The 576,716-nt window shown below is 35.8% G+C and overlaps 1 protein-coding gene, 2 non-coding genes and 3 pseudogenes across 3 annotated transcripts; 1 reads left to right on the top strand and 5 right to left on the bottom strand.

Annotated features, from left to right (window-relative positions):
* Window positions 1–26,656: 26,656 nt before the first annotated feature.
* Window positions 26,657–27,383, bottom strand: LOC105715762 (ADP-ribosylation factor-like protein 2-binding protein; annotated as a pseudogene).
* A 140,678-nt stretch (window positions 27,384–168,061) lies between these two features.
* LOC135270660 (U7 small nuclear RNA) lies at window positions 168,062–168,122 on the top strand. The gene has a single exon (XR_010338804.1). It is a non-coding gene; the product is annotated as a U7 small nuclear RNA (small nuclear RNA).
* Window positions 168,123–173,604: 5,482 nt separating this feature from the next.
* On the bottom strand, window positions 173,605–173,745 carry LOC135270690 (U4 spliceosomal RNA). The gene has a single exon (XR_010338822.1). It is a non-coding gene; the product is annotated as a U4 spliceosomal RNA (small nuclear RNA).
* A 113,554-nt stretch (window positions 173,746–287,299) lies between these two features.
* On the bottom strand, window positions 287,300–576,220 carry CHSY3 (chondroitin sulfate synthase 3). Its single transcript, XM_012447928.3, has 3 exons — window positions 575,047–576,220; window positions 572,329–572,612; window positions 287,300–292,260 (listed from the first exon to the last, which is right to left on the bottom strand). The coding sequence occupies exons 1-3, from the start codon at window positions 575,843–575,845 to the stop codon at window positions 290,698–290,700; spliced, it is 2,646 nt and encodes an 881-aa protein (XP_012303351.1). The 5' UTR covers window positions 575,846–576,220; the 3' UTR covers window positions 287,300–290,697.
* Window positions 324,755–324,888, bottom strand: LOC135270683 (U2 spliceosomal RNA; annotated as a pseudogene).
* Window positions 337,402–339,304, bottom strand: LOC105715275 (heat shock cognate 71 kDa protein-like; annotated as a pseudogene).
* Window positions 576,221–576,716: the final 496 nt, after the last annotated feature.

Below are 576,716 nucleotides of genomic sequence, written 5' to 3'. Positions count from 1 at the left end.
AAAAATGTGTTCTAATCCTAGGGAAGGAAGAGAAGAAAAATTCAGTTAGCAACTAGTGGTCTCTGGGACAATACAATGGAAGATAATCAGTATGGGTGATTAATGAGAGATATGCTGTATGAAATGTTGATATATATATTTTTCCTCAAATTGGAAGTTGATGCAATTGGCATGAGACAAATTTTCATTTCTTTGCTTACCAAGTGAATGGTCTACCAAAAGAAATAATTATTTATTTAATCATGTTTAACTTCTCAACTACAGTATGACTAGAAAAAATATTGTTAGTAAGATAATTTAGGTTGTATTCTATTGAACTTTCTTTTTGAAATTAAATCTGACTAATTGAGTGGTGGATTACTAAGCATTGCTGTCTTCTGTACCTTCTTTTTGAAATTTCTATTTGAGATCCAATACTCATCTGACCTTTAGTTGATCCACTTTCTCATTTTACCTTTCTTCCTTATGGCCAAGACATCAGTAAGTGACAACCAGGAGAAAGAAAATGCACAGCAACAAAATCCAGTAGCATATTTGAAAGAGGAATTGTAATCTACCAAAAGTATGATGTGTAATTAAAGATATTATAAATGAATGTGAATTAATCACATATTTCACAATTTAAAAAGCTCTCAAATTGGAGCTTATCCAGCAGTTTTCTTGGTTTCATCCAGTGATATAGTTTGGATGTTGTCCCTGTCCACATCTCATATTGAATTGTAATCCCCAGTGTTGGAAGTAGGATTGGTAGGAAGTGATTGGATCATGGAGATGGTTTTCTCAGGAATGGTTTAGTACCATCCCTTGGTACTATTCTTGCAATAGTAAGTTTTCATAATATCTGGTCATTTAAAAGTGTGTAGCACCTTCCCCTGTCTCTCTTGCTTCTGCTCTGGTCATGTGATATACCTAATCTCCCTTCACCTTCTGCCATGGTTGTAAGTTTCCTTGGGCTTCCCCTGAAGCCAAGCAGATGCGATCATGCTTCCCATATGGACTGTGAGCCAATTAAACCTTTTTTCTTTATAAATTACCCAGTCTGAGGAATTTCTTTATAGCAATGTGAGAAGGGACTAATGCACCAAGGAAAAAAAATAAGGGTTAGTAAGTAGTGTTAGACAGCAAATTTTTATTGACTGATATTGTTTCTTGCTGGGGAGGGCTAACTCCTTAGGCATTATGCCCAGAGTTGGCAGTGTATGGGCTTTTGGCAACTATATTTATACTCATGTAAATCCACTTTCACTTATAGGCAAATTAAGGGGTGGGTCAATGCAAATTGAGGGGTAGGTTATTTCGAATATTTTAGGAAAGGGGTAATAACTTCTGGGTCATTGCCATGGCATGTGTAAACTGTCATGATACTAATAGGAGTGGCTTATGCTAATGAGTAATGAGGGCAGCCAGGGATTGCTTTCCCCATTTGCTGGTTTCTGTGAGTTTTTTTTTTTTGTCTTTATTCTGTCTGGACCAGATCTTGTTTTGATCAGCAGATTTTTGACCAGATAACAAGTCCTGTTGGTCTCCTACCTGATTCCTCCCCTGGAGATTAGATGCTCCTTCTTAATCTTAAAGTGTCAGCAGAATGGTACAGGCCTATCTTTTGTAATTGCTTTTTGATGATTTTATGTATGTAGACCCTGCCTAGCAATTGAAAGTGGGTTTACCTGAGTATAAATACAATTGCCAAAAGACTACAATTGCTGCGTCTTTGCAGTCTTACTGCTGTGTTGGTCACTGCCTCTCACTTGCCGTCTTCATCCTTTCATTGTTTCCAGATGATGCAACACAGGTTAGCCCCAAACTGGGGCTTCATCAAGAAGTATTCTTGGCTCCACTCAGAAAAGAATTCAAGGGAAAGCTGGTGGTGTTAGACAACAACATTTTATTGAATGGTACTGTTCTTAATTAAGCAGGGCTAACTCATAGGCAGTGGGCCCAGAGTCGGCAATGTGTAGTGTTTTGACAACCATGTTTATACTCATGTAAACCCACTTTCAATTGCATGCAAATTAAGGGGTGGGTCAATGCATATTGAGGGGTAGATTACTTATAACTTTTAAGGAAAGGAGTAGTAATTTCCAGGTTGTACCATGGTAATGGGTGGTAACTTTTAGATTGTTGCCGTGGCATTTATAAGCTGTCATGGAACTGGTGGTATTGTCTTATGCTAATGAGCAATGAGGGCAGCTAGGGATTACCCTCATTGTTATCTAATGGTTCCTGCCAGTTTCTTTACTTTATGCTGTCTGGACAAGATCCTGTTTTGGTCAGCAGGGTTGTGACCAGAAAACAAGTTCTGTCAGTCTCCTACCTCAGTATGCTTCTATTCATTAAAAGAAAAAGGCAAGTCTAATCTGTGATATCAGAAGTAGTATAGTGGATATATTTCAGGAGGTTAAAAGAGTGGTGATTGGAGGAACTATGACCAGGGCTTTGCGGATGTTAGAAATGATCTGATTTTTTCACCTAACATGAGTACATTTCATTTGTGATAATTCACTAAGCTGTACCTTTATGATTTTGTAACATTTTTTGTGTGTGTAATTCTTTTTTTTTTTTACTTTTTATTTATTTATCTATTTTTTTTATGCTAGATATAGGTGTGTAATTCTTTAATGAAAATAAAATAACAATAAAGTGTGGTTTTATTTATTTATTTTAAATTTTATTGTGCATATGTAAGGTATAAACCATGATGTTATAGGATACTCATAGGCAGCAAAATTATTACTACACTGAAGCAAATTAACATATTCATTATCTAACATAGTTATCCACTTTAGTTTTGGTTTGTGGCAACAGCAGCTAAAATCTATGCATTTAGAATACATACCATACATAGGATAATTTTAGTACCTATAGTCTTCATGTTGTACATTAGCTCTCTAGATTTGCTCATCATACATATTTCCTACTTTATATGAATTGATATTTTAATACAAAAGAATTTGACTTAGAATTTTGTATTTGGCCATATTTTTACTCAGATGTTTGTATATAATGAAATTATTTATAGGCATAAAAATCCACATTAAAAACTCTTTCGACAAAGTTTTGATGCTGGAAGAGAAAGAAACCTGGAGATACTGTAAAAAATTATGAGTAATAAAACATCTTGGTAAAGTTTATTATTCCACAAAACAAACAAATTAACATGAAAATAAATAAAACTAAGACCACATTAAACACATAAAGTGAACATATATTCTTAGTAATCTAAAACTATTATTGTAGACATTATAAGCATGAGGCTTTGCAACTAAAAAGACATGAGATTGAGGAAAGTACTTACCTTGTTAGGGAGAAGAAATTAATAATTTTAATACATTGATGTGAGTTAGTATATATGATTATACATTTATGTTAAAGACAGACAATATAAAGGAAATTAATATATACAAGTGATGCAGGACAGGCAAGCCCCAAAATTGGGGATTAGCTTGGGAGGGTTCATGACTTCACCTAGAAAAGAATTTGAGTTCAAGCCACTGGTGTTAATCAGCAACTTTGAACGAAGCGGCACTGTACAGCAGCAGCAGACACATAACTCCTTGTGGAGCAGGGCTACCCCATAGGCAGTGTGTGCAGAATAGCAGCTCAGAGGTGGTTTTGCACTCAATATTTACACCCACTTCTAATTATATGCAAATTAATAGTTAATTTATGCAGAATTTTTTAGGAAAAGGGTGCCAACTTTCAGGTTGTCAAGGTCATTGCCATGGAAAGGGACAATAACTTCCCAGTGTTGCCATGACAGTGGTAAATGACATGCATACCGGTGTGCATGTCTTACAGAAATCTGCTTTCCACCTGGACCTGTTTTAGCTATTCTTCATTTTGGTCAGATGTCTGAATTCCGCCTCCCCTACTTCATAAGTGTTAAACAGACAGAAAGTAACTCAAATCTATTCAATAGAAATCAGGAAAGGAGAAAAAAATGAATAAAAAGTACACAAAACATAAAATTATATAAAAGTACCAATATCAGACTACTAATTTATATGTAAAAAGGTCAAATTTACCAATTAAAAGATGCATCTGAATGAATAAAATGAAAGTCTGGCAATATATTTTCTACATTACACATAGAAAGTCTGAAAATAAGACAATCTTAATGCTATGAAATATAGATAGCACAGGCATAATTAGTAAAAGAGCACACAGACAATCAGAAGCAGATAAATAAGCTGATAGACAAAAAAGTAGACACAATTAGCAGAAATGGATGTATTATATACTGTATATAAAAGCTGAAATCAGGACCATAATGTTTGTACAAGTCAGAAGAATATTTTCATGAAAGGTAAGGGGAGGCTAGATTTCTCAGCAATTCTAATAAAAAGCACTATTTATGAAAAGAAAAAAAGATAAATCTAGGCTTCATCAAAATGAAAATACATATTTTTTTCAAAGAACAACATTCATGAAATAAAAAGGCAAGCCACTGAATGAAAAAAATATTTGCAGAAATTGTAGTTTGCCAAAAAGAATTATATCTAGAATATGTAAAGAAGTCCTACAACTCAATTAAAAAAAACCCTCCAAATAAGTGAAAGATTTGAATAACCCTTCACACACACACACACACACACACACACACACACACAATATACAAACCATCAATAGCGCGCTTGAAAAGGCACTCAACATTAGGAAACTGCAAATTAAAACCACATCCATCACAATCTCCTTTTCAGCAACCTCTGTTCCTGCCTCAGTCCATTCCAGTTAGGGATCCATCCGCACCACACATTGAAAACACTTTTGTCAGGATAATCAAGTTTCCAAATCTAGTGCTTATTTCTCTGTGCTCATACTTCTTTGAACATAATTCTATGGAGTTGTTTACTCCTTCCAACTTGAAACATTTTCTCTCTTAGCTTTTCTTTTTATAACACCAGTTCAGACTTCCTCACTGAAGTGAGAAATAACGTAGCCCAACTGCTCACTTGATACATCCACTTAGACATTTCCTAGGCAGCCACACTGAAATGCCCCAAGAAGAAAGCCTGATTCTCTTCTCCATCCAACTTTCCTGTTTCTGTTGATAAGCCAGCTCTCCACCCAGTTGCTCAAGCAGAAAGTCAAGAGTAATCCTTGATTCTCTTTTTAAATCATCACCCATACCCAATTCATCAGCAAATCCTGTAGATTTAGCCTTCAAAAAACCGTATTGGGTCTGGTTGGTTGTCAGTTTTCACTTAGTTCTAGCCACAGTTCTTTTTGCTTGGGCTATTAATATATATTCCCAGCTGTCTCCTTGCTGTCCCTTTTGCTCCTCTGTGAAAAAACATTTTAACTGATCAATTTTCAAGGCATGATAAATCTAAGTGCTGGCAGCCAGCCTGCTGATGTGACTAACAGCATGGTTCATGCACCTAGAAGGTCAGGTTAAGAAAGCAGAATGTAGAGGAGGGATCTGCACATAAAAAGGAAGAAAGTTTCATTATTGGGAAATTGAAACTTAAGTGGGGAAGGAAGCCAGGTTATAACCTTATAAGGCAACAATGAAACTTAGGTGAATCAGGAAGATTGCAACCTCATAGTCCTCGATCAATGAGGAACTGGGGGACGGATTTGTATGCTAGGAGATAAATTACCTGCTGTAACTGTCCCAGGTGTTCCTGCCTACCAGACACCTGATCTTGCAACTGCCATTAGGTCTCCCTTCTGCTGTTCTTTATGTCTCAGAGTCCATTCCTTGGGTTTGGATGGTTGAATGCATTTCTCACAAACTTGGGGACCCACCTGGGATCTCTCTGCCTGCCTGGAGTGGGACTCCAGCTAAGAGGGGAAACACATCCCACCTGATTTAGGTGGCCCACTCTGTTCAAGCATCCCCGCTCCCTGCAGAGACCATAGACAAAGCCGAGACTGTTATTCAGGAGGTAGAAGAGGTGACACAGGAAGAAATGTAGGCACCGTGGCAACCAGGCAAACTCATGCAAGAGACAAGATAGGAAAATTGGACTATAAGTACTGCCTTGGTGAGTTGGGCATTTTCAGAGGTCAAGTGTGTGTGACTGAGATGTATCCTAGATATGGAGCGAGTGTGGAGTCCCAATATGTGGTTCCATTCTCCCACAAGGAAAATGGCCAAAGATGACTGACGTGATTCTCAGGGTGTACAAGAAACCTCCAATGGGCAGGAGGAGATTGAGTACACTGGAAAATCCTCAGACACAGAGACTGAACAAAGATTGGAAACAGAAATTCTAGCCTAGGGGACAAAAAGGAAGCCAAAGAGACTTTGGCATTTCCCGGAATAGTCCTTTGGGACAAATGCTGCAGGATTGGAGGTACAACCCGCAAACCAGTGACAAGGAAAAGCAAAAAATTACCAAGCATTGCTGTTTTATCTAGCCCAAAGGCCCCATTCATAACCCTTTGGTCTTTTGGCCTAGGTTTGGCTCAGATGAGAATTGGGCATGCCAAGCTTTAATTGTCTGTATGAATGGTAAAACCCCATCCTCACAAGAAGAGATAGGTTATGCTTTTTGCTGGATCAAGGAATTAGTCCCCATGTTTCCCCTCAAAGAAGAAGAAAAGGAGCCTAGTAAAAAGCCCTTGCCCAGTGAAAAGCCCTGGGACCCCTATCGTGCTTGTCTCTTCCCTACGTCTCTCAAAATAGGGGAAAGGAAGATCAAGGGGCAGCAGGAGGGTTTGTGGAAGAAAGACCTGGAAACCATGGGGGAGTTGAAAAAACACTCCTTTAAATCCTTATCCAAATATAAGAAAAGAATTAGAACAGTTTAAGAGGGATATTGAGAACTTCCCTATCCCTTCCATACAGCAGGCATCTGGCATGTTCCCTCTTAGGGAAGTTCCCATGGGACAGGGAGAGATCAGCTTTGTAAATGCTCCTTTTACAAGTACCGAAGTTAGGAACTCAAGAAGGAAATGAAACCACTCCTAGAAGATCCCCTCGGTTTAGCAGACCAGCTGGACCAATTCCTGGGACCCAGTTTTTACACCTGGGCTGAAATGATGTCTGTCATGAATATCCTGTTCACAGAAGAAAGGGGAATGATTTGGAGAGTGTCCATGACCATCTGGGAGAGGCAACATCTTTCACACAAGGAGTCTTGCCAGCCAAACAAACATTTTCAAATGTTGATCCCAAATGAGACAATAATGATCCCAGGGACCAGGCCCAAATGCAGGACCTCAGGGAATTAATTATTAATGGGATTAAAGAGTCCACTCCTAGGACACAAAAAGGCATTTGAGATTCAACAAACAAAAGAAGAAACTCCCTCTGCATTCCTGCGGAAGCTCAGAGATCAGATGAGAAAATTCTCTGGATTAGATCCAAAGGACCCAGTAGAGCAAGGCCTTTGATAGTTAACTTTGTAACTAACAGCTGGCCTGACATTACAAAAAAATTACAAAAGATTGATGGATGGAATGAGGAACCAACTGAGTTATTACTGAGGGAAGCTCAGAAGATCTTTGTAAGGAGAGAGGAAGAGAAGCAGAAATGGAAAGCAAAAATCATGGTTTCCACTGTGGAAGAGGTAGTCAGATAAAGGTTAGATCAAGATTCCCCTCAAAGGAGACAAGGGGATGATAGATTTCGACACAGAGAAAGAAGGGAAATGCAGAGAAAAGCTCCTAAAACTATGAGTGGATGTTATAAGTGTGGAAAGCCACGGCATTTTAAGACAGAATGTCCTGAATGGAAAAAAGAAGAAAAGGTGATCCACCTCATAATCGTTGATCAAGACTAGGTGGGTCAGGGCTTCCTTCTGAGTAGGTCCCACCAGGAACCCTTGATAAACTTGAAGGTGGGAGACAAGGAAGAAAAAGTGACATTTTTGGTTGATACTGAGGTGGCTCACTCTTCCCTAATTCACCAACCAAGGGGTACAGAACTCTCTAAGAAAAAATTGAAAGTATTATGAGTAAAAGGGGAGGTATTTCAGGTTCTGATATTCAAGAAAATGTTAATTAGACTGGGACCAGAACAAATGGAGGGGTCCTTCTTACATGTTCCTGAAGCAGGACCTAACCTCTTGGGTCAAGACCTGATTGTGAGATTGGGTATGGAATTAAGAAAGGAAGAAGGACAAATAAAAGTAATGATGGGCCTCTTAACAGAGGAGTGGGAAAGAAAAGTTAATCCCCTTGTGTAGAAGGCAACAGGGGAGGGTTAAAAATCATAGTAGTTTGCAGAAAACAATATCCTAATTCTATTGAAGAGAGAAAAGGTCTGCAATCAGTAACAGAGGAATTGATTAAATATGGACTATTAGAACCCTGCATGTCACCATACAATACTCTGATTTTCTCTTGACTAGACATGATACTTGCAGAAAAAGAGGTTGTATATGTTATGCTAGGTGGGAAGTGTGCTTTCATTCTCAACAATACTGCCCCGGATGGGACCATCATGAAAGCTTCACAAGGACTGACAACTCTAGCCAAGAAACTGGCAGAAAATGCTGGAATTGATAATCCATGTATGGGCTGGCTAAAAGGATAGTTTGCAAAATGGAAAGGCATGGTAGCTTCAATCCTTACATCTCTCATAATTGTGGCAGGAGTCTTAACAGCGGTGGGGTGTTGTATTATCCCTGTGTGAGCAGACCAGCACAAAAATTAATTGAAACAGCTGTTAATGAACAAATGCCCATGATTTACCAGCAAAATAACCTGCTACTATTAGAAACCAAATTAAACTCACTCTCTTATGAGGAAGAAAGTAAACAACTTCTAGAGTGATTCCAGAACCAAAAGAGTTTAGATGAAAATGAGACCAAAGGAAGTAGATAGAAAAGAGGAGGAAATTTGTGTAAAAAACATTTTAAATGGTCCATTTTCAAGGCATGATAAATCGAAGTACTAGCAGTCAGCCTGTGAAAGTGGCAAAACACATGGCTCATGCACCTAGAAGTTCACAATAAGTAAACAGAATGTAGAGCAGGAGTCAGCCCATAAAAGGGAAGAAAGTTCCATTATTGAGAAATTGAAATTTAAGCAGGGGAGGTGATCAGGGTATAACCTTATAAGGGTGATAATAAAACTTAGGCAACATCTGGGAAAACTGTAACCCTAGAGTACTCAACCAGTGAGGAACTGGGGGAAGGACTTGTGTGCTAGGAAATAAATTACCTGCTGTAACTGTCCCAGGTGTGCCTGCCTACCAGACACCACATTTTGCAAGACCGCCATTAAAAGTCTTGCTTCTGCTGCTCTTCGTGTCTCTTGATTCTATTCTTTGTGTTTGGATTAGTGAATGTGTCTCTCACATCCTCTATGTTTCACTCTCCAGGAGAAAATGGGAGTGATCACTATAAATCTGAATTAATTCCTGTTATTCTCCTCCTTAGACCCCTCTCCTGCCTGGCCAGCAATCACTTTGCATGACTCTTGGAATACAGTCTAAACTCTTTAATATATTATGTGAGTACTAAAATAATCTGGTCCCTGATTAGCTCAACCTCTAATCTCTCTCAACTCTTATCCTCTTGTCTTCACTTAATGTGTTCTAGCTATCCTCATCTTCTTTATCCTATTTCTAAAATATGTAAATGTTCTAAACTTAGAAATGGCTTGCTTAATCCTCTATCTGGAATTCTCTAATTATACCACTTGAAGCATAAGTGTTTCCTTCTAGCATTTCAGGTGTCAGCTTTTCTAACTGACCAATCTAGTAGTCTTTACCCTCTCTTGACCACAGATTCAAATTTGTTTTCTTCAGATCACTTATCTGTAGACTGTACTATTTATTTGTTTTTTTTCTGATGTTTACCCCACAACCTCTGAATGCATAAAAATGTAAGTAAAATGAGATAAAGATTTGGCTATTTTTATTTACCAATGTATTCCCAGTACCTAAAATATGTTTTGGTAAATGGTAAAGAAATTAATATATGAAAATTATCTTTGAAACAATTGTTTCAAGTATAACATTTGTACTGTTTAGCCACTTCTCTCATCCACTGTGAGCAAGGACATAAATGAGGGATAAAGACTGTACCGCAAAAGATAAATTAAAACGTGACCAGATGAGATTACATTTGTTTAGATTTAACACTAGGAAGATAGAAATGAAAATAATGACATTTTAGTTTATTTAGAAAGTTTTGAAAAAGAAATGCAATTTCCCTTCAAATGGTTTTTGTCCTACAACTTTGGTGTATATTTTGTCTAATTAGTTATAGTAACGGGAAACTACATTTTGGATGATGACTCTTGATATTTGTACCTAAGGGGAATAAATTAAGTTTGGGAAGTAATTCAAGCTGCTGAAGAAAAGCAATTTGTAAGCACAGTATTTAGGGTAACAAATTTAGAAAACAATAAATCTTAGTTCACAGGACCTAGGGGAGAACATCAGGAAGGGTATTTTTGAAAAAAAAAAATCCTGTTTTAGCTGCAATTGTTAGGACTGAAAAATACTTTTGTACTTTGTAGTATCTATTGGGGGGGTGCTAACATTTAACAAAGGAAGACCATTTACTCAGGCTAATTAAGGAATCATAGAATTACAGTTTATTATATAGGTTTAAAATAAATTCAAAATATAATTATTGATATATAACGATTAGAAGATATTTTCTACTCATTGAAAACTGAATATTATTTTATAGAAATTTTTGTTGCTCATAATGTTAGTTTGAAATTTTTAGGCAGGTCTTGAGAGGTTATGAGTACTTGGAAAAGATTTATTTATTCCTGATTTGTTAGTGATTTTAATGGAGATATGGCAGTCTCCATTACAGTATCCATAGCCTCTGAGGAAAGAGAGCTGTTTATATTTAGCTGTAATTATTTTGCGGTCTCATCCACAGCACCTGGTGACCACATTCCTGGTGACCTAAGGAACATCGCATACCACCATTTGTTCTCTGATATCTTACCTAGAATATGAGCTAACAACAGGAAAAATTAATAAAAATAATACAAAGCACTTGACAGATTTGAAGGGAGTGAGAAAGATTTAATAACCATTTAACATAAGAATTAAAGTCATCATAAAAGACACACCAACAGCTGCAAAATAATAACAAAAACATAGTGTATGTTACCAATGAAAGATTAATCTAAATACTGTGGTGGATCATATGTCTGGTTTGTTATTTTTCCCATATGAAAAAATTCCCCCAAAACAACCCTACTTTTCTTACTTCTTGTACAAGTACTTGGCAGAATTGGTACTAGCTTGATTGTGTGATTGGTTCTCATCACTTTGTTTTGAAATTCTGCTTTTCTGTTCATTTGTGTTTCACTTGATTTTCTTTACTGAGGTTTACTTTTATTAATTTTCTGCTCCTTCAATTGAGTGAAGAATAGGTGTTTTAGCCGTGGTATATCCTTCTAGACTATAGCATTCTGCTAGTTTGAATAACCTTCCTGGTTTGCTTCAAACTAAGCTGGACTTTAAGCACCAAATTTTGACAATTGGTCACCCTAGCCCTGAAAAAATAAAAAGAATATAGAAAGGTTTTTGAAAACCTGAGATCAAGTAGGAGAAATTAAGATGCCCTTAAATGTTTGTGCTCATTTAATTGTAGGTTAATATGTCAGCCTATTTCCAATTTAAGAATGCTGTCTAAATTTTGAGACATGTCTGGGTGAAAATGGACAGGTTTGAAATGTTGCCAATCAGAAAGCAATGAGCAGTATGAGGATGGGAAGATATTCTGCTAAAAGTGGAAACTCCCAGAACTGAAGGAATAGGCTCTATGCTCTATTAAATATAAATTTGTTTCAGACTTCAAATTTGCAATTTTGAAATTGTTTCAGAGGCTTATTAAATTCAGCCACAGCTATCTTTGTAGTCAATACTCTTCTATTTGACAACTTTCCTGTGGATTTTATTGCATTTATAGTTTATTGCAGAGTAAATCTCACATATTATTATCAGCTCTATGGGATAGAACATGTAGCAGCAGAATGAGAGATTTACTAATATATCTTTGTATGCTGCAGCTCTTACTTTTCTCTTAGTCTTTTAACACTTTATTGAGATATAACTCACATATCATATGAGTCATCCATTTAAAATGTACAATTCATTGGTTTTTAGCATGTTCGCAGAGCTGTCACAATTTTACCATCACCACAGCCAATTTTAGTAAATTTTCATCGTCCAGTACAGAAACTCTACAATGATTAGTAGTCGTTCTCCATTTCTCTCCACCCCTCCTGTCCTTTCCTCTTACTCCTGGCCCCAGAAAATCACTTGCCTAGTTTTTGTTTCTATATGTTTGCCATTATAGCCACTTTAAAAACTCCTCCTGTGATTGTATGTCCGTTGGCCAACTTCTCCCCATCTTCCCTCTCCACTAGCCACCCAAACTCTTGGTAACCACCATTCATGGATATTTTTGGAAAATATCCATGTTGGTCAGGCCGATTTCAAACTCCTGACCCCAGGTAATTTGCCCACCTCAGCATCCCAAAGTGCTGGGATTACAGGTGTGAGCCACTATACCTGGCCTTGTGTTTTGAAGTAATTTCCTCTTTAGATTTTCACATAACACATTTTCCTATTTTCCTTTGAACTTCCAAATGTATCCTTCTAAAACTCCTTCTCAGGCCTCTAGCATGCCACTTAAATATTGGGATTTCCCAATACTCTATCCTCCTTCTGTTCCCTTTTTTACCTTTCTTCCTGTCCCCTCTCTTCTGTTACGCTATCCTTCCTTATCCTTCTCTATTCTTCTGGTCTTCTTTTTTCTACTTAGAGAAAATGATATTAAATCATATGTAAGAGTTGGTCTCATCTATTCCCATGCTTTCAATTGTGACTCTCAAGTTTATCTCACCTACTCAGATCTCTCTTCTGAGATTAAGACTTACATACAATTGTTACTGCCTGACACAAACAAGCCTCATGTGCTCCTCAATATCAACACATCAAAAACCAAACTCATCATTATTAAACTACCCTTCTCCTACCAGTTCTTCTAACTTACTTGCCAATTCAGATCATGGTACAGTCTTTTCTCAAAGTTTAGAAACTGGGGCTCATCCTTCCTCTCATATCTATCCAGTCGATAATTTCATCAATTCTAAATTTTCTAAGCTGTATGTGTCTCTCCATCTCCCTTGGTGCAGAGCATCGTCTTTGCTCACCTTGATTACTGCAACCAGCAATAATTTTTCTTCCTGTGGATAAATAACTTTATTGGTTCTTCAAAAAAATTCTACACACTTCAGCCAATTGGTTTCCTCAGCTATGAATTTTATCATGTTATTCTCAAGCTAGAAACAATGCCAATGTCCAGATTTCTTAGCATAAATTAGACAGACTTTTATGACCTATCACCCACTTATCTGTCCAGTCTCATCCCTGAAAATTTATCACCACTCATTCCCACCCTCTCTAACCCTAATCTGATTCAGCCAGAGTGAGCTGATTGAAGTCGTTGAACAGATATTTGGTTGTACCATCCCTGTTCCAGAAGTACCCTCCCTGCCTGGTTAACACTTTTTGTCCTTCAAGATTCAGCTCAGGCATCACATTCTCAAGGAAGTGTGTCAGTTGCTGCTACTATGTAATCAAATAACTGTGTAAACCTCCTACCTAAGCATTTATGCAGTTTATTATAATTTTTGTTTATTCATTTATCTCTTTCAATAAACTACAAACTTCCTTGCCTACAAGGGGCCATGTATTATTTTTCTTCCTGCTTTCAGCTTCTAGCACTGGAGGTGGCACATAGTAGGTACTTGGCAAATGTTAAGTCAATACTGGAATGACAGCTATAAGAGCAAAGACTCAACATGACTTTCTAAACCTGCCTATTATAAATTTGAAGCATATCTACGCAATTATAAAGAACAAGGAACAAGGAGATAATTCTTTTTATTGTTTTTTTTTTTTTTGTACTTTAGGTTCTGGGGTAGATGTGCAGATGATGCAGGGTTGTTGCATAGGTACTTACATGGGAAGGTGGATTGCTGCCTCAATCCCCGCCCCCCCACCACCTATATCTGGCATTTCTCCCCATGTTATCCCTCTTCAACCTCCCCACCCTCTGCTCTCCCTCCCCTAGCCCCCACAATAGACCTCAGTATGTGATGCTCCCCTCCCTGTGTCTATGTGTTCCCATTGTTCAACACCCACCTATGATTGAGAACATGTGGTGTTTGATTTTCCATTCTTGTGTCAGTTTGCTGAGAATGATGGTTTCCAGGTTCATCCATGTCCTTACAAAGACACAAACTCATCGTTTTTTATGGCAGTATAGTATTCCATGGTGTATATGTGCCAAATTTTCCTTGTCGAGTCTATCACTGATGGGCATTTGAGTTGGTTCCAGGTCTTTGCTGTTGTAAACAGTGCCACACTGAGCATACGTGTGCATGTCTTTATAATAGAATGATTTATAATTCTTTGGATATATACCCAGTAATGGGATTGCTGGGTCAAATGGAATTTTTATTTCTAGGTCCTTGAGGAATCACCACACTGTCTTCCACAATGGCTGAACTAATTTACACCTCTACCAACAGTGTAAAAGTGTTCCTATTTCTCCACATCCTCTCCAGCATCTGTCATCTCTAGATTTTTTAATGATTGCCATTCTAACAGGCATATGATGGTATCTGAAGGTGGTTTTGATTTGCATTTCTCTAATGATCAGTGATGATGAGCATTTTTTCATATGTTTGTTGTCCTCATCTTCTTTTGAAAAGTGTCTGTTCATATTCTTTGCCCACTTTTGGATGGGTTTGTTTATTTTTATCTCATCAATCTGTTTTAGTTCTTTGTAGATTCTGGATATTAACCCTTTGTCAGATGGGTAGATTGCAAACATTTTTTTGCATTCTTTTGGTTGCTGGCTCATTCTAATGATTCTTTCTTTTGCAATACAGAAGCTCTGGAGTTTAATTAGATCCCATTTGTCTATTTTGGCTTTTGTTGCCAATGCTTTCGGTGTTTTAGTCATGAATTCCTTGCCTATGCCTATGTCCTGAAAGGTTTTGCCTAGGTCTTCTTCTAGGGTTTTTATGCTGTTAGGTTTTATGTTTAGGTCTTTAATTCATCTGGAATTAATTTTAGTGTAAGGTGTCCTGACACTAAAAGAAAGCAGAAGGGGGCCAGTTTCTGCATTCTGCACATGGCTAGCCAGTTTTCCAAACATCACTTATTAAACAGGGAATCCTGTCCCCATTGCTTGTTTTTGTCAGGTTTATTAATGATCAGATGGTTGTAGGAGTATGGTGTTGCCTCTGATGCCTCTGTTCTGTTCCATTGGTCTATATCTCTGTTTTGGTACCAGTACCATGCTGTTTTGATTACTGTAGCTTTGTAGTATAGTTTGAAGTCAGGTAGCATGATGCCTCCAGCTTTGCTCTTTTTGCTTAGGATTGTCTTGTCTATGTGGGCTCTCTTTTGGTTCCATATGAAGTTTAAGGTGTTTTTTTCCAGTTCTGTGAAGAAGATCATTGGTAGCTTGATGGGGATAGCATTGAATCTATCAATTACTTTGGGCAGTATGGCCATTTTCATGATATTGATTCTTCCTAACCATGAGCATGGAATGTTTTTCCATACGTTTGTGCCCTCTCTTATTTCCTTGAGCAGTGGTTTGTAGTTCTCCTTGAAGAGGTCCTTTACACCCTTTGTTAGTTTTATTCCTAGGTATTTTAGTCTCTTTGTAGCAATTGTGAATGGCAGTTCATTCTTGATTTGACTCTCTTTAAGTCTGTAATTGGTGTATAGGAAGGCTTGTGGTTTCTTCACATTGATTTTGCATCCTGAAACTTTGCTGAAGTTGCTTATTTGTTTAAGGAGATTTGGGGCTGAGATGATGGGGTCTTCTAAATATACAATAATGTCTTCTGCAAATAGAGACAATTTGACTTCCTCCTTTCCTAATTCACTATCCTTTATTTCTTTTTCTTGACTAATTGCTCTGGCTAGAACTTCCAATGATATATTGAATAGGAGTGGTGAGAGAGGACATCCTTATCTAGTTGACGATTTAAAAGGAAATGCTTCCAGTTTTTGCCCATTCAGTATGATACTGGTGGTGGGCTTGTCATAAATAGCTTTTATTATTTTGAGATACATTCTATCAACACCTAGTTTATTGAGAGTTTTTAGCATAAAGGGCTGTTGAATTTTGTCCAAAGCCTTCTCTGCATCTATTGAGATCATCATGTGGCTTTTCTCTTTGGTTCTTTTTATGTGATAAATTATGTTTATAGACTTGCATATGTTGAATCAGCCTTGCATGCCCAGGATAAAGCCTACTTGATCATAATGGATAAGCTTTTTGATGTGCTGTTGCAATCAGTTTGCCAGTATTTTATTGAAGATTTTTGTATCTATGTTCGTCATGGATATTGGCCTGAAGTTTACTTTTTTTGTGAGTTTCTGCTAGGTTTTGGTATCAGGATGATGTTGGTATCATAAAATGATTTGGGAAGGATTCCCTCTTTTTGTATTGTTTGGAATAGTTTCAGAAGGAGTGGTACCAGCTCCTCTTTGTACTTCTGGTAGTATTTGGCTGTAAACCTGTCTGGACCTGGACTATTTTTGGTTGGTAGGCTATTTATTCCTGCCCAACTTCAGCCCTTGTTATTGGTCTATTCAGGGTTTCAACTTCTTCCTGGTTTAGGATTGGGAGGGTGCAAGTGAGCAGAAATTCATCCAGTTCTTCCAGGATTACTGGTTTATATGCATAGAGTTGTTTGTAGTAATCTCTGATGGTAGTTTGTATTTCTGTGGAATCGGTGGTGATATCTCCTTTATTGTTTTATATTGCATCTGTGTGATTCTTCTCTCTTTTCTTTTTTATTAATCTGGTTATCAGTCTATTTTGTTGATCCCTTCAAAAAGCAAGCTCCTGGATTTATTGATTTTTTGAAGCGTTTTTTTTATATCTCTATCTCCTTCAGTTTTGCTCTGATCTTATTTATTCCAGTTCTTTAAATTTTGATGATAGGGTATTGATTTTGGATCTTTTCTTGCTTCTCATATGATCATTTATTGCTATAAATGTCCCTCTAGACACTGCTTTAAATGTGTCCCAGAGATTCTGGTATGTTGTGTCTTCATTCTCCTTCATTTTGAAGAACATCTTTATTTCTGCCTTGATTCATTGTTTTCAGTTGATATTCAGGAGCCAATTGTTCAGTTTCCATGAAATTGTGCGTTTCTGAGTTAGTTTCTTAATCCTGAGTTCTAAGTTGATTGCACTGTAGTCTGAGAGACTGTTTGTTATGGTTTCTCTTCTTTGCATTTGCTGAGGAGTGATTTACTTCCAATTATGTGTTCAATTTTAGAGTAGGTGTGATGTAGTGCTAAGAAGAATATATATTCCATGGATTTGGGGTGGAGGGTTCTATAGATGTCTATTAGGTCCACTGGGTCCATATTTGAGTTCATGTTCTGGGTTTTCTTGTTAATTTTCTGTGTCATTGATCTGTCTAATATCGACAGTGGAGTGTTAAAATCTTCCACTATTATTGTGAGAGTCTAAGTCTCTTTGTAGATTGTTAAGAAATTGTTTTATGTATCCAGGTGCTCCTCTATGGGGTGCGTATATATTTAGGATTATTAGTTCTTCTTGTTGCATTGATCCTTTTACCATTATGTAATGCCCTTATTTGTCTCTTTTTGATCTTTGTTCATTTAAAGTCCATTTTATCAGAGACTAGGATTCCATCTCCTGCTTTTTTTCCTCTCCATTTGCTTGGTAAATCTTCCTCCATCCCTTTATTTTGAGCCTATATGTGTCCTTGCCTATGAGATGCATTTCCTGAATACAGCACACTGATGGGTTTTGACTTTTTATCCAATTTGCCAGTCTGTGCCTTTTGACTGGGGTATTTAGCCCATTTACGTTTAATATTAATATTGTTATGTGTGAATTTGATCTTGCCATTTTGATGCTAGCCAGTTGTTTTTCCCATTAGTTGATGCATTTTCTTCATTGTGTCAATGGTCTTTACTATTTGGTGTGTTTTTGGAGTGGCTGGTACTGGTTGTTCCTTTCCTTGTTTAGTGCTTCTTTCAAGTGCTCTTGTAAGGCAGGCCTGGTGGTCATGAAATCCTCAGCAATTGCTTGTTTGTAAAGGATTTTATTTCTCCTTCACTTATGAAACTTAGTTTGGCTGGATATGAAATTTTGAGTTGAAAGTTCTTTTATTTAAGGATGTTGAATATTGGCCCCCACTCTCTTCTGGCTTGTACAGTTTCTGCCAAGAGACCCTCTGTCAGTCTGATGGGCTTCCCTTTGTGGGTAACCCGACCTTTCTCTCTGGCTGCCCTTAGCATTTCTTCCTTCAATTCAACTCTGGTGAATCTGACAATTACGTGCCTTGGGGTTGTTCTTCTTGAGGAATATCTTTGTGGTGTTCTCTGTATTTCCTGGACTTGAATTTTGGCCTGCCTTGCTAGGTTGGGGAAGTTCTCCTAGATACTGTGCTGGAGAGTGTTTTCCAGCTTGGATTCATTCTCCCTGTGACATTCAGGTATACCTATCAAATGTAGATGAGATGTTTTTCACATAATCTCATATTTCTTGGAGGGTTCATTCATTTCTTTTCACTCTTTTTTCTCTAATCTTGCCTTCTCATTTTATTTCATTGAGTTGATCTTCAATCTCTGATTGCCTCTCTTCTGCTTGGTCGATTCGGCTATTGAAACTTGTGTATGCTTTGCAAATTTCTCATGCTGTGTTTTTCAGCTCCATTAAATCGTTTTTATTCTTCGCTAAGTTGGTTATTCTAGTTAGAATTTTGTACAACCTTTCTTTCAAGGTTATTTGTTTGCATTGGGTTAGCACCTGTTCTTTTAGCTGTGAGAAATTTGTTATTACCCACCTTCTGAAGCTGGCTTCTGTCAGCTCATCAGACTCATTCTTCATACAGCCTTGTTCCTTTGCTGGCAAGGAGTTGTGATTCCTTTGAGGAGGGAAGGTATTCTGGTTTTTGTTGTTTTCATCCTTTTTATGCTGGTTTCTTCACATCTTTGTGGATTTATCTACCTGTGTTCTTTGTAGTTGGTGACTTTTGGATGGGGTCTCTGAGTGGACATCCATTTTGTTGATGTTGAACCTATTTCTGTTTTTTCATTTTCCTTCTAATAGTTAGGCCCCTCTGCTGTAGTGCTTCTGGAGGTCCACTCCAGACCCTGCTTGCTTGGGAATCACCTGTGGTGGCTGCAGAACAATAAGGGTTGCTTCCAGTCTCTTCTTCTGTTTTCTTTATCCCAGACGGGTACTTGTTGGATATCAGCATGAGCCCTCCTTAATGAGGTGCATCTTTGGGTCTATGGCAGTTGGAGAGCTGCTTAAGGAGACAGTCTGTCCCTTATCAGAGCTCAAGTGATGTGCTGGAAGCTCCCTTTTTTTTGTTCAGAGCTGCTGGGCAGGTATGTTTAAGTTTGCTGCAGGGGAACTCAAAATCGCCTCTTTTCCTAGGTTCTCTGTTCTGGGAAGTTCGGGCTTTATTTATAAGTTCCTGATGTTCTGCTGCCTTTTTTCAGAGATGCCCTGCCCAGCAAGAAGATAGTCTCTTCATAGTCTGCCAGCAGAGATGTTGCTGAGCTGCTGCAGGCTCTGCCCAGCTTCTTTGTAAACTTTCTTGCAGTTTTGTTTGCAGAGGTACAGTTAGAACTGCCTTGGTAATGGCAGTCTGCCTCAGTAATGGCAGACTGCCTCTGTAATGGCAGGTGCCCTTCCTCCCACATAACCTGACCATCCCATGTCCAGCTGCACTTGCTGTGAAACTCTGAATCCAGAGCATTTCAGATTGCTGGTCTTTGTGGAGGTGGGACCCGTCGAGCTAGATAACCTGGTTCTCTGCTTTTCAGCCCCCACTTTTTCAGTTGAATGGGCTGCTCTGTCTCCCAAGCATTCCAGGTGCCAGTTGAAATGGCCACCCAGATTTGTGAGTTTTTATGCAGAAACTAGTGGCACCAGCTGAAACAGCTGTGCTGGAAATTCCTGGTGCTTTTTGGCCTGGGAATCTCCTGGTCTGTGGGCAGTAAAAACTGTGGGAGAAGTGCAGTATCTGAACCGGAATGCTGGAGTGGATGAAAAAGCCCTCTTTTACTCCATTGGGTAGGGAGGGGTGTTTTCCAGGAATTGCACTTCCTGAGTAAGGCAGCACCCTACCCTGCCTGGCTCTCCCTTCTTGGGCTACTCCCACTGTGCAAACAGTCTCATTGAGATGCACCTGGTACCTCATTTGGAAATGCGGTGATAACTCATCCTTTGTGTTGCTCTTGCTGAGAACTGCACTCCAGAGCTGTTCCTATTTGGCCATCTTGGATCTCCTAAGGGGATAATTCTTTATCTTGCTTCTCTTTCCATGATTGCAAGAACCAAGACAATATTCTAGATTGTCTGTATGGTTGAATTTCTATTTTTCTTGCTGTCTTTTTTGAATTTCCTCAGAAAATATGCTTTCTATTATATCTCAGTCTCACATATCTATTAATTTATGTGTTTTAGAGACTGCTTAGATAAGAGTGATGGTAGAATAAAAATAAAATTCTTGTTTCTTAAGTCAAACTGACTTGGGTGTGAATCCAAGTTCTGCAACTTGTTAGTCTACAATTCCACATGCTTAATTTGTTTTCTTTTATTTAAAGTAGTAATAATACAACTTTTCTTGTAGGGTTACTATAAATGTCAATAAATTATTATAACTATTGTAGCATCAACAGCAGTTCAGTGTCCCAGGAACTTCAGCAGCTATAATTCTACCACAGAATGGCATTCTGTTTTTTAAATAGAATCTGTGTGGGAGAATAGCAAATCTGAAACTCCTAAAGTGCAGGTAAAATTATATTTTTAAGTTTGCATGTTTATTAGAGCACCAAGCTGTAGGCATATCATAATAAATAATCTGGAGTTTTCATTTTGATGTTTTCATATCCATATATTTTTGAATTCGGTAAATTTATTGAAGTTTATGTAAAGTGTCTTACTAAGCATTTTGGGAATATACAAAATAATTAAGACATTGCCCTATCATAAAAGAGCTTAAAAATCATTCCATAAGCTAGGAAAAATAAAAGCAAAATCACTTGAAAATAAAAAGTCAATTTTACTGAGTACATTATTGAAACCAATTAGTAAATACTAGTGACTTTGAATAGGTAGTTAAGAGTATCACTTTATCTGAAATAACCCAGATTTCTGATAACTAAACATCAATTTAAATATGGAAGTATATATTACATTTACATCCTTTATGACTTCATCTAATATCCTGCTTTTAAATGACATTTTTGCTGATTACTTCCAAATGTGTATTTCCAGTCTAGACTTTGCCCCTGAACTCCAGACTCACATATCCAACTCTGTACTTAACATCTTTGCTTGGATATATAATACATGACTAAAACTTAAAGTGCTCAACATTGAACACTGTCTTTTCTAGCTTCAACATGGTCTTTTCCATATTAGTAAATAGAAACACCTCCATTTAACAGTTTTTTAGGCCAAAATTCTTAGTGTCATCCTTTTTACTTTTCTTTCTGTTACTTATTCCTAACACTGAATCCATCGGCAAATATTCTTGGCCCTGCCCTTAGAATCTATCCAGAATTCAACCACGTTTCACCACCTTGACTCTTAGCCTTAACCAGGACGTTATAGCTGTCATATGGGTTACTGAAAATGGCCTCTTCCCTGATCTTTCACATTCTCTGTAATCTATTTTCAATACCACAGTAGCCAGAGATACTTTTAAATCATAAGTCAGATGCTATGCACCCCTTTCTCAAAGTTCTTGATGACTATCTATCTTACTAGAGTTAAAGTCAGGTCACATCTCCTGTAATGGCCAATGAGGTTCTGTGTGATCTTGATCCACTACCTTTATAACTCTGTGTCCCCTTAAGTGTTGTGTTCTAGCTATACCTGACTCTGTTGATGCTTCTTAAATTCACTAAGGACTCAGGGCCTTTGTGCTTGCTCTTCTTTTTGCTTGCAACATTCTCCCCTGATATTTGCATGGCTTACTTCTTCATGTACTTTAGGTCTTTGCTCAACTTTCACCATATCAGAAAGGCTCACTTTGTCTACCTTATGTAAAGAGGCACCCACTCTGGCAGTCTCTCTCCTCCTTGTTCCATAGCACTTGTCCTTACCTATCCCATATATTGATGGAAAACATTTTTCTGCCTCTTCTTACTAGAATATAAGCCACAAAGGGCAGTGAGTTTTCTATCATGTTCATTGCTTTACCCACAGTACCAAATCAGAACAATGCCTGATACATGGTAAGCACATAATAAATACAAATTGAATACATTATTGAATATTTTTTGTTAATTGCTATCAGTAGGAAACAAAAGCAAACTGCAAGTATGACTATCTCAGTACATTTTAATAGTATGTTAACTCTAATAGCAATAGAAACATTTACTTATAATCAGTTAATCATCTTGCTACTGATTTCTGTACTTTTAATATCTAATTACTGAACTTATCCAGATCTATGGGTTTTATTTGTGACATCTGATGTTCTTGTCTATTAAAATGACATTTTTTGAAAATAAATTTTTCTATTTTAGTTTGCAAATATTTGTATTGCCCTTGTACTATTCTTTCGAGTTTCTAAATAATAGCCTCTCAGCTTAAAAATTAGTCTTAAAGTAGTATTTACCTTCTAGTCATCTGTAAAGTATTAATCTGTCATCATGCTTTTTAAAAGCAAAGTACTATTTTTCTTTACTTTGCAAAAGGCAGGATATGTTAAAGCAGTTCATCAAATTTCCATATGCTTTTCTGAGTGTCCTCCTACATATTAGAATATGCTACTGGGTCTTCTTATAAGGTTACCCTTTAAAAATTATTAGTTTAAAATCATGTACTTATTGGAGTGTGTGTGTTTGTCCGTGTGTCTGTGGTTTGGGTGTGTGTGAGAGAGTGATGGAGAGTCAAAGTAGGAGTGTAGGAAGGATTGTTACAATTTTATTTTAAAATTGTTAAAATTTTACTAATTTTGTGTTTTAGATCTTTAGTGGCAAGATCCAGCTCATGCATTCATCCCCTACCCTGCCTCCTAGGAGGTACATATATTTCACTTCTGAGGTTTGATGTTTATACTTACCTATGGAACTCTGACATTAGTGATAATAGTTATGAGCATTTGTTTAGACTGAAGGCAATCTAGAATGCTCCAAAAGGAAGGCATTGGGGTTAGTCAGTCTGGGTTTTTATTGTCTATTCCATATCTCTAGCTCTGTGATAATTGGCAAGCTATTTAACATGTTTTCAGCTACAATGTAAACACCTATAAAATGGCAGTAATAGATATTTCATAGAGTTACTGTGAAGCTCAAATAAATAATATTTTCTAAGTATCTACTTAACAAGGAAGCCGATGAATTCTTATTGGGTGCAAAATGAAATGAATGGTAACCATCACTGGCTACCGACATGACATCATGAGGTTCCACCCACATCTTAAGGAGAGGCCCTGTCACCCATGCTTGAGATTAAGTCCTACCAGAAGTTCCAGATGTTCTGAAATGCATTATAGTTTTGACAACATGAGTCATCTAGGAGAGTGCTGGGATATAAGGGCTTTAGGAGGCATGTTTGAAGATTCCTTACTAACAGTGTTGCTGCTTTTTGCCTCCAGTTTTGTGGTAATATAAAGAAATCCTCCAGATTTCCCTTTAAATAGTTCCTTAGAGTTCAAGGCTAGCCTCAATGATAAACAGACCTTCTCATGTGAGTTACCAGAATCCCTGGCTAACATTGACCTATGACAGCATTCTTACTTGATTCACACTCCATGACTATTATATTCTTAACACCACTATTATGAAGATGGTCCACATTTCATATGACTTAGTAATTATTTGAATGTATGAACCAATTTCCCAGCCAAGGTAATATCCAAGTAAATGTTTTGCAATAATTTGAGAATGTTTCAGTGCTAAACATTTCAGTGGATGTCAATAAATTCTTGTATGAATAGACTGCATGTCTATTTATTTGCAAATGTAGTTATATATTAAAATATATATTGGTACACTATCTGTATTATGTCAGGTATATTACTCAAGTCCTCTCCCCTAGTACACCATTAAACCACCAGCAAAATTATCTTTCCTTAATCTAAATCTCATTATTTATCCCCAACCTGAAACCTCCATCAATTCAGTATTACCATCAGGAAAATTTTCAAATGTACTATTATGACACAAAAGATGTATTCCCCTATTCTTTGCAATATAAACTTTATTATCTATGTATGATATTATCTACATAGATTTACTATCTATTAATACATATAAAATCTTCACCAGCAAGTAATATGTTCCTTTGTTTATTGCTACTACTGCAAACATTGTTACTTTTGCCTAGAAATTTTCTTCCCTTTCCTAATATTTCTTCCCTCCCTCTCTCCCTCCCTCCCTCCCTCCCTCCCTCCCTTCCTTCTTTCCTCCCTTTTTGGAGTTTTGCTCTGGTCGCCCAGGCTAGAGTGCAATGGTATGATCTTGGCTCACTGCAACTTCCATCTCCCGGGTTCAAGTGATTCTCCTGCCTCAGCCTCTCAAGTAGCTGGGATTACAGGCATGCGCCATCACTCCCGACTAATTTTTTATTTTTTTAAATAGAGACGGGGTTTTTCCATGTTGGTCAGTCTTGTCTTTACTCCTGACCTAAGGTGATCTGCCCGCCTCAGTCTCCCAAAGTGCTGGGATTACAGGAGCGAGTCACTGCACCCAGCCCCTAATCTTTCTAAAGACAGAGTTCACAATGTAATTCCTCAATCCTGTTTTCAGAAATAATCTCCTTGTGCTCTGATGGCACCTAGGCATTCTCCTGTTAGAATTCTTTGTGTGCCATATTACATTTTATGTTAAAGTGATGAAAGCAAAATATAGGAATGGAGAAAGGAAAAGGAGACAAGGGAAGAGTGATAGGCTGCAATAGAGAATGAAAGTGGGGAAGGAGAAAGATAAAGCGATGAAGAGAAGATGATCCTCATATGAATCTTGGTGTCCAAAAAGATTATAGTACTGTACCATTAATCTCAACATACAGTACAGTACATGTACTTCCATTACTATGTTGATGAGCAAGGAGGATGGGAATCTATAGGATTGGTTTGTTACTAATTCCTAGAATGTCAATTGTCCTTGAAGACTGAAGATATTTTATGGGTAATCATACTACTACATATCATGCAGGAGACTGTCAAATATGAAGGAATCATTATGATATTCAAATTAGTTTTATGCTTACCCAGGTTTTTCAAGCTAAGCTCACAAATCATTTTTTAAATCTTGTCCTATATGTTTCCTATATGTTTACTCTCTTTTGATAAGGATAATTGTCTTTAAGTGATTGCAAACAATGGTTTATTTTAACGTAGTATTCAACGTGAAACATAAACATAATTTTTTTCTATTCATGGTATCAAAGTAAAAATAAGCAACACATTAGTACAGAAAAATATATAGCTTATAACTAATCCTTTAAAACCAGAATATCCAAATTCAATACAGATTATTATTTTTACTTTAAAAATCAAAGTTACACATTGGGGCTTGAACTACAATGTTTCTTCTTCTTAAACAGGGGTGACATACATGATTTCTGGTAAATAATATTCTACCAAACATTGTACTAAGCAAAAGAAGACAGATGACCAATAAAATTGTTTACTATCTCCTACTCATGTTGAGCTAGACTAGTGGAACACCATCTTGATAGGAAAAATTTTGACAGGAAGAAGAAATCACAGAGTCCCTACCTACTCCAACAGAAAATCTAACAAACTGGTTTATCCAGAAAAGATTTTCAGCAATCATGCATAAACACAGTTAACATGCTATAATAACAGAGTATCTTTTAGTCTACTTCCAGCACACAGTATACATTCACTGGTGCTCAGTAAGATATAATTCGACACCAATATAGAAAGCATTTTTGTCTTCATAGCACTAACAACTAAAAAGCACTCAGCATAGTATACTTTGATCTTTAAGTGGGTAATCATGGAAATTCCAAGATCATATTCACTAGTTAGGCTGAATGTTCATCTATAAATTTTTTTTTTCAAAAACAATTCTTCAAAAAGACTTCCAGAAACAGTCCTGATACAGTTACACTGTTTCTGTTGATTCCTATAGCCAAGACAAGCTGTGAACATGGGAGAGTCAAAAATCTCAAGGCAGGCAGCTGGCTTGAGGAACACCCTAGATAAATACTCCCAAATACTCAAAAGCCCCATTGAGGCTGAAGGACTGAATCTCTGACCCATGTAAAAAAGAACTGTGAGTGCACAAAGGATTCATGCAAAGCCTGCTGGGACAAGAAGGGTTCATGATGGTGGATTATTCCACAACACATATACTGGGGGAAGGGCCCCCCTAGGTGGAATGCTTGACATGGGCTTGGTCTAGAGGAATCTGACTCAGAGCACCTGAGAGAGGTGTCTAGTTGAGGAGGGGAGGGATACTAGGGTTACTGAGCACTTGGGGAAGAGTATTAAGGTTACAAAATACAGAAAAGTATTTCAGGAGAAACAGGTCTAGGAGTGTCAGGTCATTTTGGTTTTGACCTATCAATACTTAACATGAATGAAGAGTTGCAGAACAGAGTCAGTCTATTTAAGATGTATTTTTCTGTCATAATTAGCTGAACCTATTGGCCAATTGGGCCAGTGACATCCAGAATGCTCCTATTCATTTCCTGGAAGCAGGACCTTAGTACCACAGATTGTTCTGGGAAGCTGGCATAGAAGATGATTTGCATAACAAAGTCACCACTAAACCACTGCTTAAGTCCAGTCTCTGGCCTGCTTTTTCTGCTTTGTAGTACAGAAATATTTCTTTAAAAGCCAGAAAAAATCTGTAAATGTGAGCAGCATGTCGAATATGTCACCAGACACTTCATCCTTATGGTGCTGTAATGTTACTGTGAAAACTGCCATGTTAAATCCGGGAATCCTCTTCAGCAGCTGTTCTATAAACTTTCCTACCAAAGAAATATATTCATTAAAAATAGGCATCAAGTTGAGTTTTTTCCTTCTGTGTCTGCAAACTCTCGGTAATACTTGTCCATGAAATTTCTCTAATAACTAGAACTTGGCATCTTTGATAACATCCTCTAAATAACCAATCACAGCATCAAATTCTGCATGAGAGGTGAAGTACAGCACAAAGCTTTCTTCATCTAAGGAGGCCACTGTTGCTGCCCTACCTACCAAGTGTGACCGGGGGCTGTAGGGCACCTATTTGCCCTGGCTCAGGCCTGGGCCCAGCCTCTGCTTTGTTCCCCAAAGCTTCAACCTGGCTGGCTGGTCACTCACAACCCAGCTAGGCCAGTACTCGTGGGAGAGGTCCAACCTTGGGCTCCCCAGCTGCCACCATGCATGTCTGCGTGCACAGCAGCCACTGCCACTGTGGTGCCATACATTCCATATTCATACATTTTTAAAGGAGCAAAATACCATAAAAAGAGGAATGAAGGATATTATATATCAGAGGAGAAAAAGAGTTGCTCTCAGATAATTAAGTGGAGAATTGCTGATGAATTGTATTTGTATTAAATCTTGCAGAATGAGTAGAAGTAGATACACAGAGGTGACAAGTGTTGGTCAGCTCAGGTCTCCTGAGAAGCAGACACCAACATGGAACTATGTGTACTAGACATTTATTAGGGGAGACACTTATGAAGAATAAAGGGTGAAAGTGTAAGAGTACATAAGGAAAGCCTCAGAGCATGATGCATGTCTATTCTTTTTGAAAGGAGAGAGAGCAGAATTAGGAAGAGCTCCAGACTATAGCATTGTTCTCAGAAAGTCTCAGGCAGAATGTTGGGGGTTCCATAAATCAAAGTTGCCTATTTGAGACATATTGCATAGGGCAGAGATGGGCTAACACTCATAATTCTACTATGCTGAGTCACTGGTTAATGGTAGCCCAGGGAAAATGTGATCTCAGCATTCACAGGATTGGCTGCTGAAGGTTCAATGAACTCTGCTCCCTACAGCAGATTTTCTTAAAGAGATCTGAAGGGCACATGTCCATGCCTGCCCTATGGAGTAAAGATGATCAGGCACAGAGAGAGAAATTGCAAGGTGTCTATGACAAATAGCAACCTCAGAGTGTGTGACATATGATGTACAGGAAAGGTAGTGGTAGAAGAAAATTATAAAGACAGTCTGAGATCAAAACTTTGAACAGTCTTAACTAATCAAATGGGAAGTTTAGACAGAGCAATCTTTAATAATAATGATTCATTACAAGTTTAATTTTTTAAACAGAAGGGTGGTGCTGTCATATTGTCTAGTAGATGAATATTGAAGAAATTTAAAACATTGATTTTAGGTAGGAGGGATACTGTAGTTCTAGGTTTATGTCTAGAGCTCAGGGCCTAGAGAGGAAATTTAAATTACCTACTACAAAGTGAGAGTTAAAGTTGTGAAACTGAAAAGCATTGCTTAGAGTGAGCTCAGAGAGGAGAGCATGACCAAGAAAATTTCCATGGCAAATATGAGTTTAAAATTGAGAATTCACATTATGTGTTGAGAATCTTATTTCCTATCCTACTTTAAAAACAGTGTATTATTTTTTAAATGGCAAAACCTTTTTCATCTCTAATATATGAGATTAAATTTTCATTTAGAAGTTTTCCTAAAGTGAGACATATAAGGAAAATATTTTTGCACAGTTTAAAATAATTAATGCCAATTGTGAAAATATATTTATTTCTATTTTATTCTATTTCATTCCTCCTCTTGAAGATAAATGAACACAAATGAACAGGTTATTCAGTGCAACATTATAACTGAATTGAAAGCATAATGGTAAATGTGGTACTTTTAATAAAGTAAATCACTGTCAATACCACTCAAGTGCACATCTGGAATATAGACTATTTTTTAAATGTTGAGATAATAGAAATGACTTACTCTTTGGTGCTGAGTTCCCTGAGTACTTACCCATGCCACACACATTTACACACAACACATGGCGCTTCCCCCACTTCACCTCTGTTCCTTTGTGCTTGTTCTTCTTCTACCTTTTACTTTTCTTCATGCTTCCCTTTGCTCATTTCTCCTATTCCCATCCTGATCTTGCATAGTCTCTGAGTAATCCAGACCCACAGAATTATGTTTTTCTTCATCAAGAAAGCCTTAATTGAGACATTTTTGGAAAAATTCATTCAGTTTGGAAGCCTTATTCTTGCTTCATAAATATAAAATTTCTTTGCCAATCTTGGCCGGAATTATAAAACATGGCGGGTAAAGCAAACACCGCAAAGACTTGAGACTTACAGTGAGGTCAGTAAGAGAAGCTGATGACGAGGGGTGATTGGCAAAAGCTCAGATCAAACAGTTGGAGACTAAGGTAAATATCTTCATCTGGTTTTGGAATGCAGTTTTCACCGGCTGAAAGCAGAATTGAGGCACCATGTGAAGCTGTAGCAGCCTTGTTTGTTGCTATAGGGTTGAGCCACTTAGAAAAATCTTACTTCCTAGAAAATAAAATCTAGTACTTTCACCTAAGGAGGCATTTGAGGAGTAGCTGAGGAGACTTTCTTGTTTGAAGAACAAGAACCTAATGCATACTTCCCTGGTTCACTTGAGATGAGCAGTAAAAACCCATTCAATATGCAGAGACTGTTGGCCATAGCCACGTAATGTGATTGCATTAATATTGGAAGGATTTCTATGCTTTGAGATGATTGCTGAAATTGTTTTAAAAGTCCTTAAACTTAAACCAAAATGCTCTTTTGGCTTTCTCTTCTTAGTTCAGCTGAGCTGTACAATTAAAAATGTCAAGCTTCAAGTGTCAGGCATAGAATAAATAGGACATTATAGATCTGAGAACAGCCTCAGGTTCTTGTTGCCACACACTTCATTCAGCTGCCATATTATATGACCTTTTCATTACAGGTGAGTCACAAGTTTACTACTGAGGTCAGGACTGAAGGCAGTGATATTCCTTATTTTATTATTTTATTTTATTCCTTATTTTTTTCAATTCTTTAACCATTCTGAATAATTACAAACTATGTAAAAATCTCCACTTGAGCATTTCTTTTGAAGATCTGTAAATCAAGATGACTCAAAATGTCGTAAGTATTAACAAGCCAAGCACAATAGACTTTTGAAATTTTCATTTTGAAAATTTCATTAGGCAAGGCACCTTGCTAAAGGAAAACAAGAAGTAAAATGCATTAAAGATTACTAATATTGTTAAATTTGCAAACGTTTTAAAAATTAGCCAAAAGAAATAGACTAGTGAAAAATTAATATTAGTAGATTAAATTGCCCAGAGGTTCCTTCTCATGCAAGCAGAATAAATTGAAATAATTGAATGGTAAAAGAAGGAAATAAATGGAAATCATGTTGAAAACCTGTTTGGAAACAAAAACCTTATGGGAAATGAAAACAGTATGATGCTCCAAATTTACTTAATTTTTAAATTCTCTAATAATTGTAATCTGTATTCAGGCTGTTTTGCTATTTATTCAAATTGTTCTTGTTTCTTCCATACAGAAGGAAGGAAGCAGTTGTATCACCCTTGATCTTTTGTTTTCCTTCTGACTCCATATTTAATCCATCAGCAAGTCCCATTTTCTCTACTTTAAAATAGATTCTGAATCTCCACTTCTTCCCACCTCTATTGCTAATGCTTTTGTGCAAACACCACTATTTCTAGCCTGGATGTGTGCAGTGGTCTCCTGACTGTTCTGCCTCTCCCACTGCCTGCTATAGTATTGTCTTTACACAGTAGCAATATTCAAAAAAAAATCAAATCATGGTCCTGATTGAAACTCTTCAGTGATACACATAGGATGAAATTCATGTCTATACCTTATCTCACAAGTTGCTACCCATCTGGTCCCTTCCTATATCTCTGTCATCAACATCTACCACTGCTCCCCTTCCTCACTGTTTTGCTGTTGCACTGCTTTCTGAACTGCTCTGGACATATTAGACTAGTCCCCACCTCAGAGCATTCATTTATTCTTGCTCTTCTGCTCAGATGTTTATATGCATTACTACTCATAATTTGAGTTTTTACTTCAATGTTATTTTCTCAGAGAACTCCTTCCTGCATTCACTATCCCTTTGTTCTGCTTGCTTTCCTTTCTGGCACTTATCACTATCTTACGCTAAATTGCCTATTTACTTCTTTTCTATCTGTCTCTCCCACTAGAATGCAAGCTCCATGATAACAGGGACCTTTTTCTTTGTTGTAGAGACAAAACCTACAGTGTGAGACAAGAAAAATAATGTGTGTTCAATATATATTAATTCAGTGAGCAATCAGTAGAGGAGAGTAAGTAGCTTTCTTTCTTTCATTTCTTTTTAACCAGCAAAATGGCATTTCTTTACTGTATACATTTTAAAAATCATTATTTCAAAATCATCAGAAAAAATGCTAATATGTCAAGTGATATAATTTGTGATTCAAAGCAGAGAAATATTCATCTACTTGTTTGCTGTGGCCTAAAAAAAGAGACGACAATAGACAATCTAGGCATGCATGTAGTTTTTCTTTTTTCCTTTTCTTATGAAGTCACCAGCTATTTCTTATGTGGGGTTTGGTTGTTGCTGCTGTTGTTATTATTGTTTTTATTAGAAACTTTAATTTGATTGCACATATTAAAATTTAATGCAAAGGAAGTCTTCAAAAAACTTAAATGTCAAATCTTTTAGTTCTTGTTGTCTTTATAAGCAGTATAGGATAGTGATGAAGCACACACACTCAAGACAGACTGCTCATTCAACTGCTAATTTGACTCCTCATTCAAATTACTTGCAAAATGATCATTTTATAAATTATTTATTTATAAAGTATGAATGGTGATGATAATAATCACGTATTCAGACATAGAGGCCTCATAGGGTTCCTGTGAAGGCTAAGTGAGTTAATAAATGTAAAGTATTTAGAGCAATTCTTGGCACAATAGAAACATTTTAAAATGTTGATTTTGAATTTCTTATTATATAAACATCTCTAGATAGAAAATATTACCATGAGAAAAAAAAACAACTCAGTATTAATGGCTACATCAGAGGATTTAGGTTTGGAAAACTTGGCTTCTGCTGCATATGAAGGATTGTATGCCCATCATTTCAATTTCCACAGATCTCATTAAGGCTGCAGAAGTGGCATGCCTTCAACACATACTTTCTAGTCATACTTTCTAGGGAGTGGATAAATCTGGGGTGAAAAGTAACAATGCTTTTGTTTTCTGGTAAATAAGTTGATGATTTGTAAGAAGGAACACTGTGACTGAATAATCAATTTCACCCAATTGATTTGCTGTTTTAGTCAAACAATGTGTCAGTAAAAATTACAGCAAAATTTGTTTACAAACAAGACCACTTTCACCTAATTCTTTGATTACTTTGGCCCTACACATATAGTCTTATGATGATCAATGTAAACAGGCAGGGAGTATCTGAGGAAATAAATGAGATTGGCAGGAGAATAAAGAAGTGAAAACAAAAGAGAACAGGAAGATAAACATTATATATTATTCTTATTTTTAAGTTTCAGACTAATTATGAAATGTGACACTAGCTATCTATTTTACAGATTATAAGATATTAGCTTTCTTATTTGAAAATCTTTAGGGTCTGATAATAGAAATTTTATTCCGAAATAATGTGATATCAGTGAGTGTGTATGCCTGCAGGCATGCATTTTTGTTTGTGGTGGGGCTATTTTATGAACAATGGCAACAATCCTGGTTAAGCAGATAGAAAGGTTAGGGGCTCTATGAGTTAGCTGAGTTGTCTAACTTAGGTGATGTTAAAAATGAATTCAAGACCTTCGTCCTTTGTAGGGACATGGATGAACCTGGAAACCATCATTCTCAGCAAACTGACACAAGAACAGAAAATCAAACACCACATGTTCTCACTCATAGGTGGGTGTTGAACAATGAGAACACATGGACACAGGGAGGGGAGCACTATACACTGGGGTCTGTTGGGGGGGAGGGGGGGATAGAGGGGGGTGGGGAGTTGGGGAGGGATAGCATGGGGAGAAATGTCAGATATAGGTGAAGGGGAGGAAGGCAGCAAATCACACTGCCACATATGTAACTATGCAACAACCTTGCATGTTTTTCACATGTACCCCAAAACCTAAAATGCAATAAAAAAAAAAAAAAAAAAAAAAGACCTTACCTCCAAATGAGCACGCTGGACCTCAGCAATAGTTCTTAAGCAGATTGAAATATCTGAAATGTCAGATATAGAATTCAGAGTCTAAATGGCAAGGATGCTTGCCAAGATCCAGGAGAAAGTTGAAACCCAATACAAAAAGTCCAAGGAATCTAGTAAAAAAATCCAAGAACTGAAAGACAAAATAGCCATTTTAAGAAAGAACCAATGAGAACTTTTGGAACTAAAAAATTCACTGGAGGCGGATCCAAGATGGCCAAATAGGAACAGCTCTGGAGTGCAGTTCCCAGTGAGAACAAAGCAGAGGGTGAGTGATCACCTCATTTCCAAATGAGTTATTACTCCCTATAGACCAGGAGATTCCTGGGCTGAAAAGTGCCATGAGTTTTCAACATGGCTGTCTCAGCTGGTGCCGAGTAGGCGCACAAAAACTCACACAGGTCTGGGTGGCTGTTTCAATTGGTGCCTGGAATACCTGTGAGATGGAGCTGCCAATTCAACTGAAAGGGAGGGGGCTGAGACAGGGAGCCAGGCTATCTGGCTCGGCAGGTACCACCCCCACAAAACAAGCAATCTGAAACACTCTGGACTGAGAGTTTCACAGCAAGCACAGCTGGACCCAGGATGGTACAGCTCAGTAGGGGGAAGGGCATCCCTAACTACCAAGGCAGTTCACACAGCAGCTGGGCAGAGCCTGCAGCAGCTCAGCAATGCCTCTGCTGGTAGACTGTGACTAGACTACTCCATGCAGGGCAGGGCATCTATGAAAAAAGGCAGCAGCATGACAGGAACTTGTAAATAAAGCCAACCTTCCTAGGACAGAACACCTGGGAAAAGAGGCGGTTATGAGTTCAGCTGCAGCAGACTTACAGGTACCTGCCCAGCAGCTCTTCATGGAACAATGGACCTCCCAGCACAGCACTTGAGCTCCTATAAGGGACAGACTGTCTTCTCAAGCTACACCCCAATCCCCATATACCCAAAGAGACACCTCATAAAGGAGAGCTCAGGCCGACATCTGGTGAGTACCCTTCTGGGATGAGAATAGCAGAGGAAGAAACCAGCGGCAACCCTTGCTGTTCTGCAGCCCCCGTGGGTGGTGGCCAGGTGAGCAGGGTCTGGAGTAGACCTCCAGCAGTCCTGCACCAGAGGGGCCTGACTATTAGAAGGAAAACTAAGAAGCAGAAAGAAATAATTTCAACATCAACAAAAAGGACATCCACACAGAGACCTTATCCAAAAGTCACCAACTACAAACACCACAGGTAGATAAAGCCACTAAGATGGGAAGAAACCAGCACAAAAAGGATGAAAACACCAAAAAGGAGAATGCCTCTCCTCCTTCAAGGGATCACAACTCCTCACCAGGTAGGGATCAAAGATGGATGGAGAATGAATCTGATGAATTGACAGAAACAGGCTTCAGAAGATGGGTACTAACAAACTTCTCAGAGCTAAAAGAACATGTGCTAACCCAATGCAAAGAAACTGAGAACCTAGAAAAAAGGTTAGATGAGATGCTAACTAGAATAAACAGCTTAGAGAAGAATATGAATGACTTGATGGAGCTGAAAAACACAGCATGAGAACTTAGCAAAGCATACACAACTTTCAATAGCCGAATCAACCAAACAGAAGAGAGGCTATCAGAGATTGAAGATCAACTCAATGAAATAAATTGAGAAGGCAAGAATAGAGAAAAAAGAGTGAAAAGAAATGAAGAACAGCTCCAAGAAATATGGGATTATGTGAAAAGACCTAATCTATGTTTGATAGGTGTACCTGAGGGTGACGGAGAGAATGAATACAAGCTGGAAAACACTCTTCAGGATATTATCCAGGAGAACTTCTCCAATCTAGCAAGGCAGGCCAACATTCAAGTCCAGGAAATACAGAGAACACCACAAAGATATTCCTCAAGAAGAGCAACCCCAAGGCACATAATCATCAAATTCACCAGGGTTGAAATGAAGGAAAAAATGCTAAGGGCATCCAGAGAGAAAGGTCGGGTTACCCACAAAGGGAAGCCCATCAGACTCACAGCGTATCTCTTGTCAGAAACCCTACAAGCCAGAAGAGAGCAGGGGCCAATATTCAACATCCTTAAACAAAAGAACTTTCAACCTAGAATTTCATATCCAGCCAAACTAAGCTTCATAAGAGAAGGAGAAAATATCTTTTATGGACAAGCAATTGCTGAGAGATTTTGTTACCACTAGGACTGCCTTACAAGAGTGCCTGAAAGAAGCACTAAACAAGGAAAGGAACAACCAGTACTAGCCACTCCAAAAACACACCAAATGGTAAAGACCATCGACACAATGAAGAAAATGCGTCAACTAATGGGCAAAACATCCAGCTGGCATCAAAAGGTGGGATCAAATTCACACATGCAATATTAATCTTAAATATAAATGGGCTAAATGCCCCAATCAAAAAACACAGACTGGCAAATTGGATAAAAAATCAAAACCCATCAGTGTGCTGTATTCAGGAAATGCATCTCACATGCAAGGACACAAATAGGCTCAAAATAAAGGTATGGAGGAAGACTTACCAAGCAAATGGAGAGCAAAAAAAAGGAGGAGTTGCAATCCTAGTCTGATAAAATGGAATTTAAACCAACAAAGATCAAAAGAGACAAAGAAGGGCATTGCATAATGGCAAAAGAATCAATGCATCAAGAAGAACTAACAATCCTAAATATATATGCACCCAATACAGGAGTACCCAGGTACATAAAGCAAGTTCTTAACGACCTACAAAGAGACCTAGACTCCCACACAATAATAGTGGGAGACTTTAACACTCCACTGTAAATATTAGATCAATGAGACATAAAATTAACACGGATATCCAGGACTTGAACTCAGATCTGGACCAAGCAAACCTAATAGACATCTACAGAAATCTCCACCCCAAATCCACAGAATATACATTCTTCTCAGCACTGCATGGCACCTACTCTAAAATTGACCACATAATTGGAAGTAAATCACTTCTTCAGCAAATGCAAAAGAATGGAAACCATAACAAACAGTCTCTCAGACCACAGTGCTATCAAATTAGAATTCATAATTAAGAAACTAACTCAGAAGCTCACAACTGCATGGAAACTGAGCAACTGGCTCCTGAATGATGACTGGATAAACAATGAAATGAAGGCATAAATAAAGATGTTCTTTGAAACCAAAGAGAACAAAGACACAACATACCAGAATCTCTGGGACACATTTAAAACAGTGTCTAGAGGGAAATTTGTAGCAATAAATGCCCACCAGAGAAGCAACGAAAGATCTGAAATCAAAACCCTGTTATCACAATTGAAATAGCTAGATGAACAAGATTAAAAAAAACTCAAAAGCTAGCAGAAGACAAGAAATAACTAAGATCAGAGCAGAACTGAAGGAGATAGAGACATAAAAAAATCCTTCAAAAAATCAATAAATCCAGGAGCTTGGTTTTTTGAAAAGATAAGCAAAATAAACAGATCGCTAGCCAGATTAATAAAAAAGAAAATGGAGAAGAATCAAATAGATGCAATTAAAAAAAGATAAAAGGGATATCACCACTGACTCCACAGAAATACAAACTACAATCAGAGATTACTGCAAACAACCCTATGCACATAAAACAGTAAACCTGGAAGAAATGGATAAATTCCTGGACACTTGCACCCTCCCAAGCCTAAACCAGGAAGAAGTTGAAACCTTGAACAGACCAATAACAAGGGCTGAAGTTGAGGCAGCAATTATTAGCCTACCAACCAAAAAAAGTCCAGGTCCAGATGGATTCACAGATGAATTCTACCAGATATACAAAGAGGAACTGGTACCATTTCTTCTGAAACTATTCCAAACAATACAAAATAGGGAATCCTTCCCAAATCATTTTATGAGACCAATATCATCCTGATACCAAAACCCGCAGAGACTCAACAAGAAAAGACAACTTCAGGCCAATATCCATGATGAACATAGATGCAAAAATCTTCAGTAAATTACTGGTAAACTGACTGCAACAGCACGTCAAAAAGCTTATCCATCATAATCAAGTAGGCTTCATCCCAGGAATGCAAAGCTGGTTCAACATATGCAAGTCTATAAACGTAATTCACCATATAAACAGAACCAAAGACAAAAACCAAATGATTATCTCAATAGATGCAGAGAAGGCCTTCAACAAAATTCAACAGCCCTTCATGGTAAAAACTCTCAATAAACTAGGTGTTGAAGGAACATATCTCAAAATAATAAAAGTTATTTATGAGAAACCTACAGGCAATATCATACTGAATGGGCAAAAACTGGAAGCATTCCCTTTGAAATCTGGCACTAGACAAGGATGCCCTGTGTCACCACTCCTATTCACTATAGTATTGAAGTTCTAGCCAGAGCAATTAGGCAAGAAAGAAAAGTGTATTCAGTTAGAAAAAAAGGAAGTCAAATTGTCTCTATTTGTAGATGACATGATTGTATATTTAGAAACCCCTATCATCTCAGCCCAAAATCTCCTGAAACTGATAAGCAACTTCAGCAAAGTCTCAGGATACAAAATCAATGTGCAGAAACCACAAGCATTTCTATACACCAATAACAGGCTAACAGAGAGCAAAATCATGAGTGAACTATCATTCACAATTCCTACAAAGAGAATGAAATACTTAGGAATACAACTAACAATTGATGTAAAGGACCTCTTCAAGGAGAACTGCAAACCACTGCTCAAGGAAATAAGAGAGGACACAAACAAAAGGAGAAACATTCCATGCTTATGGTTAGGAAGAATTAATATCACGAAAATGGCATACTGCCCAAAGTAATTGATAGATTCAATGCTATCCCCATCAAACTACCAATGACCATCTTCACAGAATTGGAACAAACCACCTTAAACTTTATATTGAATCAAAAGAGAGCCTGCATAGCCAAGACAATCCTAAGCAAAAAGAACAATGCTGGAGGCATCACACTACCTGATTTCAAACTATACTACAAAGCTACAGTAATCAAAACAGCATAGTACTGATACCAAAACAGAGATATAGACCAATGGAACAGAACAGAGGCCTTGGAGGCAATGCCACACATAAACATTCTGATCTTTCAGAAACCTGACATAAACATGCAATGGGGAGAGGATTCCCTGTTTCATGGTGTTGGGAAAACTGGCCAGTAGTATGCAGAAAGCAGAAACTGGACCCCTTCCTGTCACTTTACACTAAAATTATCTCCAGATGAAATAAAGAACTAAACATAAAACCTAACACCATAAAAACCCTAGAAGAACACCTAGGCAGAACCGTTCAGGACACAGGCATAAGCAAGGACTTCATGACTAAAACACCAAATCATTGGGAACAAAAGCCAAAACAGACTAATGGGATCTACTTAAACTCCAGAGCTTCTGTACAGCAAAATAAACAATCACTAGAGTGAACCAGCAACTAACAGAATGGGAAAAAAAGTGTTGTAGTCTACCCATCTGACAAAGGGCTAATATCCAGAATCTATAAAGAACTAAAACAGATTTACAAGAATAAAAACAAACAAACCCATTCAAAAGTGGGTGAAGGATATGAACAGACACTTTTCAAAAGAAGACATACATTAGGCTAACAATTATATGAAAAAATGCTCATTATCACTGATTATTAGAGAAATGCAAATCAAAACCACATTGAGATACCACCTCATGGCAGTTAGAATGGTGATCATTAAAAAATTAGGAGACAACAGATGCTGGAGAGGATGTGGCAAAATAGGAACACTTATACACCATTGGTCGGAGTGTAAACTAGTTCAACCATTGTGGAAGACAGTATGGCAATCCCTCAAGGACCTAGAAATAGAAATTCCATTTGACCCAGCAATCCCATTACTGGATGTATACCCAAAGGCTTATAAATCATTCTGTTATAAAGACACATGCACATGTATGTTCATAGCGGCACTGTTTACAATAGCAAAGACCTGGAACCAACCCAAATGCCCATTGACGATAGACTGGACAAGGAAAATATGTCACATACACACCATGGAACACTATGCAACCATAAAAGACAATGAGTTCATGTCCTTTGTAGGGACGTGGATGAATCTGGAAACCATCATTCCCAGCAAACTGACACAAGAATAGAAAATCAAACACTGCATGTTCTCACTCATAGGTGGGTATTGAACAATGAGAACACATGGACACAGGGAGGGGAGCATGACACACTGGGGTCTGTTGGGGGGGTGCCAAGGGAGGGACAGCGGGGGTGTGGGGAGGTCAGGAGGGATAACATGAGGAGAAATGCTAGATATAGGTGATGGGGTGATGGAGACAGCAAATCATATTGCCATGTGTGCACCTATGCAACAGTCCTGCATGATCTGCACATGTACCCCAGAACCTAAAGTACAATTAAAAAAATTTAAAATTAGAATGCTTATAGAAGAGTTCAATAAGACAATTAATAACATATTTATAAATATTTATAATTTTAAAATACAGAAAAAGAATTTAGATAACTAAGTAAAAGAGAAGACTCAAATAAAATCAGAAATAAAAGAGGACACATTATGGTACAAATAATTTATATGAGACTCATGAACAATTATATATCACAAATTGAATAACATATATGAAATTGACAAATTCCTAGACAAATATAACCTATTAAGACTGAATCATGGCCAGGTATGGTGGCTCATGCCTATAATCCCTTTGAGGATTACAGCACTTTGTGAGGCTGAAGGGGCAGATCAAGAGGTCAAGAGATCGAGACCATCCTGGCCAACATGGTGAAGCCCCATCTCTACTAAAAATGCAAAAATTAGCTTGGTGTGCTGGTACACTCCTGTAGTCCAAGCTATTTGGGAGGCTGAGGCAGGAGAATTGCTTGAACCTGGGAGGCAGAAGTTGCAGTGAGCTGAGATCTCACTACTGTACTCCAGCCTGGTGACAGAGCAAGACTGTCTCACAGACCAAAAAAAAAAAAAAAAGAAAAAGAAGACTGAATCATGAAGAGACAGAAAATCTGAACAGACCAATAATGAGTAAGAAAGTTAAATCAGTAGTAAAAAAATCTCCCAAAAAGGAAAAGTCCAGCACCTGATGGCTTCATTGCTAAGTTCTATCAAACATTTGAAGAAGAACCAAGAATACCCTTCTTTAACTCTTTCAAACAAATGGATAAGAGAAAATGCTTTCAAACTCATTTTTATGAGGCTAGCATCACCTTAATACCAAAGCAAGATGAAAACATTACAGGAAAAGAAAATTACATTATAATGTCTTTGATGAATGTAGATGTAAAACTTCCCAGCAAAATACTAGCAAACTGAGTTCAACAGCATATTAAAAGTTTCATTCACCATGATCAAGTGGCATTTATTCCAAGAATGCAAGAATGGTTAAACATACAAAATTTATTAATGTCATATACCACATTAACAGAATGATGGACAAAAACCATATGATCATCTCAAAAGATGCAGAAAAAGTACTATATAAAATTTAATATCCCCTCATCATAAAAATTCTTAACAAATTAGCTATAGCATGAATGTATCTCAACATAATAAAGGCCATGTATATCAAACCCATGGCTAATAATATACTCACTGGTGAAAAATTGAAAGCTTTTTCTCTTAAGATCAGGAACAAGATGCCTACTGTTACCACTGTATTCAATATAGTACTAGAAGTCCTAACCTGATAAATTATACCAGAGAAAGAAATAAAGAAGATTTAAATTGGAAAAGAAGAAGTTAAATTTGTCTGTTTGCAGATAACATGATCATATGTGTGTGTGTGTCTAGATTATATATATATAATCATCAGGCACCTCCAAAAAGCTTTTAGAACTACTACATGAATTAAGCAAAGTTGTAGGATAGAAAACCAGCCAAGAAAAATTAGTAACATTTCTATGCAGTAACCAAAAAATCCAAAAAGGAAATCAAGAAGAAATCCAATTTACAATATATGCAAACATAAAATACTTTTGAATAAATGTGACTATGGAAGTAAAATACCTGTACAATAAAAATTATAAAACATTGATAAAAGAAATTGAAAATGATAAAAATAAATATAAGATAGCCTGTGTTTATAGATTAGAAGAAATAATATGTTAAAATATCGATACTATCCAAAGTGATCTACAGATTTAGTATATTCTCTATCAAAATTACAATGCCATTTTTCACAGAAATAGAAAAAACAATCATAAAATTTGTATAGAACCACAAAAGACCCCAAATAGCCAAAGCAATTTTGGGCAAAAAGAACAAAGATTAAGGTATCATACTAGCTGACTTCAAAATATATTACAGTGCTATAATAACCCAAACAGCATAATACTTGCATAAAAGCTTGCAAATAGACAAATAGCCCGGAAATAAATCCAGGCATTTATGGCCGATTGATTTGTGACAAAGGTGCCAAGATCTCACAATGGAGAAAGGACAGTCTCTTAAATAAATGGTCTTGGGAAACTGGATGTCTAAAGGCAGAAAAATAAAATTAGACTATTATCTCATGTCATATACAAAAGTCAATTCAAAATAATTTGAAGACATAGACTTAAGGCCCAGATCTGTAAAACTACTCTAAGAACACATAGGAGAAAAGCACCATGACATTTTGTCTAGGCAATGGCTTTTTGGCTATGATCCCCAAAACACAGGAAACAAAATAAAAAATAGACAAATGAAATTTCTTCAAAGTAAAAATTTTTGCACAGCAAGGGGAAACCAATTAATAGTGTTAAGAGACAATGTACAGAATAAAAGAAAATATTTGTAAACCATATACCTGATAAAGAATTAATATCTAAAATGTATAGGAAACTCAAGTTAATAGTAAGGGAAAAAAAACAATGAAGCTAAAAGGTTGGCAAAGACCTGGATAGACACAAAAGAAGAGATAGAAATGGCCAAGAAGTATATGAAAAAAAATTCAACCTCACTAATTATCTGGAAAATGCTAATTAAAATCACAATGAGATCTGTACCTCACACCTGTTAGAATGGCTATCATAAAAAAGAGAAAGGATAAATGTTAGTAAGGATGTGGGGAAAATGTAAATTAGCACTGTCATTATAGAAAGCAGTATGGAGGTTTCAAAAAAAATTAAAAATAGAATTATTATATGATCCAACAATCCCACTTCTGGTATGCTTCTAAAGGAAATTAAATCAGCATTTCAAACAGATAGCTGCGTGTCCACATTCATTGTAGCATTAGAATCAACCTAAGTGTCTATCAGTGAATGAATGGATGAAATGTGGTATAATATACACAATGGAATACTATTCAGCCTTAAAAAAAGAATGCTATCCTATTTTTTGCAACAATGTGGACAAATCTGGAGAACATGTTAGGTGAAATGAGCTAGGCATAGGAACATCAAGCTAGAACATGATCCTATTTACGCATAAAATCTAAAAAAATGAACTCAGAGAGTAGAATGGTGTTTTACCAGGGGCTGGGGCTATGGGGGAGTTTTGGAGAGATGTTGTTCACAATATATAACATTTCAGTTAGACAGGAAGAATAAGTCCAAGAGATCTATTGTACAACATGATGACTATAATTAATAACAATGTGTTGTATTACTGAAAATTGCAGAGTAGATTTGAAGCAGTCTTCACCACAAAAAATAGGGATGGGACACAATTAACATGATAATTAGCTTGCTTGATCCATTCTACAATGTATACATATTTTAAGACATCATGTTGTACACAATAAATATATATAATTTTAATCTTTAATTAAAATTTCAAAAAGAATTGAGGTATATCCCAATGAGACTTGACATTAACACAAAGTCTGTTTGGGAAATGATGGAACTTCTGTTTTAGTTACCAGTAAGATTAACAGTGTATAATAAGGTTGAAATCCAACAACTTTGAAGACAGTATTAAAGGATAACATTCACATTTTCTAAAGGAAAGCTACAAGAATTTTTTTTTTATATTCCTTAAGTGGGCCATTGTTTAGAAGTATAACTGGCAATTGCATATGGTAATTTGTGAAAATTACCACTATTTTTCAACTCTTAAGAATTCTCAGCTGCAGTCTTTTTTAATTCTCTGCTAGAAACAGACTAGCCTTCAAAATCCATAAACACAGATCTGTTTCCATGCAGACATGTAGTTCCCTCCCTTTGTAATTATTACATCATTCCTTTAATAAAAGAATGAAGAAATTAATAATGATTAGTCTCCAGAAGGTAGAGGATTTTTTAAGATTCAGAAAACTGTATGCTTAATATTCACCTCAAGAGCCCACAACCTTGACTAACAGCTTTAGAAAATAACTGTCTTTGTTGCTACAGTTCCAGACAAGGTGCCCAGGGTTCCCACATAGTAGTTGAGAACTATTTTATGACTCACATTTGTTTCATTTGGGAGTATAGCATCTTTTTGGTTACTTCTTTTTGCACTCACCCAGTCAGCAATGCCCCATCCATCCTTAGATCGTTGGCTCCTTCAAGCTTTGTAAGAGAAGGGAACTCTCAGTTATTAGCATCTGAGAATTAGCCATACATTTGCCATGCACTCAATCACTGCTGTTATTTCCTACCCTTCCCCTTCTTTACACCAAATGAAACTCAGAAAGGTCTGATTTTATTTTATATCTTGAATAAATAATTGCCTTCAATAGGTTATTTCCAAAAGGCTCTTTTAATTTTAAATGAATTATTAAATTAATATGGAAAAACACAGGATAATGTTTAGTTGTTAATCAACTAGAAAAAATTTTCTAAAATTATTCTTTGTTTTTTCATATTAGCTCCCTTTTAGAGTTAAACTAAGTCTTACATGAAGGTGATATTTGATATACTTGCTAGGTTACGGTATAAAATGATAATCCGACTGCTTGAAAGAGTGAATCTTGCCCTGTCTTTCCTGGGAAGACCAATGTCATCTTCCCTTTACAGATTTCTCTGTTTTCTTGCCATCTACTGCTGAGACAGGTGAACTGAGAATATAACAATATATTACCATACTGCTGCCAAAATATTCAATACATAAATAAATGTAATTGTTTGAGGAAAAGAAAGTGCTAGAAAATCTTATTTCTACTAAGACAATTGCTACTATTTTTTTTGTAATGGAAGAGTTCAAATGCATTGAAAAATAGTAATATACCAATAACTAATTCAACAATTCAGTAAGTGTTTATTGAGTATCTACTTTGTGTAAGATTATTCTAAGTATTGAACATGGCTGTGAGCAAGATGGACAAAGTCTCTGACCCTGTGAAACTTAAATTCTCATGGGGGAAACACAAGACGGAAAAATAAATGAGTAAATACAAAATGTCAAGTTAAAACTGATATGAAGAAAATACAAAGCAAGCTAAGTGCATAGAATATAGAGTCATACATGGTGATAAGAGAAGGTATCTTTGATGAGGTAACATTTAAGCAGAAGCTGCAGGAAAGGAGTTCTTTAATATAGCTCTGAAGGAGTCTTTTAGGCAGAAGAAACAGCAAGAGTAAAGATTGTAATAAAAGAGCATTTGTGACTTGACTTGACTTCCTTAGGGAACAGCTATTGAGCTGTTTGGAGAAGTAGTTAGAGGCTAGGTCATGTGAAGCTCAGGAAACTACAGCAAAGAATCAAGATGTTAAGAGTCATAGTACACCAACAAAGTTTTCTGCATGGGAGTGACATATTACTTACGTTATTCTTCATGATGTGAGAGAATGGGTGTAGGGAAAAGCATTCGTGTTAGTTATGTTAAATTTGTAATGTAGAATAGGCCATTGCACCATGTGAATCAGGAGTTCTGAGGAGAGGTCAGGACCAAAGCACTCATTTGGTAGTAGTCAGCAAATAGAAGTATTTAAAGCCATGGTGGAGGAGAGATCACTCAAGGATCATTACACATCAAGAAAAGCAGCTCTCACTGTTTACTGTGGGGTTCCCCAACACTGGTCAGGAAGAGAATAACTCCAATGTTTACTGAAAACATAATCCACTGAACATCAAGTTTCAAGAAGTAGCAATTGGTCACCTGTATTAAATGCTGCCAAGAGGTCAAGCAAGATGAGTGCCAGGTAACCACTGGATTTGCAACCTAAAATTTATTGTAAATTATTTGCAAGATTGTTTTTAATGGAATAATGAGGATCTAAAGCCTAATAGAATTGAGTTATCCCTCCAAATTTTATAAAGTTAATATTTTGCTTCCTTCTTCCAATTTGCTGTTAAAATAAGTAAAATTTTATACAGAAACAAGTTGGAATATTCCAATCTTCTTTCTCTACTTTCTTCTCTGAACCTTCTTCCTTGAATCCCTATCCTGGATTGTTTATATTCACCCTGTCTATGATTTTGTGTTTATAATGATAAAATATTTTGTGCACTTTTAATAACTATTCAAATTTCTACCTATTGTTTGGTGATTTGTTTCTTAAAGTAAATTTTAAAAGTTTACAGTTTTTTAAATTTTAATATATATATATACACATACACATTTTACAAAATATATTTTAATTAATGTAATATATCCAATGTGGATTCTAATTTATTTATGTACAGTCCTTGGGAGATTGGTTCCAGGACTTCCTCAACTGACCTTTGACTGATGCTTAAATCAGTGATATAATTGGCATAGAATTTGCATATCCTTCTGTGCATTTTAAATCATCCCTATGTTATTTATTGTACTTAATATAATGTAAATAGTTGTTAACTATAATTTTTAGGTAATAATGGCAAGAAGGAAAAGTTTGTTCAGTAAAGATGCAATTAAAAAATATATGTACTTTCAATTTGCAAATGATTGACTTCACTGATACAGAACCCAAGTACTAGGAGGACCAATCATATTTTTCAGTCAATAAATGTTTATGTTCAGATGTTTTTGCTATTATGAAATGATATAATAAACATTCTTATATTTGTCTCTTTGTGCACATGTGGGGGAGAGTTTAGTATTTTAGTCTATAAACCTAGAAGGATAATTGCTGGCATTTGCATCTTCAATTTTATCTCACATAGTATACATTTTTTTCTGCGAAAGAACAAGGTAGGAGTGTTTTCACTATGCTAAATTACTAATTTTGTCTTTCATGTCTTTTAATTACATTCTGCTTCCTCTCTGTAATTTCCTTATGTTTATCTTCCACTTCCTTATTATCTTTTCAGTTGTGTTTAGTTTGTTGCTTATTTAATGTTGGAAACAAATGCTTGGTGCCACAAAGAAGAACTAGCACTCAGGCAAATAGTTTTCTCAGCAAGGCAAATTTAATTCTGCAGAAAAGTGCTACTCACAGGTCTGGTTGCCACGAGAGCACACTGAACAAAAAAGAGAAGTGGTTTTTATTTCTAAAGCAGTTTGTCCCTACTACTGTGTCCTGCCTCCATTGGCTGGAGTTGGACTACGCAATCTAAGCTGAACCTTATTGGCTAACTTCAAGAGTGTAGGAGTGTGGGTTACACTAGAGGGAAGGGCAATTTCCATGGGAAGAGCCTCATGGCAGGAGGGGTAATTTACAGAGTGAGTAGCAGATGTGGGCTCTGTAGATTAGGACCTGCAGGAAAGTTGTTTACTGAAACTAGGGCAGGGAGGCGCAAAGAATGAGTAAGTTTGGCCTTGAAAGTAGAGAACAAAGAACAAGGAAACGAAACAAGCCAAACCTTTGAAGAGGAACTTCTTAGTGTATCTAACAATTAATCAATTATATTTTTGAATTTCAATATTTACATTTTTAATTTCAAAAACTTCTATTTAGTTATTTTAATAAGCATTATATTTTCTTTTTTATAGTGCCTTTTTAAAAAGCACTGTGATTTTAAAAACTGTGTTTTCAGCTTCTTTACTTCTTCAAGCATTTGAAACATATTTATTTCACAATCTCCTGAAGGTTTTCTTTCTTTTTCCACTTCTTGGGATGCTAGTTTTTGGCTTCTTACATCTGTTGATTCTTCCTTGGCATGTTTCATTTTCTTGCATAATATATACTATTTTAATATGTACTCATCTACTACAAGAGATGTCTATTCTGTGAGAATCCCCTGTGAGCTGTGAATTGAAAACATCACTATGGAGCAGGTTGAAACTACTTTTGCTTTTATGGCCCTGGGAAATTTTATGGACACCTCTTTTCATGATACCTGAACCTGCAAGACTGCACACTTAATGAATCAAGTCATTAAGGCCTGGGGTTTCAATTTATATTTATTTAAAAATATATTTTGGCTGGACACAGTGGCTCATGCCTGTAATCCCAGCACTTCGGGAGACTGGTGCCAGCTGATCAAAAGGTCAGGAGTTTGAGACCATCCTGGCTAACATGGTGAAACCCTGTCTCTACTAAAAAAATACAAAAATTAGCCGGGCATGCCATCGTGTGCCTGTAATCCCAGTGACTCTGGAGGCTGAGGCAAGAGAATTGCTTGAACCCAGGAGGCAGAGGTTGTAGCGAGCCAAGATTGTGCCACTGCACTCCAGCCTGGGCAACAGAGCAAGACTCCTTCTCAAAAAAAAAAAAAAAAATATATATATATAATATATATATATGTGTGTATGTGTGTGTGTGTGTGTATGTGTATATATATATATTTGTCTATCCATGTACTTGTAGCAGAATGAGTGACAACTACTCCATTTCAGTCTGCTTTGTTGCTAGAAGCAGCATACTTCATTGCTACTAAATTTTACATTTAATGAAGATTCACTTATCACTTATTACAATCTCATGCCATTTTCTGTTTCCATGTCATTTTCTATTACTAAATTCACCATGCTTTTCTATTACTAAATTCTACCTTTTTTGGGTAAGCCCTCTGTCTCATACTGTGGAACAAACAGAAAAACAGCTCTTGGGGAATTATATTCCCTGAGCATGTCTGGAAAGCATGTGAGTTTGAAAGTTTCTTAACTGAAGGCATTTTCAGACCTGAATCTAAGCACATAGCGAAATAATTTGTTGAAATTGTAGTTATGTTTTGGAAGCAAAATGAAATTTAGTATTTCAACTTCTGAGTAAGCAACTTATTCTAAAAACTGATACACATTAAGTATTCGTTAACTTTTAAAACTTGGTATTGAGATGCGGAAGGATTGCTTGAGCCAGGAAGGCAGAGATTGCAATGAGCCGGTATTGCATGACTGCACTCCAGCCTGGATAACAAAGCCAGAACTTGGCTCAAAAGAACCCCAAAAAACAATAACAACAAAGAATGCATCAAACAGAGTAATGAGTTTATTCTATTTCCATGGCAGGTCATGAAGTTCAGCAATTAATTGTATAACTGCAGTAATTTCATCCCAAGCCATTGTGACATCTGAATTGTGGAGGTGCTGTTTGTAGGTCCTATATATACCAGGGATTGAAAATCTACTGAAATGACAAAAAGTTTTTCCTCATCAGTAAGCCTTCTTTTTTCGTGTCTATTTCATTGTGAAAAGATGGCTTACTTATGGCATAATTAGAGAATAAGATTTGGGATTTTTACTAGAGGAAACAAAAACAACGTCATTTCCTTGGCTTAGTTAATTACAAAAAGAAATCTCCAAGAACTGTGTATGCAGATAAAGCAGCAATATTAGGCTACTGCTTTGAAGCTACTACTTTTCCATTAATTACTACCGAACACAGTGACCCAGCTCAAAAACTCAGATCTCCACTCTCCCAAGTATTCTCTTTGCAGATTTCAATTTTTCATCTCAGCATAAGTGAGAAAACAAATTTTTAAGTATTCTGTCAACAAACCACTTCCTGGTGCCCATTTTGTGGCACTTCAAGTTTGAATTTTGCATTTTTAAAGAAATGTTTTTTCACTGCCAAATAATACGTCCCAATTTTATGCTCTTTTGTTAATCAAATCCAAGAAAATCCTTGAAAAATATACTGGAGTTCATATGATTCCCTAAGGACTGTTTCAAGGCCAATGAAAAGAGAAAATTGATATGACACTTCTGTATGATATCCAACAGTGACTCAGAGCTTGCACTTAATGGCTTCATAAGCAGTCAGTGTGAATGATGCTGTTTGTGAAGAAATTTTACTGAAATAATTAATTGGGCACACAGAGCAATTCCTCTTCAATATGGCATCACTTTGTCATTCATGAAGGAAAAATATAGTGAAAGTCACACATGCAGATAATCTACCAAGCCAAAATAAATAGGCATAATTTCTTTTCCGAAAAATAAGGTAGTTATTTTCAGAATTAAAGTGGGTAAATATAAGATATTCTAATACATTGACATCTCTATTTTTCTTTCTTCTTTTTTTTTTTTTGCCATTTCTGCTGTCAATTCTGTGGTGTTACATTTAGGTTTTATATCAGCCTTTAAGGCTACAGTTGAAATTCTGAGCTCAGCCCAATAAATAAAAATAAAAATAAATGGAAAGTGTAAGCTAAGAGCACTACTGGCTCCAGAATGGCGAAGGAAAGAAAAGTTTTGTAAATAGTTCCTGTTTTTCTTGTCGTACTTACCACTGTTGATTGGAAACAACAAATGACAAGTACTTATCAAAAAATGCATGACTAAATTCAATCCCTAATATAAGTAACCTATTAAAATATTGATTTATGAATTTCCACAATAATCAGGGTAAACTAATCTGTACCTTGTTTGGCTTCTGCAAAAATGTGCAGCTTCGTCCAATCTAACTCTTAATGCTGTTGCATTAAGACATCGCAACAGCCAAAATCCTCTGCAAATGAGGGAGACAGAACTAGTAGATTCTGATTTGAGAGCCTTTCAAAATATAGAAATGAATGAGCGAATTGGATTATAATATAGGCCATGAAGTTTTTGCTGATTATGGTACACAGAAAGTCGAATGTAAATAAAAGAATATATCAATAGTTTTCATATAAAGTATGCAGTAATTTTCTGATGATTTATTTTAGTGGCATTCACAGATACTATGCCCAGTACAAGAAAATGTCTTTCAGAATATGCTGCAAAATTCATCATGTTATCGCAACTGGGGTCTATATTCAATTTCCTGTTAGACTTAGGTATAGTAATATTAATATTACATTTCTATAATGTTTTATGCTGTTTAAAGTACTTTCTCATTCATGGTATCTTACAGTCTGTGTAAAATTGTAAATTGCACACAAGTGAGTGTTCAAAATAAATCTGGGAAACAATGAAATTGACACTATTATTTTTATCCAGATCCTGAATTTATGAGCTAGAATGTGTTAGTGATACAACACTGGAAGACATAAACGGCACCTGGGAGACTAGGATTAAATATCACAAGCTTTATGATGACAAGAAGATAGGTTAGCCATAAAAAGAAGAGGTCCTGTAGGAAAAAGTGTCCAGGATGAAATTATAAATGAATCAAAGTTTATTTCCTGAAAACAGTATCCTCCTTTATTCTTCAAGGTTAGAGCTCTGAGATCTCTGTCCATTCCCTCTATCAATATTTCTCTAAAATCTCTAATAAATACTTTGGTAGGCAGAATAATGGCCTTTCAAATATATCCACTTTCCAGGCCTCAGAGCTTTTAAATTTGTCCTAAAAGAGACTTTGCAGACGCGATTAAGGTTTTGAAGTGTGAACTGGGGAGAGCGGCCTGGGTTACACAGATTTAATTATACTTGTCTTTAAAAGCTAAGAGCTTTTTCCAGATGTGGTCAGAGAGATGTGATCAAAGATAAGGAAGATACAATATTGCTGGCTTTGAAGATGGAGGAGGCTGTTAGCCAAGGAATTGGTGTAGTCTCTAGAAGCTTGAAAAGACAAGAAAGCGTATTCTTCCTAGAGCCTCTAGAAGGGAATGCATCCTAACTTTTGTCCATTAAAACCTCTGTGTGATTTCTAATTTGCAGAAGTGTATGGTAATGAATTAGTGTTGTTTTAAATCACTAAGTCAGTGGCAATTTATTATGGCAGCAAAGCAAAATGTATACAAATACTAAGGGCAAAATAAGCAATACTCATAACAATAAATGTTTGAATTGACTTCATTTTATAACATTGTTTAAAACTTTTTTTAGTTAATAAATTGTATTTTCAATGATTTAGGAGAAAATGATTGGCCATACACACAAACTTCTTTTATGACAGTTATCAACATTTCAGAATTTTAGTATTGGATGAATAAAATATTAATGAATAAATTAATAATAGGCTAATTGGGTTACATAAAATTATTGTCAAAAAACCGTTAAGTGGGAGAAAATGAACGAAAGGCCTCTTTTAAAAATAGAGACCTATTTCTCTTCCATTTCTGAACTGTGAAATAAAGATCAGAGAGGAGCTATAAAAAAGTATGGGGATATTATATCTATTATTTGAGTTCTTCATTCATTTATTCATTTTTTAAATCATTCAGTTAACATTGACCATTCTCTCTTGGCCAAGCATTGTGCAAGAATTGGAAGCATAAATGAAATATGTTATAATATAATCTCTCATGGAGCCATTACATTTATTGAGAGATTTCTTGGAACAAGGAATAATAGGCTGAAATACCCAATTAGGGTCTTTGTTAAAGCTGAGTTAGTAGCAAAGCAGCTAATACAAGCTGAAGAATAATGAAGTTGTTTGAAGGAATTGACTGCTAAAGTTCTTTATAGCTTTGCAAGTGAAAATATCTGCTCTGAAGAGTGAAGTGAGACTAGCATACTGAAATTAAGAAGAAACTTTTGGATATTCAAATTTGAGTGAGAGAAGTCAAGCTTTTCTTTGAGGCAAAAATTTGAATTTACATGAGTGCTATGGTTAGCCATTGAATTTAAGGAGAAGTAAGACTGGTAAGTAGCCTTAGAAGCATACATTTCTAAATCTTATTTGTTTATATTGCATTTATTTGTTTATTTTTATAAATACATTGTATATTCACATGTGCATTTTACTATTGTACTAAAGAACTTCATAATATGCAGAATAATGAAGATCTTGTACTTCTTTCAGATTCCTATTTCTCAATAATCTCTCCACAGAGTCATATACCTGTTAATACTAGGCTACCAGAGTTGCAGGCACTAAGTCAATTAGGGAATTGTCAACTTCCAGGGGTTATGTAAGGCAAAAATGGGAAATAATCAAAGCAGCAGTATAGAGAAGCATATTTATATTTTCAAACAGGAAGAGATGAATTCAAATTAATCCTGAGGCTAATATTTGCAAAATAACAATTTTTGATACTTTTGCACCATGAGTTCAAAACAATAGCTCCAGTTGCAACACAGTATCACTGGGTTTATTTTAGCCTTCCCCTTTGCCATATTTGTGACTTCTTTCTCTGACACTGAGAAACCTATCCCTCATTATTCAGAATGTGTTTACTAATTTTCTCAATCCTAGTATACACATAAACTTGATTCAGAATTGAATTGTTAATTCATAACTGTGTTAGAAAGAGATCTACTGAAGAGCATACAATATTTGTGTGAAGTATATTTTAATTAAAAAAACTTTACAATTTTGTCAAAACTGTGCAGTTTTGGTTAAAATGATGTTTTCCAAAATTATTTAGCTCTTTCCCTACTACACCTTCTTCAGTGTGGGTCTATTATTAATTTTTAATAGAGTTAGATTCAGTTTTTACTCTTTGTATTTTATCTTGCTCTACCATTCCTAACCACCACATACACATCTGGTTCGATTGATTTGATTTATTGATTGATTGATGGGTATGTGAATCATTACCATGGATATAAGAGTCACGACAATACAAAATATCATATTCAAGAAACATTTCCCCTTCTTTACTTCTCTCCCACCCCCACTTTCCCATCCTATCTATTCTATTTTTACCCACATACTTAATGGACATGAACATTTTAGAACTTGTCAAATTGCTCATGATAAAGTTTTGATGCCAGTACCATGCTGGTTTGGGTTACTACAATTCTGTAGTATAATTTAAAGTTAGGTAATGTGATTCCTCCAGTTTTGTTCTTTTTGCTTGGGATAGTGTTGCCTATTCTGTCTTAAATTTTAGATTTTTTTTTATATATGTGAAGAATGTATTGGTGTTTTGATAGGAATTGCATTGAATCTGTAGATTGCTTTCAGTACTATGGACATTTTAGTTATATTGTTTCTTCTAATCCATGAACATAAAACATTATTCCATTTTTTGGTGTCCTTCTCAATTTCTTTTATCAATATTTTATACTTTGCATTAGAGAGAGCTTTCACTTCTTTAATTAATTCCTAAGTGTATATTTTTATTTGTAGCTATTGTAAGTGGTATTACTTTTTGAGTTTTTTTTTTTTTACAGGTTGTTCACTGTTTGCATATAGAAATTATTAAGATTTTTGTATGTTGATTTTGTATTCTGCAACTTTGCTGAATTTATCAGTTCTAAAAGTGGTTGGTTTTTTTTTGTGTGTGTGTGAACTCTTTAGATTTTTCCAAATGTGAGATCATGGGATCTGCAAACAAGGATAATTCAAGTTCTTACTTTTCAATTTGGATGTACTTTCTTTCTTTCTCTTGTCTTTTTGCTCTAGCTAGGGCTTCCAAAAGTATGTTGAATAATGGTAGTAAAAGTGGGCATCTCTGTCATGTTCCAGATCTAAGAGGGAAGGCTTTCCGTTATTTCTTCTTCAGTATGATACTAGCCATAGGTCTATTATATGTGGCTTTTATTAACTTGAGGTATGTTCTTTCAATGTGTTGAATTTTATAAAGCGATTTTCAGGATCAATTGAAATAATCATATGATTTGGCCTTTATTCTGTTGATATGATTTATCACACTGACTGATTTATGTATGTTGAACCATCCTTGCATTCCTGGAATAAATCTCACTTGGTCATAATAAATAATATTTTCAGTGTATCATTGAATTTGGTTTGGCAGTATTTTGCTGAAGATTTTTGCATCAATATTCATCAGGGATATTGTCCTGTCATTTTCTTGTATGTTTTTCTAGTTTTGGTATTAAGGTAATACTGGCCTCATAGAATGGATTTAAGACTATTCTTGCTTCCTATATTTTTTGGAATAGTTTGAGTAGAATTAAGGTGTGAAGTGATCAGTTCCTGAGCTTTACTTTACTAGGAGAATTTTATTATAGCTTTGGTCTCATTACTTTTTATTGGTTTGTTCAGGTTTTGGATTTATTCCTGGTAAAAGTTTGGTAAGTTGTATGTGTCTAGGAATTGATCCATTATCTCTAGAGTTTCCAATTTGTTAGTATACTGTTGGTGACAGTAGCCACTAATGATCCTTTAAATTTCTGCAGTATCAGTTGTAATATCTCCCTTTTCATCTCTAATTTTATTTACTTGATTCTTTGTTTTTTTCTGTTAGTTTGGCTAAAGGTTTGTCCATTTTATTTATCATTTCAAAACACCAACTGTTTGTTTCATTCATCTTTTGTATTGTTTTTGTCATTTCTAGTTTATTTCTGCTATGACCTTTATTATTTCTTCTACTAATTTTGGGTTTGCCTTTCTCTTGCTTTTGTAGTTCTTTGAGATTTATAATTAGGTTATTTATTTCAAGTTTTTCTTTTTTTTTTGATGCAGGCACTTATAACTAAATTTCTGTCCTTGTACTACTTTCTTTATATCCCATAGATTTTGATATGTTGTGTTTCTGTTACCATTTGTTTCAAAAAAAATTTCAATTTCCTTCTTAATTCTTCATTGACCCACTGGTCATTCAGGAGCATATCATTTAATTTTCATGTATTTGTATAGTTTCCAAAATTCCTTTTGATATTGATGTCTAGTTTTATTCTACTGTGTCAGAGAAGTTGCTTGATTTCACTTCGATGTTTTTCAATGTTTTAAAACTTCTTTTGTGACCTTATATGTGGTCTATCTTAGACTGGGTGTGGTGGCTCATGCCTGTAATTACAGTACTTTGGATGGATAAAGCAGGTGGATTGCTTGAGCTCAGGAGTTTGAAACCAGCCTGAGCAACATGGTGAAACAGTGACTCTATCAAAAATACAAAAGTTAGCTGGGCTTGTTGGCGTGTGCCTGTGGTCCCAGCTGCTCACCTGCTTGGGAGGTTGAGGTGGAAGAATTATTGGAGCCTGGAAAGCCAATGCTGCAGTGAGCTATAATCATGCCACTGCACTCCAGCCAGGGTGAAAGAGCAAGATCTTGTCTTAAATAAATAAATAAAACATATGATCTGTCTTTGAGAATGATTTATGAGGTGAGGAGAAAAATAAATATTCTGCCACTTTCAGATGAAATGTTCTGTAAATATCTATTAGGTCCATTTGGTTTATATTGCAGATTAAGTCTGATGTTTCTTTGTTGATTTTCTGTCTAAAAGATCTGCCTAATGCTGAAAGTGGGGTGTTAAATTGTTCAGCTACTATTGGATTAAGATCTTTCTCTTTCCTTAGCTCTAATAAGGTTTGCTTTATTTATCTGGGTGCTCTAATATTGGGTGCATATATAGTTAAAATTACCTTCTTGCTGAATTAACTGCATCATCATTATATAGTGACTTTCTTTGTCTCTTCTTACGGTTTTTCTTTTGAAATCAATTTTGTCTGATATGACTATAGTAACTCCTACTTTTTTTGGGTTTTCATGGACATGGAGTATCTTTTTCTGACACTTTATTTTCATTTTGTGTCTTTTTAGATGAATTGTGTTTCTTGTAGTCAACAGATAATTGGGTCTTGCTTTTTTAATCCATTCAGAGACTCTCTTTTTCAAAGATGAAATGTCGCTCTGTTGCACAATCTGGAGTGCAGTTGGTTCAATTGTGACTAACTGCAATATCTGCCTCCCAGGCTTAAGAGATTCTCCTGCCTCAGCCTCCCGAGTAGCTGGGATTATAGGCGCCTGTCAACAGGCCCAGCTAGTTTTTGTATTTTTAGTAGAGATGGGGTTTTACCATATTGGCCAGGTTGTTCTTCAACTCCTGAGTTCAAGTGATCTGCCCACCTCAGCCTCCCAAAGTTCTGGGATTACAGGCATAAGCCACTGTGCCAGCCTTTGTCTTTGATTGGAGAGCTTAGCACTCATTGTTATTATTGATAAGTAAGGCCTTACTCCTGCCATTCTGTTATTTATTTTCTGGTCTTGTCTTCCTTCTTTGCTTCCTTTCTGTCTTTCTTTTACTGAAGGTGCTTTTCTCTGGTGGTATCATTTAATTTCTTGCTTGTAATTGTTTGTGTACCCATTTTATATTTTTTCAATTTTAGTTTACCATAAAGCTTCCAAGTATGATCTTATAACCCGTTATTTTAAACTGATGACAGCTGAACACTGATTGCATAAACAAATAGAAAACTAATTAAAAAAACATAAAAAGGAAAAGAGAAAACTAATAAAAACTCTACACTTTAATTTTATCTCCTTGCTTTTTAACTTTTTTATTGTCCCTCTGTATATCTTATTATACTATAGATGTCTTGAAAGCTGTGGTACTTATTATTTTTGATTGGGTCACTGTTTAGTCTTCCTACTTACAATAACAGTATTTTACACAGCACAATTACCATGATATAATATTCTGTGTATTTCCTTGTGCAATTACCAGTAAATTTTGTACCTCCAGGTAATTTTTTTATTACTCATTAATGGCCTTTTCTTTCATATTGAAGAACGCCCTTTAGTATTTCTCCTAGGACAGGCTTAGTGTTGATAAAATTCCTCAGCTTGTGTTTGTTTGGGAAAGTCTTTTTTTTTTTTTAAATATATATGTTCTTTTTTTTATTGCATTTTAGGTTTTGGGGTACATGTGAAGAACATGCAAGATTGTTTCATAGGTACACACATGGCAGTGTGATGTGCTGCCTTCCTCCCCATCACCTATATCTGGCATTTCTCCCCATGCTATCTCTCCCCAACTCCCCACCCCTCTCTTTCCTTCTCCTATTTCCCCCTGTCAGACCCCAGTGTGTAGTGCTCCCCTCCCTGTGTCATGCTTAAAGGATGTTTTTGTGGAAGAGACTATTCTAGGGTAAAAGTTTTTTTCTTTCAGCACTTTAAATATATCATGCCACTCTCTCCTAACCTGTAAGGTTTCCACTGAAAATTCTGCTGCCAGATCTATTGAAGCTCCATTGTGTTAGTTGCTTATTTTCTCTCGCTGCTTTTAAGATCCTTTCTTTATCCTTGACCTTTGGGTTTTAGAATATTCAATGTTAAAATAGTCTTCTTTGGGTTAAATCTGCCTAGGGTTCTATAACTTTCTTGTATTTGGATATTGATGCATCTCTCTAGGTTTGGGAAGTTATTTGTTATCCCTCTGAATAAACTTTCAGCCCATATCTCATTCTCTACATCCTCTTTAGGTTCAATAACTTAGATTTACCCTTTTGAGGCAATTTTCTAGGTCTTGTAGGCATGCTTCATTTTTTTCTTTATTCTTTTGCCTTTTGTCTCCTCTGACTGTATATTTTCAAATAGCCTGTCTTTAAGCTATTTTTTTCTTCTGCTTGACCAGTTCTGCTACGAAGAGACTCTAATGCCTTCTTCAGCATGTAAATTGCGTTTTCTACCTCCAGAATTTCTAGTTGATTTTTTTCACTATTTTGATCTATTTTATTTATTTATTTACATTTGTCTCCTCTAATACAGAGGAGAAGTTTTATTTTTTTTTTTAAATATTATGACTTAAAAATTTTTTAAATTATTATTATAAATTAGGTTCCAGGGTATATGTGCAGAATGTGCAGGATTTTTACATATGTATACACTTGCCATGGTGGTTTGCTGCATCCATCACCCCGTCATCTACATTAGTTATTTCTCCTAATGCTATCCCTCCCCATCCTCCCACCCCTGCTATCCCTCCCCTAACCTCTCAGCCCCTCAATGGGCCCCAGTGTGTGATAATCCCCTCCCTATGTTCATGTGCTCTCATTATTCAACACTCACTTATGAATGAGAACAAGCAGTGTTTGGTTTTCTATTCTTGTGTCAGTTTGCTGAGAATGATGGTTTCCAGCTTCATGCATGTCCCAAAGGATGAACTTATCATTTTTTATGGCTGCATAGTATTCCATGGTGTATATGTGCCACATTTTCTTTATTTAGTGTATCACTGATGGGCATTTGGGTTGGTACCAAGTCTTTGCTATTGTAAACAGTGCTGCAATAAACATATGTGTATATATGTCCTTGTAGTAGAATGATTTATAGTTCTTTGGGAATATACCCAATAATGGGATTGCTGGATCAAATGGTATTTCTAGTTCTAGATCTTTGAGGAATCGCCACACTATCTTCCACAATGGTTGAGCTAACTTACACTCCCACCAACAGTATAAAAGCATTCCTATTTCTCCACATCCTCTCCAGCATCTGTTGTCTCTTGATTTTTTAATTATCATATGTTTGTTAGCTGCATAAATGTCTTCTTTTGAGAAGCATCTGTTCATATCCTTTGCCAACTTTTTGATGGGGTTGTTTTTTTCTTGTAAATTTGTTTAAGTTCTTTGTAGATTCTAGATATTAGCCTTTTGTCAGATGGGTAGATTGAAAAAATTTTTTCCCATTCTGGTGATTACAGGTTCACTCTAATGATTGTTTCTTTTGCTGTGAAGAAGCTGTTTAGTTTAATTAGATCCCATTTGTCTATTTTGGCTTTTGTTGCCATTGTTTTTGGTGCTTTAGTCATGACATCCTTGCCCATGCCTATGTCCCGAATGGTATGGCCTAGGTTTTCTTCTAGGGTTTTTATGGTGTTAGGTCTTATGTTTAAATTTTTAATCCATCTGGAGTTAATTTTTGTATAAGGTGTGAGGAAGGGGTTCAGTTTCAGCTTCCTCTATATGGCTATCCAGTTTTCCCAATATCGTTTATTAAATAGGGAATCCTTTCCCGGTTGCTTGTTTTTGTTAGGCTTGTCAAAGATCAGATGGTTGTAGATGTATGGCATTATTTCTGAGGCCTCTGTTCTGTCCTCTTGGGCTATATCTCTGTTTTGGTACCGGTACCATGCTGTTTTCATTACTGTAGCCTTGTAGTATAGTTTGAAGTCAGGTAGCGTGATGCCTCCAGCTTTTTTTTTTTTTCCTTTAGATTATCTTGGCTCTGTGGGCTTTTTGCTGGTTTCATATAATCAGGCAAGAAAAAGAAATAAAGTTTGTTCAATTACAAAAAGAGGAAGTCAAATTTTCTCTATTTGGAGATCACATAATTGTATGTTTAGAAGACCCTATTGCCTCAGCCCCAAGTCTCTTTAAACTGATAAGCAACTTCTGCAAAATCTCAGTATACAAAATCAGTGTGTAAAAATCACAAGCATTCCTATTCACCAATAACAGACAGAGAGCCAAATCATGAATGAACTTCCATTCACAAGTGTTACAAAGATAATAAAATATATAGTAATACAACTAACATGGATGTGAAGGACCTCTTCAAGGAGAACTACAAACCACTGCTCAAGGAAATAAGAGAGGACACAATCATATGGAAAAACATTCCATGTTCATGATTAGGAAGAATCAATATCATGAAATGGACCTACTGCCCAAAGTGATTTTTAGATTCAATGTCATCCCCATCAAGCTAACATTTACATTATTCACAGAATTGATCTATTTTAGAAACATTATCTGATAGAATTCTGAATTCCTCCATTGTGTTTTGAATATTCCCTTGAGAGCCATTTTGAATTCTCTGTCTGAAAGGTCACATATCGTTGTTTCTCCAGGACTGGTCCCTGATGTTTTATTTATTCTTTCAGTGAGGCCATGTTTTTGTGGATGATTTTGATGCTTGTAGATGTTTATCTATGCCTGGACATTGAAGAGTTAGGCTTTTATTGTAATCTTTGGAGATTACAATAAAACTCTGGGTTTGAGCTTGTTCATGCCTATTCTTCTTGGGAAGGCTTTTCAGGTATTTATAGAAACTTGGGCCCTGAACCCAATAATGTGGTTCTTGCAGACACTTAAAGGTACCACCTTGGTGTTCTTGGATAAGATCTGGAAGAATTCTCTGGATTTCCAAGCAGACTCTTGTTCTCTTTCTTACTTCCTCTTAAGCAAATGGAGTCTTTCTCTGTGCTGACCTGCCTAGAGCTGGGGGTGGGTGACACTAGCACCCCTTTATCGCCACCACTGGGGCTATGCTGGGTCAGTCCTGAAGCCAGCACATCACTGTGTCCACTGTAACCACTATAACCATTACCTGATCTCCACCTAAGTTCATTCAAGGCTGAAGGCCCACTGTTACCACTACCTGACTACCACCTAAGTTTATTCAAGGCCCAAGGCTCTATGACCAACAGGTTGTACAATCAGCTAGGTGTGTTTCTCCCTTTATGGCAGCCAGTTTCCCCAGGTCCTTCCTTGGTGGGTCAAGTTTGTATTTCTCCCTTCATAGAAGCATGTTTTCCTTGGCCCTGGGTGAGAGTAGAGATGCTCTCTGGAAAGCAAAGATGAAAGTCTAAACCTTAGAAATTACCTAGTGTTACAGTCAACTGCAGCTAAGTTGGCACTTGAACCACCAGACAAAGTCCTTCCCACCTTGTTGCCCTGTCTTCAGGCAAAGGAACCTCTCACTGTGGCCATGACCACTACCAGCTCATGGGGGGATTCTGCCAGGTCACCACCAATGTTCACGTAAAGCCCAAGTCTGTCTAAAGACAGCTTGTGATGAATGCTTCCAGGCCTGGAACTCATCCTTTGGCCAGGGAAGATCCACAAATGCTGATCAAGAGCCTAGACCTGGAATAAAAAACCCCAAGAGTCTCCTCTGTCCCACTGTGCTCTATCCCACTGTGGCTGAATTGGTACCTAAGGTGCAAGACAGAGCCCCCTTCACTTTTCCCACTGCTTTTCTCAAATAGGAGTCTTTCACCATAGCCATCACAGCTTGGAATATGCTCGGTCATATCTGAAGCCAGTATGTCTCAGGGCCTAATGCCCATGGCGTATTACCTAGGTATTGCTGTTGGTTATTCAGACCCAAGGGACTCTTTATTCAGCAGTCGATAAATTCTGCCAGGTCTCTGATGTAGCTTGCTGAGGATGTCTGCTGTGACCTGCTAGGATGAGCAATTCCTCTCTGTCTAGGGCTGGTCCAAATGCTCCTTCTGTGGTTGGATGTCAGTGGAGTACAGCCTAGTTCTGCTTTCCACTATGACAGGACAGCACTGAATTTAATGTAAAGCCTCACAAATGATGTGCTCTCCCTCTCCCAAGAACATAAAATCTCCACTGGCATGGTCTTTGCCAGGAAGTGGGGGATGGGTGGCATCTGTTCTTCCAGACTGTCTTTCTTGCCCTCTCCTGTGTCTCTGTCAATGATATGAAGTTAAAACCAGATACTGTGATTGCTTTCCTAATTTTCAGTTCTTGTAATGGTACTTTTTGTTTGTAGTTGTTTAAATTTAGTGTTCCTGCAGGGGGAATGAATAGCGTAGGCCTCTAGTCTGTCATCTTTCTCTGCCCTTCACAATTATGTGTGATAATAGCTACTATTATGCCAATTTTACAATGGAATAAACCAAATTTAAGAGAAGTCAAATAACTTGTGTAAGATAACAGCCCTTATTAGTGATAGTTTCAGGATTCATTTCTCTGATGCCAAAATCTGCATTCTGCAGTCTTAATTTGTTTTCAAGTAGCAATAGTCATACATTGACAAATCTGTTTATTTAAAAGCTGATTTTAACACAGGCACCAACCTTACACGATTTTCTTGAAAACCACCAGCATTCATTTAAATTTTATATATAACCTTGAATTTCACTGCAATATTTGAACAGGGAGTAGTGGATATTAGAATTCTGTCTGGAGTGCTAAAAATACACTAGACTAAGGATCAAAGTAGCCAATTTTGGTGAACTATATCTGTATGTGGCATTTTTTCCCAAAGACAGAATTACTTAGAACTTGAGAAACTGCATAGGCAGAGCATTCATGAAATGCAAAAGAGGCAGTTCATTTGTTCCTTATAATTTCTATTATGAAGATAATGGTTCTAATAAAAAATTGTTAAACCTTTTAACATCAAATGCATCCCTGAATTGCTTTTATAAATATGTTTTTACCTTGGCAACTGGCCAGGCACTTACTACTCTATATCCCTAGTCAATATTAGCCCAAATGTAGAGTAAATGGAATATTCTATTTTATAAATAGCAAAATGATAAAATGGCATCATAAGAAATGCATACAAATTCTATTTTAATAAGCTAGATCATCCATAGACTGCTAAAGAGAAGAAAGGTAAATGATTTATGACTATAAAATATTTTCAAACTAAATGGATATGGTATGTTGTAGGAATTAACTTACTTTATTGCAGTTTTAACTTGCATTTAGGAAAATCTTATTTAAATCAGAAATAAAATCCACACGTACATCCCCACACATACGTATTTCAAACACTGGCTGTTGCCTCACACACTTCTGTATGACTTGTTCCTTCTTCTATAAGTCTTTGCTTCAGCAGTATCTTCTCTCCCCTAGCACTCCTTCTCTATCTTTCAAGTTTTAGTTGTCTCCTTAACGTCGACTACCTTCTGGCATCTAATTTATTGTCTACCCTTCCCCAGTAAAATGTAAGCTTTCCTGACAGCAGGAATCTTGTCTATTTTGGTCACCTGTCCTAGAACACTGCCTGACATATACTATATAGTCAATATAAAATTGACATTCTCACATATTTTAAAATACTTTTAAATGTATTTAATAATTTTTCTTTGACGTAAGACTTATTTGACACTTTACCTTTCAAAATATATATAGGATAACTCATTTTGTTATCAATTTATATCTTAATTTGTTGTTTCAAAACAATGTGATCAATGATACAGGTTCTTTGAAAGTGTCACTTCACTTCTGACTTAATTTTTTTGTTTGTTTGTTTTGAGATGAAGTCTCACTCTGTCATCCAGGCTGTAGTGCAATGGTGCCATCTCGGCTTACTGCAACCTCTGCCTCCTGGGTTCCAGCAATTCTCCTGCCCCAGCCTCCCGGGTAGCTGGGACTACAGGCACACATCACCATGCCTGGCTAATTTTTGTATTTTTAGTAGAGATGGGGTTTTGCCATGTTGGCCAGGCTGGTCTTGAACTCCTGACTTTGTGATATGCCCACCTTGGCCTCCCAAAGTGCTGGAATTATAGGTGTGAGCCACCATGCCCAGCCATGACTTAATATTTAGGCAATTTTTCTATATGTTCCATATGTACTTGAAAATAATCTTTATTTTCTAATTATTTAGTACCTAATTCCATACACCTATCTAGCCATTTCCAAATCTTCTGTGTACTTACTGATTATTTTGTCTCCATCTATCAATTACCAAGATAAATTTATTTAACATTTCTCAGCAAATATCAAATTGTAGATTTATTTCTCCTTATATTTGTTTTGTATGCCTTGATCAATTTAACATAATCGTATCTTTAGAAGGTTGAATTGCACCTTCTAAAATTTTATGGTGATACTTAATTTCTAGTTATATTTTTGCCTTTTAACCTGTGTTATTCATAATTAAAGCAGCCTAAGTGTTCATCAATGGATGAATGGATTAAAAAGATGTGGTGTATATAAAAAAGAATTATTATTCAGTCTTAAAAAAAAAAAGAAGAAAATCCTGTCATTTGCAAAAACATGGAATGGGAGGCCTTTACGTTAAGTGAAATAAGACAGCACAGAGAGAAAAATACTGTCTGGTCTCACTTATATGTGGAATCTAAAAAAACAAAGTCAAATAAATAGAAACAGAGTAGAATGGTGGTTAAAGTGACAAAAAGGGGAAGGAAATGGAGAGAAATAAGGTATAAATTTGCTGTTAGGGAGAACAAATAATTCTAGTGACCTAATGTTTAGTGCAAGGACTATAGTTACAATATTGTAGTGTCTACTGAAAATTTGCCAGGAGAGTAGGAGCTCTTATCGCAAAAAAGGATAACTGTGGAAAATGATCAATACATTAATTTGTTTGACTGTAGTAATCATTTTACTTTAAACATCATGTAGTACACCTTAAGTCAAGACAATAAAAAATAATGTTCATGATAATAAATAAATAAAAATGAGCTTTCTTTATGTTACTGTTACTACATCAGTTTTTTGTTTTGTTTTGCTTTGTTTATACTTGTCTGGTATTTTTTCCCTTAATTTACCTTTCAACCTTTTTTTTGTCCTATAGGGACAACGTAAGAGCTGTAGATTCACGAACTAATGTTCTTTACTATCAGAAAGAATTAATATGACTACCAGATCCCTAGATGACATAATTTATGTCTAGAGAAAAATAGTGGCCTAATATGATGCTGTAATACATATTTTTGTTTATATTATATATCTTCTATGCCATAGTGAATGCTACACTTTATGCTAAGCATAGGAGAATAAGTACTTGCTGAAATGAATGTATTTTATTCTTACAACAACTCTGTGATAAGTGAAAGTGTTATCTCTGCATTACAGGTAAGGAAACATAGGCTCAGAGAGTATTTAATGATTTCTCAAGCTTATTCAGATAGCAGAAGAAGTAGAATTGATATCTTTTTAATGTTAAACTCCATGACAGTGCTTTTCTTTGGCCCTAACATTTCTCAAGCAAGCAAATATGGGATGTGGGAGACAGTTCCAGATAATACATCAAATATGTTAATATGCTTAATGTCTACTACTTATTAAAGACTTATTGATGGAGTCACCAGGACTAAAACAATCATTAAACTGCTTTTCACAATAGCATAATAAAAATAATTAATGTAAGATAGTCATGCTAATAGAGACAGTCACAATAATAAAGGCAAGAAGGAGAAAATTATAATGTAGGAAAAATATGTTAGCCATAATAAGTTTCTGAACATTTTCCTTGCCCATAATTCATTTTTATGTAATCTTCCATGAATGCATTGACATGTGTCACTTAAGTAACCAAATAAAACATAAAGCCACTGAAAAAAATCATAGTTTTAATAAGAAAATTATTTTTTTTTGTACTCTCCTTTTTATTTATAAACTAGAGGTAGTTAAATGACATCTCTTCCCAGTGAATGGAAACATATCTATTATGTAAGCTTATCTTAGGCAGCAAAGTATAGAAGTAGCCTTGGAAAGCTGTATATTTAAAGCAATCAATTGTGTGTCTAGTTAAGGAAATATGCCATCATCATTAAACACATGACTAGTAACAAGCCATTTCCTTAATGAATCCCTATTAAGGTACATTAAAGCCAGCTTCACAAGTAGCCTTAAAATCCTTTGGGCTAGTGAATTTATGCAGCCTGCCAGATTAACAGAGTCCTCAACTGTATTCCTGCTTTTACTGTGTCCTAAAAAACACCCTCTCTCTTCAGCTTTCTCTTTCCCATTGCTATAGCTGAAAACCTCTCCAAATCTCTCAATTTTGCTCTCAAGCTCTATTTATCATTTACTCTGTGATTACTATTGGGACTCTATGACGATGAGGGTGACCCGCTTGATACTCAGTTGTAGTTGGTAAACATTATCTGGAATTATAACATTGTACAACTGTACCCACAAGCTCTGTAAAATTTCTAGTCAGCTACAACATTTCAGCATCTCCATTCATTGATGGAGACTGTCCCATAAAAATAACCTGTGGTCATTGACATTCTTGATTTTCACTCTTAGCTTTCCATAGACAGCATTATAGCTACATCTAAAGTTATGTGGTGTTTTGAGCCATGCTGAGGCACTCAACATGGAGAGATGGTGTACAAAATTAATAGTTACTTATTGAGCTCTTGTTTGGGCATAGTGCTATGCTTAGTGCTGAGGTGCTAAGTGTGGGTAATTGAAAATTATGTTTTATGAATTGACATAGTGGTATAAGAAATAACACCTTGGTTTTAAAAATTATGCATGATATGTTGTACTTGAATAGCACCAAGGCATCCAAAGGAGAACCTAAGAAACTGAAAAATAGGAGCAGAATTAAAGGCTGTCTGGGTCTTAGACTTTAATTCAACTGTACAGCAGTGATAGTAGAGGCTCTAGTATATCTGATCTTTAATGGAAAAATTACAGGGAATACAACAATATCTAAACTTGTAAAACAATTACCTGTGGAGGGAGAAAATAAGTTATAATGCAAGAGGGTAAGAATAAACCCATGGTAAGTTTACCAGAAATAGTACAGCAAGGCCTAGCACTTTGTAGTACTGCAGGAAAGAGAATGAACTCTGAAGAAAGACTGCAATGTTTCTGTACCTTCACTGAAAACATATCAAACCAGTTAAGTTGTATGGAATAGTTATGATTATCCTTATTTTACCTATATGGAAAACAAGACCCACTAATATTAAAGGACTTTCACCAAGAGACTGACAATTTGTGGTAGAACTGGAATGACCTTCTAGGAGTCCTGTCTTCTCAATGTCATTACTTTCTACTCAGCTACACTTGAAATGAGCTCAGGAGGAAGACTGAAGGACGTTGCTGCTATTTGATAAGAAGCAGTGGAAAGGCCAACTGGTTTATCAAAAAGGCAGCTGTTGTATGAGGTCAGAGCATCTTGGATGATGAGACATCTTGTATCACCTGTTCTCTATAGTGAGTCATTAGAATGGGTTAGATTTCCATGGAAAATATTATACTTGTTCTCTATATCCATCTGGTTAGATAAATTGTCTGTTAAGAATATGGTAGAATCTGTGTTAAGATTAGTTACTAGATAATATAATAAAGATTAAATTTTTTTGGCATATTAATATGTTCTTATTCTTTACAAAAAGCAATATTTACTTCTTGTGATATGTGCATTGAGACTGTCTAGGATAATATTAAGAGGAAGAAAATAAGATATTTATTTCAGATATTCATATTCTGTTTCAGAAAGACAAAAGGAATATAGATAATATGGTTTGGGAAGGGTTTTTTTTCAAGTAGAATAATTGACAGAATACTTAAAGTATATAATCTGATAAGTTGTGACATCTGCACAGATCTGTGACACCACCACCACAATCAATATAATGAACATATCCATCACCCCTAAAAGATTCCTTGCACCCCTTTGTAATCTTCTCTTACTCTCGTTCCCATCCCTAGGCAAACACTGATTTGCTTTCTGTCACTGTACCTTAAAGTGCCCTCCCTAGAATTTGTATAAATGGAGTCAGAGAGTGGGTACTCTTTTCTTGGTGTCAGGCTGTCTTTTCTTGGGGACAGGGTGTGTCAGGCTCCTTTCACTAGCATAATTATTTTGAAATCCATCCAAGTTTATAGCATATATTAATAGCTCATTAGTTTTAGTTACTGAACAGTATATATGGATATGCCACAGTTTGTTTATCCATTTACATGTTTATGAACATTTGGATTTCTTGCACTTTTGATTATTACAAAAATTGCTGCTATGAGCACTTATGTACAAGTGTTTGTATAGACATATGCTTTCATTTCTCCAGGTACCTTCCAAATGGTTTTCCAAACTGGTTGTACCATTTTACATCCCTATGATCATTAAAATTACATTTAGATAACAAACTTTATAAATATAAACATTACGCACTATAGAGATGTTATAAACCATAATATACATTAATTATACAAATTTATCTTATTGGATCTATCTTTATTTTGAATAAATATTAAAATACAATGCAATTGATATAGAAATACTCATTATTTGAGCATCATTCATTGCTAATAGTTTTTAATTTAAAAATTTTCCCAATCTTTGTAGCTTGTCAGATTGAATGTTAACATATGAAAAGATATTCTCTATCACATGACAGACTTTTACAAAACTAAATATGCTCTTATTCTATAATTCAGAAATTACACTCTTTGATACTTACCTAAAGGACTTGAAGATGTATATCCACACAAAAACCTGCTCACAGATGTTTATAGTGGCTGTATCTGTAATTGCTAACAATTAGAAATCTTCAAGATGTCCCTTGGTAGATGAATGGATAAATCAACTGTGATACTTTCAGACACCAGAATATTATTAGTGCTAAAAAGTTGAGTGATTAAACCATGAAAAAGAATAGAGGAAATGTAAATGCATATTACTAAGTGAAACAAACAAATATGAAAGACTACATATTAACTAACTGTTTGTTTTGTTGCAAATGCAACAAAAAACTAGTATCCAAAATCTACGAGAACTCAAACAAATTAGCAAGAAAAAAGCAAATAATCCAATGAAAAAGTGGGCAAAAGACATGAATAGACATTTTTCAAAAGAAGGCATACAAACAGCTAACAAACTTATGAAAAAGTGCTCAACCTTGCTAATCACCAGGGAAATGGAGATTAAAGCCACAATGGAATGCCACCTTACTCCTACAAGAATGGCCATAATTTAAAAGTCAAAATGGACTTTTAAATGGACAGCCTACAGAGTGGGAAAATATATTCATGAACTATGCATTCAACAAAGTACTAGTATCCAAAATCTACAAGGACTCAAACAAATTAGCAAGAAAAAAGCAAATAATCCAATGAAAAAGTGGGCAAAAGACATGAATAGACATTTTTCAAAAGAAGGCATACAAACAGCTAACGAACTTATGAAAAAGTGCTCAACCTTGCTAATCACCAGGGAAATGGAGATTAAAGCCACAATGGAATGCCACCTTACTCCTACAAGAACGGCCATAATTTAAAAGTCAAAAAACAATAGACGTTGGCATGAATGTGTTTATATTGTTAGTGGGAATGTAAATTGGTACAAACACTATGGAAAACATTATGAGGAATCCTTAAAGAATTAAAAGTACAACTACCATTCAATCTAGCAATCCCACTACTAGGTATCTACCCAAAGAAAAATAAAGCATTACATGAAAAGGACACCTGAACATGCACATTTATAGCAGCACAATTAACAATTGCAAAGGTATAGAACCAACCGAAGTGACCATCAACCAATTAGTGGATAAAGAAAATTTGGTATATGTAAACCATAGAATACTACTCATCCATAATAACGAAAGAAATAATGTCTTTTGCAGCAACTTGGATGGAGCTGGAGGCCATTATACTAAGTGAAGTAGTAACTCGGGAATGGAAAACTAAATATTGTATGTTCTTACTTACAAGTGGTACCTAAGCTATGAAGACACAAAGGCATAAGAATGATATAATGGAATTTGAGGACTCTGGGGGGAAGGTTGGGAAAAGTGCGAGGGGTAAAAGACTACACATTGAGTACAGTGTACACTGTTCAGGTGGTGGGTGCATTAAAATCTCAGAAATTACCACTAAAGAACGTACCCATGTAACCAAAAACTACATGTACCCCCAAAACTACTGAAATAAAAAGTTAAATATAATAAAATATTCTGTATGATACTATAATGGATACACACCATTATACAAACCCACAGAATGTACACCACCAATAATATATTTTTACATAAATTATAGACTTTAATTGGTAATAATGTGTCCGTGCAGATTCATCAATTATAAACATGTATCACTCAGGTGGGGTATATTGATAATGTGGAAGGCTATATGCATGTGTGGAGATAGGAGCTATATAAGATTTCTATGTGCTTTTTTTCTCAATATTCCCATAAACTAAAACTATTCAAAACTATGAAGTCTTTAAAAGTGTGTCGTAGATAAATGCCAACAGATGATTAATAGCAACAATTTATAAAATATTTTGTTATTTTTTCAGTCATTTTGCGATGTTTGTGTTCAGATTTTTAAAATCATAATTTTTTGTGATTTCCCTCATTCTAAATAAATCTTCATTTTTGCTAAAAAGGAATGTTTAAAGAATAGAATACAGGAAGAATAACCTTTAAATGAGACATAATTGCTATTATTCCATTGACATTTCATATCATTTCCTAGAGTGTGTGTAAGACATTCTCATTCTGCCCCTCCTCAGTAATCACTGGGAGTGGTCTGTTAACAGGGAATGTAAAAGACAACATATCAAAGAGGATAACAATGTGTCCTTTACAGGAGTACAGCCATGAATTTTCTCCTGCCATTCATCCTAATGATCCTGGAAAATTATTTGACCTCTCCACACCTCAGTTTCTTTTTAATTTTTTCCCTTAGTTTTATTAAAGTGTAAATGACTTATAGTAGTTTTGTACATTTGCAGGATGCAATGTGATGTTTTGATATATGCATACTTTGGGAAATGATTAAATCAGGCTAATTAACACATCTATCATCCAATGTAGTTATTTTTTTCTGATGAGAGCATTTAACATCTACTCCTTTAGCAATTGTAAAGTATACATTATTATTAACTATAGTCACCATACTGTACAATTGGTCTCCATAACTTATTCATCATGTCTAACTGAAAATTTGTACCCTCTGACCAGCATATCTTACTCTCCTCACCCTCTTCCTTAACCCTTTGCAGCCACCATTCTACTCTTTGCTTCTATGAGTTGGATTTTTTTAGATTCCACATATAAATATAATTTCCAAGTATTTGTCTTTCTGTGCCTGGGTTATTTCACATAGCATAATGTCCAACCGATTTGTTCATGTCGTCATAGATTTCTTTTTTTAATAAAAACTAAATAATATTCTGTTGTGTATATATACTGCATTTGCTTTATTTATTTATCCCTTGATGGAAACTTGGGTTAATTTCAAATCTTGAGTATTACAAATAATGCTGCAATAAACATGGAAGTGCAGATGTCTCTTGATCATACCATTTTCTATTCCTTTAGGTACATACACAGAAAGGGGATTGTTGGATCATGTGGTAATTCTATTTTTAATTATTTGACAACCCTCTATACTGTTTTCCATAATAGATGTACTAATCTAAGTTTCCGCAAACAGTATACTAGAGTTTCCTTTTATTCACATTTTTGCTAATTTTTAAAATCATTTATGTTTTAGACAGCAGCCGTTCTAACAGGTGTGAGGTGGTATCTCATTGTGGTTTCAATTTGCATTTTCTTGATGGCTAGTTATGTTGAACATTTTAAAATATATCTGTTGGGCCGGGCGCGGTGGCTGAAGCCTGTAATCCCAGCACTTTGGGAGGCCGAGGCGGGTGGATCACGAGGTCAAGAGATCGAGACCATCCTGGTCAACATGGTGAAACTCCGTCTCTACTAATACAAAAAATTAGCTGGGCATGGTGGCGTGTGCCTGTAATCCCAGCTACTCAGGAGGCTGAGGCAGGAGAATTGCCTGAACCCAGGAGGCGGAGGTTGCGGTGAGCCAAGAACGCGCCATTGCACTCCAGCCTGGGTAACAAGAGTGAAACTCTGTCTCAAAAAAAAAAAAATATATATATATATATATATCTGTTGGCCACTTTTACGTCTTCTTTTGAGAAATGTTTATTCAGGTTCTTTGCTCATTTTTTAATTGGGTTGTTTTCTTGCTATTGATTTGTTTGGGTATCTTATATATTTTGGATATTAGCCCCTTATCAGATATATGATTTGCAAACTTTTTTTTCCCTTCTGTAGGTTGTCTCTTCATTTTAATTTCTTCTTTTGTCATGCAGAAGCTGTTTAATTTGATGCAATCCCATTTTCTATTTTTGCTTTTGTGGCCTGCACTTTTAGGGTCATATCCAAAAAATTATTGCCCAGATTAATCTCAAGAATTTTTTTCGATGTTTTCTTGTAGTAGTTTTCTTTTTATTTTTCTAATTTCAGTACTTTGTACATATCATTCCACTCTTCTGGCTTTCAGGGTTTCTGTTGAGTAATCCGTGAAGTTTTATGAATGTTCCCTTGTATTTAATGACTTGTTCTTCTCTTGCTGTTTTCAAAATTCTTTGTCTTTGACTTTTAAGAGTTTGATTATAATGTGTCTTGGTAAAATCTCTTAATATTTAATCTATTTGCGATTCTTTGGTCTTCATGGATCTGAATATTCCTTTTCATTTCCAAATGTAGGAACTTTTCTGTCATTATTACTTCATATATGATTTTTGCCCTTTCTGTTTGACTACTACTTCTGTGAATTCCATAGTATTTGTATTGGCTTGCTTGATAATGTCCTATAAGTCCCGTTGGCTTTCTTCATGCTTTTCCATTATTATTTCCTTTTATTTCTCCACCTGGGTAATCTCAAATAATCTGTCTTTGAGTTCACTAATTCTTTCTTCTGCTTGATACAACCTGCTGTTGAAGCTCCCTATGGAAATTTTCAGTTCAGTCATTTTTAGCTGAGAAATTTATTTCTTTTTTCTATCTCTTTGTTGAACTTCTAGTTTTCTTTGTGCACTATTTTCCTGTTTTTATTTAGTTGTCTGTGTTTTCTTGGAGGCTACTGAGCTTCTTTAAGATGAGTAATTCAGTTCTGAATTCTTTGTCAGGAAATTCATCGATACTCATTTCTGTAGGGTCATTTATTCATTTCTTTTCCTTTGGTGGTGTCATGTTCCCTGATTATTCATGACCTTTGTGGCCTTGCATTGAAGTCTGCATATTTGAAAAAGTAGTCACTTCTTCCAATCTTTATAGACTGGCTTTCTCAAGAAAAGTTCTTTACCAGTCAACTTGGTGAAATGATTCTGGGTGGGCCATCTCATGTGATCTGCAGGCAAGCTTGCTACTAAGTCCTTGTGCAGACTGGCCTGGTATCTGTGTCAGCAGGTGAGTAGTCCTGTTGTCTGGATGCACTGAAGTTTGCCTGGTGACTGGGTCTGTGGGGTCATATTTGAAGCCTTGATTTAGTTCTGGCTCCTGGGCTTATGAGTGTTGGTCAGGCATTGGAATCCAGTTGGGTGGGCCTTCTGGCTGGGTCAGCATGGGTGAGCCTGGAACCTGTGTCTATGAGGGCTGGCCTGAGGTCTGGCTCCATGGGAACTGACCTGGTATTGGTATAGGACTTGAGACTGACTCTATAAAGGTCACTCTGACATGTGGATAGTCCTGGTCCTGAGTCAACAGGTACTGGCCTAGTACTTGGGTTTGTGCAGATAGATTTAGTGCCAGGAACCACAAGGGTAGCCCTGAAGCCTGGGCCTACAGAACTGGGCCTGAATCCTGAGTCAATTGGGACTAACCTAGAGCCTGAGTCCATAGAGGTTGGGACTGGGTCCTCAGTCGACAGGGGGCAACACGGAGCCAAGATCTGTAGTGGGAGTACTGGAGCCTGGGTCTACAGAGGCTAAACCTGCTTTGGGGTCTAGCAAGTGGACAAGACCTTGGAAGTTCTGGAGTGGACCTGGGACCTGGGAACGTGAAGGCTGGTTTGGAGTCTGGGACTTGCGAGCCAGCCTGGTGATGTGGCAGGCCTGGATCTTGGGTCTGCAGTGGCTATATTGGTACAGTGTCTACTGGAGCAGACCTGGAGCCTAGGTCTACTAAATGGGGGTCATGGGAGGCAGCTTGGAGCCTGGGCAGCCTGGAAACTGTATCCATGGGGGCTGGCTTCCAGTCTATGTTTGTGGGTGCTCTCTAGAATCTGAGGCTGCAGGAGCTTGCCTGGAAGATTGGGTCTACTGGGGCGAGACTGACATCAAGATTCATTTAGGTGGGCCGGGTGCTGGAGTTCCTGGCAAAGTGAAGTGATCACTTTACTCTCCATCACCCATATGGAGAGTATTTCTTACCATACTACTGTCAGGGATTGGGGGAGGGGTGACACAGGTAATGTCAATGGGTACTTTCTTCCCTTTTCAATTTGTCTTTTCTTAGTTTTGTTCTGTAATATCTCACCTATATTCCTTAACTCTTGTGAAGGTATTTTTGTGCATGGATAATTGTTCAAATTTATGTTTCTTCAAGGGGACAAATGTTGGAAAGTTTTATTCTGCCATTTTGTTCATGGTACTACTCTGATTTATTCAACTTCAAAATGTTATAACTATTTCATTGGCCCTTATAATGAGTAAATTATTTAATGCGTATAAAGCAATGAGCATGTAACTTACTGGGAAAAGAGACAGAGAATGACATAGGATTTTTAGATTGTGAGATACTTTCTACTGTGAACTAGAATAAATTCATTTGACACACACTTAAAATATATTTTAGGGAGGGTCGCTCTCTCTCTCTGTCTCTCCCTTTCTCTCTCTCACTCATTTCACCTCATTATTCTCCCAGTTGACCTCTCTATCTGTATTGTTAAGTGCCCCACATGGTAAACACTGAGATTTCTTTTTCAGTTATTAATGGATAAATGGATAGATTCAGGCTACTTTGAAAATTAGAAATTCTATTTTTACTATTAGGTAACTGTGAATGTTTTTAATTTTGATTTTTAAGGTATGTGGAAAACTTACTCATAAGATTTTTTGACCATGCACATAAAATGCTTCAACATAATATTTCCTCACACCTTTCCCTTGTTACCAATGCTTTTACCTCTTCACATAGAATAGATAATAGAGTAGATAATCCCCACTTATTTTCCAAAGCAATATGAATATAAAACGCAGTCTTAGAAAAATAATAAAATTCAATATTAAAGCAAGATAGGATATTAGAGAATATCTAGTTCTGCTCTTGAATTGTGCAGATAAAGATTTCCAAATGGGTGGCTTTTTATTTCCTTTTTAACTCTTTTATTGTGGAATTAAGGTAGTTTCAGAAGTAATGAGGGACAGATGTGTGTAGTCAATGTACCATCTTGAACTGAATGCTGTATCTTATCTTCTATACATATAATACAATTTCATTGGAAAGATAGTGCATCAACTATTAGACTACATGCCTATTACTGCTTTTGTTATATCATAGGTTGTTCCTCATGGGTCTGGCATCTCTCTCTCTCTGTGGCTACTGTGATTCCTCCTACTTTATAGTGATCTCTGAGAATAATTCTTCCAGGCAATTTTTAAAGCTATTCATTAATTAATGTAAGTGTATCAAAATACAAATGTAACCAGAAGCTTCCTTTTGCTTTCTGTTCCCAGATGTTCAAATTAAAAATAATTGCAGACAGGACTAATTGAGTGCTTTCACTTTCATAGTTAACTTTCTGGTAACTGGGTAGGAGTTCTGGGGGGTGCTGGTAATATTCTATTTCTTTATAGGAATGACTGTTTTCATGATTATGTTTACATGGTAAAAAATCACTTTATGTTCTCACTTATAAGTGGGAGCTAAATATTAGAACATATGGACAGATAGAGGGGAACAACACACACTGGGACCTTTCAGAGGGTGGAGGGTGAGAAGAGCAAAGGAATCAGGAAAAATAACTAATGGATACTAGGCTTAATAACTGGGTGATTAAATAATCTTTACAACAAACCCCATGACACAAATTTACCTGTGTTACAAGCCTGCACATAGACCCCTGAACTTAAAATAATAATTAAGGGGACTTCTACCAAGATGGCTGAAAGGGAACTTCTATGGAGTGCAGCTCCCAGCGAATGAGACACAGAACGAAAGTGATCTCTGTGTTTCCAAACGAGGTACCGGGTTTGTTTCAAAGGGACTGGTTGAACAGTGAAGTTAACCCAACAAAGATGGTGAGAGTAGCCCAAAGTTGGGAGCCAAGGCAAGGCGGGGCTCTGCCCCACCCGGGAAGTGCATCTGACACAGAGGATCAGGGGCTTCACCCACTTGGTACTCCGATTCAGATACTGTGCTTCACCCCATGACTTCTGCAGTCCACAGTCCAGGAAAATGCTGCCTAGCTGAGAACTGCCCTGAGTCATCAATGCAGACCCAGGAGACAGCCCTGGCTGGCCTGGTCCCTGAGTTGTCAGTGCAGACCAGGCAGAGACTTTGACTAACACCGAGAAGGCTTGCAGGATGGAACTGCATGTCCTACAGAAGGAGGAGAGTTGAAAGCGGGGAGTCAAATGATATGATCGGACAGGTCCCATCCCCACAAGATCCAGCAAGTGGAAGCCCACTTATGGGAGAGTTTCGCCCTTAACACAACAGCTGGCGCTCCATCCGGGACAAGCAGACTCCGCGGAGGGAAAGATGCCTGCCATTGGGAAGGCGGGACTAATCTCACCAATGTAATCAGAAACCAGCAGAAGAATAAACAGCAGCCTGGCTGAGACTGAGGCAGCCTAGCAGCACCTCCACAGGCAGACAAGGGACAGACTGTCTCAAATGGCACACTGACCCCTGTGTGTGTGCATATATTTGCCTCATACAGGAGAAATAACCACAACTTTAACAGAAAGGATGTCTACTCAGAGATGCCATCTGAAATCACCAACTCCAAAGATCAAAGACAGATAAATCCACGAAGATGGGAAGAAACCAGTGCAAAAAAGATGAAGTCATCAAAGTCTAGAACTCCTCTCCTCCCTCGAGAAATCACAACTCCTTACCAAAAAGGAAACAAAAGAGGACAGAGAATAAATTTGATGAACTGACAGAAGCAAGCTTCAGAAGGTGGGTAATAGCAAACTTCTGTGAGCTAAAAAGATCATGTTCTAACCCAATGCAATTAAACTAAAAACCTTGAAAAAAGGTTAGATGAAATGCTAACTAGAATAACCAGCCTGGAAAAGAACATAAATGACTTGGTGGAGCTGAGAAACACAGCATGAGAACTTCACAAACATACACAAGTTTCAATAGCAGAATCAATGGATCAAGCAGAAGAAAGGATATCAGAGATTGAAGATCAACTCAATGAAATTAAAAGAAAAGGCAAGAAAAGAGAAAAAAGAGTGAAAAGAAATGAACAAAGTCTCCAAGAAATGTGAGATTATGTGAAAAGACCTAATCTATGCTTGATCAGTGTACTTGAAGATGATGAGGAGAATGAACCTAAGCTGGAAAACACTCTTCAGCATATTATCCAGGAGAACTTCCCCAACCTAGCAAAGCAGGCCAACATTCAAATACAGGAAATACAGAGAACATCACAAAGATACTCCTCAAGAAGAGCAACTCAAGGCACATAATCATCAGATTCACTAGGGTTGAAATGAAGGAAAAAATGCAAGGGCAACCAGAGAGAAAGGTTGGGTCACCCACAAAGAGAAGCCCATCAGACTCACAGCAGATCTCTTGGCAGAAACCCTACAAGCCAGGAGAGAGTGGGGTCCAATATTCAAGACCCTTAAAGAAAAGAACGTTCAACCCAGAATTTCATATCCAGCCAAACTAAGCTTCATAAGTGAAGGATAAATAAAATACCTTATAGACAAGCAATTTCTGAGAGATTTTGTTGCCACCAGACCATCCTTACAAGAACTCCAGAAGGAAGCACTAAATATGGAAAGGAACAACCAGGATCAGCCACTATAAAAATAAACCAAATGGTAAAAGCCAATGATGCAATGAAGAAACTGTGTTGACCAACGGCAAAAACAAACAACCAGTAACAAAATGGCAGGATCAAATTCACACATAACAATATTAATATTAAATGTAAATAGGCCTAAATGCCCCAATCAAAAGACACAGACTGGCAAACATAAGACTTAAACAAAAGACACAGACTGGCAAACTGGATAAAAAGTCAAGATGCATTGATGTGCTGTATTCAGGAGACCCATCTCACATGCAAAGACACACATAGACTCAAAATAAAGGGATGGAAGAAGATCTACCAAGCAAATGGAGAGCAAAAGAAAAAAAAAAGCAGGGGTTGCAATCCTAGTCTCTGATAAAACAGACTTTAAACCAATAAAGATCAAAAGAGACAAAGAAGGGCATTACGTAATGGTAAAAGGATCAATACAGCAAGAAGAGCTAACTATCCTAAATATATATACACCCAATACAAGAGCACCCAGATACACAAGGCAAGTTCATAATGACCTAAAAAGAGACTTAGACTCCTGCACAGTAATAGTGGGAGACTTTAACACTCCACTGTCAATATTAGACAGATCAATGAGACAGAAAATCAACAAGGATATCCAGGACTTGAATGTAGATCTGGAACAAGCAGACTTAATAGACATCTACAGAGCTCTTGAACCCAAATTCACAGAATATACATTCTTCTCAGCACCACATTGCCCTTACTCTAAAATTGACCACAAAATTGGGAAGAAATCACTCCTCAGCAAATGCAAAAGAATGGAAGTCATTACAAACAGTTTCTCAGACCACAGTGTAATCAAATTAGGACCAGGATTAAGAAACTAACTCAAAACCGCACAACTTCATGGAAACTCAATAACTGGCTCCTGATCATGGAAACTCAACAACTAGCTCCTGAATGTCGATTGCAAAAACAATGAAATGAAGGCAGAAATAAAGATGTTCTTTGAAACCAATGAGAATGATGACACAGTGTACCAGAATCTGTGGGATACATTCAAAGCAGTGTCTAGAGGAAAATTTATAGCAATAAATGCCCACATGAAAAGGGAGGAAAGACCTAAAATCAACACCCTATAGTCAAAATTGAAAGTGCTAGAAGAGCAAGACCAAAAACTCAAAAGCTAGCAGAAGACAAGAAATAACTAAGATCAGAGCAGAACTGAAGGAGATAGAGACATTAAAAAACCTTAAAAAATCAATAAATTCAGGAGCTGGTTTTTTGAAAAGATTAACAAAATAGACTACTAGCCAGTAAAAAAGTAAAGGGAGAAGAATCAAATAGATGCAATAAAAAACTATAAAGGAGATATCAACACAGATATCACAGAAATACAGACTACCGTCAGAGATTACTAAAACAATTCTATGCACATAAACCAGTAAATCTGAAAGAAATGGATAAATTCCTGGATGCTTCCACCCTCCCAAGAGTAAACCAGGAAGAAGTTGAAACCCTGAATAGACGAATAACAAGGGCTGAAGTTGAGGTGGCAATTAAAAACCTAACAACCCAAAAAAGTCAAGGTCCAGAAGGGTTCACAGCCGAATTCTACCAGATGTACAAAGAGGATCTGGCACCACTCCTTCTGAAGCTATTCCAAACAATACAAAGAGAGGGAAACCTCCCTAACTCACTTTACGAGAACAGCATCATCCTGATACCAAAATCCGGCAGAGACTCAATAAAAAAAGACAACTTAAGGCCAATATCCATGATGAACAAAGATGCAAAAATATTCAATAAAATACTGGCAAATGGATTGCAACAGCACATGAAAAAGCTTATCCATCATGATCAAGTAGGCTTCATCCTGGGGATGCAAGGCTGGTTCAACATATGCAAGTCTATAAACATAATCCATCACATAAATAGAACAAAGGACAAAAACCACATGATTATCTCAATGGATGCAGAGAAGGCTTTCGACAAAATTCAACAGCCCTTTATGCTAAAAACTCTCAATAAACTACATGTCAATGGAAAATATCTCAAAATAATGAGAGCTATTTACAATAAGCCCACCACCAATATCATACTGAATGGGCAAAAACTGGAAGCATTTCCTTTGAAATCTGGCACTAGACAAGGATGTCATCTCTCACCACTCCTATTCAATAGAGTATTAGAAGTTCTGGGCAGGGCATGGTGGCTCACGCCTGTAATCCCAGCACTTTGGGAGGCCGAGGCAGGTGGATCACGAGGTCAAGAGATTGAGACCATCTTGGTCAACATGGTGAAACCCCGTCTCTACTAAAAATACAAAAAATTAGCTGGCCATGGTGATGCATGCCTGTAATCCCAACTACTCAGGAGGCTGAGACAGGAGAATTGCCTGAACCCAGGAAGCGGAGGTTGCGGTGAGCTGAGATTGCACTATTGCACTCCAGCCTGGGTAACAAGAGTGAAACTCTGTCTCAAAAAAAAAAAAGTTCTAGCCAGAGCAATCAGGAAAGAAAAAGAAATAAATGATATTCAATTAGGAAAAGAGGAAGTCAAATTCTCTCTATTTGCAGATGACATGATTGTACATTTAGAAGACCCCAACATCTCAGCCCCAAATCTCCTGAAACTGATAAGCAATTTCAGCAAAGTCTCAGGATACAACATCAATGTGCAGAAATTACAGGCATTCCTATACACCAATAACAGACTGAAAGAGAGCCAAATCAAGAATGAACTTCCATTAACAATTGCTACAAAGAAAATAAAATACCTAGGAATACAAATAAAAAAGGATGTAAAGGACATCTTCAAGGAGATCTACAAACCACTGCTCAAGGAAGTAAGAGAGGACAGAAACATGGAAAAACATTGCATGCTCATCATTAGGAAGAATCTATGTCACGAAAATGGCCATACTGCCCAAAGTAATTAATAGATTCAAGGTTATCCCCATCAAGCTACCAATGAGCTTCTCCAGAGAAATGGGAAAAAAAACCACTTTAAACTTCATATGGAACAAAAAGAGAGCCCACATAGCCAAGACAATCCTAAGGAAAAAGAATAAAGATGGAGGCATCACACTGCCTGACTTCAAACTATACTACAAGGCTACAGTAATCAAAACAGCATGGTACTAGTACCAAAACAGAGACATAGAGCAATGGAACAGAACAGATGCCTCAGAAGCAACACTACACATCTACAACAATCTGATCTTTGACAAACCTTACAAAAAAAAGCAATGGGAAAAGGATCCCCTGTTTAATAAATATTGATGGGAAAATTGGCTAGCAATGTGCAGAACAAAGAAACTGGACTCCTTCCTAACACCTTACACTAAAATTAACTCCAGATGGATTAAAGACTTAAACATAAGACCTGACACCATAAAAGCCCTAGAAGAAAACCTAGGCAAAACCATTCAGGATATAGGCATAGGCAAGGACTTCATGACTAAAATACCAAAAACATTGGCAACAAAAGCCAAAATAGACAAATGGAATCTAATTAAACTAGAGCTTCTGGACTGCAAAAGAAACAATCATTAGAGTGAACTGGCAACCAACAGAAGGGGAAAATTTTTTTTCAATCTACCCATCTGACAAAGGGCTAATATGCAGAATCTACAAAGAACTAAAACAGATTTACAAGAAAAAAACAAATAAACCCATCCAAAAGTGGGCAAAGGATATGAACAGACACTTTTCAAAAGAAGACATATATGATGACAACAAATATATGAAAAAATGCTCATCACTGGTCATTAGAGAAATACAAATCAAAAACACATTGAGATACCATCTCAGGCATGTTAGAATGGCAATCATTAAAAAATCTGGAGCTAACAGATGCTGGAGAGGATGTGGAGAAATAGGAATGCTTTTACATGGTTGGTGGGAGTGTAAATTAGTTCAACCATTGTGGAAGACAGTGTGGCAATTCCTCAAGGATCTAGAAATAGAAATTCCCTTTGACCCATCCATCCCATTACTGGGTATACACCCAAAGATTATAAATCATTCTGTTTTAAAGACATATGCACATGTATGTTCATTGTGGCACCGTTCACGATAGCAAAGACCTGGAACCAACCCAAATGCCCATCGATGATAGACTGGACAAAAAAGAAAGTGGCACATATACACCATGGAATACTATGCAGCCATAAAAACAGATAAGTTTGTGTCCTTTGTAGGGACATGGATGAATCTGGAAACCATCATTCTCAGCAAACTGACACAAGAACAGAAAATCAAACACCACATCTTCTCACTCATACGTGGGTGTTGAACAATGAGAACACATGGACACAGGGAGGGGAGCATCACACTGGGGTCTGTTCGGGGAGACTATGGGAAGGACAGCAGTGTGTGTGGAGGGTTGGGAGGGATAATATGAGGAGAAAGGCCAGATATACATGATGGGGAGAAAGGCAGCAAACCACCTTGCCAAGTATGTACCTATGCAACAATCCCGTATGATCTGCATATGTACTCCAGAACCTAAAGTACAGTAAAATAAAAAATAAAAATAAAGTTTAAAACATTCACCTCATTGAACAATTAATATTTATGTACTCTTGGAGAGAGATCCAAGATGGCTGATCACTAGCAGCTCAGACTCGTAGTTCCCAGTGAAAGCACAGAGAACAAGAGGACGCCACACTTTCAGATGAATATTTGTTGCTCTCGGACCAGGAGATTCCCCTCAGAGGAGCCCCACGGGTCACCAGGGAGACTCTTGTGGCCGGCGCGGCGGTTTTGCTGGTGCCTTAGTGCGCCAGTTCTTGGTGCAGAGTCCGGAGATTCCCAGGCAGAAAAGCACCATCAATCTTAACACCGCTGCTTTGGCCAGCGCAGTAGATTGCTCAGATTTCGGTGCTGGGAATCAACAAGTTGGACGTCTGCTCAGAGACCTAGTTAGAAAGTCGGTAATTACAAAGACGACAGACGGATAAATATATAATGAAGGGAAGAAACCAGCGTAAAAAGGCAGAGAATACTCAAAATCAGAATGCCTCTCCCTCTACAGGGGATCGCAATTCCTCATCAGTAATGGAACAAGGCTTAATGGATTACGAGTGTGTTTCAATAACAGAAGCAGGTTTCAAAATGTGGGTGATAAGAAACTTCTGTGAATTAAAAGAACTTGTTCTAACCCAATGCAAAGAAACTAAGAACCTTGAAAAAAGGTTTGATGAAATGTTAATGAGAATGGACAATTTAGAGAGGAATATAAGTGAATTGATGGAGCTGAAAAACACAACTCGAGAACTTCACGAAGCATGCACAAGTTTAAACAGTCGAATTGATCAAGCAGAAGAAAGGATATCAGAAGTCGAGAATCAGCTCAGTGAAATGAAACGAGAAGACAAGATTGGAGAAAAAAGGATGAAATGGAATGAGCAAAGTCTCGAGGAAATATGGGACTATGTGAAAAGACCTAATTTACGTTTGATAGGTGTACCTGAATGTGACGAAGAGAATGAATCCAAGTTGGAAAATACTCTTCAGGACATCATTCAGGAAAACTTTCCCAACCTGGCAAGGCAGGGTAATATTCAACTCCAGGTAATACAGAGAACACCACAAAGATATTCTTCAAGAAGACCAACCCCAAGGCACATAATCGCCAGATTTATTAGGGTTGAAATGAAGGAGAAAATACTAAGGGCAGCCAGAGAGAAAGGTCAGGTTACCCATAGGGAAACCTATCAGACTTACAGCAGATCTCTCAGCAGAAACCCTACAAGCCAGAAAAGAGTGGGGACCAATATTTAACATCCTTAAAGAAAAGAACTTTCAACCCAGAATTTCCTATCCGGCCAAACTAAACTTTGTAATCGAAGGAAAAATTAAATCTTTTGTGAACAAACAAGTACTTAGAGACTTCACCACCACCAGGCCTGCTTTACAAGAGCTTCTGAAAGAAGCACTATACATATAAAGGAACAACCAATATCAGCCTTTCCAAAAATATATCAAAAAGCAAAGAGCATTAACACAATGAAAAATTTACACTAACTAATGGGCAAAACAGCCAGCTAGCATCAAATGCCAGTATTAAATTTATATATATTCTATTTGGATAAAAAGCCAACACCCATCGGTATGCTGCATCCAGACCCATCTCACATGCAACGATACACAAAGACTCAAAACAAAGAGAAGGAGGAAGATTTATCAACCAATCAGAGAGTAAAAATAAACAAATAAACAAAAAGCAGGAGATGCAATTCTCGCCTCTGACAAAGTAGACTTTAAAGCAACAAAGAACAAAAGAGGCAAAGAAGGACATTATATAATGGCAAAAGGATCAATGTAACAAGAAGAGCTAACGATTTTATAGATCAATGAGACAGAAAATTAACAAGGACATTCAGGACTTGAACTCAGACCTGGAAGAAGTAAACTTAATAAACATTTATAGAACTCTCCACTTCAAATACACAAAACATACATTACCACCTCACACCTATTCCAAAAGTGACTACATAGTTGGAAGTAAATCACTCCTCAGTAATTGCATAGCATTTCATAGGTTTAAATGAAATATTGGTTGGCTGCTTGTTTGTTATTTTCTTCCCTTATTCCTTCCTGTCTACATCAAGTATAATTATTGGTATAAAAGAGGTTTTCAATACCCATTACTAAACTGCATTCTAGCCTGGGCAAGAAAGCAATACTCCCATTCTTTCTCTCTCTTTCTCTTCCTTCTTCTTCCTCTTCTTCCTTTTTTTCTTTCTTTCTTAAAAAAAAAATTTATGTACTCTTATGCATGTATATTTACTTTGATAAAAAGTTTATTATGAAAAGAAATTTAAGGTATATAAAATTTAAATTTTTACATATGTCTTCCAAGATGTTTTTTCATTTGAATATGTCACAAGAGATAGCTGAAAGTATAAATGTAATTATATAAAAATAAGAAATGTTTTGCTGAATTAATTTTCAGAATATTAATTTGGCCAGTGAAAGTATAGCACACGAAATCCATTGTGAATTTTAAATTAAAAGAAAAGTTAATCCCTAATCTTTTATATAAATATTAAATAACCATTAAGATAATCAGGTAGTTCTATAGGGACAGATACAGAAGAAATCCAAGAGTAACTAAGTGACGAAAACTAAGTTGCAAAGAAGTATATATTGCATGAGCTAGTTTTGGAATCAGTTTTTAGTGTTCGTAATTAGTTTAGGTTTTGTCTATTTTCAAATTTTACATATCTGGAATTATAAATCATGCATTGTGGTATGTGATTAAATAAATAGAAATGTTACCAAATGCAGGGAAGAATAAGATCAAACAGAGTATTTCCAAAATTGCTGTAAGAATTCATTTCTGATGACAGGAATAATAGGGAATTTTCAATCATTGTATCATATTGCTTCATAATATTTTCTTAAAATCCCTGTGCATTGATTTGCCAATCAGGGAAAAAAGATGAACTCTTTCTTGTTAGCAGTTTCTTCTTTTATCCTGGCACTTGGCAAATTCCCCTTCCTTTGCTTTTTTTGAGCTGAGCCATCTAAGCTATGGACATATATAAGTTTTTAGAAGTATTTTAACCACTGTGTCTCTCTTTATATATAATATCTAATATATATTTATTTATGTATTATATATTTTATAACATATATTTATATAAGCATATTATAAAGTATGTTATATATATTTTATAAACATTTTAATGTTTTTATTTTAATAAATATTTAATAAAATACATATATATATTAATGACTGTGTCTATACATATATATATACTATATATATTTTAACTTTTATGTTCGGGGAGTACACGTACAGATTTGTGGGCAAACTGCATATCACTGAGGTTTGTAGTATGAATGATCCTATCATTCAGATAGTGAGCATAGTATCTGATAGGTAGTAATAGGCAGTTTTTCAACCCTTGTCTCCTTTTCATACTCTCCTCTCTGGTAGTTACCAGTTTCTTCAGTTCTTGTCTTTATTACCATGTGTACTCAATGTCTAACTCTCACTTATGAGTGAGAACATGCAGTATTTTGTTTTCCATTCATGCATTAATTCATTTAGGATAATGACCTCTAGTTACATCCATGTTACTGCATAGGACGTGATTTCTTTCTCTTTATGGCTGTGTAGCCTTTCATGGTATATATATACCACATTTTCTTTATCTAGTCCACCACTGATAGGCATCTAAATTAATTCAACATCTTTGCTATTATGAATAATGCTATAGTGAATACATGAGTGCATGTGTCTTTTTGGTAGAATGATTTATTTTCCTTTGAGTATATACCAAGTAAGGGGATTTCTGGGCCAAATAGTAGTTCTGTTTTAAATTATATGAGAAATCTTCAAACTGCTTCCCACTGTGTCTGAACTAACTTACATTCCCAGCAGCAATGTATAAGCATTCTTTTATCTCTGCAGCATCACCAACAGCTGTTAAGTTTTGAGTTTTTAATAATAGCCATTCTGACTGGTGTAAGATGGTTCTTATTGTGGTTTTAATTTGCATTTATTTAATAATCCATGATGTGTAACATTTTTTCATGTATTTGTTGACTGCGTTTATGTATTCTTTTGAGAAATGTCTATTCATGTCCTTAGAACATTTTTTAAATTATACTTCAATTTCTGAGGTACATGTGCAGATGTGCAGATTTGTTACATTGGTATACATGTGCCATGGTGGTTTGCTGCATCATCATCCCTTCATCTACATTAGGTATTTCTCCTAATGTTAGCCCTCCCCAATCCCCCCACCCGCTTCTACCTCTTTCCTAGCACCCCCTTCACCACAGGACATGCCCCGGTTTGTGATGTTCCCCTCCCTGTGTCCATGTGTTCTTGAGAACGTGCAGTGTTCGGTTTTCTGTTCTTGTGTCAGCTTGCTGAGAATGATGGTTTCCAGCTTCATCCATGTCCCTGCAAAGGACATGGACTCATCCTTTTTATGGTTGTAGAGAATTCCATGGTGTATATGTGCCACATTTTCTTTATCCAGTCTATTACTGATGGGCATTTGGGTTGGTTCCAAGTCTTTGCTATTGTAAACAGTGCTGCAATAAACATACATGTGCATGTGTCTTTATAATAGAATGTTTTATAACATTCTTTGGGTATATGCCTAGTAATGGGATTGCTAGGTATATACCCAAATTCTATAATAGAATTCTATAAAAGAATAATATACCCATTCTATAATAGAATGTTTTATAACATTCTTTGGGTATATACCTAGTAATGATGTTGCTGAGTCAAATGGTATTTCTAGATCTTTGAGGAATTGCAACACTGTCTTCCACAATGGTTGAACTAATTTACACTCCCACCAACAGTGTAATAGTGTTCCTATTTCTCCACATTATCTCCAGCATTTGTTGTCTCCTGATTTGTTAATGATCGCCATTCTAGCTGGCATGAGATGGTATCTCAATGTGGTTTTGATTTGCATTTCTCTAATGATCAGTGATGTTGAGCTTTTTTTTGTATGTTTGTTGGTTGCATAAATGTCTTCTTTTGAGAAGTATCTGTTCATATCTGGGGTTCTATGATTTTTGTTTGTTGAATTAAGTTTCTTATAGATTCTGGACATTAGACTTTTGTCAAATGCATAGTTTGCTAATATTTTCTCCTGTTCCATAGGTTGCCTGTTTACTCTGTTGATAGTTTCTTTTGCTTTGCAGAAGTTCTTTATTGTAGGTTGTGTTTGTCAGTTTTTGTTTCTGATGTAAGTGCTTTTCGGGACTAAGTCACAAATTCTTTGCCGAAGCCAATTTAACATGATATTACCTAGATTTTTTGGGGTAATTTTAATAGTTTGAGGTTTTATATTAATTCTTTATCCATTGAGTTAATTTTTATATATGGTGAAACCTAGGGGTCCAGTTTATTCTAAGGAATTCCACATTAGCTTAGTCAGCCATGTTGCAAAAACTGAAAATGATCTATTAATTTTCTATCTTTCCAGTAATCTACACATTTTCTGTTCCTCTGACAGCACTCTTTCTTTTTTTCTAATAGTTTATAAAATATTATTTCTTTTTGTTGATCTTCCCTTTTCTTACATTTTAAAGGAATTTGTGCTGAAGGAAGAAATTATCATATGCAATCTAATCTAAATCTTGAGTTTATCATCTTAATCTGATGATTCATAATATTTACTATATTAATGTGCTCTGTTCCAGATCCTGGGTTGAGCCCTAAGAAAACATGATGAATCAGGTTATATGACTGTGAAGGCAGGATAAAAGAAAAGCAGAAGAACGATTTTCATCATAGCAGACATTGATGGAGAAGGACAATGAGGTGAGAATTGAGAGACTATTTCATTGTTCTTATATCTTGTTGGAGATATGTAAGGTCATTTAGTAGTAGTAGTTAATAGTATAACTGACACTATGGCAACCAGAAGAAGGGCCAAATAGCAAACATTAATGATATCCCACAGATCCCACAGCTGTAAATAGCAGATACATGAAGAATATTAAGTGCAAAGGAAAACATAAGACCCTCACAGGAAATTTCAGTGCAAAATTCCTTTGAGCATGGTTGTCCCCAGCCTTTTATTCCTGATTTTCCAAATGTACATTTTAAGATTTTCATAAGGCCCACATGACACATTGGATAGTTTATTCTTTTAAGTAGTTATCCCTTTCCAACATGTTTTTTAAAATTAAACTTTACGCACAAATCTGTCTTCTACCATGTAAAAATCAACAGTAAAAATGCTCCTCCAATAAAAAAATGAAATCCATAAAAATGACAGATAATTTGGCAGCAAGCATCACTAGCCCAAAGGATTGTTACACTTTGTAAATTGTGTTTTCAATTATTGTTGAAAACAGTTCATGCTTGCAATTTGATTTTTTTAAGCCTGACCTTATGTTTTCTCATTTTTGACTTGCAGGACTATGCTAATATATAAGTTGTGAAAAACATATGGGAAATCTATTTTAATTTATTGTAAGCAGCAACCTCAGGGCCCTTTGAATCTCTCCTGTCTCAAACTAATATTAATAATCTGTGATACTTGACAATTGCCAAATCTCCATGGAATACTTATGAACATACTACCTGTAATTTTTAATCTATTTAAGAAGGAATTATTTCTTGACTTTAATTTGTTAATTTTGTACATATTGTAGTTATCAAGTTCCTTCTTTTATAAGCTCTGCTTCCTTTTTGCTCTCTCTTTTGTGTTAGTTTAGACAATTCATTGTTGGATATTCGCCTTCTCCCTTCTTTTCCAGAACAAGAGCAGCTTAACTTGATGTTTTCTATTGTATTAGTCCATTTTCAGGCTGCTGATAAAGACATACCTGAGACTGCACAATTTACAAAAGAAAGAGAGGTTTAATGGACTTATAGTTTCACATAGCTGTGGAGGCCTCACAATTATGGCAGAAGGCAAGGAGGAGCAAGTCACGTCTTACATGACTTGCAGCAGGCAAAGACAGATAGAGAGAGAGAGAGAGAGAGCTTGTGCAGGGAAACTTTCCCTTATAGTACCATCAGATCTCATGAGACTTATTCACTATCATGAGAACAGCATGGGAAAGACCTGCTCCCATGATTAATTACCTCCCATTGAATTGCTCCCACAATATGTGGGAATTCAAGATGAGATTTCGGAGGGGACACAGCAAAACCATATCACCTAGCAAGTCAAAAATTAAGTGTTAAGCATAACTTACATGAAACACAAGTTAAAGTGTAAAGCATAGCTACTAATTAAAAATAACATCATAAGAAAACTTATATTTTGCCCTCTTTCAGCTGATTATAATTGTTCAGTTTGGTAGATTATCGATCTTAGCTCAATCTTATGAATAAGCTCTGTTTCCTTACACAAGGTGCTTTATGGAATCTATCCATTTAGTTATTAAAACATAACTAAAATATGACTATATACTTACATGGTTTCCAGTCCTGTGATTCTTATCTAATTAAGAATTATTTGATACATGCCAAATGTTTATTTCCTCTGTATGTAACACTTTTTGAATCACTGTGAATGATGGAACTGTTTTGTACTTGTATTTGCCCCAGAAGTGAAAAGAAAGAGTTGAGAAAATATAATAAAATAAAAAATGTTTCAAGATATTATTTGATGAGGAAAATAGATGATAAATATTCTTTGTTTAAATAATGGAGTTGAAAACATTATAAAAACATCAGGAAAGATAACCGTAAAAATAGTTTGAATCGAGTGTGTATACATTTACCCACTCATTCATCAATTAAACAAATGTTTATTGAACGCTGTGGCATATGCTGAAGCCACAGAAATTAATTATCCTTAATCTTTTTCTCAAGAAACTTAGTAGAATGTTATGTTGGATAGAGAATCATGAACAAAGAAAAACACAACTCTTTTATAAGTGCTATAATGCATTTGTATAAAAACAGTGGTCATAAAGAAAAACTATATAGTTCAATATATTTGTAACATGGAGTAGGTAGAATTATTTAATTTTAAATAACAGCAATCATCCTTAGCTAGTCTATGTCAAGGATTGAGAGGTGTCTCCCAGTGTCCATGAATGAAAATGCAGTTTGAATGCTGGAAGGAATGAGAACCAGAAGCTAAAAAAACATGGTGTCAGGACTTTCTCTAGTTTTTGTACCAGTTTCTGTATGCATACATGAAATACTCAGTAATAAAAAGAAGTAATGGTGAAGGTGAAAACCATTAGAGTGGTAGTATTGGAATGAGAAGATAAAAAGTATTCATACTCAATTCTGTGTTTCTGGTTTGTAGAGTTTTCTCATGCATCCACATAGAAATTACACAGTGTAGGCAAGGCTACTTGTAAATATAATGAGCTCATTCTGGTATGTGAATATGGGGAAATGAAGCTCAGCAAAGAGGATGCTTATAAGTGGATTGGTTGAACAGTATTTCAGATGAGATAGTGTGATTTTTTCTTTTTGTTTTGGGAATAGAAATGAGAGGCATTGTGTACAAGTATAGAGGTAAGAATGATTACAGCATACTTCCATGGCAGTGGATAAAGCAGCCTAAATAATAACAAAGGAGGAGATCAATGTGAGGTGACTTAAACAAATAAAACAATGATTTGTGTTTTTTTATGTATATAAAGTTCATGTATGTGAATTTTATATTCCCAGCCAAACTGGTAACCATGTTTTCATTATATGACATGTTGTTAGAATTGGTGTAAGTAGTCAGTAAATATTTGTTGAATATATGCATGAAATAACACTTCAAGATCAAAGGGTAACAATATGTTAAGAAAAATGTTGCATTTGAAACAAAGTTGCTTTGTCCCAATGACTTTGTGTTTATCATTTCAATGGATAACAGAGTTGATAAGAGGCACTATGCTAACACTATATTGCTTATGGTGCTAGAAAAATTTAGTCCATAATTCCTGAGCAAAAGCTTTGTGTAATCAGAGAACTGATTACCTAATAGAGATATTTGCTTTTTTAAGTTCAACATTTTGAACTATACAAATACCTTTCACATTTAAAAGTAAAACAGTGAAAATTACTGTGTTATTACAAATCTGAAACTCTCTTAGCCTTTAACCCACTGAAATGACAGATTTTGTAACTTGATGTTTGCCTTTGTAAGTTTTCTTAAAAACGCAATTATATTGAACAGAGGCTGAATATGCTCAGTTTTAGCATTTAATATTTTGAATCCTGACCATATTTTCAATGCCTGTGATGGAATCATTTTTAATGCATAGTGGAAAAAGGGGTGATTTCCCAGAAATTAGTCCAGGTGACATTTTTGGGCTTTGCCTGACAGACTACCTTGTTCATGAAATGAAAGATTCAATAAGGTAAAAAATTCTCTCAGAATTGATCTATAAATTTAATGCAATCTCATTCAAAATTTTAGCAGTCTTTTGGTGAAAACTAACATACAAATTCTAAAGTTTATATGGAAATATAAAGAGCTAAGGATAGCAAGTATGTTCTAAAAGGAGAACAAAATTAGAGATGCATGCTACTGAGTAGCAAGTTTTATTGAAAAACCACATTATTTAAAAATATTTTGATGTTTCTGTAAGGATGGTCAGGTTGTCCAGTAGAATGGAATATATTCTAATGATAAACTAACACATTTATGAACATTAGATTTATGATAAGTATGGTACTGCAAGCAGTGGATCAAGTAAACTCTTTAAAAAAAAAAAAAAAAGCCTGGATAAACTGGACATCCAAAAAGAAACAAGTATTATATTACCCATTATTTATACTATATACCAAATTTAATTTCAGGATAATTATACATCTAAATATAAAAAAGGAATAATAATGCACCTAGAATACAACATATACAAAAATCTTCTTGATTTGGGGATGTCTGAAAACTTCTTAAACACACAAAGTATAAAACATACAAAAGTCATGACTGAGTAACTGAAAACTACATTAAAGTTAGGAAAATCTGTTCATAAAGAGTCACCATTAAATCAGTGAAAAGTCAAGCTGTGTAATGGGAGAAGATATTTGAAAAACATACAATCCTCAATAATCTGTTTTTACAGATCAATTTGTAAAAAGATCAACGCCCCCAATAGAAAAACAGAAAAAATATTTGAAGAGACACTTTACAAAAACAACAAAATGGCCAACAAACATGAGAGCATTCTCAACTCCGATAGTTATCAGGAAATAATAATTAAAATTCAAATGAAATATACCTGTGATAATTACCAAAATTTAAAAATACTGATAATGTATTTTTAAAAACAAATTTAAAATACTGACAAAAATCTTGGTAAATATGTCAAGCAACTAAAACATTCTTGTACTGCTGTTGGGGGTATAAGTTAGTACAAGTACTTTGGAAAACTTTTTGTCAGAATCTATTAATTTGAGCATATAACATAACCTATGATTCAATAATTTCATTCTTAACTACTCAAAAGAATGAGTGCATATGTGGGTCAAATGACATATACTAGAATATTTACAGCAGCATATTCATAATATTCATACTGGAATGAATATGTAAATTGTATATTTATATAAGGGAATGCAACTCAACAATGAAATTGAATAGGCTACTGCTATGTAGATCAATTAGGATGAAACTCACACATACAATATGAGAAAAAGAAGTAATAAAAAATACATGTTGTTAGATTCCATTGACATAAAGTTCAGAACTAATTTTTGGTGTCAGATGTCAGAATATAACTGAAGAATGGAAAGGATTATACGGTCATTAGTAACTGGGAAGGGACGCGAGGTTTATAAGGTGAAGATAAGGTTCTATTTTAAAATTTTATTCGCAATTAGATGGGTGTATTCATTTTGTGATCCTGATAACTCTAACTTAAGCTTTCTGACATTTAAGGAAATTGATTGAATGTTTAAGAGTAATTTGACTAGCAGACCACACAGATTGTTTTACTTCTTGCTCACAAAACTTTTTGTATCTCAGTGCTTAGTAATAATAGCCCCATACTGACAATTATACTACAAAGGAACGCACTTATTTTTTTAAAGTAAAATAAACCATGGTTTACATTTTTTGTCTAGTAAAAGTACTATCATCATCCTCATCATTTTTATGTGTGTAAAGCAGAAAAAACTTAGAGCAATTAATTTCAGAAAGGTTTTTTTTATTTTTTGAGATGGAGTCTTGCTCTGTCACCAGGCTGAAGTGCAGTGGTACAATCTCAGCTCACTGCAGCCTCCGCCTACCAGGTACAAGTGATTCTTCCACCTCAACCTCACAACTAGCTGGGACATGTGCCACCATGACTGGCTAATTTTTGTATTTTTAGTAGAGATGGGTTTTCACCATGTTGGCCAGGATGGTCTTGATCTCTTGGTCTCAGGATCTGCCCACCTCGGCCTCCCAAAGTTCTGGGATTACAGGCTTGAGCAGAAAGTTTTTCTAAAACCTTATTGAATCAAATTTGACTAGAGAATAAACTAAATGGATGGACTTTTGATTGGCTCCTATTTCTGGAAGGCTTCTGATGAGTAATTATCAAATATCATTTTAGTAAGTGTTGTCACAATTTTATGGCTTAAAAAATGCTTTAGGGTCTGTCATCATCCATGCAACATGATTTTCTTAACTTCATTAATTTTTTTTATGTTTTCACACAGTGTAGACCTTTTTACTGAAAGAAAAAGAGAAGTAAGAATTAGGTGAAAGAAAATGACACTTTGTGGTGACAATTTTAAATTTTATTTCAAAAACTAAAAAAAAAAAAAATAGTCTGTTCAAGCGCTATAATAAAGTACCATAAACTGTGCAGATCACAAACAACATAAATTTATTTTTCACAGTTCTAGAGAATGCAAAGTCCAAGATCAAAACATAGGTAGATTCATTGTCTTGAGGGCATGCTTTCTGGTTTACAAATGGCAGTTTCTCATTGTATCCTCACATGGTGGAAGGGGCTATGGATGTCTCTATGGTTTCTTTTATAAGGGCACTAATATAATTTTATTAAGACTTCGTAATGACCCCACTTCCTCACACTGTCACCTTGGGGGTTAAGATTTCAAACTAGAATTTTAGGGGGATATAATCATTTAGTCCATTGAAAATTTACACTAAAATGATATCGTTAGTTGGTAATATTAAGTGTGATTTAATTTTTTTAATTTTGCCTATAGTATATTTTCTAATTATCCATAAGGGGCATGCAACATTAGCTATATAATTATAAATCATAAAAATTATAACGATTAATATAAATGTGATGTGGTTTGGCTGTGTTCCCACCCAAATTTCATCTTGAATTGTAGCTCCTACAATTCCCATGTGTTGTGGGACAGACCTTGTGGGAAGTAATTGAATGATGCAGGCAGGTATCTCCCATGCTGTTTTCATGCTAGTGAATACATCTCATGAGCTCTGATGGTTTTATAAGCGGAAGGTTCCCTACACAAGCTCTCTCTTTGCCTGCTGCCATCCTTATAAGATGTGACTTGCTCCTCCTTGCCTTCTGCCATTATTGTGAGGCCTCCCTAGCCATGTGGAACTGTGAATCCATTAAATCTCTTTCCTGTATAAATTTCCTGGTCTTGGGTATGTCTTTATTAGCAGCATGAAAGCAGACTAAGAAAGCATGTAATTGTTTACTAGCATTTGTTTCAATATTGAAAAAAGTTATCAGTACTCAAGGAGAAACCTTATATTTCAGTGTACTTACTAGTGTGATGATTCTTAATGCTTTTTACCTTTTTGACCTATATATATCATATTCTTTTTGTAGAACTTATCTGAATAAAGTGGATCAAGAAAAAGAAGTTGAGAGTTTATACAAGCTGCCCTTGCATATTTGCAATAGTGGTCTTGATATGGTTTGACTGTTTCTCCACCCAAATCTCAACTTGAGTTACATTTCCCAAAATTCCCACATGTTGTGGGAGGGACCCGGGGCGGGGAGGTAATTGAATCATGGGGGCCAGTCTTTCCTGTGCTATTCTTCTTATAGTGAATAAGTCTCATGAGATCTGATGGGTTTATGGGGTTTCCACTTGTGCTTCTTCCTCATTTTCTCTTGCTGCTGCCATGCAAGAATTTCCTTTTGCCTTCTGCCATGATTTTGAGGCCTCCCAAGCCATGTGGATCTGTAAGTCCATTAAACCTCTTTTTCTTCCCAGTTTTGGGAATGTCTTTATCAGCAGTGTGAAAATGGAATAATATAGTAAATTTGTGCTGGGATTGGGGCGTTGCTGAGAAGATACCTAAAAATGTGGAAGGGACTTTAGAATTGGGTAACACGCAGAGATTGGAACAGTTTGAAGGGATCAGAAGAAGAGAGAAAATATGACAAAGTTTGGAACTTCCTAGAAACTTGTTTAATGGCTTTGCTCAAAATGCTGACAGTGATGTGAACAGTAACGTTCAGGCTGAGGTGGTCTCACATGGAGATGAGGAATTTGTTGGGGACCAGAGTAAAGGTGACTCTTGTTACATTTTAACAAAGAGAGTGGTGGCATTTTGCCCCTGCTGTATGGAATTGTGGAACTTGGAACTTGAGAAAGATGATTTAGGGTATTTGGTGGAGGAAATTTCTAAGAAGCAAAGCATTCAAGATGTGGCTTGGATACTGTACATAAAGCTTGGCATTCAGTTTTATGAAGGAAGTAGAACATCAAAGTTTGGAAATTTTGCAGCATGACGTGATAGAAAAGAAAAATCCATTTTCTGGGGAGTAATTCAAGCTAGCTGCAAAAATTTGCATAAGTAGCAAGGAGCCTAATGTTAATTCCCAAGGCCATGAGGAAAATGTCTCCAGGCCATGTCAGAGAGTTTCACAGAAGCCCCTCCCATTACAGGCCAGGAGGCCCAGGAGGAAAAAGTGGTTTCATGGGCTGGGCCCAGGGTCACTGTGCTGTGTGCAGCCTAGGGACTTTGGTGCCTTTTGTTCCACCCACTACAGCCATGGCTGAAAGGGGCCAACATACAGCTTGGGCTGTGGCTTCAGAGGGTGGAAGGCCCAAGCCTTGGCAGCTTCCACTTAGTGTTGAGCTTGTGGGTGCACAGAAGTCAAGAATTGAGGTTTGGGAACCTCTGCCTAGATTTCAAAAGATGTATAGAAACGCCTGGATGCCCAAGCAAAAGTTTGCTGCAGAGGTGGGTCCCTCATGGAGAATCTCTGCTAGGGCAGTGCAGAAGGGAAATGTGGGGTTAAAGCCCCCACAGGGAGTCTCTACTAGGGCACTACCTAGTGGAGCTGTGAGAAGGGGGCCACCCTCCTTCAGATCCCAGAAAGGTAGATCCATCGAAAGCTTGCACTATGCACCTGGAAAAGCTGCAGACACTCAATGCCAGCCTGTAAAAAGAGCTGGGAGGGATGCTCTATCCTGCAAAGCCACAGGGGTGGAGCTGTCCAATGCCATTGGAATCCACCTCTTGTATCAGTGTGAACTGGAGTCAAAGGAGATCATTTGAAAGCTTTAAAATTTGACTACCCTGTTTTATTTTGGACTAACGTGAGCCCTGTAACACTTTTGTTTTGGCTAAATTCTCCTATTTGGAATGGCTGTATTTACCCAATACTGTACCTCCATTGTATCTAGGATGTAACTAGGTTGCTTTTGATTTTACAGGCTCATAGGCCAGAGGGACTTGCCTTGTGTCAGGTGAGACTTTGGACTATAGACTTTTGGGTTAATGCTGAAATGAGTTAAGACTTTGGGGGACTATTGGAAAGACATAATTGGTTTTAAAATGTGAGGACATGAGATTTGGGAGGGGCCAGGGGTGGGATGATACGGTTTGGCTATGTCCTCACCCAAATCTCAATTTGAATTGTGTCTCCCAGAATTCTCACGTGTTGTGGGAGTGACCTAAGTGAAGTAATTGAATCGTGGGGCCCAGTATTTCCCATGCTATTCTCGAGATAGTGAGTAAGTCTCTCGAGATCTGATGGGTTTATAAGGGGTTTTCACTTGTGCTTTTTCCTCATTTTCTCTTGTAACTGCCATGCAAGAAATTCCTTTCACCTCATGCATGCCATGAACTGAGGCCTCCCCAGCCATGTAGAACTGTAAGTTATTTAAACCTCTTTTCTTCCCAGTGTTGGGTATGTCTTTATCAGCAGCATAACTATGGACTAATATAGGGCTCTAGAAAACTTATTTGCATATTGTGCCCCTGTCATTCTGTCTTTTCCAGTAAGCATCCTGACATGCCACTAAGTTGAACACTAGTCACTTTTATATACTGTTTTGCTATTCTAAAATCGGGGGAATTTGAAAAGATAATAGCATGTAAAATAAATAATAAATCAAGTTTTCTACAGGCATATATTTACCTGTCATAATGCCTGATTTTCTGAAAAGATGGGAACGCCTTTGGCAAATTAATTCACTAAGTAATTTTCAAAAACAATTTAATGAGTTAATTAAGTTTATATTTTCCTTCATAGTGAGAAACATTAGACTTTGTAACTTTCTATTATTAATCTATCAATAGTAGATAACCCACTTTATTATTTTACTGAAAGTTATGACTAAAATCCCCCCAAAATAATCTGGAAACATAACCTGATAAAATAATATACATCAGAGCAAAATCATATCATAGCTATCAAGATTTTATGCAAAACCTCCATAGCAGTAAAAGAGTGAAATTACTTAGTGCTTATTATAGGAGATAAATGATTATCTCATTATCTATAGAACTTTATATTTCCATGGTAAAATATAAAATAGTTTAATATTGAAAGAATGTTTTCCTAATATTTATGCCCATTACTTATTTTTTTTATTTCAACTTTTATTGTAGATATAGGGGTATAATATTGATAGATTGGGAAAAAAATCACTGTGGCTTTGTATTACTCCCTTTTCACACTGGTATGAAAAACACCCAAGACTGAGTAGTTTATAAAGGGAAGAGATTTATTTGGATCACAGTTCCACATTGCTGGGAAGGCCTAAGGAAACATGTAGTCATGGCGGAAAGCACAGGAGAAGCAGGAACGTTTTCACAGGGCAAAAGGAAGGAGAAGTGCAAGAAGTGGAAATGTCAGATTCTTATAAAACCATGAGATCCTGTGAGACTCACTCACTGTGATGAGAACAACATGGGGGAAACCACCCCTATGATCCAATTACCTCCACTCTTGGTCCTGCCCTTGATATTTGGGGACTGTAGGGCTTATGGGGATTACAATTCAAGGTGAGACTTTGTGTGGAAACCCAGCCAAACTATATCAGGTTTTATGTTTGAAGTACATAATTCCATGTTACCCATCCATCTCCAAAGATATTTAACAAATACTGTAAGAAATATGAAATATAAAAGCATTGACATTAAGAGAGATCATTAAGCCTTTTAATTTATGATTATATCATTTACTGAAAATTATACATTGACATAATAATTTGTTGAACCATAATAATTTTAGAACCTTTACCAAATGTTAGGTTAATTATTTTAATTGTTACATATTATGCCATTTTTTTTGTTTTCCTGAGACTCTTTCTACATTGCATAAAACATAAAGTTTGGAAATCACCATTGTACTTAATCAATTTGCCTATAAACTAACGAAAGTGAGTTTGTGGAAACATCAAGTTTCAGTTTGAACTCTGACAATCCAGCAACTTACCAAATTTCTAGTTTATTCTGTTGTATATTGGAAAGATCACTTGACTTGCAATTCTAAGGCTTAATTTTAGTCCTGGTGCAGTCACTTAACTGGTTGTCCTCTGGAGGGTTTAATGCATGGAAGCATCAGGGTAGATGTTTATCTATGCGCTTCCTACCCTAGACTGGGAGGATAATTACTAAAAACTGTGAGTATAATTATTGATCTTGAAAAATGCCTATTTATCCTTTACTTTTTAAAAAACATGATAAGTTTTTCAAGACAATATGGAAGAAATTTTACAAAAAGAGTCTAAAGGAATTAAAAAGAAGCTTCATCCATGTTCCTGCAAAGGACATTAACTCATTGTTTGGTAATGGCTGCATAGTATTCCATGGGGTATATGTGCCACATTTTCTTAATCCAGTCTGTCAGTGATGGGCATTTGGGTTGGTTCCAAGTCTTTACTATTGTAAATAGTACTGCAATAAACTTATGCATGCATGTGCCTTTATAACAAAATCATTTATAATCCTTTGGGTATGTACCCAGTAATGAGACTGTTGGGTCAAATGGTATTTCTAGTTCTAGATCCTTGAGGAATCACCACACTGTCTTCCACAATGATTTAATTAATTTACACTCCCACCAACAGGGTAAAAGCATTCTTATTTCTTCACATTCTCTCCAGCCTGTTGTTTCCTGACTTTTTAATAATCACCATTCTAGCTGGAGTGAGATGCTATCTTATTGTGGTTATTGATTTGCATTTATCTAATGAACAGTGATGATGTTCTTTTTTTCATATGTTTGTTGGCTGCATAAATTTCTTCTTTTGAGAAGTGTTTGTGTATATCCTTTGAACCCTCTTTGTTGGGGTTGTTAGTTTTTTTTCTTGTAAATTTGTTTAAGTTCTTTGTAGATTCTGGATAATAGACCTTTATCAGATATGTAGCTTGAAAAAATATTTTCCCATTCTTCAGGTTGCCTGTTCACTCTGATGATAGTTTCTTTTGGTGTGCAGAAGTTCTTTAGTTTGATTAGATCCCATTTGTCAATTTTGGCTTTTGTTGCCATTGCTTTTGGTGTTTTAGTCATGAAGTCTTTGCCCATGTTTATGTACTGCATGGTATTGCCTAGGTTTTCTTCTAGGGTTTTTATGGTTTTAGGTTTTACATTTAAGTCTTTTATACATTTTGAGTTAGCTTTTGTATAAGGTGCAAGGAAGGTGTCCAGTTTCAGTTTTCTGCATATGACTAGCCAGTTTGTCCAGCACCATATATTAAATAGAGATTCCTTTCCCCATTGTTTGTTTTTGTCAGGTTTGCTGAAGATCAGATGATTGTACATGTGTGGTATTATTTCTGAGGTCTGTGTTCTGTTCTATTTGTCTATATGTCTGTTTTGGTACCAGTATTGTGCTATTTTTTTTACTGTAGCCTTGTAGTATAGTTTGAAGTCAGGTAGCATGATGCCTCCAGCTTTGTTCTTTTTGCTTAGGATTGTCTTGGCTATATGGGCTCTTTTTCAGTTCCATATGAAATTTAAAGTAGTTTTTTTCTTATTCTGTGAAGAAAGTCAATGGTAGCTTGATGGGAATAGCATTAAATCTATAAATTACTTTGGGCAATATGGATATTTTTATGATATTGATTCTTCCTATCCATGGACATGGAATGTTTTTCCATTTGTTTTTGTCTTCTCTTATTTCCATGAGCAATGATTTGTAGTTCTCCTTGCAGAGGTCCTTCATGTCCCTTGTAATTTGTATTCCTAGGTATTTTGTTCTATTTTGGCAATTGTGAATTGGCATCCACTCATGATTTGGCTCTCTGCTTGTGTATTGTTGGTATATAGGAATGTTTGTAGTTTTTGTGCACTGATTTTGTATCCTGAGACTTTGCTGAAGTTGCTTATCAGGTTAAGTAGTTTGGGGGCTGACACGATGAATCCCTAGTCTTTTTTAAATAGTGGATAGGAAACAGAGTGAGCCAAGAACAATAATTTTATTAAAATATTTTATTCTACTTGAGGTCTATTTTTTGAAGTTATATCCATATCTTATATAAACTCTTCTTTTTCAGTTACTCCTTGTAATATCTTCTTGTGTATTTCCTTATAGCTGTAGTCACATTCCATAATTACTGCATGTGATTAGTCATTTACTGTCTCCCTCTTAGTAGTGCGTACACCATGAGGATAGAAACCGTGTTAGTGTTGACATCACTTTATCCCCAGAAATTATTACATATGCATTGAATTAATAGCTTAAATAATATATACTTGACATTATAGAAAATATTATTTCATAGATGATGACTAGAATATTGAGTGGCAGTCTATAGTCAAGAGTCAAGGTGTTCTTTAGAAAATGAATATCCATGTTTGTCAGGCAATATATTGAACTAATCAAAGCATTAAAGAGAAATATGAAGCCAAGAGAAGAACACAATCCTGACTTATACTGGACAACTACATACTATATAGTTTAAGGTTCTGTTGTAAATAAGAATGAAAAAATTGTACAAAAAAATTTAGTAATTATCAGGGAGAAACTAAAGACGATGAACAGGACAATAGTTATGTAGGCTTATATGTCATATATATAGCATAGATACATACTTACATTACCTATGTCATAGATATGTTTGTACCTCATTGCATAGATTGTACATGATGGAATAAGATTGATTTTAAAATAACAAAATTTAAGTTTTTATGAGTATACTTGAGACTTCTGCAGTACTGTTTATGGATTGAATATGTAAAATGAAAATAAATTGGCAGTAGAGGTTAAACTTAATTTAATTTATGTGTGCAACAATTCAAGAACTTGCTGGGAAAAGTAAGGGAAGGGGCTGACAGCCTACAGGCAATAGGCTACAGATACTCTAGACACTTACAGAATATGGATAATTACAACTGCAAAACAAAACAGTGACTAAAAAGTACCAAATATCTGGACATCTAATGGTAATCTTTAGCCAAAATTGATTTTAGAAATTAGAGAAACAAGCAAGCGTTATTGTTAATCTGGACTTATTTCTGGAATTAAAGGAGAAATGGCTAATGATGTGAAAGTAATAGAAAGTTTGAAGACAAAATAAACGTAGAATGTTGATGATTATGACCATAAAGTTAATTGAGTAATTAACACAGTCAGATATAGGTACATGTATCTAATTGTACCTATCATATAGGTATAATATTTTCATTCCTATTTACATGTTAGGAAATCAGATTTTTTTTTTTAATATGAGAAAAGTTATATTTTCTTTCTCATGACAAAACACTCTAAAGTATGCTGTGGTCCAAGATTGGAGAGTCTTAAAATAAAGTTTTATAAAACACAGATAAGGAGAAAAATCAAACAATTTTTAAAAAATTGCCCCAATGAGAAAATTGCTGATAAGCTAAGATTTAAAATTAGGAAATGGAAGTCACGTCAATAAAGAGCATCACCAATGTTTGAGGCTAACATTCAATGTTTGAGGCTAAAATTCATTAGTCCAATGGTGAAAATATTTTGTAACATGTGAACAAAAAAACTAATCAAAAGATGATTTACAGTATATGAATGAAGTAAATAAAATAGAAAGGACAAATTCAATGTTTTATAAAACTGGTGAAGGTAGAGAAGGGAAAAAGGAATACTGCACAAGCTGTATTTGCTTCTATCTTCCCCATATAGTATAATTAGCTTCAAATTGGAAGGAATAGAACAGATATTACAAATATTTTAGAATGATTAGAACATGAGATACCATATAAACAGGGAGATAGTGCACCTTTGTAAATGAGTTCAAAGCACCTGTATTCAGATAATTTAAGTTAGTTACAGAGGAGTATCAAGAAGATATATTCATCAGATTTGAACACAAGCATTTTTAGTAAGTTTGAGGAATCCATTGGTTATAAAACATCTGCCAGATATCTAAACACTAGCACATGTTGTCCCAGATTTTTAGACACGGAAGAGGAAGATTTCATATACTACTGTTAAATACATTTAAAGTATGCTTAGGCAAATTCCAGAAAAAGATTTTTGTGCAGATGGATTATGAACTTTAAATAAAGATGCATTTTCTAGGAATGAGGATGAATTGACTTATAATGCCATGAAAAATTAAAATTATTTGTTTTGTAAAAGTAGTTTCCAGATTGGCAGATCAGATGAACAACATGTATGTAAATTTTGTCTGACATTTGATAAATTCATTTTATCAAGTCATGAAAAGTAATCTTTCACATAGTAACAGATTGGAGAGTCATAATAGATTAGTATTGGGAGAATGGTAAAAGAATATGTGAAAAACCTGCTCAATAACTTGGACAAAATTGAAAAACAGATTTTTCAAATTTTCTGCTGGCATATCTTGTAACATGTGAAAAAAAACTAAGATGTCAAATCAAGATGAAAAACATCTTGACAGTCTCTAATTATAGACAAGTTTAAGATACATCTAACTACAGAAAGTCTAATAAATTACAGAAAGTCTAAGATACAATCTAATAAAAATAAATATAAAATCTTGATATTAGAATAATATGTGATTGTGCAGTTGCAATTACAGAATGTTGGAATCCTTAATTAAAAGAAATTAATGTAGAAAGCTCCTATGAATTTGGAAGGACCTCAAGCTCATTGTAAACCAACCTGGATTTGGTACATAAAGGCTCAGTAAAGGTTTATAGTGTTTGCAGTATGATAGTTAGAGCAATGTGGAAAATTGCTTTCTTTAGGACTTTGTGCTACATTGTAAGATACAATTAGAAAATTGAAATAATAAAAGAAATGATCAGAGTGATGAAAAGTTGTGAAACCACATCATAAATGGAAGGCTTGAGGGAACAAGACAAGTGGTATATATTTTCTAAGGGTTGTAACAGGAATAGGAAAGAAGGAAGGAAAAGAGAGGGATGAAAGGAAGGAGAGAAGGACAAGGGGAGAGGAATAAGTGAAAGGATATTATTAAAAAAAAAAAAAAGAAGGTTAAAGAAGAGAACCTAACATTTTAATGCCTATTTTTCCCTAGAAACTCTGTTAGATGCTGAAAAAAATATTTGATTCATTTATTTGTAGAGGAAACAGTACATTTGCATTTTGAAAGAAAGATGGAGTAGATACATTATTTAGGGTGCGGAACAAAATACAATGCACAGAATTTTGAGGGAGAGTAATTTTGGATACATTATGAAAGAGAATTTCATAAATTATAGCTTTCAAGCAACAACAAATGGGCTGCCTTAAAAGCGGTGTTATTCCCATTACTTCAAATATCACAGCAAATTTGAAGTTTTAATGGTTATTTCTTATGAGTGTTCTGAAAGCAATCCCCACATTTGGAAGTTGAATAATGAAATAATTACTAATAACATCTCTAATACCAAAACATGTTATTTCTTTATGTTAATTACCAGGAAAGAGTTGAAAAACAAATAGAAGATAGTTTTCAAGAGTTAACTTTTGATTGTATTTGTTATTGGGAAGAGAAGTCATGAATAATGAATCTACAGGGAGACAAAAACATTCTTTAAGTTATTAGTTTACATTTATTTCCTTCTTTTTATACTTCAAGGTTTAAAAGTTGGGAGTTTAATTGCTCTTTTAAAAAATAATAATATATATTTATTTAGCATTTCTGTGTGCCAGGCATTATTCTGAACACTTTAACCATATTAACTCATTTAACTCTCAGAATAACTCTGTGGCTCATATAGCGTTATGATTATTTTCTTATGAATAAAACAAGGCATAAAGTTAAGTAACTTCCTAAGATCTTACAACTAGTAAATATTTACATGGAGTTGATGATTAGTAAAGTATCCAAAACACTGATAAAAACAAAATAGAATTTGAAATGCAAGACCAAAGACAAACTGACAGTATCAGGTCTATATATTGTGAGAACAATGTGAAAATATAAGGCATTACTTACACAGAGTAACATGCTTTCTATGTCAAAGATGTGAGCAATGAGATGATTTTCTTTTACCAAATTACAATCTTACTATGAATGCCTTGCCAACAGCATGGGAGCATATCCTCTGAACAGATCTAACAACTGTATGCTACTAAAAATGCTAACAAACTTTTACTTTATAATCATTTTATATGAATCCAAGAACTTTCAAAAAAGCAGGCAATAATAAGATGCAGATAAAGGTAAATATAATATGAAAGCTGATTTTTATTTCATTAAGAACATTTACCAAATAGATTTAAATCGAGCTTTAATTTTGAAGCATTTTAGAATTCAGGGATTAGAAAGTCAAGCTCAGGCCCCACTAAATTTGAGGTGACTAGTAGATGATCACCACCATTAAAATGATACATCTAAGTGCTACACATACAGTCTAAATGTAAATTTTACCCTTAAAGAAAATTTCTTGTCTCAAACTGTGGCACTGAATGTAGGAGGAAAGAAAAAAAGACTTCTCAGAATTCATAACTACAAGCTGCTTCTCACATATATTGCTACCAAAATTCACACTACATAGGTGCTGTGAAAGAAAAAATTATTCTGATACTTGTTAAAATGGCATGGTGGGCTTTATTCAGGACTATCATCATTATGGAAACTACTGAAATGGGGCTTTTCAGTAGGGCAAAAAGATTGGTCTCAACTGTCAGTACAACAAAGAAAAGTGAGAATTAATAGCCAAGAAGCAGAGTGTGCAGATGTGAGCAGGAGGGAGTTGTCAGTGAATGAAAAATTACTAAGTGGAAACATCAGGGTAAGGTGGGGGGGGGGCGGTGGATTCTGCTAAACCTATCTAGCATGATACTTGCTTAAGGCAAGCCAGAGTGATCAGACCTTGGACATGGTGGGGTACAAGGAATTTGGTCAGATATTGAGAGTGATCAGATGTCAAGAATAAGGGATTCTGGCAGAATTCTTATTAAAATTGGACTCTTAAGGATGGAGTCTAGTTTGTAAAAGAGCTCAGAGGATTGTGATTATTTCCTTCAAGGGGAGAATTTTTGTCAGTGGTTATGGACTGTAGGTTGCCCAATACCATAGTAGGAGTTTTAGAAAGAGAAGAGAGAGAAAATGAAGTAGAGGCAATATTTGAGAAGCCAACAGCTAAGAATATTTTTGAACCTACAGAATCAAGAAGCCTAATTATAAAGATGGCAAAATAAAAATAAAGTCATTAAAAATAAAACTGCCAAATTTCTAATGCAAAGATAAGGTATAAAATGTAGCTATAGATGAAGAATGAATTCATTTTAAAGCATCTGTTGTAAGCTAAATGTCAGTGGAATGTCACCTTCAACATGCTGAGAGAAGTAGTTGTCCATACAGACTTCTATATCCAACAAAAATATCTTATGATATTGTAAGTGTGAAAAAAACATTTTCAGGCACAAAAATTATGTTCCAGTAGAAAATTGTCATTAAAAGATAATTTAAAAATACATTTCTATCAAAAGGAAGAGTTGACAAAGTGGTTAATATGTTGAAAAACATATACAAACATTGATAAAATGTAAAACACCTTAAGAGATAAAAAACGAGTTGGAACAAACATAAACAGCAATAAGATAGCATGTAAATAGGCAAAGAGTTCTGTAATAACAGTGTTCTAAGATTTTCAAAAGAAAGATAAAGTTATTATTGATTTTAGACAAACCAATAGTAGCTGTTATTTTTTTTAAAAAAAGAATATACTTTATGATATTAATGGAGAAATTTTAAAAGAAAATGCAGAAGATGACAAAGAGAAGAGGTTTATAGTCAGGAGAAAGTGGCATGACATATTCAAAGTGCTGAAGGAAAAAAAGTTATCCTAGAATATTATACCTGGCAAAAATTCCTCCCAGTATGAAGGAGAAATAAAGATTTTCCCAGACAAACAAAAGCTGGGGATGTTGTCAATACCAGACCTGCTCTACAAGAAATGCTAAAGGGAGATCTTCAATCTGAAAGAAATAAATGTTAATGAGCATTAGAAGTCATCCATAGATACAAAGCTCACTGTTAACAATAAATATACAGACAAATACAGAATACTCTAACGTATAACTGTAGTGTGCAAACCACTTACATCTTGAGTAGGAACTAAAAGACAAATCTATGAATAATAATTGCAACTTTTCAAGAGATAGTGCAAAAAGATATAAACAACAAAAAGTCAAAAAGTGGCAGAGGGGCTTGGAATTAAAGTGTAGATATTTTCTGTTTTTTGTTATCAGAATTAAATTGTAATCAGCTTAAAATAATTGGTTATGTTATTTGCAAGCCTCATGGTGATCTCAATCTAAAAACATAAAACAGATACACTAAAAATAAAAAGTAAGAAATTAAAAAACTACCAGAGAAAATCACTTTTCCATAAGGGATGATAAATAGGAAGGAAGAAAGAAAGAGAGTATCTTTCTTTTTTTTTTTCATAAGATGGTTGATTAGAGGATTTTTAGCATGCCTCAGCCACTTGGAAATAGCAAGATAGTGCACAAAGTTCACTTCTCTGAGCTTTAATTCAAGATGGAAAGTGGGAATCCACCAGAACTGTGGATTCACCCCAGATCCCAAGGAACAGAACATAGACAAACAACCTTCATGACAGCATCTGGCTGATAAAAATGAGTGAAGTTCCAGTATGTGAGAGAGGCAGAGAGCCTTCCTCTCTGACTCACCTTCCCTGTAGAGATCTGGAGCAACCCAGGCCTTATGGAGAGCATTTTGTTTTTCTCAAGGCCTGGAGATAACATGGTGAGAGGCTTGGAGGCCCTGAGAGAAAAAAGACATAAAGAAAAGGCAGAGGCATTTCCCCAGACCCAGGATTTAGAGCAGTGTTATCATTGTTAATCCAAGGAACATAAAAGGTTAGTAAGTCTTTGGCAATACAGCCAAAGAACAGCCATGCAGTCATTTGATCTTGGGCCAGAAATGGGAGTACTTGCTCTGGAGCAGAGGCCTGCATAGCCAGAATTGTGGAAAGCACCTCAGCAGTAGGCACTGGATCTGTACTCTCCTCCAGTGAGCCCTGGGACAGGAGGAGTGCTGTTATCAATGCAGTTTTTCTTGAGCAATAAGATTGTAGCAAGGGCCAGCTTGGTAACCTGGAACTGATCTGCATGTGTTCCTGGAACAGGAACCTGAGCTGTCCCACTCTTGCTGTACATAGATTGTGGTGCAGTGATGTCCTCTTCACTCCACACCCAGGCAGATCTCCAGGCATTTGGAGCACTCCCTCACTCAACTCAGTAGTGTAAGCCATCCACCCTTCCTGTGCATAGATCATGGTGCAGTGGAGTCCTCTCCAGTTCACACCCAGACAGATCTCCAGGCATCTGAAGCACCCATTCACATGGACTAGCAACATGAGGCCCTCTACAATTTTGTCCAGAAGGAGTGCAAGTCGTCTTTCTCTGCTTCACAACCAGGAAGATCTCCAGGCATTCAGAGCATTTCTGTAATATATGCCAACAGTGAACAATCCAAAAAAGAAATCAAGAGAGTAATACCATTTCTGAGAGCTGCAAATAAAATACCAAGGAATAAAGTTAACCAAATAAATGAAAGATCTCTACAATGAAAACTATAAAACATTGATGAAAGAAATTGAAGAAGACAAACACAAACAAAAATGGAATGATATTCTGTGTTCACAAATTGGAAGAAACAATATTGTTAAAATGTCCATAGTACACAAGCAATATAAAGATTCAGTGCAATTCCTATCAAAATATCAATGATATTCTTCAAAGAAATAGGACAAATAATTCCAAAATTTATATGGAACCACAAAGGACCCGAAATAGCGAAAACCATCTTGAACAAAATAGCAAAACTGAAGGAATCACATTATTAGATTTCAAATTATATACTGCAGAGCTAAAGTAATCAAAACTCTATGGTACTGTCATAATAACAGACCCATAGACTAATGGAAGAGAATAGAGAACCCAAAAATAAATCCAAACATCTACAAAGAATTCATTTTCAACAAAGGTGCCAAAACATGTACTGTGGAATGGAGAGTTTGTTTAATAAATGGTGTTGCATAAACTGGATATCTATATACAGAAGAATAAAATTTGATCTTTATCTCTGGCTGTACACAAAAATTAAATCAAAATGGATTAAATACTTAAATCTAACACCTGAAACTACAAAATTGCTAATAGAAAACATTGGAGAAACTCTTCAGGAAATTGTCGGGGAAATATTTCTTGAATAACACCTCAAAAGCTTAGTTAACCAAAGTAAAAATAGATAAATGGGCTCACATCAATTTAAAAAGCCTGTGCACAGTAAAGGAAACAATTAACAAAGTGAAGTGACAACCCACAGAATGGGAGAAAATATTTACAAACTACTCATCTGACAATGGATTGATAGCCAGAACATATAAGGAGTTCAGAAAACTTAATAGGAAAATATCAGATAATCTAATTTAAAAATGGACAAAAATAACTAAGATCAGAGCAGACCTGAAGGAGACAGAGACACAAAAAAACCATCAAAAAATCAATAAATCCAAGAGCTCGTTTTTTGAAAAGATCAACAAAATAGAAAGACCACTAGCCAGATTAATAAAAAAGAGAGAAGAATCAAATAGATTCAATAAAACAATAAAGGGATTATCACCACCCATTCCACAGAAATACAAACTACCATCAGAGATTACTACAAACCACTCTATGCACATAAAACATTAAACCTGGAAGAATGGATAAATACCTTAACACTTGCTCCCTCCCAAGCCTAAACCAGGAAGAAGTTGAAACCCTGAATAGACCAATAAAAAGGGCTGAAGTTGAGGCAGGAATTAATAGGATACCAACCAAAAAAAGTCCAGGTCCAGATGGGGTCAAAGGTGAACTCTACCAGACATACAAAGAGGAGCTGGTACTACTCCTTCTGAAACTATTCCAAACATAAAAAAGAGGGAATCCTTCCCAAATCATTCTATAAGACCAACATCACCCTGATACCAAAACCAGGCAGAGACTCAACAAGAAAAGGAAACTTCAGGCCAATATCCATGATGAACATAGCTGCAAAAATATTCAATAATATACTGGTGAACCGATTGCAACAGCACATCAAAAAGCTTATCCATCACAATCAAGTAGGCTTCATCCCAGGGATGCAAGGCTGGTTCAACATATGCAAGTCTATAAACGTAATCCATCACATAAACAGAAACAAAGACAAAAACCACGATTATCTCAATGGATGCAGAGAAGGCCTTTGACAAAATTCAACAGCCTTTATGCTAAAAACTCAATAAACTAGGTATCGATGGAATGTATCTCAAAATAATAAAAGCTATTTATGATAAACCCAACACCAATATCATGCTGAATGAGCAAAAACTGGAAGCATTCCCTTTGAAGTCTGGCACAAGACAAGGATGCCCTCTCTTACCACTCCTATTCAATAGAGTATTGAAAGTTCTAGCCAGAGCAATCAGGAAAGAAAAAGAAATAAAGCATATTCAATTAGGAAAGGAGGAAGTTCAATTGTCTCTATTTGCAGGTGACATGATTGTATATTTGGAAGACCCCATCCTCTCAGCCCAAAATCTCCTGTAACTGATAAGCAACTTCAGCAAAGTCTCAGGAAACTAAATCAATGTGCAGAAATCACAAGCATTCCTATACACCAATAACAGACTAACAGAGAGCCAAATCAAGAACGAACTGCCATTCACAATTGCTACAAAGAGAATAAAATACCTAGGAATATAACTAACAAAGGATGTAAAGAACTTCTTCAAGTAGAACTACAAAGCACTGCTCAAGGAAATAAGAGGACACAAACAGATGGAAAAACATTCCATACTCATGGTTAAGAAGAATCAATATCGTTAAAACAGCCATACTGCCCAAAGTAATTTATAGATTCAATGCTATCCCCATCAAGCTACCAATGAGGCTCTTTACAGAACTGGAAAAAAAACCACCTTAAACTTTATATGGAACCAAAAGAGAGCCCCGATAGCCAAGACAATTCTAAGCAAAAATAACAAAGCTGGAGATATTATGCTACCTGACTTCAAACTATACTACAAGGCTACAGTAATCAAAACAGCATGGTACTGGCACCCAAACAGAGATACAGACCAATGGAGCAGAACAGAGGCCTTGGAAGCAATGCCACACATCTACAATGATCTGATCCTTGACAAACCTGACAAAAACAGGCAATGGGGAAAGGATTCTCTGTTTAATAAACGGTGTTGGGAAAACTGGCTAGCCATGTGCAGAAAACAGAAACTGGACCCCCTCCTTACACCTTACACCTTACACTAAAATTAACTCCAGATGGATTAAAGACTTAAACATAAGACTTAACACCATAAAAACTCTAGAAGAAAACATAGGCAAAACCGTTCAGAATACAGGCATAGGCAGGGACTTCATTATTAAAACACCAAAAGCATTAGCAACAAAAGCCAAAATACACAAATGGGATCTAATTAAACTTAAGAGCTTCTGCACAGCAAAACAAAATATCATTAGAGTGAACTGGCAACTAACAGAATGGGAAAAAATTTTTGCAATTTACCCATCTGACAAAGAGCTAATAATACCCAGAATCTAACAGATTTACAAGAAAAAAAAAACAAACAAACTCATTCAAAAGTGGATGAAGGTTATAAACAGACACTTTTCAAAAGAAGACATACATGAGGCCAACAAACATATGAAAAAATTCTCGCTATCACTGGTCATTAGAGAAATGCAAATCAAAACTACATTGAGATACCATCTCACGCCTGTCACAATGGTGATCATTAAAATATCTGGAGAGAACAGATGCTGGAGAGGATGTGGAGAAATAGAAACACTTTTACACTGTTGGTGGGAGTGTAAATTAGTTCAGGCATTGTGGAAGACAGTGTGGCGATTCCTCAAATATTTAGAAATAGAAATATCATTTGACTCAGCAATCCCATTACTTGGTATATCCCCAAAGGATTATAAATCATTGTATTATAAAGACACATGCACACTTATATTCATTGTGGCACTGTTTGCAATAGCAAAGACTGGAAACAACCCAAATGCTCATAGATGATAGACTGGACTAAGAAAATGTGGCACATATACACAGTGGAATACTATGCAGCCATAAAAAATGATGAGTTCATGTCCTTTGTAGGGACATGGATGAAGCTGGAAACCACCATTCTCAGTAAATTGGCACAAGAACACAAAATCAAACACTGCATCTTCTCACTCATAGACAGGTGTTGAACAATGAGGACACATGGACACAGGAAGGGGAGCATCACACACTGGGGTGTGTTGATGTGTCTAGGGGAGGGATAATGGGGGTAGGGATGTTAGGGAGGGATAACATGGGGAGAAATACCAGATATACAAAAAAAGACATGTGAGTTGCCAACATATAAACAGTACATCATGAATCAGAAATATCAAATGCAAATCAAATGCAAAAATGCAAATCAAATCTATAAGAAGATAAGATCTCACCCCAGTTAAAATGGCTTAGGTCCAAAAGACAGGTAACATTGATGCTGATGAGGATATGGAGAATGGGAAACCCTTGTTCACTGTTGGTGGAAATATAAATTAGTTTAGCTATTATGGAGAACAGCATGGGGGTTTCTCAAAAAACTAAAATTTGAACTACTGTATGACCCAGCAATCCAAAAGAAAGGAAATCAACATGTCAAAGAATTGGCAATACAATTACTGAATGTGACCCAATAAGCTAAGGATAAGCAGGAGACTTGCTTTATCAGATATTGAAAAAACTCTATAAAGTTATATTAATATAACTATTGAATGTGGTTCTGGTATGGGAATAAATATATTGACTGATTAAATATGAATGCAGAAGTGATTTAGAAAATAGCTGATATTGCAGATAAGTGGAAAATTGGAATTCTCAATAAATGTTAGTGAAACAATGGTTATTTGGGTAGGGAAAAAGTAAGGTCAAGTCCCATAATACATAAGACACATAAAAAATATTTTGGGCAATTGGAGATTTAAATGTAAATCATAAACATTTAAACATAAAACAAAATTTGTACAATCTTTAAAAGTTACAACAGGAGATTATCTTTATGAATTTACAGAAGGAAGCAATGATGTAAACACTATACAAAAAATTGAAATCATACTGCAAAAGTTATAGAGGAAATATAGGATTTGGAAGAATGTAAGGAACTCTGAAGATTATGTTAATTTTTTTTTAAAAAAACAGGGTGGGCATGCGAATGTTTTTCATTATGTTTCTTTATACTCAACATACCTTATACATACTTTTTTGTATTATGTATTTTATTCAAAATATTAAAAAGTATTCTGATTATATCGTGTTTCTACCCAGGTAGAATATTTAACGTATCACCAAAAATGAATCATATTAGAAAACATTAAAGAAACTGACACCTTTTTTTTCAAGCTCATGAGAAGTGGATTAAAAAAAAAAAAGCTGATTTCAGTGTAAAAATACCTCCCACCAAACCCCACCACCATTGTGGATTACGTTTAAACATGGTATTTAGAGGGGACAAACATCCAAACTATATCAACTAATATTTTGGGCATCTTTCTTATGTTTATTGACCATTTGCGTATTTCTTTTGGAGAAATGTCAATTCAGGTTCTCTGAGCATTTTAAAATTGGGTTAATTGTCTTTTTATTGACAAGTTGCAACAATCATTTATACATTTCAATACAAGTTTCTTATCAGATATATGATTTGCAATATTTTTTCCCATTCTGTGCGTTGTCTTTTCACTGTATTGATATTGTCCTTTCACACAGAAAGTGTTTTAAGTTTCACAAAGTTCAGTTTATCTAAATTATCTAGTTTCTTTCTTTTTCACTTGTGCTTTATATATTCTTTATGCTCAGTTAACTCTAGCTTTGAAGTAAGTTTTGAATTGGGGAAGTTTGAATCCTCCAATTTATTCTTCTGCTTTTCAAGATTGTTTTGGCTCTGCTGAGTTCTTGCATTTCCATATGTCTTTTAAAATGAACTGATCAACTTCTTCAAAAAAGGCAGTTGGAGTTTTGATATGTCTGCCTTGAATCTGTTGATCAATTTGTGGAATGTTTTCATCTTAAAAATGTTGTCTTTAATCCAAGAACATAGGGTGTCTTTTCGTTTATTTCAGCTTTTAAAATTTCTTTCAACAATATTTTTAAAACTTAATCCTTAATTAGTTTTAAAATTTAATTCTTAATTGTGGACAAATTTTATAATTATTATTAAACTTATCCCTGAGTCTTTTATTCTTTTAATGCATTATAAATGAAATTGTTTTTAATTTTATTTTTTGATGCTTCATTGCAAGTGTATAAAAATATGACTTTTTTATAAATATATTGAATGCCTATCAGGCAACTTTAGCAAATGGGTTTATTAGCTCCAGTAATTATTTTTGTGGATTCCTTAGGATTTTCTGTATACAAGATAATGAATGCCTTTATTTCATTTTTTTATTCAATTGCTGTGATAAGAATCTCCAGTTAAAAAGTTTAATAGCAGTGGTGTAAGCAAATATGCTTGTTCTGTTTCTGATCTTTTGTGAAAAGTATTCACTCTTTTACCACTAATTATGATGCTAGATGTAGCTTTTCCCATATTTCTTTTTTTATAAGTTGAAGAAGTTCCCTTCGTCTCCTAACTTGTTGAATGTTGTTGTTTTGATCATGAAAGGGCGTTGAATTTTGTAAAATACTGTATCTCTTGACATAATCAGGTGGGTTTGTCCTTTGCTTCTATTAAGGTGGTATATTACATTGATTGATTTTCATATATTGAGCTATCTTGCATTCCTGAGATCAAACCCACATGGTCATGGTGTTTTTATGTGTTGCTGAATTCAGTTTGCTAGTAATTTATTGAGGATTTTTGCATCTTATAAGAAATTAATCTATATTTTGTTTTCTTGTGATGTCTTCGTCTTTGGAAGTTGAATTATATTGGTTTCAGTAAGTTGACTTGAGATATGTTGACTCCTTTTCTGTTTTTAGGAAGAGTTTTGGAAGGATTGGTATTCATTAGTCTTTTGTGTTTTATGGAATTCAACAGTGAAGTCCTCTGGTCCTGGAATTTTCTTTGCTGTTAAATACATAATAGCTTAATCCCTTTACTTGCTATATAGATGTATTTAGATTTCCTATTTCTTGAGTCTGTTTAGATTATTTTCATCCTTCTATAAATTTTACCTTTTCATCAGAATCATCTAATTTGTTGGCAAATAGTTGTCCATAGTAACATGTTACTAATACGTTATTATTACTTTAAGATAATTAGTGATGTTTCTTTCGTTTCTGATTTAATGGCTCAGGTTTTCTCTTTTTAAATCTTGGTCAGTCTAGTAGAAGTTTTATCAGTTTTGTTGATCTTTAAAAGAACCATTTTTAAAAAAAGTATATTAGTATTTATATTATCTATATTATTTATTTCTTCTCTTGTCCTTAGTATGTCCTCTATTTAACTTGCTTTGAGTTTAGTTTGCTTTTCTTTCTTTTCCAGTTTCACATGGTGGAAGTTATTTTAAGATCTACCTTCTTTTTAAATGTAAGTGTTTAAAATTACAGATTTGTATCTAAACACTAGTTTAGTTGTATCTTATATTTTAACATGCTGTAATTTAGTTTTAAGTCATCTTAAAGTATTTTTAATTTATCTTAATATTTCTTCTGCTTTGTATTTTTTATTTAGGAGTGTGTTGTTAATATCCACACATTCACAAACTTCCAAAATTTCCTTCTGTTATTGATTTCAAATTTAATTCCATTGTGGTTGGAAAATATTCTTTGCTTGATTTTATTAATCTATTTATTGCAATTTATTTATGGTATAGCATGTAGCCTATCCAAGTAGAATGTTCAATTTGTGCTTCAGTAGAATGTAAATTCTGCTTATTGCCTAGAGTGCTCTATAAAGATGGGTGCTATTTCTATACCTATTTTTGGGGTTTCAATTATTTAGAATGAGGTACCGAAGTCCACAGTTATCATTGTTGAATAGTCAATTTCAAAATTCTTTCAGTTTTTGTTTTATGTATATTAGAGACTTAGCTTACTTTCATGAAATCTTTCTATTTTAATAAAACTTGAAAATCCATAAGACAAATAAAATAAATTTGTTAAATAACTGGCTTAAGCCAAAGTAGAATTTTAGTTTTTACAATTACGCCCAATAGATTTAAAATAATTTATTGCATTAAAATTTACTGACAAAGTACAAATAGTAATACTACTGAATAGTAAGCACATACATATGAGTTAAATGTGGCCAAAGTCAAAATTTCACATAGGACTTTGTGAAAATAATATCTTTGTGAGTAACATGATCAGATTCAAATATGTACCTTGGTGTTAATAATATTAAATATTTTAATATTGTGTGATATTAATATGTATATTTAAATGGTCTGTTTGACTTACACATGCATATAAAACTGTTTTTGAAACTAAAATTAAAAATGTTACTCTCTCACATGAAACCTGTACATAGTTACTAATCAGTTTATTTCATTCAACTATGAATCAAACATAGCACAATTACACATGGATTTCATTTTCTACTGAAATGCGATTATTCTTTTCTTGCTCTTGATTTTTATAAGTAGGCAAACTGCTCCTCTTACATGAAAGAGGTTGAAAACCACAGCGAAAATGTCCACTGTTTTCTTACAAATGGCAAGAAATGCTTCTTTCACAGATATCTAGAATTCATCTAGGGTAAAAATCAATAAATCTCATCTTGAACACATGATTAGCTGCACCTCATAAAGGGGTTTCTCTTGCCTCAAAGTCAGTATCAGCAGGAGATTAAAAGAAATAATCCTTCTCCTAGTCATACATTTATGATGAAAGAGAGGGAAACCACACTTAGATTCATTTTTCAGTTTTTCCTGGTGTTTCTTGTGTGTGTGTGTGTGTGTGTGTGTGTATGTGTGTGTGTGTGTAGAGTTGCTGGTATCTTTCCCACTTTCAACCCCAAGAAGCTGTGGAAGTCTTTAAGATTTCCTTTTGCTGCATTTTTTTCCCTAAAGATTCTATTTTGTTTTGAAGCTAACAGATTTGTTAAGTGAAGTCAAAATGTTATCTGCAGGGGCTTGCAAAAACTTGTTCAATTGGCTCATGTTATTAAAAAAAAGTCTGCTAATTAATTGGCTTTCAGAGATACTTTGTTCAAAATCTGGCATCCCATATTTTGAAGGTTCTATTTTAATTCACTTAAAAATATTCTTTTAAAGAGTAGTTTTAAACTCACAGCAAAATTGAGAGGAGGGTAAAGAGATACTCCATATATCTGTTTTCCTCACACAGGCATAGCCTCCTCCATTATCAACAACCCCTACCAGAGTGGTACATGCATTACAATGGATGGGCCTATGTTGACATATCATTATCACCTAAAGTCCATAGTTTACGTTAGGATTTACCTGTAGTGTTCTACAGGTAAATTTGATGAGTTTAGACAAATGTAAAAAGACGTGTATCCACCATTATAGTAAAATTCAGAGTATTTTCAATGTCTTAAAAATCCTCTGTGCTCTGAATATTCGTAATTCCAAGCCTCCAAGTCCTGGCAACCACTAATCTTTTTACTGTTGACACAGTTTTGTCTTTTCCAGTGTCATATCATTGGAATCATGCAGTACATAGCCTTTTCAGATTGGCTTCCTTCACTTAATAATATGCATTTAAGTTTCCTTCATGTCTTTTTTATGACTTGATAGCTCATTTAAAAATCACTGAATAATATTCCATTGTCTGGACGTAGCACAGTTGATTTATTAGCTTACCTACTGAAGGAAATCTTGGCTGCCTCTAGCTTTCAGAAATTATGAATAAAGGTCTGTGATCCTTTTTAAGTTAAATTTTGTGAAGGGTTTAAGATCTGTGTCTAGATTCATTTTTTATTTTTTTGCACATGAATGTCTACATTTTTCCAGTTCAATATGTTAAGAGGACTATCTTTTCTCCATATCACTTGTTCTTCTTTGTCAAAGATTAGTTGATGATATTCATGTGGGTCTATGGGTTCTATATTCTATTTCATTATTATATTTATCTGTTCTTTCAACAATGCCCCAGTCTTGATTACAGTATTTTTTAAATAAGTCTTAAATGTCAGTTAGTGTCAGTTCTCTTACACAAATTATTTAATATTGTGTTGATCATGCTGGATCTTTTGCCTGTATATATAAACTTCAGAATTCGTTTTTTTAATATTCACAAAATGTGTTGATTTTGACTGGGATTGTACTGAACTTGTAGATTAAATTGGGAAGTAGGGACATCATGACACTATTGAGTCTTCGTATCTATGAGTATGGAATAGTTCTTCATTTATTTCATTCTTTTATTTTTCTCAACAGAGTTTTGTATGTGTTTTTAATGTCCAGTTTCACTTATTCATTGCTGGTATGTAGAAAAGTGACTTATTTTTGTAAATGAAACTTATATATTGTGCATCCTTGTTATAGCCACTTACTAGTTCCAGAAGATTTTTTGTCATTTTTTCAAATTTTTGACATAGGCAATCATATTATCTGCTAAAAAGATTATTTCTTCCTTCTAAATTTATATACTATTTACTTCCTTTTCTTGATTTATTGCCATTAGCTAGGACTTCCAGTATATGAAAGAGAGTGGTAAGAGGGAACATTCTTACCTTGTTCCTGGCCTTGGTGAAAAAGTTTCTAATTTCTCACCATTAAATATGTTGGCTGTAGGTTTTTTAAAAATATTCTTTATCACGTTGAGGAAGCTCTTGTCTATTTCTAGCTTCTTGAGATTTCTTTAAAAATTATGAATGGGTGTTGAATTTTGTCAAATACTTTTTATGCATCTATTTATAGGAGAATATGATTTTTCTTCTTTAGCTTGCTGATGTGATGAATTACTTGAATTCTTTTTGAATGTTGAATAAGTCTTACCTACCTGGGATGAACACTAATTGGTTTTGGTGAATAATTTTTTGTACACATTATTGGAATTGATTTGCTAAATTTTTTTGAGGATTTTTTGCATCTATGTTCACGAGAGATATTAGTTTATAGCTTTCTTCCAAATTTTTTGTCTGGTTAAGGTGTTAGGGACATTCTGTCCTCATAAAACGAATGAAAAAGTATTCTTTATGTTTCTGTTTTCTGAAAAATATTGTAGATAATTGATATAATTTCTACCATATATATTTGGTATAATTCACTAGTGAACCTATCTGGGCCTAATATTTTCTGTTTTGGAAGGTTATTCATTCTTGATTCAATTTTTTTTTATAATGTAGATCTATTTACATCATTTATTTCTTCTAGTATGAGTTTTTGCAGATTGTATCTTTCCAGGAATTTGTCTATGTTATTTTAGTTATCAAACTTGTGACCATAAAGTTGTTAATGTTATTCCTTTATGATACTTTCACTTTTCATGTAATATGTAGTGATGCCCCTTCTGTCATTTCTGATATTCGTAATTTGGGCTTTTGTGTCTTAATTAGCTTGGCTAGAAACTTATGGTGTTTATTGATCAAAGAACCAATTTTTGGTTTTGTTAACTTTATTTATTGATTTCCTGCTTTCAATTTCATTGATTTACTCTCTAATTTGTATTACTTTTTTTTTTCTGTTCACCTTGGATTTAGTTTTTTCTTCTTTTCCTAGTTTTATAAGGTGAATATTTACATGATTCATTTTAGGTATTTTTTCTTCCTTTTTTTTTTTTTTAGATGGAGTCTTGCTGTGTCCCCCAGGATGGAGTGCAGTGGCACGATCTCGGCTCACAGCACCCTCCACCTCCTGGGTTCAAGTGATTTTCCGCCTCAGCCTCCCAAGTAGCTGGAATTACAGTCATCTGCCACCACACTCAGCTATTTTTTGTATTTTTAGTAGAGACAACGTTTCACCATGTTGGTCAGGCTGGTCTCAAACTCCTGACGTTAGGTGATCTGCCCACTTCAGCCTCCCAAAGTGCTGGGATTACAAGCATGAGCCACCATATCTAGCCAGATTTTGCTTTTTTTTTTTTTTTAATATCTGCATTCAGTGTCACAAATTTCCCTTTAAGCACTGCTTTTGCTGCATTCTACAAATTTTGATAAGTCATATTATCAATTTTACTTAGTTCAAAATCTTTTAAAATTTCTTTTGATATTTCTTCCTTGACCCATGTATTGTTTGGAAGTGTGTTGCTTAATCTCCATGTATTTTATGATTTTTACATTGTCTTTCTGTTATTCATTACTAGTTAACTCTGTAGAGGTCTGAAAGCAGACATTGTGTGGTTTCTATTATTTTAAATTTGATAAGGTATGTTTTATGGCCCAGAATATGGCCCATCTTGATGAATGTTCCATGGGAGCTTGAAAACAATGTGTATTCTGCTGTTGTTGAATGAAGTAGTCTATAGATGTCAGTTATATCCAGCTGATTGACAGCATTGCTGGGTTCAGATGTATCCTGATTTTCTGCCACTGGATCTGATGATCTTTAATTTACTTTTCAACTCAAACACCCTGTTAAACACTCTTACTCTGCGAAACCACCAGATTTTGGAATGTATCAGGAGATTTATGTGCTCTTTGCCTAGGTTGCCTCATTTTTTTTCCTTAAATCTCAGGTGAAATGACCTTTGTTTAATAACATTGACCATTTCTGTGGCATCATCCATAATTTTTTAAATGTCATTTCTAAGAGATTTTGACACGACCACTTCTCTGTGAAGAAGGCATTGTGTTGTGAAAACAAAGACTTTCTCTTCTTACATGAGAGGAAAAATTGCCATTGAACCAATTACTAATGGAGTGCAGTAAGAATAGATGGCAGGCTCAGGCTCTCTGAGAGATCGGAATTGTGGGTAGAAGTAAAAAACATTAAGTAGATCATGGCCTTTGCTTGTTTTAGGCAGCTCTTTATAGCAGAAAATATTTTCTTCAATTTTACCACCCTTTATCAATCTTAACATTGTTTTGACATACTACATATCATTAAAATATGTTGACTAATCGTAACTGAATACAGAAGCTGTGGTTTTTGAGTTTTTACATGAAAGGGCTTTGGCATTATGTGACATGTCATCAATACAGTTGTCCCTCAGTATCTGTGGGGGATTGGTTCCAGGACCCGCAGTGGACATCAAAATTCGAGGATGCACAAGTCATGTAGTAGTTGCATATAACCTGTGCACATTTTTCCATATATCATAATGATTTCTAGATTACTTAAAACACCCAACACAAGGTAAACTCTATGTAAACAGTTGTTACCCTACATTGTTTAGGGAATAATGACAAGAAAAATGTCTGTATATTTTCAGTACGAGGGCAATTTGAAAAAAAATATTTTCTACCTGTGGTTGGTTGAATCCATAAACTTAGAACACATAGATACAGAGATTGGTTGTATATTAACTTACTGTACTCTTACAGAGGGGATCCTGTTCTATTTATTTTTTACATTCTCTTCAAGAATTTTTTTCACTATAATTTGTCATGTTGACATTATTAGTTTCTTGCCAATATTGTGAGTTTTCCTTTTCTGATTAAGATGTGCTACTAAAAATCTTGTGCCCTGCACCTTTTATTAAATGTTCTTTTAAAAAGATAAAAATGAAAGCTTTGCTCCATTTGTTTCTAAGTGGTAATATACCTTTTAATATAATCCTCAACTTTTCTTATCATATAATTGTGCAGGTGTCTTTTCAATTTTGCTGGAACCATTGCTGAATTTGAATTTGTCACAAATGATTCACAATAGAAGAAAACAGGTTAAGCTATCAACTATTTAAAGCCTGTTACTATTAATAGGTGACATTCATCGTATAAATAACCTTCATCTATACCCTATGTTTCACTGATGCAGTGAAAGGATCCACAAGATGGCTTATCTCCCTTATCTTTAACCTTATCAGAATTTTCCTTTGATGCAAGCCTGGAGACTTTTCATTTCAAACCTCATCCTTAAAAATAGCTGCATTGGGCCGTCAGATATGTTTATAGAGTACAAACATTGGTTAAATATAAACAAAAAGGTATACTAGACAATGGTTAAATATAAACAAAAAGGTATACTAGACAAGTCAATAAAAAATCAAATGCACAGGCAATATAAATAAAAGTAAGAATATGTCTTAACACAATTCACTTTTCATCTATTGAATCAATATTTTGCATGTTTACAAAAACAGCAAAGTGTTAGGAAAGGATCTGAGCCACAACACATAAAAATACCTTATTTAGGAGAAAAATTTCCCTGATTTTTTTCTTTTCTAAATAAATCAGTGGCATAAAAGGAAAAATTAAAACAGATAATTGTGGGGAATTGGGATAGGGGAACTGATGTCATTGGTTTACCATCCCTCCCTGTGTATTATGCAACACTCACCAATTAGCAACAGCTTCTCCTATTTTGCATCAAGTATTGGCAATGGCCTCAACAAAATAAGCCTCATCCTACAGTGTACTGCTGTACAAAGCTGCAGACTTCTAAACATATTGTTAATGAGGCTATCTGATCTCTACCCATTACTGCAAACACTAGTGTCACAGTGTGCATTCACCCACATGGGGAATGTACAGTTGCTGCAAATGAGTGGCAGAGTGAGTGTGGGTCACCATGACACAGAGATACAGATTTAGGCATGTGAGCCCAAGGTCTGGATGGCAGCTCAGAGCTCCCATAGACCAGAAGCACCACAGCTTGAAGGTTTCTCAGAGAGCAAGACAAATAGCATATTCTATAGTTATCTTTATTTGGTAATTTCTAAAGAAACAGGACTCTGAGATTATTTTCTCAGGCAGGCTTTTATCAATCATAGCCAGAAATTAACCCTTAACTCAAAGTACTTCATGAAAAGTATTATTTCCCTAAAAAATCCTTGTTTACTACCCATTAGTAACCTGGATAAAAGTAGTTACTCATCAAACAAAATCTGTGCTTTTTGAGTTATAACTTATTGTATTTATATGGCTGCTTGACAGAACTGATTAAAGCATAGCATAATAAACCAAATTTCCCTTGGCATTATGCTATAAAATTAGGAATTTCTGCCCTAAGTGAGACCTACTCATTTAATTTTAATCTGGGATTTGAACTTTATGCCTAGGAACATAACTGTCTTTTCTAAAAAGTTGCTCCTCATATCATATGTGATGTCTCTTTTATTGTCAATAGTGTCAATTAGAATTATGTTGGGTATTGATTTATGAAAATCTGAAATTCTCTCAATTTGAGCCATTGAAAGTCTTATTTCCATAATTGTCTGAACAGGATTCCTCATAACATATTTCTTCATGATGAGTATACAACTAAACACTTTCTAGTGTGTTCTAAAACTGTTTACCTTGATTCAAGAATAAAAAGTTTTCTGCATAGCTTCTCTGTCACCCTGTGGAAGGATTGGTGGTTACTCACTGGTAGTTAGAGATCTGATCTATTCTGAGTGCCACCTGTCCAAATAATGGGAAAGGTAGTTTTCGTCATTAAACGATTTTGTTTTTTAATCCTTTTTCTCTGCTTATTTTCCCTTTAGGACATAGTTTCTATCAAAACTTGAGAAGAAAATGGGAACTCTTTAGTCAGCCAGGCTGCCTGTTTTTAATTTGGGCATAAATGTTGCAAACAAGTAATTAGGGTTGGAAATCTCTCCTCCTGCCCTGGAACTGTGACAGTACAAAGGAAATGAGGCTCTTCTAGGTCAGAATGGGGAGAGACATATCAGTGCCAGTGAGAGCCAAGGACTCTGGGACGCTGATTTACAGCCTGAGTGACAGGCCACTCCAGGGCAGGCTGACATCAGTTCTTCTGTCATCACCCCAATGCTTTAATGTCCAGTTGGTGAACAGAATAACAAGAGCTATTTTCCCATCTTCCCCCGCATCATTTCCAAACAACATAAAATTCAATGAGTCTGTGTTATGCGGTCATATCGTAGAGGATGTATTTATCCTCTACTTTGGAAATGTATAAATTAGTGTTTCTCTTGTGAAAAAAACCCTGCAGGTCTTTGGAGGGAAGAATGGAGTGACAGTTTGAGAGTAGGGGTATATGTGAGGGGCTTTTGAGATACCACCAATGTTCTTTTTGTTTATCTGGTAGGTATGTGCATTCATTTTGTGATAAATCACTGATCTATGCACTTACATTTTGAAGATGTTTCCATTTGTTTAATAGGTGCATATAAATACAGATGTATAATGTATATAAATATATCTTTATAACATTAAGATATGTTTATGTAACTATAAATAATATGCAAAAATATAAATATATAATTAAAGACACACAAATATACACATGAATGCACATATATGTGCATGTCTCTGTATGTGTATAGTTCTGTATGTGTGTTTGAATATATTTATCTCCCAAAATAGAGATAAAAAATAAAATAGAAATTGAAGGAGAGGTTTTATGTTCATTAAATACTAGGAGGATAAAATGACTACATTATATAATGACCAGACAATGTAATGCAGTGTTTTTTTGTGTGACTATTTTATCAGGATAACACTGTCACAGAAAACCACAAATGCGAGAAAAGAATAATAACTACAATATCCCTATGAAGAGAGAGTGGCTTTAGAATTAGAATGTGTTCTCAGAAGCTAGAAAACCTAAATCCTCTTTTTCTCCATATATTTTCTCTTATTCAATGATTTGAGATAAATATATAGTTTAACTGCTTTATGTTTCAGTTTTCTATCCATAAAATGCTATAATACAGTCCTTGTTAATTTTTTATTGTTTATAAACGATCTTGATCCAAGAAGGATAAAAGTAGTTTTCAAAATGTCATAAAGAAACAGCTAAAATGTTCCTAAAAGCTTTCTAAAACTTTAACCGGCAAGTGTATACATTTTCAAAAAACCTTGTTAGTCCAGGCAACCAGACCTCTGTAGTTATATCCCACCATGTGCAAGGTGAGTCCAGTACCATCACTGCCCAATAATCTTTCTGTACTTCTGAAAGTACATTCTTAATAAAGTTTCTATCCAATTAAAATGGAACCTAAGTTTGGATTATTTTGAAAACTCATTCCATTACAGAATTTCAAATCTGAAGGTTTTTTTTTTTTTTTTGTACAACATTTGGCTCAGTACACCATCTCATTTTATGTATTAATCGAATCCAGGTCACTGTAAGAGCTTCATCTTTAAAGACACTCCTTTATATAATATTATAAAAAGGTTTCAACCTCATCCTATATACTACAAGATGGGGCATCTCTTAAAGAATTCCTGAAAGGGGTGCAGAACTTAAATTCCTAGTTCAGTACCCATCACATCTGCTACCAAAACTCTTGGAAACATCGTAGAGGACAAGTTATAATTTATTAACAAGTTGTAACAAAGGAGAAAATTGCTCTTTTGTTTTCAATATCTTCATTAAACTAGAAAGAATGATTTGAAATTCAACAAGTAAAAGCAATGAGGAAGGAAATTAAAATTTTAATTGTATGGTATAAGCTCAAAGAAGCAAGTTGTTTTGTTTGGATTTTTTCCCATTTTTATTTTGAAATGGCACTGGGTGGGAGGAACAGAAGTAGGTAGGATGTGAGAGACGACACAGCCTTTACCTAAAAGGGCTTCAAGGGAAGCAATGACTTCATATGTGAAGCAGGAAACAGGAAATGTTCAGATCAAGTATAGAATTACAGAAGATATGAGAAAGGACTGTTAGGAAGTTGAAAAATGATGGATTTTATTAAGAGGAAAAGAAATACAGAGGACAATGAGATTGATAGTAAAATAAAAGATACATAAAGGTGTTTAAACTTTCAGTAAATGATTGAAACAGTGAATGATACAGTTTTGAGAATCTCTGAGAGAAGAGACAGCTTAACCCCACTAGAATCCAGCTCTAGTCTCAAGAGGGCTTTTGCTAGAAGTACGGGCCAATTCAGTTCTGCTAATCATAGTTGTTGGCTGTACATGGTTCTGATACATAGAGAGGTAACTGACAAACAAATGTCTTGGATTTAGCTGAAAGTAGAGAAGAGTAGTCTTAAATACATTTCTAGAAAAGTTTATTCAGGAGACTTTACATATTTTTTTCTATTGCAAATAACTTTAAAAATACAGTTTTCTCCCATTTACTACTAAGCGATACATAAATATTAATACTTATATGCATATTTTCAGTTGGTTCTACTGGATTTGCTAGGTAAACAGTTTTATAACTTTTGAAAAATTTTTTTTCCATTTTACATATTTATACTGCCTACTCAATTTTCTTGAACTGTTGCATTGTATTAAATACCAAAATAATTTTTGATATACTGTGCAATCTTAATTTGCTGTTGAAATTTAAAATTATAATTTAAAGTATATTGTTAATAAACATAATACAAATATACATTTTTTTGAGAAAGATTATTTTTCATAAGTTTACCAAGAGTTATTTTTTCAGTTGACAGATAATAAACTTTTTTTTTGCTTCAAGTTCCAGGATACATGTGCAGAACTTGCAGGTGTGTTACATAGGTATACATGTGCCATGGTGGTTTGCTACACTTATTGACCCATTCTCTAAGTTTCCTCCCCTCACCCCAAACCGCCAAGAGGACCTGGTGTATGTTGTTCCCTTCCGTGTATCAATGTGTTCTCGTTGTTCAGCTCCCACTTATGAGTGAGAACACGGAGTGTTTGGTTTTCTGTTACTGTGTTAGTTTGCTGAGGATGATGGCTTCCAGCTTTATCCATGCCCTGCAAAGGACATGATCTCATTCCTTTTTATGGCTGCATAAAAACGTATTTCTGGTTCTAGATCCTTGAGGAATGTCAATACTGTCTTCTACAATGGTTGAACTAAGTTACATTCCCATCAACAATGTAAAAGTGTTCTGATTTTGGTATAAACTCTCCAGCATCTATTGTTTCTTGACTTTTTAATAATCACATTTCTGACTGGCATGAGTTAGTATCTCATTGTGGTTTTGATTTGCATTTCTCTAATGATCAGTGATTTGAACTTTTTTTTATATGTTTGTTGGTTGCACCAATTTCTTTTGAGACGCATCTGTTGATATCCTTTGCCCACTTTTTGATGGGGTTGTTTTTTTCATGTAAATTTAAGTTCCTGGTAAATTCTGGATATTAGACCCTTGTCAAATGGGTAGATTGCAAAAATTTTCTCCCATTTTGTAGACTGCCTGTTCACTCTAATGACAGTTTCTTCTGCTGCAGAGAAGCTTTTTAATTTAATTAGATCCCATTTGTCAATTTTGGATTTTAACATAATTGCTTCTGCCATTTTCGTCATGTAGTCGTTGACCGGGCCTATGTCCTGCATGATATTGCCTAGGTTTTCTTCTAGGGTTTTTATGGTTTGGGTTTTACATTTAAGTCTTTAATCCAGCTTGAGTTAATTTTTGTGTAAGGTGTAAGGAATGAGTTCAATTTCAGTTTTCTGCATATGGCTAGCCAGTTTTTTCAGCATCATATATTGAATAGGGGATCCTTTCCCCATTGCTTGTTTTTGTCAGGTTTGTCAAAGATCAGATGGTTGTAGATTTATGGTGTTATTTCTTAGGTCTCTTCTGTTCCATTGGTCTAGATGTCTGTTTTGATACCAGTATCATGCTGTTTTGGTTACTGTAGCCTTATAGTGTAGTTTGAGGTCAATTAGTGCGATGTCTCCAGCTTTGTTCTTTTAGCTTAGGATTGTCCTGGCTACATGGGGGATTCTTTGATTCCATATGAAATTTAAAGTAGTTTTTTATAATTCTATGAAGAATGTTAATGGTAGTTTAATGGGAATGGCATTGAATCTATAAATTACTTTGGGAAATATGGCCATTTTTACAATATTGATTTTTCCTATCCATGAGGATGGAATGATTTTCCATTTGTTTGTGTCCTTTCTTATTTTCTTGAGCAGTGGTTTATAGTTCTCCTTGAAGAGGTCCTTAGCATCCATTGTTAGCTACATTCCTAGGTATTTTAATCTCTTTGTAGCAATGGCAAATGGGAATTCATTCATGATTTGGCTCTCTACTTGTCCATTGTTGGTGTAGAAGAATGATTGTCGTTTTTGTACATTGATTTTGTATCCTGAGACTTTGCTAAAGTTGTTTATCAGCTTAAGGTGTTTTGGGGGTGAGACAATGGGGTTTTCTAAATGTCAAATCATGTTGTCAACAAACAGAGACAATTTGACTCCCTGTCTTCTCTTTTGAATATGCTTTCTTTCTTTCTCTTGCCTGATTGTCCTGACCAGAAATTCTAATATTATGTTGAATAGGAGTGGTAAGAAGAGGGCATACTTGTCTTCTTGTACTGGTTTTCAAAGGGAATGCTTCTAGGTTTTGCCTATTCAATATGATATTGGTTTGTCATAAATAGCTTGTATTTTTTTTGAAATATATTCCATTGATAGTTTATTGAGAGTTTTTAATATGAAGAGATACTGAATTTTATCAAAGGTCTTTTCTTCATCTATTGAGATAATCATGTGGTTTTTGTTTTTGTTCCTGTTTCTGTGATGGATTTGCATCCCAGGAATGAAGCCAACTTGATCAAGGTGGATAAGTTTTTTGATGTGCAGCTGGATTCCGTTTGCCATAATTTTATTGATGATTTTTGCATTGATGTTCATCAGTAATATTGGCTTTTTTGTTGTTGTTGTTGTGTATCTGCCAGGTTTTGGTATCAGGATCATGCTGGCTTCATAAAATGATTTAAAGGGGAGTCCCTCTTTTTAAGTTGTTTGGAATAGTTTCAGAAGGAACAATACCAGCTCCTCTTTGTACCTCTGATAGAATTCAGCTGTGAATCTGTCTGGTCCTGGGATTTTTTTTGTTTAGTAGGCTATTAATTACTGCCTCAATTTCAGAACTTGTTATTGATCTATTCAGGGATTTGTCTTCTTCCTGGTTTATTCTTGGGAGGGCGTATGTGTCCATGAATTTATACATTTCTTCTAGATTTTCTAGTTTATTTGCATAGAGGTGTTTATAGTGTTCTCTGATGGTAGTTTGTATTTCTGTGAGATCAGTGGTGATACCCCTTTGTCATTTTTTATTATGTCTATTTCATTCTTCTCTCTTTTCTTATTAGTCTAGCTAGCAGTGTATCTATTTTTTAAATTTTGTTAAACATTTTTTGACATCTATTAAAATAACTATAATTTTCTTCTTTGATATAGTCATGTGCTTTAAATAGCTTTCTGAATATTCAAGATTTCTTGATTCCCTGGAAAGGAAGTATCTAATCTTGGTCGTATCTTATTTTAGCATACTGTTTCATACAATTTACTAGTATTTGTTTTAGATTTTTAGTTTCCATTTTTCCCTCTTTAACATTCTTAAGATTAATAACTACTCAATATAAAGATTGAGAAAAAAACTTGCTTAGTTCAGAGGTAAATCTTTGAAAACTTTTTCCAGCTTCTTATCTGGTTTCAGGTTGTTCATACTTTTTGAATCAGTTTTTTTTTTTTATTGCATTTTAGGTTTTGGAGTACATGTGAAAAACATGCAAGATTGTTGCATAGGTGCATACGTAGCAGTGTGATTTGCTGCCTTCCTCCCCTTCACTTATATGTGGCATTTCTCTCCAAATAACCTACTGTATACGGAAGAACAGAACCTGCTTTACTTAACCAATATTTTTTATTGTAAGTTCATTACTCATATTCTGGTTTAATTATCAGTCTCTTGTGAACTTGGTATGAATATTCCCAAAAAGCTGAATGACACACAAAAATCAAGCTCATGAGTTTTCAGAATTGAGGGCCCCACCTTGATAGTATTGCCATGATAAGACTTCCAATCAAGAATGTTTACTGGCCTCTCCTAGCTGCACTCCTTTATCTCATAAATACCCAGTGGAAGCTCGGAATCCAGCAATATGATTTCTATGATCCTATTGGGTGATATAATACAAGAATTAGCAACTTTTTTATTAAAGGTCAGATGGCAAATATTTCAGGCTTTGGTATTTTCCCAGTCTCTATTGCAACTCTTTAATAGTTATCTTTTTTTTTTTTTTTTTTTTTTTGAGACGGAGTCTCGCTCTTGTTACCCAGGCTGGAGTGCAATGGCGCGATCTCGGCTCACCGCAACCTCCGCCTCCTGGGTTCAGGCAATTCTCCTGCCTCAGCCTCCTTTTAATAGTTATCTTATAGCACAAAAGCAGTCATAGACAATTCATAAACATGTGGAAATAGCTATGTTTCAAATAAACTTTATTTACAAAAGTAGTCATGGGACCAGATTTGCCCCACAGGACATCTAGTCTGTGGATCCCTTATCTAGCTTATTGGTATAAAGTGATTTCAATGCAAATATCGTAGGAGTTACATGTAACAACAGTAAAATAAACATTTATTTTATGTTTACCATGAGGCAGACTCTATTCTAATTACTTTTCATATTTAATTCAGTTCTTATCATATCGACCCTATGAGTTTGTCACTATGATTATCCCCATTGACATTGAATGCACAGAGAAATAAAGAGGTTAAGTACCATGCATGCTTTCTGCTGTGCAACTAGCAGTGATTGAGGTAGGTTTCAAATCTAAGGAGTTTGCAACATTTTAATCCAAAGGTCAAACTCTTAAGAACCATCTCCATGCTTCTATCAACCTTACTAGTTGGAATGCATCCATTGGTTTTCTGAGAAGCTAATTACCTAAGCTTTAACAAGTTTATTTTTGAAAATAAAACCTCTTGTTAAAATCCTACATATATATGTATATTATATATATAAGTATATATTATATATATAATATTATATATATAAGTATATATTATATAATATACTTATATATACTTAAATATATATTTTTATATATATACTTATATATATAATATACTTATATATATATAATATACTTATATATATAATATACATATATATAATATACTTATATATATTTTTTTATTGCACTTTAGGTTCTGGGGTACATGTGCAGAACATGCAGGATTGTTGCATAGGTACACACATGGCAATATGGTTTGCTGCTTCCATTCCCTGTCACCTATATCTGACATTTCTCCCCATGTTATCTCTCCCCAACCTCCCTACCCCCGCTGTCCCTCCTCTATTCCCCCCCAACAGACCCCAGTATGTGATGCTTCCTTCCCTGCATCCATGTGTTCTCATTGTTCAACACATGCCTATGAGTCAGAACATGTGGCGTTTGATTTTCTGTTCCTGTGTCAGTTTGCTGAGAATGACGGTTTCCAGCTTTATCCATGTCCCTACAAAGGACACAAACTCATCATTTTTTATGGCTGCATAGTATTCCATGGTGTATAGGTGCCACATTTTCCTTGTCCAGTCTATCATCGATGGGCATTTAGGTTGATTCCAGATCTTTGCTATTGTAAACATTGCCACAGTGAACATATGTGTGCATGTTTCTTTATAATAGAACAATTTACAATCCTTTGGATATATAGCCAGTAATGAGATTGCTGGATGAAATGGAATTTCTATTTCTAGGTCCTGGAGGATTCACCACACTGTCTTCCACAGTGGTTGAACTAATTTACACTCCCACCAACTATGTAAAAGTGTTCCTGTTTCTCCACATCCTCTCCAGCATCTGTTGTCTCCAGATTTTTTAATGATTGCCATTCTAACTGGCGTAAGAGGGTATCTCAATGTGGTTTTGATTTGCATTTCTCCTTAAAAATCAGAATAACAAAAAAATGCTCAAAATGTAAACACAGGATCATTGAATTATGTTATTTTAAATGTTATTTCTCACAACACAATTTTTCTTAGGGGTCTGGTCCATCATCATGAAATGTTTACCTTTGTTTATATACTCAGTGATTGGCTTATAAAACTTTCATTCAAGAAAAATTAGAGCAATAGTACAATTACTGCCAAAGTTGACATTCAAGGATAAGGGGACACATTTAGAAGGTAATTAGTAGTATTTTTAAACAGCTAGTATGTAAAAAACTTTGACTTGATAACTTTACCTACTATCTGACAGAAGCATGTCACCAGGATAAAACTACAACAATAGTTCACGTAGCAATATGATGAAAACTTGGTGACTACCTAAAGTTCAGTCAATTTGAGAACGGTAAGAACAGCAAGTTTTGTAGCATTTTAACATTTCTTACTCCCATTTCCCTTTTTCTCATCTCTGAGGTAGCCTTAAAAATCAACAGCCTTGCAACTCTCGTAGTTGTGAAAACCATCAGTCTAGCTACCACTGTAGGAAGCAGCACTGGTATACAACTTTACAAAAGTCCCAACCGTATAAAATGATGACCATTTTACCTACCTGGAAGCTACCTGAGATGTTTTGTTCTCTGAGCTTCTCTTCATGTCTTGATTTGACCTAGGAGCTCACTCCATGCAAAATGCCCTATCACCAGGGCATTTCTCAAAAAAGTCAGTGGTCATTCTTTAGTATCACAGCTGCTTGATTACAGGTAGCAAGATGGTAGACAAATTTAAAATACAAACAAACAAAAACTTAAAAAATATTTCTGGGGAATGAGAAGTCTGTAGGAACTTGTAACATATTTCAGAGAATGCAAATGTCATGCACATGTGCAGGACTGTGTACATGCCCAGGAAAGACCCAAGAAGACCTTATCTCTACTTTCACCTTTAATGTTGAGACTCTGCACAAACAGAACTTGAAGGCTAAGGCAGAGTTACTGACTACCTGCCAGAACATTGAAGTCATGCCCTAACCCACACATACATCCCCTCAGAAAATGCTAGGAGACTTAATGCTTCAAATAATTTAAGAAAATCTTTTGTTTACTATGCTTTTCTGTTTTATTTGAATTTATTTCAAATAATTATCATTGGTTATACTGCCCAAGATTGAATTCCACTGTCACTTACTGTCAAGTGATATAATCTCTCTATTTCAGTTCCATCATTTATAAAAAAAGTTGGTGAAATAACCTACAACTCATAAAGTTATGAGGAGAATACATTGACAAATATTTGCTCCACAGTAATCACTCAATGTTAGAAATTATTTCTATAAAATATAAATAATGTAAAGTGTATTTTTAAAGGATTTAATACTAGACAGTCACATGAAAACTTTACCTCCTACTATGTAGAATTAAAAATTTTTAAATAAAATAAAGTAGAAAAGTAGGATTAGCTACTCAGCCTTAGTCACCATTTTAAAAAAGCAAACATATGCTTATAGGTGTTAAGGGTTAGCCTATTATTTATGAGTTACAAGCAAGTCTTGCAAAATATTTTCAACTCTTTTCATCTCTTTTTTCTGATTCAGACTCACCAACTCTGACTAACAATGCTACTGGAATATACAAAGTTTTTGCATGGAGAATAAATATAACATTATACTCTCAACGGAGTCCTTTTAAGAATGCTTGCAGTTTCTATCTCATTTCCCAATTTTTTTCTGTTTAGAGCAACTGATGTTGACTTAAACAGCATGGGAAAGATGTGAGCAGGTGCAAACCACGGGTGCTTTCTCTCTAATGTTGTAATAATATAGAGTTTGTTTTCTTGTTCACCTATTTGAGAGTAAGATGGTTTGTAATGATCTACTAATGACAGACTCTTACAGTCTATGATTCAGACATAGGGTAACTAACTTATAAGCAAAGTCCTTGGAGACATTTTTTTAAAAAAAATCCCAACAGCATTTTAATGCAACTGAGAATTACAGCTATACATTAATAAGCTTTGGTAATTTATTTTTAAAATTGCTTTGGAGCTAAGAACTAAAACAGAAGATACTATGATGTAGTCATTTAAGAATATGAGAAAACAATCAATGAATATGTTACTAAACTGATATTTGCTGTACTATGTTCATCATGTCTCAATAAATAGCTGATTTTTAATGTACTTACATACTTTCATTACAAATCCGTCATCTGCTACAGATTTTATATTAATTTACTTATCCAATATGAAAGCTGGCATCCTTCAAAATCATTTTCCTCCCAACCCCTGGAGTATTAGAAGGAAACTACTAGTATCTTTGCCCCATTATTCTCTTTTTTCTTCAAAGTAAGATAAATAATTTTGGGGATTGGTGTAATTGGTGACTGCCAAATGAACTGAGATGGAGAAGAAAACAGAATGAAATCATTAAAAATGTAAATAGAAAAACAATTATTAAACTTATAGATTGTTCATTTAAATGTGACGTTAGAATTGTTTTGGTTAGGAAAGCATTTTTTAGACTTTAATGTAAATTTTTTGAGATCACCTGGAGATCTTGTGAAAATGAAGGTGCTAATTCAGTAGATCTAATTCAATAGATCTGAAATTTTTCATTTCTAACAAATGCCAGTGTTGTAACAATTTTTTCAACCCAAAGATGACACTTTGATTAGCAAGATACTAAGATGTTTGGCAACAGGGCAATATTTAACATGAATTAAGAACTAGTGTCAGGGTGCAGTTCAACTTTGGAGAGATACAAGAGCAAACTGGAGGATTTCCTGGTGATGAAAGTAGAAAAGGATGTGACTAAGAGGGGACTCAAGGTCTTAGAGATCAAATTTATTCCTTATTAAAAAGAAGAAAGAGAACATATTAGAAAACTATGTTACAAGACTACAGTAATCAAAACAGCATGATACTGGTACCAAAACAGAGATATAGACCAATGGAACAGAACAGAGGCCTTGGAGGAAACACAACCTATCTACAACCATCCGATCTTTGACAAACCTGACAAAAACAAGCAATGGGGAAAGGATTCTCTGTTTAATAAGTGGTGTTGGGGAAACTGGCTAGCCATATGCAGAAAGCAGAAACTGGACCCCTTCCTGACACCTTACACTAAAATTAACTCCAGATGGATCAAAGACTTAAACATAAGACATAACACCATAAAAACCATAGAAGAAAATATAGGCAAAACCATTCAGGACATAGGCGTAGGCAAGGACTTCATGACCAAAACACCAAAAGCATTGGCAACAAGAGTCAAAACAGACAAGTGGGACCTAATCAAACTCCACAGCTTCTGCACAGCAAAAGAAACAGTCATTAGAGTGAATCAGCAACCAACAGAATGGGAAAAAATTTTTGCAGCTTACACATCTAACAAAGGGCTGATATCCAGAATTTACAAAGAACTAAAACAGATTTACAAGAAAACAACAAACAAACCCATTCAAAAGTGGGCAAAGGATATGAACAGATATGTCTTCTTTACAAAAGAAGACATACATGAGGCCAACAAACATATGAAAAAATGCTCATCATCACTGGTCATTAGAGAAATGCAAATCAAAACTACATTAAGATACCATCTCACGCCAGTTAGAATGGTGATCATTAAAAAATCTGGAGAAAACAGATGCTGGAGAGGATGTGGAGAAATAGGAACACTTTTACACTGTTGGTGGGAGTGTAAATTAGTTCAACCATTGTGGAAGACAGTGTGGCGATTCCTCAAGGACCTAGAAATAGAAATTCCATTTGACCCAGCAATCCCATTACTGGGTATATATCCAAAGGATTATAAATCGTTCTACTATAAAGACACATGCACACGAATGTTCATTGCAGCACAGTTTACAATAGCAAAGACCTGTAACCAACCCAAATGTCCATCAAAGATAGACTGGACAGGGAAAATGTGGCACATATACACCATGGAATATTATGCAGCCATCAAAAACAATGAGTTCACGTCCTTTGTAGGGACATGGATGAATCTGGAAACCATCATTCTCAGCAAACTGACACAAGAACACAAAATCAAACACCGCATGTTCTCACTCATAGGCGGATGTTGAACAATGAGAACACATGGACACAGGGATTGGAGCACTACACAATGGGGTCTGTTGGGGGGAAATAGGAGAGGGACAGTGCGGGGTGGGGAGTTGGGGAGAGAGAGCATGGGGAGAAATGCCACATATAGGTGAAGGGGAGGAAGGCAGCAAATCACACTGCCACGTATGCACCTATGCAACAATCTTGCATGTTCTTCACATGTATCCCAAAACCTAAAATGCAATTAAAAAAAAAAAGTTAAACTTGTATCCATAATCTATTAAATTGTTACCTGTAAAAGAAATCAGATTCAAGAAAACTCTGAAAGCCAGCACCATAAATATTTAAATAGGAAGTCACTGCTATGAGCTTTTGGAGAAAATTTCTTAGAGACAATTTATATGTCAGCATACAATTTTAACATAGTTGAAAGAGAAGGCCAAGAAGGTCAATGAAGAATCCTTGCTGCTTTATACAGTGTGTTTTATTGTAGTAGTTATTTTAGGTAGGGAACCATAACCAGGACATTTATAGAGACAAGAATCTAAGTGAAGGCTTAAGGCACATGATGCAAAGCAAAAGGGAGTCTAGCATGACCACACTAAGAATACAAGTCTGGTTTAAATATTGGCTGTTGAAAGTCTAGATCTCCAGGTGTAATTTCCCATGGAGTTGGTAGTGGAAAGGATTTTTTTCAACAATGGGCAAATTCTTCCATGAATACTATACTGGTTTGAATTTGGAGTATGTTAATTTATCAAGTATATAGGATTTAAGGCAGAGAGAAAGACTAACACTTTGCCTGACATTTGACAAATGAACATAGATTTTGACTTATAGGTTCTGTCAAAGACTGAATGCTGGCCACAGAGCTATCAAGTCTCAATCCCTAGAAGCTGTGACTATTATAGAAAAACAGTCTTTGCCGATGTAATTAAGTTAGGTATCTAGAGGTGGGGAGATTATCTTGGATCATTTGGGTGGACACTAAGTGCCATCACATATATCCTTATAAGAGGGAGACTTGAAACAGACACAGAGATGGTTATTTTAAAACAAAGACAGATATTGGGGTGATATGGTTACCAACCAATGAATGCTGGCAACCACCAGAAGCTTAAAGAGGCAAAAACAAGATTCTTCCCTAGAGTCTATAGAGGGCTTGCGGTTCTCCTGTCACCTTCATTTTGGCCCAGTGGAGCTGATTTTAGACCTCTGACCTCCAGGACAGAGAGAGAATAAATTTCTGTTTTATGCCATTAGTGTGTTGTAATTTGTTACAGCAGCCACAGGAAACCAGCAGGGTTCCCAAAATAAAATATGAGGGCAATATTCAAGGTAGAAAACCAGGGAGAATGATAAGCTTAATGGGGGAATATGGATCTTGAGGAAATAAAGATCATTGTGAATAGATGAGATAAAAGGGTTAATGGGAAGATAAAACTGATTTATTTTCATATTATGTGGTCAAAATGATATTGTTTATGAATTTCCCCCCAGAAGAGCTATATTCGCTGATGGAGGGATCCCCAACCTCGGGAAACTACAGAACTTTGGAAGGAGCTAAAATTTGACTTTGGAACAGAACATCAAATGCATAAAGCAATAGACAAGGCCCGCTGGTTCAATCCAAGAACAGTGAGTCCAGAATTAGGAAGCACAGATCTCTTGGCTGTGGTATTTTACCAGGACTGAATCTGTGAGGCTTTATTCCAGGGAGTGGGTATGTTAGTGGATGAGTTGTTTCTGTGAACAGCTGGTACTCAATTCCATGAAGTAGAAAGTTTTGATTTAATAGAAGTTAGTCTATTTCATTAACACTCCGCTTTGGGAAAATGGTCTTCCATGATCCAGCAGGAAGTGTGCCTGGCTTCCAGGGAAGCCTTGTATACCACAGGCACTTTGTGGAGTGTTTTAATGTTTGCTTCTTCTTGGTGGACCAGTTTCAGCTGCAGAGCTAATTGCCATTTCCCATTTACTCACCATATAACTTTACTAACAGTCTGATCATTGTAATGAAGAGTGTGTGTGTGTGTGTATATATGTGTGTTCATGTGTGTCTTTAAGACCCGACTTGCCTACGTGTTAAAAAGGCAACCAGAATTATATTTTGTTGGCACATTTAGATATTATTATTACAAGGAAGGTATCACTGACTCAGATATTTAAACTGTGCTTTCACTCCTTGGAGAATTCTGCATATTGATTTTTATCTGAAGAGGCATGTGATTGCTCTTTCCCAACTTTGTTTATCTTTAATTCCCTTTGACAACAGTGTTTCACAGGTTATGATTTGGAAGTGTGGCTTTCTCCTAATTTCATAGACAATGTTGTTGTTGTTTTTTTTCTGTTTTGATTTACTTTGTTGCACTCTGTTTTTCTCAAGCCAAAGCATGAAGAATTTACTTTTCTATCTTCAACAATAGTCCAAATGTCACAATTTGCCTAGTAGACAATGGTTCTTGCAGTGGTGACTGAATTACGTGTATCTGATTTCCACTATCATAAGCATCATAGGAAGGTTAGTGTTATCTCCATTGGCCTGAGGATTAAAGAGCTTTAAATATTGACTCCATGGTTGCCAATGAAGAAGCTGTCATCTGATTTATGTGAGAGGTAACAGCATCAGTGCCATAGGTTGAACTGAATCATATTCTCTGGCTTCTCATTCATAAACTATCCTTTTTTATTGTAAACTGGAATGAAGATTTTCTGGGATCATTTGTGATGCTAGCACTAGCTGTAATTTTAAAGTCCCAATATAATAAATATGTAGTGCTGGCATCTGGTGGAAATATAAGTCATAAAGATTGTGTTTATATCTTTTGGCTTAAAGGTTTGATTCTGATTCATTATAAGGCAATTTATATCTCTCAGTTTTATAATCTTAGTTCCTTGCTTTGAAATCTCCATTTCTGTGATCATTAATAAATGGAATGTCTTCAAAAGGAATGCATTTAAAGGGAAAATCTCAGAGACAAAAACTTACACACAGTTCACCATGTCATTCTCTTTTCTAGGATTGGGGGAGTTAAACAATGTACTGTTGTCGCCTGCGTTCTGTTCATGTCCTTGTTGTTGGCATGTTAAATAAGGTGTTTTTCAATGTTATATCAACTTTTATCGGAAATTTGTAGGATTTACTGACTAGATAAAATCCCATAGAAGGAATGAAGTTCAATAGTCAATGTTTTTGCTCAGAAGAGAAAATATAATAACCTTATTTTTTTTTACCTAAAAAACCTTCTCATAAACATGTGAGAAATATAAGGCCCATGAGAGTAGGAACTTTCCTTTCTATTCAGCCCCAGTACCTATAAGGTCACTGGAGAATTACATGCACTCACTAAATAATTTAAAATAAAGGAATGAATGGAAAATATAATAATAATACCTATATAGCATTTTAATGTTTAAAATGCATATTTAATAAATCACATTAGTTTGCACGTTTGAAAAGCAAAACAAACTTTCTTTCAACCATTGCTATCCCTAGGTCACAAGTGGAGAAACTCAGTTTAAGTGGCAATACTAACTGATCATGAACCTAGATGTTCCAGCACCTGATACATAACTTGGCCACAAAAACATGTTTTCTAAAATATGCTTACTCTGATGAAAGCTAGGAGGTTACATGAAAATAATGACAAATATGAAGATATTTATCTACTGCGTATAACAAAGGGACAGGAAGTGAAATGCACTGCATTTTAAAATGTAGCATCAATAAGTGCTATTTTAAAATCATAAGGAATAGCTACTGCTTCTGACTCCTTGTAAATGGCATTGTTTCTTTCTAGAGAATATGGACTTTTATTTGAGAGAATACCTGAATAAGCAGACACAACCACATGCTTTGAAAGGAGACAGCAAAACAAAATGATACTCTCACTGTTCACAATTAAGAGCGCACTAGGAATAAAATAGAGGAGCTTTGAAAATACAAGAAAAGTAAAGGGGAGATAATTAACAAGTTGGCTGTGGAACAGAGACTGTTGTGCATAACTCTGGAAGCCTGTTGGCTATGCTAAAATATTTTTTAAGTGCACAAATACCATTTCTCTTCTATTATACCATGCCTTTATTAAAACGTGCTATGCACAGATGAATAGTGTGCCTTGGTGGTGTGTGGAGACCTGGGAAATCTACATTAATACTCTATGGCCTGTGGAGCAAGTGAAGAAAACAGCCACACAATGTGAGATATGAATAAATAAATAAGTCAAAAGCAGCAGGACCTCAGTTCAAGAAAAGGTTTTAAGAATGTAATCCTCCTGAAATTCACAGCTATCATGAGAAGAACATTTTACTTTCCACAAAAATACGGAATAGGATATTTGAAATAATTTTATATAAATCATAAATGACATTTAACCCAACTGACATCTTACAAAAAAACACAGGTAGTTATATAAGACTCAGTTTCCAGAGAGTTCAGTGGATCTTCAGTTTAATGTAAAGGAGCTGGTTTTAAGAGTATTTGCTTAAGAATAGGTTTGGAGGAGCAGTCTTAAAAAACATGTTTGAAAAAGAGGTGCTCACAGCATCTTTTAGAAGTATGAGAAAATTAGGCTTTTATGTTCTAATGCTGTACTTGAAGAAGTAACAGTTAGATGGTTTACTTCATCTCTGAGGGAAAACCATCAGGCATTGAATGCTCAATGAGAACCAATGTGCAGTAAGAACCAAGAACATGGGCTGTGAAGTTACACTGCAAGAGTCGAACTCCTGGCTCTATCCTTTCTAGCAATGGATTCTGAAAATTTTGTTTATTCTGGAATGTCATTATCTTTGAGAGATGGTTTTTCTGGATATAAACCCTTGGTAATCAGATTTTTTTTTCTTTTAGCACTTTGAACGTATCAGTTTAACGCCTTATGGCCTCCGTGCTTTAGATGAGATGTCAGCTATTAATTGTACATTTCCTTCCACATGATGAGTTGTTTTTCTTTCACTGCCTTAAAAAGTGTCTGTTTATCTTTGTCTTTCATCAGTTTGATTATGATGTGTCTAGATGTTGATGTCTTTGTGTTTATCCCAGTTGGAGTTCATTGACTTTCATGTGTGGATAGATAAATGTCTTTCATCAAATTTGGAAAGTTTTGGCAATTTTTTAAAAAAAATAGTTTTCTGCTTCATTATCTCTCTTGTCTCCTTCTCTTATTTTACATGTGATTATAGATGTGGTCACAATAAGATACCATTGCATACCCACTTGAAAGGCAAAATTTTTAAAGAATGATGATTTAGAGTGTTAACAAGAATATATTGGACTGGAACTCTCTTCCACTGCTAGTGGTAATATAAAATGGTAAAAGCACTTTGGAAAAGAGTTTGGCAGTTTCTTAAAAAATCAAACATACACTTAGCATTATATATGACCCAGCCATTGTACATTAAGGTATTCACCTAAGAGAAATGAAATCATATATATTCAGAATGACTTGTCTATGCTAACAAAGAAAAAAAGGGAGAAGATCAAAATAAACACAGTTAGAAACAACAAAGGAGATATTACCACTGATCCCAAAAAATACAAATAACCATCAGAGAATATGAAAAAATTTATACACATAAGCTGGAAAATCTAATAGAAAATAGATAAGTTCCTGGACACATACACCCTCCCAAGACTAAACTAGGGGGAAATTAAATGCCTGGACCACAGACCAATAACACGTTCTGAAATTGAGGCAGTAATAAATAACCTTCCAACCAAAAAAAAGCTCAGGACTATCTGGATTCACAGTTGAATTCTACCAGACATACAAAGAAGAACTGGTACCATTCCTACTGAAACTATTGCAAAACATTGAAAAGGAGGGACTCCTCCCTAACTCATTCCATGAGGCCAACATCATCCTGTTACTAAAACCTGGCAGAGATATAACAAAAAGGAAAACTTCAGACCAATATCCTTGATGAACATCGATGCAAAAATCCTCAACAAAATAATGGCAAACAGAATCCAGCAGCACATCAAAATGCTCACCCACCACGATCAAGTAGGCTTCATCCCTGGAATGCAAAGTTGGTTCAACATATGCAAATCAATACATGTGATTCTTTACATAAACAGAACTAAAGACAAAACACACATGATTAACTCAATAAATGCAGAAATAAGCTTTTGACAAAATTCAACATCCTTCATGTTAAAAACTCTCAATAAACTAGGTATTGAAGTATACCAAGTAAACTAGGTATACCTCAAAATAATAAGCGCCGTTTATGACAAGACTACAGCCAACATTATACTAAAGGAGCAAAAGCTAGAAGCATTCCCCTTGAAAACTGGCACAAGACAAGGATGCCCTCTCTCACTACTCCTATTCAACATAGTATTGGAGGTCCTGGCCAGGGCAATCAGGCAAAAGAAAGAAAAATAGGGCATCCAAATAGAAAGAGAGGAATTCAAACTATTGTTTGCTCGTGACATGATCCTATATCTAGAAAACCCCATTGTCTCAACCTAAATGCTCCATCAGCTGATAAACAACTTGAGCAAAATCTCGGGATACAAAATCAATGCACAAAAATTATTAGTGTTCTTATATAACAACAACAGTCAAGCCAAGAGCCAAATCAGGAATGAACTCCCATTCACAATTGCCACAAAAAGAATTAAATACCTAGGAATACAGCTAACTAGGGAGGTGACAGAACTCTGCAATATAACTATAAGCCACTGCTCAAAGAAATTAGGGATGACACAAACAAATGGAAAAACATTCCATGCTCATGGATAGGAAGCATCAATATTATTAAAATAACCATACTACCAAAAACAACTTGTAGATTCAATGCTATTCCTATTCAACTACCATTGAGATTCTTCACAGAAAAAAAAAATTTTTTAAATTCATATAGAACCAAAAAAAAGCCTGAATAGCCAAGACAATCCTAAGCAAAAAGAACAAAGCTGAAGGCATCATGCTGCCCAACTTCAATCTTTGATATAGGGCTACAGTAACCCAAACAGCATGTTACTCATACAAAAACAGATACATAGAGCAGTGGAACAGAATAGAGCCCAGAAATAAGACTGCACATCTGCAACCATCTGATCTTTGACAAATCTGCCAAAAACAAGCAATGGGGAAAGGAATCCCTCTTGAATAAATGGTGCCAGGATAACTGGCTAGCCATATGCAGAAGACTGAAACTGGACCCTTTTTTACACGATATACAAAAATTAACTCAAGATGGATTAAAGACTTAAATGTAAAACCTAAAACTGTAAAAACCCTGGAAGCCAACATAGGCAATACTATTCTGGACATAAGAATGGGCAGTTTTATGATGGCAATGGCAAAAGCAATTGCAACAGAAAAAAAATTGACAAATGTGATCTGATTAAACTACAGGGCTTCAGCACAGCTAAAGAAACTATCAAAAGAGTAAACAGACAACCTACAGAATGGGAGAAAATGTTTGCAAACTATACATCTGACAAAGGTCTAACATCCAGCATTTAGAAGGAACTTAAACAGATTTACAATAAACAAACAACCACTTTGAAATGTGGGCAAATGATATGAACAAACACTTTTCAGAAGAGGACATACATGCATCTGACAAGCATATGAAGAAAGCTCAATATTATTGATCATTAGAGAAATGCAAATCAAAACCACAGTGAGATACCATCTCACACCATTAAAAATGACTATTACTAAAAAGGAAAAAAAAAAAAGAAATAGCAGATGCTGATGAGTTTGTGGAGAAAAAGGAACATTTATACACTGTTGGTGAAAGTTTAAATTAGTTCAATCATGTCGAAAGCAATATAGCAATTCCTCAAAGAGCTAAAGACAACTATCTCATTAGTGGATACATACCCAAAGGAATATAAATTGTTCTAGTGTAAAGAGACATGCATGTGTATTTTCATTGTAGCACTATTCACAATAGCAAATACATGGATTCATGTACCCAAATTCCTATCAGTGGTAGAATGGATATAGAAAATGTAATATGTATTACGTAATACGTTCTCATGTATAAGAAGAAGCTAAATAATGAGAACTCCTGGACACATAGAAATAAGCAATAGTAATTGGGGTCTACCTGAGGATGGATGGCAGGAGGAGGGAAAGGATCAGGAAAAATAACTAATGGGTACTAGGTGTAACACTTGGGTGCTGAAATAATCTGTAGGACAAACCCCCCATGACATGAGTTCACCTGTATAACAAACCTGCACCTGAACTTAAAATAAAAGTTAAGAAAACAAAAATACTTGTCAATGAATGGGTACAATGGCTTTATTTGTAATAACAGAAAACTAAGAATAACCTAATGTCCATCAACATATGAATAGATAAACACTATATTAATGCAATGAAATTCTACTCACCAATAAAACATTAACAAATGATATATACAATATTGTACGTGAATATCTAATTATATTGGGTAATAGATTCCTGACACAAAATACTATATACCGTATTATTCCATTTACATAAAGTTGTTAAAAATCAAACTAATCTGGTAGTGACTGAAAGCAAATCAATAGTGATTTCCTAGGAATTGAGTGAAGTTCATGAGGGGCATATTTTGGTGATGGATATATTCATTATATTTTCATTAAGGTATCGTGAGGGCATACATGCTTCCAATGTATCAACTTGTATATAGTAAATATGTATAGTATATTGTTTGCCAATTATACTTTGATAAAGCTGCTTACAAAAGACAGCACATTATATTAAAAAAGAACATGCTTCTAGAATATACAAATAACTACATATTGATGATGGACAACAAATAGCTCAATAAAAATGAACAAAAATCTTGAATAGTTATTATATATGTTTAATAAGTTCACTGAAAGGCATTTATCATTATTAATATTCAGGGAATGAAAATTAAAAAGCACAGTGAAATATTACTTCAAATACATTAGAATGACTAAAATTTAAAAGATGGACAAAATAAAATTATGAATAAGACAAAATGAAATGTTAGTAAGAAACTCTCATACATTTTTTGTGGGAGTATAAAATGGAACAACCACTCTGAAAAATGCAATTTCTTATAAATGTAATCCTACATCTATCCTGTTACCCAGAAATTTCACTTTTTAATATTTATCCAAGGGAAATGAAAATATGTACTTGCAGACACTTTTACAATATTTCTGGCAGTTCTATTTATATCAACATCAAACTGGAAACAATTCAAATGTCCTTCAACAGGAGATGTGGTAAACAATTCATGGTACCTTCATACAATGAAATAATACCAAGCAATACTAGGGAACAAGTTATTGATGCATACAAAAATAGGGATAAATCTCCAAACCAGTCCAAACCAGTATGTTGAGAGAGAGAAGCAAGATGCAAAATAGTACACCCTGTTAACAATGTATGATTCCATTTGTTCAAAGCTCAGAATCAGACAAAATGAATTAATGGTGATAGTAGGCAAAACATTTATTTCTATGGGCATGGGTATTGTTGAACAAGGGCATGAGGGAACACTTTGGAATGTTGAAAATGTTCTGTATCTTCATTGGGATGGTTAGTACATGGGTGTATATGTCTGTTAAGATAATCAAACAGCTACAGGGATTGTAGCTCCCAGAGAAAGTGCACAGAATGAGAGGACACCACATTTTCAGATGAATTTTTGTTACCCACGGACCAGAAGATTCCCAGGAGAGGAGCCCCACGGGTCACCAGGGTGACTCTTGTGGCTGGTGTGGCGGTTTTGCCGGAGCCCCGGTGTGGTGGTTCTTGGTGCAGCGTAAATGGGACTGGGTCCCCTTTTGGTTGACATTTGGAACTCCGGGAAGGCAGAGTCTCCCATTTACCTGATTGAAGAAGGGACTCAAGAGGGAATCCAGACTGGAGATTCCCAGGCAGAAAAGCACCACGAATCAATGCCACTGTTTTGGCTGGCACAATGGGTTGCTCAGATTTCGGTGCTGGGAATTAACAAGATGGATGTCCACTCAGAGACCTAATTTGAAAGTAGGCGATTACAAAGATGACAGGTGGATGAACTCACAATGATGGGAAGAAACCAGCCTAAAAAGGCTGAGAATACCCAAGATCAGGATGCCTCTCCTTCTACAGGGGATCACAGTTCCTCATCAACAGGAAAACAAGACCTGATGGAGAACGAGTGAATTCCATTAACAGATTTAGGTTTCAGAAAGTGAGTAATAAGGAACTTTAGTGAGCTAAAAGAACATGTTCTAGCCTAATGTAAAGAAACTAAGAACCTTGAGAAAAGGTTTGACGAAATGCTAATGAGAATAGACAACTTAGAGAGGAATATAAGTGAATTAATGGAACTGAAGAACACAATACGAGAACTTCATGAAGTATGCACAGGTTTTAATGTCGAATTGATCAAGCAGAAGAAAGGATATCAGAGGTCGAAGACCAACTTAATGAAATGAAATGAGAAGACAAGATTAGAGAAGAAAGAGTAAAAAGGAATGAGCAAAGTCTCCAAGAAATATGGGACTATGTGAAAAGACCTAATTTATGATTGATAGGTATACCTGAATGTCATGAAGAGAATGAATCCAAGTTGGAAAATATTCTTCAGGATATTATTCAGGAAAACTTTCCTAATCTAGTGAGGCAGGACAATACTAACTCCAGCTAATCCAGAGAACACCACAAAGATATTCCTCAAGTAGAGCAACTCCAAGACACATAATCACTAGATTCACTAGGGTTGAAATAAAGGAGAAAATTTAAGGGCAGCTAGAGAGAAAGGTCACATTACCCATAAAGGGAAGCCTATCAGACTCACAGCAGACCTCTCACCAGAAATCCTACAAACTAGAAGAGTGTGGGGGTCAATATTCAATATCCTCAAAGAAAAGAATTTTCAACCAGAATCTCATATCCCACCAAACTAAGCTTTATAAGCGAAGGAAAAATGAAATTTTTCACAAACAAGCAAGCACTCAGAGATTTCATCACCACCAGGCCTGCTTTACAGAGCTTCTGAAAGAAGCACTAAAAACAGAAAGGAACAAGCAGTATCAGTCATCCCAAAACCTTATCAAACCATAAAGAGTATCCCTATAATGAAGAATCTACATCAACTAATTGGCAAAATAGCCAGCTAGCATCAAATGACAATATTGAACTCACAAATATTAATATTAATTCTAAATTTAAATGGATTAAATGCCCCAATCAAAGACTCAGACAAGTAAATTGAACAAACAGTCAAAACTCATCAGTATGCTGTATCCAGATCTACTTCACAAGCAATGACATATAAAGACTCAAAACAAAGGGATGGAGGAAGATTCACCAATTAAATGGAGAGCAAAAAACAAAAACAAACAAACAAAAAAAAAACAAAAAAAAAACAGGAGTTGTGACTTTCATCTCTTACAAAATAGACTTTAATAGTAAAAAAGACTAAAAGAAACAAAGAAGGACATTACATAATGGTAAAAGGATCAATGCAACAACAGGACTTAATGATTATAAATATATATGCACCCAATACAGGAGCACCCAGATACATAAGACAAGTTCTTAATGACTTATAGCGAGACCTGGACACCCGCACAATAATAGCAGGAGATTTTGACACCACATTGTTAATATTCGACAGATCAATGACATAGAAAATTAATAGGGACATCTATGATTTGAACTTAGACCTGGAATAAGTAAACTTAGTGAATATTTATAGAATTCTCCACCCCAGGTCCACAGAACATACATTTTTCTCAGTATCATATTACACCTATTTTGAAAGTGACTACATAATTGGAAGTAAATCACTCTTCAGCATTTGCATAGCATTTCATAGACTTAAATGAAATATTGGTTGGCTATTTGTTATTTTCTTCCCTTATTCCTTCCTGTCTCTGTTGTTAAGCACAATTATCGGCATAAAAGAGGTTTTTAATACCCATTTTTAGATCGCATTCCAGCCTGGGCAATAGAGCAAGAATCCAGTTCTCTCTCCCCCTTTTTCTTTCTCTTTCTTTCTTTCTCTTATTTAAAAAAAAAAAAAAAAAAAAAAAAAAAAGCGTGAGCTACCTGATTCTCCTTGCTTGGGGTCATGCAATAAATGTCACACTTTCTCTTGAAAAAAAAAAATAATAATTAAACAGAATGACATCTGTGTATTTCACTGTATATAATGTGCATATTTTATCTCAATTTTCAAAAAAATCTATGGATTAAAAAAATCATTTAATCTTTTTATCAGGCTGCCCTACCTGATGATGCTCCTGATCATTCCTCCGATTTTATCTCCTGTCACTCTTATCACTTGGTTAAATTACGCTGGCTTGAGTTTATATGTTTCTTTGGAAATTTCCAATCAACTACAGGATATTAAAAATCAGAATTGTTCAGTAGACAGCCTTATGACCTTCAGTGTTTAACAGTGGCCCCACTTGACAGGTTTTCTAGAGGAAAGTATTGAGGCAAGGGTTAGGGATGCTCATGGCTTCATTGGCAGCTATGCTTGTCATTTGTCTAGTAAACCAAAGAATGAAGCCATCATGCCGCTCTAGAAATGCCCTTTCAAATGTGAAAAGTTTCAGATTGGTTCTTCCTTATTACTGAACCCAAGGAAAGAAATTTCCCAGTCGCAATAACTAGCACTGTAATTCAGGGTGCTGTATATATGTTTTCTTCTTCTAAGGCTAACTAGAAGCTTTTAGAAAGTACTTGAAACAATTTTGCAACAAGGAGAGGATTTTGGAAAGGTCTGTCACTGTTCAATTCATTAGAAAAGTTGGCTAATCTTTTGTTAAGAAAGGAAGGGATAAACTGAACATTTATTCTACATTCAGCATTCTCTGCTTAGAAAAGGAAAATCAAAGGTGTGGTTTATATGACCTTTTCTGGAGCATGAAGATCATTGATATGATGAAATCTTTCAGTGCATAATAAAGTTTTAATGTAACATTTCAGTTTTTATGGCTTGAAGAATGCAATAAATTTACTGAGTTTTAGGTATTACAGTAAATTCTCTTAATTGGATATCACTAAGTAGTGAGAAAGTCTGATTAAGCAAGCATTCTCTCTCTCTCTCTCTCTCTCTCTCTCTCTCTCTCTCTCTATATATATATATATATATATATATATATATATAATGATAAAAAAAAAAAGCAATAACTTAAATTTGTTGAGCATTTTGCATGTGCCAGGCACACTGTTAACTACTTTACATACATGCCATCATTTCATCATCATGATAGCCCTTGGTGGTGATTGCTATTGCAATCTACTTTTTTACTAAGCAAATAAAAAAGTCTAAAATTTGTAGATTCACATAGCTAGTAAAAGAGGAAGGAAGACTCAAATCCAGGTCTTGGGTTCTTATAATCATTATGTACATTTGCATTCCCATTCATTTACTCCTTTCTCAACAAAAATGTCTTGAGTGCCTACTATGTGTACAGTACTTGGTGCTAGATACATAGATAAATAAGATGTTGTTAAGAAGCAGGGCAAGGGAGAGGGGGGATCCAAGATGGATGAGTAGGAGCAGCTCTGGATTGCAGCTCCCAGTGAGAGCACAGAGGGTGAGTGGCTGCCATATTTCCAGATGGATTTTTATTGCCCACAGACCAGGAGATTCCCAGGTGGAGGAGTGCCATGGGTCTCCAGCATGGCTGTTTTAGCCAGCGTGGCAGGTCTCCACACAAAAAAACTCACATGGGTCCTGGCACCATTTCAGCTGGTGACTGGAATGCCTGGGAGACAGAGTTGCCCATTCAACTGATAAAAAGGGGACTGAGATAGGGATCCAGGCCAGGAGACTCCTGGGTGAAAAAGCACCACAAGTCTCCAGCGCAACTGTTGCAGCTGGTACAATGTGTCTCCACACAAAATCTCACACAAATCCAGGTGCCTTTTCAACAGATGACTGGAATGCCTGTGAGACAGAGTTACCCATTCAACTGATTAAAAGGGGACTGAAAAAGGGAGCCAGGCCAGGAGATTCCTGGGTGGGAAAGTGCCTCCAGTGTGGCTGAATGCAAAGCTGGTCTCCGCAGAAAATCTCACACAAATCCGGGCACCTTTTCAACTGGCGACTGGAACACCTGGGAGACACAGTCACCTGTTCAACTGAAAAAAAGGGGACTGAAACAGGGAGCCAGGAGATTCCCTGGAGAAAAAGTGCCATGAGCCCCCAGCACAGCTGTTTCAGCTGGCACAGCAGGTATCGGCACAAGAATTCAGACAAATCCAGATGCCGTTTCAACTAGTGACTGGAACACCCGGGAGACAGAGTCTCCCATTCACCTAAAAATAAAAGGGGTCTGAGGCAGTGAACCAGGTGATCAGGCATGGCCAGTCACGCCCCCACAAAGACCAGCAATCTGAAACACTCTGGATTGAGAGTTTCACAGCAAGCACAACTGAACCTGGGATGGTCCAGCTCTGTAGGGGAGGGGCATCTGCTATTACTGAGGCAGTCCAACACTACCGAAGTAGTCCACCATTGCTGAGGTGGTCTACCATTACCGAGGCAGCCCACTAATGCCAAGGCAGTCCGCCATTACAAAGAGAGTCCACCATTACAGAGGCAGGCTGCCATTGCTGAGGCAGTTCTAACTGTACTCCTGTAAACAGGATGGCAGGGAAGTTCACATGGCAGCTGGGTGGAAACCACAGCAGCTCAGCAATGCCTCTGCTGGAAGACTGTGACTAGGCTGCCTCCTCACTGGGCAGGGTATCCCTGAAAAAAAGGCAACAGCAAGTCAGAAACTTATAAATAAAACCCTACCTTCCCAGGACAGAGCACCTGGGAAAAAAAGGCATTTATGAGTTCTGCTGTGGCAGACTTAAACATACCCACTCAGCAGCTCTGAATGGAACAACAGACCTCACAGCTCAGTACTTGAGCTCCTATAAAGGACAGACTGTCTCCTCAAGCAGCTTCCTGACCCCCATATATCCCAAGAGTCACCTCATAAAGGAGAGCTTAGACTGACATCTGGCAGGTATCCTTCTGGGACAAAGATACCAAAAGAAGAAACTGGCAACAACCCTTACTGTTCTGCAGCTGCTGCAGGTGAACTCCAGGCAAGCAAGTCTGGAGTGGACCTCCAGCAGTCCTACAGCAAAGGGGCATGACTGTTAGAAGGAAAACTAAGAAACAGAAAGAAATAACTTCATCATCAACAAACAGGACATCCACTCAGACACCCCATCTGAAAACCACCAACTACAAGACCAAAAGTAAATAAATCCACAAAGATGGGAAGAAACCAGCGCAAAAAGGATGAAAACACCCAAAACTAGAATGACTCTCCTCCTCCAATGGATCACAACTCCTCACCAGCAAGGGAACAAGGCTGGATGGAGAATGAGTCTGATGAATTGACAGAAACAGGCTTCAGAAAGTGGGTAATAACAAACTTCTCTGAACTAAAAGAACATGTTCTAACCCAATACAAAGAAACTAAGAACCTTCAAAAAGGTTTGAGGAAATGCTAACGAGAATAAACAGCTCAGAGAGGAAGATAAATGAATTCATGGAGCTGAAAAACACAACATGAGAACTTCATGAAGCATAAACAAGTTTCAATAGCTGAATTGACCAAGCAGAAGAAAGGATATCAGAGGTCAAAGACCAACTCAATGAAATAAAACAAGAAGGCAAGATTACAGATAAAAGAGTAAAAAGAAATGAACAAAGCCTCCAAGAAATATGGGATTATGTGAAAAGACCTAATCTACGTTTGATAGGTGTACCTGAATGTGATGAAGAGCATGAATACAAGCTGGAAAACACTCTTCAGGATATTATCAAGGAAAGCTTCCCCAACCTAGTAAGGCAGGCCAGTATTCAAGTCCAGGAAATACAGAGAATACCTAAAAGATATTCCTCAAGAACAGCAACCCCAAGGCACATAAACGTCAGATTCACCAGGGTTGAAATGGAGGAAGAAATGCTAAGGGCAGCCAAAGACAAAGGTCAGGTCACCCACAAAGAGAAGCCCATCAGACTCACAGCAGATCTCTCAGCAGAAACCCTACAAGCCAGAAGAGAGTGGGGGCCAATATTCAACATCCTTAAAGAAAAGAACTTTCAACCTAGGATTTCATATCCAGCCAAACTAAGTTTCATAAGCAAAAGAGAAAGAAAAGCCTTTACAAACAAGCAATTACTTAGAATCTTCATCACCACCAGGCCTACTTTACAAGAGCTCCTGAAAGAAGCACTAAACACACAAAGGAACAACCAGTACCAGCCACTCCAAAAACGTACCAAATGGTAAAGAGCATCGACACAATGAAGAAACTGCATCAACTAACAGGCAAAACAACCAGCTAGCATCAAAATGGAAGGATCGAATTAACACATAACAATATTAACCATAAATGTAAATAGGCTAAATGCCCCAATCAAAAGACACAGACTGGCAAATTGGATAAAAAGCCAAAACCCAGCAGTGTGCTCTATCCCAGAAACCCATCTCACCTGCAAAGATATGTATAGGCTCAAAATAAAGGGATGGAGGAAGATTTACCAAGCAAGTGGAGAGAAATAAAAAAAAGGAGTTGCAATCCCAGTCTCTGATAAAATAAACTTTAAACCAACAAACATCAAAAGAGACAAAGAAGGATATTACATAATGGTGAAAGGATCAATGCAACATGAAGAGCTAACAATTCAAAATATATACGCACCCAATACAGGAGCACCCAGATACATAAAGCAAGTTCTTAATCACTTACAAAGAGACTTAGACTCCCACACAATAATAGTGGGAGACTTTAACACCCCACTGTCAATATTAGACAGATCAACGAGACAGAAAATTAACAATGATATGCAGGACTTGAACTGAGACCTGGACCAAGCAAACCTAATAGACTTTTACAGAACTCTCTACCCCAAATCCACAGAATGTACATTCTTCTCAGCACCACATCACACCTACTCTAAAATTGACCACTAATTGGAAGTAAATAACTCCTAAGCAAATGCAAAAGAATGGAGATCATAAAAAACAGTCTCTCAGACCACAGTGCAATCAAGTTAGAACTCAGAATTCAGAAACAAACTCAGAACTGCACAGCTTCATGGAAGACCATTTTTACACGGACAGGGTTGTGGGGTGGTTTTAGGATGAAACTGTTCCACTTCAGATCATCAAGCATTAAATTCTCATAGGGAGTGCACAGCCTAGATCCTTTGCATGCATAGTTCACAATAGAGTTCACACTCTTTTGAGAATCTAATGCCACTGCTGGTCTGACAGGAGGTGGAGCTCAGGTGATAATGCTGGCACATCACTCTCCTCCTGCTGTGCAGCCCGGCTCCTAATAAACCAGGGACCACTGGTGGGGAACTGGGGGTAAATAGGTGTCTTGTGGCTGGCCCTCCAGATGAGTTTCAGAAAAGGTGCTTGTTTTGAGTTAAGGTGCCACAACTTAAGAAGCTACTAATTACTAATTTTTATATACTAGAATCACATTCTGTTTCGTTGGATTCTCACATCATGGGAGGTTCTTGGAAACCAATATCCTTAAGAGAATACCGCCCCCCTTTTTTGTAACCTCCTATATCTTGTTCACTGTAAGGCATGCTCTCAAAGGATGAAATGTCAGGTGATGTAAAGTATTTCCCTCTTTTTAAAAATAATTTTAAAATTTATTCTATATTCCATTTCCATACCTTCCTCAGTCTAAACAAACTTTATTCTGGTTCTATGTTTGTCATTCCTTTAGGAATTTCTTACAGCATTTAGATTCTCTCTGAACAAGCATATTTTTACCTGATTTTAAACCATATTGAAGTATTGGTTGCTTAGAACTTCTACTTTTACTATTTTCTAATATTCTATTGTGTGATATACCCTAATTTATTTATCCGTATTTAAGTGATTTTTATGCTTTTGCTAGTGTCAACAGTGCTGCTATGAATATTTTTGTATTTTTTGTTGTATATATGGGGTGGTTTTTCTTGATTTTATATTTAGAAATCAAGTTTCTTCACCATGTTCTGGTTTAGGAAAAAAATGCCAAACTGATTTTTGAAGTGAATGTACCAGTTTGCACTTCCTTCAGCAATGTGTTAAGAGATCCTCTGGTTACTTATTATTGTCTAATTCCTTCTTTTTATTTTTAAACAAATGAATGTAAGTGGTATCTCAGAAATTCTGATTTTTATTTTTGCAATCACTAATAATTATAAGTGTTTCATTATATGCTTATTGCCATTCATGGATCTTATTTTTAAAATTACCATTTATAACTTTCAGCGATTTTCTGTTTAATTTTTACTTTGCTGTTCTTAATGACTGGTAGAAGCACTTTATTTATTATCCATACCAATGCTTTGGCAGTTGTCTGTAATACAGATATCACCTCTGAATTTGATCTAGTGTTTTGATGAACTAATGTTGTTAGTTTTAATGCAAATTTACCATTTTTTTCCTTGTACAGTCAATGTGGTTTTTACTTATTTAAGAAACTTTTCTCACTCTAAAGTCCAAAAGGTATTTACCTGTATTTTCTACTTAGAAGCTTAAGTCCTTAATACCTCTGGAATCTATTTTTATATTCTATGAAGTAGAGATTTAATTTTGTCTTTATTCACTTGGCTAGCCATGTTTCTTAATCTCTAATAATTTCAACTTCTCTATTTATTAAATAATTTCAACTTTACCCAGCTATCTAGCATACTATCTCTGTCATATAACAATGTTCCATAAATGTTTGGGTATTTTTTAACACCTTTATCAGATAAGCCGTATTTTCTATCCCTGATCCTATAACATACTACTCTTTAGATTATTACAGTTTTGCAGTATTTAATAGGACAAATTACTCATCCTTCACTTATTCAGATGAGTCCAGGATATTTATTAGCTCTTTTTATTCTTTTATATAAATTTTATAACAGTCTGAACAAGTTTCATTAAAAAACATAAATTTCTATTAAAATTATATTAAATCTGGAGGTCCACTTAGGGAAAATTGATTTTTATGTAATATAAGGTTTTTGTCTTTATAAATATGGTATCTCTGCATTTTAAAATTATTTTCAATAGCTCTAAAAGTTTTCTAATATACCTGTAGAAATTTTATATATCTTATGATAGATTTATTCTTATAAATAATGCTGTATTGGAATTATTGAAAATGATTTCTTCGTTTTATTTTTCTTTTCCAGCTATTTGTTTATGATGTATATAAATGCTATTGACTTTTTATATTCTGTTCTTTTGTAAGATTTATGGATTCTTTTTCATTTTCTATGTAAATGATAAAAATTATCTCTAATAATTTTGTTTTCCTTATAGCCTTAACAGCTTTTTTTGTTTCCTCTTATACTACTTAAGACTTCCAATAAAATGGAATAGATGTGGTGATAGTATATATCATGGACTTGTTCCTTATTTTTTAGGAATTGTTCCCATTGTTCCTATATTTAAGATGTTGCTCTAGATTTTTATGGAAATTCTTTGTTAGGCCTTGGCAGTTCTCATTTATTTCTAACTTAGTAAGTGTTTACTTTTTTGAATTATAATTGCATACTGAATTTGCCAAAAGCCTACATCTATTATACTGACCAATTCCCCATGCTCTGGGAGCATGAAATGTTGTTGATTAGAACTCAGTTGGCTCCCTGAGAATAGTTCTCTAGGGCTTTTGGCTCTGTCTTCTGTAATCTTGGTCCTATCCTGTGAGTCACTGCTCTTCTATGAAAAATGCAAATATTTGCATCTGAGTAGTTCTTCACACTGCTTTCTACCCATATAAATTTAGTGGAGTAGTCTTCTTTTCATTTTGCACAATTGCTATTCTTTCAGTCCAAAATGGCACCGATCCTTTAAAAATTGCATGGAATTCTTGCATATAAGATTATAAACCACTCTGTTAGACAAAAGCCACAACTATGTGTATCTTCAATCAAGATTTATTTCTACTTTGGGCTTAAAAGGCAAAGAGCTATGAGACAATTCCATTAAACGTTTTAGAAACCCTTTTGTGTAGCTGAGAACTTGTAGGAGCTGTCTTTTTAAATTTCGCCATGGTCTTATCAGAGAGTCTGATAGTTGCGCCTGTCACTTGGGATTTTAAGTACATTTTGGAATAAAAGCCCTTTACAGCTCATACTTTATGGACTTAAACCAATTTCTATGGTGAAATAAATGAAAATGCAAGAAAAGCTGATTTGCAGGAAAAAAGAGGGGTAAATATTTTAAAATATCACTAACAAAGAGTATATGAAAAGGTGAAATTAACAACATGTTTTATTTTATTTAAAATGGCAATAATAATGACATATTCCTCAGGGACTATCTAATTTTTCCTTAAAATTTTCAAATGTTAAAACATTTGGGTAAGAAGAAAAATAATCTGATTTTTTACTTCCTGATTTGTAAATCATGTTTAAGGAGCCAAAACACTCCCTTCATTCTTCCTTTCTTCTATCAGTGTATGAGTCTGTTCTCACACTTCTAGTAAAGACATACCTGAGACTGAGTAATTTACAAAGCAAAGAGGTTTAATAGACTCACACGTCCACATCTGGGGAGGCCTCACAATCATGGCAGAAGGTGAAGGAGGAAAAAAATCACATCTTAAATGGTGGCAAGCAAAGAGTGTGAGCAGGGGAACTCCCCTTTATATAACCATCAGATCTTGTGAGACTTATTCACTATCATGAGACTAACACAGGGAAAGTCCTGCCCCCATAATTCTGGGTCCCTCCCAGGACACATGAGATTTATGGGGGCTACAATTCAAGATGAGATTTGGGTGGGAACATGACCATACCATATCATTCTGTACCTGGCCCCTCCCAAATGTCATGTTCTTACATTTCAAAACAAATCATGCCTTCCCAACAGTCCCCCAAAGTCTTAACTCAAAAGTCCATTAACTCAAAACCCCACAGTCCAAAGTCCCATTTAAGACAAGGTAAGTCCCTTCTCCATATGAGCCAGTAAAATCAAAAGCAAGTTAGTTACTTCCAAAATACAATGGGGTTACAGACATTGGGTAAAGACACCCATTCCAAATGAGAGAAATTGACCAAAACAAAGAGGCTACATGTCCTATGTGAGTCCAAAATCCAATAGGCAGTCATTAAAGACTAAATCTCCAAAATGACCTCGTTTGACTCCACGTCTCACATCCAGGTCATGCTGATGCAGGGAAGTGGGCTCCAATGGTCTTGGGAAGCTCCACCCCTGTGGATTTGCAGGGCACAACTCCCATCCTAGTTGCTTTTATGGTCTGGCATTAAGTGTCTGTGGCTTTTCTAGGCACATGGCACAAGCTGTTGGATCTACCATTCTGGGGTCCGGAGGATGGTGACCCTTTTCTCATAGCTCCATTAGGCAGTGCCCAAGTGGGGACTCTATGTTGGAGCTCCCACCCCACATTTCCCTTCCACTCTCCCCTAGCAGATGTTCTCCAGAGGGCCCTACCCCTGCAGCAAACTTCTGCATGGCTATCCAAATATTTCCATACATCCTCTGAAATCTAGGCCGAGGTTACCAAACATCAATTCTTGACTTCTGTGTACCCACAGGCCCAACACCACATGTAACTGCCAAGGCTTGGAGCTTGTACCCTCTAAAGTAATGGCCTGAGTTGTACATTGGCTCCTTTTAGCCACAGCTGGAGTTGAAGCAGTTGGCATGCAGGGCAACATGTCCCAAGGCTGCTTAGAGCAGGGGGGCCCTAGGCCCCATCCATGAAAACATTTTTGCCTCCTGGACCTCCAGGCCCATGATGGGAGGGGCTGCTGTGAAGGTCTTTGACATGCCCTGGAGATATTTTCCCCATTGTCTTTGTGATTAACATTCAACTTCTCCTTATTTCTGCAAATTTCTGCAGCTGGCTTGAATTTCTCCCCAGAAAATAGGTTTGTCTTTTCTATTGCAACATCAGGCTGCAAATTTTCCTAACTTTCATGCTCTGTCACGTCTTGATTGCTTTTCTTCTTAGAAATTTCTTCTACCAGATACCATAAATCATTGCTTTCAGGTTCAAAGTTCACAGATCTCTAGGGTGGGGGCAAAATACTGACAGTCACTTTGCATAGCAAGTGTAATCTTTACACCTGTTCCCAGCAAGTTCCTCATCTCCATCTGAGACTGCTTCAGCTTGGATTTTATTGTCTATATCACTGTAAGCATAGTGATAAGCCACTGGTGAAATGTCTTTGATGAAAGCCATTCAACAAGTCTGAGGAAGTTCCAAACTTTTCCACATCTTCCTGTCTTCTTCTGAGCCCTCCAAAATGCTCCAGATTCTGCCTGTTACTTAGTTCCAAAGTCACTTCCCCATTTTGGGGTATCTTCACAATAGCACCCTACTCTACTGGTACCAATTTACTGTATTAGTCTGTTCTCATTCTGCTAATAAAGACATATCCAAGACTGGGTAATTTATAAAGGAAAGAGGTTTAATTGACTCACAGTTCCACATGGCTGAGGAGGCCTCACAATCATGGTGGAAGGCAAAGGAGGAGGAAAGTCACATCTTACATAGAGGCATGCAAAGAGAGTTTGTTCAGTGGAACTCCCTTTTATAAAACCATCAGATCTTGTGAAACTTATTCACTGTCACAAAAACAGCATGGGAAACACCCACCCCCGTGATTCAGTTATCTCCCTCTGGGTCCCACCCATGATGCATGGGAATTATTGGAGACGTAATTTAAGATGACGTTTGGGTGAGGACACAGCCGAACCATATTAATAAGCTTCTGAAAGGAAATGACCAGTTATAGAACTTCTATATTATAATCAGCTCTATATGGATGGAGATAGCTGCACTCTTCTTATTGTAATTCTTCCTGATGAAATGCCACTGGACCAATTACAGAAAGGAATAAAATTTTATGCAAGAAAAATGTGATCATTAGCTGCTCAACTAGATTAATTATAGTGGGTCATTTTGCTTGCACTATTTAATTCTCATAATAATTACTGATACATTTTAAAACTCAATTGATGGATTTTAAAGCTAAAAGAAAAATCAATATTCATTTAAAGTCATGGAAGGAAAGACTGTTTCTGGATAAATTCAGTATCTAAGGAAGAGACTTACAAATTTATTTAAGTGGAAATATCAGCTATAGAAACTTAAAGGAAATCAGAATCTAACCAGCCATGACTGTTTCATTATCTTCAAGTGAAAGGCAATTCTGGAAATTGTGTGCTTATGATTAATATCATTTCCATGGCCTGTTTTCATTTCCCTGCATATGTCTACAGAAAAATGAACAACAACAAAAATTTTCCTTTCATAATCCAATAGGTAACAAAAGACAAAGTTTACAAATATTTTTTCCAGAAGAAATTTATTTATTTAACTTATAGGGCACATACTGCTTGCCAGGCTAGTCACTGAAAATACTAGGGCTCTGTCTGAGTGGAAGGCTTTTATATGGAAGAAGAAATACCAGTGAAGACTTTGTAAATCAAAGAATACACTTTTGTTTCAATCAATGGTTATGACACGTTTCAGAAGTGCACCACATGTGTCCCATATGTATTAAATTATGAATACCATTAATGATGTAAAATATTCAGACTTTTAATTAGAGTAAGATATAACTTTTTGTTCTAAATGTGGAGTATGGTGAATTATATTAAAAAAACTTTTTAAAATTGTACTTTAAGTTCTGGGGTACATGTGCAAAACATGCAGGTTTGTTGCACATATATACACATGCCACGGTGGTTGGCTGCATCCATCACCCTGTCTTTTACATTAGATATTTCTCCTAATGCTATCCCCTCCCCTAGCCCCCCACCCCCAGTAGTCCTCTGTGTGTGATGTTCCCCTCTTTGTGTCCATGTGTTCTCATTGTTCAACCCCCACTTATGAGTGAGAACATGCAGCGTTTGGTTTTCTGTTCTGTTAGTTTGCTGAGAATGATGGTTTCCAGCTTCATCCATGTCCCTGTAAAGGACATGAACTCATCATTTTTATGGCTGCATGGTATTCCATGGTATATATGTGCCACATTTTCTTTATCCAGTCTATCATTGATGGACATTTGGGTTGGTTCCAAGTCTTTGCTGTTGTGAACAGTGCCACAATAAACATATGTGTTCATATGTGAAAACATGTGTGTCTTTATAATAGAATGATTTATAATTCTTTGGTTATATACCCAGTAATGAGATTGCCAAGTCAATGGTGTTTCTAGTTCTAGATCCTTGAGGAATCACTACACTGTCTTCTACAATGGCTGAACCAATTTACACTCCCACTAACAGTGTAAAAGCATTCCTATTTCTCCACATCCTCCAGCATCTGTTGTCTCCTGACTTTTTAATGATCACCATTCTAACTGGTGCAAGATGGTAACTCAGTGTGATTTTGATTTGCATTTCTCTGATGACCAGGGATGATGAGAATTTTTCATACATTTCTTGGCTGCATAAATGTCTCCTTTTGAGAATTGTCTGTTTATTTCATTTGCCTACTTTTTGATGTTTTTTTTTTCCTGTAAATTTGTTTAAGTTCTTTATAGATTCTGCATATTAGCCCTTTGTCAGATGGGTAGACTGCAAAATTTTTTTCCCATCCTGTATGTTGCTAGTTCACTCTAATGTTAGTTTATTTTGCTATGCAGAAGCTCTTAAGTTTAATTAGATCCCATTTGTCTATTTTGGCTTTTGTTTCCATTGCTTTTGGTGTTTAGTCATTAAGTCTTTGCCTATGCCTATATTCTGATTGGTACTGCCTAGGTTTTCTTCCCAGGTTTTTATGGCTTTAGGTCTTATGTTTAAATCTTTAATTCATCTCGAGTTAATTTTTGCATAAGGTGTAAGGAACTAATCCAGTTTGAGCTTTCTGCATATGGCTAGGCAGTTTCCCAAACACCATTTATTAAATAGGGAATTCTTTCCTCATTGCTTGTTTTTGTCAGGTTTCTCAAAGATCAGATAGTTGTAGGTATGTGGCATTATTTCTGAGGCCTCTGTTCTGTTCCATTGGTTTATATATCTGTTTTGGCACCAGTACCTTGCTGTTTTGATTACTGTAGATTTGTAGTATAGTTTGAAGTCAGGTAGCATAATGTCTCCATCTTTGTCTTTTTTGCTTAGAACTGTCTTGGCTAATGGGCTCCTTTTTGGTTCCATATGAAATTAAAATTGTTTTTTTTCAATTCAGTGAAGAAAGTCGATAGTAGTTCAATGGGGATAGAATTGAATCTATAGATTACTTTAGGCAGTATTGCCATTTTCACGATATTGATTCTTCCTAACCATGAGCATGGAATGTTTTTCCAATTGTTTGTGTTCTCTCTTATTTCCTTCAACAGTGGTTTGCAGTTCTCCTTGAACAGGTCCTTCACATCCCTTGTAAGTTGTATTCCTAGGTATTTACTTCTCTTTGTAGCAATTGTGAATGGGAGTTCCCTCATGATTTGGCTCTCTGTTTGTCTGTTATTCGTGTATAGGAATGCTTGTGTTTTGCACATTGATTTTGTATCCCGAGACTTTGCTGAAGTTGCTTATCAGCTTAAGGAGATTTTGGGCTAAGACAATGGAGTCTTCTCAATATAGTCATGTTGCCTTTACATAGAGACAATTTGACTTCCTCTTTATCTATCTGAATAAGCTTTATTTCTTTCTCTTGCCTGATTGCTCTAGCCAGAACTTCCAATACTGTGTTGAATAGGAATGGTGAGAGAGGGCATCCTTGTCTTGTGCTGGTTTTCAAAGGGAATGCTTTTAGCTTTTGCCTATTCAGTATAATATTGGCTGTGGGTTTGTCATAAATAGCTGTCATTATTTTGAGATATGTTCCATCAATAACTAGTTTATTGGGGAGTTTTAGCATGAAGGGGTGTCGAATTTTATCGAAGGCCTTCTCTGCAACTATTGAGATAATCATGTTGTTTTTGTCTTTGGGTCTGTTTATCTGATACATTATGTTTATTGATTTGCATATGTGAACCAGCTTTGCATCCCATGGAGGAAGCCAACTTGATCATGATGGATAAACCTTTTGATGTGCTGTTGGATTCGGTTTGCCAGTATTTTATTGAGGATTTTTGCATTGATTTTCATCAGGAATATTGGCCTGACATTTTCTTTTTCTGTTGTGTCTCTGCCAGGTTTGGTGTCAGGATGATGTTGGCCTCATAAAATGAGTTAGGGAGGATTCCCTCTTTTTGTATTCTTTGGAATAGTTTCAGAAGGAATGGTACCAGCTCCTCTTTGTACCTCTGGTAGAATTCAGTTGTGATCCCATCTTGTCCTGGATTTTTTTTGTTTGGTAGGCTATTAATTGGTTTCAGATTTTGTTATTTGTCTATTTTCAGATCTTGTTATTTGTCTATTCAGGGATTCAGCATTTTCCTGGTTTAGTCTTGGTAAGGTGTAAGTATCCAGGAATTTATCCATTTCTTCTAGATTTTCTGTTTTATTTGCATACAGATGTTTTTAGTATTCTCTGATGGTAGTTTGTATTTCTATGGGATCATTGGTGATATTGCCTTTATCATTTTTTATTGCATCTATTAGATTCGTCTCTCTTTTCTTCTTTATTAGTCTGGCTAGCAGTCTATCTATTTTTTTGACCTTTTCCAAAAACCAGCTCCTAGGGATTCAAATTTGTGATCTTTAAAACTATATTAAGATCCTTCCATCTTTTACATCATAAAAGGTTTATTTAGTTAGTTTTTATGAAGTCCAAAAACTCTTTCCATACTAAAGATACAGTTAATTTGGGTTGTATCTTTAGTATGGCATTAGTTAGCATTTTTTATCTTGAAATTCCTCTATCAGATGTTGACAAACTTTTTCAATAAAAGGCTAGATAGTAAATATTTTAAGCATTGTGGGCCATACATTCTCTGTGGCAACTACCCAATTGTATCTCTGTAGGGTGAAATCAACCATAGATAATATATAATGAATGTGTTTATGTTCACATAAAACTTTATTTCAAAAACAGGAAGTAGTCTTGATTTGGGTTGTGGGCCTTAGTTTGCCAACTTGTGCTTTCTGCAATAGTTTATTTATTATCACTTGTAAAATCTCTTTCCCTGTTAGCCTTTATTATATGTAATAACTTTTTATTCTATTTAATCTTTATTATTTTTACAAAATAACAGTGAACCACAAGTCCAATCAATATTGTTATTATAATGTGTTTTTCAACCATACATTAACAAATATGTATTTTAAATATAAATTCCCTGCAAATTAATGATTATAGCACTTTCTTAAGCTATATTTATTACTACATGACAGAATATCTTCAAAAGTTTATACAGTTTTCTTATGGTGATGCGCACTGGAAAACCTTAACTTTTGACTAAGTTCAATACCTTGGAGCTACATAGTACTGTGCAATTTTGGAATATGAGACCCGAGAAAGTCAAGAGGTAAAAGGATTTGTCTTATGCTTAATTGTCCCAAAATTCTTCTAAGAGAATCTCCCTAAATTCTCCGAACTTGTAGACTGGTGTTTTTTCTACTGTACTATGATAGTTTTGAACTCTGACCTTATGTTCTTTATTTCCAGTTATGTTTATCACCCTCTTCAATTCAGAGTTTTGAACCAGCCTTGTTGAACCAGCCTTGTATCCCAGGGATGAAGCTGACTTGATCACAGTGGATAACCTTTTTGATGCGCTGCTGGATTCTGTTTGCCAGTATTTTATTGAGGATTTTTGCATTGATTTTCATCAGGGATATTGGCCTGAAATTTTTTTGTTGTTATCTCTCTGCCAGGTTTTGATATCAAGATGATTCTAGCTTCATAAAATGAATTAGAGAGGAGTCCCTCTTTTTCATTGTTTGGAATAGTTTCAGGAAGAATGGTATCAGCTCCTCTTTTCACTTCTGGCAGAATTCAGCTGTGAATCTATCTGGTCTTGGGCTTTTTTTGGTAGGCAGGCTATTAATTACTGCCTCAATTTCAGATCTTGTTATTGGTCTATTCAGGGATTTGACTTCTTCCTGGTTTAGTCTTTGGATGGTGTCTGTGTCCAGGAATTTGTCCATTCTTTCTAGATTTTCTAGTTTGCTTTCATAGAGGTGTTTATAGTATTCTCTGATGGTAGTTTGTATTTCTGTGGGATCAGTGGTGATATCCCCTATATCATTTTTTATTATGTCTATTTGATTCTTCTCTTTTTTCTTCTTTATTTATCTAGTTGGCAGTTTATCTATTTTGTTAATGTTTTCAAAAAACCAGCTCCAGGATGCATTGATTTTTTGAAGGATTTTTTGTGTCTCTGTCTCCTTCAGTTCTGCTCTGATCTTTGTTATTTCTTGTCTTCTGTTAGCTTTTGAAATTGTTTGCTCTTGCTTCTCTACTTCTTTTATTTGTGATGTTAGGTTGTTGATTTTAGATCTTTTCCTCTTTCTTATGTGGGCATTTAGTGCTATAAATTTCCCTCTAAACACTGCTTTAGCTGTGTCCCAGAGATTCTGGTACATTGTGTCTTTGTTCTCATTGGTTTCAAATAACTTATTTATTTCTGCCTTAATTTCATTATTTACCCAGTAGTCATTCAGGTGCAGGTTGTTCAGTTTCCATTTAGTTGTGCAGTTTTAAACAAATTGTTTTTGTTGTGCCTATAAAAGTTTGACCCTATGGTCTCTGACACTACATTTTGTAGTAGAACACTCATAATGAAAAAAATTTCAATATTTTTACCAAAGACCTCTCCTAATTTTTGCATTAACAATTTTCAAACTAAAGCCACAAATTAATAAAATTATCCTTGAAAAAGAATTTTTACAAAGCTCTCAAATTTTTGCCTTTTTCTGTATATTTTTGAGGTTTAACTTAACTGTATTTTTCCCCAAGAAAATCTACCATGATTTCATTCTTAAATCAAAGCTAAGTTTTGTATGTGTTTTTATCCACATATTTATATGTTTATAATCTACATTTTTTATATTTATGTATTTAAATATTTATTTTATGATGAAAGTGGACATTTTCAAGATTCTGTCTGATTTTTAGTTGTTGATTTTTACTTTGTTTTGGCTTTTTCCTCTATAAACTATTTTTGGTTTTATCCCTCTAATTATTCAGAAAAAACTCTTGTCTCTTTATACTTAGTTGTTGGCCTTATGTTTTTAAGAAAAATAGATTTTACCAGTTAACAACATAAAGAATAACTTATCCATTTATATTTTATTTAAATTAAAGGAAGAATCAAGCATGATTTTACTTGGTCTCACCCACTTATTTCACTCTACATTTTGATTTTTAAAATCTGGGATTTTATACACAGGTAAGTATTACATTTTACCATTATTATCTTTATATTATGTTTTAAAAGACCTTTATAAAGTAATTATTTAGATAGATTTTTATTTACTAGGTTTTGTTACTAGGTTTTCTAGTTCTTGTCAAGATCCCCAGTTTAAAGGATGCTGCTGTTAGTTTTTCATTCCTGAAGCCCACATCTCTCCAAGAGGTAGTAGAAATATTCTATTTCTTCTGTGTTTGAATTTACAACCTCTTTGCGATTTGATTAGTGAAGATTCCATTGATATCTTTTAGATAAATATATCTAAACTGAATTTGTAGAACTCTAATAATGTTGCATATATGTGTACATTTTCATAAATGTTACAATGGGAAATAAAGATGACAATTCAGACTTTATTAGTAACAAGCTGGTACTATATCCTAGAAATTTGTACTTTTATATGGAATAGCTTAAAATATCCTGAAAAAAAAGCCTTCAACTACAATAAAAATAGTATTGTATTTTCACTATTAACTTTACTCTTACTTCAAATAACACCAGTGGTTTTTTATCACACTTTTTAAAGTAAAGATCACTTATCAGGAAAATTTTACGATCCATTTTTCTTCCTTCAATATTATACAATTTAAGGAACATGCTGGAGAAGTTACTCCATGAAAAATAACAAAGATTGCTGTGTTTTGAATTATCTTTGATAATTGTATCAACAAGCACACATAAATCATATCAACATTTGGCATAACACAATGAGTAAGCTTATTTGAAAATCATACTATTTAAAAGGCTGAAATTTTCAATATGAATTTTGGAGCTGTATATAATAAATTTGAACTATGTTCAACATATTATCAGCTTTATAGGAACACAGCCACTAAACAACAAACTAAAATCTAGTAAAAATATAGTCTAGAGGTATAGCTACATAACTAAAACAGGATAAAACATTTTCCTAAACTACAACTTAATATATTTCTTTTAAGCATAGAAATCCTAGTTCCTGACCCTTTCTCTTTTTTTTTGTAGCTAGGCAGCATAGATGCTCTGCAGTGGTTTAATTCTTTTGGAATGTTACTTTGAGGTTGGATACAGAGAGCACTTCTCTGAGTAGTGGATTCCTTTTATAGATCCTTTCAAATAAAGCCAGTTGAGTGTATCTGTTGAATGACCTATATGCCTACTGGGCAAGTTAGGGAGCATCTAGAAAATCAACGAGTATCACTAAGACAAGAAAAACTACTTTTTACATGAGTGATTAGATTTAAAGAAAATTATTTTTCTCATTTAAAACCAGTATTTCAGATATACAGAGATTAGAAATATAAAGATAGAAATTTTGAGGAATTGATAACAATAGATATTTTTCATCATGAGGAGTTATACTAGAATCTGCAGTGAAAATCAGATCCAGATAAATTCCTAGTTCTTCAATGTTCTTATCAGCTACCAGTGGTCTATGCCTCAAGCATCCTGAAAGCTGGGTGATTTCTACCCATATTCAGTGTGAAAGAGTATCTCATCATTCCCTTTACTTCAAATTTAGAAATCACCTTGTTTATACTTAGTATACTGTCTGTGTTCAGGAAAATGACAGGTACAGGAAACTATAAGAGAACTGAGTATTTGAGAATGAATGAAATTTTCCACAGGTCTCATACTGTGAATTTTCTTTAAAGTGAACAAAAGCTAAAAGCTAGCAGGTCATACTGAAAGGCCAGATATCTGTTGGAATTAGAACACTAATGATAATGCCACTTAAATATTCATTTTCTTATGATGTATGTGAAGAACACACACACACACACAAACACAATTTTCCAAGCATTGTATCTTGTCATTACTCTAAGTGAACAGTTAAACTCTCTCAAATCTCAACACTTTGAGCTTCCAGAATAATTTATGGCTATTAAATGGAGATATAACAATAAGAAGTAGTCTGTATACACTATTCATATAGATTTCAGTCTATAATAGGTAGCAGAGCCCAGATTTGGAGACAGATTATAAAATTTCTCAGGAAATCCAGGCCTATAGAAGTCCAAAGCCATATGCATTATTCTTAGTTTTGCTTTAATTTAAAATCTTATTTATACTAGGATTTTAGAAAACTAAAGTTTCTTTGGCAATAGAGTTGTGTTTTATGCCAGTTTCTTAAATTAAGGGAAAAAAAGAAGTGGCAATAAGATTATGGATTTCACTATGTCATCAGAGTCAAATTATAGGAAGCTTAAGTTGTAGGAACATGGAAATTCTATGATTACACATGGTTTCTGAGGAATGCATATCATTCTCCATGTAGTGGCTTCATTCAGTTCCCATATTACAGAGCTTTTCGTTTCATTTGTATAAATATTTATGTTAGATGAAATAATGACAAACATCAGTAACAATTAAATAACAGGTAGTATTGTTTATATTGCATATAAAATGTAAGGAAGTAATAGGAACAAAATTGTGGCCTAAATCATATAGAAATTTAATGTAAACCATCCTTGAAAAATTCCATGACTGGGCTAATCACCCATGAATCAATAACTTTTGATGAATGCACTATATGACTCTGGAAAATGGGAGATAATACTGACCTTTAACCTAAAATCTGGGTGTTTGAGGAATCCTGTCATCTTTAATTTTGCATAGTAACTTACCTTGCATATATTTATTTGTGGTGCAATGCTGTCCAAATGTAAATACTTGGCATTCTATTTTGTCCATATATCTCTGTCTAGTACTCACTCAACACATCCAATTCTTTGCCTGCTCTACTTGCTTCTAGGTCACAATATGTTGAAAATTTTCCATGAAAAGAGTGCATTTTTCTCAAAACCATCCATTTTTATACATCCTCACCCATGTTCTTCAGTGCAAACATCTATATATTTAGAGAATAAGGGCTGAGTCTTGCTATCAAACCACTTGGGGCTCTTTGCTCTGCAGATTAGCCTTTAATTACAAGGTGCATGACTGTTTTCCTCAATAAAGCTCAGTGGGCTCAGCCATAAACAGATTGAGTGAATTCACAGATTACCTTAGTTGTTTCCCCTCCTATTCTCTTTCCCCTCCTATTCTCTTTCCAGACCTTATGCATCAATGATGTTTATGTGAGAATGTACAGACCTTAACTTTATGAAATAATTTAATATATGCAAGTATGGGTAAGGCATATAATGGAAGCCAAGAAACTCTTCAGCATTTAAGGTCTAGGTTATGTTTTAGAATTATGTTTTTATCACTTTTTCAACTTAAGGCAAAAGTAACAGAATTAGAGGGAATAAATGTGGATTATAACACATGAATAGAATTAAACAGTAGGAAGCTTTTGGAGTTGTGAGCAGGGGAAAAATTATATTATTCTTCGGTGTTAAGAAAAACTGGTACACTGAAATGAGTTTATGAACTGCCACTGTCTGCAACTCTAAATACAGTACACATAAAAAGTATGGCTAGCCAGAAACACATTTTTATTATTATTTAGGATTTTTACTTTATTAATATCATCATAAGCAAACAAATAAATTATTCGATACATTGAATCAGTTATGTATTAAACTAAAAATTTATTAAATATTTCATTAAATTGGATAAAGGTGTTGGTGTAAGGAACAACTTGTTAAATAATAAACTCATTAAAGTATGATAAAAATATGATGGCCTGTTTATACTATTTTCAAAATACGTAAAATCAAGTAAAACTTACGTAAAAATTACTTAAATTTTTTTTTTGAGACAGAGTCTCACTCTGTCGCCAGGCTCGAGGCTGGAGTGCAGTGGCACAATCTCGGCTCACTGCAACCTCTGCCTCCCGGGTTCAAGCAATTCCCCTGCCTCAGCGTCCCGAGTAGCTGGGACTACAGGAGCACGCCACCATGCCCAGTTAATTTCTATATTTTTAGTAGAGACGGTGTTTCACCACGTTGGCCAGGATGGTCTCAATCTCTTGACCTCGTGATCCGCCCGCCTCAGCCTCCCAAAGTGCTGGAATTACAGGCTTAAGCCACCGCACCCGGCCAAATTACTTAAATTTTTTAATAAAAAATTTAAAGTAGTAGAGTACATGTTTAAAAAGACATGATGTAGTGTTACAGCTCTTTTTGAATTTGTCTAGCAGATTTTCAGTTTTTTAGCGGAAACCCACCCCAATCAATACACACACAAAGACGATGTGACTAATCCTCTCAGAGAGCTCTTTCAAGTTTATAGAACAAATATCTCTCTTTACATGCATTTTTTTCTTCTAAAATTTCTCTTGAGTTTCTTAGAAGTTCTATATTTCCTGTTTATCATTCTATTTAAATTTCTCTATAAAGTCATCCAAATTCTCATATTCATAAACACAAAGGAAAACGTTTCAGATCCTCTTGCTTGACCACTAGATGACATTTCACACTATTCATCACTTCTTCCTTCCCATAAACCTATCCTCCCTCAGTTTCTTGACTCTCTTCGGGATCCCCTGCTCCTCAGCTTATTCATGTGATGCTGATTCTCAGCCTTCTGAAATCTGTTTATCTTTGCTCTTTGAGAAACATTAAACTTTCCTTCTTTAGCTCTCACAATCATGGCAAATATATAGCAGTTGAAGATCCTTGCCACTTTATCCTGCGCTACATGCCCATGAAATAAAATAGAATTCATTTATAAGTCTTTCCTGATTCAAAATTCTCAAAATCCATCACATTTTGAATTGGGAATAGGGTTTATTTCTCCAGGAAAGGTCTGAAATCATGGGCAACTCTCACCAAGGATGTGGGAATAAACTTAACGAAATGTAAACCGTGTTGCCTCTAAATACAAGAGAAAAATGCTAAGAAGTAAGATAAAATTTATAATTTCAGAAAGTTCTGATCAGTTGTTGAACTCAAGTAACAGCTTTGTTTAAAGAATGGCAACTTAGTGCAGCTGTGTTATTGTCAGGAGTTCTCGACCTTCACATTAGTAGTTAGGATAAAAGGGAAGCAACAAAGGGAGGAGGGTATGATGAGGCATGTTCAACTCCCACTTCCTTTTTTGTGGGGACTAGGGGGATCTTCTTGGCCAAGAGGTGGGTTCCATTCAGTGTTGAGTAGCTTAGAATTTTATTTTTGGTTTACAATCTGAAAAGTAAATGTCAACTGAGGACAAAAATCCTTATAGATAATACATTGGCTAGGCTTCTGTGATTAGTTGTATCAAAGTAAAGATAGGATTGTTTATTAGGGGACCATGAAATTTAATCAGTGACAGCATGTTAGAATTTTCACCTGAGAAAAGTTGTAAGAAATCATTTGTAGAGGACTGTATTGTGTCAAGGGAATATCTCATTCTTATGCTTTTATTTTTCTCAGTCAAATTTCTTATTAACATGTTTATCAACTGAAGTTATAATAAGAATTAAATTTCTAAAATAGGTAACAAAATTGGAGGAACAAGACCATGTTTAATGGATTATTCTATCTCTGTTAAGCTTTCTTCAAAATAATTAGAAAATACTGCATTCATCAGAGGATAAAACATTGAAGCAGAAATGGCAAAATAAATACATGCGAGCAAAGAGGATGGACTGCTATGTAACTCTATAAATTGTCTGGCATATTTATTTGTTTTTCATTATGTTTAGAGTGTTTCAAAGGATTATGAAAATAAGTTAGAATGAAGATGAGTGTTCTCCTCTTGTAGCAAATGACTTTTTAATACATCAGTTAATTGAACTATTTTCCGACAAGGAAGATGACAGACAATATCAACTATCAAAACTTTTAGAGAAAAGTGTTACATTCTTGCTAAAAATTAGGAAAAAAACATCCTGTTATATTTAGTTGTATTAAGTTACAAGAGGAAACTAAGCATAATTTTTAAAATGAATATAAACTGCTGACAAGGCTACATTCTCTTCACTTATTTTAAATAATTTTATTTATTCTTTTGTCTTAGACAACTATCATTGATCATTCTATTATGGAGAATACTGTAACCAATGTTAGCACTTGGAAAAATATATTGAGGATTGAGAGTCTGCATTTACACTAATATATCTCATAAGCAGAGAAAATGTAGGTGACTGCAACCAGTACCACCCTTAAGTCAGCGCAAGAGACAAGTTCACTGGGATAATGTGTGTCTCCCTCTTCTAAACCATGTTCCTGGCACCAGAAATCCTTCAGTTCTTTCACTAAATGATGCCAACCCTCATCCATGTACTATACCAGCATCTTCCCAGTTTCACCTTCATGAATTTAGATTACATGTTCAATGTGATCATACCTAGCTCATAGGAGTGGCCAAGGTAGAGAAGTGTGAGAGAATAGAGTTTGGGAAGACAAGGTAGGAGGCCCAGGGACCAGCTTTCCTCCTGTGGTCACATCTGCATTTTTGCTCACACAGTTTTCTCCATGTGATATTCTCCCTACTCTTCTTGTGAATTCTGACTTATCTTTCAAAGCTACTTACGTAGACATGCCACTAACTTTTCTAATGTGTTATTACATGTTACTATGTTTACATGTTACTGTTACTTACACATGTTACTATTATGCCCTTGTCATATGATATTACATGGGTTTTTTGCTACCTTTCAATTTCCCATTTGAACCCTTGAATGCTGACAAATTATTTCTTTACTTTTTGTTTCCCTAGTGACTTCTCCAGTGCATAAAATAAATTATCACATGATGGAAGTTAGTAAATATTTTTGAACTAAGTAATGATAACATATTATCTATTTAAACAATATCTGGGATTCTAGTCAACTATTCAGTTGGTTACTCAAATGAATTTATTGTGTAATATTCTTGCCATTGTGAAATTGCTATTTATATGTATCTCCTGGAACAAGTGGTATTTTCACTGACATGATATTCCATTGTTATCTAAGGACAAGAGGAAAATGGTAAGAAGATAAAATTTATAATTTTAGAAAGTTCTGATCAATTGTTGAATTCAAGCAGTCAATTCAAAAGGATGAGTGCTAATAGAAATAAATGCAATGGTTTAATGAAAGTTTGTATTCTAGGCTAATCCATGGAGACTTCATACTTGATAGCATGGTTTGACTATTCATAGCAAAAGGAAAAATTTCATTATTGTGTGTCTTGTACTATTTTGTGGAAAACTGTGTCTTGTATCATTCTGTGTAATTCTGTATAAATTTGTTCTTGTGAAAATGCTAAGTAACCACAGATAGAGTTTTTTCTTTTAACTTTCATTTTAAGTTCGTGGATACATGTGTAGGATGTGCAGGTTTGTTAAGCAGGTATATGTGTGTCATGGGGGTTTGTTATATAGATTAATTTACCACCCGGATATTACGCCTAGTATCCATTAGTTATTTTTCCCGATCCTCTCCATTATCCTACCTTCCACCTTGTAATAGGCCCCATTCTGTGGTGTTCTGTCTGTGTGTCCATCTGTTCACTTCATTTAGTTCCCGCTTAAAAGTGAGAACATGCCATGTTTGGTTTTCTGTTTCTGTGTTAGTCTGCTAAGGATAATCATCTCCAGATCCTTTCATATCCCTACAAAGGGTATGATCTAGTTTTATTGAGAAAATATCAAGAAACCTATGAGCCCCTAAATATTCCTTCCCACTAATTACAATGATTTGAATTGTAGCTGGGGCTGTACTTAGTCCTGAACATATGATCATATTATCAGTAGAAAAAAAGGATTGTCCCAAATAAAACCCATGTATTGATAATATAAAAAATATATATTTATAGCCCAAATCTCTCCTCTGGGTTCTAAAGTCCAATTCAACTCTTAATATCCATAATTGGATACCTCAAAAAGGTCAAACTCAACATGCAGAACAGAACCTTTTATTTTTACTCAAATACCAATTTTCCACATATCAGTAAATGTTCTAGCATATACTAAATTTCTCAAGGCAGAAACCTAGAAGCTATTTCTTTCTTCCAGTTTGTTCTTGCCTCCTGCTCACCATGATATCCAATTTGTCAGAAAGTTTCAATGATTCAAGTTTCAGTCAATTTTCCTCTAAGTATATTAAGAATTTCTCTTGCTTCCTTGTCTAAAGCTACCACATTTGTCTATTATGTCGTTCCTCATATGAACTTCTGTAACAGTCTTTCAAGTGATCTCCCTGCTTGCACCCTTGCCGCCTTCCTTACACATCATCTTAAAATTTGAAGCAGAGCTTTTCCTTTCTCTGCTGAAAGCCTTTCTGTTGCACTTGGAATAAAAATTCAAGCGCCTTCCTGAATCTGATCTTTCTTGCTTTCTCCCTAGTGGGTTGCTCAATACAACAACACCTTTATTGTTCATTATATGCCTGCCACATTTTTCTTCACTGAGTTCTTCTGCTTGTCATTCACTTTATTCCAGTTTTTACGCAACTACCACCATTTAATTATTTAATTCAATGTTTAAATATCCATTTCTCAAAGAGATGTTACCACATATAATGTAGCTTCATTCCACCCACACACACATATTTTTCTCCATTCCTTTTTATTCTTTCATAGTATTTACCCCAACTTACAGTTTATTCTTCTACTAGCATTTATGTTCATCTCTCTTATTCTTTCAGATGAGAACCATGTCTGTTTGATTTACTACTGTATTTCCATTACCTCACATGGTTCCTCTTGCATAATAATTAATATTTGTTGAAAAATAAGTGGATTTAGGATAGATTTACTAATATGTAGCCTACTGAAGCATCCTGAAAAATAAAATGTAAATCATACAGATGTTTTCCTCTTAAAAGTATATTAAAATAAGATGGAATACAAATATATAAACAAAGAAACAACCAGGCAGTGGAGTTTTAAATTTAATTTGTAAAAGTAATAAGTTTTCCAAAATATCTATCCATAGGATAGTGAAAGACTTTTGCTATTTTCAAACTACTTTGGTTCTTATCTTTATATTTGAGGAAGATGAAACTCTTAACATGTCAAATTTCATCTATTAGTTTCACATTTTACCTTATAATTTAAAAGTGACTTCCATTGTCACTGAGGTATCTATCAAAAGCATATCTATAAATATCCTTTGCTCATTTTCTTGAAATGAGGTGTGAATGAAAATTGTAATTCTTTGCAACTTCATAAAAATAATAGTCAAGGTTTTTTTCTGTAAAAAAACTACAATATCCATGCTTGCTTTTCAATGTTTGGTTTTGGTTAAACAACATTATAGATTAAATAAATGATGCTGTGATATAAAGACAATCAGTTTAATATATTAACTATATGCTATATTTTCTCATGTACCTATAAACAAAACTTGTGCCCAAATACTCGAAATGGATATTTAAAATGACAATGATAGATGGCCAGATTAAATGAGTTAACTCAGACATTACTTTTTTTTCTGAAATGGTTAAGTAATTACAATAGAAAATCCTTTTTTTTTTAAGCCCAGATAGCCCCAAGATTGCATTTGTTTGCTGTGTTTTGTTTAGATACAGTCTATATTTTACCATTCTTATAACACCAAAGAAGCTGTCTTTAAGTATAAAATGGAAATCATTCTAATCAGTATTATCTCTACAATTCAGTCTCCTGGGGAAAGAGTTATAGAGAAAAAATGGCTATGTTTGTAGTAATTTGAAAATAAACCATGCTAGATGAGGTATGAAATGGGACAGATCTTTTTTTTTTTTTTTAATTATTCAGTCTCCATAAAGACTGTCAAAAATTGCCAATGCCTACTGTATTTTAAGTCTTCATGGCAGGGTATTGGGAAAAGTTTTCAATTAGCAATAATCACGCCTCAGATAAACCTCATTGGCTGCAATACTGCCATTGTGCAAAGCTCAACTGGGACAAATCTTAACATTTATATATTTATTTTTCCTTTCTTCTGAAGATTCTTAGTGAATAACTGTATTCCTATGAGACAAAGCAGAGTTTATAATAACTGAATTACATCATAGAAAACCATGCAGTTGAGGTTTTAATATTTTTGTTTTGAATCAAATCTTGTGATTTTTCTACTTACTATGAGTCAAAAATTTTGAGACACTAATAGGAGGAAACACTTAAAGGATTTTTATACTTCTCTTTATTCCCTATTAAAATAAAAATATAAACAATTTTCAGCTATTATTAATAATGCCATTCACCACCTCTTCTTGGTAGGGGCAAATTCAACAGTCTATGAATCCTTGGGGTCAAGCTATTGTGGTCTTAATATGTTGGAGGCAGACACATTAGGGAGAGGGTAGATTACAATGTCCACTTGACTGAATAATTGAATATAACATGATAGTTTATTTTTAAAACTTGTCCATGGTCTAAGAGTGCAGTGGTTAGAGGTGAAGCAGGGGATAGAATTTATCTACTACCACACTACCATTTACTGCAGTCTTTAAACAATTCTTAAACAGAGGAACAGATCTTTTCTCAAATGGATTTAGTGAGAATTATCATGCAGTCCCTGAAGTGAAAAACCTAAAATACCAGAGATATATACATAATATTCAACTTTTCTGAGTGCAAACTTGTACATATCTTAAAGAAAAAAGGGGATTCTCTTTTTAGGGTAATTTTGTAATTTTTAACAATATTCTCTTTTCCTATATGGAGGGAAACATTATGTGACAACAATAAATTAAGATTTCACCCTAAATCTCCCATAGTTCACCAAACTATAAAATAAAAGCTGAGACAAAATATCAGCTGAACCTATATTAACTCTGGGATTAATTTTATCATATTTAGAAATAATTTTTACATATAAATCATACATAAAGTGACATACTTAAACTATTGGAAATATTAACATCAGAGATAAGTTTCTAACTTATTCTGTACATAGAAAGATATTACAGATGGAGAGAGAAAAGATGTGCACTCAAGGATCAGACATTTTTCATGAGTCCACATGATTCAAGTGATTGATAGTTAAAGAATTTTTAATAGCAAAGACAATTCACAAAAGGGTTAAATTCACAAGACTAAATGCAGCTTGTCAAACAGGATTAACAAAAGCATCTAATAATCCAAAGTAAGAAAAGAAGGTAAAGTTGAAATGAACAGCAGAACACTTGAATTAAATCAGCACATCTCTCTGTGAATCTAATGAGCTAACATTTTGAGTATTCTTTGATTCACTCTAGCAATCCAAAATTGTTTAAGCATTCAGTCAAGCAGTAATTTTATTTGAAATTACTTTGACTTTATGTGTGCTGAATGACCATGACTTGGATTTTTATTTGTGTTGAATTAACAAAGTTGACCTTCTTAGATATTAGTACTCTATTTAAACTTACTTTTAAATAACAAATTCCAAATTTCTCTCTAAATAAGCTGCATGGCCTTAACAGGTACAGTAATACTCAAAGTCACAGCAGCTTCACTCAAGACAGGTCATTAGAATATTCACTCTTCTTACAGCCATGCTACCTCTACCTCCTTTTTTTAACCCACATATTTATACGTATTTGTATAGCACCATCAGTACCTGAATATAAACAGTGATATTTTTGATGTTCAGATCCATCCTTATGAGATCCATAGCCATCAGGGGATGTGGGAATATGTAATCCTATGGAAGGTTCAATCAGACCAACCTGTCACAGAGGACACTTAACAAACATCTGCAGTTTCATCATGAGGAAGAAGGGTAAATCTGTGAAACTTCAGTTGTATTTCAGCCAATTGTGAGAAAGAATTCTAAAATTTAGCTATTCAACATGCCTCAGAAAGTATGGTTGTCCTCACTAGAATTTTTGGATAGATGGTGAATGGCCATTTTGTCTTAGATGTCAAAGAGATTTTTATTCCTCCACTGAGGGTGATACAGTTAACTGTCAAAGTTTCTTGAAGTCTTAGTTTCAATTCTTGGAGGAAAAAAATTTTTATCCTCAGTTGTCACAGAAGGAGCCATCTGACAGATGTGGGCAGCTGCATTGTCTGTCAGAATGTATATTTGGACTGGCATGTATTATAACAGAGTGCACCTTGGGCAGTCATATGATGTAAAGACAAAAGACAGGTTGGAGTGGATAGGCCAGTGAACAAAAAGCAGCACTAAATAAACTTCACTGTAGATGTTCAATATTGGCCCAAAGTCCTGTCACCCAATGTCTTCATCAATCAATCTATAAAACAAAAGGATTGGACAGTATTTTATTCATCAAATATGTCTTGAATCTTCACTATATTTCAAGTCCTGCAGATACAAAATATAAAGATATAATCTTTAAAGTACTTCTGGTCAAGTAAGTAGAGCCAGGTGAGGAATGGCATCTCAAGGAAGGCTTCCTGGAGGAGGTGAACTCTGAGTCTGAAAAAGACAGGGATTGAGTCAGGGATTGAGTCAGGGAGCATATTGAAAACACAATGGTTATGAATCCAAGCTGGAAGAGTCAGCATATTGAAAATACAATTGTTATGAATCCAAGCTGGAAAAGTCTTAGTGGGTGAAAGTGTGTGTGATGGGGTTGGAGTAATGGGGAGAAATGATGGGAGGCTCCTTTGAACTTTCAACTACCCTGAATGTATTTCTATTCCATTGACTTAAAAAATTACGTTTTAATTTTCCATTGATTATGATTTTCTTCAGGATAAAAATCGTTTTGTTCTTTTCACTCTACCTCCCTAAACCTTCACCTTACTACCACCACTTAGAGGGATTGATAATCACAGACTCTCAATAAATAGGTTGATGAATGAATGCTACACTCCTTTTCCCCTAGGCAAGGATGCAAAGTTAAAATTGAGGCAGAGGTCTCAAGGCAATTAGCTGTCCATTGATCTTTTGCATAAACAGGTCTTGGTCTCTTGGCCTCTACTCAACCCTGTAAAGTTTCCATACCTTCCCTCTACTCCCTCCCAACTCCTTACCTTACATAGGTCTAAGTCAAGAACTGATATAATTAAGAGATCTCACAGTAAAATTAGTCTTTACATATGAAAAATATGGTTTTCCATCCCGTAGCCTACAGGAGGCAGCACTGGTACTCAGAGCAGTAATAAGGCAATATTTGGAAGCCTGAAAAATGAAGCATCTAAATGAAATCAAAGCTAGTTGCTAAGCCTGTTTTATCAAGCAGTTCTGTGTCTAGGGATTCTTTTCTGCAAACTCACTACATCTGCTTTATGTTGCTGCCATGTTTTACACATAATTGTTAATTGTTCCCATGTTTACTCATTGCTCAGTAAATGGCTGGCACTAACTTCAGAGAAGTAATGGGCCAGGTGTGGTGGCTCACACCTGTAATCCCAGCACTTTGGGGGCTGAGGTGGGTGGATCCCTTGGAGTCAGGAGTTTGGGACCAACCTGGCCAACATGGTGAAACCCCATCCTACTAAAAATATGAAAATTGTTGGGCGTGGTGGTGGGTGCCTGTAATTCGGGCTACTTGGGAAGCTGAGTCAAGAGAATCACTTGAATCTGTGAGGCAGAGGTTACAGTGAGACGAGATCATGCTATTGCACTCCAACCTGGGCCACAAAAAAGAAATTCTGTCTCACACACACACACACACACACACACACACACACACACACACACACAGTCAGAGAAGTCATATACAGAAACTATCCAGCAGTCTGGCTAAGGTGGGTACAGTACATGGGGCACAAGATTTGCTATTGAGTATTTCTGTGCCAAGGGCATTAATGAATGAGTGTCTTGACAAACAATCACAGAACTTTATTCATTTTGGAGCCAGGAAGCATAAGTATCATTTAAAAATTAACACACACTGTGTTTTCATCCAGCACAAGGAGTAGCAAATTCTTCATGTGCCAAGTGCAAAAGAAGTCTTTCATCAGCCTTGCTAAGGGTTGTGTCTCTGAGGATGGTCATTTTTCCTTTGGCTCCAATTCATACTGATGGCTTAAATATGAGGTTAGGTTTAAAGAGTCTAAATCAGGTGAAGTGATTTCCTTGTTAGTGGAGGCAGGAGGAGAACAGAGTCATCTGTCCCATCACTAGAATATATTGATTTGGCACTAGAAAGAAAAGAAGTAAAGCAAATGGGCCCTATATGTGACTCCTATTAAGAAACAGTAATATAATTCAAGCTAGCAGGGAAAAATGTCACATATCAAAGGATTGCTTTTGGAAAAAGAAAAAAAATAACATTGAGCTCTCTCTTAACTGGAGACTTTCAAGTAAAATATGCCCCATGTCTACAGAAAACATATGATGGCATTAATGAGGAAAAACTCATATATAATGTAAGTTATCATTTTGAGAAAGCCAGCTACTACTTTTGCATTTACTCCATAAATTGCCACATTGCATGCATTTGATTTCTTATAATTTTCTCATTATTAATAGAAGAAGGAACTTATAGTATCTTTTACTTATAAGTCACTAGATATTAGTGAAGATTTCCTTGAACTTCCTCTGTCCTCAGTATAATAACCACTGAAAGGCACTTTCATATATAGATTATTACATCAAGTTTAAAGTCATGCAGAGCTGGGTTTAAAGCCTGGCTCCACTAACATATCATTACAAGTAACAGAAAACATGATTTAAACTAGCTTGAGGAAGTAATGGGAATTTGTTCATATAATTAAAAAATTTCAGGGGAATCTGGATTCAGGCAGGGCTAAAAATTCAGGGATCAAATAGTATGATCAGAACTGAATTTCTTCCCATCTCTTGGCATAGTCTTCTCTCTTCCATGCTATGATTTTTATTTTTTTGGTGGGAAATGGCTATAGCTCCGTCTTCTCTCAGGAGCAATCATAGGGATGTTCAGCCAGGAAGACAGTGGGCTTGTAGGACAGAGCTTGAAAAACAGATGCCCTAAAAATTGATGGTTATTATTAGAAATTAAATAAATACATTCTTGGTGACAAAAATGCCATTTTTCTATCCCACAACAATTTACTCTGTGATCTTGGGCAACTTATTTAGCCCATCCAAATAAGTTACAAATTGAAATTGTAAAACGGAAATGATATTAAGTACTTTCTAAAGCATCTAAGGTTTAAAAAATCTTTTTGAAAACTGTTTCTAAAGCTCTTGGTAGAATACATGACAAATAATAAATGGGAAATAAAGCTGCTAAAAAAAATCCAGAAAGATGTATGAGTAGGCAAATGGGGTTCTGATCTTAGGCCCTGATCACAGGACTGATGGTCTTTCTAAAGCGGAACTACATTTCTGTGACAAAAACGCATTACAAAGTATGTGACTAAGTGCATGGAATAGCTTAAACTTGCCAAAGAAAATTACACCAGCATTTATGAGAGACACAGTATATTTGGCAGAGAGAAATAAAAAGGAAAAAAATCTATGTTCTTGCTATATGAAAAATGCATCATTTGTTTTAATCCTTCCACCTACAGAGAAAGAAGAGACAGTCAAGGACAAAAACATAGCTTCATGCATATGCATCACTTGGCTATAGAACATTGATAAAATTTCCTTGTATCTGTCAGGGTCTTCAGCCTGATAGCTCAAAGAATACCCACTGGGCTAGACTAGATGATGAAATCAGTGAAAGAGAGAGAGGAGAAAGAGATAGAGTCAGAGAGAGAGAGAGAGAGAGAGAGGAAGAGAAGAGGACGGGGGGGAGGGGAGGGGAGGAAGAAAGTGTAAACCAGGGATGTGTGCATTGGTATTAATGCTAGCAAATAAGGAGGCCTCCTTATCTTCTTGGAAACATGCTAATGATCTTATTCTGATTTCTCATAAGTAATATGAATTTCCAGGAGGGCAACAAGGGGTAGTTGCCCTTATTAGGAAAATAGTTGAAGGTAAAGTACCAATCCTAAAACTCTCTTTCTAATAGTTCTGTCAATCCAGAACTCAAGGCAGAATTTCTAGAGACAGAGTAGACTGTGGAGCAGAAACATAATGGTTCCCCTATTACTTCAGCTATACTCATATAGTAAAGACAGGACAAAAAGTACAACAGGGAAAGTCAATTGATTTGCTATAATAGACATGACAATTGCCTTCTTTTTCATTTCTGTCTCAGAGTCCCATCAGGCACAATTTACATTTTATAAGATGATATTTAATATACATGTGTGCTTTTTGCCACAGGGATATTTGAATTCATCAGCACACCATTTGCCTTAGTCTGTTTGAGCTGCTACTACAAAAATAACATAGACTGGGTGGCTTATAAATGACAGAAATTTCTTTATCACAGTTCTGGAGGCTGGAAACTCCAAAGACCTGGCAGTTTGGTGTTTGATGAGGGCCTGCCTGGATTGTCACATGGCAAAAAGGACTAGGGAGCTTTGTAGCACCTCTTTTATAAAGGCCCTTATTCCCATTCATGATGGCTCCATTCTCATGATTAATCATCTCCCAAAGGCCTCACCTCCTAATACCATCACTATTGGAGATTAGGTTTCAATATATGAATTTTGGGGGTATATGGACTGTATGTCCATGCACTGCCATATTCATGGGTGGAGTAACTTGGAATCAATAATTATCAAGAATTACATACTATATTGAAGATGTCCAAGTGATTGTATTTTCAGAAGAAGAAGTTTAAAAAAGTAATAAGGACTGTAGTCATTCATATGACAAATGAGGACTGTTTGATAAACTCATCTAACATTTGAAGTCTGGCTCAGAATATTAATAGTTGAGGAATTACATGGATGGAGCTACTAGCAAATACATTTTACCTCTTACTAACCATGATGGCTGATTTTGGGTATCAACATGACTGGATTAAGGGATACTCAGTAGCTGGAAAGGCACTAAGTATTCTCAGTGCTTCAGTAGGCACTGAGCCTGGCCCTCTTCTGTTAAAAGTATCCAGGTGGTTTGGCATTAGATTAGAATATTGAACTGCCCTAAGGGTGTCTGTAAAAGTGTTTCAAGAAGAGTTTGGCATTTGAGTCAGTGGACAGAGCAAAGAAGATCTGCATTTACTATGGGCAAGCATCATTTAATCAGCCTGCTAGAATGGAACAAAAATGTAGAGGAAAGGAGAATTCTTGCTGTCTCTTCCAGTGCCTGAACACCCTTATTCTGCCTTTGGACAACAGAATTCCAGATCCTCCACCCTTTGAGACTTGCACTCCTCCCTGCAAACCCTCTTCCCCTGGGGTTCTTGGGCCTTTGGCTTTAGACCGAGAGAGTTCACCATTGACTTCCTTGGTTCTGAAGCCTTTGAACTTGAACTGTGTCACACTATTGGCTGACTTTTCCGGTTCTCAAGCTTGCATATGACCTACCATGGGACTTCTCAGCTTCTATAATCAAATGAACCAATTCCCCTAATAAATCCCTTCTTCTCTCTCTCTCTTTCTCTCTCTCTCTGTGTGTGTGTGTGTGTGTGTGTGTGTGTGTGTGTGTGTGTGTGTGTGTGTATAAATAATAGTTCTGTAAGGCCGGTTGCCTCGCCGGGAGTTTGGACACGCCCCCTTCCCTTGCCGGGAGCTCCGAAACGTCCCCCTCCCTCGCGGGGAGTTCGGACACGCCCCCCTTCCCTTGCCGGGAGCTCGGAAACATCCCCCTCCCTCGCGGGGAGTTTGGACACGCCCCCTTCCCTTGTCGGGAGCTCGGAAACGTCCCCCTCCCTCGTGGGGAGTTCGGACACGCCCCCTTCCCTTGCTGGGAGCTCGGAAACGTCCCCCTCCCTCGCGGGGAGTTCGGACACACCCCCTTCCCTTGCCGGGAGCTCGGAAACATCCCCCTCCCTCGCGGGGAGTTCGGACACACCCCCTTCCTTTGCCGGGAGCTCAGAAATGCCCCCCTCCCTTGCTGGGAGCTCAGACACGCCGCCTTCCCCCCCGGGAGCCCGGGAAAAAAGCCCCATCAGGACCTACCTGATACTATTTTGTCCTATCTGGGCCCCACTCCCTTCCATCCGGGTCCCACTCCCCTCCATTTTGTTTCATCCGGGTCCCACTCCCCTCCGTTTTGTCCCACTCACCTTGGACACAGCCAATCGGACGCCTCCACTCCCTATAAAACCCCGTGCCTGAGAGGAGTCCGTGTGACTTCTCCGGCCCCTCCTGTCCGGACTGCAGAACCTCACCCGGGAGCCTAAATAAATTCCTTCGCATTGGATTATTTTCCTGCTGGCCTCAGTTTCTTCATTTCGAACGTGGCAAGAACCCAAGGACAAGCCTTACAAGTGGTGCCAAAACCGGGGAAGGAATTGTAAGACCCCTCCTGGGGGAAACTGACTCCTCCACTCAACGCCAGACCGGGGAGCAGCCCTTTCACCGCAAGGTAAGACTTCTGTTGCCCACTACTCCTCTCGCTGCTTGCCTCGTCGCGTAGATTCCCTGCTCGCAATCGCAGCCGCGTCAGGGACTCTTTCTCATTGTTTGCTGTGGGCCTGTGGCCCCGGCCTCATCGCGAGGACTTGAGCATAGAGGAGACGTCCCCACTTTCCTGAACCCTCTCGTTGTCGTGTCAGGGTCAGGATTTGGAGGGAGACATCCCCACTTTCCTGAATCCTCTCGTTTTTGGTGCTTGGTAAGCACGGCTTGCGCCTAGCCGCTCTTCCGACCACCCCCGCAGCAGCGATTGAGGTGTGGGTATTCAGAAGCCCCATTATCCCCGGTTCATACTAAATTTGTTGTTTTAAGTTAGCCCATTTGGCATAAAAGGCTCCCGTTTATTTAAAAAAACTGTATTTTTGGCTTCTTTCTTTTTCTGTCTCTCTCTCAGCTTTCTCTCTTTCTCCCTCTCAAAATGGTGGCCGTACCATGCCCTTAAGATGGCGGCCGCTTCTCGCTCTTAGCTTTCTCTTCCACCTAAGATGGCAGCTGGACCACACCCTTAAGATGGCGGCAGCTTTCTATTCACTCTCCTTTCTCCTGCTTTCTATTTTTAACTCTACCATCTCCCGCTTTCTACTTTAACTCTATTTTTTCTCCTTTCCTCCTAATTCTGGTGTGAGTGAATGAGTTTATGTGTAGTCCCACAGCCTAACACCTACAGGGGCTTGTGTGGGCCTCAACCCGCAGTTCCATGGGAACGTGGCCGGGAAGGCATCAGACTGGTCTCCCATCTGGGGGGCACCCACCCTTTGTCCGTCAGTCTTTTATGTAGTGCTGTCTTTATTGTAGCCTCTAATTTTGCCATGTGGCAGACAGTCCTAGCCCTCTTTTTGCTCTCCTCCTTATTATCATCATTGCATTAATCGTTGTAGCTTGTAGGTTCTCTCAGCCACCCCCTCCGGGAAAGGAACTCTTCTGCCCATGTTGGGTATAGTACTGTTCCTATCCCTTCCTTGGCTCCGACTGCCCCACAAAAGCCAACTATGGGGAACCAGAAGTCCCACTTAGACCCCAAGTCATCATTAGGATGCCTAGCCCAAAACCTACCCAAACAAGGGCTTTCCATAAAGAAAAGAAAAAAAAGCCTTCTTTACCATTCCTCTACAACTCCTGGTCTGTGGGCAGTAAAAACTCATTTGGAAATGCAGTGATCACTCATCCTTTGTGATCTTGCTGGGAACTGCCTATTCATTGTTTCTATCTCATTTCTCTTAGCCATAGTCTAATTGCTTTTAAACTTATGGGATACTATAATGCAAATAATAGTTCAACAAAAAGTTGAAGATTGTGTTGGTGTTTGTCTAATAGCAATAGAAAATTACAGGCAAGGATGTTGATGGAGAATGTATGTTCTCTTTGCTTCCAAGCTTCAGTCTAATAAAAAGCACACTTTTAAACTTTTATTTTAAGTTCAGGGGTACAATTATAGATTTGTTACATAGGTAAACTTGTGCCATGATGGTTTGTAGTGCAAGGACATGGATATAGCTGGAGGCCATTATCCTTAGCAAAATAATTCAAGAAGAGAAGCTCAAATATTGCATGTTCTCACAAGTGGGAGCTAAATGATGAGAACACATGGATACATAGAAGGGAACAACACACACTGGTGCCTTTCAGAGTGTAGAGGGTAAGGAGGGAGAGGATCAGGAAAAGTAACTAAAATGACACGAAAAATGCACATTTTAATGTATGAAATTATACGTGTGTTGCATAAGAGTTCGCAAAGCACCAGGTGTTTGGAAGAACCTGGAGGATCAAGTGCTCTCATTCCCCAACCTGTTGCCCTGAATCCTAACTTCCAACTTTATTTCTCACTGTGTTTGCCATTTTAGATTGATTAATTAATTAATCTAGAAAGATAATCCAACTTGTTCTATAAAAAGGAATTGAACTTTTTGTAATCCTGCCAAGTTTATGATTATCTAATCTTTGACAGTCACTGGTGGCAGTTCAGGGAACTTTCCTAAAGATGTATGTTTTTCTCTATGTGCTCTCAGATAGAACGGCTTAGACTGAACATTTAACACTTTCCATTTTGATATTACTGAAAGTTACAAGAGGTAATAAACACATTAACAACATGATGTCTCTCTAACATGCCCATGACACACCTCCCTTAGTTGATATATGGTCCAAGACCTAAGGTATAATAGGTTATAGATTTACCAGCTGCTTTGCTACTGTGTTATTGCAAAACCTAAGATTGATACTTCCCTTCAGTCCCTTTTCTATTCTGTCAAATCTACATTTTAGGATTTTTCCATTTGCAATATTTTTGTTTTAGTTGACTCTTTGTTCATCACTATTGACAGAACTTCAAGCAAAACTAGATTAAGTGAAAAATAAGCAATTTTTTTAGCTTATGTATGTTGGAAATCCAGATGTAGGAAAGGCCTCAAGACTTCAGATACTTAAAATGATGCCATCAGAATTCTTTCATCCCTTGGCTCTGCTTCATGTTATGTGTTGGCCTCATTTCCTCTATTGCTGCTGATCTTCCCCCAGGTGGAAGACAAGAGATAGGAATGAAATATCTGCAGACAGCCTTAAGCTTTCATGATGTCAGCTCACTGATCTGAGAGTAAATTGTGCTTCTATTATCCAGTATTTATATATTAAATGCCATATAAAGATCAGAAGCCCTTCTTCTGTAACAGTCATCCAACAATATGTTGGCTGCCTGGCCAGGCCTAGGTCAATGACCCTTATTGGGTTTGGTGAAATACAATTGGCATTCTTGTCAGGGAGGGACAACTTTCAAAGGAAATCATGTCCACTCACTATTACCAAAACACCAGGTGTTTTGTCTAGGTCCTGTTTCTTGCTGTACAGAAATCCAATCGCTGAGAAAAGTATTGCCAAAGATGAAGCCTTTCATAGAGTGCTGCAGCCAAGGAGATAGAAGATCTCAAATCCGTCTCTCTGACTGATTAAAATTAGGAGCTTATATAACAGGGAAGAAATGTGATCATGAGTGGGAAAACAGGAATTAGGGAGGGGTAAAGAAGAGCAGCTGGACAACAGAAAGCTGGTGGTCAGTTAGGCAATCATAACAGATGAGGTGTCTGGCATCTTATTGTCCAAATGCAGTGATCCGGTAACTTTCAGCTCCTTGCTGGTATCTGGAAGGCCTGATAGTTGATTTCCTTAGAAAGGAACTCAGATAGGACAAATGCAACTTCCTCAAGTTTTAAGACTGGAAGGGCCAATTTCTATGTTTATTAAAAGAAACCATGAACATCAGCTCTATAGGACAACTGGGTCAGTTTCATTACCAGAAGAACGTGGAAATGATCTTTGGCTGATAAAACAGTAAATGCTCATCGCGGAAAGAAAAAGAAAAGAAACTCTCTGAAAGTGACTGAATCAATGACTGACATCATCTGATGAAAGCCAGTTATTATTTCCCTTTGCCTAAGCTCCATGAGGTATAAAATAAAGAAGGTAGTCTACTCCTTAACCTCTTACATTTGATAGAAACACAACTGGCTGAACTTGAGTATTTACTTGCTTGGAACATCAAGCCTTCTTTGCTTTTCTCTTTCTTTCCCTGATTCCAAAATTTAGTACTTATAAAGTAATAACAAAATATTAATAAGTTAATACTTACGTAATGTTTATTATTTGGCAGTTCTGAGTACCTAACCTATGTTAACTTATTTAGTCCTCACAACACCCCTCGGATGTAACTATTATTAGCATCCCCATTTAAGAGATAAGAAAAATAAGAGCAACTGGAAAATTTTCTTTTTTAAAGAAAGAAACAAAGAAAGAAAGAAGGAAGGAAGGAAGGAAGGAGGAAGGAAAGAGAGAGAGAAGAAACACAAAACTACATATTCAAGGACAGACAAGTTCTTGGGTGGTGATTTTATTTTATTTTATTTTATTTTTATTTTTATTTTTGAAAGAAAGAAAGAAAGAGAATAAAGAAGAGGAGGAAAAAGGAAGAGAAACAGAGAGAGAGAATGGGAGTATTGCTTTCTTGCCCAGGCTAGAATGCAGTTTAGTAATGGGTATTGAAAACCTCTTTTATACCAATAATTATACTTGATGTAAACAGGAAGGAATAAGGGAAGAAAATAACAAACGAGCAGCCAACCAATATTTCATTTAAACCTATGAAATGCTATGCAATTACTGTGGAGTGATTTACTTCCAATTATGCAGTCACTTATGGAATAGGTGTGAGGTGGTAATGTATGTTTTATGTATTTGAAGTGGAGAGTTCTATAAATGTTTATTAAGTTTACTTGTTCCGGGTCTGAGTTCAAGTCCTGGATGTCCTTGTTAATTTTCTGTCTCGTTGATCTATAAAATCGTTAGCTCTTCTTGTTACATTGATCCTTTTGCCATTATGTAATGTCCTTCTTTGCCTCTTTTGCTCTTTGTTACTTTAAAGTCTACTTTATCAGAGGCGAGAATTGCGTCTCCTGCTTTTTATTTGTTTATTTTTACTCTCTGATTGGTTGATAAATCTTCCTCCTTCTCTTTGTTTTGAGTCTTTGTGTATCATTGCATGTGAAATGATCCAAGATGGCTGATCACTAGCAGCTCGGGCTCCTAGCTCCCAGTGAAAGCACAGAGAACAAGAGGACGCCACACTTTCAGACGAATATTTGTTGCTCACGGACCGGGAGATTCCCAGCAGAGGAGCCCCAAGTGTCACCAGGGAGACTCTTGTGGCTGGTGCGGTGGTTTTGCTGGTGCCTTAGCGCACCAGTTTTTGGTGCAGAGTCTGGAGATTCCCGGGCAGAAAAGCACCATCAATCTTAACACCGCTATTTTGGCCGGCACAGTGGACTGCTCAGATTTCAGCGCTGGGAATCAACAAGTTGGACGTCTGCTCAGAGACCTAGTTAGAAAGTCAGTAATTACAAAGACAACAGATGGATAAATATATAATGAAGGGAAGAAATCAGCGTAAAAAGGCAGAGAATACTCAAAATCAGAATGCCTCCCCCTCTACAGAGGATCGCAATTCCTCATCAGTAACGGAACAAGGCTTAATAGATTATGAGTGTGTTCCAGTAACAGAAGCAGGCTTCAAAACGTGGGTGATAAGAAACTTCTGTGAATTAAAAGAACTTGTTCTAACCCAATGCAAAGAAACTAAGAACCTTGAAAAAAGGTTTAATGAAATGTTAACGAGAATGGACAATTTAGAGAGGAATATAAGTGAATTGATGGAGCTGAAAAACACAACACAAGAACTTTGCAAAGCATGCACAAGTTTAAACAGTCGAATTGATCAAGTAGAAGAAAGGACATCAGAAGTCGAGAACCAGCTCAGTGAAATGAAACGAGAAGACAAGATTGGAGAAAAAAGGATGAAAAGGAATGAGCAAAGTCTCCAGGAAATATGGGACTATGTGCAAAGACCTAATTTACGTTTGATAGGTGTACCTGAATGTGATGAAGAGAATGAATCCAAGTTGGAAAATACTCTTCAGGATATCATTCAGGAAAATTTTCCCAACCTGGCAAGGCAGGGTAATATTCAACTCCAGGTAATACAGAGAACACCACAAAGATATTCTTCCAGAAGACCAACCCCAAGGCACATAATTGCCAGATTTATTAGGGTTGAAATGAAGGAGAAAATACTAAGGGCAGCCAGAGAGAAAGGTCAGGTTACCCATAAAGGGAAACCTATCAGACTTACAGCAGATCTCTCAGCAGAAACCCTACAAGCCAGAAAAGAGTGGGGACCAATATTTAACATCCTTAAAGAAAAGAACTTTCAACCCAGAATTTCCTATCCAGCCAAACTAAGCTTTATAATGGAAGGAAAAATTAAATCCTTTGCGAACAAACAAGTGCTTAGAGAGTTCACCACCACCAGACCTGCTTTACAAGAGCTTCTGAAAGAAGCACTATACATATAAAGGAACAACCAATATCAGCCTTTCCAAAAATATATCAAAAAGAAAAGAACATTAACACAACGAAAAATTTACACTAATTAATGGGCAAAACAGCCAGCTAGCATCAAATGCTAATATTAAAGTTATATATATTCTAATTGGATAAAAAGCCAAAACCCATTGCTATGCTGCAACTGGAAAATTTTCTAAGGTCACATGGTTAGTAAATGGCAGATCTGGGATTCAGATTCAGGCGTCCCATTTGCTGCTGAGTGTACGATTTCTACCTCTCCTTTCTTTCAGTACATAGTTATCTCTCCCTATAACTTTTCAGGAACACCAGGAACTATAGGCATGATACAACAGGGCTTTGTAGATTTTCTTGATTATGAAATAGTAGATAGTATGATATCTATTTTAATTTAAATTTGAAGAACATATTCTAATTCGTTTTAAAATCTCTCCACTAGTACAATTGGCTCCTTCATAAGGGCTGCATTTCTTATCTGCCAGGTATTCTTAAGATATTCACTTAAGGTGTTTACTTCCCTTTTTTAGTTTCACAAGCCATAGCTACTCTTATGTAATTGATCTTTTGAAGGTGTCTAAAGTGCTATTTAAAAGTTGCTTAAGCACAGGAAGATTCTACTTCCTATACCCATTCCATGGAGATGAGAGTTTTTGAGGAGTTAATAGTTTCTTTGCTGCTGTTTTACAGCAACAAGTGTTTGGGTACCCAAATGTACCAGGCACTCTGATAAGGACTTTGTCACCTTCAACAGAACTCTCTCACCTTCAGTGAGAGGTGTGAAGCTTAGTTATCCATGAGCACAGGCTGTTCGGTCTGTGGTCAATTCTGTTTATCAAAGGGATTCTCAAGTCTTCCTTCATCATCATCACAGGACAATATTTTTAAAATTCTGCTCAAGTCTTCTAAGTGAGTCTTGGAAATAGAAAGCAATTTTCTGCTGAATTAAGCAAGGTTGTAGATTCAAAAAGGATAGTTTGCTGTAAAGGCTTATGGGATTGCGAATCAATGTAAACAATTTACTTCTAAAGCCTCTGCCTGGATGGCCATTTAAAGTTGAAATGTGTTTCAGTAGTGCCCTGAAAGCTTAAGTGAAATTGTCATGCATAAATACTCAACAAATTGACACATTTACAATTATTATAATAATTTCACAGCTTTTGAGACTTTTGAAATTATTTGGTTAAATTTAATGTGTAAGGAAAAAATAGGAATTCTTGTTACTTAAGATTAACACAACCTTTGACAGAGGTGTTTCTATTGTAAAAGAATACAAGTACTTGAGCAACTAGTATTACAGAAGCTACCTATGATTTTTTCATTTTGAAATGAAGAGGGGAAATTTTATTTTTTACCAAAAGGTCAATATTTTAATTCTGAAACAGTATTAAAAGAGAACACATGTAAGAATGAATTGTTATAATTATTTTATCTGTGCCTTGGGTAGGAATGTATTAATTATATCAAATTACTACCTGAATAAAAAAGAATGAACATAATGGTTTACAGAGAGCAGAGATAGACATTGAGAGCAGAACTAGACATTCAGATTATTAGAAAACAACTGTCATTTTCCCATCTAACCATAGGAAACCACATTTTATATGGGAAAGTGAAAAAACACAGAAAACTTAATAGGATTATTCTACTTTTCTTTGTACTAACTTACTCTAATATTGTCCTAAAGGCATGCATGAACTTTTCATATTCTAAAGGATAAATACAAAAAATGAAAATTTGGATTCCATTATGTAGCATTTTGTATTCCTAGATACTAATATCTATATGAAGTATTTTTCAAATTAAAGAAAGCAAAAATATTTGTAGTAATCAATTCTTCACCAGAACTTAATGATGGCACCTACATTATAGATTAAAATAAAATTATGCATACAAAATTATACAAATCTGTTCATTTAATACTTGAGGTAAGTAAAAGAAAATCACTGCATGTGATTTTTAGAAAGTGTTGTTGAACACATCAGAAGCAGCTAAATTAGTAACTCTTTAAATACTTACTTGGCATTAGCAACCATTCACAAGAGTCAGCTATAAGTAAAGTTTTAACTAACCTGTAGAAATGTCTTTTATTATATCACTTGATAGTTCTGCCAGAGTTTTACTTAACTAGAATTATACCACAACAATACCTGTTATTTTGAGGATACATTTAAAAATAATAAAGAAAGAATACTTTATACTGTTACCAAAACAACATTATGAAGCCTGCAGAGTGCATGTCAGGAAGACATAGAATGCATAATTTTTCTCACATACTACAGCCAAAAGCCTACAAATGGTGTTCATTCTTGGTTCAATGACACATTTTAACATTCTTGCATCCTGCAATGTCATGTTTTTAACCTTGTGATATGAACTCTATAGTTTAAAATCCACAATCTTTCTAATTTGGAACCAACAAATTCTCTGGTTTGGTGTATCTGAAACACTGTCTGAAGCTGAAGCCTATCTTGAAAATGAGCTTGACCCTAAAGAATTGTAATTTTGGCTTAACATATGGACTGTGATGCTTGTGCAAGTATTTACATTAAATCAGCAATATGTATTCCTAATATTTTTTCTATTTGCAAAACTCTACACTTTAACTTTCCATAAAGGAGGTGGATATCACCCTCAGGACTGTGAAAATTACACTTCTATAAATGGCAGGTGTGAATCTTTTATTCAAAATGTGTGAAAAATAGAATCAGAGTTAATTTGCTTTGCCACAGACCTTTTTTCCTTCCTTCTTTCATACTTAAAAAAATCAGTCATATGCATTTTAGACTGTTTAAAGTCAAATTATATTGATCTATTATTACTTTTGACTATAAGGAGAAGAATTTCATTGTCCAAGTTTAATGAAATTTTATTCTCAAGTAGATTGGATTAGCCAAGAGACAAATTTACAATGTAAATATGTAAAATTTCCTTTAACAAGACTGTTCATAAAATTTGGATAACTTATTTTCTTTAGTTTTTTTAAACTTTTATTTTAGATTTAGGGGCATATGTGCAAGTTTGTTATATAGGTAAACGTATGTCGCAGGAGTTTGTTGTACAGATTATTTCATCACCCAGGTACTAAGCCTAGTACATATTTTTTCTGCTCTTCTCCCTCCTCTGCCTCCACCCTCAAGTAGGCCTTGGTGTCTGTTGTTGCCAATTTTATGTTCATATGTTCTCATTATTTAGCTACCAATTACAAGTGGGAAGATGTAGTACTTTTATGTTCCTGTATTAATTTGCTTAGGATAATGGCCTGCAGCTCCATCAATGTTGCTGCAAAGGACATGATCTAGTCCCTTTTTATGGCTGCATAGTATTCCATGACATATATGTATATATACCATATTTTCTTTATCCAGTGTACTGTGAATGGGTATTTAGATTGATTCCATGTTTGTGGTGTTGTGGATAGTGCTGTGATGAACATATATGCACATGTGTGTCATTATGGTAGAATAATTTATATTCCTTTGGGTATATGCCCAATAATAGGATATCTGGGTTGAATGGTAATTCTGTTTTTAAGTTATTTGAGAAATCCACACACTGCTTTCCACAGTGGTTGAACTACTTTACATTCCCACCAGCAGTGTATGTGATCCCCTTCCTCTGCAACTTCACCAGCGTCTGTTGTTTTTTGACTTTTTAATAGGAGTCATTCTAACAGATGTGAGATAGTATCTCACTGTGGTTTTGATTAGATCTTTGTCAAATTCATAAGTTGCATTTTAGGTCAGAAAGTTTTGCTTCAAAGGAATATGGATACTACCCATCTGACAAAGGGCTAATATACAGAATCTACAAACAACTAAAGCAAATTTACAAGAAAAAAACACATAGCTCCATCAAAAAGTAGGTGAAAGATATGAACAGACACTTTTCAAAAGAAGACACTTATGTGGCCAACAAGCATATGGAAAAAATACTCATCATCGCTGATCATTAGAAACATGCAAATCAAAACCACAGTGAGAGGCTATCTCACACCAGTTAGAATGCTGGTCACTAAAAAAATCTGGAGACAACAGATGCTGGAGAGGATGTGGAGAAATAGGAACACTTTTACACTGTTGGTGGGAGTGTAAATTAGTTCAACCATTGGGGAAGACAGTATGGCAATTCCTCACAGATCTGTAACTAGAAATACTATTTGACCCAGCAATCCCATTACTGAGTATATACCCAAAGGGTTATAAATCATTCTATTATAAAGACAGATGCACACATATGTTCATTGCAGTGCTGTTTACAATAGCAAAGACCTGGAACCAACCCAAATGCCCATCAATGATAGACTGGACAAAGAAAATATGGCACATATACACCATGGAATGCTTTGCAGCCATAAAAAATGATGAGTTCATGTCCTTTATAGGGACATGGATGAATCTGGAAACCATCATTCTCAGAAAACTAACACAAGAACAGAAAGCCAAACACTGCATGTTCTCACTCATAGGTGGGTGTTGAACAATGAGAACATGTGGGCATAGGGAGGGGAACATCACACACTGGGGTCTGTTGTGGGGTGGGAGGCTAGGGGAGGGACAGTGCAGGGCAGGGAGGCTGAGGAGGGAAAACACTGGGAGAATACATATGTATAGAAGGAAGATAAAAGAGATACAGAGTAAAGGTAAAACATGTACATGGGTAATAAAATGGTAGAGGAGGAGCTATTAATAATAGGTAGGAATAGAACTAGAAAGGAAGTAGTGAAAAAAATGTAAATTGTTTTTAAAAATCAAGTTATGATTAGAGAGAAATATGACCTTACACAGGATAAATCAAAAGAAAAACATGCAGGACTTCAATTTTCAGCCAAGATGAAATTACAGGGAAAAAATTTGTTAATTGGTATAAATTACAAGAGAATGTTTTTCAATATATTAGACATCCAGCAATCAAGGAAAATTATTCCTGAGAGGCAAGAAATAAAAAGTTGAGGCTTATAATTACCACAGTTTACTCCCCAGAGAGAGTTTTCCAGGCCATGCTTAGGTGAAAAAGGAAAAAGTAAAAAACCATTCAGGCAGGCAGTAAGGGTGGATCCTTCATAACATTCTTTTAAAGAAAGAACTGCCTGAAAATCAAGCTGCAGGCCTCAGGTAAGAAAGTGCCCATGTCCTTTAATAGAAACACTTGCTCTATGAATTGAGTTGAACAAATTCCACCCCTTTTTGGACACATTTCTCTCTCCTTGGCATGCCTTAGTTTCTTACTTTTCACCTATTGGTCTCTTACTTTTTTCTTATTTTGCATATGCCTACCTTTCTGCAATTGGCTGTAGGCTAAGTATTCATTTACATAGGGTGAATCATCACTTCAGCTCCTGGTTGGTCTAGGGCCCAAAGTCCCAGGCCAAGCTGTCACCTCTGCCTCCAATTTATTCTTTACACTATCATACCTCTTTCTATGTGGTGCTTTCTCCAAAATGACCTGCAGATCAGTCAGCTCATTCCTCCCCTTTTCAATCCATAAAATCCCCAAACTCAGCCTCATAGCTGGCAACCCTCTTTTGGGCTCCCTCTCTGCCGTGGAGTGATTTCTTCTTTTGCTTATTAAACTTTCACTCCAATCTCATATTTGGTGTCCATGCTCCTTATTTTTCTTGGTCATGAGACAAAGAACTCTGGATAATACCTCAGAAAACAAGGCTGCTGCATAGGAAGTGGAAATTTGGTAAGATCTTAGTTCCCTGAGGTGAGGCAACAGAGCTGGGAGTCTGGGGATTCTTAGACAGCTGTAGTATATAGAGCAAAATCCCAGAGAAGACAGGGCTGCTCCAACAGAGACTCTGAATATGTGCAGAGGTTTCCACTCAGTCTTCAGCTGAGGATTGATCAGTACATGTATGTGAGGAAATTAAGGGCAGGAGGAAAAATTTACTAAAAAGGAGAAGGAACAAGCACTGGGCTCCCCCCAGCCAAACTGATAAATCTCATATAAAAATATATATAACATACAAACATATAACACAAAATATGCAGCACGAAACAGGATAAAATTTGGAGTTTCTACTATCCTATAAAAATAACCAGGAATGACCAGGCATGGTGGCTCATGCCTGTAGTCTCAGCACTTTGGGAGGCTGAGGCAGGCGGATCACGAGGTCAGGAGTTTGAGACCAGACTGACCAACATAGTGAAACCCTATCTCTACTAAAAATACAAAAAAAATAGCCAGCTGAGGCAGGAGAATCCCTTGAACTTGGCAAGCAGAGGTTGCAGTGAGCCAAGATCATGCCATTCCACTCCAGCCTGGGTGACAGAGTGAGACTGTTTCAAAAAAAAAAAAAAAAAAAAGCAGGCATGAAAAGAAAAGAAAAAGGGAAATGTAATGATAAGGAGAAAATTCTATCAAAAGAAATTATCATTAATAGACAAAGACATAAAAATAGCTTATAATTGTACTCCCTATCTTCAAAAATCCATAGGAAATATTGGCCTGCTAAAAAGAGAGAGGAGAGGTATAAAAAAGACCCAAATTCTACTTTTAGAAATGAAAATAAAGTCAAAAAAATTGAATGCATTGGATGTAATTAATGGCAGATTGGACATTGATGCCAAAAGGATTAGTGAACTGGAAAACCAATGTAAAAAGTACACAGTGAACTATCGGGGAAAAAAAATAACTGAAAATAAAATGAACAGTGTGTGAGTGAGCTATTGGACAGCTTCATGTTGTCTAATATACATATGCCTGGAGTATGTGAAGAAGTAAAAAAAGGAAAAAACCATATAGATGAAGAAATAATGGCTGAAGAAAATCAAGTTTGATGAAAACTATAAACCTCAGATATCTAAAAACTCATATAATCTCAAGCACAAGAAACAAGTAAAATTACATCAAGACATATCTGAATCAAATTGCTTAGAAGTAGTGACAAATTAATCATCTTGAAATCAACAAGAAGAAAAAAATACAATATGTCTAGAGAAATAGAGATGCAGATGGCTGCAGATTTCCCACTGAAAACAATGCAAGCCAGAAGATGGTAAGCAATATTTTTGAAGTATTGGTTGGGAAATTTGTCAACCTAAACAAATATTCCCAGCAAACTTTTTAAATAAAATAAGAAATCTAAGATGTTTTAAGCATACAAAACCCAAAAGAATTAATCACCAGAAGAGTTGCACTTCAAGAAATTTTAATGATATATTTCAGGCACAGAAAAAAAGAATAATATCAGATGGAAATCTCAGTCCATATAAAGTAAGAGAGAACACTCAAGATGATAACTATGTGGATATAAATAAGATACATTTTTTTCTTATCATGTAAATATTTTTGACAGGTAATTGAAGATATAAAGCAAGATGATTAACAATGCAATGTGAGGTTTATAACATAAGGAGGAGTAAAATATTTGACAATAATAACATAAGATTCTTATACTACATATGAAATGGCATACTATCATTTGAAAGTTGATGATGACTAATTGTATATAATATATAACCCCAAAGCAACCACTAACAAATTACCAAAAATTAGTTATAGCTAATAACAATGAAAATAAATGGAATAATAAAAGTATATTAAATTAATCCAAAAGAAGACAGAGAAGGTCAAAAAGGAGCAAAACAGGTAAGCAAACAGAAAGCAAATAGCAAGATAGTAAATTTAAACCCAACCACATCAATACCCATATTAAATTTTAATAGTATAATCACTCCAATTAAAATGCAAGGATTGTCAGATTAGATACAAGATGACATCCAACTATCTGCTGTCCATGAAACACTCTTTAAATATAAAGACACAAAGAAGTTAGAAAATGGATGAAAATTATATTTATTGCTAAGCTAACAGTAATTAATGTAGACTATAAAGACTATATTAATATTAGATAAAGTAGATTTTAGAGCAAAATATTATTTGGGAAAAGGGTAATTTCATAATGATAAAGAAGCTAATTCATCAAGGGAAAATAATAATTTTATACATTAATGCACTTAATAACAGAGCTTCAAAATATGTGAAGCAAAACCTAGTAGAAGTATAAAGAGAAATAGCAAAATTCAAATTTATAAGTCAGAAGTTTTAATATTCCTATTTCAATAACTGATAGAATTAATAGGCAAGAAATCAGTAAAGTTAAATGGTACTACCAACAATCTTGAAATAGTTTATCTAAAACATTACTGTCCCAACAATAGAACACATACTATTTTCAATAGCACATGGAACATTTACCAATTAATCACATCCAGGGTCAAAACAAGTCTCAGTAAACGTTGAAGAATTCAAATCATTCAAAGTATGTTCACTGACCACAATAGAATTAAGTAAGATGCCAGTAACAGAGCAATATCTCTAAATATTCAGAGACTAAAAAAACCTTACTTTTCAATAACTCAAGGTCAAATAAGAATAAAGTGAAATGCCAGAAACATTTTGAACTATTTATATATTTTTAAAACACATATAGAGCATATCAACATTTGTGGTATGCATTTAAAACAGCACTTAAAGGCCGGGCGCGGTGGCTCAAGCCTGTAATCCTAGCACTTTGGGAGGCCAAGGCGGGTGAATCACGAGGTCAAGAGATCGAGACCATCCTGGTCAACATGGTGAAACCCCGTCTCTACTAAAAATACAAAAAATTAGCTGGGCATGGTGGCGCGTGCCTGTAATCCCAGCTACTCAGGAGGCTGAGGCAGGAGAATTGCCTGAATCCGGGAGGCGGAGGTTGCGGTGAGCCAAGATCGCGCCATTGCACTCCAGCCTGGGTAACGAGCAAACTCTGTCTCAAAAAAAAAATAAAATAAAAAATAAATAAATAAATAAATAAAACAGCACTTAAAAGAAAATTTATATGACTAAACATCAATACATATATGAAAAGAGACAAAAATTGTAATTTCAGTTTCTATTTTAATTAACAAGAAAATGAAATGTAAATGAAACCTAAAGTAAGCATTAGCAATGAAATAACAAGGATCAGTCCAGAAATCAATAAAATGGGAAACAGAGGATTAATAAAGAAAATAAAGACAAAAGTTTTTTTAAAAAAGAAATATATAATTGATTAACCTTTAGCTAGGCTAATCAGAAAATAAAGAGAAGGTGACATTTAACAATAGCAAGAGTGAGAAAGACTATTGTTATAAATCTAGAACTTTAAAAAAAAAAAAGACTAAAGGAATATTATAAACAACTTTATGTCAATAAATTCCAAAACTTTAGTGAACTGGATGAATTTCTTGAGAGACATAAACTCTCAATGCTTACTTCAGAAGATATAGATAAACCAGACAGCCCTATACCTATTAAAGAAATTAAATTTGTAGTTAAAACCCTAACCACAAAGAAAACCCCATGCCCAGATGGCATCAGTGGTGAAATATGCCTAACACTAAACAAAGAAATAGTTCCAACTCTATATGAACTCTTCCAGAAAATTGAAGAGGAGGGGAAACACCCTCTACATGGAAATAGCAGTATTATTATTTTTATTTTTATTTTTATTTTTAACCAAAACTAGATAGAGACATTACAAGGAAAAAAATAAATCTCTAAACTACCCACCAAAATCTCTTAGGAACATAGCAGCAACATTTTTTTCCAAGATGTAGAGGGTACTTGTGCAGTTTTGTTACATGGGTATATTGCATAGTGATGAAATCTGGGCTTTTAGTGTACACATTTAGGCACAGTAAATATAATACTCAATAGGTAATTTTTCAACCCTCAACCCCCTTCCATCCTTTTAACTTTCTGATACTCCTATGTCTATTTTCCCACTTTATATGTCCACGTGTACCCATAGTTTAGGCTACCTATAAGTGAGAACATGCAATATTTGACTGTTTCTGAGTTATTTCACTTAGTTTAATGGTCTCCAATTTCATCCATCTTGCTGCAGAAGATGCGATATCATTATTTTATGATAGCTGTTGTATAATGTATAAAGATTACAGTTTCTTTACCCACTCATCCATTGATGGACACTTAGGTAGATTTTGTATCTTTGTTATTGTGAATAGTGCCATGATAAAAATACAAGTGCAGGCATCTTACTAATAGAATGATTTTCCTTTTTTCTGTTGGGTATACACCAAATGGTGGTACTGCTGGATTGAATGGCAGTTTCATTTTTTGTTCTTTTCACTTTTTAAGTTTTCTTTTATTGTTAGTTGACATATAATAATTATACATATTTATGGGGTACAATGTGATGTTTCCATACAACTGTACAATGTGTGATGATCAAATTAGGATAATTAGCATATTCATCTCCTCCAACATTTATCATTTCTTTGTGGTGAGATCACTCAAAATCCTCTCTTCCAGTTATTCAGAAATATGCATTATATTATTGTTAACTACAGGCACCCTACTGTGCAATGAAACATTAGAACTTATGCATCCTATCTTACCATAACTTTGTACTCCTTGACCAGCCTTCCCCAACACCCTCACCCTATCCAGCCTCTAGTACCCACTATTCTACTCTGTACAGTTTAAAAAATAACTTTTACTTTAGTTCCAGGAGCACATGTGAAAGTTTATTACTTAGGTAAACTTGTATCACGGAGCTTGCTGTACAGATTATTTCCTCACCCAGGTATTAAGCTCAGTACGCAATAGTTACCTTTCTGCTCCTCTTCCTCCTCCTACTCTGCACCCTCAAGTAGACCCCAGTGTCTGTTGTTTCCTTCTTTGTGTTCATAAGTTCTTATCATTTAACTCCCACTTCTAAGTGAGAACATGCTGTATTTGGTTTTCTGTTTTGAAGCTCCATCCATGTTCCTGCAAAAGACATTGTCTCATTCTTTTTTATGGCTGCATAGTATTCAGTGGTGTATTTGTAGTATATTTTCATTATCCAGTCTGTCATTGATGAGCATTTAGGTTGATTTCATGCCTTTGCTATTGTGAATAGTGCTGCAGTGAACAGTCGTGTGCATGTATCTTTATGGTAGAATGATTTATAAATATATTCCTCTGGGTATATATTCAGAAATGCGATTCTGGGTTGAATAGTAGCTCTGCTTTTATCTCTTTGAGGAATTGCCATACTGCTTTCCATAATGAGCAAACTAATTTACACTCCCACCAACATTGTATAAGTGTTCCCTTTCTCTGAAACCTCACCAGCATCTGTTATTTTTTGAGTTTTTAAAATAGTAGACATTCTGACTGGTGAGAGTTGGTATCTCACTGTAGTTTTGATTTGCATTTCTCTAATGATCAGTGATATTGAGATTTTTTTCATATGCTTATTGGCCACATGTATCTTTTCTTTTGAGAAGTGTCTGTTCATATCCTTTGCCTACTTTTTAATGTTTTTTTTTTTCCTCTCTGTAAATTTGTTTAAGTTACTTATAGATGCTGGATATTACACCTTTGTCAGATGCATAGTTTGCAAATATTTTCTCCCATTCTGTAGTTTATCTCTTTGCTCTGTTCTTAAATACAACATTTTTTAAACAAAATTCAATAAAATAAAATCTCTCATGGGCAGGATTCTGAGATGTTCCTCAAGATTCCCACCATCTGGTGTATGTGCCTATATAATTCATTTTATTGTGGGTGGAAGCTCTGATTGTAATTAATTACCACTCTCATGATTATGTGATGTTTTATGTCTAAAAGGGAAATTCTCCTAGGTGAGCCTTATCTAATCAGGTAGGATATTTACAGAAAGTTTCTTCCAGCTAGTTGCAGAGGAGAAAGTCATATCCATGTGGGCCTGGAAGAATGCAAATATCCATGTTGTGAACTGCCCCTGAGCTCCACATAATGTGAGCCCAAACGTAGTCTCTAAGATCTAAGAGTAGTCATTGACTGAGAGTAGGAAAGAAAATGAATACCTCAGTCATACAACTTCAAGAAACCTAATTCTACCTAAAACAACCTGAATGAGTTTGAAAGACCCTAAGCTCCAAATAAGAACTCCATCATATTTGGCACCTTGGTTACAGCAGTAAAACTCCGATGCTCATATGCCTAACCAATAAAAACTGTGAGATAATATAATCATGTTTTAAACAGATGTGTTATTGGGAATTTATTATGCAGCAAGATATAACATAACACAGCATACAGTAATATACAAAAAGAATAATACATCATGACCAAATGGGATTTATTCCATAAATACAATGCTCATTTAGCATTGAACTATCAATTTTGTGGTATACAATATGTTTGTTAGTATAGTGTGATAGTTTATCACATTAATAGAATAGAAAATAAAAATGCTTTGATTATCTTAATAGGTGCAAATAAGTATTTAGGAAAAACTTAACATCTGTTCTTCATGAAAATGCTCAGGAAACTAGGAATAGATGGGATCTTTCTCAACTATATAAAGTATATTTATGAAAAATCTATAGCTATCATACTTAATGGTGAAATACATTGAGTACATACATACATATGGATGGATGTGTGTGTGATTATGTTAAATGAAGTTAATGTAAATATAATGCATTTTAAGGATTTATAAAAACAATAACATCAACAGCAACAACAACCATATTCTATTTAGAAAGCATATCTAAAAGGCATACAGAAACTTAAATAAAAGTGAAAAATATGCAACTTATAAATATTATTCAAAGTTTACAGACCTATGAAATGTGATTGAAGACATAAAGAAACACTAGATATTGTGAGATATATTTTATAATGATGAAAGTTTTAATTTCCTAGGAAAATGAAACAATTTTAACCTGAATCAATTTAATAACATCATCTAATAATTTTAAAATGATGGATTAAAAAGTAAAAATATACAAATCTACATTATTTTGGGGAAATTTTAACACATCTTTTTTTTTAAATCTAGAAAACAAGCAAACACATCATATCAATATAAGTATTTATGATTAAAAACATTATATTTTTGGTCCAAATGACATATCTCTGCATATGGTGCCAAAATCACAAGATACACATTTCTTTACTAAAATTAAGCATTTGTTTAGCCATATTTTAAAAGATTATATCACATATTATGTAATCTTACCATGGTACAATTAGTATAAAAATCTGTAACTACAAGATAATTAGAAAGTACTCCAAAGCTTGGAAAGGAAAATATTCATAAGTCAAAAAAGAAAGCACAAAAGAAATTTAGGAAATATTTTGGAATAAATTATAATGAAGGTACTACATATCAACACTTATGTGATGCAATTAAAACTGGGCTTTATACGAAATCATAAATTTCCTCATGAAAATGCTCAGGAAACTAGGAATAGATGGGATCTTCCTCAACTAATATAAAGGATATTTATGAAAAATCTATAGCTATCATACACAGATCATCTTATAGAAAATGTATGATTGGTTAGAAAAGATAGGTAGAAATCAATTATCTATTTTCTATCTCAAGAAATTAGAAAAATAACTGTAAATTAAAATCTATAAAAAGTAGAAGGAAGTCAAGATAAGAGTTAATGAAATAGCAATAAACATAAAATAGATCAACAGCTAAAATTTTTTTTTGAGAAAACTAATACAATTGATAAATTCCTGCTGTGGTGGGTCAAGAAATAAAAACTAACAAAAAGCAAATAACAAGAATAAAATGGGTACAATAGTAATAGGAATTAAGAAGTTTATGATACATTTTAATGAACAACTTTATACCAATAACTTTAAATTTAGATGAAAAGGACAATTTTCTAGGAAAACACAACTTACCAAAACTGACACAAGAAGATATAAAAAGTCTATATTGTCTTAAAACTATTAAATGAAATAAATCTATAATTGGATACTGTAAATAAAACTCTTGGCACAGATACATTATCTGATGGCTTCAAGTTTGGTGTACTGGAGATAGCTTGTACTGGTCAGCTGTTAAAATTTCAGAAATTTTACAAACTAGTTGTTTAACACAGTCATTATTAAAAATTAAAACATTTAAAATTACAACTAAATAAATTATGTTGAAAAATAATCAGTTCCAAACTCATTACTTCCTCTTTGTTTTTTATTACATTTTACTATTAGCTGCTCTTGAGATTATTAACATCTATTGTATCCGTAGGGTGCAAATACTTATACTGGTGCACTACTGTGTCCCTCTTCCCAATTATATTTTCAGTGACATCATATTGATAGCATAGACTCAGCCAGCATGGGAGAATCCCTTTTTATTATTATCTCTCTACCTGAAATATGTTCTTTTCTGTAATTCTTCACGTTTAGCTCATTCTCCTCTTTCAGATTTCTACCCAAATCCCATATTGTTACAGGAGACTTTTGTATTGTTTTTTTTGTTAATTTAAATTTTAATTTTTTTGTGAGATGGAGTTTCGCTGTTGTTGCTCAAGCTAGAATACAATGGCATAATCTCAGCTCAGCACAACCTCTGTTTCTAGGGTTCAAGGCTTTCTCATGCCTCAGCCTCCTGAATAGCTGGGTTTACAGGCACATGCCACCATGCCCAGCTAATTTTTGTATTTTTAGTATAGATGGGGTTTCACCATGTTATTCAGGCTGGTCTTGAACCCCTGACCTCGTGATCTGCCTGCCTTAGGCTCCCAAAGTGCTGGAATTACAGGTGTGAGCCACTGCGCCTGGCAATTGTCCTTTACAAAGGGACTCCCTTATTACCTTTTAGCTCCTCACCTGCCTTTTACATTTTTGTATCCTTTACCATAAATTGTATTTTTCTTTATTTGCTTGTTTAAATATTTTTCTTTATTTGCTTGTTTAAATATTTTTCTTTATTTACTTGTTTACCTCTTTTATTCTCTGTAAGACAGTTAACTTTGTAATGCCAATGACTTTGTCTGGTTTGTTCGCCTCAGTGTATCTCATTCTTTGATCAGTGCTTGTCGCATCATATGGGCTCAATAAAAGCTTTATCAGTAAAATTATTTGATTTACAAAGAAAGAATTATAATGATTCATATATGCAACTGGCACAGATTTCTTAATTGTGAAAAAAATGTTTCAGTAGTCTTCTTTATGAATGAGAGGAATTAATTTGGGTTACGTGCAATTGGGCTTTCCTTTTGGTAGGTAGGTGGAGGGCAGATACTTAAGCTTGGTTTTTTTATCATTGATAAAGAAAAGAATGATTAAAGTTGGGAAGTGTAAGCGTTCTTGGGTTCTTGCCGAGTTTAAAATGAAGAAACTGAGGCCAGCACAAGAAGATCCAATGCGAATTTATTCTGCTCCTTGGTGAGGTTCTGCGGTCTGACAGGAGGGGCCAGAGAAGTCACATGGACTCCTCTCAGATGTGGGGTTTTACAGGAAGTGGAGGCATTCGATTGGTTGTGGGAGAGCAGGGCATGGGCAGGGCAAGCTTGCTATTGGCAGGTAGGCAGGGTTTGAACGCTATTGGGTAGATTTACAAGACTTTACTGCTATTGGGTAGCTAAGACTCAAATGCTATTGGGTAGGTTTACAAGACTTCTTTTGCATTTTGTTGGGGTTCTTCAATGGCTGGCTAGGTGCCAAGTGCAGAGCCTAGTGTCGAGTGCAGAAGTGGAGGTGGAGTAATGACGTGGTTTCCAGGTGCGGATGGGGCACGTCCAGGCTCCCAGAGAGGGAGGGGGTGTGGGCGTGTCCAAGCTCCCAGAGAGGGAGTGGACATGTCCGAGCTCCCGGCAAGGCAACCGGCCTTACAAGAAGGGCATCAAATGCATCTGCTTTTCTCTCTTGAGTTTGAGCCCATTCTCCCATCCTGAGTCTCTATACTCCAAGAATTTGATTGGGATGCCTTGCCCACTATGACAGGGAGACCAGTCATCATGTCTACCCACCAACTCCAGATTTGGGATTTCTCCTGGGACTTATTGGGAAGACTAATTATCATTCCTGCAGGAGGTATGCACATTATATATATTGTTATAATTAACTTTGGTTTAAATTTAACTGTCAATCCCAAATCATCTTTTTGCTATTTTCCAGAAGGTCCTCAAAGGGCAAATTTTCTTGTTCTCATTTTGTTGTTGTTATTAAGGCATTTTGTTAAGTAATCTTTGGTTACTGTTTTGATTTTCTAGAAAATGGGAGATGAAGAGAGACGTTAATGCCACATTTTCAGTGTGCCATCTTCATCAGAGCATCATTAAATATAATTTTGAGTAATTCTTAGCGTACATGTTTTTAAAATTAACTATTGGTGGTGGGTTTAAGGACAGACCATCATAGTATTTATTTGCTTGAAAGACATTTGATGTAATTAGTTTAACATGTGATACTCTATAGAAAGTAAAATTGATGTTATACAAATGAAAGTGACTGTAAGAGTGAAGTATCAAATTTCCAACTTAGACTAAAATGGAATAAGATTAATATTCCCCATATTTATATTGAACTCTTCAAGAATTAAAGCTGTATCTTGTAATTTCTCTCATTCCAAGGTATGCATAGTGCCAAGATCTTTTTACATATTTAGGGACTGTTAGTTAAATGAAAGAAAATAAAGTTGAATATGTTCAACATTTGCATTGAATTTTAAGTAGCCAGGAAACAATATTATTTACCTTTTTTCAAAATTGTTATCGGTTTGGTGGCACTACCAATTAATTCATATTTTTAAAATGTCCAAGTATGATTCCACAAACCTTATAATTGTTTTAAAGTCACATTTGTTTACCTGGTACTTCCTTGATAATTATAAATGACAGTAACAAGAGGTGAAGGAACATAGACACCAAAAAGATGTTGTTCCTGCTAGACACACAGACCTGTCATCATGTACTGATTTTAAAAAACAAATAAAGTCATGATTTTATTGAGTAAATATATAATGATCCAAAAAATCTGGAAAATACTGTTATGCTGACTAATGGTTTTATAGAAATTCCCAAAATAAGTTTGTGAGAAACTGTTACCCTTTTTGTCCCCTTTTTTTTGGCTGGTGTTTGTTTTTAGTTATTTTTAACTAGTGTTTTTCCCAAGACTAATGATATTGTTTGCTAGTTTCCCCATGTTACATCAAATGAATTTGGATACCCTCTGAGACATCTAAATAGCAACTGCAGTAAATATTCATCATGTGGAATTAACAATGACATCTTGAAATGTTCTATTTGTTTTTTATGGGCTGTCTTTACCACAGAGAACCATCACCCAATGTGGTATTAAAAAACAAAGGAGGGCCATGGCTGGATTTTATAGCACATTGAGAGGGGAAAAAGTGGAAATATGAGATCACTTTGGCAACAAGCACTAGCAAACATGGGTACAGGAGAAATTGAGTTTATGATTACTAGAATATTATTCCTAATGTGAAATGAACTAAATAATTATGAATTTCCCGGATAAATGAATATTAGTTAATTGCTAATTTCTGATGCAATAAAAATTCAAACTGAAGTTTTCTATTGATCCCAAATACTTATCAGACTCAGAAGTGGAACTTTCCAGTTAGATGTTAATTAGATAAAGCAAATGAAGAAGCTCTGCAGAGTAATGTTATATCATTTCTGATTACTGAAAAAACTTCATCTTGAGTTACAAGAGAAGGAAAAAGAAAGAAAATGGGGCAAAGACGAAAACAACAAATAACAGATGACAAGGCCACTGAAGTTTTTTAAAACATTCTTTATTGGTTGGGTGGTGCCTGTTTTGGGCCTATATTTCTGCCTTGTGTGTTTAAAATAAACTTTAAAAGCTAGAGAAATAAATATATCTGCCAATTGCTATGGTCACTTTTCTTCCTGCTACTCTTCTCATTAACATTTACTTTTTTTTTTTTTTTTTTTTTTTTTTTACCAAAAAGAGTGGAATCCAAGTAAGACCTGGCAACAGTAATTTTAGTTCCATGTGTTAAATTTATTTTATTGAACTGTTTGGAAATTTTAAAATTCTAGGCTAACTTAATAGCAAAATTAATATATTTAAAAGTGCCTCTAGTAACCATTAGAAGATTTTTTAAATGCATAATTTCCAAAAAACTAGAATAAAGGGAAAAGAACAAAGAATGCTCAATCTGTTAGTAAAAGGCATGAAAGATAAAAATTAAACAAAAATAGTTCTCGAAACTTTAAAAAACAAAAATGTAGGTCTTGATAAACCTAGAGTGTGTGTTAGATTGATTTACAGCCTATTTGGGTTAAAGATCACATACTTTCCATATTTTTTCCTTTATAGCCTTTTCTTAAGCCTCCATTAAATACTGAGTTTGAAGGGATCTACTGGTTCCATTTTCCTGGCAAAGATAGTTTTCATTTTGTCAAACATTCAGAAATCAAGTGTTGATGTTTGTCTTATAATTATTGTCAAGAAATATTTCCTTGGGGATATCAAACTGGCTGCTGCTAAAAGGGACTCAAAACACATTTCTCCATTTGTTCTGCCTCCAGAGACTGTTTCCTTTTGCCACCTCTGTACCAATTGGTAATAAAAACACATTTGAGCAAATTAAAACTAACAATCTGTGCTACAAACACCCACTGTCTTTCAGAACAAGCCAAAGAAATGTCACTGGTGCCACTGGTACAATTTGAATTCAGTTGCAATTAGACTCTGACCCTTGTTTCATTTGCTGAAATTTGATCTGTTTGCCGCTAGTTGTTGAAGTTTCTTCTACTTCAACAGAATGTTTATTTCAAGGGCACCACAGAAATTGTTCTTAGAACACATGACTGTCAGAGAGTCTTCACAAGCAAAGAAATTTCTTTTCTCTTAATGATGTGTATGACTGAGTATATGCATATAAAGTAGCTTTACTAAAGTTTTCAGTGATGGCTATGGAGAAATTAAAATATTAAAAGGTGTATTAGTCTGTTCTCACACTGCTAATAAATATATGCTAATAAAGACTGGGTAATTTGTAAAGGAAAGAGGTTTAATAGACTCAGAGTTCCACATGGCTGGGAAGGCTTAACAATCATGGCAGAAGGTGAATGAGGAGCAGTCATATCTTACGTGGCAGCAGTCAAGAGAGCTAGTGCAGGGAAACTCCCATTTATAAAACCATCAGATCTCTTGAGACTTGTTCAGTACCACAAGAACAGTATGGGGAATACCGCCCCATTATTCAATTATCTCCACCTGGCCCTGCCCTTGACAGGTGGGAATTATTACAATTCAGGTGAGATTCGGGTGGGAACATAGCCAAACCATCTCAGAAGGAATTTTAAGTAGGAGCATTATTTCTTCTAGTAATTTTAGATGAGTATTTTCTAAAAAAGAATTGAAATGAAACAAAACAAATGTAAAGTGATCCAAAGATCAAAACTGATGGTGGTTTCTTTTTTTTTCTGTCTCAATGAAAGAAAATAGGAAAACTTGACTACATAAATTAGAACATGAAGTCCCATTTCATGTCGATTAAGGAAAACTTAATTGAATGAACTTTAGAAGCTCTGGGGTAAAAGTTTGAAGCTCAAAAAATACCAAGTATTGTTATACTCTACTGGCAATTGGAAAAGAGTTGCAAGTCAAGTTAAGTCAAATTAGATAAACTCATGTTTCCCAGGTAAAGTCTCAGAATGCAAGTGAGTGTTAAATGCGTAATGGTGGAAGTGGAGTGTTTCTTCATAAAATGATGAAGAAAATGCAGAACTATTTATGAATGACAAGATGTAACAGAGTAAGAAATATGCAAAGAAGAAAATCCCCCTGGTGATCTAATTATCAAAATAATTATTTATGCTTTAGTTTTTTTGTATAAATCAGCAAGAATAAAAAGTCATAATGTTAAATGGCATATTGATATATACACTTTCATCCACTGATAGTGAGAGTACACATCTTACAATAGTATCGAGAATAAGTGTAACAATAAACTTTGTGATATTTATCCCAATGTATTCACCCTACAAATGTCATTATTTATTTTTGTGAAATTAGAAAAAAAAATCTAAACAACAGAAAATGACTGAATACCCTTGTAGACATGTTAAGAAAATGTTGTGCAGAGATTAGAGATATTTATTAAACTTATAGCACTAGGAACATTTTACATTGTTAAAATGATAAAGAAAACTTTGTGTGAAAATGTGCATATAAAATTTGATCTAAGGTATATAAAATAAACTATAGTTTAGGTAAAGGAACACATCAAAATGTTCACAGAAGTTTTCTTTAGGAGCTAATACCATCAATTATGTATATTTAACTTCTTGTTCCTTTCTTACACCTTGTAAATTATAAATCTTACAGTAAATTTTATTTTTATGAAGTTTAAAAACCTTTCTTTTAGTATCACTTAATGCAAAAGTCTTTCAGCTTCTTCACAGACATTATCAACTTTACTGCATTTACTTACTTCTTTTCTTCAGGTAGAAATTCTTTAACAACTCCCTCAGCTTCTAACTCATTAGCTTCTTCTTTAGCCTGAATTTAAATGAGTCAAACACAATCAACTGATAAGCAATTAACAATATGAAATGATGGCCTTGCTTTTTTCCCATTTGGTAAATCAGATTGTTAAAAACTAATTGAATTATTTGACATTTTATTGCTTCTCCAATACATACACTTTATCTTTTTTCATTTTGTTTTTTTGTTTGTTTGTTTTTAGAGTTTTGCTCTTGTTGCCCTGCTCACTGCAACCACTGCCTCCCAGGTACAAATGATTCTCCTGCCTCAGCCTCCCAAGTAGCTGGGATTACAGTCACCTGCCACTACACCCAATTAATTTTTTTGTATTTTTAGTAGAGATGGGGTTTCACCAGGTTGGCCAGGCTGGTCTCAAACTCCTGACCTCAGGTGATTCACCCACCTGGGCCTCCCAAAGTGCTGGGATTATAGATGTGAGCTATTTTATTTGATTTTCTTATGTACTCTTTAGCAAATACACAAAGTAAGCATGCTATCATCAAATATGATAGTAAAAGCAAAAGAGTGTCATGGATTGGTCAACCTACAGAAAACTCCATCATACTCAAATTTAGTTTATTTAGGCTTCCAACAAGAGGAACAACATGGAATTCAGGTTACTCCTTTCTTTCTTAATTCCCTAAAGTATTTCCTCTCCTTTTAAAGCTTTCTTTAACTCTCCTCAGTTTCTCCCTGATCATTCTGATAGTTTATCCTTAAAGAAGCAACAAAGCCTACCACAATGCAATTATGCCATTTATTCCTACTCTCTCTTTTTAAATTTTGTTAAAAATTGACAATGTTTATGGGGTACAGTGTGATATTTCAATACATGTATACATTGTATAATGATCAAATCAGGATTGTTAGCATGGCCATCACCTCAAAGCTTTATCATTCCTTTGTGGTGATAATTTTCAAGATCCTCTTTCCTGGCTAACTTGAAATGCACAATACACTATTATTAGATATAATCACCTTGCTATGTAACAGAACACCAGAAATTATTCTTTCTATCTGTAACTTTGTACCTGTGACCAGCCTCTCCTCATCACCTGTCTCCTTTCCTCACCTCTCCTCAGCCTCTTTTAACCACTGTCTCTATACTTCAGTATGTAGAAAAGCATTCCCAAGTTTATTATAGCAGTATTCGCAATAGCAAGAGATGGAATTAACCTAAGTGTCCACCAACGAATTAATGAATAAATAAAATGTAATTATATATATAGATATGTGTATGTGTATATATATATATATATCTTTATCTATCAATCTATCTAATGGAATACTATTCAGCCTTTAAAAAGAAGTAACTCTTGTTATTTGTGGAATTGTGGATGAAACTGGAGGACATAATATTAAGTGAAACAAGCCAAGCAAAGAACAACAAATACTGCATAACCTCACTCATATGTGTAATCTAAAAAAATCGATCTCATAGAAGTAGAGAATAGAATAATGGTTTCTACTCTCTGTAATGCATGCAAATATCAAGGTATCTGTAGCCACAGTTAACACCTCTGGGGTAGGCAGGTCTACTAGATTCCTTAAATTTTGTGCAAAGGATTACAAATGTTTTATTATTTTTTCTTACTGGTGCTACCTAAGATGTGCAAGGGTCTAACTTCTAATGCATTCCTAAAGCCTAATGGTTTAAAAGCTGTGTTTGTGTTTTCTTAATCCTTCTAGTTCTTGGCTATGACTATGTTACACCCTCTTGCTTCTTGATGCTCCTACTCCCACTGGCCAACTCCAGATAGGAAACTGGTGCAATCATCTTTCAGACAGTTGACAGCATCATGTCCTCTAATATAAGGTCAGTCAAATATAAAGTCTGGTGCTAAATAGAACGTTTTTTCCCCTCAATCTTGCCTTATGTTTAAAATAATAATTATAATTGGTTCAAATAAAAACAGATTGGTCTATTAGGAGAGATGAAAATACTTTAATGTTCATTAAAATTTATCTTGAAATATGAAGAAATTTTCTCTTCAGATTATATTGATACATAATTAAAAACCAAAAACAAAGTATCCCAACAAGAGAATAAAAGACAAAAAGGAAAAGAGACAGTAATAAAGACAAACCATGACTGCTTGGTATAATCTGCTTAATGATAACCCTGTTTTTGGTTATGTAGAGTAGATATTTCAACTTATCAAAGTTTGAAGTCATCATGGAAGTCAAAAATTATATAATCATTTCCTGAAGTAAAAAACATACAATTTGGGTAGTATGCTTTAATGTGATTTTTTATAATAGAATTTTATGTTGAAAGCTCCTGATCTTTAGCTCAACCATCTACAATTATTATGAAAATAATCACATGAGAAGGGAATGGGAAAGGAATTCTGTTCTAATTAAAGCATATAAATAGGACCAAAAGACCTACATCTATTTAGTAAACATCTTGATGGCAGTATGGCTCAAATTTTATTGCAAACATTTCTATCCCAAATATTTCCCACTCCTTTTATTTTTGTTTTCTTTCTTATAAAATTTCACTCTCACGCCATGCCACAGTTGTCTTTCAAGGATATAAAAGCATATTGCAGGGTAAAGATAGTGATAAAAGGTTTGGACATGGAGCAAACTGGTCAGCTCTGCTGCTTAGTTCTCAGGTAAATTTAGACCAGTTATTAATTTTTTGAACTTCAGATTTTTTAATCTAAAAATGGAATAATATTACCTGCCTACTTCTCAGTAGTTTTGAGTCTCAATGAAATTATGTGAGTACAATCATACTAAAAAATGTATATATAATATTGTTATCAATTATTTATATTTTCATTGCTTAGAATATTCAACCTCAGCATGCAGAGGTTTATTAATAATTATTTCAAGTATTTTAATGAAGCCTATAGGTAGAACGACCATATAAATTATTGGCCAAAGTATCTAATACTTATTCGATAGAGCAGGTTATATAGTCAACCATCTTAAAATCTGCTGGATGAGTTTTCAGCACATCATTAGGCACAAATGAATTCTAGCAAGTATTTCAATACTTTAAAATTCTGTATTTGCCAAATTCCATGCACATAATTTAAATGGAAAATAACTTATTTTTTGGAGCAATTTAAGCCAAAATACCATTATTTTCTGATCTGTATTCACACAGAGTGGTATTTGACCTTAATTTCAAGTTTAAAAATATATAAATTAAGTATATTTTTGACAACTTTTATTTCTTCAAAACTTTGTGTAGTGGTAACAATTCTGTGCGGTAGGTATTTTGTTTCCATTTTTCAGATGGAGAAATTGAGTTCCAAGAGGTCATAGAAGGTTTTCTCTGTCAGTCATGAATAAGCTACCTTCTGGTGACTATGTACTGTAGTCATATTATACTCATTAAAGGGGTAATGGATAATAAAGTTTCTGTGAATTGAAAGCCAGTGTACTTAAATGCTACTTTATATCAACTACCAAATAATAGTATGCAGCATGAAGCAATTGCTCAACAATTGTCACTATCATTGCCATTGTTAACATTCCTCTCAGCTTTATTAAGATATAATTGACAAATACAAATTTCATGTATTTGCAGTGTACAATGTGGTATTTTGACATATGTGTACAATGGAAAGTTATTAAATCAAAATGACATAACCATTACTTGGCATACTTGTCTTTTTCAGTAGTAAGATCATTTAATGTCTAACTCTCTTGGCAATTTCTGAGTATACAATACATTATATTAACAATAGCTGTCATGCTGGACAATAGATCTTCATAACTTATTTGTCCTGTCTGGGACTGCATATTTTGATCAGTAGTTCCCATTCCCCACCTTTCCTACTCACCAGCATCTGGCAACCGCCACTCTACTCTCTGCTTCTATGAGTTCAACTTCTTTAGATTTCACATGCAAGTGAGATCATGTGATATTTGTCTTTCTGCGTCTGGTTTATTTCACTTAGCACAAAGTCCTCCAGTTTTATTCATGTTGCAAATGACAAGACTCACTTCTTTTTAAAGGCTTAATAGTACTCCATTATGTGTGTGTATATGTGTGTGTGTGTGTGTGTGTATCACATTTTCTCTTTATCCATATATCTGTTGGTGGAAATCTAGGTTGATTCCATATCTTGGCTATTGTAAATAATGTTTGCAATGAACCTGGGAGTGTAAATGTCTCTTTGACATACTGATTTCATTTCTTTTTGATAAATCCCCAGTAGTGGGATTGCTGGATCATGTGGTAGTTCTATTTTTAGTTTTTTGAAGAAATTCTGTAGCATTTTCCAAAATGGCTATACTAATTTACCTTCCCACCAACAGTATGTGAGTGTTATCTTTTCTACACATCCTTTGCAATACTTGTTACAGTCCATCTTTTTGATAACAGCCATCATACCAGATATGAGGTGATATACCACAGTGGTTTTAGTTTGCACTTTCCTTATACTTGGTGATGTTCAACTTTTTTTTTTTAATTGTACTTTAGGTTCTGGGGTACATGTGCAGATCATACAGGATTGTTGCATAGGTACATACATGGCAAGGTGGTTTGCTGCCTCCATCCTCCTGTCACCTATATCTGGCATTTCTTCTGGTTTCCAGATTCATCCATGTCCCTACAAAGGACAGGAACTCATCGTTTTTTATGGCTGCATGGTATTCCGTGGTGTATATGTGCCACATTTTCCTTGTCCAGTCTATCATCAATGGCCATTTGGGTTGGTTTCAGGTCTTTGCTATTGTAAACAGTGCCACAGTGAACACACGTGTGCATGTGTCTTTATAATAGAACGATTTATAATCTTTTGGGTATATACCCAGTAATGGGATTGCTGGGTCAAATGGAATTTCTACTTTTTATATATATATACCTGTTAGCCATTTGTATGTCTTCTTTTGAAAAATAATATGTTTTGGTTCTTTTCCCATTTTTAAAATTGAGTAATTTTTTGTCTTGCCATTGAGTTGAGTTCTGTCTTTGTCCATTTCATGTTGCTATAAAGGAATACCTGGAGCTGAGTAATTTATATATAAAAAAAAACAGTTTATTTGGCTCATTATTCTGATGGCCAGAAAGTTCAAGACTGGGCATCTGCATCTAGTTTGGGTCTTTAGGCTGCTTGCACTTGGGGTGGGAGGGACAGGGGAATGATTGGGCAGAGGTGCAGGAGAGAGAGAAAGGGAGACGATTCCAGGATTTTTCTACCAACCAGATCAGTCAGGAGCTAAAAGAGTGAGAACTCGCTCACTCCCATGGGAGGGTATTAAGCTATTCATGAGAAATTCACCTCAGGATCCAAACATCTCCCATTAGGCCCCACCTCCAACATTGGAAATTAACGTCAACATGAGGTTTGGAGGGGACAAATATCAAAGCCATAGCAAGTTTCTTATATATTTTGGACATTAACCCCTTACCAATGGTTAATATTTTCTCCTATTCTGTAGTTTTTCTCCCATTCTGTAGATTTTCTTTTCCCTCTATTGTTTTCTTTGCTGTACAAAAGCTTTTTTAAGTTTATTGCAATCCCATTTGTCTATTTTTGCTTTTGTTGCTTATGCTTTTGGGATTATATTAAAAAAATCTTTGCTTAGACTAAATTTCAAAAATTATTTCTTCCTATGTTTTCCCCGAGTAGTTTTACATGTTCAGGTTTTATGCTTAAGTCTTTAATCCATTTTGAGTTGGTTTTGTATACGGTGTGAAATAAGGGTCTAATTTCACTCTTCTGCACATGAATTTCCAATTTTCCCATCTCATTTATTGGAAAGACTGTCCTTTTCTCTGTTTGTGTTCTTGGCACCTTTGTTAAAGATCAATTGGCTGTAAATGCATGAATTTATTTATGGGCTGTCTTTTCTGTTCCATTCATCTATATATCCGTTTTTTTTGAAAGTATCTTGTTTTGAATACTATAACTGGTAGAATATTTTGAGATCAGGCAGGGTAGTGTCTCCAACTTTGGATTTTTTGCTCTTTTAAAAAAAAAAAAAAATATATATATATATATATATATATATATATGGGGTTTTCTGTAGTTCTATAAGAATTTCAATTTTTTTATATTTCTATGATAGTAAAATTTTTAATAATCACAGACAAAATCATCAACAACACTGAGTAAAGATTCTATAAAAATATTTCATTGTATAATATCAAGAATATTCGAGTGACTTTTTGGAAAGAATAAAGAGAAGCCAATCACACTGGCAAATTAGAGTGCATTTCCCTTCATAAATTCACAAATCATTCATATGAATGTTAAAAATTAATAAAAATATCATAAACTTTAGCAGCATATTGGAATAAAACTCTCTAGAGTGTTCTTTTAAGAGACAGCACTAAATTGCAGTACGATTAGTTAATCTTCGCAATTAACTTCATTGTATGAGAAGCAGGGGAAAGTCACTTAATTTATAAAAGTGATAAATTGCTTCAAACTTGAATCAATCAGTATGCACATATTTCAGAAAGAATGCAGCTCAAATATTCAATAGACTTAGAACCCTTTATAAAAACAAAGATACTCATTATCTTTAATTTAGTGAAACATCAAATATTTTCTGTTAAAGTCATATTTACTTCTCAAATAATTTTGGAAAGCAATTAGCTATTAAAATAATATACATGTCTTAGTATCCCATTGATGGTAACTGTAGCAAAGGACTGATTTGTTTGACCTCATAGGCAATTTGGATAGCTAAACATAATGATCAGAAATTTTTAAAAACACATTGGAAAAATAAGTTTTCTCTTAAACAAAGTAAATGACAGTACACTTTCTTTGGAATTATGCCAAGTTTTCTTATCATGTTCACTAAAGAGGCTTTCCTGAGTTTCCAGTTGGTTGTTAAAATGAACTTTATTTGTTTCTATCTAGAGGAGTTATAATGCACCTGGGGCCATGTACCCAGCCATGCTGCCTGTTCTCCACACAGCTTGACTGGCAGCATAAAGACCTATGCAAGTAGATATGACCAGCTGCATGCTGAGACTGAGATGTAGAGAGTAGGAAGGGAGATAAGGCATCAGCTATGTGCAAATTTTTCCTGTAGCACTTTGAAGTCTTTGAGTTTGCCATAGTTTTTAAAATTAGACTATATATTTAATTTGAGATAATTATTACATTTTTTTCATAATGCTCTTAGTTGCTCCTTAGATAAAATGACCGTCCATATGGCATCAGCCTCACCAGAGTCCAGATGGCTTATTGCAGGGATTGGGAACCAAAAATGTTTTGCTTAAAGAGGCACTTCAATTTTTTTAAAATGACACAGCCCTGGGAAAAATCTTGTTATGGAATCTCTCCGGCTTCCCTATTTGCTCCCCCTGTTCTCTGTAAATAGGTATTTCCTCAAGCATCTTCCACACCTACTCAGTTCGCAGCCTCTGTTTAGTCTTCTGTTATGCTATCAATAAATTTTTCCTAAGGTGTTTTTTAAAGTGAGCTTATTAAGGTGATAACCTATACAGAAACTTCTTTGATTATTCCATCCACTGACAAAACCCTGCTGCTCAGAAGTTGCTAAGTAGGCTTCTGTCACCTGTACCAATGGATCAGCTCAGGTCACTTGGCATTTTGCTAGGTGACTCTGGTATCACTGCTATCTTCCTCTTGATCACAAAGAGCAAGAGAGAAATTCTCCTGTTCTCTACTCATGGAAACAAAATAAATGAAAAATTGTATTTCTGATGAGTTTTTACAAACCCACTAACTATCATAGTTTTGTGTAAGGAGGAAATCTGCACCAACCCACTACATTCCTTAGAATAATAGTCACTGCTCTAAGCAATCACCTAGGCTAAATTTGGAAATTCATTCATTTATCTAGCTTTTCTGGGGTTGTTTTAACAACTGTGGTGCAGTAGAGCTAGTGATTTGGGGTTTCAACATAATTGTGCTCTGGGGAATTGCCTGGGGACCTGGACTATGTCAGATTTACGGGCTTGGTCCAACTGGAATATGGAAAGCTTGTCTGAACTACAGTGCACACGTGCACACACACATACATACATACGCACACAAATGCCTGTGCCAGAGCATGTGTCTGTGCACATGTAAGGCAATGGAGTTGGTTTATTATCACAACTAACACACTTGTTACTTTATCTTTTAAAACATTTTTTTCTAGTCTACAGTCTGCTAAAGAAAGTGGAACAGTTTAGCTCACATCTTGTTCTATAAATATTAAGTCTATAAATTAGAGAATTAATTCAGGCTAAAGAAAAGAATCAGATTAAGTAAGGCAAATTGAAATTGTAAGTATTTTTAGAATTTTACATAATCATCATAATAACTAACTTTATTTAGTTTTATGATGTGCCAGGCACTGTGCTAAGTACCAGACATCAAATATCTGATTTGTTGACTTCAGTAACTTTGTGAGGTAGATCTTATTATTATTCTTATTTGAAAATAAAGACATAAACTCGGAGAGGGTAAGTCCTTTGCTGCAAATACAGAGCAAAAAAGCAGCAGAGCTAGGATTGGAACACAGGTCTTCTGGACCCCAAAGTTAAGGCTTATTACAGATTCTAAACACTTTACCTCTCTAGCCGTACTTTGCATCGTTTCCCCCAGTGAGTCTCTGTGTCGCAGCCACCCTGGCCTTTATTCAGTTTCTCATTTCTTCACATGCCTTCACATTTATTCTCTCTATGTGATGTTCTACACTTAGATGGCCCCCATTATAATAGTCTATAATCATATGCTTAACATGATTATTTGATTAATTTCTTTCCCCTTCAAGTACCATGTCTGCTTAGCTCACTATTATTTTAGAGACACTCTGAAGTGGTGTTCAAAAGCGTGGGTTCTGACTTCACTATGTTATGTTACCATATGTGTTTTCTAACTTCTCTTCGCCTCAATTTTCTTATCTATAAAATGGGAATAGAAACAATATAGACTTCAGGAAATTATTGAGGTTTAAATGAGTAAACAAGCAATAAACTATTTAAACTCATTCCTAGTACCAGTAGGGCATAATAAGAATAAGCTATTATTATTTTTATCTGTTCCTGACACCTGCCACAGTGCTAGCTAGGTGGAAGGCACTTAATAAGTGTTTTCTGAATAAATGTATGCATGCATGCAAGAATTAATGAAAAGTTAATTTTTTCTGGAGTTATCCCAATACCTACTTTGTATCACATCCAGCCTTGTGATTTCCTTCCAAAAATTAGCCAAAGATTAGTGCTACCTTGGCCCTTCATCAAGGAATGGATATTGTCTCTTTGGATACCCTTTATTATTATTATTATACTTTACGTTCTGGGGTACATGTGTAGAACATGCAGGTTTGTTACATAGGTACACATGTGCCATGGTGGTTTGCTGCATCCATTCTCCCATCATCTACATTAAGTATTTCTTCTAATGTTAGCAATCCCCAATTCCCCTACCCTCTGCTATCGCCTCACTAGCCCCCACCACCCCTCAACAGGCCCTAGTGTGTGATGTTCCACTCCCTATTTCCATGTGTTCTCATTGCTCAACACCCACTTATGAGTGAGCACATGCAGTGTTTGGTTTTCTGTTCTTGTGTCAGTTTGCTGAGAATGATGGTTTCCAGCTTCATCTATGTTGCACTTATTCTAAAATTGAACGTATAATTGGAAGTAAATTGCTCCTCAGCAAATGCAATAGAATGGAAATCATAACAAATAGTCTCTGAGACCACAGTGCAATCAAATTAGAACTCAGGATTAAGAAACTCATTCAAAACCACACAACTACATGGAACTGAACAACCTGCTCCTGAATCACTACTGGATAAATAATGAAATGAAGGAAGAAATAAAGATGTTATTCGAAACCAATGAGAACAAAGACACAACATACCAGAATCTCTGGGACATGTTTAAAGCAGTGTGTAGAGGGAAATTTATAGCACTAAATGCCCACATGAGAAGCAAGGAGAGATCTAAAATCTACACCCTAAAGTCACGATTAACAGAACTAGAGGAGCAAAATTAAACAAACTCAGAAACTAGCAGAAGACAAGAAATAACTAAGATCAGAGCAGAACTGAAGGAGACAGAGACACAAAAACCCTTCAAAAATCAATAAATCCAGAAGGTGGTTTTTTTGAAAAGATCAACAAAATAGATAGACCACTAGCCAGACTAATAAAAAAGAAGATAGAGAAGAATAGAACAGATGAAATGAAAAATTATAAAGTGTATATCACCACTGATTCCACAGAAATACAAACTACCATCAGAGATTACTACAAACACTTCTATGCTCATAAACCAGGAAATCAAGAAGAAATGGATAAAGTCCTGGACACTGACACCCTCCAAAGACTAAACCAGGAAGAAGTTGAATCCCTGAATAGACCAATAAGGTCTGAAGTTGAGGAAGCAACTAATAACCTACCAACCAAAAAAAGTTCAGGACCAGATGGATTCACAGCTGAATTCTACCAGAGATACTAAGAAGAGCTAGTACCATTTTTTCTGAAACGATTCCAAACAATACAAAAAGAGGGAATCCTCCCTAACTCATTTTATGACACCAACATCATCCTGATACCAAAATCTGGCAGAGACACAACTAAAAAAGAAAATTTCAGGCCAATATCCATGATGAACATAGATGCAAAAATCTTCAATAAAATACTGGCAAACCATCAAAAAGCTTATGCATCATGATCAAATAGACTTCATCATGGGGATGGAAGGCTGGTTCAACATACACAAATATATCAACATAATCTATCACATAAATAGACCCAAAGACAAAAACCACATGATTATCTCAATAGATGCAGAGAAGGCCTTCGACAAAATTCATCAGCTCATTTATGCTAAAAACTCTCAATAAACTAGATATCGATGGAACGTATCTCAAAATAATAAAAGCTATTTACAACAAACCCACAGCCAGTATCATACTGAATGGGCAAAAACTGGAAGCATTCCCTTTGAAAACTGGCACAAGACAAGGATGCCCTCTCTCACCACTCCTATTCAACATAGTATTGGAAGTTCTGGCCAGGGCAATTGGACACAAAAAAGTAATAAAGTGTATTCAATTAGGAAAGGAGGAAGTCAAATTGTCTCTGTTTGCAGACGACATGATTGTATATCTAGAAGACCCCATCGTCTCAGCCCCAAATCTTCTTAAGATGATAAGCAACTTCAGCAAAGTCTCAGGATACAAAATCAATGTGGATAGTCTTAAAAAAATTCTGGATTTGGAGTCCAGAGTCCAGGGTCCTGGTCTCACAACTCATAAATGAAAGTTACCATCAAATCAATTATGCAACACTGCATTCGTTTTCTAGCTCTGTTTGGTAATATAATATTCAAAAAAATTTTTTCTTCCAAGAAAGGGAGAATAAGAAAAACAATTAACTACATCTGGGCTCAGAATACCTCATGGGCATATTCAAAATTGCCTTACAGTTATGAAACCATAGTAATCCCTTCTTATAATCACACTGTACATATGAAGCTTTCAGATCTACAATAACATACTGTTAGGTACTTACCATGTTTCAAGAACTTAGCATACATAATCCTCAACCTTCAAACAAGAATGCAGAGGAGTTGTTTTTATTATTTCATTTTTATCAGGGAAAAAACTGAATTTCATAGAGATTAAGGAACTTGAGCAAATTCACACAGCAAGAGAAGTAAGGAGTGTGGTTTGAATATCACATTGCCTTGTTTTATTCTTGTGCATTTTATTCCTTTTCAGTATTTTAAATTAGCACAAAATACCTTAAAAAAGAAAGATGACTGTTAAAAGGGTTACATTTTTAACATGCTGAAGGCAATTAGTAAAGATGTTAAACAAAATTTTACCAGTAAGTGTAGTTTGCTTTCAAATGTCAAAGACAAAAATAATGCGAAAATATTTTTGGCATCTTTATTGGACATCATCGTTGGGAACAAATTAATGCAATGGTTTTAGTCATGCTCCCTCAGGAACACAGCTAAGAATTAGGGATTAGATTAAATTTAGTGTGGACCTACTGTATGCAGCTGTCTCTTATAAAGCAGATGTTATATCCTGTCATTGTCATTTTTGCAGAAAAGTACATTTTCATTGGCTTTAAAGTGTGAAAAAGTAGAATATTTCCTATACGGGAACCCTGGAAGCCATCTGTCCAAGGGGGAGAGCCTATTCCCAAGCTGACTATGTAGCAGCACTAAAAATATTTATTTATTCAAACTGAATCTTAAAGACCTATGATCAGTCTTTAAGTGGCCATATACACTCCATCAGGATTATACCTTGCTAGACAAGAATAAACTTCGCCAGCAAGAGAAGCAGAGGGGAGAGATTTCAGGCAAGTGAGGTTTCCTTGTATTCCTCTAACTTGGAGCCAAATATGCATGGATGCTCAGAAATCCACTGACCAAGTGGCCTTAACATTCCCCTTAGCTTGCCTAAACTTTAAACAGATTTCTTCCTGACTGTAAACTCCTGACCTCCATTTACTGAGAACACTTAATTTAGGAAGTTTGCAATTGTAGATTATTTCTCTTCCCTTTTTGAGATGTACATCTCCCAGCCTCTTGCCAGTTTTAAATCCAAGGAATGTCTTTTTTTAGGACCTGGGAGCCAACCCTTTGAAATGTAGTCATCAAGGATAATAGTGCCCCTCTCTCTCAGCTTCTGGGGGAGGGTAGGAGCCTAACTTGGATAAGCACAGTTAGAAAACCCAGATGGCCTAATCACATGGACCAACCTCCCCCTCAGCATCCTGTAGTACTTTTCCACTAGCTCACCCCAGTGCTTAAAAACTCTCCTGCATTTTTTCCCAGTAGAAGTTGAATTCGATATCTCACGCCTATTACAAGAGCATTGACTTTCACTGTAATAGTTTTGAATAAAGTCTTCCTTTCCTGTTTAACTCTGGTACAATTTCTCTTTGACACCCCGGAACAACTTCTTTCAGAAATATATTGCCGGATGGTCATTCTAAAAGCTATACCTTCCACCCAGTAATCAAATTGCTAAAATATTTGCAATACCAATTCTAGCCGTTAGACCCCATTCTCTCTCACTGGAATACTTTCTGGAGCTTTTTGTATGTCTCCAACTAGGAACCTATAACACTAATTAAAGAATATTTTTCATTCCATTGCACTGTTAGCTTCTGGGAGGCAGAGATAGTTTTAATACTACTTTTCTATTTCCAGTGTCTAAACCAGTGCTTTGAAGAATATCACTGCATCACACTAGGGGAAGTGGTTGGGCAACCTTTCACAACTTTATACACAGGGTAACTATATGATTTTTCATCTATAGCAGGACAGTTTTCAGAATGAAAGGAGGCATTAAAATAATTTTACGTAATTCTTGAAACATTGTGTTGCCAGATAAATTAGTTTTATGACATTATAGAGAAGAAAAACTCACCAAAATATTTATTTTTAAAAAGTTTCACCAAATTTATTTAATTGTTATTAGGTTCAGGGTACATGGCAGGTTTGTTTTACAGGTAAACTCATGTCATAGGGGTTTATTGTACAGATTGTTTAGTCACCTAGGTCCTAGATCTAGTAGCCAATAGTTTCATTATTTTTTAATCCTCTCTTTTTTCACACTCCACCCTCAAGGAGGCTGCAATGTCTTTTGTTCCCCTCTTTGTGTCCATGTGTTCTCATCATTTAGCTCCCACTTATAAATGAAAATGTGTAGCATTTGGTTTTCTGTTCCTGTCTTAGTTTGCTGAGGATAATGGCCTTCAGCACTATCCATGTTCCTGCAAAAGACATGATCTCATTCTTTTTTATGGCTGCATAGTCTTCCATGTTGTATATGCAACACATTTATTTATCTAGTCTACGATTGATGGGCCCTTAGGTTGATTCCATGTCTTCGCTAAATTTAGATGCTAAACAAATCATAAGTTTTCTAAATTTGAATCTACTCAAGAACACAATATTAATTTATATAGCTATAGATAGGAGTTTTATCAAATATTTTTCTCATTAGTGGAGATAGTCCAAAGCACAGGTAGAGAACTTCAAAATTCAATCTATACATTATTTGAATTCTCATTATTTAACTTCTTTAGTTTGCCCTCACTTTGGCAGGGATAAATTTCAATATCTATCTGCAGGCTTTGTTTTCAATGATTCAATTTGATAAAGGTTACATTTTATGGTACTCCGTTTGTTGAATACTTTTATTAAAATTTCTACCTGGTTAAAAAAGGGAACAGAAACTCTTTTCCAGTAATGGTCTATACTACTCTTGAGCATTTAGATTGAAATTGTTCTCCAAATGCTCAGCATTTCTAAAGTCTGTCTGAAAATGAGAAGCGAAAAGAGAAAAACAAATTGTTATGCCAAAGTGTTTGTTTTTATTCAACAAATTGGAAACAAATTAAAGTCCAGTTTCTCTCTCCTTCATTCTTTCTCTCTCTCTGTGCATATATAATTAAATCATTATTAGAATTATTACTTGCGGATTTATATATTTAAATAGCAAGTACTATATATAGTTACTTGTACATTTTAATTTTTTGCTTCTATGTAAATTGGTAAAGCATTTCAGTTTGTTTTACGTGCATTATGAATTGTGAGTGTGCCTCAACTAATTTCATATACATTTCTGTTCCATATATGCGTTAATTTACTAAGAACATTGCTTTTTACTGTGATGCTCTTAACCACCAAAGTCTTTATTTATATTATTGGTACCAATATATTATTTTATTCATTTAACTTTTGAATGAATTGATAACATCTTTTTCAATAATGCCATTTTTGATAGAATTAACTTCTGGAAGCTTTACTTTTTTCTGTAAATTAAATAAAAAATAAATCATTATTAGAATTAACTAAATTCTATTTCAGCAGCTGATGATATTAACATAAAACTAACATCATTGAGCAATTCTCCTTTTGCTACTGCATTAATAGTCATCACTTTATTCTATGTACTTATGTAAGAAAATCTGAAATTGTAATGAGCAAAATTAATATAGATGAATAACAATCCAAATAAAAAGTCATGTTTCTAGACTGATATGTAAATTAACTTTTCAGATACATGTGTTAAATTGTTGTCTTTGATCACAGTATTAAAATAACTAATAAATATTAAACTGGCTAACCTTCTTAAGTTGACTGGTGTTTACTGGTTTGCACATTATTGGTGTTTTCACTACTGTGCCCTTGGATGGTAAATATTCATATACATTTTACATTAAAACATACAGTATTTACATTCTTAAGAAACAAAAATGCTGTGTTCTTTTTAAATGAAATGTGTGCTTTAGTTTTTATTAAACTTATTGCTGTTGAAATGTTTTAATGCAAAATTGAAAACATTACAAAACAATAAAATGAATAGTCATAGATTTACAGCATAGAGTAAGCGTACGGAATGCTGTAGCAAGAAGACACAGCAGAAAGGCTGAATTTCCATCTTGCATCTCCCACCTTTCATTTCTGTGTTCACAGCTAACCCTGCCCTTGGCTGACCTTGTAGCTTCTTGCCTCTCCTAGGCTGGGATACCAAGTGGTCAGCAGGAGCAATAATGTCAGATAATTTCCTCATTAATTATTAGAGTCCTCTTTAGGAAAAAGAAGATAGAATTCTAAATTCAATATTATTATAATTCCTTGAAACAAGTCTGTGCATATGTGGAGCCCTTTGTTTTAATGGCCATTAGCTTCATGGTAAATCAGCCTCTGGGTAGCCAATCAAAGGTTTGGGACCTGGAGTCTGCTCCAGGCCAAGGAAACAGCAAGTATAATACAAATATTCTGCTGTCCAACAGAAAGAGTATTAAGAGATGAGGTTGCTGAGGAGAGTAGGAACCAGATTATGTAAAAATTTGTAATCCATAGTAAGGAATTTAAATAGGATGAAAGGTAAAGAATTAATAAGTGAATAAAGGAGTGAATTAATTGTGCTTAGGAGTAGGAACTAAGTGAAAGGTCTCTTTTTTCATCCAAAGGTAACAATCAAATGTAACCTTTATGATTAGATCAGGAGTGAGGCATGCTGTCATATGCAGAAATCTAAGTGGTTAGATAGGTCAGGGTCCCTCATGGCCATGACTATCCTAACTTTCTGTTTTCTTATCCACAAAATGTGAGAGTTAGCCTAAGGCTATTTATGTCTCCAAAATTTACTTCTAAAATTCTTTGAAAATATTCTTCTTTTGTTTTGATATTGATGTGAAGAAAGGTTTTCCATAACTCCCAAATGAATTTTAGGGTTTTTTTTACTGTGAACCTTTTCTAGTATTTAGATGCAATGTTATTTGATCATTTAATTTTATGAGATGTTTTATAACATGTTCATATCTTTACTTTCTGTCTCAACTATAACCTGCTTTAAGCTAGTGACGAGGTAGTGACAAGGACTTATCTTTTTTATGATCTTATCAATAATTCTATTTTATTTTTAATTTTTACGGGTAAATAGTAGGTGTATATATTTATGTGGTACATGAAATGTTTTGATACAGGCATATAATGCGTAATAATCACATTAGGGTAAATGTGGTATCCATCATCTCATGCATTTATCATTTCTTGGTGTTACAAACATTCCAATTATACTTTTTAAGCCCTACTCATCTTTGAACTCCTGAAAGTGCCTTTCAAAGTCTCTGGTACATGTCTATTATGTCTCTTATAAAGCCTCTGGTGCAAGGCAAACACCCAAAACTTAGTGGCTAAAACAACAAACTATTATTATTTCTTATAATTCCATGAGTAAACTTGGCATTTCTTCCATTCTGTGCTGGCTTGGTCTAGAATGGCCTGACTCATGTCTGGTTTTTCATATATGACTTGGTCCACGGGATCTCAGCTGAGATGTCCTGGATGGCTGGTCTCTCTCCTTTTGGTCTGTCAACCCCTAGAAGGCTTGTCCAGACTTAGGCGCACGGTGGCAGAAATTTTCTCAGTCCCAAGGGAGGAGAAAAGCCAATCTACAGGCACTTTTCACTCCTCTGCCTGTGTCGTGTTTGCAAATATTCTATTGGTCACATCAAGTCACAAAACCAGATCCTGGTTCACAGGGAAGATAAGTATTCTCTACCTCTTGATAAGGTGAATTTCTTTCAATGTATCCAATTCATTTAGCAGCTGGTCATTTTTAAGCATATATCTACTTCACCCTGAAGGTGACATTGAAGCAGGAAAGCAAGCTACTTCCATTATATCCCTCTGGCCCTGACCTGGCTAGAACTACAGCTCTAGGGAAAAGTAAAAGGGAAAAACTGTGAAGAATGTGGCTCTGTTTAGTAGGTTAATGGGAGGACATGAGAAACGTTTCCTGTTTGTGAATATCTCCAGTATTGGAATGAAATAAAAAATGAACAAGAAATCCTGTGATACTTTACCTAATTGAGGTTCTATAAATACCATTTGTAGATGGCTCATTTTATACAACTAAGGCTTGTTAATGTGCAAAAGTGCAAACACCATACATGTTGCTATTTTTCATGTCATGATTTAAATTCTATCTATGCCACTGCCTAGCATGTGACCTTGAGAAAAGTGCTTAAAACAACCTCAGTTTTCTAATTTCTTAAATGAGATAGTTGTAATTTTTAAAAGACTGCTCCAAAGATTAAACAATATAACTTATATGATTCAGGCATGCTAAGCAGCCAGAAGTTGGCTCCTTTGTTTATTTCCTTATGTATACTTCGGTTTATATAGTATTATGTACTTTTTTGAAAGATATGTGCTTTCAAGTTCTAAAGTTTTAAACTGCTTTCTCTATTAATAACAAACATACACACACTGTGTGTATGTGTACATAGTAATATTGTTACAGCTCTCAGTAGGTAACAAGTGATGTGCTAAGTGGTCTATTAAAAATGAATCATTAAAACCTCACAAGAGATCTATGAAGCTGGTACCATGATTTAATAGTGAGGGAAACTGGGGATAGAAATGTTGAATAGTTTTACCAGAGAAGGAAACCACGAATAGACATACTGAATACGGTATACATCAGGTAAAAGAAGAAAGAAAAAATGAAGCTGTGGTTGTAATACACAGCAGTGTGTCTCTAGATATGTCCTCCTAACCACTATGCCAGGTTGCTAATTGATGGCAAAGATTCATTGCAGTTAAAATGAATTTTAAAAACTAATTTTAAATATATTAATTAAAATGAAATTTGATTGTAATTAACTTTAAATAGTTTCCAGATTTTTTCTCTTTACACTTGTACTTATTTCCCCTTAATCCATTCAGGTTGCAATGACAGGATACCATGGACTGGGTAGCTTATAAACAACAGATGTTTATTTCTCACAATTCTGGGGACTGGGAAATCCATGATCAAGGAACTGGGAGATTTGGGTCCGGTGAGGGTCTGCTTCCTGGTTCATAGCAGGCCATTTTGTCAATGTGATCTCACATGATAGAACAGATAAATGAACTCTTTGAAGTTTATTTTATAAGGTTACTAATCCCATTCATGGGGGCTCCACCCTCACAACCAAGTCACTTTCCAAAGCCTGCACATTCACTTATCATCATGTTGGGGACCAGGTTTCAACATATGAATTTGGATGAAGGGGAATAAACACTGAGTCTATGGAACCCCTTAACTGTTTTAGAAAAAATATCTAGAAAAGTAAAAACCATCTAGATTAAATTGCTTGTTTTCCTATAATTATTTTGTGAGGTGGCTTAAACTAGAGACAAATTGTCATGGAATTTTAATTTTAATAGGTTCACTACAGTTCCTTGCTGGTCAGGAGAAACAATGTTTTCTAAGCTTGTCCTGACAAGGGTGGGGTGTGTTACACAAGATTATAACTCTGCTCCAGCAAATTTTTGGAGTTAGAAATGGGTTGTCATTTTGAAAAGGACAAGGACATAATAAAATATTCAAAAGGTCAAAGGCAAATTTTGTTATACCTAAAATAGTTATGCTTTTGCACAAAGTTTCAAATATAAGCTAGGCTCCAAAAATGTACAGCCCTCTAATTGTATTTTCACTTGTTAAATGCTAAAGATGCCCTTGACAGAAATTTTGGTAGAGATATAAAAATATTTATTAAGAAGAAAAATCTCTCTTACAGAGAAGACAATTCAACTTTTGTCAATTCAGTTTTGTTTAACATAACTGAGTCAGTTAGATATACTCATATAGTTTAATACCAAAAATGTAATATACTGGAAAAAAATCCAGCACCTCTCAATTTATGGAGGACAGAGGACATTGTCTTTCTCTAATCCTGCTTTCTATTTTCCCTTTTCTGCCATTTTTATTCACGTCACTGAATGTTTCATGCTCTTCTTTGCCTTCACTGAACATTACTTTTCAATTTTCTGCAGAAGTGGCTTCTCGGCCTTCTACACCCTAGTTAACTAAGGGTCAGGTTGAAACTAGACTGGTAGTCTTCTTGCTTAACACTGCTGCTTCTTTTGAGATCACTGGCCATTGCCTCATGCTGAAATCTTTACATATCTGAGATCCTATTAATGGAATATACAGCACAACACCCTTCTATATTCCTGTTCTGGATAACCTTATATTTTGGATGGCTGACTCAACTCCCCTCTATTCTCTGTTGCTGCTGTGTGTATGGAATAACGTATTGAACATCCACTTCAAGCTCACTACTGTAGCTACTCACACATACAGCTATACTCTGGTTATTAGCTCATTCTGGTTCTTACACAGACTACCCTGCAGAATAAGCTTCTTGAGGTAGGGGACAGTTTCTCTGGGGTTAAACACTGTGTCTTCAACAATAAGTATAGTATCTGGTACACATTACGTACTTAACTCAGTAGTTATTAAATAAATAAATACATAATTACATTATATGAGGAAATCTTATTCCAATATCTTGTCTACATTCCAAAATCTCATTATTTTATCACTTCCTATCTTTCCAGCTCTCTTGTGACCCAAATTTTACTGTATGTTTTACATCATGTTGACTACTATTCCTATCCTTTCTCTATTTTCTCCTAATCTCTCAGTTATTCTCTTTGTTTCATATATTTTACTGACACAAATAAGATGAACCTCTCCTTGCCAAACACTCTTTATTATTACATGCCCCTTCCTAGACAGTACATAGTCATAAGGCAAAACTGACCCAATCCCATAAGCTGCCTCTAATGGCAGCAGTGGCCCATCTGGGGTGGCCACTGCCTAGGCACCAGCTGCAGCAGAGAAGTGCAGCCAGGGCTTCATGCTCTGCAGAGCCAGCAGGAGCCAGAATCAGGCAGTAGTCCTACCCCATTTTGAGTTGGTGGGGCAGGAGCCTTGTGCTCCCAGACACAGCCATAGCTACCTAGCCATTGCTGCGGACCCAAACATCCCTGTTCTCTCTGGGCCTGGGAAGCTCCCCTGCCTCCACAGGCTTGGAAGTGCTGCTTCTGCTGCCTGGCCTCTCCTCACTCTCAGCACCCACTCCAATTTCAGAGCAAGGCTGTGGCTGAGCCTGGGCACTGTCACAACCTGGCTGGATGTACGCATGCTCAGGGTGCCACTGACATGCCAGCCCCCTGCTTCCTCAGCCCTTTCTGGAATTTGGGCACTGACAAGCATGGGAGGGAGACTGAGGGGAAATGAAGAGTGGTTCAGGGTTGGCCTGCAGGAACCCCTTGGCATGAACAGCCTGGGTGCCATGAACAGTGGCAGGAGGCAGACAGTGGCAAGAGGCAGAGAGGCTCCTGGGCCAAAAGGAGCAGGTGCCTGAGTGCTTTTTCTGGGCCAGCCCATGGCCACTGATGTAATCAGCATGCACTTCATCCCCTCTGGAGCCCATAAAAACCCCTGGACTCAGCCAGACTTAGGCAGATGATGGGACTAACTGCCTGTGGGAGAGGAGTTGCCCACTGTGGGTCTCCTCTCTGTTAAGAACTGTACAGTCATTGGCACTGCCTGCCTGCAGATAAGAGCTATCCACTCTGGGTCTCCTCTCTGCTGAGGGCTGCACAGACGTTGGGATGGCCTGCCTGTGGAAAGGAGCTACCCACTTCTGGTCTCCTGGGAGCTGCCCTGTTACTCAATAAAGCACCCTCCAGTTGTCCACTTTGTCCACATATCTCATTTATCCTGGACGCAGGAAAAGAACTCAGGACCTGCTGAATTTCAGGACTGAAAGAACTGTAACACAAACAGCTGAAATAGGCCTCTTCTCACCCCACTTGACACATTGCAGGTGATGAGGAGAGAGTAACTGCGGCCCTCTGGGGACCCCAGACCTAGAAGCACCCCAAGCCAGGGCTGTGACACCATCTTTGGGGCTCTGCAGTTCCTGGCATCTCCAAGTTTCCAGGTGCCATCCTATTCCCCTCTGCCCTCAGTGGAAGACACTTGTGGTACTCCTGGTCCAGCCACTGCAGCTGGCACGCCTGCTTGTGTGCAATGGCTGGACCCCACACTCTTGCCTGCTCACACATCCCTTGCCACTCTGTACCTGGCTCACCCTTGGCAGGTGTGGGATCTGGGCTGGTAGAGCAAGCTGAGCATAGCCTGCCAGGCTGAGTGGGCAGAATGAGCCCAACAGGCCCTAGTAAAACTCTGGAAAAGGTGCCACTGACTACAGAGGTTTCTGACTGGCAAAGTGACACCCCAAGTTTCCCATGACACCTCCTCCAGTCTTTTACTCAAAATGTCAAGCACAGCGAAAGAAACACACAATCAGGCATATGAATAACAGACAAATTGTAGTCAGTTGTATGGCACAACTTTAGACTCTTTATTACAAAAACCAGTGAATGATTTTGAGTTCTTCACTTACAGCAACTCTTCTTGAATTTTCACTGACTTGACTTTATTGGCACTGTCTCCTAAATTTCATTCTAATTCTGGCCAGTCTCAGGAGCTCTAATCTAAATCTACATCTTCCTATAGAACAACAACAAAAAAGGCTATTGAACACTTTTTCTATTTACTTCTTAAAGGTTACTGTTACATAACTGTTTAGTTCTATTTTGATTTTATGGAAAAAAAGTAGCTTTATTTTATGAGTACCCAAAAGCTACAGGTTTGTATTTGTATACAATCAAAATTTGTCTTAGCCTAATACTACTCTGATAATCCCCAGATTATAATTTTAAATTTATCTGCAAATTTTAGATTTAGTTTATATATGACAGTAGCTAGATAAGGCTGTTTTGGATATAATTAATCCTTACTAGAGATGTTCCTGCTGTAACTTTTCAGCTTGTCTTTGAGGTGGTATAAAGAGAAGGCAAAGTTAGAATGCAGGAAGAGTGGCCAGTCATGTTATTACAGTGATGTGCTTTGGAAATAGCAAAGCCTTTGATTCAGACAGAACTATGCTAGAATCCAGGAACTGTCCTTTTACTATCTGGTGGACTATGGTAAATTACTTTAGTTCTCTGAGTTTTCATTTCCTCATATTTAAAATAGACACAATAATGACTTCCTGAGGAGATCCAAGATGGCCGCTTAGGAGGAAGTCGGGATTGCAGCTCCGAGAGAAGGCGCAGAGGGTGAGTGGATGCCGCATTTCCAGACAGATTTTTACTGCCCACAGACCAGGAGATTCACAGGAGGAGAAGCCCCACAGGTCGCCAGCACCACTGGTTTGAGCAGCGTGGCTGCTCAGCCTATGCCCTGGGGCGGGGGGCAGCGGCTTCCTATGCAGAGTGAGAGAGACAGAGTTCCCTCTGAGCCAGCAAGGGGAGCTGAAGCAGGGAGTCAAGCCCGGAGACTCCTGGGCAAGGGTACGCCACGAATCTCAGAGCCGCTGCTTCAGCTGAGGCAGCGGCACACAGGGCAGTGGATTTTAACTGCCCACAGACCAGGAGATTCACAGGCGGAGAAGCTCCACGGGTTCCCAGCGCCGCTGGTTGGACCGGAGCAGCCGCTCGGCCTGCACCGGGGGCAGGGAGCAGAGGCTCCTTGAGCAAAGTGAATGAGACTGTGTCCCCTCTGGGCCAGCAAAGGGAGCTGAGGAAAGGAGTCAAGCCAAGAGATTCCCAGGCAAAGAGGGCGCCACTGGAAACACGGCTGAACTCGGAAAGGTCCAGCACTGTGGGGGAGGGGCGTCCTCCATCGGGAAACACCCTGTATTTCCCGGGGCAATTTGCCATAACCAGGACAACCCGCCACTACAGAGACTCCGTCACTACAGGGGCGGGCCAGCATAGCGGAAGCAGTTCTAACTACACCCATATAAACTGGACTGCAGGGAAGCTCATACGGAAGCTGGGCGGAGCCCACAGCAGCTCAGCGAAGCCTCTGCAGGCTGAGTGTGACTAGACTGCCACCTTGTGGGCAGGGAAAAAGGTAGCAACACAGCTGAAAAGCATAAAGCCCTAACTCCCTGAGCCAGAACACCTGGGGGGAAGAAAAGGGGGTTTATGAGTTCAGCTGCTGCAGACTTAAAATTACCAAAATCAGAAAGACAGCAACTACAAAGTCAATAGGTGGATAAATCCACAAAGATGGGAAGAAACCAGCGCAAAAAGGATGAAAACACCCAAAACCAGAACACCTCTCCTCCTACAAGGGAGCATAACTCCTCACCAGCACAGGAACAAGACTGGACAGAGAATGAGTGTGATGAAATGACAGAATCAGCTTTCAGAAAGTGGATAATAAGAAACTTCCATGAGCTAAAAGAACATGTTCTAACCCAATGCAAAGAAACTAAGAACCTTGAAAAAAGACTTGATGAAATGCTAATGAGAATGGACAACTTAGAGAGGAATATGAGTGAATTGATGGAGCTGAAAAAGACAACACGAGAACTTCGCGAAGCATGCACAAGTTTCAACAGCCGAATTGACCAAGCAGAAGAAAGGATATCAGAAGGTGAAGATCAACTCAATGAAATAAAATGAGAAGGGAAGATTAGAGAAAACAAGGTAAAAAGGAATGAACAGAGTCAACAAGAAATATGGGACTACGTGAAAAGACCTAATCTACGTTTGATAGGTGTACCTGAATGTGACGAAGAGAATGCATCCAAGCTGGAAAATACTCTTCAGGATATTATCCAGGAAAACTTCCCCAACCTAGCAAGGCAGTCCAATATTCAAGTCCAGGAAATACAGAGAACACCACAAAGATATTCCTCTAGAAGAGCAACCCCAAGGCACATAATCATCAGATTCACCAGGGTTGAAATGAAGGAGAAAATACTAAGGGCAGCCAGAGAGAAAGGTCGGGTTACCCACAAAGGGAAACCCATCAGACTCACAGCAGATCTCTCAGCAGAAACCCTACAGGCCAGAAGAGAGTGGGGGCTGATATTCAACATCCTTAAAGAAAAGAACTTTCAACCCAGAATTTCATATCCAGCCAAACTAAGCTTCATAAGTGAAGGAAAAATAAAATCCTTTGTGAACAAGCAAGTACTCACAGATTTCATCACCACCAGACCAGCTTTACAAGAGCTCCTGAAGGAGACACTACACATAGAAAAAAACAACCAGCACCAGCCACTCCAAAAATGCACGAAATGGTAAAGAGCAGCAACACAATGAAGAATCTGCATCAACCAATGGGCAAAACAGCCAGCTAGCATCAAAATGACAGGAGCAAACTCACACATAACAATATTAACCCTAAATGTAAACGGACTAAATGCCCCAATCAAAAGACACAGACTGGCAAATTGGATAAAAAGCCAAAACCCATCAGTGTGCTGTATCCAGGAAACCCACCTCACATGCAAGGATACACAAAGGCTCAAAATAAAGGGATGGAGGAAGATTTACCAAGCAAATGGAGAACAAAAAAAAGCAGGAGTTGCAATTTTCATCTCTGATAAAATAGACTTTAAAGCAACAAAGATCAAAAGAGACAAAGAAGGACATTACATAATGGTAAAAGGATCAATGCAACAAGAAGAGCTAACGATCCTAAATATATATGCACCTAATATAGGAGCACCCAGATACATAAGGCAAGTTCTTAGAGACTTACAAAGAGACTTAGACTCCCACACAATAATAGTGGGAGACTTCAACACACCATTGTCAATATTAGACAGATCAACGAGACAGAAAATTAATAAGGATATCCAGGACTTGAACTCAGACCTGGAACAAGCAAACCTAATAGACATTTACAGAACTCTCCAGCCCAAATCCACAGAATATACATTCTTCTCAGCACCACATCACACCTACTCTAAAATTGACCACATAATTGGAAGTAAATCACTCCTCAGCAAATGCAAAAGAATGGAAACCATAACAAACAGTCTCTCAGACTACAGTGCAATCAAGTTAGAACTCAGAATTCAGAAGCCAACCCAGAACCGCACAGCCTCATGGGAAATGAACAACTTTCTCCTGAATGTTGACTGTATTAACACTGAAATGAAGGCAGAAATAAAGATGTTCTTCGAAACCAACGAGAACGAAGACACCACATACCAGAATCTCTGGGACACATTTAAACAGTCTCTAGAGGAAAATATATAGCAATATGTGCCCACATGAGAAGAAAGGAGAGAACTAAAATTGACACCCTATTGTCAAAATTGAAAGAGCTAGAGGAGCAAGATCAAAAAAACTCAAAACCTAGCAGAAGACAAGAAATAACTAAGATCAAAGCAGAATTGAAGGAGATAGAGATACAAAAAACACTACAAAAAATCAATAAATCCAGGAGCTGTTTTTTTGAAAAGACCAACAAAATAGACAGACCACTAGCCAGACTAATAAAAAAGAAAAGAGAGAATAACCAAATAGATGCAATAAAAAATGATAAAGGGGATATCACCACAGATGCCACAGAAATTCAAACCATCATCAGAGATTATTACAAACAACTCTATGCACATAAATTAGAAAACCTGGAAGAAATGGATAAATTCCTGGACAGTAGCCTCCTCCCATGCCTAAACCAGGAAGAAGTCAAAACCCTTAATAGACCAATAACAAGGTCTGAAGTCGAGGCAGCAATTAAGAGCCTACCACCCAAAAAAAGCCCAGGCCCAGATGGTTTCACAGCCGAATTCTACCAGACATACAAAGAGGAACTGGTACCATTCCTACTGAAACTATTCCAAATAATCCAAAAAGAGGAAACCCTTCCCAAATCATTTTATGAGACCAACATCATCCTAATACCAAAACCCGGCAGAGACTCAACAAAAAAAGAAAACTACAGGCCAATATCCATGATGAACATAGATGCAAAAATCTTCAATAAAATACTGGCAAGCCGATTGCAACAGCACATCAAAAAGCTTATCCACCATGATCAAGTAGGATTCATCCCGGGGATGCAAGGCTGGTTCAATATACGCAAGTCTATAAATGTAATTCACCACATAAACAGAACCAAAAACAAAAACCACATGATTATCTCAATTGATGCAGAGAAGGCCTTCGACAAAATTCAACAGCCCTTTATGCTAAAAACTCTCAATAAACTAGGTATTGATGGAACGTATCTCAAAATAATAAAAGCTATTTATGACAAACCGACAGCCAATATCATACTGAATGGGCAAAAACTGGAAGCATTCCCTTTGAAATCTGGCACTAGACAAGGATGCCCTCTCTCACCACTCCTATTCAATATAGTACTGGAAGTTCTAGCCAGAGCAATCAGGCAAGAAAAAGAAATAAAGGGTATTCAATTAGGAAAGGAGGAAGTCAAATTGTCTCTATTTGCAGACGACATGATTGTATATCTATAAGACCCTATCACCTCAGCCCAAAACCTCCTGAAACTGATAAGGAACTTCAGCAAAGTCTCAGGATACAAAATCAATGTGCAAAAATCACAAGCATTCCTATACACCAATCACAGACTTAAAGAGAGCCAAATCAAGAACGAACTGCCATTCATAGTTGCTGCAAAGAGAATAAAATACCTAGGAATACAACTAACAAGGAACGTAAAGGACCTCTTCAAGGAGAACTACAAATCACTGCTCAATGAAATAAGAGACGACACAAACAGATGGAGAAACATTCCATGTTTATGGTTAGGAAGAATTAATATCGTGAAAATGGCCATACTGCCCAAAGTAATTTACAGATTCAACGCTATCCCCATCAAGCCACCAACGACCTTCCTCACAGAACTGGAAAAAACCACCTTAAACTTCATATGGAACCAAAAGAGAGCCCGCATAGCCAAATCAATTCTAAGCAAAAAGAACAAAGCGGGAGGCATCACACTACTGGACATCAAACTCTACTACAAGGCTACAGTAATCAAAACAGCATGGTACTGGTACCAAAACAGAGATATAGACCAATGGAACAGAACAGAGGCGTCGGAGGCAACACAACAATCTACAACCACCAGATCTTTGACAAACCTGAAAAAAACCAGCAATGGGGAAATAATTCCCTGTTCAATAAGTGGTGTTGGGAAAACTGGCTAGCCATATGCAGAAAGCAGAAACTCGACCCCTTCCTGACACCTTACACTAAGATTGACTCCAGATGGATTAAAGACTTAAACATAAGATGTAACACCATAAAAACACTAGAAGGAAACCTAGGCAAAACCATTCAGGACATAGGCATAGGCAAGGACTTTATGACCAAAACACCAAAAGCATTGGCAACAAAAGCCAAAATAGACAAATGGGACCTAATAAAACTCCACAGCTTCTGCATGGCAAAAGAAACAGTCAATAGAGTGAATTGGCAACCAACAGAATGGGAAAAAATTTTTGCAGCCTACTCGTCTGACAAAGGGCTGATATCTAGAATTTACAATGAGCTAAAACAGATTTACAAGAAAAAAACAAACAAGCCCATTCAAAAATGGGTGAAGGATATGAACAGATACTTTACAAAAGAAGACATACATGAGGCCAACAAACATATGAAAAAATGCTCATCATCACTGGTCATTAGAGAAATGCAAATCCAAACTACATCGAGATACCATCTCACGCCATTTAGAATGGCGATCCTTAAAAAATCTGGAGAAAACAGATGCTGGAGAGGATGTGGAGAAATAGGAACACTTTTACACTGTTGGTGGGAGTGTAAATTAGTTCAACCACTGTGGAAAACAGTGTGGCGATTCCTCAAGGACCTAGAAATAGAAATTCCATTTGACCCAGCAATCCCATTACTGGGCATATATCCAAAGGATTATGAATTGTTCTACTATAAGGACACATGCAAACGAATGTTCATTGCAGCACAGTTTACAATAGCAAAGACCTGGAACCAACCCAAATGCCCATCGATGATAGACTGGACAGGAAAAATGTGGCACATATACACCATAGAATATTATGCAGCCATTAAAAACGAGGAGTTCACGTCATTTGTAGGGACATGGATGAACCTGGAAACCATCATTCTCAGCAAGCTGACACAAGAACACAAAATCAAACACCACATGTTCTCACTCATAGGTGGGTGTTGAACAAGGAGAACCCATGGACACAGGGAGGGGAGCACTATACACGGGGGTCTGTTGGCGGGGAGGAGGAGACAGTGGCGGGGTGGGGAGTTGGGCAGGGATAGCATGGGGAGAAATGCCAGATATAGGTGTAGGGGAAGGAGGCAGCAAATCACACTGCCACGTATGCACCTATGCAACAACCTTGCATGTTTTTCACAGGTACCCCAAAACCTAAAATGCAATTAAAAAAAAAAAAGAAAGTGAAAAAAAAATAAAATAATGACTTCCTCACATAATTCATTTACAAGTATTTCAAGAGCAATGTTTGCACATAATAGGGATTTAGAAATATTGCTTTTTTTCCCATTTTTTCTCCTACTTCCATCATATTGCAAGTTAGATCACAATGGAAATTTTTATTTTTTACTTTTATATAGTAAAATTTTCTCTTTTTGGGGTAGTTGAGTTTAGATGAATGATTCATTCATATGAATATCTCTACAATCAAGGTATAATTTTTCTTTTGAAGATGACTTTATTATTAACTAACTTAGATTTTAAGATTCAAGGATATTGAAAGTAGAATTTAAAATGTGGGCTTCTGCAAAATGTTTAAGTAACAAAACTAAACCCAGAATCTAGTCATATTCAAACAGATTACATTCAATCTTTAGAATGGAAATCAATGTAATTTCCCTACTCTCATTTTAATAATATGGTGACTAGGCATGACTAGGCATACCTTTTTCATCTTATTTAAATCAATATTGAGAGCAAGCAAAAATAACAGCTCCCTGCTGTAGAATACACCTGCTTCTGCAAATGAAACTAAACCCACTCATCAGCTTATTCATCAAAACCATTAGCTTTGGGATCAAAACTCATTTCAATGACCACCAATCCAAATTTATTATGTTATTTCCTAACTTCTGCCCATTCCCCATCTAGAGTGGACAACTGTCCAAGTTTTCTCAAGACTTAAGTTTTAGCACTGTAAGTTCCACATCCTGGGGAAACCTTTAGCCCCAGGCAAACCAGGACAGTTGATTACCCTGTCTTCCAAAACTTGCCTAGAACGAAATCATGTCCTTTGCAGCAACACGAATGCAGCTGGAAGCCATTATCTTAAGCAAACTAATGCAGAAACAGAACAACAAATACTGCATGTTCTCACTTATAAGTAGGAGCTAAACATTGGGTACGCACAGACATAAAAATAGGAACAATAGACACTGGAGAATAGAAAGAGGGGGAAGGGGAAAAAAGGATTGAAAAACTATTTGTTGGTAATATGCTTACCACCTGGGTGATGGATTCATTTACACTATGTACCACAGCGTCGCACAATATACCTTTGTAACAAATATGCATGTTTCCTTTGATTGCAAAATAAACGTTGAAAAACAAATCATCCAGTCAGGGCTGCAGTACCATGTAAATTACTTTAAAATGTATCCTCTTTACCCTCTTAAATTTTGTCAAAACAGCACTCTGTATTACATTCTAATGTACTCTTTCTTGATCAATAGGTTTTTCTGGTGGATTTTTGGTGTCAGCTGTCAACATTCTCCAAAACAATCACTGACTCTATTAAGCAATTCAACAAGTGAGCAAAGATAATTAATAAAGCAAGTTAAGTTGTATTACACCCACAAATACAAACCAGTGGAATCATTTCTGGGTAACATATTGAGCTAATAAGGTAGAAAAAGGTGTCAATGATTTGAGGTAAAAGATATTGCCACCCTGCTCTTCTTAGGTGGTGATGCCTAAAGAAGATATAGCACTAGCTGCAATAATGCCCCAATGGTCAAGAAGTGCCGTTTACTCAAATTGGACCAGGTATGTTCATGGAACTTACCAATCTTTGGTTACAAGTAGGAAGTCTGCACAAGCAGCAACTACCACAGTTATTCTAAAAACAGGGTGCTGACAAAAGCCTGCTCTTTCAAGCTATGATGACATTTTAGCTTTTATTTTCACAGTTAGAGATTCAGCAGCTTTCTGGATAGAAACTGCTGGAGTCCAGGCTATGATAGCATGCTTGTTTCACCTGCTCGGTCCCTCTTGGCTTCTGTCCACTTTCTTTTCATTGTTTCACTTGAGAAGAAATATACAGCTTTGTCATTTTCCCAGTGAAAGACTAATTTCCATTCTGGTGTTAATGCTACTATTTTTTTTCAGTCCTGATATATAAGAGCAAGCAAATTTCAAGATACAGTTCTAACAATTAAGAGTTGAGAGTTGAAAGAGGATTCAAAAATCCACAAAAATGGGTGCTTCTGCTCATTTACATGTATAAAATAAACTGGCAATAGATATGATTCATTTGATATCCATTAATAAGATTCTTAATAAAAGCCTACCGTGTGATAGGAATTCAGTTAGATTCTGAGAAAATCTTTTATAAAGAAAAATGTATCCTGCTCTAAAGACTCTACTCATGAGCTGTTTAGGAGACATTCAAACTTGGTTTCTCTCACTCACATTGTCCTATAATACAATATGTTGTGAATATTGAAACTGAGCGAGCCCGAAATCACCACTGAGACAAAGACTAGGCCAAATGACAGGGCCTTCATTGCCAGCGGCCGAGGGGGACTCCCGTATCTCTAACCTGCGGGCCCTGAAAGGAAGGTGTCAAGACATTTTATGGCATAAACCACCTCCTGGGTGGAGGTGAGGGCGAGGGACTTCGGGCATTCCGAAGGCCAGGGGACTTTGGACATTCCGATTGTTACTTAAGTGGTTCACAGAAGTTAAGATAAGGGTTAATTTACACATTGTCTGGGTAAGGTGGAAGTTACAGACCTTAGTTACTTATTACAAGTCGCAGGGGCCAAAATGGCATTGGTTTGGACTGCTTGCCTGTCACATTAGGGTTACAGAGAGCAGTTTCAGCAGAAAGCCAAGGTATGGTCAAGGTATGTGGTTTATGGGGCAATTTCCATGTCACAGTGAAGATGGAAATTTTGACAGAAGTTAAATATAAATGTAAATGTAAATTATAGGACATCAAATCATGATTATGAAACAAACTAATTTTATGTAAATAAATGTGTGTTTAAAAGTGAGCCCGAAAAAGAATGACATGCTAAATTGTCAGTGTGCCTTTATATTAAAAAGAGATAGTTACAAATATTTAAAAACTGATGACATAAAGCATAAATATCAATTTGAAGTTAATAAGTATGATGAGTTCAATCACTATTCGATTTTGAGAGCTGAAGTCTGAATGCACCTTGCAAAGGCCATTCTAAAACTTTGTGCCTGAACTATAGCCTAGAGCAAGTTGGGAAATAAAGTACTTGTTTCTTGTGATACTTCCTTTTTCTTATTCAGGGTTCTCACAGAGTGACTAAAGCAATAAAATTTGGGTTAGAAACAAAAGCAATTAGCTGAGGGATTTTGGAGTTCACAGAGACTTTCAGTAGTGAAAAGGTGAAAAGTTAAGGCTGTAAGTTAGGAACCTCACCAGGATCAGTGGGAGTTCTTGGACCAGTTTAAAAGTAATCTGATATTCCTATGCATCACATTCTCAAAAATGGTGTCTTATTCTCTGACTTTTTCAATCAGTGATTTAGGGAGCCACTGACACTCTCTAACTCTTTTACAGTACCAAACTTATTTTTTTTTTTCAGAAAATTGAATAAAATTCCTCTGTTATAATACATAAGAAATAAATCACTAACAGAGTCACATTTAATATGTCATAATTTAATGAAGCCAAGTGTCCATGAGATGTGTAACATGTTTAATCGGGAAGTTGGAGAAAGTGGAGTTAATATTATCAGGAAGAAATTAAATGAAACAAAAAAAAATGAGGCTGCTGCAATAGAATTTCATTCAATAACCCAATTCTCAAAAGAAGAGTTGCCTGAGGAAGAAATCAGCATGTCTAAGTGAAATAGCCTTGGAAATGCCATCTCTATAGTGTTAACCTCCCCCTTATAGCTCATTAGTTTAAGAATTTGGCTTAACACATACATTTTTTTAAAGAGTTGTCTTTTAATTTACACCAGACAGAACCAAAGGCCCACAGGAATGCTGACATGATTAGGCCACCCTTGGAAACCACATATTGAATTTAGCAGACAGGTAAGGTTAGACAACTTAGATAATATTTGAAACAAAATTTACAATGGCTCATTGATTTAGAATTCTGTGAAGACTTAATTAGATGTATAAAACCCATTTTATGCAAGAAAAGGCTACATAGATTTTATAATGCATACTAAGTAGATCAAGCTATGAAGAATACCTAATGGACTCTAATATCAGCATCCAGGTATTTTACACCAAAACATTAATGACAATTCTTTTTTTTTTTTTTTTTTTTTTTGAGACGGAGTTTCGCTCTTGTTACCCAGGCTGGAGTGCAGTGGCGCGATCTCGGCTCACTGCAACCTCCGCCTCCTGGGTTCAGGCAATTCTCCTGCCTCAGCCTCCTGAGTAGCTGGGATTACAGGCACGCACCACCATGCCCAGCTAGTTTTTTGTATTTTTAGTAGAGACGGGGTTTCACCATGTTGACCAGGATGGTCTCGATCTCTTGACCTCGTGATCCACCCGCCTCGGCCTCCCAAAGTGCTGGGATTACAGGCTTGAGCCACCGCGCCCGGCCCCATTAATGACAATTCTTAATCAAAATGGCTAAGTGAAGAGTCTCTGGATTCTCCTGGGGGTGGGTGGTGGGGTAAGAGATTTAACAATGATCTTGATCTATAAATATTTTATTCTTCACAGTTGTTATTGCTTTATCAGACAATTCTTAGCTTGCTTAAGGACAGGTTTGTAGAACAAAAGATTTACTTGTTGACACCAGAAATGACTCTACCATGTTGCAGCTCTGACTCTTTGGCCTCAGTGTTTTAGTATGAGCAATCTTTGCTCTAATTAATATGTTTTCTCTGTGCAGCCATAATGGAAGTTATGCTTTCAGAAGGAAGAATCTTTTTTTTTGTAAAATAGGCTCTCAGTTTTACAGTGCCATAATGTTTCCTCTACAACATCATTAAACATCCTTCAGAAATGTCTGCCAAAACAGATTAATCATTTTATTATCACTTACAATTATAGCATACTTAGAGGGCACCTAGGCAAGCTTCTTACTCAATGTAAAATACTCTTGGGTGGGTGCATGCAGTCTTTTTGAGACAACTCCTAGTGAGGGATGAATCTGGAGATTATAAGGAATTCCTTTGCATTTTTAAATTACTGTATTTTTTGAAAATTGTTTGCATATTTTTATATTAAGATTAAATTTATCTAACTGGGACTTCCATCCCTTGTTTCAGTTTTTTTCCATGTCTGAAACAACATACAAAAGGCTTTTATTCATTAGAGTACATTTATCACACTCTTCCCTCTTCTTACCTCTGGTTTATATACATTCCATTCTTGATCGAATAAATAAATTGGTCCATTTTTTTCCTCTGTGTAGACAGCACTTTTGTAACAAATAATAGAATAAAACCTAAGTAATTTAAACAAAAAGGTTAGACTTTTAGAAAAATTTCAGGTATATATTGAAGACTCCTAGGGAAGGGCAGACAAGTTCCTCCACAGATTTTTGAGGGGAAGTAAAAGACACCAGGAACAGAAACATCTATGCTCTCAGTGTGTCTTTTTTCACTTCTGGTATTTTTCTTACTTCTGATTCTTGCAGTGGATTGCAATAGGTCTCCTTTCTCTTTGATCAGCTGGTTTCTCTAGTCATCTTACTCGTGGACCACTGTAATTAACTCAGATTCCACTTTATATCACTTCCTTGTTGAACTGACCAATAAATAGGCTAGTCTTTGTGTGGTAATTATTCTATGTTGGGGGTAGAGATGAAGTGAGCATGTGAATTATCTTAGCCTAGACTGTGGATTGATGCCTACTGACTCAAATAATTAGTTCAGGTCACATTGCATGAACTTGACAGCAGATCTTCACCTATGGTTTAAAAGTGGGAGTGTTTTTAGAAAAAGGTGAGTGTAAATTAAACAGGTTTGAAAATCACTTTATCTTTTTCTCACATAATGATCTAAAGCCAACACTGTGGGGATCGCTCCCATGTGAAGCCCCTTGGAATTGGGCCTCACCATATGGTGAGCTTGAGCCCAGACACAGTTTCCTGTTGGAGGCAGTCGAGATCGGGAAAAGTTAAACTGAGATCAAAGGATATCTAAAAGCAACTTTGCTAGATGATAAGGTGATACCTATGTGGTCTGAGAAGACATTGTGTTTATTTTCTGTTTCTGCATTTTATGACTTTGTCTACCCATTTGCTGGGTCCTGTGCTTGTTCTTGTGACTGCTGTTTGCATAGATAACAGGCTTACTGCTTCTCTGGTGCCTTGCATAGTTAACTTTTTAACTTTAGCTTTCACTGCTGTTTGCATGGTTAACAGGCTTACTGCCTCTCTGGTTCCCTGCATAGATAGTTAACTCTTTAACTTTAGGTTTCCCCAACCTGATAATGAGACCCATCTGGATGACTTGATTGTATTGGATTATGTACCTGATTTTACTATTGTGTTATCTGCTGCCTAAGCTTGTATCCCAGGACTTTCTGTTCCCTTTGATGTATGAGATATTGGTGTCTGTTCCTGCAAATGAAGTAGGACAAAGATATATATACTAACTGTGTGCAAAATAAATTTGTCATTTGAGCAAATGGCTCACTTGACCCTCTGGACCTCTCTATTCTTTCTCTCTTTTCTTCCAGTGCACTCCCTTATTCAGATTGGAACCCTCTTGCTGGCCAAGAGTCCCCGGCAGACATGCCGGCCAACCGGGAGCCCAGACAACACATGATATTTTAGATGTGACCTGAAAAAAGCAGAATGTGTTGACTAATTCTCTTACTTCCATCCAGCACACAAAGAATTCATTTAATGAAGCACTAGAAGGCATTTTAGTAATATTTCTAGAATCTTAGTATCTTAATTATCAAAGAGACCAATTATTATAAAGCTTCTGGAAGCCTTCTCATTTATTTGTGTTGTAGTACATGATTAAGGAGTAGTACTGTATATTCAAACAATTGCAATTCAAGGTTTATGAACAATTGTTACTTATTGATATACTGAAATAAGAGGCCCAGCATTAGTTACATGTGTTGTCATTGAGACCAGTTAGCTCACAGTATCTCTTCTATATGATATTAGAATTAGTCAAAAATATTTCAGATTATTAATTTTACCCAATTCTATAAAAAATTATTTAAATCACAATTTTAGTTTAAATAGGCAATGTTTTCACACAAAAAAAAATAAAATGAGGTAAAATATCAAATCATTTAACTAATGAATTCTTATTAGTCCATTCTATGTGAAAACTCATACTTTGGATTACATTTTAGGTAATTTATGATTGAAAAATGCATGTGATAACTTCTATATTTTAATAATTTTTTTACCATATTCTCAGAAATTTGCTAAGAGAATTGAACAAATGTAACCAAGTGACCAGTGTAGCATCATCAGTGATATCATATATCCCAAAATGCAGTGTGAAAAAAAGGACACTGCCTCTGTGGTATTCTTCCTCAAAATATCATCAGCTCAGTCCATCCACAAGAAAGACATCAGACAATCGCAAATCGAGGCACATTCTGCAAAGTTGACCCTTCAAACTGCCAAACTCAAGAAAACAAGGAAGCCTGCTTGAGTCTTCAAAACTGTTAAGGGTAAGGAAAACAAAAACACAAAAATTAAATCTGAGGAATTGTCACTAATAAGAGAAAACTAAGGAAACATTAAAGGAAGGGCAATGTGGTCCCCCGGATGGGTCCTGGAACAGAGAAAAGATGTTAGTGGGAAAACGCTGAAATACATATAATGTCTTTAGTTTAGTCAATAGCAATGTGCCAATATTAATTTCTTACTTTGGATAAATATAACATGGTTATGTAAGATGCTAACATGAAGAGAAACTAGCTGAAGGGTATGCAGGATTTCTCTGTATTTTCTTTGCAACTTTTCTGTAAATCTAAAATTATTCAAAAATAGAGTTTAATTTAAAATACATGTTTTAATTAAGAATGGTTTTGCACATTACAAACTACAAGAGCCTCGATTTTTAAATTTTGTCATTACACTTCTTTATTATTTTATCATTATGCTTCATTTTTGAGAGGAATAAATGCATGGGTATTTGATAATGTTTGAAAGCATATTGGCTTTCAATTTGTATATGGATGACAAAGTAGAAGAATAAATAGCTATACAACAGGTCTGTTGTGCAATCCTTTATAAGCTTGGAGCAATAACTAATGTGCTAATAATATCTTAGAATAGTTTAAAGTATATTTGATAATATAAATTATAAAAAGGCTGTAATTGTGTGGTGTTCTTGAAAGCTTTTTAGATTCGTAGTAAAAAGCCTCTTTGAATACCCTGTTATTAATTTCTTTTACGAAGTTTATTTCAAACGTCACACTTAGTGATGTATGCTGAAGGCAGAGTATTGACAATTCATGTTTATAGAGGCCTTGCCCTTGCCAGTGCACTGACAGACTATTTTCTCTACAGAATTAATTTTAAAGATACTTTAAACATAAACATTATTTGGGTAATATTCCAGTTGTTTCTTCTTTGTACAAAAGGTTAAGATAATTGGTCAAATCTCCCTACATTGAGCATGAATAAATAGTGTTGGTATAGTTGATGTTTATTAATTTCAAATATAAATTGTCATGTTTTTATTTTAAGAACTTTTTGCTACATTTTCCAATGTCTCTGCCCAGCCTTTGTAAATAACTATGAAATGTATTACCTATGCCCATCAAACTTGTTTATTCCTTCATCCAGTGATACTTGCATCACAGGAAGTGGATAGAAGGAATAAACAAGTTTGATGGGCACACGTAATACATTAGGCACTTCTCTAAAAACAGCCTACCATCAAAGGATATCCAAACAGAGTCAGTCTGTGTTTGAACAGAATATCCAGTGCACCAAGATATATATGTGCACATATATATTTATAATCATCAAGCAAACTGACTAAGGATTCTCTATGCCCTTTTCAGCCCTCGTTGCCCTGCCACCCCCACCTGCACTTTTAGAGGCTATCTCTGCAATGCAGTCTTCTTAAGAAATTTTATGTAAACCTTGATGGCTGCAATGTTAGTTTTCTATTTCCATAAATACATGCATATTAAGTAGGGATGTATGTCTACTTAATTTTGTGTTCTCCATGGGCTGAGTATAGTAATTTTCATATAGAAAATAATCAATAAATATTTATTAAGTTAGGGGACCAATGAAATATGAATGTTTTCTTTACATTCTCAGAATCAGCTCCCCTAGTGAAAATGTTGCCTGCTGAAGTTAAATAGAACAAAGCAAAATAAAATCTGAAATTGAGAATCAGAAGACAATGATGTCAGTCTTGAGTAATCCACTAACTTTCAGTAGACACTGGGCACCTTATAAAATATGACCATAAAGTGATTAAAGTTAAACTGAAAGCCATGTAAGACACAAGCATGTGTTCTTATTTTCTTTATGGATATTTAACCATCTGTGAAATTGAGATAATTGCAGGGCTGTTCTGAACTGTTGTCCTTCATCATTTCATTCATTCCTTTGTCAAGCACTTGCTGATCACTTATGTAGTGAATCACTTAAAAATAATTATATATTCAAATGACAATATAATAATTAATATTAATAACAGTTATTATTACCAATCAATTATTGTGACATAAAACAATGATTCACTTTTCTCCTTTTATTAAGCTTTGCACACTTTGGAGAAGGTTAAAATATTCCACTTCAGGAAAATAGGACTGAGTTTCTTAGTAGATATAATAAAAGACATACATGTCCTACAGCATTGAAACAGATAAAGGCTGATTACTGAGGTAGTCCACCATTACAGAGGCAGTTCTAACCTTACCTGTGTAAACAAAACTGCAAGGACATTTACACAGCAGCTAGACAAAACCTGTGGCAGCTCAGCAAAGCGTCTGCAGGAAGACTGTGAGTAGACTCTCTCCTTATCTGGCAGAGAATCTCAGAAAAAAAGGCAGCAGCATGTCAGGTACTTATAAATAAAGAGCTACCTTCCCAGGACAGAGCACCTGGGAAAAGAGGTGGTTGTGAGTTCCAATGCAGCAGACTTAAACGTCCCTACCCAGCAGCTCTGAATGGATCAATGGAGCTCCCAGCACAGCACTTGAGCTCTGATAAGGGACAGACTGCCTCTTCGAATGGCTCCCTGACCCCTCTATATCCAAAGAGGCACATCATAAAGAGGAGCTCTGGCTGACATCTGGCGGTTACCCTACTGGGATGAAGATACCAGAAGAAGGAACAGGCAGCAACTGTTACTGTTCTGCAGTCCCCACAGGTGATTCCCAGGCAAGCAGGGTATGGAGTGGACTTCCAGGAGTCCTGCAGCAGAGAGGCCTGATTGTTAGAAGGAAAACTAAAAAACAGAAAGAAGTAGCTTCAACATGAACAGAAAGCATGTCCACTCAGAGACCCTATCAGAAAATCATCAACTTCAAAGACCACAGGTAGATAAATCCACGAAGACAGGAAGAAACCAGTGCAAAAAAGATGAAATCACCAAAATCAAAAATTCCTCTCCTCTTCCAAAGGATTGCAAGTCTTCAACAGCAAGGGAACAAAACTGTATGGAGAATGAGTTTGACGAATTGACAGGAGCAAGCTTCAGAAGGCGGGTAATAACAAAATTCTCTGAGCTAAAGGAACATGTTCTAACCCAATGCAAACAAACTAAGAACCTTGAAAAAAGGTTAGACTCAATGCTAACTAGAATAACCAGCTTAGAGAAGAAGATAAATGACTTGATGTAGCTGAAAAACACAGCACAAGAACTTTGCAAATCATACACAAGTTTCAATAGCTGAATTGATCAAGCAGAAGAAAGGACATCAGAGATAGATGATCAAATCAATGAAATAAAAGGAGAAGGAAAGAAAATAGAAAAAAAACACTGAAAAGAAATGAACAGGCCTCCAGGAAATATGGGATTATGTGAACAGACCTAATCTATGTTTGATCAGTGTACCTGAATATGATGGAGAGAACAAATCCTAGCTGGGAATACATATTCAGGATTTCAGGATATTATCCAGGAGAACTTCCGCAAACTAGCAAGGCAGACCAACGTTCTGTGTCAACTAATGGGTGAAACCAACTATTATCAAAATGACAGGATCAAACTCAAGTGTAACAATATTAACCTTAAATGTAAATGGATTAAATGCTCCAAGCAAAGACACAGACTGCCAAATTGGATAAAAAGTCAAGACCTATTGGTGTGTTGTATTCAGGAGACCCATCTCACATGCAAAGACACACACAGAGTCAAAATAAAGGGATGGAGGAAGATTTACCAAGCAAATGGAGAGCAAAAAGAAAAGCGAGGTCGTAATCTTAGACTCTGATAAAGCAGACTTTAAACCAACAAAGATCAAAAGAGACAAAGAAGGGCATTACATAATGATAAAAGTATCAATGCAACAAGAAAAACTAACTATCCTAAATATATATGCACCCAATACTGGAGCACCCAGATACATAAAGCAAGTTCTTAATGACCTACAAAGAGACTTAAACTCCCACACAATAATAGTAGGAGACTTTAACACTCCACTGCCAATATTAGACAGATCAATGAGATGGAAAATTAACAAGGATATCCAGGACTTGAACTCAGACATGAACCAAGTGGACCTAATAGACATCTACAGAACTCTCCACCACAAATCCACAGAATATACATTCTTCTCAGCACCACATCACACTTACTCTAAAATTGACAACATAATTGGAAGTAAATCACTCCTCAGCAAATGCCAAAGAATGGAAATCATAACAAACAGTTTCTCAGACCACAGAGCAATAAAATTAGAACTCAGGATTAAGAAACTTACTCAAACCACACAACTACATGGAAACTGAACAATCTGCTCCTGAATGATCTCTGTATAAATAACAAAATGAAGGCAGAGATAAAGGTGTTATTTGAAACCAATGAGAATGAAGACACAGTGTACCAGAATTTCTGGGACATATTTAAAGCAGTTTCTAGAGGGAAACTTATAGCACCAAATGCCCATATGAGAAATGAGGAAAAATCTAAAATTGACATCCTATTATCAAAATTAAAAGAGCTAGAAGAGCAAGATCAAACAAATTCAAAAGCTAGCAGAAGACAGGAAATAACTAAGATCAGAACAGAACTGAAGGAGACCGAGAACAACAACAACAACAAAAAAAAAACCCTTCAAAAAATCAATAAATCCAGGACCTGGTTTTTTGAAAAGATCAACAAAATAGACCACTAGCCAGACTAACATAAAAGAAAAGAGAGAAGAATCAAATAGATGCAATAAAAACTGATAAAGGGAATATCACCAGGTTCCACAGAAATACAAACTACTATCAGAGTTTACTACAAACAACTCTATGCACATAAACCAGTAAATCTAGAAGAAATAGAGAAATTCCTGGACACTTACACCCTCCCAAGACTAAACCAGTAAGAAGATGAAACTCTGAATAGACCAATAGCAAGGTCTGAAGTAGAGGCAGAAATTAATAGCCTACCAACCAAAAAAAAGTCCAGCTCCAAACAGGTTCACAGCAGAATTCTACTAGATGTACAAAAGAGGAACTGGTACCATTCCTTCTGAAATTATTTCAAAAATGCAAAAAGAGGGAATCCTCCCTAACTCATTTTATGACACCAACATCATTCTGATACCAAAGCCCAGCAGAGATACAACTAAAAAAGAAAATTTCAAGCCAATATCCATGATGAATATTGATGCAAAATCTTCAGTGAAATACTGGCACACTGAATGCAACAGCACATCAAAAAGCTTATCCATCATGATCAAGTTGGATTCATCCCAGGGATGCAAGGCTGGTTCAGCATACACAAACCTATAAACATAATCCATCACATAAACAGAACCAAAGTCAAAAGCCACATGATTGTCTCAATAGATGTAGAGAAGGCCTTCAAAATTGAACAGCTCTTATGCCAAAAATTCTAAGTAAACTAGGTATAGGCAGAATGTATCTCAAAATAATAAAAGCTATTTATGACAAACCCACAGCCAATATCATACTGAATTCAACATAGTGTTGGAAGTTCCAGCCAGAATAATCAAGCAAGAAAAAGAAATAAATGGTACTCAATTAGGAAAAGAGGAAACCAAATTTTCTATTTGCAGAAGACATTATTGTATGTTTAGAAGACCCCATCATCTCATCCCAAAATCTCCTTAAGATTATAAGCAACTTCAGAAAAGTCTCAGAATAAAAAATAAAAGTACGAAAACACAAGCATTCCTAACCAGTAACAGTCAGAGAGCCAAATCAAGAATGAACTGCCATTCACAATTGCTACAAAAGGAATAAAATACCTAGGAACACAACTAACAAAGGACATGAAGGACCTCTTCAAGGAGAACTACAAACAACTGCTCAAGGAAATAAGACAGGACATAAACAGATGGGAAAAAAAAATTCCATGCTCATGGTTAAGAAGAATCAATATTGTGAAAATGGCCATACTGCCCAAAGTAATTTATAGATTCAGTGCTATCCTGATCAAACTACCATTGACCTTCTTCACAGAACTGGAAAAAACCACCTTAAACTTCATATGGAACCAAAAGAGAGCCTACATAGTCAAGACAATCCTAAGAAAAAGGAACAAAGCTGGAGGCATCACGCTACCTGACTTCAAACTATACTACAAGGCTACAGTAATCAAAACAGCATGGTACTGGTACCAAAACAGAGATACAGACCAGTGGAACAGAACAGAGGCCTTGGAAGCAATGCCACATATCTACAATCATCTGATCTTTGACAAACCAGACAAAAACAAGCAATGGGGAGAGGAATTCCTGTTTAATAAATGGTGTTGGGAAAACTGGCTAGCCATGTGCACAAAGCTGAAACTGGGCCCTTTCCTTACACCTTATACAAAAATTAACTCTAGATGGATTAAAGATTTAAGCATAAGAACTAACACCATAAAAACCCTAGAAGAAAACCTCAGCAAAACCATTCAGGACATTGGCATAGGGAAGGACTTCATGACTAAAACACCAAAAGCAATGGCAACAAAAGCCAAAATCGACAAATGGGATCTAATTAAATTCCAGAGCTTCTGCACAGCAAATGAATCATTAGAGTGAACTGGCAACCAACAGAATAGGAAAACATGTTTGCAATCTACCCATCTGACCAAGGGCTAATATCCACAATCTACAAAGAACTAAAGCAAATATACAAGAAAAAAAAAAAACCATCAAAAAGTGGACAAAAAATATGAACAGACACTTTTCAAAAGAAGACATTTATGTGGCTAACAAACATATGAAAAAATGCTCATCATCACTGGTCATTAGAGAAATGCAAATCAAAACCACCTTGTGATACCATCTCATGCCAGTTAGAATGGTGATCACTAAAAAATCTGGAGACAGCAGATACTGGAGAGGATGTGAAGAAATAGTAACACTTTTACACTGCTGGTGGGAGTGTAATGTAGTACAACCATTGTGGACGACAGTGTGGTGATTCCTCAAGGATCTAGAACTAGAAATACCATTTGACCCAGAAATCCCATTACCCAAAGGATTATAAATACCCAAAGGATTATAAATATATATATACCCAAGGGATTATAAATGAATCTATTATAAAGATACATGCACACATATGTTCATTGCAGCACTGTTTACGGTAGCAGAGACTTGGAACCAACCCAAATGCCCTTCAAAGATAGAATGGATAAAGAAAATGTGGCACATATACACCATAGAATACTATGCAGCCATAAAAAAGGATGAGTTCATGTTCTTTGCAGGGACATGGATGAATCTGGAACCCGTCATTCTCAGCAAACTGACACAAGAACAGAAATCCAAACGCTGCATGTTCTCACTCATAAGTAGATGTTGAACAATGAGAACACATGGACACAGGGAGTGGAATATCACATGCTGGGGTCTGTTGGGGGTGGAGGGTTAGGGGAGGGATACTAGGGGGTGTGGATATTGGGGAGGGATAACATTAGAATAAATACTTAATGTAGGTGATGGGGGGATGCAAGCAGCAAACCACCATAGCGTTTGTATACCTATGTAAAAATCCTGCAAGATCTGCACATTTACCCCAGAACTTAAAGTAAAATTAGAAAATAAAATGAAAACAAAAAACAGATAAAGGCTGACAACAAAATAAAAATTAAAGAAAAATGATCCAAATAATAGGTTATTTTGTGTCCTTACTCTCATGTTTTAATTTTCACATCGTATATGTAATATTCTCATGAAGAATATATCCAGATGACTCATGTTTTTGTTACATAATTTAAAGGAAAATATTCAAATGATAATAAAAATGACTATCATCATCATCACTATTATTTTGGAGTATTTGAGCAAAGGGATCTTTTTGAAATAAGAAAGCATGAACATATCAATTATTAACATGTAATGCTAATAACATATAATACCAATTGGAGTCAAAGCAAAGAAAATCTGCAGACCAAAAGGATTTAGGTAACATATTCAATGAAATGGAACTTTCTCCTTTTCCTTTTAGAGTTTTTTTTAAAAAAAAAGGGGGAGGGAATTTAACTTAAACTTTAGCCCTTAGCACCCTTTGATTTTCTAACCAATCAAATGTTTTTACAACCACAGAATTAGAGTCAATCTATGGTTTCCTTCAGACATTTAAATAGTTCCATTACCAAAGGTGAAAAGAGGTGTAGTTTCAATGGCTTTTCTATAAAGTTTAGACTAAAGCCACATTCAAAAGCTCTATAATGATTTAATCTAAAAAAATTATCTAATCTGAAATTTATCATTTTTTCATGTATCTAACAGTTATACATGCAAGATATTATTATGTATTTTGTAGTGCAAATTGTGAGTAATTCAACTCAATATTTTATTGTATCTACAAAAGTATTGCTCATTAACATTAATTAGTACATGCTATGTTAAAAAATATCTGCATGAAGCAAAAAACAAAATAAAACAAAGCTGGAGGCATCACTCTACCTGATTTCAAACTATACTCCAAGACTGCAGTAACCATAACAGAATGGTACTGGTACAAAAACAAATACATGGACCATTAGGAAAGATTAGAGAATCCAGAAATAAAGCTGCCCACCTACAACAATTTGATCTTTTACAAAATTGACAATAGCAAATGATAGGAAAAGGACTCCTTATTTAATAAGTAGTGCCAGGAGAACTGGCTAGCCATATACAGAAGTTTGAAATTGGACCCCTTCTCTTCATAATATAAAAAAATCAACTTAATATGGATTAATGACTTAAACATGAAACCTAAAATTATAAAAGCTCTAGAAGAAAATCTAGAAAATACCATTCTGGACATAAGCCGTGGCAATGATTTAATGACAAAGATTCTAAAAGCAATTGCAACAAAAACAAAAATTGACATATGAGACCTCGTTAAACTAAATAACTTCTGTGCAGCAAAAGAAATAATTCACAGAGTCAACAGACAATCTCATATTGAGAGAAAATATTTGCAAACTATGTATCTGACAATGGTCTAATATCTAGAATCTCTAAGAAACACAAAACCAACAAGTAGAAAACAAACAACCCCATTAGAAAATGGGCAAAGGACATGAACAGACACTTCTCAAAAGACATACATACAGCCAACAAGCATATGAAAAATTGCTCAACATCCCTACTCATCAGATAAATGCAAATAAAAACCACAGTGAGATACTACCTTATACCAGTAAGAATGTCCGTTATTAAAAAGTCAAAAATAATAGATGTTGGCAAAGTCATGGAGAAATGGAATGCTGATAGATTGTTGGTGGGAGTGTAAATTAGTTTGGCCACTGCAGAAAGCAGTTTGGAGACTTCCCAAAGAACTAACAATAGAACTGCCATTTGAACCATTACTAGGTATATACCCAAATGAATATAAACCATTCTACCATAAAGACACATAGATGCATACATTCATTGGCTCACTTTTCATAATAGTAAAGACATGGAATCAACCTAGATACCTATCAATAGTGGACTGGATAAAGAAGATATGGTATATATACACCATGGAATACTACACAGCCATAAAAGGAATAAAATCATGTCATTTGCAGCAACATGGATAGAGCTGGAGGCCATATTCCTATGTGAATTAACACAGGGACAGAAAATCAAATACCACATGTTCTCACTTTTAAGTGGAATTAAACATTGAGTACACATAGACACAAAGAGAGGAACAGTAGACATTGGAGCTTACTTAAGGGTGAAGGGTGGAAGAAGGGTGAGGATTGAAAAACTACCTGCTGGGTACTATGCTCACTACATGGTTGGAAAACTAATATGTACACCAAACCCCAGAAACATGCAATTTATCCATGCAACAAACCTGCACAGGTACCCCCTGAACCTAAAGTAAAAGAGGGAAAAAAAAGAAGAAAAAACATTAGTACAACATGTAAAATTTTAATTCAGAAGTTCAAATGTGTGTTTAATTCAATAATTAAGTCCATAGTCTATGACAACATTTACAATGTGGAGTAAAATTTTGTAGCAGATACACAGATACATTTTAAGACAAAAGTAGTGTTTTTAAACATCTGTAATTTTTAAAGACAATTTCATAGTTTTCCAGTTAGAATATATAAATGAAGTAATAGACTTTTAAAATTATAAACTTCGATTTTACTATTCAAAGTATATTGTTTGAAGCCATTTGTAAGGGACAAAGTGTATATTGCCACTTATAATGTCATTGCTTAACATTTACAAGAGTTTATTGCTCACAAAATTTTTAAAGTAATTTTTCCACAGAATAGAGAAACCCATTTAAGAACAATTTAATTTTTTTCTTATTTTATATTAATTATGAGTCTACAAATACTGTGATCTATTCTTTCTTATTCATAATTAGACAAAGCTTACACACAATGTGTATTTGGATCTTGCAATACATTGATGAAAGTAAACAAAGAAGACTAAGTAAAATGTTGTACTGTGTTCACCTGTTGAAGACTCAATATTAAGATGTCAATTTCTCTCCAGTCTGATCTATAGATGTAATGCAATCCCAACAAAAATTTCCTGCAAGATTTTTTGTAAAAATTAATAAGTTAATACTAAAATGTACAAAACAAAAAACCTAAGTGATCTAGAATAGCAAAAACAATTTTGAAAAAGAACAAAGGTGGAGGAAAGACATCATTATATATTAATACTTACTCTAAAGCTATAACAATCAAGACTGTGATATTGGCAAGAGAATGGATACATAGTTAAATGTAACAGAATAAAAAATCCAGAAATAAGCCTCAAATATTTGTGGTCAATTAATTTTTGATAAAGGACAAAGTCAATTCAATGTTCAAAAATAGTTTTTTTTGTTTTTTTTTTAGAAAGAAAGAAAAAAAGAATGAAGAAGAGGAGGAAAAAGGAAGAGAAAGAGAGAGAGAGAATGAAGAAGAGGAGGAAAAAGGAAGAGAAAGAGGGAGAGAGAATGGGAGTATTGCTTTCTTGCCCAGGCTAGAATGCAATTTAGTAATGAGTTTTGAAAACCTCTTTTGTACCGATAATTATACTTAATGATGTAGTCAGGAAGAAATAAGGGAAGAAAATAACAAACAAGCAGCCAACCAATGTTTCATTTAAACCTATGAAATGCTATGCGATTACTGAGGAGTGATTTACTTCCAATTATGTAGTCACTTTTGGAATAGGTGTGAGGTGGTAATGTATGCTTTGTGTATTTGAAATGGAGAGTTCTATAAATGTTTATTAAGTTTACTTGTTCCGGGTCTGAGTTCAAGTCCTGAATGTCCTTGTTAATTTTCTGTCTCGTTGATCTATAGAATCGTTAGCTCTTCTTGTTACATTAATCCTTTTGCCATTATGTAATGTCCTTCTTTGCCTCTTTTGATCTTTGTTGCTTTAAAGTCTACTTTATCAGAGGCGAGAATTGCATCTCCTGCTTTTTGTTTGTTTATTTTTACTCTCTGTTTGGTTGGTAAATCTTCCTCCTTCTCTTTGTTTTGAGTCTTTGTGTATTGTTGCATGTGAGATGAGTCTGGATGCAGCATACCGATGGGTTTTGGCTTTTTATCCAATTAGAATATATATAAGTTTAATACTGGCATTTGATGCTAGCTGGCTGTTTTGCCCATTAGTTGATGTAAATTTTTCATTGTGTTAATGTTCTTGCTTTTTGATATATTTTTGGAAAGGCTGATATTGGTTGTTCCTTTATATGTATGGTGCTTCTTTCAGAAGCTCTTGTAAAGCAGGCCTGGTGGTGGTGAACTCTCTAAGCACTTGTTTGTTCGCAAAGGATTTAATTTTTCCTTCCATTATAAAGCTTAGTTTGGCTGGATAGGAAATTCTGGGTTGAAAGTTCTTTTCTTTAAGGATGTTAAATATTGGTCCCCACTCTTTTCTGGCTTGTAGGGTTTCTGCTGAGAGATCTGCTGTAAGTCTGATAGGTTTCCGTTTATGGGTAACCTGACCTTTCTCTCTGGCTGCCCTTAGTATTTTCTCCTTCATTTCAACCCTAATAAATCTGGCGATTATGTGCCTTGGGGTTGGTCTTCTTGAAGAATATCTCTGTGGTGTTCTCTGTATTATCTGGAGTTGAATATTACCCTGCCTTGCCAGGTTGGGAAAGTTTTCCTGAATGATATCCTGAAGAGTATTTTCCAACTTGGATTCATTCTCTTCATTACATTCAGGTACACCTATCAAATGTAAATTAGGTCTTTTCACATAGTCCCATATTTCCTGGAGGCTTTGCTCATTCCTTTTTATCCTTTTTTCTCCAATCTTGTCTTCTCGTTTCATTTCACTGAGCTGATTCTCGACTTCTGATATCCTTTCTTCTGCTTGATCAATTCGACTGTTTAAACTTGTGCATGCTTCGCGAAGTTCTCGAGTTGTGTTTTTCAGCTCCATCAATTCACTTATATTCCTCTCTAAATTGTCCATTCTCTTTAGCATTTCATCAAACCTTTTTTCAAGGTTCTTAGTTTCTTTGCATTGGGTTAGAACAAGTTCTTTTAATTCACGGAAGTTTCTTATCACCCACATTTTGAAACCTGCTTCTGTTATTGGAACACACGTGTAATCTATTAAGCCTTGTTCCGTTACTGATGAGGAATTGCGATCCTCTGTAGAGGGGGAGGCATTCTGATTTTGAGTATTCTCTGCCTTTTTAGGCTGCTTTCTTCCCTTCATTATATATTTATCCCTCTGTCATCTATGTAATTACCGACTTTCTAACTAGGTCTCTGAGCAGACATCCAACTTTTTGATTCCCAGCGTCAAAATCTGAGCGATCCACTGCGCCGGCCAAAATAGCGGTGTTAAGATTGATGGTGCTTTTCTGCCCGGGAACCTCCGGACTCTGCACCAAGAACTGGCGCTCTAAGGCACCAGCTAAACCACTGCACCGGCCACAAGAGTCACCCTGGCGACCTGTGGGTCTCCTCCGCTGGGAATCTCTTGGTCCGTGAGCAACAAATATTCATCTGAAAGTGTGGCATCCTCTCATTCTCTGCGCTTTCACTGGGAGCTAGGTGCCCAAGCTTCTAGTGATCAGCCATCTTGGATCTCTCTCTCCAAAAATAGTTTTTAACAGATGGTCTTGGATGGATTTTTAGATAGAAAAATAACCTATCCATGAATTTGTGATCTATATTTAAAATATCCATGAATTTCTGATCTATATTTAAACTGTATAACCTCTAGAGAAAAATGAAGGAAACATTGTTTCTTAGATTTGATAGTGAAAGCATAATACATAAAAGAAAAAAATAATAAATTTATAAAATAGACTTTGTGAAAACTAAAAACTTCTCTTTGAAATATATTTTTGGAAACTGAATATACAAGCTACAGAATGTGAGAAAATACTTGCAAAGTACATCTTTGAAACAGGTACATATGTTTAAAGAATTATCAAAACTTCTTAATAAAAAAACAAACAGGTAAACCAAAAAATGAGCAAACCATGTGAATAGACAAAAAAATCTGAATGACAAATAGGCACTAGAAAAGATGCTTCATAACACTTAATATTAGGGAAATAAAAATTAAAAATCAATGATATATCACTACATACATATTAGAATAACTATAATAAAATTAGTAAAATAAGTATCAAGTGTTGGTTAGGCTTCTCTCTGCAACTTTAATTCTTAAAACTGAGAAACTAGAATTCTCAAACATTGCTGATGGAAAGGCAGGTGGAAACAATTTGGCAGTTTCCTGTAAAGTTAAATACACACTTACATAACCGATCAGTCTCATTCCTAGGGATTTATCTATGTGAAATGAAACTTACATTCACAGAAAAATCCAGGAGTGGATGTTTATAAGTTTTATTCATAATCACTAAAAATGGGAAATAATCTGAATGTCCTTTGGCTGGTAAATTAATGAACTAACTGTGGTGTATTTATATGACAGAGTGCAACTCAACAATAAAATGATACAAACTACTGATATATTAAACAAGATGGATAAATTTCAAATGCATTATGCTAAAAAAAAAAAAAAGCCAGACTTAAAGGGCTAAATTCTGTACATTTCCATTTACATGACATTCTAAAACAGGCAATCTATAGGAAGAGAAAACTGATCAATGGTTGCTAGGGATTAGGGAAGGGTTTGTGGATTAGAGAAGGGTTTGGCTCCAAAGAAGCACTAACACTTTAATTTAATGGGCATCAGCACAGGCACAGATGGCATAGTTTAGATGTAATAGTATTTTAAGCTATAAGTAGCATTAGTTCATCCTTTGGCTTTATTACAGAATTCTTAAATTGAAATTATTCATGCTATGTAACTGGTATGCTTTAGGCTGATCACTTTATATCTAATGTTTCCTGTTTTTGTGTCATGTTTTAAAAGAGACATTAAAACACATAAAAAAAAGTTGCCTAGAATTAAGTGTTTTACAACTATTTCATGTTTGGGATATTGGCAATAGATAAGTCATATTTTACCTAAAAAAGAAAACAAGATGAGTAAGGTAAAACTGGCATGAAAGAGTACCAGTCTATACACTTGTTTCTTCAGGATGGAGAATTCAGACATTGTTGAAGTTATACACACTTGGGCCCTAAATAAAGACAACATTCTAACAATTGTAAGAATCATCACATGAAGTGCTACCAACCATACTTGAATATCTTTGGGCAAAAATGTGGTGCCTACATGTTAGAATGCTTTGAAAGAGATTTTTTTTTTTAATTGATAAGCAATTTAACTAGATTAGTCTAGGGGCTGTGTGTGGCCATAACCACTCATGAGGTCAATATTAAGCTATTGAACACCAATATTAAGATCGGAATTGTGCATGATTTTAGGGATAGGAACACATGTAACATTCAGTCTCCACAACAGAAATTTTCTGAATCTAATGTAGGAGAGAGGCATGAATATAAACAATTATAATATAGTAACAGTAACCACATATGGATTTATGTGCAGAGTATTGATATCACTGAGGAAGATGAAATTGACTGACACTCTCACTTCTCTTGCCCTAAGGAAGAGACTATTTCACAATAGAAAATATGTGAGCTAAATACATAGAGAGAGGAAATTTGCTAGATGAAGTTAGAGGGAAAGTGTAAAGTGATTGGTTTTTAAAGCAGAGAGAATGAAACTTTTATATAGTGATTGGTAAGAAATAGGCAAGTTCATAAATTACAAAAGGTATACTATAGCTACCAAATTGGAAAGAAAAATTTATTTGCATACAGCAGGCAGAATATTTAGAGTTTGAAGGTATGTGTTCACATGGTAAATATTAAGGGATATGTTTCAAGATCCTGGATTCTCTAAATGTGTTTTTATTAAACTTATGTATCTCAGAAAGCACCTTTCTTTAACACCCCATGGTGGTTGAAGAATTGGAGTATAATGGCCTGTGTCAGAATATTCTAAATTCCAATCTATTATGTAGTTGAGCAAAAGGAATAATTACAATTTTCCAATAAAGACTTTGCTGCTGCTTTTTTTTTTTTTTTAATTGCATTTTAGGTTTTGGGGTACATGTGAAAAACATGCAAGGTTGTTGCATAGGTGCATACGTGGCAGTATGATTTGCTGCCTCCCTCCCCTTCACCTATATCTGGCATTTCTCCCCATGCTATCCCTCCCCAACTCCCCACCCCCCCGCTACCCCCCCTCCCCCCAACAGACCCCCGTGTATAGTGCTCCCCTCCCTGTGTCCATGTGTTCTCCTTGTTCAACACCCGCCTATGAGTGAGAACATGTGGTGTTTGATTTTGTGTTCTTGTGTCAGTTTGCTGAGAATGATGTTTTCCAGGTTCATCCATGTCCCTACGAAGGATGTGAACTCCTCGTTTTTAATGGCTGCATAATATTCCATGGTGTATATGTGCCACATTTTTCCTGTCCAGTCTATCATCGATGGGCATTTGGGCTGGTTCCAGGTCTTTGCTATTGTAAACTGTGCTGCAATGAACATTCATGTGCATGTGTCCTTATAGTAGAACGATTTATAATCCTTTGGATATATGCCCAGTAATGGGATTGCTGGGTCAAATGGAATTTCTATTTCTAGGTCCTTGAGGAATCGCCACACTGTTTTCCACAGTGGTTGAACTAATTTACACTCCCACCAACAGTGTAAAAGTGTTCCTATTTCTCCACATCCTCTCCAGCATCTGTTTTCTCCAGATTTTTTAATGATGGCCATTCTAACTGGCTTGAGATGGTATCTCAATGTAGTTTTGATTTGCATTTCTCTAATGACCAGTGATGATGAGCATTTTTTCATATGCTTGTTGGCCTCATGTACGTCTTCTTTTGTAAAGTATCTGTTCATATCCTTCGCCCATTTTTGAATGGGCTTGTTTGTTTTTTTCTTGTAAATCTTTTTTAGTTCATTGTAAATTCTGGATATCAGCCCTTTGTCAGACGGGTAGGCTGCAAAAATTTTTTCCCATTCTGTTGGTTGCCGATTCACTCTATTGACTGTTTCTTTTGCCGTGCAGAAGCTGTGGAGTTTGATTAGGTCCCATTTGTCTATTTTGGCTTTTGTTGCCAATGCTTTTGGTGTTTTGGTCATAAAGTCCTTGCCTACGCCTATGTCCTGAATGGTTTTGCCTAGGTTTCCTTCTAGTGTTTTTATGGTGTTACATCTTATGTTTAAGTCTTTAATCCATCTGGAGTCAATTTTAGTGTAAGGTGTCAGGAAGGAGTCCAGTTTCTGCTTTCTGCATATGGCTAGCCAGTTTTCCCAGCACCACTTATTGAACAGGGAATCCTTTCCCCATTGCTTGTTTTTTTCAGGTTTGTCAAAGATCAGGTGGCTGTAGATATGTTGTGTCACCTTCGATGCCTCTGTTCTGTTCCATTGGTCTATATCTCTGTTTTGGTACCAGTACCATGCTGTTTTGATTACTGTAGCCTTGTAGTAGAGTTTGATGTCCGGTAGAGTGATGCCTCCCGCTTTGTTCTTTTTGCTTAGAATTGACTTGTCTATGCGGGCTCTCTTTTGGTTCCATATGAAGTTTAAGGTGGTTTTTTCCAGTTCTGTGAGGAAGGTCATTGGTAGCTTGATGGGGATAGCGTTGAATCTGTGAATTACTTTGGGCAGTATGGCCATTTTCACGATATTAATTCTTCCTAACCATGAACATGGAATGTTTCTCCATCTGTTTGTATCCTCTCTTATTTCGTTGAGCAGTGATTTGTAGTTCTCCTTGAAGAGGTCCTTTACGTTCCTTGTTAGTTGTATTCCTAGGTATTTTATTCTCTTTGTAGCAATTGTGAATGGCAGTTCATTCTTGATTTAGCTCTCTTTAAGTCTGTGATTGGTGTATAGGAATGCTTGTGATTTTTGCACATTGATTTTGTATCCTGAGACTTTGCTGAAGTTGCTTATCAGTTTCAGGAGATTTTGGGCTGAGGTGATAGGGTCTTCTAGATATACAATCATGTCAACTGCAAACAGAGACAATTTGACTTCCTACTTTTCTAATCGAATACCCTTTATTTCTTTTTCTTGCCTGATTGCTCTGGCTAGAACTTCCAGTACGATATTGAATGGAGTGGTGAGAGAGGGCATCCTTGTCTAGTGCCAGATTTGAAAGGGAATGCTTCCAGTTTTTGCCCATTCAGTATGATATTGGCTGTCGGTTTGTCATAAATAGCTTTTATTATTTTGAGATACATTCCGTCGATACCTAGTTTATTGAGAGTTTTTAGCATAAAGGGCTGTTGAATTTTGTCGAAGGCCTTCTCTGCATCAATTGAGATAATCATGTGGTTTTTGTTTTTGGTTCTGTTTATGTGGTGAATTACATTTATAGACTTGCGTATATTGAACCAGCCTTGCATCCCCGGGATGAATCCTACTTGATCATGGTGGATAAGCCTTTTGATGTGCTGTTGTAATCGGCTTGCCAGTATTTTATTGAATGTTTTTGCATCTATGTTCATCATGGATATTGGCCTGTAGTTTTCTTTTCTTGTTGAGTCTCTGCCGGGTTTTGGTATTAGGATGATGTTGGTCTCATAAAATGATTTGGGAAGGATTCCCTCTTTTTGGATTATTTGGAATAGTTTCAGTAGGAATGGTACCAGTTCCTCTTTGTATGTCTGGTAGAATTCGGCTGTGAAACCATCTGGACCTGGGCTTTTTTTGGGTGGTAGGCTCTTAATTGCTGCCTCGACTTCAGACCTTGTTATTGGTCTATTCAGAGTTTTGACTTCTTCCTGGTTTAGGCTTGGGAGGAGGCTACTGTCCAGGAATTTATCCATTTCTTCCAGGTTTTCTAATTTATGTGCATAGAGTTGTTTGTAATAATCTCTGATGATGGTTTGAATTTCTGTGGCATCTGTGGTGATATCCCCTTTATCATTTTTTATTGCATCTATTTGGTTATTCTCTCTTTTCTGTTTTATTAGTCTGGCTAGTGGTCTGTCTATTTTGTTGATCTTTCCAAAAAACTAGCTCCTGGATTTATTGATTTTTTGTAAGGTTTTTCGTGTCTCTATCTCCTTCAATTCTGCTTTGATCTTAGTTATTTCTTGTCTTCTGCTAGGTTTTGAGTTTTTTTGATCTTGCTCCTCTAGCTCTTTCAATTTTGACAATAGGGTGTCAATTTTAGTTCTCTCCTCCTCCTTCTCTCTCTGTTAACTCTAACCATGCCCCACCTAGCATCCGTGCTATCATTGTTTTGTATTTTAGTTCTTTTGTCTACATTTATATGACGTTTATTTAGGTTCACATACATTTTCTATTTTATTTCTCACCAGTTGCTTTACATTTTAGATTTTTCCTCTTCCTTAAAAGGTCATTCTGTTGTGAGTTTCCTTAACCAAGTCTGCCATTCTGTTAGAAGCAGAAGATCATGTCATTAATTTTCTTCTAAATTCCCTGATAGAATAAAGTTCATGTATTTGCTCTACCCAGGATGAACACTAAATTCAAATGTTTGAAATTTCTTTTTCTAAAGTTAGAGCTATTTATTTTTTAGTATATTCCAAAGTTGACAGAAATATTCTCCCAGCTGGTATACCATCAGTGGTTCTAATTCTATATATTTTATTTCATAAAAGTTTTAGTGTCTAATATATTTTTCAAAATGTTCTGATTTGTTCTTGAAAACAGTGTTTCATTCTATAATCACATAATGGATACTGATTGTCTCACTGCATTACATCATTTATTTTATTTTTCAAAGATGTGTTGACTCTTCAGAAATGTTGGGCCCAGTTGAAGTCAAAAGAATAAGAATAAAAGCAATCCCCTACCTAATTTAATTTTTACTGAAAGCAAGGGGATAATAAATCTGGTTTCCAGTGTATGTATCAGTCAACGTTTTCCAGAGAAACACAAACAATAGGATGTGTGTGTGTGTGTGTGTGTCTGTGTGTGTGTCTGTGTGTGTGTGGTGGGGGGCAATGTATAGAAAGAGATTTGGTAGAAGGAATTAGCTGATATGATTATGAAGGCTGACGAATTACAAGATCTGCAGTCAACAAGCTAGAAACTGAGAAGGGTTGATAGTAGGTTCCAATCCAAAAGCTGATAGACTTAAGACCCAAGAAGAGGAGATATTTCTGTCTGAGTCCAAGGGCAGAAAAAAACTGATATTCCAGCTCAAGACAGTCAGGCAGGAGAAAATTCCTTCTTACTCAGGCTTTTTGTTCTCTTCAGGGGATTGAGTGGATTGGACAGGTCCCCTTCACATAAGGGAGAACAATCTGTTTTACTCAGTCTACCAATTTAAATGTTAATTTTATCCTGAAACACCCTCACAGACACACCTAGAATAACATTTAACTGAGTATCTGCACATCTTGTGGCCCAGACAACTGACATAAAATTAACTGTCATATCCTGTAATAACTAGAACTAAATGAAAGTAGCTGCATCAAAAAATGTAACTGTAAATCACTAAAGAAGTGGCCTCAACACAGCCCTAGGATTAAGAAAGCAATCTTCAAAAGATCAAGGTAGAATCATTTGACCGTCCCACATACAGTTTTTGGCTGGTTTTAAGACAAAATAACTCATTTAGATTTAAAACAGAGACACAAATGAAAATACCTACATTCAGATAATTCAAATGCAAAAATCAGCATGTAGAAAAAAATTCCCACTACCATAAATATAATCTCAGTGTAAACATTTAGCAAAATAAAGCATGGGTAACATTAGACATTTTAATTTTAAATATATAAATGTTTAATTTTTAAATATTCTTAAATTTTTCTTTAACAACAAGTTACTATTTTGATTTGCAATCTGAAATCTAACATATTTCTATTGCACCAAAATACGAAAATCAGGAATTATTTTAGTTTTGATCCTTCAACTTAGAGCAATATTTACTGAAGACAGTAAATATTGCTAATATCTTCAGATAATATTAGCTGAAGACAGTAGTACACAAATACAGGTACTCATGAGCATGGATAAAATCTTGCAAACTGGTGTGTATGTTTAGGGAAGCAACTAAGATATTTGTAGGATTCTGGTTTCTAATATTGCCCTATTTAGTTTTAGTATTATGTAGCCTTACAATTTAACAGCATCCACTTCCAGTTTTTCACTCACACTGTCAAACTTTTAAGAGAAAATGAACTGGGAAATTGTAATCTATTTTCATAAAATTTGAAATCAAAGAAATCCTGTTTTTGAAAACTGGATCTTAATCCTAAAATTTTAGAATTTGGTCCAGGCCATTGCCTTCGTTTTGAAAATGAACTTCAATTCCAGAAAGACCAGTGTGTGCACTGTCAAATACATCTCTCATAGTCACAGTCTCACTAAGAATGTGCAAATCAAAGCATACATTGGTGTAAATTCTTTTGAAGTCCTTGCCAAGAAATATTCAAAGGAATTCAATAGGTTATAATAATGTTCATCCAAAAATTTTTTTGATCCAGTCTTCATCAGTTAGCTGATTTTCACTGTTTAAAAATTTCCATAAAAGGATTCAGCACCACTTCAAACCAAACCACCTAACCTCATTTTAGTAGTGCCAACCACCATAGTGTGCTTGCAGTTCATCAATCAAGACTAAACTCCCTCCAGTTCAAGCCAAGAGAACACATCTAAGATAACAATGTCTGTTCCTAACCAACATATTTCCTTTTTTTATGTCAATAGGACTTTTGTTTTTATGTCAATAGAACTTTTTCTAGAAAAAAGTTTTTGTTTTTGTCTAGAAAATCTCCTCTCCATGTATCTCAGAGGAGGATGCCCCAACGTCAAGCTTCCAGGTCAGGCTACACTGGTTAAAATATAATTCCCCTTTCCAGTTATTGGTTCCAGGAAAGGTCTCTCATCTTTCTCTGGATATTAAAGTGTTTCTAAAAATGTGTTCAGCACCTCATCCATCAGGCATCTTGCTAAAGCCTGAGTATGAAACTGGCATTGAGTATTCCTATGATATTAAATGAGACATTGAGATATTAAATCTACCAACTTTAAAACCTCTTTCTCTGGACTTTCTGCATATAACATGATTATTTTTCCTATTTTTAAGCCAGCTGAAATGGAAATTTTCTATTCCTTGAAGCTAAAAGAATCTTGTATGATATGTGAAGGGTTTCACATTGAGTTCTTGAACAGTTCCATCCTGTAGAATGATGTAATAAACTTATGTTCATTCAACATTATAAAATGTAGTTCACTTACATTTAAATTCTGTAACAGATACAGTGTTAGAAGGAACATTCCTTGGCTACACCATTTGTAGACACTCTAACCATTTTGACAACTTTTTCATTAAAATTTATAAGATTCTTTCCAAAATAAAGGTTAAATCAAGGAATATGAGTCATTCTATTATAAAGACACATGCACATGTATCTTTATTGCAGCACTATTCACAATAACAAAGACATGGAATCAACCTAAATGCCTATCGATGATAGACTAGATAAAGAAAATGTGGTACATATACATCATGGAATACTATGGAGCCATGAAAAGGAATGAGATCACTCCTTTGCAGGGACATGGATGGAGCTGGAGACCATTATCCTCAGCAAATTAACACAGGAACAGAAAACCAAATACTGCATGCTCTCCCTTATAAGTGGGAGCTAAATGATGAGAACACATGAACATATAGGGGGAACAACACACATTGGGGTCTGTTGGAGGCTGGAAGGTAGAGGGAGACGATCAGGAAAGTAACTCACGAGGACTAGGTTTAATACCTGGGTGGTGGAAATAATCTGTACAGCGAACTCCCATGATTCAAGTTTACCTATGTAACAAATTCTGCACATGTACCCTGAACTTCAATTAAAAGTCAAATAAAGAAGCAGTCATAGTAAAAGTAGAAACTGAGATTGAAAACACTCCCAAATAAAAATATTAAATTAGCTCCTTATTCTACAATTGTCATAGGCATCATGTATAATTTTTTTAATCATGTAAAAATTCTCTCAGAATAAATACTATTATCTAGATGCCTATATCTGGATTATAATACTCACCATACAAAAAGGTCACAAATGATTTGACTTTCTTATGCAATTTATCCTGGAAATTATCAACTAAAGCTTCAACATGCTGATGAATAGTATTTCTAGAGAGAATTAAATTAAGAAAATATTATTTGTGGTTTCAGAGTCACCATTTCTTCTGCATTCATAGATACTCTTACCTGTCAATGTTTTTAAATACTTACACCGTGATTTAACTTAAAACTACATAAACGTATTCCACAGTAGTACTACTTTTTTACATTAAGAAAAAAACATATTAAAATTATATTCTTTTTTACCCTGAACATTAAGGTTTTGCCATGAATCTGGTGGTGTCTCCCAAGTAAATTACCACCACAAATAAAAACTATCCAGTGTCTTGTGGGGAGTATGGAGGGATGGAGGGGAAAGGGAGGGGATTTATAAATCTTCTTAAAAAGACTGCTAAGTCTCCTTACCTCAGTTCTACAGCTCTCATCATCTTTTTTAGAGGGTCTTAGAGCCAACAACTCCAAATTTGGGTGGAATTTTCTATTTTGCTGAAATGTTTATGGCTTATTTAAGTAATTTTATCTCCTTTATGTACTTTAATCTTTAAGTAATTATTTAAGTAATTTTTTTATTTCTCTCTTCTTTCATCCTTCAAGTCTTTGTGAGATTATGCTTTTAATAATGAATATGTTCAATCTCCACCTTGAACTAGGAGAGGCAGATTAACCCTTTTAAATGTATTGAAATTATAATGGATTTGGTTGTACCTTCTTTGCAGGCTCAGGGAGTAAATGGTGTTGATAATGATGATAATGTTAATAATAGGTAATTGGGTACTTATTTTGTGTAAAACTCAGCTAAAAGGTTTACAGAAAAAAGTTCTTCGGCCGGGCGCGGTGGCTCAAGCCTGTAATCCCAGCACTTTGGGAGGCCGAGGCGGGTGGATCACGAGGTCAAGAGATCGAGACCATCCTGGTCAACATGGTGAAACCCCATCTCTACTAATACAAAAAAAAAATTAGCTGGGCACGGTGGTGCGTGCCTGTAATCCCAGCTACTCAGGAGGCTGAGGCAGGAGAATTGCCTGAACCCAGGAGGCGGAAGTTGCGGTGAGCCGAGATCGCGCCATTGCACTCCAGCCTGGGTAACAAGAGCGAAACTCCGTCTCAAAAAAAAAAAAAGTTCTTCAAGTATATTTTCAAGCAGTATATTAATATTCACACTTTCACATTTGACTGTGGGGAAATGTAGATTAAATAATAAAGTTAAAAACTTTTAGCAGTGAAATATTTTTATACCAATATTTTTTACCTCATCATTTTTTCTTGTCTTGCTGCATTGGCTACAATGCAATATGATGTGGTACAATAGCAGTGTTCATTGCTTATACCTGACTTTGATGGAAATATGTCCAATGCTTTATGTCTAGTTAGGATGTTTGTTGTAGATGTCTGGCAGAACATCATTTATAAAGGCAGTTAAACTTGGTAAGCGTTTTGCTTCTCCATTTATCAAATTATAACACTGTATTTCATCAGTTTTTATTAATCTTCCCATATAATCACAATATTTACATTGATAATATAGTCAATTATAGTAACACATTTCCAAATAATAAGCCGTCTTTAAATTTCTACACTTAAACTCATTTGTTCCTCATATGCTGTGGATTTCTCTTGCATGAATTTAGAATATTTACAGCTGTTTCCATACATGAAATTAAATAATAGTTTTTAGTTTGTGTGATATCCTCACTTGATTTTGTTTGCTTTATAAAATAATTTGAAAACATTTCAATTGTCTTTATCAGAACAGTTGAATCAGGAATTATCTGTTCATGATAAATTGAGTAAAACTCACCTTTCTGGGTCTAGTTAAAAGCTGGCAATTATATCTTTGACTAGCTTTCCAAATTCTCATACCATTCTTAATAATCCAGAAAATAGAAAATATTATGTCCATTTTGGTAGAAAAGTATCTATTTCTTCTCTACTTCCAAATTAATTGACACATATAATTGAAAGTAATATTGTGAGGAAGTTTAATAAAAAGCCTATAAAGCACTTAGAACAGTTCTGTCATGGAGTAATTGCTCAATAAAACTTACAATATAACTATTAATTGGATGTGCTATAGATTTATTTTATAATTCTATCTGTTCAATATAATTATATATGTGTACACACAAACATACATATATATATACACATTTTTAATCAAGTCACTTTAAATTTATGCATACCAAGATGACTTTCTCCCTCTTCTTTGTTAATCGAAAGCTTAAATTTCATTGAGAAATCTTAGTTCTCAATTCAAAATGTTGGAAAAATCAAACCTATAAACCCTCCATAATGACAAAAACGAAAAGCCAACATAGAATTTTTTCTCCAATTAAGAGTGGATGACTAAGAGGATGATTTTTAAAAAATTAGATGTAGCAAGAAAAAGGCATACATGCATCCTTGTTTTTAGAAATATATTTAAATTACTATTTACTTGGTAAATCCTACATGCCAAATGCTGTTCTAGTGACTGTGAGATGCAAAGATGAAAAGGACAAGATACCTAGTGTCTAACTGCTCACAAGTTATTGAGGGAGAGAGACATACTGATAAATAACTGTAATGCATTATGGCAAAATATACAGAAAACCAGAAAAGATATAGGTAGAAATGTGGGAATGCAAATATAAAACAAAATTATTTCCCAAGTTGTATATAGTGTAGGGATGCTGGAGAAAGTTACAGAGAGATGTCCCCAGCCTTACATAAGGTGACAGCTTGAATAGGATAAGACTGCTTTATTTTCCTGGGTTTCATCAGCCACACACAATACTTTCACCTATATTAGGCTCCAAGTCCTACCCAAGTTTGGTTTTGGTTTTTTAAATTAGTCTTCCATCTGCTCTTGAATGTGGGTGAGCGATAGAATGTGTCTTTATTGGAAGATCGAGGAAGTAAAACCCCCTAACTGAGCCCCACTTGGGATCTCATGCCAGAGCTTCCTGTAATACTGCATCACCACCACAAGCTCCACTTCTGTAGTTCTGATTTCCAACTTTGGTTACTGCACACTTTTCAGTATTTTGTATCAGTTCCATTCAACAGCTACTGGCCACACATTATTTATACTGTTTTTTCTGTCTTTTATAGATTTTTTTTTTCCCACTGAATGTAACAGCCTTTAGCCAAATTTGAAGTATCTGTCTATGGTCCCGCATATTTGAGCTCTTCTGTAATCTTTATAATCTAAGTTAGATCACATTACTGCTTTGCTTATGATCTCCAAAGGCTCTCCATCTCACTAACAGTTAAAGCCAGTGTCATTAAGTGGCACAAGCCCTACACAACCTGCTTTCTCACTACCTCCAAGGCCCTATCTCTTACCACTTTCCACCCCCACTGCTGCTTTACCACTACATGTGCCTCTTTGCTGGTTCTCCAACCTCAGGTACACACCCACCTTGAGATATTACACTTGCTGTTCTCTTTGCCAAAGACATTCTTACCCTGTGTATCAATGTGAATAAACTTTTCCTTATTCAAGTCTCTGTTCAACTGTTGCCCTCTTAGAGACCTTCCCATACTACCATGGATAAGACAGCAACCTCTACTCACTTTAGCACTACCTACCATCCTTTTTCTGTTTCTTTTTTTTTTTTCCAAGATGAGATTTCTCTCTTGTCACCAGGCTGGAGTGTCATGGTGCAATCTTAGATCACTGCAACCTCTGCCTTCTGAGTTCAAGTGATTATCCTGCCTCAGCTTCCAGAGTAGCTGGGATTACAGGAGTTTGCCAACATGCCCAGCTAATTTTTGCATTTTTAGTAGAGAAGGGGTTTCATCATATTGGCCAGGCTGGTCTTGAGCTCCTAATCTCAGGAGATCTGTCCCACTTGTCCTCCTAAACTGCAGGAATTACAGGTGTGAGCCACCACGCCCAGCCCCTTGCTTTATTTTCTTCATCGCACATACAATTAGTATACTCTGACATCTTTTATATTTGCATGTTTTGCTTTTCTGTTTCTTCCCCTATATTGTTGTGTCCACTGCTTTATCCCTGGCACCTGGAATGGTCCCTGACATTTAGTATGTCCTCATTAAATATTTGCTGAAAGATTGGATTCCTAAGGCATTTGGTACTATTCCTGTGCTGCTCATTACACTTAGGCTTGCTCTGAAGTTCACGTTCATACATGGTTTGTCTTGTATATTACATGGCTGGATCTTTGGGTCGTGAGATTATGCAAAACAGCAATATAAGTACATAAGTACTGAATGATAAACAAGTACGTATTGTTGCATAGAAACAAGATACATTACTAGATTTTTTTAAAAGACCATGTTTGGAAAAATAAGGTATGAACAACTTGTAGAGAAATCAAATATATACAGAGATATTTTCTGTCCACTCAGGTAATTTAGAATATTGAGAGTAATCAATAACTTTTCAAATATATTGAAATTTGGGGGACGTGAGTAAACTCTTCTTTCTTTTATCTGCTTCACCTTAGTAGCTGTGATGCTCTATTTTTATTGAAGAGCCCTGTTTAATTTAGTCTAGGATATTCTGAGACCAAGTTTATAATGAGTAAAATAATTTGGAAGGAAAATAGAATAAAGTAATAATTTTTTTCAGATATCTTTCCCAAGGGAAAGTTCTGGTTGTTAGTACTGGCCTAACTTGAGCTGAAAGCTTATTAAGAGAAAAATGAAAGAATTGTAAATGGTTCTGTTTGTTTTAAGTAAGAGTAAGAATGTATTCTTTTTATTCCCTGGGGGGAAAGTATGCAGTAAGTTGATTCTACTCTTTCCAGTGTAGGAGCCAGAAGCAATTTCCTCATAAGCATTTCCATTCTTTTTCTCCAAGTTCTCTATTAAGTGTTTTAACAGCAAAATGATTTCTAAAAGTAAAACTGTGAGTTACATGATTGTGAAACAAAAGCAAATATTTAGGTTATATTAGAAAGCAAATCAATATAATCTACATGATTTCCACTTTTTTGAATTTGCTTAGGTTTTCTTGGTAGCCTAATAAATAATCAGTTCTTAAAGAGTTTCATAGGAATATATAAAGAAAATGTGTTCTCTGTTGTCAGGGCATTGTGTTTGACATATATTGATTAGGTCAACTGTATGATTTATTATATTACATGCACTCTTACATATTTTGGTCTACCTCATCAGTTATAACTGACAGTTTATTTAAATTCACCTACAACTGTTGTGACTTTCTACTAACGTTTTTGCTTTATGTATTTTAGTGCTGTGATAGTTGGTGAAAAAAGATGTTAGAAAATTATATCCTTATTTAAGATTGCATGCTTCATCTTTTAAAGGTGCTCTTTTTAAAACATTTTTGCCTTGAGTAAAACTCATCTACAAAACTACTCCTTTCCTAAATATCCAAATACATTCTTCATCTCATTAGTAGCTATCTATAGCTAAGTGTTTTTTATTCATCTAAATGTAGTCATAGTCCTACTCTAATACTGTGAAAACTAAGGATAAAATTAAAAATGTAACCACTACCAACTCATTTTTAATGAAATAATAGTAACAAAAAAGAAGAACAAGAAAAATGGATTAATATACATAAAAATACAAATAACAAAAACAAAAATAAACAAACATGGGTGGTTTTGCTCCAGTTGTTTCTACTGTTGGTTTTGTGAGGCCATAGTTGTTATTTATAATTAACCATGTTCTTCAGCTTGGTTAGATTGAGTGACATACTTTTCTCCCGATGGAGGCTGAACTTTGGTCATTTTTATTGCATTGGTTGCTTTGAAACTTTAATGAATCTTTTCATCTGGATGTGGAAGTGCTAGGAGGTATCCCCTCCCAGAGAAACTCCTGGTTTTAGACAGAGTTTATGCTTCCCCTTTTTTTGTAGAAACATCAGTTATGCTCACTCTGAGATCAGTTGCCATAGATACTTTATCAATCTCCTTTGCTCATTGGTACCGAGAAAGAGGGAGCCCCAAAGGCCAGCTGACAGGCTCAGCATCCAGGTCAACAGAACCATTATCTTGTGCCTTTGTTTAAGCATTTGTCCCTTGGAAACCAAGAATTCTAATCAGTCAAAAGCATAACTAGAGAAAAATGAAAGCAAAATCTTTGCAAGAGTGTTCTTAAGAGAAATAGTACTGTGCTTTAAGTCGCTATATTCTGTCTCTGAAAAAAGAAACACCAGATACATGTTGTTGATTTGGAGCTCATAAAGCAACCTGTAGAATAGCACCCTAAATTTGCAAGTTGTTATCACTCAACCGGTGTCATATCTAAGATTTATTGACAGTTGTACCATGCTGTAATGAATTCCTAAGTAATCAGCCTGTTTTCTCACTTTTTACTGTAAATGTTCTTTATTAAAGGCAAGGTAGAAGGCATAAAATGATGGCAGATAAGCCATTCGGGGTTGTCAGATTGTCTGAAAAAGAAAATTCCATATTCAGAATAAATATTTATTCCTGTGGGAGCAAATGTCTGTCCCATCCATAATGATATGGCTGGCTGTCATGTTCTCATAATCTGGTGAGAAAAGGTCAGTTTTTGCTCCTGCTAATAGAATAGGCCTCAGCAGTGGGTGTGCCAGATCAGCTTTAGTGAGGGAAAGCCAAGGTTGTTGAGCAAACATGTAACTTTCAGCCTGGTTTCTGTGGCCACTTTTCTCATTAACCTTTTGACCAAATAGTGAAGTAATGGGAGAGTGGGTAACAGACATCCCTAGGATGTGTCATATTGTCCATCTGATTATTGAAAGTATTGTCTTCAGTGTGTGCCCTTGATGAATAATTCGTGTAGGACACATATATTCTTATGCTCTGGGCCAACTTTGAGACTACCATACTTAACATGTGTTCAAATCCGTTTCTTCAGATTACCAGGTCATTTTATCCAAACTTTTGCTACTATTCACAAATCAGTTCATACTCATACTTTTTGCCATTCCTTTTTTCTAGGCCCTCCAGATATATAATCTGAAGACATAGCCAATGGGGTACTATCCAAGGATACCCCTGAAATACTGCATTATATATAGCAGTTCATTTGTGGCTGGTGCCAGTATATTTTTCATACTCACCTGCAAACCTTCTTCAGTCAGCTCTGTCTGGGAGAGCCTGACATGATTCCACAGATATATGCTGAGGGCGATGTGTGGAGAGGTGTGGGAGTACATGCACTAAGAGCATCAATCACCTGCTCAGGTGGTTTACTTTGGGATCAGCTTAAGGCCAATCTTACATGCCACCACCACCACCTACTTGAATGCTGCCCTTGGTGCTGAATTTTGTAGCTTAACGGAGAAGATAAAGCCTAGTTCACGAGGGACAGCTAAGGTAGCATGAATATTTTGTACTCTGATCTGATGTTCTGTCATGAGTAAGGCCCAATAGCATATTGGGAGCTATTTCTCAGAAATATAATAGTTATATGCCTAAGAAAGCATGGCTTGATTTCCAAACTCTAGGGGCTGATGATGTAATTCTCTTTAAGTACTTACATCATCCATAACTGACACAGACATTTTAGGCAATATTTGTTTGTTTGAGTAATAATGCTAAGAGAAAGTTTATATTTATGAATTACTAATTATCAGTATTCTAAATGTTGTGTAAATACATCCATGATGGTTAACATTGAGTGTTAACTTTTATAAAAAGTGTTTTGTGAACTGCCCTTTACACCTTTTTTCCATGAGGCCACCTGCTTTCTTCTTGAGAAAAAAGTTAACAATTCTTGGTCTTCTGTTTTTATAGCTGAGCATATCATTTTGTTTGTTTCAATTTGGTCTAATACTGGGATTAAAATGTCAAACTTTGAAGGAATAAACGTTTCTTTCTCTTGATTTACTATGGAGTTTTCAGGAGAGGCAGAGATGGAGATGAAGCAATTTTCTGGGCATATTGAATGTATGGATCACACTTTCTTTGCAATAATTCCTATTGAGAGGTAGAATGGAACTCCTCCCTCCTCAGTGACTGGCTTCATGAATAGAATATGTTCAAGTAACAAAGCTGGGTTATAAGAAGCCTTCCAGACTCTGCCTTGATCTCTTGGGACACTTGGCTTTGGTAACTCAACTTGCCAAGTGAGAAACTCAGCTACCTTGGGGCAGCCATGTTAACAGAAGCTCCTTATATGAAGAGGCTCTGGGGGATGTGACATCTTGTGGAGAGAGAGAGGGGATGAAGAGCGTGAAAGCTCTAGACAAGAGAGTGAAGAGACCATCTTGGGGTGGATCATCCAGCCTTAGCCATTCCAGAGGATGCCATGGGGATCAGCTGAGCCCTTCCCATATTCCTGACCCAAAAAATCATGAACATTAAAAAATATTTGTTTTAAGCCATTAAGTTTTGAGGGTAGTAGCTTATGCAGCAATAGCTAATCAGAACAAATGAAAGTCTAGCAAAAACCTAAAATATATTTGTAAGATCACCTTTCCTTTCTACTTGAGCATTTTGATCAGGGGAACACACAGTAAAACATTTAAATAAATACTAAAATAATAAATTATAAAGGCAATTAAAGATATTATATTTGCATGTAATAAGGTCTTTCAGAGAATGTGCAACCAAAATAGAACTCTCCACCACAAATAACAGTAATAATAAAAAATTGGTATTCTTTATGTCCATTCTTAATTCTCCCTCAAGCAATGGTAACATGTCAACATTTCATCCACCTAAAAACTTCTGCAGAACTGTTTCTGCCTTTTTGACCTGGTCAAGAAATAATGAGAAGAGGATGTCAAGTTCATAAAAAAAAAATGACAAATGCTTTTGTCATTAGGGTATACAGTAATCTCTTTGTCAGGAGAAAACCTTTCCTTGGAGAGATAAGCCAAATACAATCCTAATGTTAAAATTTCATTTCAGTTGAAAAGAAGCCTTTGATAACTACACTGTAATTTAAGATAAAAATAATTTTTTAAACTTTAAGTATGGATATTTAACATTAAGATGTCACAGTTCTTCCCAAGCAATACAATTCCAATGAATGGTTATGGACTGCATAGTGAAACAAGAAGGAATTCATAACTGATATATACAGGTGAGCATAATTTTTTTTTCAGGAGAACGTTTCTAAGAATTTTCTAGACAAAAACATTGAGTCATGCTTGATTTTTACTTTTGAAATAATTATTATAATGCTTCCTTTAGTTTTCTGAATTGATATAAACGTGAACTTTCAAAACCTAATTTCATGAATTATTGACAGGTAAGAGGAAAGGAGAAGCACACTCATTCTGACAACCAAAGATTAACAGAAAATGAAGCATTTTCTGAATAGGAACTAAGATAAAGTATGGCTGATGCCCAGCCTGATCAGTAAAGCAGTTTCATGCTCTGGACACTCCCTTAGCATGCCATATACTGTTCTGTTTACTAAGAGGTGATCTGAAGAGGGATAACAGTGGACTGTCAGGAGGAAATGTCTCATAAATATTTTCATATTTCTTTATGATATGAGCTTTCTGAGTGCTAGCAACCTGGGTTCAAAGATGAATGAATGGCAAGAACCCTTTGAAAATTAAATTTGGATACTTCCTGGAGAGATTTATGATTTTTTTTCTCCTGGAACCATTTGTTTAGATGACAAAGAGTAGTGATTCTGAAGACATTCTCTTTTTCTTCCAAGAGAGAATTTGTTTATATTAGAAGATATGATTTCTCTTTCTTCTAAAGAAAGGATGGGCAACTATGGCAGTCATTCTATGAAAGCTCAGAAATGGGGAGTTCCTCTCCTGTGGAGCAGACCTTCCTCCTCTTGCACAAACTGGGTACATCTGACTTTCATCACATCACCCTGCAGGGGATTGGGGTGTGAGAAACCAATACAAGAATTTTTGTAGGTAATCAGTCTGTTTTCTATATCAGAAACCTCATGTCTTCTGTCAGGACGAGTAAAGACAGACATACAAACTTAGAAATGTAGACTGTGGAGTAAAATCCTCTATGTCGTAGTGAATGTAATGTGGTTTGGAGTTTGGAGCTCCTTGAGTCTGTTAATCAGGTTTCTGTCTTTATTCTTTTTCTTTAATGCTCCTCAAATAAAAATATTTTATTAAAGTTAGTGCTATTTGTTTAAAAACATCACTTAAGATTAAAATTAAGCATTTATTTAATAAGTAGAATTGCATAAAACTTTAGCTAAACTTCAAACTCTGTGCATTACCAGAATTTGGGAGCAAGGGCCAAGTGGCTGCCAGTGAAGCAGAAAATTAACTCTCCCCCCTTTATTAAATGGATGAGATTGTTGTGAATGAGGTTTTACCAGTTTGATATCCCCAGCCCTGAGCAGTGTCTTGCATTAGGTAGTTCTCAGTAAACTTTAATCAGAATAAATCATAGAAGTAGTTTGTTTTAAGACAAAGTATCCATGTGTGTGACTTCTGATATCAGAGAATCATCCCCAAATCTCATTATACATTTTAACACAATGATGAAACTAATATAACCTGTAATCGTATTTAATATACCCATCATGAAAGCATGTTGTTGTGATAGAAGAATAATGGTCAACATGGAAGCTAAAAATGCAGCAACAAGAGACATTTCATCAACTTTTGGGAGACCGGATTTGCCTGGGTTGTTTTACAGTTCTTCACATGCTTACATTGAAGAAGCCAGAGCTGGTCAAGAGCTAGCAACAGGCAAGTTTAAAGTCATATATCAATTTTCTTTCATATAACCCAGTTCTCTTTTATTTATATATACATGTGTGATGGATTTAACTTATCGATAGCCATTAGTCATTAGCTGTGGCTAGTCACTTTTCAGTTGATTACTTAGAAGATGCTGCCTTTATACACTATTTCTCATTTAGTTGCAAAGTTAAAATAGTTGAGTTTAAATAACAACTGTGGTCCAGGCGCGGTGGCTCACACTTGTAATTCCAGCACTTTGGGAGGCTGAGGCAGGTGGATCACCTGAGGGCGGGAGTTCGAGACCGGCCTGACCAACATAAAGAAACCATGTTTCTGCTAAAAAAAAAAAAAAAAAACCAAAATTAGCCAGGCCTGGTGGTGTATGCTTTTAATACTAGCTACGAAGGAGAATCACTTGAACCCAGGAGGCGGAGATTGCGGTGAGCTGAGATCATGCCATGGCACTCCAGCCTGGGCAACAAGATTGAAACTCCTTCTCAAAAAACAAACAAACAAAACAAAACAACAAAACCTGATGTAACTGGATCGAGATCAAGACATTACAGACATGTGATCATTTTAATTCTCTTTTGTCTTTTTTGCCTCACCATTAGTCGCTGATGCATACTGGTAAGATGCAGGTTTTCATAATTGCTCTTGCATAGAATGTAAGTTTTTAATTTCCCCTAGTTGATGTTTTACTAAATATAGTTTGATAAATTCTATAGATGAAATAGGTTAGAATATTTTACCTTCTAAATTATGACTGATACATGCACATAACACTATTATTTAACTTTCATTTATGACTAAAACTGGAATATAGTAACACACATTGGGTGAATAGCCCACAGTTTCCTGTAGCAATGGAAGTATGGGTAAAGAAGGTCCTTGATGTTGGGAAACAGTCATCTAGTTGGAATGATCTTGGTAGAAGCTCCCCTGCCTATCCAGGCCACATAGTTTGACGGCATTATGCATTTAAGTCATTCATTTTGATTAATTCTAAACCTGTGCTTAACCAAACAACCATTTTTTGCTGTTTTGCTTCTAAGAAGGCTTTGGATATTGGAAAGATGATAACATGGGGACAATGAATATGTCTTTATGAATTAATCGGCAACTGCTATCTTTGTATTAAGGGCCCTGTTGGAATGCCGTACCTGGTAAGATTTGCTAATGCAGATCAATTAGTATCAGAATTTGTTCTAAACCCTTTGACAAACTGGACACCTGAGCCCACAAGGGTCACTGATACATGCCAGAGCTGTCCAGATTCTACCGAAATGCAGAATTTCTTGGATTATAGTGCTGAAACTTTAAGCATAGGAGATTGGAAAGGAAACATTAGATGACAATACAAGGACACCCAGGGACACTGTTTATTTTCACATTTTAGAAGAAAAAGCTTTTTTTCTATTTTTAAAAGATCATTTATTTATTTATTTATTTTTGAAACAGAGTCTTGCTCCACCACCCAGGCTGAAGTGCAGTGGCACCATCTCAGCTCACTGCAACCTCCACCTCCTGGGTTCAAGCAATGCTCCTACCTCATCCTCCCAAGTAGCTGGGATTACACATGTGCATCACCACACCCGGCTATTTTTGTATTTTTTGTAAAGACAGGGTTTCACCATGTTGGTCAGGCTGATCTCCAACTCCTGACCTCAAGTGATCTGCCCACCTCGGCCTCCCAAAGTTCTGGGATTACAGGTGTGAGCCATGTCATCTAGCCTATCCATCTATGTTGATGGGCATCTGGGGAGTCTGTATTCTGGAGTATTCTGAGTAACCCTGTGCCCATCCCTGGCCCATGGTTTTTTTGGTTGTTGTTGTTTTTTTTCCTTTGGGCTCTGGGGTACCTGTGCATGTCCTGCATCCTGCAGGATTGTTGCATAGGTACATACATGCCACGGTGGTTTGCTGTCTCCCTGCCCCCCCACCCCAGCGCCTATATCAGGCATTTCTCCCGGTGTTATCCCTCCCCATTCTCCCCACCCGCCTCCACTGTCCCTCCCCTCCACCCTCACACCTAGCCCAGTGAGTGTTGTTCCCTTCCCTGTGCCCAAGTGTTCTCATTGTTCATCACCTGCCTATGAGTGAAAACATGCAATGTTTGGTTTTCTGTTCTTATGTCAGTTTGCTGAGAATGATCGTTTCTAGATTCATCCATGTCTCTACAAAGGACAGGAACTCATCATTTTTTATGGCTTCATAGTATTCCATGGTGTATATGTGCCACATTTTCTTTGTCCAGTCTATCATTGATGGGCATTTGAGTTGGTTCTAGGTCTTTGCTATCATAAACAGTGTCAAAAAAACTTTTAAAGAGAATCTGCCATAATTGTGCAGATTAGGGAGAAGAAATAAGTCATAGTATCCTTGCTGATATCCTAAAGGATACTTTTAATTCCCGTGTTGGTCTTGCATTTTGTTGTAATTCTATGTGGGGATGGTATTTTTTCCTTCATTGCCTAGTATTTAACAAATATTCAGCTTATAGCAAAAGATGGAAGACTTGCTAATGCACACATAAGAAATAAATGGGGTAAAATAATAAATGACACAATGTGTGATGAAGCTCCAAATCCACAAGGCTGAAATGAATGAAATGGCTTATTAAGAGAGAAGAGAGATTAAAGGAGGTAGGAGGTAGACAAGACACAAATGGAGAGAAGGAAAGATTAACTGAGTCTGAGATGCTCTCTCCAATCAGGTTCATGCTCTTGACGTTGAGATCCCTGAGCAGGGCTCTATTCCAACACCTGAGAGCACAGCACTAAGCAAGACAGATAGTGAGGGTACCTGCTCTTATAAAGCATGTTATTTTAGGAAGGAAGGACAAGGGAATATATTTAAAAAGTAAATAATGAATATTCCAGATTCATTGTAAACAGAATATACCAGATAGAGGTATATGAGATGCTATTTCAGTGGTAACTATTATCTGATGGGAATAAACAGAGAGGTAAATGAAAATAACTTGGAGGAGGTGGCAGAGGAAGCTATTAAAGATTGGGTGGTCAGAAACGCCTGTCTGGTGAGATAAATTTGTGGTAAGACCTGAAGTACAAAAAGGAACTAACTGAGAACAGTTCAAGGACAAACTTTACAAGCTCAGGGAATAACCTCATAAAAAGCACAAAGGTGGGAGCCAGGTTGGCATACCTCAAGTCCAAACAGAGGTTGTATGAAGACAGCAGAATGAACCAGGTGGAGTGAGAGAGAAGAGAACAGAGAGGAGATAGCAGCAAGTCCCATGCAGAAGGTTTTATACACCAAGGAAAGGAGTTTAGGTGTTACCCTAAGTAAATCTGGAAAGCTTTAGAAACTTTTAAGAAGAAAAGTATCTATCATGAAACTATCTATGATCCAAATCCTGCTTCTTTATGGAGTTTTATAACATGCTAATTCAAATAACGACTGTATTCAAAAATAAAGGGAGAGTAATTATTCTTAAATACTATTTTAAAACAAAGTGAATCCCATGATTTGTAAGGCAGGTCCTAGTTTTTCAAACTATATTGATTTGTCAATATTATTTGACTTTATGTGGATTCTTTCATATATTTTGAGATAGTTTAAAAAATCAATGTTTAAAAAAATACTTGATGAAATATCCATGGAGAAAAATTTTTAATGCATAGCCAAATATTATACTATTATATCTTCAGTTTCTAAAGATTCTGAAGAAATCAATTAGAATGAGAAATGAATTCAGCTGTTTTGCCCATACGGAGGAGAGACAGCTACTTAGATCAAGAGAAATAAAAGAACTGCAGGTTAGAGTTGCTGGTGTGGGAACAAGTTTCTCCATAAAGGAAATGACAGCAGTATCAAAAAAGGTCAAGGAAAAAAGAGAATACAGAAAAATACATAAAACCACAGAAGGAGGAAGGGACTAACTTTCTTATTCGGAAATTCTTTAAGGCCTTCGATTTCTATGCAGGTTTTCTTTTTTTTTGTAAAGAAATGTAAAGCTCAAATTTCTTGTCTGAATAAAGAATATTCAGAGAATAGTACCTGCAACAGACAATATGACTTTTCTTTTCTTTTCTTTTTTTTTTCTTTTTTGAGACAGAGTCTAGCTATGTCACCCAGGCTGGATTGTAGTGGCACAGTCTGGGCTCACTGAAACCTCTGCCTCCTGAGTTCAAGCTATTCTTGTGACTTAGCCTCCTGTAGTATTACAGACTCATGCCAGCATGCCTGGCTAATTTTTATATTTTTAGTAGAGACAGGGCTTTACCATGTTGGCCATGCTGATCTCAAACTCCTGAGCTCAAGTGGTCTCCCGCCTCAGCCTTCCAAAGTGCTGGGATTACAGGCATGAGCCACCGCACCCAGTCTAGAACTTTTTTCTTAACAAAAATGTTGTCATAAGTGTCCCAGAATATCTGCTTTTTCAAAAATGAATTTGACATTTTTCCACGTGACTCAGTCAAAAGTTACATCATTAAATAATAAACTAATAAATTAAGAAAATATATATGAGCTTTTAGAGTGGAAACAATGAATCATACATAAACGAATAGGTTTGATAAACATATTTAGGTGAAAAGTAAGCACAATTAATTAAACATTTAAAAAAACATATAAGCATGTGATTTTATTCTAAAAGATACATAGTCTGGGGAGTTTTGAAGTCTTTCTTGTAGGTATATGTCCCACTATCTGTGAGTCTCGTTTTCATAATACACTGTCTTTTTTAGGATTTTTACTGTGGCAAAATCATGAATTGTGGCATTATGAACAATCCAGTTATTTACTCTAGATTGATGCTGTTGAGACAGTAGTTTGAACAAAATGAGATGTTATATTGGCACTTTTATCTCAAATAAGGCTTTGGTGTATGTTACCAAAAGAAAGAAGGAAGAAAGGAAGAAAATTTTGCTGCCAGAAATATGCCATCAATGACATGATACTAATATAAATACATACCAGTCTTGCTTAAAGAGCCCCCTAAAGAATCTCTGAAGGTAGGTGGATAGATACTCTATCCTGCCTAACTTACTGTGTATTGGGGAAAGTATGTACTCCAGGCACAGATGGACTTTCTGGGGCCATCTGCAGCAGGTGAGACAAACGCATTTCAGCTGGGTTGAGTCCCTGCTCAAATATAGACATTTTCATTTTGGAGAGCAAAATGAATCTCTGAAATTTATTTTGTTTCCCTGTAAAATAGGATAATGATACCTACCTTAGAGCTGGTGAAGCTCAAAGACAATAATTTTTCTGAGTAACAGTGCAGAATAGGTAAGCACTTAATGAACAGTAACTACTAAAATAATAATTAAAAAAGCATTTTGCTTTTTCTCTTCCATTATTAAAGTGGCTTCTTGTATGAAACGACAAATAGAGGTGTCTGAAGGCAAAATGACCTTTCTCTAAATTGACTGCACATTGGGTGGGAAGAGGCATAAAAGAAAAGAATGATGATGATGAGCAATAGCAATTTCTTTCCATTTTTATCACATGCCCTTTCTGATCTCTTAGGCTTATTAAAAGGAATCTGCTTGTCATAGGTAGAATATAAAATTGTGAACATTTTTGATATTGAGAAAACAGTGATAACTAAAACATAATTATTTAATATTCTTCACTCAATATAATGAATTATCAGAAATATTAAAAATATATAAACATAATTTATTATGAATTATTTAGTTTGCAAAGGCAAAATAGTTTCTAAAAATACACATTAATATTTATTCATGAAGTCTTTCTTTAAATAAATGAATAATTAATTCAGTAAATATTTTTATGCAAAACTTTTTTTCATTAAAACACAAGCCTGAATATAATGTTGAAAAGATTAATTGAGAAATGGAAGCACTTGAAGGGGATCAAAGAGTTTCAAACTTCTCGGCCTTCAGTTTCTGGTCTAAAAACTAAGAGGCTGTAGAAAAGTCTCTGGGATTTCAGTCAACTAAAAAGAAGAAGTATATTCCAGCACACTTTAAATGGGCCAAAATTACTAAAGAAAAAGAGTTGAAAAATGTATGTCAGCTTTGTACCTCAAGCTCATGAATTATATAACAGTAACTTCTCAATCCTCATACTAAAAACTTGTAGTCTAGACTTGCCTATGTTAAACCAGCCTTGCATCCCCAGGATGAAGCCTACTTGATTGTGATGAATAAACTTTTTAATATGCTGTTGCATTCAGTCTGTCAGTATTTTATCGAAGATTTTTGCATCGATGTTCATCATGGATATTGGCCTGAAATTTTCTTTTTTAGTTTTGTCTCTGCCAGGTTTTGGTATCAGGATGATGTTGGTCTCATAAAACGAGTTAGAGAGAATTCCCTCTTTGTGTATTGTTTGGAATAATTTCAGAAGGAATGGTACCGGTTCCTCTTTGTATGTCTGGTAGAATTCGGCTGTGAACCCATCTGGACCTGGACTTTCTTTGGATGGTAGGCTATTAATTGCTGCCTCTACTTCAGACTTTGTTATTGGTTTATTCAGGAATTCAACTTCCTGGTTTAGTCTTGGAAGGGTGAAGTGTCCAGGAATTTATCCATTTCTTCTATATTAACTGGTTTATGTACAAAGATTGTTTGTAGTAATCTCTGATAGTAGTTTGTATTTCTGTGGAATCAGTGGTGATATCCCCTTTGTCATTTTTTATTGCATATATTTGATTCTTCTCTTTTTTCTTTTATATTAGTCTGGCTAGTGGTCTATTTTGTTGATCTTTTCGAAAAACCAGCTCCTTGATTTATTGATTTTTTGAAGGGGTTTTTTTGTGTCTCTATCTCCTTCAGTTCTGCTCTGATCTTAGCTATTTCTTGTCTTTTGCTAGCTTTTGAATTTGTTTGATCTTGCTCCTCTGGCTCTTTTAATTTTGACAATAGGATGTCGATTTTAGATCTTTCCTCACTTCTCATGTGGGCATTTAGTGCTAAAATTTCCATCTAGATACTGCTTTAAATGTGTCCCAGAGATTCTGGTACATTGTGTCTTTGTTCTCATTGGTTTTGAATAATATCTTTATTTCTGCCTTCATTTCATTATTTATCCAGTAGTCATTCAGGAGCAGGTTGTTCAGTTTCCATGTAGTTGTGTGGTTTTGAGTGAGTTTCTTAATCCTGAGTTCTAATTTGATTGCACTGTGGTCTGACAGACTGGTTGTTATGATTTCTGTTCTTTTGCATTTGCTGAGGAGTGTTTTACTTCCAATTATGTGGTCAATTTTAGAGTAAGTGCGACATGGATGATGCTGGAAACCATCATTCTCAGCATTCTGACACAAGAACAGAAAACCAAACACTGCGTGTGCTCACTCATAAGTGGATGTTGAACAGTGAAAACACATGGACACAGGGAGGGGAACATCACCCACTGGGTTCTCTTGGGGGGTAGGGGACTAGGGGAGGGATAGCAGGGGGTGGAGAGATTAGGGAGGGATAACATTAGGAGAAATACCTAATGTAAGTGAGTGGGGATGGAGGCAGCAAACCACCATGGCATGTGTATACCTATGTAACAATCCTGCAAGCCTGCACATGTACCCCAGAACTTAAAAGTAAAATTAACAAAAAAAAAACAACTTGTATTCTAAACTGCATAAAGTTTGTATCATTTAGTTTCTAAGTTAGAGAGACAGGGAAGTTCTTAATGGCAGGAAAGAAAAGGAAAAAATATTTTTAAAGTAGGTCAACATGTTAGAATGGTGTGAAAACTAGGAGTCAAGTTAGAAAAAAGAAAATAATGCAGTTTCTTAGTACCATGTCTTTAACATTTTGTTTATTTACTATTTATTAAAGATACTTCTTTTAGAAGTGGGTGTTGGATCCACTTTGGTGGGTATGGAAGGGAAAGGGAAAAGAACTTGAGAGCCATTTTGGTGACAGAGCATTTAATAGATTAGATATTAAAAATTATTGGGGTGGTGGAAAACCCTATGGTTGGAGGTATTTATTTTCATTTTTATATGAACTTTTGATTGGGGTAGTGGCAAACCCTACAGTTGGAAGTATTTTTCATTTTTATATGAACCTTTGGTCCTGAGTTGTTTTTGACCAATGGCAATTTGAACCTTTGTTGCAAGAATCAAAACACAACAACTGAGGTAGATTCGCATCTGTATTTGTAATTCGGCTATAAGTCTTAGATTTCATTTGGTATATACACACATTTATCCCCACTTGGACAAAATAAGAAAATGTGTTTGTGGGAGTCTGAGGGATAGTGGCTGTGGAAGAACTGAGAAAGAGATGAAGAACAGCCCTAAGGAAGGAGGCCTAATAGTACTGAGAGCTTTGCATCCATGTGATACATGTTTTCACAGGTTTGGAATTTCCACCTGAGAGTATTGTTCCCAATCAAGTTATCAATAAGTATTTGCTAATCAGTTAACATTACAGATATGAGCAAGTATTGTGGTTTATTTGTTGTTGTTGTTGTTACTGTGTTAGTTTTTTTTCTGTTGGATGTCGTTTTATAATAGGACCATTTTATCATTCTAATCTGATGTTTACCAAATCCTCCAGACATGAACCTATAAAGATGGGGGTTGGATGGTAAAGAAATAGCAAAAATGTATACTCAGGCATAATGGATAACAAAACCGAAGAATCTCAGCATTGACACCAACCTATGAATACAATACCTATTGATTGAATTTGATTGAAATAAAATCCTGCATGGAGTAGAATTCCACATATGTCTTAGACCTTGGCAGCTTTTGAGATCAGAAAGGAAGAGGGAAATGGACAACTGGGTGTCACATTGAAGTTGACAATAGAATATCCTGGTACTTTGTGCTAGTGCCAAGTAGTTTGTTGCTTGATGCAGATGCTGACTGTATAACCACCTGGGAGCATGAATCATTGCCAGTTCCTCAAATCATTCCAACCATCTGTCGCGACAAGCTTGGCAGCACAGCCAGCATGTGAAAGAGGCTGGGGGGCAGACAGAGGCAGAACAACACTGGCACCAATCTGGCACCACTGTTGCTACTGGTTGAAAATAAAGGTCTAGGAAGCTCCTGGCCTCAGCACAGGCAGAATACTCCAACACTTGTTCAGCAGGAATTAAATGCTAATAAGAGTATGGATGGGGAAGGTAGGAAAGTCAGCAGCACTAAGAACTGATACCAAATTCTTTTGTTGTCCCTAGGGACACCATTTTTCCCACTCACTCTGTAATATCCACAATCGCAGGCTACATCCCGAAGAGATGTGCCCTCAATAATTAAGCACAAATGAGAGATTAAGTGGACAATTCTTCAGATTCCCTGAAATCATGATAGACATTGCTAGGATAAGGCACATGAGGTTCCTGTAAGTTGCAGGGCCACAGGTGCAGTGACTTAGAAAGGAGGAGGTGGCAAGATAATAAATGTAGCTTGGCCATATAATGTGAAATATGTTGAAATCTTTATTTTCCCATATAAATCTTATCATCAAGGTCAATATGGAGCTACAAATATTTTGTTGATTATTTATATTTTATCTGCATAGGCATATTTTCTGTTATGTATGAAGAGAAAAGGAAGAGAGACAGCAATCTCTTTCTAGATCCAGGTCTACCTTAGAATATAGCCCCCAGGACAAGGAAGTCCCAGCTGAGGGTTGAACAGGGCAGGCAGATCCACAGCCTCTCACCTGAGCAATCTGAAACCATTAGGAGGGAACCTCATCTAGTGAGCACTACTCCTAGAAGAAAGAACTTTCCAGGGCTCCTCTGAAAATGAAATGAGAGAGGCCCAGCCATGGGGCTGCTATCTAGAGATGGCTTCTAGGTTTCATATGCTAAAAACTGAGCAACTTCATAAATTAACCTTTCCGGGGAATATTTATTCTCTCTCTTTTTTTTTCTATTCTTTTCTCTTCTTCTTCTTTTTTTTAATTGCATTTTAGGTTTGGGGGTACATGTGAAGAACATGCAAGATTGTTGCATAGGTGCATACGCGGCAGTGTGATTTGCTGCCTTCCTCCCCTTCATCTATATCTGGCATTTCTCCCCATGCTATCTCTCCCCAACTACCCACTCCCTGCTGTCCCTCCCCTATTTCCCCCCAACAGACCCCAGTGTGTATTCTCTTGGTTGGACTATCAGTCTACGCATTTGGGTTTTTCCTTCCTGTAGTTCCCTATCTATCAACTAGGCATAATGGACTCAACTCCTATGTTCATAACTATTTCAGCATTGAAAACATTGCTTATACCAAGTCCGTATGGGTAAAGTGACAGAAATAGTCAAGCAATTATTTGGTGGTGTTCATCAGTGTGGACAGTTTCCACACTCAGGTGCTGAGATGATATAGAAGAAATATTGTTGGCATCAGAAATTCTGGACAGTTTTTTCCTGGCTGAAGTTCAGTGATGTTTGAGCAGGTAGACAGAAAAACCCTACCCTTCCCTGACACAATGGTACATAGAAGGATCTAGCAAAGTGGTAGACACCTGAGATTAAAGCCTGAAGAGGCTTTAACTGAGCAAACATGTAAATTTAGCTCTGTACAGAAAAAGCATTCAGCAGGAGCAAGCTGAATAGTGGATCTCATATGCGCATGGTTTCAGGAATCCCTTTGTTCCCCCACTGTTTTGTATATCCCTCCAGCAACTGAGAAACCATGTGGTAGAGTGAAAGAACAGGCACTTCAGATTCAGACAAGCTTTTGCTTAAATCTTAACTCTACAGCATGCCAACTGTATGAATCTGGGACAAGTTACTTAACCATGTGTGGCGTCAGCTTCCATATCTGTTTAATGAACAAAGTAATATCGATATTCTGAGAGCTGTTCTGAAAATTAAACTTAAAAATAAAATGCATAGTGTGGTGCTGAGTGGACAGCAGATGATGAATAAGATGACATTGACGGCTGATGAAATTATTCTTGGGGTGACATTGAAACAGAACATCCACAGCCATCCAGATAAGGTAACACTACAATGTATGGACTACTACACCTCCATATATTGTGCTTTTTTTGGTTGCATTCATATAGTGTGTTGCCCTTCAAACTTAGAGGCTTTAGGTAATTGATACCACATGGATAGAAAAACACTCAATTTTACTAACATCATTCTCTCTGTATTTTCAGTCATGTAATACTGCATTGCCTGAAAAAATTATATGAAGGCTGAATGCAAAGTTATATAATAGATTTTAAATGTGCCTATACTAACAGTATAGTGTGTACATGTGTAATTAAGTTTAAATGAAGTCTCTGCATTCCCTTGTTTCATCAGTATGGTTTCATCATATAATACAGAATGCCATTTCATCCTCTGGCAGCTGCTTCCTAACACTCGCTAAGTCTTGGAATGTTTTAAACTAGGGCTTTACATTTATTACCTCTGCAAAACTCCCTCATATTTCATTTGTCTGAGTTGCAGATCAATCACTGATTTATTTTCTTCATTAACAAAATAATTAATACTTAATATTTGGTAATAGAGCTTCCCAAATAACTATGTTTACTGAATGTTAATATATTTACTGTTCAGGAAAATAAAGTCTGCAGGAGAGCTAAGTCTTGTAATATAGGAAAATAAGCGATTAAAATGAGGGTTTGTGAAAGCCAGAGACAATATTAGGGCAGAGATCAATTTGAATTGTTGGCCCTGTCAATATGAGCATTTTAACATCTCAAAATGTGGTTAATTCTTTTCTAATGAACTTGACATTATTAAGATTATAAGTTATAGTCGAGGAGACTGCCATCCTGTTTGTCTTAATATTAAGCACTGCTATTTGTTAAGGCTCCCAAAATGTCTTTAGTAAAACAGGTTGTCAACATGTAAGGAACTCATCACCAAGGCAAATAATATGTGGCCTCATGGCATTCAGTTAAAAATAATGGCAACAATTTGCAACAATCACTTTCAAATCAATTTTGATGCAAATTATCTCTTCATTAAGTAGAAACAGAACATCAAAGTGCAGAACAATATGTATAATATACTACATTTTGTGTATAGAGGGTAAAAAAATAAAATCTGTGCTTCAGAAACTCTAGAAAGTCATATACACAACACTCACAAAGCCCAAACAGTGGTTATGTGTGGTCAGGAGACAGATATGGGTAGATGAGGAGTGGGGCCAACAGCTTTAGGCATTTAAAAATTTTGTTTGATTTTGGAACCATGCAAATGTATTACCTATTTATGAAATAAGATTTTTAAAATATGCCTTAATGACACTCCTTTACATGGATGTTCATTTTCTCTTAACACTTCTTTACCTCAATTACACTTTTCTGGAAACTGGAGACCACTGATCCAGGTCAAAGAAAGAATGATATGTAAAATTAAATGAGATTTCCTGAATTGTTTTTAATAATTGGAAAATTGATGTTATATTCATATTTTCTTCAGAGACTTTTGAGATACCTTCCAACCCATATTAAAGGCAATTTTTGAACTGTTCTTGGGTCAGCTTGATCCCAAAGCTGAAGAGATTGAGGAAGGATGCTTCTCCCAGATTGTAAATTATTGAGTAAAGAAATTGCTCATTTTAATCACTTATGAAGGCTAGGGTTTCCAGTATAATAATACAAACAACATACCATAATCCCTTGTTAACTTTTCAAGCCTGCTCAGCAAGCATGTTTTGGTGAATATGAACAGAAACATATCAAGTATGACTAAAAGGAAACAACAAAACCTTTTCAGTGTTTTTGAAAAAGAATACTGCTATACCTGTGTTTTATTATAAATAAACAGGTTCTGTCATATTTTATCTTCTTGCCAGCAAATGAAGGACATGTTTCATAAAGCTTCTAAAATGTACATGAATATTTAATTAAATCATATTTCCTTGAGAAAATAAAGTTCATTCGCATTTATAGCAGACGGTTGTGAGGAGCTCATAATTGTCGTAAGACCAGGGTAGCCAGTACCGGTTGCTTGTGGAACAAAACTCCTCAATTTTTAAAACTTTTTTTAAAAAATAAACATACAATCATAGGTGTTCATTTACTTTAAAAATTCTAAAGATGAAGAAAATTATTGTCTATATATTTAAGTCCTTGTATAAATTACAAAACTCAAGTTTATGTTACAGAGTCCCTTCCCCATAGGAAGCATAAAGCACTTTTGTGGTACCTTTCACCAGTAAATATTTGTATCACATTGAATTTGAGAAACCAAATAAAAGTCTATATTGCATCTTTAAGCCCCAAGAGAACATTCTTCTAAGCTGTCTCTTGTGATGAATGAGCTTCAAAAGTCATTTGATTGCCATGATTTAACTCAATCTCAAATAAAGATATATAAAAGTAATAATACATATTGACTTCAGTAGAAATCTGAAACATCAGTGAACTGCAGACTCTTCTTGCTTGAGGTCAACAAACACCCTTTGGAAGACAACCAAGAGTAGTTTAAGACCAGGACAACGAAATAAAATTATAACAACAATAAAAATAATAAAAATAACAATATTAAAATAAAAATAACAACAATCGACAATGAGGTAAACTCCCCTTTAAAAAGGCAAAATGTGTTGCCTGCACTGTCAGGAGAGAGTTCGATTGTACCTGACACCCAGATGTTTTTCTAACCAGAGTTCAGCCAGTTTCATGGCTGAGGCAAAAGTACTTGCCTTGGATCCTAAGCACATCTTATACTGCTTAGGGTCCAAGTTAGGATCACAATGAACTGGATGGAAAATATGCACCACTCCTACTTCTTGACTTCTGAAGGGCCTTAAGCCAGATAGAATGACTTTATTGTAGAGATCTACATCTTCTAGTCCCCAGCCTTGTATTGAGGTATCAAATCCACCTGCACCCAGAAGATCACTTTTGTAAATACAGGTGATTCCGTATCCATAGTCTCTCCAAAATCCAGTCTTTTTTGAGAATACAAAGTAATCATCAGTGAGAGGATTTCCCCCATTTGCTACCTTTGGGTCATACTGGCTAAAGATGATGGGATAGTACACCTGTTGTCCCTGAATTGTATTGTCTCTACATCGTTGGAGAAAGTCTCCTCTGAAGATCAAGTCAACATCACAAAATAGCAGCAAAGTGTCATTGTCAAACTGGGCAGAAGCCATTTCAAGACCAAGACCTCTGGAAAACTCTCCCTTCATTGGGATCAGGGTCATTTCTGCTTTGGGGTACTTGTTCTGGTATCCTTTTATCAGCTCAATATGCTCGCTGGACTCTTGGCCAGAATCTCTACTGAAAAGGATAATGACTAACTGTACATTCTGCTTTGGGATAAGACACATGTTTTCAAAATTCTCCATGAATCTCAAGAAAATGTCATATCTTCCAATGAGAGGGACGAGAATGTGTATTTTCTTTTCATTGTGCCCTCCCATTTCTTTGGCACCTTGAAAAGAAGATAATATCTTTAAAGAATTAGATATAAAGGAGAATGACTGAGTTTCACTGTTAATACTCTCCACAAGACTGTTGACATCTAGCTCTTCAGTTTCTCTGAAGAAAGGCTTGCTGAACAACTGCTGAAGATAGGCATGACGTCTCACTGGCACAGTCAATTTCCTTCCCTTGTGTCTTTTGTATAAAAGGAGTAAATCCAAAATGTACTCCACCCCGTGCATGGGGTTAACTCTGCGGTAGCCATACTGAATTTCCTTGAAGTCAATGAGCCGTCCTCTGCTCTTGGCATTCTCATTGATCATCTCCATCACCTGTAGGATGGTGTCATCCAGTGCTGTTCTTAAAATGCTACTGATGCTCTGTCGAGGGGGCTGGTTCTCAGCTGCTGAGTAAAGGAGCTTCCCTGTCAGGAACTCCCATTCTATCACTTCATTTCTCTCCCGAGGCTGGAAGTGGTTGAAAGAAGGTATTACTCCTAGCTGCTGGTCCTCTTTGCTTACTTCTGTGTTACTGAGCTTGCTCATCAGGGCGCTCTCCCTGTGGAGCTGAATGGTGCGGTAGCGAAGTTCAGAAATTTTGCGGCTGAGCATGTAATTATGCAGCCTGTATTGGTACGCAGGCTTTTTGTTGGGATGAAGTGTTATGGCTGCATGAATTTTGCTATTGTGAAGGTCTTGGATATAACCTTTCCGATTGTGTTCATAATTTTCATGGAACAGTTGTTGCATCTGAAAAGTGAAAAAAAATAAAAGAGAAAACAGGATTAATTTTAAAAGAAAACCAGCAATAAACTAAAGCATCCAAATAAAAATATTTAATAAACTTTTGGTATTGTATTTCATAGTAAAAATGGTTTGCAATATTTATATTTTTAAAAAATTAAAATAGTTCTATTATTTGTAATTGGTGGATGAAATTATATATACTTATCATGTACCACATGTTTTGAAATATATGTATATATGTGTGTGTATATATATGTATATTTCAATCATGTGTATATATATATGATATATATAATATATAAATAAATGATTATATATTTAATCATCCCACTATATATATATCATATATATTTATATATATATCATATATATTTAATCATCCCACTATTAGCCAGTTGGTATATTCATTACCTTACATAGTTATTATTGTGGTAAGAACATTCATCATCTATTTTTTAGCATTTTAAAGAATACAATATATTGTTATTAACTATAGTCATCATGTCACACTAGATTGCTTGAATTTATTCCTCGTATCTAACTGAAATGTGGTATCATTTGACGAAACCTCCCCATCCCCTCTCCCCAGGTCAACCAGCCCCTGGTAACCAACATTCCACTCTCTAGTTCTATACAATCAACTTTTTGATTTCCATATATGAATGAGAGCATAAATGTCAGGTTCATAGGCTCAAAGATTGCAAACAAACCTCCAGCTATGAATAAAACAGTAATTGACTATGTCCGTAACCCCATAACAGATTACAGAGAAGAAGAGACACAGAATGGATACTGTATGAGTCTTCCAAAATAAGCAATTCACCCTAAGGAGGAAAACCAGTGACCTGTTGTTTGGAATGACAACATGAGGCTATTTGCCAGAGGAGTCTTAAATTTTATGTAGCATCCAAACATAGCATTTTTATCGAGTAAGTTCTTGGTAAGATAAGGTGGAACAGAAACTACGCTGATCTACACTCCTGATATAAAGTATCATATCCAAAATAGAAATGCTTTACATCCTTATGAAACTAAAAGGCTTTCTGCTAGTCTAGAACAAATTCACTAGTTCAGGCAGAAACAAAAATAAAAAAAAATGTAGTTATGAGGACAAAATTCAAACCGCCAGCTGATTCTTCCTTCTCTGCCAGTCAATTAAGAAACCTTTATTATACCCACTCAAGTTATTATGAATAAGAAAAAGAAGAAAAAAAGGTAGGATGAGGAAAAATAGGTGGAAAAGGAGAAAAAAGGTTAGCAGCAGCATTAGATGTCTGCAAATATTCTAATGAATAAGGAGAAAGAAATATTGCAAGCTTAAGAATACTCTTCAGAAGCAGGTAAAAATTGTACACAAATTATAAAAAACAGCTCTTCAAAAAAATAATTCAATTAATAGACAAATAAGCTTAAAGAAGATAAATAGTATACCGGCAGAGCTAAGGAAAATGGGAGAAAAAATAAAATCATTGATAGACATACTGCAAGAAGCATGAAAAGGGATTTATGAAACACATAGGAAGAAGAGACTTGAAAAAATTTAGCAAAGTAATAGAAATATAAAGTAGAGCTTACAGTTTGGAGAAATGGTGGTCTTTTAAGTAATAAGTGCCAGGTCAGTTGGATATTCATACGAGGGAAAAAAGTAAAAACTGACCCCCTACATCCTACAATGGATGACCTGTTGATGTAAATATAAAAGTTTATTTTAGAAAAAGGCTTTTAAAGGTATCATCTAAAACTTACATGAAAATATTCGCATGACTTTTGGGTAGGTGAAAATTTTGTAAATAGGGCATAAGACACTAACCATAAAAACACCATTAAGAAAATAAAGAGGTCAATTACAGAGCAGGGAGAAAAAAATTTTAATAGATTTTATGCAAAATAACTAATTCCCAGAATATATAATAAACTTGTACAAATAAGGATAAGAGGAAGGACAAACCTAGCAGAAAAATGGGAAAGAACACTTGAATGCATAATTCACAAAAGGGTATGCAAATACTCGATAGACATATAAAAACATTCTCTACTTTATTCATCATCAAGATAAAGCAACTTAAAATTACAATGGGATAATATGATGGATCCACAAAATGTCTAAAACTAAAAGATAGATAATACCATGCATTGTCAAGGCAGTGGAAGATTTGGAACTCTCATACACTGCTAGTGAGACTGTAACTTGGTTCTATCATTTTGAAAACCCATATCAACTAAAATGAACATACATATTCCCTATGACTCAGTAATTCTCTCTTAGACATATGCCCAATAGAATATATATATACACACACACACACATATACACACACACACCTAAATATATATAGAAGAAAAACTGAAAATAACCTAATTTTACATCAAGAACAGAATAGATAAATGTAGTATATTCATGCAATGAAAAGCGATACATCAATTAAATACTTGAAATATGACTTGCAACAACATGAATGAACCTCATGAACAAATGAAAGAAGCCATATAACAAAATAATACATTTTGTATGATCCCATTTATGCGAAATTCAGAAACAGGTGAAGCTAACCTATACTGCTTGCTGTTGGAATAATGATCAAGAATCAAGAATAGGGAAGCTTCTGGAGTGCTGGTAATGTTCTTTTATTTATCCAGATGGCGGTTATGTGTGGACATTTAACTTGTGAACATTCACTGAACTGCTGCTTAAGATATATTTTTCTGCTATACTCCAATTAATGAAGAACTTTATTTTTAAAGTATGCATATATATGCACATAGAATTAGATATGCTTTTTTGATGTGTATGTTCATAAATTTGTGTAGATACATGGGCCTGGAGAGAGAGAAAGAGAGAGAGAGAGAGAGAGAAAGAAGAAGAAATGAAGAAGGAAGGAAGAAGGAAGGAAAAAAGGAAGAAGAAAGAAGGAAGAAGGGAGAAGGAGAGGAGAAGGGGAAGGGGAAAGAGGAGAAGGAGAAGAAGAAGAAAGAAGGAGAAAGAAGAAGAAGGAGAAGAAATCAGAAAGATTCTCCCAGAGAACGTGACTTAAAAGCGAGATGACTAATACCACGGCAGATTCTTAACCCCTGGTATTTCTCCTGATCCATTTTCTATACTTGGACACATTTTTATTAATAAATAAGCACCATTTGACTTTGAAGAATATAACATTAGATACTTTGATATAGATTTTGGACTTGATTTAAGATGCAGTTGTCTGGTTGCATCCAATTTTTTTTTTTTTTGGAAAACACATGACAACTTTTATATAAAACTTTGATCAAAGTTACATCAAATTATCCATAATTTGCAGTGGGCTATATATCTCCATTTGCATAGTACTAATATTTTCTACCTAAAATTGCTTCAATATTTTACATTATCTAATTTCCCTTGGATTTTTTTCTTTCTATGTAGGAAGGTAAAACAAATTCTGATCATAATAGAATACTAACTATATCATCTCTAAAAAGTATTGATTCTCTGAAACTATTCTTTCTTAGGGCATGCTTTATATTAGTGATATTGAAGTGATATATCCTGCACAATTTGATGAAAATGGCATTATGTTATAAAATAAATAATATCTTGGTATTGGAATGTCTAAGTAACTTACATCATCATTTCTGCCCAATATGTCTATATGGTGCTTATCTTGCAAACATATTCTTTTGCATAAACATCATGTAAGAAAAGACAGTGGTGGGAACAATCTTTAAAAGCAGCGCATTCATACATACTCCAGGTAGTAATGATGAGAGCGTCCTGAATTTATGTTATTAGTCAGTGAGAATCATAGAACATATCCAAATTTTCAACTTTTACATATAGGGATGTCCAATTTATACAGGATAGAAGGAAGAATGTTTAAAAGCTTGGCTATAGAATCAGGGTATGGATTTGAATACTCGCTTCACTATTTCTAAGCCTCTTCCTGCAGTCTAAATCTCAGTCTCCTTTTCTGTAAAATGGGAAAATGTCAAATATTTAAACGGAGATTGAAGTACTATTCAGTTAAAAAACACTATATAAAGTGTTTAGCATTGTGTCTGGCAAATAGAAAGCACTCAGTAAATGACAGCTCTGTAAATAGCAGTATAAGGATGTGCCAATCTCCTTTTGAGATTGTTCTTTTTAGCTCGGAGTCTTCAGAGAATGAGACACACACCCTTTAGTCTACTTAATTCATCTTTGTTTATTCCTGGAAATGCATGGGAACAATTATAAATTGGACCACATATTCTCAGTATTTCAATGCATCTAACATGCCATTTAGGTGCCTTACTATGAGAAAGACAAATTATTGGGGGGATTTCAGAAAACTACAGTTCATGGAAACAGTTATTCAACCAAGTATCTACTGAGAGTGATGAAAATAAAATTAAAAATAGAATGCTCATGATTTTCAGTTTTACAGATCATGATACATTTTGAATGTAGAAAAATTGTTCTAAGAAAAAACGTAAAATTTATTTTTAAAAATATATTAACTTGCTTGAAATAATTTAGAACTTCTAATTTAAACTGGTTTCCTCTCCTTTAAAGAATTATCAGTTGATTTCATGGAACCTCCAGAACACTACACTGCAAAGGAAAATCATTTCACAACAAAATCACAGCAGTAATGAACAGTAGTGTGTCCCAACTAACCTCAGTGCTTCAAGTGTATCACCCATGATCTTACCCTCTGAGAAAGATTGTCTGAAAGGCTCTAGGAAAATCTTCTATAAAAAACCTGACAGAAGAAGAATAAATGCCAAGAGGGAGTTGTATGTTCAATTATGTACTCTTCTACCGCATTAAATTTTCATCAGCCTCCTTAGAATTATTAATAATGAAAACATAGAAAAGTTAATTTCTGAAATGATAATAGCTATATAAATGAGAAACTTTTTGTTTGTTTCTTGTTTTCTTGAGATGGGGTATGACTCTGTCACCCAGGCTGGAGTGCGGTGGCCTGATCTCTGCTCACTGCAGTGCTACTGGGCTCAAGCAATTGTCCCATCTCAGCCTCTTGAGGAGCTAGGACTACAGGGACATGCCACCATGCCTGGCTCACTTTTAATTTTTTTTTTTTTTAGAGATGGGGTCTCACTATGTTGCTTAGGCTGGTCTTGGACTCCTTGGCTCAAGTGATCCTCCCACTTCAGTCTCCCAAGGTGCTGGGATTACAGGCATGAGGCATTATGCCCAGTCTTAAATGAGAAACTTTAAAATCTTAACAACAACAACAACAACAACAAAAACCCACAACCACTTAGGAGTTGATTACAAACAGGCACAAGGTAACTTCTGGATCAATGGAAAGTTTATAAAACTAGATTGTGGTAATGGTTGTATAACTGTATAAATTTACTAAATATCAGTAAAATGTATACATATAAAAAGAGAATTTTGTGGAATGTAAATTAAACATCGATGAGGCTATTTAGACAACATTAGGGAGTGCTAAAAATAAAATACAGCTAACTGTTGCTTTAAAAACGAAGAGATGGAATAATACATAGTCACTAAAATACCTTTAGTCACCAAAATACATTTAGAATTTCCAAAGGCTTCTGAGGTTAGGCAGGATCATTTGGAAACAGGTGGAAAAAAGAGGCTAAATTGATCAATGTCAGTGCCCATGGGGTTCAAGGGCAGATCTCAGAAAGCACCAAGAAAATACACTGCCTGAAAACGCAGGGCCTGAAACTTACTCTATATTTACAACTCTAAGTTCAGGAACTCAGGTGAGCTGGAAAGGCAGAATAAACCCCAATAGCAACATTTTATTTCAGAGAAGTAGAAAAGACAGAGGTACAAAAAGAATTAAACATGTAAACCCTGGTTTAATCTGAGGCAGCAGAGAAAATCAATGTCTTTTCTTTGTGGAAAACAGCAAGCCGAAAACTATAGCAAACACTCCTGCAAAATAAATATCTATGGTGAATAGCTTGTCCAGGAAAAATGTATTTTTTTTTTAGAGATGAATCATTTATCTAAAAAAGAAAAATGGTATAACACTGACACAAAGTTTCAAAAAAAAAAAAGATTAGATGAAAAACTACTACTACGTTTTCCCCCCAGAAAAAAAAGTCATGAAATTGAGAAAAACATTAAGCAACTGTTTTTAAAAACATATGAAGCATTTGCCTCTATCTTCATAAACAACAAGGCAGAAATATAAGATATCAGGGATGTGATGATAAGATGAAATGTCAGCTCAAAGAACTAAGAAATAAATAATCAAAAAATCAACTATAACAGGCATGAAAATAAATTCAGAATAAAAAATAGGCACTGTGGATAGCTATTATTAAGGGATAGAAGGGTAGAAATTAGGAAAGCTAAAGAAAATGAAATAGAAATAAAAAGTTAATGACAGATGAGAGAGAAATCATACTGATAGGAGGGGTAGGCTAAGAAGAGCCAAAAACATACTTAGAGTGACTGAAAAAAAAAAGACGTATTTAAAGATACAATTTAAGAAACTGTTATTGAAATAAAAGGAGTATAGTATCTGTATTAAATGGTCTCACTGTGTGCAGATAAAATTTACCTGGAATGTTCAAGAAAAGAAAAAAATCCTTTGGAAGGTAGATAAAAAGTTCAAGTCAACTTTTGAATAAAAATGGTAGATTTAACAGTAAGTTCCACATTTACTATTTATTGAAATCCATGAGGACAGTAATTATTTAAAGATATACATAAAAAGGGAAAAAAAGAAATGAAGAACGCTATAATTGTGGAAGTTGACTGTATACAGATAAGTGGTCAGAGATTTAGCAAATTGTAGAAAACTGACTTGTAGACTTGCAATGGGAAAAAACAAGAATAAACTTGAATTGAACCTAAAAACCCTTACTGGAACCTCCAGAAAGAGTAGTGGAAGTGGGTAGGATGAAAATAATCAGTCAGATTATGCAGCCAGACATCTGATACTCTCTGAGCAAAAAAATTAATATTAACAATATTTATTTTCCATCATCTCTGAATTAAGGGAACCCTTGTCATAGTAGACAAAACCAAGTCACTTTTTCAGAGTTTCTCATCAGATTTGACATCTTATGGTCGGTCTTGAGCAGATTATCAAGGACAGAAGCCATCTCTAAAGAAATAGAGAATATTCAGGTAGAAGAAGACATAAATGTATATTGAATTACTATCATCAGAAAAGTGAGGGAAGATATTGAAATCATAAAACCAGACCACAGCTATATCTGTATTTATCCATGTTTATATATGTTTTATTATATCTATCTATCCACACATAATCACACATATCAAGTACACATGTACAACAACCAAAACATAAAATGCACCAAATTAAAATATAACAGAAATTTTTAAATGCAAAAGAAGAGTTGGAAAATAAAGTTAATAAAATCTCCTAGAAAGTTAAGCAAAAAGAAATGGAAAATATATAGGAAATGTTTAAAGAATTACAGGATCAGTTCAGGAGATCAAATATGCAAATAACAGTATTTCTAGAATGAGTGAGCAGAGAAACAGAAAGGAAAAATTATCAACAAAATAATTCAAGAAAATTTCCACAAAATGCAACAAAGGGCTTGAGTTTCCAAATTCAAAGGGCTTATTCTATAAAAGCTAAATCAGATAAAATTAGACCCATAGGAAGCATACCACTGTGAAATTTTAGAGCCTTGAGGCAGAGAATATGTTAGATGCCTCCTGGGAGGACAGTGATAAAAGGCTCAAAAAGCAGCATGTCTATAGACTTCTCAATGAAAACTGGAAGTACAAAAAGTAATGGAATAGTCATTTTAAAATATGATGAAAATGGTTTCAAACCTAGAATTCTATAGCTAGCTAAACAAGATATCAATGAAGTGTTAGGAGGAAATAAGGTCATTGCTATACCTCAAAGAATTATTTCTCAAACAATGAGGACACATGGACACAGGGAGGGGAACATCACACACTGGGGTCTGTGGGGAGTGGGGGGCTAGGGGAGGAATAGAAGGGGTTGGGGAGATTGGGGAGGGATAACATTAGGAGAAATAGCTAGGGTAGGTGACGGGGGGATGGAGGCAGCAAACCATCATGGCATGTGTATACCTGTGTAACAATCCTGCAAGATCTGCACATGTACCCCAGAACTTAAAGTATGATAAAAAATAATAATAAAAGAAAAAGAAACAACAAAAAAAGAATTATCTCTCAAGCTCATTTCTCAGAGAACTATTAACAGATTTGTTATTACCAAGCAGAGAGAAAACCAAGAAAGAGAAGACATGGTGCAAACAGGAACATAAAGGGCAACCAATACAGAATCCAGCAGTTCAGAAGGGAAAAGAAAGGGAGTGTTCAGAAAATGAAATCAATAGAAAACCCAATGAATCTGGAGAAACAGTTAGTGAAGAATACAAACAATGAATATATATATATATATATATATATATATATAGTTTCATATATATATTAAAAATTATTATGTGCCCCATATGAAGTATAGAGAGTAAAGGACAGGATACACATGTGATTGGACAGGGAAGGAAAGTGAACTAAGTCAATAGAAAATGACTACAACTGAAAGATGAAGAAACAGAACAAGCAATTTATTAGGGATATGGTAATAAAAATACAGTATTTTAATTGAATATTTTTAAAAATCAAAATTATGTTTTAAAAATTATGAAAAAGTCAAAAGTTAGCATTTTGATCCCAACTCTGGATTTGTATTATAAATTCAAAGCATCACTTAACTTTTTAACAATACACATGTGTCTTCCATAAAAATTAGGTTAAACCAAATAATATCTCTGTAACATATAAACTTTGATAAGTATTATCCATAACCAAGAGACTTATGTTAGAATTTTTTCTCATATCTTCAGAAAGGGCTCCCCACATGATAAAGGAGGAGCTGTTTCCTTTAGTTGTTCTCACTTTAAGGGACCCAGGCACCTTTCCTAGAACCTCTTCTCCTTGTCTCCAGCCAGGCCTCCAGTTTTCTCTTTCTTCCATCCTGTCAACACACTATTAACTCTGAATCACATCACAAATGTTGCCACCTTTTCCAACTACATGTAAAAAATCCTATTCTATAAATAACTCAGAAATCCTCTAAGTGTATGTCTTAATTATCCCAATCTCTTTCTGTCTTGTACTATAGGTGTTTGTCATTTCTCTCTGATGAGCCTATAAACATCCTGAAGGAAAGGAACAGGCCTTTTCCATTTGTATGTCTCATTGTAATTCAGGGAAGTGTGTGTGCATTGGGATTAAGTGCTTAGATTCTGGAGCCAGATGCCCGGGATGGAGCCAGGCTCTAAAACTTGATAAACATGTGAACTTGGACAAATCCTTTAACATTTTGTGCCTCAGTTTAACTATTTGTAAAATGAGAAATACAATAGAATCTACCTCATAGGGTGGCTGCTAGTATTAAATTAGTATTTGTATTTGAAACATTTAGAAAACATTGTGGCATATTTCTAACTGCTATATAAGAATTAGGTATTATCATTGTAGTTGTTATCTTTATAGTTATTGAAATTTGCTTTTTATTATTACTAATGTAGTTATTGAATAAATGAGTACATGAGAATGGTCTTGATTAAATTTGCCTTAGAAAATGATTCAAATATGTTTACAATAGCTATCATTTGACTTCAGATCATAATCTGAAAACTAAGAAACTAAACTGTCTCTGTTGAAATGAAAGAGAACTACGAGGCCATGCTATTATGGGTAAAGCTGTCTGTGAACATCTTTGGTCTCCCTATGAAGGAGAAAAGTCTCCTTCACTTATTTATGTAAAGAAGTTACTTCAATCTGCTGAGAGTTATTTTGTTCTCATTATGCTACTACATTTTTTTTGTGTGTGTGAAGAAGAAAGTTTTTGTGTGTGTGTGTGAAGAGAAAGGATCCTCTAACTTGGAAAAATCTGTTTGAATCTCTTCTTAGATATGAGATTAAGGAGGATTTAAGATGGTTTGAGAATGAGGTATTCTTTTTGTAGGAAGTGAAGACTCTGAAAATTAGAAAAATTATGAAGGCATATAAGAAAATAAAAAATCTCCAAAGTAGTGTAAAATATAATGGTGAACCTATGGGTTCAGTAATTTGCTTTGCAAATATTTAAACTCATTTTATTTTCTATGATTTAGTTATGTAACTAAATAGAGTCTTATTGTCCTTAATGCAAATGACCAATAATCTTTCTTTTATAAGACTAGTGCATATAAAAGTTCTAAGTGAAATAGTGAATTTTCAAATTAACAGAATTGTTTTCCCTCAATTATTGCCTGCAGATATTAACAGTAAGATTCTTAAAATGTGCCCTACTTCTCTGGTAATAATGATACAATAAAAAACAGCCTGCTTCTCAATATTAAAGAAAAGAAATTCTTTGGGGGAAAATAAGCATACATATGTCACTCTATAATTATGAAAATAATGAAAACATGTTAAAGGATGTATATAGCTTGAATAAATAGTTTAAAGCAATGAACTGCTATAAGAATAATAAGATATACTTTTTTTATAATGTATGCATATTTTTCATATAAATTAATAACACTTTGCTACTAAGATTTATAAAAACAGTAGCACCTTGATAATAGATACATTTGATCTGTAAACTCTACTTTTAAATTGACTATTCAACGTAATAAAATTGCATGGAACTAAATCCATGTGTGTACATATGCACACAAACACACACACACAGAGTACATGCAAAACTGAGAAAATGTGAGTAAGATCAGTGGATTATATCCATATCCTGGTTGTGATACTTGTAAATAGTTTTTCAAGATGTTATCAGGGAGAGATAAAAGACACATGGGTATAAAAGACACATGGAATCTCTTGGTATTGTTTGTTTACAACTCTATGTGATTTGATAATTATTTCAAAACAAAAGGTTAAAATTTTAAAAATATGATGCAAAAAATATAATATTTTCTCTTTTGTTTCTTTTTTGTTTTGAAGGAAATCCCTTCCCAATTATATTAGTAACAGTGTTGAAAACTTGTAGTCTAAGGGCTATGGATGTGATTTTTGTTGCTGCCTTTTTTCTTGGTGAGGCCAGTATTTTGAATAAATTTGAATTTGAAAAATAATAAGCGAGCAGTGCATTTTCTTGTTATTTTCAGTCCCATCAACTTTCTCCACATTCGTTTTATAAATTTAAGTTGCCTGAAAGCATTTTGTGTTTGTGACTATCCTTTTAAAGTAACTTTTTAAGAAATCTTAAAATTTCTTTTCCTTTTGAAATCCTCTCACTTGCTACAATATGGATGAAACTTGAGGATATTATACTAAGTAAAATAAGCCAGTCACAAACAGACCTAAATATTGTATGATTCCACTCACACATGGGTCTGTTGTGGGGATGGGAAGGCCACGGGAGGGATAGGATTAGGAGACATACTTAATGTAGATGATGGGGTGATGGATGCAGCCAACCACCGTGGCACGTGTATACCTATGTAACAAACCTGCATGTTCTGCACAGGTACCCCAGAGCTTAAAGTACAAACAAAAAGAAAAGAAAAGAAATAGAAAATGGAGGCATGGAGTTTCAGTTTTGAAAGACAAAAAAGTTCTAGAGATGTTTTGCATAACACATGAATATAGTTGACACTACTGAACAAGTTCTAGAGGTGTTTTACATAACATGTGCATGTAGTTTACACTACTGAACTGTACACTTCAGAAGAGTTAAATGTGGCTGGGCACAATGGCTCACGCCTGTAATCCTAGCACTTTGGAAGCTGAGACAGGCAGATTGCTTGAGTCCAAAAGTTTGAGACCAGCCTGGGCAACATGGTGAAACCCCATCTCTACCAAAAAAAAAAAGAAAAATTATCTGGGCATGGTAACACAAAACTGTAGTCCCAGCTACCTGGGAGGCTAAAGTGGGAGGATGGTTTGAGGCCGGGAGGTCAAGGCTGCAGTGAGCTGAGATGGCACCACTTCACTCCAGCCTGGGTGGGAGAATGAGACCCTGTCTCAACTGCCTCAAAAAATAAAAAAGAGTTAAACAATAAACAATATTTTTCCTTTTCTTTTTATTTTCCACAACTCTCATCTTTTCCTAAAAGTGAATGCATATCACACTCTGGCCAATTAATATACTTTGTTGTAAATTGTTCCCTCTGGATTAGCTTTATTCATGGGCAAGATCTCTCTTGAAACAGGAAAAAAAATGGTTCCCTTTGACCATAGGCTCATGTTTTGCACACTATAATCCTAGAAAAAGAAAAGCAGACCTCACTACCCAGACAGAGCAGATAAGTGACACAAGAAAAACTGAGTGCTATTGAGAGCAATGAACGCAGCACTGAGCTATGCCTAAGGCCAGAGCACACTCAGACTTTCTGGCTTCCTAGGAGTATTGTTTCTTTTTTATTACAGTTAGTTTAGCTGTGGTTCTGTCAATTGCACCACAAACCATTCTGTCAAAAATGACCTGATAAACTAAATTGCAATTTCAGCTGTCTAATGCTCTGTATGGTTTTGAAGGTTTGCCCTCTGTTTAATTAGTTAGTTCAATCTTGGTTGAAATCCAAGTAACAATCTGATCTGGGTGATCTGCACCATTAAAATTAACGCATTTTCCTGTTTCATTTAATTTTTTTAGCTATTTTAGTTTTTAAAAAACCTGTCAGACAACACAGAAAATAGCTTGCAGATACCAACTCTTATATGTGATAAAGATTTCTCAGCAAGATATATTCCATACAATTTAAAAATACTTGCAGGTAACATGGGAAATAGCTCATAGATATTAACTCTCAATCATTGACATAGATTTCTCAGCAGAGTATATTCTGGACACCTGATGTCTTAAACAAATACTAAAGAGATTAAAAATCATTAAGAAATCACTAAGTTCATCAGATTTGTTTATAATAATATAATGATACGTAATCATTTGTTAGTTTAAATAAACCCTTGTGCTTTAATTAACACTACCCTTTTAGAACTAAAATACTACTCTAATAAGAAAAAAAAGCTTATGATAACTGAACTTAACTGCTCATCTATCTGCCTTATTTAGCCTGCCTACATATATTCAGAGAGTGAACATATAGATACTTCCTGAGATACAGTTAAGAAGATAACACTAGATGATCATTAAAATCTACCCAATTCTCTTCCTCTGTAGACTTTACAAATTTTTTTTGGTTAACTTTCAAGTGCAATTTTAAATTTATTTTTTTCCCTAAACATTTTAGGTACTCACTATTTATTGCAGAGAAGAGGTAAAGAAGAATATTAGGTTTACAAGTTGCCACTTTGCAAACATACACACACCCTTTATTCATATAATGCCAATATAATGACTCCCTTCCCTAGGGATTTCATTTCCTTCTAAATGATTGGTTCACAGCATAACTAACAATAGACAAAGGGAAGGAGGGAGGTTATCACTTCAAAACTAGGCTTTCTTGACCTTTAAAAAACAAAATGTAAAGTAATAGCTACTCAAATGACTCAACAGGAAAAAAAACTTCACTAAAAACTGGGCAAAGGATATGAACAAACATTTCTCAAAAGAAAAAATACAAACAGCCAACAAACACATGAAACAATGCTCAACATCACTAATCACAGAAATGCAAATTAAAACTACAATGAGATATCATCTTACACCAGGCAGAATGGCTATTTTTAAAAAGTTAAAAAACAACATGTTGGCATGATTGCAGAGAAAACGGAATGCTGATACACTGTTGGTGGGAATGTAAATTAGTTCAACCTCCATGGATAACATTATGGAGATTTCAAAACAGAACTACCATTATACTCAGCAATCCTACTACTGGGTGTCTATCCAAAGGAAAAGAAATAATTATATACAAAGGTAACAGCATTATTAACAATAGCAAAGTTATGGAATCAATATAAGTGTTCATCAATAGTTGACTGGATAAAGAAAATGTGGTATATATATACCATGGAATACTATGCAATTATAAAAAAGAATGAAATCGCATCCTTTGCAGAAACATTGGGTGTAGCTGGAGGCCATTATCCTAAACGAACTAACTCAGAAATAAGAAACCAAATATCACATGTTCTTTCTTATAAGTGGGAACTAAACAATGGGTACACATGAGTATAAAGATGGAAATAATAGACACTAGGGACTCTAAAGTAAGGGAGCTGGAAATGGGGGAAGAGTTGAAAAATTACCTTTTAGATACAATATTCACTATTTGGGTAATGGGTTCACTAGAAGCCCAGTCTCTACCAGTCCACAACATACCCATATAACAAATATGCACATGTACCTCTTGAATCTAAAATAAAATGTTGTATTTAAAAATTTAAGAAATAAAAAGAAGATGGTAGTTGCTACAAAATTTCAGAAGACATCAACCCAGTTAATGAATGTATTGTAACCACGGAGGAAATGTAATGAGTATATGATGTCACTGATCATGCATAAAATCATAACTCCCTTCCAGATAAAAAAGAGGAAATTACTTCTTTCTAATTCACAGGTTTCATTCTAGTTTTGAAAGCTTTCAAATCCCAAGTAGATTCTTATTTAACTAATGTGCTAAAGCAAAAGCCAAAGGTTGTCTTGGATGTAATTACTATTTTGTTTTTGTTTTTCTGTGCTCCACAAATTCAAGCAACCAGCTAGTTAGCCTTATGAAATACTTAACATAAGCTTATCTAATTCTGCATAAACACTGTATCATTCACTTATGTCAGAAAGTGTAAAAGTGGGTCAGATAATGAGTAGGACAAACATGATTTTTTTGTTTGAAGGATAACATATACCTCTGTGAGTATGAGCTTTGGCTGCATGATAATTTCCAGTGACCATCATTAATACTTCTATAGTAATCTTCAGGGCAATTTGGAATGGTGTATAAGGAGCTAAGATGTGACCACCTTCCAACAAATAGGAGGGCCATTGTGCAGTGTTCAGTGTTAATTTATTTTCGTGGAGTTTCTTGTGTCACTTGGTCTATATTCAGATGTACTCAGAAACAGAAATTATATATCATATTCTCAAGATTTAAGAGTGAAACGTTTATATTCATTATGTAGGAAATGGACATCAGCTCTTAGTACATTGCAGAATAATAAGGTACAGAGGAGAACATAGTTCATTGCCATGTATACAGTAGATGCTTGAGGTTAGTGAAATCTAATTGACACAAATATTGAAACCATGAGAAAGATAACATACTATGCTCTATGACATGATCACTTCAGTAATTTTGCCTGAACAAATCTTTCTTGAGTCTATTCTCCCCAAGAGGTTAGCTCCTACTTGCAGCTATATTTATTCATTCATTTACAAGTATTTACTAAGTTTCTAAAATGCGTCAGTTACAACAAAAACGGCCCTGTCCTCATGGAGTTAGCCATCTAGTGAAGGAGACAAGCACTAAATTCATAAACAGCTGTATAATTTTGGCCAGTGCTCATTGTACTAATTATTCAATATTGTACTTGCTGCTTTACTTGATAGCATGCCTTTCTAGTTGACCAGCTCCTAGAGGATAGCCTAGGCCTAATATTTAACAAAATATTTAGAATTAATTTTTAATAAATTAATATATGCCCTCCCAAATTAGCTGATAACCAAAACAGGGAGCAAAATGTTTACTGGAGGAACTTTAATTGTCTTAAAGACAATTTTCAGCATTCTGCAGTATTTCCGAAGCTTTTAAGTGTTTCTTTAAGTTAAAAAATAAAATGTAACTTCACACATCTGTGCTGCAAAAGATTTGGCACATATCTTAAAGCTTTTATATCTTATTTAAGTAGTGACTCACAGGCCAGTACTATTGTAGCATGACTGATGAGAGTCCTCCATCTCTTTACTATTTTCGTAATTGATGTAGTCATCCAAGCAGGGAGAAAGGGCAAGGACAGCCATCATCATTCCTGCTTTGTGCCACCGGGATGTGAAATGACTGTAGAAGTCTAAACTGATTCTAAGTCAGACTGCACTCCATCACATTAATAATTTCTGCACAAATAAATGAAGTGCTGCTGAGAGACCACAGTAAATGAGAATGACAGCAAAGCCCAATGAAGGCCTTTGCCAGCTGCATGGAGACAAGGTAGTCTTTCATTCAAGAAACAGGACAAAATTAGGGCTTCTGTAGGAAACTTTAAAGTGGTGTGGAGTTAGACCTACGTTTTGAGGATTTTTTCAATTACTTAAAGGAAAGAAAAAAAGAACCTCTTCAGCATATTCCTCTGTTATTCTATCAGTGTGTGTCCATGTGTGTCTATTCCAGGGCAAGATCCCCTCTCTGGAGCCACAGGCCTGGTTTTGAGATCTGCTCTTCCATTCTCAGTCTGACATAGGATTAAATTATACCCTCTGGGAAAATAAGAGCTCCTAGATTTTTTTCTACATTATATGAAACATGCTTAAAGTAGTATCTGACATTGGGTAAATACTCAGTAGGTGTTGCTATTGTTATTATTTAGTAAACTTTAATCAGTGAAATCTCTTGCACTCTAAAGCACATTTCAAAGACATCCCTTCTGTACCTGAATATCGAATTTATTAGTTTTCTAATGAGTAATCTTTAATTGTACATAATATTTAAAAGTTTTATGATTGTATTATATATTGTAAAGTAAGAAAGGACTTGTACTTTTAGTTCAGTTTCCAGATCAAGTAAATCTAATATCCATCAGTGTGTGGCCAAGATGGCGTTAACATTTCCCTCAGTTTGAATAAACTTAGATTTCTTTCTGACTATAGGTTCCAGATCTCCTTTTTCTTAGAGCATTTACCTTAGAAAACTTGCAGTCATACATTCTTTTCTGTCCTATTGGATGTAAATCTTCCAGCTTCTTGCCTGCCAGTTTTACAATTCAGAAATGTCTTTCTCAAGGTACTATTAGCTAACCCTTCGAAAATGTAATCATCAAGAAAGACAGCCCTCCATCTCTCAGTTTCTCTGGGAGGGTAGAAGCCTAATTTTGATAAACACTAATTAGCAAACACAGAAGTCTTGATCATATAGGCCAACTTCCCCTCTAATGTCTTCCAGCACTTTTCCAGTGCACTTAAAATCTCTCCAGGTAGTGATCACTTTACTTTGTGTATGTATATCAAAAAATCAGATGTATACCTTAAATTTAGACAATGAAAAAGAGAAGGGGGAAAAAAAGGAAAACAAACAAAGAAAAAACTCTCCCTTCTTTTGTTTCAGTGGGACTTAAGTCTCTCTCCCCTATTGTAGTAGTCTTGAATAAAGTCTTCCTTACCTGTTTACCTCCACCTTTAGTAATTTTTTTTCTGATGTGGATCATGGGAAATACTTAATGAAGCATTGTGTTACAGTGCTTAGATCCCATGATCCACCTAAAACTCTTTCTCCATTAGCTTAAAAAAAGAAGAAAAGAAAGGCTCAAATTAAGATCCTACTCCTTATGGTGCAATCAATGAGATAAGTACTGTTTCCTTCCAGCTGATTTTATTAACATTAAAGTTTTACGATATATTATGAAGATCCCTAGAGCTAAACATCCAATTAAAATAACATAAGCATGGCAGGATGTCTATTATAATATTTTTCTTAGGAAAAATATCCTAATTATAGTGCTGTAGACTTCTGCATGGGCACAACACTGCTGTGGTACAGGACGGGAATCACAGTGCTAATTAGCAGGTAGGTATTCCTAAGATAGTGCTAACAAAAATCAAGTGAAGCCTACTCTTTTAAAAGTCAAGTTTTCCAGAAATGAATATACAATGACTTGAGTCACTTTGACCTAATTACATTTATATATCCTTACTGGAAACTAAGTATAACTTACCTTTCTTTCTTATGTATAAAGTTGTCACAACAAAAAGAGTAATTTACATAATGGAAAAAAGTAAGATTAATAAAATAATTTCATGAGACCCAGTAAGTGTCCTAGTAACTCACTGTGACCATAATAGCTTTGGTAAAAAAGTAAAGAACAATTTGGGTTTCAAGTTTGCACAGTTATATTTTAAAATGGTTCAAATGGAGTTTTTAAAATTTTCTCTCTGAACAGATAAAATAAAATAAATGAATTATTTTTAACTCTATAAAGCAGATATAAAATTCTAAGGCAAAAACTGCTGAGATTTGAGGAATAAAACTATAATTAGGAATAAAACTACAATCAATGACCTAAATAAACACATTTTATAAAGAAGCAAAGCTAAACACTCCAAATCTCACTAGGTTTTGGATTTGTTTTCATGACTCTGTTTTCACTACTATTACTCCTACTACTAATGGATATTTATAATTTATTTTATATACTGTTTACAGAATTGTTTAAAACAGATCACTACAATCAAAATATTCACATGAATGCCATGTCTAATTTTTTATATATTGAATGGCTAATCTCAGGGGCATATTCATTGAGAAAATATTTCACAAAAAGGCAAATGACTCAGAATCATTATTTCATATAGAATTTATAGGCCATTAGCCATTTACAAGGAAAAAATAAATTTAGATCCATACCTACCTCATATTTTATACTAAATACAGTATATTCATATACATATATACCTGTATATGTGTTCAGATGTATGTGTGCACATAGATACGTGCATGTATCTCAAATATATAAAAGATCTAAATCCTACTAGAACCCTCTCCTCTAAGGAAAAAAAAAATGCCATAAAAGAATGGGAAAAGAATGTAAGTAAATATTTACCTTTTCTAAACATGGAGAAGTCCTTTTGAAGCAAACACAAAATTATAAACAAAAAAATAAAGGACAGGATAATGGATTTTAATAGCACATTAACATTAAAAACTTCCCATATCTAAAGCAACAACGATAAAATTAAAAGACAAACATTAAATTGGGAAAGTGATTTTTGCAATAATGATGTCATGTCAAGAGTTATCCCTAATATATCATTGTAAATCATATTATATCATTGCTTTTCTTTAAGCCTCATTACTAATTCCTACCTATTTTATCTATCTCTTGAATCTTGATTCTCTTCTTCATATCTTCTGGGCAACTGCCCTAGTCCAAAATTCCAAGAACTTTGTCTGCAATAGCTACCTGTCCGCCTACATCTCCTCTGGCCACTCTCCACTCGGTTCTCCATGATGCAACATGAGGCATCTTTCCAAGACAAGATGTAATCATGTGCCTCTCCCTTCTGTCAGTGCCATCCACTGACCATGGAATAGATGACTATATAATAAAGAGCTCTTATGATCTGGTCCCTGCATTCTTCTCCAGCCTTCTCTGCTAACTTTCATCCTCTATACTCCAGCAATACTGGCTTCTTTCCCTCCTAGTGCCTTTGAATATTCCTTTCTTCTACTTGGAATGTTCTCCCATCTGTCAATACCATTTATTTTCCTGTTTAACTCTTACTCAGCTGCCTCATGGACACTTTCTCTGACAAAATCAGGACTGATATGTATTCTTCTGGTACTAGTGCCTTTTTTTCCTCACTATTTAATCCAATTTTAATTTTACATTTCTTTATTGATCTAGATACATCTTCCTTCTTAACAAATCTGGGAATTTTCTGAAAGATAGGACTGTGGCTTTTTTTTCATAATTCTATCTCCAGTGCCTAACATCCTGTAAATGTTGCAGGGCAGAGCTGTCTAGGAAGAGAGATATGATGCACATGACATGCCTGTGAGTGGATTCTACATTTTTCAGAAAACATAGAGTCTTATGGATCCAACAGAATAAATCTGGTCTTTATGTTCCTGCTTTAAAGGCATCTCAATACAGTGATATATTGAAAGGGGGGCACTGAATAAAACATCTATATACTAGAACAAAGAAACAGATATAGTTTCCTCTCCTGACAGCTTAATTCTCTACCTTGTACAACTGTTTTCCTTCCTGATATATAGACTTCTTACTTCTACAATGTCACAACCTCCTCTTTTCCTCCTCTTCCCATGTCCTAGTCAATCAATTTTATGCTTCCTAATTATCCTGTTGTTTCTTCCTCTCTTATTACCTGGACCCTGGCTCAAGTTTGATATTACAAGTGTCTTTATTATAGGGCATCGATATTAATCCTCAAGAAAGCCACAGAAGGCATAGATCAAATGCAAAATAGAGAATTTTGAATATTCCAAATCAGAGAGAGGCCCAGGAAAAACCAGAAGGACATATTAACAGGACTCTGGAGCCCATTTTCCTTCCTCCTTCAGTCATGGAAGTTCTGCTTTAGGCTGTTACGTATTAGGTTTGCAAATAGTAGTTCATTTGAAGAGAAAGTTCTGTTAAGGAGAAAAAAATCACTGTTCTCAATCACCTGAGTTTTCACCTTCTTGCACAGCTCTCTTAATTTGAACACTACACATTCCCTTAAATCTGTCTAGATGCCTATCATATAGATGCATCCTCTGTCAACTCCAGGACAACCTGACAGAGCTCACCATATCACATAGTTTGGTGTTTACTATAATGCTTTATTTTGTAATTGATTCCTCTATCAATTAGAGATTTATATGTTAGCTAGCTTAGTTATTATTTTCAATCCTCCCCACCCACAGTTAAACTGTTAAGTTTATTTTGGCAAAGGTAATAACAGATTTTTCATTTTACTCACTATGATTAGTGTTGAAATAATTCAGTATGGCAGAATTTAACAAATGATCATAATTTTAATGAGGAAGAAAAAATAGATTTTTTCGAGAAAAACAGATTTTTTTCCTCAGAGAATAATTTAGAACAAATGGGAGCAGCTCTTTGAAACTCCAAGTTGAGAAAGGTCCAGAAGTTGAAGGGATAGTGTCATTATTAGTTGCAAGTGAATTCCGTGGGTCTGGCATGTGTCATTTGTGTAAAGAAATAAAATGTGAAGGCACCCTCTTTCTGCTTAAATGTCTTCTTTGTCAAAACAATTACTATATATAATATATGTCTATTAAGTTCTCTAAAAAGAAGGAAAATTAACCAAGAATAAAATGTGCTTTATTCTTGGTTAATAAAATATGCTTTATTTTATTCTTATTTTAGTCAATACTGTGCTACTTTATTCAATAAAACTATGTATCTCACTAATGGTTTTATTCTACTCTCCTCACATGTAACTTTTTTTTAAGAATGAGCAATGTCTTGGTGGTGAGCTCTAGGCGTAAGTCTAATTTAAAGTCTCCCTAAGAGAGTCCAATGCACCGCCAGGATGGAAAGCCACTAGATTCGTAGATCCTAAAGTCAGAGGAATGTATGAAATTTAATAATCTAGGAGGAAGATAATCAAATAAAGACAGAGTACTAAGTGGGTGTCAAGAAACAGTAGAGGGAGGATTGGGAATTTGCTTGATACGGAAAAAGGAAGATAATTTTGTGTCAGATCAATATGTGGTAGAATTTCAACCTTTTTTTTTTTTTAGCTTTGTGTGATTCTGGAAAAGTCATTTAAACTCTGAGCCTTTGCAATTGCATTTTAAAATGAGGATAATTAGAATCTTCACATCCTAAGATTGCTGTGAGCATCTAAGCAAAGAGTCTGGTGGACAACAAATCTCAGTTGTTTTTGTTATTATTTGGGTTCAGGAGGAGAGATCAAGAACAGAAAGGTGGACAATTTAAAGATGATTTTGGGTCCTAAAGAATCCTCTCTTGCTTCCAAAGTTGGTGAGAAGGGCATTATCATTACTTTTATCTTAAAACACAAAAATGTGGCTAATCAGAATGCCAATTAATTGAGATAAAAAGAAAACTTAATGTATTTTTATAAGGCTCTTTTTTTGGAGGATAACTCAGGGAGTGCTCAGGCCTCCCTGGGGACCTTTCACTCTTTTCTGCTATTAGGCAAATGCTAGCAGGCAGGTGGAGAGCACAGTTTTGAGCATTATGAAAGGTTTCACCATTCTGAGTGGGTGAAAGCAGCAGACCCTGTGTGGTTGAGCCATTCAGACACCATTCTCTCTGGGTATTTAACTAACCACAGTTAGCACTTTTTTTAGTGATCAACTGTACCTACATAAGCAGAAATGTATATTCAGTATATTCCTTTTTTTTTTTTTTTTACTTATAACACAGTCCTAAGCCCTGTTTTTTTTTTTTAACCTTGACAATATATCTTGGCAATATCAACCCATAAAGAGCTTCTTCATTTTTTAAATAGCTACACAGTATTCTTTAATGTGGATGCATTATAACTTATTTAACTGATATTCTGTTTATGGATATTTAGAATGTTTTTAGCCTTTTGCTATGTCAAATATTGCTGCAGTGATAGACAGTGTACATATGTCATTTTGTACGTGTGAGAACTTTTTGAACTATAAATCCCTGGAGGTGTAATAGCTGGGTCAACTGGTCCATGCATTTACAGGTTGCTCTTCACAGAGGTTTTTGTTGTATGAGGCTCTAAACCTAATTCCCACTTCCACTGGCAAGGTAAGAGAACGCCTGTTTCCCCGCGCCTGTCTGCCACAAAGTTTGGTTTCTGCCAATGTGCTTCGTGCAAAATGACACCTCCCAGTAGTTGCAATGTGCATCTCTTTAATTGTGAGTGAGGTTGAGCCCCTTTTCATGTTTTAAGACTCATTTGAGTTTTCTTTGCTGACAAGAGATGGTTCATATTCTTTGTCTGTTTTCCAACTGAGTCATGGAACAAGCAAGTTTGTTCCTAGTTGATTTTTGAGAATTCTTTGTGTGTTTAAGAAATTTAGCACAGTGTCTATGGCAAATATATTCTTCCTTTCAGTTCTGTCTTTTCTCTTTTGATTTTGATTGTTTTGCAGGATTTTGTGGCTTCTGTGTTTTGTGCATGTTATAAATCAAAAGCTATTATTTACCTTGAAAAAAAAAGAATGAGAACCAACTCAGACATTACTGTTGTGCCCAACATGTCTGCTTTCCATGTAATCTCTCCTTAAACTTATTTATTTTCTTCATGTGTGAGGTAAGGCTGGGCATCAGGAAGTGCATGATAAGTGAATTAAATCATTCACATCCCAGAGTGCTGATTTGCACAAGTTGCACTGATTGAAAAATTGCTTGTTTGGTGACAAATAAATTTGGCGGTAATTGCAATTACATAAAGAAAGCACAATATCGCTACATTCACATCACCTGAGTTTAAATCTGAGTTGATTGTGGCTATGTAATTTATTCCATCTACATTGTGCCACCCACACTACAATTGGTATGTGGCTTTTCTACCGTCCTTCAAGATTCACTTCTTAAGCTGTCCTTCCTCATAGTTCTCCAATGCCACTACTTGGATAGATTATGATGAGAAATAACATAAAAAAAAGATGTGAGCCACGTGTGGTAGTAGGTGCCTGTAGTCCTAGCTACACAGGTGACTGAGGTGGGAGACTCTCTTGAGCCCAGAAGTTCCAGGCTGCAGTGAGCTGTGATCATCCCACTGTACTCCACCCTGAGTAACAGAGCAAGCCCCCAATTCTTATGTAATTCAGTAAATAAATAAATAAAGGAATCTAGAGAGTTTGCCATATGGTTTTACATGAAGGAATATTAGGAAGCAGCTGATTTCATAAGGAAGTTCATTGGACTGAATGACAGTCCATTGACCAGCTTTGTGATGGTGGGCAAAGCACACTGAAATTCAGGAAATACAGAGAACACCACAAAGGTACTCCTCGAGAAAAGCAACCCCAAGACATAAAATTGTCAGACTCACCAAGGTTGAAATGAAGAAAAAAATGTTAAGGGCTGCCAGAGAGAAAGGTCAGGTTACCCACAAAGGGAAGCCTATCAGACTAACAGTGGATCTCTCAGCAGAAATTCTACAAGCCGGAAGAGAGTAGGGGCCAATATTCAACATTCTTAAAGAAAAGAATTTTCAACCCCGAATTTCGTATCCAACCAAACAAAGCTTCATAAGTAAAGGACAAATAAAATCCTTTACAGACAAGAAAATGCTGAGAGATTTTGTCACCACCAGGTCTGCCTTACAAAAACTCCTGAAGGAAGCACTAAACATGGAGAGGAACAACCAGTACCAGCCACACCAACTAATGGACAAAATAACCAGCTAGCATCATAATGACAGGATCAAATTCACACATAACAATATTAACCTTAAATATAAATAGGCTAAATGCCCCAATTAAAAGACACAGACTGGCAAATTGGATATAGAGTCAAGACCCATTGGTGTGCTGTATTCAGGAGACCCACATCACGTGCAAAGACATACATAGGATCAAAATAAAGGGATGGAGGAATATTCACCAAGCAAATGGAAAGCAAAGCAAAACAAAACAATAGCAACAACAAAAACAACCAAAAATAAAGAACGGGTTGCAATCCTAGTCTTTGATAAAACAGACTTTGAACCAACAAAGATCGAAAAAGACAAAGAAGGGCATTATGTAATTGTACAGGGATCAGTGCAACAAGAAGAGCTAACTATCCTATCCTAAATATATATGCACCCAACACAGGAACACCCACCCATATAATAATAGTGGAAGACTTTATCATCCCACTGTCAATATTAGGTAGATCGATGAGACAGAAAACTAACAAGGATATTCAGGACTTGAACTCAGCTCTGGACCAAGTGGACCTAATAGACATTTATAGAATTTTCCACCCCAAACCAACAGAATACACATTCTTTTCAGCACCACATCACCCTTATTCTAAAGTTGATTACATAATTGGAATCTTCTCATTTTTAAAATGAGGAGAAAATTAATTGCTTTTTCAAATGTACAATGCTTGTATGAAGGTCATAAAGGACAGTTATGTGAAAACATTAAAATATATTTATATATTACATTATTTAAATGTACAGTAGACACACATGAATCTGTTTAAATGTACATTTTAAAAACAAATGTCGCAACAAATTGAGGAATGACTTCTTTACATCATACAAGTGTCAATAGATAAATGGTCTATTGAGGGGTAAAATTCATTGATAAAATGATTAAATTAAAGAGCTATTTCTAGTATAAATTTGAAACGCTATACAAGGATAGTCAACTTTTCTTCCTTTCTTTTTTCTTTTCTTTTTTTAAAAATTTTTTTGGACACAGAGCCTCACTCTGGTTGCCCAGGCTGGAGTGAAATGTCACAATCTTGGCTCACTGCAGCCTCAAACTCCCAGGCTCAGGTGATTTTCCCACCTCAGCCTCCCTAGTAGCTTGGATTACAAGTACACACCACCATAACTCGCTAATTTTTTGTACTTTTAGTAGAGACAGGCTTTCACTATGTTGCCTAGGCTGGTCTTGAACCCTTGGACTCAAGCAATCCACCCACCTCAGCCTCCCAGAGTGCTGGGATTACAGGTATAAGCCACTATGCATGGCTAGTTTTAAGTTTTCAACTATTTTTAAAGTTAAGAACTCAAACATTAAAGTGGTGATAAGATGGAATAAACTATGCTAACTTAAGAGCAAACTCTGAATAAATTGCAAAATGTAACCACAATTGTGAATGAGAATATAATTATTTAAAGTTAATGTCTACATTAATCAAATAAAATGCCTTTTTAAACACAATTCCAGAAAGTATATTTAGAACTTGATAGGCTTTTCCTAAAACATCTATGGTGGTTGAACAAAACTAGTCAAAAAGCTTGAAAAGAGGGACATCCAATTATTTGAGTAATGTAAGGGTATGGTAATAGAACTAGAATAGATAAATAGATCAGTAGAATAGAATGAACAATCCAGAAAGAGTACTACACATTCCATAAATTTAATAAAATAAAAGGTAACATTTCTAATTAGTGGTCAAAGGATAAATCATTCAACAAATGCTATTAAAACAATTACCTAAAAACAATTACCTATAATTTAGGAAAAATAAATGAGTTTCCTAATCTGGAATATACTACAAATTTGAATTTTAGATGATTAAAATATAGAAGTAAAAACAGAAACTAAAGAGGTATTAGAGAAAATTACATTTCTCTCTCTCTAAGATTAAACACTTTAGAGTCTACTCTGAATGACAGAAAATATTTTCATAGAGGAAAAGAGTGCACATATTATGGAGTATACCTAGCAAGTCCTCAAATGGACCTGGAGAATTCTCTGTCTCTGCCACATTAGGACCTTCTTTTCACAGGAAAAGGCTCAGTCTAATAGGTTTTTCTCTTTATTCTTTTAACTCAAATGGACCAAAGTCACTGAGCATGTTTGTCTGAAGAAATACAGGTAACTTTTTGCTTAGGCTTTTAAATACTGTCTTCCTAAATAGATTAGCAATGATCTTGTCTGTGTTTACTCCAAATGAGGCCTATTTATAAAGTCGTGCTCTGGTGTCAGAACTACCTGGGTTTGGATCCTCTTCTATCTAGGGAGATCTTGAAATTAATATATCACTTAATAACTTAATATTTTTGTGTCCTGGTTTTATCATCAGCAAAACATGGGAAATATGGTTATCATGAAGATGAAATTAATACATACAAAGTGTTTTGAAGAATTTCTGGCATGTAGTAATAACTCAATAAACATAAGGATTTCACCAAGAATAGAAGTAATACTGTAACTGAATTTCACTGAGAGGCCCTAATGTATGCCCCTTGGAGAGTAATAAAAAGGATCAGTACTTTGCTTCACTTTCTGGAGCTGTTCCCTGGTATTCCCTCCAAAGGATTATCTGTAGGTGAAGTGAAACTCCTTTACTGGTCACACACCCCTTGTTCTCCACTGAAGCCTCATTTGCCAATTGATTGATACCATCTAGAATTGTCCTAAACCTAGAGTTAGGCAAAGAGTTGAAAGCAGTGTAGGTCCCTTCTGGCTAATGTTAGGACATTACTTTTGTCTGGGGAGAAAGTCTCTTCCCCTCTGTGAGAATAAAAGAAACAAAACTCTTTGGCTCAAAGGCAGAAAGCATCTCCAAATGCAGAGGACACCAGCACAGAGTAGATGCTCAGGAAATTGTTTAGTGGATTTCAAAGGAAATAATGAAGTAATAGGCAGAGATATGGATTTACAAAGGGAAAGAGCTAGGTCTCTAAGAAAGAATTGAGAACCAAAGCATCAGAAAATGAATGATAAGAGAAAGGACAATCCCATGTTGTAGTAAGCGGGGGTTGAAGAGTTAGTTGGCAAGGAGGAAAGCAGGACTGAGGATCTGGTAGTGAGGAGATGAGGGAGATGAGGAGAAGATGAGGCAAGTTTTGGGAGTCAGATGGACAAGGAACTTGCTTGTTCTCAATTTAACTCTGCTTGGTTGAAATGAGTAAATCTGTGGTTCCAATTTACATAATCTTCCTATGAATAAAAATAGAATGCAAATACTCAATCTGCTCCAGATTTAGATCCAAACTGGAAGCAAAATTTGACAGAAATCATCTTCTAAGATGAAGTAATCTTTAAATCGTGCTAACAGTCTCAAAACAGAGTATCTCCAGTAACATATGCTTTCTTTTTCTGTAACCTGGGTGACACCTTCAAACTCCCTTTAAATTACTGTGTTGCCTTTGATCTTTTCTGAAAAAAAAATTTTACTATTAGGGATTTTTAGCTAGAAACATTCTTTGTCATAATAGGTACCCACTTCTACCAAGAAGCTCTTCCATGGTAGGTACTGTCAGTAACTGCCTGCCTTGGATGCATTTCTTGGCTAATTTACAGTGATCAGCGATGCCCATCCTTGCCCTTGCCCTTTAAATTATTACCAATATCCTAATCTCACGACTCATACCTCCAGTTATGTGTACCTAAGAATAATTGATATATGCTAACTTGCTTGTTTAAATGTATTAGATTTAATTTGCATATTACAGAGAAAATGCATAATTAACTACTAGATATTGCATTCAAGCTTTTACTTCACTTATTTATGCAACCTCAATGAATAAAGAAAAAAGAAAAGGCTATATAATAAGTAAAAGAAAAGTGCTTAAAACTAAATTTAAAGTGGTTTCAAGTACTACATGAAACATGCTTTTAAAAATCTAAATGCAGAATTGTGGCTGGGTGCAGTGGCTTAAGCCTGTAATCTCAGCACTTTGGGAAGCTAAGGTGGGCAGATCCCTTGAGCCCAGGATTCTGAGATCAGCCTGGGCAACATCGTGAAACCCTGTCCCTACAAAGAATAGAAAAATTAGCAGGGTGTGATGGTGCACACCTGTAGTCCTGACTACTTGGGAGACTGAGGTGGGAGGATCACCTGACCCCTGGGAGCTCCAGGCTGCAGTGAGCCATGATTGTGCCACCGCACTCCAGTCTGGGCAACAGAGTAGACCCTGTCTCAAAAAACAAACAAGAAACCAAGACAAATCTTAATGCAGAATTAAGGAATAAATGCTTTTTCATAAACCAAAATTCCGCTGGGTGCCATGGCTCATGCTTGTAATACCAGCACTTTGAGAAGCTGATGCAGGCAGGTCGCTTGCACTTAGGAATTCAAGTCCAGCCTGGTCAACACGGTGAAACTCTGTCTCTACAAAAAATAGAAAAATTAGCAGGACCTGGTAGTGCATGCCTGTAGTTTCAGCTACTTGGAGGCTGAGGTGGGAAGATCACCTGAGCCCTAGTTGGTTGTGGTTGCAGTGAGCCGTGATCATACTGCTGCACTCCGGTATGGACAACAGATAGAAATCCTGTCTCTAAAAAACAAACAAATAAAATCCTGTCTCTAATAAATAAACAAACAAATAACAATAATGGAAATTTCTTTGATGACAACTTTCTTTTTCTCTCTTCATACTTAAGTGATGCTTTTCAGAAACTTGCTACAAAAACTCTGGTATAAGCTTTCAGCTCACCTATATTTTCCTTTATGAAAGGTCACCACTTAGAAAATTCATTCCCCCTTGATTAATGGCTGGTCCTGACTTAGAATCAAAGGCTGTCCAGAGCATAATGTTGGGCACTTTAAAGCACATCTTGTATAGACCCACATTTGATGTTAAATGCATTTTATTTGATCCCTTTAAATTGGGAAATTGACATTAAGTATTTACAAGGTACCACTTGTTGGCTAGGAAGTACTCTAGGAAACCTAACACAGAGTATAGCTAGATGTTACTTGCTCCTTTAAGAACAGATAGAACAACTCTACTATTGCTCTTTTTTCAGAGCAGTGCAATGGTAGAGTTGACATTCAAACTCTGGCAAGTCTGGCTTCAAAGGCATGCTCCTGCCACTCACCACACCAGCCAGACAACTTTGATTGTCAAAGGTGTTTGGACTAGAGCAACTCCATCTTAAATAGGGGCTAGGTAAAATAAGGCTGAGACCTGCTGAACTGCATTCCCAGTAAGTTAGCCATTCTAAGTCACAGGATGAGATAGGAGGTCAGCACAAAATACAGGTAATAAAGACCTTGCTGATAAAACAGCTTGCAGTAAAGAAGCCAGACAAAACCCATCAAAACCAAGATGGCAACAAGAGTGACCTCTGGTCATCCCCACTGCTCATTATATGCAATGATAATGCATTAGCATGCCAGAAGACACTCCCATCAGTGCCATTATAGTTTGCAGATGCCATGGCAACATCCAGAAGTTACCCTATATGGTCTAAAAAAGGGAGAAACCCTCAGTTCTGGGAATTTCCCACCCCTTTCTTGGAAAACTAATGAATGATCCACCTCTTGTTTAACATATAGTCAAGAAATAACCATAAAAATGGGTAACCAGTGGTCGATGCCAGTACTCAGCCTATGGAGTAGCCATTCTTTTATTCCTTTACTTTTCTAATAAACTTTCTTTCACTTTACCCTATGGATTCACCTCAAATTCTTTCTTGTGTGAAATACAAGAACCCTCTCTTGGGTCAGGACCAGGACCCCTTTTGGGTAACATGATTATTGGGATTCAGTACCTTCTTTTTCAGCTGATTGCTTTCTTGGACAGATGTGACCCCTAGAAAATTTTTCTCTACTAAGTGAAAATCTCTGGTCCTTTAACTCTTAGCTACTGGTATTAATTCTAACATCTAACGTTGTCAAACTCAGGTTCTATTCCTTCTTCCATATTACATGCCTTCATGTTATAGATGGCTTTGGTCACTTAGGTCTGCTGCTATGCAGCCTAAATAGTTCCTATTAGCACCCTAGTTGCTCTCCTTTAACTATGTTTCTACTGGACTGTAGTCCTATTAAGGTATAATAACCAAAACTAAACACATAATAGCACTTCAGGTATGGCCTGAGAATCTGAGCACCAGGTCTGGCTCATTGTTTAGCCCTTTTAAAAATACAGTAAACCATTATTCTCATAACTAACATTTGTTCTATTAATCTTCACAGTTTTTAAAACATGATGTGCTTGCTGTCTGTAACTTTACCTGAGTCATTGATAATAACGAGAGACAGAGAAGTCAACTCTGTGTGACTCTCTGGTCCAGACTGATACTTAACCTCATCCTATGCACATTTGGGGACCACAAGTAAGTAATTCATAAACTTATGTTTGAATCAAAGCCTCACCTCAAACCAGCCAAGTGATTTGGACAAAGAATTTAACCTCAGTTTGTTAATCAGCAAATTAAGAATGACAGTATATCCTTACAGCTGTCATAACAATGATATTTGTAGATTCTAAGAGAGTCTTCACACAGAATAGTCAATAAAAAGTATTTTCTTGCTGTTAAAAGAAAGTTTCTATGCTGTTGTCATAGAAATGGATGTCAAAAAGCCTGATCCTATGGTTTCAGCCAGTAGCTGTCTGTAGAATGTAGCTTGCTTGCCCATAGTCAATCTAGTTCATGTAGTAATCAATTAAACCCTAGTAATTTGTTTATCTTCTGCTAAGCAAAACTATCTGTGTCTTTACTAATATTAAGCCTTCTTTGAGCACTGAGTTGAAGGGTGTTGATGCTCAGAGAGCATAATATGTTTGATCTCCCAGGCTGGTGCCACAAATCCATCCTTGGCTGCCTTTGACTTGTTATATTCCTTCATTCAAATAATTCAGCCTTTGTCATTCCACTTTTCTGATCCGTAAAATGGTGATAATGATATTGACCTATCTCACAGGCATGCTGTGAAGAAATGCTAATTAATAGTTTACAAAACACTTTGAAAATGCAAATTGCTATTTAAATACTAACTGTGTATATTCAACAGATGACAAGTGTTCCTTGGGATTAAGGTGGACTAGATGCTGAAAAGCCTTGCACAAAGTGGGGGAAATCAAATAAACAGTCTGACACCTGCTCAAAATCCATACTCCTTCTCTCATTATATTTTGAAGCAACATTTTTATAGATTTTGTGCCTGCAAGCTAGAAATATGCAGTAACTTGACTGTCTCTTTTTAAAAGGCAGGGGATATATTTTAAGTGATTGTCCGAAAGAGAAGTAACTAAATTGCTCAGGTGAAAAAAATTACTCCAGATAGTATATGCTATAATAAGAAATCTGACAGTTCTTTTCTGTAAAAATTCAATATCAATAATGATGGTATAACTGTACTCCTTATACCATAAGATCTATTGATTTGGATTAGCAAATACAGCTGCTCTCAAATGCTAAACTGTCAGGTTAAGAAAATGTTTTGAGATTGCAGAATAGATCAGAAATATACAATGATTGAAAAACAAGACTACACAAGCCATCCCACCCTTCCACTAAGGCAGCTCTTACTAGAGCTGAACAGCTGCTTAATAGAATCTCACTAATGTATGACACTCCAGGAACTATGCAGTGGCCTTCTTTGGCTTCTGAAAAAGAAGCTGCTAAATATTCCTCAGTATGACTTTTTACCAACTCGTCCAGCTTAGGATCCCTCCCTTGCTTTGAGGATATAAAGAACATAATGCCTAAACCATCTGGAAACATTTTATTTGAGTTGTCTTTTTACCCCACGAGGAGCCTGTGGCAGGATTTGCATTTTCAAGGCTTTTCAATTTTAAACAGTTAATCATCTTAGAGGATAGGGATATGCAAAGCTGGCAGTGATTCTTGGGAGACTTGATAGAAACTCAGTAGAGGAAAAGAAACGTTTCTAGTTTAAAGTGGAAGGTTGCATTAAACATGAAATAAACACTCCATTCCAGTTCTGCCAGAGTCTAAAAATAGGCCCTTGAACAGATTTAAAGTACCATTCTATGCTTTCTCCAACAAAGCCACTGGCACTATTAGCCTGATTACTGCAAAAAAAAGAGGGCCAGATGGTTTGCCCTTGAACTGAAATTAAAGGGCCTTCTTTTATGTACACATTTTTTTCCCAAAATAGGGACTTCCTAAATATGTAAAGGTCCCATGTTTACTATACAAAGAAAATCTGCTGGCCCATTACAAACTATCTATCCAGAATCCAGCACTCAGTTTTCTTGGCATACTGAAGAATTAAAACCAAAGTCAATGCTTGGAAATGCCTCCTACAGACCTCCTCTTCAGATTACAGTATGTCCCAGGCAGTAGTGGTCTACCACTCAGCCAATACCAAATTCTCTACTGAAGAATCAAACCTGTTGGAGTTGCTGTTCTCGGTGTCAATATGGGCACCCTCATAGAGTGTTTTAGAAATGAAGACTCTTAGGCCCCACCCCAAACCTACTGAATCAGAAGCTGTAATTTAACAAAATCCCCAGGTGATCTGGATGCAAGTTAAAGTTTTAGTCACACAGGGTTTGTCAGTCTCTGTCTAACACTCTACCTTCCTAGGAAGATCTTTAACTCCCTTAGTAGTTCTACTGTAATTATTTCATGCTACTAACAATAATATTAATTTCTCCTCTTACAATATAATACTGAATAGAAAATAATTTCATCTGAGAGTTACTACACTTGATCTTAGCCAAAAGGCCGAGAAGCGATCATCTGAGAGTTACATAGCAACAACACATAAACACTTCCATGTCAAAGTTAATTAACATATTACTATTAATGAACATCCACTATGTACTACATAACCATCAGAATTGAAGAAGACACACTTTCAACCCAAGATTTAATAATGTCTAGACACATATAAATAATCGCAAATGAATAATCACAACGCTGGATGGATAGACAGAATAACATGCCATTTAAGAAGGCACTGAGTCTTTCTGAATGGGAGAAAATAGATCATGGGATGGTTCATTGAAATAGTTTAAGATAATATTGGATTAGCTATGACAATGTTTTGTCCTCCATTCCAAGGCATGTGAAATTTAAATCAGCAAGTGGGACACACACATTCTAATATTCCAGAGGCCAGGGGCAAAAACTTGAAGGAGACTAAGTGAAAAGGTATTTGTCTTATGTTAAAAAAAGAGCTATTCCTTAAATTCTAGTCTATTGGGACTGATGTTGCTATATCTTTTGTTTTTTAAAAACAGCCAGGGCCGGGCGTGGTGGCTCACGCCTGTAATCCCAGCACTTTGGGCGGCTAAGGCAGGTGGATCACTTGAGGTCAGGAGATCGAGATCAGCCTGACCAATATGGTAAAACCCTGTCTCTACTAAAATTACAAAAATTAGCTGGGCATGGTGGTGTGCACCTGTAGTCCCAGCTACTTTGGAGGCTTAGGCCACAGAATCTCTTGAATCTGGGAGGTGGAGGTTGCAGTGAGCCGATTTTGTACCACTGCACTCCAGCCTGGGTACAGAGTGAGACTCTGTCTCAAAACAAAAATAAACACAAATGCAAACACAAACAAACGAACATAGCTAGAAATCCAGATTTCTATGATATATGCAACCTCCTAATGTTTAAACACAGGTTACGGAAAAAAGAAAAAGAAAAAACAAAAACTAAATGAACAATGAACCAACTAAATAAAACTAAGAGTTTGCCAAGAACCAGTTGTTTGCAAACTCTAAACTCTAGCAATTTGGCCCAACAGAGGCTTGGCAGCAGTCCTCACAATGGGAGTTCCATAATGATCAAGACCAGCTGTGGCATTTGCAGAGGCAACAGCAGGCAGAAGTACAGTGTGATAAACGCTGAAGTAGAATCCTGCCTTCAAGGAGCTGTAACTTAAAAAGGGAGTACCTGTTGGAGCAACGAGCAAAGGCTTCCCAGACTGGGAATTATGCACTGAGATTTAAAGGATCAAAGGTGCAAAAAAAATGGGAAGAGAGAAAATAGGAGAAAGTATTTATAAGCAGGTAAGAAAACTCAACTTGCAAAACTGAAAGGCTTAAGAGAGAATGATGTTTTGAGAAAACATCAGAGATCAGAATGGCTAGGAGAGGGGTATGCAAAGAGAACAAATTTATGTAGTTTTAAGCAGCTGGTGCATAATATCCTATGATTTTTTCTCAAGAATAGCAGTTTTCCAGGCTGGGGCAAAAAAAAAAAAAAAAAAAAGGAAACTTTCATTATCAATAGATCCTTTCTTTTTTTTTTTAAAGTCTCACTCTGTTGCCCAGGCGCTCAGGCTGGAGTGCAGTGGTGTGATCTCTGCTCACTGCCTCACTGCAACCTCTGCCTCCTAGATTCAAGTGATTCTCATGCCTCAGCCTCCCAAGTAGCCAGGACCACAGGCATGCACTGCCAAGCCAGCTAATTTTTGGATTTTTAGCAGAGGCAGAGTTTCATCATTTTGGCCAGGCTGGTCTTGAACTCCTGACTTCATCCTCCAAAGTACTGGGATTGATTACAGGCATAAGCTGCTACATTCAGCCTATCAGTAGTAAGCAATAGAGACAAGGTACACAGAAAAAAGTATAAAAGTAAGAATTTTATAAAACTAGTGTCGTTTAGGCTAGCAAATGGTTTGTAATGGTTTCTTCAGTTTTCAAAAACTACCAAAAAATGAAAGATGGCCATTTTACAGATGTTCCAAGGGCATTAAATATTATCAGTCAAGCTTCATATTTCTTTACAAAAGCTTTTAACAGCAGCTGTGATTCTTTTATCTGTTGCTTTTAAAGGAAACTTGTGTCTATTGCTGTATGTATAGTTTTAATTGTAGGTATTCCATATGTGAATTTTAATTATTTATTTACCTCCAATTTTAGCAAGAGAGCACTAATCAGAAGCTTAAATAACTCTCACCCTCTTACTTACCCTCACAGAACTGATAGGAAAAGTTTTAAATGCTCTGTGATGAAGGAAAAAATGTCAACACAAAAATAACTACAAAAATTACAGGAAGAAGAGAAATGATGAAAGTTAGTAGAGGATCAAAACATTGTGAAGGATATTTTATTTAATTTTTCAATATGTGTTATGGAAATCATTAATATAGTCAGTCTGCAGCTGTTTCTTACACAATACAGAGTGTTAGAATGGGAAGACTGTCACAAGGTTTGCAAATTACTTTAGCTTCAAATATTTTGCTATTATTTTTTCCTTATAATAAATATTAGACATTAAGGCTGGAACAGTGGCTTTTAAACTTTCATGCGAAGTGGCAGCTAGGGTGCTTGTTAAAATGCAGATTTTCAGACTTTTTCTTAAAAGTTGTCCAATTCTGATTTTTAAAATGTGTTCCAAGTGATTCTGATGCAGGTGTCTCAGAATTAAATTTTGAATAATGCTGGGCTGGCTCAAGGGCACCTAGTGCCTGGCATAGATGTGTCCTCAAAGAAATTAAAAGCTTCTGAGATGTATCTACAATGACAGTGCTGATGAATGACAATGCTGATGAATGCAAGCATTGTGAGGGGAGGAATTTTGCATGTTTTTTTCATAGCTGATATAGTTTGGCTTGTTTCCCCACCCAAATCTCATCTGGAATTGTAACCTCATAATCCCCATGTTTGTGGGAGGCACACAGTGGGAGGTAACTGAATCATGGAGGTGGTTACCCCCATGCTGTTCTCTTGATAGTGAGTGAGATCTCACGAGATCTGATGGTTTTATAAGGGGCTTTCTCCCCTTTACTTGGCACTTCTCCTTCCTGCCACCATGTGAAGAAAGATGTGTTTGCTTCCCCTTCTGCCATGACTGTAAGTTTCCTGAGGGTTCCCCAGCCGTGCTGAACTGCAAATCATGTAAGCCTCTTTTCTTTATAAATTACTGTCTCAGGTATTTCTTCACATCAGCATGAGAACAGACTAATACAACAGCCATGCTTCCAGTGCTAAGATTAGCACCTGGCATGGAGTCAATAACTATTTGTTGAATGGATGTGTGAAAGAATTAAGTGAGTGTGTCGGTACCTACTTTCTGAAGTTCATGCCCTTTACTGGACCTTCTATCCCGTACTAACCATCCAAAGGCAAAAGATCTGTGTCAAGCATGCCCCAATTTGCTCATCAAAAGTGGCATTTTTGGGCTCAGAATAATGACATTAGGCAAAGTTACCAGTCTTGAAAGTGTAATTTTTATTTGAGTTTTCTTTTCTGACCTACACAACTTGAGTGTACCTATAAGGAGCTCCAGTAACTTAGTGGATCACAACAAATCAGCATCCACAATCGAAATGTATAACTGTCACAGAAATATGACACCCATAATCCCCACAAAATATCCATGTGGTTCTCAATGAACTACAGAGTTCCTATTATTTTTTCAGACCCTGTGAGCTTGTAAAATTTTCCTGCATTACTTCTCATGCTCTGAAACCAACTTGGTGTGATATTTCAACATAGATCTAGAGGTAGTGGACAGGCAGACTCACACAAACACATGATTTCTTTTAGAAATATTTCATGAAGCCTGGGTGTCCAGGCAGAAGCCTGCTGCAGTGGTGAAGCCCTCACAGAGAACTTCTACTAGGGAAATGTGAAGGAGAAATGTGGAGTTAGAGGCCCCACACAGAGTCCCCACTGGGGCACTGTCTAGTGAAGCTGTGAGAAGGAGCCACTGTCCTCCAGATCTGAGAATGTAGATCTACTGGCTTCTTGGACCCTGTAACTGGAAAATCTGTTGGCATTCAACTCCAGCCTGTGAGAGTAGCCTTGGGGGATAAAGCCCACAAAGCCACAGAGGCAGAGCCACCCAGGGTCTTGGGATCTGACCCCTTGTACCACTATGTCCAAGATGTGAGAAATGGAGTCAAGGGAGATTATTTTGGAGTTTTAAGATTTGATTACTTTGCTGGTGGGTTTCAAACTGCATGGGGTCTATAGCCCCTTTCTTTTGGCTGATTTATCCTTTTTGGAATGGGAATGTTTACCTAATGTCTATAACCCCATTTTAACTTGGATGTAACTAACTTGTTTTCGATTTTACAAGTTCATAAATAGAAGGGATTTGTCTTGCCTCAGATGACACTTTGGAATTTGAGTTAACGCTCAAAAGACTTTGGGGGACTGTTGGAAGGCAGGATAGTATTTTGCAGTGTGAGGAGGACATGAGATTTGGGAAGAACCATGGGAAGAATGATACAGTTTGGATGTTTGTCCCCATACAAATCTCATGTTGAATTATAATCCCCAATGCTGGAGATAGGACTGGTTAGGAGATGTTTGGATCATGGGAATGGATCAGCATGGCTTCATGCTGTCTTTCTGATAGTGAGCTCTTGCTCCGAGTTCACATGAGAGCTGGTCATTTAAAAGTGTATGACATACCTAGGAATATAGCTAGGGAGGTCTCTACAAGGAAAAGTACAAAACACTACTCAAAAAAATCAAGTATGATACAAACCAATGGAAGAATACTTCATGTTCATAGATAGAAAGATCAATTTTTTTTAAATAGCCATATTGCCCAAGGCAATTTATAGTTTCAATGATATTCCTATCAACTTACCAATGACATTCTTCACAAAACTGGGAAAAAAACTATTTAAAAATTTCTGTGGAATCAAAATGGAGCCAAACTAGCCAAGGCAATTCTAAGTGAAAAGAACAAAGCTAGGGGCATCATGCTATGTGACTTCAAACTGTACTACAGGGCTACAGTAACCCAAACAGCAGGGTGCTGTTACAAAAACAGGCACATAGACCAATGGAACTGAATGGAGAACTCAGAAATAAGGCTGCACACATACAACCATCTAATCTTTGACAAAATAAAATAAAAAATAAAAAAACAATGGGGGAAGGACTCCCTATTCAATAAATGGTGCTGGGATAGCTGCCTAGCTATAAGAATATTGAAACTGAACCACTTCCTTATAACATATACACAAATCAACTCAAGACAGATTAAAGACTTAGCTGTAAAACAAAAACTGTAAAAACCCTGGGAGATAATCTAGGCAATACCATTCTGGACATACAAACAGGCAAAGATTTCATAATGAAGATGCCAAAAGCAATTGCAACGAAAGCAAGAATTGACAAATGGGATATAATTAAATGAAAGAACTCTGCACAGAAAAGGAAACTACCAACAGAGTCACCAGACAACCTACAGTCTGGTGTGTGCCGTGTCCCATGCTGCACAACGGTTCAAAGACCTAAGAGGGAACAATGGGGGATAAAAAAAGACACAGAGATGGACATATAGAAAGCTGGGCTAGGCAGTCTGGGAAAGTGAGAATGTCAGTTTCTCCAGCCCCTACCTGTCTCAGAGTACTTTATTTTATATGTTCACAAAGCACATAGCAGAGGGAGGGTGTAGTTACTCAGAACAGCCTGTGGTTATAATTGTCTTACTTCAGTTAACATACTTCAGCTAACAATGATCTTGCAGCAAGGTCAGTGAAAGCTGCTTATCTTTCTCTAGGTCTGTCTGCTCTTCTCTGAGACATACACATTCCCCTGTTACTGTTTCGCTTCTCTAGAGTTCACCCAAAGTTCACAGCAGCCTTGCTGCTGATCCCCCTCAGAGAGGGTGGGCTACTCTGGCTCTCTACACTACAGAATGGGAGATAATTTTTCAATCTATGCATCTCACAAAGGTCTAATATCCAGCATCTATAAAGAACTTAAATTTATAAGAAAAAAAATCCCACTAAAAAGTGGGCAAAGAACATGAACAGACACTTTTCAAAAGAAGATATACATCTAGCTAATAAGCATATGAACAAAACCCCTCAAAAACATAATTGATAATTAGAGAAATGCAAATCAAAATCACAATGAGATACCATCTCACACCTGTCAGAATGGCTATTACTAAAACGTCAAAAAAATCAAAGGTGCCGGCCAGAGGTTGAGGAGAAAAAAGAACATTTACACAAAGTTAGTAGGATTGTAAATTAGTTTCAACCATTGTGGAAAACAGTGTGGTGATTCATCAGAGACCTAAAAGCAGAACTACCATTCTAACCATAATCCCATTCCTGGGTATATACCGAAAGGAATATAAATCATTCTATCATAAAGACACATGCACATGTTCATTGTTGCACTATTCACAATACTAAAGACATGGAATCAACCTAAATGCCCATTAATGATAGACTAGATAAAGAAAATGTGGTACATATACACCATTGAATACTATGCAGCCATAAAAAGAATGGGATCATGTACTTCAGAGGAACATGGATGAGCTGAAGACCATTATCCTTAGCAAAGTAATGCAGGAACAGAAAACCAAATACCACATGTTCTCACTTACAAGTGGGAGCAAGATGATGAGAACACATGTACTCATAGAGGAAAACAACATACATGGGGTACAGTGATGAGAACACATGTACACATAGATGGAAACAGCACCCTCCAGGAGGATGGAGGGTGAGAGGAGAGAGGGGATCAGGAAAAATAACTATGGGTGCTGAGGTTAATACCTGGGTAACAAAATAGTAAGTACAACAAACCCCCATGACACGGGTTTACCTGTATAACAAACCTGCACGTGTACCCCAAACTTAAAGTTAAAAAAATTACATGTCAATTTAAAAATAAAAATGTAAAAAGAAGCAAAACATGAAATAAAAGTGTGTAGCATCTTCCCCTACTCTCTCTCATTCCTGCTTTTCCATGTGATGTGCAAGCTCCCACTTTGCCTTCTGCCAGATTGTAAGTTCCTTGAGGTCTCATCAGAAGCTGAGCAGATACCCAGCACCATGCTTCCTCTATCACCTACAAAATCAGGAGCCAGTTAAATTTCTTTTCTTTGTAAATTACCCAGTTGCAGATATTTCTTCATAGCAATGCAAGAATGGCCTGATACACATATGCTGTTAAAATGCTTGATGTTATAGAAGTTGAAGACAACTTTAACTTGAAGCTCATAAAGGAATGTCATTTTCTGGTACCGTTTAGCCAGGCATTTAATTTAGTCTTTCTATGACTCAATTTCTAATTTTTTTACAAAAGGAAACAAATTTATTAACTAACATAAAACAACTGTGCAAATTAGCAGTGGTATTTACTACCTGAAATTTAAAAAATGCTCAGTTGATACAATCACAATTCACATATGCTTTAAAGACTGTGGCTTACAATTCTCCATCTGTATCCATGAAGAGTGATATTGTGGCTGGCAGTCTTCATATCTATATCGTGGTCCAAGATCTGATGTGGAATGGTGCTATTTATACAAATGTTTTAACCTTTTAACTTCTTTGGATCTCAGATATATCATGTGGAAACAAGGCAAGTGGTACTTCCATGGGATAAAAACATATGAAGGCTGGGCACGGTGGCTCATTCCTGTAATCCCATCACTTTGGGAGCCGAGGCAGGTGGATCACTTAAGGTCAGGAGTTTGTGACCAGCTTGCCCAACATGGTGAAACCCCATCTCCACTAAAAATACAAAAATTAGCTGGGCGTGGTGGCAGATGCTTGTAATCCCAGTTATTGAGGAGGCTGAAGCAAGAAAATCATTGAACCTAGGAGGCAGAGGTTGCCGTGAGCCAAGATCATGCTATTGCACTCCAGCCTGAGCAGCAAGAGTGAAACTCTGTCTCCATAAAAAACAAAAAACAAAGCCATGAAAATTATACAATTATAGTGTTTTAAATTAACACACTATAATTGTAGATATTTATGGGGTACAATTTGATGTTTCAATATGTACATATGTTGTATAATGATGAAATCAGGGAATTTAGTATCCATTACCTTAATGATAAATGCATTTATCATTTCTTTGTGGAGATAATATTTTTAAAAGCCTATCTTCTAGATATTTTGTAATATATAATATCTTACTGTTAACCATCTAATGATGGTTGACTCTACTGTATGATAGAACACAAGAACATATTTTTCCTATCTAATTGTAACTTGTGCCTATTAACCAACCTCTTCCCCTTCCTATCCCTTCCCCTCCCTTCCCCTCTTTAGTCTCTGGTAATCACTGATCTACTCTCTGCAATGTTTCATAATACCATTTTTTTTTTTAGTCTCCACATATGAGTGAAATCATGCAGTATTTGCCTTTCCATAACTTGCTTATTTCACTTAACACAATATCCTTCTGATTGAAACGTCACCTGGCAAAATGAAGGATTTTATTCATTTTTATGGCTAGGTAATATTACATCATACATATATATACCACATTTTCTTTAACCATTAACATATTGTTGGACACAGGTTGATTCTATATCTTGGCTATTATAAATAGTGCTACAATAAACATGGGAGTGTATATATATATATATATATATATATATATATATATATCTTCAACATACTGATTATATTTCCTTTGGATATATATTAAATAGTGGGATTGCTGGATCATATGGTAGTTCTATTTTTAATTTTTTGAGGAATCTCTCTATTGTTTTCCATAATGGATGCACTAATGTACAATACCAGCAACAGTCGTAGGTGCTGCCTTTTCTCCATATCTTTGCCAACACTTTTCATTTGTCTTTTTAATGATAGCCACCTTGATGATTAATGATGTTGAACTTTTTTTTTTCATATACACATTGGCTATTGGTATATCTTTCTAGAAATGTTTATTAATGTCTTTTGTTCATTTTTAATTGGGCAATTTAGTTTTTTGCTGTTGAGTTGTCTAAATTCCTTATATGTTCTGGATATTAACCCATTGTCAGATGTATAGTGGCAAATATTTCTCTCCCATTCTCTACTTTGTCTCCTTACTCTGTCATTTCCTTTGCTGTGCAATAGCTTTTAGTTTGATGTAATCTCATTTGTCTGTTGTTGTTTTTGCTGCATGCACATTTGAGGTCTTGGTTTAAGAATTCTTGCCTAGGTCAATGCCATAAGGCATTTTCTCTTCTTGTAGTTTCATCATTTCCAGTTTTACATTTAAGTCTTTAATCTTCTACCTAAAGTCTAGAATTTGTATTGATTTTGTATATGGTGAGAGGTAGTGGTGTAGCCTCATTCTTCTGCATGTGGATATCTAATTTTCTCAGCAACATTTATTGAAGATACTCTCTCTTCCCCAATGTGTGTTTTGGCATCTTTGTCAAAAATCAGTTTGATGTAGCTACATGGACTATGTTTGGGCTCTTTATTATGTTCCATTGGTTTATTTATCTGTTTTTATGCCAGCACCACAGTTGTTTTGATGCTACAGTTTGGATCTGTGTCCCCACCCAAATCTCATGTTCAGTTGTAATCCCCAGTGTTGGAGGTGGGGTCTGGTGAGAGGTGACTCGATCATGCAGGTGGTTTCTCATGAATGGCTTAGCACCAGCCCCTTGGTGCTGTTCTCATGATAGTGAGTGAGTTCTCATAAGATCTGGCTGTTTAGATGTATGTAGCACTGCCCCCGCCTTCCTCCTGCATCAGTCATGTGAAGTTCTGGTTCCCCCTTTTCCTTCCACCATGATTGTAAGTTTTTTCTGAGGCATCCCCAGAAGCCAAGCAGATGCCAGCATCATGCTTCTTTGTAATTGGCTAACAGCCTGCAGAAGTGTGAGCCAATTAAACCTTTTTTCTTTATAAATTACTCAGTCTCAGATACTTCTTTATAGCAACGAGAGAAGGGCATAATACATTTGGTTACTATGGCTTTACACTATATTTTGAAGTCAGGCAGTGTGATGACTCCAGCTTTGTTCTTTTTTCTCACAATTGCTTTGTCTATTTATTTTGTGTCTTTAATTCGATACAAAAATTAAGTTTTTTTCTATTTCTGTGAAGAGTTCCAGTGTTATTTTGATAAGAATTACATTGGCTCTATAGTTTCCTTTAGGTAGTATGAACATTTTGACACTATTATTTCTTCCAACCTATGAACATGGGGTTTTTGTCCACTTATTTGTGCCTTCTTCAATTTCTTTCATCAATGTTTTAGTTTTTAGTGTAGATATATTTTATTTCATTGGTTAAGTTTATTCCTGGATATCTTACTTTTATGCAGTGATTGTAAATAAAATTGCTTTACTTGATTACTTTTCAGGTAGTGTAATATTAGTGTGTAGAAATGCTACTGATTTTGTGTGCTGATTTTGTATCCAGCCAATAACCATAGATTTGTTGTGTAGATCCCTTTTTGTTGCGGGGGGGCGGGCGGGATAAGTGCCAGGAAACTGTAGTCAGCCATGTTGCTCCACTTGGAGTTTTAGGAAGATTTTTCTGTGTTCTAAAGTATTATTATTTATATCAAAAGTCATTGCATGGAATGATATATTGAAGGAAGAAACACCTCTTAAGCCCTTTAAGCCTAGAAATCTAAGGCCACCCACAAATCATTACAATCAATCTCTAGACACCCTTAGATTGAATCACTTAATAAAAAGAAGACAGCGATGTAAAGCTGAAGTTTGCCACTCTGAAGTTTGATATTTACTTTTTCCTCAATATAAATACTTACTTTCATATGTAGTTAGTGGAAATATACAATTGATCCAACTACTTTGGAAAATAGTTTGGAAGTATCCAATACAGCTTAGTATATGTATATTCTATGGGTGTGAATTCCACCCCTTCGTGGAATAAATGTACATATGTTCACCAAAAACTTTGTACAATTTTAATAGTAGTAATAGTATGGAATAGTCCCAATAGTAGCAATAACCCTGAATTAGAAATGGCTCAAATATCAACTAATAGAATGAACGAATATATCATGAAAATGAGCAAACAATAGCTCCATGCAACAACACAAGTGACTCTGGCAAACATAATTTTGAGTAAAAGAAGCCAGATACAAAATAGCACTTTTATATAAATTCATATATTTCAGTTCAAATAGCATAGATTAATTTGGCCTGTCCTAGAACTCTGGTCCCTTAATGGGATTTTAAAAATTCCTTTGTCTCATGGTCTGCTTATTTTTCCTAGTAAATTCAATGTTATGTCTTGTAATCAACCAACTCTGGAGGGTTATTGCCTTTCTATTTTGATGGACTCAAACTACTTCTATTAGACCAGTTGTGACAATGAGCAAAGGAAAGAAATAGTCTGGAGAAAGAACCACCTAGCTCTTTATGTAAGGCAATCACTAGGCTTTTATCCACAACAAAATTTTTGTCTGTTTTAATTAAGGATTTATTTTTTCAAGTAGATACACTGAAACGCTAGCAATGCACTTTGGAGAGAAGATAGCATTAACAATAGATCAATGTGTTAAGTAAGGCCATAGCATATTTCCATACTTTTATAGAAGACAGAATACAGAACAAGTGCCAGATACATTATTAATGTCTCTTTAGAGGTGCTCCCTTTCCTCTCCTCACTCCTCCTTTCCACCATCTCCTGCATTCTGATTGAGGGAAATCTTCAACTTCACCATATGATATCATGACTCTACCCTCTATTCTAGAGCCTGGCCTTTCCAGTCCCACTGAGCACTCACTAAAGCACCTATTAAGGTGAAGACCATGGATTCTTTGTCTTTGGAATTTGGAAGTTTGGGATTTGATCAGATGGCCTAGGAGCTCCCTACACATTTAATAACAGAAACTGTCTGGATAATTTTTGCTTAGAAGCAATTGCAAAGGAAAGGCTTCGATGGTCTTTAATTTATACTCTCATTTATCTTTTGATATTATGTAATTAATTCCTACAACAGTAATAAAAACAAAAAACCTTTAAAAAGAGATTGATTTTGATACCTTACTTTAAAATAACTTCCTAAAACATAATCAAGTTGGAATATTCTATTTCCTTGTTAGCTAAAAGCAACATTTCCAAAAAGTGAGGTTTTAATTTTCCAATTGGAAAAGAAAAATTATGAACAAAAGGTCAAGACTCTCACCCTGGAGGATGAATGTTTGAATGATTGGGAATAAATGTCCCACCAATTGAATAGATACCAAATAGTCACAATTTATTTTAAATACATAATCACTGCATATGTATACTTGTGAGTTTCAACGTACTCTGTTGAGATCCCCATCTCCTCAGTAGATATTGACTGCTAGTCTAGTTATGTGAAAACCACTATCATAAGATTTTTTGGTGCCAATTTTAAATGTAGTTTTTTAAAAGACATTACATTTTCCACTTACAATATGGTATTTATAAAGTGCAATGTTATGTCCTTCTCCTGTGCATATTCAAGTATTGAGAATGGTCAATAGTTAACTATGCAGCTCAACTTTAAAACTGCCACAGAATTTGCTACAAATTTGAATTCTTCAATGTTTTAACTGTGTGGAACAATGCTACATCTATACTTGGGCTGAGTTAGTCAACCTCTTCAATAGGGGCTCTGCAGTAGCATCAGCAGAGAGAGGAGCTCCACTATCAGGGAATCCCCCAGGCATTCCTCCTGGCATTCCTCCTGGCATGCCTCCTGCACTCTGGTACAGCTTGGTAATTATGTGGTTGCAGACTTTCTCCAGCTGTTTCTGCTGATGTTCAAATTCTTCCTTCTTTTGCAGTCTGATTCTTAGCCAGCCAGTTGATAACTTTAATACACTTGTCAAGAATCTTCTGTTTGTCCTCAATGTTAATCTTGTCTTGAAGTTTCTCATCTTCAACAGCTGCTTTCATGTTGAATGTATAGCATTCAATTGAATTATTGGATGACCTATTATCCTTCTGCTTCTCATCTTCAGCTCTGCATTTCTCAGCTTCCTGGACCATGCATTCAATGTCTTCCTTACATAAATGGTTATTGTCATTAGTGATAGTAATTGAGGATGCTATTGGCATCATATCAAAAGTGACTTAAATCAAAGAAACACCATGGGATGCAGGAGGAATGACTGGGAGTTCAAACTTGCCAAGCAGGTTGTTATCCTTGGTGATGGCACTCTTATCTTGATAAACTGGGCTGGTTGTCAACATAGGTAATGAGGTCTATGTCTGCTTGGTAGGAATGGTGGGATTATGCTTAATGAGGACAGTCATGACTCTGCCAGCAATTTCAATACCAAGAAAAAGAGGAGTGACATCCAAGAGCAGCAAATCTTGAATATTTTCAGGTTTGTATCCAGATAGGATGGCTGCCTGGAGAACTGTACCATAAGCAATAGCCTCATCAGGGTTGATACTAATTCAGCTCATTTTCATTAAAGGAGTCATGAAGAAGCTACAAAATCTTGGAGACAGAAATATAACCATGAACCAGAACAATATCATGAATCTGTGACTTGTCTAGTTTCGCATTTCTAAGGGCTTTCTCTATGGGGTCCAGAGTGCCATGGAACAGGTAAGCATTCAGTTCTTCAAATACGGCATGGAAAATGGAGATATAGAAATCAATTCCTGCATATAAAAAATAGATATCAATACTAGCTTGGGTGCTGGAAGATGGAGTATGCTTAGCACATTCACAAGAAGTATGGAGGCATTGGACAGCTCTGTTGTTCTCACTGATGTCCTTCTTGTGCTTGTGCATGAGCTCAGCAATAAAATGGTTGACCATTCACTTGTCAAAGTATTCTCCACCAAAGTGGGTGACTATGGCTATAGATCTGACCTCAGAGATTCCATTCTAAACAATGAGGACTGACACATCAAAAGTGCCACCTCCTAGATTAAAGATCAGCATGTTTCTTTCAGCTCCAACCCTTTTGTCTATAAGCAGTAGCAGCAGCAGCAGCAGTTGGCATACTGATAATTCTAAGTACATCAAGTCTAACAATTGTTCTAGCATCTGTGGTAGCCTGATGCTGAGAGTCATTAAAGTAAGCTGGCATTGTGACTACAGCATTGGTAACAGTCTTTCCAAGATAGGTTTCTGCAATTTTCTTCATCTTTATCAGAACCATAGAGAACATCTCCTCTGGATAGAAGCTTTTTGTCTCTCCCTTGTATTCTGCTTGGATCTTGAGCTCATTCACCACTATGAAGGGCCAGTGCTTCATATTAGATTGGGCAACAGCATCATCAAATCTGCATCCAGTCAGATATTTGGCATCAAAAACCATGTTATTAGGAGTTCATTGCAACTTGAATCTTTGCAGCATCACTGATCAATCATTCAGCATCAGTGAAGATGACATAGCTTGGAGTGGTTCCACTTCCCTGACCACTGGCAATTATCTCTACTTTTCTGTGCTGGAAAATACCCACATAACAGTAGGTAGTGCCAAGAACAATACCAACTGCAGGTCCTTTGGACATGTTTGCTTGCCTTTAGTCATGGCATGGATTGTAAAGACACGGGAATCCTAAAAGCTGTCATCACATTCAATGGGCCATTATAGGAATTTTAAAAAATGCTTCAAAATCCCATCACTGCACTTAACTTGATAGCCAAATTTAGCTGTAGTGGGAAGTAGTTGTACTTTTGAGGTAAGATCTATTATTCAAGGTAAGATCTATTGTTAACAGACTAACTGGCTAAAAATTTGTTTTAAAATCATACTAGTAAGTAATCTAATATTGTGGAATCCTTAAAAATATTTGCTTTTGCTTCCAATTTCTCCACAATAATTGATACCTATTATAATGGCACCTCTAATGATTATTATGAATATTCTTCACCATATTTTAAAGGTAGAATGTTCAGAGTGGAACTGTATGGTTTTGATTTTATGTTGTAAAATCTCAAGAGAGAAGCCACATATTCTCATTAGCAGCACAGAAGCAAAGAACTTTAACTTAAAATAAAGCAGCTCCTATTCTCAAAAAATTGCTTTGGTTCGATCTTCTAACAGTGTTGCTCTCCTCTTTTATGAGTGACAAAGATGTAAAGTTATCATACATATTCTAATCTGGATCTCACATAGACTTCATATCTTGCTAAAATGTGACAGAGCCCACACTGTTTGCTCTGAGCTTCTGAATTTCATGATGGGCAAAATAATCACCTGATGTAATCTCTGCTTCTCTCTTCAAGGTTCTTTCCAATGGGTCTTGCTCCGTGGACCTCCTTGGGCCAATCAATTTCTACCCTTGGCTGAATTGATGTTTTGAATGATGTTTTAGTCAATGATGTTTCAGTCAATGATGGACCATGTATGGTTGGTGGTCTCATAAGATTATGACGGAGCTCAAACATTTTTATTGCCTAGTGATATCGTTGTTGTAATGTTCTGGTGCAACACATTAACTTTTCTATGTTTACATACTTTCCATTGTATTACCATTACCTATAATATTCAGTACAGTAACTTGCTGTACAGGTATATAGCCTAGGAGCAATAGGCTATACCATATAGCCTATGCCTGTAGTAGATTATTTCATCTATATTTGCATAAATACAGTCTCTGATAATCACACAATGATGAATTCACCAAAAATGCATTTCTCAGAACATATTCTCAGAATGATGCATTTGCTTAAGGGACACATGACTATATTATTTTTAATAGTCTCATCAGTGCTCTACTTTACCAAAAGGGATTTAGGTCCAACCTAGTAGAACAGTATGAACTCTTCAGTTAATATATCCTTATCTCATAATTTATCACCATTTTAGCAATCTTTTGCTAATTGCTAAATCAGATTAAGGGTTTATTCTTTATGTGGCCTCTATCATCTTTATATCATCCTTGCCAATTCCCAGACTCATTTTAGTTCTTGAGCCAATACTGCTTCTGGGCATAAAGAATGAAAAGTATTCTAGGCTAAAAATGTATCAGTCTTGGCTGTCTACCATTATTTCTAGTATCAGCTTACTGTCTTACCTTCTTGCCTGTCGCCCACCCCCTGCCATTTAACGGGCTTCAGTTTCAGATTTCCCACCTAGCTGGCTGGCCTCTGAGATCCCTACATCTAAGCCAAGCCCATCACCAGAACCATGTGGACCCATGGTCCTTCCAGGCTTGCTCCACCAGCATTTTGCCTACCTTGTATGACCTATCTTCTTGACAGCCTATTCCTACCTGTGGTCACAGCCTGCCCTCAGAAACCTAAGAAGATGTGTCCTTGGTTTGCTAGATATTGCCCTGGCTCCTGGTGCTGGCTCATCTTGGCCTCCTTAGCCCAGCTGTGCCTCTTTTGCTCCACACTTCTACCCAAGGAGCTTCTATTCTTAAACAACATCTGTAGCAGGGATTAGTGAACAAGAGTTACAAAATTGCTATGTCTGCCATATAGAAATATTTATGTATTTATTGTTTGGCTAGCACAGTGTTAACACACAGAGTTTCCCCTCTCTCTCTTTCTCTCTGTCTCTGTCTCTCTCCTCTTTCCTTTCCTTCTTTCTTTCAACTGTCTACCAAATTTAAAAATCAAAAAATTTCACATAAAACAAATAAAAAACCAAAAACAAAAACAGCTGGCTGGAAGGTAGAAGTTGTATCTACGTTGGGTCCATGTGGCCATATGGCAACCTTCTTGACTCTTAAGATTGGGTATAAACTCTCTCCAGATGTTACAGTTGCTACTGTAAACAACTGTCTTCCTCCTCACACTGTAGCCAAATTTTGGAGATCTTGATCATCATGTTTGTCCTGTTGCTTTTTTTATATGAAATATTTACAAGAAAATATTTAAATTTTATATCTAAGATTTATGTTAATATATCCTTTTACCCTTGACGCTAATAAATGTAGGAAAACAAATAGTTGACCTAGGTACACGTTAATACATAAATGAGAGTATATATTTTAATGAAAGAGAAGCCTATTCTTAGATGTTTAATGTGCAACATTCCTGATATATCCTCAGTTAAATTCACACATTCACATTATGCCCACTTGCATTTAAGCTTTTATATGTATATATAATATAGTGCTACAGGCAAAAAGGATCAGGATGGCAAAATGATTTAAAAGCAAGAAGATATACTGAAAATATTGGGATATTTAGTTAGAAAAGGGAAACCTTAGAAGGTCATAATAATCTTCACATATCTGATGAGCTGTCAAAAAAGAAATGAACATTTTCTGTTTGGTTGCACAGGATTGATAAAGGGAAAGAATTGTAGGAAGATGCATTTTGAGTATATTAAATACCATGGAAAGAAATAGGATACAAGATCTCCATTCCTGGAGATCTGCAAACAGAGCCTACATAACATCTAGGGAATCTAATTTTCTTGCATTCCTAAATGTCTCATTTTTAAATAGTAAAAGACAATTTATTGAGAGGAGTGATTTTTTTTTCTTAGTTCTCTCTGAAGGTTAGAGATGTATATGTAAGGGAAAATACAGAAACAACAAAGGTAGGAAAAGTTTCGAACATTTGATATTGTTTGGAGCCAATGGAGTCAAGAAACTCCTAACAATTTTGAAAGCACGTGAGGCCTTCTAAGTCTTATTAAGCTTTGATAATCTGAGATTAAAATAGGGAAGAAATAAATAGACTCATTGATGATGCTGGTTCTTGGGTTGGGTGGTGAGTTCAAGAACATTTATTATAAGCTTTATAGTTTAAATAAATATTTATATTTTGTGCACCAGGAATACTGGTGCATAAAGTAACATAAAAATTAAAAATATATAAAAACAAGATTTAATTTCTTTTGGAAGAGAATTGTCAAAAATTTTGTGACTCAAGTGTTACGAAGAATGAGATTATGACTCGAATCCACTGGTAATTAAAATCTCTACTTAATATGATTACCTTCTTGTTTAATGACTCAGGAGTGAATAAAGTCTCATCTTTTTAATTTCTAGAGAAATATTGAACTGTTATTTTCTTTTCATTATTCCTGTCAGTGCTTAGGTCTGTGTCTCATCAGCTCATGCCTGGACTATTTCAGTAGCTTTTGAAATGGGTCCCCTCTCTTCTTTCTCAACTCCATCTGCCATACAGCTGCCAGAGTTAAAATTCACTTATATCATTCCCTGCCTCAAAACTTCAGTTACTCAAAGCTCCTTGGCATCAGCCTTCATGACTGTCCTTTGGGTTTCTTTGCAACCATCCATGTGCAGTACATTCCAGTTTTACCAAACTACTTACAGTTTCCCAAATATATTATGCTGATTTTTGCCTTGGAGTGACTTATTCCTTCTACCTGGACCTTTTCCCACTTCTCTACCTCTTGGAACCATTCCACTTCTCTAGCCGGCTTCATATCTTCCTGTATTAAGATTAAAATCAAACATTACCTCCTTGGTGAAGTCTTTCTCACTCTGACTCCTGTTTAGCTATGTGGATTACCTCTTCTGGATTTCTACTGTATCCAATGTACACCTTAATTATCTAACACTTTGTCTTAAACACTTTGCTTGTTTCCTTTAATAGCTTTAGTGAAGGCAAGGGTCTGGGACTTTTCTCAGTGAATTTTGAACACATGGCATAATGCCTAAAACATGAAGGGCCTTCAATAAATATTTGGAAAAACAAAAGGAAAATTAACATTCTTAATTTTGGTGTATTAGTTATATATAGTCTCCAAACAATTATGTAAGCAAAATAATAATGGATTTTTCTTATTTCTTTTGAGACTGAGGGTAGCAAAAACAATCTTCTATCTCTTATACCTTTATTAGGAAAAATATAATTAAGACTTGGTCCCCCTTGAGACATGCTGAGTTATTTCCAGAGAAATGAGTCATGAGTTCAACACGACTGGTAAAGCCTGAAAGCTTTCTCAACATTATTTCAGTGATAGTTTTGACATGCAGGGAAACCAATTCATTGTGGAAGGGAGAGGTAGAGAAAAATGATGGTAACAAACAACAAATGAAATTGAATTTGAGAGTGTGAGAAGTCACGAAGGAACATGACTAGTGGGAGCATTAAAGTTAAATGAAAATATATGAGAAAGGAATTCTTTAAGATAATTCATCTGTTTCTACTTCCCTATCAAATTTTCTTTGAATAAAAATTTGTGAAATTTAGTTTTTTTTAAAATAATTGTAACAATATTTTTCCTATCAAAAGCCAATTTCATTTTACTTAAGATTCAGAAGAAAAGTATGTCAAATGTAACATTTCATGAACCCTAGCTTATATATCTGTACAGTGCTTGATAGCTTCTAAAGGACTTTTCTTTCATTGGGTCCTTATTGGTCACTCAGGCAATGTGGTTTCAACCATATTTTACTGGTAAGGAGAATGAGGCTTCGAATTTGTGACTTCCTACAAGAACACACAACTAGTAAGTGGCAGTGCGACCTCCAGAATTAGAGCTTCTGACAGATGGTCCATTGTTCTTTCCATTACAATGCTTTTATGACAAAATTTAAAATTATTTAATATTCATTTTTCTAAATTGCTATCTTTATTCATATTATTGTATCTCTGAAGTAGGATAAAGGCCTAAAATGTTTATTACTTTTATAAATAGCACCTGTATAATCACATAAGGGAAAATTATCATTCTGTTTTGCTACTTAGAAAGCTAAACAGGATAATGAAGATCTTATGTGTTATAAATTAATTTGTGCCACGTAAACAGGAAGTATACCCAACAAAGCCAAGTGATTTAGTTGCTCACCTAAAAGCTTGCACCTTACATATGTATAACTAGTGGCATATCATGAGTAGAGATTTTGGCACATCCTGTTACCACCATGGCATACCATGAGTAGATATATTTTGGCATACAATAGTGCACAGCATGAATAGAGATCCTTGTGAAACCAATCCTTTTAGAGCAATTCCACATTTTGGACTGACCAAATGTTGCTCATTAGATGGAAATGGGACCTTCCATCTAAGTTAAATTGATAATGCTCTCTTGTATTAATGTTATATTTTGGCATGCCAAGTAACGGAGACTAAGACAACAAAGACTTGTACACCATCCACAAAATTGGTGCTGATTATCTAGAGGAAACTTGGCACACAGGGCTTTCTGTGTCCACCCTAGTTTCTATGTGCCTCAGTAGAACTGAGCAGATGTCTTTGCCTGGGCACATCTCCTACTGCATTGGCTAATTAGAATAGCCATAACTTTGAGCATTCTCTAGGCAGACCTGTTGAAAAAAAGAAAAAAGAAAAACCTCACATTTTTGTCAACATACACATGCCCATGATGTTACTTTGATGAGAAATAAAGTTCATTACATAAATATTTTAACCACTTTATAAAGGCATTATTGACATGTAAAAAGCTGTCCATATTTAATGTATATTATTCCTTGAATTTGGAAATAAGTATACACCTGTGAAACCATCACTACCATCAAGGCCATAGACATATGTATGGCCTTCCCAAATTTCCTACCATTTCTTTTATTAATTTTTTTTGTGGTAAGAACACTTAATATAAGATCCACTCTTTTAGCAATTTTCGGTATGCAACACAGTATAATTAGCTATAGGCACTATGCTGTATTTGTCTTGCATGATAAAGTTTATATTGTTTGACTAGCATCTCCCCATTTCCTTCTCCCCTCGGCCTCTGGTAATTACCATTCTACTTGCTGCTTGTATGAGTTTAACTTAGATTATACATATAAGTGGGATCACTAGGTGTTTGTTTTTTGTGTCTGGCTTATTTCACTCAGCATAATGTCCTCCAAGTCCATCCATGTTAGCACAAATGGCAGGACTTACTTTTTTTTTGAGGTTGTATAGTATTCCATTATTTACACACACACACGACATGTATATATGTATACATGTGCATGCCTGCATTTGTGCGTGTGCGCACGCACACACACACACACACACACATCCCACATTTTCTTCTTCCATATCGTGGCTACTAAAAGTATTTTTTAATTTTGTTCATCTCTTGAGAGAATATTTGAAGGAGATATGATTTGTTTTTCTCTATGAGATTTTGCTATTTTCATTCCTCAGTATGTGTTCACTGTTAGAAATGAGAAAAGATTTTCTTGGAACAAGTAAAAAACATTACTTTTTGTATTAAATTCTCCATAAATATAAAGTTGGAATATATATATCTATTTCCTCCAAACTTTGTGAATAAATTAAAGTTGCAAGTTGTCGGTGAAGCAGTAATAATTTAGGTACATATTTCCTTACTTGGTTGTTAAGGTGCTGAAATTATACCTTGCTGCTATATTTTAAAGCATATATTTATAGAATTGAGAACACTAATAGTGCATAATCATAACAAAGCATCCCACACTCTGAAATAATATTCTTTAGAATAGAACAAAACCTTGTTAATTCATCTTCATGGAGAAAAAGCACCAGAAACAGGTGCTAATTCTTAAGCACCTGATGGTATATCAATTGCAACATGAGCAATTTGTCATTGACCTAAATTTGAGTTCTTATTACTTTTGTAACTGTTTAGTTTTCCTAATTTACGACTTAACAATAGTCTAAGTGACATGAAAATAAAATAAAACAAAGTGCCTTTATCCATATATTTACAGCAAATGACTGCTATCAGATCATAACTGAGAGCAAGATATAGTTATGATCTAGAGAGTTTATGATAATTATTAAATAAAGAGAAATGAGGCTTAGTAGAAATAACATTGGCTTAGAGTCATACAGACCCAGCATGCAACCCAGAATCTACAGTTTACTAACTAGGCCAGTGTCTTAGCCTCTCTCCTCTCCTTTTTCTTCAGTTTTTACATGAGGATATGCTTCTTCTCTTGCAGGTTGTTTTAGTGATTAGAAATAATGTGGGGAAGTTTCTGGCACAGAGAACAGCTGAAATAGGGGCTTAATTTGGAAACATGATTGGTATAACTATTCACAGATTGAGATTGAGAAAGAAAGGCTAAGTCTATGATGATTGGCACAAGAGAAAAATGTGGAATGAACTACTCTAATTCATGCTACGGCATTTTTGTCCATTACAGTAGGTCGATAATACACACTTGGAAAACAAAGCTGCTGCTTGATTCAGATTAGATTCCCAATAGTGTCCACATACGTATCAGAGGAAAATAGATACAGCCTTTTCCGGGAGATGCCAATATCTTTCATGTCTCTGAAAGATGTTTCAGTTGGTGCAAAGCCAAAAAGCATTAGCATAGCCACACAGGCCCTGAGCGCCAGAACCACAGCAAGACCCTTGCCTGCATCTGTTCAGACTCAGACAGAGGTGGCTCATTAATGGGTAAGAATCAAAGGAAATGAAAACAATGACAATGTAACCCTACAGTCTAGATTTATGGTTTTCGTTCTTGGATAATTATAGAGATGCCTCTTTTATTCTTAAAGTGTTTAGTTTATATGATATTATATAGTCATGCTATCACTAAATTATGTGACAAAAAAGCCCCCAAAATAAAATGAGAATAATTCAACCATTTCAAGTTTTAGCCTAGTAGAGAAAAACATAAAATCATAAGATCAACATGCATTTTTAGTTAACAAAGCAAGGTCTCTATGTGTGTCTCTCTCCGCCTCTCTCTCTCTCTCTCTCTCTCTCTCTCTGTTGTTTCTTATTAGTGCTCTCACTACCATAACAAAATTACAAGCCAATCTTATTAATGCAGAGAAAAAAAGACAAATGGACACTGTTCTCACCAGGAAGTTCCACCTAACACCATGAGTATAATTATGCCTTTAATGATTCAAAGTTGGTTAACTGAATGACTATAAACACAAGCCCATCATGTTGCATGAAGATCTGGAAGTAGAATAGTAAGAATATGTAATGTTACAGCCTAAGACCTATCATTTTTTTAAAGTCAGCCTATGTAACTAATAATCATTGGTCTTTCTTCCTTAGGTAAGGTTAATAAGCCCAGGAGAGGTCATTCAGCAGGAAATCAATACACACATACTTATTAAGTACCCACAGTGTGTTAGGGACTCCATATTGATAAGAAAACTATCCCAGGGGCAGACATGAAATTAGTACTCATGCAACCTCAAAATGTGATTATTAATTAGAACAGCATTCATCAAGGAACAATAAAAAGTATATATAAAGGCATTGCAAAAACTAAATCCAAGGTATTATCATAACGACCAATACCAGGTATGTAAAACAAGTATGTGAGGGAGGCACTTAGTTGAGAGCTAGGAAGCTACATGCAGCTTAGAAGTTCTAATAAACTGTGCCCATTTTATTAGAGTGGGAAGGATCACATTCCTGGGACAAGTTTGCATAATCATAAGAGATGGAGTCATAAAATACAAAATTCAGGCTTGTTATCCAAGGAAATCTTAGTGGCCATTCTTATGAGAGCAGCTTTCTAGGATCACATATCTCTTTTGCTTTTGGTTTTGCCACCATCGAGTCAACAGATTTATAGGCAGACAAACCTGTTTCCAAGTGACCATCACATAGTCATGTAGATTTGGGTTCAGAATATGGTTCAAGAGACTAAATTTTGAGTCCAATATTCTCATGTTAATTAGGTATTAACTTGGAGTTCATCATTATCTCTATACTGAAATTTTATCATATGTAGCTCAACATTTCATTTCCAACCCTTACTCTTGTTCTCTAGTGATGAATTGAAAAAGAAGAAAATTGCAGTGTAACCAATATTAAATGCATTTATCTATCTATCTATCTATCCTTCTATCTGTCTGTCTATCTGTCTATCCATCCATCCATCCATCCATCTATCTAAGACAGGATCTTGCCCTGTTTCCCAGGCTGGACTGTAATGGCATGATCACAGCTCACTGTAGCCTCAATCTCTTGAACTCAAGCAATTCTCCCACCTCAGTCTTGAGTAGCTGGGACTACAGGTGTATGCTGCCATGCCCAGCTGATTGTTTAATTTTTGTAGAGATGAGGACTCAATCTTTTGTCTAGGCTGGACTTAAACTCCTAAAGTCAAGCAATTCTCCCACTTCGGTCTCTCAAAGGATTGGGATTACAGGCATGAGCCACCATATCAGGCCAATCCATTTATTTATTAACAAAAAATTTCTCTGCTAGAATTTTTACTGGCATTGAGAGCAAAATATGAGAGGTGCCTTAAGAATAAGGAGCAAGAAATCACACTTGAAGCCAAATTTGAAGAGCTGCAACTAGATGCAGAGAAGGCCTTCCACAAAATTCAACAGCCCTTTATGCTAAAAAAAAAACTCTCAATAAACTAGGTATTAATGGAACATATCTCAAAATAATTAAAGGCATTTACGACAAACCCACAGCCAATATCATACTGAATGGGCAAAAACTGGAAGCATTCCCTTTGAAATCTGGCACTAGACAAGCATGCCGTCTCTCACCACTCCTATTCAATAAAGTACTGGAAGTTCTATCCAGAGCAATCAGGTAAGAAAAAGAAATAAAGGGTATTCAATAAGGAAATGAGGAGTCAAACTGTCTCTGTATGCAGATGACATGACTGTGTATTTAGAAGACTCCATCATCTCAGCCCCAAATCTCCATAAACCAATAAACAACTTCCGCAAAGTCTCAGGATACAAAATCAATGTACAGAAATCACAAGCATTCCGATACACCAATTACAGACTGAGAGCCAAATCAAGAGTGAACTACCATTCACAACTGCTACAAAGAGAATAAAATACCTAGGAATACAACTAACAAAGGATGTAAAGGACCTCTTCAAGGAGAACTACAAACCACTGCTCAAGGAAATAAGAGAGGACACAAACAGTTGGAAAAACGTTCCATGTTCGTGGTTAGGAAGAATCAATATTGTGAAAATGGCCATACTGCCCTAAGTAATTTATAGATTCAATGCTATCCCCATCAAGCTACCTATGACCCTCTTCATAGAACTGGAAAAAACCACCTTAAACTTCATACGGAACCAAAAGAGAGCCCACATAGCCAAGACAATGCTAAGCAAAAAGAACAAAGCTGGAGGCATCATGCTAACTGACTTCAAACTATACTACAGGGCTACAATAATCAAAACAGCATGGTACTGGCACCAAAACAGAGATATAGATCAATGGAACAGAACAGAGGCCTTAGAGGCAACACCACACATCTACAACCATCTGATCTTTGAAAAAACCTGACAAAAACAAGTGATGGGGAAAGGATTCCCTGTTTAATAAATGGTGTTGGGAAAACTGGCTAGCCATGTGCAGAAAGAAAAACTGGACCCCTTCCTGACAACCTTACACTAAAATTAACTCCAGATGGATTAAAGACTTAAACATTAGACCTAATGCCATAAAAACCCTAGAAGAAAACCTAGGCAATACCATTCAGGACATAGGCATAGGCAAGGACTTCATGACTAAAACACCAAAAGCATTGGCAACAAAAGCCAAAATAGACAAATGGGACCTAATCAAACTCCACAGCTTCTGTACAGCAAAAGAAACAATCATTAGAGTGAACCAGCAACCAACAGAATGGGAAAAACTTTTTTCAAGCTACCCATCTGAAAAGGGCTAATATCCAGAATCTACAAAGAACTAAAACAGATTTACAAGAAAAAATCAAACAAGCCCATTCAAAAGTGGGTGAAGGACATGAACAGACACTTTTCAAAAGAAGACATATATGAGGCCAACAAACATGAAAAAATGCTCATCAACACCAGTCATTAGAGAAATGCAAATCAAAACTACATTGAGATACCATCTCAGGCCAGTTAGAATGGCGATCATTAAAAAATCTGGAGACAACAGATGCTGAAGAGGATGTGGAGAAATGGGAACACTTTTACACTGTTGGTGGGAGTGTCAATTAGTTCAACCACTGTGGAAGGCAGTGTGGTGACTGCTCAAGGAACTAGAAATAAAAATTCCATTTGAGTCAGCAATCCCATTACTAGTTGTATATCCAAAGGATTAGAAATTGTTCTATTATAAAGACAGATGCACAGGTATATTCATTGTGGCACTGTTTACAATAGATCTGGAACCAACCCAGCCCATCAATAATAGACTGGACAGGGAAAATGTGGCACATATACACCATGGAATATTATGCAGCCATAAAAAATGATGAGTTCGTGTCCTTTATAGGGACATGGATGAATGTGGAAACCATCATTCTCAGCTAACTGACACAAGAACAGAAAATCAAACACCACATGTTCTCACTCATAGGCGAGTGTAGAACAGTAAGAACACATGGACACAGGGAGGAGAGCATCACACACTGGGGTCTGTTGGGGGGGACTAGGGAAGGGACAGCGGGGAGTAAGGAGGTTAGGGAGGGATAACATGGGGAGAAATGCCAGATAGGTGATGGGGGGGATGGAAGCAGCAAACCACATTGCCATGTATGTACCTATGCAACAATCCTGCATGATTTGCACATGTACCCCAGAACCTAAAGTACAATAAAATATATATATATATACACATATATAAAGAAAAAAAATTATTTAAAAAAAAGTTTACCATGTGTTGGGCATGGTGGCTCACATCTGTAATCGCAGCACTTTGGGATGCTAGGCGGGCCGATTGCTTGAGCTTGGGATTTCAAAACCAGCCTGGGCAACAAGGCGAAACCCTGTCTCTATCAGGTGGAGTTTGCAGTGAACCGAGATTGCACCACTGCACTCCAACCTGGGTGACAAAGTGAGACTCTGTCTCAAAAAAAAAATAAAGAAAAATTCACTATGCATGTTTTTAGTATATGTACTGAAGCACAGATAAATTTATAAGATGCAAAAATGGTTTGCCCTATTTTATAGACATGATTATGAAGATAACTACTGTAGGTTCATTCTCAGAAGAGTAGATGAAGAAGATTCTGGGTCAGAGAATAATGAAGGAAGACAAGAGATGCAAGTTTCACCTCACAGGAGAAGGTTAGCTTAGGGAATGTGGAGCTATTTTGGTCCTCAAAACGCTGTCCTGCAACCATGGCTCATCTACTGTTGTTATCACTTAAGAGCTATCCAGAGAATTCTGTTTTCTATTTTATCGTGTGATTTAATACCATATTATATAGTCCATTTTATGCTTTTTCTTCTATTGCTCTTAGAACCGTTTATCTTTACTTCTTTATATTTTGCCATCACTTTATAGTAAACTGTTTTAGGACACTTATTGTGTCTCTGTGTGTGTGCATGCACAAGTGCACAAAAGAAACAGAGCAAGAGCAGAAGCTGATGTGGTCTAACAGAGGAGTCCCCAAACCCCAGGCCACAGAATGGAAGGTGTTAGGAACCCAGCCACACAGCAGGAGGTGAGCAGCATGTGAGCATTAACACCTGAGCTCTGCCTCCCATCAGATCAGCAGTGGCATTAGATTTTCACAGGAGAAGGAACCCTATCGTGAACTGTGCATGTGAGGGATCTAGGTTTTGCACTCCTTATAAGAATTTAATGCCTGAGGTAGAACAGTTTCATCCTGAAACCATCTCCCCTACAGGTCCATGGAAAAATTATCTGCTATGAAACTGGTCCCTGGTGCCCAAAAGGCTGGGGACTGCCATTCTAAAAGACTTATTTGAAAAACCAGCATATTTATTAGATTGAAAATGGTGAATTCAAAACATACTCTCTTTCTGTAACAGTCTTCCTATTTGGGGCTCAATAGAAATGTTTCCAAATTACTATAGTTTTATTTTTTACATAGTGGCAACTATATAAAATTAATCTCTTATTTTATAAATACTCAATGGAAATGTTTGTAATTAATGGCTCTGCTTAACGTACTTTTTTTCTTTCACTTTATGGAAGCAGGGGTCATACCTACCAATTCAAGAAATGGCCAGTAGGATGAATTCTAAAATATTTGTTTCAAGAATATAAAATCTAAAGATGTGAAATCAAGTAGTATCACTAAAATTTTTCCATATGGTCAAGCAACATCATCTCTCTGGACCACTGAAGTGAGAGCAAACAGACCCCAGAAATGCAGTCTCTATATCAGTCACTTTCTTACATTATACATAGCTTCTAAAATGTGTTGTTATGAAAGAACATTTAAAAATGAAATGAAGAAAAACACACATATGCTTTAACAAGCTTATTCCTAGCTGGCAATAAGATTTTCTTCTTAATTGTTAAATATTTAGGCAAACCAAAATATTTACATTTACCTGGAAAAAAAAGAACAAACAAATAAACAAAAACCTCTTTCATTTTGGAAATGCCATAAGCAACACTACCCTAATCCTAACAGCACAAAACCACTGGCTGTTGTGCATCCTTGACTGTGGGACTGTCTGAGCGCCTCCCTTCCAAAAGTGATGCAAACACTTTCTTCAGGATGGTGCTGTTAGAAAGCTGAGTGCTGCCTTTGTGCTACTTGCCACAGGCTGTTAGAGAACAACAACAAAAAAGAAGTATTTCTTTTTTCTCCTTTCCAAAAAGGCATCAAAAGAAAGCCTAAGTGTGAAATAAAATTCATTAAGAAGTAAACAGCTACACAAATCAACAGTTTGGCTTAGATTAGATTAATATTTTATTTTGCCCTAATATTATCCTAAAGTCTGAAAAAATAATTCAACTAAGAAGAAATTTGCTCTAATAATTATATAGAGAGAGGAAAGCAACAAATACAGGAACAAATTGAAGAATGTCTAAATCTGCTGTATCACAGACTGATTTTCTACATGTTTGTATGTATATAGGTATGTATTTATTGAGCTATATATTTAATTGCTTATTCATTCATGTATTCATGTATATTCTGGCAAGTCACGGATATTACTGACTTATAGACTGACAAATGGAGTATGGGGTCACATAATTCAGTGTACTCACTTATATTTCTTGGGGTAGGGCCTAAGCACTCAATAAATGGATATTGGATTGGTGAACTGAGCAGCTGAGGGTGCTGAGCCCAGACAGATATATCTAGGATCACTCAGCCATGAAGCAGGAGGACCAGTCTTTGGCTGTCAGCCCATTATAGGATCTATTATGCCCAGCCTCATCTTCCTTAGAAGCCTCATTTTCCTATTTCTGAAAAAAAGATAAGCAATTTGGAGACATACCTGGCTCAACAAAGCAATAATGTGCTTGCACTCATTGTTTGTCTATCACCAGTGACAAAGTATACATTTTTTGCTTTTTAAGAAAAAACATTGAAATGAATGATTTCAAGTCTATTAATAATACTGCTGCCCTAAATTCCCCCCAAATTACATAAATCTCAGAGTACACAAATATTATAGAGTAGTTATTTAATATGTGATGTGTCCCCAGTATCTGTGTTCCTGTGCTACTGTGGAGATCATGTTTTATTATTAGAGCTACAGGGAAGCTCTGGAAGAAATGCAGGAAGCTCCTTTAATAGATTTATACTTGCCCCTAAATTTCAAAAATGTTTACCTATGGAAAAATACAATTCATAACTCTTCATCATTTTACCTTTACTTGGCATTGTTTCTCTAAATACATTAGAAAAATGGATATCTAGGTCTCTAGAGTGTATGAAATATAGCTTTATCTTTCCTTTCCATACTTCCATTTACCCATCCAATCAGCATTTATTCATGAAGTCCCTACTATATGCTAAGAACGCGATTAGATTTTAGGACCTGGGTATTCAAAATTTGGATCAGCAATGTCAGTATCCAGAATCATTGAATCAGAAATTACATTTTAATAAGACTCCCCTAGCTGACTCATATACACATTTAAGTAGGGGAATCACTATAAAGGCATAGCCCTGCGGGGTGCAGTGGCTCACGCCTATAATCCCAGCACTTTGGGAGGCCCAGGCGGGTGGATCACTAGGTCAAGAGATCGAGACGATCCTGGTCAACATGGTGAAACCTCGTCTCTACTAAAAATATAAAAATTAGCTGGGCGTGGTGGCGCAGCCTGTAGTCCCAGCTACTCGGGAGGCTGAGGCAGGAGAATTGCTTGAACCCAGGAGGCGGAGGTTGCAGTGAGCCGAGATAGTGCCATTGCACTCCAGCCTGGGTAACAAGAGTGAAACTCCGTCTCAAAAAAAAAAAAAAAAAAAAAAAGCATAGCCTTACCCTTGAGATTTACAAAGTCTATCACAGGAAACAACCAGGGCCATAACCAGCCCAAACAGAACAGTAGGGCACACATTGAAAAGATACTGATCCTCAGATGGCAGGAGCCCTGTGGGTACATGCACTGGCAAGTGGAGGAGATTTCTGTACAAATTAGAAAAAGGAGTCTCTTCTTCAAGGTGGTCCAACTCACATACCTAGACTCAGGAATATGGAAAGTGGTGTGCAGGCCAGATTCTAACATTTGATTGCTCTGTGCAACCAATAACTTTTATGGTTTTTTCCCTGAAATAGTCCTGTTTTATCCCTGCCTCACTCCTTCCATCTCTCTCTCTTTCTTTGAGAGATTGATTGTTTTCCCTAAGGAGCAGATTGTATCTTATTCTGGGAAGCCTGAGTGTTACAGGGTACAGAGAATACATAGGAATAGTCCAAATCGTGCTATTATCTAGTTTAATTTTCAGGAATATGACCCTCGTAGCAATGTAAGAAAAAAAAATGGCAGGAACATTTGAAGGAAGTCTCTTAAACTATGTAGGTAAGAGGTAATGAAGCTCTGGAGGAGGCGGTGGGCCCTAAGCAGCAAGTCTGGAGGACTCTTTCTATAAATGGGCAGGTGGGGTAAAAAGAGAAGAAGTGGAAGTTTATACTTTCTTTTTTTGTAAAATTTAAAAAATTTTATATTTATGTTCTTTAAGGTTATATGGACAGGTTTGATAGTTTAATTTATGCTATTTAATTGAATATTTAAATATATATGGTAATCTGAGAATAGCAAGTGAATGTAGAATTAAAAAGTGCAAAAGGAAAAAGAGGCAGACACAGTGTCATGTCACTCCTTTAACACTTTTAGCAAATAAAATATATTTTAAATAGATAGGTTACCTTTTATTTTTTCATGGATATAAGAACATTTTAATTTGCCTTTCTACTGATAAAAATTTCCCTTTGAGTCTAATGATTTTGAGAGGAGTGATGTAAGTAGAAAAGAAAAACAAAGGGAATAAAATATTCTATCAAGTTAGGGAAAAGGCCTGTGTTTCCTTTCGTTTTGTAATCATTACTCAAAAATTAGTTATTGATTCTGGAGTTTTCTAATTTAGGAAATGACGTGAATGTTAAGTCAAGAACATAAGCTATGAACCTCTACAAAAAGAACATAATCACTTCAGTTGAGAGTCTCGGGTTGAATATGTGAAGGAGAAGCCTGGAATACAGACCAGTTGCTGCTCCCAGCAAGAGAGGGAAGGAGTGGCCACAGGGAGCTCCTCAGGCCCCTCAAACCTGTTTACCATACTAAATACACATGTAATGAATCAAGCATACAAAGAAACAGTTAGGATGTTTAGCATATCTCTATCTTCCTCAAGCATTCATCCCTCTTACTCCTGCAATCATGGCCACAAAATGTCATGTTTATAGAAACAGTCGAGGAACTGCTGATCTGCATAGAAAGATAGTCTAGGAAGGAGAATCTGCTTTGAAGTCAGTCAGTCCTGAGTTGGAGTTCTGGATGTCTACTTTCTAAATACAATCTTGGGCAGACAACATATCCTCTGTAAACCTCAGTTCCCCTACCTGTGCAATGGGAGGGTCTGATGCCATTGTCTAGGGGTCAAGGTAAAATGACCACATTTCCTCGAGTTCCCAGGATAGTCTTTGTTTACACTTTTTGCCTCTAAGTAATTATTAACAGTGTTCCCTTTCATTCTAAAATGGTTCCACTTTGAATAAATTATATGCTCTCTCCTTATTATAAGGATATTAAATGATTTGATATGTGTAAAGCCAGTATTGGGCTTCTAGTCCTCATGTTCCTTCCTCCTATCTGTATAAGAAAGAAGGAGGAAAATTTGGCAGAATTATCATTAGTGTAGCCTCGCCTAATGACACACCTGGAATACAAAAGCACCCAGCATTTCTATTTCATGGACACGTAGGTATAGAATCACTTTAATAAGGTGCTTTATAGAGGATAATTTAAAGAAGAAAATTTCACCTCCATTAAAAGAAAAGACAAAATTATTCATGTTAAGGTTACATAAGAAATGAATGGTAATTTGCAAAAATACTACTGAAAAGTATTATACTCTACAGAAGATGTTCCAGTTTTATCTTCTGCATACACAGATAAATAGATTAAGGTTAATGAGAATCACCATTATACATATATATACACACATATTCATTATATACGGAGAGAGAGAGAAACTGATGTAGTAATTGTAGATGTGCAGTAAGTTGCTTATTTAGAATATCCTGCTTCATTGATAAAACAACTGAATAAATTCTGATTATTTTGTTAAGTTTATCTGCATTTAAAACATTTTAAATGCCCTGACTAATAAATACTGAAAACAAAGCTAAAATATTAGTTACTAGTTCTGTTAGTCCATTCTTACATCCCTGTAATGAATACGTGAGGCTGTGTAATTTATAAAGTAAAGTGGTTTAATTGGCTCACAGTACTACATGCCGTACAGGATCAGGGGTGCTGGCAGCTGCTCCTAGTGAGGGCCTCAGAAAGTTTACCAGAGCTTGCGGAAAGTTAAGAGAGAGCAGGCATGTCACACGATGAAAGTAGGGGGAGGTGGTATGTTCTTTTAAACAACCAGATTTCACATGAACTCAGAGTGGTAAATCACTAATCACCAAACGGATGATGCTAAGCCATTTGTGGATCTGCCTCCGTGGTCCAATCCCCTCCCACCAGGTCTCACCTCCAACATTGAGAATCACATTTCAGCATGAGATTTGGAGGGTAAAAACATCGAAAGCATATCATTAATGCTGAGAATTTCATGCAAATACAGCAGTGTTATTCTGAGCATCAAGAAAAATGATCTGGAAGCATCAGTATTTAACAGATGTATGATGTGTTTTTGTATTAGATAAGTAGCTGGACATCCATAGTTTTGAAGAAACTTTTCGTGGTGAAGCTTAAAAAAGTTAATATCTTTACAAAATTTGTAGTAACACAGAAAGTATGAAAGAAAAATAAAAAATTGTTTATTATGCTGTAAGTTTGTTTATGAACAAAAACCAGGGAAACAAAAACAGCAACCCAGAAAGTAGACATGGTACGACTATTAATAGAATGTCTTTAATGAAACTGCAAAGTGCTCAGACAAAAAGACACTGACTGGGAATCAGAAGACTGGGTTTTTATTCTTAGCTCTGCCACTATCTGACCATGAGATATGAATGGAACTTCTTTGGGCTTCATTTTCACTGGCTATAAACTGAACGGTCTGGAGTCTTTAGTTCCAACATTTCTTCTATCAAGAATGTTTCATGATCCCATGGTTCCTTAGTGTAGGGATTAACATCTGACACATCTGGGCTCCTCTGCATCCTTGTGGCAATTCAAGATCATCACTTTACCACTCCCACCAATTCTTTGTGCTCCACCACTACCTCTAGGGCTCCCAGACCCAGCTGGTCCTAATACACGTATCTCATCACTCCTCATCACACCACTGTAGTGAGTCTCTGTGTTCTCCTTGGCATGCTCCCATCCAACTTCACCTGAGTGACAAGAGATTGCTACATATCGAAAGGACACATTGCAAGAATTGGGATGTTCTGCATTCCAGTCTCAACTCTCTCCCCCAGAAGAAGCCCAGGTCCCCTTGTAATGTTGCCAAATTTTCTATACAAGTGGCAATAATTAAACACTTAATCAAAAGTTCCATTTCTATTGCAATAACTTATTTACTCAAAAAAAAAAAAAAAAAAAGCTAGAGCTGAAAGGTGAGTTTTTTACTTCAGGAGAATTTGTCAAGTCTCTTAGTATACTGCTGACTGAACTTTCAGAAGAACAAATTGTGAATAAGCGTGGCTTGGAGAGCCACAGTTTATCATGTGACCTTCACTTGCTGATACTGCCTTCAGGTCTGCATCCCTGTGAGTGGCACACGGATGGGCTCCATGGGATCTCACAAGGTCCATACAAATAGTGAACTCCATTTCAGGAGCAGTGACTGCTGAATCAGGAATTACTCCACTTGGCACCCACGAAGGTGGAATAATTCATCACAGCCAACTACAGTGACTATTACATCAGGAAGAAAGAAAAGTGAGTGCCAATTTAGCTTCTTGCTCAGACTGTTAAAATTACAGCATTAATACTGCACACAAATCTTCCTAGTAGATGATTCATCTGAATTCTTGTATAGTCCATAGGAAAAGAATGACAGAAGAATTGAATATTGGATATAAAAAAGTGACAAACTTATTTTGATAACATATTTAAAAGCACAGTGTGTACTCTGATCCAGAAGATGCTATTTATAGCTTGATTCTGTCAAAGAGTGAACATTACAATTAGAACTCTATCCTTGCCACATTTTTTTGTGAACTCTAAGATAATTAGTATGATTGCCTAAGGCTGTGGGAGTATAACTTTCCTCTTTTTACTGCTGGAAATGTTATTGTTGTTGCTTTTTGGGTCAAGTATCTTAAATTGCCCAGAAAAAATTTTCAGAAATAATTCTGGGAGGCAAGGGAAGAAATTGCCAGAGGGATTCTGGAGAAGAAAGGGGCAATGACACACTTAGGTTGATCACTTTGGGATGGATAATGAACTGAGGATTAAAAATAACAAGAAATGAGAACCTCTTGTGTGATCAGTGAGGTGAGAGAGCTGAAGAAGATACGGAGAGGAGTCTTTGAGCTGTTATAGAAGGAGGTCGACGTGACCACAGTAAGACTCCAGGGATGGTGGGCCACTGTGGGCTCCCCTAGGCTGCTAGTCTGGAAGAAGAATACAGAACATTGCCATTCCCAAGAGCAGCTCTGCCATAAGTGTCAGTATGTAACCCAGCTGAGCTTAGACCACATTAGTTAACACTCATGATTACAGGTACTTTGTTTTTGGTTGTCTGAAATTCACAGACAAGAAGTCAATGCTACAATAACCCAAGTGAGAAGTGAATAATTGGGCTCTAAATTAGTAAAATGTCAGCAGATTTGGACAGAAGATCTTGTGGAAGTAAAGGATACTTCAGAAACAAAGAGAATGGCTGAATCATTTGTTTAATAAATATGTTTTAAAAGGATAGTATAATGTCAAATTCTAGCTCTAGTAGAATGATCACAGCATTCATCTTCAGCAATCATTAAGTAGGAAAAATTGGGAGCTCTAGTTATGGTAATCTAGAGACATAAAACATAAGTAAAAACACTAGAAAATGTTGACAAGATGAGGAAACACTTTATGGAAATTGGGTGGCCAGCGCCGCTGGTTGGACCAGTGCGGCCGCTCGGCCAACACCTGGGGCAGGGGGCAGTGGCTCCTTGTGCAGAGTGAACAAGACTGGGTCCCCTCTGGGCCAGCAAGGGGAGCTGAGGCAGGGAGTCAAGCCAAGAGATTCCCGGGCAAAGAGGGCACCACTGGAAACACGGCTGAACCCAAGACGGTCTAGCTCTGTGTAGGAGGGGCGTCCCCCACCGGGAAACACCCTGCAGTTCCCTGGGCAATTTGCCATAACCAAGACAACCCGCCACTACAGAGATTACATCACTACAGGGGCGGGCCAGCATAGCGGAAGCAGTTCTAACTATACCCATATAAACAGGACTGCAGGGAAGTTCACACGGAAGCTGGGCGGAGCCCACAGCAGCTCAGCGAAGCCTCTGCAGGCTGAGTGTGACTAGGCTGCCACCTTGTGGGCAGGGAAAACAACAGCAAGACAGTGGAAAATCATAAAGCCCTAACTCCCTGGGACAGAACACCTGGGGGGAAGAAAAGGGGGTTTATGAGTTCAGCTGCTGCAGACTTAAAATTACCAAAATCAGAAAGACAACAACTACAAAGTCGATAGGTGGATAAATCCACAAAAATGGGAAGAAACCAGCACAAAAAGGATGAAAACACCCAAAACCAGAACACCTCTCCTCCAACAAGGGAGCACAACTCCTCACCAGCAAGGGAACAAGACTGGATGGAGAATGAGTGTGACAAAATGACAGAATCAGCTTTCAGATAATGGATAATAAGAAACTTCCGTGAGCTAAAAGAACATGTTCTAACCCAATGCAAAGAAACCAAGAACCTTGAAAAAAGACTTGACAAAATGCAAACGAGAATGGACAACTTAGAGAGGAATATGAGTGAATTGATGGAGCTGAAAAACACAACAGGAGAACTTCGCGAAGCATGCACAAGTTTCAACAGCCGAATTGACCAAGCAGAAGAAAGGACATCAGAGGTTGAAGATCAACTCAATGAAATAAAATGAGAAGGCAAGATTAGAGAAAACAGGGTAAAAAGGAATGAACAAAGTCAACAAGAATTATGGGACTATGTGAAAAGACCTAATCTATGTTTGATATGTGTACCTGAATGTGACGAAGAGAATGCATCCAAGCTGGAAAATACTCTTCAGGATATTATCCAGGAAAACTTCCCCAACCTAGCAAGGCAGGCCAATATTCAAGTCCAGGAAATACAGAGAACACCACAAAGACATTCCTCTAGAAGAGCAACCCCAAGGCACATAATCATCAGATTCACCAGGATCGAAATGAAGGAGAAAATACTAAGGGCAGCCAGAGAGAAAGGTCGGGTTACCCACAAAGGGAAGCCCATCAGACTCACAGCAGATCTCTCAGCAGAAACCCTACAGGCCAGAAGAGAGTGGGCGCTGATATTCAACATCCTAAAAGAAAAGAACTTTCAACCCAGAATTTCATATCCAGCCAAACTAAGCTTCATAAATGAAGGAAAAAGAAAATCCTTTGTGAACAAGCAAGTTCTCAGATATTTCATCACCACCAGACCAGCTTTACAAGAGCTCCTGAAGGAGGCACTACACATAGAAAAGAACAACCAGTACCAGCCACTCCAAAAACACATGAAATGGTAAAGAGCAGCAACACAATGAAGAATCTGTATCAACCAATGGGCAAAACAGCCAGCTAGCATCAAAATGACAGGATCAAATTCACACTTAATAATATTAACCCTAAATGTAAATGGACTAAATGCCCCTATCAAAAGACACAGACTGGCAAATTGGATAAAAAGCCAAAACCCATCAGTGTGCTATATCCAGGAAACCCACCTCACATGCAAAGATACACAAAGGCTCAAAATAAAGGGATGGAGGAAGATTTACCAAGCAAATGGAGAGCAAAAAAAAGGACGAGTTGCAATTCTCAACTCTGATAAAATAGACTTTAAAGCAACAAATATTAAAAGAGAAAAAGAAGGACATTACATAATGGTAAAAGGATCAATGCAACAAGAAGAGCTAACGATCCTAAATATATATGCACATAATACAGGAGCACCCAGATACATAAGGCAAGTTCTTAAAGACTTACAAAGAGACATAGACTCCCACACATTAATACTGGGAGACTTCAACACACCATTGTCAATATTAGACAGATCAACGAGACAGAAAATTAACAAGGATATCCAGGACTTGAACTCAGACCTGGAACAAGCAAACCTAATAGACATTTACAGAACTCTCCACCCCAAATCCACAGAATATACATTCTTCTCAGCACCACATCACACCTACTCTAAAATTGACCACATAATTGGAAGTAAATCACTCCTCAGCAAATGCAAAAGAACGGAAACCATAACAAACAGTCTCTCAGACCACAGTGCAATCAAGTTAGAACTCAGAATTCAGAAACCAACCCAGAACCGCACAGCCTCATGGAAAATGAACAACTTTCTCCTGAATGTTGACTGGATAAACAATGAAATGAAGGCAGAAATAAAGATGTTCTTCGAAACCAACGAGAACGAAGACACCACATACCAGAATCTCTGGGACACATTTAAAGCAGTCTCTAGAGGAAAATATATAGCATTAAGTGCCCACATGAGAAGAAAGGAGAGATCTAAAATTGACAGCCTATCATCAAAATTGGAAGAGCTAGAGGAGCAAGATCAAAAAAAACTCAAAACCTAGCAGAAGACAGGAAATAACTAAGATCAAAGCAGAATTGAAGGAGATAGAGATACGAAAAACACTACAAAAAATCAATAAATCCAGGAGCTGATTTTTTGAAAAGATCAACAAAATAGACAGACCACTAGCCAGACTAATAAAAAAGAAAAGAGAGAATAACCAAATAGATGCAATAAAAAATGATAAAGGGGATATTGCCACAGATTCCACAGAAATTCAAACCATCATCAGAGATTATTACAAACAACTCTATGCACATAAACTAGAAAACCTGGAAGAAATGGATAAATTCCTGGACAGTTGCCTCCTCCCAAGCCTAAACCAGCAAGAAGTCGAAACCCTGAATAGACCAATAACAAGGTCTGAAGTCGAGGCAGCAATTAAGAGCCTACCACCCAAAAAAAGCCCAGGTCCAGATGGGTTCACAGCCGAATTGTACCAGACATACAAAGAGGAACTGGCGCCATTCCTACTGAAACTATTCCAAATAATCCAAAAAGAGGGAATCCTTCCCAAATCATTTTATGAGACCAACATCATCCTAATACCAAAACCTGGCAGAGACTCAACAAGAAAAGAAAACTACAGGCCAATATCCATGATGAACATAGATGCAAAAATCTTCAATAAAATACTGGCAAGCCGATTGCAACAGCACATCAAAAAGCTTATCCACCATGATCAAGTAGGATTCATCCCGGGGATGCAAGGCTGGTTCAATATACGCAAGTCTATAAATGTAATTCACCACATAAGCAGAACCGAAGAAAAAAACCACATGATTATCTCAACTGATGCAGAGAAGGCCTTCGACAAAATTCAGCAGCCCTTTATGCTAAAAACTCTCAATAAACTAGGTATCGACGGAACGTATCTCAAAATAATAAAAGCTATTTATGACAAACCGACAGCCAATATCATATTGAATGGGCAAAAACTGGAAGCATTCCCTTTGAAATCGGGCACTAGACAAGTATGCCCTCTCTCACCACTCCTATTCAATATAGTACTGCAAGTTCTAGCCAGAGCAATCAGGCAAGAAAAAGAAATAAAGGGTATTCAATTAGGAAAGGAGGAAGTCAAATTGTCTCTATTTGCAGACGACATGATTGTATATCTAGAAGACCCTATCATCTCAGCCCAAAATCTCCTGAAACTGAGAAGGAACTTCAGCAAAGTCTCAGGATACAAAATCAATGTGCAAAAATCACAAGCATTCCTATACACCAAGAACAGACTTAAAGAGAACCAAATCAAGAACGAACTGCCATTCACAATTGCTACAAAGAGAATAAAATATCTAGGAATACAACTAACAAGGAACGTAAAAGACCTCTTCAAGGAGAACTACAAACCACTGCTCAACGAAATAAGAGAGGACACAAACAGATGGAGAAACATTCCATGTTCATGGTTAGGAAGAATTAATATCGTGAAAATGGCCATAATGCCCAAAGTAATTTACAGATTCAACGCTATCCCCATCAAGCTACCAATGACCTTCTTCAAAGAACTGGAAAAAACCACCTTAAACTTCATATGGAACCAAAAGAGAGCCCGCATAGCCAAGTCAATTCTAAGCAAAAAGAACAAAGCGGGAGGCATCACACTACCGGACATCAAACTCTACTACAAGGCTACAGTAATCAAAACAGCATGGTACTGGTACCAAAACAGAGATATAGAGCAATGGAACAGAACAGATGTGTCGGAGGCGACACAACATATCTACAACCACCTGATCTTTGACAAACCTGATAAAAACAAGCAATGGGGAAAGGATTCCCTGTTCAATAAGTGGTGTTGGGAAAACTGGCTAGCCATATGCAGAAAGCAGAAACTGGACCCCTTCCTGACACCTTACACTAAAATTGACTCCAGATGGATTAAAGACTTAAACATAAGACGTAACACCATAAAAACACTAGAAGGAAACCTAGGCAAAACCATTCAGGACATAGGCGTAGGCAAGGACTTTATGACCAAAACACCAAAAGCATTGGCAACAAAAGCCAAAATAGACAAATGGGACCTAATCAAACTCCACAGCTTCTGCACGGCAAAAGAAACAGTCAATAGAGTAAATCGGCAACCAACAGAATGGGAAAAAGTTTTTGCAGCCTACCCGTCTGACAAAGGGCTGATAGCCAGAATTTACAATGAGCTAAAACAGATTTACAAGAAAAAAACAAACAAGCCCAATTCAAAAATGGGCGAAGGATATGAACAGATACTTTACAAAAGAAGACATACATGAGGCCAACAAGCATATGAAAAAATGCTCATCATCACTGGTCATTAGAGAAATGCAAATCAAAACTACATTGAGATACCATCTCATGCCAGTTAGAATGGTGATCATTAAAAAATCTGGAGACAACAGATGCTGGAGAGGATGTGGAGAAATCGGAACACTTTTACACTGTTGGTGGGAGTGTAAATTAGTTCAACCATTGTGGAAGACAGTGTGGCGATTCCTCAAGGACCTAGAAATAGAATTCCATTTGACCCAGCAATCCCATTACTGGGCATATGTCCAAAGGATTGTAAATCGTTCTACTATAAGGACACAAGCACACGAATGTTCATTGCAGCACAGTTTACAATAGCAAAGATCTGGAACCAACCCAAATGCCCATCGATGATAGACTGGACGGGAAAAATGTGGCACATATACACCATGGAATATTATGCAGCCATCAAAAACGATGAGTTTGCGTCCTTTATAGGGACATGGATGAACCTGGAAACTATCATTCTCAGCAAACTGACACAAGAACACAAAATCAAACACTACATGTTCTCACTCATAGGTGGGTGTTGAACAATGAGAACACATGGACACAGGGAGGGGAGCACTATACATTGGGGTCTGTTGGGGGTGAGTTGCGGGGGACAGCGGGGGGGTGGGGAGTTGGGGAGGGATAGCATGGGGAGAAATGCCAGATATAGGTGAAGGGGAGGGAGGCAGCAAATCACACTGCCACGTATGCCCCTATGCAACAACCTTGCATGTTTTTCACATGTACCCCAAAACCTAAAACGCAATACAAAATAATAATAATAAAAAATAAACATATTACCATTAAGACATTAAACATAATTATTTGTTCACAAGATGATATGTTCTCTGTATTTATGGAGGTAAAAAATGGGAGAAAAAACTGTGAACCTTTCTTTTTAAAGTGTTAGGAGGATGAGATTAAAATAAAAATCTTCTCTGCAATCATTCATATTGTAATCTTTCAATCTCATTGTGGAAGATTTATAAAAGCTTGAGAAAAGAAATAAAATCACCTAAAATCCAAAGAAAACCTTTTGAACAATTTGCTTAATTATGTTTCCATAGTTGTAATCATTCCCTACACAAGTTTTTTAAATTGGATTTTAACAGGTCTCTGTTGCACATTTCAAAGTATAGCTATGGATCTTATTGATAGTTAAAGACCTAGGATAAATTTAGAGAGGACTGTTCAATAGTTGAATGGCAACTTCAGGAGTCAGCTAAAGACAGATGTTCCTGTGGGCAATAGACAAGAACAGAAACAGGTACCAGGAGGATTGTGTCATGCAGCCTGGGAGTGCCATATGATGTCCTAAAGGGACAGCTCAGAAGGGACACACTCTGAACAGTACTTGCAAATATTTTGAAAATGGCAAGGACAATTTAGAGAAAAAGCTTTTTGTTTTAGGAATACCACATACAGAAACTTTAAATTACTTTCTTGGTTGTTAATTCATTACTGATTTTTCAGAGTTCTATGGTACTGTGTAGTAGATGCTGTTCTAAGAACTTTACATATATTACCTTACTTAATCCTCACAATACCTCCATGAGGTGGATGCTATTATTATTCACAGTATGCAGAGATTTTAAAAGTATGTTTTCCACATTTCTAATTTCACTTAGAGGCTTTTGAGTTTTCCAAAACCAGGACAACAGCAATATCCAACAGCCTTCACTATATTATTCATTATTATACATCGTTTCCATGCCTTCTCATCTACAGCAATCATCACACGAACTTTATTCATAATTCTCAAGTTGAACACCTCATCAGGCTTCTGGCTGTTTTATTATCCTTATAAGCCAATATCAAGAACCACAATTAAAACAACAAAAACAATCACTGCATTTGGATAAACTATTCTGTGAGATTTTGAAACCTGTAATAATAATGCAATAATAATGTGTTTGCTTAGTCATTTCACACAAATCATTTATGGAAACAATGAGGAAAAAATATGAACAAAAATTGAATCTCAAAATGATTTGGCATAAAGTTAATATCATTTTCCTATATCCAAAAACGTAATGTAGTTTTCATAGTGGCAATGACAAAAGGGGAGTATAATTTAAGGAATTACGTATCTAAACCTTATTGCCTCCACTAATAGAATTTTTAGCACTCTCCTGCTTTGTAGCAGTATTTTTGGATGGAGCATATTTTTATAGAACATAGATGGTTTTTATGTATCTGTAAAATAGCGCTCCAAAAATGATTCCATTTTGTGATGAACGTGTCTGGTGAAACAACTCTGACGGTGTGGTCTCCCGTAGATCTGTCTCTCCTGCCACTCCTGGAATGTATGGAACTGAAGATTGCAAATGGAGAGACTGAGCCTTGTAACAGACAAAGAAATCATGCAATAGAAGTGGAACTCAACAGACCCCTACTCCGTGCCAAGTCACATAATAAAAGTGTGTTAGTGTTTTCTGCTAAGTCTGTATTTTTTAATTCTGTATTCCCATCTATAACACAAACGTAATATTTGAATGAATTAAAAATGCTCTTTTAATAGCTTTATTTTGTTTGAGTTTAAACATAGATTGTGACATTTATCAATGGAGAAATTACAAAGTGCACAGAATTGTACTTAAAACACATTCCTACAGAGATTGAAATATATACTTGTACTTGACGAGAGCCAACTAAAGATCTATGCTCTGACAAAAATATATTGGGACATTATGCATGATTTACACAAACGTTGAGATTTTGCAGCTGAAATATTATCAAAAAGATAACATATGAATTCATCATTTGTTATCTTCCTTGCTGTAAACATTAGCTGATATTCTGTCTCTTATTCTTACCAGAAATTATTTGTCTCATATACATTATATATAATATAAACATATATACACACACACTTATTATATCATTTTTACAACATGACTCATGATCACAAAATTCCAAATATACCTCTTATTCCAACACAGGCTACACAAAACAAAAGATTAATAGTACTGGCTTAAAATGTGACTTCTAATTGCCTTTAAATATCAGCTACAAATGATTATGTAATAGTAATTTTCTGCATTATACTGTTAATCCCCGAGTTATTTAGCTAAAGGGAAATGGAGTAAAAATGGCAAGAAATAAAAGATCTAAAAGGGAAAATGAGTTGGGTTGTGGTCAAAGGCATAGGGAAATGAGGATACTCTATATCTACAATCTCATTTCTTTCATTGCCTGTTTGCTTAATTTCACTTTTTCAATCCCTAATAGGAAACTCTGGCAGCTTGTACATTTTACACACAGATTCATCAACTTAAGCCATTCCAGCCTATATCTCTCCAACAAACAAAGGTGACTCTGAGTAATAAAAATAATTTATGTTTACCAAGTCTTGGAGTTTTACACTTATGTTGTTCTTATAATTAAAAAGAGTATTCTATAGTGGAGTATAGCTGGACAAAACAGTAAAATTCCTTGGCTAATTTAGAGAGGTGGTGTAGAGAGTGCAGTGGTTCTCTGCGTGTGCTTAGCAGACCACCAGCAAAAGCAGTACCTTGAAACTTAGAAATGCAAATTCTCAGGCCAGACTCCAGGTTTACTGACTAGGAAACTCTAGAAATCCGGTCTGAGAATTTGCATTTCTAACAAGTTCCCAGCTGAGAACTTGTTAAAACCCACTAGAAGCCAAAGCTCTTTTCTGAAGTCACAACAAAAATAACTTTCTAGAGCATTTATTTTAGACAAATTCCAGGAAAATATTCAAATATAGCAAGGTGTGCTATTGATATTCATGATCTTTTTTTAAAAAAATACTTTAAGATCTGGGATATATGTGCAGAACGTGCAGGTTTGTTACATAGATATACATGTGCCATGGTGGTTTGCTGCACCCATCAATCCATCATCTACATTACGTATTTCTCCTAATGCTATACCCCCAGGCCCCCATCCCCCAATAGGCCCCAGTGTGTGATGTTCCTCTCCCTGTGTCCATGTATTCTCACTGTTCAACTCCCAAAGGTTCTCTTTATCATGAGAACAACAAGTTGTTTGATATCTCCAGTTACAGTACTTAAAAACCTTTTTATTTGGTAAGTTTGAAGTGATGATTTTCAACAAAAAAAAAAAACAGATGCAGTTGACTTGGGAACCACAGTCTGAAAGTCAATGGACTAGAACATAGATTCCAAATTGAGGCTCAGCCCCTTATCAACTATATACATTTAAGAAAACTGTTTAATTCAATGCTTATCTGTAAATGGGGATGAGTTAGTATATTCCTCATAAAAATGCTACAAGAGTTAAATGAGTCAACCACTTAAAACCCTACCTGAATTCTAGTAAGTCCGGTGTGTGTGTGTTAAAATGTGTGGAATCCATTGCATCTCTTATATTTTACCAACAGTCACCTCACTGCGCCTATATACTTCTGCCAGCATTTTATTTCCAGATGGCTGAAAAAAAAATCACTTTAACCCATTGGTTTCCAATCTTGGCAGAATATTAGAATCACCTGGGAAGCTTTTAAAAATTACTAATTTCATTATTAGAATTACTAGAATACTTTAAAAGGTCTCCAGGCAATTATAATATTCAGCTAGGATTGGAAACTATTGCCTTAACCTATAAATAAGCAGTATGTTTCTAGGATACAGTGGTCGTATTTGGGATCTTTTGTAAGACAAATAACTAATCGTACTGAATCGAGCAAATCTCTACTGCCAAGAACTTTTTAAAAACTTGAGCTGATTGTATAATGTGCTTACAAATTTAATAACAGCTAGATTTTAATGAATCTGAGGACTTTGTATAAAATTAGTCATATATATTCAGAGACATAAAATGTATAGTTTCAGACAATCCACCATCAGTGTGTACAGAATTTTAAACAACTGGCTGATTAAAGAGGTGATACTTCAATTCTGGCAATATGGTTAAAAACATGGTATAGCAGATTCTTGGCATGTGAGGATTTAATGTTAATCAGTTTTCATCCTGAAGATCCATGACTATGGGGATTTGTATTTGACCGAAACAGATTTGAAGGATTCATGCCATGGGGCTGGCAAATGGGATTTGAGCTGCTGTGCTTGTGAGTGAGCCTAGCTTACAGGAAGTATTCTTTCATATGGTCATACATCCCTTTTCTCAATGATAAAAACATGGAGGTTTGTGTATGAGTAACAGACAACAGATAAATTAAATGTTGGTGGAAAAGCTAGAAATAAAAACTACCCACAGCCAAAATTCAATTCCTAACAAAAGCAGAAGACTGTAACATTTTTACATTCCCAAAATGAAGATTTCTAAAGATCTTACAAATATTTCTCTTGTTAGGGATATATTACACAGAGTCTTAAGTTCTCTTATAATGCTGCACAGTTTATTTAGATTTAATCTCCAAGTTAATGAAATGTAAAAAGGTATTATAGGTCATCATTAATATTCTCTATGCTTTTTACATGAAAATGAAAATAAGTTGGATGCATTTTTCATCTAAGTTAGAAAAAAACTGCATGTTAAGTATCCATCCACTATGAAGATTTTCTACCTAAGGCTCAAGACAGATCTTATGAGGTCTGGGTTTCACATAACCCTGTCAGCACAAAACCCTCTGGGCAGAATGAAAGCCAAAGATTAGGCTGTGGTTTATCTGTGCTCTCCTTTGAGAAATGTCAGAATGCATTTATTATAAATTACAAATACTAAAGAAGCAACACCGTTAAAATAGGTGCCTCTGCCTGGACATGACAGTAAGATGCAGAAAATCAGGTGGGAATATATTTTTTCTTAATACATTTAGGTAACAACTACATCTAAAACAGAGCTTTCTATGGTTGAAATTTTGATTAAAGGCAAAGCTTTAGTTAAATTTTGTTGTTAGGAAATTAAATGAGAAAAAACAATGGTGTCTATATAAGAACCCATGTTTACTAGAAGCCAAGGTCATTTCTGAAGTCACTACAAAAACAAGGTTCTAGAGCATGTTTTTGAGATAAATCCCAGGAAAAAATATTCAGAAGCAATCAGGTTTGCTCATTATACCCATGAACTTCCAGTATTTTTCTTTATTAGAGTAGTTACAGTTTATTCAGCATCGCCATTTCCAGTACTTATAAGCCTTTTTCTTTAGTAATTAATTATAAGCCATAGTTTTCCTAACAATTTAGAACCTCTCCATTCTCTATCCCATCTCTTTCCCTTGCTTAATACCCAAACTCCAGTTCACTTCCCCTTGTGGAGATCTGTGAAGTGTTCAAGTCACTTTCAGTTTAAACAAGATGACAGTGATGACTAAATGGGATGATTTATAAAACCTCCATAGGACAGTCTCTAGCTCTGGGCAAACCCTTGATAATTGTCAGATTCCAACCCTGTGTCAAATCCCCACCTAATCAATATTCATCTACAAAGTAGTAAATACGCACTTTTAAAAAATTACTCTCCTCAGAATAGGAAACTGTGTTCTTTAAGGAAGAAGCAAAGGTGAAGCTTTCTTTCATGAAATGCTTCTTATATTCTATATTGATGAGAAAAATACTAGAACTCCTGAAATTTTGAAACTGAGAAAAATTGTAAGTCTAACAATTGTGTGTTTTGTAGATATATAGATTTTAGATGTTCTCCTTGCTGAAACTAGCTTCAAATATATTAATTTTTTTTCTCTTATTTACAATATTTTAGTTGAGAACTTTCTAACCTACCAAGGATATCCATTTTGCCTTGGTAGGGCCAGCGTTTTCGATACGCCTCTGCTACTTTCAATAGGAGATCACCATCACCCCCTAGTGGAAATGCAGTAGAAAGTATGGTATTTTGTGGTACTCTGTTTAGTGAAAATTTAAAGGAAATCTATGTCTCTTAAAATGATATTAATACTCTTAAGCAAAATCTAAAGCGGCAATTTTGTAAGTAACATAGATTTCTAAGTTGCAATGAGTCCCTATTGCGTAAGACTATATTAACAGTTTTAAAGTTTCCTGGACTTGTATCCTAATTTACAAATTAATGTCTATTTCCATTAGAATTTGTATTTCATATCCTTATTGTATTTTTAGACACGGACATGCCTGTAAATGTAAACTATAGAACATGACTATAGTAATTTGCAATCTTCTTTCTGTTTAAGAAACTTGAGGGCTTCATCCTTCATAGTCAAATGGATAATACCCATGCTTTAGACTATTTTGGTCCATTTTCAGAAGAAATTGTATACAAAATATAAAGTAATAATATCAGCCATATATTTAATAGACTCAATAAAAAAGAACTATTTTGGGTGCTTGACATGTTATTCAAGTAATAAATCTTCAAAAATACTTGTGAATAAAATGCTTAATTATCATTTCCATTGGTGCATCTGCTTTTAAGTTGGTAATATAGCATGTGAATGTTCTAATGAAAAGTCTAAGTGTGAATGCAATCATTTTCTTAAATGCTGTAAAAACTTTCTCACATTTTCAAGTCAAAACCAATAAATTCAAGCTCATCTTTGATCAAATCTTCCATTAATCATAACCACATATAAGTGATGGTGCTTTTATGATAATATATCTTTTTGACAAAGCATTATAATCTAAATTGATTGTCAGTTTTTCATTTTTCTATCATTCCATGTAATATTAATTACAATTATTTCTGAAAGAATAAAACTTCAATCATAGGTAAATGGCAAATTACCATTTAAATTAGCCAAAGGAGAATTTATTTATTTGTATTAAGCAATTTGCGTAGACTCTGGATGGCCCCATAAAATGTATAATATGTGTTATATACAATAATATAAAAATATAAAACACTAATGCTGGAGGATAACTTTTTGAAAGGGTTCTCTGGAATTATGTATGAAAATTCCAATATAAGCATGATATTTAGATAACTTCAAACATAACACTAACATTTAAACATTTCTATGTATGTGTATTTTCATGATGTAAAAAGCTTTGCATCATAAACGGATTAAATTGCCATCAACTAGAGTGCATAAATTATAGAATTAGGCAAAAATATTAATTCCTGCCCCACCTATCTTACAAGAACATTGGTAGCACCAAAATTAAAAAAATATATATAAGAGTGCTTTGTAAATTATAAACAACCATAAAATTGTCAGGTGTGTTATGTTTATAGTTGGTTGATAGATTATTTTGATAATAAAAATGTTTTATTGTAACATAGTGAAGGATTCTATCAGCCTTATCAAAGAGGATGTTAGACACTGAAGCAAATATAACCCCTTAGTTATTCTGCTCTGACAAGAGGAAATTAACTAGAAGAGAGAATAATTAAGTAGTCAACAGATTTAAGTGATTGTGGGGCAGGATGGAGAGGATAGAGGCTGCACTGCAGGCATGATACCAATAATTAGACCTAATTATTAAACGGAACTGACTTGATTGATCAAATACTACTAAGGTTTACTTTGTATCTATTCTGTGTAGTCAAAGGCCTGTCTGCCAGGGTCTGTCATATAAGTTGGCAGAACAGATTCTGACAATACATATGTAATACTACAAAGAGTAAACTTAGGGCTGTCTAAGCTAACAGCACATTTGCGAAAGTGGTATAAGCATGTATAAAGCAGAAGGAAAACAACTCATCTTCAAATGTATTTTAATATAAGTACCATTTCCTCTAAATGTATTAAAATAAATTTGAAAAAGTATATATAGATAGATAGATAGACAGACACACACCACTAGCCCTCTAAGGAATACTTAATTATTCAGTAAAAGGGACAGAGCAAGTCACCTTCATAGTTAAATATATACTACTTATTTTGCTGAGTTAGTAGGAACTCTGCTATTGTTAACGTTAGCTATAGGAATCTTGTGAAGAAGGCCAGGAAAATTTACCCTTTACAAAATGCTTGGATGGCAAATCAGTTTTATTTCTGTTTTTATAGATGAACATAAAGAATGAAGACTCTGATCAAATAATACAATATCATACAAGTAAGAACTGAAGCAATCATTATCAATGTCATGTTAAATAATCATATTAATCACCTTAAGTACCCATATTTTAGTAAACAAACTAAGATCCTCCAATAAATTGAGAGTAAATCCAGAAATGAACACTTACAGGGACAAAATGACAATTGTTAATAAACATCATTCATTCTCAATTCTTCAAAGCATAAAAAAGTATCTAAAAGGTCACTGAGACTGTACAGCACATGAAACATAAAAACTGCTTAAACTATAATTATGAACCTTCCTTGGCATTCCTTGATTGATTCTTAACATAATTTTTCTAACTAGTCTAATTTCCATGTTTCCTTGCATATGCAAATAATAAATACAATAAGTGGTGCAGTTAGGGGTAGGTATAATGACTTCTAGAACAGTGACAGCTGAGATTATAAATTTAAGTTTAAAGACAGACAAACATAACAATGAGTCATGCAAATATGAATATTTATAATAGATGATGCTAAGTCATCTCAAGGGCAGGTTACTGTGTTCAATGCCTTCCCACCAACAATACCTTCTCACTCTACTTCATTTTATTTTCCTTCATAGAACTTTGTCACCACCTGAAATATATTTCTTTATGGGTTTATTTTCTGTATCCCTACAGTAGAATAAAAGGTGGTTTAAAAGGCAAGGACTAGATTTATTTTATTCTCTGATCATTTCCAATCATTAACACATAAAAGTAGGGGTTTTAAGTAACTGGTTTGCCCACGAGTGCATATTCTTCTGTACTGGTGGGGGTGATAATGGCCATAGCACAAAGTAAAGGATTTAGTGACAAGATTGGTCTTTTACACCATCCAAAAGCAGCAAAATTATGTGAATTAACAAAAAAGTGTAAGTGCATGACTGTAATACATCCACTTAAGTCACTGCAGAGCTAAGCATTATCTATTCATACTAATGAAACAAAATTATCATGCAATTTTAATTACATGACTAACTAAATGCGTTATGTAGTACAGTAAAACAACATAATTGGCAACTATATTCTGAAAGGAGTCTGAGACTTATTCTCACACCCAAATCCACTTGAACTTGTGTGCTTGGAGAGGTTAAATAAGAGATGAGAGGAAAACATTTTCACATATTTACAATGAAAAATATCTGAAACAAAAACCAAAACCCTGTTTATCAGCATTTATTTATTTATTTATTTTATTGCATTTTAGGTTTTGGGGTACATGTGAAGAACATGCAAGATTGTTGCATAGGTACACACGTGGCAGTGTGATTTGCTGCCTTCCTCCCCTTCACCTATATCTGGCATTTCTCCCCATGCTATCTCTCCCCAACTCTCCACCCCCTGCTGTCCCTCCCTATTTCCCCCCAACAGACCCCAGTGTGTAGTGCTCCCCTCCCTGTGTCCATGTGTTCTCCTTGTTCAACACCCGCCTATGAGTGAGAACATGCGGTGTTTGATTTTCTGTTCTTGTGTCAGTTTGCTGAGAATGATGGTTTCCAGGTTCATCCATGTCCCTACAAAGGACACGAACTCATCGTTTTTGATGGCTGCATAATATTCCATGGTGTATATGTGCCATATTTTCCCTGTCCAGTCTATCATCGATGGGCATTTGAGTTGGTTCCAGGTCTTTGCTATTGTAAACCCTGCTGCAATGAACATTCATGTGCATGTGTCCTTACAGTAGAACGATTTATAATCCTTTGGATATATACCCAGTAATGGGATTGCTGGGTCAAATGGAATTTCTCTTTAAGTCCTCGAGGAATCGCCACACTGTCTTCCACAATGGTTGAACTAATTTACACTCCCACCAACAGTGTAAAAGTGTTCCGATTTCTCCACATCCTCTCCAGCATCTGTTGTCTCCAAATTTTTTAATGATTGCCGTTCTAACTGGCGTGAGATGGTATCTCAATGTAGTTTTGATTTGCATTTCTCTAATGACCAGTGATGATGAACATTTTTTCATATGTTTGTTGGCCTCATGTATGTCTTCTTTTGTAAAGTGTCTGTTCATATCCTTCGCCCACTTTTGAATGGGCTCGTTTGTATTTTTTCTTGTGAATCTGTTTTAGTTCTTTGTAGATTCTGGATATCAGCCCTTTGTCAGATGGGTAAACTGCAAAAATGTTTTCCCATTCTGTTGGTTGCCGATTGACTCTAATGACTGTTTCTTTTGCCGTGCAGAAGCTGTGGAGTTTGATTAGGTCCCATTTGTCTATTTTGGCTTTTGTTGCCAATGCTTTTGGTGTTTTGGTCATGAAGTCCTTGCCTATGACTATGTCCTGAATGGTTTTGCCTGGATTTTCTTCTAGGGTTTTTATGGTGTTAGGGAAAGGAACAGCATCCTAGTTCTCTGGGAGAATATTAGAGAAAAATAGTTCTGACACAATTATAACTGGGCATATTGATCAATTATTGGAACTTTGAGAACAGAGTACCTGAATTGCTGCCTGTCACTTTTTCAGTAATAATTTAATGTCCACATATATTTTTAAAACCTTGCTTTACAAATAGTCTTCCTATAAAATAATCTGGAGATAATTAAATACTCATGACAATGGTACATACATTTGAAAAGTAACAATTGAGGATGGGATACTTCAGTGAACTCTGACAAAGTTACAACCCGAGTCAAATTACTATAAATGTAAATGTAGTTTCACAATATCTAGTTAGTGGCAACTTCATAGGAATGTGCATAATATGACAGCATTAACTTCAAACTATTTCTAGAATGAAACAGGGCCTGTGATGAAATGTTATGCTAAAAATTCCATGCCATTTTGTTCTAAGAATGCTACTACTTCACGTAGGCCTTTCTTGAAGTGAGTAATAAGTCTCTGTTGTCTTTTTATGTAGTTGAATCTGGATTGACTCAGAAAATTATAAACTACACCGCAGTGAAAATGTCTACGTGAAGCATTAAACGAATAGCAATCTTTACTTACCTAGGAGCCATTTCTATCTTGGTGAGTGAGACTAAATTATAGGTCTAAACATTGATACTTCAAATCAAATGATACCTCAAAATTCTGAAATTATTGTGTCTAAATTATTTTCAGGGGAAGAGAGAAACAGAATAAGAAAAAAGAAAGAGAGAAAGAATGTGCACAGCACTGTACTGCTGAAAGGTGACACTTCGCCTTACTCTATACTTTCCACCTCCAATTAATCACCACATTGTTACCACATTACTCATCCATAAAAACTACTTGGGGCCACTCAGCTCAAACACCAAGAATGGTTTCCTTGACCTCATAAGTCAAACCTAAACCCTGACTATCTATCAGTCTAACCCAAACCCTAACTGTCTCCAACCACGCCAAGGTCAAGTGGATTTGGATATGAGAATAAGAGTCTCAGGATCCTTTCAGAAAACACTTGCCAATTACATTATTTTACTGTACCACATGACACATTTAATTAGTCATATAAATTGCATGATAATTTTATTTCATTAGTAGGAACAGAACAGACAATGCTTAGCTCTACAGTGAGGTAAGTGGATCTATTACAGGCATGCACTTAAACTTTTTTGTTAATTCACATTCATTAACCAAAAGCATTAACAAGTAGGACTGGCCTTACCCTACTCATTCTCACATTAGTGCCTATGATAGCAGTTTTAAAGAAATGTCCCTATGCCTTTACTTACGGCATTGCTCTTCCAGTCCTTCCTTCTTCTTTCTGTTTACCTAATATGTTATGAGACCAAAAGCCCTGGACCTTTGGCTTTTGGTGTGAAGTCTCTCCTAAAAAGAGGTAATCTCTTTCCCATAACTCTGAACCCTCCAGCTTTTTTCTTTGTGAGTAACATTATGTTTCATCAACAAAAGCATGGTACCATAATGGAAGGAGGTACCTGAAAACACTTTTAGTTAATTTGATCAAAGGCATTAATTCATTCCTGAAGCCACATGTAAAAGAACTCTTCAGTGAGAAAGGATTCCCACGAGAAAACATCACAGCTGAGATGTGCTGAAATATGTGTTTAATCAACAGCTTTAATTTTAATGCTCTGAGAAATATCATAGACCCATTCTTTTTTATTGAGAATAATCAATTATCTGGGCGTCTGCTGAGTTTTATAGGCTGGTGATATAAACACTAAAATGTAAGCCTAACCTAAGTAAGAATCAACTTAAACATGCCAAAAAAATTAACTAAAGGTAACATAAAAATGGGTGGGGCTAACAACCAAAAAAGCAGATCTATTTAGTTACTTGTAAAAAAAAAAAAAGAATGCTTAAAGTCCATCAATACATATTTACTCTCTGCCTAGAACAAGGTACTGTTTTTGAGAGATAATACACTTTTAAGATATAAGACGCTAGGAGGCAAACCATTTTATTAATTATTCCAGAATAAACAACGTATGGTCACCAGCTCAAGAAATGTGCATCAAAGGATGTGAAAGCAAAGAATAGCCAGAACTATGGCAATATTTTATACAGAGTGAAATGCAGATAGATAATTCAAGGACTGACTATATATAAGGAATCAGTGCTCTCAAGTAAACTTATATATAACATTAAAAATTGGCTACATGCAGTCATAAAATGTTTATGTGCAGTCTAATACAGAAAAACATTTCATTTTCAGTTAACAGATATTTCATACATGTATACACATACATATCTCTCTCTATATATTTTTTTTCTGCCATCAGCAAGATATTCCTCTCTTAAAATATCAGATAACACAATGCTACCCCATTTTCTAGGTCTGGCGTGTACTCAGCAAAAAGTTGAAACTTGAATGGGACAAAACATAAAAAGAAGATAATTATAATAATAATAAAACTGCAGCACATAAATAGAACATTTTGGCCAGCCTTGTAAGTCACATTTAGCAGTCATACATTTATCTTACTTTCTGCTCTCAATGTGGTCAATGCCATAGAAGTAAATAACTCAGTTGGAGAAATTCTAATATAACTTCATAATATATCAATTCTAGAATTCCACAGATCCCTTTACTTCTGGATTGTGTACAACCCATCTCCTGCATTAATAGGTTTGTCATACAACTTGAAAATTTGGCCAGAAGGCTAAACAAGACCACAAAGTATGCTGTTGCTAGAAATTTTCAGCATTCTAGAAATGGCTCTGAAAGTGCATGGCTTGTTCCCAGTAGGAGTCTTGTAATTAGTCTCTGCCATATGTTCCTCTGGCTGAATCCATAGTTGCACCCCGGGAAGCACCAAGCCTCTAGGCACAAGGAGACTAAGTAGTCCTATTTCTTTTTCTTTTTAGTTGGGCATGTGATTCACTTTATTTCGTTGTTAGACAAATAAATAACCCATATTTTCCTCTTTGAGTTAATTGATAAACACTTTTATTCTCAAGTGAAACACTGTACTAGAGTAATTATATAGTCTTTCCTTAGAGAACAAGCTGTTAGAAAAATGTGTAGGAATGAAGGTGTATAAATAAAGTAGCAGAAAAGAGTTCTGAAATAACATGGATCAGAAGATTCCCAGTATTCTATTCCCTTCTTCTCAAAAACCAGGCCAATATGTAGGAATTTAAATTTCAGTTATGACATATTCATAATTTGGCTTTAGGTTCAAGGATTATTTATGGCCATCAAGATTTTCTTATCCAATCAATCATACTCTAATATCTAGCAGATGGAATATTAGATGTGTGTTTACATAGAGATAATGTGACTAGCCCTATCTGAAAATGAAATCATTGTGCTGCTCTACACCATGAAGCAAATGTGGTGACGGCTAAAAATGACTAAAAATATTAATATTATTGTTCACTAGTCATTTTTTTTTGTAGAAGGAGAGTAGTTAAAAACAAGAAGATCTTTCTCAATAGTTAACTAACTCCAGTAAGGTTTTCAAATTACATTGATTTATTAAACAGTAAGAATTTTAATGTTGTTTAATTATAATAGTATTCAAGACTAATGACAACAAGAAGGACAAATAATTAATGCAGCAAATTAAGTCTACCCTGAAGATATCCTCTTTCCAAATTAGCTAATAATAGAGGTGATTATTTGTCTCATTGCTACCTGGCTCTTATTATTGGAAACTAATAGCTATAGCACTGTCTCACTGCCAGAATCTTGATTTTTTTCCTTTAATTTACCATTGAAATACTTTAAAGTCAATGTGTTAATGACAAGTTAATATACAAGAATAATATATTAGTATTTAAACTTGTGATAGATATCAAGCCCAATAATTGGTGGAAAAAATATGACTGACATCTTCCAAAAGGAAGCACTCCAATGTAATAACACCACAAAACAATGTTGTTTTTCATGGTACAGTTTCTGCATCAACATCCATTACAAACTACAAAATACAAAAGTATGACAATGCTTGGAAAGAATCTACTCCTTTAAATATAATGCAAAAGGAGCAAGTGAATCTTGACAAGATTGATTAAAAACTGAAGGATGATACAAAATTGTGATGTAATTTTTAACCAATGGCAGATTTCAAATACTTTATGAATCAAAGTATTGAAAGAAAGTTTTTGCAATTAAATGATTTCCAAGTGTCCCTATTATGATATCATGACATCCCTATCTACCTAAATGTACATTTCTAAATATAAGTTAGACACAAGGAATAATTTCAAGGGAACTATTGTATAACACGGTAACTATAGTTAATAGCAATATATTGTATACTTGAAAATTGCTAAGACAATAAATAGATTTTAAGTGTTCTTATCACACGCAAAAAAATGTATTTGAGGTAATGCGTATGACGATGAGATTGATTTACCCATTCCACAATGTATGCACATAGCAAAACATTATGTCATATACTATAAATATATACAATTTTTATTAGTTAAAACAACAGAATTAAATAAGTTGAAAAATATCTTATAGACTTAACTGACATAACCATATCTTTTTGGTAATTTTTTTTAAGGAAAAACTTATGCTTTGTGGTGTTTCTTAGAAGTTTATAATAGCTGCTGAATCAATGGTGATTTTGAGAAAACACATGCTATTCTATGAAGGAGATGATACAGTAAAAGACAGGATTTATTTGGTCATTAATCTGATTGTGATTGCTCTTTGATAAGGTTAAATTGATACCAAAAAAAAAAAAAAAAAACCCTCAGATGGGTTTATCAAGATTTTGTAGCAGTGTGATCATGCATGAGAAAATAAGAGTATGAGGAAATAGTAGACTGAATGCCAGCTCTTCACAGACACTCCAGCTGTTAGACAATTGCTAGCAGTTTTCATTTTCAATTAAAAAGTACTTGAGGGGCTGTTTTATAAATTTAGATGCAAAGAGAGAGTTTATACCTCTGAGGAGACCCAACTGGAGAAATTTATACTTGATAAGATCAGTGAAACATTTATATTTCAAGGCAAAGTTGAGGTAAATCTTTTCATTTCTTGCACAGTTAATGTTTGATTAGATGAAAAAGTCAACAAATTGTGCCTTTTCTAAGACTTATTTGAGAGGATTGAGATGGTAATTACAAATTTACAGGTATACATTTCCTGAATATCAACAACTTGGGTATATTATCTTCTTTAAGCCTCGTTTTCCTTTTACTGATAACATTTACAATGAAATATGAACTTCATAAAGTTAAAGGATTAAATTATAGAATTCATGGTAAGCTCTTACTGTATTAATTGGAACATAATAATCATTCAATTAATGATAGCCACATTATTTGACTTGTGTAACTAAGGGATCTAAATTTGACTCTCTCATTTCAGCTTTAGGTGGAATCTAGGGAAAAATAATCTACTGACAATCAGATATTTTGATAAATAGGTATATATAAGCATCAAGGATATAAATGCATTAGAAATCTAACTCCTCAAATAGAGTATATTGAAAGCTTCCTTTTTATCTCTGCCTTTCTATAAATATTCCCATACCTTATCTCTGCGCTCATAGAAATATTCTCTCATTAATTTGATGCTTTCCAAAATACAGCATCTATTTTCTAAATTTCTCTCTGCAAAACTTTCCCTATTGTTTTAATCACTACAATTAAAATAAAGTAGAGACAAGATACCCAGGGACTCAGAGGTGAGACACATTCATTAAATTAGGCTCTGCTCAGTCTATGACTGAGCCTCATTCGGAATCAACTGTACCAGAGATTCTGCTACATTCACCAGTCAGCTCTGAAAGCTTGACAGAGGCTGACTTCAAGGGACTGACGTATTATGTGCCATAGCTTACTTTATGATTTTAGCCTGAGAATCTGTGCAAAATAAATCTCATGAAAATGTTTTGCTATTTGGCTCTGCCCCAATTATACAAATGCACTTATAAGAATGCTCACAAATGCAATTAAAAGAGTACATATGTCCTCACACTAGTGCAAAAGAAATGAAAAGATAAAATTCTGCATATCATTTTTACAGTTAATTATTTTTATGTAAAACAAATAAATTTAATTCAAAATTGAATCATTCTCACACATTCATGTATAGATAAATGTGTTAATTCACTTGTAAAGATGGGAGATATACCCATTTCATTGTCACTGTTAAACTAATTTTTGAGAATTAAATAAGACTTTACATAGTCACTACATCCTTGGCATCTGTACTAAAATGTTATCCAGCTCTAGTAAAAGAACATACCACTAACAATGAACACATCTAATTGCCTGTATATTGCTACCAGCACATCAAAGGCGGTTTGGAGAATGGAAAGCATTGCCTTCCAAATATCCTCACAAAGAGACCTGTTTGGAAAGGAGCTCTGGAAATGCCAGAAAGAAAAACAACTTCAACAGAATTATTGCATTTTTATCAACCACCAAATAAACATTAGCAGATAGTCTTCAAATTGGTTTGTGGGAGGTAGAATTACGGTTTATTTTAGATGTATACAGCTGCATGAGTCACTGGGGGAAAAATAAATGCGTTGATTTACCAATATGTTGTATCAATTACAGACACTGCTCTTATGCCCAACTGCTTTTGGGATCTGCATGCTTAGTAGAGAATGAATTTAAATCTGCCCAAGTGCACATTTAGGTTTGTGCTGCAAGTCAAACTCACACAGCACTATAAAGGCACTTTTTAGGGAAAAATTCTAACACAGTTAACAAATTTAAAAACACTAATAATTAAAGGCAAATGTCACTAACTGTTACTCAAAGTTAAAATATTATCAAGGATACTTTCTAATTTTAATTCAAATTTCATAGTTTCTGAATATCTTAATGATTCTTAATGAGTCCCTTTGTGAAGAACCTTGTATGAATTTTATTGCTTTTAGTTTTCTCTTGAGCCTGAGAAAGCTGAGTTAGGAAACTCGGTTTATAGACATCACTTCCCTTTTCTTCATTTTCTAAACTCTTCTAGAACCATCTCCAACAGGTAGTAGTGAGTAATTTGATTAAATAATCTCACATAGTTCACCCTAAATACTTTAAGATAAATGTTATTATTATCTACTTTTTTTTCAATACCTTGATTGTGGTATTGCAGTATAGTTTTGTAAGATGTTTTTTTTCCATTGGAGAAAAACTGAGTAATGGATACATGGCATCTTCTCTGTGTTACTTCTTACAATGTCATGTGAATCTACAATTATCTCAAAATAAAAAAATTCACTTAAAAATAGTGTAGACATCTTAACATATAGTTACACTCAATTAATTTGAAATGTAAACCACAAAGCTAAAATGTCAGACCAGTGGTTCAAAATCCAATCACAAGAGGGAAGCCCAAAAGACAGTCAGGAGTAGGTAGTGGAATCCTGCAGTAGCACTTTGTCAAGTCATTCTCACAGGTAGTAGGAGAGTCCTAGCCACTCCTAGAGGTTCACCTGTGATATGCTAAGAGGAGAAATACAAGCTATGGCAGCCAGTGTTTGAACTGCTCTTCCCTGGGGCTGCTCACAGAGGGAGGCAAAAAACAGGGTAGGAGTCTTTCTTCAGGTTTTGTCTGTTCACATTGGCTGACTGGCTACTCTGGTCAGTCTAATATTAGGTGTATCTAATCCCTGGTATTGGAATTAGGAAGAACCACTCAGAAAATGACAAGTACAGTGGGTTAACTAGGGGCCACTCTGTAAGCAGAAGTGAGTACTTACTGTACTATAATTTATATACTATCTAACAGTCTGAGTAATCAAATATTCTAAATCTCCTAGTAAAATTATAGCTGTCATAGAATTATCTAAGAGAATTGGTCTACTTTGTATGTATGTACCCACAAGGGTAGCAAAAAACAAATCAGATCCTTGGAAGCAGAGGTTAAATACTAAAATATCATATTTAAATATTGAAGTATTATAGATCATAAAACAAATACAGTAAGAGAAGGTCAAAGCAATAAAATGTTAATGCTGTAAGAATAAAAGAATAAAAATAATAATTTTTGGACAATTCAGGCTTCTATTCCTTACAGATTCTCTTCCTCCATAAGACCATTTGGAAGTAACAAGCTTGTACTTGGGATAAAGACGCTTAATTTTGCAGCAGATAAAAGTTGGTACAACTGCTTTCAACTGCAGGTGGTGGTTGCTCATTTTAAAAATACAAAAAAAAAAAAATTGTTGGCAACACCTTACATCATATTTAGAAAAGAATGGGTAGCAAAAAATCAAAGCAAAATTTAAAAAAACCTTATTTTGAGATAATTTTATACTTAGAGAAGAGGTGCAGAAATAGTACAGAGAATTCCCATACACCCTTCACAGCTTCCCCTCTGTTAACATGTTACATAACTGTGGAAGATTTATCAAAACTAAAAGCTTTGATACAATATCACTAACCAAAATGCATAACAGAACTTTAAAAATGCTTCTCCAGTTTTTCTAGTCATGTAATTTTTCTGTTCCAAGATCCAATTCAAGATCCCATATTGCATTTAGTTGTTATGACCTTAGTCACCCTGAGTCTATAACAGTTTCTTAATCTTCCTTGTCTTTCATGATCTTGAGAACTTTGGACACTACTAGTCAGTTATTTGGCAGACAGTTCCTGAATTTCATTTTGTCTGGTATTTTCTCATAATTGTATTGAGACTATGCATTATCTGGAACGATACCACCCAGGTTATGTGGCCTTTGCTGAATTTCATTTTGTCTGATATTTTCTCATAATTGTATTGAGACTATGCATTAACTGGAACGATACCACCCAGGTTATGTGGCCTTCGCAGTGCATCTAGGACAGTGTCTGCCAAGATTGTCTACTGTCAAGTTACTATTTATTTTCATTTGTAATTATTATATAATTTGAAAGATACTTTGAGACTATGCAAATATCCTGTTTTTACTTATAATTTTGCTCATTAATTTTAGCCTCCATTGGTGGATCTTGCCTTACAGCAATTGTTATTGTAATATTCTAATAGTGATTTTCTATTCTTAATTTTGCATTTTAGCATAGTCCCTTCTTCTACATTTATAATTGGAATTCTTCTGCAAAGAACTGTTGTTTAACCACCTTATTCATTGATCAATTTTTCATCTATATTGGCATGGGGCCATGGATATTTATTCCATTCTTTGCAGAATAATCCACTATTATAATCATTTTGTTGCTCAAGCTCTTTCAGGTTGTCTCCATGCTCCTTTCACTAGGCCTCATCCCTGGTTCCCTTATGTTTAGCACCTGGCACTTTCTGATTAATATTGCAAGATGCTCTAGATGCAACTTGCATTTTCCCTGCCCCAGCCCTGCAATCAAACAGTTCTCCAAGGACCTCTACTATTTTTTTTTATTGCAGAATTGTATTTAGAAACTACTGAGATATAAGCACTGAGCATGCTCATTACTGTTGGGGAACTCATTGCTTCTAATCACCTCAGTGAAGAGAACAAGAAAATATAGGTATGCATATTAACTTATGCATATGTAAACATCTATATTTCTGTGCCTATTTCTATTCCTCTGTGTGTGTGTGTGTGTGTGTGTGTGTGTGTATAATTATATGCTATATAATTTTTTGGTATATCCACATTAATACCTCCACCTCTAATTCAGGATCACAGGGCTCATTCTAGCCTTCCCCTTTCTTTCGTAACTTCTTTCTCTAATAGTGGGACTCTTAGCTCCTATTATCTATGATATAATAGCTATTTGTTCAATCCTAGTATACAAATATATTACTTTCAGAATTCCTTACTAATATGCTTATATACAATTCCCTTTATCTTTATTTTATAGTATCCAGTCTAAATACCATTTTCCAGTTTCTTAGGTCAGCTCCTGTCTTCCCACCCCCCCATCAATGTGGTTATGTGGTTCATGTGTAATATAGTTAGATTCACTTGTTACTGTCTGTGTTCTATCCCCCTGACACCTCCTAATGGACTTTTTAAATGAAAGGTAAAATTCACTTTTTTTGTTGTACAGTTTTATGGTTTTTGACAAATGCCTGGGGCTGTGTATCCACCGACACAGTTCTACCCAGAACAATTTTGTCACCCCCAAAATTTCTCTGTGCTACCCCTGTATAGGAAACCCTTCCCTCCTGACACTAGATAAAAGCAAGCTTTTACTTAAATTATCATGTATATGGTTTGGAATTAATTAGAATTAAATAGAGCATTTTAACTATGCTATAGTAAGAATATATCTTTAAATCAGTACACTGAAAAAGTCCAACAGATAAAGCTACAAACTGCCATTTGTTTTATAACACACTAGTGTTCAGATTTGGTCTTTAAAACTATTTAGGTCTAAATATCTAAAAAATTACACCATAGATTTTTTGAAGCGGCAATTTTTCTTTCCTTGAATGCTTACATTTAGAGTTCCTTAAGAAGTCTATAGTTCACGACGTCTATTTGCTGAAAAAAAAAAAAAAATGAAAATACCAGTCTTCTCTCTTCCTTCTTCACCTGGCAGAAGAAAGTGGTGATTTCTTGGAGAAGTATCCAGTACTTGTCAATGATTACTAGAAGGGCTGCCACTGTCTATCCCTACTGAGTCCCTTTAGTCAGTGTGCGGACAACAAATGGCTCATGCAGAGTGCTTGTGAATTTTTATATGCATTATAATATTTTGTTATTATTGTGCATAATCGTAGATAATGGTGACATGGGATGGAAGGCAAGTGATTACCAGAATGTTAAGAGAAGAAAATAGAAGAGATTTGGTAATTTTTAGTTAGGATAAAAAAATTAAAATCATTTCTGATCGCCATTATATGGACGTTTTCTATGCTGAAATAGCAACTTCTCAAAGCAAGATTTCTGGTGGTTACTATAACTGGGTAAAAAAAGAAAATTAAAGGATGAAAATAAACCCATTCTTAAGAAGATCCTGTGTTCTTGAGATGTAATCAAGCAGAGAAGGTAAAGTCTAAAGTATTGACTTTACAGTTGCTCTGGACAGTTGTGTGTGACTTTCTGCAACCTACTACATCACTCATCAGTTTCCTTCAATGCAAAATAAACCATTTCATATATAACTTTCAATGTTGTTGTCATAAGTAAGCAAGTTCAAGTATATGGAGCATCTAGTATAAATAAGTATGCAACTACAAAAGCTATTATCATTATTAGTAGTATTTGTACATTTTTTCTTATGTGATAGGGCAATCTGGTTATTTAAGAGTAGCAGTATTTAATATTTACAACCAAACATGCATAGTTTGTTAAAATAACCACAATTCCAAAAAACTTCAATGTGGCTATATCATTCAAATAAACTAAATAGTGCTTGTGTTTCAAAAACAAGATAATATGCGTTATTATATATTAAAAAACAACAAGTTATGATCTATCTAAATTTTTATCTGTGTTTAATTCTCTTATAGTCTGTGGAGCCTCCTAGAAGAGTGACCCACACCTTTTTCATTTTTGTATTTCTAGGAATTTCCAAAAGTAGTCATAAGAAAACTCTCTAAATTCAATGGAATTGTTTAGATTGAAACTGACCCAATTGTCCCATAGAGATAATATTTATATTTTTTTGAATAAACATATAAATTGATTCTCCCATTTTAAAACTTGAGAAAGTTACATTTGTTTTATCTGAGTTCCTTTCTAAGGAAACCAACTATGAGATCTCCCAGATAGTAGCTAGGAGCTGAAACTCACTAGGTTCACTGCATTTGGACAGTGAGATGCCAGACATCTCACCTGTTATGATTGCCTAATTGACCACCTGCTTCCTGTTGATCAGCTACTTTTTCTTACCTCTCCCTAATTCCTGTTTTCCTACACATAGTTACATTTATTCCCTACTATATAAACCCCAAACTTTAGTTGATCAGGGAGATGGATTTGAGACTGATCTCCCATCTCCTCTCCCACAGCACCTGATTAAAGCCTTCTTTTCCAGCAGTCTTTGTTGTGTCGGTAATTGGCTTTCTGTGCTGTGAGCAGCAGAACCTAAACCAAACCCCTGATATTTTGGTAAAAAGATTAGATTCAGATTATGTTCAGATTACAGCAAAGGCCAATATTTAAAGCGAAAGATGGACAAGAAACTTCTTCAGTATATTACAAATGTCCATATTTTTGTACTTTGAGGAACCAGAATACTTAACTTTAGGGTTAGTGAATTATGTAGTTCTTTTGAGTCTGTACTGTAAACAAAGCTCTAAGTATTTTATAAAGAGGTGTGAACCTAAACATCATCATTCCAACTCAAGACTATAATGAATTTGCAGTGGGTTTCAGCACACTTATGCAGGCCTTGCTTATAGTAGTGTAGGCCTGCCAATGCTTTCCGTATATGGCATTTGTAACTCTAGATGTGTCCCCAAAACTAAACCCTTTCCCACAGTGTGATAAAATGTAGCAAGGTAGAGAGAAAATCGTCCTCCCATGTCACATACAAGGAATTTAGAGCAGATTCAATGTTTTGAGGGTTTCAGAGCATAGGCCCATCTGCCTTTTTGAGCTGTCTGCTGCAGAGTATAGTGGGGTCCAGCAGCAGAGGGTAAGAGAATGGATGAGCAAACACTATGGGCCTTCAAAGTGGCAGAGATAGAGAGGAAGAAACTGACAGACCCCGAAATGGGTCACCGACTGAGACCAAGTACAAAGAATTGTCTCTCTCCATGGATTCCCCAGTACCACTGTTGGTGATTTGACTTAGGCGGGACTCAGCAAGACAGGGATCTTCACCATTAATGGGATCTCATTTTGAACTCTGGGCTAGTTAACCTTATGAAGACTGGCATACTGAGAAATAACAATTAATTCCACAAAGAGGTCAATAAAATTGAGATTTTTAGAAATTTTCCTGAAGTGCCCCTTTGAGTGCAGTTTTAAAAATGCCATTTCCTTCTATCTAAATATAATGCATTATTAGAGTGAACAGGCATTTATGTCATGTCTGCTGTTTCAGGTACTGTTATAGCACATGATGGTCTATTTATGAAGTGTAATTATCTTAATCCTACAGATAAAGAACCTAGAAATTTAAAAAGTGATGTTTTCCAGCCATTCATGTTTTTAGTCTACTTTATGGTACTTTGAATTAGAAGGATCATTAGGCATAGATCTGCCATCCAACATTTAAGCTATCCATAGCTATTTTACAGATAAGGCAATGAGTACTTATAATTTTCATTATTATTATTATTATTTTTTTTGGTTAATTTATTTCAAGACTAATTCTCTTTACCAAGTAGAAATTCAAATTCTTGTGTTTACATTTAGGATCACAATGGCACAACTGGAAACAAATGCTACAAAAGATTTCCAAAGCTGAGTAACACTGCTTTCTGACAAAAATACAGAGATTTTCACTTTCTCAAATCGAGGACACTGGGATAATTACATACTAAAAGGACTGAATCATGGCTCTGATAAGAGGAAAGCAGAAGCCTACATAATTAAACATAACAAAAGTAAAGGAGAGAGGGAGAAAGAGAGGGGGAGGGAGAGAGAGAGATAGAGACAGAGACAGAGACAGAGATAGCATGCGTTTAAGTTCAGAAACAGCAGACCTGGTGATTTTGGCATGGCTCCAAAGTCATTTCTGGTAAACAAGTGCTATAAATAATTCATAAACAGAACATCCCAAATGAAAAAACAAAACAAAAAAACAGATCTGAAAGGAAAAAAAAACATTTGTGTCAGACAGTTTCTAGACAACTAAACTGACAACATGCTTTAAACAGTATATTCATTCACTTATTCATAGGCAAAGGTAAAGTTCCCTCTTTCTTCTCAAAAAAGATTTGCAATGTTTCAGTGTTGGGAAGTATTAGTCTGAGAAGAGGAGGCACTTCACATTAAGTAATTGCTTCCTTTTGTCCTACTGGTGCTATCACACTGAATGGGCATGGCAGTCTTAATGGGAAACAACTTTATGTTATCTGTTTGTGTCCTGAGTAAATAAAATATAGCATTAACCAATGGGGAGAAAAATGAGTGATACGTGTTCTCCAGAATTTGGAGAATGTAGGAATTGGTATGTGCTCACAGGTGAAAATGTTTAAATGATCAGGAGCCCACCAGCAGTCTGCAAAGCAAGAAGAAAGCAACAGTGGTGAGAGGTGAAACACCAGAGGTAGATCTTTGAAGAAGGGCCCCAGTCTTGTTTTCCGGAACCTGACCCCATCTGTGTGAACTATGTGGATTGGAGAAGTGACTAGTGTGGAAGCACTGGTAGCCAGGTACTGCAGGAGAGTTAAGTTGTAGGGAGCCCACTGGAAGGCTCTTCAGCATGCTAGGGAATTGGAAGACTCCAGTGAAGGGCTCTCCATACCTCACAAGGAAATAATATGCAATTAGATACACAGTTCTTTCAGAAGGCACTAACACCATCCTAAGCCTTTTCTGCCTCATGACCTCTTCTCTGTCTTATAACTCTCCAATGAAGAGGCAGCCTGGTGAGTGGAAGAGGAGGGCAAATAGTGAAGAAGCCAAAGCAGGCCTGAACAAGGAAGACAGAAACTTTGAATCTATTAAGAGGTTAGGCTGGGCGTGGTGGTTCACACCTGTAATCCCAGCAGTTTGGGAGGCCAAGGTGGGTGGATTATGACATCAGGAGTTTGAGACCAACCTGGCCAAAACAGTGAAACCCTGTCTCTACTAAAAGTACAAAAATTAGCCAAGCATGGTGGCAGGTGCCTGTAACCCCAGCTACTTGGGAGGCTGAGGAAGGGGAAACACTTGAACCAAGGAGGCAGAGGTTGTGGTAAGCTGAGCTCATGCCACTGCACTCCAGCCTGGGCAACAGAGTGAGATTCCATCTTAAAAAAAAAAGGTATTGAAGGTTGAAGTTTTGGTATTAGTACCTGGAGTGAATGCAAGCCACGGGAACCGTAAAGGATAAAGGCTGAAGCTAGGAACATGAAGGAAAAAAGGCAGTATGAAAGAATAAAGATGTGTTCCCCCTGCTGTGTTGGCTGGTTCAATCAATCAGTTACAACTACATTTTTACACTGAAGTGTAATATTGGATGAACAACCTTTGTTAGTCCCCAGTTGTTATCTAGACACATGCTGACAGTAATAAGCTTCCATTTCCCTTGTCATCAGGATTTCAGGGATGCCAATTTATAGAGCTCTGTAATTTCTTTACCTATCTGCGTACAAGTTTGTATCCAGAGAGAAATGTATATTATTATACACATACAACAAAGTAAGAGAAATCCAGTTTTCTAAATGTATGAGAAGAAATAAAACACGCATGATCAAGCAGTGATCATGTTTCATGTATCATGTTTCTCAAGCAATGCCTATTCCTCTAAAAGCAATTTAACAAATATTTTTAACCAATACTTGTGTTTCTCCTGTCACAAATAGATCAGATGCTGAAAATTTAAGTCAATGAACACATTTTGTACCATTTGCAAACTGAAAATATTGACAAGCAAAATTGCAGCAAATTTTTTTTGGCAACTTCATGCTTAATTAATCTATTTAAAATGAGGTTTCTGTACTTTAAAATAAATTCATATCAACCAAAATAGTTGATGCTCTGGTTTAAAAATTATCATAATTATAGAATGATTTTTTTTGAGACTGAGTCTCATCATTTTTACCTATTTGCAATATTTTCAAGGCTGCTTTGCTATCACATATTCGTGTCATTATTTGATCAAATATATGTATTACATTTTCCTATTTAAAAGTTTTTACAACTTTTATTTTTCATTGACAAATAATAATTGTATACATTTTGGGGTACAATGCAATGTTTTAATATGTAGACCAAAAATAAAACACTAATCCTCTCAACCTACTGATGAACAATCCCCCTTGGCCAGGGGCATTCCAAAGTTAACCTGAAAAGTTAGTTCAGGCCATGATGGGAAATGGAGGTAGGACATGTCTCATTATACCTTCCTCTCTTTGGAATTCAGGTATAGCTGACTAGAATTAACATCAAAACAGAGCTCTTACAATTGATAGAACAGACTCTGTGTGATAAGAAACATTTACCATCTATTCTCTCTGAAGCCAGCTACCTGGAGGCTACATCTGCATAATAAAAACCTTACTCTCTACAATTCCTTATCTTAACCCAGAAACTCCCTTCTACTGATTCCAGGTCTTTAGATAAACTGTCTCAACCAATTGCCAATCAGAAAATCTTTGAATCCAATGACCTGAAAGTACCTTCCCCACCACACTCAGGCTATGGATTGGTTTTATACATTTTAGGGAAACATAAGACATCAATACATTAATTGATTTTGTTTTGTTTTGTTTTTTGTGTTTTTTTGGATATGGAGTCTCACTCTGTCACCCAGGCTGAGAGTGCAGTGGCATGATCTCAGCTCACTGCAACCTTCACCTCTCAGGTTCAAGTGGTTCTCCTGCTTCAGCCTTCTGAGTAGCTGGGATTACAGGCACTTGCCAGCATGCCTGGTGAATTTTTGTATTTTTAGTAGAGATGGGGTTTCACCATGTTGGCCAGGCTGGTCTTGAACTCCTAACTCCAGTGATCCACCCACCTTGGCATCAAAAAGTGCTGGGATTACAGGCATGGGCCACCATGCCTGGCCTGATGTCTTATTATTAATACATTTTAGGGAGACATAAGAAATCAACAGATTAATTGTGTTTACCTTTAGGATCACAATGGCACAATAGGAAACAAAATGCTGCAAAAGATTATTCTGATATCTTAAACACATTAATTAATTAATTAAAAGATCAGTTAATCTATTGATGTCTTATGTCTCCCTAAAATGTATAAAACCAAGCTGTAGCCTGACACTTTGGGCACATGTTCTCAGGATCTACTGGGGTTGTGTCACAGGCCCTTGGTCACTCATATTTGGCAACGAATAAATCTTTTCAGATATTTTACAGAGTTTGACTCTTTGTCAACACATACCTGGATACATTGTGGAATGATCAAATCAAGCTAATTGCACATCTATCACCTCAAATATTTATCATTTCTTTGTGGTGAGATCATTTAAAATCTCCTTTTTTTGTTATTTTGAAATATACATTCTTAATAGCTATAGTCACTGTTTAAAATTTCAATATAAGAAATTCTCACTTGTTGAAGACAGTAGATTTTTGTCAATGTCAGATATTTGAAATAAAATCTTAAACTCAATAGCAAGTGGAAAAGTGCCTTTTGAAGGGTATCCTAGAACTAATATGAATTACCTATGGAGATACTTAAATAAATATCCCTCAGACAACAGAAACTTAAGTTGTGGCTAAATTACCTTAAATGGTTTAACATGATTAGTTATTTGATTAAAAGGAAGAGAGGTAAATATCAAAGGTGGATAGCAAATTGTTTGATTGATAAAAATGCACATTTCTTATTTAGAGGGAGGAATACATTGAAATACAATCTCCCATTTAAAGAAGAAAAGGAAAAATAGAAAACAGAAAGACCAGTGTAAGTCTGTTTATTAAAAGGCTAAAAAAAAATGTATACTTCTCAAAGGCTTCTGAGGTATTTCCATAAAAATACATACATTTCCATAAAAATACCTCAGAAGCCTTTGAGAAGTATACATTTTTTTCCAAAAAAAACAAAACAAAACAGCATTTGTTTATGATAATGACCTTGAATTATCATAAAAATGTTTGCTGGTATTCAGAATACTGTATTTCAAGAGTTCATTGAAGTATAATGTATTTTAGAAAGATGCATTGGAGACAACTTGCTAAAATGAAAAAGCACATAAGGAACTAAACCCCTTATTAACTCAAACATTCATTTATATTTCTCATCTAATCCTTTAATAATGCCAGATAAATTGGATGTTACCACATGTGATGACTTAAATTGATTTTAATATTTTTCTTGTCATATTTATGGCTAGGTAATGAAGCCTGCTTGTAACATGGACTCATTAGCCTTAGGGCAGTGGAAGTGAGTCTTGCAAAAAGAGAAAAATAGGATGTATTTTCCTATGCATACATTTCCATAAAATGTTAACACAGAGAGATACATTTTTAAAATAACAGAAGAGGTTCCAGTGAATAAAGATGCTTTGCCAGCTCAGTACTTGCTTCATCCTCACATATGTACCTATGTAGGAAGATGATTTGAGAAATGAATTAGCTTTACTGCTGATCAAATGTACAAACCCCAAATGTAAAATAAAATAATTGATAGGAGACCAAATAGTGCTTTTATATCACAGCAGACACTTGTTATATTAAGAAGGAGAGAAAAAAAGTTCAGATTTTGGAATAGTATGTTTCCACTCTGCATTCAATGGGAAATTACAACATTGGAAATGATTGAAGCTCCTCATTTCTGTCACCTCTGTTTCTATTACTAACACAATTCCTTATTTCATTGTATTTTATTTTATATTTTCAGTTCTGTGATACATGTGCAGAACGTGCAAGTTTAATGTATAGGTAAATGTGTGCCATGATGATTTGCTGCAGCTATCAACCCATCACAATTCCTTTAAAAATACATATATATATATATATATATATATATATATATATATATATATGTATGTATAGTGCTTCAACATTTCAGGAGAACTACTGTCACTTAAGCATGTACAAGTAATTAAATACACTCCTTTTCTGTCATTGTGAAAATAGTGTTTATCATGTGTTTGTTGAAGGCTTTTTTTAAAAGCACAAACACATGCCAACATGCCGTTCTAACCTTGCTCCATGTCCACTTAACATAGTATGCCCACTTACATAACCTTTGGGAATAAAATACAATATGGACAATAGGAAAATATTCATTAAGAAAAAAATCGCTAGATAAGGAATTTGGCTAGATTAATCTAGAGATTAGCATTAATGATATTTATTCAGATAAACTCATAATAATAGAAGAGGAAAGTGAATTCAGTGCTTAAATTCTTAAGACAAAGCATTAAAAGAAAATTTTTTGTTGGATCAAACATATGATTGGAAACAAACTACACTGTGATTTGGATTTCTTATCTCTGAACAAAACAAATTAGTAGCTGCTTCTCAAATTTGTCATTTCCAGAATCCCTTGTATTAATTTTTCTATGAAGAATTCATGTTTTAAAAAAGTCATTACTTCTACTGAAATTATCAATCACTTATTACTCTTATAAATCAAAACTCTTTCTATATAAGTAAAAATTCAGCAGTCTCCTTTAAATGTCATTACTGCTGGGCTTTTAAGATTGTGATCATAATCATCATAATTCCACGAAACCCCACCGTAGATGACAAATGCTAACATTCGGGTTCTGGTTAACCTGGATTCAGATGGGAAATGTGATTTTTCTATTTTACTCCCATTATGTGCACACCAGTCTGTGGATATTTCCAGGAGAGAGATTATGTTCAGTGCAGAATGTCTTTAGGATTTACTTTTAATTATAGAGCTACAAGTAAGGAAAATTTATAGTTCAAGCAATAACTCAAAATAACTTTCCTTAATTCCTCTGTTAAATCTTTGAGACAGATATTTCAAAAGAAAGGAAAAAATATACATAGATTGGGAATGTATTAGTCCATTTTCATACTGCTATGAAGAAACATCCAAGACTGGGTAATTTATAAAGACAAGGAGGTTTAATGAACTCACAGTTAAACATTCCTGGGGAGGCCTCCCAATTATATAGAAGGTGAAGGAGCAGCAAAGGCACATCATACATGGCAGAAGGCAAGAGACCTTGTGCAGGGGAACTCCCCTTTATAAACCACCAGATCTCATGAGACTTATTCACTATCATGAGAACAGCATGGGAAAACCTGCCCCCACGATTCAATTACCTCCCACTGGGTTCCTCCCATGACATAGGGATTATGGGAGCCACAATTCGGGATTGGATTTGGGTGTGGACACAGCCAAACCATATCAGGGAGTCAGGTACTAGTTTGAGATATTACACAACATATCCAATTTAATCATGACACTACATTCGTAGGGTATTCTGGGGTTTGGAAACCAATAATCTCAAACATGGCACTTACATATGCTTAGCTGAAAAAGAAGTCTCAAGGTCTTTCTGACTTGCCTTCCCCCAAGTCCTGCTGCCCGCCACCTGCCCCACCAACACACACACCTTTCTGTCCTGTCTGACGATCCTTGGTCCCACCCAAAGTACAGAATGAAACTGTTTTCTAAGGTCCCTTTATCTGACTGAAGTCTAGATCCACCAAAGAAGAAAACAGCAACCGCTGATCTCCTCCCTGAGCTTTCATTAACTGAACTCCTATCACAGGAAGAAAAACTAAAGGCTAGCAACACATCTGAATAGATTTCTGTCACAAACCACTGCCTGCTCTGCAGACCCAATAAACTTTGTCCCCGGCCATTGTATATTCTTCAAGCCCATTGAATTCCCCTAAAATAATTACTACCTTCCTAAAATCATCCACATTTTCCCATCTCCCTGGTCCCTAAGAAGATGATATAGAACGACTGTACCCCACTATGTCGGGGTAATCAATCTATAATTTTCTCCTTGTGCATGCTAATAAATTTGCATGCCTTTTCTCCTATTAGTGTGTCTTTTGTGAGCTTCTTTTACTGTAAACCTTTTGAGAGTGAAGGGGAAGTTTTCTCTTGGCCCCTGCAGGCATAATCTTCAATTCAGAAACAGGGGCTTAGAGAGTCTAAAAGATAGACTATGATCACACAGTAAGTGAAGCATATTTATTCAACTCAAATCCACCCAGCCCTTATCTTCTTATGTGCTGCTCATAACTTGTAGGTATTTAAGTAATGAAACAATGCAGATAGTCTTTTTAAAAAAGAGGCCATTCTGTTCAGCTGAGCACACCCTGACTTCTGATCTTATTTTCCAAGAGTTACATTAAATAATTACTAAAATTTTGCTTACATTCCCAGGTTTTACCTAATATCCTAAAAATGAAGCCAACACATTATAAACAAAGTAATGAGTTTATTACAAAATACCTTGCTTGCAGAAATAAACTGAGAAAAACACATCCTACTGGGCTTCATATGACAGCTCACAGCAATCAGTCCTCAGCTATAGACCAATGCTACAATCAACACAGATAGAATACCTAGTATGCTAGCATACCTAGATAACAATTCTGGGCAGAATAATTACAGGAATTACAGACCCATGGAGAAGCCATGGTCACACAGAGAGATGAGTACATGGAGTAATGAAAGTGTGTATTGGAAGTCTGACCTAGTTAGGGAGTAAGGATAAGCTTCCTTGAAGTAGTTTATGTTACATAGCTATACTATAGATTGATTGAATTATCTGTAGCCTGCAGAAACAGGAGCATGACAAATATATAGATATAGATTTTATGTATATGTTTAAGTGTATGTGTATGTGTGTGTGTGTGTGTGTGTGTGTGTGTGTGTGTGTTCAGGTGTATTTCTAAAGTGCTGAAAACATTTTCCCGAGCAAGGCTAGCTATGAGCTTGCCAGAAAACAAACAAAAAAACAATTTAATGACTTCTTTAGGCCCCTTAGATCATTAGAAGGTAGCGAGAGAGAGAAATGTTAGCTTTTTATTGATAAATTCTCATGCTAATGTAGTACTCACAGACTTCCTTGTCTCTGATGTAGATTGAAACAGTACATTAAAATCATCAGTAATGGCTGCACATGTACAATTTGTGCCAAGTATTTCTTATAAATATCTTGTTTCTTCATCTCTATGAAACAAGAATGATTATTACGCTACTGTTGCAGATAAAAGAACAAAGACTTGGGAAGTTTTAGTTATTTGCCTTAAGCCAGGCAGCTAGTGTCAGATCCAGTATCTGAATCCCAGTCTGTAAGAGTCTTCTCTGTGTTCTCTACTATGATTCTATTCTGCTTATCCCTGAAACTATATTCTTTAGATATGTGAAAAGATATTCATTCCACATATGAGAGCATTCACTGAAATCATAAAGGAAAGAGGCAAAAATATTTGCTTTTAAACCTAACAAGATTCTATTTTCCACAAAAATCCTAAAGTTCATCCCAATGTCAAAAATTCAAAAATACCATAGCTAGAAAAAAGTTTTCCTTGTAAGATTTGGCTTCAAGTCTTTAATAAAAGAAACTTCCATTTATTTAAATACACCTGTAGTATAAAAGATATTTGAAAGGAAATGCTCTACTTAGAAGAGGTAAAAGCAATACAAGTCAGGTCTAAATTTCTAAGGAAAGAAGCTCTGACCTCAGCTTTGAGCTTTGTCCTTTTACAACCTGTATCCAGGCTAGGAAAATGGAAGAATGGTGGTTGTCATGGGTCTCTGAGGCATACAAGAGAAAAAAGCAGAGAAGAATTATGTTTTCCTTCAAATGCAGCAGCTCTTGACATTCAGGCAGTGCTTTTCATTTGATGTTTGCTGGAATCTTTCACAAATATAATCTCATCAATCCTCATAATAACCTTTGGAGGAGAAGAAATCTCAGTATATACTTAATGTTCTGCTTTGACGACTATAGCATATTGAGCTAGTGAGCTCAGAGGGATGGGTGATTAAAGAGAGGCTGAGTATAACAGACATATAGAAATGGATCAGGCCTTATTCTCCACTGTTGTTCATGGCCTCTCCAATAGGCACAGCTGTTTCCAGACAGCTGCCTGTCTTCTTCCCTCTCCTTTGGAGCCTAGCTGAGCATCACTGAAGGTTCAAGCACTGAGCAAAAGAGTAAGGTCTACTTTGATGAAGTCAGCAGGAATTTACTATGGCATTTTGTATTTTGTGTTTTTAAGGACCAACTATGCAGTCTATATCCAAATGGTCTTTAAAACGTAATAGTGACTAGGAGAGCATTCTAGCTTAGCAATGACTGGTTACAGCAATAAGCACAAATAATATCTGAGGTTTTTGAACATCTAATAAAAAAATCAAATAGTCAACTGCCATCAATGTCAAAACTGATGTGTAAACCTTTAAAAATGTTTCAAAAATGATTTCAGAAATGAATTACCTTTTAATCCTAGATGATCATATTATCAAGATGGGGCAGCTGCTTTTCAGGGACCAGGATAGGCATCTCTTTATGTGGCAGCTCCATAGGCAAGTACTTACTGTTATCTTCCCAAAACAACATGCAGACCCATGAAGTAAAAGCATCACAGCATCATGATCATGTAAAACTTATAAAGATTATATTTGGCAATTCTGAAGCCCAAGTGGGTAGGCTGGCAGAGAGTCATGTGTGATTCAGGAAACATGGATACTGCCAGGTAAAGTTGTATGACGCCCCCTGCAACATGGTGTATTTGGGATCTGGGATCAGACCATGGTATTCAAAACCCTATCACTAACACTTACAAGATATTTCACCTTGCATGAGTTATTTTAACTCTCTAAATCTCACTTTTCTTATCCATAAAATGGAAATAATACTTCAAAGTATTGTAGTAGAGTTCAACAGAGAAAATGCACTACTTAGCACAGTGGCTGGCAAGTATTAAGTGCTCAATAGGTGTTAGTTGTTATGACTACATATTCACTTTTAGCTTTCTTTAGAAATAGTCTTTCTAGGAGATTTCTATTTGCTACATAAAATAAAACAAAAATTTTGTTCAATATGTATTCTCACAAAAAAGGATATATATATAAATATATGTGTGTGCAAGAACAGAAAACCAAACACTGCATGTTTTCACTCATAGGCGGGTGGTGATCAATGAGAACACTTGGGCACAGGGAGGGGAACAACACTCACTGGGCTAGGTTAGGGGAGGGATGGAGGGGAGGGGAGGGACAGCAGGGGGTGGGGCAGATGGGGAGGGATAATACCGGGAGAAATGCCTGATGTAGGCAACGGCGGGTGGTGGGGTGGGGGGAGTGGAATGTATGTATTTATGTAACAATCCTGCAAGATGCAGGATGTACACATGTACCCCAGATCCCAAAGTACAATTAAAAAAAAAGTATGGTGTATATATGTATATGTATACCTAAATAGAGCAAGAACTACAACTATGTTTATTAAAAAGTTAGACACAGTAATTTAAAGAGATACAGGATCTTCTGTAAGTAATTGTGAATTATCCCTGTTGGGCACTGCCTATATACATTCCTACCATATGTATACATGATTAAAATTAAAATAAATTCCAGAATCACTGGGGATGTGGGGGATGGGTAGAACTTTAAAGATTTTGTCAAGCAGGCCTCTTACGTCTTCTGGCCACCTATGTGGACACTATTTATGCCTCTTCCAACTACACTTGGCACTATTTGTTGTAGTTTAAAATCTTTTAACTCCAATGAAAGATCATTGACTACCCCCTACATCCAAAAGTCTACATTTAAATTTCAGGAATAATGTAGCATTATTAAAACTATGTCCTTCTTTTTTAATACTGAGAGTACATTTCAAGAGAAGTAAAACCCTATATGTATTTTTTTTTTTTTGAGATGGAGTTTCACTTTTGTTGACCAGGCTGGAGTGCAGTGGCATGATCTCAGCTCACTGCAACCTCTGCCTTCCAGGTTCAAGGGATTCTCCTGCCTCAGCCTCCTGACTAGCTGGGAGTACAGGTGCCTGCCACCATGCCCAGCTAATTTTTTTGTATTTTTAGTAAAGATGGGGTTTCACCAGGTTGGCCAGGCTGGGCTCAAACTCCTGACCTTGTGATCCACCCACCTTGGGCTCCCAAAGTGCTGAGATTACAGGCGTGAGCCACCGTGCCTGACCATGTATGTATCTTAATATATTTTTTTTTCTTTAGAGAACACATGGTGTGTGCATGTAGGAATATTTTCTAAAATATTAATCGAAATGCTGTTAAATTGTTTGTCTGAAATTATCTATGGTTAGGTCACTGATACACAATATTTATTACTATTTTACTCTATAAGATACAGGATACCAAAATGGAAAAAAAAAGTTTCTTTGCTTTAGGGCATTATAAGCTAATTACAGAAAAAAGTATGTTCTCAGATAATTATAATGTGGCATAGAATGTGATAAGACTGCAAAAGTGGTAGAAAGTGAGGGCCATGGATTTTGAAAAAAAAAAAAAAAAGATTTCATTTTAGCTTGGAGGGCAGGGTGTCCTGAAGTGAAAGTATGCAATGAGAAAGAGGATAGACAAGGCTCATGGATAAGGCTGCATCTTAGTTAGACGCTTACAGCTCTGAAAAAATCTTCAAGGAAGGGCATTCCAGGTAGAGGAAAATAGGTATGCAAGAGCATAGACATACAATGACACAGGGTGAGTTGACCAAGTGGAGAGTAGTCAGGTTAAGGCAAGGCTGGGACTAGAAAGGCAGATATGTATAGTTTCAAAAAAGACATGGATCCCTATCCCTATAGACTTGAGTATAGAGACGGAGGGAAGGGTCAAAGATTACCAAGGGTAAAAGATTACCAAGGGTCAAAGATTACCAAGATTTTACACCTTGATAGCTGAGAAGGTGGTAATGCCCCTGAAAAGTAAAATGAGGTCATAAGGAAACAGTACTTTTTGAAAACATGATAAATTCTGGTACATCATTGAATCTGAGGTACTGGGATAGCAACAGAAATTATCACAAGAAATACGAATGAATTATATTGGCCTATATGAAAACTCTGGTGGCACATGCCTTACTTGATCTCATGCCATTGACATGGTTTTCTTCCACAGAGATGGCACAGCAAGCACTATTACTTCATTTTCCCCAAAGCACTGCCAGCTTCTTTGCTTTTTGCATTTTATTATACATACGAAATTGATTTACCTTTATCCAACTTGATGCTAAGTAATCTGAGGTCAAGATTTATAAATATTTTGTCTTTGTATTTTTCGTAGTATCTACATAATGTTTTATCTGTGTAACAGCCACTTGAAAAATAAGAGTTTGAATGAATGGGAAAGGAAAAAAGTGCAACCTAAATAAAAATGAACAGAAAGGCATTGAGTATTTTCAAACAGGAATATTTTTAGTAGAATGAATACAACTGCATAAGCGTAGTAATTAAAGTATGTAATATATGAATATAGGCCCATCTCTTTGAATTTTATATTGCTTTATTGTATTATCACTATATTTCAGTTCATTTAAAAATATTCTGAGCACCAGAACATTCTAAAAAGCAAGGTTCTTTTTCTTAAATTTTAAGACCAAGACTGTATAAAAGAAGGTGTTTGACTTTTTCCTGTAAAGCAAGAATAATGAGTTGGATGTATCCCTTTCTAAGCCTGAACTATTTTAAGCACATTTAAGGTAGGTGGACCACAATGGCCCGTCTCAGTTCTTGGAAAAAAAGTAACAGTGGTTTTAACAAACAAACAGAAATAACACCGTAAATGAATGTGACTGTGGAATCTCAAAGCCCTCTATTCTACATAATCTTGACAGCAGTCAAGGAAGAGAGGAATTCTTATTTCATCTACAAATGATAGAACGAAATACAGCTCAGGGACAAGGGGTAACTTGTCTGAAGTCTTGTGGCTATTAAGTTTAAAAGCTTAATTATTATTATTATCATTAATGTATTTGTTTATATAACTCCAACTGTTTACTCTCAAAAATCATCTTTCCTCTTTATTTAGTATAAAAGCAAGGTTTCCAGTTGCATTCAATAAGTATTGAATCCTAAATATGGTATCTTTATCTGGCAGTATTCAACACTATTTCAATGTAAAAATGGAAGAAATGAACAGTCTTATAATCTTTAATAAAGTATTTCTTCTCTCAAGAGCATTTTGTATAGAAAACTGTCCCCTATCTTCCGAACCAAAAAATAAAAGTATTTCAAATATTTTCCATGTTAAATAGTTGGATTTTTCATAAATAGACATTGTGGAAGTCATGTAGAAATTCCATATTATATAAATACTTTAATTTTAGCAGTTCCTAAATATTAAGAGAGCAAATTTGGTTATATCAAATTCATCCTCTCATTTCCTATGTTTTAACGACTTTATTCTACTCTGTTATCCTATCTTTTAGTAATGTGTGCCATATCTTCTAGTGGTGGTATACTATTTAAAAAAAGTTGTATGGCCAGGCACTGTGCCTCATGCCTGTAATCCCAGAACTTTGGTGGCTGAGGTGAGTGAACCACTTCAGGCTGGAGATTGAGACCAGCCTGGCCAACATGATGAAACTCCATCTCTACTAAAAATACTATAATAAGCCAGGCATCATGGTGTGCAACTGTAGTCCCAGCTACTCAAGAGCCGAGGCATGAGAATCACTTGAACCTGGAAGGCGGAGGATACAGTGAGCTGAGTTCATGCCACTGCATTCCAGCCTCTGTCTGCACTCCAGCCTGGGCGACAGAGGCTGGAGTGCAGACTCTGTTTTACAAAAAAAACAGACTCTGTTTCATTAAAAAAAAAATTGTATTGTATTCTAGCTGAAAGAGAATTGTTAAATCTTCCAATGTGATATGATTTTACTAGGACACAGACAAGGGAACAAAAAGTCAGGTGAACAAATATAATCTGATCATCACTTGGAAAAATATTGCTCTTTACATACTAGTTATATGAACTTGGGTTGTTGATTCAAACTCTGTGTCTCACCTCTCCAGTCTGTGACGTAGGGTGATGTTTCTACCATGCTTGTCACTAAAGTCTGTTATGAAAATCAGATAAGAAATAAACAAAAATATGCATTGCAAACTATATACAATAGATTACCTAATATTACAATGTAAGATTCAGTTAATTTCGATAAAGTTTAGCCAATGGTGACATTTTTCTTTTTAAAATTTATTTTGGGCCAGGCACAGTGGCACATGCCTGTAATCACAGCACTTTGGGAGGCCAGAGCAGGTGGATCACCTGAGGTCAGGAGTTCAAGACTAGCATGGTAAAACCCCATCTCTACTAAAAATATAAAAATTAGCCAGGCGTGGTGGTGCATGCCTGTAATCTCAGTCACTCGGAAGGCTGAGGCAAGATAATCACTTGAACCTGGGAGGTGGAGATTGCAGTGAGCCGAGATCACTGCAAGTGAGTGAGCCGAGAGTACCATTGTACTCCAGCCTGGGTGACAGAGTAAAACTCTGTCTCAAAAGAAAAACAAAGTTCATTTTTAATTGAACAAAAATATTGATCTATGTATACACTGTAAAAAGACTCAATCCCACATCTTAATTTTTTGTGTGAGTACATTAAAATCCACTCTTTTAAGCAATTCTAAACATAACACATTATTATTAACTGTGGTACAATGAAGTGCAATAGATCACTAAAACTTATTCCTCCAGTATAATTGAATTGAATTGTACCCTTTGATCAACATCTTCCCTTTTCCTATCCCGCCCTTCTCCCAGCCTCTGGTAGCCACCTTTCTACTTACACTGTCTATGTGAGACTGATATTTTTAGATTCCACATGTAAGTGAGATCATACAGTGTTTGTGTTTCTGTTCCTGGCTTATTTCACTTAGCGTTATGTGCACCAGTTCAATTCATGTTATCATGAATGGCAGAATTTCCTTCTTTTTAAAGGCTGTGCCATATTCCGGTTTACAGATAGAAAGAATTAATATTGTTACTATGTTCTATGCTACCCAAAGCAAGCCACAAATTCAATGCATTCTTATCAAAATCTCAGTGCCATTTTTTCATAGAAATAGAAAAAAATATTCTAAAGTTTGCATGGAACCGCAAATGACCCAGAATAGCCAAAGCAATCTTGAGCAAAAAGAACAAAGCTGGAGGCATCATGCTTCTTGACTTACATATATTATAAACTATTGTAATCAAAACAGAATGGTACTGGCATTAAAAACAGATGCACTGACCAGTGAAACAGTATAGAAAGCCCAGAAATAATCCCAAGTATTTACCTATTAATAGATTTTCAAGAAGGGTGCCAAGAACACACATGGGGAGAGGACAGTCTCCTCAATAAATGATGCTGGGAAAACTGGATATCCACATGCAGAAGAATGACATTAGAATAAAATTAAAATATTTTCTCACATCACACAAAAATCAACTCAAAATGAATTAAACATTTAAATGTTAAGACCTGAAACTGTAAAGCTACAAAGGAGAAAGCATAGAGGAAAATCTCCAAAACATTGCTTTTGGCAATGATTTCCTGGGTAGATGGCCTGAAGCTAGAAAGCATCTGCATAGCAAAGAAAACAACAGGGTGAAGAGACAACCATGGATTGGGAGAAAATATTTGCAAACCGTATGTCTGATAAGGGGTTAGTATCAAAAAATACATAAGAAACTCAAAAAACTCAATACTAAGAAAACAAATAACCTGAATTAAAAATGGGCAAAGGATCTAAACAGGCATTTCTCAAATGAAGAGATATGAATGGCTAGCAGATACATTAAACAATGCTCAACACTTCTAATTATCAAGAAAATGTAAATTAAAACCACAATGAGATATCCCATCATGACTGTTAGAATGATTATTATCAAAAAGAGAAAGATAACAAACGTTAGTGAGGATGTGGAGAAAAGGGAACCCCTTGTACACTGTTGGTGGGGTTGTAAATTAGTAGTCACTTTGAAAAATAATACATGTGTTCTAGAAAAATGTCTTGTCCTTGATGGAGATTATGTTAAGAAATAAAGTTTATATTTTTAAAAAAAGAAATATAATACAAAGGGTCCTCAAAATCTAAAAAGAGAATTACTATATGATTTAGCAGTCCACTTCTGAGTATATATCCAAACAATCGAAATTTGTATGTCAAAGAGCTATCTGAACTTCCATGTTCATTTCAGCATTATTCACAATAGCCAAGATATGTAAGAAATCTAACTGTCCATCAAGGGTTAAATAGATAAAGAAATGTGATATATGTACACGCACACACACACGCACACACACACACACACTCACGGAAATACAATAATGTCATCTTTTTACTTAGCTATATTTTGTTCAGTCTTATAAAGCAAAATAAACTGTTTTGTTTCTCACACAGATATGGGTCTTTTCACTCATGTATTTAAACTGTCCAAACTGTTCAGAGAATGGACTCAACTCTTCTTTCTCTTGGCAGAATACAAATGACAGGTTTGAAAATTTATTTTGGATATGAAACCTTCATTTTCATGCAAATATTTAAACGTAAAAGTCCAGCAAACCAAGAACTACTTAATATTTTAGGTGACAAGTGTTATCCCTTGTATACAGTTATAAAACTGTGCATTTACTAATTTCCCAGTTAGTTTCAAAATAATAGATATCTTTATGAAGCTCTCTGGATCTCAATTGCCTCATCATAGAGAGAACACTGGGTCCCTTTATTGCCAATGTTGGACATCAGATTGGATACTGCACTGCTAAACTGATACAATCTTGAAAAAGCATCTCTATCTATTACTGTCTGTCTTTCTATCTATCTAATCTATCTAAATGGCATAGACATATATAGATAAATAAACACAGTGACCTATATAGTTTTGTCTATGAAAGCTACAAACCTTTCTCTCTGCAAATAAAAAGAAATATAAAAATGACTTCCAATCTTTCTGAAGCACCAATAAAACAAATCTGAGTCTTAAAGTAGTCAAACGTCACTGTTCTTCCTGTGTTTATTCCTAGTGAGTTTTATTTTGGCAGCTGAAAACAGCTTTCATATTATTAAGATTTGTCTTACTTTTATTAACATTTCAACAGTGCTCAATATCTGTGTATTTTATCAAAGTAGTAAAAGTTAAATTTATTTTTATATGACTGTAACAAGTTAATGAGGAATAGGGCCTTTAGCCAAATAATTGAGTAACAACCTTAAAATTATTTTCCATTTTCAACATCCAAAAAAACCAATTGTATTTAATCATTTCAATATTTCAGTACTACACTATGATTTCTATAGTTAATTGAACATTTGTACTTAAGAAGGTTTTTTATTTCATGATTTTCTGACACCAAAATCCATGTAAAGTTTACTATGATGTACCCAAGAAAGCTGGACTTGGTGGATTCATTTATCCAAGTTATTTGCCTGTCAATCACTGTGTCCTAATCTTAGCTTGTTTTGGTCTGAAAAACAGATATCCCAGCCTTCACTGGCAATCAAATGTAATCAGTTCTGGGAACAACTCAAATTGCTTGATTCAGTATAATGTCTATCATTTCTTTTAACATTATATGACAATGGATACATAACAGTAATCCAAATCAAATAATAAAAACTTACTTATTTAGAATTTTCATGAAGAGAAGTATTTTCATAGGTAGTACTCCTATGGTTAATATTGAGTGTAAAGATGGTTCTGAAATTCTAAAGAGTGGACTGTGTTTGTAAAATAGATATAAGATCTATTTTGTCATTATGTCTATTATTGGTACATTTTTCTTAGATATGTGATATTTTCTGTGCTTCTAATTCTATAATCATCAAAGAAATAGAAATATATGCCTATATCTTATAAGTGTCATTAAAAAAGTTACTTAAGATAAATGTCAATATTAAATGTAAATGCTACAGTGGAAATGGTAATAAAGTACCTCGTAGTGAGATATATAAATTGTCAAATGTAATTAGTCACTTAATTTATGACAGAGGAATTCTCTAAAATCTTAATTTAGAAAAGAAAGAATTGGTGAGAAGGAAAAACATAAAAGTAAGATAAATAACTTTTGTTTTCCATTTTATCAGAGATTTCTACCTATTAGCTGAATCTAGAGCACATTCTGGAATATGCTATGTTTCTTAGAACTTCAATCCAATAAGAATAGCAATAGTAAAGATTCAAATCATATATGATATAATGTGTAAATAAGGCCATAAAATTATGCAAATATTAAGTAGCCAAGTCTACAAGGATTCATATGTATACATTTACCAAATAGGCCACGGCATGTCACAAAAATAGTTACGTGAGAAAACTGTTTTATATGTTATTTTCAAAAATTTATTTTAAAATATATATATTTTAAAAATAGAGATGGGGGTCTCACTATGTTGCTTAAGCTGGTCTTGAACTCCTGGGCTCAAGCAATCCTTCACCTCATCCTTCCAAAATGTTGGGATTACAGGAGTGAGTCACCATGCCTAGTCATACACTCTTCTTCTATTTTGGCTTATTTCATTTAATAAGATTGAAATGTGTGTTTTGTTTCTGCTCATTTCATTGGTCACAGATCAATATTCATAGTAATTTTCTACTTACATAGTCTTATAGCTTCAAATGCATTATGTCCCATAACTGAGAAGATGACCACAGGCTAGGTGTGATGACCACAGAGGCTGTGATGACAGGCCTGAACTTGGACTGTTCTACCTCTTCAATAACATTCTCCATTCAAAGAGTTAAATAGTGCTTATGTTTTCAAGTTGAGCTAATATGATTTAAAGGTAATTGAACCTTGGGTAACTTATTAGAAAATATGGATTTTCTATGACAGGATGTTTACAAATGCAATGAAATACATACATATTTTGAGTACTCCACCCATTTATTCATTCATTCACAAAACAATTATTGAGTTCTAGAATGGTAACAGACTCTGCTACTAGACTTTGTAGATCCCAAAATTAGCAAAACCAAATCCTTTTCCTTAACAAATTTGCTTTCTAGTGGTTATTTAACTATCTATATAAATGTGTGAAAGTGAAAGATCAGCTTTTTGAGCCAGAACCTGACAGTGACAGACTATAAATAAATTGACTGCAGGCATCACATACCACCATGACTGATGAAAGCTTTTGGAAAATGTCTTTACAGACTCATACCATTTAAAATGGTGTTTTTCATAAGGAATTGCTATACGGTACTTATTCCTATGAATTTGCTTCATATTTTCTACCTGTACGTTTGTGCTTTGGCACACTCTTGCTCTGCGGCAACCCTCCAATACACACTTGGGATGTTAAGTGAATTCCCCACAAAGGTTTCTATACTAGGAAAGGGAGTAGACATGTTGTTGTATAGTTTTTTGTTGTTGTTGTTGTTGTTCTTTAGAGGAGTAGTATTTTTCTTACAGTGTTTTCATGGTGACTACTGACAAACATGAAATCAGCACAACTGAAGACAACCCATCCTGTGAGCACCTGGACCATCATGTACAGTCAGAGACATCAATTCAATGCAGCTGAGAGATGCTTTGGTAATTATGAAATCTTCTGAAAGTGAAATGGGCAATTAGTGGATTTTCCATCTTATTTTTTAATTTTCATGGGAAACTCAAGTGTATTCAGTTCTTTCACTTGCAATTACAGAGCTAATTAACAGAAATTGGTGGTGCTCTGTGTATGATAATGACATTTAGTTGTTGGCTGGAAAACCAATAAAGAATTACAAATGAAATTAAATTCAATGTTGAAACAGGCCACACTGAAGAAGGGGTAAGAAGAGGTGATGGCAACTTAAACATTAGCTAGTTACATGAAATACATATTTACAGCTGCCTGGACATTTATGAGCCCAGTACCCAGTTATTCACTAGGAAAGATATTTATAGACCAACAAACATTAAACTTTCATAGACCTAAACTATAACTTGGATTTAATTTTGTAAAAAGTTCTACATTTATTTTGGGAGCCTATGTAACATTAAATCATTCAACAATGCTTTATTGTGAAAGATGGGTAGAACATAGAGATGAATAAGTCAATGTCTTTGACATTATAATCATGTAAACAAAAATCCAGATATACAAACGTACATAGTCACTCACAGTCTCAAAGTTTACCCTACCCTAAAGATTCCTTTCATCTTCTTGCTCTAACCTCTTCCTTCTGAGAGTACTGTTTCCCTGGTACCTTCTCTAGGAGTGGCTGTTTTTGCTTTTAAAAGCCCAATACAATAGAGTACAGAAGTGGCATCAGTATCTTTACTGCTTTAATTCTGCTAAACAAACATTCCTACCACTAAAAAAGTTTGTTTTATATAAATACTCTAGATTCATGCGTTCATTACACAGCTGTTTGAGAAGTTGGAAGAGTGAACACAATTTCATTACTTCAAAGAGGCATTCAATTAGAAAATATTTGGGTGCATACATTGTGTACAAACCAACTAAGTTTGTAAAGGATATGACAATTTTTCAATTACTTCAAACCATGTTACAAAACAGAACTATGGTGAACATCTAATAAAAATATAAAATGTTGACAAATTCATAGAGAAATTTACAGGATATAAAATGATTGTAGTACATACGAAGAAGAGAACTATTTGGCCAGTGGAATTAGAGAAGGCTTCAGAAAGAGAGCTATTTCACTGTTATTGGAAAGTCACATTGGTGAGTTTCAGCAAACTATGATGTGAAACATTTAGTAAAGGATTATTTCCCACTCAAAGTCACCACAGCTTCTTTTGTACAACTGTGTTGTATAAAATATACTTGAAGAAAATAAAAATGAAATGCAGGCAGGAGGAGAAACTGAGGTGCTAGTTCATAAATTTCTAAAGCACTATTATGTAACACATTCCTTACATTGGCAGATCACTGAAAAGGAATCTAGCATGCTGGCCTTGCTGGCAGTAGCCCAGGCATGAGGTAAAACAGCACTCCTGCTGAAATAGCCACCATAAGCATATCACAGACCCCAGATCCTGAAGGGTGCTGAGAAGCATCCAACAGTGAGGCTTGCTTTTGTGCTCCCTGGCTGGTCCTGCAGCTTACGCCTTTTCCTGGCCTGAATATACTCAGAGTAGATGACTCCTTATTTTCTCCATGGAGAAGTTAGATTATATAATGAAGTCACCTAATGTCAAAGTGCTATGCAAGTTATAAACAAGTAATAACAATAGAGATAGGATCAAATAAAGCTTTACTAACCTGAGGATTGGGTGGAATCCTTGAGATTGGTTAAGGATGCTATACTTAATTTTTTTCTCAAATCCCCTTGGGGTAGTCAAGTCCTACTATACTATATACCCCAGTTTCATTTTGTTCGGCGAACAGAATAATGTAAAAATAACTGGACTTACAGTAAGAGACCCTAAGTTCAAATTCCATCCTGCTACTAATCAATTGCGAGCCTCTGGAAAAGTCACTTAACTTTTATGCTCCTTAGTTCTCATAGTATTCAAAAGGAGGGAGGTTTTCTCAGTGGCCTCTCTGGATTCAGCATACTCTATTATTTTGGGGGAAGCAAAATATTATCCCCAGAGTGTTCTGAAATAATACCCAGCATAGTTGTGTGCAAAATCAATTATAATAGATGATTTTGGTCAAGAATTCCATAATCCTCTAAGATACGACAAATGAAAGAGAAACATGAACAAGGATATTGAAAAGGAAGTAATGAGTAGCAGAATCCTCTGACAGAAATAGTAGAAAATGCTGGTTTGAAGAAGCATGAAGAAATGAGGGCAAAGATTCATGGCTTTTTATGTTGATGTAGTCTCAGAACATGGTGTGTTCCAAGTTTTGGATTATTTTCCATGGTAGAAGCCAAAATGTGTTTGGGAATAAAGAGTTAATGACCTGAAAGCAGGCTGGGGAGATCTTAATGCAATATAAAGCAGTATGAACAGGGATATTGTTCAGAATTAAAAAAAAATTATGGGCCCTGAATCAATGTGACAGGGAGGAGACTGTGTGAACCAGACATTTCAGTTTAGTAAACTGGAGTCTCACCAAACTGGAAAAGTCGATGAATGGCTGTGATTAAACAATGATGTCAGACAATAAATTTAGGAGCATATTTACAAAATGGATCAAAGTCAGACTAGAAATACAACTTTCTCTCACCCTTTTAAACTGGTGATACAGTAGTGCTATCTTAGATATTTTACACTTAACTAGCTTTACTCGAGTTGTGAAGTTGATCAGTAAGACTAATCACCCCTAGAATGATTAGGGGTGATTAGTCAGTCTCAGGGACCGTCTTTGGTAGTCTGTGATCTTCACTAGTTTCTCAGATTCACCCAAGAACAAGAAGCTACCCCAGAGAATACAAAGAGTAACATAGAGAATGGACCCTAGTGTACTCCATGCAATTCCAAGAAGCAACCTTATTTTCTATGAAGTGCCCTAAAATCCCCATTATCAGAAATTCTAAAGAAAGAAGCAGATGAAGGGCCAATGGCCTACAAGAGTTGTTTTTTGTTGCGCTTTGTTTTGCTTTCAATTTGTACTAAATAGAGGCCGAGGGCTATCACTAAATCTTCAATAAATATTCAAGTATTAGGACAGAACTTTTACAAGTTGGTTCTAAATGTCAAAGTTGCTATTAGATAGCAAAGGTGTTCTTATTTTAAAGTGGATTTATTCCTTCAAAATAATGAACACTGTGTTCATATTTTACAGGCAAAATCCAAACAACCACCATTAAAAAAACAACATTTTAAATAAATTTAACTGTTCTGAGGCTTTGGCATCTGTTGGCTCAGTAGTAGCAAAATAAAGGACTTCTTCCCGATGAATGAGTTACAGACACCACGTTCTATTCACAGCATATGCAGGAAATCAGTGCACACACGGTAATGAAAAAAGTGAAAGAAACTACTTTTGCAAACTGATGTGTGCAAAGTCGAAACCATACATGGGTTCTTGACTGTTCACAATAAATATATTCCCCCTAGGCAGCTCCTGAGAGAGGCATATTCTTAAATCTAATACAAAGAGAGTTCTAGAAGAAGGAAAAGAAAATAGTATGTCATACGCAGCACAATTATTTGGTAACCTATCCAGACTTTCTCTTTTCTCATGGTGAATGACTTCGTTTGGACTTAACGTTATAGACCCTGCAAATCACCTGGAAGAATTCTAGGAGCAGTCCTTGCTCTTGAGAATTCTCTGAGATTTGGTTCTAGATAAAGAATCAGTCATATGCAGATTTCGACATCATATACTCATTATGTAAAAATGTGAAGTCAATGAATAGCAGACAAGACTTTCATCTGTTTCTCAAATTGAGCAACATTATTTGAACTGTTTTTAAAATTCTTAACGTGAACCACAGAAGTAGGTTTGTCTCTGAAATTTGCCTAGAGCAAGTAAAAGTCATTTCAAAACCACCTCCCTTATCCAAACACAAAAAAGATGGGCAGTAAAGAATTGAAGCAATAAATAGAACTCATCTCCAGTCCTTCCTTAGCCACTGTATAATTGTGTAAAAACTCGTTAACTTCTGTCAGCCTCAATTCCTCTTTGTAAAATAGACCTTATAACTACATGACATGACTCCTGTGGGGACAGGAGAGAATATGTGCAAAACATCTGGTACATTCTGGATATAGAGTATGTACCTAAAATAATCACTAAAGATATATTAGATGGGAGTGTCTAACATCTTATGGGCCACTAATGAAAACATTTTAAAATATAAGATTGTCTCCAGCCAAAACAGCAAGTCAGTTGTTCCGAAGTCTTCCTTAATATATCTGCAAAGTCTCCTGTAACTACATTTTTATTAGCGTCTGAATAGGAAGGCAAACTTAGTCAATAATATCTCCTAAATCATCAAAAAATTTACCATTAGCAATCATCCTCATCAGTATTGTCCTCCTTAATTATCATGCTATGGTTTGAATGTGTTCCTTCCAAAATCCAGGTGTTGCCAATGTGATAATATTAAAAAATAGGGCATTCTAGAGGTGATTAGGCCATGAGGGCTCCTCTGCAAGTGAATGGGATTAAGACCCAGATAAAAGAGGCTCCACACAGCATTGGGCTAGCTTGCTTTCTTGCCCTTCCATCTTCTGCCAGGTGAGCATGCTGCAAGAGGCCCTCACCAGACACCAAATACTGGCACCTGGATCTTGGACTTATCAACCTCCAGAACTGTGAGAAATAAATTTCTATTGTTTATAAGTTATTATGTCTGTGGTGTTCTGTTGTAGCAGCACAAATGCACTAAGATATAACAGAACTCCTGGGAAATGAAAATACTACATTTATAAAAAGAGAGTACGTGCTCTTCAAATATTTAATGACAACAGCAACAATGAAAGTTTCTCAAGAGGAATGGAGATAGAAATTTAGAGAAACAGCAAGATGAGAGATATAAAACTACGACACAAATGTATATTTGAGGTGTCACAACAATGAAAAATCAGATGAAGAACATTCTTGTACAGTGACAGTTTCACTACTGAAATGCATCCAATTTTGTGAACCTTTATGAAAATCAGTATAGAAGTATAAGGGAAAGTTGGGCTCCAAAAGTTAAAGACAAAAGCCTTATTTATGCTGAGAGTCCTTTGTTTTTTTCTTCATTTTCAGCTACTCTCCCCGCCCCGCATATCAAATACCTGATGAGATTCAGGCCAGTAGACATATATTCACAAAACTATTGCTAAGATTACATGCATACAATAAAAAACTATAAAGTTTATGTTCAGTTTTGAAGTGGTAAGATAATTAATTTAAAAATCAAAAAATAGATGTAGCCATTTAATATAGAAGACCAAATTCTACTGCTGAATCTTAACAGATGTTAAAATGCAAGAAAGAAAAGAATGCTAAAAGAAGCCACACTCAACAAAATCCAGGAGCTATTTATTATCCACCAAATGCAAATTTCCTTTTAAATGGAAGTCTGTTTTTTATTTGGGAACTGAATCCCATGTCAAAAAAAAATCTATATTTTTTTCATCATGCTTTTAAAAAATTGTACAGGCAGAGGGGAGTTAATATATACCTTAAAATATGCTTGATATTTATTTCAGCCTGACATATAGCCTGAATAAGTTATTTACTAAAAAAATAAACTTCATAAACTCTGGAAAATATGCAAATTAATAGAACAAATTGTAGTTTGTACTAGCCTCTGGACCTAATGTTTAAAAATTAGGTCTCTAGTTTATAGAAACATGAATTTCCTTGGAAATTACTTTGATTTCACTGCATTTAAAAATTTATTTTATTTTATATTCAGAGGGCACATGTGCTTGCTTGTTCCATGAGTATACTGCATATTGATAGAGATTAGGTTTCTAGAGTACCCATTACCCAAATAGTGAACATTTTATCTGACAGGTAATTTTTCAGCCCTCTCCACCCTCTCAGCTTCTCCCTTTTTGGAGTCCCCAGTGTCCATTATTTCCATCTTTATGTCCATGTGTGTCCACTGTTTAGCTTCCATGTATAAGTGCAAACATTTAGTACTTGGTTTTCTGTTTCTGGGTTAGTTCACTTAGGATAATGACCTCCAGCTTCATACATGTTGCTGCAAAGGGAATTATTTCACTCTTTATTAAAATGGCTGTAACATTCCATAGCATATATATACTACATTTTCTTTATCCAGTCAACTGTTGATGGACACTTAGGTTGGTTCCATCACTTTGCTATTGTGAATAGTACAGCAATGAACATATGAGTACATTTGTCTTTTTAATAGAATGATTTCTTTTCCTTTGGGTAGCTATCCAGTAGTGGGGATTGCTGGGTTGAATGGTGTGCTATTTTCAGTTCTTTGATAAATCTTCAGCCGGGTGCAGTGGCTCATGCCTGTAATCCCAGCACTTTGGGAGGCCAAGGTGGGTGGATTACGAGGTCAAGAGATTGAGACCATCCTGGCAAACATGGTGAAACCCCATCTCTACTAAAAATACAAAAATTAGCTGGTCATGGTGGCATGCAGCTGTAGTCCCAGCTACTTGGGAGGCTGAGGCAGGAGAATAGCTTGAACCCAGGAGGTGAAGGTTGCAGTGAGTCAAGATTGTGCCACTGCACAGAGCAAGACTCTGTCTCAAAAAAAGGAAGAGAAATCTTCATATTATTTTCCATAGAGGTTAATTTACATTCTTACCAATAATGTTTAAGTGTTATCCTTTCTCTGCATCCATGCTAACATCTGTTTTTTCTTTTGACTTTTTAATAACAGCCATTCTGACTCATGTAAGATGCTATTTCATTGTGGTTTTAGTTTGCATTTCTCTGATGATTGCTGATGTTTAATATTGTTTCATGTGTTTTTTGTCTACTTGTATTTCTTCTTTGAAGGAATGACTGTTCATGTCCTTTGCCCAGCTTTCAATGAGGTTGTCTTTTTCTTGTTGCATTGTCTGAGTTCCTTATAGATTCTGGACATTTGTCTTTTGTCACAGGCATAATTTGCAAATATTTTCTCCTATTCTGCAGGTTTTCTGTTTACTCTGTTGATTATTTCTTTTGCTGTGCAGAAGATTTTAGTTTAATTAAGTCCCATTTGTCTACTTTGTTTTTTTGCATTTGCTTTTAGGGTCTTCATCATAAATTCTTTGCTTAGGTCAATGTTGTAAAGAATTTTTCCTAGATTTTCTTCTGTGATTTTTAGTTTCAGGTCTTACATTTAAGTCTTTAATCCAACTTTAGTTAATTTTTGTAAATGGTAAGAGATAAAAGAGATTCATCTGCATATCACTGGCCTATTTTTCTAGCACCATTTATTGAATAGAGTGTCCTTTCCCCATTGTTTATTTTTGTCAACTTTGTCAAAGATCAATTGGTTGTATGTGGCTTTATAGCTGGGTGCCCTATTCTGTTCCACTGATCAAAGTATTTATTTTTATGCCAGTATCATGCTGTTTCAGTTACTATGGCCTTGTCGTATAATTTGAAGTCAGGCAGTGTGATGTCTCCAGATTTGTTCTTTTTGCTTAGGATTACTTTGGCTATTCAGGGTCTTTTCTGCTTCCATATGAACTTTAGAATTTTTTTATACTTCTATGAAAATGACATTGATAATTTTATAGGGATTGTACTGAATCTGTAGATTGCTTTAGGCAGTATGGTGATTTTGACAATATTGATTCATGTAATCCATGAGCATGAGATATTTTTCCTTTTGTTTGTGTTATCTATGGGGTTTCTTTCATCAGTGTTGGTAGTTATCATTTTAGAGATCTCTCACCTCCTTCGTTAAATGTATTCCTAGGTGTTTGTGTGTGCATGTGTGTGTGTGTGTGTGTGTGTGTGTCTACTGCAAATGGGATTGAGTTCTTGATTTAGCTTTCAATTTGAATGTTATTGGTGTATGGAAATGCTACTGGTTTTTGCACACTGATTTTTGTATCCTGAAACTTCACTTAGTTTGTTTATTAAGTCTAGGAGTCTTTTGGAGGAGTCTTTAGGTGCTCTGGGTGTATGACCATGTCATAAGCAAACAGAGATAATTTCACTTCCTCTCTTTCGATTTAGATGCCTTTTATTTCTTTCTCTTGCCTGACTGTTCTGGCTAGGACTTCCACCCCTATGTTGCATGATAGAAGTAAGAGTAGACATCCTTGCTTTGTTCCAGTTCTCAGAAAAAAAGGCTTTCAGCTTTTCTGTATTCAGTACGGTAACTGTGGGTTTGTTGTATGTGGCCTTTGTTATCTTGAGGTATGTTCTGTCTATGTCTAGTTTGTTGAGGGTTTTTATCAAGAAGAAATGTTGGACTGGACTTTATTGAATGCCTTTTCTGCAACTATTGAAAAGGTCATGTGGTTTTTGTTTGTACTTCTGTTTATGTGATGAATCACATTTATTGATTTGGGGATGTTGAACCATCCTTGCATCCTGGAATAAAACCCACATGACTGTGGTAAATTATCTTTTTGATGTGCTTTTGGATTCAGTTTGCTAGTATTTTCTTGAGGATTTTGCATCTAGGTTCATCAGGGATATTGCCTTGTAGTTTTCTTTTTTTGTTGTTGTTGTGTTCTTGCCCAATTTTGGTAGCAGAGTGATACAGGTTTTGCAGGAGTTAGGGAGTAATTCCTCCTTCTTGACTTTTTGGAATAGTTTCAGTAAGACTGGTACCAGTTTTTCTTTGTACATCTTCATTTCGTTTTTTAAAAATGTGGCTCAGATTCGAGATTTGATTAACAAATATAGCTTTATGCATGGGATTTAAAATTAAAATTAACTGTACTATTTTTGTTATACCTTAAGATAGTCTTCTGTCATAAAGTTCATCTGGCATATATATTCATTTTCTGATGTGAATAAAATTAATTTTGTGTTGGTAAGTCTTTTGAAAAGCATATGATACCTTTTGAAACTTGGTAATGGTCTGTGGTATAAGTGAGACAGAATAAATAATTCCTAATTATATGGTAGTTGTAGTTGGTTAAAACATGTACCCCCATTCCAAAGATATTTATTCACTTCAAATCCCTTGTAGTTGGGACTGTTATCTTATGGATAAAGGGTTTTTCAGATAGATGTAAAAGGTTTTGTAGATGTAACTAAGAATTTTGAGTCAAGTTCATCCCAGAGTATGCAAGTCGGATCCTGTTTTAGTCAGGGTTCTCTAGTGAAATAGAATCAATAGACAAAGTCAGAAATAAGGATGGAGATTGGAAGAGGAAGAGAAGGAAGGGGGAGGGGGGACGGGGGCGAGAGAAAGAGAGAGAGAGAGGGAACACAGAGAAAGACTGGGTTTAAAGAATTGGTTCCCATAACTGTAAGTGCTGGCAAGTCCAAAATCCATAAGGCAGGCTGGCAGGCTTGAAATTCAGGTAAAGGTTGATGTTTCAGTCCTAAGTCTGACATTTATAGATCAGGGTAGCAGACTGAAAACTCAGACAGGACTTTTATGTTACAGTCTTGAGACAAAATTCTTTCTTCTCCATGAAACCTCAGCTGATTGCATGAGGCCCATCCACATTTTATGGAAGGTAATCTACTTTCCCATAAATATTAAACACATCTTTGAAGTACCTTCACAAAAAAAATCTAGACAAGGGTCTGACCTAACAACTGAGCACCACAGTTAAGTTGACACACACAAAAAAATCAATATTCATAGACCCTAAATTCAAAGACAAATGTCTGACCTAACAACTGAGCACCACAGCCAAGTTGACACACACACAAAATCAATCTTCATAGGCCCTAAATTCAAAAACAAGTGTCTCATAGGAAACATACAGAGAAGAAGGCCATTTGAAGATAAAGCAAAGAGAGGTGGACACAAGTCAAGGAAGCTGGCAATAGCAAGAATGATGAAGAGGCAAAGAATGAATTCTCCCCTGGAGCCACAGAGGTAGTGCAGCTCTGCTGACACCTTGATTTCAGTCATTTGGCTTCCAGAAATATAAGAGAACATATTTCTGCTGTTTTAAGGCATCGGTTTGTGGTAATATGACAGCCACAGAAAAGTAATAGATGAAAATAGAAAATTAATATGTTCCTCATACTTTTAACCAATCAGTCTAAATATTTCTTCTTCTTCTTCTCCTCCTCCTCCTCCTTCTTTTGAGACAGAGTTTCACTCTTTTTCTCCAGGCTGGAGTGTAATGGTGTGATCTAAACTCAGTGCAAACTCCACCTCTCGGGTTCAGCGGATTCTCCTGCCTCAGGCCCCTAAATAGCTGGGATTACAGGTGTGCACCACCACGCCTGGCTAATTTTGTATTTTTAGTAGAGTTGGGTTTTACCATGTTAGCCAGGCTGGTCTCTATCTCCCGTCCTCAGGTGATCCACCTGCCTCAGCCTCCCGAAGTGTTGGGATTACAGGTGTGAGACACTGCACCCAGCTATTTCTTCTCTATTATATTTTTTATGATATTATATGATTTCATCTTTCCTTGTTCATTTTTCATCTACCCACAATTAAAGGATAATTTGTCACTGAAGCATTTCAAATGCAACAAGTACCTTGCATCTAGATTTGATAATGCAAGTCAATACAATTAACAATACAGATTGTTAAGTGTAGTCACAATATAGAAAGAAGAAAATCAGACATTTAAGGCTATCTCTAGAGACATGACAGCAGTGGTGGAAAAGAAGAGCTATTGTAAAGAAAGATTCATTACAATTTCATTGTGTTTTCAGTTTAAAAAAGATAAATGATGACTCAAATATAACTAAATATTTGAGATTGGGGGCATAGGAAACAAAGATAAATCTGAGAAGAAAGTTGAATAGAGATGCTCTGTCTCTGTCTCTCTCTCTGTGCATATATGTGTCGATGTAGGCAGAATAAGAGAAAGGTTGAAAGGAGGTGGGAGAAAACAGATAAAGATTTGAGAACTGAGCATTAATAATGAAAAATTAAGTTTGGAATATGTAGAATTTCATGAATTGGGTAAACATCTAGGTATGAATATCTTCATTAACAGAGTTACTACTGAAGAAGGTATGGAGAAACAAGCCAAAAATTATAGATGAGCCCATCATTAGTCCTTTTATACTTGCATTAATAAGCATTGTCATCCAACAATATAATTTAATGTGATTTTTGCTACCAGCTCTGAAAATGAATGAAAGTGCTACAAACAGTTAGATATGCTCAGCTAGGTTAATAATGACAAATATTAGTATTGTGGGATCATTGATAACATTTTTCTTTTAAAAGTATTGCACTATGTTTTCTGTACTTTTTATACTGAGCTATAAAAAGGAAAGAAAAATATTTTAGTTTCAGAAAACAGTGATAACAGTAAAAACAATTATTGTTCTTACTTGTAACTAAAACAGTTATTAGCAGTAATTTACTACACATAATGTCAGTATCATAAAATGTGTTACAGAAACAATTTCACTTTATATAGTCCAAGAACTTAAGCTTCTCCATAATTTCAGGTAGTTTTTTAAAAAAGGAAATGCTGAATATAAACATATATATAGTGTTTCCAGGTAGTAGGTAGTCTTTGTGCTGTCTGAGTATTGACTCACATAGTACTTTTAACAACCCCATCAGGCAGCTACTATTATTCCTACTTTATATATGAGGACATTGAGTCACAAAAAAGTTAAGCATCATGCCCAAAACCACATAGCTAGTAAGGGCTGAGTCAGGATTTTACCCATGATCTAAAAATCACTAAGCTATACTACTCTATGCACTGCATGCTATAAATAAAAATGACATTTAAGATTTTGTGATAGGTATTTGCAGACTTAGTGTCTTTTTTATTGAAATGGAAACAAACTGTTAAACAAAAAGATTAATTCTGAAAGTCAAGCTTCCACGTATCCTTTGCTTTTCTAAGATCAGTGAAGATTCATCTTTGGTTCATTTTAAAATTCCTTTTCTTACAAATCACAACCATATTTAACAGCCCACAGTGTTCTAATCCAATTCTATCAAAGCTCTTTAAGCAAAAGAGAAAGAAAAATTCTAAAGATGGGAAACACAATAAATGGAATGTTATCATTTTAACAAAAGAGAAGCAAATTTTAAATCAAAGTGAACACAAAGCTGTCAGATTAACTGCTCAGTTTTTTATTAAAACTAACTTTTCTTTCTGATGAACCAGAACTTTTTTCTTGAACCAGCTGAGTCAGAGAGTTTGTTTAAATGCCAAATCCATGCCATCAGATACTTTCTGGGTCAATGAAATGCTTCCAACCCTGGGAAGTTAGGATGCTCAGAGGAAAGAAATTGCAGTTTCAGGTTTTCAAGGCGTGTCATACTGACTTCAATTCTTAGATAGAGCATTATAGGCATTCACCTCTTCCACAAAGAAGAATCTTTATAAGCATCAAATTCAGGCAACATTAATATTTATGTGATCGAAAAGAAATGAGAATCAACACCACTTCTTATCCCTCTTCCAAATCTTTCTACCAGCATTTTTTTTTATCATATATTGTCCCTTGGTGTTGATGACCAGGAGCCACAATGACAATTCTGCAGGGAGAAGGATGAAGGTGCCACTGCCATTGCCCTACACGAGCTCAGACACTGAATACATCGTCTTGTCAAAATGCCCAGGCCCCAGTGGCACTTCGCCTGGAAAATTGAGTCCCTTTCCACCACAGTGGTTCTGGCGACAGTGGCAGCAGCAGCAGCTGTTCTCCTATTCAAAATATTCTTTGGGATGTGGAGAGGATACACATATACTACGAGGGTGTATGTGTCATCTCGTTTTATGTCCTCGAAGCAATCATGAAATGATTTGACTCCATGAAACTAATTAAGACAGCTCAACTAAGTAATAGCTGAAGAAACTCCCATATCTGTTTTAACATTTCATCAGTACAAAAAGGCCAAGAACTTAAAATGTTTTCCAGTTGTTTCCAACTTTTGTTTCTCAATCTACGTATTAAAGAAGACCAGGAAAAATCTGTATGCTATGTTATTAATGGATATATTTACTTATTGTAGCCATGTATCATGAACTATGAAATAAAAACAAAAGCTATCTTTATAACACTTTTGTAGACTGCCATATCCACAGCTCAAAATGACGTTTTTTTATAAGCGGCAAATTCTAAGACATATTGGCAGAAAGGAGGGCATGTCAAAAACACAGAATTGTTGAATCACATCAGGCAACTCACATTCAAAACAATCACCCAGAATTGGCTCAAGATGGGGATAAGAGCACATGATGCACTTCATTTTCCTATCATAAATCCCTATACATATCGGAAGACAGAGACCCAAAGGCAGACATACTCCCTATAGGGTGAAGAGTAGTGATACAAAATTTGAGTAGCCCAGGAGTCCTTCACCTTCACACACACACTTGGACCAGAGATTGAGAAGGAGATATGATTTTCCGCCACCGTACTGAGACCCCACCTGGCCCTGCTGGAGCAGTAAATGCCCCAGGTGACTGACTACATTTGGTAGGATTAGAAAGTCTCCACATCCAGAGGAAAAACTACTAGCACACTCCAACTCCACTCAGCAACACAGCCTAACCTCTCACAAAACCAGTGGAGTCTGAATGCAATAAAATATTTCAGTAGTCACATCATATTAAAAGCTAGTATTTACTAATACCAAAATACTTTACTATTCTCATAACATCAAAAACTAACACCCATTAAGTGGTAGATTTCCTTCCAAAGCATTACATGTGTTAATAATTTAATTCCCATGAAACCCTGTGAAGTAAGTTATTATTATTTTCATTTTATATGTGAGGAAACTGAGGCATAGAAATGTACAGTCACATTAGGTGACAGGGTAACATAGGGAATATTAATATCACAGGACCAGCACATGATACAACAGGAATTTCATCACAGGCCATGGGGCTCCAGGCCTTATCTTCTTAACTACTTCAGTAGACTTTTTCTTGAGCTAACAAGGAATCCTGATTCCAAAGAGGAGCACACAGATATTTGAGGAAACCCAATGCCATGAAAAGCAGCTAATAAATATTAATATATTTGAAAATAAAGTTAGAAAAACTTCTAAAAAATTTAGATTAAGTATAATTAATATCATCAGGGAAAAAATAGGCTATATCCATAATAAAGAATCAATTAATTTTCAGAGAAATGACAAAAATGATCACTGACATTTAAATTTCAATAGATGAGCTGAATAAGAGAATGAGCAAAGCTAAAGAACAAACTAGAAGAATGAGCCAGGGAATTCTCCCAGAAGCAGTTAAAAATACCAAGAGATACAAAGCATGAAAGTAAAGCCAAAGGATGTGAAGGACTGATTCCAATATTTGACAACAGGCTTTCCAGAAAGTAAGAATAAGAAAATAAAGCATAAGGACATGTAAAGCAAGCATGGAACAAAATGTCTCAAAACTGAGGAAAGTTTTAGGTTCTTGGATTTAGAAGTTCTAATGAATGCTGGGAAAATGAGTAAAATAAACATGTCTTGATATCTCAGGAGGAATTTACCAGATTTATTAGGAATTTATATTTCATTTTTGAGCAACTCAAAATTAACATAACTAAAAATATACCTAAAAGTGAGCTCACCTAAATATACCCTTTTATTTTCCCGATTTTTCATTAATGTTGATATTCTTCCAATCACCCAGGCTCCTAATGCAATGCTTTCTTTAACTCTCCTCTTTTCTGGCCATATTTATTATATGGTTCTCCTTTATCTTTCCTATTATAAAGAATAGAGACTCACTAATGCCAGCAAAGGAGCCACTGTAAGACACATGTGATGTGATAAAATGATAAAGATAAGTGGATCATATAAAAGTTTACAATCAAGACACATCATAAGCTTGACCTCCTAGTTAGAACTGAAGGATAGTTCCGGAACTGAGACAGTATGTATGCATTTGAGAATCAGAAACATGAGGAATGACCATCATTATTAACAGATGCATTTGTATTCTATGGATTTCTTCTACAGATCTGCCTACCAAGGCTTCCCACCTCCAATTCACCAATTCTTACTTTTCATCCTATGTAGCTCTTGCTTAATTATAGCTCTTGCGTTCTTATACTTTTAACTAAAAGTAAACTCATTTTGGTCCTAACTTTGACTCTGCCTTCATTGTCTATATATTAAAATCTATTACATCTTAGTTTTCATTTTACTTATCTATCATGTGATTCTTTTCTCCTTCAGGAGACTAACTCTATACAGACCAGCTATTTTTCCTGTTAAAACAAATTCTTTTTAATTGTTCAATTTAGTAGTGTTCCTCTTTGAGAATACATAAATTATTGTTCTGTGTCTAATTGTTAGGATACTGCCTTCCTCTGAACTTACAATATCTATCCCTATACAACTGGCTCAACAGTTCATCATGGTCTTGTTAACCAATTCACTCCTTGTTTGTTATATTTCATAATTGTTAAATTTTTATATTGTTTGCCTATCATGGTGTATAGCTTCCTGTCTCTTCTGGGCATTCCTGTTTTAGTACTGGAACCTCTTCCAGTACTTAAAGTTACTGAGTCAATTTTTCTGTCTCATGTAGCATTGAGAAAATTTAAATGCGTCAGCTTTTCATTTGTAAAACAGAGGCAGAAAGGAGAAATTAACGTCTGTGGATATTATCTGATTATAATATTTAAATGGTATTAAGATGTGAAAAGCCTTGGGTAAAAGACATAGGCTCCCTTTTATAAGAACTAGAAAAAAAAATATTTCCCAAGTTTGGTTTCAGCAGTTCTTGATTGGACACAAGTCTCTTTGTTTTCCCTTTGAATAAAATTCCCACTTATTTTCTCTCACAGCAGTTCATAAAATAAGACATTCATAAATATTTTAAGTTCAAAAAATAAAAAATGTTGTTATTGATAGTAAACTGGCATCAGAAGTGCCATGGGATCAATGCTTTGTCACAAAATATTCATCAATATCTTTATGGATGATAATTCCAAAAGCAAAATCTTCCCAATGGCAATGATGTATCTAATAGTTAACAGAGAGAGAAGGTATCTGATCACAACTCTTCCCCTCACTTACTCTGGAAACCATGCTCCCAGTGTAGGGGGAACCCCCAGGAGTAATGACTGCACCATGAACTGCTCACTACTCCTCACTGTAGATTATTGGTGGGTTCTTGAGCCCAGATTGGCTAATCAGATTTCGCTCTCCCCTGAGAGAGATTGGGTGAGAGGGAGTCCAGTACCTCTGTCTATGGGGCTACATCATGCAGAGCAGGAGCTGTGGGAATGACCATCTATGGCAGTGTGGACTGAGAGTTCGTGAAAGCTCATCTGCAGAGAGAAAGAAAAGAATGATGCAGATATACCTAGAGGAACAAGAGAGGGGCTAAGTATAGTTCTTGGTTTGCTGTGCCCTAATCCTTTTAGTACATTTCAATTTTGTTTTCAAGGTGAGTTTTTTTTTGTTGTTGTTAAAGAATTTTAATGCACACAGTTGTCATTCCCAATTCTACCTCTGATTTTTTTTTCTTTCATCTCAATGTACTATATCTAATGTAACTGCCTGTCACCTTCTCTGGCAACTCAAATTCTAACATCTGGTTTACAAGTCCATTCACAATTTACCACAATTTGCTTTTCTCCCCTTATCTTCCCCAGAATGTTTCACTTGTTTTGCATTTCATCTGTCCTGGTCTCTGTCCCCTGAATACACTTTAAATGTTATCTCTATCTTTTTCCCATAAGCTTTTTCGTTTCCTCAAATGTCTGATTCTGGCTTATCACTTTAGTAATCGAGCTTGTCCCCCTCACAGAAAATATCCCTGTCCCATCCCCCAGGTATTTATGACATCCTATGATCAATGAATCTAGGTGATTCATTGGGGTTCTATTAGATATATATCCATGTGGTGTGAGTTTTCTTCCCTAGTGTGTAATAACTTGATTATATTGTGAGCACTGCAGGATCACTGTGTCTCAAAAACATGTTTTTTTTGGATGAAGAAAGTAAAACAGTGTAGAAAGAATCAAAATTTTGTAGGATCTGGTAGACAAATGTACAGCCTTTAAAGAACTTTAGCTCCTTAAAAAAAAGTTCTATAATGATTTTCAATTATAGTCTTTATATTTTACTTACAGAAGCAACAAATGAATGTATCTTTACCCTAAAAATAAATCCAAGCAATATAGACTTGCACAGAACATAATATATGAAGTTTCCCTCCATGCACGCCCAGCTCCACCACATCCTCGTCTCCATCCACTCCCTTCCACAGAGCTGATCGTTGTTAAGTTTGGTACACATTTTCCCTATCTCTTACTAAAGATTACTTGTAATTATAAACATGTTTTTCTTTTGTTAAGAAAAATCAAATAAGACTTTATAGCTTTTAAATTTTTTTCTGTTTAAGAATATATTTTATATTTTTATGATAGTACATTTAATTATACCATATTTTTGTAATAGCTGCATTAACAGACCGAAGGTGGGTATTAATACAATCATTAACTTATTGATGGACAGTAACAACAATGCCACAGTGGAAAAGACAAATTAAGGTGTTTCATGTGTCAGCTGAGTGTGGTGACAATTCTGCTGGCTGCTTTTCCCCAAACCTTGCTGAGTCTAGCTGGCTGATACGTATGTGTAGATGAGTGCCAATATTGAAGATGAGTACATTTACATAGGCCTAGTGAAAAATTCTCATTTCCTTGATCGTTAAGACAGATTCTTATCTAGAACTTGAACCCAACTCTATGTGATTACAGTGCCCGTGTTCTTTTCATTATATCACGTTTCAAGTTTTAAAACATAAGGTTTTGTTCCTAAATGAGTGCTTATTGAATCTTCCATAGAGAGTAAATTCTACATACAACTAGCTATTGTTGTACAATATTAGAAAAAAATATTATTTCTTTATAAATTTTTGGTATTTAAAAAGAGCAGTTTGTCAGAAACAGATTTCATGACATAACCATAAATCCGTATTCTTTCTGTAGACGTAGCACTCTTTCCTCTAGTTTGCAGATAATGTCATTGATAATGCCCCCCTTTATCAATAACATATTGCTTAAAGATACCACAAGGAAATTTAAGTTATTTTAGAACAGGTAAAGATAATGAATGGAAGCTAATTTGAATGATTTGCATAAAATCTTTTAACATGAAATAGAAGACAATTGACATACAACTGCCAGGACTTACATAACACTAGAACAGAATGCACTTGTCAAAAGAAAAGTACTTAAATACAATGCTGTTGTAGTCTGATGTGTATTCATCTACATGGAGTAGTAAACAAATCCCTGAAACAGCAGGTGGGTTAGTAGTAATATTTGCTTCTCAGTTTTCAAATATTAAAGAGATACAGCTTACAATCATACCTACAAGTTTCTCCAAGGTGTCTTTAAAGTGTTGAAGAAACAGTCTTAAGGTACAAGGTTCTACTTTTAAAATGCTTGGCAAGGCAATCAAATAAATATAAATCATAGAGAAATTTTGCTGTCTCACTAAAAGAGCAAAATGATGATCCCCTTATTCCCCCATTGTACTAACTTTATGAAGCAGAAGAGGCTCATTTCTTCCCATCCCTAAATTGCTAAAGAAGAGAAATGGTGATAGACAATCTTAAAAAAAAAAAAAGATGGTGAGATACATAGGGAATGTTTTATAACTGATTCTTGGCTGTGGAACAAAACCACCCAAGTATGCACCAATTAATTAGTGCATCAAAGAGCATTTTATCATGACATTTATAAAGCACATCCTAGTAGGAGAATTTTATCTTCATACTTTATCAGATAAGTGAGCTTCTCTTGTTGACAACCACTCCTTCAAATAAGTTATATTTAAAGATTTTTTCTAGGAATTCTAGATAGGTTCTCTAATTTTGTGGAGCTTCTTTATGGTGGCCTTTGGTCTTGGGCAACAAGTAACAGAATATCGAGAACGACTTCTTGTTGTTTTCCGTGGTATGTGCCACATATCTGTGGGAAAAATATAAGGGCACACAGCTTCAATAAATTTTCTTTCATAAGAGAAGCCCTGTACTATACAAGCATGTTCCCAGTTGACATAAAGATAAGCTCCTGTTTTTGTCAATGAAAGAATTTTTAAAAATATCTTCTTGGTGTGATAATTTCAATCATGAAAATCAAAATTCTCAACTCTCATAAAATAAATGTCATATTTTATCTTTTATTTAGAAATTCTACATCAGTTCTACAGTGAGAGTTTAGAGATGTATTAATATAACTCATGACTTAGAGCCAAATTATAAATGTTGTAAATTATGTAACCACTGTCCCATCTTTTTTGCTGCAACTTTGTGAACGGGAAAAACTAGAGTTGAAAACTAGGTTTTACTCACCATCCAAATTCTGTGTGTGCGTGTGTCTGTGTGTGTGTGTGGTGTCAACATTTGAAATTTACTCTCTTAGCAATTTTGAAATATATAATACACTGCTATTAACTATAGCTGCCAAGTCGTACATCTCAAAAAATTCATTCTTTCTGTCTAAATGAAATTTTATATTCTTTGACCACCATCTCCCCATTTCACCCAACTCCCTAGCCTCTGGTAATCACGATTCTATTCTCTGCTTTCTTTCTTTATGTTTTTTTAATTGCATTTTAGGTTTTGGGGTACATGTGAAGAACATGCAGGATTGTTGCATAGGTACATACATGGCAATATGGTTTGCTGCCTTCCTCTCCATCACCTATATCTGGCATTTCTCCCCATGTTATCCCTCCTCAACTCCCCACCCCTCCACTGTCCCTCCCCTATTTCCCCCCCACAGACCCCCATGTGTGATGCTTCCTTCCCTTTGTCCATGTGTTCTCATTGTTCAACATCTGCCTATGAGTGAGAACATGCGGTGTTTGATTTTCTGTTCTTGGGTCAGTTTGCTGAGAATGATGGTTTCCAGGTTCATCCACATCCCTACAAAGGACACAAACTCATCATTTTTTATGGCTGCATAGTATTCCATGGTGTATATGTGCCACATTTTCTCTCTGCTTTCTTAATATTCATCCTCACCATCTTACTCACAAGTTGGAAGATCACTAAGGAAAGAGAAGGACTTGTAGAAAAGATACATAAGAAAAATAATGAAGAAGGAAAAATAGAGAGAGGAGAATGATATGGAGGGTAGAGGAAGAGAGAGAGAGAGACAGAGAAAGAAAGTGAGAGAGAGAAATGGGCCAGAGTAATTAGCACAGGTCTGGAAGTTGTTTGTTCCCTAATTCAACACAGGAGCACATTCAAAAATCTGCAGAGACAGGGCTCTGCCCTATCTAATTCTTCCTCTACTACAAGCTGCACTCCATAGATTAAAGGAGACAGAAAAAGAAGAGTTGCATCTGTTGTATTAATTGTACAAAAAGAGTGATTATTCTATAAAGGTATACGCTGAAAATCATAGTTTCAAACTACAAAATAACGGAGAAGAAACTAAAAATATCTAGAAAAACTCATCAAGGAGCAGGAATATATTTCAGTGAGTAGCAAATATTTCATTTTATATAAATTTTTTAAAACTCCTACCTTTTTGGTGGATATAGAGGGTTCTTGGATGCTGATTACAATATTAAAAATAATAAACCAAACATAGAAAAGCCAGCCCTGCATGGACTATTGCTAATGATAAGGATTAGACTTAAGATCCAACAGGGCAGAAAGGTAGACCTCAGAAGAGCCCATCTCTAGCCATACACATAAACTAGATCCATACTTCATTCTATCTAATTTGTTCATTTTCTCTTCTTTCCTTCTCATTTTTAAAATCTTTTCCTCTTTCCTTGCTTTTTCTTTTTTCACAGTCACACACATGCAAAAGTGATAAAGCCATTCTTTACTTTTACTTTAAAAAGAAAGAAAAAGGATGGATAATATTGAGATGTACAAGTTAAAACAAACAAAAATCTGAAAATAATTCTGTTCATTAATTACAAAAAGTGAAATGTTATATTAAAATTTGAATTGACAAAATTAGTTAAAATATCGATTTGCATATACATAATGCAATGATAGTATTTGATTTGATTACTGAGAAAATCAAATCAATAAGATAATGAGAAAAGTGATAAAAAATATTGATCTCCATTTCCTGGTTTCTATACTTTAAATGGAATTAGGTATTATTTTTGCTTTGGCATTAGTAAGAGTTCAGTATGCTGTTATTGAGGATTTTCGAATATAAGAAACATGCATTATTTGAACTTTATTCATCTCAGCTAGTAAATTGTACCCAACAGACTTCTATTATATAGAGGAAAAATCCAGCCCAGAAAAATTCTGGGATAAATAAGAGACCATGATCATTTCTGGGTGACCAATATATTACTAACCTATAATATTTCAGAAGAAAAATCTTTCCTACAATGTGGTATTTAACTTGTAATTGGTCAAGGTGTATTTGTAAAATTCTGTGGCTGGGGGCCCTGTTTGCTTTATTTTGGTAAGATACTAAGAACTCATGTGGTACTTTCTACATAGCAGGTGAAAGAAAAAAAGAATATTTGCTGGATAAATGAGTCATATCAACTCCTAAATGCAGTTAAAATTTTAGGGAACAAATATCAGATAAAAGGTGAGGTGAGCTAAAGTCATTCCAATACATTCTTGAATATGAAGAAAATATTTCCTCTTTTATTTCTATTTTCCCAAGACTTTTTCAGGATCAAATATTGCAACTCATCAAATATAGTTTTAAATTTTATTTATTTTTCTTGTATTTACTGAAGACATGGAAATAAATATACCCACTGAAACAGCATAAGAGAAACAATACTATATTTTAAATTTTAATTTATTTTAATAATTTAAATTAAGAAAATTTATATTTAATGTATTCATTTAATAATTAAAAATTCAATCTCTTCTAAACAGATGACAATTGAATACACTGAACATTTAATTAACTTGCTGCCACTTAAGAGGTCACAAAACAATCTGATTTTCTATACAGACATTTTTAGTAGTAAATTAAAAACACTGAAATGTTGATTTTATGCAAGGAATCTATAAAAATTATTTAGTGGTGCTTACATATCCATTTATTGAGGAGCTCTATTCCAATACCCTGTCCCCAAGTTTAGTTTTTCTGTTGTTTCAATGTAGATGATTAGGGTGTTGTAACTGACAATTTATTGTATCTTTCATAAGGTGGTAAGCTCATTCAAGTCAGGAAATATGTCTTATTTGATATTGTCTCCACTTTAGCAATAAAGCTGCCTCTGTAGGAACAGCTTCCCACAGAGTAGCTGTTTGACAGATACTTGAGATAATCACAAGATCAAATCCATTAGCCTACAAATTTAAGGTCAAACCAAAACTATGATGAAAATCTAATTTTGAAGCACTATAATAACTAGCCAGATTTTATTTTCATGAAGACATTCCTCTGAGCATCTCTGCAAGCTTTAACTCTATACTTTAGCATATTCTAAAAGAATAGCATAACACACATAGCATTTGGTTATAAATCAGTATAACTTCGGCAATAATGTAGTTCACCTTCATTTGTATGCTACATGGCTTATTAACCTTCAAAAAGATTTTGATGCAAGAAATCTAAATTCCAAAAGCAGCATCACTTTGACTTAAATGTAGTGTGATATTAATAAAGTGGCCTCCTCGAGCCAGTACTTTTTCTCTTTAATATGGTAGTTTTAAAGACCTGGGTTTAATGACATGAATTATAATGGTCCCTTCCTGCCCTTAAGTATTGCTAGCATTATTAGAGTTGAGACTCTTGCTGACAGAATGAACAGAAAAGTAGACTGAAGCCACAATAAATGAGGCAAGGGTTTCAAGAGTTCAGCATACCTAGATATTCAGTGAAAATTTCTTCCCTTCACTCCTTGCCCTGCTATTGAGCACAAGAAAATTGCCAGAGCAATCAAGTTTGAAGCACATCTTGGCAGGGTTGAGATCTTTTATCCACTCTGAACAAGCACAAGGTGTTCATATTTGCTGACATAATAGTGACAAAGTTTCCATCTCCGAAAATTTACTGATTGGGTAGGACTCAGAGTGAGGCAGATTAGAGGAAGAAGCCACAAAGCTTCAGCATCCTTTACAGCAAACAGTAGTTCCAGGGCAATGGCATCCCCATGTACTCCCATAGAAAGCACCAAATCTACATCAGATAACCTTTCAGGCACACAGACAGAACTGATTGGTCTTTTTTCTGCTCGGGTGCTCTCAGGATTAATTTCATCTTGCCCCACATCCCTGTGTCACTAGCAATCAGACCTCCAGGATCATAACACTATGATGTAGACTTTCATCCCCCGTATGTTCTGTGTGCATCCCCTAATTCACATCTCCACTCCACTCTAAACACTTTAACGTTACCTACAGAAGCCCATGTCTATGTATCTAAATGTACCTCTACCCTCAATGTCTTTTAAAAGTATCTCCTTCATCTTGCCATAAGTCAAATGTGAATGTACCATTAGCATATCATTGTTTTACTAGCCCTCCCTAGTAAGTGCTTTTTAAATTTTCTTTTATACTCTGTGTGCCTCAGGTCCAGGAGGTGAAGATGAATGTTCTCACTCTACTTTTCCCATTTGTAATTCATTTATTTCTATTGAAAACCCAAACTGACAGGCATGGTGGTGTGCATCTGTAGTCTCAGCTACATGGGAGGCTGAGGTGGGAGGATTGCCTGAGCCCAGGAGGCCAGGCTGCTACTTAAGCCATGTTCGTGCCACTGCACTCCAGCATGGGCAACAGAGTGAGGCCTGTCTCAAAGCAAAACAAAACAAAACAAAAACAAAAAAAACCTATGCCATCCAAGTATGCTAGCTGTCATTTTTTCCCTCGTGTAATTTATCAAATTTGGGTCACACTGATGATCCTTGAAGATCTATTGAAGTATCGTCTCTGTCATCCTTCTGTGTTACGTCAGCATCCTGGGAATGATCCATCCAATATACTGACATCTGATTCCTTGACTTTGTCATCTTCAGTAAGCTTTTCTTACATCACTTGACAGCTTCCCATTCCCATAATAGTACCCTAGTCCTAACCTTCCCTAGAAAAATATCCCACTTCCTTCATCTTCTTTATAATACATATCTCACTCTGACTATATTCCTCTAGCCTTTTCATTGACTCAAATACATTTGAAAATTCTATTATTTCATAATGACTTTCACTGACCAATCCACTTTTCTGCCACCCACCACCATCCCTTCTTTTAGAATCACTTATTTCTTTGAATGGTTTCAGTTCCACAGTTTGTCATTAGTTATTGCCTTATAAATATTTCCAACTCCTTGGCCATCCCAGAAAAACGTTTCCCACTCTCCAAAATGATTATTAACACATTTCCTCCTCCCAATTCAGTTGCAACAGTTTATCCCAATTCCTTTCCCTACTCACCTTAGCTAATGATTGTACCTTTTGCTTTAAGAAGCTATGAGATGAGAGTTCCCTCATCTTCTTACCACTGAATCTAGAAATCTGCCCACATCTGTACGTGTCCTCCCTGCCTTCTCTCTTGTCACAATGGAGGAGGAGTCCCTTCTTTCACAAAAGGCCAATTTCTTCACTTATACTCTGAAACCTACCTTCCTTTGTCTCCTTATGGATTTTATTCTTGAAAGATATTATCATTGCCTGGTATATAGATTATGAATTCCTCCCTTCTGTCATTCTAATCAATATGCAAAATGATAGTTAAGTGTTTTATATCTTTAAAAAATGTATATCTCCTTTGACCTCATATTCTCTCCAGCAACTATTTTTCTTCTCCCTGTTTCAAGGCCAAAATGGCTTCACCTGCTCTCCTCTTTTTCTCCTACCATTTGCTTCAGTATTCACCGATCTAATGTGTGTCCACCACATTTCTGAAAAGCCTCCTCAAGTTTACCTACAAAACCCCATGTTGCCAAAATCAATGATGATGTTTCCATCTTCCTATTTTAGCCAGATAATGCAGCTGACCTCCTCTCCCCTTCTTGAAACACTCTCCTCTCTTGGTCTCCATGACAATATGCTCCAGTGGTTTTTATATTACCTTCTTAGTTACTTCTTTGTCCTCTACTTGACCTCCAAACAATAAAGTTCCTAGATAATCATTCTTGAATTGATCAAATGTTCTCAGTATACATTAAATATACATCTTCTTCAGGTAAACTTATCTGACTCTGGGACTTTAAATGCCATTTATATTTGCTGAAGATTTACATATTTCAGCATATGTATTTCCAACTCTGATCTCTCTCTGAGCTTCAGACTCCATTCAGCTGTGTGCCTGATATCTCCATATTGATGTCTAACATGCATTTTAACCTCAGCATGGCCAAATCTATGGAACTACAAAGCTAACAATGGAGACCTTGCATGGTGAAATGGTGTTTTTCAACATAAAAAAAAAATCTGATATTGAATCTAGAACTAAATTGTGATTAAATCCAGAAGTCAATCTTTTTCACCAATGAAGTTAAAGATTTTTTTTTCTATTATCTTTAGAACGACTTTAAACACTATAAAACTTGTGCATACTTCAGGTATTTTTCCAATAATTTCTTAAACTAATTCTGCTACATGACATCAAATATAATTAATGACTAATCAGCATTATATGTGACTTACTTCCATACTAGAAGGCAACAATGCTGCAAAGGATAACTGTATTGTCAATGCCCTACATTTAGGATTGTGGACGGCTAATGTTCTAACACTCAATTTACAGATGCTGCTGCATTTTTCCTGTCTGCCAAAACAGAGAATGCAAACAGACCCACGTGGGCAAGACTGTGAAACAGGGCACATAGCTGAAGTAGCCTCCACTTTCTAAGTTCTCCCCTCTCCCGACATCCAAATTCATGCAAATCTCTCCTTTTCAATCTCTAATTCCTTAACTGAAATCTATTCTTAAGGAAATATCTGATGAATCACCCCCCCATGTTATATATAAATTATAGTCTAGATGAATAAATGACTTCTTTTGGGAGTATGACTTTATTTAATAATATATATTTATTAAGTATATATTAATCAAATGAATAGATAAAATAACTATTAAAAATTATTTATTTGACAATAAATTTCAATTTAGCACAGCAAAAAAAAAAAAAAAAAAAAAAACAATAAAAATAATCTCTAACTTGGGGGATTTTTGTGTTTCTGACCTAGTTTACAGAGGCAGTCTTAAGGCAAAGGTCTCCTTGTTAACATAGAATTTAACATTTAGATCACAATTAAGGAAAAGGTCTCAGCTTTTTCACTGGACCAACAATAAGTCTACATAAATTTCTACCTTTAGGATAACTATCGAGGCCAACTACTTAACTCCTTATGATCCAGGTTTGCTATGCCAGTTCTTGTGGTAGAATTCTTTGCATTATTATCATGACCCTACTGAAGAACTAAAAAATAAAACTACTTTTGCAAATACATCTTTGTGTTTATACTAATGAGGGTTAGATAATGTACCATGATAATAAGCAGAAACTGCTCTAGGGTACTCTATGCTGGAAAAAAAAATGCTGAATTAATATTTATTTGCTATATGAAGTGTAAGAAATTAAAAAGAGTAGTGTACCATTTTGGTAGGTAATGACTGTGCTACTAACTGTAACTGTTATGTATTTTTATACATGGAAAGAAAGCGATTGATTTTATCTCTAATGCACCATCATCAAAAAAAAAAAAAATCTTAGTACCTTTAACAAATTGAGACTAGAAATGCTTATAAAAACAAAATATTGAAATAGTTTCATATGTGCAGGTTGCTATCAAACAAAATGATGTGTTTGTCTTTTTAAAACCAACAGACAAAGGAATTGATACTGTAATGGGAACTTATCATTTTAAAATTATAATAAAATGGTCCAACAATTTAAAATTAGAGTGTATGAATATTTATTTTGCCTTGATCTAATTAAAAATTTGCCAGAATAATTACTGTTTGGGGGAAAATGCATATTAGTGAGCTGCTATGCTATAATAAATTTATATGCAAATTAAAAGCTGGAAGGTAGTAATGATATCCTGTAACAGAGGAGACTTAGAAAAAAAATTTGGGAGACAGGGTCTCACTCTGTCCCTCAGGCTAGAGTGCAGTGGTGCGATCTTGGCTCACTGCAGCCTCAACCTCCTGGCGTCAAGGGATCTTCCCGACTCAGCCTCCCAAGTAGCTGGGACTACAGGCATATGTCACCATGCCCAGGTAATTTTCTTCAGATTTTGTAGAGATGAGGTCTTAATATGTTGCCCAGGCTGGTCTTAAACTCCTGCACTCAAATCATCCTCCTACCTTCCCCAAAGTGCTGGGATTACAGGTGTGAGCCACCACACCAGGTTGATTTTTAAATTCCAAAGTTCCTTAAAATTATTTAGAAAGCTTTTATTATTTTTTACCCTTTCTCCATGCTCCCCAATTTAGAATTTATAAAGACATAGGCATCCCTAAAAGATATATTAAGGGAAACTTTCACATTTTTAAACGTTTCAAATGTGATCACTATGCATTTAATCCTCATTATTACATTGTTTATCTGTATCTGTTAAAATGTAGCATCATAACTTTCAAAATTAAGTAAAATTTTTAAATGGTTAAAAAAGGAAAATTGAATGACCAGTACATTTTATAGTATTTTATAGTCTCTGCTTTCTCTTTCACTGAATATTATCTTTACACAATTGGAATATCTTTTTAGAGAAAACATTCATTGCTTTTATCATTTTCTCAGTTTATATGATGACTAGTGCTAAGTAACCTAAGTAACGTGTGGCTTTCTGGTCACTTTTGGTGTCTCGATGTCTCTTATATTTGATATTAGTAATGTAATAGTCTAGAAATAGTATCGTAGAAATGCAGCATTCACTCTTGTCTTTGGCTGGGGTGCCTAGAAGCAGGTTCAGGTGCACATGTCTTACTGAGGCAGTACTCTCTGGGAACAGTGTCAGGAAACCATTGCAGGAGAATGTGGTCTCAGCTGGTGTCTAGCTTCAGCCTGATTGCTTGGGGAGAAATGGATGTCAATTGCATAGCATAGTTTATTCCACCTGGGGACAAAGAGACCATCTTCCACATCCCATTATCAGTTAGTCGTTGGGTGGGTAAGGGGCATACAACTTTTTTGGGAGGAAAGACAATTCCGGTTGGACCAAGGGCAATTCTCCAGAGAAAGAGCTCAGAGCTGTTAGCAGCCAATGCTTAGAGCAGCTTGCTAATGGGCACTGACAATACAAGTGCCGATCTGAGCTGTACCCCAAACAGCTGGGACAAGTCGGATCCTTCTTAATCATCAAATCTGTTCATCAATACTAATTTGCCTCTGTTAAAGAAACAGCCAAGCAATTTTTCTGCTTGAGCTTACTAAACAGTATTTTCTCTTCTAAAAATTAAGTACCACTTTTTTGTACTGAACCACATAGGGGCCTCCCAATGGGATCAATATAGAATAGACACTGAAGGGGTTTATGAAGAGCCTTGTAAAAACAGCTTTTCCTCTTTCCTCAAGAAATGCTGTCAATATAGATAGGCTGCAAACTGTTCATTTAGGTGTTTGACATAAGAATCAGTTTCCCTGAAACCTAGTGATTTGCTCATTTTGAGTACCCATGAAGTTTCAAATTGTTTACCTTTCTCATTTCTACAACTATAGTTGCAAGTCATTATTTACAGCTATACGTGACATGATATTGAAAGCATTAGAGCCAGAGAGGATTTATCATAGACCATTAAGTGAGTGAATTCCTGGCTGTGTTGAGGCTTTGCCATCTCCTCAAAATTAAATATGGACAAAGAAAGACAGTTTTGATCGTTTAAACATTTTTACCATCTCAAATACATATTATATGTGTATGAACAATTTTGGGGAGCAAATTTTAGAATGGATACTTTGTCACTCAGTATTGAAATTGGCATTCTGCAAGCCTGATGAAATTGGTACTCTGGAAGCTGATGGCTGGACAAAGAGCATTCCCTGTGATTTGTCTTCATGTGATGTACTCTAAATACAAGACGGTTACTTGGTGTTTCCATGAAAACGGTCACTGATTAGTGGTTGAAAATGGAATTTATTTTGAAATCAGTGTTATTTCAGATTTAATGGAGAGACACTCAAAGACCTCACTAGAGCTCTTGCACATGGGCACCCAAGTATTTGAATGCTTAACAATAGTAATACTGTGGTGGATGGAAACAAAACACTAAATTTCAAAATGTTTACAGTCACACCCTTCACTTTCCACATGAAATAAATTAATTTTACATTAGTTTTTTACCTTACCTCCCTAAAGCGACAATATCAATGTCAAAATTTAAGCAACTTAGACACATACCCAGAATCTTTTGAAAGGAAACTCTGGAAAATCAAATATAAAGAAATAAAAGCATCAGAAAAGTATTCACAGGGAAAAGCCCTTTGCCACAACTGGTATTTAGGGGGAAAATGTTGCTAGGGGTACAGTGGCTCACACCTGTAATCTTACCACCTTGGGAGGCTGAGGCATGTGGATCACTTGAGCTCAGGAGTCTCAGACCAACCTGAACAACCAAGTGAAACCCCATCTCTACAAAATTTTAGCCTGGCATGGTGGGGCATGCCTGTAGTCCCAGCTACCTGAGGGAAATCTGAGCTGTTATTATGCCACCGCACTCCCTGTCTCAAAACAACAACAACAACAACAGAAGTTTATACTAACTGGGAAAATTCCACTTTAATCTATCATCTTGGTTTTGTTGTTTGTGTTTTTGTTTTTAGATACAGGGCCGTGCCCTTGCTTTGTCACCCAGGTTGGCATGCAGTGTCATGATCAGAGCTCACTGTAACCTTGAACCCCTGGCCTCAAGTGATCATCCCACCTCAGCCACCCAAGTAGCGAGGACTACAGGCACTCACTAGCATTCCTGGTTACAATTATTTTCTTACCTTTTGTAGAGACAGGTTCTCCCTGTGTTGTCTCAGGGTGGTCCTAAACTCCTGGCTTCAAGCAGTCCTCTTGTCTTGGTCTCCCAAATTTCTGGGATATCATCTATTTTTAATCCAAACTATCCTGTTCCTGGAATCTCTGGTAGATACTCTAAAGAATTCTAAAGTCCTTCAAAGAGAATCTGCCACATAATGACCTCCCTGTTCTGTGTGAAGCTTTAAATTTGAGGTAAAGTAAAATCAGAAAAATGCCATAAAAATATTATAACCATAATCTCTTAATTTTTTATTTTCTTCTCTAATAATTTTCAAGGAACTGTTATGCTACAGAAATATTCATCTGAATTTCAGCATTTCTTTCAGTGGTGCTTCTGTTTCTTTTTCTTCTAATAATTGCAAGGAAATGTAAATGTAATAGGTAGAAAAGGGGAAAAGACTGGCCAATAATCTAGTGATTATAATGACTTCTTCCTGATGGCTTTATTTATAATTCTGTTATAAACCAGGCACTCACCCTTAATAACAATAAGGGTGCACATATTTTGTAGCTCAGCGCAGATAAACCATTCCCTATCCAGTATGCCACAAGTTAATTGTCTTCTGTTGCAGATATAAAGCAGAGAAAACTAATTATTTGGCAAAGGAATAAAAGGCTGAAATAGTCAAACAATGCACTATGGAGAGGAAATTGGAAATTCCCTCAAAAGAATTTCCTACCTTACAGCATCTTTAAGGCTTGGGTGTGCTTCCATCATTTCCAATCCTTGCATTCAGGGTAGGAATCTACACATGCAAAATTGCTACACTACTTGCATAATTTTAGTTAAATACAAATTGATGATCATATGTAAGATCACATGTAAGTTTATCAAGCCTTTATTTTAAAAAGTCATAACTATGACAAACAAATATCACGGTCATTCTGTATATTAACGAGTCTATTTTCAAGATTAATAACAATTAGTTGCATTATTCCTAGAAGGTAATACAGTAATGCTGCCTTATAACTTTTCAAATAGAGAAACATAAAGAGGACCTTTTTCACTGTCTCTGAATCTTTTTTAGGAACAAAAGTTCTAGGGACATAAAGGAAAGGATAATTACACAATATTCATATTCTGCCCTTTTCCTAGGCAGAGGTATCTAAAGTCATTTCCTACAGTCAGCTAAATACAAAGCAAATGTAAATTTCAGCAACTCCCTCTGCAGCAGAAATTAACCTGCTAAAACAGGTATCTTTTGACTTCCGTAGCACTGCATACCGTGGAGCTAATGAAAGATCAAGTTCAGGTTAATAATATTTATCTCACTTACCATCCTTTCACACAATTTTTTAATGGTCAAACAGCACCATATATTAAGGGTCAGAAGGATAAGTGATTCTAAAAATAAATATCTCCTTACCAGTACTAATGGTGGTACTGGGTAAATCTGCATTCTTGTCTCTATACATGATCAAATGGCTGTTAACTTTTAAGTGAAAGCAGAATTGGAACAACTTAACTACAGAAGTGGTTGAGCTCTAGGATTTACCTGCTGCCCTGTACTAGGCACTTTGAGGAATATTGCTCTTTCCCTTCATTTAAAAAAAAGTTAAATAATAAAAGAGAATTAATTACATTCTTAATTTTAAAAATTCCCAAAACATAGGAAATTATAGGGTAAAAAGGAAAAGTCACCTCTCAATCTCATTCTTGACAGGTAGCCACGATTAAGGCTTTATTGATATATATCATAGAAGTTGAACAGTCGGGCCATAGTACATGCAAACTACCTTCGCTCTCCACTCATTTTTCTCATTGATTTAAAAGCTTTTTAAAATACTTTTAAGAAATGGAGACTTTTGTCAGTGTGTTTTATAAATAATTTTTCCAACTGGTCATTTTCTTTTTATTTCACCAACTCTTTCACCTCTGCCCTGTGGGCACATTCATGATTCATCTTCCTGTACCTTCTTTGGCAGGAGGGGCTGAGGGTGGGAAGAGTGTCCTTCATCTTACTTTCTAAGATGTATCACTTGCCCATCAAGGTCCTCAGCTGCATTGGTGGTGAAACTCACCATGCTCCTTCTGCCTAACTTCTGGGCTAATTTTTTCTAGGTCAGGAGGTGGTTTCCAGAAATTAAATATGGCCTGTCTGTCTCAAAGGTACCTCTTTTAATTTGCCTCCTTGCTATTCTACTGAGTAAAAGGAAGTCTCTCTATTCATGCTTCCTTCTTTTCTGACAGCTACCATCCCTACACATCCGACTTCCAAGAAGCAATTTTGGGTCATGCAGGAGACCATATGGTCTTGGAGAATCTACGTGTTATTTGAGTTAGGAGAGCTATGTTTCTTCTTTTAGTATCTTTCCTCAAGCTGATCCAGATTTCAGTCTACTTAGCATGGAACTTATCATCCATGGTTTGGACTATGGCTTTTTAACAGTTTCATTGAAAAGGAGTTGTGGAATTATTCTTCTATCTTTAACCTTTATGATCCTCAGTACGCATAACATGAACACCCACCCACAGCCACACACACAGAGCTGGTTTCAAAATGGGGAGAAAGTAAAACCACATTTACTAAGTTATTTGTTCACTAATCCACACTAAAACAAAAATATTTCCACACATGAAGAACCTAAGGCTTAAGGAGGTGAAGGAAAGACCCACACTGGACCCTGGCAGGACTAGGATTCCAGCCCAGATCTGTAGGGCTCCAAGGTCTGGGCTCTTTTCTCAATAGCCTGCTTCTATGGTTTTCCCACTTTTCCATCAACCTTTGCAGTTTAACAGGGGACATGATTTCTAAGCAATAAACAAATCCATTTTATGTTTAAAAGAGAGAGCATTTACAGCATACAAACCCAATGTCATTGAAATTAGTACCCATTTCAAAAGCAATTTTTGTGTGTTTTTTAGATACTTAAATATGGTGCTCTAGATTAGCTATGATATGTTAGCACAGTTATGGAAAAGATATACTAGGAAAATATATACATAATTTAAGAATGCATGCAAATCTTAAAATTGCTAATCTTATCACACAAATTGAGAAGATACAGAAGACACAATTAATAAAATATATGCAAGAGCGTTTGCTACCCTTTTTGTTCAATATATTACCTCAAGAATGGGCATTACTTAACTAATTCTTTATGATGTCCAGGAGAGACAGTGTAAGACAATGAGCAGGAATTACTGTCATGTTACATTAGAGTGCTCAGCAACACTGAGATACTAAATCTATCTTCCCATTTGTTTTTTGAGACAGCCAGTGCATCTGGAATCAAAGCTCTTCTCTTGGCTGCCCAGGATTGAACAAAGGGCCTTGCCACATTTTTAGAATGTACATCTTTTTAATATAGGGGTTTGATGATCATACCTCACACAGTGATGCTCATGAATTACTTTCTAAAGCAACACTAAAAAAACAACTAAATGAATGATCAGATTTGGGAATGTTCCCTAGAATTGCACTGGGAATGCCAGTATCCTCATCAACTACATATCTTATTCTTAAATTCATTGCCATAGGACTTACCTGCACAGAGCTTGTCATTTGAATTTGAAAAAGAAAATAAATTAGCTAGAAACCTTCATTTTCAAGTGACTGAAGATCTGATATATCAGATTTTCATCAACAGTAATGATTATACCCTTCACATGGTAATTTTTACCCACTGCTACACAGGTTGGCTCATTTCTGCTTCCTGTATCTTGAGGCATGTGTGTCATATCACTCATTTCTACATACTTTATCAGTGCTATGCACAGCCTGAAGGCATTTATAGGCTTCATGTTGCTTTGCTTTAACTGTAGTCAATTTAGTTTCTCTTTGCAATGCCTTGTATTATGACAAGTAAATACCAAATGCGTATGTGATTTTGATTGAACTGTAGATATTCACATATTGTGGCAACTCCATGTTTTTGGCTGTTTATACCAAAAATCCTGAAGGCAGGCTGGATTCCTCTCTCTTTTTTTTTTTTTTTTGCATTTCTACTACCAATCCATCAGGAAATCCCCTTGGTTCTATATTCAAAATATACCCACAAAACTACCCTTCCCTTACCTCTCCTATTACTATGCTGGCCCAAGTTACCACCATCTCTCATTTATATTATAAGAACAGCCTCCTACCTCACCTTTCTGCTTTTTCCTTTGCCTCATTATAGTATATTTCTTATATATGTTGAAATGGAAGTCAGACCATTGTGACTCATCTGATCAAAATACTTCTATGCATTCCCGTCTCACCAGCATAGACTGGTGAGACTTAAAAGAGCTTAAAAGAGCTTACTTGCTGTGCCCCCCATTAGTTCTCTATCCTTATCTTCTTCTCTGTCCCCTTCTCTGTCCACTCTGTACTAGCCATATTGATCTCCCTGTTCCTCCTCCAGTATAAGCAAGCTCCTGCTGCCAAACCTTTGCACTTGCTATTCTGCCTGCCTGGGATGTTCAACCCCTACATATTTTTCTGCCTCATTTTCTGACCTCCACTGGGTTTTAAGTGTCATTTTCTGAATGACAACTTGCTGATTTAAAATTGCAACACTGTCTGCTCCCATGCCATCAGTGCTCCCTGTCCTGACATTCTGCTTTACTTTTTCACCACAGCACATATCACCATCAGGTATGCTAAATATTTTTCTTGATTGCTTACTTTTAATTGTTTATCTCACCTCTTTAGAACCTAACTTCTATGAAGTGAAGGATTTTGCCTGTTTTCTTCACCATTTTATCCACAGCCCTTAGATCTGGGCCTGTACCATAAATATCTGTTGAATGGATCTTTTCCTGGTTTTGAAAGGAAACCAATTAAATGTCAACGATGAGAATGGTGACAACTGCTCATAATAAAATGTTGCTAAAATTGGCAGTGTTAAGATTTCTATTTGAGGAAATGAACCATTCTTTTTAAAAATGTGAAGTTGTACCTCTCATAAATATGGAAAAGATGAATTCTGAATTACTTAGGAAGTTTATAATGATAGAGTCTCTCATAGGAGAATCATCCAAGATTAATAGCTAAAAGCCTATTATCATATTCATTGTAAAATGAAGTAAAATTTGCTTCCATTACACGTATGTTCTTTGAAAAAGAAAAAAAAAACAACTCCTGTATTATTCTTACATAAGAAAAATTAGAAATAGACACAATTAATATTTGTTCCATTTCATATGACAAACACCAAAACAATTTGCAAACAAACATCTGGGGAACCTTATTGTATAGATAAACTTGAGCAACAGTCAAAAGCAAGATTTAGTTTAAGAAGATGTTATTCTCAGAATCCTCTCTTTCCTACAAAATTCACTCTTTTGCAGCTTGCATTTTAAAATATAAATCCCTAAAACAAAAATAGATTTTCAGATTTAAAACTACCTTCCAAACATCCAGAGAATTGCAAGTTGGATTTATTTAATTTGTTCTGAGATAGCTACCTGTATTTACTTTCTTGATTTGTGCTAATAAAAAAACCAATAATTGGTAAATATAATCAAACTCAAAAATTTTATTGAACCAAAAGTTTTTTAAGAAGCAAATGTAAAGTACTGAATGTAGAAATCATGTTAAAAGGCTACCCCATATTTGGACAGTCTAGGCATAAGAACTCTGGGATCTTCAGACATCTAGACTCCAGCATCTCCATTTACCAGTGGGGTTTGTTTCTTGTACATATAGATATGGGCTAATGTTTTAAAATACATAGAGTTTGTAAATACAGTTACCGGGAGTGTCTTCCAAATCAGTAGGAGTTACTGTTATTAATAAAACAATTCAAAATCATCCACTATTTTTATTATTCAATGAAATTCACTTGTCACAAGACAGTGTCATGAGAGGGAATCAGTAATTGCACATCTATGGATCAGGGGACTCCAACAGTGTCTCTCTTCCACCAATGCCTCTCCTTTTTGGGTCTAAACTGGAAGAGTCAGAAACTACCTCTGGCAAGTGGGGGAAAGAGGAGTTATAAAACAAATGGAGGAAAGAGAAAAGTCATATATATGCTGGGTTGAAGGAATTTAAAAAAATGAAAACAATTCAGAATGTTGATGATTACACTAGACTGTAACTAATTAAAAAGTTTACTTAAACAAGGTTGATGACTAGAAGTACATGAAATACTTTGATTATAGGAGTAACAACAGAGTTGCTAGAGGACTTTTACAAATGGAGATATCCTGCTCAGATTTTTCTTTAAGAAAGCACTCAATGCCCATCTGTGATGAGTGTGGTTAGTTGGCAGCCTCCAGCTGGCAGCTTCATCTAGGTCTGCTTCAACTTTTAAACCAAGGGCACAGTCTTCTCAGAGTGGCCCACAGCCCAGGATTGAGCAAGACTCTGGTACGAGGGACTGGCCACTTCCCCACAACATGGGATTTGTCTAATATGCATTCTGCTCAGAGCTCTGGCTGGGCTGGCAGAGACTTTGTCTGGTCTGCACAGCTGTCTAATGGCTTCCCTGGCCCAACTAATCGGGCCTCCTCTCCCTTCTTTCACAGGGGTTAACAGTATTAAATCTCAGATGAATCTTCTGAGATTCATTTTGGGAAACTCCAACAAACTTTAGGAGTATAGGTTTATCCCAAAGCATACACCTCTCTCTCATTCGTATTAAGCTTTGATTTCCCAGGCATATGTCTAACTTGGGCACTCACTTTATGCCCTCAGAATGATCTCCTGAAATCCCCTCTCTTAACATGAGGTGAGGGGAAGAGCACTCCTGGGAAGGTAAGGGGGAGGGGAGGCATAGAGTTCTCTCCAATAAATCTCCTGGAAGATTCTCTCAGTAAGCCTAGGGTAGGTGATAGCATCATGCACCTTTGTTATTTTGGAAATGGGTGGTATTGAGTCACAGCAGCGTTCTTCTGAGGAAAGTCTAGGCAAAATTTACCTTTATAATGTGCGTCTGCCAAAGATTCCATTTAAGCACCCAATTACACAAATATGCACAATCTAACAAAATATTTTCACACTAGTAGAAATGACAATACATATAAATGCTATGAATACTATCTTCCAAACAACCAATTTAGGAGGGAAATATTCCCTTATTGTTCAAGGCCATCTCATATCTATAATATGTGAGGGAAAATGATTTGCAAACATAGAGGCTGCCATAATAGAATATGACTACAGGAAATAGAATATATTATATAGATATGCATCAAATACATTCCAAACCCATACATATGCATTTATGTAGTTGGGATTTACCGACAATAAGCAATAGAGGAATAGGAAGGAACCATAAATAAAATACAAGTTGTGATTTTACTTTGATTTACTGAATTCATCATCAAATGCCTATACTCTGATTTATCAGATTGCAAATTTATCAAGTTACATCTAAGTTGAAGATAATTTCTTCTCCGGAGTTTCTAGCCTGCATCTGTGAAATATCAAAATGTTTGGCTTGGGCATATTTCTGTTAGAATAAGTTAATTTCAATAGAAATTATTTATTTTTAAAACTGAAAATAGATTTTTACGTATTTGCACAAACATCAATTTGTAACACTATCTTGCATAATTTCTGAGGGAAGATACTATGTCTACTGGGTTCAATTTTGTGCCTTTGCATCTTAAACAACACAGATACAATGTTGAATGACTAAATTAACTTAATTCAAACCATGCATGGCTTACAAATATTATATAGAACAATGTACATTGTATTCACAATTTATGGAAGATATAGATCCCCTGCACATGTCAACCAATTCAAAACTTGTATAATTCACTTGAATCTTGATTACCAATGACAGTTTTATTGGTGTACTAGCCAAAACAATGTTGCCACATGGAATACTGCAAACAAGGTAGACAACCACCCAACTTGGAAATTTCCCAATTCTTTAACATTGGAAAATTAATTTGGAGGTTGCTCTGGTAAATATTTTGTGCACACAGTGAGATAAGGTATATCATGCTATTTTAAATTTAGATAATTCACATATGCTTAAAATCTATTAAAGTATGAGATAACAGCAAATAAATAAGTATACCTTGGATGCATAAAGACAATTAGAGTCTAATAATATAACTCCTTAAACAGATCTTCAGCCCGCTCATGTGTTAGCAAAGGTGCAGAGAAATTAATGGCTCATCAGGATACACATCCAGAGCAGCAGAATCCCAGTCTTCATTTTTTTTAAAACTACTTATCTTATAAATTCCACTTTGTTTTACTTATTTATTTATTTATTTATTTATTTATTTACTTTTTCATACCACTCAGAATGAGCCGTTTCATTTGGTCTTCTTTATATAACACCATCTGCCTCTTATACTCTGTAAATAACAGATTTAATTATTCTAGGATAAGCCTGCTATACTCTAGCTATTAAAATTAGAAAAGTAAAAACTATCTCTGATTTGTAAGGCCATACAATGAGGCAAAAACTTTCATTCATTATTCTTACAGCAAGATGTTTTATAATAAACCTTAATTACCATTCTTTAGACCATCCTCAAATCTTCAATGGAAAGTTCAGATCCAGAGACTAGGTTTATTAACACTCTAAGAACCCATCTCCAGGGAATAACACTAAAGCCCCCAAAACTCTCAAAACTGTCATGACTCAGTAGAGTCCACCTGGAAGGCTCTATGGGATTAGGTCTCAGATAATAGCTTTACCAGTATTGCAAAATGGATACTGGAATTAAAAATGTTAAATTACTATTCACATATCACTTTTCAAAAACAGTATTTAAAAACCTCTATTGAATTGACAAGTTATTTTCAGAGAACAAGATAATGACTAAAGAGTAACATTAAAATTTCCCTATTTTTGAACAATGTTCTAAGCACCAGTATTATATAGAGTTGTAGCACATGCTCCCTTTCAGAAAATTAAACTCAAAATACAGTTCTAACAATAAAAGTCAGTTTACTTGACTTCCTGATAAATTTTTTTAGCATATACAGCTTTTTATATTCAAGAGTTAGCATATCATCTCTGATATAGTAAGGTTAAAGGAAATTTAAAATGCTGCATCCATTACTGGGATAAATTTTAAAAGTCATTAAAACTGTAAACCTGTGTGAAATTGGCAAAACATCACATAACCAGAAAACTATGACATTTAAAGCTTTCTTTTTCAATTCATTGGAACAAAATATTAAGATGATAAAGATATTTGAGTTGAGATAACTCAAATTGTGGTTAAATATATACAAAATAATAAAAAAACAGCATACCATCAAACTAGAGGATCTCTTGAAAAGAAATAAGAAAATAATAAAAAATTGGAAAACTAGGAAAAAAATTAAAGTATAGGACAGATGCAAATATTTGTGCCTGTAGTAACTTTCATTTGTAATAGCCAAAGAAAATGGCGTAATCTACTACTTCTTACATTTTTTTGCTATACAAAAAAGATATAATTTGACATGTTTTTGAATATAAGTAATCTTCGGACTTAACTCCCCCCAAAAAAAATTTCTAGCAGAAAGATAGAGTGCAGATGGGGGCTGGTTAGGAGAATCAATTCTGTCTCTGTGCCCACAGTGGGCAACCAACGCTGACTTTCTCTCTAATGGCTATCACCAAGAGATTATGTTACTGCAGTCCTGGTAGATATAAAACAATATGTTAAATGACAACTCCACACATTTTTATTTTTTAAAAAAGAGAGCTAGCTAAGGGCTTTGGGGAAGGAGCAGAAGGTGCTCAAATGTGTGTATAATATATTGCAGATTAACTGCACAATTAATATTATAAGAACTAAACAGTATAAACCTCAAACACCTCATGAACACATGGAGACCCAGTAAATTTAATTTCCTTGTAAGGCAGTGGTGTGTGTCACATTAACAGTATAGGGCTTAGGGCAGACACACCACAGCCTTACAAGGAAATATATAACCTTGTGAAAGACCCTTAATTTTCTAAACCTCAATTCTCTGATTTTCTGAATGAGAATAGTATAGTTCTTAATACTCAGAAATGATATGAGAATGTAATAAGATTATTAAAATGTGTAGCACAGGACCTGCTAAATACTAATAAGCAACAGTATTGTCACATACAATCTCCTTTGAGTCCAAGAAACTTGAGTAGAACAAAGCTTCTGGCTCCAGAGCTTGGCAAACAGCACTTCACTCACTTCAGTGGGGACTGGAGTAACTGGATTTTGGCTGGGGGTAAAAGAGAAGTAGTAATTTCTTTTCTGTGAGGCCACCAGCACTGATATCTGTCTATAAAGAATCATATCCAACACACAGGAAAGTAGGAGGGAAGGAGACAGAGTACATAAAGAAGCAAAGACAGAGGGACAGACACAGAGAGAAAGAGGGAAAAGAAGAGAGAGAGAGACAAGGTGTGGGGGGCTCAGCAGGAGAAGCAGGTGAAGGGGAGAGACACAAAGAGGAAGAGAGAAAAGAGGCAGAGAGACAGAGGCAGCAAGAGAGTGACAACCAGATAAAATATAAAAAGAGAGCATTAGAAAGAGACAAAAGAAAAAAGAGAAAAGACATGGAAACAGAAAAATAGACAATACAAAAAGTAATAAGAGAGAATGACAGAGAGCGAAAAAGAGAGACAGATTTTTCCAGCACGCTCTCCAGATGAGCCCAGGACTAGAACCAGCCCTATACATTTCAGTTATGTGAGATAATATGTTGTCATTTTCACTATAGCTAATTTAATTAAGCAGCTGATACTATGTATCAGGTGACATGTTGGATGCTTAGCCAAAATAATAATTGTAATAATAGTTCATAGTTATTGAAAATTATGCATCTGATATGGTGCATGCCTTGTTTAATCCTCACAGTAAGCCTATTGCCATATTTCTTTTACAGGCAACATAGATGTTCACAGAGGTCAAGGTGCTCTACCACTAGAGTTGCAGCTATTCTTCCTCCTAGCTATATTCTCCTTTTACAAAGTTGTTCAGTGTTTGGGCATTTCTAGATATCAAATGAAAGAGTAGATCCTTTATCTGCTGTAGATATATTAGACTCACATTATAAAATTTGCTGAGCTCAGTGCCACAGCAGAACTTCTTATTTATTTATTTATTTATTTATTTAATTGCACTTTAGGTTCTGGGGTACATGTGCAGATCATGCAGGATTGTTACATAGGTACATACATGGCAATATGGTTTGCTGCCTCCATCCCCCCCATCACCTATATCTGGCATTTCTCCCTATATTATCCCTCCCCAACCTCCCTACACTAGCTGTCCCTCTCCTAGTCCCCTCAACAGATCCTAGTGTGTGATGCTCCCCTCCCTGTGTCCATATGTTCTCATTGTTCAACACCCACCTATGAGTGAGAACATGCAGTGTTTGATTTTCTGTTCTTGTGTCAGTTTGCTGACAATGATGGTTTCCAGATTCATTCATGTCCCTACAAAGGACACGAACTCATCATTTTTTATGGCTGCACCGTATTCCATGGTGTATAATATGTGCCACATTTTCCTAGTCCAGTCTATCATCAATGGGTATTTGGGTTGGTTCCAGGTCTTTGCTATTGTAAAAAGTGTTTCAGTGAACATACGTGTGCATGTGCCTTTATAATAGAATGATTTATAATCCTTAGGATATTTACCCAGTAATGGGATTGCTGGGTCAAATAGAATTTCCATTTCTAGGTCCTTGAAAAATCACCACACTGTCTTCCACAATGGTTGAACTAATTTACACTCCCACCAACAGTGTCAAAGTGTTCTTATTTCTCCACATCCTCTTCAGCATCTGTTGTTTCCAGATTTTTTAATGATCACCATTCTAACTGGCATGAGATGGTATCTCAATGTGGTTTTGATTTGCATTTCTCTAATGACCAGTGATAATGAGCATTTTTTCATATGTTTGTTGGTCTTGTATATGTCTTCTTTTGAAAAGTGTCTGTTCATATCCTTCACCCACTTTTGAATGGGTTTGTTTGTTTTTCTTGTAAATCTGTTTTAGTTCTTTGTAGATTCTGGATATCAGCCCTTTGTCAGATGGGTAGATTGCAACATTTTTTCCCATTCTTTTGGTTGCTGGTTCACTCTAATGATTGTTTATTTTGCTGTACGGAAGCTCTGGAGTTTAATTAGATCCCATTTGTGGATTTTGGCTTTTGTTGCCAATGCTTTTGGTGTTTTAGTCATGAAGTCCTTGCCTATGCCTATGTCCTGAATGATACTGCCTAGGTTTTCTTCTAGGGTTTTTATGGTGTTACATTTTATGTTTAAGTCTTTAATCCATCTGGAGTTAATTTTAGTGTAAGGTGTCAGGAAAGGGTCCAGTTTCTGCTTTCTGCTCATGGCTAGCCAGCTTTCCCAACACTTCTTAAACAGGGAATCCTTTCCCCATTGTTTGTTTTTGCCAGGTTTGTCAAAGATCAGATGATCGTAGATGTGTGGCGTTGCCTCTGAGGCCTCTGTTCTGTTCCATTGGTCTATATCTCTGTTTTGGTACCAGAATGAAACTCCTTCCTTGTGTCTCAGGAAGTACCATAGTGTTAGAGAACCAGAAAGTGTGCATTTGCTACTACAGTGCCACTGGGGAACAAATTGAATCAATGTTCCTAGAGGTTGCAAGAGCAAGTCACATGAGGTTGCCACACCCTAGTGATGATAGCTGTAAATACAGGAAAAGACAGCATTAAGCATCCCACTCCCTACTATTTTAAATTAGATTTACCTATGTACTTATGTGTGAATGCACACATATATGGCCCTTGGGAAAAATAATAGTTTTATCTCAAATTACAGGAAAGTAAACTTGCCAGTATTTTTTTAAAATGTGGTAACAGAATAAAATGTTACAAGAATTTTACTTAAATACATGTTTTTTTATTCAAATTTAAATAGATTAATCTGCCAAACTTGCAGAAGGAAGGCAAATTTTTATAATAATTTGTTTTAAAACAAGTTATTTTTAAAAACACAATGTAATATAAAATGCCAAATAACAACTACATACAATTTTAAGGGCAGCAAGACCCCATTTTCAGAGAACTGGTTTGGGACTATGGTAAGTAAGCATGATTTTCTTGTAAGATTGCAAATTTGGTTCAGAAATTACAAGGCATAAATATATTTACATCAATGCCACTAAAATATATCACTGCTATTTATAGATCCCAGCTGAGAGTCCATAGTAATATTTTTTGCTGATGTGAAACAATGAATTCCATTGAAGGAAATCCTGCTTACCAGTGTTTTCAACAAGCAGTCAATTTATTTTGAAAATAATTGTCTTCCTTTATTATAGTATTTAATTATGGTGAATGTAGTTTACATTTTAATCACTTCATTAGTCCCATTTTAATACTTTTCCAAATAAAATGTGATTTTTTTCAAAATGTTGGATTGGTAATTAAGAGGAGATACTACAAATAATTAGTTATTTCTATTTATGAATGCTATTTTAAAAACTGCTAAGGAATCCATGGTCATGCAGAAATTTCAAAGAAAGAAAGGGTGGGCTGCAGAGATCAGAAATACCAGAAAAAAATATATAAAGAAGTAACTCTCCTTGGACACTTGGTCTTGTGAGGCAACAAGGCTCTATGAAATTTCCATTACATCACTTCAGTTTTCTTCTTCATTGTACTGGTCCTTAGAATCACCAGCATCTCTTACCTAAATGCCTGTAAGGTGCTATCCATGTTAGTAAGACTGGCCTCTCCTTGCTTCATTCTTGGCCTTTCAATCCTTTCTCAATGGTGCGGTAGTCAAAATGAATTAAGCACTAACCAGATAATATCCGGTATAGACTGAAGGTTTGTATCCCACCCCAAATCTGTATGTTGAATCCAAATGCACAATGTGATCATATTTGGACATGGGGCCTTTGAGATGAGATTAGGTCATGAAGGCAGAACCCTCATGAATGGAGTTAGTACATTTATCAAGACATCCCAGGGAGTTCCCTTGCCCTTCTGCCATAAGAGGGCTCAGCCCAAAGACAGCTGTCTATGAATTAAAAAGCAAGCCTTCAACAGACATCAGATCTACTGATGCCTTGACCTGGGACTTCTCAGCCTCCAGAACCGTGAGAAATAAATTTTGGTTGTTTGGAAGCCACCTAGTTTATGGCACTTTGTTAGAGCAGTGCAAGCCGACTAAGACAATGTCACTGTTCCTCTTTGATTCTGTGGCTTTTGTTATAGGGCAAATCTTTTGTGAGCCAGAGCCCCACCTGATCTGGCTCCCCCTGTTGGCCCTCCAGCTTGTCTGAGTCCACCTGTTCCTTACTTCTTTGACGACACAGGCCTTCTTTCTTAGCTGGTTCCCAGCACTGTACCTTTTGCGTGTTGCTTCTTTTGTACAGAACACTCTTTGCTGGATTTTTCACATGGCTAATTTCACCAGGTCTTAACCAAAAGGTTAATTCCTTAGAGATAATTTCACCAATCCCTATACCAAACACAAATTAGGATTCTTTCACTATTTCCTCTCATTCAAAGCCAAAGTAAGGGGCTGGCCAGCCTGAGAGATGTTCAGAACACTAAATCTACAAGGACCCTAATACAACACTGGAAATGAGTTTTATATAATGGATAAAATGTGTTTTATGAAAATACTTCTCAAGGGAAGAACTTTCTGTTTTATTTTCCACTATATAAACTGCTTCAGCCATAAATTCATCACTCATCAAATATTTGCTGAATCAATAAATACAGATTAATAAAACTCAATCCCAGCCCAGACATTCTCACTTTTGATCTTGTGCAACATTAAAACTCAGATAACTTATTTGTAAAATTGAAATCAAAATAATAGCTTTCTAGCCTCTTTTGCGGTGTTTTCCAAAGGATTAAGTGAGATTGAAAATGTGAAAAAATGTCTTAACTCTGTAAAACACTTTTTAATATTTGTCAACATCATTAACCAATCAGCCATTCCTAGGAAGGTCTCATATATTTCTTTTTGCAGAGAGAATTGAAACTGCGGTTGGGAGGGCTAGATGTGTGCTCAATAATATAAAACATCTTTAGAACTGTCCTATTACCAACGTTAAGTTTATACACAGTAATTTATAAAGTAACATTAGGGAGGAGTCTGAATTTGCCTATCTCAAATTGTAGATTATTTATAAATGCTTCAATGTTTTGTCTAATTTTTTTTCATGCTAGTCATGGTAACCAAGAATTTCTAATCTCTGACCACTTCTCTAGTCATGTAGAAGAAAATTAACTCTCCATATTGTCAACATGACATCAGCAAAAGTATGTTTTGTAAAACATAATTTGATTATCTTTTATTGTCATTAAAAGGCATTAAAACAGATTAGATGTCACCATGAAAAGGCAACACACTTAGAAAGTCAGGGTCCGAGTCTGCACATTTGTTTTTTCCTACAAATAAACACTTCCCAAACTAATTGCTCGAAAATGAAAAACAGGAAAGATACTTTCCTTATATTAACCAAGTAAAGGCTCAATAAAATACAGACTGCTGCAATGGGCTTCTATATTTAAAAGATTTAGATGAACAACTGCCATTTTAAAATCTTATCAAACTCATTTAAATTAGATTCTATCAATAAGGAAGAGCTAGAGAAAGAACTTGATTTTTTTTTTCCAATGAGGAAAGAATTTAGATTCTCCCTGGGGGTGGGGGTTACACAATTACAAAACAGGCAAGGAGAAAGCCCTTAAAAAAGCAAGACAGGTTCCTTTTTTTTTTTGCCATTTATCATAGGGAAGCATGAGGGCAAATCTGATTATTAAATAGGAGGTATAAATACTACCCAGAAGTGTCTACATTGATTGCATATTTTAACTGGAATAAACTGTTCAAAAACTCAAGAGTTGCTACCAATACCTAGTATTAAGACAATGTGACACAGTAGTTCATGCCAAAAAGCTTGTATTTCCTTTTAAAGAGCTATTTTGGAAAAAAAAAAATGGTCTTACTGTGTTATGTTTAAATAATGTGTGCTGTAATGCTGTGTATTTAGAGAACAAGCATTTCCTCCTATCTGTGGCTAAATTGTCTTACTCATTTCTCCTCTCTGTGCACTTTATTAACACATGAGACCAAAAAAAAAAAAAAAAAAAAACCAGAACAGGATGGAGGGTGTACATGTAAGCCCTGGGTGTCAATTTCTTCAGTACTGTTCTCAGGACTGTCTTTAAAACACTGTGATGATGGTTTTAGACTTCAGTAGCTTTTATTTACTGCTTACATACATTTTACTGAGAAATTGTAAATCTGAAGACATTTAGACCCAATGATTAGCTGTTGCCAAACCTTGGTTGGGATCTTTCCCTCTATGTTTTAAATGCATTAGTTTAAGATAGTTGATGAGATTCTCATTAACATGCTTCAAGCATTTTTAAAATTTCTTTCCCATTATATTTTCATGTATTATAATTTTTGCCTTATATTTATCTTCCCAATACTCTGAGGCAAACTGAGAAACTGACCTCTGAAAAAGTAAAAGTACAGCATAATCACAATCAAAGGCTAGATTATAGTCCTTTCTTTCTTACATAATTTCTGGAGAAGGAATTTTTTAAAAAAATCTCTTACCATTCACCAGATTTTTCTATAACTGGGTTTCCTAACATCTGTAATTACCTACAACCTCTTTTTTTTTTTTCCTGTGGGGAAAACAAAACCTAAGAAACAAAACTCAAGGATTATACACTCATCTGTAGAGATTTTCTCACTTCTACAAAAAGAATTGAAGGTTTCATTATCTAAGATTGAAAAATCACTCTGACCTGGAACATTCTAGAAGTTATTATGAAATGTTTCAAGAATTTTGAGAATTCTTCTCTGGGAATATCCAAGGACATTCTAGTCATTGTTTATGGTTCCCAGTCTATCTCAAGTTTATGACTCCATCATTATTTAACTTTACCCTTTCCCCAAATATAACAAGTATAGGGCATATTTTTATGCTCTGAATTTTAAGTGAGTTAAATTTCACATTTTACTGGAAGTTTCATGGATACCTTTTAGAAAACTGAACACACAAAAGCAAGAAGAGAAATAACTATTTTGTAAATACCTTACATTCACTGTAACATTATATACTATTAATTTTTAAATATTTTCCAAAGTAACATGCAAGTTAGGAAGGCAACATTTAAATAATGTGATTTCATGGGAGGTCTCATAAATGACCATGGCTTAAATGTAAAATCATTAAATTATCTGCTGAGATTGTCATTTATTAAGTTTTCACTTCACTCCCTGGTCAGAAATGTATTTTTAAAAATAAATAATAAATTACAGTTAATCAAACAGGGTCACAAAAAGAAGACAAGATGTTATTGACAGAATAAATAGAATTGGTGCTGGTCTCAAAGACTTACCTATATTTTTAACTTTGTTAGGATCGAATTCAAGCATATATATAATTTACTATTTTCTATTTTAGGCACATTATTAGTGGTGGTATTAACAGCGGCAATCCAAACATAATGTATAGAAACCAAAGGAGTTTCTTAGTGCAATAGTTAGTCATGACTACTTACTAACACCATGTAGTTAATGCTAATATATGCTAACAATGTAACTATACTACAGAACAGTGTGACTCACAAACACATGAAAATTAAAGTTCAACAACTGCCATGATAAACCATAATTACTGAGAATAACAAGCTAGTATAGGTGGAAATAGATATTCATGAATCCCCTGGATATAGAATTAATTTTTTTCTACATTAATACTATAAATCACATTGTGAAATTCATCCAGCCCTCTCTGGAGGGTATTTCAAAAAGCAAAGTCAGCCTTTCAGAAGACAGAAGAGATTTAATCTACTTTCCCAGCAAATGACCTAATTCATTCATACAAATAAAGAATAATGATTTCAGTTAATTACTCCTGTACTCCGTAGATCTGACTACATATGGATCTTTCCAATAGATGGCACATAATTACATATATTGGCAAGACAATGAATAAACAATAGAAATGAAGACTTTTTAATTTTATTGAAACCCCAATTAGAAAAGTGATAATCTTCATAACCCCGAGAGCTGTAGTATATTTTGAAAATATCACATATTTGCTCCTTTCACATTTTCTAAATATTTATCATACATGCAAATTCACATAGTATGTATCTTTTTAATATAAGTGAAATAGCACTGGGTAAGACAAATTAACTAAAGTAGAAAAAAAGCATTAAAACGTATTACAGTTTTGGCTAGATTTGACAGAATATAAACTTGGTGTTTGTGTATATGTATGTGTGTGTGTGAGAGTGTGAGAAGGGGAAAACAACCAGGTTGTGTGAACATTCTTTCCTGGTTAAACAAATAAAAAGCTCCATTGCCATGGAAACTGACAAGAAAAGCAATTCTTTATTTTCTATTTATTCTCTCCTCCTATTTAGTAGGATACGAAGAAAAGATCAGGTTGTATTGATGCAGTGAAAACAGGAATTCCATTATAAATGAAAATAATAGTAATTTTAAAACTAATACTGCTGGTTAGGTATTATTACTATTTGGGGCATGTTATTTGTGGTGGTAGTAAGGGCAGCAAAATAACCACAAATAGGCACAGGCTAACTTTAGTGTAATATTAGCCATGGCCCATTGGTTAAGACTATGTAAATAATGCTAATATATTCTTATTGGGATTGTGAAGCAGGACAAGACTCTTGTGACTAAACCCATCATCTTAAGTATATAATAAAAAATATAGCCAGGTGCGGTGGCTCACACCTGTAATCCCAGCACTTTGGGAGCCCAAGGTGGGCGGATCACTTGAGGTCAGGAGTTTGAGACTAGCCTGACCAGCATGGAAAAACCCAGTCTCTACTAATAATATAAAAATTAGCCAGGCATGGTGGCACATGCCTGTAATTCCATCTACTCAGGAGGCTGAGGCATGAGAATCACTTTAACCCAGGAGGCAGAGGTTGCAGTGAGCCGAGATCACACTATTGCACTCCAGCCTGGGCCACAAGAGCGAAACTCTGTCTCAAATATATATATATGAGGGAAGATGCTACATAAATATTGGTAATATAACATCAAATAAACAGAGATCCTATATCCAAGTATTACCATCTTGGCAGATGTCTTCCATTCATTTATTAGTCAGGCAAATATACTTGGACATTTGCTACACCAAATACTGAGGACACAACACTGAATTATACATGGCTCTTTCTCTTAAGAAAACACCATAGAGTTGAGAAGAAAAAAAAACATGTAAATAACTGAAAGTACTGTGGTTTGGAGGAGGTTAGATCAAGACATGCACAGGACAAATATGAGCCCAGATTTGAAGCATCTCGGCAGACTGAGTAGGGGACAGGGGAAGAGGCAATAGGTTTATTAAAGGAATGACATACATACTGTCCTAAGCAATAACTTATGAAGCAACAACTTATGTAGTAGGTGAAGATTCCCTCACTAGACTCCCAGAACCTCTGATTCTGTATGTCTGGGCAACTGTCTGGGAACTCACATTTTTAATATGCATCTCAGGTGATTGGTGATTCGGATACACGTGGTCCTGAATGGAGAAAGACTGCTTTGAAGGGACAGTGTGAAAAGTCATGGAGAGGTATAGAAAGCTTTCTCCAAGCAACAGAGAGGTTAAACTAATCAAAAGGATGTGGGGGAGCCAGAGGAAAAAAGAATTTTAATTTTTTTGAAATGAAGTCTCGCTCTGTTGCCTAGGCTGGAGTGCGGTGGCACCATTTCAGCTCACTGCAACCTCTGCCTCCCGGGTTCCAACGATTCTCCTGCCTCAGCGTCCTGAGTAGCTACAGGCATAACTCATCACACCCTGCTAAAGTTTTTTTGGTATTTTTAGTAGAGATGGTGTTTCACCATGTTGGCCAGGCTGTTACTCTAACTCCTGACCTCAAGTGATCCACCCACTTTGTTCTTCCAAAGTGCTGGGATTACTGGCGTAAACCATGGTACCTAGCCCAGAGAAAAAAATTTAATCTGAGAACTAGGAGAGTTGAATTTGTATTTTAGCAAGATCTCACAGGCAACATTGTAGAGAAACTATATGCATTTCACTCTAAATGTCAATAACTCATGAAAATAAGATGTTCTAATAAATATTCCTCAGCACAATGCTAATTGGGGCTTATCTCCCATTATTTTAAGTGAAAATAATTATAGTGTATAATAAGTCAATGCAAATCCCTAACAATTTCCTAAAGCATATCTAAAGTATCTACAAGCTCTCATTTACAGGTCAAACAACATGATTGCTAAACCACATAGATATGTGAAAAGTAAAAGGACCTCTTATAGTGCTAGTGACATGAGAAATGCAAAAACCTTTAGTCAATGCTCAAACTGATGCAGCTATTCTGAATAACAAATTTATAAAATTTTCTGATTCAAACATAAAGTGAAGCACCTATGGAACTGTAGTTGTAAAAACTAAGAGACATTCTACCAGAGAAAGATAAACCAGGTTGTTACTTTGGGGGGATAAGCCTGCTTAAAAACCAGATAGACTGGACATAGCAGACTAATTAGGTGAGAAACGCAGTGATCTAAGTGAGAAAGGATGCAGACTTGAACTAAGGAATAGGGGAGCCAAGTAGTGACAAAGGAAGTTAGTGATGGGACCAAGTAATATTAAGGATATAAGATCAACCACATGAATAATTGGTGGTGGGGTGGGAGGCATTGTGGGAAATGTATGAAGATCAGGAAGCAAAGGATGATTGCTCAGGTTTCTGGGCTGGGTGATGGGGTACTTGACGCTGCCATTTACAGTGATAAAGAATACAGGCGGCCGGGCGCGGTGGCTCACGCCTGTAATCCCAGCACTTTGGGACGCTGAAGCAGGTGGATCACGAGGTCAAGAGATCGAGACCATCCTGGTCCACATGGTGAAACCCCGTCTCTACTAAAAAAAATACAAAAAATTAGCTGGGCATGGTGGCATGTGCCTGTAATCCCAGCTACTCAGGAGGCTGAGGCAGGAGAATTGCCTGAACCCAGGAGGTGGAGGTTGTGGTGAGCCAAGATCGCGCCATTGCACTCCAGCCTGGGTAACAAGAGCAAAACTCCTTCTCAAAAAAAAAAAAAAAGAATACAGGTGAACAGTAGAGAAAAGAAAGAGAATGGAAAAATTAGTTGTTTTAAAATTTATATTAAGGTCTAATAACATTGCCATGATAATGGTAATTATGCAAGCAATTATTCTTCAGACATGTAAAATTTGTTATTTAAGTGAGAATACAACACATTTTAGAAAATTTTTTTCTACATAATTATTTTAGTCTGTTTCGTGTTGCTACAAAGGAATACCTGAGACTGGGTAGTTAGTAAAGGGTTTTATTTAGCTCATGGTTCTGCAGGCTGTACAAGAAACATGGTGTCAGCATCTGCTTGGTTTCTGGTGAGGGTCTTTGGGCTGCATCAAAACATGGCAGAGATGGTCCAAGGGAAAGTGGGCACACGCACACAGAGGGATCAAGGCTGAGGGCATGCTGGCTGTGCAGCAACCCACTCTCAAGTAATTGAATCCATGCACCTGTGAACTGAGCCAGTTACAAGAGTGAGAACTCACTAACCTAGAAGGGCACTGAGCCATTCATGAAAGATCTGCCCCATGACCCAAACAACCTCCCACCAGGCCACATCTCCAAACATCACCACACTAGGGATCAAATTTCAATGTAAGATTTGGTGGGGACAAACAAACCATATCCAGACCATAGCAATGATGTATTAGGAGAGAGCCACAATAGATCAACAAGGCTGACCAATGGTTAAGATATAAAACCATCTGATAAATAGCAGAAGTCCTAGCAATGTGTTTGACCTAATATAACGATGACACAAAATTCTTTGTAATGAGAAAATATTTAGAAACCAAAAGCCACAGGAGTACTGGCAAAGCATAGGTAGAGCCAGAAGCAGAGTACTAAAAACGTATTTATTGTTCCAATTATTAGCACCATTTCAAAGTTATTCATAAAGTGTGTTAAATAGTTGGAGATGTACGGGTGATTGTAATTTAAACAATTACATTTCTGGATACTTGTTAAGACATCAAGATATGTGTATCTGGGCAAAAGGCACTGCCATTTATTTGGCAATTATATTTCTACATAATTTCACTAAGATGGTGAAAGAAGATTTAAGTAATAAAATTTAAAATCTTATTTGTAAATAAGATTTATTTTTTAGAAATAAGAATTTGAAATTGCATCCTCCCTTTAACGAAAAAAACAAAATAGTTGAGTGTCTCTTATTAAAAAAACAAAAGAGCCTCAAGGTGTACCTCTGCAATCTACTTTGATTCTTTTCAGTGGCAAGTCCCACATAAGATTACCAGACAGTGGGCACCCATCTGTGACCCCTAGGCCACCCAACAGGAAACACAGCGGTTACCACAAAGGAATTATCTACGCTTTCTCCTCATTCTCTCAAAAGTAGTGTCCTTGTTCAAAGAGGTTTCTAGAGGATTATGGTTGGTTTTCTCATCTCAAGAGATCATAAAAGAAAATGGAAACAAGCTTTTTTCTTGCTTTCTGGAGTTCTTATGTTAAATCCACTTAATATAACTGCTTAATATCATCACAGTGTTTTAGTTAAATTTATTTAAAAGCTATGTTTTAGTAACTTTATATATTGCAACACAAGATTGTTAGTAGGACATTTAAAAAATTTACTTCAGTGTATTAACATTCTACTGGTCTAAAGAAAATAATAAAATAAGTAAATGTAAACATCACTTAGGAGGGAATATGGAGTGAGATTTCCTCAAAAAGAGATTTTTTTTTAAGTCTGTCACATTTTCATATTGAAGGACATAGGAAAATAAGAACTTCTCGGGAGATCACGTAACTTTTTCTTTTTCATTACCTTTTACTACCATCAGGATTAGAAAGTATACTACCCCAGCCTTTCCCACCCTATCCACCCTCCTTGCCACCCCATGCGACCACCACACCAGTGCCTGCAAACTGTTAAAAACCTGCTGGAGAGGCAGTGGGAAGTCTGATGATCTGAGAAAGCCTGGGGCAATGGAGAGACTAGGTTGTTAGGGCATCTCAAGTTCGGAGTGAGGAAAAAGCAGCAGGATTCTAATCACCATGCAGCTGCCAAACTCTAGAATATCTGAGAAGGGCAGCAACCTGAACGCTGACCATACACTCGAACTTCCACACCTGCATAGCATGAATATAAAACATGCAAACAAATGAAAAAAGACTGCCAGCAGTATCCTTTTCTTCCAAACACTTCAAACCACTACAAAGAAACTAATTTTAAAAAGTAGAACCTTCATAAATCAGGCTTATATCAGTGTCTTTCAATTCCCATGGTTACTGCCTTCATTCTGATCTTTATCTCATGGCTGGATGTTTACAGCAGTCTCCTGAAAAACCCAACTACCTTTAGACTCTCATCAGTATTACCTATATTATATCCCCATCAAGATCCATTTTCCTAATGTGTCAGTTGATCATCTCTCTAGAAGTACCTTCCCAATCTCCTCTACCATCTCAAAAGCCTTTGAAGTGATGGTGTCCATTGCCTCTAAACAAAATCCAAGCTGAAATTCTAGATCTAATATAACATGACTAGTACAGTCACATTCCTAATTAATATGTAATATGATCTCTAAGCTTCGGACATTTTAGGGACAGGACTGTCCTTTCCTTGATTAATATTACTACTACTAATAATGATATTCTAAAATGGTAGACAAAATCATCAGTTGTATTATATTACTTTATCTGTTCACTCCAGACACTGTCTACATATAATATGGGTAGGCTTATATCCCCAATTGTGTGCCTTCTCTCACCTTTTAAGTGGAAAATTCTTTTTTCTTTTGTTTCTTCCAAATGTTATACATGTGTAGATTTGTTACCTGGGTAAGCTCTGTGGCATTGGGGTTTGGTGTGAAATTACTTCATCACCCAGGTAGAGACCATAGTACCCAATTGGTAGTTTTTCGATCCTTACCATCCTTCCTTCCACCTTCAAGTAGGCTGGGGTGTTGATTGGTCCCTTCTTTGCATCAATGTGTTCTCAGTGTTTAGCTTCTACTTTTAAGTGAGAATATGTAATATTTGATTTTTTGTTCTTGCATTAATCCACTTAGGTTAATTGTTAGATTAATCACTAGGCCTCTAGCTACATCCATGCTGCCGTCAAGGACATAATTTCATTCATTTTTATGGCTGTGCAGTATTCCATGGTGTAAATATCCCATATTTTTTTTTATCCAATCCACCATTAATGGGCACCTATGTTGACTCCATATCTTTGCTCTGGTGACTAGTGCAGAGGTGAACATATAGTTACATGTATTTTTACAGTAGAATCATTTATATTCCTTTGGGTATATACCCAGTAATGGGATTGATGGGTTGAATTGTAGTTCTAAGTTCTTTGAGAAATCTTTAAAATTTTTTCCACAGTGACTGAACTAATTTACATTCCCACCAGCACTGTGTAAGTGTTCCCTTTTATCCACAATCTTACCAGCATCCTTTAATTTTTGGCTTTTTAATAATAGGCATTGTGACTCATGTCACATTGAAACTCAATGTGGTTTTGATTTGCATTTCCCTAATGACTGGTGATGTTGAACACTTTTTCATATGCTGCTGACCCTGTACATGTCTTCTTTTGTGAAGTGTCTGTTCATGTCCTTTGCCCATTTTTTAATGAGGTTGTTTTTAGCTTGCTAATTTGTTTAAATTCCTATATTAGTCCATTCTCACACTGCTGTAATGACATACCTGATACTGGGCAATTTATACAGAAAATAAGTTTAATTTAGTCACAGTTCCACAGGCTGTACTGGATGCATGGCTGGAGAGACCTCAGGAAACTTTAATCATGGCAGAAGGGGAAGCCAGCACATCTTCATATGACAGCAGGAGAGAGAGTGAAGGGGGAGGTGCCATCAGATCTCATGAGAACTCACTCACTCTCATGAGAAAAGCAAGGGTGAAATCCACTCCCATGATTTTCATATGTTCAACTAACCTTGCATCTCATAAATAAAGCCTACTTGAGCATGGTATTTTAGCTTTTTGGTGTGCTGCTGAATTTGGTTTGCTTGTATTTGCTAAGCATTTCTGCATCTAGGCCCATCAGAGATATTGGCCTGAAATTTTCTTTTTTTCTTTTGTTTCTGCAAGGTTTTGCTATCACAGTGATACTGGCATCATAAATGAGTTAGGAAGGATCCTGTTTTCTCAATTTAATGGAATAGTTTCAGAAGGATTGGCATTAGCTTTTCTTTACACATCTAGTAGAATTTGGCTGTGAATTTGTCTGAACCAGGGCTTTTTTTGTTGGTAGGTGTTTTGTTACTGATTCAATTTTAGTATTATTGGTCTCTTCAGGGTTTCAATTTCTTTCTAGTTCAATCTTGGAAAGTTGAATGTTTCCAGGAATTTATCCATTTTTCCTAGATTTTCTACTTTGTGTACTTAGAGGTGTTGATAATATTCTCTGGGGATTTTCTGTATGTGTTTCTGTGAGTTGGTGGTAATGTTTCTTGTCATTTCTGATTGTGTTTATTTGAACCATCTTATTTTATTAGTCTACCTAGTGGTCTGTGAATCTTGTATATTATTCAAATCACCACTTTTGGTTTTGTTGATCTTTTATATGGTTTTTCATTACTCCATTTCACCCAGTTCAGCTCTGAATTTGGTTATTTATTTTCTTCTGCCATCTTTGGGCTTTGTTTGCTCTTGTTTCTCCAATTCCTTTAGGTGTGATGTTAGGTTGTTAATTTAAGATCTTTCTAACTTTTTAACATGCATTTAGTGCTATTGCCTTTCCTCTTAACACTGTGTTAGCTGTGTCACAGAGATTCTGGTGTGTTGTATTCTTGTTTGCATTAATTTCAAAGAATTTCTTGATTTATGCCTTAATGTCATGTTTGCCCAAAAGTCCTTCAGGAACAGTTTGTTTAATTTCCATGTAATTGTATGTTTTTAAAGAGATATTCTTGTTATTGATTTCTAATTTTGTTGCATTATGGTCCAAGAGTGTGGTTGGTATGATTTTGGTTTTTATAATTTGTTGAGAATTCCTTTATGGTTGAGAATGTGATTGATCTTAGTGTATGTGCCATGTGCAGATGAGCAGAATGTATATTGTCTTTTTGTTGGATGGAATGTTCTATGGATGCCTGTTAGGCACATTTGGTCATGCCAAATTTAGGTTTCAAATATCTTTGGTAGTTTTCTGTGTTGATATTCTGTCTAATACTATCAGTGGGGTACTGCAGTTTCATACTATTATTGTGTGGTTATAGAAGTCTCTTAATTGGTCTCCAATTACTTGTTTTATGATCTGGGTGCTCTGATGTTGGATGTACTTATATTTAGGATAGGTAAGTCTTCTTTTTGAATTGAACCCTTTATCATTATGTAACACCCCTCTTTGTGCTGCTTGATGGTTGTTGGCTTGAAATCTGTTTTGTCTGAAATTAGAACAGCTACTTTTACTCATGTTTTCTGTTTTCTTGATGGATTTTTCTCTGTCCCTTTACTTTGAGTCAGTGGGTATCACTGCATGTGAGGACAGCATACAGTTGGGTCTTACTTCATTATCCAACTTGCCACTCTGTGCCTTTTTAGTGGGGTGTTCAGCCCGTTTACATTCAAGGTTAATGTTGATATGTGTGTATTTGATCCTGTCATCATGTTAGCTGGTTGTTGAGTATATGTGACTGTATAGTCAGTTGCTTTATAGTATCAATAACCCATATAATTAAGTGTGTGGTTTTATTTCTTCTTTTTTTCTTCTTTTTTCTTTTTAGTGGCTAGTAATGTCTTTTGTTTTCATGTTTAGCAATACTTTAAGGGCCTCTTGAAAGTCAGGTCTGGTGGTAATGAATTACCTTAGCATTTGGTTGTCTGAAAAAGATTATATTTCTCCTCAGTTTAAGAAGCTTAGTTTGGCTGGATATGAAATTCTTGGTTGGAATTTCTTTTCTTCAAAGATGCTGAATATGGGCTTCCAATCTCCTCTGGCTTATAGAGTTTCTACTGAAAGCTCCTCTCTTAGCCTGATTGGGTTCACTTTTAGGTGATTTGCCCCTTCTTTCTAGCTGTCCTTAATACGGGTTTTTTTTTTTTTTATATTCTCCTTGAAGAATGTGGTGATAATATGTCTTGGGGATGGTCATCTTGTATAGGATTTTGCAAAGGTTCTCTGAATTTACTGAATGTGAATGTTGACCTCTCTAATGAAGTTCTAAAAATTCTGTGGATATCCTCAAATATGTTTTTCACATAGCTTGCTCTCTCTCCCTCTCCTTTACAGATGCCAATGAGTCATAGGTTTTGTCTCCTTACATAATCTCATATTTTTTGGACATTTTCTTCCTTTTTTAAAATTCTTTTTTCTTTATTTTTGTCTGAGTTGATTCACAGAACTGATCTTTGAGTTCTGAGATTCTTACCTCACCACCTTACCTCTACTCTGGTATGAATACTTCTGAATGTAGCATGAATTTCTTACAGTGAAGTTTTCTGCTCTATCAGATCAGTTTGCTTCTTTCTTAAAATGGCTATTTCATCTCTTAGCTTTTAAATCATTTCACTAGATTCCTTGGTTTGGGTTTCAACTTTATCCTAAATTTCAAGGATCTTCATTGCCATCCATATTCTGAATTCTATGTCTGTCATTTCAGTCATTTCAGTATGATTAAGAACAATTGCTGGGGAGCTACGGGGGTTGTTTGGAGGAAGAAGACACTTTGGCTTTTAGAGTTGGCAGCATTCTTGTACTGGTTCTTTCCCATCTGTGGAGGCTGATGTTCCTTTAATCTTTGATGTTTCTGCCCTTTGGATGAAGCTTTTTGCTTTTATATTCTTTATTTTGAGGCTTTGACTGTGGTATAAGTTGGGTTCCATAACTGGTTTCATTTCTGGATAATTTCAGGGGACCAAGGCTCAGTTTAGCACTCTTGGGATGCATGCTCTAACCCTAGGTGGCTGAGACCAGGCCCATGGCTTTGTTCTCTGAACTGCTATCACTGGAGGGGCCAATGTGTCCCCAGTCTGCTAGCAAAAACACTCCAGTGGGTGGTGGCGGGGGCAGCAACAGTGCTTTGTCAGAGTGGTGGCAATTGAGTCCATGCATGTGTGTGTGTACTGGCATTGGAACAGCACCAGGGTCCACACATACTTGTGCTCCAGTGGGGGTGCAGCAGTGGGGTCTGCATATGCTGGCAAACTGGTGGGGGATGCTGCAGATGAATGCATGCTGGCAAAGTGGTAGTGGGGAGGCTGCATGTGGTTATACACTGGCAGGGGCCCATCTGCAAAAGCTCTCTGATGGTTAGGCAAGGTCTGCCAGTAAAAACGTTATGGTGGTGGCCTCTGAGATATGCCTCATATGAACATCTGAAGCTGCGCTGCAAGAGGGTGTGGCCAGTCAGGGGCCCTGGGAGAGGCTGGCAGACAAGGGGGAGTTCAGAACAGATTGGCCCCATCCCATGGGCAAGATAGCCCTGTTCTGTACAGATCCAACAGTCAACAAAGACCAAAGTCACCCAGAGGACTGTGACAAGTCTTGAGGCATGGGTGTACCTGGCTATACTCCACTGTAGCAGTTCCCACACCAAACCCTCTGGGCTCCAGGCATACTGTAGTTGTGACCCTGCAAACTCTCTAGACAGCTCTCACTCCCAGCTTAAATGTCACAGGGGTCATGGGGTCTCCTGTTGCTAGGATTCTGGAGGTCTGTGGCAAATATAAGCCACTCCATGCCTATTTAACTCACCCCTTCTTTGGGAAGCACACAGGGCCCAGAATGAATGTTGCTGCTCAGCAACCTCATGCAGGGTTCTTTGCTTCCTCCCACTTCAACCCAGGATCTGAATCCTTCCTCCTTCCATTCTCAATGACTTCCTTCTGATGATATGCTTAGATTGTGCATCCTTTTGGTGCTCTGGCCTTGCAGTGGGAGAAACTTCCTGGCTGTGTCTAGTCAGCCATCGTGAAGGGAGTTAAATAGAAATTTCTTGACAGCAGTAAAAGTATCTTTTAAAACTTTTGATCATTCATAGCAGAGACAATTAAAATAACATAAAAAATGTGTAAGAGGTTTGTTTTTTTTTTTTTGGAGGATCCAAGATGGCCAGATAGGAACAGCTCTGGAGTGCAGTTCCCAGAAGGAACAATGCAGAGAGTGAGTGATCACCACATTTCCAAATGAGTTTTCACTGCCCACAGACCAGGAGATTCCCAGGTCAAAAAGCATAAGTTTTCAGCACAGCTGCTACAGCCAGTGCTGCAGGTTGGCACATAGAAACTCACACAAATCTGGGTGGCCATTTCAATTGGGGCCTGGAATGCCTGGGAGACACAGCTGCCCATTCAACTGAAAGGAAGGGGGCTGAGACAGGGAGACAGGTGATCTGGATTGGAGAGTAGCACCCCGACAAAACAAGTAATCTGAAACACTCTGCTTTGAGAGTTTTGCAGCAAGCGCAGTTGCAACCAGGACTGTTCAGCTCAGTGGGGGAAAAGGGGTCCGCCACTACTCAGGCAGTCTGCCAATATGGTGGCAGCTCTAACTGCCTCAAGGAAGTTCACACAGCAGCTGGGCAGAGCCTGTGGAAGCTCAGCAACGCCTCTGCTGGCAGAATGTGACTAGATTATCTCCATGAGAGGCAGGGCATCTATGAAAAAAGGCAGCAGCATGTCAGGTATTTATAAATACCTGACCTTCCTAGGACCAAGCACCTGGGAAAAGAGGTGGTTATGATTTCCACTGGAGCAGACTTAAAAGTACCTGCCCAGCAGCTCTACATGGAACAATGGAGCTCCCAGCACAGCATGTGACCTCCAATAAGAGACAGACTGTCTCCTCAAGCAGCTCCTGGACCCTGTATACCCAAATAGACACCTCATAAAGGAGAGCTCAGGGCAACATCTGGCAGGTACCCTTCTGGGATGAAGATAACAGAAGAAGAAACTAGCAGCAATCCTTACTGTTCTGCAGCCCCTGCAGGTGATCCCCAGGAAAGCAGGGTCTGGAGTGGACCTCCAGCAGTCCTGCAGCAGAGCGGCCTGACTGTTAGAAGGAAAACTAAGAAAACAGAAAGAAATAGCTTCAACATCAACAAAAAGGACTTCCACTCAGAGACCCCATCTGAAAGTCACCAACTACAAATACCATGGGTAGATAAAGCCAGGAAGATGGGAAGAAACCAGGGCAAAAAAGATGAAAACACCAAAACCACAATTCTGCTCCTTCTCCAAGAGATCATAACTCCTCACCAGCTAGGGAACAAAGCTGTATGGAGAATGAATCTGATGAATTGACAGAAACAGGCTTCGGAAGGTGGGTAATAACAAACTTCTCAGAGCTAAAAGAACACATGTTCCGGCCGGGCGCGGTGGCTCAAGCCTGTAATCCCAGCACTTTGGGAGGCCGAGGCGGGTGGATCACGAGGTCAAGAGATCGAGACCATCCTGGTCAACATGGTGAAACCCCGTCTCTACTAATACAAAAAATTAGCTGGGCATGGTGGCGCGTGCCTGTAATCCCAGCTACTCAGGAGGCTGAGGCAGGAGAATTGCCTGAACCCAGTAGGCGGAGGTTGCGGTGAGCCGAGATCGCGCCATTGCACTCCAGCCTGGGTAACGAGCGAAACTCCATCTCAAAAAAAAAAAAGAACACATGTTCCAATGCAAAAAAAACTAAGAACCTTGAAAAAAGGTTAGATGAAATGCTAACTAGAATAAACAGCTTAGAGAAGAATATAAATGACTTGATGCAGTTGAAAAACACAGCATGAGAACTTCGCAAAGCATACACAAGTTTCAATAGCCGAATCGATCAGTCAGAAGAAAAGATATCAGAGATTGAAGATCAACTCAATGAAATAAAAGGAGAAGGCAAGATTAGAGAAAAAAGAGTGAAAAGAAATGAACAAAGCCTCCAAGAAATATGTGATTATGTGAAAAGACCAAATCTATGTTTGATAGGTGTACCTGAATGTGACGGAGAGAATGAATCCAAGCTGGAAAACACTCTTCAGGATATTATCCAGTAGAACTTCCCCAACCTAGCAAGGCTGGCCACCATTCAAGACAAGAAATACAGAGAACACCATAAAGATATTCCTCAAGAAGAGCAACTCCAAGGCACATAATCACCAGATTCACCAGGTTGAAATGAAGGAAAAACTGCTAAGGGCAGCCAGAGAGAAAGGTTGGGTTACCCACCAAGTGAAGCCCATCAGACTCACAGCGGATCTCTCAGCAGAAACCCTATAAGCCAGAAGAGAGTGGGGGCCAATATTCAACATCCTTAAACAAAAGAACTTTCAACCCAGAATTTCATATCCAGCCAAACTGAGCTTCATAAGTGAAGGAGAAATAAAATCCTTTACAGATAAGCAATTGCTGAGAGATGTCGTCACCACCAGGCCTGACTTACAAGATTCCTGAAAGAAGTGCTAAACTTAGAAAGGAACAACAACTACCAGCCACTCTGAAAATGTACCAAATGGTAGAGACCATCGACACAATGAAGAAAATGTGTCAACTAATGGGCAAAACATCCAGCTACCATCAAAATGGCAGGATCAAATTCACACATAATAATATTAACCCTAAATGTAAATGGGCTAAATACCCCATCAAAAGACACAGACTGGCAAATTGGATAAAAAGTCAGAACCCCTCAGTGTTCTGTATTCAGGAAACCCATCTCACCTGCGAGGACACACAGAGGCTAAAAACAAAGGGATGGAGAAAGATTTATCAAGCAAATGGAGAGCAAAAAAAAGCAGGAGTTACAATCCTAGACTCTGATAAAATGGACTTTAAACCAACAAAGATCGAAAAAGACAAAGAAGGGCATTACATAATGGTAAACGGATCAAGGCAAGAAGAAGAGCTAATGATTCTAAATATATACGCACCCAATACAGGAGCACCCAGATACATAAAGCAAGTTCTTAATGACCTACAAAGAGACTTAGACTCCCACACAATAATAGTGGGAGACTTTACACTCCACTGTCAAGATTAGATAGATCAACGAGACAGAAAATTAACAAGGATATCCAGGACTAGAACTCAGATCTGGACTAAGCAGACCAAATAGACATCTTCAAAAATCTCCACCCCTAATCCACAGAATATGGATTCTTCTCAGCACCACATTGCACCTACTCCAAAATTGACCACATAATTGGAAGTAAATCATTCCTCAGCAAATGCAAAAGAACGGAAATCATAACAAACAGTCTTTCAGACCACAGGGAAATCAAATTAGAATTCAGGATTAAGAAACTAATTCAGAACCACACAACTTCATGGAAACTGAACAACTGGCTCCTGAACGTCAACTGGATAAACAATGAAATGAAGGCAGAAATTAAGATGTTCTTTGAAACCAATGAGAATGAAGACACAATGTACCAGAATCTCTGGGACACATTTAAACCAGTGTCTAGAGGAAAATTTATAGCAATAAATGCCCACATGAGAAGCAAGGAAAGATCTAAAATTGACAACCTATCATCAAAATTGAAAGAGCTAGAGGAGCAAGATCAAAAAAACTCAAAAGCTAGCAGAAGAAAAGACATAACTAAGATCAGAACAGAACTGAAGAAGATAGAGACACAAAAAGCCTCTCAAAAAAAATCAATAAATCCAGGAGCTGGTTTTTTTGAAAAGATCAACAAAATAGACCGCTAGCCAGATTAATAAAAAAGAAAAGAGAGAAGAATCAAATAGATTCAATAAAAAATGTTCATAAAGGGGACATCACCACTGATTTCACAGAAATACAAACTATCATCAGAGATTACTACAAACAACTCTATGCCCATAAACCAGTAAACCTGGAAGAAATGGATAAATTCCTAGACACTTGCACCCTTCCAAGCCTAAACCAGGAAGAAGTTGAAACCTTGAATAGACCAATAACAAGCACTGAAGTTGAGTCAGCAATTAATAGCCTACCAACCAAAAAAAAGTACAGGTCCAGACGGGTTCACAGCCGAATTCTACCAGATATAGAAGAGGAGCTGGTACCACTCCTTTTGAAACTATTCCAAACAATACAAAAAGAGGGAATCCTTCCCAAATCATTTCGTGAGACCAACATGATCTTGATAACAAAATCTGGCAGAGACTTAAGAAAAAAAGAAATCTTCAGGCCAATATCCATGATGAACATAGATGCAAAAATCTTTAATAAAATACTGGCAAACCAATGTCAACAGCACATCAAAAGCTTACCCATCACCATCAGATAGGCTTCAGACTGGGGATGCAAGGCTGGTTCAACATACACAAGTCTATAAATGTAATCCACCACATAAACAGAACCAAAGAAAAAAAACCACATGATTATCTCAATAGATGCAGAGAATGCCTTCAAAAAAAATCGAACAGCCCTTTATGCTAAAAACTCTCAATAAACTAGGTATCAACTGAACATATCTCAAAATAATGAAAGCTATTTATGACAAACCCACAGCCAATATCATACTGAATGGGAAAAAACTGGAAGCATTCCTTTTGAAATCTGGCACTAGACAAGGATGCCCTCTTTCACCACTCCTATTCAATATAGTATTGGAAGTTCTAGCCAGAGCAATCAGGCAAGAAAAAGAAATAAAGGGTATTCAATTAGGAAAGGAGGAAGTCAAATTATCTCCATTTGCAGATGACATGGTTGTATATTTAGAAGACTCCACTGTCTCAGCCCAAAAGCTCCTGAAACTGATAAACAACTTCAGCAAAGTCTCAGGATACAAAATCAATGTGCAGAAATCCCAAGAACTCCTAAACACCAATAACAGACTAACAGAGAGCCAAATCATGAGTGAACTCCTATTCACAATTGCTACAAAGAGAATAAAATACCAAGAAATACAACTAACAAAGGATGTTAAGGACCTCTTCAAGGAGGACTACAAACCACTGCTCAATGAAATGAGAGGACACAAACAGATGGAGAAACATTCCATGCTCATGGTTAGGAAGAATCAATGTCGTGAAAATGGCCATATTTCCCAAAGTAATTTATAGATTTAATGCTATCTCCATCAAGCTACCAATGACCATCTTCACAGAACTGGAAAAAGCACCTTAAACTTCATATGGAACCAAAAGAGAGCCCACATAGCCAAGACAATCCTAAGCAAAAATAACAAAGCTGGAGGCATCACACTACTTGACTTCAAACTATACTACAAGGCTACAGTAATCAAAACAGCATGGTACTGGCACCAAAACAGAGATATAGACCAATGGAACAGAACAGAGGCCTTGGAGGCAACCTCACACATCTACAATCATCTGATCTTTGACAAACCTGACAAAAACAAGCAATGGGGAAAAGATTCTCGGTTTAATAAATGGTGTTGGGGAAACTGGCTAGCCATGTGCAGAGAGCAGAACTGGACCCCTTCCTGACACCTTACACTAAAATTAATTGCAGATGGATTAAAGACTTAAACATATGACCTAACACCATAAAAACCCTAGAAGAAAACCTAGGCAAAACCATTCAGAACATAGGCATAGGCAAGGACTCCATGACTAAAACACTAAAAGTACTGGCAACAAAAGCCAAAATCCACAAATGGGATCTAATTAAACTCCAGAGCTTCTGTACAGCAAAAGAAACAATCATTAGAGTTAGCTGGCAACCAACAGAATGGGAAAAAAATTTTTGCAATCTACCTATCTGACAAAAGGCTTATATCCAGAATCTACAAAGAACTAAAACAGGTTTATAAGAAAAAAACAAACAAACCCATTCAAAAGTGGGTGAAGGATATGAACAGACACATTTCTAAAGAAGATATATATGAGGCTAACAAACATATGAAACAATGCTCATCATCACTGGTCATTAGAGAAATGCAGATCAAAACCACATTGAGATACCATCTCAGGCCAGTTAGAATGGCAATCATTAAAAAAATCTGGAGACAACAGATGCTGGAGAGGATGTGGAGAAATAGAAACACTTTTACACTGTTGGTGGGAGATTAGTTCAACCATTATGGAAGACAGTGTGGCGATTCCTCAAGGACCTAGAAATAGAAATTCTATTTGACCCAGCAATCCCATTACTGGGTAAATATCCTAAGGATTATAAATCATTGTATTATAAAGACACATGCACACGTATGTTCATTGCATCACTGTTTACAATAAAAGACCTAGAACCAACCCAAATGCCCATGGATGATAGACTGGACAAGGAAAATGTGGCACATATACACCATGGAATACTATGCAGCCATAAAAAAGAATGAATTCATGTCCTTTGTAGGGACATGGATGAATCTGGAAACCATCATTCTCAGCAAACTGACACAAGAACAGAAAATGAAACACCGCATGTTCTCACTCATAGGTGGGTGTTGAACAATGATAACACATGGACACAGGGAGGGGAGCATCACACACTGCGGTCTGTGGTGGAGGGGGCAGGGGAGGCACAGCAGGGGGATGGGGAGGTTGGGGAGGGATAACATGGGTGAAATGCCAGATAGGTGACGGGGGGATGGAGTCAACAAACCACATTGCTGTGTATGTCCCTATGCAACAATCCTGCATGATCTGCACATGTACCCCAGAAACTAAAGTACAATAAAAAAAAAATGTGTAAGAGGATGTTAAATCCCTCACTATTTAAAAGTATTGGATAGAATCTTAGAACAGTACTTTGAGTGTAAACCAATATATAACAACATGGTATAAGATTTTGTTTATGTACAATACATTAAGAGACTAACTATATTGAAAATTTCATTGTATTACTCAACATGTGGTCCAAGGTTATACATCATGAATGTCACCTAAGAGCTTTTGAGAAATGTAGAATCTCTGGCTCTATTCCAGAGCAACTAAACTCAGAATCTCCAGTTTAACAAGATTCCCAGGTAGTGTGGCATAATGTTTGACAGCCAGCAATATCTAGTTTCTTCAGAAAGTCAATTGATTTTCTTAGTCATCCAGCACACTGTAGGCTGGGCATCTGTTCATACAGATTATATCTACATAGGATTAGATACATTTTTTAGAGGGTCCAAGCACTGAAAATATATCCCCTTCCAATATGCAATTGCAAACAAATATATTAGGTTTTAAAAATGATATAGCTCTGATTCTTCCATTTGTGACTAATTTGATACCTTTCTTAAAAATATCATATTATTTCACAAGATATTGTTGAGGGAAACTACTTTTGCTGATGTATTATTCCTACGCTTCCTTTGCCCCTTGAATAATCCAATACTGCATTCAGAAAATACAAAATTTTATTAACAGTTTATATATTCTGAGTTTCACCAATCAAAATTTGTATCATAAATTCTTATTTTATAAGGCATTTTGAAACATATTTCCCCAACCCAGATCATCACAGAGCTCACCCCTCTGATTATCTGGTACAGCTGGTTCTTTGGCACTTGTCACTCACAGCTTAAAGACAGTCGGGAGCTACACAATACAAACACTTTAGCCTGACACTTCATCCTCATCTCTTAGTGCCACAGTACATTATCTACCCTCTCTCATACCAGGTTTGCCTCTTACTATGTCCTAACATTCCAGGAACATTCTAAGCATTCCAGGCAAATTCCTAACTCTACAACTTTACCCAGACTTCTACGGCTTGGAACCTCTTCCTCCTTGTTTCTGTTGAAACAAGGTTGTATGCAAGTATAATCCAAGAATGTGAAGTTCACTGACTACCCTCAGACCCCAGTGACCCAAATACCCTTCTATATTCTGCAATGCTTCTTTAACTTGGGAACACACATTATTAATTTGACACAAATTAGCATGGGCTTCCTTGGGTTTATCTTTTCATGTACAATTTGCCCTGCAGACTAAGCTCTGTATCTTATGCCTCTGGGGTTCCCATTATAATTAGTAATACTTTAAACAGAAGCAATAAACATTTGTTATTGATAGCATAATGAAGATAAACTAAAAAGAACAAAGGCATGAATTAATGTATTCTATAGCCAAATAAAACTTATTTGCATAATATATGTCAATTACATTCCTCTTTCAACTGAATATCTCAGAGTGAATGACATTTAAAATCTGCAATTTAGAGTATCAGTGTGCTTAGGACAGAAGATATTTATTATTGCTTCATAGCAGATCTGAATATAAAAAATAAAGATCGTAATGATCTTATTTAAGTATTTTAATTTGAAGTCTTACTGAAATCATCCATAGATTTAAAATGCATCTAAAAAGAAACAAGTGATTCCTAAATATCATGGGTTTTTAAAACGTCACACTATCTTCAGACCATCAAAATGAATTTAAGCTGAAATTCAGTATTGTATTGAGTCATGTTTAGCAATGTATACTACAAGAGTGAATTTTAAAAAATAACTTTTATTTTTATTTTACATAATAATATTACAGTTTTTTTTTTTTAAGAATCTACTTTTAAAAATCTTAACTGATTTCTTATAGGTTTTTTGGCTAAACTAAACTTTTTAATATCTCAAAAAACTTTAATATGTTGAGTTAAATATGTGCTATTGAAATAGAATCCTCAAATTACATACTTTTAAGCATACTTACAAACCACCAGCTTTGGAAAATGTTTGAATAATATTCACTTAGTCAATCATTTTATTTGATATAATGATATAAAATGTATTTATGTAACAAAAATAGCAGCATTCAAAATAATATTGAGATTATCATCATAGTTGGTGAGAAGAAAAATAAATTAAAATATGCATAAATATAATTATAAAATGACAGGTCTATTCAAGACCTGCCTCATTATTTTCCAGTCTAGTAAATGCTATTTTTATCCAGTCTCTTAAACAATATTTCATTCACTTGTGAACAATTTGTTTTTAAAATAATCTTTTATTAAAAACATGCAAATAATTCAGAGCCACCTCAACCCCTAAATATCAATTTTTAAAACTAGACTAATTTGGGATATCCTAATTAGTACCAAAATCAAATCTCACATTGCCGCCTCACCTTTTCTCTTTCCTCATTCAAGAGATATTTTCAACAAATACAAACGGGACAAATAGGCAAATAAGTGGGTAACTATTGCTTCTGTGGATTTACCTACTTTTTACTTTAGGTCATCATTAATAAAGACCAGGTTCCAATCAATATTTCTAACTCTAGATGGTTTAAAAATTTCAAAGTAAAAATAAATATATTACTTATATGTAAATATATAAAAATTTAAATGTTGAAAACCATAAGCTTATTTAAAGAAAGACATTGCATTATTCATTATTTGCCACTCGGCAGTCAACTTTATTTTGTGCGGTTCCGTTAAGAAAAGAACATGATTTCATTTAAGAAAAGTAGGTTGAATGGCCACTATATGGAGGATACAAAAACAAATGAGAAACAACTTCCTTTCTGCATTTTAACTTTTCAAGAGTTATAGTATGAATAAATTTTAAGAATTAAAATGTGAATATATTAAAGCAAGTTTAAAGCTAACATAAACCCTGAAATATATCTAATTTATTGAATGTTTCAGAACATATTCCAGCGATTTTAAATAAGTAAAATTCTCAAAGGAAAAATACGAAACCAAAAAATGCATATCCTGTCAAACCAATTTTTAAATAAATATATGTTATATAAAATATTGAGAACAATTCTAAAATACTTGATAAACGCTGATTCCTGACATCACAAGGGTTGGATTTTTCCCAAAAAATATGAGGCACAAACAGGTTTTATGTACATCAAATTAACCATTGAGATGTTTAAGGTGCATAAACCCACTTGGCAGTCATATACTTCAACGCCCTCATTACAGAAAATTTCAAGACAACTGGACCGCACTCAAATTGCCTATGGAGGAACTTTAAAATCTCTCTCTTCTTATTCATTGGGATGATTTTTCTGTTCCGCTTTCTTATTTTTGTTAATTAAGTAAATATTGCTTTACCCCATCTGGCTAACCCCTCTTTGTCTTGCCTCCGGAGTACATGAGCATGTGGCTTATACTAAAGACAGAATGCAAACAGAATCCTCTTTACATATTGTGCTTGGGAAGAACACAACACAGTCTTTCACTGAGCCTAACTGGAGCCAATACAAGGTCCCTACAACAAGGCTTATGGTTAATTTTTTTCAAATTAATTCACCATTTAGGTTGTATCAGATCCAAGTCGGAAAGAGCCCTCTGAACATAATAAACCCCAAAGGGAACTAAAACTGTTACGCATTTGGCAGCCTTCTGTCCACCAAAAGGAAACAAAGATGTTAAATACCCTTTTTACATACCAGCAAATTCCATTACAACATGGCATTGCACCTCATGAAAAACTCATTACCTGAGGAATAACGCTTCCTACCACATTATGGTTTTGATAACAAGAACCTGACCTGTCATGGATATTCCATCCAGAGTCCTAACAAATTAATTAGCAACAACACTATCACCAACATCAAAAACAGGGCGAAGTTTCTGACAACAGGCATATCTGATCTGCAGCTGTTGAAGGACAGCTTAGAACAAATCAGTTTGAGTAGGAAAGTCACCTGAGAAGTCCTGATAACATTCATGTGCAAAACAACCCAAAGAAACTGGGACTGAACACAGGAAACTTTTTAAAACACAAACAGAAATAGTAATCAAAAAACAAACAAGAACACACGTAAAGTCACGTGGGAGCATGGTTGGGTTAGAAGTGTGGCTATGTAACTTAAAATAAGCTACCCAGCCCCTCAGCCCCTCCAAAAAAAGGGAAAAAATTAAGCTTAATACCTGTAATTATTTTTTAAAAATAATATTTATTGTGTGTATTTAAGGTATACATGATGTTATAAGATACTTATATGATAAAACAGCTACCATAGTGGAACAAATTAACATAGCCATCATCTCAAATAGTTATCCATTTAAAAAAATATTTATGTCTCTAGATTCTATGTCTCTTTAGGATTTAATCTGCTCTTGATGACTCCTACATTGTAGTACTAGCATCAGAACTGCCTGAAAAATGACTCTAAGAGAACTGTGGTTGCCTGGACAATAAGCTAGCCAGGATGGGGGCTGCCCATACAAGCTCAGCTCCCTGTGGCTTCCTGGTATCTACAGAGGGAACTGTAATAGCCCATGGATTATAAGGCCTCCAAGTGCTGGGCAACTGGGGCACATCCAGAAAAGCTTTCAAACAGCTGGCATCCTAAACAGAAGCAGCCTGGCACAAATCAGCCTGGGCCAGAAACACCTCAGCCAGGACATGGTTTTCTACAGGATGACAGGAGGATCTGGGGCAGCCATGCTTTCTCTTCTCTTTTTGACCCTGGGCTATGCAGGTTTTCCCAATAAAACCTATTCCTTAACTGTGTAGGCTTCATAGAATTTGTCCTGAGCCCTATGGCATAAAAGGTGGAAACCTAGATGATTCTCTCAAGGGATAACACACAGAGACACAGAAGAAAGCTACCAGGCACCACCTTAATTTACAGGCAACAGAATTCCATCTTCTATTGCTAAATTAGTGAGTTAAAAAAAGAACACAGAACAAGGGCTTAGAGAGTAACTCTAAGTTACTATGAGCATTGGCTTATTGTAAGCCAATATAAGGATTGGCTGACATATTAATTAGTATCTTAAAGGAAACTAGCCAGAATGTTAAGTAGCTGTCTCAGCTTCCCCAACTACCTTTTTGTTATACATGGGATTATGTTAGTGGGTTAAATTTCTGAATGTCAGTTACAGGAAAGTAGATATTTGTATTCCCATAACCTAGATATACAGGAAACTATCAGCAAGGGCATGTTCAGAATAGGGGCTGCCAATTTTTATGAGCATAAAGATCTTTAAAAAATAATGTTACTTATTTTTATGAAATAATTATGAATAGTTAAGACACAGGCTTATAAATTACCCTCTACATATTATCCTACCCCCTAACTAGAAACAACACATAAATTCTCACAGAATGCTCACTTAGTACCATTCTTATGGAATAAAGGCAAAGACATGAGGGACTCTCCATGCGGTCCTGCTTATCTTGGTTTTCATCCCAGGCCCTTTACTAGATCCTGGTACCAGTCGGCCACAGGCACAAAGGAGCGATGCCTACTGTGTCCATGGTGATATCTCCATCATCTGGTAATTTCTTCAGCAGCCAACTTACTCAACCGTGGATGAGGAGGAGAAGAAGAAGAGTAGGAGGAAGAATAATTTTAAAATGAAAGAATTCCACCAAGCCTCTAATTCTAAAATTTTTTGAATCATGAATCATGACTGTTTCTTAGATAATCTTTCCTTTCCAGTGAATATAAATTCAACCTCTAGGTAACCTGAGCACGAGAGGTGGAGCCCTTTGCCTAAATTACTGAGTATGCACATAAAAAAGAAGACAGGCTGGCTGGTGCTGTGGCCTAGCTGGAAACACCAGTAGATTCGGAGGTCAAGGCAGAAGGTGGCTTAAGCCCCGGAGTTCAAGACCAGCCTGGGCAACATAGTGAGATTTCATCTCTACAAAAAAAAAAAAAGAAGAAGAAGAAAATAAAAAAATTAGCCAGGTGTGGTGGCACACACCTGTCTCAGCTACTTGGGGAGCTCAGGTGGGAGGCTTGAGTCCAGGAGGCCCAGGCTGCAGTGAGGCATTGTGCCACTGCACTCCAGCCTGGGTGACAGAAAAAAAAAAAGCGGGGAAAAGAAGGCAACAACGTACCTAGCTTCTACTACAGTCTGTAAAATAATCATCAACCTCTGGAGTCAGAGGGAGAGAGAACATGGAATCATAATTGGCAAGAGACTTAGCATGTATGAATATAAACCCATGTTAGAAGAATCTTTTAAACCATGAGGTAGATATTTTTTATAAAGTATGAATTTGTACTGACTTGACATTTAAAATCAGAGATACTTCTAATTATCAACTCTTCCATTACTAACAGTCAAATAAAATCATATACCCTCATTTTACCTTATTATTTGTACCTGCTACAGAAGGTGTTACTTTTATAGTGCAGCCTTTCAAAATTTTACAACAAAATCCTAAGATGATTTTTAACTTAGAGAAGGAAAAGCATACTTAGCATTTACCCATCTTCCATAAAAAGCAACAGAAAGTAAAATATGTATTACCCATAGTCATCTATGAAAACTGTCTATTTGGCTAAGAAGTTATGAGTTCTTTAAATATGGTAATACTCCTCATAAAAAAAATACTTTTTACCACTGTTCAAAGTTAGCTGTTTCTAAGATATGCTGCAATTTATCATAAGTTTCTTGATAAGCAGGAGATTTTAGCTTTCTGAAAGACAATGGTTACTTCTAAGGGAAGAGAAAAGGGATGGAATCAGAAAAGAAGAATAGGGCCTTTCTAGTATGCTGGTGGTATCCTAATTTTTAACCTAGATGTTGTCACAAAGGTATCCACTTTAATACATTCTTTCTGCTGTCACATTATCTTGTCGTTACCCAATATTTAAATTAAAATATTATGTAGACATATGGTAGAGTTTAAATTTTATTTTAAAGCAAATTCTTCTAAGTAAGGAAGGGAAATTACTCAAACTAGAGGAATAAATTCCCAAAGGCAGGAAAGCCTGGTGTGTTCAGGAAACGGAAAGAATTCCAGGGTAGCTGGGGCCATCTGAATGAGGAAGAGAACAGGACAAAATGACACTACAGGGTCTGATAATGCAGAACCTTGGAAGATAAAATTCAGCACTGTCTCAACATTACTGCAGGGTGTTCATGGACTTTCTTTTCTAGTGCAATCAGTACATTTCTTAGGACGGAATACTTCACCACTACCATTATCATTAGCCAGATCTCTGGGATCTCAGTTCTTACCATAATACACACTATTGTGATTAATATGAGATGGAAAGTTTTTAGATATTTTAATTGACATAGTCCTCTCTGAGCCTCTTCTACATAACTGCAAATAAAAAGAGAGCAATGAAATAACATTGTTTTCAGTCATAGCAGTCTCTTCCTTTTTTCCTTCCAATTTTTACGAAAGGTTGGGTATATGTGTATGTAGAAATTATGTATATGATGAAGAGACCATCTCAACTTAGATTTAAAAAAAAAGATACATTATTCAACAATTAGTGTTGAGACAATTCGCTAGCCACACAGGAAAAAAAAAAAGGTGTTGGGGGTTGGGGGGAGAAGAAAGATCTGTATTTCACTCTTCCAAAAAAATAAATTCCAGATGGATCAGGGATTTAAATATTCTTAAAATCTTGTAATATGTTAGAATAAAATGGTACAATGTTTAACTTAATTTTGGAGTAGGAAATCCTTTCTGTATGTCAAAAAACACAGAAGCCTTAAAAAGGATTAATAAAAAAGGTTAATAACTATGTCTGCATTTTAAAAATTCTGCATAAAAAACATGGTAAAGTTAAAAGAAAAAGCCCAAACAACTAACTAAAAAAAGTAATTGGGCAACATATGGCACATAGAGAGTGAATTTCTGTACTGAATGAGATATTCCTACAAATCAGTAAGAAAAATCAAAAACATGGGCGACAAGAAAAATGGGCAAAAAGAAAAAATACACAGATTTGAAATATCTTAACCCTTTTACTTAGTCAAAAAAATTGCAAGTTAAAACAATTTAAAAAGGACTCACTATTTTTTACTAATCAGATTAACAAAATCAAAAAGATTGATCATAAACAATATTCTGCATAGACTCTTCTCAGTAATATAAATTGAAGCAATCAATGTATATGAAAATTTGGCAAGATGTATTATCACTTGCAAAAAATAAACCCTTTGATCCAGCATTTTACGTTAAGATTTTATCCTATAGATATATTTAAATGTGTGTATAAAGAGTATTTACCACAATAATTATTGTAGCATTGCTTTTAGAAATAAAAACACAAAACAATCTTAATGCTCATTAGTAAATTAATTACTACAGTTAGAGATTTATATCCTCACAGTGAAACAGTATGCAGTAATTTTAATAAAATTAGTCAATTCCTCATATACTAATAAACAAGGAACTTGAAGATATATACTTTTACATGAGGAAAAGTAACCAAAGTGTTATAACAGTGAGCACAGAATTCATTTAACTATACACATACATATATGCTAGCATAAGAATGAAATGTTTCTAAATATTTTACTGTTAGATTACTATAAAGTTATTATTTCTAAGCTTGAAGTCAAAGGATCTGAGTTGGCATGGAGACTTACATATCACTGCACTGTGATTTTTGTTTAATTTTTAAAAACTATATGCATGCATAGCTTTTTAAATTAAAAAATGAGGTTAAAAGAAGTTAAAGACTTGGTAGTATTGCTGATGTAACTTTATTGTCTGAGAGAAAAGAAGGTGGGTGTCATATTGGTCATATATATGGCATATATTATCACATACTGGTTTTGACAAAGTGCAGAAAATGAACTAACCTGGTTTTACTTAACTTGTTTAAAAAATTCATCCTCAAGAATAAAACAGAAGAGCTAGAGGTTTTTTTTGTTTTTGTTTTTTTTTTAATATCCTTTGAATCATTTGAGAAATATGCCCTTTGGTAGACTTCAATCATCAGAAGTTTCTGCAAAGTTGATCCAAAAAGGAGGAAGAAACGAACAAGTATTGACAGAAAACATAGTTATGAACTAAACACTGGCACTTTACATGGATTCATTCATTGGTTTGAAAAAAACTTGTATAAATTCAGGAATTGTGTTTTGCACTAGGGAAACTGAAAATAAGTGAAAAAAAATCTTCTTTTATTTAGAGTATGATGGGAAAGACACACAATTGGTAAGAATTAGATGAGGTTGTTACAAAGATGATAGCTACTATAAAGAAACAAAAATGCAAATGATGTAGGATTGTGTGTGTGTGTGTGTGTGTGTGTGTGTGTGTGTGTGTGTGTGACTATGTATTGAGGATGGCAGACCTCAGAATGGCTAGATGTTTGCCATAAAGATCATAAGATATCCTTTGGAGCATCCAGTCTGATTTAGAAGCCCTTGTCCTCAAAAACTAGAGCACACAAAACTTACCTATGATACTCATCAGTACAGAACTTGGCTGTGCATTTTTTTTTTTTTTTTGAGACGGAGTTTTGCTCTTGTTACCCAGGCTGGAGTGCAATGGCACGATCTCGGCTCACCGCAACCTCCGTCTCCTGGGTTCAAGCAATTCTCCTGCCTCAGCCTCCTGAGTAGCTGGGATTACAGGCACGCGCCACCATGCCCAGCTAATTTTTGTATTTTTAGTAGAGACAGGGTTTCACCATGTTGACCAGGATGGTCTCGATCCCTTGACCTTGTGATCCACCCACCTTGGCCTCCCAAAGTGCTGGGATTACAGGCGTGAGCCACCACGCCCGGCCCGGCTGTGCATTTTTAAAACAAGTTCTTTCTGACAATGAATTAAGAAACCAAATCAAGAAATCCAGTATATTTGTTGGAAGACAGAAACTGTTTATGGCATTAAACAGCTTAAAATGCTGTTGAATGATGTAAAAATAAATAACACATACAAATAACTCCAGGATTCCAAGAAGCACAAATGCCACCATGCCCCGACATATAGTATATATGACACTCACATATAGTATATAAAATAATATGGTCCTTTAAAAGTTCTTATAAGCAAGTTATTCCATAAGCTCTAAAGGGACCACAATGCAATCAGGCTGTACTGGCTGGGTATATAGATGAGAACAGCATTGAAAGTGAGGTTTTAAGGTGACCTAAAGTAATGGACAGTAACAACAAAATTTCATCATAGTAACAGCTGCTATTGTTAGGCACTTCCTAGACACAAAATAATTTATACAAAAATGACTCTGAGAAGTATATTATTACCCCATTTTTAAGATGGAAAAACTGAGTATTAGGGAGGTTTACTAACTTCACAACAAAAATAAAGTGGTTGGCAAATGACAGAACCAGGCTCTGAAAACAAGATCTTTTGGTTCTAAGCCCTATGCTCTATATCTAGAAATTGAAAGATGAAGAGAGAAGGAGACAGAGAGGGAGAGAGAGATGGACAATGGAAGATGGAGATGGGAGAGACAGATAAACATGGGAGATTGGAGACAAGTGGGAGATGGGAAATGGGAGAGGGAAAGGGAAAAAGAGAGAGAAAGAAGACGGGGGAAGAAGATTAGGATGGAAAGAATAACCTTAATGTACGTGCAATACTGAAGAAAAATTAAATGACAATATGGGTAAAGCATTTGCAACAGTGTTTTGAGTGCCAAACCACCAGAAAAAAAGTTTGTGATTCAAAACACTCAAAACATTGAACTTAAAACACTCAAACACTCAAAATACTGAACAAAAATTTATTTTACCAATTACAACTATAATAATAGATATGTATGAGAATTTCAATCAAGAACTACCGCTTTAGGGCACAATTTGATATTATATAGCATGACTGAGGATTTGCAAGGAAACTGCCTCAAATAGACCAGCATGTTACTATTAGAAATGGTTCTTTTGAGTAAAACCTTAAGGCCAATCAGGCATTTAAAAACCAAAGCCACAAAATGTGACAACAATACTAATGGCTGCTCTTGCCATAAAGTACAGCATATATATATATATATATACACACACACATATATATATTTGATTATATATATATACATATATACTTTTTATTATATATATTATTATACTTTAAGTTCTGGGATACATGTACAGAACATGCAGGTTTGTTACACAGGTATACACGTGCCAATGATGATTTGCTGCACCCATCAACCTGTCATATATATTAGGAATTTCTCCTAATGTTATCCCTCCCCTACCCCCCGAGTCCCCTACAGGCCCCAGTGTGTGATGTTCCCCTCCCTGTATCCATGTGTTCTCATCGTTCAACTCTTACTTATGAGTGAGAACATGCGGTGTTTGGTTTTCTGTTCCTGTGTTAGTTTGCTGAGAATGATGGTTTCCAGCTTCATCCATGTCCCTGAAAATGAACTCATCTTTTTTTTATGGCTGTATAGTATTCCATGGTCTATATGTGCCAAATTTTCTTTATCCAGTCTATCATTGCTGGGCATTTGGGTTGGTTCCAAGTCTTTACTATTGTGAACAGCGCCACAATAAACATGTGAAGCACAGCATATATTGATGAGACAGGACTATTGGTAAAAATCCATCTCCTCTGCTCATAATACCTGGAACAACAGACATCAAGATTGCTTTCCAGCTTTACTGGAATGATATAAAAATAGATCCCATTTGAAAATCTAAAATTTTTAAGTACTGGAGAATGCCAATTTCTTCTGTCCTCTATCTTATCTGGTATTTGTAGTTTAATTCACATGCTTTGGTAATTAAAAAGGGCAATAATTCAATAGCATATGACTCCTAACTGAAAACTATGTATACAATAAAATAAAATAAAATGTTATTAGAAAATAAATACAAGTAGGGGACATACTCAGTCCTTCCAAAATATACTTTGGCTTAATCAAGGTAATCATTTAGTTGGGATGCCAAAGTAATGTACCTCTGAATTCCAGTCAGATTTTAACTTGCTTTTATTGCTGTTGTGACTGAAAGGTAAAGAAAGTGTGTGCCTTAGCAAAAGTGTATAGCATGGTGAAAAAGATTGTTTGCAGGCTTTCAGTTTCAGCAAGCTGCCTTACAGGGTCACATGGCTGATTTGAACTGCTGAAGAAGTTCCCAGAAAAGAAACTTCAAAGGCAAGCTACAAAACAACTTTAATTAATTAAAAGGTTCTTTCTTCATCTTTGATTGTCCCCAGTGCTTCTTGGACAGAAGCGAATGGAGAAACAAAGAACAGTTTGTATTGTAGGATGAGCCTATCTATAAACTGTAAACAGAGAAAAGGCATAACCACAGTGGAGCAACCTAGAGAGTTCTCAGAAGCAACTTCATGTTCTCTGAAATCTTTTTGGGACACCATTATTTGTTATATTTTTCTTTTTAATCTAAGGGAAAATGTATCTGCTTCTTTGATTCCCAATCTCAAACAAGAATCCTCCACCTCTTCCTCTTCCATCTACTCTTTCTTCTCTTCTTCCTCTTTTTCCTGCTCCTCTTCACTCCATGCTGTTATTAATGCACTACCCATGGCTGTTTGCCAGTTACATTACTTACAGAATTTGAAATTTATAATTGTAATAATTGCAGACACTGGTTAAAACTAACTTTAGGAAAATCTCGGAAGCTTGTTAATCAGACCTCAACACCCTACATATTCTTTAGCTTTACTATCATACTCATCAAGGAGCAAACTCTTAAATATATCAGCACTACCACTGCTTTGTAAAAAGAGCAAATAATGTGTTGATGAAATTTCATACCCGAGATACCAAACATAAATAAATTAGTATAAAAGAGAGCTAGAAGTCCAGAAATCATCCTGATTTCATCTTCACTCTCATTTCCCTCTGGGAACAATCCTCCAATCTTTTAATTTTAGCTCCTAAATTATTCTTCAGAAGTGCAACTGGCATCATCTCTCATCAAGATTACTACTACAGAAACTTCTTAATTTGTTTCAAACTCCAGCATCATCTTCCTCCAATGAATTCCCCACCTTGCCACTAGGTCATTCTTTCTCAAGGGTAAATTCATTTATGCTATTCTTTAACTTAAATTCTTTAGTCACCATCCCAGGAATTATACAGATAACCTCCCCAGCCCCTTCTCATTTTACTCACGTCTAATGATCTACTTGCTGTCTCCTTGTGATCTCTCACCTTGGTGCTCTATTTGTCTAAAATGCATTTCCAGGCATCCTTAAACTTGCTAACAATAACTTCTCCACTAGGTGTTAGCCTAGGTGTCACCTCCTTGGGAAAGCTGGGTTATGTTCTCTTCAAATTCACAACCCCCTGGGGGTCCTTCTATGGTACATTTGTCAACCACGATGTCACCGTCTTACTGCTTCTCTATTATCCTTATTCTACTACAAAATTCTTGATCCCTGGGACTAAGTTTTTTCATATTGTCACTCTCAGATTCTAACCTAGGTAAGGTATTCAACAAATTACTGCTAAATGAATTAAATTATAAAAAGTTAACCAAGAAATAATTAAATATAAGTAAAATTTACTACTATATAAGTGGATAGAATTTGATTGAATTCATCCAACTCTGATATAAATGCTACTGGGATAATATTTCTAGCATTGAGTCAAATATAACCAGACAAATATAACCAGTTAAGTTCTATAAAATAAAAATTAGTGTTTGTTAACATATTACCTAACCATCTTCACAAATACACATTGCTTTATATTCAATTTCTATATGTCCAGGAGGTAAACATACTTTCTAAATTCAATTATACTTATGGATGATTGACAGGTAAAAAGGCCACAGACTAGAAAGTAGGACACACACACACACACACTCACTCACTCACACTCACACCACTTCAGCCCCATTCCTGATGCTTCCCAGCTGCTTGACTTGAAACAAATTATTAAGTGCCCTGAAACCTATCCTAAACCTATTTCATTTACATTCCTTTAAAAAAATTTTCTAATCCTATCCCTTGATTAATTTAAGGGTTTGCTACCAGAAGTTTTTAGACATTCTTTTACAATTCTATATTTTTGTCAAAATTAGATTTGCAAACATACAGCGTTTTTAGTAAATTGAAGAATTCTATGTTTACATATGTTAGCTGAAAAAAGCTCAAAAAGGAATAAAAGATTTAATAATTTTTAACTTGACTATATATTAAGCAATATTTTAGAACAGGGGTCAACAAATCTCAGCTCCTGGAATGTTTGTTTGGGTAAATAAAGATTTAGTGGAACATAGCTACATTAATTCATTTATGGATTACCTATAAATTCATTTATGGATTACCATAATTCATTATGGATTGCCATTGCATGGCACAATGCAGTTAAGTAGTATAGAGGTAGCACCTGGCATACAAAGTCTGAAATATTTACTATCTCTCCCTTTACAAAATAAGATTCCTGAACCCTGCTCATTACATCACCAAAATAATATTAATGCTATGAAGCAAGCACTATAATTATCACCATTTTATGAATGATAAACTGAGGCATCAATAGGTTAAGTAATTTGCCCAACCTCAGAAAGTTCACAGGTGGCAGAGTTGGGACAAAGGCTTCAAACTGTGCTTTTAATCACCACTTGTTAAGCTAATTTAGCAGAAAGGAATTGCGATTGTCTAAATGTGTCCTTAGAAGTTCATATGTTGGAACTTGATTCCCACTGCAGCAGTGTTGGAGAGTGGGGCTTAATGGAAAGTGTTAAGGCCTGGGAAGGCCCTCATAAATGGATTAATAACAAATCCATGGGAGTGGTATCCTTATAAAAGAACAAATGTGTTGCCCTCTTGCTTTCTCTCATTCTCTCTTTGCCTTTCCACTATGGGATGACTCAGTAAGAAGGCTGTGCAGATGTAAGCTTCTTGATCTTAGACTTCCCAGCCTCCAAAACTGTCAGCCAATAAGTTTCTGTTTGTTATAAATTACCCAGTCTGTGGTATTCTGTTATGGCAGCATAAACAAGCTAAGACACTAAGCAAAGAATACAAAATTTCTCACTGTGTGCCTCCTTTCATTCTAGAGGCATCCCTTACTGGAATGCAGCTTTGTGAAGACATATGCCAGATATGAAGCAGTATAGAAAGTGTGCCAAGTTGCTCTTTGAGAAGGATTAATGGGCCACTCTGATGATACTGGTACCGAAGTACAGGTTTTAAGGTCCTTCTCAGATTTAAATTCTATAGCATGAACTTATACTTCTAGAAAAATCACATTTTCTAAAATCTCATATATAGGTTAAAATAGTAAAAGTATTATAAAACATCAGAGAGTTTCTCTTAAAAAGTCAGCAGTTTCAGATGGCTACATCTTTGACTTGATTAGCCCAATGATCTAATAAAAATTAACTGACTCACACAAATGACAGCTCTAATAGAATATTATTGCACAATATATTCATTGATTCATTCGTTCAGAAATATTTATTGAGTGCCTACTATGTGCTAGGCTCTGTTTTAGGGAATGGGGATGTAGGAGTGAACACAACTGATAAGAACTTCTGATTAGATTTGTTTGTATACTCTGAAGTGGAAGAGGTCAACCTTTAATATTATCAAAGAAAAGAATATGTCTAGAAGATACCATGACAGTGAGTGGGGCTTGATGACAGTCCTTACCACTGTCTGATTCTTTACCAGGGTTTATAAATAGGTCCTGTTTCTGAAAAGGTATTTTGAAGGAAGGTAGAAGAAAACATTACTAACATTTTAGATGAATGACTGAGGTATGCCTTTTATCAATAATACTTTCATCCTGCATACTCATCACCTTAGTGATTAAACAGGATTAAAGGAATCTGAGAGATCTGGACTCACATGTAAAATGGCTCTGGTGCCATTACTCATCCAAATTCAGGGAACAATGTGTCATTGTAAAGAGAGTACATTTCTCTGGGCCAGGAAAATAACCTGTTTTTAACCCTGAGTACAAATGCCATTTTGAAGCAAATGTCCTTTTATGTCTGTAAGTGTCCTATGCATTTATTTTATTGCATTTCTTGGTTCACTACACAAAAATACCTATAGATTATTTCAGCTACCTAAAAAAATTTAATACTTATAAATATCATGGCACATTGCAAGAATAAAAGAAAGATTTTAAGAATTATTTGAAATAGTCATAATATCATCTTCATGGTAAATCAAAAGAAATTACTTAAGAGCCACAATTGCAGCTAGAAAAGTTAGAAACTTTCCCAACATATTTAGTATGAACAAAACAAAACAGTCCAAATGAGACATGCTTCTTTTCAAGATATTTATGCTTATTTTTTTCTACTGGCCAGCTATTATTTTATTAAGTTTATAGTCAAATAATACAAGACAGAAATATGCCATGTTACACATATGAGCAAGATAGGGAAATAAAACTTAACAATGTGATCTTCTTTTGAAAGGAACTAAACAAACCTACTGAACAGCATCAAAGCTGTAGTAGCTCTGAATGAGATCATATTAACATATAAAAGTAACTTCTTTAAACATGAGTGATTTATATCTGTTAGAAATACGCATATTTTAATTAAAAGATAATCTCCCAAAATATGCTTGTAAAGAAATTCATATCATGAATTATGCAACATCTCCTATTATTAATTACACAGAATGTGTCCTAAGTTCTAATTAGCTTTAAAAATCTGTTATAATAAAAACATTTTGTACCTAATTCATACAACAAGGATAACATCCAGCATTCTCTAGTACTGTACAGTTACTGGAATAATTTTTTCACTTAAGTTTTGTACAGTGAGTCCTCTCTCATTTTCCAAATAGTTCTACCAATAACATAACATTTAATCTTCTCCATATGGCCTAGAGAATTTTATTAAAAAACTGATGAACACAATTCCTTTCACCACCAAGCTGAATTCTAGGGTAGTGATGAAATCTTTGTTTTCTGTGTTCTCTACTTTAATATTTTCATTTGGCTAACTAAATATCAAGGTCTAATATGGCCACTGAACTTTACAAAAAAAAGGGACTTTAATAAAACCCAATTTTGAGTAATTTAAAAAATAAAATAAATAAAAATATTGCTATAATTTTTGATATCACTTTTCTAACTTTGCTCAATTTGTTTTTAGTCAAAGAAAAGTCATTAACAAAAAGCTTATGGCCTGACACAATAGCTGACTCTTGTAATCCCAGTACTTTGGAGGCGAAAGCAGGCAGATTGTTTAAGCTCAAGAGTTCAAGACCAGCTTGGAAAAGATGGTGAAACCTTGTCTCTACAAAAAATACAAAAATTAGCTGGGCATGGTGGTGCATGTCTGTAATCCCAGCTACTTCACTGGCTAAGGCAGGAGGATCGCTTGAAACTGGGAGGTGGAGGCTGCAGTGAACCAAGGATACACTGCTGTACTCCAGCTTGGGTGACAGAGTGTGACCCTGCCTCAAAAGAAAAAAAAAAAAAGAAGAAGAGGAAAGCAAACTTTTCTGGTATGTTGAAAATGTTAATAAACTAATCATGCTGGTGTTTTTAAATGATTTAGAGATTGTTCCCTAAACCATTCTATGTGACCAGCATCACTCTGATAGCAAAACCTGGCAGAAACATGATAAAAAAAGAAAACTTTAGGCCGATATCCCTGATGAATATATACGCAAAAATCCTCAACAAGTAATTGCGAATCAAATCCAGGGCACATTGCAAAGCTAATCCACTACATACAAGTAGGCTTTAGTCCTGGGATGCAAGGTTGGTTCAACATATGCAAATCAATAGTTGTGATTCATCACATAAATAGAACTGAAACAAAAATCACATGATCATCTCAACAGATGCAGAAAAGGCTTTAGATAAAATATAACATCTCTTCATGTTAAAAACCCTCAACAAACTAGGCACTGACAGCACACACCTCAAAATGATAAGAGTGATCTATGACATAAATACAGCCAACAACATACTGAATGGGCAAAAACTAAGAGCATTCCCATTTAGATCTGGAACAAGACAAGGATGCCCATTCTCATCACTCCTATTCAACACAGTACTGGAAGTCCAGAGCAATTAGGCAAAAGAAATAAATAAAAGTCATCCAAATAAGAAGAGGGGACGTCAAAACATCTCTCTTCACAGATGACCATACTATACTATACCTAGAAAATGCCATCGTCTCTCCCCAAAGGCTCTTGTATATGATAAACAACTTGAGCAAAGTTTCAAAATACAAACCCAATGTACAAAAATCAGTACCATTTCTATATACAAATAATGTCCAAGCTGACAGCCAAATCAAGACCACAATCCCATTCACAATAGTCACAAAAAGAAGATACCTAGGAATAGAGCTCACCAGGGAGTTTTGTAAAAGATCAATACACTATGAATTACAAAACACTGCTCAAAGAAGTCAGAGATGACAGAAACAAATGGAAAAACATTTATACCCATGGATAGGAAGAATTAATATTGTTAAAATGGCCATACTGCACAAAGGAATCTATAGATTCAACACTATTCCGATCAAACTAACAATGGCATTTTTCACAGAATATGAAAAATTAATTCAAAAATTCATTTGGAACTAAAAAAGAGCCTGAATAGCTAAAGAAATCTTATGCAAAAAGCACAAAGCTGGAGGCATCACACTACCTGACTTCAAGCTATACCACAAGGCTAGAGTAACCAAAACAACATGGTACTGGTACAAAAACAGATACACAGACCAATGGAACAGGTTAGAGAACCCAGAAATAAAGCTACACACCTGTAATCATATGATCTTCAACAAAGCTGACAATAACAAGCAATGGGAAAAGGACTGACCATTCAATAAATAGTGCTACGATAACTGGCTAGCCATATGCAGAAGACTAAAACTGGACTCTTACCTTTCACCATATTAAAAAACATCAACTCAAGATTAATTAAAGGCTTAAATGTACAACCTAAAACTATAAAAACTCTAGAAGAAAACCTAGCAAATACCATTTGGGACACCAGCCCTGGCAAAGACTTCATGATGAATACTCCAACAGCACTTGTAACGAAACCAAAAATTGACAGTGGGACCTAATTAAACTAAACAGCATCTGCATAGCCAAAACAAAACAAAAACTATCAATAGCATAAACAGACAACCTACAGAATAGAAGAAGTTATTTGGAAATTATGCACCCCTCAAAGGTCTAATATCTACAACTTCCAAAAACTTAAACAAGTCAACAGGCAAAAAACAAACACCCGCTTTACAAGATGGGAAAAGAACATGAACAGGGACTTCTCAAAAGACGTATACATAGCCAACAAGTATATGAAAAAATACTCAATATTTCAAATCATTAGGCAAATGCAAATAAAAACTACAATGAGATACTACCTCACACCAGTCAGAATGGCTACTGTTAAACAGTCAAAAAATAACAGATGCTGGCGAGATTGCAAAAAAAAAAAAAAAAAAAAAAAGGGATCACATACAATTCTGGTGGTAATATAAATTAGTTCAGTCACTTTGGAAAGCAGTTTAGAGATTTCTCAAAGAACTTCAAATAGAAATACCATTTGACCTGGCAATCCCATTGCTTGGCATTTGCTCAAAGGAATAAATTGTTCTATCATATAGACACATGAATGTGTGTGTCATAGCACTATTGACCATAGCAAAGATGTCGACTCAACCTATATGCCCATCAATGGTGGACCGGATAAAGAAACATGGTACATATACACCATGGAATACTACACAGTCATAAAAAAGAATGTGATCACATCCTTTGCAGCGACATGGATGGAGCTGGAGGCCATTATTATAAGTGAATTAACACAGGAATAGAAAACCCAATACCACATGTTTTAACTTATAAGTGTGAGCTAAATATTGAGTACACATGGACACAAAGAAGGGAAAAACAGAAATTGATGCCTACTTGAGGGTAGAGGTTGGGAGGAGGGTAAGGACTGAAAAACTACCTATTGGATACTCTGTTTATTACCTGGGTAATGAAATTATCTATATACCAAACCCCTGCATCACACAATTTATCCATGTAACACACTTGTACATGTATCTCTTGAACCTAAAAGTTGGAAAATGAAAGTATATGAAGTTTCTGGTGTAATTTCTAGTTAATCATCAAATAACACTCCTTGTTTACTACATTTAAATTTTTTTGCTAAAATACATTAGGATGATTTGTTCAATCTTCAGAGAATTACTGGGATCACAAGTGAATCTTTACTGATGACTATGGAGATAATTCTACATATAAATACCATTCTACCTTTAAAAGAGTTGTTTGGTCTGAATTCATTTCCTGGAAGCTGGATTAAATGGTTCTATGACACTCTATTCCCCTCACATTTTATGCATACATTGATCTTAACACTTAATAAACTACATTGAAATGAGTTTGCATGTACCTGAGCATTCTAAAGGCAGTTTTCATAGTTCTATCATCAGCATCTACCCTATCTCTTGGCATGTAGTTGGTGCTCCATAAATATGTGTTAAACTAAATCACTCATGGCCCACATTAGAGAAGAATGAAAAGGAAGATCTCTCTTTCTTCATTTTCTTCAGAGATCAAAGAATGTTTATGCTTAATCTAAGTGTACATAGTAGAAAAAATAATGCTTCTAAAAATAGAACAAATTATAAACATTTCATAAGTAATATATTACATTAATTATACCATAAGGAATGCTGAGAAATATGGATCTAGGAGGACAAAGAACACCATGCAAAAGATAATGCAGATCTTATCATACTGTCTCTATGAGTGTAAACATAAAAGAATTACCATTGCCACAGCACTAAAAGAGACCTGAACAAGACATTGAAAGTCTACAGATTTAATCTTTCTATTCTAGAAACAGTTATTGGATTGATAAATAGAGAAGAGAGATGAAACAAAGATACAAGTTAAAATACACAAAAAGCGTCTATTATACTATAATTTTTAACAGCAGATATGTCACACAGTGTTTTTCAAAGTATACCTAAGAAGTTCAATTTTTGTTTGAAAACAAGCATTATGCTTCACTACAACATGGAAAGTTACAAACTGGTTAGCTTAATCATTAAAAAACAAAATTAAATCCCAAGCAGAAAATTATCATGAACATTAACTATAAATAAACACCACCATATATTGAGCATTTATCGTATGCAAGGTATGACTAAGCCTTTTATCTACATTGGCTTATGTAATTCTTAAATCTACTCTGCTGAGTAGCTATCACTCTCCCTTTCTATCAGATGAGAAAACATAATTAACAGGTGAAATAATCTTCACTTTTAAATCAAAAGCTAAAATAATATACTTCTACTCAATTTTATCTCTATTAGTGTTTATATAACTTGCTATGAGTACTGCCTTTGGTACGTTCTTTAATTAAATGAATATAAATTTTAAAGCCTTGGAATGGAATGTTTCATTTACATTTGTATTTGACGAGGCCATTAAAACATATTAGGAAAGCTGAATGAAAAGTATGGTATTAAATATAGTAACTGTTCTTAAAAAAACATATTTCTGAATTGTACAAAAGAAAATTACATGCTAACAATTCAAGATACAAATTTCAATCGAATTTTGTAACTGCTTTTACAATATTATTCCACTTTCACAAAAAAGGAAAAGTGAGTAAAAGAATGTCTTCAAATGTACATGAAATAGATGGATAATGGAAATGAATATTTCTCCTATGTTAAAAACAACTTTGCAATTATAAAAAAAAAAAACCAAGGCATCTATTTTAGAGTAGAGTTCATTGATTTTTTTTTTTTGCATTGGAAGAATATAGTTATATATAGAAAGATGTAGGGACAAGAATCAGTGAAGAGTGAATTTCTATCACATAAATGAATAGTGTATTTATTATAAAGAACCTAATAGCAAGTGTCAAACATGTTACCAAAGTAAAAAAAAAATGCATGTTACTTAAATCCTATTAAAAGGCAAGCCAGAAAATCAAAGCCAACAATGTATAAAAAGAATTATATACCAAAACAAATTCATATCTCTTTTAGGTATGCAAGACTGGTTCAACATTAAAAAAATCAATTCCTGTAGTCAAGTACATCAAAAGGTTAAAGAAGAACAATCACATGATTATATTAATAAATTCAGAAAAAGCATTTGACAAAATCTAACATTGATGATAAAAATTCTCAGTAAACTAGGAAAAGAGGGCAACTTACTCTACTTGATAAAGAATATCTACAAAAACCTTACATCTAGCATCACACATAGTGATGAGAATCTCAAAGCTTTCCCATTAAGATCAGGAACAAGGATGTCCCCTCACTCCATTGCTTTTCAGTATCATACTGGAAGTCTTTCCTAACACAATAGGACAAGAAAATAAAATAAAAAGTATACAGATTGAGCCATGCATGGTGACTTGCACCTGTAATTCCAGCTATTCAAAAGGCTGAGGTGAGAGGATTCCTTGATCCTCGGAGTCCAAGGGTACAGTGAACTATGCTTGTGCCTCTGCACTCCAGCCTGGGTGTTTAAGTGAGACCCTGTTTCCAAAAATAAAAATAAATTATAATAATAATAAAGTATGTAGATGTGGAAGAAATAAAAATGTCCTTATTTGTAGATGATACGATCATCTGTAAAAAAAAAATCCAAAAATACTGAAAAAACTCCTGGAAAGAGTAACTGATTATAGCGAGGGTGCAGAATATAATATAATAAAATAATTTAATATAAAACTACAGTTATCAAGACAGTGTGGTACTGGCAGCAGAATAGACAAATATTATAGATCAACGAAACATGAAATAAAGCCCAGAAATAGATGCACATAAATATAGTTAACTGATCTTTGACTAAGGAACAAAGGCAATACAATATAGCAAACAGTGTTTTCAACAAGTGGTACTAGAAAACTGGACATCCACATACAAAAACATGGATCTAGACACAGACCTTATTCTATTCACAAAATTAACTCAATATGAATCCTAGAATTCAATGTAAGACACAAAACTCCAAAACTCCTAAATGGTAACATAAGAGAAAACCTAGATGACCTTGGGTATGGTGATTACTTTTTAGATACAACACTAGAGGAACAATCAGTAAAAGAAATCATTGATAAGCCAACCTTTGATAAATTTAAAAATTTATGCTCTGTGAAAGGCAATATTAAGAAAATGAGATGACAAGCCCCATACTGGGAAAAAATATGTGAAAAGGACACATTTGATAAAGAACTGTTACTCAAAATATACAAAGAACACTTAAGACCCAACAATAAGAACACAAACAACCTGATTCAAAAATGGGTCACAGACCTCAACAGACACTTCACCAAAGAAAAGGGATGGCAAATAAGCATCTGAAAATGTGAAATGAATGTGAATGAAATGTGAAATGTGAAAAGATGCTCCAAATTACATGTCAGTAGGGAAATACAAATTTAAACAAGGATGAGATACTACTACATACCAAAATCCAGATCACTAATAACACAAAATTCTGCAAGGATGTGGTGCAACAGGAACTTCCATTCATTGCTGGTATGAGTACAAAACGGTATAACCACTTAAGACAGTTTGGTGATTTTTCACAAAGCTAAACATACTTTTACCATACAATGCAGTAATCACACTTTGGAGTATTGACCCTATGGAGTCAAAAACGTATATCCATATAAAGCCTACACGATGATGATTATGGCAGCTTTATTCATAATTGCCAAAACTTAGAAGCAATCGAGATGTCTTTCATTAGGTGAACTGATAAAGTAAGGTATATATCAGGAAAATAAAATATTATCTGTCATTAAAGAGAAATGAGTTACCAAGCTATGAAAAGACATAGGAGAATCTTAAATGCACATTATTAAGTGAATGAAACCAATCTGAAAAGGTTATATACTTTATGGCTCCAACTATGTAACATTCTGGAAAAAGCGAAACTATGGAAACAGTAAAAAGATAAGTGGTTACCAGGGAATGGGAGATAGAGAATGAATAGTTCAAGTGCAGAGGATATTTAGAATGTAATCTGTAAAATATAATAATGATGAATATATGTCATTATACATTTGACCAGACCCACAGAATGTACAACATTGAGAGTGAACCCTAAGGTAAATATAGAATTTGGATAATTAGAAGTGTCCGTTTAGGCTCATGAATTGTAACAAATGTACCTTCTGGTAAGAGATGTTGATAATGGGGCAGCTATGCTCGTGTAGAGGTGGGGGATAGATGAAAAATCTCTGTACCTTCCTCTCAATTCTGCTGTGAAGAAAAAACTGCTCTAAATATAGTCTTAAAAAAAAAAAAAGGCCAGAATCTCTAATTATGATTACTCACTTGTTATGAGTTGAAAAGTTTAAATACTTCACGATATCATACAATGAATGAATATTTGGTATATAAACAGCCATATTTAAATCTTGCCAGTTTTTTAAACCTCACTTACAATTTCAACTTTTTAATATAACATTTTCTTCATTAGATTAATTTCTGAATTACGCTGCTTACTGATGAATTAGTACCAGTTTTTCTAATGACAGTATAATGCTAATGGACATTTTTCTGACCTCATAGCTTAGGATTCTTAATTATTTTGTATAAATAAATAATTACAGTTTTAGTTGGGAAGCTCTAGAAAAATGAATTATCAAATATACTTATATTTTCTTTTTGGGCAGATTAAAATACTTTTTATATATTTAGATAAACTGGGATAATATATATTTCCTGTAGAAAATTTATAAAAATTATTAAAGAAAAGGCCAAATATTTATTTGTCATTGACACATTCCATCAACGTTACAGGTTTATCTTCATTATGATTTGTATATAAAATATATATGATATATTGGCAAGTTCTTAATCTCAAGAACTGTTTATAATTCATCTTTGTATCCCCACAGGAAGGAGTATAGTGCCTAACATGCAGCAGGTGTTCAAAGTTCTGTTAAATTGCACATTAATTGTAAGAGTATTCAAAACAGCTGTATCTTTACATCTTTTAAAGTGTTCACGTGTACATATGTAAAAATACATATTTGTACATCTTCAACTTAAGGAAAAATATGAATGAAGCTATTAAAAACTCATTAGCATAATTTGTATTGGCAAAATACTGGATATTAAATAGCAGATATGACTAAAATGAATCATTTATATTAGATATTATTATAAGTTAAAACTGTTTTAAAATCAAAGACATACCATAAACATTACTTTATGAATTTCATTGAAAGCGAATTGTGACTATCTTGTCTTCAAAGCAAAACATAGCCAAAATGCCAACAAAATAATTAGTACTCTTAAGCTCAGAATTAAAGGTACACCTAAAAATAAATGATGTTAACATTTAATTCACAGCATTGTAAACTCTGGCATAAGTAATTAACACATTTAGTTTCTAAAAACGCAGAAGATTATGAAAAAGAAGCACAACAGAGACTGCGAAAGAAAAACTGCTGATGGGATCTAGTGAAAGAAAGTTTTAAATCAATTTCTTTCAGTCTTGCTTTGTTAAAATCTCCACTCAGAAATCCAACTATGGTGTTTTTTTTGTTTTGTTTTTTCTGAAGTAAGCTATTAGTTTTGTTGTTTTATTTCTTATATTTACAATGGTCATACTGAGCCAGTCAAAATCGAAAAAAGACAGTATTTCCCTACACGTTTGGTTCAAAGATTTACTTTAAATTAAAACTGTAGTACAGATAATCTCACCATTAATCTTTTCACAGCTTTATGGTCATGACAAAATTGGATATTTTTCACTCTTTTATTTTCTCTTAAAGTAAAAGACTATTTAATTTACTGTAAGGAAATAATTACCATTGAAATGGGATACCTGGTTAAACGCTATGCTCATTGCATTCTTCAAAAGTATATTTTAATGAATCATGAGCATATTTTTCTTAATATCTTCCTACATTTTAAAAACCATCTTACAGATAAGCTATCTTTGGGTGATGTTAGACAAATGTACATTCAACTTACATAATGCAAACATATCATGTGCACACAGCACTGCTTTGTTTTGAGCTGCCACAGTGGTGAGTTTCAAGGATTCATAAGGCACAGATAGGCCCAAGTAATCTGTTCCCAAATAAAGTACTGTCCTTAAAGGACTGCTTATACTTTATAATTTTGCTGCTAATCAGTAATTGAAAATATACCTATCCTTGAAATACCTATCTTTGGATTCATTTTGTCCTTGGGAGCCAATGTGATGTAACAAATACTGTGAGACCTTTAGGGCAAAAGAGATGCAGGTTTGGATTGCTATCATGCCATTTGGACCTTTGGAAACCATCCCTTTACCCAAAACTGAGCTCTGACTTTCTTCTAAGTAAAGCAGTGTTAATAATTTCTACCTTAAGTAGTTATTTTGCAGATTAGAGGTGTAAAATGTAAGACACCTAGCAGGAAGTGCCTTTCATAGTAGCAATTCAACTAAATGAAAATTTTAGACTAGTATTGACATAAAGCAAAACTAAAAAAAAAAAAAATGGGAGAGAGATCCAAGAAGGCCGATTACTAGCAGCTCAGGATTGTAGCTCCCAGTGAAAGTGCAGAGAACGAGAGGATGCCACACTTTCAGACGAATATTTGTTGCTCACGGACCAGGAGATTCCCAGTGGAGGAGCCCCACAGGTTGCCAGCGCAACTCTTGTGGCCGGTGCGGCGGTTTTGCTGGCACCCCGGCGCGGCGTTTCTTGGTGCAGAGTAAATGAGACTGGGTCCCCTTTTGGTGGACGTTTGGAGCTCTGGGAAGGCAGAGTCGCCTATTCATCTGATTGAAAAAGGGACTCAAGAAGGAAGCCAGACAGGAGATTCCCAGGCAGAAAAGCACCATCAATCTTAACGCCGCTGTTTTAGCTGGCGCAGTGGGTTGCTCAGATTCCGGTGCTGGGAATCAACAAGTTGGACGTCCACTCAGAGACCTAATTTGAAAGTCGGTAATTACAAAGATGACAGGTGGATAAATTCACAATGATGGGAAGAAACCAGCGTAAAAAGGCTGAGAATACCCCAAATCAGAATGCCTCTCCCTCTACAGGGGATCACAGTTCCTCATCAACAAGGGATCAGGGCCCGATGGAGACTGAGTGCGTTCCAATAACAGAATTAGGCTTCAGAAAGTGGATAATAAGAAACTTCTGTGAGTTAAAAGAACATGTCCTAGCCCAATGTAAAGAAACTAAGAACCCTGAGAAAAGGTTTGACGAAATCCTAACAAGAATAGACAATTTAGAGAGGAATATAAGTGAATTAATGGAACTGAAGAATACAATACGAGAACTCTGCGACGTATGTACAGGTTTTAACTGTCGAATTGATCAAGCAGAAGAAAGGATATCAGAGGTCGAAGACCAACTTAATGAAATGAAACAAGAAGACAAGATTAGAGAAGAAAGAGTAAAAAGGAATGAGCAAAGTCTCCAAGAAATATGAGACTATGTGAAAAGATCTAATTTACATTTGATAGGTGTACCTGAATGTCATGAAGAGAGTGAATCCAAGCTGGAAAATCTTCTTCAGGACATTATTTAGGAAAACTTTCCTAACCTAGTAAGGCAGGACAATACTTAAACTCCAGGTAATACAGAGAACACCACAAAGATATTCCTCAAGTAGAGCAACCCCAAGACACATAATCGTTAGATTCACCAGGGTTGAAATAAAGGAGAAAATTCTAAGGGCAGCTAGAGAGAAAGGTCAGGTTACCCAAAAAGGGAAGCCTATGAGACTCACAGCAGATCTCTCAGCAGAAACCCTACAAACTAGAAGAGAGTGGGGGTCAATATTCAATATCCTCAAAGAAAAGAATTTTCAACCCAGAATCTCATATCCAGCCAAACTAAGCCTCATAAATGAAGGAAAAAGAAAATTTTTCGTGAACAAGCAAGCACTCAGAGATTTCATCACCACCAGGCCTGCTTTACAAGAGCTTCTGAAAGAAGCATTACACACAGAAAGGAACAACCAGTATCAGTCATCCAAAAACTTACCAAAAGATAAAGAGTATCGCCATAATGAAGAATCTACACCAACTAATGGGCAAAATAGCCAGCTAGCATTAAACAATAATATTAAACTCACAAATATCAATATTAATCCTAAATTTAAATGGATTAAATGCCCCAATCAAAGACACAGACAGGCAAAATGAATAAAAAGTCAAAACCCATCGGTATGCTGTATTCAGATCCATCTCATAAGCAAGGACACACAAAGACTCAAAACAAAGGGTTGGTGGAAGACTTACCAATCAAATGGAGAGAGAAAAAAAAAACACAGGAGTTGTAACTTTCATCTCTGACAAAATAGACTTTAACAGTAACAAAGACTAATAGAAACAAAGAAGGACATTACATAATGGTAAAAGGATCAATGCAACAACAGGAGTTAATGATCATAAATATATATGCACCCAATATAGGAACACCCAGATACATAAGACAAGTTTTTAATGACTTATAAAGAGACTTGGACTCCCGCGCAATAATAGCGGGAGACTGACACCATATTGTTAATATTTGATGGATCAACAAGATAGAAAATTAACAGGGACATCTATGATTTGAAATCAGACCTGGAACAAGTAAACTCAGTGAATATTTATAGAATTCTTCACCCCAGGTCCACAGAACATACATTTTTCTCAGTATCACATTACACCTCTTTTGAAAGTGACCACATAATTGGAAGTAAATCACTCTTCAGCATTTGCATAGCATTTCACAGACTTAAATGAAATATTGATTGACTATTTGTTTGTTATTTTCTTCCCTTATTCCTTCTTGTCTCCGCTGTTAAGCACAATTATCGGCAAAAAAGAGGTTTTTAACACCTATTTTTAGATTGCATTCCAGCCTGGGCAATAGAGCAAGACTCTTGTTCTCTCTCCCTCTTTCTCGTTCTTTCTTTCTTTCAAAAAAAAAAATCTTACATATAGTAATACCTTATATATACCTTCTCTATATCTATGTAATAAAAAAGAGAGTTTTGTCTTAACAAAGAGCAAATTATTAGACATATTTTATGAACTGCTCAAGTGAACCACCCCCAGGCAGAGGCTGTCATAAGAAAAACAATGTGCTTTAACTCTCTTTTTAACAAATGTTTTTTGGATTACTAGAGTTTTCTTCTTCATAAGTAAAAATGCCAGAGTAGCCAGTGCCTAAACATCGACTGCTACTATATTTTCTTCATAAACCATTACATACACAGCCAAAAATCCCACCATTAAAAATATATATAATATTAGGTATAAAAAGCTTTTAGGTATATATAAGTTCTCCATTCAGGAAGTTCTATATTAAATACTCCTAAAGGAATGCAAATTCCAGAGAAGGAAAGGTTTCCAGATATCCTTCATTCAATTATCCCTTTTTATAACATTTTATTCTAGTGTCCTAAGACAATTCACTGTATCTTTAGGTGGACATTCTATAGCAAGTATCTGTGCACATTTACTGGGATATTATCTATGAAACCAAGGTGAGTTTGGTTATGGAGGGCAAATCACTATGTTTTAACTGGTTTCTTTTTAACTTAGTGCTCTGCTTTGGATTCAGATTTAGTTCATTCAGCTATTTAAACTGCCATGGATAGTCTTTGAGGCCAAGTTCTAGGATTCCTCAGGAAGTTTCTGCCTATCAGGATAGCTTCCAGTTCATCAAAGACTGATTCTAGGTTCTAATTGACCACATCTTTCTTCTTTGTGAGGACTCCACTGCTCATCTTTCACATTTGTGGGTTCTGTGGGGATCTAAGGATGCAGACATTTTCACACCAACTATTGTATCAAGAAGAGTGAAAGCAAAACAGCTGATCTTATTGAATTAGACTGATTTTATCTTTTTTTTTTAACACACAGAACACAGAATATGGTCAGACCAGCTAGGATGAAACTCTGAACACAACTACTTACTGACCTGTGCAAGTTACTTCAACTCTCCATACATCAGTCTCCTTGCCCATATAAAGAGAAAAACGATGACTCCTACCACATAAACTATCTCATTTTATCCATGCAACAACCCTATACAAAATACTTAGAAGACTGACTTGTCCATAATGTGAGTTCAAATTTCATACATAACTATGATACCATCATTGTCACCATCACCATAACCAAACAGAAATTCCATAGAAAGATGGCTTAAAACTAATTTGTCAATTACCTTGATTCCTCACTATCCCGAATACATGGAACACACCAAATACTATTCAAATACCCACAGAATTACATAGTGTAATATATGCCAAAAATGGAAAAAAAATCAAATAATCACATTAGATAAAGCACTTTCTATTTGAGTTTTATATTTGACCATCTTGGTCAAATTTCCAAAGAGATACTTTTGTTACATACAAAGTAAGTAATAATTCATTATTGTATTAAAATATTGTGTTAACATTAAAAATCATGACAGTTATCTTTCAATCAATGCTTTGTGTTCTTCAACTTGCTACTTCCTTTAGAAATTGAAGGTCAAAGATAAGTCATCTTGTCATATCATAAATTATAAAGTAATCATTGTAAAATAATAATTACACATAGTTTGAAAACTAAAGTTCTGAGTAGACGCTACTATAATTGTATTGGAGGTAACAAAACTAATAGTAGATTTTAAATTTCATGATTAATATTACTTCTCTACACTATATCTTACACAGAAAATATATATTCTAGTATAAAATATCAATTTAGATGCTTTCTAAAAACACTACGGTGTCCTGAAATCTGTAAAATCAGCTGTGACTTTTTCCCATGTGCTGTGCTGCCCACCTTGATATTCAGTAAAGGAAACCTGTGCTCAATTTTCTGCTCCCAAATCTCATTCTCTGCATCAGGCCTTACAACTGTGCCGTGAAGTTCCTCTAGAATTGTGAAGAGCACCAGCAACCCAACAACACTTGACAGACTTGAGGAACTATAAGTACATAGGGGCCTTTGCTTTTCATTCTCGATCATGGTAATTTTTGTTTTTAGCAGAGACAATTTAAAGAATTCTAGTGTTTTATGATCCTCCTTCAAAGATTAGCAAGAGAAACTAGCAAGGGCACAGGCGGGTAGGGGAGAGTATAAACACATTTTATATATTCCAGCTGGAATTATTGTTCTTCTGACTGGTCTAACTCATATTAAAGGTCACAGTATCACCAAGTCAAGTAAGTCCACATAAAGGTCAGTTGAGTTATCCTTTCTATGGTGATAATCTGCACAGCCAGACTGGCACATTCCATCCCTTTTACATGATTCACCAGGAGGACCAGGCAGGAATGTAACCAGATCAGTATAAAAGGCCTTACTAGCTCAAAGGCATCCCTTCCAATTAAAGGCTATTAGAAATAAGCTATGTGCCAGGAAATCCCATTGCTCCAAAACAGACTTGATGAAATTCTGACTTTCATATTCAGTTATTTGAGCTAATCAGCTATTTTTACAATTATAGAAAGTTCAGAGGTGGTCAATCTATTAAGGATGCAGAGGAGATAGGAGACTGACAAATAGAATCAGAGCATTGCAGATCTAGGAGCCATCTTATGAAAAATCATGAGGTTGTGAAATAGCGTGTCATTCTAGGAGAAAACACAAGTAGTTTGAGGTTTATAAACAGTGGGATAATTTCTACTGAGAAAGTAAGCAGGGTCAGATGTCGCTACGGAGTCTGGGTTTTGTCAAGACACTAAAGGACTGTTGAGACTAAAAGTGACTTATCCCAAATGATACTTTTTTTTTTTAGAAGATTACTGTGGAAACAATCACTTGGAGAAAGGATGGACTGTGAGGATGCAGCTCATCATTCCACTAGGAGAGGTAATGAGGCCTTTCATCAAGGCAATGCCTGTAAAAATTGAGGAAAGGATATTTCACAAAATGACAATACAAACTACTGCAAATTTGTAACAAATCATACTTAATAGTGGGAGGTATTAGGGAGAGAAAATATGTATATAATCACTCTGAAATTCTGAAGAAACTAAATTGCACTTAATTATATTTAAAAATGTCAATAATTCAAAAAAACATTTTATATCCATTAGAATCTGAATAAAGAACTTCATATGCATAAAATAGCTAGTCATGCAGGAATGTAATTCAGACACATAAAAACAGGCAAAATTTTCTGTTTATTTGAATATGTAGTTAGAGGTGGCTAAGTTAGGACTATGGATAGAATTCTAGATTCTCTGAAATTCTTCATAGAAAGTGTAATTAAATTAGAAGAAATAAAATTGGAATAAGTTCTTTTTAAAAGGCATATGATCTTGCACTGAATAATATAATGTGGATCAACAATCATGGCTGATAGGACTACATTCCTGATAATGCATGATCAGTGTAGACAGAATCTATGACACAAAGGTTTCATAAATGCCATAGCTAAAAGATAACTCACAAGACAGCAATTTAATGAAAGACTTACTGAGGAGATAGAGGAGCAGGAGCATCATGTGAGAGAGTTACAATCACAGTGTGAGAGCAACACAGGCATAAGACTCATCATGAGATGAAAAAGCATGATTGACTCATCACAAGACTCACTCAGTGGGCTAAGGATCAAGTAAGAAGGTACAGGGTAGTGCATGAGAGAAAAGAGCAGAGGATGCAAGACAGGCCTATGAAACAGATGACAGCTATAGAGGATGCAAGGCACAAAACTAAGAGAGGCAACTAACCACAGACAGCACTCAAGATGGCAATGTGTCAGAACTGGACATTTGAGAAGAAACAGATAGTTTCCCCACTCATTTCTTGCCCATTATAGGTCTGGTTTTGAAAGCTTTATGACTAGGAGGGTGGATGTGGGGGAGTTAACTGTAAAGGTTCAATTGCAGAGGGTTTTTCCCATATTCATCAAGGCACACACAGACCCCCCCCACACACACACACATACATAACAGAGATGAGGCCAGAGCTGTTTTAATGATGCAGATTTCTTGGATGAGAGTCCCTAAAATAAACATTAAGACTTTTACTTAGGGAAAAAAGGCTACTAACATCAAAAATTTTAGATTGTATAAAAATAATAGAATGTATATACATATATATAGCATATACACACATATATCTATATGTGACTGAGAAGACTAAACTGGGCTTGCATAACCACATCCCGGAATAAAACAAATAGAAAGTAGGAAGGGAAATATACCAGGAACAACAGTTAGGGGTCTTCGAGTCATCCCCTTCTCTCTCATAATTTTTCATCTTTTATCTTTCTGCAACCCTAAGGTCCATTTAGACACCAGGATTTTCTAGTATGTTCTGGTCTTGGTATGGCTATAACTTTTATTAAGTTCTTAATTTAACTGAAAAAATATTTTTTGTAATTTTTCAAAGTGAGCACATACTAAAATGCTAAATACAAAGAAAACAAACACACAAACATAGGCATCCCCCTCTCTTCTGGGAAAAGATCTAGTGAAGGAATTTCAGTTCAGTCCACTCTATTGGGCAATGGGTGGTTTAAGGTCACTCCAAATGGAAAGTGAGATCAGAGGTGCACCGTATTAGAGGATTATTCACCTCAGACACTGAGAACCAGTTCCCCCACCTACCACCTACCACTTAGATTTATTGGCAATTCCTAAAGCTAAGTATTGGGTTAAATGAAAGAAAACATTACTTCATGGTATAAAACTACATGTGGATTTTGTTACTCAGATTTGGACTGGAAAAAGATGAAAATATATTTATACCAGTTTACAGATGGCACCCTGATAATAGGCTATTAAAGGAAATTAGACACATTTAAGTTTTATTATCTGTTAAAGGCAAAACAACAACAAAACACATGATGACACTGTCAGAAAGATAATTAGGCTAAACAGAACAGTATGACAGTCCACATGTTTACAGTGATGATGTTATAGGCACATTTTATGTTCAATCAAGCTTTTAATGAATTTCATCATGAGGATTTGCTTTAGATGGTCCCAAGCTTTTGTGTTCAAATTCAAGTGTAACACCAAGTTTGAGTGCAAATTCTATCACTGCAGATTCTTTACAACTAAACTTTCTGTATCCTTTGGCCCTCTGTCCCATATGACTGACAATGGTAGCAAGCAGGCATTTCTGCTTGGAATTTCTCCTTACTCTCAAAAGTACACTACTGAAATACTCAATGCTGATGAATTAGTTTTAGTCTAATGAGATCTTGACTTGAAAAAGGTTAAATAACTATAGCTAATCGTGCCTACAAATTACAAGCCCTTACCTAGTAATTGGGTTTATAAATTGAACATACAGGTATTAAATGCCAATTGTGTCTTAGCCCCAGCTGGGTGTCACAAAAACAAAAAAATGAATATATCATATGAGCCCTGATCATCAGATGCTTACAATCTGTTTGAAAATATAGTCACACACTGAAGACAAAGATGTATGACCATACAAAGGGTCAGGGAGGGAACAAACAACTGTGAAACAATGTGGGTCAAAAGAGTTCTGCTGAGGGATGATTAATAGGGAGAGGAACAGTTAAGAATGCCTTTGCCAAAGAAGTTAACTTGAGTGATATATGAAATATGAGCAAGATCTGCCAAAACAGCAAAAAGCATTTCAAGCATAGGTAACCCTATAGCAAAGGATGTTATCAAAAACCACTAGGGTAAATTTAGGGAACAAGGAGGTAGCTAACTGGCCTTTTGGATTTGAGGGTTCAGAGTGGAATATCTGAAGATAATTTGTAATGTTTTTAAACTTGGGGACTGGTTATGTAATAATTTTTAAATCATTCTAAATGATTTTGACATAATCTGTAAATAACAGGTAATATTGAAATTCTTTTTGTTCAAGTTACCTATCTGAATTCAGTCAAAACTCTAATCTGATTCTTAAGGGAAAGTCAACCTCTTGGTAGAATGATTTAGTGCATTGTAGGTTAAACAAGGCACAGTGAGAATTGCTCTAGGGGAAGCAGCTCTTTCACACTTTTGAATTACTAGAGATGAAGAGATGTGTAAAATAGCATAGCTGAATTCCCAGAAGAATCCAACCAAGCATGTGGAGAAATTTACAGCCACCAGCGAGGATTTCACTTTACAACAGTAAAGTCCTTGGAGACAAGTCTCATGTCTAATTTTAGACTATCTCTAGTTCTCATCAGTTCAGTGCCTGGTCACTCCCTATAAATGCTTGTTAATTGGCTAAATAAAAAATATAGCCCTCATTAATAATGTCGCCGAATATTATTTTAAATAGCTGAAGCTATTTCTTATAAGCAATGTGATATACCATAATAAATTAGGGGTTTGAAAGCAGATAAACTTGACCCTGAAACTTTTTAACAGTATAGCATTAGACATTTTCCCAAGTCACAATTTTCTTATTTGTAAAATAGAGGTAATGATACTAACAGAGCTGCTGTGAGGACAGAAATTTCAAAAACTTGCCTACCTTGGCACCTGGTAATAAAACGTATTAAGCAATTCAATTTACAGTACATAGTATTCTGATATTGGTCTTTTATTAGCCAGTGATTGAAGAATTACATAGCTAAATAAAGATTAAATTATTTTATTATTTTATTTATTTTAACAAAATTAGTGAATGAAAATAAAATTAGAAACCAACCTCATATCTTTAAAGTTGCATCTGTCTTAAAATAACTTACTATATTTTGACTAATTAATGTATTGAATATCTATTATCTTTTACTATAAAATAATAACAAATCTGAAGTGCATATATGCCCTACATTATTTTTACAGTTAAAATACATGCAGAGTTAATTCCATCTTATTATAATTGAGATAACAGAATAATCCTGAAAACTTGTCACGTTCACCCTCCTGGTCCTGTTCAGTACATGTCCTTTGAATTCCAAATATTCTATTTTCTTCTAAATATTTTCACATATTTTAAAATAGAACACCAAGGAATGTGCTAAGCATACATTTATAGATACATACTATAATAAGCCTTAATATTCTTGCATTATGAAAAAGACCTGCTATAACCTTATATTTATCTAGCATAGTAGCAGCATTTACATTGATATTTAACTATAATAATTTTGAGTTATAAACAGTAACTCATTTTTCTCCAATGTTTTCAAATATATCATCAGGTTTGGACACTTACCAAGTTCAAATCGCAGCATGGCTTCTGGTAACACAGTTTTATAGCCTAGAGTAGCTGGCAGCATTATTAATCAAATTTACCCACAAGTCATGTCTTCTTTTTGAGAAAAATCATGCAATTATACAAAGAAAATTTCATCTACAGTATCAATCAAGTTAAACACAACAATGTAAGTAAAGTACAGCATTTCAGAAAAACAACTGGATTCTCTAGCCTGATTATTCCATTTAAATGCTTTAGATAAATATAAAATTACACTTTTATCTGTTCCTTACCACTGATCAAATGTAAGCATTATTCCATGCTAGCACATCATTTAAGATCTCTCTGTGTAAACATTTTCAACTCAAAAGCACCTCTATCTATCTATCTATCTATCTATCTATCTATCTAATCTAATCTATCTGTTCCTATGTATATCCCTCTGTTTAGCCACCCATCCGTCCATCCATCCATCTATCCCTGAAGTCAAACAAATAAAGATCTTGAATACCTGTTATGTGCCAGGCATTCTGCTAGGCTCTGGTGATGCAAATGTTTATAAGACAAACATCTCCTCTGATCTCAATTTGCTTACAGCCCAGTGAGAAACAAAAAATAAATCAGTAAACAGACAAATAAAACATTACAATAAGTCTTAAGTAAGAAGCAAACAAAAGGCTGAAGTGGAGATCTACATTAAATGTAGTAGCAAGGCAAGGTTGATCTGAGAGGATCTCCTTCAAGTGGGGACCTAAAGAATGAGAAAGAGGCAGCTTTGCATTTTGAGGAACCTTTTATAAGCAAGGACAGCACATGGGCAAGAACATAGTTCAGGAAATAGCCTGGAATTTTGAAGAAATGGAAAGAAGTGCAGAGTTCATTTTATTTATTCAACAAATAAATATGTTCATAATGCTTCACTAGTATTTTGGTTAAAAAGTTGATCATTTTCTTTTTGGTACAACAGAAAGAAACTGCCTAAATGCATTAATTAAAGTGAATATTTTTCTCAAGCTTCCATTTCTAAATATCCTTCAATTATTGTAGAAATGGCACTTAAGACAACCTTACCAAAATGATTCCACCACTGAATAAAAGATAAATGTATTTAAGATCTGGGAGAAAAGTATTTTTCTACCCATTTTTTCAAAGAATCTTGCAAAACCATTTACATATGCTTTGAAATTACATATCTTTTGTGTAAAAAGAATTGAGTTAAATTCTTTATGAAAAGAGTTTCTTTTTAGGCTTGAACTAAGTCAGAACAAATAAGTGATGTTCATGCAGTATTTCAAATTAATTGCCTGTAAAAAGCAAGAAAATCTCTTTAGCATGCCATCAGTACACTAAATTACTTAACTACAATTAGCTAATGCTTAGTTGAAGAAAATACGCATCATAAAACATGATCCATTTAATTACGTTAAGTAATGCTTAATATTAAACATTAATGAGTAAATCATTATGTTGATAATGGAAGTGATATCAACTACTTTAAAGATATTGGAATACGCATTGCTTCGAGAAATCTGGTCTCGAACTTGTACCAACTTATTTAAGCCTAGCTATGTCACCTCTTAACTTCATGCGTGTGCATCTAGGTGCAAATTAGATTTTTTGAAGTATCAGTTTATAGGAAAATAGGAAAGGATCTGTCGTACCAGCATCAATTTACTTCCTTTGACCCACAAATATTTCTTTTGAAAGATCCAGTAATGCTGTAAAATATATACCAACACATAACAACACTGACTTAACGATAATGTGATCTCCATTAATCTTAAGCATTTTTCACATAAATTAACCATTCTGGCTAAAACATCAGAAAAATGAGTCAGTGATTAAGAATTCCCCCAAGGAATATGTCTCATGCAGATTCCCAGGCTCCAGGTCTATAGATTCTGACTCAGTTAACTGTGGAGTGGAGCCAAGAAATCTGCATTAACAAATACCCCCACCTATTTCAGATGCAGGTGGACTATTGGTGGTCTCCACTTTGGGAAACACTGCCTTTCAGAGCCTGGGTAATCTTAAGAAAAAAAGTGTTTTGAACACACATTGGCATATTTGTTGGGAGATCTTTTAACAGTATGCTTACCATTTAATAAAAACCTACATTCAAAACTGTTGGTTCCCATTTGCTTCTGACCCATCAAAGTGTGAGAAATACCTGTCCTTTCCAGTTTCAGTGCTATTCACAAGGAACTAGCGAGAAATCAGTCAGATAAGATGACTAAACACTGTTCACATCATCAGTGGAATCAAAATTCTCTACTCTGTTTCTCTAAAGCTAAATGTTAGAGTGCCAAGTTTCAACCTTCACATCTAAATGGTTTAATGTAGAACAATGCATTTTGCACTCAATATTCAATATATGTTTGCTGAATTGCATTAATAAAAATAAATTTAATATTGAAAATGATCAAGATTTTTCAAGGCAACAATTAGATGGATGTAAGTGTTTGTCCATAGAGAGAGACAACTTGAAAATATATGGTCAAATTTCAAAAATGTTAGCTATACAGATAAAATGGAAAATAGGGAGTTCACATGGAGTTTATTATAAGTTTATTTTGAGCTATTCTTATGTGTGGATTTATCAAAGTATATTATATAATATCACTCTAATGGAATTTAAAGAATAATTTAGATTCCCCAACAGTATATATTTAACAAGGGACAATCTACTTGCTGACATCTTAATGATAGGTGTGATGATTGTCTCTTCTTGTATCTTTATTTTAACTTGTAGTGGATTTTTTGAAGAGTACACTATCATAGTTTATTGTCAGGGGAAGAGAGATTTTATTCCTAAGAATGGATCTGTAGCTTCTCCTGTTATATTGTGTATATTCTCCTATTGCCACTTCAACCAAAAATTCATGCAAGTTAAATAAAAATGACTTAGCAGTAAATTAAATTGTAAAAATCTAGACATTAATGTTATTTCTAGATATGCCCTTTAAAAACCCTTACTATGGCTGATTCCAAACACTTAGGAAAATTAATGACTGCCAGATGAAGTATATAATGCCTGTGGACACGGTCAGGTTTAAGCATGGTTTGCCTTTGAATGATCCTTTCTGTTCACTGACTGTCTTCTGTATAATTAATAGCCACTCTCCCAAATCACATGCCAATTAATGAGATGCAGATAAAGGCTTTAAGGTCTGTACTGCAATTCAGTCTTAATGAAAGTCAATATCCTTTTGCCAGGAAAGCTCAGATCACATTTGGCTTTCACAGATAATTAGGAGGGTTTGTAGACAACCAAATAGCATTGACTGGTAAATATTAGATCTTTTAAATAAATGACATATTTAGTGGGAAAAATAACTGTCAGAAATTGCTTTTCAATTTTACAGAAATAAATGTGTTTAATTCTCTTCAAGTGATATTTAAAAGTAAACAAGATAAGCATATATGCACACATATCTATAATGGTATTCCACATAAGACTTTTCATCAAGTATAATCATTTGAAAATAGTCCTCATTTACATGACTTGATTCCCTTGTATAAAAACGTTGACTCTTAAAACACATAAAAAGACTCCAATAACTAATTCCATCTTCCCTCCATCAAAATCTTTCTCACTCTATACAAATGTGGCATGGGCACATTAAACTATAGGGTCTACAATATAGGTACATTATTTTTATTTTATGGATGAAGATACTGAGGCCAGTTAAGGAGTGAAATCTGATATTAAACAAGGGCTTATGATTTAGAGTATTTTCTTCTGTTACAACTCTGCCACTCTAAATTGGTTATATAAATAAGATGGTCAAATCTTCATGTATGGCCTTCTTAAACTGCTTTAGACACAGGTAACACTAGATACATTGAGACCCTACACAAGAAGTACTTTGACTTTAAATAGAAAGTTACTTACAGTATCTGTAGCGTAGGAGGGACAACTTGGTCAATAAGAAAGAAAATAAAGTCAGGCATTGGTTACCTTCTTATGGTTACTTCTTAGTGACTTTTGTCATTCCCTTTTCAAGGCCAGAACTAAACCCACTTGAGGAAAATTGATCCACAAACAGTAGGTTAGAGTCCGTCCTTCGAGTAGACACTGGATAAAACCAGAAACTCTCATGGAACTGCGAAAGTCCCTTGTAAAGAATACCTGGCAAATTTGTAAGGTCTATAAACTCCAAACTGTGATTTGATAAGTATGTTGTGGGAAATCTTTTACTTTTCATACCTCCAAAATGTTACAAGACACAAATAAAGGTATTCATTATTTACTTATTTATTTTTCATTAGAAATTTTTATCATTTTATTAACACCATATTATATAATTTAATGCCTATAACAGCCTTATGATGTGGATCTTACATTGCCCCCATTTTCAGATGAGTGCTCAAAAGCTCAGAGAGATAACGGTTAGTTGGCAAGTAGATAGAGAGCCAGGGTTCACACTTATGCAGTGCAGCAAGTTTTACACAATGCACTACCTACCTGCTGAGCTGTGCACTGAGAAATGCGGCCTTATTTTCACTTGCTAATCACTTACTGAGTTCCTGTTATGCACAGGCACTGGATAGTTTCCAAAGATGAATTTATTTAGATCAACAGATTAAACAGAAGAAAAATATTCCACACTTTTGCTTCCACTACACAAACATTCCTTGACATTTCAACAGCTGTTCTTCTCAAATCATTTGGTATTTCTAATACTTTAAAGATGCTTTTTCTTTAACCGCCTCTAATAAAAATACAGAATATCATCTGGAATAAAGCATGTTGTCAGAAAAGTTAGGATGGAGTTTTGACATCTTTGCATATGTGTACAGAGCTCCCTCACCAAAATATGTTTCTGATGGACAGAATCTAGAATCTGTGGAGTATAAGAAGAGTTATTCAGTCAACTATTCCTTATCTAACAGCTTTTCAAACAAGAATTTAAGGCTCTGGTCTCACTAACTAAAATGTTCTTATGCCAGCGATTTTATCAACAGGCAAATAGTTGATGAACCAGTATTTTATGATATAAAAGAAAATCTCTGGTGACCTCAAATGAGACATCTCTACAATTCCTTTCCTATTGCTGCAAAGAATAATTACTGAAGAAACGTTTGACAAATGTGAAAAGACAATTACCCTTTATCAATTATATGTTAGAAATTAGTAACCTCCCTACAATTCCAGGTTTCTTTCTGAAATCTGTCAATTATCTCGTTTCAACAAAAGGTATGATGAAAACTTTTCTTTAATGACTCATAGAAGCACTGGATTAAACAGTGTATCTAAATGGAGTAACCTCAAGGTGCACTGCAGCACCAAAATAGCATATAATAACTAAAACTGAAGAGTCCACAAAGCCAACTATGTACAATGTTTATTTAACCACCAGGACTGACAGTTAAAGCAAATTTTCGATCAGCTGCACGTCACACTATATTATATGGAAATGTAATTTGGAAATTCTGCAATACAATGAAAGAACACATGATAGTGTCACAGATTTCAAAGCTGGCAAGGTAGAATATATCTAGTCAACTTCTGCCAATTTTCCAGGTGGCAAATCTCAGTTCTAAAGAGGTAATATCACTTCTCCAATAGCAAATGGCAGTGTTACCAGAAGTTGACCTGAAAATCAGATTTCTAACACCCATTTCAGAGCTCTTTCTAAAAAATAACGTGCACCCACACTAACTCCTTTGCCTCTTCCCCCGGAAGGAAAACTCTTGAATCCAAATCTCTGCTGACACACAAACCAAGAAAATTCCAACAGATGTCATGAGGCACTTGAAAATGTTTTTCAACTAAAAGTAAAATTTAAATTGGTTGACACAAAAAGTTACACATGATTCAACCGAGGTACTGTGGCAGCAGACTAAATATATTTCAAATAATATATTGATATTTGAATGACGAAAGCAGATGGGGAAAGAAAAGATGAAGAACATTTTGTGTTTTCAGTCACAGCTCTAAAAGTGGAGGAAAAAAGATTTACATTGTGAGCAGCTTCATAGCTCTAGAGTTTGTACAGAGAAGAATAAAAACTTTTCATACTAATTTGAATTTTAAACATACCAAATTACTAATAACTAATCTTATGTCAGTAATTAATATTATTTCTAAAGTGATTAAGATTATCTACATCCCATTTGCTATATACACCGGAGGAAAATTTGTCCTGAATAATTCAACCCTAGACTGTTAAAGAGTGGTTCTTAAAATAAAAAGAGATAGGACTGGGCATTGTTTTCCAGCTGGGAATCCCAAATAGAAGAGAGGCACATAACACTGACAGGGATGGATTGAGAGCTATTGGAGTCCTGTATCTGAATGCACACTTGGGCTGTGTTGACCCCTAGCTTCTGGGAAAATTATAATTACCCTCTTCTCTTTCCTGGAGGGTAATTATAATTACCCTCTTCTCTTCACCTTCTCCTACCTTCTCCCTCCCAGGCTAGGTTAGAGCCCAACTGATGAAACAGAAGATGCTAGGGCAGTAATAGTGGGAATTCCACCTTACCGAAGGATACACCTGCTCTTATTCACACATTTGTATATAACAGTAGACGTATGCTTGGGTATTCGGGTCAAATGAGACCTTCAGTCAGTTAGTCTAGGATCACACAGCCAGCAAGTACATTAGAGTTTCTTATTTAAAAACAACTTCCAGCCCCCATAAAAGCCTGGCTCCTGAGTAAGGAGACAAACCATTATTCCACTCCCATCTACCACAGACTTCCTTGATGCCCATGAGTTGGGCTTGAGGGGGCAGGTTGTCCACTGTATCTGTTTCTGACTGCCATACCACCGCCTGAAGAGTAAGGATGGAGAAAGTGAGCACTACCATGATTCAGAAATGTTTCATCACAAGTGAATTACATGATATGTGCACACACATACAGATACAAACACACACATATGGATGCAGGTGCATACCTAAACATATATACACAGATACATATAAGCACACACACGCACATACACATCCCTGGTTTGTTTTTTTTTTTTTCAAATTCTTAAAGGAAAAAAAACCCTGACATTATATAGGACCCAAGATTTGTCAAACCAATTCTGTAGAAGAAAATGAAAATGTGGACTTTCTGAGTCAGATGACATAAGAAACATTCAAATGATGACTAAGGGCAATAACACTCAACAGGAGGTTGTAGACTTGTAGACTGTGTAAAGTACAGCTCTGGGCTTTGTCCCAAATACAACTAAAAATAGGTCGATTTAACTGCGGAATAGAGGGCTGCACTGTGAAAAGCAGCTGAAAACTGACTCCAGAGTGTCATCTGCTAGTCATTTTCCCACTGCATCACACTTCACTCATATGTTAATAGTACACACCGTGACCAGAATAGTGTTAAATGTTATACCAGTCCCATGAGGGGAAGCACAGAAATCAGAACAAGGAGCTGCTCATCCTGGACTCTGACACTTAAGTGTCATGCCAAGTCATAACCTTTCTGTTAGCTTCTTCATTTATACAAAAAGAAATTGAAAAAGTATTTGTCATGCCTACTCTAACAATCAGGTAAGCTATCAACCAATGTATTAGAGGAAAATAGTTTTCTAAACATAAAAACGCTATGGAGATGTAGGTATTTATAATAGCTATTATCCACTTTCCAGGCTTGGGAAATAAAATAATGTACACATTTCTCTTTAATAATCAATAGGATTCTAGACCTAGGTTCAGTATAGGTACCCTCTCCCCATCCTGCCATAGTTTTGCAGACTGATGATAAGTTATAGTCAATTCTCGTCATTCTGGCTTTACCACTGGAGCTGAAATGCTGGCAGCTACCTTTGGGGCTCCAAGCAACCACCTTAAAGTTAATACAACTCCAGAAGCAGAATGTAAAACATAACCCCAAAGACCCCAAAATTAGCTGTTCCAGAATGGGCTATCAATACCAAAGGCAGGTGCATCTTATATCACAGCCCATGTGTTCTAACCTCTCATACAGTCAACTGACTCTTCTAGATGATAATTCTGCTCTTTCTGCTGGTGTTATCATTTGAATGCAGTCCTTGAAGCCAGAATTCTGCCATCAAGTGAATACATACAAAAAAAGCCAGAGTCCAGAGACTTGATGTCACCATCAAAGAGGAGGAAGCAGGATTTCTTTGCTTGACTAGAGAAGGCTGGTGTGGTTGGAAAACAGGGAGCAAGGAGCATGAGACAGGGCTGTAAAAGCACACAGGTGTCAGACCATGCAGGATCTCAAGGGCTGCAGAAAGGACTGTGGTCTTTTTCTTATGTTTTATGGGAAACAACTAAATCGTTTTAAGCAGGGCAGTGACAGGCCATATTTATAATCAGAAAAGACAAATACAGTTGCAAATCAGAGAACAACGTTTATGTATTAGGAAGTTTGTGTAGTGTCTCTGGAAACAGATGATGCCAGCCTAGATGAGGATGTTAAGAGGGGAGAAGAGAAGAAGTGGATTTACAGGAGACATTTAAAAGGCAATATCAGCAAGACTTGGGGACAGATTAAATTCAGGGAGTGAGAGAGAGAGAGATTTCATGAATGACTTGAGTTTCTGTTCAATTGGCTTGATGGTGGTGCCATTTGCTGATATTAGAGAAGAAAAGGCAAGGCTTGATGCTGAAGGTTTTGCATTCAGCCATGGTGGTGTTGAGTCTGAATCTTGATTGGAATGATTCTTTTGAGATGCAATAGTTGGTATGGAAGAGAGGAGAAAATAATTGGTAATGAAAGTTTTCTGAGAGGGTTGGGATATAGGAAACAAAACCCAGAAGGGATTGGTATGAGATGAGTATGTATGTATGTAACTTATGTATGTAACTAGGGACAAAGTTGAAAGATTGGCTGCAGATATGGATAGGTTCCTGATTTGGGCTGAGAGAAGATGAAAATTCTCAAATGACTTTTATTTTCTTTTGGATGGAAGAAGCAGAGTCATCTATAGAAAATGAGGTGAGTAATTAAAAAAAACCATGGAAATAGAGAAGATCTGAAATAGTTATTGAAAGTTTTAAAAAAACGTTTGTTGACTAGAGAAAAAAAGTACAGTTTTTCCACAAGTTTATGTCAGGTTGTGCTTTCATAAACAAATTAAGGCTTAAAGAGAGTTATGATAGAGAGAACAGTGTTACTGAAATTGCAGACCACCCTGGATCAGAAAGGAAGAAAGAGGCTTATGGAAAGAAAAGGTGGGAATCATTGAATAATTAAGGTCAAAGAAAAAAAAAATGTGTGATTAGAGAAGGGGTTATCTGAGGTACTGTTTAAAAATAGAAACAAAAGGTGAGGAAATCCTGGAGCAATTTAGGGCTTTGGGGTATCAGAGAAAAACTTCCAGGGCTAAGTGCACACTGTGTACAGTATGCACAGATATCAAATGAAGGGATGGTCATCATTAATTATCATTTCTTAAGAGGGGGCAGTAAGTGATCTAAACTATTTTTTCTCAAATGAGAGTTTAATTGGAAAAGTTCCCACAATTTTGAGAAATAATTCTCTCTCTATTGCTATTTCACATAAAACTATTATAAGAAATAAAAGGCCAATGTGAACACACATTTTATTCTGTCTCAATTCAAACTCTTTTATTACTGTTACATACCTTCCCTGCTTTTACTGACTTTCTGTGTTGCAATTAGAAAAGTAAGCATTTTGAGCAACTTTAGCAATGTCAGAAATACTGACTTTAAAGAGGGAAGGAAGGAAGCAATTACCCCTTTTGGTGTATTCCATGCATTAGCTGTAATTTCCATTGCCCGTTTTCTGAAAACTCATGTCTGTACCATTTATGGTGAAAAGCAAGTCAGACTTGCCGCAATCAACCAAACATTCCAATTCAAGTCACTCTGGGAAGAATTTCAACTCAGAACATACTGCGGAAATTGTCTACTGGTTTGATCATATCCACTGGTGGACACAGCATTCAGAGTAGCTTGCAAAATAAATTATTATTTGATAACTAAGAACACTAGACACTAAGTAAAATAATACAAGGGCAGTCTTTTATAATACCCTTTCTTATTTATGCTATTATTTGGAGCAGGATACATATAAAATGTTTCATAAAAATCTGTTAATTTTGCAGGAAAAATAAAAACTAGTTTACTTCTTAATGACATGCATTACTGTTTTAAAAAATATTTCATATATAAAACAAATGATTTACTAAAACAATGCTGATATAAAGTTTCACATTTACCAAATTATCAGGGATTATTACATTAAGAGGCTTAAAACTTTAAAACAAATAAATCTAATTAAAATCAAAGTTGGGCTGGATACGGTGGTTTACGCCTGTAATCCCAGCACTCTGGGAGGCCGAGGTGGGCAAATCATGAGATCAGGCGATCAAGACCATCCTGGCTAACATGGTGAAACCCCATGTCTACTAAAAATACAAAAAATTAGCCAAGTGTGGTTGCACACACCTGTGGTCCCAGCTACTCGGGAGGCTTAGGCAGGAGAATTGCTTGAACCTGGGAGGCAAAGGTTGCAGTGAGCCGAGATCGCATCACTTTACTGCAGCCTGGGTGACAGAGCAAGACTCCATCTCAAAAAAAAAAAAAAAGTCATTTCACAAGAAAAAATATTAATTCTTGATTTATTTATTAAAAAAAATACCCAGTAATAAAATAACATCCTCAATGACCATTTTAAAGAGTATCAGGATATAAATATTTTGAAGGCACTGTATTCACCATGTCATTTTTGGCCAGAAATTTTCAAAATATCCTCCAAAGTTTATAAGCTCAATCTTCATTCATTCAACCATGTTAAGTGAATGTCCACTACTGCCAAACTCTACCAGTCCTTCTGTGGACAGTGTCAAACAGGGAGAGAAAGAATCCCATAAAGCCCACAAAGAGCATCAGAACCATGTTGGGAAGATGTGCTAAGTGTGTTGGGAATGGAAAAAAGCTGTCTGAAGGGTGGGAAAATTCTACTGATGGTGTCCCAGAAAAGCTATTTCTAACTCCATCAAATCATCATATGTTGTCATAAAGCTAACTTAGCCCATTTAGAGTTCTTTGGATGAGGAATTTGCTAAGGTTTGTCTGAAAATATATTCAGCATCAAAAATACTTAAACACTCAACACCACTTAACTTCATGGCAATGCAATAATCAAATATGATACCAGAGAAATTTTAAAGTGCTTTTAACAACTAAAAAAAAAAAAGATACACATCACTTGAAATAAAAGGGAAAATAGTACCTTAAACTGTAACAGAATGAACATGAAAAGTAAAAACTGTAATTGGAGAAAAATTTCAAATTTATCATAGCTCTCAGCATCTTTTCTATGCTGATGACATAGAAATCTTAATGCAAATAAGTCTAAAAATGCTATCTATGGAAACCACTTATTTATAATCTTGCTTCTTTAGCTGCATATTTAAACTGAATAACAATAAACTCAACTATTCCAGATCACAAATATATGTTTATTGTTATTCCTCCCTATTTAACAATATTGAAATTAATGTATCTTATATTTTTACATGCAAATTAAGAATCTGTGCTCTACTGAATTATAATAAATATGAAAGTGAAGAAAACAGAGAAGAGAGTCCTTGTATTCAAATTTTTTATTCATAACATCCAAATTTCAAGATGCAAACCATAAATCAAAATACAAACTATAATCCCATTGGTAGTTTTAAGAAATGTGAAAGCATCAGAAAACAACATTCTGGATATATGGGCAAATATTTTTGCTTTGAAAGCAAGTAACAAATTATAATTGTAATATGATGATGAGATCACCTCTATGGTCATCTAACAGATATTATTTACATATATATTAGGCAAAAGTATCTAAAAATGAAAAAAGATAAATGAACATTTAAATCTTGTTCAGGACAAGATTAACATCCAGTAGTAACCAGTATACAAGGCAACATATGTTAATTATCACAAGAGAAAGAAAAATAAATATATGAGTATACAAATTCACTAAAAAGAGCACATTCACTTGGGATTTATCCAAGAAGACTTCATTAAGAGGGCAAGATTCAAGGTGATATTTGAATGAATAGTAGAATTTGCTATGTTTAGCTAACAAACTAGATTAATATGTCATCTATTTAGGCTAATAAGGAAATATTGAGTCCTATATTTTATTCTTTCAGGGATTAATATTTATCAATTTTTTGGCAATTAAAAATAATCTCTTTCTAAAAGAAATTGCTTCTCTATCTTCTTACAAAGCAGACATCTCCATCTGCCAGGAACACTGGCTAATTCCTAAAATCCCAGCACTTTGGGTAGCTGAGGCAAGAGGATCACTTAAGGCCAGGATTTTGAGACAAGTCTGGGCAACATAGTGAGACTCCACCTGGAAAACTAAAAAAAGAAAAAGAAAATAAATAGCCAGACATGGTGGCACGTGCATGTAGTCTCAGCTACTCAGGAGGCTGAGGTGGAGGATTGCTTGAACTCAGGAGTTTGAGACTTCAGTGATCTGTGATCACACTGATGCACTTCACGTTGGGCAACAAATCAAGACCCTGTCTCTTAAAAAATAGAATATTTTTAAGAAGAAAGCTTGAACATAGCTTAAGTTGGAGATTATATGGCTTATTATTCATAGTGCTATGGTTCCATCCTCCATTTACTTATGATCTCCAGAAAATCACCTACTTCTAACTATACCTCGCTGGTTTTTCTTTTTTATTCTCCTTGTTCACTGGGCAAAAATAGAAGAAAGCAATTTTGTTAGAAAAACAGGAAAACTTGCTGGGTGCGGTGGCTCACGCCTGTAATCCCAGCACTTTGGGAGGCCGAGGTGGGTGGATCACGAGGTCAGGAGATCGAGACCATCCTCGTCAACATGGTGAAACCCCGTCTCTACTAAAAATACAAAAAACTTAGCTGGGCACGGTGGCGCGTGCCTGTAATCCCAGCTACTCAGGAGGCTGAGACAGGAGAATTGCCTGAACCCAGGAGGCGGAGGTTGCAGTGAGCCGAGATCGCGACATTGCACTCCAGCCTGGGTAACAAGAGCAAAACTCCGTCTCAAAAAAAAAAAAAAAAAAAAAAAAAAAAAAGAAAAACAGGAAAACTCTAGAGTCGATAAAGTCCTGTATAAAAGATAAGAAATTAAGCTCATACTTTAATGTCTTCATGATAGATATTTGGAATTACAGTCCTTTTTTTTTTTTATTTGTTTTTTTATTCTGCTTTGCAGGTTGAAAATAATTCTCTAATCTTGTTGGTAAGTGAGATTTCCCTGAACAAGGAACCAGCAGTAAAATGATATTTAATGGATAACAAAAGTAGTTCAACAAAAGTACATAAGTTATAATAATGTTAAAGTGACCTGGAGGGCTTTCTAATGCAGGTTTCGGGTCAGTCATTTGACAGCAGCTTCCCTGCCCACTCAATGCAAGAAATAATTTTAAATACGTTCATCTCCTTCCTACACATAGTTACCTATCAGATGCCCTACCCTCAAGAAAGGTCCATCTGGAATTAGGCCTAGTTATATACCAGCAGAAGAAATACACATTGCATAGCTAGAATAATCAACTAAGCCTTTCACTCAAATATAAGCAGAAAACCAAGAATCAATAGATTCCAAGGAAAGAACAGGACAAACTGATAATTCAAGATAGCAAAGAAAACTCAAACACACAAACATTCAAGAAGAGTATCACATCCATAAAAATAACTGGGTGTTCTGAAAAGAAGCAATCAGAGAACATTAAAAATATTTAGAAGTTTTAAAAATTCACATTTTAAAAAATTAATGGAAGGTTAAGAACATAAAGTTCAAAACATCAGCCAAGATGTAAACCTGAGAAGAAGAAAAATATTAAAGAAAAGATAAAACAGAGAAAGGATCGACAAGGCATGTAAAAGATACAGCCAACGGTGATTTATTTTTGAAAAGAAAGAACAAAAATGAAGTTGTAAAGGAAGAACAAATCAAGGAAATAATAGAAAAAGAGAAATCCAGATTTGAAGGGCACAAGTGTTTATGTTGAAATTAATATGAACCTAGATATAAATCATGAAATTTTAGAGAATTGGGGATAAAGGAAGAACTTGATAGCTCCTGAAGGCATGAAGGACAAGGAAGTAATGATTCCCAAATGATCAGACTATCATCAAATATTTTAACATCACAGTAGACAATAGAACACAGTTGAACAATATCTTCAAAGTATGAAGAAAAAATATTGTGAACCTAGAATTCTATACTAAAAAATATTATTATATGTGAGGAAAAAATACAGATACTTTCATACTTGCAGGAATTCATTCAGTTTATCTCCCACATATATTTATATGTCAAATACGTGAAGATCAATCAGGCTAGAGAAAGGAATAAATGACATCCAAATAGGAGGAGAGGAAGTCAAACTATCCCTGTTTGCAAGCAATATAATTCAATATCTAGAAAACCCCATAGTCTTAGCCCAAAAGCTCCTTAAGCTGATAAACAATTTCAGCAAAGTCTCAGAATACAAAATCAACATACACAAATCACTAGCAATACTATTCGCCAAAAACAATCAAGCTGAGAACAAAATCAGGAGCACAATCCCATTCAGAACTGCCACAAAAAGAAAAAAATATGTAGAAATATAGCTAACTAGGGAGGTGAAAGATCTCTACAATGAGAGTTGCAAAACACTGTTCAAAGAAATCAGAGATGGCAAAAACATGGAAAAACATTCCATGCTCACAAATAGGAAGAATCAATACTGTTAAAATGGCCATACTGCACAAAACAATGTATAGGTTCAATGCTATTCCTATTAAGCTACCAATGACATTCTTCACAGAACTAGAAAAAAGGACAATTTAAAAATTCATATGGAACCAAAAAGAGCCCGAATAGCCAAAGAAATCCTATGCAATAAAAACAAAACTGGAGGCATCACACTACTTATCTTCAAGCTATACTAAAGAGCTACAGTAACAAAAATACTGTGGCACTGGTACAAAAAAAGACACACAGACCAATGAAACAGAATAGAAAGACCAGGAATAATACTGCACACCTACAACCATCTGATCTTTGACAAAATCAAAAACACAAGCAACGAGGAAAGACTCCCTATTCAATAAATAGTGCTGGGATAACTGGCTATCCACATGCAGAAGACTAAAGCTGGACCCCTTCCTTATACCATATACAAAAATCAATTCAAGATAGATTAAAAAGTTAAATTTAGAAATCAAAACTATAAAACCCATGGAATACAACCTAGGCAATACAGAAACAGGTAAAGATTTCAAAAGCAATTCCAAAAACAATTGTAACAAAAACAAAAAGTAACAAATGGGATATTATTAAACTACAGAGCTTCTGCGCAGCAAAATAAACTATTAACTGAGTACAGACACAACCCACAGAATGAGAGAAAATTTTTGCAAACTGCATTCCACAAAGGACCAATATTCAGCATCTATAAGAGACTTAAACAAATTTGAAAGATTAAAACAAACAACCCCATTAAAAATTGGGCAAAAGACATGAACAGATACATTCCAAAAGACCTAAATACGACCAAGAAGCCTATGAAAAAAAGTTCAAGTCACTGTTTATTAGAGAAATGAAAATCAAACCCACAATGAGATACCATCAGAATGGCTATTTTTAAATACTACCAGTCAAAGGGGCTTTTATTAAAATGTTGAAAAATAACAGATGCTGACAAGGTTGTGGAGAAAAAGGAATGCTCATACACATTGGTGGGAGAGTAAATTAGTACAACCATTGTGGAAAGATGTGTGGCAATTCCTCAAAGAGCTAAAAAGAGAACTTTTTAGAGAACTTTTAACCCAACAATCCCATTACTGGTTTTGTACCCAAAGAAATATAAATTGTTCTATCATAAAGAAACATATGTGTATGTTCACTACTTATAGAAAAGACATGGAATCAGCATAAATGTCCATCAATGATAGATTGGATAAAGAGAATGTGGTACATGTACATCATGGAATACTACACAGCCATTAAAAAAAAGAACAAGACCATGTTCTTTGCAGGGACATGGATGGAGCAGGAGGCCATTATCCTTAGCAAATTAATGCAAAAACAGAAAAGCAAATACCACGTGTTCTCATTTATGAGTTGAGCTAAATGATGAAAGATCATGGACACATAAAGGGGAACAACACACACTTGAACCTCTTCAAGGAGGGTGAAGAGTGGGAGGAGAGAGAAAAACAGGAAAAATAACTAATGGGTACTAGGCTTAATACCTGGGTGATGAAATAATCTACACAATAAACCTTTGTGACATGAGTTTACTTATGTTAACAAACCTACACAAGTACATTTATATATGTATTTATTTATTTAACTTTTAAGTTAAATAAACTTTTAAGATTTTATATATATATATGTGTGTGTGTATATATAGATGCATATATCTTAAGATACATATAAATAAGGAAGGGAAGCAGAAAGGAGAGAGAACTTAAACAAATTTACAATAAAAAAAAAATCCATCAAAAAATGGGTGAAGGATATGAACGGACACGTCTCTAAAGAAGACACTTATGTGACCAAGAAACATATGAAAAAAGAAGCTCATTATCACTGATCATTAGAGAAATGCAAATCAAAACCACATTGAGATACCATCTCAAGCCAGTTAGAACGGCAATCATTAAAAAGTCAGGAAACAACAGACGCTGGAAAGGATGTGGAGAAATAGGAGCACTTTTACACTGTTGGTGGGGGTGTAAATTAGTTCGACCATTGTGGAAGACAGTGTGGTGATTCCTCAAGGATCTAGAAATAGAAATACGATTTGACCCAGCAATCTCATTACTGGGTATATATCCAAAGGATTATAAATCATTCTACTATAAGGACACATGCACATGTATATTTATTGCAGCACTGTTCACAATAGCAAAGACTTGGAACCAACCCAAATACCCATCAATGACAGACTACATAAAGAAAATATGGTACATGTACACCATGGAATACTATGCAGCCATAAAAAAGGATGAGTTCACGTCCTTTGTGGGGACATGGATGAAGCCAGAAACCATCATTCTCAGCAAACTAACACAGGGACAGAAAACCAAACACTACATGTTCTTACTCATTAGTGGGAGTTGAACAATGAGAACATATGGACACAGGGAGGGGAACATCACACACTGGGGCCTGTCAGGGGGTGTGGGGCTAGAGGAGGGATAGCATTAGAAGAAATACCTAATGTAAATGACGAGTTGATGAGTGCAGCAAACCACCATGGTATATGTATACCTATGCAACAAACCTGCACGTTCTGCACAGGTATCCTAGAACTTAATACATATTTTTAAAAAGAAGATGTAAGATACTATGCAATTTTCAGTCATTCTTATTTGTTCATTTACTAAAGTCTCAAGTAAAAGTTTGCCAAACAATTTTAAAAATGGGGACAATAATATTCACCTTATAGGGTTTGATGATTAAAGAAAACAGTATAATCCAAATATCCAGCTCTGTCCCTGGCATATAGTAGACATTAAAAGTTACTTTGCCTCTCTTCTTGTCTTAGTACTTATCCTATCTTTATTTGTGTTTCCTAGGCAACTACCACAGTATGCCAAAGTACTTTCCCAATGGATGCAAAAGACATCCAACAATTTATTTCAAGTGCAGAAATAAAATGCACTCTCTTGAAACAGGCTAGGCAAATTTTATAAAGAAGAAATTGCAGAATTTAAATAATAAAATGGACATTTTCATTAAAGGCATTTGGTAGAAAATATGACTCATCAAATGTGTTCAAAAAAGGATTTGAAAACATAGAGGTAAATGTAGATAATCAGAGAAGCAAATTGGCATCTTAAGTTATAAGTTCATTTCTGAAAGCAAAATTAATACAATTCTGTTTTACTAGCACTGCTTATGTAAATACATTAATACATATTTCAATTATATTTTTTAATATTTAAAATGTGCTTTATATATGTATGTGTGTGTGTGTAGATCTTCATAGATGTTAAACACTCTCCAGGGGTCTTCAAAAGCAAATGATAAGTTTTTGTTACATCTGGTTTCAATTGCTCTTCCAACTTGATACTGCTCACCTCTCTTATCCAAACCCTCCAACCCAGCAGGACAAAGGCTCTGTTTATTGCTCTAAGAGCTACATGCATTCTTTCCACTTTTACTTAATACAAATATTAGAGGCTCTACTCTTCCTCCAACATCAGTCTCTTGACTGCTTTAAAACCTCCCAAGCCGCTTCAGCTCTTTTTCCTTTATCTCCTGTCTTGAATATTTAGGGGTTCTTATCGCCTATACCAATGTGGTAGTAAGTTAAAAGCTAATTATGCTATATTGACTTTTCTATATAGATGGTCTCTCTTCCTATCCAGACTGATTGTGTCATTTCTTCTAGTATAACCAGTATTAAATTTCTGCGCTAAAAACATAAAGCTGAAAAACAGTTAAGAACAAATGGTAATTACATAGTTTGACAAAAAAGATAATTTTAAAAATATTACATACCTAGAGAAGTCTGCCTTTCAATTTATATCTGGATATCATATTTTAAGAAAATGTAAATTACAAAGCCAATATCTACATAGATGGCCAATGGTTTAGACTACTTCTATGTACATGAATTGTCAGAAGCTCTTCAGGGTCCACATGGAGAGACAATGGGTAGGCATCTCTATCAGGTGGGGCTCTGCCTTCCCATGCTTTCCACCACAGGCATGTGATTTTATAGGCAGAATCACCAGGGAGAAATATGACTAATTGTTTAGCTGTTATTGTCTGCTGAAAATCATACCAAATTACTAGATTTGATTTAAAAGCTGATGAGATTAAAAATATTCTTAGAATACTCATGAGTATGTCTATGTGTACATGTGTACTACTCCATCCTTGAATGGAAGTATAGTTTAAAAATTATAAGGTTTTTCTTTTTTTTAATTAACTCCAGATGGATTAAAGATTTAAACATAAGACCTAACACCATAAAAACCCTAGAAGAAAACCTAGGCAATACCATTCAGCACACAGGCATAGGCAAGGACTTCATGACTAAAACACCAAAAGCATTGGCAATGAAAGATAGATAAATGAGATAGATAGATAATTGAGATCTAATTAAACTTCAGAGTTTCTGCACAGTGAAAGAAACAATCATTGGAGTGAACCGGCAACCAACAGAATAGGAAAAAATGTTTGCCATCTACCTGTTTGACAAAGGGCTAATATCCAGATTCTACAAAGAACTAAAACATATTTACATGAAAAAAACCAACACACCCATTCAAAAGTTGGTGAAGGATATGAACAGACAGTTTTCAAAAGAAGACATATATGAGGCCAACAAACCTGAAAAAATGCTCATCATCACTAGTCATTAGAGAAATGCAAATCAAAACCACATTGAGATGCCATTTCACGCCAGTTAGAATGGCGATCATTAAAAAATCTGGAGACAACAGATGCTGGAGAGGATGTGGAGAAAAAGGAACACTTTTACACTGTTGGTGGGAGTGTAAATTAGTTCAACCATTTTGGAAGACAGTGTGGTGATTCCTTAAGGACCTAGAAATAGAAATTCCATTTGACCCAGCAATCCCATTACTGAGTATATACCCAAAGGATTATAAATTGTTCTATTATAAAGACACATGCACACATATGGTCACTGTGGCACTGTCTGCAACTTGGAATTAACCCAAATGCCCATCAATGATAGACTGGACAAAGAAAATGTGGCTCATATACACCATGAAATACTATGTTGCCATAAAAAACGATGAGGTTGTGTCTTTTGTAGGGACATGGATGAATCTGGAAACCATCATTCTCAGCAAACTGACACAAGAACAGAAAACCAAGCACCACATATTCTCATTTATAGGTCAGTGCTGAACAACGAGAATACATGGGCACAGGGAAGGGAACATCACACACTGGGGTATGTTGGGAGTGAGGGGCTAAGGGAGGGACGGCGGTGGGTGGGGAGGTTGGGATAACACTAGGAGAAATGCCTGATGTAGGTGACAGGGGTATGGAGACAGCAAACCACCATGGCATGTGTGTACCTATGCAACAATCCTGCAAGATCTGCACATGTACCCCAGAACTTAAAGTACAATAAAAAAAATTATTCACTTTCCATGGTACTCAACCATATCTTAATATTAAACAGTATAAATGTTCACTGCTTTCTACTTACACGCTTCCAATTATTTCTCAAAAAATATTTCACTGCTTTCTACTTACACTCTTACAATTATTTCTCCAAAATGTTAGACAAAATATTATGTTATTTCATGCACTTATATTGTACACTTGAATTTGTAAGCGATTTGAAAAACACTGGAAAAATAATGTGAACCCTCAAAATATGGAAAAGACATAAAAATGTGTAAACATATTATATTTTCTCATATTACTTTTCTACCTAATCACATTTGTTTACATAGACATGTGTTGCTTAAATGTAATTACTCATATTGATATACGTTATTAATTTTAAAAAAGCAATTTACAGATAAGATGCTTTGCTATTTAACCTATATTAAAATGAAAGAGGAAATGTCATATTTTGTGTAAATATGCTTGTTTAAATTAAAAGTACAAAAATATTTTCATTTGATGTAGCCTCACGTGTTTATTTTTTGCTTTAGTTTCCTGAGTTTTTAGTTTCATATGTAAAAAATCATCACCAAGACCAGTGTCACAGGGTTTTTCTCACTGTTTTCTTTTAGGAGTTTTATGGCTCAGGATTTAAGTTTAAAACTATAATTAGTTTTGAGTTGATTTTTGGGTATGATGTAAGATAAGGATTCGATTTCACCTTTTTTGCATGTGAATAGGCAGTTTCTCTAACACTATTTATTGAAGAGATTCTGCTTTCCCCATTGTGTATTCTTTGTCAAAGATTAGTTGACCATAAATGCTTGAGTTCAGTTCTGGGCTTTCTATTCTGGCCTATTGGTCTTTGTGTCTGCTTTTATGCTGATATTACACTGTTTTGAATATTATAGCTGTGTAATATAATTTGAAATCAGGAAATGTTGTGCCATCAGCTTTGTTCTTGTTCTTTAGCTATTCAGGGCTTTTGTTGTGTGTTTCCATGTGAATTTTAGGGTTTTTTTTTTTCTATTTATGTGAAAAATGCTATTGAAATTTTGATAAGGATTTCACTGAATCTGCAGATTGTTTTGGGTAGTATAGATATATGTACTATATTATTTCTTCCACAAACACAGGATGCCTTTCCATTTATTTGTCTTACTCAGTTTCTTTCATCAATATTTTATAGTGTTCAGTGTACAGCTCTTCCACCACTTTGGTTAAATTTATACCTATTTTTCTCGTATATCATAAATGGGATTATTTTCTTAATTTCTTTTTCAGATATTTCATTGTTAGTGTATAGTAAAACAATTGATTTTTGTATATTCATTTTGTGTCCTGCAACTTTACTGAATATATTTATTAGCTCTAACAGTTCTTTGGTGGAGTCTTTAAAAATTTTGATATATAAGATCATATAATCTGCAAACAGATACAATTTTACTACTTCCTTTCCTATTTAGATGTCTTTTCTTTATTTATTTATCTAATTTCTCTGGTTAGGGCTTCCAGTAATATGGTGAATAGAAGTGGTGAGAGAAGGCATCTTTTGTTTGTTCCTGGTTTTACACGAAAAACTAAATTTTTCACCATTATGTTGATATTGCAGGCTTATCATACATGGTTTTTACTGTAGTGAGGTATATTCCTTTATACCTAATTTGTTGAAAGTTTTTATCATGAAAGGATATTGAATTTTGTCAAATGCTTTTCCTGCAACTATTTATCATATGATTTTTATCCTTCAACCTTCACTCTGTTAATATGGTATATCAACTTTACTGATTTGTGTATGTTGAACCACTCTTGTTATCTCAGGGATAAATTCTTCTTGACCATGGTGAATAATCTTTGTAAAGTGCTATTAAATTTGGTTCACTCCAGTTTTGTTGGAGATTTTTGCATGTATGTGCATCAGGGATATTGGCCAATAGTTTTCTTTTCTTGTAGTGTCATCATCTTGGCTTTGGTATCAGGACAATGATGGCCTCATACAGTTAGTTTGGAAGTGTTTCCTCTTCTTCAATTTTTGGGAAGAGTTTGACAAGGATTGATATTAGCTCTCTTTTAAATGTTTGGTAGAATACACCAATGAAGCCATCAGGCCACTGAACTTTTCTTTGGTTTTCTTTTCTCAGGATTTTTTTAAATTATTATTAATTCTGTCTCCTTACTCATTAGTCTGTTCAGATTTTCTATTTATTCTTGATTTGGTCTTGGTAGGTTGTACATTTTTAGAAATTTATTCATTTTTTCTAGGTTTCCAATTCATTGGTGTATAATTGTTCATAGTTTCTTATGATTTTTTTATTTTTGCAGTATTAGTTGTAATATCTTTCATCTTTGTTGACTTTCTGTCTTGATGACCTGTCCAGTGTTGTCAATGAAGTATTGAAATCCCCCACTATTATTTTGTTGCTGTCTATCTCATTTCTTAAGCCTAGTAGCAATTGTTTTATAAATTTGGGAGCTTCAGTATTAGGTGCATATATATGTGATTGTGATAGTTTCCTGTTGGACTAATCCTTTTATCATTAAAAGACTTCTGCACAGCAAAAGAAATAATCAGCAGAGTTAACAGACAACCCACAGAGTGGGAGAAAATCTTTGCAATCTTCTGGTGAGAATGTAACCTAGTACAACCACTATGGAAAACAGCACAGAGATTCCTTAAAGAACTAAACGTAGATCTACCAGTTGATTCAGCAATCCCACTACTGCAAGAATGGTCATAATCAAAAAAATCAAAAGATAATAGATGTTGGCATGGATGTAGTGCAAAGGGAACACTTTTACACTGTTGGTGGAGATGTAAACTAGTACTACCACTATGGAAAACAATGTGGAGATTCCTTAAAGAACTAAAAGTAGAACTACCGTTTGATCCAGCAATCCCACTACAGGGTATCCAGTCAGAGAAAAGGAAGTCATTATATGAAAAAGATACTTGCACATGCATGTTTATTTGCTATTAAAAAATATGGAACCAGTCCAAAAGGCCCATCTATCAATGAGTAAATAAAGAAATTATGGTGTGTGTATGTATATATATATACACACACACACATCATGGAATACTACTTTGCCTTAAAAAGGAAAAAAATAATGGCATTCACAGTGACCTGGATGGAATCAGAGACCATTATTTTAAGTGCAATGACTCAGGAATGGAAAACCAAGTATCACATGTTCTCATTCATAAATGGGAGGTAAGCAATGAGGATGCAAAGGCAGAGCAGTACAAAATGATACAATGAATTTTGGGGACCCAGGAGAAAGAGTGAAAGGAGGGTGAGAGATAAAAGACAATAAATTGGGTATAACATATACTGCTTGGGTGATGAGAGCACCAAAATCTCAGAAATCATGACTAAAGAACTTATTCATGTAACTAAATACCACCTATTCCCCAAAAACCATGAAAATAAAAAATAAATAAATAAAAATATCTTCCATCTTTTCCAATTGTATTTATTTGAGTCTTCTCTCTTTTCTTAGTCTAGTTTAGGTTTGTCAGTTTTGTTTAGCAGCACAGCAGAGGACACCATCAAGAAAATTAAAAGGCAACCTATAGAATTGGAGAAAATATTTGTAAACAATTCATATGATAAATGGCTAATATCCATAATATATAAGAAACATACATAGCTCAATAGCTCAAAAACAAAAAATCAGAATTTTGAAATGGGCAAAGAACATGAAAAGATATTTTCCCAAAGAGGACAAATAGTCAATAGGTATATTAAAAGGTGTTCAACATCACTAATCATCAGGGAAATGCAAATCAAAACCACAAGACTTTACCTCATACTTGTTAAGACGGTCATTATTAAAAAGTAAAAAGATATGTGTTGATAAAGGAACATTTATATTGTTAGAAAGAATGTAAATTGGTGAAGCCATTATAGAAAACAGTATGGAGGTGATAGAGTTTGGCTGTGTCCCCATCCAAATCTCCATTTTTTTTTTTCTTTTTTTGACATGGAGTCTCACTCTGTGCCCAGGCACTCTTGGCTCACTGCAGCCTCTACCTCTCAGGTTCAAGTGATTCTCATGCCTCAGCCTCCCAAGTAGCTGGGATTACAGGCATGTACCACCATACCTGACTAATTTTTGTATTTTTAGTAGAGATGGGTTTCACCATGTTGGCCATGCTGGTCTTGAACTCCTAGGTCCAACTGACCCACCTGCCTCAGCCTCCCAAAATTCTGGGATTACAGACATGAACCACTAGGCCCGGCCCAAATCTCATCTTGAATTGTAGTTCCCATAATCCCCACATGTCGTGGGAGGGACAGGGTAGGAGGTGATTTAATCATGAGGGCAGTTACCCTTATGCTGTTCTCATGATAGTGGGTTCTTAGGAGATCTAATGGTTTTATAAGGGGCTTTTCCCCCATCACTGGGCACTTCTCCTTCCTGCCACCATGTGAAGAAAAACATGTCTACTTCCCCTTCTGCCATGATTGTAAGTTTCCTGAGGCCCCTCAGCCATGGTAAACTGTGAGTCAATTCAACCTCTTTCATTTATAAATTACCCAGTCTCATGTACGTCTTTATTAGCAGTGTGAGAATGAACTAATACAGAAGGTTCCTCATAAAATTAAAATTACAACTACCATATGATCCAGTAATCCCACATTCGGGTATGTATCCAAGGGAAATAAAATCACTATGTCTAGAGGTATCTGCATGTTCATTGTAGTATTATTCACAATAGCCAAGATATATAAACAACTTTGGTGTCTGTCAATGGATAATGAACAGAGAAAATGTGATAAATACATACAACAAAATATTATTTAGCCTTAAAAAAGGAGGATATCTTGCCATTTGCAACAACATGGATGAATCTGGAGGACAGATATGCTAAGTGAAATAAACCAGGCACAGAAAGACAAATACTCATGATCTCACTTATATGTGGCATCTTAAAAAGTCAAACTCATAGAAACAGCAGAAATGTGGTTATCAGGGTTCAAGTGTTGGGGGAAATGCAGAGATGCTGGTCAAAGGGTATAAACTTTCAGTTATAAATAAATTTTGGAGATCTAATGTACAGCATAGTATCTATAGTTTTCTTTAGTGCATGGAAATTTATACATTAAAACAAAATTATCTATGAATAATTATACAATTTCAATCCAAACAAAAAAGTAGTTTAAATTTATGATTGTGTTTGGATTGTTAAGTTTAAAACCTATACTTTTAAAATTTTTAATTCTGTAATATGAAATTTTGCCCTGGCCTAATTTTGGCTAATAATTTCCTTATATGGAGAAATCTTTTCTGGAAATATGCTTACTTCCAAGATCCCCTAACCTGATCTCAAAACTGTTCTTCAGAAAACAGCTAGGAAACAAGAAATAAAAATTTCTTTAAGTGTCTATTTTTTTCCAAAAAAGAAAATTCTTCAGCTGTACTATTTAACATCAACCCACATAAGGACAAAAGAAATAACTGGTGAACAAAATGAGAATATTCAGAAAGGTGAAAAATATTGCCCAGCACCCTCACTGTACTTCACCTAGTGCAGTTGTGCTTCTGTGCTGCTATTCAAGTCACTGCTAAGTGTGGGAAGATTGTTAAAAATAAGTTTTGTGGTTGGAATAATATTTTTATAGGTTCACTTTACTCAAAATCCTGCTCTTTTTTCTATGAGTCAGAGCTCACATCTACAGAATGAAAAAAAAAGAGAGAGAAAAGAATGTACCAGCCAGTTAAATTAAAAAACTTATTGGCAAAATTTGGAAGCTAGTTTTCAATAATGCATGGTTTTTCCTTAATAAGAAAAGAAACGTAATAAAAATCCCACAAGCATTTTTACATGCCCTACCACACTACCATCTGCAAGGTATTATCCTAAATACTGTGGGGATACAAAATAAGTGAGAAATCCTCAATTTTTACCTATCCATCTTTCCTCCCACACTGTCCAAAGAAAAAAATCCAAAAGTTTCCCCCCTCTCTTCTTCCTCCAAGTCCTCATATAGCAGTTTTTCAACTCTTCCCAAACAGTAGAACCCTTAACAGAAGGGGAGATGAGACATATACCCTCAGGAACTTAATGGTGTAAGTTCAATGTTTACGAGTAATTTCTTTTGTTTCACATTAAAACTTTAAAAATCTGATAAATTAAGTATTTAATTTTGATTCTTAACATAGCCTTACTTATTTCATTATAATGTTTTCCTCTCACAACTTTAAGCAAAGCTGATACTTCAAGAGGTTATGCCATGTTTATTCTGTGGCTTTTCTTGGGATGTTTGGCCACTCTGAAAAGAACAGACTAGCAATTTCTGTTTTCTGTTTTCTCCCAACAGGCACAAGTGCCATGTTTCACATTCCTCCTGTCCCACAGAGTTTCCTAATGCCCATCTTCACTTAGAATACCCAAGGCAGTAGATTACAAAGGCTTCAGAATAATTCACAAACTTCAAATATCGCAGTAATCAGATGTTTAAACATATCTGTTTTAACTAGACACAAATGGCCTAACATACAGGCTCATTTTAATTCCCAATCCAGTTAATTTGCATAGATAAATTCAAAGAAAATAATAAATTTCTTAGCATGGACTATAAGTTTTCTAAAATTATCATTTCATATCAGTATTTGTTAAGAAGTGACAAGATAATCATTTCTGTTTCATTCCTTTTTAAATCAAGAAACCCACTTGTTTTTGTGGGGATTTTTTGGTATAAACTATGAACACATACATTGTGAAATATACAGAGAAAAGAGACATTTACTTAATCCCTCTTACCTGTCAGCATTGTTTTGTTAATAAGAAGAAGCATGTATTACTTTTGTAATAAAAAAGGAAGTAAAATTACAGGACTTGGAATTTTAAACTATACTTGCTATAAATTTGTTTTCATGTAACATTTTCAAATATATTAACCTAAATTAGATTAAATAGTTAAAATGTAGCTGCGGTCAACAGTTCAAAATATTAATTCATTTATTGTCCCAAATGAGTGAGTTTGTCACAGGCAAATAATAGGACCATCTACACACAGCTTGTTATTCTGTTTAGGCAAATTAAAACTGATCTCTTTCTTGATACTTGGCATTACCAGTCTAGAATGACTAATCTTCTCCCTCCTTACTATCATGGATGTTCAGATGGGTCACTTATCTCTGTCGAAGAAAGGAGACCTGTATGTCAGAGGCACTGTCTCTTTTGCAGATTAATTTCAGCTGGACCTTGGCCAAGCGCCACAGGAGGGGATGTCATCAACTTAGTGTTGAAGCCCAGGGGAAAATGATATTCTGTGACTATCACTTTCCAAGTGGAAACTCTAAATTTGATACAAACCATAAAGGAGCTGCCGTTACAGAAGAGAAGTAGCATGGAATAGTAGAAGGATATTCATTCAATTTTACTACAACACTCACAGTTTGTTCAACTTACAAAGCATTTATCCAATTTGGTGAGATTTCCAGTTACTGCCTTTCAAATTTTATGGCAATGTTTAATATTGAATCCAAAAAACCATAAATGCTCATCATTATAATTTATGTTCATGAGCTGTCTCTTTAATACTATCTATATGTGGTATGATACAATTTAATTCTTCATAAATTTATTGAAAATATCTATTACCTAAATTTGTACAAACATACCACTAATTACAAAATCTGTAGGCTTATATCTGACATAATAATATAGTTTTATTTACACACACTTAATTTACAAATTAAATGTCAGCATTGCAAATCAATAAAATTTGAACTGACATAAATTTTAGCATTAATTTAATGTGATAACTGCTGTTTTGCAATTTATTTAGAGTATTGCCTACAATGGCACAGCAAAAGTTCAGCATGAATTTTTGATCACCATTTCATAAACCAGTTCCTCCAACAGTTTTCAGTATCTGAACTACTGCAAAATCTTTCTCACTATGTGCATTGGTGATATTTTAATCTTCATTGGTGCTAATACATTAGATCCATATTAGTCTGACTCTCTTCTGTTAACCTTAGCTCATGATAATGAGAAGAGACCTATTTAGTTCAAATGAAAGAAAAAATTGACACAAATATGCATATTACTACTGCATGGCAAAACTGTTATAATGGCATCATAAAAATGACATAATTTGTTCAATGTGCCAATATATATTATTTCACTATTATTAAAATAAAAACATGATATAACTTTGTGGAAAACTTTTAGTCCCATAAGAATGCAGATGTCAACCCCTTTACATCCAAGAAAACATTCTAATAGAGACTTTTTGTTGGAGGCAGGATAAATACATGAGTCAACAAAACTATTCTCATATATTATCCATTAACTATTCACCTTGCAACATGTCATAAGTGAAGAAAACATTAAATGTAAAGCCTATCTCCCAAATCCATGACCAAATAAAACATACTTTTAGACATTCAAACCAAAGTGTACACTCTCTCCTTGATCTGGTTAGGTAGAATGCAAAGATCATAGGCTTTGAAATCAGAAAAATTTTAGAAATATTATGTAACCTCCTCCTAAGTGGCAGTTTCATTATCTATAAAATGGAGATAAAATATACACTCAGGATTATTTTAAAAACAAAACAAGCTAACATAGATCATGCTAGGCATGGTGCCTGGTACAATAAATATAAATCTTTTATTCTAGCTAATATGTACTATCTCTTTTGGGAAGAAAATTTAGAGTTAATTATTTGACGTTATTACATCTGAATTGGTTAAGTCGACAAATGTAATTTTCCAAATACATAACATAAATTTTAGTGGTCAACATTTATAAGAAAATAATGAACTCATTTAAATAAAATAAATTAAGTGCTCTTACAGTGTTGATGAGGCTTTAACTGCCAAAGCCCTAGTTATAGTTTTTTTGTTATAATGTTGGGTGTCATAGGCTTCAGGGAACAGAATCTCTCTCCTGCCTTACTTTCACCTATCCCAAGGCAAGACTCTAATCTTTCCCCACCATTCTGATTGCGGACCTTATGACCCTCCCCAGAGAGAGTCCTGCCCTATACCCTGGGGAAAGGAATGCTGACATCTTGAAGCTCCCATAAAAACTCATGAGGACTGGGTTTCAGAAGCTTCTTATACCTGGTTCAACATATCTCTTCATCTGTATCCTTTGCAGTGTCCTTTATAATAAACCACTAAATACATTTCCCTGAGTTCTGTGAGAGATTCTAGCAAATCAATCAAATCCAAAGAGTGGGTCATGGAAACACCAGCTTGAAGCCAATTGGTCAGAAGTCCAAAGGCCTGGACTTTTGTCCAGTGTCTGGTGTGTGTGGTCAGTCTTGGGGATTGAGCCTCCAACCCATGTAATCTTACACTGTCTCCAGTTAGAGAGTGTGAGAACTGAATTAGAGAACACCCAGCTGGTGTTTGCTGCTTTTGTCATAGAAATCTTCTGTGTTGATTGTTGTGGTAATATGCTATTTGAGGAAAAACATGGTTTGAGAAAGTTTTTTCCCGGATAAAGATACTCTGGTAATCTTTACTCAGATGGATTCTATAGGCTAGAATTCATAGTATGAAGCTGTAAATGGGCTTTGCTTTATCAAAAGTATATGCCACTTGGGTAAATTTCCACTTATATCAACAAACATCATATAAAAATCATAAGACACTGGCATAACTCTGTCTACAATTAAAACTACTTATTAATTGAAAAAATAATAATATGGCCTTGTCTCATATAATTTAATAGCATAAATATCAAGAGTCTATAATTTTGATATTGATTTACTTAGATAATACATTTGTGTGTACATATGTTTATATACAGATATAGATGTTCCTTGACTTATGATGGGGTTACATCCCAATAAATCCATCATAAATTGAAAACCTTTAAGCCAAAAATACATTTCCTTATTTATTTGAGACAGGATCTTGCTCTGTTACCTAGCCTGGGCTACAGTGACCTCTGGGCTCATGCAATCCTCCCACTTCAGCTTCCTGAATAGCTGGGACCACAGGTGTGTGCTACCATGCTTGGTTAATTTTTGTATGTTTTTGTAGAGATAGGCTCTCCCTTGTTGTCTAGGCAGGTCTTGAACTCCTGGCTTCAAGCAATCCTCCCTTCTTGGCCTCCCAAAGTGCTGGTATAATAGGCATGAGCCACTGTGACTACTGAACATCATAGCATAGTCTACTTTCAGTGTGTTCAGAACACTTACATTAGCCTGCAGTTGGGCAAAATCATCTAACACAAAGCTTACTGTATAATGAAGTGCTGAATATCTCATGTAATTTATTGAATTTTATTCTGAAAGTGAAAAACATATATTTATATATCTGTGTATATATGTATATATAAAGTCCATACACATAAATTCACTCTCACGTAGATCTATACAGCTGTATATACTATATATACATACACTGGTATACACACACACACACGCACACACACACACACACACATAAAGATAGGCATTTCAGTATTTTTTATGATAGTAAAATTTCTAACTCAGAGTTTAAAAGAGGTACAAGGTCAGCTTTATATAATTTTCCAAAATATAAAAAGCATATTCTTAAATATTTAAGAATCTACATTAAATTACTAATGTGTGAATTTTTTCTCAGCTTATTTTTTAAAAGTTAACATAGTGTCTAAAGATTATATTCCTAAAAACAATACTTGTACAGCAATATAATGACATAATTTTGGCAATTACTCTTTTGAAAAACTTTAATTTCTGATTCAAATGTAAGTCATCCCTACAAATCCTGAAAATGAGTTCAGTTAACAATAATCAAAAGATTCATCATATCTTAAGTAACTCAATAATCAGAATTTCTGTAATAAATAATTCAGTTTGTCTTTTTTGTTTGTTTGTTTTGAAAACTTAGCACGATGCCTGTTCATATCCCCTTAGATCTAGAAAATAGGTTTAAATTTCTTATACTCTGTGTAGTGACACGACATAGTGTATGTAGGCAAAGAGACTATACGTCCCCATGTTTTCAGGAGTGAAGATAATCCAAACAGGAAAAAGGAGTTTATAACATTTCTATTTAATGTCAAGCCTTTAAATAATTTTTTAATGGTGTTATAATTTGATCAGCATAATCACTCATAAAATCTAATATATAGAAATTATACTTTTTAAACAGTTCTATAACTCAGATAACATACAATGTTCCCTAGTAAATGGGAATATCTCCCACTGCAACATGAGATAGAATAATCAGAATTTTGAGATATGTCTGGTCATTATGACTTTATATCCTCAGGCTTTAAGTTATCATCTAAACTTGAAGCAGTACTTATAAAAAGATGTCCCATGTTAATTGACATTACAGGGTGTGCATGAAAAAGCTATGAGCCCATTTATTTTCAACCCACCATTTTCAACATAAGTGAAGATTATTAATATCTGAAATGTAAATTCAGACTCACTGGAATTCACTATATTGCATTAATTCAAAGCATCATTTAGATAGACAAGACTTTCCATATTCTAGGTCTTCATTTATTATCTGGAGAGAAAAATCCAAAGCATGTAATTTCTAAGTTTGTTTTATTTTTCAAATTAACATAAAAAATAGTACCTGAGGCTCTATGTAAAATGGTGCTTAAAGGAAATAAATAAAAAGGTAAAATCCCATACAAATATTATAAAATTCAAGTTTTAAAGGGTCATATTAAAAATTCTTTTGACAAGAGTGAATACAGTCTAATCTTCATTATGCCCGGAAGCTCCACAGAATGATTAAAGTATGGCATCTGATATGGTTTGGCTCTGCCCCACCCAAATCTCATGTTGTACTGTGTTGGAGGATGGGCCTGGGAGGAGGTGACTGAATCAGGGGGCAGACTCTTCCTTGCTGTCTCCTGATAGAGTTATGAAATCTGATTGTTTCAAAGTATGTAGCACTGCCCTGCTCACTCTGTCTCTTTCCTGACAGCCACGTGAAGGTGTGCCTACTTCCCTGTCACCTTCTGCCATGATTGTAAGTTTCCTAAGAGCTCCTAGGAAGTAGAAGCCTGTACAGCTGGCAGAACTGTGAGTCAATTAAATCTGTTTTCTTCATAAGTTACCCAGTCTCAGGTATGTGTTTATAGCAATGTGAGAATAAACTAATACAGAAAATTGGTACCAGAGAAGTGGGGCATTGCTATAAAGATACTTGAAAATTGGAAGTGACTTTGGATTGGAGCAATAGGTAGAGGTTGGAACAGTCTGGAGGGCTCAGAAGACAAGAAAATAAGGGAAAGTTTGGAACTTCCTAGAGATTTGTTAAAATTGTTGTGACGAAATGCTGATAGTGACATGGACAATGAAGTCCAGGCTTAGGAGATGGACAATGAAGTCCAGGTGGAGATGAGGAACTTATTGGAAACTAGAGCAAAGGTCACACTTGTTATGCCTTAGCAGAGACTGGTGGCATTGTGTCCCTACTCTAGATATCTGTGGAACTTTGAGCTTGAGTGAGAAAATTTAGGATATCTGACAGAAGAAATGTCTAAGCAGCAAAGTGTTCAAGATGTGGCCTGACTGCTTCTAACATCATACACTCATATGCATGAACAATGGCACTTACATTTAAAAGAGAAGCAGAGAATAAATGTTGGAAAAATTTGCAGCCCAGCCACATAGTAGAAAAGAAAAACTCATTTTCTGGGGAGAAATTCAAACTGGATAAAGAAATCTGCATAAGTGAAAAGGAACTGAATGTCAGTAGCCAAGACTATGGGGAAAATGCCTTGAAGGCATTTCAGAGACCTTCCCAGCAGCCCCTCCCATCACAAGCCTGGAAGCCCAGGGCCATAGAATGGTTTCATGGGCCAGGTTCAGGGCCCCTTACTCTGTGCAGCCTTGCGATATGGCTTCTGGTATCATGGCTGCTCTAGCTCTAGACATGGCTAAAAGGGACCAAGGTACAGCTTGGGCTGTAGCTTTGGAGGGTGCAAGCCCCAAGCCTTGGTGGCTTCTGCATGGTGTTAAGCCTGTGGGTGCACAGAGGGCAAGAGTTGAGGCCTCCACCTAGATTTCAGAGGATTATGGAAATGCCTGGATGTTCAGGCAAAAGTCTGCTGCAGGGGTGGAGCCTTCGGGGAGAAACTTGACTAGGGAAGTGCAGAAGGAAAATGTAAGGTGGGACCCCCCATACACCAGCCTGTGAAAGCAGTTGTGGTGGCTATACCTTGCATAGCCACAAGAGTGGAGCTTCCCAAGGCTTCGGGAGCCACCCCTTGCATCATAATAGCATGGATGTGAGACATGGAGTTAAAGGAAATTGTTTTGGAGATTTGCGATTTAATGACTGCCCTGCTGGGTTGTGGACTTGCATGGGCCCTGTAGGCCCTTTGATCTGGCCAATTTCTCCCATTTGGAATGGGAGCATTTACCCAATTCCAGTATCCCCAATATATCTTGGAAGTAACTAATTTGTTTTTTTGTTTTTCAGGCTCATGGGTGGAAGGGACTTGCCTTGTCTCAGATGAGATATTGGACTTGGACTTTCGAGTTAATGCTGGAATGAGTTAAGATTTTCAGGGACTGTTGAGGAGGCATTATTGTGATTTGAAATATGAGAAGGACATGAGACTTTGGAGGGGCCAGGGACAGAATCATATGGTTTGGCTCTGTGTCCCCTCCCATATCTCATGTTAAATTGCAATTCCCAGTGTTGGAGGAGGAGCCTGCTGGGATTTGATTGAATCATGGGGGTGGACTTCCCACTTGCTATCTCCTGATACAGTTCTCACAAGAGCTGGTTGTTTCAAAGTGTGTAGCACTTACCTCTTAGCTCACTGTCTGTCTTGCCAGCCGTGTGAAGATGTGCCTACTTCCCCTTCCCCTTCCACCATGATTGTAAGTTTCCTGAGGGCTTGCAGAAGCAGAAGCCTGTGCAACCCACATAACCATGAACAAATTAAACCTCTTTTCTTTATAAATTACCCAGCTTCAGGTATGTCTTTACAGCAGTATGAGAATGGGCAAATACAGTGTATCATCTGGAAGAGCTTACCTTCAATTGGATGAGACAGAAACCAAAAAGAGAATAAGAGTGAAAAAGAGCGAGAACTCCAAATGAAATAAGATATTTCCTCTACCTAGGGAAAAGAGGAAGACTTTGTGGAGCTTTCAGATAGCCCTTGAAGGAAAGTCTATACAAATGGAGCAAGAGAGCATTTCAGACCAAGGGAACAACATGAGCAGCATCACAGTGTCAGAAAAGTATAAAGGATGCCGAAGGGATGATGAGGAGCCTATGGCCAGAATGCAGGGCAACATGAATGGGAATGGTAGTTTAAGATCTTTTATACCATATATGTTTTGTTTCTGTACTCTCATCATCTATTCCCCATTCTTATATAGGGAATGCCCTATACAAGATCCCTTTTTTGTTTCTCAAAGGAACAAAAAAATGAAACACAGTCATGTTCACAACCTTCCTTACAGCTATGGTGCAGAAATCTAGCCTGGGATCTCTGTATCAGACCCACCTGCCCCAGCAAGCTGGTGACATAGAGAAACAAAAACAGCGCGGACTCCTTCCCTGCAAAAGTGGTGACCACTGAGGAAGCAAAGCGGGGAAATGTTTCCAGGGTCAGTGCCTGGTGACCAAGTTCTGGTGAGTGCCCTTGCAGTGGCACTTGACATCACACTAGATAGGGTCTAAACCATAACTCTAGGCCCTAACCCTTTCAGCCTAGAACTCGAGCTGGTTCTTAGGCTATGTGAAGATTCTGTAAATTGCACAAGATCCTTTTTAGTAATTTCCCTTCTATATAAATTAACCAGAGGTGGTCCTTGTGCTTTCCAGAGAGAATCCTGACTAACATGCCATGCAAAATTGCTTGGCCTTTATTTTATAGGATACATAGAACCAAAGTGAATTAGAGGCAAATTCATTTTCTCCAAATCTGAGTTTGATTTACAGTGTTATTTCTTTTTATCCTCCAATGAATTTCATAGTCTTTCAAGTTCCCCAAACTTTTACGTAAGGATAAATGTATTAATTAAAAGTTTAAAACACTATAAATATAGATTATCTTTTAATCAGTACTTTGCTACAGCTTTGAAATTCTGATTTTTTTTTAGCACTGAGTTGAATTTTGCCAAAAGTGTGTTTGCATCAACAAATAAGAGGTATTCTCAGCCTAGTTCCCAGATCTGTCTAGTCTGAAACTCCTCTGCAGAAATTTGGTTTAAAAAAGCATTGAATAGGCGCCTTTCCTGTACAAACTTTGAAGATAGATACTGTCTAAACAACAGCCGGTTATTTATGAGCTATACAAGTCAACACTTGACATGTGGCAGCTTCAGTTTAGAGTTTGAGAGCTGTAAATGTTGTGATGTAACACTTACTTTAAAATGCAATATTTCCATGTGATTGACTTAGAATTTGGTACAAGATGAATCAAAAGAGTAGCCACACTCATTTCTAAGTGGAACAATTTCAGGGTTTCTGTTCCATCCATTCTTCCCTTTTGTTCAAGCAATTCGATTTGTGAATAATTCCCCATAGGCATCTATTTGTTATCCCTGTTGTGGATGAATGATCCCTGAAAATGCAAACTGTGCGAAATGAGTATTTTGTCCAAATGATAGATTGTCAAGAACCAACCTTACTAATGGATGACTAACAAAGGTCTCAAGAGTGATGCCTATATCCTTCTTTATCTGGCAGAAGAAAATGAGTGTTCTGAGGTAAGGCCCTGTAGTGAGTCTAATTTAGGGACAAAGAGTAAAAATATACATTGCCAAAATTAAACAAAAAATATCTTTGATCTTATTTCATATTTCATATATGATTAAATGTGACTCCTAGGACAAAAGATGATACATAACAAAGAAACCTCTTCCGTGTGTGATCTGAAAGAGGTTATTTAAACACTAAAGGGACTGCTCAAAACAAAATAATATAGAAAGTTTACCTCAGAAATGTGAATCTGAATACTTAAAGTTTTCTCACAATAATGAAAGATAACTGCCAAGAGAAAACATGATGCAAATGAGGAAATTTTTTTATCTTTACGAGAAACATCCTTCTTAGCACAGCAATTAAAAAAGCGCTTTTAAATAGTTTGTCTTTCTTTGATAACCTAGCTCTTGGTATGATTCATTTAATGTGAGTGTAGAATTTTCTTTTCTGCTCTCATAGTGCTTATGTATTTTTTTAAATTTTTTTAAATTATACTTTAACTTCTGGGATACATGTACAGAACATGCAGGTTTGTTACATAGGTATACACATGTGATGGTGGTTTGCTGCACTCAGCAACCTGTCATCTACATTAGGGTATTTCTCCTAATGCTATCCCTCCCCTAGCCCTACACCCACTGACAGGCCCCGGTGTGTGATGTTCCCCTCCCCGTGTCCATATGTTCTCATTGTTCAACTCCCACTAATGAGTGAGAACATGTAGTGTTTGGTTTTCTGTTCTTGTGTTAGTTTGCTGAGAATGATGGTTTCCAGCTTCATCCATGTCCCTGCAAAGGACATGAATTCATCCTTTTTTGTGGTTGCATAGTATTCCATGGTGTATATGTGCCACATTTTTTTTATCCAGTCTATTAATGATGGGCATTCAGGTTGCTTCCAAATCTTTGCTATTGTGAACAGTGCTGCAATAAATGTATATGTGTATGTGTCTTTATAGTAAAATGATTTATAATCCTTTGGGTATATACCCAGTAATGGGATTGCTGGGTCAAATGGTATTTCTGATTCTAGATCCATGAGAAATCACCACACTGTCTTCCACAGTGGCTGAACTCACTGTAGAGTTTTTATTATGAGTAAGAATTTCTTTCTGCATTTCGGAGTGCCAAATTTACACTAAATGTTCCTAGATTTGTAAGCTTCTACTCCTGCAAAGTCCCTCTCAGTGAGACCTACATCTTTTAATAAAGCAACCTGTTTTCTCTTTGCTTCCCTTCTCCTTTCCCCCCTTCTCTTTTGCCATATCTTATTCATAACAGAACCCTAATGGAAATAAAAAGATGTCAGCATTATATCTGGAAAACAAAATACAGAATATCTATGGTTAACTTCCAGCACTATCCAGGACCAGTACTCAGCCTTATTTTCACACTCCAGTACAAATGAAGGGCCTATCCTGACCAACAAACAAACCTAACCTTTTCAAATCCAGACTTACTCCTCCAGAACCTTCCATAGACTGCTGCTCCAGTTACCTTCCTAAAAGGCTATCATAATCACAGAACTTCACTACAGAGCAACATAGTATACTGTCTACTGCATTAAATTCAAATGAATTCTTCTATATTTATTGCATGCCTATCATCTGGCAATAAAACCACTGTGTTTGTTTTTTCTTTTCACTTTATCACTTTATGACAAAAGAACTTTAAATTGCAGTAAACAGAGCAACCACAGCATTACAGATATTAACATAATCTTATCAAGTATAAAAGACTAAAAGGTAGTGCCCCTACAGCTCTAATTATATTGTAATGTGTGTCTTAAATTAAGATCATGATTTGAATTATATTTTTATCTCATTCTTTCCACATATCATTATATCATAAGCATTTTTCTATTTCATATAATAAATGTTGAGATAATTTTTAATGGTTGTCTGTAATTCTGTAAGTGCACAGTAGTTTATTACCCATTTCTATCTATTGTCTAGGTTGTCTCACATAATAAATACCATTTCACATATATCTAACATCTCTAGTTTCCTTAGGATAAATAACTAAAAGTGGCATTGCTAGGTCAAAGGGAAGTTTATGTATAAGCAACACTGAAAACTTGAAACCAACATTGAAATTTTAAGTGTCCATTTCACATGAACATCAAGAAAAAGTATTAATAGCTGGTGTTTAAGAGTTTCAAAATTACTATTTTTAAAGAAATTAAATTCTAGGTACAACTTCTAAAAAGTTTACCCAATTAGAATTATATGAAATAATTTAGAATTATATGAAAGAATAGAATTATATGAAAAAATTTAGAGATACTGTTAAATGAATGTAGGGTTATATAAATCCCATTCCACGGGTGTATTTATTATCAACTATTTTTGGAAGTTTGGCTGATTGAATAAGTCTCACTGAATTAAGAAACTGGCAGTGACTTTTAGTGGTATCTAATGATTCTGTACACAAGTAAAATTAACAAGTAACATTACTTTGACTATTTGAAGGATCATCTTAAAAATAAATACATCAAGTAAACACTTCTGTTACACCCTTCTTTATTTAGTATTTTAAATGTAATCTTCAGATTTAGAAATTTGTTATTAAAATTGAATACTTTTTACATCGGATTTTTCCCAACATTAGCAGCTTGTGTATTTCCAAGGAAAGGGGTTGAACAAGCATGAATTGAAACAGCTGTCATGCTGACCAAACCTGACAACCTGATGCTAATTTCAAAACATTCCTCATGCTGCCAGAAATGGCACTCCTTTCCACAGAATTGTACTTTTAATGGATGGATAATGGATGTTTCTTTGTGGCCATCCAGGCTAACAGAGTTTGCACCAGGTCACTTCTGAGTATGCATTCAGTTTTAACTTTTGTTTGACGGCTTGTCAGCCATGCCATCCTCCAACCACAGAGGAGGTTATCATGAGACATTTATCTTTATATTCCAGTGCTGCTTTATAATTTTTATCACTCTATGCTTCATAAGGCATTTTTAAAATCTGTTATCTCATATAACTGTCATAATCTGGTAGGAAAGGTAGGGGATCTAATATCAATCTTCAGTTCAGAAAAGCAAGGTGATAAACTAGCTAATGCCAGAGTTAATCCAAAAACCTATGTCTCCTCATTTCAGGCCAGTCAACATTCCTTTATTTCTTCTAACGTTCTCCAGGCCATTTGAGTGACAGTAATCTTATTGGTTAAAATGTTATTATATAAGTCATTTACTGGCTGAAAACAAAATAAGACTCTCAGAAATTCTCAATACCCTTTTTTTTAAGAAGCCTTTCTCTTTTTAAAATGGATATTAATCAACATTTTAACTCTAATTCAGAATTAGCATAAGAACATTCTGGTAACAGAAACTTTACATGGAAATATTATTGCATTTAATATACATAAACTAATACATGGACCAGGAAGATGTCAACCCAAAGAAACTGATGCTGGACTTTAGTATCCAAAAGTTTTTAAAATTGCATGATAACAATCCTGCACGATCTGCACATGTACCCTAGAACTTAAAATATAATAAATAAATAAATATAAAATAAAAATAATATCTCATGTGTGAATTGGGATCTAGAAAGAAAAAGAAATAAATACATTAAAAAATAAAAAATAAACCAGTGTTTATTGTTAATCCTTTGTAGATAATACAGGTATGATGATTAAATTTATGTGTCAAGTTTGGCTAGTTAGGGTGTCCAGTTGTTGGGTCAAACACAAGTCTAGATGTGGCTGTAAAGGTATTTTCAAAGATGTAATTAACATTTAAATTAGTGGACTCTGAATAAATCTTATTCTCATCATATTGCATATGGGCCTCATCCAATCAATTGAAAGTCTTAAGAGGAAAGATAGGTTCCTGAAGAGGAAGAAGGTCTACCTCCAGACTCCAGACTGCCATTATACTTGAGCCCCAACATCAACTCCTACTAGAATTTTTCATCTTTCAGCCTGCCCTACAGATCTTAAACTTGCCAGCCCCTACAGCAGCGTGAAGCAATTCCTTAAAAAAAAAAACCTATCTGAGACTCTGATAGATAGCTAACTCTCATATATATATATGGTTTTATTGTTTATATTACATATGGCTTTATTATTTATATATAAATATACACTATTATTTACATATATATGGTTTTACTGTTTACATATAAATATATGGTTTTATTGTTTTACATACATCCTATTGTTTCTTTTTCTGTAGAGAACCCTAACTAGTAAAGTAGATTAGCTTTATCAACACCTATTCCCAAGATCCTTCTCCTTTCCCTTCTTCTGCTATGAAAGCTAGAATGTAAATACACAATTTATCTGCCTCTCTTGCAGCTATACCTGGTTATATGACACAATTTAGGCAGAAGTCCATGGGAAGGACTTTCATCAATAAAATCCATGCCAGGAAAAAGTTTTCCCCCTTCCTACCTAAAACTAGAATTAGATACTTTAAAAAGTGTCTGAAATCTATAAGCATGAGAACAAAAGCCAACACTTGAAAAAAAGGCAGAGTAAAAAGGCAAAAAAAGTATGAGACCCTAACCCTGATAGCCTCATTTAGTGGGCCTAATCACCTACACATCTGGAAAATTGGAAAGCAAAAGCCACTGTGGCCAAGTTTTCTGTTCTCTTCAGTAAAACACATTATTAAATGACACAGTATTTGCTTCATGTAGATAATCTGTTCAAGAAAAAAGAAAAAACACAACTTGCATAATGTTTTTCTACAGATCTATTAAAATATCTGTAGATCAAATATCTATAGCATTCAGCTGGTAAATATCTCTTTCCTTATAAAAAGTTCAGTAAAATATGATTTAAAAAACATAGAACTATTAAAAGCCCAGGTATAATTTATCAAGCACTTAATGATTTCCTTAATTATAATAATTAATGGTTGTTTTTAATAGGCTTTCATTTAGAGCTATGTTGGAAGAAATCTGCCCTTCCAATCAGCTGAGATCCAGGAAGCAAGATGAGGATGTCAGTCTGTCCATGGGTACAAATGGTTGTAGGACAACACTAACAAATAAGAATGAAGAAACATGTGTAGGCTGGATATATTTTTTATAAATACACATGTTTTAAATTATTTACAAAGCCACACTAAAATGGAGTTGTTTTCAGTGGAATATTCAAAATGACAAAAAATAATTTAGTTAGCATGATATATGACCTTACAAATGTTGCTATAGGCAGAGTATAATAAAATCAGGAGGCTGAGACAAAGGCAATTTAAAACCAATTGGATTGGAAAGAGTGATTTGCACCAGACACAAATTTGCATAAAGCTGTTTCCAAAATGAAATGAAATTAACCTAGTTACCTAGGTGTTGCCAGAATTCTAAGACCTTACTTTAATTGGTATGCTAGCAGAGATGCTCAATTCCTAGCAGTAGGAGAGGATACTACTTCATACTTTTCATGGTCCCTCTGTGGCTGTCATCTCATCTGTAGTCTTCCCATGGCTTTCTGACAACAGTTGGGACTCCTAGGTAGTCACTGATACAGTCAGTCTTATGGGGGTAGAGTCTCAGGTTTCCTCTTTTGGTTCTGTGACCACCTCATCTACAGCTTTGCCATGGGTGAAGCTAGCCATCCTCCCCTCAGGGCATCATATGCAGCTCACCTTGTTTCATTCCTTCTCTATGCTTGGAAAGTTTATCTACCTACTCTTCCCAGTTAAGATTAACTTCATGAAGTCTTGGAGCAAAAACTACATACCCCCCAGTGATGCCTCCTTTTAAACATATATGGTGCTTATCTATGTATGACTTATCAATGCCATGTTAGCTTCTATGTTACTCATATTCTTACTTGGCTATATTGTTTCCATAGCTACACTCTTAAAGGAAAACAGTTATGTGCTTAGACTAAGGCATAGTTTTTTTGTTTCTGCTTTGAGTTTGTTTGTTTTTTGAGACAAAGAGTCTTGCTCTGCTGCCCTGGCTGTGGTGCAATGGCGAGATCTTGTCTGACTCCAACCTCTGCATCCACGGTGCAAGCAACTCTACTGCCTCAGACTCCTGAGTAGCTTGGATTACAGGCATAAGCCACCATGCCTGGCTAATTTTTGTATTTTAGTAGAGACGGGGTTTCACCATGTTGGCCAGGCTGGTCTCGATCTGCTGACCTCAGGTGATCTGCCTGCCTCAGCCTCCCAAAGTGCTAAGATTATAGGTGTAAGTCACCATGCCTGAAGACATAGAATTTTATACTTGGTAAATTCAGGTATAGTCTGATGTCCTGATATTTTTACTGTATGGCTTTACATTTTGTTTTAACTCCAGAAATAGGCATGACTTTCTAAAGAGATTATCTGGATCATCATCATTTTCATAATCTGTCAATAGCTAAGCATATTGCTGGATTCAGCACAAACCTGCCTACTATGGTAATTTTAATAAAGGTGGTAATAACCCCATTTATCCAGAGATTTTCACAAGGATTTATTAACAATATAAAAAAATGTAAAAGACACTCCTAGAAACTAAAAATCATTAAACACTCATGTTAAAAATTCCTGGAGCAATAAGGATTTCTACAAAGTTGTATCTAGTTTGTGTGTGTGTGTTTTATTTTTACTATTTATTCCTGAGAAATTTCCACTATGTGTATATATTTTTGAGCAGTAAACGAGAAATCTTCACTCTAACATACACTAATCACCAGAACAAGGAACATGTTGCACTATGATGATGAGTTCTCAGGATGTAGCCCATTAAATGAAATTCTAGTGTGATATGTATGCCTACGTCCCATGTGCACTTTGTTCCTAAATAGTATAGCTGAAAGAAAAACAATTACATTAGATAAAACTGACAGCCTATATTTTTATTCTTGCCCTGAGGCACAGTAAAAGATGCAATTTTCTGTTTCTACTGATAATGAAAACTTTATTCTTATATATTTTTCCTGTAAACATGCTAGGTACTGGAAGAACTGTAGCAATTTTTGTCTCTTTCACTCCTCACAGATGTCTCCTAGAACAACGAAGTGACTCCAGTTCCAACAGTCTAGTAATGCCAAAATGGATGACAGAAGTTCATTCTGGGCCTTTATTGTCTGACCTTTGTCACCTACTTCTTTTCCTTCCCATTTCATTATATATACTTGAACTTGTCTATTCCAATCTGACATTGTGGTTTTAAAATAAAAATGAAATGCCATTCTTTGAATTCATAAGCAGAATGTCAATGTAACATTGTGAGAAGAATATACAGTCTTTGAAATAAAATAAGACACAGTTCAAAGCAAGACCCTAACAACTCTCTAGAAGTATGATCTTGGGCAAGTTATTAAATTTCTCTGAGCCTGTTCCCTCATTTCTGGCATAGGGCAGAGGAACTTACTTAATCCCCTTTACAGCTCAGAAAACAGTGTTAAAGCACCCAGTACATAGCTTGATACCTAAATGATGGTCAATAGTTTATTCTTTTAGCTACATATCAATATGAATCAATTTTATGCTTATTACTGTCATTTTATACACTTAGAAATGTTCAAACATTTAGATTATAGTTAATCATCAGCATAATAAAATACTAGACATTTGAGACATGTTTAGCATAGTTTTGATTCTATAATGAAGGAAAGTAGAAATTAATAGAACCACACTGAGCTACAGATCAGCATTTGGTTAGGTTGCCTATACTGGTTTTTATGCTACAGTAAGTCTTTCTTCCAACTGCCATTTCCTCCACAAGTTACATGATACCTTAAATGTTAAAATGACACAGAGACCCATCTAAATTTACTTCAGCTGTCGTTATAGCATCCAAAAGAAACAAAGCTAATCAAAGCAGCTGTACAAAATGATGCCAGCATTACCCACCAATTTTTTAAATTAAAAATCTGTTTTTATTTAAAAATAAAACCTATTAGATACAGTTCTAGATTAATTTGGCCAAATCATGTAAATTCTATTCTACTGAAAAACTGACAAATATGAAGTAACAAAAAATGTATTTTTTCCCTCTAATGATCAGTGATGTTGAGTACTGAAGCCTTTCACAGGGTGGAGGGTGGGGAGAGGGAGGATCAGGAAAAATAACTAATGGATATTAAACTTAATACCTGGGTGATGAAATAATCTGTATAAAAAACCCCCATGACACATGTTTACCTATGTAACAAACATGCACATCTTGCACATGTACTCCTGAACTTAAAAGTTTTAAAAATATATTTTCATAATTTTCTAACATTCTAAAATCTATGATTAATAAACACATGAATTGGCCAATAAGAATCACATCATATCATTCCTGATTCATTTTTCCTAGGAATTGTGGGAGCTGCAGGTCAACTAAACATCCTATAAACACACACACACACACACACACACACACACACCCCAAAAAAAAACAGAATTTGACACTAATATGGAGAAATGGAAAACAAGAAAGGGATTAACCATTCCAATCCTTTAAAACAATATTCAAGCAATGCGTTCAATCACAAATTTTTGGGGCAAAAAAAAAAAAAAAGGAAAGTAGGGTTTCTTTAAAACAAATACAAACATAAATATTTTAGATAACCAGAAATTGTTCATATTATTACTTACAAATTTACACACAAAACTGATAATTGCTGCTATATAAAAAAAACTTGAAAAGCAATGAAATACGTTTTTCTGCAATTATTCACAGACATACTTTACAACTGTCTGCCAAATTTGATGAACTCAATTTCACTCCTTATCAACAGTTTCAATCAATTCTCCAAATGACATACTTGATGAAATGGATCTTTCATGTAATTCAAAGGCAATTTAAATTTTACAAACTTGGATAGTTTAAGGGTGTTTTGGTAGGCTGATTTTTAAATCTACGAACATAGTGTCCTGAACACAAATTTAGTTCATGTGACCATTTGTTTAAAATTTCAAAAGTTTTTTTTTTTTTAAGTGTAATCAAAATTCATAATGTGTCTAAGAATTCCAGAGCAATGTGGTTGTATTTGACAGAAAATGAACCATTTTTAAAATAATTGAGGCAAAATAAAACCTGTTAATAGCACTGAACACTATGAGCACTAGAAAACAAATAAGTATTAGAGGCATAAAGAACATAAAATGAAAATTTAGTTAAAATAAAGAAAATTAGAACTTAGCTAGGACAAAAAACAGAATCCTAAAATTTATATAAATCAAGGCCTTATAGGACCTCATGAAAATATCTACATTTATATTTTTTCAAGTAAGTTTGTTCTATTATAGTATTATAATTATAATTCTCTATTTAATTAATACACTATCATTCATTAGATAGCCTAGGTTTCAACAAAACCAATTTGCGGTATACTGTTAAATGCTCTTTAAATAAAACAACAGATCAATTTCAATAAATTTGAAATTATTTATACACTTAACCAGGTGTTAGACATCTATATGCAGAAGTTACTGCATTGATTACATAAATATTATGGTATCAAATACGTATAACAGCAAGAGTGTTTATCAACTATATTCTTATAACCAATGGGGGAAAAATCACAAACAAAAGTATAAAATATGTCATCAGAAGAGCAAATCCAAAAGTTATTGGATTATGGTAAATCTTTCCATAGACTTTTCAAAGACAGAAGACATCCTTGCTGAAATCTGATTTACCATAACTGCATAAATCTTTAAGATTATTTAATAAAAAAGGGAAACCAAAACAAGATGAAGGTCAAATATGAGAAACGCAGACTTTTAAACAACCATAGGGCAATCACATGTATCTTAACATAATCAATTATATGGGTGGAAAATTAAGGATGATGGATTTATGTTTTAAATTAATCTAAGGTTATGCTGTACTCAGTCTATTTACAGTAGAAGCACCTACAACTCAATCAAGCCACAAAATAAACTATATTTTCATAAATCTAACCTCCAGTTTCACAAAATAAGACCTATATCTTAAGAGATCTGGAACATCAAACTAAAGACATTTTAGATAGAAACTTTATAAAATGATTTCTATATTACAAAAATAACCTGTGGGCCTGACAAATAATACCATGTAAATAGTCAAAAAGTTGGCCATCTGAACTGAATTTTCAAGGGAAAAAAAAAAAACCTTAGTCCATGACCAAATAATAATGTGTGATAAAGTTCCATGCTATATGCTTTAATGACCCCAAATTTGCTTAGTAATACTAATTTGGAAACTCTACAATGACAGTATATATTGCATTCAAGGTCTGGTAAATAGCATAAAATACATAGAAGCTCAAACTTACAACTGGAGATTTATTATGCTTTATGCCCATTATCCCCTTACTGGCCATTTAGTAATAAAGAATCTCCATGATTCACTATCGTAACTGCCCACACAATCTCATGCAGTGATAAATGCTTTATATAAATGCATATATATATACACATATATATATGCACACACACATATATACACACTAGTACAAGAAATATTCAAGAATATCTAAACTGTGTTTTAATATTAAAATTTGTACCTTTCAGATCATACTTGACATTTCTTAAAAAAAAAAAAGTAAACTCATAGAAGCAGAGACTAGAATGGTGGTTACCAGAGTTTGGGGAATGGAAAACTGGGAGATGTTGATCAAAGGATAGAAAATTTCAGTTAGATAAGAGAAATAAGTTCAACAGATCTATTTCATATTGTGATTATTATAGTTAATAATAATATATTGTATACCTGAAAACAACTAAAATAGCAGATTTTAAGTGTTCTCACCACAAAAATATGAGTATGCAAGGTAATGCATGCTAATTAGCTTGATTCAGCCATTCCATAATGTATACATATACCAAAACCATACTGTACACCACAGAAATATGCAATTTTTGTCAACTGAAATATAAAGTTTTTAAAAGAACATGAAGTTGTAAATAAGGCAGATAACACAGCTGTTTAAAATCTTTCTAGCCTTCCCATTTTTCTTACTAAATTTCTCTTCCACCATCTGGCTCCTTTCTGTCAGGAACCTTATTCTTGTGTCACTTCTCCCTGAATGTTTATATATCAACCACTGTGGCCTATAACCAATTCTACACATACCTCAGTAAGGCCTTAGTCTGGATATTCAGCTCTTCTCAGGTTCCTTCTTATGCTTTACTTCTAGGCTCAAATGTCACCTCTTCCCAGAAGCCCTCCCTGGTGAAATAATCTGAAGTGGCCTCCACATTTACTCCTTCCAGCATCATCTAGCTTATTTCTTCTCAGAGTCTGTGATCATCTATTTGTTTACTTTTTTGTTTATATTTCCCTCCAAGGAAATATAAATTCCACAAGGACAGAGACTTCACCTATCCCACCATGCAGCACAGTATGTCTTTCCCAAGAGGTACTCAGTAAATGTAGAATGTACAAATGACACATTTTAAAGAGGGATAATCATTATTTGAGGAATTTGCTCCTCTTTTACACATTTTTTAGCAGTCTACACAGGTGGGGAATTTATGTGTTAATTGGAGGATGCTGTGCAGTGCATTTTCCTCTTGTTCTCGCAGAAGTGTGTGCAGTTCTCTTAAAACAATCATTCAACTAATTTGAAATGCTAGGCAGAATTAAAAAGAATAAGGATGATGTCTGGGTATAGGCATAAGCATAACTACAGGAGTTAGTTCTACTTTTAAAAGCATTCAGAACAATGTGGGTAATACGCCACCTCTTGAGACAAATAAAAATTGAGGGTAGAGGAGATACTGTATATATCAAATTTTCTAACATTTGAGAGAAACTATGGAAATATAAAACATAGTGATTAGTAGGGGGTTGGAGGAAACTCTCTAGGCAGATAGAGAACCTAAATTGATTTTTCATTATATGTATTTTATGCTTTTTAGTTTTTGAAATATTTTATATTAGTGATTTACAAATTACTAAATACAATTTAAATTTTAAGTAATTTTAAAACAAATTACTGAGTTTAATAAATCAAACTTCAAACAAATTAACCTTCTTGATGCTATGGCTATGTTACAATTTCTTTTTAATTTTAAATACTAACTACTTTACCCATGAGAAGAATTTGCTTAAAACAAATGCATTTATGCAGTCTGATAATACTCATGATGGATTAGTACCCCTGCCTGCCTAATCTGGAAAAGTTCTTCAGGTATATGAGCATCATTTTTCTACTAAAAAATTCTCACAAAGGGCTGCAAAGCCATACATGATATCCACCCTCATCTCACATGTTTTTACTTCTCTCATCCCACCTTTTATTACTCTCCCAAAGTGCCTTGTTCAGTTTTAGTTTCCCTTGCCTTCTGACTAGTTCTTGACCTGCCAAGTGTGCTTCCCTGGACACTTGTCCACCTATTCTTCCCTGCAGAAAAGCTTCTCCCTCAGACATCTGCATAGCTTAAATATCATCTTCTCAGTGAGGCCCACTTAATTACCCTATTTTTTTTAATTTCAATATTTTTTTAAAATTTAAGTTCTGGGGTACATATGCAGATCTTGCAGGACTGTTACATAGATATACACACGCCATGGTGGTTTGCTGCCTCCATCCCCCCGTCACCTACATTAGGTACTTTTCCTAGTGTTATGCCTCCCCAATCTCCCCACTCCCTGCTATCCCTTCCCTAGTCCCTCACCCGCCGACAGACCCCAATGTGTGATGTGCCCCTCCTTGTGTTCATGTGTTCTGTAGGAGAGGTACAGCAGGGGGTGGGGAGGTTGGGGAGAGATAACATGGGGAGAAATGCCAGATATAGGTGACAGGGGGATGAAGGCAGCAAACCACCTTGCCACATATGTACATATGCAATAATCCTGCATGCTCTGTACACGTACCCCAGAACCTAAAGTACAATTTTAAAAAAGTTTTAAAGTGAAAATAGAAGAAATTCTCTCATCTGCAACAACACGGATGGAATTGGAGAACATTATGCTAATGCAATATGCAAGCACAGACAGACATATACAGTAGTCCTCCCTAATCCACTGTTACACTTGCCATGGGTGATTTCAGTTACCTGTAGTCATTCCTGGTCCAAAGACATTAAATGAAAAATTCTTGAAATAAACAATTTATATGTTTTAAATTGCACACTGTTCTGATAGAGTGATAAAATCTTGAGTCATCTTGCTATCCTGCTCAGGACATGAATCATCATCTCTTTGTCTAATGGATCCCCACTGTAGATGCTACCTGCCTGGTGGTCACTCAGTAGCCACCTTGGTTATCAGACTGACTGTCAAGGTATCATAGGGTTTGTGCTCAAGGCATCACAGTGCTTGTGTCAAGGTATCATAGTGCATGGGCACTGTACTCGTTTTACTTAATAATGGCCCCAAAGTGCAAGAGTAGTGATGCTGGAAATTTTGTTATACCAAAGAGAAGCCATATAATGTCTCCTTTGAGTGAAAAGGTAAAAGTTCTGGACTTAAGAAAAAAATTTGCCAAGCACAATGGTTCATGCCTGTTATCTCAACATTTTGGGAGGCCAACACGGGCAGATCGGTTGAGCTCAGGAGTTTGAGATCAGCCTGGGCAACGTGGCAAAACCCTGTCACTACAAAAAGAAAAATACAAAAAATTAGATGGGCGTGGTGGTGCGCACCTACAGTCTCAGCTACTCGAGAGGCTGAGGCTGGAGGATCACCTGAGCCCTGAAGTCAAGGCTGCAATGGGACATGATTATACCACTGCATTCCAGCCTGGGAGTCAGAGTGAAACACAGCCTCAGATAAAAACAAAAACAAAAATCATATATTGGGGTTGTTAAAGTCTAATGTAAGAATGATTTTTCTATCCATGAAATTGTAAAGAAGGAGAAAGGAATTAGTGCTAGTTTTACTGTCACACTTCAAACTATAAAAGTTACAACCGCAGTGTGATAAGCTCTTAGTAATAGGAGAAAGGCATTAAATTTATAGATGGATGACATAATCAGAAATGTGTTCCAACTGATGGCAATTGAGTTCAGTACTATAGAGGTTTTCAGGCAACCACCAGTGGTCTTGAAACCTATTCCTTGGCTGGGCACGGTGACTCACACCTGTAATTCCAGCACATTGGGAAGCCAAGGTGGGCAGATCACGAGATCGGGAGTTCGAGACCAGCCTGGCCAACATGGCAAAAACCCATCTCTATTAAAAATACAAAAATTAGCCAGGCATGGTGATGTGCACCTGTAATCCCAGCTACTCAGGAGGTTGAGGCAGGAGAATCGCTTGAACTTGGCAGGCGGAGCTTGCATCAAGCTGAGATCATGTGCCATTGCACTCCAGTCTGGGTGACAGAGTAAGACTCTGTCTTAAAAAAAGAAACCTATTCTTTATGGACTGGGGGGAACCATTGTGCTGTATGTCCTCACTTCTATGTGGAATCTAAAGCAATTGAATTCATAGATGCAGAGAGTAGAATAGTGGTTACCAGGGACTTTAGGTGGGGTAAATAGGGAGATGACAATTAAAGATTAAAAAACCTCAACTGGATAGAATAAGTTTAACTTTTTAATTCAATCTGTTGCATAGCATGGTAAATATGGTTAATACTTGAGTACTATACATTTCAATATAACAGAGTAAATCTTGAATGTTCTCTTCAGAAAAAAATGTCAAATATTTGAGGTGATAATAGGTTAATTAGCTTGATGTAATCACTCCACATTGTATTAAAAATCATTACATCACTTTTTAACTTTATTAATAGGTACAACTATAACTTGTTAATATATAATAAGAATAAAAATTTTTTATTATAGATAAACAAATTATTGTCATTGACAGAATGCCAACTGATATGGTTTGGCTGTGTCCCCCCCAAATCTCATCTTGAATTGTAGCTCCCATAATTCCCACATGTTGTGGGAAGGACCCCTTAGGAAATAATTGAATCATGGGGTAGTTCCCCCATACTGTTCCCATGGTAGTGAATAAGCCTCACAAGAGCTGATGGTTTTATAAGGGGAAAGCCCTTTCACTTGGTTCTCATTCTCTCTCTTGCCTGCTGCTAAGATGTGCCTTTCACCTTTTGTCATGACTGTGAGGTTTCCCCAGTCACGTGGAACTGTGAGTCCATTAAACCTCTTTTTCTTTATAATTTACCCAGTCTTGGGTATGTCTCATCCCAGCATTTTCTAACGCTGATATGTGTAACTGTCTTTGGGTTCTTCTCTGAACAGTTGGTAACATTATTTCTTCATTAATTAATGAAATAAACAAGACTTTCAAATGTATATTTTTGCAAGAATCATGATTTTACCTTCTAAAGAATGTACATTAGCAAAAGAAATTCTTAATTATTTAAAAAAAAAGAACCACTGATCTACAACATACGATCTAAACCTTTGAGCATTACATATGAGGCCTTTCATAATTGGGTTCTACCTACAGCTTTTGGGCCTCACATCTCCTGCCTGTACATATACTGGAACCAAACACATTATTATCCAGTGTGCTATTCTTCCACCTTTGCCTGACCATGCATCCCCACTCACCTGGCAGTGCCCCTATGTGTTACTTCCAGTTCGGAGGAAGCATTTTCCTGCTCTCCTCAAACATTTCTTCCATTACACTCCTATGTATCCTGTACTTTCCTCCATCATAGCAGTCATCTATAGCAGTTGGCTCGGAACTATTTGTTGAGAATGATGAAATAGAATCAAAATTATCCATTTAAGCTTTTAAAAAATCTAAAAAGTTATTGTTTAATCACACATCCTTCTGATACCTTTTTCATTCAGAGCTCAAATTATTTAAGTCAATGTTAAAGCGATCAAGCCAATGAAAACATTCCATCTATATTATAAGAACTCTCTTACGATGCATTACTAAGATGTAATAAATAAACACAACTATAAACCTTAAGCTTTGTACAGGTAAAAATTATTTTTTATGAGAATGTTTTAAAATCCCTTGAATATTTTTTAAAAAAGAGTAATTAATATATGAACCATGAAAATCAGATGGCAAGAAAACATACAGTTGTGAGTGATGGCTTTGTAGCCATTGTCTTTAAGTCCAATTTAGAACAGATGTTTAACAAGTCAGACAAGAACAGAAATGCAAAGTGTTCATTACTCTCCTGTGATTCCCCAAAAGGAAAGCAAAGCAAAACTAATTTTTAACAAATAGTTTAAAAATAGACTTGATATTTGAATAAGGAAAATTAATAAAACAATTGACACAGTGGTCTAAATCCTAGAGCCAAATTAGAGTCACCTGAGAAGTTTTAAACATTGCCCATGCTGCAGGCACCTATAAGAGATTATGACATAATGGATGAAGGATGGGGTCCAGCATCATAATTTTTTCAAAGTCCATTGAAAATTCTATTGTGCTGTCAGGAACCAACCTGAATGAAGACCTTCCATATTATAGCAAAGCCCATCAAAGAAAAAGAAATTGCAATGAAACTGTGTCCAATCAACATTATCCCATTCCCATGAGGGGAACAAAGAATATGAACATTGTAAGATGGAAAATATTAATAAAAATTAACATTTAAGCAGAGCTTATTATGTGGCAAGCATCATTCTAAGGGCTTCTAATACACTGACGTTTTTATGCCTCAAAACAGCTCTGTAAAGTTGGCGCTACTTTATGCCTTTCTGCTTCTGCAAAAATAGCTGGCAGTTGTGGAATGCTTAACACTGTGAGACATTACTCTGAATGCTGCTATTTGCATTGACTTGTTTAATCTTCATAACAGCTCTATGAAGTATGTACTGTTATTACAAGGCTCTCTATAGATTTGGATGTGAAACCCACAGATATCGAAGGCCTACTGTTCGACACTATTTTATATAAGGAACTTGAGCATCCATAGATTTTAGTACCCCTAGGGTTCATAGAAACAATGCACCTTGGATATGAGGGCTGACCCATTGGATAGATGAGGAAACTAAGGCACAGAGAGGTTAAATAATTTGCATAAGGCCAGCTAGTGAATGGCAAAACTAGAATAAGAAGGCAGGTAATCTAGTGATAGACTTAAAATACAAAGTCCTAGGATCTGTGTGATACAACAGGCATAAAATATATTAATATACAAGAAAATTACTAAAAATGTCTTTATTTTTCTCTTATTCAAGGGATAGTTATACAAAGAAAAGAAAAGGCTTACTTAAGAAAACTTAAATAACGATAATTTGATCCTAGCTCTGAGAGAGGTACCCATGTTGGACCCAACTAGAGATATTTCATGACCTAGAATGAAAAAAAACAACTTAGAAGGATGTCAGAGATGAGAAACCCAACTCTATATCAGATGTGAAACCAAGAGATCACTAGGAAGCCTGACTCCTCCTCCCTGTGCACGCCACCAAGACAAGGAAGGCATGTATATTGTTTATTGCTGATAAAAACTGCTCAATAAATACATTTGGACAAATGAAATCATTTAGCTACATACAATGTGAAATGACTGAATTCTAAGGCAGAACATTTTCAATTTTAACACCACATATTTTCATATTTTATGAGATACTCGTGTATTAAATATCCTTCATATAACATTTATTTCTATATAATACAATATAAGATTATAAAAATATACTGTTTTGAATTAAAATGATTTTTCCATATTTTAATTTTTACATGGAAATTTTACCTTGAAATTATTATTATAAAAACAGACCTTTTAAATAATCATCTCAGTAGCTAGGTGACTACATTTCTAAGCCAAGCTGTTTAGAATTCTCTGAACCTCTCTGTGCTCCTCAGTTTGGGGGGCCATCTTGTCCTTAACTAGATGGCTTCCTCCATGTGTGGATCTGCCCTCAATCAACAACACAATAGCTACACTCTGGGTTCTCACCAGAGAATATGCATATTTTACTTCCTGTTGGCCAACCTAATATAAAACATTTGAGTGAGACATAATAGTCTTGAAGAGCTCTTTAAAGAGTATTCTAAATTTTAAAATAAAATCAAGCAAGGAACCAAATAATAGTATACTATGACCATAACTGCATTGTCTCTAAGTTGAATTTATTTTGTAGAATTGCCCTTTTGAGTTGTAGCCCTGGCTCTATTGCGGTCATTAATAAGAAACATCCAATTAAACCATGCTGTTCTATTTATTACAGAAGTGATACTAAGGATGTGATCTGCTACATCCCTCACAACTTCATTCTGTTCTCTGGGGGAGATTTCTTTCATGCCAGGAAAACAGGAACCCAATATGTATTTTCATGGTTTTATCATATTTGCTGCATACTCTTATTTCTTCACATTTTCATTTTATTTTACTATCAAGTATTTATATTAATATGTATATTCTTTAAATCATCACTTTTTGAGACACAGGAACTCTGTAAACAAATAGCTTTGCAATAAAAATTAACAAAACTCAAAGAGATAATGATACATTCAGATACCATTGACTATGAAGAATGATGAGCAGAGGTTTCAAAATTATAAAGGTTGAGTAAAACATTTTAAATCTCAAAAAACTAATAAATGCATTTCATTCATCTGTTACTTCCAAAATTACGCTGGCTTATTTTTAAAAGATATGTTATTTTGATTCAGTTAATTTAGAAACTTGTTATGTCCTTTCTAAGATAGAGTAACATTTTAAGCATATCATGATTCAAACTGATTTATACGTGGTTAAGCCTCAACTAGAATGTTGTTTAATGGTCAGGGCAGTACTTTTTTTTTTTTTTTTTTTTGAGACGGAGTTTCGCTCTTGTTACCCAGGCTGGAGTGCAATGGCACGATCTCGGCTCACCGCAACCTCCGCCTCCTGGGTTCAGGCAATTCTCTTGCCTCAGCCTCCTGAGTAGCTGGGATTACAGCCACGCGTCACCATGCCCAGCTAATTTTTTGTATTTTTAGTAGAGATGGGGTTTCACCATGTTGACCAGGATGGTCTCGATCTCTTGACCTCGTGATCCACCCGCCTCGGCCCTCCAAAGTGCTGGGATTACAGGTGTGAGCCACCGCGCCCGGCCCTACTTAGGTTTTCTTAAGGCTTAATAATATCAAATGACTCATATAACTCAATAAACTGATTTTGATTCTAATTTCAATGAAATTTTTTTAACTGAAATGTCTGATCAACAGCTATACCTTTGTGCAAAAATAACATGCTATAATAAAAATTAAATGCAGTATCGTTATAGAATATATTTCTCTGTATTTTAATCATAATTCACTAGGTAGAAAAGAGACTGAAATGACTGTTTCTCAAAACATAGCTTTCGGAGACCAAAAGAAATAAAGTTAAAGTAGGAAACTGACCTGGAATTATTTCAGGAAATTAGAATATTTGTGATCAATTAAAGAAAAAGAATATTCAAAGTTTTTTAATTAATATGAGTATTTTTGTTATCATAGGGCTTATTTCAAATTGTCTGTAGGCATCTCCCAAACTTAACATTTTTCATAATTGTTGGAAATGATCTTGGAAAGCACAAATTATTACAATTGAAGTGATAAGGCATCAGTTAGCGATGGAAACGAACTAACTAAGCCTACAATGCTTACCATATCATGCTTCTCCATCAACTCAGAATGCAATTTTATTTTGTATAATGAAGAAAACAGTGTAGAAGAAAAGAAGCTTTACAAATTCAGTGCATGATGATTTCATTTGACAAGTGGGATGAGAGTGGGAAGAGTAGGTGTGAGAAGCTTACTGCTTTTAGTAAAGTTAAAAACTAAATTGTGACTGAATCAGACCAAGAAAAGATTTTTAAAGACTGAATTTTAGATCAAAATCCCAGTTTTATACTTTTCCATATATATGAATATACTTTGGAGGCATAAACATATTCATAATAGAGCAAAATCAACATTAGAAAAGAGGGAAATTTGGCCGGGAGTGGTGGCTCACGTATAATCCCAGCACTTTGGGAGGCCGAGGCGGGCGGATCACCTGAGGTCAGAAGTTTGAGACCAGCCTGACCAACATGGAGAAACCCTGTCTCTGCTAAGAAAATACAAAATTAGCCAGGCATAGTGGGGCATGCCTGTAATCCCTGCTACTCTAGAGGCTAAGGCAGGAGAATCGCTTGAACCCAGGAGGTGGAGGTCCTGGTGAGCCAAGATTGTGCCATTGCCCTCTTGCCTGGGCAACAAGAGTGAAACTCCATCTAAAGAAAAAAAAAAAGAGGGAAATTTATATGGAATAGGAAGCTAAGAGGATGTGCAGCAGTCCTTTAAGAATGACACAGATCTTTTAACCTTAAAAATATGTTAAGAACTTATAGATAGTACAGTTTTTTATGATACAGCTTTCTGGTATTACTTACTGTCTGGTAGGGGACTTTTGGCCCCGTTCCCCGGCCATGTGGAAAGGGCCTAATTCCCGACAAAGGTAGCCCTTCCTCCCCAGCAGGGAGGGGCCCTTATCTCATTCCATCCAGGCCCGGCCGGAGACCAGCAACCTTCCCGCCCGGCCGGTCACTGAACCAATCGCCATCCACCCCATCAGCTCTCCCGTAACCTTGCCTCCCACAAACTCCCGCCCGGCAGGTTTCCTGCCTAGCAACCAACCTGGCCAATCACTACCCGCCAGGTCAACTCCCCCTAGCCTATCACTACCTGCCAGATCAGCTCTCCCGCCGCCCCAGGCCCTCTGTCCCTATAAAACAGATTGAACAAAGAACGCAACATGGTGAAACCCCGTCTCTACTAAAAATACAAAAAATTAGCTGGGCATGGTGACGCGTGGCTGTAATCCCAGCTACTCAGGAGGCTGAGGCAAGAGAATTGCCTGAACCCAGGAGGCGGAGGTTGCGGTGAGCCGAGATCGCGCCATTGCACTCCAGCCTGGGTAACAAGAGCGAAACTCCGTCTCAAAAAAAAAAAAAAAAAAAAAAAAAAAAGAACGCGCGCGGGATTCCTCCCTGCCCGCCGGAGTCGCCCGGAGATCCCAATAAAGTCGGTACTGGTCACCACGCTTCCTGCCTCGTGTCGGTCGAGCGCCTGCCTGCCTCCGTGGGTCGGGGTCCCACAACCGGGGTCGCACACTTACAAACTCAGGAAAACACTTTTAGAACATATCCTTTTGTGAAATAATGTAATTTCCTAGGGTGTTTACAGACTTTAAGGAACTAAGACTGAGAACATAAAACATTCTAGTGTGAAATTAACTTTTTAAGAAGTCTAATAATAAAAATCTAGTTAGTCTTACGAAAGAATTTTTAAAACTACAAAAAAATATTTTTACCAACAAAGAACACTGTTGTCTTTGAAATAACATTTAATTGAAATATATCTTATTTGGCTCTATTTTACTGTAAATATTAAAATGATAAATACAAACTGTCCTTAAACTGACTCTTAGAAGAAATGCAAAACTCCCTTAAAGAAAGAAGAACAAACATCAGAATTAAAATTATCTTATGGTTTGAATATAAGTGATCTTGTTAAAAACAAAATCAGAAAACAAAACTTCCAGTTCTGCTAATACACAAAATGAACATGAATGTATAATTTTTAACAGTGAGAACATTTTTGTTTTTTACTAAAAATATATCTATAATAAAGTGTAACTATGTTATATAATATGCATTTTAAATTGGCCAAATTTGTAACATATTAACTCTTCCATAAATTAAAGTATTTAAAATATACCTCTCAGTCTCACTGGAAAATCACTTCATTTTCTACAGAATATTATCATGAAACTTGCAAGATGTGGCTTATCTAGTTCAAAAGATCAAAACTTTTATGCCCACATAAGCCAGGCAGGGAGAATAAACATGCAAGAAGAGTCTTATAAACAATTAAGAGGACGTGAAAAAAAACTGTAGATTGTCTGCCTCTGCTAAAGGTGTCAAAAAAACAAAAACAAGAAACCTTAAAATATTCTATGTGCCAAACAATGTTTAAGAGCCATATGCAGCCTCCCAAACGGCCAGATTGCAGCTCTAGAAAAGCAGTAGCCAAGATAGAGCTCAACCAAAAGTGTAATCTTTGCCAACAGGAGAGGCCAATGAATTCTAACACTTGCAGAGTGAATAGAATAGAATGACTTTTTCATGAGCATGCATGCTTCATTCAGTTAGTAATCTTTGCTTATAAAGTTTGAGGCATAACCCATGAAGCCTGTTGATTATTAACATCTGCCATATGATTTTAAAACAAGATGCCTCAATCCCAGGTGGAAAAGGGAGAATCTCAATTCAGACCCTCCAATGATCACAGGCACACAAAGAACCAGTCTGTGTAAGGCTCAACCTCAACCAAAGGCCTCTTTATTCTGAGCAGGTCAGGCCATGTTGGAGCCCTAACTGTGATCTACTGTGGTCTAGGTGCACATCCTGTGATCTTTTAAGGTATCTGGGTTGGATCCTTTATGAGCACATTAATTTACTAGGAACCTGATGAAAGGCAGTACATATCAAAATACATTTGAAATTTATTTTATCTATCACTCAAGCAGAAGGAAACAGAAAAAGTGAGCAGAGAAGACAGAGAAAAAGAGCAAGAGACCAACAAGCAAGACATATTTCCCCAGACCACCTGGGCCTTATTGTGAGAAAGGCCTGAAGCTGCAGATCATTACCTCAAAGACCTGAGGTACACCAGGAGGAGGTTCCAGCTGCCTTGAGAGACAACTCCCTGGGTGTTCATAAGTTGACTGCAGAATGAGATACTATTCACTTCCTTCCCTACTGATGATGCCAGAGAAACTCAAAAAAGGGGGCCATTGTTCTGGCAATTAATTTAGAAATCTATACAGTAATTTTTTTCCTTATGTAGATCTGTTTGGGATTCTTTATATATGTATATTAAATAATAAATTGTTAAGTAATATTTTCCACACATCCTCAAATTCAGTTACATATATACACACATTACATATATATACACACATTATATATATATACATATATATATACACACATTATATATATATACATATATATATCGTATACATATTAGCTGCAAAGACTGAAACAAATATTTGTAACACATCTTTAAAACAGATGTCCATATTTCATAGTAAGTTTTACTAATACTGAATTCCTCATATTTCTGAAATAGTAAAATATACTGGTTTCTCATTCTTTGACAAAACGAAAAGCTTAACTCTATGAGAATATATTTTTTATTTCAACCCTTTGGATATAAATGAATCACACATCCATTACTAATAATTATTAAGTGAAATATATGAATCCATATTATATAATATAGTATGTAATATCTATAACATTAGAACAATAAAAACTAACATATATTGAAAATTTACTATGTGCCAGACACTACATTAAGGGTTTTAAATGGATAATTTCACCTAATCTTTCTTGAAATGTATGAGATAAACACTCTTACAATCTCCACTTTCAGTTGAATTACACAAGGCTTAAAGAAATAACTTCCAAAACACAATTAAGCTGGTAAGTGTTAGAATGATGGCTCAAACCCCAGTTTAAATCCCCCATCACCACTCTCCCTTTCTCTTTTACCATATATTTTTAATGGTATATACAACACAGAGAAAGTAATTTCTGTTTAGCAGTTAAGAATACTAGATTAATTCCTAGATTTTACAAAACAATTTATATTCAAAGAAAACTATACAATTATATATTTTATTTAATAATTATTTCAATTATCTTTTTATAAGATCTGCAAGCATGTTCACCATTTTTAAAAGATGACATTCTATCATGAACATTTTATCTATTCAAACTCAAAAACCATAAACATGCTGCCTTAACAGGACTCTCAACTCTGAAACAACGTTTGTTAGGAAGATAAACCAAAAGAAAAACAACAACCCTGAAATCTGTGAAAGGTATAGATAAAGGAAATTTAAAATTTTAAGAAAATTTTGTCACAGATAGTTCTTTTAAAAGAACTATGGAAAAAAAAGCACCGAAAAATTTCATAACTTTTTAAATGACCAGATATGAAATCTCATCTTCACTGAGGATGCTAACCTAGAGTAGAATAGACCAATCTTTCTATATAATATGAACAGTATCATACATGGACACCATTTCCACTAACATAAAATCCAAATTAGAAAGTGAAGTATGGGATCTATGAATGTTACACCCAGTTAAGCTGCACCTAAGTTACCTAATTAGGTGTCTTAAGAAACACAGAACACATTATAGTATTAAAATTTAGATATGATTTCTTTGCATATCTATCTTTACTAGTTTTACTAACAATGCTCTTTCACATATCTCTTGGTAATAAAATTTACCGTCATATCTTTACATAAGACTTCTGAGACTTTGTATTAGAATCAAATCAATGCCTCCTTTAAATAAATACCATTTAAACGGCTCCTTTAAAGACTGAAATTCCAAAACAAAGTAAATTCTATGTTATAGCTTAGCAAAACATAAAGTCAACAATACTTATCTAGAAAATATTTTCTAATGCTTGGAAATCATGTTGAAATCATTAGTTAGTTTAGTTTTATACAGATTCCTAAGTCAGTGATGGTCCAGTGCCAGTCTAAATTCAAATGTATTGTGAAAAATTACTGAAAATGTTATATTCACCAGTTTACAGCCTATAAGACTTGGGGTCTCTTTCGTTTGCCTCTTACATCAGTTAATAAAAGGATTTAAGATTCAACTTATTCTAACAGAAAGGGTACACATCTATAATAACTTCTTTTCACTTTAACCAGAACAAAGGCCTATATTATAAATAAAATATTAAATCAGTTTTTAAGCTCCCAATTTTTGTGCATATCTTACTCTCTTGGACATGAATGGATGGAATGCTAGGTGAAGACTAGGCCTTCATAGCAGAATCAATGAGAACTTGAAAAGAGAAACATTTAAACACTATCTTTGTTAAAATTTTATATATTATGTTAAGGCAATAAAGTATCATATAAAACACAATAATTTCCCATCTACATTGTTAACTACAGATGAGATTTTTTTTTTACTTATCCATACAAAGTAAATATCTGCAAAATAATACCAGCATGTAAACGAAATCAACTGGCTATGTTCTTTGTATTGAATATTTTTGTCTTTTACTTTGTTCCGAAGTAAGAATTATTTTTATTGAGTTTATTCTAGATTACCTGTCTTTAAACTATAATATTTTTACATAAATTTTTATCCTAAAGGGTAGTTGTAGGATAGTTTTTACAAATTAAAAGAAATTAGCAACATAATCATTTTAAATTTTCAGAGTGCCTATTTCAAATGACTAATGATCAGTAATTTTTACTTTCTGTAATACATAAAATATGCCCCCAAAGTATAAATACCACAAAGCATAAAAGAAAGCAAAATTAACTAAAGTGGGACTACACTTGCAATACAAGGAAAAAAAAGTGGAACTGTGTATATAGTGACTTCACAGGGAACATATTTTCATAAAATGTTTCTTCTACACTAAGTGACATGAAAAATTTGAAAACATAAGCAAAGGAGTTAAGATATAATTTACAAAGCTGTGCACTGAGTCCCTAAAATAATACTAAATTCCAACTACTTGAAAACCAGACTATACTGAAAGCAGTACATTATTTTAAGGTTAAATTAATTTTTACTAAAATTATCTTTTAGGAAATCTATTTTAAATAAAATGATATTACATTTCAAAGCCAATTTCTAAAGAAAAAAAATCTCAAAGTATTTCATAAAACTAATCACGGCAATAAATAAATACCTAAGATTATTTAAATAATGGATCCTCCTTAGAAAATAGCATAAGAATAGAAAAACAAATTTTAGGAAACCTGTCGAAAATACTAAGCAGCTACTGAACACCATTAAAACTTCTGCTTTTTTCCAGATAAGTCATTCCTTTTAGATGCCTAAGGAAATACAGTAATTAGAATTTTGTGAATACATCTACCATAAGTAATATACTATTAGTTTACTTTTCTAATACTTTTTAAGATATGCAAATTTCCACTGGAAAATACTCAAAGAAACTACACATTTTAACCATTTAAAAACAAAGAGATGCCATTACATACCTAACCAAAAATAAAATAAAATAAAAATGCACAGTACCAAATGCTAATGCTACAGGTGATGAAAGGAGTAAAATTAAACCTCTTGTTAGAGAAGGGAACTAGATTCACATGTATATAAGCACCAATAAATCAAACAGAGGAGGATATAGCATCTTCCAGAGATGTGGCCATAACTATAGGCCACTGCTTAAAGTTAAGGGGTGTGCTAATAACAAAGCCTCAGACAGGCCTGACACCTAATGAGGAAGTTATCTCCCACAATCACTCCTCTATCCCTAAAGGGCTGCTACTATCATTTTCAAAGATATAGAGAGAATAAGCAGAATCGCTACCCTAGATTATAAAATGGCATATACTTGTACTATGTGAACATTTTCATCACAGCTCAAATCTTACCTCATAGGACCAGACACATTGAGTCCCACCAAAACGGCGAACGCATCTTCCTACTTCCACATCCTCGTGAGTTGTGTACATTTCTCGAAGGCATTCACCAATATGTGGCACCATCCTCTTGAGAACTTCTCGGCTAAAGATCATGCCAGGTCCTCCCATACAGAAGTTCTCCCCAGGCTCCAGTCCCAGTTTTCCAAGCTCTTCAATATTCCCTAGGCCAGTCTGTCCCAGGTAGAGAGGCTTACTGCTATTCAATGATCTAAGAAACTCTTCTAATTTATCACCTACAAAGAGAAAGGTGCCAATTACTATGTCTCCTTATTTCATTATCGCTTATAATGTACAAGGTAAGGGACAGAACGTTCAACATTGTGCTTCAACTCCTCAGTCTTATGCAATTGAAAAGAAGGAAAAAACCTCTCCCAATATTCTGTTATTTTAAAAAGACTAATTCACAGTTATTAAGTAAAACATATTAAAATTCTATCAGCTTCTGGTTAAGGTCACTGAAAAACCTTAACAGCTCTGACAATCATCACTTTTCTGCAAAAATTTACGAGGAAAGCAAAGACAGTTTCTTAGCACATTTGAAGTAACAAAAAGTTCCCAGTAATGTTAAATACTGATATTTAGCATTGTTTTGGCTGACTGTTGATACCTAATAATTGCTTTTTACTCATAATTGGTTTAGTTCAGTGTTTTGCCATTAACTAAACCTTAGCCATATACAACCCATACAGTTTTGGAGGGTGTTTGAATCAAACTTGTTTTGAAATTTAATTTGGGAAGGCACCTTTTAGGAAAAAAAAAATATGTGTTTGTCAAAAATTAGTGTAATTGGTTTCACTTGTAGTATGTGAGTTCATCAGGAAACAAAGTTTAAAAATAAAAATATTCAGCTAAAACAGTTCAGAAGCACTTGATATTCTACCAAGTGCTACATTGGAGTAAGTAGAGAGTCACCTTCTTCATATTCCCAGTCAGCATCTTTACTACTATTTTTGATGAGCACAGCATCTGCAGTCATTATCTTGATCCCATGCCTTGCCCCCTGGATCTCAATGAGTTTCAGCTATTATTGAGTTCTTAATACAAAACACATTTCATTCTAAATGAAATTGAAATAATATGGCATTTCAATGTTCTGAAGGACACCTTTCCAAACTATTTAAACAAATGACAGAAGTAGGTGCTGTTAATGCATTTTATAAATTTTCTTCAAAGTGTGGCAAACTTCTGCCAAGAAACCTTTGTGATTTTGAGACACCCAAGACAAGGTACTTGAAGTAGAGGAAGATTTCTTCTTTGAGTCAATCCTATCACTGTTAAAAATGTAATGAAGCCATTCTTTATTTTTGTACCCAATTACCAATATTTTCTATTCCAACAAGCTCTAGAGTGACTTCCCTCCTTCCAATCCAAACCCAAGAGATCTCTAGTTATTAAATTACACTAATTCCTTGTGCCAAAATGTGACAGTTAGGGTTTATTGTTTGGCTTTTTCTTTGTTTTTCTTGCATTATGTGAAAAGTACTATCTGAACCAGGAGAAAGCAATGAGGCTACAAGTAGAGAGGCATAAAATAAGGAAGGGCTGCCCCCCTTTGACCAAGAAGCTAGGAAATGTGGAAAGCACAGAGAAAACTCATTCAGTACAACCCTGCACTTACGTTCCTCCCCATCTCAGCAACTGGCTGAACTGGAAAGATTCACTTCTCTGACCTAGGGAACTTTGATCCGCTGAGTTTAGAAATTCTCTGTCCAGAGCCGCCCACACTCCGGGAAAAAGACCGCGCCTCTTTTAAACTGACAAAAAAGTTTTTTTCTTGCTGTGGCTGCCTGTGATTCTGGGAAGGACTTCCAGCCTCTGCTTATCACCGCGGCCACCAAAATGCACTGGAAAGAATCCAATACTACTGTGTGCTAGTACAGCCGGCTGTTTCCAGGGTCTAGCTTATTAGCGCGTGCTTTCCTCCTCTTCTCCACCACCAATTCCTTACAATATGCCCATCCTCTCCGAGTTTTATTGAGGTGTGGCAGGGGGATGGGGGACGGCTTGGTGCTGCACTGTAGTGGCTAGAAGGAGCAGCGCGCTGGGGCGGTGGGGATGCCCAAGGACTCCCAGAGTATGGAGAGTTGTGCCAAAGGGAAGGGAACACATAGGGGAAGGTCCGGAATAGCGAAGACGATTCCTCAGTCTGAACAGTTCCAAAAGTGCGCTAGATCCAGTTTAAACAAAAGAGCAAAATTCAAAGCAAGAACACTGGATCTTCAGACTGGTACTAGCCAGCATCCTCGATCTTCCCTTCCTGCACCAAAGACCACGCCCCTCTGGACCCATTGGGGAAACTACCATCAGCGGGGGCTTTCAGAGAAGGGCAGAATGGGAATGGCCTTTGGTTTAGCTCTAAGGTCCCTTTTCTCCCCTCTCCCACACGGTAAAGACTAAGGGTTATGCGTGAGGCGGCACCGAAAACATCAAGTGAGGAAGGCGAATAAAGCCAGGCAGGTGTGAGGAGGGTCCAGATTGCAGAAGACGAGGCGCGGGCTAGGAATGGTGGGCGGATGCAAGGGGTGGGGAGGGCGGGCCAGGGCCTGTGGGAGCCCGGAGCACGTGCTGGCAGAGAAGAAGCGGATGGGCTGGGCAGGGGCTAGGGCCGGTTACACGGAAAGGAGTCGGGGAAGCGGGCAGGCTGGAAAGCCGGCGCAAGGAGGTCACCTTTGATGTAGACATCGTCGTCGGCGCGCATGAACCACTCATACTTGTCCAGGTAGTGGTCGTGCATGTACTTGATCATCATGAAGGACTTTTTCTGGGGCGGATAGGAGTCGTCCACCCCCGGCAGCGCGATGACAGGCAGGGGTGGTGGGGGCTGGCCGGCGTCGGGGGGCTGCTGACTGGAAAAGAACTCCACGCGGCCAGGGATGAAACGCGCCCAGGTCCGCTGCGCGGCCAGCGCACGGCTGCCCAGGTACTTCTGCGCGGTCATTACCCCCACGTACAGGAAGTCCCGGGGTCTGGCGCTCGGGGCGGCAGCGCCCCCGTCCCCGCTGCCGTTGTGGCTACTCCCCGGCCGGCCGCCTCTCCGCTGCCCAGCCGCGCCCCCGTCCTCCTCGGGTTCCCCCTCGGCTGCTGGAGCACCGGGAAGCCCCGTCGCGCCCTCAGGCTCGCGTCCTCGCCGCCGCTGCTGCAGCGGAGGTGGCTGCTGCCAGGGGCTGCTTCGAAAATTGGTGATCCCGGGCGCTGCCTCGGGCAGCGGCGGCCCCTGGAGCTCCTGGCGCGCGGGGGGCGGCGACTGCTTCTGCCGCGGCCGGGACTGGGGCTGGGGGAGCGGCTGCTGAGCGCCGGCGCCGGGGCCAGCGGCGGAGCGACCGTAGTAGGAGCAGAGGCTGGAGCCGCGTCTCTTCCTCTCGCTCAGCTCCGCCACCCTGGGGGCGATGAGCCAGGACGCGGCGGTGAAGCCCAGCACCAGCCCTAATGCCACGCTCATCCACGGGCGGCGGGAGCGCACGGCCATCGCGGCTGCCCCGGGCGCGGACGCTCTCTGGGCGGCCGCGGCGGCGCACGCGGGTCCCCTGGCTCACACCAGCCCCTCCTCCGCCTTTGCGCCCCCAGCACCGGCCGCAGCCCCCCGCCTAGGCGCCGACGCCGGCTGGAGGTCGGAGCGCCCAGGACGCCTCAACTGCCGCGGGCTGCAGCTGCCGGCCGGGCTCCCACTCCACTCTGGGCCGGGGCTCCAAGCGAGGGTCGGGAGTGAAACTTCTCCCGGCGGCGGCAGCGGCGGCGGTGGTGGTGGTGGTGGCGGCGGCGGCAGCGAGAGGAGCTGCAGGAGGAGGAGGAGGAGGAGCAGCGGCGGCGGCAACGCGTCCGCTCCTAGGCTGCCACCCTGTCACTGGCGCGCCTGGTTCCTCCCTCCTCCCTCCTTCCCGAGCCCCCGCCCTCGCTCCCGCCTCCCGCTCCCCCTGCTGCCGGGGTCCGTGCTGGCCGGGGGGAGGAGCCGCAGGCGGCACCGCTGCCAGCAGCCGGTGGGAAGCGCGGGCCGCGGTATTTCCCCGTCACCCGCCCTTGGACGTCCCCCCGTCCGCGCCTCAGTCCAGAGCCGGCCTCCTCTCCGGAAGGAAACGATCCCTGTCGGGCCGCCTCCGGCTTGCAGCAGCCGACGCCCCCTCGTCCCTCCCCCCCCGGCTCTGGCTCTTCGTCCCATTTCCCATCGCGTCCCGCCCCTCCGCCGGCCTCCGGACACTTGCGTCTGGGGGCTCCACTGGCCTCCTCCCGGCGCCTCGGCAGAGCTGACCTCATCGGCGGAGCTCTGGTCCCGGAGCCCCCACCAAGTGCGTTCCTGTCGCTCGGGGCTCGCCTCCCCCAGCCCACAGCCCTGTACGTCCTGG

This window comes from Aotus nancymaae, unplaced genomic scaffold (genome assembly GCF_030222135.1).
Source record: "Aotus nancymaae isolate 86718 unplaced genomic scaffold, 86718_ANA_hifiasm-v0.15.2.pri h1tg000064l_1, whole genome shotgun sequence".
Lineage (NCBI taxonomy): Eukaryota > Metazoa > Chordata > Mammalia > Primates > Aotidae > Aotus > Aotus nancymaae.
This window is presented reverse-complemented; position numbering and strand designations above follow the sequence as displayed.

Coding starts and splice junctions, on each gene's coding strand:
- CHSY3 (XM_012447928.3), bottom strand. CDS start 575,845: ATGGCCGTGCGCTCCCGCCGCCCGTGGATGAGCGTGGCATTAGGGCTG. Junction 572,613..575,046: donor CGACGATGTCTACATCAAAG/GTGACCTCCTTG, acceptor TTCTCTTTGTAG/GTGATAAATTAGAAGAGTTT. Junction 292,261..572,328: donor AATGTGTCTGGTCCTATGAG/GTAAGATTTGAG, acceptor TTCACTTTTCAG/ATGCAACAACTGTTCCATGA.